General features: G+C 35.6%; 1 protein-coding gene and 2 pseudogenes across 4 annotated transcripts; 1 reads left to right on the top strand and 2 right to left on the bottom strand.

Moving 5' to 3' along the window:
- Positions 1-15,104: 15,104 nt before the first annotated feature.
- Lrrc7 (leucine rich repeat containing 7) lies at positions 15,105-480,556 on the bottom strand. 4 transcript variants are annotated; one of them, XM_090334627.1, is made up of 27 exons: positions 480,039-480,065; positions 383,037-383,134; positions 301,892-302,094; positions 278,084-278,201; positions 262,138-262,216; positions 255,688-255,777; positions 252,853-252,909; positions 181,585-181,648; positions 133,699-133,773; positions 130,810-130,954; positions 125,023-125,095; positions 110,334-110,463; positions 109,011-109,126; positions 107,049-107,118; positions 104,902-105,001; positions 101,928-102,052; positions 99,453-99,701; positions 94,267-94,467; positions 90,510-90,621; positions 90,114-90,294; positions 86,714-88,463; positions 82,779-82,919; positions 72,024-72,143; positions 51,815-52,036; positions 44,347-44,439; positions 28,109-28,183; positions 15,105-17,689 (listed from the first exon to the last, which is right to left on the bottom strand). In XM_090334627.1, the coding sequence occupies exons 2-27, from the start codon at positions 383,131-383,133 to the stop codon at positions 17,582-17,584; spliced, it is 4,794 nt and encodes a 1,597-aa protein (XP_090190753.1). In that variant the 5' UTR covers position 383,134; positions 480,039-480,065; the 3' UTR covers positions 15,105-17,581. The 4 variants fall into 4 exon arrangements, with proteins under 4 accessions (XP_090190753.1, XP_090190754.1, XP_090190756.1 ...); XM_090334628.1 differs by lacking the exons at positions 82,779-82,919; positions 480,039-480,065 and adding an exon at positions 480,279-480,556; XM_090334630.1 differs by lacking the exons at positions 72,024-72,143; positions 82,779-82,919; positions 480,039-480,065 and adding an exon at positions 480,279-480,556 and having other exon boundaries at positions 90,114-90,234.
- A 40,229-nt stretch (positions 480,557-520,785) lies between these two features.
- Positions 520,786-521,783, bottom strand: LOC150061662 (small ribosomal subunit protein RACK1 pseudogene; annotated as a pseudogene).
- A 21,795-nt stretch (positions 521,784-543,578) lies between these two features.
- Positions 543,579-545,406, top strand: LOC150061663 (pre-mRNA-processing factor 17-like; annotated as a pseudogene).
- Positions 545,407-576,716: the final 31,310 nt, after the last annotated feature.

A 576,716-nucleotide genomic window follows, 5' to 3' on the forward strand; every position in this document is an offset into this window, starting at 1 on the left:
ATTAACAGTGACACTCTTCACCTGATGTTTTATCTTTTCTCAAACATTAAAAAAGAAAATCCTAGAAACGTTACATTCACAGGGGCAATAGTGAAGTATGGAGATAAGCGATTATTGGGTAATTATCTTTAGGGTACATCTAAGGACAAGGGGTCTGTAAAATAAAACACTTGCTTTGTGCAGGAAATACACTTTAATCTTTTCCTGATCTATTTGCTAAGAGTTCCATAGTGAAGCCTTAAACAATCTCAAGTGAATTCTTGAAATGTCAAAAGCCTGTTAGTTTCTCTACTTCCAAGAGTACTGAAGAGAATTCTGAAATTCAATGAAACACTTGGATTTTTACCACTTCCAGTTTTCAGGTGAATTTGAGGAAGCATTCAGGAGCCTAAATGAAAGCTCGAGTTCAATGATTGACCTGATGCTAACCAGGTCACTGTTCCAGTGAATTTCAGGATTGGAGACTCCCATGCTTGGTGAGGACAGGCAGGAAGTTCCTCATCCAGGATGAATCGTCAGGACTATAGGAACTGAAGGGATGAAGGGAATGATGAAAGGATCAAGATGCATTGTACTCATAACTGACAGGTTGAGTTGTAACTCCTTTGTGAAACTTAAAAATACTAAAAATTTCACAATGCCCTGATTTTTTAAGAAAGACAAGTAAGCAATCTTTTTCTCAGATTCAAAACAATGAGGTCTTCACAGGTGTTTTACCTTTGAATTTTTTTTAAAAAGATCATTGCTTTTCATTTTTATATGATGTCTTAAAATCAAATAGCTGATTCCTGGAGGAAAACTGGCTAATTAAGATCAGAATTATTCATGATACTCTTATTTCCAATAAATAAGAGCCTAGAGCTTAAAGAGGCTCAAGGACTGTCCCCAGGCTTTGGGTTCAAGCTCCAGGACTAGCAAAAAATTAAAAAACACTACATGGTTCCAAGAGTGTAAATTTTACTCCTTCAGTTTTGAAAACAATTTGACTTATATGAGGCTGTAAATGATTCTCAGGTATATTGTATACATCAGAAAAGTAGACAGCTAGAGGCATTGCTCAAATGTGAGCCCCTGCCCTAGCAAATGTGAGGCTCAGAATTCTAACTCTAATACTATCCCCACCTCAAAATTGTAAAAATAGGTTATAGTTTTCTTTATCAGCTCAGTATTGAGTTCACAATAATCTCCTTAATTTAAGACTTGTATTGCTTTCCACTGCCAAAAAATACTTGGGAAAAACGAAACAAAACAACACAACCCAAAAACTTGTGACTGGATTAACCATGACTGCAGTAAACGCTATGTTCCCGGCAGAACCAGTAAGTTCAAATGCAAATGTCTTTCCTAGCTTAAGACGCAGAGTTACAGGTTTTTGTTTTTGTTTTTAATGCCTTCCAATTGGGATCTCCAACAATATCCCCAAATATTCAAATATTTTGTTGGAAATAAAAGCGACATCTGCTCTTCATCTTGCCAATGTAATCACAGAAGAGATTGTGCCCCTGGGATGCTAGTGGGAAGGTGGATATTTGCACACCTTGGCACTTAGAGATATTCTTATGGCAGTGGAAATGGTCAGTTTTAGAGTTCTCTTATGACAGATGAGATGGAGCAGGCCTGGTGACTATTTCTGCCACAAATGAGACTTGATTTGTATTTGCCTAATTCCAGGCATGCTGCCATGCTGTAGAGTTTTGATTCTTAGAAAATTTGGTCTTTTTTTTTGTTTTTTAGAACAAGTCTCCATCAATGCAGGCTGGTCTTGAAACTGCCCAGATCTTTCCTCAAGCCTATTTACTGCTGGGCTTATAAGCATATACCACCACACCTATCTCTCGAGTTGCATTCCTTACTAAAGTCTATGGGTCCTATTTTGTACTGAAATGTCTATCTCTGGAATATTTGCTATTAGTATTTTGGTACTGTTTTCTTTATATTTGGGTCCATAAATATTTAGAATACAAAGTTCACTAAAAGTATTTACACTTTTATTAGATGTTTGAAAACAAATGATTTCTTCTAATGCAAAGCCTTCAAGAGTCACTTCCTGAGGGAAGGCTAGATGGTTCCACATCCACATTTTAAAAACAATGAAGCTGAAAGGAAGCATTTGCTGTTATTTTACTCTGAGCAATGATATTCACCATTCCTCTCCTATTTTGTACCTACAGAGCCACATTTATTAAACTTTTTATTTGTCTGCCTCTGAAGCAGACTGTGTTTCTTAAGGAGAGGGACCATGATTTATTTATATATGTATTTTTACTGTTCTTATAATAGAATTTCAAACAAAATCCTTGGCTTGCAACATCTAGTGATAAAATCAAATGGCAATTAAGAAGCATATATGTTTTTTTGTTTTTTCTTCTATGTATATGGAATCAAACCCAGGTCTTCATGCATGCTAGGTGAGCACTCTACCACTAGGCCAAACTCCTGGCCCGAAGTGTATGTGTTGTCTAATCATGGATATATATTTAAAGATTGAACACTAGAGGGCTGATGTTGGGATGGTCCAGAAGCAGACTTAGGGGAGAACAAAACACTTCTTAGGATGTCTTCACTCAGCATGAGTGAATCTCTGGCTTCTATCACCAGAAATAACAGCAAAGACTTTCCTAAGCTAAAGCAATTCAAATCTGGAGATCTGGATGAATTCTCAAAATACAAGTTCATATCCAGAAGCAGGTGAACATGCTAGGGATATTTTTAAAGGGTTGAACAAAGTCAGCGTTGCTGGGCGCTGTGGCTCATACACCATAATCCTAGCTATTCAGGAGGCTGAGATCTGAGGATCATGCTTTGAGGCCTGGGTAGGAAAGTCCATGAGACTCTTATCTCCAATTAACCACCACAAGATTGGAAATAGCCGAGTAAGTAAAAGTGTTAGAGCACTAGCTAGCCTTGAGCAAAGTAGCTCAGGGACAGCATGCCCAGGGCCTGAGTTAAACCCCATGACTGATTAAAAAAAAATCATAGTCTTTACCTTTGAGTAGTTTATAGTGTTCTGTTTCAGCTACTCGGGAGGCTGAGATCTGAGGATTGTGACTAGAAGCCAGCATGGGCAGGAAAGTCTATGAGACGATCTCCAATGAACTACTCCGAAAAAGGCAAACGTGGCACCATGGCTCAAATGGTAGAGTGCTAGCCTGGAGTAAAGAGAAGTTCAGGGACACTGCCAGGCTGAATTCAAGTTCAAGCTCCAGGACCAGAATAAAAAATCGTCTGGTTTTAAAATAAATTTTGATTTTATAGGGACTCACAGCTAGGAGACTGCCTGAGTCTTAGACTTCTGAAAAGTATTGAGGCTATTAATTTTTCATTTTTCAAAGACTCTTGGGATGGCCTACATGCATTTTGCATTATGGGATGGCCGGGGTGCCAGATGCAGAATGTTAGGATTTAAATGTGAAATGTCCTGCACAGGCTCCTGTGTTAAATGCTTGTTCCCCACACGGTGGTGCTATTTTGCAGGGTCTGAAAAGACAGGACCTTAGAGAAAGTGTGTCTGTAGGAAGGCTTTGTGGGTAATATCGTTTTCCTTGCCTCCACCCTCACATACTCTCCCCCTCTACTCCCCACCCCCCTCAGCTTCCTGACTGCAGAGAGATGAATGACCCTCTGCCACCATGATCTTCTCCTGCTTCACAGACCCAGGCGGTCACAGACTAAATCCTCTGAAAGTGTGAACCCTAATGAATGTGTGGACCATAATAAATCTTTCTTCTGTGATGAAATAAAATAACCAAAAGACAGCCAATGAAATTGTTCTAGGCAAGGAGTAGTTTAGACAAGCTGGGAAGAGTTAGATAATAACAGTGAAAATATTTGAAGAATGAGACTTGCCCCTTAATCTAATTATCTATTTTTTTTCTTTAAACAGAATTCTGCCTTAACACCGATGCAGGGAGATCTTGCTTATAATGCACATTCACTAGTTTTCCAGGGTAACAGAATGGACCCTGATCACCGTGGGGCAGGAGGTGGGTAGGGACATTTAAATGACAGCGTTGGCTTTCTCCTCTCAGTGCTGAGGGCCACAGAGGGCTTAGATGAGGTTTCTATTTGCTCTGCCTGAAAGCAGCAGTGCTTCCCAACGTCTTCACATGGTGGGACAGATAGAATGACAGTGCTTGGTTAGCATTATGGGGTTCACATGGTTAAAAGAAAAAAAAAAAGTGAAAGCAGGAAGCCACAAGTCCCCAGGCTCTGAAGTCCTCATCACAGCTAGAAGGAATTATTATGCTGGGCTCTGGAGAAGAAGTTTTGACTTAGAGATTGCTCACAGGAATAAAAAATTAAGATTGCTCATCGATGACAAAGAAAAAGACACTTTGATAGTTGGTAACAAAGATCTAGAGGTAATACAGTACTAGCATTAAGGAAGTAACAGACATGTGTTGGTCCCCATTGTCTATGTCGTATGTGGCAATGTTGTGTGCAAGTTAAAATTTCTTTTGTTGTGGAAGGGATATTTAACTTTCCTTGAAAAAAGAGGAAACTTGGAATTTTGTGCTGCCCTAAAATCATTAGGCTCAAGATCATAAAGCCCCCCCCCCCACCCGCCATCCAAACCAGGCTGAGCTGGATGTGCTAAGAGCCTGCTATACTAATAGCTGGTAGCTGTGTGGCTAGAAAGAAACTTTGCTTTGGAAGAAAGGACCACGCTATTTCAAATTATTTACATTAACTTCAAAGAACGAGTATATTGTTTTCCTTCTGATTTTTGCTTTGCTTTCAGTTGAGAAAGGAAAAAGATTTAATGATTGGCAAAGAATACTATAGACTCACAGACAAGTAGGGCTAAGCTGTGAAGGTGAGAATATAATTAGCTTAGAAGAAGTAAACACACAAAAAAGTGGCTTTGTTAACAAGGATTCCACCATCAGAGGTCCTGAAACTCAAATATCAAATAACCAAGATACCCAGTCACCTCAGTAAAAGCCGTATGTAGTGTTGTGGCTCAAGTGTCGGGGCACTAGCCTTGAGCAAAGTGTCTAAGGACAGTGCCCAGGCCCTGAGTTCAAGTCCTAGGACCGGCAAAAAAAAAGAAAACAATTAGGAGTTTATAGCAGAACACTTGTTACTGCCAGATGCCAACAAGAAATGAAGCTATACACAGATGCATACACACAGATTAGGACAATTTTAAAGTTATATCCAAGAAGGTTATGCCAGGAGGTCTTAGTTCTTAATGTTGAAATTTTTCAGAGTTCATTGAAACAATAAATTTTGAGGATTTTTGGAGTAAATATATTTCCACATGGATTGAGTGTACTGATAACACATAATAGGAGATCAAACTATTTGGGAAGGACAAGCAAGTGAGAACTAGCTAATTGGTGGGTATGCTCATTAACTGAATAATTAGGCAGCCAGAATCTCAAAGTACACTCTAATCCAAGGTTTAACAGAGTCAGGTGTTCAGGTAGATAACAAAACTTTTGAGAGTCACTTATATATCACGTAAGGCGCTTAAATCTAGAGCACCAATTCAAATCAATACTGTCAACAGAGAATGACAAAGGGTGGTCCTAACAATTAACCAGCATATGAGGCATAAAAAGTTCTGTGCTGGGCCGGGAGTTTGGCCTAGTGGTAGAGTGCTTGCCTAACATGCACGAAGACCTGGGTTCGATTCTGGCAAAAAGCCAGAAGTGGTGCTGAGGCTCAAGTGGTAGAGTGCTAGCGTTGAGAAAGTCCAAGGACAGTGCTCAAGCCCTGAGCTCAAGCCCAGGACTGGAAAAAAAAAAAAAAAAAAAAAAAAAAAAAGTACTGTGCTGTTTTGCCTTAGCCAGAGAATTGCCAAGACTAAGGAATAAAATTTATACCTGCATGCTCCACCTGGTGGTAGCTTTTAAAACTGCAGACACATGTTCTTCAAAATTGATGTGGGTGCATTAGACCTTGAACCTAGTAATTAAAACTGATGGTTTTATTGGGAAGAAACTCAAAATTCATTTCTTCGCTTTTTTTGTCAGAGAGGTAAGAGGTCGACCTTTTTGTAGAAATTAAACATAGCTTTAATTTTTCCCTGAAGGTAGATATGAATCAGATCCACTTCAAGGTCCTTTGATGTTTTATGATAAAACAATAACTTTCCTCATTTCACTGAAGATTTTTTCTTTTTCTTTTTCTTTTTTTTGCCAGTCCTCTGGCTTGATCTCAGGGTATGCACACTGTCCTTTGGCTTTCTGAAGTCTAGTACTCCACTACTTGAGCCACAGTGCCACCTCTGGCCTTTTCTGTGCATGTGGTACCAAGGAATTGAACCCAGGGCTTCATGCATGTTAGGCAAACACTCTAGGCCACACTCCTGGCCCCAGCTGCAGAGTTTTTAATTGTAGTATTTGATATTGATGTTTATTTTAGAAAAGTGATGTGGTAATTTTATTTGGTGTGTGTGTGTGTGTGTGTGTGTGTGTGTGTGTGTGTGTGTGTGTGTACATCCTATGACTTGAACTCAAGGCCTGGGCACTATCTTTGAGAATTTTTGCAAGAATATTCTTCTATCACTTGAGCCACAGCTCCACTTTCAGCTTTTTGGTAGGTAATTGGAAATAAGAGTCTCATGGACTTTCCTGACCAGGTTGGCTTTGAACCACAATCCTCAGATCTCAACCTCCTGAGTAACTAGGATTACAGGTGCCCAACTGTGATAGTTCTTTTCAGTGATTTACTGAGCAGTGATTTTCCTTGTTCTGAGAAGTTGCATTACTAAAAACTTACTTGTATATTACAAAAGTTGCCTCTAAAAATACAGATTAATTAAACTTGACATATATGTCTTATTTCTTTATTTTTGAATTCTTCTTTTTCACATCTAGAAGAGCAAGAAGGCCAGAAATTAAGAGATAACAGCCTGGTGAGAGAAGAAGTAGAGGAAGGGAATTCCAGGACAGTGTGTGAGGGTACGATCACCTGAGATGAGGCTGGAGATAGGCTCCTATCCCTAAGTATCAGTCCTCTACTCCCCTTCTTTTCCTTTCCTCACTCTTAATCCCTTAATGATTTAATGTCCTTCCTTTACTCAGCCCTATTCTGTCCTTACCATTCAAGACTTACTAAAGCATTCTTACTATTTAAAAATACATTGATCCAAAAAGATGGGGTACTTACACAATGGAATTCAATACTGACATCAGAAAGAATGACATCGCCCCATTCGTAAGGAAATGGAAATGGAAAAAAATCATATTAAGTGAAAAAAGCCAGACCCAAAGAAACATAGGCTCTATGGTTTCCCTCATTTGTAATAATTAGTACACATCTAGGACTCTCCTAGTAGAGGATCACAATACCTCAAAAGCTATGTAGATATTGGTCATATAGGATGAGACTAAATGAAATGAACTCCAGGATATGGAAACAAGAGCTTTATCTTGTGTGATTATTGTTCTCAATGTATTATGTGATGTTCTTTCTTTTCTTTTTTTCCCCTTATGATTAATCTCATGTGGTTACTATATCTGACTTTGTTACCTGGTATATTGTATACATTTTCTTGTTTATTTGGAATACAGAAGGGAGGGGGGAAAACAAGATGACTGGGGTAGTAGGGGAATGGGGATAAAAACATGAGAAGGGTATCAATGTGTGAGAAGTAATGCACCTACTACCTGACGATTGTAACTGTAACCCCTCTATACATTACCTCGACAATAAAATAAAAAAATGGAAAAATTCAAGATTTCACTTTTTTTTTTTTTTTTTTTTGCCAGTCTTGGGCTTGAGCTCAGGGCCTGAGCACTGTCCTTGGGCTTTCTCAAGGCTAGAATTCTACCACTGGAGCCATAGCACCACTTTCAGCCTTTTCTTTGTATGTGGTACTGAGGAATAGAACCCAGGTCTTTGCACATGCTAGGCAAGCACTGTACTACTAGGCCAAACTCTTGGTCTAAATTTAAAAAAATAAATAAAAATTTCTAGTGGATAAAAAGACATAATTAGCTAAAAGAGAGTACTAGCAAATTTCACTATAATCATTTAAAGGCCAGATGGGAACAATCCATAATATAAGCAAAATGGTAGATAGCATAAAGGAATCAGCAAGTCACTCACTAAGCCAAACTACTCTCACTTGATGAATTTGTCTTTTAAAATACTGTATGCCTTTGTTTCCTCATTCCACAGGAAGAATCAGATAAAGCCAAGCTGATGGCTGTGCAAACAGCAGCAACTGTTCTGCCTTTGAGGTTTATAGGCTATATTCAGAGCTCTACAAAAGCTTGGGCGGGAAGAATACAAAGCAGCCTTAGTTTTTCTTGGGGGCTATACATCTATCTGAATAGTTAATCATATAAATTTTTTTCTTTTTTAAAACAAGGGATTCATCCTAAGTACGTGCCCTTCTCCTGGGGTGGTTCTGTGAACTCAATACCCTAAATCTCTAATCATACCAATTCTGTAGCTTTCAGTGGCCTGAGAAAATTGGCTGGAGTACACTCCATGTCATTTGGGGAAGGCAGTGGATGAGATGAATCCATGAGACACAGCCAGACAGCAAGTCAGACGCCAGCCATCACATAGGACGGTAGCCGAAGGCCTGGGGATGGACTCTGCTTCTCTTTACAACAGGCAGCATAGGAAAGAAATGAAAATCTAGAGCTAAATGTGGATGGGAACTTCCTCCTGTGAAAAACCTTCCTCCTGCTTCTTCTGTCACAGCCTTGCCACTTCCTCCCAGCTCTACCTCGTGAAAGTAACTCCAGCAAAGTACCAGCTGACAATGCGCAGCTAAAGAGAATCGTTCAAAACCAGGTGAAGCCAGACTGAGCCTTGGGCTGTCATCGCTTAAGTCCAGGCTGTTTTGGGGCTTTGGGGGTGTTTTGTATGAGCAAACTGGGCTTATTTATGTTTAAGATTCATTCCCAAACACAAGGCTTTGTGAGTTCAACTTTATGCATCTGTCTCTCTGAGATATTTCTGACAACGAAATGCATGACTTCTTCCCAGAAGAGAAATAAAACCCAAACAAATCAAAAGGACAGATATGGTATATTCCAATTAAATAAATAGCAGCCAGTTCTTTTAGTGTTTTGGCCTGTGTGTCTTTAAAACACATAAAAGGGAAATGAAACATAACTGCTGAGCCAGCACAAAAAGCTGTTAGAAGACATGTCAAGGAAAGAAGGATGAGATTAAAATAACTTTCCTTCTTTCCTTCCTTCCTCACTTTTCCCTCCCTCCCTCTCTCCTTTCTCTCCTTCCTTCCTTCCTTCCTTCCTTCCTTCCTTCCTTCCTTCCTTCCTTTCCTTCCCCATCCCTCCCTCCCTCCCTCCTTCCCTCCCTCCCTCTTCTGTCCCTCTCTCTCTTTGTAACAAACCTAGGAATGGAGATTTAACAAGAAAGCAAAAGGTTCCTGATTTCAGGTTACAGAATTTGAGCTTGAACTCCCTGTTTAATTCAATGTTTATTAACTACATTTACTTGTCAGCCCTGTTATTCATTTAATCATTACACTAATATTTATTGAGCACCTACTACACTGCTGACACTAAAACAGGCATGAAGGATTTATAGAAGTGCCTTCTTGAAACTCTCCTATCCAGAAATATTATCTTTTTCAATAACTTTACAGTTCATAGGAGAGGAATACATAAAAACATCAAATAGCAGAAATTGAAGACACTATGCTTTATACAAATATTATAGTATTAAAAAGAAATATCTTCCCATTAAGATTAGGGAAGAGCCAGATATCGGTGGCTCATACATGTAATTCTAGCTATTTAGGAAACTGAGATCTGAGGTTCTCAGTTCAAAGCCAGCCTGAGCAGAAAAGTCCTAGAGACTCTACCTATAATGAACCAGCAAAATGCTGGACTGGAGGCATGGCTCCAGTGGTAGAGCACCAACTGTGAGCAAAAAGCTGAGTGAGAGCATGATGCCCTGAGTTCAAGCTGCGGTATACACACAAAAAAACCCCCGAAAACCCAAAACAAAAACAAGCAAAAAAGATTAGGAAAGGTCAGATCTCATGGATGTAATGCTGTTAAAGCTAGACTCTGCAGATTTTGATTTTGATAACTTAGAAAAGGAAGAAGGAGGGTAGGCTTGCCAAGAGAGACAGCGATGTGGGCAAAGGTGTAAAAGGTGAGTACTTAGGAAAAGAAAGGGAGAATCCTTATCTAAAACGTCGAGATAAAACAATTCCTCAAATCAAAAGACCAACTTCTTGTAAGAATAAATAGCTGTTTGTGATAGGTGGATAGGTGTAATTCAACTTTATATAAGCAGGAATCCCCACCCCCCACCCTACCCCACTGCTATGGGAAGAGTTGAATGCATGCAGTGAGGTATTCTTCAATTCACAAGTGAAAGAAGGAAATAAAAAAGGCAACCAGCGGGATTGCTATCCAACTCCTGGCATTTCTGAGTTCTTCCTTCTCATAGTGGACAGCATGGCCTTCTGAGCCTGGGTACCTCGGAGGCTGTGTTCACAGGAGTAGCCTTTTGGGGGAGCCCAACACAGAAGATTTTTTTTTTTTTTTTTTTTTTTGCCAGTCCTGTGGCATGAGCTCAGGGCCTGAGCATTGTTCTTGGGCTTTCTAAAGGCTAGCACTCTACCACTTGACCACATCACCACTTCTGGCTTTTTCTATGTATGTGGAGTACTGAGGAATCGAACCCTGGTCTTCATGCATGCTAGGCAAGCACTCTTACCACTAGGCCAAACTCCCAGCCCCAAGATTATTTTTATTTTTATTTTTTTAAATACCCTATGTTTGCCAGAGCGTTGGATTCCAGTTCAGTCTCCCATTGTGTCACGGGCACAGAAGCGGAGTGGTGGCTACCACGATTCAGCGCATTCCTTTTCCTTTTTAGAACTAGCTGGCAAAATTATAATCCCTTTTCTAGAGACCCAAGGGCTGTGGTTTCCATTCATCTTGTCCAGAAAAGTTATTCACCCTTACCCTGTCCAGCTTGTCAAATGTTTCCCCAAGGCCACACAACATTCACAATGGCCACCCAGGGGACAGAGAAACCTGTAAGTAGCAAGAGAGCTCTCTCTCTCTCTCTCTCTCTCTCTCTCTCTCTCTCTCTCTCTCTCTCTCTCTCTCTCTCTCTCTCTCCCCCTCTCTCCCTCTCTCCCTCTCTCCCTCTCTCCCCTTCCCTCCCTCCCTCTCTCCCTCCCTCTTTGGAGAGAGATATCAGCAGCTTCAAATGAAGCAGCCACGTTCAGATCCGTACAGACTGACAAGATAAAAATGCTATTTCTGTTTTTACCAGAGGGTGAATTAAGGGCGGGATCCAAGGCACTCACCGCATTGTCTTGCAATCTCCGGAATTTCTTCCCACTTGAGTATGAGCTTCTGTGCAGAAAAGATTACTTCACAGCCCCTGAAGTGCCTCATGTTTAGTTGATGCTCAACAAATAGAAGATTTGTAATCATTTGCATTTATTTTTCTGTTACAGCTTTTGAAGTGCTTTGAATTTATGCGTGTGCACGTGTTTACACACGTGTAGTGGGGGGTGGGTTCCTGGAACTTGAGCCCAGGGTCTAGGCACTGTCCCTGAGCTTCTTTCTTTCCTCAAGACTGGCATTCTACCACTTGAGCTACAGCTCCACTTGTAGCTTTTTGGTGATTAATTAGAGATAAGAGCCTAGGGACTTTTGTCTGGGCTGGTTTCAAATTGTGATTCTCAGATCTCAGCCTCCTAAGTAGCTAGGATCACAGATATGAGCTACCAGAGACAGGCTCTGTTCTGAATTTATGAATTTAGGTGTATAAGATTCAGTGATATTTTCCTGTGAAGGAAACAGAAGTTAGCTGATCAATTTGAAAGTCCTTCAAAATATATTTTTTGATAGGTATATAGAGATAGCATAGAATTAGGCATTTCATCCTAACAGCCATAGAAAAGAATGCTTTGAAGCCTAAGGAAATATAAGATGATCCATTTCACTTTTTTTCCCCTCTCAGTACCACCAATTCCTACCCCTATTGAAAATTATGCTAAGAATGGAAATGACTCAAAAAAATAAGATAAATTTGAAAATCTCATGTGTGACTATTTGACCCATAACTGTCTCTCTTGGTCAGGGCTTCATGGTTCTCATACCAGCCTAAAAAGAGTCACAATATTTTAATGCTTTCTGCAGAAATGTGGCTTGAATTTCTTAACCTTTGAGCTTGGAGGTGTTCCCAAGAACAAACTCAGGCCAAAACAGGGCACGTGGCACAGAGTAGGGAGAAATCACGCTGCTGGTGCCTTTGTCATTTGTACACAGGCATGTCTAGGCCAGTTTCTTACCTTGCTCAGAACTCTGTGTGTTGCTACCAAGATCATACTCAGCTGAAAACAACGCCTTTGTATGTTTGAGTCAGTAAGTTATTTCCCTCCGCTCAGGTCTTATTTCCCGGAGAATTGGTGTGAGGACAAATTAAGACAATCACAGTTAACAGACTTGGTCTGTCCACTCTTTTCACTGTATGTGTTTAAATAAAGTAGGAATTGACTTTCCCTCCTTTATTCTTTCATAAAGGAGTTGGCATCCTCACAGGAGAATGTTTGGAAGTCAATTTCTTCTAGATAGTGTGAAAGGTGAAAAAGAACAGACTCTGTCCTATAAACAAGTAGCAGAGTGGCCTGGAGAAAGTCCTGCCTTATGGCAATATAACACAGCCCAACAGTCAAACAACAGAGATTAAAAATGAAGTGCTAACTAATGCCACCAAACTTGGCATAGGCCCATGGATGCTATGGCTAGTGACAGTAAGGGCTCTGCCTTAGAGCCTTGGTGAGTGCTACTACTCACAGGTGCTTGATCCTTTAAGAAAAGCTCCTCCCAAATGGGAAGCTGGAAGCATCAGTTGATCCTCCAGAGTTTCTGATGGCTGGAGCTCTGAAATGGACCTCCCATGCTTGATTCAGCAGGATAGAAGCAGGTATCTAGTGCCCTCAGACACCATGGCAGCTGGAGCAGTAACAGCAGCAGTGACAAGAGGTCAGTTTTGTGTGCAAAGAATAGAAATGTCCAGAAGTTTCAGGACATAACTGAAAATCGTGACTGCCTCTCTCTTAGTTATTGTATGGCATAGTGTCTTGACAAAGAAGCTATCCTTTGAATAGTGTAGATACCAATGGAGATGAAAGGATGAAAGGATGTGTAGGACAGGAGATACTGAGATCTCCTAGAATATAAACTCATATATATGCATGTGTTTTCAAAGTACACATCCCTTTTTTCTACAGCTTCTATTTTCTTGCTGCAATTTATTTATTTTGTGCCTGTCCTGGGGCATGAACTTCAGGCATGGGCATGATTCCTGAGCATTTGCACTCAAGGCTGGTGCTCTACCACTTGGAGCCACAAGTCCACGAGTGTGTGTGTGTGTGTGTGTGTGTGTGTGTGTGTGTGTGTGTGTGTGTATGTGTGGCTGACTGGATATAAGAGTCTCATGGACCTTCCTGTCTGGGTTGGCTTTAAACCTTGATCCTCATATCTCAGCTTCCTGAGTAACTAGGATTATAGGTGAGAGTCGTCTGGAACCTGACTTGTAGTGAGTCTTTAAGGCATGGTCTTTCTTAGTGATGGTGGAATATTCTTATACTTTATAGGGAGTATTTGTATTGCTAAGAAAAAAACTTAATGCAGGTGGTCTTGGGTTTGGGAATTTCACCCTCACTCCAGTTTATGTGATAACTACAGCCACAGGACACTATATCTTGGGGATTTGAATATTTTAAGCCTCAGAAAGATTTAGTATTTCTGTGAGAGGACTTTTACTAGATCCTCAATCCCGCTTTTATTTACACTAGAAGAGCTATTTTTTTAACCTGTTGGATTTCGTTATTTGCATATGTGCTTACTTTGTTGTTGTTTTTGTTCTGAGAGTTGAACCCAGGACTTTGGGCCTCCCCGAAAGGCATTCTACCATGAAGCGAGATTTTCAGCTTAATTTTTTTACTTTTTGTTGATCTAGTGTTCCAACAAATCTGCTATTTTCTCTGTATCAGGTATTAAATATGTTGTCTGAATTGACCAAAGACTAAGAATGGTAATATCACATCAGGATGAATTTTTGTCTGGTTGGTAGGGATATACGATTGTCCCCTAATAAGGGTATTCATCAGAACAGATACTCCAGGAGAGCCAGAAAATGTTCAAAGACAGTATGGAAAGCAAGTAAAAAGACAAGTTTTAGAGATTACAATTAAGTAGATATTACGATTTAATTTTTTTCTGGCTTTTTCATCTAATCATTCTGGCAAATTCAGATACTTTTCATTTAATATTTGGACTCATTTTCTTGCCTCTGAATCTTCTCTAACTATCTCACATCGCAAAAGAGATTTCGACTGTACTTTAAGCAAGTAAGTATGTTAGTGATATGTGTGTAACCATCTGTAAGAGAAAAGCAAAACTATATTAGTTTGTTACCCTTCTACAAAGCTGTTTTCCACCCTGAAGTTTATAATTCAAGGTTAGACTCAGGAACAACTAAGATGTGTATATAATTACAATTCTAAGTAACTGGGACATATATTTTCTTATGTTTCAGTGAGCAACCAATTATCATGATGTAAATGCATATAATATTGGCTGAATATTGTTAAAATACACTTATATTTTGAAAATATTGTTTAGGTAACTTGTGTTGCCTAGAGTGTTGAAAATAGAAGATAGCTTTTACAAGATATTATAGGTCTGATAGTTTTTTTTTACATTATCCACTCTTGGCTATAGATGTATAGCAATTCTGCTAATAATTTTTAGTCTTTGCTCCTTCTACCTACAATCTTTTTTTTTCATATATTTTTATTGTAATTAATAGAGGGTTACATTATATTTACAAGATAGAAGGTGCATTACTTCACAAACATTGATAGCCTTTCTCATGTCTTTCTACCTACAATCATTTTCAGTATCTTCCATTATACAATACTGATGCAACATAACTGAACTGAATAAGCTTTCTCAGCAGGAAATCAAGAGGTAGAGTCTATTTATGCCATCATGAATTCCATTCTTTCTGCCTCCCTCCCTCCCTCCCCTCCCTCTCCCTCTCTCCTTCCCTGTCGCATTTTCTTTCTCTTTTTCTCTTTCAAGAGAAATATCTTTCGTAGTTGTTACCATGAAATAGATACTCAAAAATCAATACTCAAAAATCAACGAATTACTTCTTTTGTCACCTATATAATCTATTTGATGTTTTGCTTCTTAAGCCATCAGTAATTCTAGAGAACAAGCTTAAAAAATGAGAAAATCTTCCTCTCTCTCTCTCTCTCTCTCTCTCTCTCTCTCTCTCTCTCTCTCTCTCTCTCTCTCTCTCTCTCTCTCTCTCTCTTTCTGTTATTACCTGCCTGTTCTCAACGTGCATGTGGCAAGTACATTTGGGAATGAGGTGCTTTGGCATAACAGATTTCCTTTCCAGTGGGTCAGGGATCCTTTTGCTCCTTTCCTCACTTCTGAATTGCAGAATAGGAAGTGTTAACATACCGGCCAACCCAATGTTGTCTCATCAGGAATGTCAGAGGTGTGCATCAGGATTAGGGTCCTCTCAACTGATGAGCTCAGAACCATCTCCTGATGCTCCGACTGATGGGGAAAGCTGACTTAAGGGAAAGACTTGGAGAAGTCCTGAACTGGACTCTTGTACCTCTCCCACAAAAGACTCACTCAATGACACCAATGCGATGACCTGGAGGTTCAATTAAGATCAAATTTTGCCTTTCCTTGAAGTTCTCTTGTGAGGCTGGTGAGGGCCTCTGCCTTGAGTAATAATGAGCATCCTATAAAATCTGGATATCCTGATCTGTCACAGGTTTTTGTCCAAAGCACTAGGCTTTGAAATACATTTCATATCACATACCCCCAATGTATTTAAGTACACTTAAAAGTTGCTTCTGGGAAATATATGAAATAGGCCAATTCTTCAATCATTAATTGTCAAAGCCTATAAAATAGTGTTAGCATATCACCATGACATAAAGCAACACCAAAATTAGTGCATTATCTATAAAAGGAAGATTTGCCTTCAAGTGACAAATCCTATGTCAAAAAATACCACTGTACTTCTAATAAGTGACACTCATTTTAATAGATCCTACAAAAATACAATATTTTCATTGTCCCCATAAAACGTTAACTTACAAATATTATTCTCAGAGCTCCGGTACAATAAGATGTGACTTGGTTGTAAAATCTTTGTGGAATATTTGAAATACTAGTATGTAAAGTCAATTCATTGTATAAAAACATTTATGTAGAAATAAGAGAGAATGCATACTACTAATTCTGGGAAATTATTCTCGAAATTCAAAGCAATGTTTTCACCAAATTAATGAGTAATATAAAAAGAAATCTTTTAAAAGACTCTTAAATGAATTTTAAAAATCAGAGAGTTAAACAGGATTAATGAAAAGGAAATAATTCTGTATTACTTATATTTGTCTTAGTGAGACATCATTCAGAATTTTATGTGTTGAAAAGTTTTTGGATGGAACAAAGTATTTCATCAATTTCCATCCACAAAACAGGCACTGAAATTAATAATACAAGTAGACCACAGCTCTGAGAAATTATATTTGAAGTTTCATAAATACCAAAGTTTTTAAATCACCCACCATAACTTTCTAACAGTTCTTTCTTAATAATAAACTTCATCGACTTCCTTAAACTGATTTAAAAATAGCAAAATAAATAAAGCAGCACACAAAAAAATCCTACATTTACAAGTAAAGAAATCACAGGGGCTACACTTTATAGTCAACATAAACTTGAAAAAAAGAAAGTAATAATTTTCCTGCCACCCCATCAATCACTGCATAAATTTGTGGTAAAAAGACATCTACAATGACTTTTAGTTTGTTTCTTAACTCTGCATGTATTGTAATTAGCTAAAGCAATGAACACATTAGTTTGTCCTATTTTTATTCAGGTCCCAGAGATAAATGGTTAATTTATGAAATATTTCACTCTGCATCATGGGAATTTAGGAAATGAATATGGAACCAATATAAACACTTTATACCATATGTACAGTTACTTTCATAAGGCAATATCATGTAATTTTTATTGAAAAAGATTCAATATAGTAAAGTCTTATTTTAAGATAGATCTCTTTCTCAATCCGAGATGTTTAGTTTATGAAAATATTGGTTTTTCTCTTATCTTTTTAGATATGCCAACATATACCTTGTGCTAGAAATATTTTGTGGGAATTACAATTCTTTATATTCATATTTTCTATATAAAGGCATATACAACTTTGAGGCAGTGTTTCTGATGGAGAGCAGAATTTGTAAAGAGCTTGTGTGTGCTTCCGTGCTCTGAAATTATATGAAATCCACTTTGAGGAGAAACTGACTGGGTTAAAAAACAAAAACAGAACCAAAACGGCACCAATGCACAGCCAGAGGCTGACAATGAAAACTAATACATAACCACATGAACATCGTATTTATAGAGTTAACATCTGCAAGGGTGATCGGTGCTAACATGGAGTATTATACATTTGGCACTAATGTTTGCCATTGGTCCAGCAATTGGCAAAAATTTGCTTCTATGTATAAATTTATTTTTGAACATTAGCTCTGGCTAGACGTATCTTCACTATTTGTAAAAAATATTTAGACAGTAAGCTCACGTTGAATAACTAGGTCTACTGTGTTCTGGAAACTCTTCAGTAGTAAAACAGCTTTTTCATGTTCCATATGTACAAAACTGTGTCCATTTGCCTGTAAACACACAAGCCAAAAACACGTTAGTCAATGCAAGTGGCCATTAACTTTGTCACTGTTTTGTGCTTAAGGTTCACAGCAGCACTAAGCAACAGGTTACAAGTTTTGGAAATTCACAATGAAATTGCAGGCATGATGGTAATTAGTTTTATTCCAGTTTATCAATTCAAGAAGTACTTATCAAATGCCACGTATTGCTCCTGTGATAATTATGATGATACAATGGCACATCTCACACTCATGTTCTTGTAACACAGAAGTTGGGTTTGTTTTATTGTTATTCTGCCTCTGTGTGTGTGTGTGTGTGTGTGTGTGTGTGTGTGTGTGTGTGTTTCTGGGGATCAAATTCAGTACCTTGTATCAATTAGTTACATCCCCAACCATACTGGTATGATTTGTTGTTAAAGAAATCTTACTTGAGATGGCTATTTGCATTATGCAATTGCTGATAAAATCCTATCAGTATATCAAACACTGTAATCTTGTCAAACAGGACTGGAATCTTTAAGTACTGTTATATCTTAACATACATTTTTATATTAAATGTAGTTTTTATTTCCTCCATTGGTAAATACAAGCATTTTTATTATCAGCATCAGTGGATCTTAACCCAAATCAACATATATAAGGGATTTATCCCTGGAGATAAATAAAGCACACTGACATTAATAACAGGGTATACCTGTTGTCTGCATTCTAGAATCATCAGTGTAACAAATAAAAATTCATGTTAAACATAATTAGCCTAAGGTTATCATTTCAGGATCCATGGCTTTCATTTGATTTATATTAAGAAACACACATTTTCCCCCTGTAACAGCCATGGTTCTTTAGTTTTCTTCAAATTGCAACTTGTCTGATTAGAATCACTTTTCTATAATTTGAGGTGGGTCCCATGGGCCTTCTATGTCATGAAAGCAAAATTAAAACACAAGCTTATTAAAACTTAGTAGGAATAAATCTGGACCAACAATTATCTAAAGCATGGAAAAGTATGTGAATTATTTTGGACATACATTGTCTTTGTTATTTTACTTTCACTTTTGTGTTTCCAAAAAATATGATTAATATTTCAAGTAACCACTCACTAAAAACTTAAAATGTTGAACTATTCAAATCTCAAATAACATTACATCTCTAGCAATACTATACAACCTTTATAATTTAAACAGAAGTCAACTGACACTTGGTGTTTTATCTCTAGAGCTCATTAAAATTGATTAGGTAATAATGTGATAAGGAATATTTTAAAATATCACATTTTAAAAACAAGGTTTATCTACCATTAAAAATCCCAAGAGCCAGGAGTTTGGCCTAGTGGGTAGAGTGCTTGCCTAGCATGCACAAAGATGCCCCTCAGTAGATGAATGGATCAACAGGATGTGGTATTTATAACACAATGGAATTCTATGCTGCTGTAGAAAGAATGACATCGCCCCATTTGTAAGGAAATAGAGACTTAGAAAAAAAATCATATTAAGTGAAGTAGCCAAACCCAAAGGAACATGGGCTCAATGGTCTCCCTTATTTGTAACAATTAGTACAAATCTTGGACTCTCCTAGCAGAGGATTACAATACAAAACTTAGATACATAAGGCTGTATAGGATGAAGCTAAATGAAAGGATCTCCAGGGTATGGAAACAAGAGCTATATAATGTGTGATTGCTGTTCTTAATATACTATGCTATTTCTCATCTCTTTTGTTGTCCAATTCTTATTCTTATATTGTCACAGTATCTTACCTTGTTATCTGGTATATTGTGTGTTCATTTGTTTGTTTATTTGAAATAGGAAAGGGAAGGGGGTAAAACAAGATGAGGGGAGGGGGGAGGGAGATGGGAACAGAAACATGAGAAGGGGTATCAATGTGAAGTAATGCACCTTCTATCTGGCGAATATAACTGTAACCCTTCTATTAATTACAATAAAATTATATGAGAAAAATAAAATAAAACAAAAAAATTATATCAAGTGAAGTAAGCTAGTATGCTTAATGTTTTCCCTCATTTGTAATAGTATGCATCTAGGACTCTTCTAGCAGAGGATTATAATAGCTCAAAACCTATATTGGTTATATAAGGTGAGACTAAATGAAAGTAACTCTAGAGTATGGAAACAAGAGATTTATCTTGTGTGATTGTTGTTCTTAATGTACTTACTATGTTATTTCTCTTCTCTTTTGTTGCCCTTTGATTAGTCTCATAGTGTTACTGTATCTGACTTTGTTACCTGGTATATTGTATATACATTTATTTGTTTATTTGAAGTAGGAAAGGGAAGGGGAAAAACAAGATGATTGAGGGGGGAAGGAAATGGGGACAAAAACATGAGAAGGTGTAGCAATGTGTGACAAGTAATGCGCCTATTACCTGGTGAATGTAACTGTATCCCCTCTATTCATTGCCCTGACAATAAAAAAAAACAAAAAGAAATAAAAGAAATAAAATAAAATGAAGACGAGCAAAACCTCAACATATCAGTGAATGTTTTTATGGTTACTCTGTGTGTGTGTGTGTGTGTGTGTGTGTGTGTGTGTGTATGTAGAAGATGCTGAACAAATAAATTCATCCTCGACAGTACCAATTTCAGATACAAATTCAATGATGCTTTGAAATAGAAGTGCATACAATTCATTTACACATGCAACATTTTGAATAATGCACACTGTACATGCAAAGGATCACATAAAGAATAAATACTAAATTAAATATAAATGTAAAATGTTAATAGATTCAGTTACATATATGTGTTAAGTAAACATACTATCAGATTCAAATAAATTTTGTGCAATTGGGAGGAAATTGCGAATTAATAAAAAATGAGAAACAAATGGGTGGTTTATTAAGTTCTAATGGAGTTAATACAAAAACAATCAGAAAAGACATTCTGAAAATGTTATGCTAGGAATATGTAATTAATCTGTTTCTAGTGTTAGCTGATTTGAAAATATAAAGAAACGGTTTATTGTAAGCTTTATGTTATTTTCAGAAGACATATCTATTTATTTAAATTCCATTTGACATTTTTTTATGGCAAAATACTTTTAATTTTCTTTTCTAATGATTCAGAAATGAAAAAACTGAGGGTTAATGAAAATAATATTCAATTCCCACTATAAATGGAGCTTTGTGATTTTAGTTATCAGTTTATTGTAAAAAGAAAAACAAAAAAACAACTCATGCTTTCTGTATTGTTTTCTTTTGTTATTTCCTGGATTTACATTTGACTTCCTTCTGGTAAATGTTTTGTTAAATACATCAATTATGGATGTTTACACTGCAGAAACTTTTTATAATTCTCAGAGTTCAGCTGTATTCATAGCCCAAACTGAACTCATAAACTAGTCTTGGAAAGTGTTATGTGGTGTTCTGTGACCAAAAGTAAGGAATGGAAGTAGAGGTATGGCTCAAATGGCAGGATGCCAGCTTCAAGTGGAAAAAGCTAAGCAAGAGCACATGAAGCCCTGGATTCAAGCCCCACAAGCAGTACAAATATACCACTTATATTTGCAATGCATTTTGTATATTAGATATGCAATAACCCATTACTATCTTGTACTTCAAATGCCTACAATTGTATGGATAAAAGAAAACTAAAAAAATGTAGCAACTAAGTTGGAACCATAAAGGCAAATCTTCATGAGATCCAATTCTGGCAGCTAGTTACCTATATAATTATAAGTAATGATTATTGTACATCACATTAGCTATCTAAAGTTAATTCCTATTTCAGAATTTTCATCTGGTAGACTACTCTGATTGGGCTATATTTAGAATGGAGTATACTGTATGATCAATACTGAATTAACGCTTAGCAGCAATAAAATTTATCTGGTCCTCCAAAATTAAAAAAAATGGAGGGGATAAGTAGAATTGGGAGGATAAGGGAGAATGAGAAAAGGTGCAACACTGATCAAGGTGTATTGTAATCATAAATTGCTTTGATGAATAGCAACTCCTTTGTATAACTGAACATACTAAAAATATAATTTAAAAATGTTTCTCTCAAAAATCTGACCCACAGACCTTCATTTCTTAAATAGTTCAGGTGACAATTTATGCTGTTCTTTGTAAATGCAAAAAAATGAAGTCTTAATGCTATTTCACGGTAGTCCTAAAATCACCTTTGCAGAATAAAATAAAAATAAAAATTGCTCTTCTTTTTGAAGTATATATATATAGAAGACCTTTAATAACCTCTGATTTTAGCATGATCCCACTTTCTTATGAAACCTGTCAAATGAAACCTCCAGAATGGTAATTTCCTATTTCGATTTAAATGTATTTTTTCCAGGAAGCCATTTTCAATTCCTTTTACTATTGCGAAGGGAAAAAATAACTTGAAAATACTATCTTTTCAGGAGACTCTCCAGCCTGTCAGGTTAGTTTCTGTTTTGCTGGAGACCTTTCTCTTAAATGACAGATGTGGAGCCCAGAGAACATCTCAGCAGTACCCAACTGAGCACTCACAAGGCCCTGCGTTTTATCACAAAGGAGAAAATGAATGAACGAATAAATGAACAAAACCAAAAGACAGATGGGATTGACTGTATTAAATGTCTGCTATTCAACATTTTTTGTTCTTTCTTGTTTTTCTCTCTTCCTATTCCTTTCTTCCTTCCTTCATTCCTTCCTTGCTTCTTTCTCTCCCTCCCTCCGTCCCTCCTTCCCTCTCTCCCTCCCTTCTCCTCCTTCCTTTCATACTCTCTTCTTCTTTCTCCTTTTCTGTCTCTCCCTCCCCCCTCCCTCCCCTCCCCCCCCTCCCTCCCTCCTTCCCTTCCTTCCTTCCTTCCTTCCTTCCTTCCTTCCTTCCTTCCTTCCTTCCTTCCTTCATTCCTTCCTTCCTTCCCTCCTTCCCCTCATGCTTGAAGTTATGGGCTAAGTGCTGCATCCGAGCATTTTTGGCTCAAGGCTTGTGCTCTACCACTTGAAGCACAATTCCATTTGTAGCTTTTTGTTATTGTTAATTGGCGATAAGATTCTTTTGGAATCTTTTGCTGCCTGGGTTGTCTTTGAACTGTGACCATTGTACCTCAGCCTCCCGAGTAGCTAGGATTATAGACTTTAGCCACCAGCCCCTGACTTCAACTGTTTTCTTCCTTAATTTTCTGCTCAGTAATTCTAGGCATGCCTACATTCTTTATTAGCTATATAATTTAAGGAAAGACCTCAATTACAGACTGCGATACCATTCTTTCACATTGCTGGGCACAAGTATTTAAAAAAAATATCTTGGACATTGTGATACTTATTTTCCAAAGAAACAAGTAAATAGTACAGTTTGTTCCAGAGAATCAGTATTCGCTAATGGACACAGCTCAAATAATTATCTGTCAATCATAGATATTTTGCAATGCTGTGTGTCTTTAATAAAACAATAGGAATTGTAAATGTTACTTTCACATTAGTCATCCTAACAAACCTTCCAGCCTAAAGAACTTGACTTGTCCCAAGGCTTTCTTTCATGAAACACCAAGTTGAAGTTCCCCTCAGTGCTCTCTTTTGTTCTCTGTTCTCTCTCCTTTTGGCCAAAGCCTCTCCCTGCCATGATCTCCAGTCCTCTTTGCCATGCAATCTCACTTCTTCCTGGTTCAAGAGCAGTAGCAAGTGTCATGGATTTTCAGTGGGTGCGTGTGTGTGTGTGTGTGTGTGTGTGTGTGTGTATCCTTTCTGTGGTCCAAGAAATCATTTTGTTGTTGTTGTTTGCTAGAACATCTAGTTACATCTCAAAATCAAGAACATTATCATTCTAATCTAAATACATTAATCTTTTTTTTCTGCCTTTTGAGCTTTTTTTTTTTTTTTTTTTTTTTTTTTTGCCAGCCCTGGGGCTTGAACTCAGGGTTTGAGCACTGTCCTTGGACACTTTCTGCTCAAGGCTAGCTCTCTGCCACTTGAGTCACACCACCACTTCCGACTTCTGTGTATGTGGTTTCGGGGAATTGAACCCAAGGCTTCCTGCATGCTAGGCAAGCATACTACCACTAGGCTATGCTTGTCCCCTATGAGCTCCTTTTTAGGATCATAACTTCTTCCTTATTAGGGCTATCTTGTTTTAGATATGAAGTGTGCCTCCTAAAATGGTCACGGTGTTGGTGATGAAGTTTAGGAAAGGCTCTAATTTAATCAACAGATTACTCTACGGATGGATTCATAATATAAGGGCACTTCTGGGGATTGGGAGCAGGAGGTGGGTCCTGGTTAGAGTAGATGGGTCCCTGGGGAAATTCTTTGGAAAGGTATTTGCATGTTCCTGGCCCATTCCCAAGCTCTCTCCCCCACTGCCCTCTCTCTCACTCACTCTTTCTCTCCTCTATCTTCTCTCCTAGCTCTCTTTTCCTCTTTCTGTCTCCTCTCCTCTCTTCTCTCCTCTCTCTTCTTGCTTTTCCTCTCTTTCCTTTTTTTTTTTTTTGTCAGTGGTAGGGCTTGAACTCTAAGGCCTGGGTGCTATCCCTGAGCTCTTTAACACAAGGCAACTGCCCTACCCCTTGAGCCACAGTGCCACTTCTTCCTCTTTCCTTTTTTTTTTTTTTGAGCAGGTATGGCTATGTTTTAATAAATTTGAAACCAGCAATATAATCACAGATCTGAATTCATCAGCAAGATGCATGTTTCCAATTTCTAGCCAACAACATCTTCCTATGGATTTTCTTGTTTTAATTATTTCTCATCATACCACTAACCCAACTTAACTTATGGATGACCATCCATCAATACTTGATAACTTTATTATTACTTTATTTTGCATGCAAGTATGTCTTGGAAATTGCTGTATTGCACGAAACAAGTAAAAACTGTTAATAATGTTAGCCAGCTATTTTTTTTCTTCCTTCCCCCCCAATACTTGTCTCAGCTATAAAATTTCATGCATTAATGCCTTTGAGTTTTTAAAATAAGAATATTATCTGTTCTTTTGAATACGATTAAATGAGAGACAAATTTGAAACTTGACTGAGGGAATCTTGAAGTCAACCTCTAGCTAAACCTCTTTCCTTCTTGTCTGCAATGATGTGAACCATTTCCTGTGCCATATGCTCCTTGTTCAATGCTCTCCCACATGACACTTAGGCCTAGAAGCAATGGAGCTGATGATAGAATGACTGTCTGAAACTGTATGGCAAAGTGAACCCTTCCTCCTTATAGCTTTATTTATGTTTTTGGTCAGGTATTTTGCCATGGTGCTGAAACATCTAACCAAATGCAGTTTCTAATGACATATTTTTATAAGACTACTCAGGATAGTGTTCTCAGTAGTTTGAGGAAGAAAAGTGGTAAAATAAGCCTCATGGGCACAAAATTTTATAAATGCCTAGATATAGTACTAGGAAGCAGGAAGACAAAAACTAAACTAAATTACAACAAAATAACCACTAAGAACAATGAACAGTTCTAAAAAAACCACCAAAAACTATAAGAACTATAACTTTACTAGTATTACAAATATCCTTTGACAAACTTACTGGTTGATGTGGTTGTTAAAGCTGCTTTATTGAATTTTTCTTTTCAGACAAGGAGAAGAGAGGCATCTGGTTTATCTGAATTATTATAATGTTGAACTACTTTATTTTGATTTCTTATTTTCGATTGCTGAGATCTAAGCCAGGGTTTTGAATGGTTTATCCTCAAGCTAATCTTCATATTTTAGGAATACAATTGGAGGCTGGTTATGGTGACTTATATTTTTAATCCCAGTGATTTGGGAGGCAGAGATTTTTATTTTGAGACAAAAAGTTGGAGAGACCCAATTTCAATCAATGGTGTACATCTGTACACCAGTGTACAGTGGTGTCCATTTGTAATCTCATCTACACAGGAGGGATTAAATAGGAGAATTGAGACTCAGGTGAGACAGGGAAAAATTTGACACCCACTTCCTCTGAAAAATAGATTAGGTAAAAAATGGCTAGAGGCCTGGCTCAAGTGGAGGAACACCAGCGGAGTATGCTTGATGCCCTTGAGGATCTGAATTCAAGCTGAAATACAACTAAAAAAAGGTAGAAAAGAAGAAAAAAAAGATGCAAGAGGATAGGGAGATGTGAGGAAGGAAGGAATAGAACTGGAGAACAGGAATGCATGTGGATCACTGATTCCAAACCCTTACAATAATATCCAGGTAACGAGATGATAAAATTCCCATTTTTGGGTACCAAAATGGAATAATTTGTTCTGGTACTATATCATTCTCTACAAATTTTTAAATTTGTCTTCTCTAGTCAAAGTTGGGCTTGAATTTGGTGTAGGGGGATAGTAAACAAGAAGAAAGGGGTGGGATGTGCTAACATCATAGAACACCATATATACGAGTGAGTCCCATTGTTAACTATTCAGTATAACTCTTTATCCTAATTTACTCATCTTTCTAAGAGAGTAGTTACAATGAATGGATTTTCTGTATTCAGATATATTTTGAGTTGTGAAGTATGCAATGAATTATTTTTAAACAATGGAAAGAACATTAGAAAGAAGAAACTACAATGTTACAATAACCAAATTAACATTTCAATTATGGCTTCCTACTGGCAAATCTACATGGCTCATCTAATAGCTTTTTGTTTACAGTCCCTGTTTTCTTCTTTTCACTGTTACATAATTTAACTTTACAGATGGCAAGGCTGGGAAGGGTCAGTTTTCCTATCAGAGTGCTCTTCCCACATGCTGCATTGTCCTAAAGCAAAATATCACCATAAGTCACTGGAGAGGCTCATTAATTATAGGTTGCCAGTGTTGGAAAATGAATGCGAAATGACAGAAAAATCATGCGAATGTGTTTTAATTGGCCCCCTCCCCAGTTGCACACATCTTTATGTAATTCAAATACATGCTAATAATACCATATCAGAATAAGAGGGCAGTAAGTCAAAACAAGTTACAAGAAAAATAAAGGCATTACTACCAAACTGGGTTGGAGATATTTAGGAAAGGTATCTCTTATTATCTTCTGTCTCTTGGGCATTGGGCTAGATCAAAACCAGTATCTAAGCTGGTGACTAATGGCTCTAATCCTATTGTGAGAAGATGAGAAAGGCTACAGTTTGAGGTCAGTTCAAGCAAAAAAAGACATTTGTGAGACCCCTATCTCAACCAATAAGAAGCTAAGGATGGTGTTGTCCAACTTATCAACCCACCTCTGTAGGAGCCATAAATAATAATTGCTGTCCAGGCTGTCCTGGACCTAAATCTGAGGCCTTACTTGAAATTAACAAAAGCAAAATTAGGTTAGGAAGCATAGCTCATGTGGTAGAGCACTTGTTTAGCAAGCACAAGGCCCCACGTTTAAAACCCAGTACCACAAATAACAATAGCAAATCAATAACTTTCCTCAATTAGGGTAGTTATTTGTGGGTGTATTTCTTCTTCATTTGAGTTTGCCAACTACATTGGCATTACTCTTTCTAAAAAAAAATTTGCTCAAGTAACACCCAATACTCACATGGTTTGGGTTATTCAAACCCCAGAATGTTTTCAGCATTATTTAAACTAGCCTTAAAGTAGCTTTACAGAGTTGAAAATATAGGTTGCTCTCTGAGCTTGATATTGACAATTGGTCTTCTTTTAGAGAGTACAACTGACTGAATTTAGGTTTTTTTTATTATTATGAATTAAATAGAATACAATAAGTTATTTGATTAAGGTCTATGTGGTTTTTCTCTCACTGAGAATGGACTTGTAATTTATTATGTTACATGCTAATGAGATTTATACAAAAAAAACCTTCAAAGGTCACCTGCTCAGTTACTATGTGTGGAGAGAAGAGACTTCTGGGTAGTTTTAATTCATTCAGTTTATAATCCTTCCTATTCCTTGCATTAGGAATCTACTCTCTGTGCATCTTGTTATACAAACTTTGGAATGAAAAATAATTAATCTTTGTAGAATTTCACAGAAAAGAGCGTTATCAGACATTAAATTCTAAGTCACATTATCTACAGCAGATTTTATCTTCATCTGGATAAGGGAATGACAGTGCTATAACCATGTATTTCACATTATTCAAACAGAAATAAGCTTATTCTTGAAAAGTGAATACATGCCTGTGCTTTTTCCCCTTTTAATGTCACATAGATAACCAACGTGGGCTCTTCATTATGCTTGCTTTTGTTTAATAGTTATTCATAGGTTTGTGTGTATGTGTGTGTATGTGCATGGGTGGTTGTGTATATTTTTCTTACATAACCAAGTAATTCCATTCAATACAACAAAAATACTTAGGATGCTACAATGTGCAAGGTACTTCCTGGGTGCTGAGGGCAAGAGATTCAGTCAGACTGAATTGTTTCAACTTGTCTCTCACCTCCAATTAATAAGAGGCAAACAAACAATGTGGCAAGGATGTATTTTCACTCCTTTAATCCAAGACACTTAAGGACGTGTTTGTTCCTTGTTGACTTTTGCATGCATCACTTTGTTTATCTTACCTGAAGAATCTTATCACCAGGCTGTAGTAGGTTGGATGCTGGCCCATCAGGCTGAACCCTAGTAACAAAGATACCCTATAGGTCAGAAGTAACAGAGGTTAGGATTCTATTACCAACAGCTAGGCCCATGTAATATATACAACAGTGAATACATTAGTGTCAGTTTGCACATGTAAACTTATAGAGTTTATTATAGTACTTTAACTGAAGCATTACTTCCCAAGTCAAATTTAAGAAAAGCAGTAAATTGCCTTGCAACATCTTGTTTTCCAAGTGCAATTACAATTAATAAATTGATCTCATAGCATATTCATAAACAAATATCTCATAGCGTATTCATAAACAATTCTCTCAAATCATTTGAAATAGTATAGCAAATCATCTTTTGTGGAACTTCTGATTTTGTCCTATTCTAATTAAAATGTTATATATTGCAATTAAATACATGTTCCAAATGGAATCTTACAGATGATACATGCAATGTCCACTTTAAAACTTTACTAGATCTGTGTATAAACACATGCATTTTAATTCAGAAATTAAAAAGTTTGTTCCTTACATGTATATAAAAAATTAGATGTAAGAAAAATGTAGTGTGAACGTTAAATGATATGTTTGAGTCAAAAAAACCTTTTATTTTGCTTTGAGCATATATAACTTTTTTTCTGAAGGTAATGAAATACATTGCTAGTAGACAGTGTTGTTGGTATCACAGTTCTTTGAATGCACAAAACTACCTAGTTGGATACTTTAGATGAGTATGAATTATATCTTAATTTAGCTCTCATTAATATTTTAAATTATTAATAAAAATAGAAGCAACATTTTAAATTTCCAGTCATTTATTTAGAAAACTATGTCATTTACTCCTCTATAAACTAATAACTCATTGGAACTTATAACTATGTGTGTGTGTGTGTGTGTGTGTGTGTGTGTGTGTGTGTGTGTGTGTGTGTATGCTCATCATGTGTTAAACAAAAGAAAATTCTTTCTGCTCATGTTTTCATTTAGCATTTCAGGTTGTTTTGAAACTAACTTAAAGATTTTGAATGACTTTTTTTTTTGTCATGGGGCATGAACTCTGGGCCTGGGCATTGTCCCTGAGCTCTTCAGCTCAAGGCTAGCACTCTACCACTTGAGCCACAGTGCCACTTCTTTGAATGATTTTTATCTTTCTGATTTTAATATTTTTATACTTATTTCCAGATAAGTTTCCAGATAAGTATTAGAACCTGTAGAACACATCATATTTTTTTAGCCCAATAATTAGACTTAGGGAATAACTAGAAAAATACATAATATAAAAGTACTAATATGTTTATGATATGAAGGTGCTAATATGTTTATGTTTATGATATGCTAGCATGTTTACATACTACATGTTAATGGCAAACAACATGGTATTGATTGATTAAGGAAATGATCCATTCTACAGAATGGTCATTTTGGTTGTGAAAGTAAAGTTGTAACACGTATAGAAATACATAGATCAGTACAAACCTTGGACTCTCATAGCAGAGAATTACAATAGGGTAAAACCTAGATACATAAGGCCATATAGTATGACACTAAATGAAAGGACCTCCAGGATATAGAATCAAAAGCCATATAATAGTGATTGTTGCCCTTAATGTACTATGTTATCTCTCATCTCTTTTGTTGTCCCTTGGTTATCTCATATTGTTACAGTATTTACCTTGTTATCTGATATATTGTATATATGTTTATTTGGTTATTTGAAATAGGATAGAGAAGGGGGGAAACAAGATGAGGGGCGGGAGTGGGGACAGGGAAATGGGGATCAAAACATGAGAAAGGTTATCAATGTATATGATGTACTGTACCTTCTGTCTGGTGAATATAATGTAACTCTTCTATTAATTACAATAAAAATATATGAAGAAAAAAAGAAATACATAGATCTTAGTGAACATGAAGGTCATAAAGCATTGTGTGGCGTGATGTTCTATTTTACTGAAATATCTTCATATGTATAGCTACATGGGAAAGATGGAAAGATGTCTCCTGATAGCTCCTGAATTGTATTAGGGAACACCAGATTTCTTTTTTTTTTTTTTTTTTTGCCAGTCCTGGGCTTGAGCTCAGGGCCTGAGCACTGTCCTTGGACTTTCTCAAGGCCAGAGCTCTACCACTTGAGCCTCAGCACCACTTCCGACTTTTTGCTATGTATATGGTACCAAGGAATCAAACCCGGGTCTTCATGCATGCTAGGCAAGCACTTTAACCACTAGCCCAAACTCCCGGCCCCAGATTTCTTGTTTTGCCTGTATTTCTTACTTTCCTACAAGGATCAGATAGTACATAATCAAGAAAACCATCATAACTTTAAAATGTTAGATTAATAATGACACTAATATGAATGAGTAATAGACTTGTAACATGAAAGAATATAAAAAGTAAAAGGAAAATTCTTTGGTTGAAAAAGGACAGTTTTCCTTCACTAGACCACCAAATGGCACTGGCTTTGATAACCACTATAAGCCCCACAGCCTTTCCATTCCTGCCACGGGGGTTCTTATACTCCATCAGTCCAGGAGACTGTAGGTAGTTTCTCCCTGGCAGTGCCCTTCCCACAAGGTCTTCTCTGTACAATAGGCTGAATGACACTTGTGCCCCCAATAAGCCTCAACATCTCTGATGGCTGGAGGTGTGGAGTTGTTTTGACTCTTCAATCCCACCAGGCAACATCTCTGCTATTCAGTTTATTCTGATTGTCTCTCTCCAGCTCATTGTACAAGAAGGGTTCCTTTCTTCTCGTATAGCCTACTGATCAGCATGCTGCTACAGCAGTGGAATTAGGGAGCAGAAGCAATATGTTTGATGATGATTTATGGCATCTACTTATCTGCTTTTTTCATTTTTAAATTGTTATTATGAAGGTGATATACACAGAGTTTACTATTACATAAGCCAGGTAATAAGTCCATTTCTTTTGGGACAATGTCATCCCTTCCTTTGTTCTCTCCCAGCTTTTCCCTCCCATCCATGCCCTCAAGTTGTATAATTCTGTCCTTCAGCTATCATGGGCTTAACTTTGTTCCTCTCACTCTGATTAAGCTTTTTACCCTTATAATAGATTTTCTGTCACTTGAACCGTGCTTTCACTTCCATCATTTGGCTAGTTGGATGATGTCTATTGGGGATGACTTCTAATCTCAGTTCATAGGTCCCAGTCATTTGAGTAGCTAAGATCATAAATGTGAGGCACCAAGCAATTTCATTGTATTTATATGTATATGAACACTACCATATGAAAGAGCCCACCTGAATCTCTGCCCATTTTAGTTTTCTATTCTGATGCATATTTATGAGAAATATGAAAACATTGCATTCCTTGTTGTAATGGGTCTCTCTTTAGGCAACTCACTTTATCACGAGACTTCAAAGCATGATTAGGCACTGGTGGCCAAATTAGGTGGGGAATCATCAGATTCACTGTATTGTAAAAAAACTAGGAAAATAATAATGTCCTATTTTTTTGTCATAAGCTACGTCCTATTTTTTTCAGGTCTCAGTAAGTCATCTTGTGTGTACCAGAGATCTAAAGAAAGCATCTTAAGTATGGCACTGCTGGTTTCTGCCTGTAATCCTAGCTATTCCGGAGGCTGAGATCTAAGATTGAGGTTAAAAGCCAGCTTGGGCAGGAAAGTCCATGAGACTCTTATCTCCAAAAAGCTGGAAGTGAAACTCTGGCTCAAAGTAGTAGTCTTGAGCAAAGAAGGTCTGAGATAGCATGCAGGTCCTTAGTTTCTGACCTACAATCAACAACAACAACAACAACAACAACAAAAGAAAGCACCTATGGACCTTCTAGCTCTGCTATTGAGATCTAAAATATGCTCAGCTTCTCATTTTCAGAATTTTAAGTGTGGAGCCATCTGTCATATGATTCATTAAAAGCTCCAGAAACAACCTTTTAGCTAAAGTTACCACAAAATCATCTTGCCCAAGTAAGGGGAAATCTTAGTAATTTCTTCTTTAAATGGCATACTGTGTATTAGTTTTCTACTGTTGCAGTAACAAAGTAATGGTTTAAGACCTCGGCCCTTTATTATCCTGATGTGCTAGAATCCCTGTGTGCCAGCACAGGTAACATTTGGGGCAAAACAAAGATGTTGGCAGGGTTGCATTCTTTGAGTGGATTTTCTTGGGGAAGCATCCATTTCTCTGTCTTCCCTAGCTTTTAGGGATGCTCACATTTCTTAGTTTGTGGTCATTTTCTTCTATCTTCAAAGCTAGCACTGGTGTGTCTCTATGAGCAGTTTCCTCAGTCATGTCTCCTCTTATTTTAAGAACCTATGTGGTTACTTTGGGTCTATCTGGCCAATGCAGAATATTCTCTTACTTTCCAAGTTTGGAACTTCATTATGACTGTAACATTTTTGTTAGGATGTGAGATATTCCCAAGATCTTGGAGTGAAGGATGTGGCCATAGGTTCGAGGCCTCTTTTTTTCTGTATGTTGTATAGACAGTACCGAGTTTAGGCAGGATAGCTTGTACGTGAAATGAGTTTTCTTCATTAGTAAAACAGATACTAAACTGGCACATAATTGTCTTAAGTAAATGAGTCTTAGAGCAGTAGAAGTAAGTGACATTTGATCATGATCAATAAGTACTATTAGAACTGAGAGTTGTAGAGTTAAGCTCTAATTCAGTGTCGTTGATTACAGAGATCACTCTCAGAATTTCAGTCCTCCAGTGGTACCAGATTTATTTCAGGAGATTGTCATTTTCTGTCAGTGGCATACATTAAAAGGGCAACATTGGTCATCTTTCCTCTTAATTCCAAGAAGAGAGAAAATTTAGTATCTCTTGTTTTGAAGAAGAAGAAAGAGGGCTGAAAAGTCCTTCCTGCCTTGTCTGTGGTTTTTTTGTAGTGGCTCTGATGATGAAGGGTACATCGTAGAAGGAGTACCCATCTTGAAGTACTTCTAATAGTTCTTAATAATGTTGAGAATCTATTTCCTTAGGTTGTTCAAAAGAAGACTGAGTTCTTCATAGTAACAGCCTCTAGAGTCATCTCTGGTTCATGGTCTATGGCATGGTGGCTGGTGTTTTATAATGTCTCTCACTTCACAAACAGCTCTCAGCTCTGGTAGTGGTTTATGTTCATCATCTCCCTCAATATCATCTCTAGGAGAATTTCAGAGCCACATCATGGTGGGAATTATTAAGTCCTTTTGAAAGACTGGAAATCACTGCTTTCCCCAGACCCCCAATATCTGGCTATGCTTGAGGCCAACATAGCATCTATGGAGTCCAAGCTTCAGGGCACACCCATAACTGCACTAAAGCTAACCTAGAAAGGGCAGGCTATATGCTCTAGGTAGGCCCTACTTGTTCCTTTCTCAAATTAAAAGCTGGTTTGTACAGAAGTATACATAAAGCACTTTTGCTTTCCACAAGTAAGTTTGAGAGGAGGAGATTTCTCACAGTATTAAGATCTGCCCTTGTTTTTCTGACTACCTACGCCTCTATACCTCTGGACATAAACCAAGGACTAAAAGTCAGTCTACAAGGCCAGCACTTAACATTCTAAGTTTAGAGGAGCAAGGAACCTTATATGATTTTTTTAATGATGAAGGTGAATGACTGTGACAGTGTTAGCTATTGTAAATGTAGACACTGAAATAGAATTTGTCTTAGGGGACCTGCAACTTGAATTTATGAACTATGCTTTTCCTTAAAATTCCAAAAAAGTTTTAGCAGTAACTGATGCTAAGAAATTAGTTTCTAGGAAGGCTATAACTTGAGGCTATAACTCAAATTATATGCTTCTACAATTCAGAACATATTAGTTAAATACTTCAGAACACAGATTACATGCTTCCAAATAATTATGAAAGTTGTATACTGTTTCTAGAGAAAAAAAAGATTCATGAAGGCAGCAGACAGTTATATATATTCAATAACTTTTAAAGGACACCAGTGCCTATTGGCTTATAATGAGAGGATTGCAGTTTGAGGCCAGTCTGGGCAGAAAAGTTCCCATGAGACTCATCCCCAATTAACCACTCAAAAACCAGAAGTAGCACTGTGGATCAAGTGGTAGAGCCCTAGCCTTGAGCAAAGAGGCTTGGCGTGAGCGTCAAAGCCCTGAGATCAAGCCTCACAACTGACCAAAAAAAAACCCAAACAAACAAACAAAAAAAACCCCAACAAACCTACAAACTTTTTTTCATATATTTTTTATTATAATTAATAGAAGGGTTACATGATATTTTCCAGATAGATGGTGCATTAATTCCCATACATGGATACCCTTTCACATGTCTTGGTCCCCATTTCCCTCTCCCCCACCCCCACCCCTCATCTTGTTTTCTCCCCTTCCCTATCCAATTTCAAATAACCAAATACAAATATATCCGATATATCAGGTAACAATGTGAGATACTGTAACAATATGAGATAACCAAGGGACAGCAAAAGAGATGAGAGATAACATAGTACCTTAAGAACAACAATCACTCATTATATGGCTTATGTTTCTATATCCTAGAGATCCTTTCATTCACCGTCCTACTATATGGCCTTTTGTATCAAGGTTTTTCTCTATTGCAAATCTCTGCTAGTAGAGCCCAAGGTTTCTACTGATTATGACAAATGAGGGAAACCATTGAGCCTAAGTTCCTTTGAGTCTGGCTTACTTCACTTAATATGATCTTTTCTAAGTCTTTCCATTTCCTAAGAAATGGGGAAATGTCATTCTTTCTGACAGCAGCATAGAATTCCATTGTGTACAAATACCACATCTTGTTGATTCACTCATCAACTGAGGGACATCTGGGTTGGTTCCATATCTTTGCTATGGTAAATAGTGCTGCAATGAACATTGTTGTGCTGGTGGATTTAGTATGTCCTTGTTTCTGGAAGATTGGGTAAATGCCAAGTAGTGGAATTGCTGGGTCATAGGGGAGCTCTATGTTTAGTCTTTTGAGGAACTGCCATACTGCTTTCCATAATGGTTGAATGAGTTTGCACTCCCACCAACAGTCAAACCTAAAAACTTTTAAAGGGCTATTGTCATTTAAAAAATGTAGCAAGTATTAATATTATTTATAAAGTAGATGATAGTAATATTTAGCTACATTACTGTACAAAATTAAATATATAAAACAAATGATACTTATTTAGCATCTGTAATCATCTTAGGAAATTTTAGGCGCATTGAGGCTAGAGGCATTACCATTGTTTTCCTCCTTGAATAGAGGGTATGATAATGATATATTTTATGGTTTATTGCTGTTTGATAAATTTTAAGATTTGAATAGTTTTCTACTTTTGCAAATGAGGAATTTATATGCATCAAGAGAAGAGATTAAGAAGCTAAATGAGAGCAGAATTAGAAACTTAGTGAGAAAGAAAGCAAAGGAAGGAGGGGGGAAGAAAATAAAGAGAAAGAAAGAGATTGGCAGGTAAATATAATGCTTCCATACAGAGATGAATTTTAGCTTACAGAGTAATGAGGTATAAACCCTAAAAGATAAATGTAATTGCTTTACTGACCTAGGGAATTTGAGATTGAGATACAAATATAAACTTCTACAACTGGTCAAAATCCTCAAAAGTATTACAAAACTATTATGCACTGGTACTTAAAGAATTTCAAATTCAATCCCTCAATTGTTAACAAAGTAAATATTCACATTTGTTAAAAATTACTAGCCAGGTGCAGTGGCTCACATCTGTAATCCTAGCTACTCAGGAAGTTGAAATCTGAGGATCAAGGTTCAAACCAAGCCTGGGCACTAAAAAGCCCATGAGACTCTTATCTCCACTTAATCACCAGAAAACTGGAAGTAGTGCTGTGGTTCAAGGGGTAGAGTGGTAGCCTTGAGCTGAAGAGCTCAAGGACAACGCCCAGGCCCAGAGCTCAAGTCCCATGACTGACAAAAAAAAATTATAGATAATGTACTGAAATAAGAACAATATTAGCAAAAACATATAGAAATGACTATCAGTTCACAAAAAATTTAGTGGTGATATAATAGAATATTATATTTTACAGAAGAAATACTTATTGTTTGACCTTAGAAATTCCATCATTCTTTTAAATCATTCTAGAAATTCCTTTTATAACAGCCAAACAAAACAAAAGTTTTCAAAATACAAGTCTTCTGATTTATAAACAACATGAACCCACAAAGCAATATATTTGCTTTTGTTCTGATATTGCTTTTAGAAATAGACAATATACAAAATAGAATTTTTAGAAAAATAGGTATGATGTTGTTTTATTGTGGTCTATTTCATTTAAAGATTTAGAATATCAGAGCTAAAATTGTACTTGGTTATAATGATACTGAATAATTATTCCTTCCTTCCTTCCTTCCTTCCTTCCTTCCTTCCTTCCTTCCTTCCTTCCTTCCTTTCTTTTGCTCCCTCCCTCCCTCCCTCCCCCCTTCCCTCACTCCCTTTCCTTTCCTTTCTTTCTCAGTCCTTGGGCTTGAGCTCAGGTCTTAGTCACGGTCCCCAAGCCTCTCTACCATTTGAGCTATGATGCTACTTCTGCCTTTTTCTGTTTATGTGGTACTGAGGAATTGAACCCAGGCAAGTATTCTACCATAAAGCTACATACCCAGTCCCCAGTCCCCCCCCCGCCCTCCCCCCCCTCTCTCTCTCCCCTCCCTCCCTCTCTCCTTCCCTCCCTCCCTCCCTCCCTCCCTCCCTTCCTTCCTCCCTTTCTTTTTCTTTTTGTAATTCCTGGGCCTTGAACTTAGGGCCTGAGCACCATCCCTGGACATTCTCAAGGCTACAGCTTTACCACTTGAGCCACAGCACCATATCTGGCTTTTTCTATGTATGTGGTACTGAGGAATTGAACCCAGGTGCATGCTAGGCAAGTACTCTATCACTAGGTCAAGCTCCAGGCCCTTCTCTTTATTTCTTGATGATATAACATAATTTTTTTTTGCTATATCCTGGAGTTCATTTTGCTTAGCATCATCCTGTATGTTCATGTGCACATAGATATTGAGTTACTGTGATAAGCTGGTAGGACTATCCTAGAAATGTACTAATTATTACAAATGGAGGGAAATCATGGAGCCTATGTTCCTTTGGGTTTTTTCACTTAATATGTTTTTTTCCAGGTCTTTCCATTTCCTTACAAATGGGGCGATGTCGTTCTTTCTGATGGTAGCATAGAATTCCATGGTGTAAATATACCACATCCTCCTGATCCATTCATCTAGTGAGGGGAATCTGGGTTGGTTCCATATCTTAGCTATGGTAAATAATGTGTCAATGAACTTGATTGTGAAAGAAGTTTATCTCTGTGGTTGTTGTTTTTATTGTACTATGTGAAGTTATTTCTTTTTTCCTTTTTGTTTTCCCCTAATGGTTCAATCCCTTGTTACTATATCTGAATTTGGCATCTGGTGTATTCTATATACATTTATTTGTTTATTTGAATGAGGAGAGGGAAAGGGAGCAACAAGATGATGAGACAAAGGACAAAGGGTGAACCAATATAACAGTGATAATCACAAAGCACAATGTTGGAAATGAGCTTCATAACTTGGGAAGGGGGTATGGGAGAAAAACATGGAAAGGGGTAACAAGGGTCATGAAGAAGTGTATTCACTACTTTACATAGGTAGTTGTAACTCCTCTGTACATCATCCTGACAATAAAATTAGAATAATAATTTTATATTACTAAATATCTATATCTTGTTGTAAAAACAACATGCAGAGGGAAAGGAAAGATACTTTCCACCTAATTGTATCTTACAAGTCTTTGATGCCTGTATTTAATATGAAACTCAACTCAGAGTTACTAAGTTTTGTACAGCTTACTGATATTATCAGAGCCCCTAATTGACTTTTCTGTGTTGCTTCAAAAATACATACAATAGTAGAAACAATTTAAAGAAGATAGTTAACTAGGTTCCCTTTCCTAGCTATTTCTTAAATAGTAGTGGTATTCAGGTTTTGGATTATTACCCCTGCAGGGTCTTCAGAGTCCCTCCCTTCATTTCAAAATCATACATGGACAATGATAAGTTCATTCAAAGGATGTTTGCATTCACACTTAAAATGTTTTTTTTTTTATTTTTGGTGTGGGGGGAGAGGAGTTAGAGTTTTGTTATATAAGAGCTATTTAAACAATTATCCCTAACGATATAATATGGCTTTATTCAATGGCAAATTATTGTTGTATACTTAGATCATGCTGGTGGTAATAGAGAGATCAGGAAGTGCATCCAGGGACAATTGAAGATATTGATTTAGGGTTTATTGGTAATTTCATTGTAAGTTTTGTATGCCTTCAGTGTTCTTCCTATGGCTTAAAATGTCACTGGAACCATTGGGAAATTAAAGGAGGTGGATTTATTTTTCCTTCCATTTCTGGGGCTACATTCAGAATGCCCAACCTAGTGCAAATACAATTGAGCTCTTGTACTTTTTTTTTTTTTTTTTTTTTTTTTTTTGCTAGTCATGGGTCTTGAATTCATGAGTGCCCGAGCACTCTCCTTGGGCACCTTTTCTATTTTTTTTTCTATTTATGTGGTATCCAGTAATTGAACCTGGGTTTTCGGGGTTTTTGTGCATGCTAGGCAAGCACTTTACTAGTAGACCAAACTCCCATCCATCTTGTACCTTTTGAACACAGGTGTTTATGATAAGCCATGAAGAAAAAGTAATTCTTTGGCTCCATTGTCCCAGTACGTGTGCTTTCTATTGTCAAGTCTTTTTTTTTTTTTCCAGTCAGGGGGCTTGAATTCAGGGCCTGAGCACTGTCTTGGGTTTTTCTCAAGACTAGAGCTCTACCACTTGAGTCACAGCACCATTTTCAGCTTTTTCTATATATGTGGTACCTATGAATTGACCCTGGGTCTTCATGCATGCTAGGCAAGCACTCTTACCAGCAGGCCAAACTCCTGGCCTATTGTCAAGTCTTTTAAAGGTAGGCTGGAGCTATACTACAGATTCCATTGTGATCCCACAACTGGGTAATTATTTATGCACTGTTCAGGTCAATGTTTTTATGGCACATTAGGGGAAGGAGCTGCAATTCTTTAAAATCCAGGCACTTAGTCTCCCTTTCTTCAAATGGAGGAAGGAAGGATATTAGTCCCTGAACGAAGACTTTTAAATGCATCATTAAAAGCGCTTTCACTTTCAGAGTCTTGGATTGATAACATGGCAACAACATGTTATCAATCATCTATTAATCTAGTTTCCTATCTGACCACATTCCATGGAAATTATCCTGGTAAACACCTTGAAGTTTTGCAGCCATCAGTGACTATTTTATGATTGTTTTAACACAGAGAATGTTGCAGCTTGCTCCACTGGCAGAACCATGAATGCAATGATACCTTAGACGACATGTTATGTAATTACTTAGCAACCCATTCTGTACAGTAGGCACCTAATTATCTAGGTTTAATAGAGAATACATGCTGACTCCAAGTACTTGTTGAAGCAAATATGTGGACTATGACTAATTAGAGGGCTTCGCAATACTTTCAATATTAGAATATCATATTAGTCTCTACTCTACAGGGTACAAATTTATCATGTGGCTCTTCTGTTAAGTAGCATTTACAGACAGAGGCATGTATTATCAAGTTTATTAAGAGAAAAGGATTTGGAGTCAGATCAATTTGTTTTCTAATCTTGTCTGCCATAGATAAGGTAAATGACCTTGAGCAAGTTAATTAACCCTGCTGGGACTTAATAGAGTGGTGAATATAATAATATGATCGACTAACAAAAGTTGTTAAGAAGATTATGGAAGTTCATAGGAATAAAGAGTTTAACACAGTGCCCAGCACATTGTAAATAATAAAAGTTGACTGTTTTGTGTTGCATTATGAATAGATTCCTTAGGTCAATATCTTTCATATAGCAACAGAATTTTGCCAGTCATGTTTCTGCATTGGAATAAGACAGTTGATGGCTTCTATCCGCTTCCCTGAGAGAGCAGTGGTGAGCATTAACACACTGGTTTTCTGTGCAGTGCTCTACTATTTTTGTTTCCAAGTATGTAAAATAATTTTCCATTGGTGGTATTCTAAAAGAGTGAATTCTATGGTGAGTAAAGCATTTTTTACAACTGCCATCTTTTAATTACTTGTCAAGCCTGGAAGTAATTAATGTCTATAACTTCCCTCTAAATCCTTTGAATAATAATCAGGTACATCATCCCCACTCCATGTAATAAGAGGACTAGGAATGTTGGCTCAGTGAATGTCCAAGGGTAAAGAAAGGTTTCCCAATTCATCTAGTTTACCTGTGCTGTGAAGTAGTTCTCCATATTATTATTATTATTATTATTATTATTATTATTATTATTATTATTTTGCCAGTCCTGGGCTTGAGCTCAGGGCCTGAGCACTGTCCTTGGACTTTCTCAAGGCTAGAGCTCTACCACTTGAGCCTCAGCACCACTTCCGGCTTTTTTCTATGTATGTGGTACCGAGGAATCGAACCCGGATCTTCTTGCATGCTAGGCAAGCACTTTAACCACTAGGCCAAACTCCTGGCCTCTCCATATTATTTATTGAGATTTCTGATAGAGATTTTCATAAATTGGGATTCTCTCCTGTGTAGGTGGTAAATCATTTTCCCCAACTACTGAACATTGTTCAAACAATATTAACAGTAGTATTAATTGCTCAATTCTTGTATCCAAGAAGAAGCCCTATTTGATTAAGACTACTTTGACTATTGGAGGTGACTTAAGTATTCTGTTCTAGATTCCCAAGGTCTGGTCTAAATAGTCAGGTTTACCTACAGCCACGGCAAATTTTTGTGTCACTCTATTTTACAATGCTTATCTTACATTGTCCTAGAACTTAGATCACAGCTTCTGTCAGGCTAAATAACAGCTTAGTCTTGCCCAATTCCTACTCTCAGCCTTTAGGCTTTTCCTGTTTGGCTGTCATCAGTTTGGATGCTCTTCCATGTGGTCCTTTCTAGTAGTTGAAGCAGCAGTTCCAACAATAATGGAGAGAGTAGAATATATTTATTTAATGTTTTAGTGTTGAAAGTTTATGATGCTTCCAAGACATTCTGATGCTCCAGAGATAAGTAAAAGTGTAGGCACTGAGTTCTATCATAATTGTATCCAATCATTAAGAGAATGAGGCACTATAGAGAAATAGTAGTGGATTTCTTTTTTTATCATTCTTAAATTTATGTATTGTTTATTATTAATAGTAGTGGATTTCTAATAGTAGTGGATTTAGCGAATAAGCTAAATTCTTGTGAAAACTGTTAGAGCCGATGTCTGGAGATGCTCTAAGCACTGTTAACTATGTATCTACCGAATGTGTCATACATTGAATAATATTGAGATTGTCTGTAGATTCAGTTTTGCCTGACTTCTTCAGGGATACCCTACCCCTTGACCCACAGCACCACTTCCGGTTTTCTGGTGATTAATGAGTCTCACAGACTTTAGTGCCTGGGCTGGCTTTGAACTGCAATCCTCAGATCTCAGCCTCCTGAGTAGCTAGAATTACAGGTTTGAGCCATCCTGCCCAGCCCTATTTAGCAATCTCTTAATCTTTAATTTAAAAATATCATCCTTTCCCTTCTCCAAACAGAGTGAAACATTATATGCTGGTGAAAAAGGAAATGTTTCTTGAATTTCAACAATCTTAAAATGATCAGGTTATTAATTTTTCTTTGAACAAATTTATAGGAGGAATGTACAACCAGAGTCCTAAAACAGAAGTCAAGATGAATGAGATATGTTTACTAGGAGGTTTAAAAAAATCATACATATTTCTGATAATTTTTTTATTTGGCAGTACTAGAGTTTGGACTCAGGGCCTACACTTGCTAGGCAGATACTCTAACATTTGAGCCATGATCCCCCAGCCCATTTCTGATAATTAAGCACTTTTATATTTTTTTGTCTTAAGATCTATGAATAATTTATTAACATTAAGTAAATAAACTGGGCACCCATGACATAAATTTGTAATCCTAGCTACTCAGGAGGCTGAGATCCAAGGATTGCTGTTCAAAGACAGCCAGGCAAAAAAGTCAATGGGAACCTTATCTTCAGTTAACTTCAAAAAGCTGGAAGTGGAGTTGTGGCTCACATGATAGAATACTGACCTTGAACACAAAAGCTCAGGGACAGTTTAGGTACTGAGTTCAAGCTCTAGAACCAGCCCCCCCAAATGTTGGTACAGTTAACAATCTATTATTTTAATTCTGATAACCTCATTCTTTTCCACAGTATCAGTTCGAATTGGAATGAAATAGGTGTATAGATGTTTATTACTGGTATTCCCCTAATTACAAAGAGCTACATCATGTACAGTTCTTACATAGGAACAGCTGCTCCAATCTACTGACTAAAGGAGTCCAAATCTATGAATGATGGAGAATTTCATCTTGGTCTTTTTTAACTCAATGTACACTATCAGGTAATATTATCCATTTTGCTTATTTTCCCCTAAAAAGGGAGGAGGATATAAGAAACGAGTAGAAAGAAAACCAAGAAAATGTTTTACTAAAATCTCTCTCAAATTTCACAAACCTTTACAATAGGAGCCACCGAGAGATTTCAGAAGCATGTTTCATTCCTAGAAATGGATTTATGAGCAACTTTTGTGTGGACTGAAGGTTGAACGGGTTTGGACCAGCTTGTCCCTTAAGTGTAAGACAAGAGCTTATTCAAACGTGATTTTTCTCTTCCTTCATCTTCTTAGAAGTTTAAGATGCCATTTGAAGCAATTAAGTTTGGTAAAGTCAAAAGTAGAGCACTTCAATTATCATCAAGTTATAATTACTAATTGATTCTAAGCAGAGAATATTAAACATTTTGGTACCAGGGTAGGTTATGCAGCTCAGGGTAAATTTTTTTTTCAGTGTACAGTTTAAATGGTTGACATCAGACTGATGCAGCCCACATGTGATTGTGGTAGCAAGTTGAATGTCTAGACAATGTTTAGGATTGAGTGGAGGGAGGAAGCATCCAACTTTCCCACAGGTTGACAAGCAGAGAACATGAATAGCTTGTTCTGCTAAGACAAACTCTCTTTTTTTTAATCATACACATTTTCTTTCTGTGGCTTTTCAGTACTGTATTTCTATTAACAAAATTCTTTAGAATCCTGGTAGTTTGAAGAGATGTTAGTCAGCTTGCCCCAGCATTTAATTATAACATAATCATTCTGTCACTGTGAGAAAAGTTTCCTTTAGTAATAAGTAATTTACAAACAATCCCTTGAGAAATGGAAAGACTTGGAAAAAAATCATATTAACTGAAGTAAGCCAGACCCAAAGAAGCATAGGCTCAATGGATTCCCTCATTTGTAATAATTAGTACACACCTAGGACTCCCCTAGTGGAGGATTACGATAGCGCAAAACCTAGATACATAAGGTCATATAGGATGAGGCTAAATGAAAGGATCTTCAGGATATGGAAACAAGAGCTTTATCTTGTGTGATTGTTGTTCTTAATGTACTATGTTATTTCTCTTCTCTTTGGTTGCCCTTTGGTGGTTAATCTCATATTGTTACAGTATCTGACTTGGTTACCTGGCATATTGTATATATATTTATTTGTTTCTTTATTCATTTATTTGAAATAGGAAAGGGAAGGGGGGAAAGCAGGATGATTGGGAGGGGGTGGGGAGGTGGGAAATGGGGACAAAAACATGAGAAGTAATGAGAGAAGTAATGCACCTACTACCTGGTGAATATAACTGTAACCCCTCTATACATTATAATAAAAAAAAGAACTCTGGCCTTAAAAGCCGCACAAAAAAAAACAATTCCTTGAAAACAATTCATCACAAATGGCCTATGTAGATTCCTGTACAACATAGACATGTGTAAAGTCAAAAAGTAAAACCAAACTTAAGAAGTACTTCTTCACTAAAAATAGTCATAAAAACACCACCAAAGACCTTTTGCCTTTCAAAAATTTCAAAGAAATGTAACCCTTCTATTAATTACAATAAAAATATATAGGAAAAATTTTTCAAAGATTTCAAGAAAGCTTGTGTGTGTGTGTGCGTGTGTGTGTGTGTGTGTGTGTGTGTGTGTGTGTGTTTTCCTACTCAGAATTTTTCAAGCACTGCAGTGAATTATTTTCTTCCCTGGGTTTAAAGTTGTAATTGGTATTACATAGGTCATGAAATCAAAGTCAAATAATATTCAAAATTTGTTCTCTATTACAGAACAGTAGAAATCAGTATTTTATAAAACTAAAAATGGCAATAGGAATACTTTCCTTACCTTGTCAGAAGGTTTGAATGGATTTCCTTGTCCACTAATTCCACCACTGATACTAAATCCAAGGCCAGGATTCTTTTCTATTCTCACACAAAACTATGTAAAAAAAAAATAGAAAAAGGCAATCAAATGGGTATCGAAGCTGAATCCTTTCAAGTAAGTCCATCTCAGTGAAATGTTTCCATTCAGGTTTTTAGGGGAAGCCAATGCTCACCTGGGACATAAAAGATACAATAAACTCCAACCCAGCAGTTAGTGTTTGCACATGCACCACTCATGAAGGAAATTAAGTTTACATTTCTCAGGTAGGCAGGTATTAGTGAAGGACTTATTAGTCTAGATTATGATTATTAGATTTGTAAAAGAGTAAAAATATTATACATTGTCAATCTGTTTACTATAAATGCACTGTATTCAGACTTATTATTATTAACTTTGTGCTGGTACTTGGGTTAGACCTCCTCATTCAAAGCTGACATTCTACCACTTGTACTGTTTATACTCCACTCAGACTAGTTACACAAGATTATATGATTAAATAGGAAAAATGAAAGGAGGTGCTTAAGCAAGGTGCTTAAATAACACAACCTGCGTTGTAGCAGGATGGTATATTTCACCTCCACATTCAGTAGTGACAGTGTTTACAAACATTATGGCTTTTAGTTTGTGATCTAGGGGTCGGAGTGAGGATGAAACAGGGTGAATGAAGTTGCCTGTGAACAGAGTTTTGAGTCCCCAGTGGAAGGGAGGGGTCTGAACAGAAGGACAGTATGAAGAGATGGAAGAAAGAAGTCAAGAACATGGTGCTGCTGTGGCAAGGAATAAACAGTGACGGCTGGTATCCAATGTCTATGTTCTATTTTTCCCCATTACTTTAGATCAAGAAATGATCATTACACACCAGAGCCTTGGCTTTTGAAGGACTACAGAGAGTGACAGCATGAGGAGTAGAGTCCATCTTAGGATGAGGCTGTAATAAAAGTGTCAGCTGTTAAATATAATACAGAGCAGAGATCAAGTATCTAGAAGGAAAAGTAGTACCAAGAATGACCTAGAGAAATGATAACAAACTTAAGAATTCTTGGTGATCCTGAGCTGGTGGAGGGGGAGGAAGGGATGGGGGCAATTTGTGTGGGCTGAGGGAACACTACTGGCTTTGTATATAATATATCTCATATATTTATATATTATATATTTATACATATAATTAGTATATATAATACTGGAATGTATAAATATTTATGCTTTTGAAGATAACTGGAAACAGAAAATATTTTTCTTAAAGTTAATGTCATCTCCCAAATATTATTCCTTAGCTTATTAATTTGTTTAGTGTGATTACTCAAATTATTTTTTTCAATACAATTTCTTTTTTTGTCAGTTGGTCATGGGACTTGAACTCTGGGTCTGTCTATTTTCCCTGAGCTCTTCAGCTCAAGGCAACTTACCTCCCTACCCCTTGAGCCACAGCACCACTTTCTTCAAACTATTTTTTGTGCTGGTATTGGTGCTTGAACTCAGGGCATGGTTGTGTGTGTGTGTGTGTGTGTGTGTGTGTGTGTGTGTGTGTGTGTGTGTATGTCTTGGGGCCTGAACTTGGCCTGGGCGCTGTCCTTGAGCTCTTTAGTTCAAGGTTACCGCCCTACCCTTGAACCAAGCCCCACTTCCCATTTTCTAGGGGTTAATTGGATGTAAAAGTCTCAGGTCCTTTTGTGCCTGGGCTGGCTTTCAACCTCGATCCTCAGATCTCAGCCTCCTGAGTAGCTAGGATTACAGGCGTGAGCCACTACACCCATCTCAGGGCATGGGTTTTATCCCTTAGTTGTTCTTGTTCTTGTTCTTGTTGTTCTTCTTCTTCTTCTTCTTCTTCTTCTTCTTCTTCTTCTTCTTCTTCTTCTTCTTCTTCTTCTTCTTCTTCTTTTTCTCCTCCTCCTCCTCCCCCTCCTCCTCCTCCCCCATCTCCTCCTCCTCTTCCTTCTTCTCCTCCTCTTCCTCCTCCTCTTCCTCCTCCTCCTTTAGCTTCTTTACTCAAGGCTATCACTCTACCACTTAAGTCTTTGGGTGTTTAATTTGAGATAAAAGCCTCATGGTCTTTAGATCTCAGCTTTCCAAGTAGCTAGGATTAACAGTGTGATACATTCATTTGATTATTTGAAATAGGAAAGAGAAGGGGGGGAAACAAGATGATTGGGAGGGGTTGGGAGGAGGGAAATAGGGACAAAACCATGAGAAGGGTATCAATGTGTGAAAAGCAATGTACCTACTATTTGGCAAATGTAACTGTAACCCCTGTATATATTACCCTGACAATAAAAATTTTTATTATATATTTTTATTGTAATTAATGGAAGGTTACATTATATTCACCAGACAGAAGGTACACTACTTCACAAACATTGCTACCCTTTCTTATGTTTTTGTCCCCATTTCCCTTCCCCCGCCCCTCCCTTATCTTGTTTTCCAAAAGCCTCATGGACTTTTTTTCCTGGCCTGAAATTTTCAGATTTCAGCCTCGTAAGTGGCTAGGATCATAGGAATGAGCCCCAGAATCTGGCTGATTTTATTAAGTTATCCTCATCTCTTTGATAGTAGAAGGCTCCTGAAGCTTATCTGAGACTTAGTTAACATTCATGTGTGTAATTAAATTTAGATTACTTAGTTTGTTTAATGGAATTACCTTTACTACATTGTCATATTTCATAATAGCGATTAACCGTAACATATTTCAGTTATAACAAGGCCAAAATTTGTTCACTAATGTGATTTGTATTAATTAAAAATAGGAATAGCCATTTAAATGAGTAGTTTTTAAACTATGGGTAAATGTAATTATCAGAAATACTTTTCTATATTTTTATGCTAAGGATATAGTTCTTTCAACTGAGGTATTTTCTTGCTACAATTAGTATTCATAGTGTAGTAGAAATTACAGCTTATAATAGGTTATACTTATATGGCTCACAATCTATATGGAAGAGCTTAAAGTAGTTCAATTTTGCTGGAGGAAGTATTTTAGGCTTATTCAATGTATTTTATCTTTTTGTTACTTTTTGTTAGTTAAAAATAAATAAAGCAGGGCTGGGAGTTTGGCCTAGTGGTAGAGTGCTTGCCTAGCATGCACGAAGACCCGGGTTCGATTCCTCAGTACCACATACGTAGCAAAAAGCCAGAAGTGGTGCTGTGGCTCAAGTGGTAGAGCCCTAGCCTTGAGAAAATCCAGGGACAGTGCTCAAGCCCTGAGCCCAAGCACAGGACTGGAAAAAAAAATAAATAAAGCAACTATTATAATTTTTTTTTGTGATTCCTCACATATGCATTAGGAAATAAATTCTTTCAAGCTTTGGTTGTGTCTTCCCAATGAGAAAATGTCCTCTTATACAATGTAGAAAGTGTCTATATTTCTGGGTTTCTCCAGACCCCTCTATAACCTGAAAGGAACCAAATGCAGAAGATTTCACTTACACAGAAAATCGCTGAGAGTTATTTTCAGTCATTCTTCTTTTTTTTTTTAAGGCAGGGACTACATCTATTTTATACTATTGTAAATCTGGAAGGCACTAAAAATCCAAGGAAAACAAATTTCACATGTGCCAAGTATTTGACAAACTGTCTCAATATATTTTTAATAATAGAAATGATAGAGATGACACCATGGTTTTATAAATGTGACAAACACACATAAATTCAAATCTGAAGCTAGACTGCTCTTGGGCATGCTAAGGTGTGTTTACTAGGATACATTGGGTCTATTGGGCTTCGTAAAGCATGTCAGACAGAGTATTCATCTCACACATAAGAACTTCCATCTGCCTGAGGAGACCTAAAGAGACCATAAAATGGAAGAAAATATAGCATGAAACCAAAGGTTAGCAAAGAGGAAATGCAGAATCCAAGTAAAAGGTTAAGTTTAGGAGTCTAACAAATACCTCATTCCATTGTAAATCATTATTTGTTTTGTTAAGAGATGATTGCAATGAAAACATTTCTGGCTGAAAACATAAAAGCATAGGGATGAACACCAGCAGTGCATTAGCTGCTCTCAGAATCAACTTCCATTATTTCACTCTACTTGAGATTTCTGGTCTGTGCTTATCTTCCTTTAATTAAAATAATTGGACTTGTTTTAAGAGAACTTCATGACAGAAGAGACTGTAATATCCTAGTGAGTCCCTGTGAGGTTATAATCTATGATCCTTAGAAGGTAGTGTTCTGACATTGTTTACAAAGCTTTAAGACTCAGCAGTAGGAACAAAGAAAGCGTGTGTGTGTGTGTGTGTGTGTGTGTGTGTGTGTTTGTTGGAAAGTGTAATTTATGGTAGCATGATAGAAACATACTGTGATGCTGTAATGAATTAGGTTCCTGTTGTTCATTCTGTTTCTTAGCATTATATATTGCAAAGCTTTTATTGCTTCAGATCCATTTATTGTTTTAGTTACCTGACCTTAATTTTTATTTGAAGTACCACCCACTCCCCTATCCTGAGTCAGTATGCTTTTGGTAAACCATGTTATCTAGATATGAAACAAAGTATTATATTTCCTAAAAATGTGATTTTTTAAAAAATGGAATTGGTAGGTAATCGAATCAAAACAGCATAATGACCTCTAGGGATTTCAGGAAATGTAGTCTTGCTTTTATTTACCTTTTTTTTTGAAATCTGATAAATTCTGGAGCTCTTGTAGCTGCCTTTCTACCAAGAAAGAAAGACCTTTCTGAGATAAGAAACAACCCAAAGAGATTCCTGTGTTCATCTATATAACAACACTATTTACAATACAGAAGACACAGAATCCTGTATAGGTGCCTATCAGTGGATGTATGGATAATGTAGTATATATCAACAATGGTCTTAAAGGATAAAATTCAGTTATACAGCAAAATGTATGGAATGGAAGCATATAAAGTTAAGTAAAATAAACTAGACATCAGGACTTTCATACACAGAAGCTGAAAGAAAACAAGTCAATCTAATAGAGAAGTCTTTCCCGCCGGTTAAGAATTAGGATGAGTGGACAAAGGTAGGCTCTATCAGAGCATTGTGTGTGTTCTGACACCTCACATTGATATACAGAATCAATGCATATTGTTAAAATATAGATTAAAAAATAAATGGTGATGATTCATAACACTTTGAAAGTAGGTATTAAATGGAGTGAATGTCTGTTATTTATTGATTTCATGAATACCACACATTGTATCCTATACCTCTTAAAGTATGTCTATTTATATTTTCCCCATGCAAGTACTAATCAAAATAATCAAAATAATGCTGCAGTTCTGAATTTATGATTCATGACTGGACACAAAGAATGTATAACTCAACACAGTTAATTCTGTATATTACTTTATAAGTTGTGCAATAGTCACATGTTAAAATGCATGAACTGGAGAATGTAGTTTCCTATTGCTTTGTGACAAAGTGAACTTAACTCTTGACCTATGTAAGGCTGCAATATAGCCAGCCTATAATATGTAATGTGGTAAACCCACAACACTAATTCTTGCTCAGCTTTTGAATTATATGACCACAGCGAATACACTTAACTTCTCTAAGCCATAGTTTCAGTCAGTAACACACAAACTGATTTATAGGGATCACAGCATTATCAATTAAAATCAGTTAATTCATAAAAGACTTCTGGGAAATATAAAAGAAGCATTGAGATGATATGTCTCCCTTTCGTTTTTTAGGTTTGACAGCTACAAATTCTATATATCACTATCCTCTGCCTTAACATAGACCTCCATGCCAACCTTTTCATATCCCAGTTTGAGATTCAGAGCTATGAATAAAAACACTGGAAAGGGACTGGGAGTTTGGCCTAGTGGTTAAAGTGCTTGCCTAGCATGCATGAAGACCCGGGTTCGATTCCCCGGTACCACATACATAGAAAAAAGCCAGAAGTGGTGCTGAGGCTCAAGTGGTAGAGCTCTAGCCTTGAGAAAGTCCAAGGACAGTGCTCAGGCCCTGAGCTCAAGCCCAGGACTGGCAAAAAAAACCCAAAACACTGGAAAGCTATTGTAAATACATTCTCTGAAAGAATAAATCTAAATGGACATGGAAATGTTAAATTTAGTAATCCTATTTTATAAGATGTTTTTTGTATTCAAATTAGCTCCATGGTAGCAATAAAATTATAATTCAAAGTAGGTTAGAAAGGGTTTGAACTCAGTAGATTTTTTTAAGTGTATTGATTCCAGGGGAGAAAAAGCTCCCTGTAGTTACCCAGAGGAATAACCAAACCATAGAACTGGGTTAAGGTTCTGGATGTATAAGGGGGCAGTGGATACAAACATTTCACTCTCCTTTTGTAAAGCATAACTTAAATGCTTTATTAATGTTTAGAAGCTCTGGGGAATGTTAAACTTCACACATCATTATTTGATTAAAGGAATCTGCCTGGCTTTTTTTGCATTAAATCAAACACTTGGCCTAGAATCAAGGGAGGGGAGGAAGAGAATTATCTTGAAAGAAGTACCTATGATTCTGAGAATGGTAATACATCATTTCAATTTCCAGATGGGTGGTAAGAAATAGAAACAATGTTTAAAGCAGCTGGAATCCACTGATAAATATAAAGAAAAAAAATCGGGACAAGGAAGTTAATCTTGACTGATACATTTAGAAAATAAGGCGGTTAGCACGTAAAGCTTTGAGTAAGCAGCAATGAAGTGAAGATTTTATAAACCACATGAAGGAATTAGTAGTCACTGAGTGCTTTGTGCAATTATATGAAGAATAAAGTAAGAGAAATTAAATTTTATGTCAAGTATTAAGATCCTTAAGTCTTATTTCTGAATCTTAATGTAACTCAATAGTTGTTCCTAAGGAAGCAAAACACATTCTACAATGGAAAAACATATTCTACTTTTAAGGAAGTTGCTGGAGAAGCAATTTTACTTTATTTTGTACTGCTTCTGAAGCCAGCCAGGGCTACCTTTGACTGTGTGATCTTTAGATGGCAGCCTCCCGAGGAGCTAAGATTACATGTATGAATCAGCGGTGTCTGCTTCACCACACAAATGTTTATTTGTGATAGTCTATCCACTGCACATATACACATTTGTGGTTGAGCTTGTTCCATGTTTGTCCAGCAGGCTGACAACATGATGTGTCCTGCGCCACATTCATACATGAAGGCAACAGAGTGTTGGTGGCTCATGCCTGAAATCACAGCTATTCAGGAGGCTGAGAGCTGAGGATCATAGTTGGAAGACAGTCTGGGCAGGAAAGTCCATGAGCCTCTCATTTCCAATTTGTGACTGAAAGGCCAGAGGTGGAGCTGTGGATAGAAATCCAGCCTTGAGCCTTGACAGTGCTCAGGCCTTGAGTTCAAGCCCAAGTACCAGCACCCACCTCCCCCTCCCGCAATAAAAGAAGGAAGGAAGGAAAGAACAAAAAGAAAAGAAAAAGTAAAGACAAACCAAGTCTTCTCCTGAAAATAAGACAATTATGAATTCTTTTCTCACCTGCTCTGGATAGCCATCCATACTCCTTTGCCCTTTAGTTTGAATTAAGCACCGTCCAGGCTGAGGGCCCCGGGTGGCCTGTGAAGAGGGGATCTGAATAGGCAACGGTGACTGAAACTGCTGGATGGTCACTTTGTTTATGTTTCCCTCAAATGGCTGCTGTTCCCGGCTGCGATGCTGAAGGCTTTGGGACCCCATCAAAGTCTGGATGTGGCTGCCTGCCTGTGGAGAAAATAATCTGTCAGGCAAACAGTTAAGGTGTGGGAAAAATATGTTTCAAGTGGAACATGTATGCAGAATACCCCTCTGCAGAGGGGAATTGTTGGGCTTTCAGCCACAGCTTAGAAAAGATAATGAAGAAACAGTAAGAGCATGCCTATTTGCATTTGGGAAAATGGAAATACTTGGGCAAGTTTATACTAAATATATTCATGACCAATGAGTGGCTTGCAAAAATTGTTTGAAATTTTACTTTAAGGGAACACAATTTAGTCTGAAAGATACCAAGAAGAAAAAGAAGAAGCCATACTTAAAAATAGAGTGGCAATTTTATTTTAATTTTTTTAGAAATTGAAATATGTAATATATTTTAACATGAAAGAAAATTTGTTTTCTAATTCTGAAAAAAAATGAATTCCTTAAATTTTATGATTCAGGTATATGGGAAGCTTGTTCTGGTGAAGTGTAGCCAACACTTATTAATTTGTGACAGTATTAAATCAAGATTATATCTTTAGTAATGTCTAAGTTACTTTAAAAGTTAATCATGTGGTAAGTTCATAGGACTGTCTGTAGCTTGTGGAGGCATTAGATATGGAAAGGTCTTCAAAATGAGTTCCACATTTGCACTTGCTTTATTTTACAATTCTTAATGAGCAACACATGCTCACACTCAAGGAAGAAACTACTACAATGATTTAGGGATAAGCCACCATGATAATTATAGTGAAAACCATTTTAAATGGGAAAGTATATTGTTGGATAATTTTAAAAGAAAATATTCTAATTTGCTATGTGGCAATACGTAGGGTAATTATTTGATTGGAGTGTAGATGTCCAATTTTTGCATTCACAGTATTACAACATTGTGAGAAACTGAAGGACAAGTTGCACAAATTTCCAATCTATACCAGTGCCATGAAAGACCAAGTACACACAATTAAGATAATCTCATAAAGGGAAATGGTCGAGCTATCTACTCGACTCTAGAAATCTGCATGATTGCTGCCTCACTCGCAGGAAAGCAGTTGATTTTTGAGGGTTAATTTTATACCCTGCTACCTTGCCAAAGTTTCGAATCAGCTCAAGCAACTTGCGAGTGGAGTCTATAGGGTTCTTTAAATAGAGAATCATGTCATCTGCAAAGGGGAAAAGTTTCACTTCCTCTTTCCCTATTTGGATCCCCTTTATGCCTGCTTCTTGCCTTATTGCTCTGGCTAGGAATTCTAATACCATATTAAAGAGGAGTGGAGAGAGTGGGCATCCTTGTCTCATTCCTGAGTTTAGAGGAAATGGCTTTAGCTTTTTGTCATTAAGTATAATGCTAGCTACAGGCTTGTCATACACAGCTTTTATTATACTGAGGAAATGTGGTACTTATACACAATGGAATTCTATGCTGCCATCAGAAAGAATGACATCCCCCCATTTGTAAGGAAATGGAAAGACTTGGGAAAAAGTGAAGTAAGCCAGATCCAAAGGAACATAAGCTCAATGGTTTCCCTCATTTGTAATAATTAGTACACATCTAGGACTCTCCTAGAAGACGATTACAATAGCTCAGAACCTAGGTACATAAAGTCATATAGGATGCGACTAAATGAAAGGAACTCTAGGATATGGAAACAAGAGATTTATCTTGTATGATTGTTGTTCTTAATGTACTATGTTATTTCTCTTCTCTTTTGTTGCCCTTTGGTTAACCTCATATTGTTACTGTATCTGACTTTGTTACCTGGTATATTGTATATATGTTTATTTGTTTATTTGAAATAGGAAAGGTAAGGGGGGGGAGAAGATGATTGGAAGTGGGCAGGGAGAGAGAATGGAGACAAAAAGATGAGAAGGTGTATCGACGTGTGAGAAGTAATGTACTTATTATCTGTCAAATGTAACTGTAATCCCTCTATACATTATCCTAACAATAAAAGATTTTTAAAATTGCCAAAAAAGAGAAATCTGCATGAAAGGACACATTTCTAGAAGATTGAGCATCATTGTGATAAAATGTTTGCTTACTACAAATTCATTCTTTTGGGCTACCATTGACTTTAAAGTTTTTATGGCTGGTAAATCAGGTATTGATATTTAATATAAAACAGTCTAAAGTTATTATCATATTTTGAAATGTTGTATTTTTAATTAACTCATTCTCTGTGTGGTTACATCTTTTGCAATCATAATGTAATCAAGAAATCTTGTTCCAAATAAACTCAGCAGGAAGTCAAATAAGTTTGGATCAAGAAGGATGAGTTGACAGTGATCAAGATGCATTGTACTCATAGTAAAACTACTTAACAATTTAAAAAATACCCATAGTTGGGTTCTTGATTTATTATCTACATGAGGAAGATGGTAATAACTGATTAAGAATTACTTTTTTAGACCCAGAAATGTAACAAATCAAAGAAAGTTTGGATAAATGGGACTGCATTAAACTGCAGAGCAAAGGACATAGCTAGGAAGCTAAATAGAAAGCTCACAGAGTGGGGGGCCAGGAGTTTGGCCTAGTGGTAGAGTGCTTGCCTAGCATGCACAAAGACCCAGGTTCAATTCCTTGGTATCACATACATAGAAAAAAGCCAGAAATGGTGCTGTGGCCAAAGTGGTAGAGCTCTAACCTCCAGAAGTCGAATGACAGTGCGCAGGCCCTCAGCTCAAGCCCAGGACTGGAAAAAAAAAAAGAAAGCCCACAGATTGGGAGAAGATCTTCACTAACTATACAACAAAGGCCTCATATCTAAAATTTATCAACAGCTCAAAAAATTGAATCACTCCAAAACTAATCTCCAAAGTAACAACCATCCTATTAAAAGATGGGCCAAAGACTTAAAGAGAGACTTCTATGTAGAAGAAATAAGAATGGCCTGTAGACACATGAAGAAATGCTAGACATCTCTGGCCATAAAAGAAATGCAAATCAAAACAACTCTAGGATTCCACCTCACTACATTTAGAATGGCAATGATCAAGAAATCTAATAACAACAGATGCTAGAGGGGATGTGGCCAGAAGGGATCACTACTACCATTCAACCACTATGGAAAACAGTATGGCAGTTCCTCAAAAGACTAAACATAGAGCTCCCCTATGACACAGCAATTCCACCACTTGGCATTTACCCAATCATCCAGAAACAAGGACATACTAAATCCACTAGCGCAATGATGTTTATTTCAGCACTATTTACCATAGCAAAGATATGGAACCAACCCAGATGCCCCTCAGTTGATGAGTGGATCAACAAGATGTGGTATTTATACACAATGGAATTCCATGCTGCCATCAGAAAGAACGACATTGTCCCATTTGTAAGGAATTGGAAAGATTTGGAAAAAATCATATTAAGTGAAGTAAGCCAGATTCAAAAGAACATAGATTCCATCATTTCCCTCATTTGTAATAATTAGTACAAACCTTGGACTCTCCTAGCAGTGGTTTGCAATAGGACAAAACCTTAATGCATAAAGCCATATAGGATGAGGCTAAATGAAAGGACCTCCAGGATATGGAAACAAGGGCCATATAATGTGTGATTATTGTTCTTAATGTACTGTCATTTCTTATCTAGATCTTTTATTGTCCCTTGGTTATTCTCATACTGTTACAGTATCTTACCTTGTTATCTGATATATTGTATATATGTTTATTAATTTATTTGAAATAGGATAGGGAAGGGGAAAGCAAGATGAGGGGAGAGGGTGGGAGGAGGGAATTAGGGACAAAAATATGAGAAGGGGTATCAATGTTTGTGAAGTATGCACCTTCTATCTGGCAAATATAACTGCAACCCTTCTGTTAATTACAATTAAAAAACAGAAAAAAGAATTACTTTTTTGAATAATATGTAAGCAGTCTATCCAAGGGTAGAAACTTAATTCTTTTGATTAAAGAACTGTAATAGACTTCAGACCAATTTTTCTCTTTATGAGAAAATCTGAGATCAAGATTATGCAGACCTTAGATTCTTTCAGGGAAAGCACCAGGTGCTATATACTGTTTTTCTGACTGGCATGGTACCTATGTCTACTAAATAACTCTTGCAACAAAAGCACTTGGATCCAAAAAATTAAGGTGCTTTATACATGCCTTCTCCACTAATTTTCTCAAGACACCGTGAGTATAAGAGTTACCATGACTGTATTGTCCAGTTTTTCTAAGAAAGAAATGAAGGCTCAGAAAGGCAAAATCAAGTTCTCTACTAATTTGTACAACTGGTAAACCAGCATGACCAATGTTTGATCATGGCTCTCAAAGGTCATGCCTTTAAACATGGCATTATACGGCTTCCCTCTTCCTCCATACTGGCATCCTATTCAAAATAGTACTATTGTGAGTGAAAAAGAAAAACATGGACTGGGTGTCGTTAGATCATGCCTGTTACTGTAGCCTCTCAGGAGAGTGAAATTTAGGCAACAAAGTCTGTGAGACATTCAACTCTAATTATCCACTATGAAACAGAGAGTGGTGCAGTGGCACAGAGTGATTGAACATTAACAAGCCTTCTGTGCAAAAGGACCTAGTGACTGATAAAAAAGCCATGCAGTGGAACAAAAGGATGCGATTGTTGAGAGAGGATGTATTCAGTTGTTTTAGCAGCTCTTGAATTTGTCAGGTGACCATTTCCCATTTGGTGAATTAGGTCTATTAGCTAATTTAGATGCTTACAGGTGGCTCCAAGTTTAAGAGCTAAACAAAAAAGATGAGGCTATTGTGCTCTCAGGTGGATTGGTAATACAAAAAGCAGGCAGGGTAGGAACCTACTGTAAGGTGATTTTGTTTGCAACAGTGGTGTTTTTATACTATTGGGCAATAGGTGCTGATAGTGAATGACAGCTGTAACAAAGAAAAAAATTAACACACTCAATATTGTGCAAAGTTAAACATGCATAAATAAGAAAACATCTGGAGGGGCAATTATGGCACAGAGTGTCTGTAGAGAACACTTCTTGTTTTAGTGGTTCAAAGACTTAGGAAAGGAAATAGAGATGCATCTGGTAAAGCACAAAGTGCTGATAAAAATGTCAAGGACTGGATTTACTCAAGCAGAGGTTAGCTAGATGAACACTGATTCACACGGAGGGGAATTTGGACACAAAGGTTTCCCTTAAGACTGTGCTACACATTTTGAATGATAAAAAGAAATAGAGAAGCTTTGACATTTGTTTGAAACCTTCAAGGGGATGTTGTGCCAAGCAACATGTAATAGAATTGCTGATGTCAAATTGACCCCCCTCCCTGAAATAAACTGAGAAATTTCCAGTGAAAAGCTTCAATACTTATAGGATCTGTTAGTGTTTATGTTATAGCTAGCAAAAAGAAATGTTGATTTGATACTGAATGGTATTTTTCAAGCAAAATCCATCCCATAGCTAATCAGTCTTATTTTGGGAACTTGTTAAGTGTATGGGAGATTTTGTATAATATGAAAGAATGACTCTATCACTTCCATAATGCTTTTGGCTCACACTGTTGTTTTCACCAGGAGTGTTAGACTAAGCAGGCTATTGCATTTCCCAACTAGGTCATTTTTTTTTAAAAAAAATTCCTATCATGGTTCTTGAAGCTTTAGGGCTTGCTCTAAAAATCAAAGGTTTTACACCATTAAGAATGTTCAAAGGGACATGATTCACTATGTAAAAATGATGATCTAAAAGTCCAAAACAAGTTTCAAAATGCTCAGAACCAAGGTCAAACACAACGAATCATCTCTAAAGAATAATAAAGTAACTCATTAAAAATATCAGGTGTTGTAATTTTGTTTAACAACCATTATGGAAACCCAGTCATATTATTTTTTTTCATGCCATATATTCCATGCTTCTCCTTTTAATTTTGAAAAGGGAGAAAGGAAGACTTGCTTTCATATAGATAGAACAGGTGTACAGTCATCCATTTCTCTCATTAAATTTACTAACAATCCTTGGTATTGGTATATAAAATAGTATAACCAGTTCTGACAAATATAACCAAAGTCATCTAGTTACTAAGTCACAATCTGCAGATACAGAGCCAGATACAGGAACGGGAGGCAGAGGTAGGAAATCTGAATGTCAACAGGTATCAAGCAATGTGAAGCAGAAACATGCTCTTATTCTGGCCAAAAGAAAAGCCTGCTGGATAGAATACATATAGATAGTCACTTCCCTACTTAATGAATACTATAGAAATAACTATAGCTCAAATGCAATAATGTTAGCAAAGGCCTAATGAGGAGCCTAGATTTCTATTGACATGAGGAGATAACAAAGACAACCAACTTTCATGCCAAACTGTTATTAAGAAAGACCAAGTGAAACTGGAGTAATAAAGGATAGCCTGGCAGCTGTAAAGAGGAGACTAGAGGGGCCAGAAATTTGGCCTAGTGGTAGAGTGCTTGCCTAGCATCTAGCACGAAGACCCGGGTTCGATTCCTCGGTACCACATACAGAGAAAAAAAGCCAGAAGTGGTGCTGAGGCTCAAGTGGTAGAGCTCTGGCCTTGAGAAAGTCCAAGGATAGTGCTCAGACCCTGAGCTCAAGCCCAGGACTGGCAAAAAAGAAAAAAAAATAAAAGAGGAAACTAGATGAGCAAGAAAGGGAAGGACTGGGGTCCTAAAGATGGTATGAGAGGTTGTACAACTCTCCCTGGGCAACTTCCCCAATCCTCAGCCATGATTGGCCCACTGGTGATTATTTTAATGTTACCGTGGATTGGCCCATGTGTAATTAATGTAATGATGTGCTTAGTAAAAAAAGAGGATCAGAGTTATAAAACCGATGATCCTACACACCCAGTATAACCCCATTTGTACTGAGGTAAATGAGTCAAGGATTTGACTAGGCTAAAAGAAAAGGGGAGAGTGTTAAGGGGATCAGGGACTGGCGCCATCCTGAATGCCTAAGAGTTCCTGTCCCATTGTGTAAGGTCAACAATGGTAAAGCAGCCCAGCCACCTTTGCCCTTCTAGGGAGGGGCAAACTTATCTCCACCCCCCATGAGGCAGGATGGGATATCTCCTTGGGTGAGTGGGGAGGGCCTGCTTTGTGTGGAGACCTGCCCAATTTGCATGCCAACTCCAACTAAGGAGACAGGTAAATTCAAACACTGGGCTGTAACCCTATTGGTTAAGTGTGTGTGGCTGGAGCTGGCTGTGGTCCCTCTGAGTATGTAACTATCCCATCGGCAGCCAGGTTTGACTGCATGGGTTTTGCCCTTAAAAACCCAATGTGAGAGCCACTTGGGGTCACAGTGTCAGCTCCCGAGTTTGCACTGTGTCCTTGGCCAGTCCATTCACCATCTACTTCCCCAATAAATTTACCTTTTTATATGAAAAAAAAAAAGACCAAGTGAAGGGATGCAAAGCCTCATTCCCAATGAGTAGGCATAAGCCCGAGTAGTGAGCTCCTCCTGTCAGTAGGGACAGCCTGAGGCACTTGGACTTCCTGTACCTCCCACAGCAGTGAGACAGCTCCTACCTTCCTGTCAGAGAAACGTTGAAAAGAAGCCTTAATAGCGATCAGGACTTTCACTATGACCAATGGAAACAGGTGCAGAGCTGTATCTTCCATCCCCACTGAGCAAAACTTAGGAACTTTTGTTCGGATGTCAATGAAGTTGAAAAGGGGAAACCAGGCATCTATCTCCACTGAATAAAGTATCAGAGAAAGCTATCTAAAAGAAGAAGGTGTGAATAAAATTTAGAGATTTGTAATATAATGAAAATTATATGTCCAGATTTTAATAGAAAGATCACCCATCATGTTCAGAATCAGGAAGATATCAGACTAAATGAAAAATGACAGTCAATTACACATTGTTACAAGGATATTAAAATATCAATACAAAGAAGCTAGAATTATCTGACTTTAAGTACCTACCAAAAAAATTAATGACCAAATTACACACACTCAAGAAAAAAGCCATTAGCAAAAAAATAAAAATTCTCAGTAAAGAAAATGAAGATTGAAAACAAAAAGGAGTTGAAAGTGTGGCTTAGTGGTAGATTGCTCGCTTAGCATGCACAAAGTGTTGGGTTTGATTCCTCAGTACCACATACACAGAAAAAGCCAGAAGTGGTGCTGTGGCTGAAGTGGTAGAACACTAGCCTTGAGAAAGCCCAAAGACAGTGCCCAGGCCTAAGATTTAAGCCCCAGGGCTGACAAAAAGAAAAAAGAAGTTAGAAATGTCAGAGACAACATGAAAGCTTTTATTAATGTTCATACCGGAGAGAAAAAAAGGATAAAGCTAAATAATTTCACAAGAAATAATGACTCAAGCATACTGAAATTTGGTAAGAAGCAAAACAGATGAAAAAGAAACAAACAAACCTCCCAAATATAACAAAAATGAAACCCTTTACAACAAAGTCGACAGAATCATGAAAAGACAGAAACCCACATAGAAAGACCCCAAAGAAACCTACAAATAGATGCATTATCATTATTGCTAAAACTTAAATATAAACAACAAATCTTCAAAGCCACTAGAGAATGACACTCTATAAAAAAACCAACTTGAATGACTACAGGTGTTTTTATTAAAGTTATGGATGACAGAGAAAGTGGTATAACTTCTAAATTCTGGTTAAATTCTGTCAACTCCAAATCCTGAAACAGTACAATGATTCTCTAGCATTAAAAGAAAATCTCAGAGGAAGGAAAATGTAAACTTATTGTTATCTGCACTAGAAAGGAAATGGTAAAATGAAAAAGAGAGCATATAAGTAAATATATGAGTAAATACATTAATATTTTCTCATCTTGAATGTGCCAAAATTATGCTATATGTTTGAAGAAAAAATTAGGATGCTGGTGTAGTTCTAAATGTATGTACAGGAAATGTTTAAGACAATTTTATTATACACATATTAGGATAAAAGAATAAAAGAACTTTAGGTTTTTAAAGGTCCCTTGAAATGGTCATACAGATAGACTCCACATATCTATAACTCACATGACATATATGTGTGTGTGTGTGTGTGTGTGTGTGTGTGTGAATGTATCGCTAGAAACAACCACTATAAAAGCTGTATGAAGAGATATAACAAAACCATTCTATGTAGATCAAGATGGAATTCTAAAGAATGTTAAAATAATCCAGAAGAAGCAGAAAGAAGAAAAAAGAGAAGCAAAAGAGTGAAAGAGGGACATACACATATATGTATACATCTATTTTACTCACATGTATATTAATGTATGTATGTATACACAGACACAACCATAGTCACACACACACACACACACACACACACACACAAATGCACACATCTATTTATCTATCCGTATATCTCTATAAAGAGAGAAGCAAACTTTAAGGTACCTATTTTAATATTAAATTTAATGACCTAAATATACAAATTAAGAGATGGAGTTTGGCCGATGGCTTAATTAAAATGTACAGAGAGATATAAAGTAAAAGACATTATATCCTGAAAATAAGGAAAAGAGAATGGCTATATGGTGCCAGATAAAGTCAATTTCAGAAGCAAAGAAGTACTCAAGGAACTGAGGAGTTCATGATATGAAAAAAAGATCAGACTATGAAGATAGCATAAATGTCACATACCAAACAATATATATATATATATCCATATATATGAAATAAAATTTATTGAATTGAAACTAGAAATAGAAAAGACCAAATTACAATTGAAGACCCAGTACCCTTCTTTGAATAAGTGAGAGAAAACTAGCTGAAAATGATCAAGAATAAAAAAGATAATAAGTTAATATAATCAACAATTCTTAAAGATTCACATATGACAACTCAGAAGAAATAGGTCACTTTCTTGAAAAAACACAAACTAGTACAACTCATCCTCTATAAAACGGAACTCTTAATGCTTCTACAACTATGAAGAAACAGGACCTGCAAATCTCATCTCTTTTGCTGTCCCTTGGTTATCTCATATTGTTATAGTATCTCACTTTGTTATCTAATATATTGGATATATCTGTATTTGGTTATTTGAAATTAGATAAGGAAGGGGGGAAAACCAAGATGGGGGGGGTGGGGAGAAGAGCAATGGGGACCAAGACATGTGAAAGGGTATCAATGTATGTGAATTAATGCACCTTCTATCTGGCAAATATCATGTAACCCTTTTATTAATTACAATAGAAATATTAAAAAAATTTCAAGAAAAAAATATACCTAGGGCAAGGAGTTTCACTGGAGAATACTATTGGACTTGTAAATAAGAATTACTGACCAATTTTACACAATCTCTTTTGAAAAACAGAGAAAGTAACTTACTGTAGTTTGTTTTTAAAACTAGTGATTTTCCTGACTGACTCTCAGACAAAAAGAAATAAACAAAACCAGAAGTAGAAGAAAGAAAGAAAACTATTATAGATCAGTGTTCTTTATAATATAGGCTCCAAACATTCTCAATAAAGTATTGACAACTTAATTTGATAACATATAAAATGAATTATTTATATGCTATGATCATGTGTGACCTATTTCAATGATATATATTCATATTCATTCAATGATACATGTTCACATTTAAAAATCAATAAAATATACCATGTTAATGAACAACAGAAGGAAAGTTAAGAGCAAAATAAGTTGGAAAAATTAAAAATCTAATTATGATAAAAATGCTTATAGTCAGAAGTACAGTCATGTCCTCTACTTCATAAAATTAATCTATTAAAAAAACAAACCTTAATGTAATGGTGAAAAGTTAATGCCTGATCACAAAATATCAGGAACAAAATTTAATTGTAGTACTCTAAATGTTATTCAATGTAATACTCCAAATTGCAGTTAATGAAAGAAAAGACAAAGAGGTCTGAAAATTGCAACACAAGTAAGTTGTCCTTATTCGTAGATGACTATTCCCATAGGGAGTTCAAAAGAATCAAGAAGAGAATTTGAGACTGTCCTAGGGCACTAAGGCAGCCATGCTGGTGTTTTATCCAGTACCCTGTTCAATCACTCAAGAATGAAAGAATTCAAGCACAAATCAGGTAGAGATCTTACTATAGATATACATATATATACATACCTACATACATATATGCTGACAAAGTCATCCAAGAATATCTGAGGTGATGGGACATACCATATTTTCAATTCATTAAAAAAGTAACGTTTCTATCCAAGTGAATATAATGGATTAACAAATTTCCAATCGATCCAATGTTCTCTCTAACGTGTATGTACAGTGTACATCTGTTCTACATTTCTTCCATATTATGTACAATCATATAACATATTTTGTATATTTTAAATTTTGAAATGCATAAAACTAGCATGCTGAAATGAATTTGATAAAAACATAAAGGAGGCAGAATCAGTGCATCTGATTTGAAGCTTAGTATAGTCATAGTTGTCAACACTAAGTAGTAGGTACAGGCGGAAGTCACACAGATAAATGGAATAGGACAAAGATTACATACGTAGGCCCTAAAATCTATCCAAATAATTTTAGATCAAGGTGAAAGTAGGAAAACATCTTTACAAGAAATGATGCTGGTTCTGTTGAAAACGCATAGACAAAATAAATGAACCTAATCTACATCTCACATCATTTATAGAAATCAACTGCACTTAAACTCCAACTTAAACACTGAAAAACTAAAAAGATTCCACCGAGTTACTACAAATATTTGCAAACTATGTGTACGACAAAGATAATGCTTAAAGTATACAAAGAAATCTCAAACATAAAAGTAAAAAGTTAAGGCTAAAAAATCCACTTAGAGTATGAGCAAAAAAATATAGACATTTCACCAAAGAGGACATACAGATAGTAACAAATTAATGCATTGAAAGACGTTGAACATCATTTGTCATTATTGAAATTAAAAAGAATGCAATGAGATATCACTTTACATCCATCAGAATGAGACAGAACATTGAGATCACACTAAGAGCTGAAGCCACACAGCCAGAAATGGAACCACTCATTTATTGCTACTGGAAATGTAAAATACTAGAGATGTTCTGGAAAAGTGTTCAGTGCTTTTTTGTTTTAAAATAAACAAATATAAGCACATGAGTAGCACATTCCTGGGAAACTATCACAGGGACTTGTGAAGACTTTTATCTTTCACAGAAAATATGTCCATGAATGTCTAGCAGCTTTGTTTAAAAAGCCAAATCTAAAAACATTCAGTTCCCTTCAAAGGAGGTATGACTAAACTGTAGATCATCCATACCATGGAATATTATTCAATAATAAAAAGAAGAGATTATTAATCTCCATAGAAAGCTGAGTTTAAAAATCAAGATTAAAAGCTTATATATTGCATGGTTTAATTTCTATAACATTCTTGGTATAACAAAATTAGCAACAGAAATTCCAGACATCAATTGAAAACATTAACACAGGAATGTAGGTAAATTAGTACTGGAAATAGATGGCCTGGTATTCATTTTTCTTTTAGCTATGAATCTTAACAAAGGTATAAAGCTCTCTGCTTATGATGTAAAATCTGTAGATAATAAAGGCATTATAGAATCCTGTGAGGCTTACAGAAACTATTATAAGAAGTTGGTGTAGTGTTCAATACAAAGCAAATACTCTGTGATGTAATGAGAATAAAAAGTTATAATTGCCTGAATAAAAGTGATTATTCTTTGATCATAATAATAAAAATTACCAGAAAGAATAGGTTTTACATGTGTTGCAATCAATAATTGACAAGTCATTTTGCAAACTGTTTCCAAAAATAAGCCAATCAAGTTTCATTCATGTAGCTATGTTTTCCACTCATGGCTTTGTGAATGAATCCTCAATACAAACTTCTGAAAATTGTCCAATCCCTGAGTCTCAGACTTCTTCATAACTATTTTGCTCAGACAGAGTGTGACCTATAAATTATTTTTAGTAATCAGTAAATTAAGTTGAAGACTGGCCTCTATGCTATACATCATATTTAATACATATCCATTCCAGCTGTTTTGAGGATTAGTTGGAGATGAGAGTCTCACAGACTTTCAGCCTAGGCTACTTCCAACCTTGATGCTCAGATCTCAGCCTCTTGATTACAGACATGAGTCAACAGCCACAGGCATAATCTTATGATTTTGTCATTCCTTATGTGGTCACAATCCTGATTCCTCTGTGTGTTATGTTATCTAAGTTTCCAAATGATGGTCAACTATGCATGTTTTTATTGCATTAGATTAATCTTGAACTTTCACTTTTAGGTTTTCCTCAAAGATAATATTTATGCTAGAGCAAATTCAATTGTCTGAATAGTCATTTGCTTCAATGATTATCTCTGGCATTTATTGATAGACTAAGTATTTTTCATCTGCCAGTCTTTCTATTGCTTTAATTGGTGACAAATTTATTTCCTTCCTCTGACTTGATACCTAGTTGATTGGCAGTTTTGGATTTGCATTCTTAACAAAGGTATAGAGTTGGTTTAGATGAGAACAATTTGGTCCTCATCAAGAATCTTATCTTTATATAATTTTGGCTCCTTCTAGGCTATGTACTTTTGCTTGGCAAATAATTCTTGTTTAACATCAAGTTTCACTCCATTTGTCTCTGTCTCTTTTTCTGTCTCTGTCTCTCCCCTTGTGCCTCTTTCCATCTCCATTTCATGTTAATTTGTAGTGATGGAAAACCATGAGTCTAATAGGTATATTCATTCCTATTTCCACAGTGCAGCAAAATACTTGGCTATATTGGTGTTTCTGGAAAAGAGCACCATGACAATGTTAAGTTTTGCTTAAATAATTACGTTCAATTTATATTAATAAGAATTTTATAATGATACTCTCCTATGGTAACATAAAACTGTGTCACTTGATTTGAGATTATAGATATTTTTGTAATATTTTGGTTGTTCTACACATAATGGCATGTACAACCTCAGCCACAGTGTGCTTAATCCTGTTCCAGAACATCAATATCATTGCCATAAAGACCATGCTCCTCTAAGTTTAGTAGAGATAGATACATAGATTTAATACACAGAATGAGTTTAGTCAGTGTCTTAATATGACACTGATATACAAGTGTGCTTGTTTGAAATCTCAATGAGATTCCTATTAGTGATTGGTGGTGCCAAATATTATCAGTAATTGACCATAACTACAAACATCTCCTGTGATTCATGCAGTATGTATTTATTAACTTCTGTCCTTATCTCCTTTTAAAGTGGAATGATATTTTGTATAAGAGTAGGTATGAATGCTTCCCAGGCAACTGATGCAACTAGAAATATTAAAAGTTTCTTATCAACCAGTAGGATGTTATTAAGTAGCAATTACTTATTAGGTACACAAACAATTGGTTCCAGGTTATTTCTAGATATCAAAATGCAAATTCAAGTAGGATTGCATTACTATAGACCTAGAATCTCTTCTGAAGTCTCATTAGGGGTAGATATTCATTTTTATATGGGTATATTTAATCCCATCTCACTGTTGTACTTTCTCTGAATACAAATTGTATATATTTTTATAAGAAGTGTCTCATTAGGGACAACTTATTGGGCTTTTTTTCCCTATAAACTCTGCAATTGTACGACTTCATTAATCTGTCCTATTTAGGTTCATTTCTTGTTTTGGGGCAGACTCATCATCAGCAAAAACGTTTCGCTGCTATTCTTAAAGCTGATTTGCCATCAATTGTCTCACAGTACAATATGCTATTACCATAAGTAGCTCTGCAGTCTTTAATATGGCTCCATAAGAAGTCCTCAGAGACATGGCCATAAGTGGGGAGAGAGAAAGAGGATGAAGAATGGAATTAACACAAAAGATCTCAGAATGTAAGGAATTTCGATTGTTTTTGCATTTTTAGAAATTAAAATCTTTTCAGAAAAAAATTTCTTTGGATCATAAAAACATTGCTACTATCAGAAAAGGAAAAAAACGTTGAGAAAGACAATGAAGAAATTCTGCAGCCAGATTGAGCTGGGAAATACTCACAGATGATTCTCTCATTTGCTTAGGGATTAATGAGGTAAAGGCATTAATGTTGGGGCTTTTCATGACTAATAATGAATCTTTACTAATTGTAAAGCCTAAGCAAGAAAATCTATTTACCTGACTCATTTTCTTCTGCATAAAAGGAAAGGTTAACTGTAGCAGGGCAATCAGTCAGGTTTCAGAATCATTTTTCAAATTCAAATTTACTGTAACTAACATCGGTATTTTTGACTTGATGCTGATGGAAATACTAAACACTTCTACTTCTCTTGAGTCTAATACATAATGTTTTCTGCCTGATTTTCATATCTACTTCTTCCATATCTTGACTCTGAGAGCTGTAACATACACTTTTAATTTAGGTAGCCTCTACTTTTCCCAATATTTAATTTCATGTCTGTCTGTTTCTTATATACACTGTACATTCCTCTATTTCTATGTAAATGAGCTTTCTTTCCTCAACCTACAAGATATCTCAATAGTCTTATGCTGAATCACAGAATTAAAGTTAAAGGTACATTTTCTTTGGTTTGCTTTTTTCTTCTCAAGTCTACACATATAGCCAACTCTCTAAGAGAGAAACTTTTTGTGTGTGTCACCATTTGAAAAAAAAATTTCTGATGGGACAAAGTTTTACAAAAGTTATCTCCAATGACAATTTTAAGATTATATATTTTAGATATTTATATTTTTATTATTTTATCCTAATAAGTGAGCAGTGATGCAAGAAAAAATTCTTCCTTACTCGAGCTGATGCTATGACTTAAAATATTGTTATGGGCTTTTCAAGTAAACTTCAAATAAAAATGGATGCATGAATAGATAATGTAAAAATCTGCTAGTTCCATTTAGAGTAATAAATAATTAAGGTTTATTTTCTTGGAATGGATACTTGAAAGGGATGGGGTGGGAGTCAAGGGAAGAGAGTAGAGAAATAAAGAGAAGAAGGAGAGAAGAATGCAGTAAAAATTCAATGCATCTCTTACAAAATTAAGAGAAGGATGCGGTGCTCCTGGAGAGAGATGGGTAAGAATATTGAAAAGGGTGACCTTTACCAAGATGCATTGTATTCACAAACTGCTTTATTGAATGGCAACTCCTTAATGTACAACTACTTAATGGTTAAAAAGAAATTTTCACTGGAAGATAAAAATGACAATCTTTTACAGTTTCATAGCTGAATATGATATATTCCTTCAGTAGCCTACAAAATGTACAGATTCTCCTTCCTTTCTCATATGAAGCAGATTCTGTCCTCTCCTGTCCAGCATCTCCAATTTCCCCTTCACTAACGGCTTCTTCTCCAGCCTTTACATATGTTCACACATATGTAATCTCATTTTGTCCTCTTTCCTCTGATATTATCTAATATATCATATGCACCCCACTCCCCTGTTTTTCAAATAAAAAACTCCTTGGATTTCTTTAGGTTCCTGAAAGGAGCCTTTTCCTAAACACACTGAACTTGTTGATTATTGGAAGGCAGCATATGATGCTATTGACCGTTATCTCTTTGGAATATATTCTTTATTCTTTAGTTGTTATTAGATTGATAGTCCTATCCATTCTATTAGTCGCATTTAGTTCAACTAATTAATTAAAGCCAAACTCAGAACTACATCATCCCCTTTGCTGGGATGGAAAGTGCTTAGCTAGTTGGGATCCACAAGATACATAAAGAGGCCTGTTGATTTGGGGGACACAGCCCCTGGAAGCTTGCTGCCTGACTGGCTTTGATAAAGGGATTTTGTGTCACCAACTGTCATCATTGGAAATCATCTTATTAGGAGAGAAATCAGCTCTAGGATAAGGCTTTGGGTAACTGTGGAAACTTAAAAATCATCAAGGTCCATGTGAATACAGAACAGAAGAATAAACCTGAGTCTTTTCCTGCATCTTTATTATTTTGTTCGCTAAATCATCTTATTAATTTTTTTTCAGGCAAGACCGTTTGCCTTGAAATTTTTACAACTTATGGTAAAAATCTCCATCTGACAAATTTTTGGCTTTTTCCTCTCTTACCAAAGTACATCTTTTAAATGTTAGTGTTTCCATAGGACTTAGCACCATCCTTGATGGCCTCACTCAAGCTGAATTATAACATACACTCTGATGATTGGTAAATGCTAATCTTCAGCTAAGCCTTCACTGCTGAACTTCAGATACAAAACCAAATATCCACTTGGTTCTAAAGAAACTTTGAACCAATACATTAAAATCAAAGCTCTCCTGTCTCCTTTACATCAGTTACTCTTTCTATAGTTTGTATTTAGTGAATGGAATGACTAACTTGACCATTTTAGCAACCTGGTTATCAATCTTAGTTATTTTACCTATATCTTTACTCTGTGTCCAGTCTAATGCAAGATGTTTTTTGCTCTATCTATTAAGACTTCTTATGGATAAATAGAGAAACTTCCCGTTGCTCATGTCTACATCCTTTCTCCTTTAGTTAAGACTCCTTTAGTCAGAGTGGTCTTTCATTGAAATTTTGACATTTCATTTTCTCCTTTAAAGCACTTCCCATTTCCCCTTCCCATTTTCTAGATGATAAAGCCCAGATGAATCTGGCTTTTCCTTATATTTTCAACCTTATTTAACAACAAGTTGGACTGTCCTAAACTTCCTTTAGTTTCTTCATGAAATGTGTTCCCTTTTCAGGTACTCTCATAGTCACTATTGCTGAGTTTCTGGATATAGCACAGGAATGACTTGATTATGCTTAGTGCTAGATATTATCCCATAGGAAAATTAATAAGCATAGTGTCTGCATATCAACTATTACCAATTATTTTAGAAATGGAATATATCTTTAAAAATAATTGACATAAAAAACAGAAGAAAACAAAAATCATTGACATCAGCTGATGTCCATGGCTCAGCAGGCTGAGATATGAGGATTGTAAATTTGATGACAGCCCAGGCAGAAGAGTCTGAGAGACTCTTATTTTCAATTAATTACCCAAATAAGCTGGAAGTGGAGCTGTGCTGCAAGTTGTAGAATACAAAAACAAAACAAAACAAAGCTAAACAAAACAAAAACCTTAGGGACAATGCCAAGGCCTGGAGTCCAGGCCCCAAGACTGGCATATATGCATGTATTTGCACGCATATGCATGTGTACACACACATACACACACACACACACACACACACACGGCATTGAAGTCACTAGGGAAAAATCACTGAGGTTACAAAGAGTGAATGCAATATGCAATGATGCAATATATCTATAAGCTATGAAATTCATTCTAATTTTAAAAAACTGAGTTTAAAAAATAGAACCTAAAAATCACAATTGGATTTTAGAATTATAAGGACACTAACATTTGTCACTGTGTTAACATTAATGGTATTAGCTACTTCTCTGATCTTACTTCATGTCTTCCCATTAGAGCATAAATCTAAATCTCTTGGTCCTTATAAAAATACTTTTCTTATGTATGCTTCTGAGATTTAAAAAATTGTATTATTCATGTTCCTGAAATATTTTCCCATTTGAACTATATTTTCCAAGACAGTGTTGTAGCCATAATTTACTATCTTATTTACTTATGTATTTGGCCATATCAGGCTTTGAGCTTGATAAGCAGGAACACTCATTTAATTTCTATGAGTATTTCTTTACAGCAATAGCAGAAATTAAACAATTTTCTGTTGATAGAAAATCATTTGTCTGGTTTTTCTGATACTATAAACACTGAACATATCCTTCAATGGTGTGTGCAACTTTTTCAAGTTTAAAGAAAAATTTTCTAGTTTAGAGGAGATTTGCTGACATGTAGAGTATTCCATTTCACAATGTAATTTCTTATCAGAGTAGTTTGTGTTTTGCATTTCATTTGGAAGTATAAAAATATTTCCTATCCTTGCAAACAACTTTTATTTCTTAGTTGTGTTCATTTTTACCAGTCTGGTAAATGCAAAATGGCATCTCTTTTGCCTTTCTTTGAGTGACAGAAGGCTTCTATTTGTTTTAATATTTATTTACTTTTTTATCTTCTTTGAGCCCTGGCATTTTTAAAATGTAAGAATTGTATGTACAGTTACTATGGTAATTTGTATGTGCTTTAAAAATACTTGGGCAATAATAAAAGATATTGCCTCCCATATATATTGCAAAAATCTTTTCCACACTTTCTGATTCACTTTTTTAATAAAGTACAGTAATGCAATAAAAAGGAACCTCATATGCTTCCTTACATTAAAAAAAACTCTTTAAGGTAAAGAAAGACTTTTTAAATGTTTTATTCTCTAGCACACAGTAACGTACATATTGTTGCTCACTAAATATTTTTGTTCAGTGAATTGTCACAACTTCAGAAGTGGTGAACCAAATCTTTATGTGACCAAATATCATTTTATGCCATGGATTCAAGAAAATCATTGAAAGCAAGAGAGACAGAAGGATGTGTCACATAGCTTTCTGTACTTGCGCTTCAAAGAATATTTTAAGGCCCTTATGAGACTGGTAGTGTCTGCAGAGAGGTGATAAGATGTTTAAAAATATACATTGCTAACTCTGAGCACCTAGCAGGATTCACTTTCTATTCTTTAACAGTTGATTTTTTTTTTGTCAGTCATGGGGCTTGGACTCTGGGCCTGCACTTCAGCTCAAGGCTACCGCCCTACCACTTGAGGCACAATGCCATTTCTGGTTTTCTAGTGGTCTTTAGTGCCCAGACTGGCTTTGAACTGTGATCCTCAGATCTCAGCCTCCTGAGCAGTTAGGATTACAGGTGTGAGGCACTGTACCCGGCTGAACATTTTTTTTTCCCAATCATTGGGTTTGAACTCTGGGCCTGGGCACTGTCCCTGAGTTTCTTTTGCTTAAGGCTAGCACTCTATCCCTTGAGCCACCGTGCCACTTTCAGCCTTTTCTGTGTATGTGGTACTAAGGAATGGAAACCAGGGCTTCATGCATGCTAGGCAAACACTCTACCACTCGACCACATTCCCAATTACTGAATAATTTTTATATCATAGGATGAGGTTTAGCCTAAATTGTTCACAAAGGTAGAAATGATGTGAAGACACAAGGCATGGATCACATATCACAACGAAGGTGCCAGGTTGACGGGTTGTGCTATCGATGTGAAACTGATTACCTTTTTAGTAATGGTGTCCGGAGGTACATCCCGCCTCCCAAGTGGATAAGGATTCCATTGGCCACTAGGAGACAGATCTTCTTGTCCATTGTCTAAAATGTTGCTTTGCTGGGACGGGGTCTATTGCAAAAATGGTATGGCATTCTTTAGTGATGTAATAGACGCTTACCATAGTTTTCTGAAAAGAGTCCCTAATAATTATGGTAAAATTACTTCCTTTTAATTGTAGAAAAACATATATTCTAATCCTGGTAGTATTATTGTATACTATTTACTAAATAATGATCCTAAGTTGACAGCTCTTAGGAAGTAGTGATAAATGCAATTAGAAGACACATCCTAGATTTATATACTGCATTTTAAATACAAGTTTAGATTATTTACAGTACCTGAATACAAATAATCAGAATAAAACTCATCAATAGATAAAATAATAATATTTTAAGTTTGCTTAATTTATCTCTTCCATATTATCTTACCATTTAGAATGTAAATTGAAGCTATACAATCCATAGTTTATAATTTATAATATTCCAAGCCATAACCTAAAAATAAATCCTATAATGATTTGGGGAGATATAGATTTTTCCTAATCCAAGATAGAATTAATACTAGCATAGTGCAAGATTTATGGTACTGTGCTATTATTAACAAGCAGAGTTCAGGGAAAGGTTTGATAACACAGCCTAAAAGAAATTATTCTATTTGAAGTGCAATGTAAATAAATCATGACTGCTTTGGTTATCATTTTATTTATACAGATCAAATATACACTAAAGTTTAAACTCTTACTAAAGTAAAATGTTTAACCTGATTCATGCTCATTATTTTTTTAAACAAATAGCAACAGAAATATCATCATTAGGTTCTAATATTAGTAGCAATTATCTTCTAATAGTAGCTTTTAACATTAGATTGTACTATTAGAGATTCTAACAGTTATGAATTGATTCCCACACCAACAGAACCTTAGCATATAGGGGAGAGAGAGACACAATAGTATGGTATATATACAGAGGGAATGTGTATGAAGCTATTTTTAATGTAAATATTACTTGGTTTCCTGGGGACTTTTTATGTGACAGAGCTATTATAATACATCACTTTCTGCACTTTTTCTGAAGGAACCCTACTGATAAGACATGGTTAGAATGTGTATGTACCATTGCACTTCGTGTAAAGCCTTTTTTTTTTCAACACCAGAAAGGAAGAAGGTGGCCATTCTCGTTATGATATACATAGATGAGCTGCTTGCCAGGCTTCATCTCATTAGAGAAATGGGCCTGGTTTGTTTTCCTTTAAGAAAGCAATTATATAATCACCCAATACATATTCTGGCCATTTTTAAAAAAGAAGTATTACTCGGAAGTATTTTAAAACAGGATTTATGCTAACATTTTATCAGTTCCTCTGTGGATCTAATGGGGATATAAAAAACAATAGACAACTCTATTTTCCTTTGGCCCAGTTAACTCATTTCACCAACCCCCCACAAACCCAAGAAGTGTGAAAAAGGAGAAAAAGCTCCTGAATTTAAGCTGTAAAATTAGTTAGGACTGATTTTATTTGTGTATGGATGGTAAAATATAGCTAGCACATTTTAAGAACAGGAAAACAATCAACGTTTGTCTGCCTACAAGCATGAAGTTTCTAGTCTTTACTTTTTCCCTGTGAATATTTCACATAGACTCATGCTTCTCTTGAAATATTAAAACATGGTAAGTCAAAATACTAAACTTAAGCAACTAAAACTTAGTTACATGACTTAAGCTGGATAGTACTTTTAAGTTTTACTTCCCATCTATTTTTCTAGCTTCTTCTTTTTGCCTGTGAAATATGATAATAATTGTGTTTACCTGGCCAGGTATTTGCAATTCAAAGTTTTGAAAATTGGCTAGAATCCAACACAGATTTCCTTACTTCCTCTATACTATTTCTCCGATTCTTCTACTATGCTTGCTTACCTACTCAATTCCTAGTTATTGTTAAAAAGCACCTGAGGCCTGCAAATTTCTTTTTGGTATAAGGAAGAAGTTAAATTTCTATCAAAATTTTAATATCATAATAGCCTCGCCTCTTCCTGAATTTAAAAATCAATCTGTCCCTTTAAAGTTAGAATTAAAATGGATAGCAATTCTTCTCTATAATGATGGATAAAGGGAATATATCCATGCAGACACATTAAAGAGATGGTCTGATTACATAGTAGAATTAAGGGAATATCCTGATAGTTGTTTCATTAATTTCAAGAGTTTCCTGATTTTTTTTTCTTAAATGACTTACCCTGGAAACAACTCCAGTCTGCAGCAATATAAAGACCATGAAGGCAACTTATTGATACTGGATGGTGGCTGGGTTTTGAAGACCAAAAAAGAAATTATGGCTGGGAGCCAATGGCTCACGCCTGGAATCCTAGCCACTTGAGGAGGCTTCTGAGGATCAAGATTTGAAGCCAGCTGGGGCAGTAAAGTCTTTAAGACTCAGACCTCCAATTAAACACTGCATTTCCTCCCCCCCCCCCCAAAAAAAAACTGGAAGTGGAGCTGTGGCTCAAGTGGTAGAGTGCTAGACTTGAGCAGAAAGCTCAGGGACAGCACCAGGGCCCTGCGTTCAAGCCTCAAGACATATATTAAAAACAAAACCAAAAGAAATAAGAATAAAACAAAAAATTGAACCTCAAATCAAAATACATTCACATTCTTTCTCCAAGGAGTCTATTGTTTTTAACTTCAGTTGTTTAGCTACTAAATAGCATACTAAAATATTAATAACATTAAAAGTAGCAACTGGAAAACATAAGAAAGATGAAGCCATCACTGTTGAAATATGTTACTGCAGAAAAAAGCTGAAATTCAGAAATTAATTCAATTATTTCTTATGCCCCATACTTGATAGAATTAGTAGAAATTTTATAGAGTAAGATGAATCTTATTTTTTTGCATCATCTATAACCAATGAAGCAGATAATACCATATGAATCATCACAATACACCAGCAACTTAGTTGCTAAATTCTGCTGGCCTTTAATATTTCTAAATAAAGCAGAGAAATGGTCAGGATGATGTTTTGAAAAAGTAGATAAGAAGTTCTTATTTCTGATATGAGAAGGGGTATCAATGTGTGAAAGGTAATGCACCTACTATCTGGTGAATGTAACTGTAACCCCTCTATATACTACCCTGACAATAAAAAAAAAAATAAAGGGGCCAGGAGTTTGGCCTAGTGGTTAAAGTGCTTGCCTAGCATGCATGAAGACCCGGGTTCGATTCCTCAGTACCACATACATAGAAAAAAGCCAGAAGTGGTGCTGAGGCTCAAGTGGTAGAGCTCTTGCCTTGAGAAAGTCCAAGGACAGTGCTCAGGCCCTGAGCTCAAGCCCAGGACTGGCAAATAAATAAATAAATAAATAAATAAATAAATAAATAAAAAAGTTCTTTGTTTCTGAGTAGAAAGATTGCTGACCAGGTACTAATCCCAAAAGCTAGTGTGAGCATATATAGATTTATGATTTTGATTTTATTATTTTTGATTTTTATGATCATGATTACCATGAATAATCATATGTATCTATTGGAAGAAATACATTCTAATTTTGCTGAGATATAAACATATGTATGGTCTAAAAATGTTTGTATGTTTGTATAGGTACATATATGCACAAATGTGAGCAGCATTGTTCTTATGTGACAGCATGCACAGTGCCTGTGAAATGATTATTGCCACTATGTTGAAGAGATTACATGGCAGTGGTAATAGCAATTGGCATTTTGGTGAGGTCTTGGAACAGTTCCCTTATGAACACAAAGATCTAATTTGGTTAAGTGACACCCAATTAGTAAAGAACATTACCACAAATCAAAAAAATCTGATCAAAATAATGTAATCAAAATAATTTTCTCTGTCAGACTGTGGTGGTACATGCCTGTAATCTCAGCATTTGTGAAGCCAGCACATGTTCTACGACAAGGTCCTGTGTTAAGCAAATCAATGAATGAAACAACCTGTCACTACCATCAACATAAACCATTAAATCATTTGCCCTAGCGCACTTTCATTGAAATTATTGTTATAATATTTTCAGCACATCTTTTGAACAAAAAAACAGGTATAACAAAAATAGGTCCCTAGCAAATATAACTGTAACCCCTCTATTAATTACAATAAAAATTTTAAAAAATAGGTCCCTTTGGTTAATCTCATATTGTTAACAGTATCTGACTTTGTTATCTGGCATATTGTATGTACATTTATTTGTTTATTTGAAATAGGAAAGGGGAGGGGGGAAAAGATGATTGGGAGGGGGTGGGGGGACGGAAATGGGGACAAAAACATGAGAGGGGGGTGTCAATGTGTGAGAAGTAATGTACACTCTGTGTGGTGAATGTAACTGTGACCCCTCTATACATTACAATAAAAAATAGGTATGTGCTGAGCTAAAGTATAAATGCTTGTGGTTTCATGGGCTAGAATGCCCAAGTAATTTTTAAATACGCATTTGATTGTGGTGGTGAAGCATTCATAAGAGCATGGAAATTATTTTGGCAATTTTGCCACTGTTTATGAGGATTTGTGTGTATTTATAGGCTGAAGGCTTTTTTTTCAGAATTAGAAAGATAAGAGAATCATTCTTGACAGATAGCTAGCCAATAATAAATACAACAAAGTCAATAGGAATTATAGACATGAGTTGCCCTGAAGTGCAACATAGATCTTGCTTTGCTTTCAGAAGGGAAAAAATGGCTTTAAGTAACCCTTGGCTCCAAGCTTAATAAATGCACGCGAAACTGATTCAGTAAGAAATAATTTGAATTTAACGAATATTTAATAATATGAATTTAAAAGTTTAGGTATAAACATTGCTATATAAGTTTCTCATAGCAGGTGAGATGAGTATCAAGTGTATTTTCTTTTAAGCAACAGAACTGGCAGTAAGACTATGTCCTTCCAGGCAAAATTCTATGAAACAATTATATAATACATAAATTTCTATGACTTCAGCCTCCCTTTCCTTGATACTATGTAGTATATATTAGCATCTGATTTTATAAGCCAGCAAGTGATAGATTTTATGGCATAATCATATAGCAATATTTTTTAACAAAAAGATTACCAATTTCTCCACTGTAGAAGAGAAAACACTACATTAGTTACCAGCCACATTTAGATGAGGAGTTTAAAGAAAAGTTATAGATTTCTACCCCAGTCCTACTTGGGGATGATGATGATTGAGTTATTTTTTGAGGGGGATCCATAATCTGAGAAAATGCAAGTGGATCTGTCAAAGCACAAGTTAATGATTAGTATTTACTTAGCTCAGCTAAGACAAACACTATACCCATGGTATACAGGGAATAACTAGGATTCTATGTTATCAGATTAAGATATTCTACTTGTCATTGTTTTTTCCATCTCATAGCAGTTACTTCTCTAGATTTTTTTTAACAAAAAGATGATGTAAGATAATAATGACTATTGAGGAACTGCTATCAACCATTATGGTAATGTTCTATGATAACTTCAAGTTTTAGATACATACGAGAAAGCACCATTATATAAAAGAGAACATAGATTTGGGCACCAGGCATGGTAGGGCTTAAATTCTATTTACCACTATGCCAGGTCCAGGGGCTATAACAGCAAAATAGTAAAAATAAAGGAGAGATCTTCTATGTAACACTTTCTCGGTTTCCTCATTTATTTCTACAGCATGTCTTATGGGTTTTGTTTTTGAGTTACAAAACAACAACAAAAAACATGTCTAATATATCTCCTGACACTGACAATGCAATAGATTCTTAATAATCCCTAGATTATTTTACCTCTCATTGGAAATGTTTATTTATTTTGATAATCATCTGGTAACAAAGATTAAAGGTTGAAATGACTTTTTTCCTCTAGTGTACTTTTCTCTGATAACATAAAGTTTCAAGACAATAGCTCTGCTCAGTTACAATAGAACACATCCAGAGAAGCACATAGAACCATTAATCACATCATAGAAAATTGCCTTGAGTGCTTTTTGGAAAGGCAGTAAACACATGATGAATAGACAATGAGTGGATGAATAAATAAAAACAAATAGAAAATATTAATAATTTTATAGCTTAGTAGCTGACTTACATGTCAGTGCTCTAGATCATACATACTATTAGACTTTCTGGAAAATTAATATAAGCATCAATCAAAGAAAATATTAAGGGAAGTTAAATCCTTGAACTAAGATTGCTATTTGTTGGCATTAAAGAAAAGCTTAAAATTATAGCTTACATTTTTTTGTTTTGCAGAAAGCTTATATAAAAGAAATTCTTGCTGAGTGCAGTGGCTCATGCCTGTAATCCTAGCTACTCAGGAGGCTGAGATCTGAGGACCGCAGTTCAAAGCCAGCCTAGGCACTACAAAGCCTTTGTGACTCTTATCTCCAATTGAGCTATATGGCTCAATGGGTAGGGCGGTAGCCTTGAGCTGAAGAGCTAAGGGACAAGTTCAGATTTCAAGTCCCAAGACCGATAAAAAAGTAAGCCTCTATAGGTGACGAATATAACACTCTAGTTCATACATAACTATGTAAAAATGAGAAATATTCAAAATAAAAATATCTGTGTGAGTCTTCTCTTTTCATTCACTTAAGTATTCACAATGTAAGTACTTTATCAAGTGCTCAGACTTTCCTTTATTCATAAATACTTTATCTTTATTCATAAACAGTTATATTCTTTAATTAGTTAACAGAAATCAGTTTCAGGGCAGTGGTAGTGGAAAAAGAAAAGAGCTCTCACCTTCTAGTTGCAGGAAGCAAGAATTGACAAGCAGAGAGCTTTTGCTAGGATCCGACTTTAACCCCTTAAAATGCTCCGTGGAAAGGGTCACCTGCTCATATTATATGCTTAATTTCTCAAAGGTGACCACATTAATTTAGATTCCTTAGAAAGCTTCACTTGCTTCACTAGGAAACCTCTGAGTAATTTGTCACAACATTTAGCTCTATATGGATAGTATTATCCTTCGGGGTATTTATGTATACTAGAGACAACTACAGGATTTCTTCAAGAAAATGGTCTATTTTGCTTACTGAAATAGTTAAAAATTGATGTTACCTTAGAGTGTAGTACAATTCTTATGGATAATAAGCATTTAGATACTGGACAAATATCTCAAATGCCTGTGATAGTCATTTTATTATTTTAAGTAGTAAAAGCATCATAATAAGATTTTTATTCATTTCTGAATTGAAGGAAACTAATGTTTAGCCTATCTCTTCTGAGGTTTCAGAGCACCTGTGTTCTCCATTATGTGGGATGTTTGCAAAGGCCAGGAAAGCCAATGAACAGTCATTTTAAGGGAATGCATTGTGTGTGTGTGTGTGTGTGTGTGTGTGTGTGTGTGTGTGTGTGTGTGTGTGTGTGTGTGTACAGGGCTTTAACTCAGGGCCCGGGTGCAGTCCCTGAGCTTCTATTTGCCCAAGGTTAGCACTGTACTACTTGAGCCTCAGTTCCACTTCCGGTCATTTTTGGTATTTAATTGGAGATAAGAGTCTCACAGATTTTCAATCTTCAGGTTTCAATTTCCTGAGTAGCTAGGATTACAGATGTGACTCACACTATCCAGCAAGCATATGCACTAAGAGAGATCGACTGTGTAGCATGTAAGGAAAACTAAGCAAATTTTCAAATCAAAACTCTGCAGGAGAGGCAGGTGCCAGTGACTCTGAGAGAGTACCCAGGCCCTCAGTTCAAACACAAGTCCAGCAAAGAAAAATAACAAAAAACATCCCTAGAAATATATTTAGGCTCAAAGGACAGAGGCTTAGATTGGAATCTGAGGGAGAAAACAGAGGCCAACACTTTCAAGAAATACATTTTGCTAGGTATGTTGAATATTTCTAAATTTTTCTTCTTTCTTCCATGCCAGACTGGGTATTGCATGTTTTCCAAAGCCTTAAGTGGATGCTTTTTGAATCATTATGTCTTCTGACAAAGGGAGTTCTTGTCTTCTCTCATTACCTTCTTCCTTTCTCTACTTTTTCTACTCCTCTATCTCTTCCTCTTCCTCCTCTACATGCAGGACATAAGATATTGCTGGTAATTTATTAAATTTTTGTGAACGGGCATATTGTGGCAGATACTTTCAATCATACTTGATTGACATTTTAATAGCTTCCAGCAAGAATGCCTGTAAGTCATCTGTGTGTGCTCCAAAGAGGAGGAGGATTGAAAAGTCCCTCAATACAACTCTGTATTCTTTCCCTTGTAGAACACTTTACAGCTAGATCTATAGCTAATGAACTCATTCTCTAGGGTATCCAAAATCACCTCAGAAAATTAATACAGCAATGTACATGTGCCTAATTTTTTGCTGAAGAATAATTTAGACATTATGAAGCATCATTTTAGATATATTGCCATTTTCAGGTACTGACTCCATCTGTGTTAGTATACAGATTGAAGAACAAATAGGGCCAACGACTAGGCAAAATAACCAAATTTTCATTTAATATAATTTCAGATGATTCAGGCAATAGCTTCTTTTATAGCCAAATCTCTTTAATCTGTTTACTGAGTTTTGAGTTTGTTATTTAGAAACTAGTTTGAAAATCAAACTGGTTTTATTTCTATTGAATTCCAAGTCTTCTAGGAAAGGTGTCAACCCTTATAATATGCTGTTTTATCTATACCTTAGCACTGATACATTTTAAGAAAATTTGTTTTGTTAGAATAGAGGATGAGATATAGGATGGTGCTAAATGAAAGGACCTCCAGGATATAGAAACAAAAGCCATATAATGAGTGATTGTTGTCCTTAATGTTCTATGTTATCTCTCATCTCTTTTGCTGTCCCTTGGTTATCTCATATTGTTACAGCATTTTACCTTGTTATCTGATATACTGTACATATGTTTTTTGTAATAGGATAGGGAAGGGGAGAAAAAGATGAGGGGTGGGGGTGGGGGGAAAAGTAAAAAAAAAAAAGAAAGAAAAAGAAAAGAGGATGAGAGCCTTGGGCAGCTGATACCTGAGAGGCTATGAAAAACAAGTTGTATTAAAGTAAGGACTCAAGTAAAATGGTCATGGGGTGGCATTCTGGAGCTAACTTGTATTGGCTCAAAGGAGCCCTTTATACCTATGTTGTCCCAATTCTGATTTCCATGATGTGCATTTCATACTGTGAAATTGACCACAATAAGAATCATCATATTGCTGACATTAGAAATACCAGAAACCCAAAATAATTTTTCTCCTGGAGAAAAAGTTTTCATCCCTCCACTGTCAAGTCAAAGGAGGCTGAGGAAAGGTAAAATGATAAAGTTTCTAGTTTAGTTAGGTTTCTTGATTTGCTTTATTTCCTTCTTTAAAAGTGATATTGAATGGTAAAGGAGATGCAATTATAAACATCTCTTTGATTTTGTGTCTCTATTCAGGGTCAAAATCAGTATCAAAATCTTCTGAGTTAAGGGAGACTAACAGTAATTACAGACTATACTAAAACATGATTTTTAAATCTTATAACATTTTTTGGGATGAGAATTTGTTCTGTAGGTTCATTTCTTTTACTATGGGAAAATGTGTTTGGAGGTCATTTTGTCAACTTGATTTTTTTACATAAATTTTATAGGCTAATCACTATAGTAATATATATTCATAATGATGTATTATATGAAAATATAACTAAGAGAATATTAATATATATTCATAATGATGTATGAAAATATAACTAAGAGAAAGCATGTAAACTAAGCATTCTAATATTTTCCTGATAAAAGTAAATATATATTTCATTTGGTTGGTTGGTTGTGAGGCTTGAACTCAGTGCCTTGGCACTATCCCTGAGCTTTTCCAGGCTTTGTGCTGTCCTGAGCTTTTTCCGTTCAAGGCTAGTACTTTGTCACTTTGAGCCACAGCTCCACTTCTGGTGTTTCGGTGTTTAATTGAAGCTAAGAGTCTCATGGGCATTTTCCTGCTTGGGCTTGCTTTGAACTGTGATTTTCAGATCTCAGCCTCCTGAGTAGCTAGGATTATAGCCATGAGCCAGTGGTTTCTGGCGGAAACATCTTCTTATCTATTTCCTGTAATTGTGCCTACATTTAAAAAATTGGACTGGGAATTTGATATTAGCTGGGGAGTGACTTTTCCTCATCATCAGGATAGTGGAAAGCTGCTATGCCTACATTTTTATTAAAAATATGTGAACTTACTACTTTTCCATGAACCTAAGAAAAGTAGGTATTGGTGATTAAGCCACAAGTTTATTTTCATCTTGTATTTCTTGTACTATATTTGCTATAACTGCTGAAAAGGCAATTAAAAGTACCAACCATTTAATTTCCATTCTAGTTTAGACTTTCTCTAGAGAAATCAGCTGAAATCTATTACTATTTCAGCTCTATTCTAATAATTCACATCACCAACAGAAGACAAGGATACCTCTAAAAGGGTAAAACATAAACATGTTAACTCAAAAGAAAGAAAACCAAAGAGTAAAGAAATATGACTCATAAAGCAACAGGAAAAAAAAGCCATGTATCTGCTCAATCCAAAAAGCAATGCTCAGTTCAAAAAGCAGGAACCTGATAGTTGGTCTGGCTACAAATATACATTTAGCAGCTAAGAATTCAGGCTCTACATTATTTACCCTGGTACATTTTGGACTCATAAGAGTCTATAATAATTAGGGTTGAATGTATAGCCTAAATACATTAAGTGAACAAACAACATTAATTGGCTTTGGTATGCTGACACATGTAGGGCAGTCCATACTTACTTTCTGAAGAGGTAGTTCTTGATGATCAAATTTAGACTTAGTCTGCAAGTTTAAAGTCATGCTTCTGCCTGCATGCATTGCTGAAATACCTCCATAGGGCAGCATGCCAAGGTTAACTGTGTTGTGTTTGTAAGCAGCATTCTGAGTAGAGGAAATAATCATGTGACAGGATGTGAACACATGCTAAACAAACTGATCATTACATGAACATGTTTAAATCTATAACATTTAACTTTAAGCGGGCAAACAGTAACTCTCTTTTAAGAACATGCAATTGATCGGACAAAAGCATACAGTAAACAGTGTTAGTTATGCACATAATGAATACCATCCAAAACTACAGAAAACACAGAAAGCAAAGAAGATACATTCTGCTTTACACTTAGTGCTAACTCTGATGCATGAAATCTCTTCCTGACATTTCAGGATAGTAGTGATTTTGGTCAAGGATTGTTCAGCTGTAGTAGTCTATTAAGTTTTAAAGTTTAGACAATGAGGTTTTAATCAGAATGTGTCAGCTACAAATCTCACTGTTTCTTTCACATTGTGAGACCATCATATACGAAAGACAAATGTTACCAGCTAATTTTGCCTGAAGCGGATGCACTGCAATGTGAAAGGCAAAATCACTCATTTTCTTGGTGAGTCTGTAAATAAATTACAGAAACTCAGAAAAAGAGTTGGTTAAAAAAACTCATTTAAGTTGATCCAAATTGGCTTGACTGAACTTACTTATCTATTGTTACATCAATCAAAAAATTGTGTGTAGATCAGACTTTAAGAATTTTCTATTTAAAAAAAGTATATTTGAAGCCATAAAGGCATTAAATCAGTTCCATTTTGTGGATTGCTAATGTTGTGTATCATCTAAGCATCTACACAAGAGAATATTTACATTGTGGCTATTCTTAAGCATTTACATCTAAAATTGTTACCTGTGAATGGAGGTAATTTTTTCTGTACAACTTTATTGAAAATTTAAGCCCTGTCATCAAACCTTTAACTTCTAATCGATGTAATCAATGATAAAATTAGCTTCTTTAAGTATTTCTCTTGTAAAAAAATGTCTTGACTGAATATTGCTGAGTATTAACAGCAGGCAACTACTCTATTTTGAGAGCATTCAATTGCAAAGTGATGACTTTTACCATTGAAGTCTCACTGAGCTATGCGGAAAGATTAATATGTTCTTGATGATGTGCTTGTCTACTAATCATACTTGTTATGGATTCATGATTACTTCCCACAGAGATGTGTCATTGTCACCACACCCACAGTGAAAAGGACACTAACCATCTTAATCATGATCTTGGATGGTTTCTTAGGGAAACCCTATACTTTTAGCCCCTACATTGGAGTAGCTGTCTCAGATATGTGGGTTCACGTTTAAAATTCTGTCACAGCAAGTTTGTGGTCAAAATAAAGGAGAAAGCAACACGTTTTATCCAGTGAGTATTTGGAGCTGCTTCTCCATGGATCTCCAAGTTTATCTCATGTCCAAACCTCAGGTAGCTGTCTTTTACATGGATCCCAAACATCTTGTAGTTGCTAGTATAAGTATTTGATCTGCAAGTGGTGTAATGACTCAGTTTCAGTGGGAAAGGAACACACCTGGTCTCTCTCAAGCTCTTGTACTTCGGACAGGATTTCAAATGGCACAGTTACATCAGAACCAATTCTATACAACAAGTCTGTGCTTTGGAACAAATTCATCTTGTTGAATAGCTGGGAAATTTTAAATAAGACATAGCCTAAATTGCCCAGTGACTCAATTGAAAGAGAAGGGAAATCTTTTACTTGGTGAAGACAAAAAGGAAGAGCTTGTAGGATCTGATTGCTTGAGTAATATGCTAGAGCAACTTATTTGCTTGGGATTAAAAAGAAATTATTGTATAGCAATCAAATTAAAAAATTAAAATTGGCATCAGCACCCTCGGTGGATATTTAGAGAACAACAAAAAGGGAGGTGTCATCACAGCAACAAAAGCCACACATGAATTCACTTTTGATTGTCTGGGCAGACAGGGCCTCCAGACTTTTGTTGGTTTGAATCCCTGCTCCATCCTCTGTCCCTTTTCCACAGGTCATGTATGCTCCATCTAGCGGAGTCTTTGACTTTTCAGTAAGGTGACTCTGAGGTGGTAAATGAACCATTTTATCTGGGATAGCAGATAAACAAATGATGATGCCAGATGCTTAGACCTATATCTGTTCATTTTTCATGCTTTGCTTCCACTTACTCTTCTGTTGCCTCAATTACTAGGCATCACACATATGCTTCAGAAAGCTTCTTATAATCCTTCTCAACTAGTTCATCTTACCTACTGTTAACATAGGGTTGTGTCTGCATGAGGCCAGACTTCCCAAACTGGACTGTATTATTTGGCCTCAAACACGTTCGCCCTCCAATGTATCTGTCTACATGGAGGGTGTCAGGAGGTAAGTTATGGTGTATCTGGCTGTGTATCTCTCTGACAGCCAGTCATGAGGCTTTGATGAAGCTCCCTCTCAATGGAATTGAGCACACCTATTTGAAACAGACATTCTGATGAAATAGTTGGCAAGGCAGAACCAATTTCCACATTGAGAAACTAACACCCACAACCACATTTATTAGTTCACTTTTCCCCTCAATATTTTTTTCTTGTCATGTAGACACAACCTACAAATAGTGTAATTATTTAAAGAGAGTAAACCTGAAAACACAAAGTTGAATACTAAAAAAAGTATTCATGTTGCATGCAGTGGCCTGTACTTTTAGCAGGACACCAAAGAAAATAAGAAAATTCATCGAGTAAAATTTTCGGAAACACATGATCAGCCAGATCCTCAGTTTACATATCACATGTAAATCCTGAGAACAAAAGTTTCCATTTTCACATATGCCCACAGAAAAGATCTTAAAAATTCCAACGTGAAAGCAGAGCACATAAAAGCCCTCTATGCCAAAGCCACAAAGCACCCTGAATGTTCGTGGGAAATTAATAGTTGTTCTAAAAATTGAAACACTAGATTTCTCTTAGAGAGATTTGAACTGGCAACAAAAATGTATTTCTACCCTTTACACTTGCTCTTTTTAAACTCTCCAGTCATTGTTCATTCTACACTTTATAATGAATCAATTTTTAACTAGGTTAGGATTAATTTTAGATTATGTTCCTTTTTTTAGTTACCATATACACTCTAATCTTTATATCTGTAGTCTTTGTAAAAACATTAGCTGTTTTTGAGGTCTGTGGCAGGATTTGAAAAGAAACATTTCCTTCTTTGTTAAAACCAATATTCTAAATGGCAGGAATTTTTATTAAATGAAACAGTGTGTAGGAGGGCATTTAATCTCTGCTTATTTTATTTTCTATTTCTTGCTGGGAAGATTATTGCTCATTAGAAGTAATAACTTTAGTAGTCCCCTAGAAATGACTATGTGCACATTTTCATAAACAAATTAGGCCTGGATTTAATATAAGTGAATTGGGCAAAATACTTTTTAAAAAAATGTATAGATTCAATAAAACCATACTCTAGGTCACTAGAGAACCGTTTCATGTTTTAGGGGAAGCATTTTGCCTTGCCTTAATGGACTAGACTGCCATTGAAGCACCAGCTCATATACTAGAGTGAATTCTTTCTTACTAACAATATTTAGGTTCGATTTGATAAATAATTCACTCGCACTGTTACAGGCTCTCAGATAAAGTGTTAAGTGACATTCTTGGGGAAAAACAAACCATCTATGAGGATCAAATCCACACCACCCCCACCACCCCCACCTCCACCCCATCCTTCTCCCCCACAATAGAAAGATCAAAACATGTTGACTCTATCCATTCCCGTCGTTCATGCTTGGGTGACACGTGCTTAGAGATGCCAATAAAGGAAAACGCAAGGGCATGAGTGGGGAAGGGGATATTCTTACAGAGAAAGGCCAAACATACCCTGTCTAACCTTCTAGCTTCTATATGTCTAAGCAGCTGTTGTCTCCAGTCTGCAGGCATTTTACCACAGCTCTCCTCTCCCTTCCCAGGGGTAGGCCTCGTCTTTAAATCACTGTTATCTGCTGGCTTGTCACCATAGTTACCCAAGTTATAGTCAGACGGTATTTTTTCCAAAAGAGCTGCCATGGTGGGCCTAGCTGAAACTGGCCTGGTCTGGGAGGCCCCGTAACTCTCTGTACTGTAGCTTCTGGCCGACAATGGCCTCCTTTGGGTCAGGTTTTTTACTGGAAAGCTTCCCGCCTGCGCTTTCACATCTTGGTAGGCTGGGTGCTCGTCTTCGTACCTGCCATTCCTCTTGAGGAACTGGGGCTCGGTCACGGCCACCACGCTGCCCTGGCGGTCCAGCCCTCCCCTATAGGCGGCCCGGCCATACCTGTCCCCGGCAGCAGCAGCAGCAGCAGCAGGTAGCTCGGGGGGAGTCTGCTCGCTGACCCTTCGAAACATGGCCATTTCCGTGGAGCTGGCCAGGGAATCGGCTCTTCTCAAGAAGCCTGCCCGGCCTCCTTGGTTGACAAACTGGGCATTGACCACCAGGGCGTCCTCGTTCACCGAGGGCTGGGAGAAGGAGAACATGGGCTCCACAGCGGCGCCCGCGTAGCCTCGGTAGGCTCGGGGACTCACCAAGTCCTTGGCGAGGTTCTTGGCGGGCGGCAGGGGTGCGTAGTCCGGGTTGTGCGGGAAGGGGGCAGCCATCCTCTTGTCGGCCTTCACCTCCAAGGCTCCTTGAGGGTTGAAGCTTTGGTCGAACTGATAGACCTTTTTGGTCATGGAGGCCTTGGGCGGGGGCGGCCCTTTGCTGCTTCCGTACGTGAGCATCTCATCGTCCAGCATGGGCACCGACTGGCTGCGCGACATGCTGGCCAGGCCGTGTTCGGGGCCCAGCAGTCTGTCCGGCCGCTCGTGGCTGCCCAGGTGATCGCCGGCCCCCGGGATGGCGGCGTAGTTCTCCAAGGGGATGTTATACACCTTGTAAGTCCCGATGTCGATCTCGTCGATGCTCTGGGACTTCTTGAACTTGGCGGACTTGAGGTCCTTCAGGAGCGGGGACAGCCGCTCCGTGCTCTTGCTGATGGCCACCACGCCTTTCGAGGCGTCGGGGCGGCAGTGGATCTGAGAGAAGACATTCCCGAGACTCCTGCTGGGGTTGGAGTCGTGGTAGTCCCAGGGCGCGGCAGGGGAGAAAGGCCCCGGCAGGTCGGCGGGCTCGGGCTGCAGGTGGTCTTTCCTTTCGGGCAAGGGACTGGTGGTGGGGGTGCTCTCCAGTTTGGAAGGGAAAGCGGTCCTGTCTTCAAACGGGCTAGGGGTTCGGGTCCAATTCTGCCAGGGATTGGAAGGAGGCACTTCTGTTTCGGGCGTGTGTCTGTGCGTGGACTGCTCCAGTTCCAGGGGGACACCCACGATCCTGTCCTGCCTGATCAGGGGCCGCCGTCCGTGAGAGGGCGCGTTGTTCCTCGCCTTGGATCCCAACAGAGGGTTGTTGGCATTCTCTGCCGCCGCCGCCGCTGAGGCTTCCTCGGCCACAAAGCCCGTGTTGTCGTAGTGGGAGCCATCCGTTGTCCAGTTGTCAGCGAAAGCATCGCTCAGGGGCAGGCGGTCGGGACGCGGGGGTAGGCTCCCCGGGGGAGGAACGGCCTCCCGCTGGCTGAGTAATGGCTTGGCATCCAGAGGCTGGGGGAAGGACTGTGCCAGCCTGTCAACACAAGGGGAAGAGGACAGGTGAACGGGAGGAGGGGCGGGGGAGGGGGGTCGGCGGCAGACACAGCCCAGGACCCTGCTGCCCCACGTCTAGCCCAGGGCTGCGCCTTCCCACACTTACCATGGGGATTTATACCACGTCCGCCACGCCCACACTCGTTTCTTCCTAGCACTAACAATCCTCTTCTAAGCACACTATGAAATGAACGGAGCCAGTGCAGCTACCGTCCATTATCTCACCGCTTTGCCAGATTAATGGGAGCAGAAATCCTCTCCTCCTCAGGCTCGGAAGAGTGCCTGGCACATAGGTGATATTCAATACATATTTGCTGAGTGGATGAACGAGTGAATAAGACACCAGAGCCCTTCAGTATTTACTTTGGAGCCTGACTGAACAGTCATTAGAATCACCGGGTTCCGAGTACTCATCCCTGGGGATTCTGATTCAAGTACCTTTCCCAAACTATTGTGAGCACCTAACAAAAAAATGCTTAGTATTTGTGAAAAATCTGAATTGGCTTCCAATATGGTCATGCTTTGAAGGAACTGCGTCCCACTATAAGGAACAGACTCAAATATTTTGTTTCCCTAGAATGTAAATTATATTATGGCTTTAGGTCATTGACAGGTTTATCATAAACACTGGCCAGTTTGTGACCCTCTCCACCATATTTCTGACGTTTGCTGCGTTAAAATCTTATTCCAAATCATTTGCACACTAAAACCATGGTATATCCCTGTCTATCAATATCTGGGTCTGTATTTGTATCTTTGGTTAGTGAGGGAAAGGCTTTCTAGGCTTCTGTGAATTGGAAAAAAAAGAACATTTCAAAGACTATCTTTCAAAATTACCTCAATTAACCTCAGTTCACATAATGAATTTATACATTTAAGAGTTAAGATTTTTATAATCATGATCATCGATGATGATTCTTCATGAATTATTAAAGAAAACATTGTCAAGAGGGATGACATGTTCAGTAAAATACGAGTAAATTGATTCAGTATTTACATCACCTGATACTTTTTATTTGCTCCTTGGGGAATAAGATAGTTGTATTTTACAACTGCCAAAGGGAGGAATTAGAATACAAATGTCACCTTGTTCATATTTTGGGTGGGGTCATGCTCTGCACATCTAGATTTTTACATCTAGGTATAAAATTGACATATGGAATTGACATACAGTTGGTATTTTGAAAAGATGAACAAATACTTCTCCAGACATTCTAGCTCCTGGTGATGATAAAATGATGTTGATATGTTGATGATGTTAATAAATAGGACCACAACATTAACATGGCATTTACTTTGTGCCAGGCATATAAAAAGTGCATGCATGTTAGCTGGTGAAATCTCCACATCCCTCCTAAACACGTGTTGGTGAAACAGAAATTTTCACCTTTACAGTCTAATTCCTAGTATGGCATCCTGGTCATTGCTCCCTCCACCAATGGCATCATCGTGTATGGTGAATGCATTTGCTCTTGGAAATCCCCAGGGGACCTGCATTTGCTTACCTGCCCTTCTGTCTTCTATGCCACTCTTGCTGAATACAATTCCAAATTAAGTAGATTCCATTTTTTAAAAAAAGTTGCAGAAAAACAGTATTTGGGGAAGAGAAAAGTGGGAATGCCAAACACACCTGTTACCCCACAAAGAATTATGAACGGCATCTTTAGCTGTTGTCTGCAAGGACCCCACTTTAACCCGGGTGTTAGAGGATCCCGAGGAAGCCTGGGAAGGCGAGTAGTCTGAGTAAGTGCCTGAGGAAACACTGTTATTCAGACAGTGAGTTTTGTCAACTTCAGACTCATCAGTTGATTCTGAAATTTAAAGGGGAGACACGTCATGATACCATGAACACTGACAATTACAAGCAGAAAAGTATGAAAAACCGATTCCATACTGGCTAGTGTTACAAATTATATACATCTTTAAGCATTCTGATACACTAGGGCACATTATAAAATCACAACCGGTGGTTCATCATGCACATGCATTTGCAGCGTATGTTTTCACATCAGCTTCACAATGTTACCTTTTTTGTCCTTCCCTAGCAGAACAAGTTTGGGTGGGTACAGAGGGGTCTCAGCTAATGAAGGGTGAAGTTCCCCAATCCTCATTTCATTAGCTGGATGAACAAAAGAATCCTGAGAGATACAATAATACAGGACAAGGAAAGTAAACATTTAAACAGAAGTTAACCAAGATGGCAATATCTTTATTTGGTTCAGACTCAAAGATGTGGCTGGAAGATGTAATTTTACCCTTGGGCATCAGGGAAAATGAACCATATATATTTCTAAGTAACCATTAGTTATTTTATTCCCCCAATGTGAGTCTATTTATTTATCAGACTTAAAAATGCTGTTTATATGCCTGGCACTGTGCAAAGAACTGTGGAGGTTCCAAAGAAAGATAAAATGTCTAAATGACATCTAAAATGCCATTCAGAGATGCAATAGAACTCATCTTAATAGAGCACTGAATTATGATAAGCTTCTGTGAACAGTATGATTCATCATGGTCTTCTTTAAGTACTATACCATTGATTTATATATATATATATATATATATATATATATATATATATATATATATATACAATATGTGTATGTGTGTGTGTGTATGTGTGTGTGTATTCCCTCGCCACATGAATGGGCTATGGGGTTGTACACAACCTGTACTTTCTGACATTCTTCCTATTAGTTTCTACAGCTTCCTAATGATTGTTCTTACGGTTTTCTGGTGATTTTCTCCTCAATTATTTGGTTCTATCATGACTTTTTCTAAGGTTTCTAGTTTTCTTTTGATCAATGTAGCTTGCTAGGTCTTTATTCTATAGAGATTCATTGAGTGACCATGGTACAGACCATAACTTCAGAGTGCCAAGTGAACAAACCTATAAATAAAAATCCCAAACTTGTTTTTCTTTTTCTTTTTTCTTTTTTGCTGATCCTGGGGCTTGAACTCTGGCCCTGCACATTGTCCCTTAGCTCCTTTAGCTCAAGGCAAGCACTCTACCACTTGCACTACACAACCATTTCCAGCTTCTTCCAGTGATTAATTGAAGATAAGAGTCTCACTGACTTTCCTGCCCAGATTGGCTTCGAATCATGATCCATAGATCTCAGCCTTCTGAGTAGTTAGGATTCAAGGCATGAGCCACCAATACCCAACTTACTGTTATTTTTTACACTAGCAGTGTTTGAATTTAGGGCCTTGCACTTAGTAGGCATTTACTTGGCAGGTGCTCTACATAATTTGAGTCATGCTCCCTGCAGGGAGGTGGGAGGGGGAAAGAAAGCCATGAATTTTGAACTTGTATAATTAATCAGACAGAAGAACATTAGGAAAGACAAAATATTAAATTTTCATTTTTCTTTTAACAAAAAATGTCATGTTAGCTCATAAGTAATTTACTTGAGATAGCTACTTGAATGTCTCTCAGTTTTATGCTAATTCAAGTTCTAAGAAAAATTGTGAATATCTTATTCATTTGGAACACTAACCTATCATGCACAGAAATATTTTGTAGGTCAAAAGAATCAGAAATTCAAAAGGACTTGCGTAATAAGTAATTGGTTGTTACAATGAGCAGAAGAAACATTTACTGAAAAGTTTACATATCTCCAGGATTACAGGCTCAGGCTGAGGGGAAATGTAGAAAGGAAAAATAATTCTTTAATTCGTGGTTGACTTTCATCTTTTGGACTTTTTAAAGAAAGGGCAAAGCTTGTATGAAGATATTTGAGGGGTGAATGGGAATGGAGGGTGAGAATATTAAAAGGATGACATTGATTAAGACACGCTGTATTAAGAAACTGCTCTGTTGAATGGGAACTTTTGTACAATTACTTAAAAATAAAACATACATTAAAATTTCAACCTGAAAATTATTTTTTAAATGTTAATTAAAAACTTTCAGTAGAAGGATGAAAGATCTTTTATCCCAATTGCTTTATTGTCTAGAGGCAGATTCTGGGAACTATTGCAGGCTGATATTCTCTGTTAATTAGACAACAATCCTGCACAGAAGTAGCATATCTCGGTCTAGCCCAGTCGTCTTATATTATGCTCTGTCTTGGTGAGGGAACATGAGGAGCCTAAAGTGCAGAATCTGTCTTGAAGAGAAATTGGAGAGAGATTGGGTTGATGAACATTCCAGGGCTGAGGAGATTAAACAAGGATTTTTTTTTATACACTTTGAGAATAATGCTGAAGTTTAATATGAGGCTCTGAGTATAAAATTTCAAGGGGACATAATAGAGAATAAAAGCCTTTAGAGACCTAAGCCATCTTTCTCCTGCCTCAACTAACCTAATCCTAAAATCAAGTTCTGTATCTTATTATCATTATTGTTAATTTAGTTATCAGATAGGATTTCATGACTACACAGTTATTTTGAGATTAAACTGTGCTTGACTGACATTTAAATATGAAGTGTATATGGGGGTACTTGGTAAATATTTTGGGTTCCCTTTTTTCATTGTACTAATGATATCTTAGCAAAATGCAAACCTATTTATAGCATGTGTACACTGTTTTAGAAAAGAAAAAGAACACTACATTTGTTTTACAGGTAAAAAATGAATACTTAAATTTACTTCCATAGATACACAGTCATAACTCATTTTTCCAGGCAGGCACCTATGCTTCCTCTGCTGAGTTTACTTTACTTGAGTTTTCTCTTTTATCACAACACCCTTCCCTCATTAGCACTTTGAATACAGGTCCTTATATTTGCTAAGCAAGTACTCTATACCACTTGAGCGCCCATGAATTCCCATGATTCTACCTTGTAGAATCCAAATCATTCTTTCTAGTTAATCTCAATCTTTTTTATGCATTTCACTGACAAGGCATGAAATTCTTCACCATATATTTTTCTCCATACACATTGGTCACTTGTGTGTTGTGTTTGTCTGACTTGGCTTACATTTGGTTTGAGGACAAAGGTCATATTTTTAATTTCTTCTTCATTTTTCTCTCACAGTGTTTAGCACAGTGCTACACATAGTTGGTGATTAATGAACGCAATCAATTGATGCTTTAATGCAGATTTGTAAAAGAGTTTTATCAATCTAGTTTAGAGAAGTAATATGAATCTACAGGCAAATTCATACCATTTATATTTTAGTGACTATAAAAAGATGGTAACTAAGTTAGTTGAAGAGTTGATGGGAGAGTCGAGGTGGTATAAATGTAGTTGAATTCTTTTCAGACCACTCAAATAAGTAAAGATGGACTTCTAACTTATTTGAAAATACAGGAGTTAAACATTTCATACCTAGATTCTATAAGCCTCTATGTTTTCGTTGTCTTCCTATTTGACATTAATAGTTATGTTTTCTACTAACCTAACACACCTGTACAAATGTAAAAAATTTGCTCTATACCTAAGTAAGAAATTTACTGAAAATTGCTGAACTAAATATCCTGAGAATTTTTCCTAACAACTGATACAATAACAATTTGGAGCAGCCAAAATATCACTGATGGAATGCATTTACTGTCTTGGCCAAGGTAGGAAATAAACTATTCCTTCTGTGGGAATTGGAACTTTTGGAGGTGTATGAATGATTTTTAGACCAGGAGGGTATCATGTATCTGATTTATCAAACAGGATTTATCAATCCTCATAATTTGAAGGCATAGAAAAATCATTTATATTTTAGGAAGAAATGCATGTTTTGCACTTATCAAGGAAGATATATTGTGTTTTTCAAAACATATCATTTAGAATTCCAAAAATATCCAAACCACACTAGCAATTACCAATAACCTTCAAATACCTCCACTGTAATCTCCTTTGGGGCTACCGGCCACTTGTGTTCAAATTTTTCTTTCACAGTTTGCTCCGTGTTAGCAGTTGGGTTTGAATTCTCAACACGCACTCCATGGCTTGGCTTACCCACCAGATTTTGAACAGATTTTACCATATTCTTTAAATCCTCCGGGTAAGGAGTTGGATATCGTTTTAGGTTTATTTCAACCTAGAAGTTTGTAAAAAAGAAATTTAACATAAAAGATCACTTCAGCAAGCACGTCTAGAAAGCTACTCCATCTTATGTGCAGAAGTATAACCAAATGCAATACAGTGAGTGTTGAGTTGGCTGAAAAATTGCTACTGAGTAGAACACAATGTGTTCTGGTCCTCAGCCTCATGGGACTTCACCCCACCACTTTCTAGACTTCTAGATTAAGAATCAGTTTTGGATTATATCATATTCCAAATGGCTATCTACTCTAGTGATAGCATAAATTGCTTTAGGTCAAGTTATTAATCTCTGAATTTTTAGTTAATTTATTATCCATCACTTTTCTCCTTCCCTATTTTGATTATTTATAAATCATAATTTTGGTATTAAGAATATATTTGAATCAATTACCTGAATCAATTCAGGTAATGGGAGTAAGATTTACAAGTAGAGTTGTACAATGAAAACATGTAGAATTGGCCCAATTGCTACCTAAATATGCAGTAGCATAAATATTTAATTGCATATCTCATCAAAAATAGAATGAACTCATTGCTATTAATATGTAAGAAAAAGTGACCTGGAAGGCTTTTATATTTGGTTTTAACCTTAGTAAAATAATGTGCTTCTTGGGTAGTATCTTATAGCCAAAAGAAAAAAATTGAGGCTATTTTCTAAGGTATTGTAGGAAGATGTACAAATTTTAGCTTACGTTTATTCAGCTATTCCCATTTATAATTCACTCTGGGGTACCAATCTGACTTTCTGGAATGCATAATACTGTCTACTTTTAGTACAGAATTGAGTCATCTAGAATACCCTACCACTGGACTATTTATTATATTTAATGTGAAATAAGTTGTCCATGCTGATTGAGTGGAAGAAAATAAGAGGCAGATTTATCTGGCCTAGCTTGTTTCAACAATCATGCCTTTTTGAATCTGAGTAGAATCAACTTTTCAAAATGGAATGATTTATGTGGCTGTGAAAAATTGTGTTTGAGGGTGAGGGGGTATGAGCAGAAAAAGTAGAAGAGAAGTTGAAGGTGGACAGCAGAGTGGCAAAGAGAAGAAAAGAGAAATTACACCCATGTAATACATGGCGTGTGAGAATCTATGATGGTGGAAGAGACCTGAAGAGTATGAATGAGATTTCAAACACTTTTGCTCATTTGCAGATTTAGCAAATCCACCAACTGTGCTTTTTCTTCCAGGTATTTTTGTCTTCTTTTGGCTCATTTTCTAATGAAACACCAAGATTAGACTTTTCTACATGACTTCTAACATGTCTTTCATATTAAGAATATAAAATTACCTTTCCAATATATACTTGGAAGACATATCAAAATCTTTTTTGGGGAAGGCTATAGTGTCATCTAAATGTAATCCAATCTCTTTTATACTCCCAAATAAATTAGAATAAAATTACTAATTTATCTGTAGATTTAAAAACTATATCAATCCAACATAAAATTAGACTTTACAAACAGATATAAATTGTAAATTATATATTTATAATATAAACATGTCCTTGGGGAGTTAATTTATAATGAAATCTTAAATAATAAAAACAAAACCAATAATATGCTAGACAAAGAGCATTGAATGTATGCATCCATAGACTTGCTATTTTAACTGATACTAGAAACATTCATCATGTATTAAGTCTAATTCTCAACTTATATTGTGGTTCTTGGTTTAAAAATGTGACATCAAAGAGATTAAATGCACAAAGTATGTTGCAAAATTGTAAATGACAGAATGGTATGACTACTCTAGCACAAAGAACATTATTTAAAAAAATAATTATGGTATGTAAGTGAAGAAAAAAATTCTAAAGGAGGGCATTAAGCTAAATTCGATGGAACTTAAAAGTACTCAACAGTAAAATTAGACTTATAAATTGACTTAAAATGTGAGGGTTTTCTTTCATTGAATGGAATACTCCATTGAATAATGTAATTTACTTTTAATAGATGCTACTTCCTATTTGACACAATTAGATAACTATTTACTGATGAGTGTGGTAGTAATGGCTCTTAATTATTTTATAAAATAAGCAATTTAATATGATATTTTGGCCATATCACTAGAATGCACGTAAGCCTTTAGTTTTGATGAAAACATCTAACACAGAAACCATGGAGCTATGGAAGCTTAAATTTTAGGGCCTGTCACTTTATGCATTTCTTCCTCAGTGTTGTGAGGTTCCCTGTCATTTGTTTGTTTGCTTGTTTTATGTGGTCATCTTTTATGATTTTCCTGCAAGTGGCCTTTTCCCAGATTTTGGACTTGCAGGTCTCTTAAAATTTGATTTATTTCATTTAGAAAATCAGCTCTTCACTTCCTAAGAACAGGTTTTTATTCCTGAAGTTATTGGGCCTAGAATCAAAAGGTGTGAATTCCAGCTTTAACCCCAGCTATTAATCTGTCCTTTCCACTTATGAAAAATAGAAAATGATGTTGTCCTTTTAAGCATTTGGGTTAATTTATAGCTAAAATGAGATAAATGTAAAGTCTTTTGAAGTTTGAAAGCTCTAGGCAGGGATTAGCTATCTGACATCATATTTGGTTTATGTGTTTTTAAGGTCTGGATTTCACTTGTTATGTAGCGAATCTGTAATATTTGTAATTTTTTTAAACTTTTTTTTACAAATTTATGCATCAGCAGTTATAATTTATCATCTATCATTAAGGAATCATTATAAATGTTTCACAGTAGTGACGTTTATTATTAATTGTATAATAGAAAATACTATTTATAATCCATCCTTTAGGTTTAAATACAAATTACTATTTATGTGTAAAATAATTAATGATTATTTGTTAACTGTGATAGAATGAATCCTTAATTGGGCTGCTATTTTAGACAAAGAAAATTAAGGCTCAGGTAGTATAAGTAATTTACTACAGTAATATCAAACTCAGATTTATTTGACTTCAAGGATTATGGCATACCAGGGTTACTTAGCTCTAAGATTTATTTCCTGGTGTAAGGGCAGTACATACATGTATCAGTTCTTGAAAGAAATACTCTAAGTCTAAAATGTCAAATTTTACTGAGTTAAATAATAACTCCATTTTTTTGTTTCTTTGTTTTGGTAGGACTGGGGATTGAAGTCAGGACTCTACACTTGCCAAGGCAGGCACTTTAAGCCATGTCTCAGATGTTGTTTTCCTGGTTATTTCTCACTAAGGATCTCACTTTATTCTCAAGCTGGCTTGGCCTGATATCCTTCTACACGTGCTTTCTGGTGTTCATAGAAATAAAATGTGCATACAGCCACTCCTTAAGTTCATTGAAAAAATAAACTAAATAAAAACAGGTCAATGATTTGTTTGCAATGAAATTATACCATTTTTATAGCATAATTTTTAAAGGTCTATACAAGCATACTGATGCCATTTTTACAGATTGCTTCCCTGCTTTCCAATGCATGGTATTTTGTAAATGGATAAGCATGATCACAAAATTATACTAATAGTTCTGTGGTACTCAAAAAAAAAAAACCAGAAGCAGTTTCTTTATGCTTCTACATCAATCGGGAGGAAATAGTCCCACATAATATAGTATCATAACATAACATAAATTGATTTCTTTTTTTTTTGCTAGTCCTGGGCTTGGGCACTGTCTTTGGGTTTTCTCAAGGCTAGTGCTCTACCACTTGAGCCATATCACCACTTCTGGATTTTTTTTTGGTATGTAGTACTGAGGAATCGAACCAGGGTCTTTGTGTATGCTAGGCAAGCACTCTACCACTATGCCAAACTCCTGGCCCCATGATTTCTTATATATAGAAGTGAGAATATCTACCGTTACATATATGTATATGTAAACTTTTTAATCACTCACTATAAAGTATTTGCTCATGCCACATATACATATCATTAGAATGCAAGTGTTTTACTAAAATATTACTTTATTTTAATTTTGGAGAACATTCTACATATCTCAAATCTAAATAAGGTTTAGTCAATACAAATAGCAGCTGCAAGATGCTGGAATTTTTATCCCCAATTCAGTAACACAAAAATAATCACTTAATAGTAAACTCTTGGGCATTTAGAAATGATATTTTGAATTCATATTGAACTGTTTCTCATATATTATATTATACTCATATAATATAATATATTTCACAGAATGATTAAATTCTAGTTAGATTGTAAATTCCAGTAAGAGAAATAATGGTGTTTTGACACTGATTATTAAACATTACATTCCAGGAATTAACCAGACTGTCTTACAGAGAAAGGAAACAGCATTTTTAATGAAGAAATTGCATGATCAGCTTGTCTTATATGGAATATAAGACATAGAATAAGAATCTAGTCCATTACATGTGGATGGTAAAGTTTACCAAAAATAATGCAGCGTTCTAACATGTCATGAAGCCATATTTTTCTGCCCATTAACTTCTTAAACATCCACCCACTGGGCTAAGCAGTTTCTATTTGCTATAACTGCGAAACCGATCTTCTCTTACAGGAATTCATACCATCTGTGTCTTCATATTAAAGGAAACTGAGGCTCAAAGTCCACTCTTAGAAAACCTCAACTTAAATTCATGCTATATTTTAAGAAGTAAGCTTCAGCTGTTGAATCTCCCTGGAACTGACTGTTTCTAGTACACTAACACTGCCATCAACCTTCTGCCCAACTATTGGTATTCCCACATTTTCAACTAAAAGGGAAAACCTTTAAAAATACAAAAGGCAAATAAGAATTGATCATCCAATTAAAAAAACCACAACTATGCCAGTAGGCCCACCAGTAGAAGCCTTGCATTCATAATCCCTCCCCTCTGAATCAATCCACCCACCCTCTTACCAATGTCAGCAAGCAAGAAATGAAATTGGCATCCAACTCTGGCCATTTGAGGGGCTTTAGATGATCAATATTTTTCTTTTACCCCCAAATCATGCATAACATACCCCATAAACCACTGTTCCAAGGTTGTTTCTAATGGGAATTCTTCTACCCCAAACACCTAGGCCTACCTGTCTGCCACTTAGAGAGGGAAGAGTGGTAGATTGTGCTGCCACTGGTAATGGAGTACACATGCTCCTCTCCTGCTGGAGGCCACTTATACAACCCCATGCCAGCTGTGGGTCATTCTGGGGGACGGGCAAATCTTGAATCTGCTGATCACACCTGGCCCAGGGTGTGCAGCAATCGCCAGACAGTCTGGCAGGTTGGAGAGTAATCCCACGCTGGCCCCTTTCCCAGGGGGCTTGGCAGGACAGATCCTGTGGGAGAAGGAATCTCCATTTTCTGGGAGAAAGAGGAGCACTGTAGCAATACTTTCACTTCATCATTTTTCTACTTTTTTTTTTTTGCTTTCACTCTGGGCAATACATTTAGAAGGATCATCATTCAAAAGAGTGTTAAATCCATGTGATAAGACAGCAGCAATCTCACATGAAGCTGTCCATGTCACAATTGCTTCACATACATCAGCACTCATACTACACTATCACACTGCACGTAATAAGTAGGGCATTATACTCTAGTTCACGTAAAAGGTCCTTTTTAAATTTCATGTAAATTGACGGTAAAATGGTACTCAGTTGAGTGTACATGTAATGAACCAGAGAAGCACAAATAATTTAGTATACAATTTCAATATATTTCATTCATCATATTCCCATGATGATTTATTTAGAAGTTTGTTTGTGCTCTAATTTGTCCAATAGCCTTTGGTATTGGAAATACACAAATTAGTCCAAGCCGAGTAGTTTGAGAAATTTTTGGAAAAACATATTGTTTTACCAAAATATAAATAAACCAAATAGAACACACATGGAGAGAAAAGACTCTAAAGTATAATGAACTTACTCTGATTATAAGCAAACCTAGCCACATAACACACAAACAGGGCTTCTAAATAACTGTTTCCATTTCTATATTTTATGTTTTCACCGACACATACACCAGAGTTTATTAAATGCAGTCTATTTTTTTGGTTGCATTGAATGTAGACTTTTAAGAAAAAGCACATGGCTTTTGACCATTCAGTGAAATACAAAAATGAATCAGCAATCCAATATAGAATGCATTTCCCATTGATTCTAGGTATAATATGTGAAATTCTTGAAACAGGAACTAAAAATGTTCCAACATTTTTGTTTATTTCTAGGAATTGTCTTTTTGGTTAAGTGACAGTAACCAACCATCCCAAAACATTTTGGTTAAACCAAAATGCTTACCCCAAATTGTCAATTTGAATTTGGTAATCTAGTTTGGGTTTTGCATAATGACATAGATCGGCCTTATTGGTAAATGCTCTGTTACCTTACAAATTCTAGTAAGGTTATAAATACAACTTTAAGAAACAATGTTCAGAAAATGCAGACAAGAGGGTACAAAGAACATATTATTCAACCTGGATTTATGATCAAGTTGCACATATCATTTCTTAGGTAATTAGTTACTATCACAAAATCTAGATTTATGAGGAGGATACATATACAATGAGCTATTAAGAGCAAGAACTGTTAGTACTTATAATGGAAAAGGAATATAAATGCTACAAAAAAAAGTTAATGAGAGATTCAAGGTGCTGCCATGACAATAGCACTGAAATCGGGTGTTAGTAAAATCCATGTCAATTCTGATGATATTTCACAATTTAAACGATGGAAAAATATAGACTTTAAGGTTTACATTTGTTTACTAATAATAGTCCCAATAAGTACTTAAGAAAATATGTCCCAGGATAGAGCAAAAAGGATGTTTTCTCTTAGAAACACTCCCTTGCTATTAGTCACCCACGTTTCAAAGTTGTCTTCAAATTTCAGAAAATTCATAAATTCTTCTCAAATATCCCAAGTGACTTAGAAACTTAGAGTTTTAGGCCAGGAATGTGCCCTAATGGTAGGGTGCTTGTCTAGCATGCACTAAGCCCTGGGTTCGTTTTCCTGGCTCCACGTACACAGAAAAAGTTGGAAGTGGTGGTGTGACTCAAGTGGTAGAGCACTAGCCTTGAGAAAGCTCAAGGACAGTGCCCAGGACCTGAGTTCAAGCCCCAGAACTGGCAAAAATAAAAAAAAAGGAAAGGAAACTTCCAGAGTTAAAGTCATTGAACATGTTTCTGAGTTTCCATCAGTGATTAAAAAATCCTGTTTCAGTGTGTCCAAGATGAAACAATGTGGGCTGGCAAAAATTGTCACCAAGGTTTGTTTCTTTTAATTTTCTGTCAGCTTGAATCTCTCTCAGACTGTTCTCTGGAGGGCCAAGGCCAGGATGAGGCTAATCAAACTTGCTCAGTCAGCATTGGGACTTTACTTTCATTCTTGATCTCACTAATGCTTCACACACTACCAGCCTGCTATAATGCAAGATAACACTGTCAGACTTCAAGGTGCTATTTGACCTTCCAGCAGAGGTCATTCAATTTGCCCACAAATCTAGTTGAAGAGATGGATATGTAAAGGAGAATCAAGAGAAGAACAGAGAAAGGCTAAAGAGTTCACCTTAACTTTCCCAGCACTTTCGTCCTCTTCTTTTTTTTCCTCAAATTCAAAGGCCACAGTCATGCGTTGTTGTCTCTGTTCTTCCCACAGAGTAGGATTAAAGCTGTCACTGTCTGACTGGAAATCTACAGTTAGATTCCAAAGTATTGTTGTTTTTATTTCATTTTTTTTAACATAGAGTGTTTCTTACAGAGATTAATATATTATACAAAAATAAACCTCTGGGATAAAGACCACAAGTGGAAAGGAAAAATAATAAGACAAAGAAAGAGGAAAAGAAATGAAAAAGAAAGAAGAAAAGAAAAAGAGACAAAGGAAAAAGGAGAAAAAGAATCCTTGATTGTTTATTATGTGGTGTTTTACATTTCTACTCAGATTCAGCTTTGCTAGGATTGAATGCTTACTTTTCCTAAGGACATTGGCAGATTTCTGTTGTGGGGCCTGAGCACTGTCCTTGAACTTACTCAAGGTTAGAGCTCTACCACTTGAGCCTCAGCAACACTTCCGGCTTTTTTGTATGTATGTGGTACCAAGGAATCGCACCTGGGTCTTCGTGCATGCTAGGCAAGCACTGTAACCACTAGGCCAAACTCCAGGCCCGTGACTGAACTTCTTATAAGGTAACATTGATGTTTTAGAAAGCGAGACAAAACATTTTTTTTTTTTTTGGCCAGTACTGGGGCTTGAGCGCAAGTCTTGAGCACTGTCCTTGGGCTTTCTCAAGGTTAGACTATCACTTGAGCCACAGCACCACTTCCAACTTTTTCTGCGTATGTGGTACCGAGGAATTGAACCTGGGTCTTTATGTATGCTAGGCAAGCACTCTACTACTAGGCCAAACTCCCAGCCTCAACTGACAAAACACTTTAAAATCAATTCTTATTCTCACAACAACATCCCAGTAGCCTAAAGGTTACAATTACTTTGATGAGGAAGAAACTATCATTGAGCTTAAAGATAGCTGTGTAAAGTCACACAGATCCTCTATACATTATACAGATTCTATTTATGTCCATATAAATGAAACTGATATTTTTATCTACTAAATTCTTAGCAGATTTTTATTTCAAAATAAAAGATACTAGATAACATCTTTTTTTCAATAAAGTGTTCATGGTTACAACTTTGTTTCGTTTATTGTTTGTGTCTGTGTTTGAGTGTGTTTGTGTGTATGTATGCATACACATAATATGATGGGAAGCTTGTTTTCATGTGAAAAATCTAGTCTTTAACATTAATGTTTCAATTAGCTCGAATGTGTGGCAAAGTATCTAAGAAAAAGGTTTATAAATCTTCAATATGTATCAAAATCTCAGCTAATAACAATATCTTCTTTGCAATAAAATCATGAAGATCACCAAAATACAATAAAAGCACTTATTTAAGGCTAAATTTGTCCCAAAATAATAGCCTTTGTTATATTCATTGTTATAAGGGATTCTGAAAGTGCACTTATTACACTCCTGCCTGGAAATCCACAAGTTGACTTGTTTGACTTTCATGAAAAAATTTCAGTGAACAGTTTTCCTGTATTCAAAGGAGGAAAAAACCCAACCAGGCAGCAAATGCCAATTCTTTAAATTCACAGTCTACAGGACCTATTCTTTCCTTCTCTAGTACAAATTAGGGATTTGATTTGTGAGACTGGACATCCAAAATGACCTGTGAATCAAGGACACTTTTAATTTCTACTCTATATTTTTTAAAGAAAATATTTTCAAGATCTAGAAATATTAAAATGAAATATAACATTGACATAGAACACAATGCTTAAGATTTTTTCCTATATGATATATATATATATAAATGTGGTCTTCTATTTCATTAATTCAAAAGATCAATTTTGTTGAGATCTGAAAAATATGTATCATGGCATCATTACTTTCTTCCTGTTGTAAATAAAAATTTTAATAATATATTCTAAAAGATTTTCCAAACTATCAACTTAATTTGGAAATCACAGATCAAAGTTGTTTATGGTAATTATTCAGGAAAATAAGCAGTACATATGCAAGTGGTTTATTTTCCACTGATTCAAGTAGGTGGGAGAGTTTAATCCACGGGTTTCAAGAGGTTGTACTTCATATAATTGTAAAAATATGGAAATGTCAACCTATGCTGAGTTGGGCTAACTTTCAAATAGTAAATGACAGTTATTCTCTTTAATTTTTCAAATAAATAATGTGAACATAGGATTGAAGATTCAATTTGTGAGAAAGGTTTGGTTTTTAGAAACAACATTTCTAGCACAGTTTCAGACATTGTTTAGGAAAAACTCATCTTGGAAAAGAAAAGTGGTCTTTATTTGAAAGTCATACCCTTATGGTTAATTCATAATTTGAAATAATTTGGGACTGAAGATCACATAGGAACTAATCCAATCCTATTTTCCAATACAAATGTTATGATTCTCTCTCTCTCTCTCTTCTCTCTCTGTCTCTCTCTCTCTCTTTCTCTCTCTATCTCTCTGTCTGTCTGTCTCTCTCTGACTTGAACTCAGGGCCTAGGCACTGTCTCTGAGCTTCTGGCTTTCATTCTGTCTCTGCTCTTGCCTCTTTGTTGGTTAATTGGAGATCAGGGTCTCAGGACTTTCCTGTCCAGGCTGGCTTTGAACCATAATGCTAAAATGTCAGCTTCCTGAGTAGCTAGGATTACAGGAAAGAGCCACTGGTGTGCAGACTGACTGCTCTCTTCTTGTTGAAGTCATCTGGGTACAGCAGTTGGCTAACTCATCCTATGTGTGGCAATTGATCAAAAGAAGTTGCTTCTAAATGTCAACATTATTTTCATGTAGGGCATAAAGAGGAAGAGTTTTATTTTTAGTATCGTACTTAACAAAGAGGATATATACATGCTTCCATGAACTGCTGAAGTGATATATCTATTATCATTTTCTCTACAGAGATTATATTAAAAATAGTTGTCTTATCCACAGTCATGAGGAATACAAAAGAAACCTCTATTGACAACTTACCTTCATCACCACGAGGTTGCTGGGGAAACATGTAGTTGGTCAACACTCTTTGCTTTGTTTCTGGATGGGCTTCCGTTTGTAAAGGGATAAGAGCTTTGGACTAAAAGGAAGAAGGTACAGTTTATATGACAAAAAGAACAATATGAAGACATCCATTTTACATTAGATATTGATCAATAGTTAACGTCACAGAGATGAATGGATGATCAAAAATAAGGGAATGTAAAAGAGGAATCAGAGTATAACACTACTGCTGAAGAATATTTTCAAATTCTACTATTTGTCATAGTGAGGATTTGTTCTTCTTTAGCATGCTATTTTACAAAACTTACCAAACCTATTCAACTGTGCAATGTCAGTTTTAATCCTGCAGAGACCAAAATATGTTAAATTGCTCAGCTAAGTAAGCTTTTAATAGGATTCTATATGGTTATTCATTTTCATGGGCAGCTGAGCTAGAAGACAAATGTAACTTGCTATCAAATTCACACTACACAGGTCATCTAAGGTTTTAATTAGGTTGAAGCATAGCATTCATTTTTGTTTTCAGAGATACTTTCATAACCAAAGACAAAGTCTACATACAGATGAACAAATTGTATCTATCTGATATACTTATTATCACATTTGATTCCATTATTAGTTTGATTTCAACTTTTTCTTAGAAGGTTATGTAAAAAATGAATATTCATATATATATGTACTGGAAATGGCCATATTAATATGTATATTGGAAATGGCCATATTACTAATGTATTTCAATGTGTTTATTTCAAGACACTAATAGAAAACCACCATGTCTTATGAAACTGTCTGAATAGTACACAGTAACTGCTGTGTTCATAATACCATAAGGATAATAAATCATGTTATTAAGGGGTGGTTACTGTTCCATTAGTGTAGTTCACAATGATTCCTGAAATGAGTTCATCTAGAATGACCTATAGATGCTGTGGGAATCTATAGCTTACTGGTAAGTTGATAAGACTTGGATGTGTATAACAATTAATTTTTTACCAAGTAAATGAAGAAAAGTGGTATAAATTAATTACAGGAAAACAAACATTATCTTGCATGCATATGTTTGTGATTTGTAACAGTAGTTTTTTTTGTTGCTCATGGGACTTGAACTCTAGGCCTGAGCATTGTCCCTGAGCTCTTTAGCTCAAGGCTACCACCCTATCCCTTGGGACATAGGGCCTCTTCTGGTTTTCTGGTGGTTAATTGGAGATAACAGACTTATGGACCTTAATGCCTGTGCTGTCTTTGAACTGTGATCCTCAGATCTCAGCCTCCTGAGTAGTTAGGATTACAGGTGTTAGCCACCACACCCGGTTAAAATTTTTACTTGTTCACAAAGTATCCAAATATCTAGATGTTTGAACAATTCATTTACCAGTAATGGTATTTTTATGCTTAGGAAATAATGATAAATTCTAATCAAAATGAATTGTTTTAATTTGGCCATTAGTATTTTGAGATTGGAGTTTGAAAAGTCTAAGAACAAAGAAAAAAACAATGACTAATAAACTATGTCACAATTCTGCCACTATTTCTGGTGGCAAATTAGATGGCTCCAATTGTTTCTTGTTACTGAATAAGAGTATTCATTAACACTCAATTCAATCAAAATATATTTAATGGAGATAAAAATAATTTTCAAATAATTTCACAAAGTGCTGATAACAATTACCAAAAGGTATCAGCGAATTTCTTAAAGCTTTAGACAGAGGTTGATCATAATTAAAAGCAGGAGAAGACAGAAAGTAAGAGGATAAAATAATTCCCTCTTGCAGATATTTTTTTTATCTTCTGAGATATAATTAAAGTATACTCTCTAAGGACAAGTTGTGTGCTACCAGGAGCTAAAATGCTAGAAAAAGGATAACTTTTGTGTATTGTATCTCTGACAATGAAGCACATATTAGACATAGGGACTTGGAAAGGATATAGTTTTAAATATGGTTTTACTTACAGCAATAGTTGAATTGATAATTTTAATAATAGTCTTTCTCAAAAAAGATAAAAATCTATATTTTGTAGTAACTGTCTAAAGTATCTATTGGGAACAGTTTGGCAATCTGAAGTTTCAATTATAGTTTATCCTAATGAACAAAATAAATTTGGGCAATAGAAAGTGTTTGTACCTGATTGTCAGAAAGCCACAATGCTGCAAGTTCTTTAAGTTTGGTAAAGGAGAATGGTAAATTCTTCAATCTGCAAACAAGAAAATACTAATAACATAGGTGATGATGATAAAGCTCATTTCTAAGAAGAAGCAGACAAAAACCTCTAATGTGTCTTCCTGGAAGTCCAATACAACATTCAATGCATTCCCATTGTCACTGGGAGAACACTGGTATGACATGATTCATTCCTTGTTTTCTGGTTTTGGTTTTTTTAACTTTCAGTTTTGGCAGTACTAGAATTTGAACTCTGAACTTCACACTTGCTATGCAAGGTACTGAATCACTTGAGTCAAGACTCCAGCCTTTTTGGTTTTATTAATTTTTATTTATTTGGAAAGGTCTGTTGCTCTTTTTGCTTTTTGTTTTGTTTTTTATTTTTGGCCCAGGCCAGGCTAGACTTTGATCCTGTTGATGCTGTATGACTAGGAACACGGCATGTATTGGCACATGAGATGTGGGCTTTGCTAACCATTTTCCCAAGCTAGCTTCAAACTGTGATGTTCCCAAACGCCTTACCTTGAATAGCTGAGATAACAGACAGGAGCTATAATGCCTGGCTCAGCGTGACTTACTCATGATGTACAAGGTCTTGATTGATCTGTAAGGCTCTAAACCTGTTAATAAAATGTTAATTTTCTCTGAGGAAATATTATTTAGGTTCTAACTGGTTGTGTTTTAAAATCCCTATCACTTGTCCCTTAAATAAATAAAGAAGCAAGAACTGCCATGCTTATCCTGAGGCTTCTATGAGTATTTGCTAGGATCTCAGTAAGGGTCACGTGGATAGTTGCATTGTCAGGTATCTGAGTTCCTTATACTATCACTTGTCTGACAAAAACTTGGAGAAAGAGAGTTCAGGAATTTTGCAATTGCTTTACCAAACTACTACTTAAGTTTAGTCAATATTTACTTTTATCATTTCCTATTTGAGGATCAATTATTTTATAGAGAAATGAAAACACAAATGAATTTTAGAGCTTCAGGATTTTATGCATGCCTATCTACAAATAAAACACTTTTAAAATAAGAAAAGGGACCTGTTCTCATCTGTTGATCCTCTCCTGAACAGGAAAATAGCTATTTGATTGTCCTTACTCATTGGCAGTACTTTTATTAGTCCTCTGGTGACATTGAAATCTATAAATTTCCAGGTGAGTTGTAGTATGAATAAATGTATATAAGGTTGAGCTGGGAGGGATGCGGGCTTAGTGAAAGAGGTGACATTGATCAAAATGTATTGTACCTATAAACCAATTTGTTGAACAGTAATTGCTTTGTACTACTACTGACAGATTATACAAATATGATTAAAATATGTTTGGAGCATTTTTAGGGTTTAAATTCAGGTCTTCTTGGTTGTTAGATAGATGCTGTACATGCCTTCATCCCTTTTGCTTTCATGACTCTTTATCTAGGATCCTGCTTTGTGTGTAGGCCAACCAAGACCACAATTCCCTATTTGTGCTTCCTGCACAGCTGTGATGAGATGGGAGTATTATTAGCATTTTTGCCTGGGCTGGCCTGGAACTGTGATCTTCCTGCTCCTAGCTTTTCCCATTGCTGAATGCCAGAATGTACCATTATGCCTCTGTTTGCACATGTTTTTATTAATATATTTTATAGCTGTTTTACTTCAATTATGTTTTTATTATATTTTACTGTGCAATCAGTATATGAAAGGCTTTTCATATATGTGTGGGCACCAGGACTTTATAAAACTGCAATGAACAACATGATTTTAATATAATAAAATAAAAAAGATTTAGAAATGCCTGGTTTAAAGATAATTCAACCTCTGCCATTGTCTACTTAAAGCAGTGTACTTGTACTCCACATAACTCAGAAACGTATTTAGAATTACAGCCAGCTACAATTTGATTTTATTAAATAATATGAAATTGCCAAATGTTGTTAGAATACCTATTGTCACTCAGATTTAACACTCTCAGTTTCTGCATCTGTCCAATTTCTTCAGGAAGAAATTCCAGCTTATTGGAGCGCAGTGACATAACAGTTACATTCTTACAGCTTCCAATCTATGGGCAACAAACGAAAATAAAGAATCACAATGCACAGCTATTTTCATATTTAGTTTGGGAAAGCCAATTCTATTCACATTGAAATGGTATTTGTCATTTTAACTAAACTTATTGTTCTAAAATAATGATTATTGTGCTGCCTGTATGGAAACATTTAATAGATAATATTAAGTCACAAATTTACTCCATAGTTTTATTGCCACTAAAAAAACAAAATCCAAGGTGGAGATAAAACAATCTCTTGGTAGATCTTGAAGTTAAAGTAATGTAACAGAAGCAGCAGCTTTGCAAATAATTTTAGTGAAATAATCATTTAAAATATAATTATGCAAAAGTGTTATTTATAACTGTTCTTATAAGCAAACACATAAGTTAAAATTTTGCTGCATGCACAATGGATTCTATGCTGCTGTCAGAAAGAACAACATTGCCCCATTTGTAAGGAAATGGAAAGACTTAGAAAAAATCATATTAAATGAAGTAAGCCAGATTCAAAGGAACATAGGCTCAATGGTTTCCCTCATTTGTCATAATCAGTAGAAACCTTGGGCTCTCCTAGCAGAGATTTACAATTGAACAAAACCTAGATATATAAGGCCATATAATATGATGCTAAATGAAAGGACCTCCAGGATATAGAAACAAAAGCCATATAATGAGTGATTGTTGTCCTTAATGTATTGTATTATCTCTCATCTCTTTTGCTGTCCCTTGGCTAGCTCATATTGTCACAGTATTTCTCCTTGCTATGTGATATATTGTATATATGCATGCATATTTGGTTATTTGAAGGGAAGGGGAGAAAACAAGATGAAGTGTGGGGTTAGGGGGAGGGAAATGGGGACCAGGACATGAGAAAGGGTATCAATGTATGTGAAGTAATGCACCTTCTATCTGGTGAATATAATGTAACCCTTCTATTAATTACAATAAAACTATATAATTTTTTTTGCTGCATGCAAAGTTGAAGTCAAAATCAGGTACATTTTCTAAGCTGACAGAAATGTGTGTATATATACACACGTATATCTGTAATATAATATCTGTACATATATTGATATATGTATGAATATACATACTCACAATTAATTCTTATATTTTTCAAGCTGAATTCATGAATCACAGTGCTATTATACCTGCTAAGACTGTATTTCAGAGAAGATACATTAAAAGTTTATTGATAGAAAACAAATTTGTTCCTCACCTCTCTAGGTAATTCTGGAAGGAAATTCTCATCAACCGCTAATGTTCGGAGACTATGAAGGTAACCAATAGTTGAAGGTATTGACTCGAGTTCATTACAGCTACAGTCAAATTCTTCTAGTAAAGATAAACTGAAATACAAAACACAGTAGTTAGGCATTCTAAAAGGTAAAATGGCAAACAAAAAGTCCCTATTATTATTACATAAATTATATAATCAGTTCAGTCAAACAGCTCAATGTCATCAAAGACATCATTTCATTTGGTTATTTTAATATGCTTAATTTTTTCTTTTAAAATTTAACTGATTCTTAAAAATGACAGAATGCTGTCTTGTCCCTTATTTATAACACAGGTGTTATTTACAGCTAGATTTTAAGAAATTATATTCTTGGAATGAAGTCCTATAACTGGGATTGTGTAACTGGGATTAGATAGGTGGAAGAATGTGGATGGCAGGCCCAAGGAAGAGAGGATAAGAAGGAAAATAGTAAACTTAAATGCCAAGGAAATGTTGCATATTTTACTAAACACTCCATTAACTTTCCTTTTTTTTGGGGGGGGGTCCGGGAGGTCTGCAGCCCAGGTAAAGACTGCAGCCCAGTTTATTTCAAGTTCCGACCTTAAATACTCTTCTTTTTTATTATTTTTTTATTGTAATTAGTAAAAGGGTTACATGATATTTGCCAGATAGAAGGTGCATTAATTCACATACATTGATACCCTTTCACATGTCTTGGTACCCATTTCCCTCCCCATTAACTTTCCTTTTAACAACTGTATAAGCTATCTGATTTTTAAAAGCCTATTTTACAGATAAGAAAATGAATACTTCACAGGCAAAAAGTAACCTACACTAAGCCTCACAAAAAGAAAGTTGGGTCCAGTGACAATGGATCCACCACGTTTTCTTGCCACTTTAGCTTGTACATCTTCAGGAGATACTACAGACCTTTCAGCTCTGAGATGCATTTTGTATGATTAGACAGGTTTATATGCTGTAGTGAAATTTATATGATGACCCATACTTTGGTGCCTCTTTCCACCATGGCAATTCTGGGCCTCTATTCTCCAAAAAGTACTGGAAACAGAGTGACAACTGTTGTCTTCAAATAGGTATAGGTTTTTAGATGGTCTCTAGTTTGTAACCATCCTTACCTCTCCATGCTTACCTACGTTAGCCCAGTCTACAGAAACTAATGGTGGATATGTACCCTGTATTGTCACAAGAAACAAAACATTTCAACACCCCTGTGAAGTAGCTGACAAGCAAAGGGTGCCTGGGGTAGAGTATATTTAAATTGCTATCTAGCAATTAGCTAGCTTGAATGTTATTTGTTCTCATCATTTAGTTAAAAAGTGAATACAGAAATCAAACACATGAGTTGAAATGAATCATTAAGAAAGGATTTCTGCACCAAGTCTATCATTTACTTGATGTATGATTTTGGGTATCAAATAAAATGACAACTACTGAAATGAAACACAGAGCTGCCAGACAAAGGGGTATTTGAGGGAAGAAATTCAGTAAGTTAGTTTGGTAGGGAGATGACTGCAGTAGGTCATGATGATTAGATTCTTGAAGGACCCAAGCTTAACAATATAGGAAAAGTGGAAGGACTTTGTAAGTTTGAGGTCAGTTAGATAAATCTCATTGTTCCTGGGCCAGGAAAATATCTACTTGCACTCAGGTGTAGTCTGATTCAGGTCAAGGTCACACAAGGTTCATAAATCTTAACAGGCTCAGTTGATTAGAATCAGTTATAGTGAGACATATAATTTAGGGAATAATACTTCCTAGGTAAAAGCTGATCAAGGGAAATATTTCCTTTGATATAGATAAGTCATAAAACATCTCTAAGCCTCAATTTGTTTTTAAATATTTGTAATGAAAAAAAATATATATAATTTCTACTGTGTGGTAGTTGCTTTGAATATTTTAAGAGATACTTTAAATATAAAACAGAGGAACACGTCATAAAACACATGCTCAGCATTTTTTCCTCTTGTTAAAATGTAGGTATAATTAAAATTGCTTTTAAATCCTTAGAGACCCTCCCCTCATACACAGGAGTGGTTATGTTTTTGAGGGCTAGGTAGACATAGCTGTTGTATTCAGTGTATATGTGGGCCATGAATCAGTACAGGTGGAAATCTCACTTAATTTTTAACCTCATAAAAGCCTACCACTGTGTCTTATATGTGTAATATTCTCTATAAAACTTCAGAGAAAGGCATAAAAGAGAGCTCTACCAATAAACTGTGATCATGTTCTCAGCAAGTATTCATTAAAGTACCAAGTTTTTTTAATGTAAAGAAAAAATTAGGTGTTTATTTAGAAGTTGAGATCGGGGAAGGTATTTAAATAATTGTAAAAATCAAGTAAATGTTCTATTTTTTCCTTTCTTTTATACAAACATGTTTTGAAGTTGGACTTGACACAGTAAGTGAGCCCTCATTTTGTGAAGTCCTATTTTCCACAGATTTCAGTGATCATATCATTAAGTCACACTAGTCCCTCAAAAGCATGGTTTACATTTCAGGCACTGGGTTTTTTAGTAGTGAGGACCAGCATAAAGAATCACAGTTTCTCTGATGCACAAATCACAATGTGAATAAGAGATTTCACACCACAATCAATGACTAGCTCCACCACTCTGACAGTGACAGATCATGCACATCTGTTATTAAGTTCACCAGACATAGCAAATCATGTCATTGTATTCCTTCCTTGCCTGCCAGCAGTAGACAGATACCACAGGCAAAAATAACTTAACTGTTAAAACACCACTGCTCCTGGATAATGTTCTTGCTCACCCTATTTCTCTTGGTGGTTTAAATAAAACATGAAGATCTGCTCTTTATCACTGAAGACAACTTCATTAACCCAGCCAATGGACTCTAGAGTTATTTCAGTTGTTAAAGCCTATTACCTTACACATAGATTGAAGAAGCTCTTCCTGCCACAACTGATGCACATGCAATTTTATTGCCTTGCTTCTGGATGAAATGTGATAGGAAACATTAAAGAAAAAAGCCTCTGAAAATATTCAACCCTAATGTTGGGAAGCATCATCAAGTAATATGTGTGAAGTATAGCAGAAACCTCTAGCATACTGTGAAATAACTCTCCAAGATCTGAATTGGACATAAATAGAATTATAGAAGGAAGAGAGAACATTACTACTGGAGAATCCCAGAGAAAGCTGCCAAAGTACTTAGTGGAGGCCAATTTATGCCCATAAATGAGGATATGATACTGACACAAATTCCATGCTAAAAGAGATCTCAGAAAGTTCATGACACTGAAAGTACGAAGGATAACATTTTAGAAGGGGGTCCAAAGTTAAGAGGAGTATAATAATTCATCAATGCATGGAATCGGTATTCACTATATTATGTAGCTTATATAAACTTCCAAGGCAAGCACCGTTCAAACTAATTTTGATAAGTTTTTACTGAAACAAACCAAACCAAAGCAACTTGAATTCTTAATGTTTCTTATGTGCTAAATCAATGTTTGTTTGTTTTTTATACTATTTTTCCATTTCCATATGCATTTATAACTTGCAGTAAATGTCCTCAACATTAAAATAAATGATTTCTAAAGATTTTTAAAGTTCACATTTCCTTCAACTGTTAAGGACTTTTGTTTATACAATTTCAAAATGCAGAGTTCTTTTCATGGTACCTGTGATGCTGTTATTTATAATAAGAAATTTATAATTAATATGCAACCAGTTCCTGACACAGAACTCCTAAAACTCTTGGCTTTTCCAGAGTAGTAAGTGCCTTTTTGTCCATGAGTGAGAAGATCTATGGCTGAGGGCTCTTGCATAGCTTTAGGCTAGCAGCACCTTGATAGGAAAACAACTCTGACTTCTGGGAAAGGGAGAGGATTGAAGGTTAAGTTCATCATGGAAGGTCATTGATAAGGTTGTTCCTTGCACTCTTTGCAATGTCCTTTATAATATATTGGTTGGCTTGTTTCCCTGATTTGTCTTGAGTCATTGAGTCATTCTACTAAATATCAGATCCAAAGAGGGAGCTATCAGATGACCATCCAGAAATGTCTGAGATGATTGGCTTCAAAGTGGAGAATAGTCTTATAGGACTGAGTGCTTTAACCTGTGGATTCTGATTCTACTTCCAGATAGATGTGTTAGGGTTAAGTTATAGAAAACTCAGTAACAATAGAAAATTAAGGAACTGTCTGGTGCAGGAAAACTCTACACTGTTCAATATCTAGAAGTGTCCTTTCTATATGCTGAATGTACACTAGAAAATTTTTAAATTAGTTTTTCTCTATATAAGCATATACTAGTTTCAAATGAGAACTCCTTGTGTTACAAAGGCAACATTGTTCCTGTCTGAGGCTCTAACCTGATTTAATAATATAGAATCTAAATGTATTTTATATCTTTCAGTTACAAAGGAGAGCTATTCAATATATAGCACTTTGCTAAATGATCTCTGAAATTTCAAAAATTCAAACTCTTCAAGTTCTAGTTGGCTTTATTTAAGACTTTCATGTTATATGTCGCTACAGCTGCTTTAATATAGAATCTGTCATGAAAACAGTTATTACAGGCATTGATGATAATGAAATAAAAAGTAGAGAAAGATTACCTTCAGATATTTTTAATCTGTAATTGTAAACAATAAAAGTGAAAACGAGTTAAAAGAAAGTATAAAGTACTTTAAAGTGATACTTCTTAAACTGCAGTTCCTGCACTACCTGCAGGAGAACCTGCTAACATGCAGATTCTGATTTGATAGTTTGGGTTGTGATCACATGCTAAGTTCATAATCAGCTCCCAAGTATTGTAGAAACTTCTGATCCAGAAAGTATATGCTAAATTGGAAGGTTTTAAATAAGGATATTAAAGAGGGACATTTAAACTCACTCCAGAGATATATCAATAGCTGTTAAAATAATGTATTTATATAAAATTGTGCTTGCTTCACTTAAGTATTAGTTCCAGTGGCAAGGCTATTTTTCTCCATTTCACTTTGGTCTTCATAAGGCCCTCAGTTAGGAAAATATTATTGCATCATTAACCTTCAATTATCTAGCTAATGGGGAAGAAGGATGGCAAACATATAGTCTCTAAGTTCATTTTAACATCATTTATGGCCATTTGATACTTATTAAATCTAGTATTAATGGAGATACTAATAAACAAAAATAAATGGCTTTGACCTTTCATTGTTAAATCTTAATGGAAAAAAGTCATGTAATTTAGAGGATAATGTTCTGATAGGTTTTGACTCCAATTCTGATGTGGCTCTTAATATCTGAATGGCCTTAATCTACTATCAACTAAGTCTTCTTACCAATTTGATAACATCTAGTATACAGAATTTCCATGCAGAATGCATGTATGCTAAACCTTTGATATAGAGATAGTACTTCCTTAAAATGACCCAGGAGAAAATAACAATCTTGGTGACATTGTTCAAAAAAAAATGTACTATTTCTTTGACTTATATAACTGTAACATCTTCTGTGTGTCACTTTTACAAAATAATAAAAATGCATAAAAGTGTCAAATTGAATAATGTGTCTGAAACACATAGAAGTCATTCTGGGATATTTTCTTATTTTGATTATTTGTATGTGAACAGTAGACAAATACGTTGTCTCTGAAGGATTGTGATTGGCTTAACTGAAATTTAGTAGAGAAGAATGTAATGCAAAGAGAAAGACAGGAGAGAGAGAGAGAGAGAGAGAGAGAGAGAGAGAGAGAGAGAGAGAGAGAGAGAGAGAGACTTGAGTTAAAACATTATAGGTGTGCTCATGGTGGAGTATTGGCCTGGCGTTTGTAAGGGCTCCATCCCCAGTCTGTATAATTGTTTTCTGGAAAAATGCTTATATTGAAGTGTAACCCCAAGGTGACTGTATTAAAATGTAGCCTTTGGCAAGGAATTGGGATTGGACAAAGTCCTGGTAATAAGTGTCTCCTGATGCTCCTGTGCTTGTATAAAATGGCACACCTGAACTTGTTATTGTTCTTTCTTCTCAAGTGCAAAGAAGAGGTCAGGAGAACACATGGAGCATGGCAGTTACATGCCAAAAGAAAAAAAATCCTCAGAATGAATTCTACCTTGCAGGTACCTTCCTCCTGGTTGCTGCAGCCTCTAGACTTAAGAGAAAAAAATAAATTTCTGTTGTTTAAATAAATTTCTGTTGTTACTACAGAAGCCCAACTGGATTGAGACTGTACCATTACCACATTTGAAAATAAGTACTAGATTTCTTTTCTTTTAAAGAAAAATGTTATATCAACTGTAGCCATAAAGATGGGTATAACCTAGGATAAAAAATAAGTGAGTTGTTTGTTCTAAGTAATTCACATTGATATTAGCACCAGGTCTCACAAGAGCCTCTGGGAAGTCATCTCCATTTCACAGATGAGGGATTAATGGCTCTGAGATGAGAATTGATGTGCTCTAGGTGGATTGGTTGGTAGGAGGAGTTAAGACAGTAACCTAGGCTTACAAACATTTGCCTGCACCATATTTGTCTGTACTATATTTGTCTGCATTTTCTTGCCTGGGGGCAATAAGGATTGGAAGTGCTCATGCTCAAGACAAGATTTCAGACTTGTACTCCAAGCAGGACAATATGGCAAAAGAATCAGCTAAATAATGCTATGAAATATAAACATGGGATAATAATGTAATAACTGGCAGATAGCTATAAGTTAGTATTGTGAGTCTAACTTGTATGCAGAGTCCACAAGTGTTTTGTCCATGAAATTTGTTTCAGTAACATGGATGTAATTGCCCTGTCACTTCACATCTCAGAGCCTACAGGAAATAAGTGATAACAAATTATCCCTGGGGAAGTCTTTAGATTTTTCTATACTCCAGAAAAGAATGACCTCTTACATATACACATTACATGGGCTGAGTTTTCACTAGTTTTATCCAAGGACTCTAAAAGTAAGAAAAAGCAGAATCAGTACGCAGTTTCTCATGAAAGGAAAGCTGTCATGTGAACAGTAATCGGAGAATTCTATGTCCAAATACAAGGAATAATTCATAAAATATGTGATTTGCCTATCATATATTGATAAGCATTAAATATAGTTGAATTACCACCTTGGCACATATATCTGGTGACTTCCATCTGTTTGTGTCTATATGTATTGATGGGGAGGTAAGACATATCAAATTGGGCTAATAGGGCCTTCAGTTAGATATTGCCAGTGAATCACTAAACAGTGAGTCTGGAATAGAAGCAACACAAGAAGTTGTTAATCATTTTCTAATTTGACATTAAATCCTTGGTGCTGTTGAAAATTCTCAACACATACTGAGCTTCAACAGAAAAAAACCCTCTAATTTTAAAGTTGGCACAAAAATTAGGAGATCCATTTCAATTATGAAAACCATAGAAGAATGAATTATTTAAGCAGTTTTTAATATAAAAATTGCCAAATGTAAATCTCAAATATTGAAATATACCTTGTGTATAAAAATAATATTTATGGTTCCTGTAGCTGATCTTAACAATTCTAACTCAATATTTCAAACACTTTGAGGTTTCAGTGCCCAAGAGTTATAGATATAATGTTTCATATAGATACATATATAGATAGATTATTTGATCATGTTTGAAACACTTTTTACATATGATCTGGGATTCTGCTTAAACAATTATAATTCAATTTCATCTCTAGTTCTGTTTTTGATCTCGTAATTCTATATTTTCCAAGGTAAAAAAAGTGATTAACTTATTGCTTGCTTTAGAAACAGATGGCTTATTATTGCTTATAGCATTTATTAAGATGCAGTATCTTTTTTTATCATGCATGCAAATCTAAATCTATTTGCATGAAGCAGAACTGTACTGAAGGTAGAACATGACTTACCCAATAGTTTTTATAATTTCAGTATCCAAACTAAGACGTATATAGAGCAAAAAGCCTCAGGCTTGTTGATCTTAAATTCTTTCCATATTCTTAAAATTGCTAATAGGCCCAAAGAATTCTTGTTTATATGGGCTATGTCTTTTAGCATCTTCCATCCTATATTCTTGGGCAAGAACTTTCAAATACTCATGCGCTTGTGGCTCATATCTGAAGTCCTAGCTGCTCAGAAGGCTGAGATCTGAGGATTGCGGTTTGAATTCAGCCTGGGAAGGAAAGTCTGTGATACTCTTATCTCCAATTAATCTCCAGAAAAACCAGTGCTCTGGCTCAAAGTGGTAGAGTGCTACCACTAAGCAAATAAGCTCAGGGACAGGGCTCAGGCCCTGGGTTCAAGCCTTATGACACCCGCCCAAAATTGTTTAAAAATGATAATAAACATGTGAATAGAATAAACATTTTTATGCAAAGTAACTATGCTTTCCCAAATGAAAACATTTAAACAAAGGAGTGAACACAGTTCTCTTTAGCATTTACCTCTAACTGATTTTTTAAATTCTCTGACATTTATTAGTCCACTTACATGAAATTTCCTTTATGTTTTCCTTGAAATAATAAAGGATGATAATGATATGAAAAATCTATGAGAAATAAACTTTTACAGCAGGATTCTTTACTTTCATTCTTTTCTTTTAAACCAGTAACTACCATCTGAATTAAGAGAATTGTTCATTTCTGTGAAGTATGTGAATCACCTAGCATCCACATTCACTTGCATAATTTCCTCACTTTTCATTATGTATTTTCTCTCTGTAATAAGACATTCAACAAGAGCTTTATCTTGTGTGATTGTGGTTCTTAATGTACTATGTTATTTCTCTTCTCTTTTTTTTTTTTTTGCCCTTTGGTTAATCTCATGTTGTTACTGTATCTGACTTTGTTGTCTTGTGTATTGTACATACACTTATTTGTTTGATTAAAATAGGAAAGGGAAGGGGGGAAAACAAGATGATTGGGAGGGGGTCAGGGGAGGGGAATGGAGACAAAAACATGAAGCGGGGTATCAATGTGCGAGAAGTAAAGCACCCACTACCTGGTGAATGTAACTGTAACTCCTCTATACATTACCCCAATAATAAAAAATAATAAAAATTGAAACAAAGCTAAATTTTTAAATGAGAATATTACAATAACTAATTGAAAGGGCCTCACTCACCTGACTGGGCATAATAAAACTAGTTAAAATACTGGATTAAAAAATTCACTAGAAATTAGAAGTGTAGACCTGATGCAGTGGCTCATGCCTATAATCCTAGCTACTCACTAAATCTGACTAGTAAGGTTCAAAGCCAGCTTGGGCACTGAAGACCCCGAGACTCTTATCTCTAATTAACCACTAGAAAACTTGAAATAGCACTGTGGTTCAAGGGGTAGAGCAGTAGCCTTGACCTGAAGAGCTCAGGGACAATACCCAGGCCCCATGATTAAAAAAAAAAGAAAGGAAGAAAAGAGAAGAGAAGAAAAAAATTAGAAGTGTAAATAAGACATATCCAGTATAAACATCCTTACTGCTTCGTATTCTCATCTTCTTCCTGAAGAACTCTGATTAACAAAGACCAACACAAGAATGTAGCTTACCAAAATGAACCAGACTCATCAGTTTCACAAGTCTTATACAATTGTGGAGCCAGGATTAAAAACTATCTTAATTAGCATGTGTTCCATGTGTTTACAAAATAGAATAAAAGAATAAGATGGGAATCAAAGAATAAGATGGCTTGTGAAATAAGCAGTTTAAAATTGCGAAAAGTAACACGAAGGGAACAAAGTGGTTGCAGGTGGAGATATTCATAGAATGGCATTAAGGGAAGGTCTCAATACAGAGGTGATACTTAGGTCTCGAAGTAGACCACTGCTAACTATTGGTGAACCTGAAGCATCCATATAATTGTGATATCTGTGACAGATGTAGAATTACACCCCTGCCCTCCCAGGTCTCAGACCCATTAGATCCTGACTTTTAAACAAGATTTCCAAACAATCTGAATGCATATTGCAGTTCAACACAAGGGGTTGAGGAGTGACTACCATGAAGTATTAAACCTATGAAGAGGTGGGAAGGAATACTTTATATAGATGTAACTGTAAGTAAGAAAGCCCTGAGGAAAGAAGCTTTGAAGTTACTGAATGATAAATTTCATCAGGCCAGCATAAATTCTGTTCTATAATTTTATGATACAGTTTTAAAATTTTGTACCATTATTAATTTTGGTTATATGCTACAAAATCCCTGCAGCAACAAAGCTTACATCTTTGTGCTCTAGGAATGGAATGTAGTGGTTTGTATATAAAAGGTATTCTCCAAAGCTTTTTTATTGATGTCCTGGTTCCCAAAGCAGTAGTGTTCAGGAAATGGGACTTCTGGAGAATTCCTGTGTCTTGAGAGATCGAACTTTGTTACTAGGTGAATCTATTGACAGTTGTATATCTTAATAAGCTATTGAGAGGTGGTGGAAACTTTAGTAGGTGAGGTGTAGATAAAAGAAGTGTGTCACTTGGAGTGTACAGAGTATATTTCTCTCCTTCTCCACTTTCCTTCCCCACTCTCTCAATTTGTCTCTCTTTCTCTTTTTCTGTCTCTCTTCCCAGCTACCAGGAAGTCATTTGATCTACCACAGGATTCCCAACATTGTATTTTGCTTCACTCATCACAGGGCCATTCACATGAAGCCAAGTGAACATGGATGGCCCAACTCCAAAACAGTAAGTGCAAACAAGGCTTTCTTTCCTTTTAGTTATATCTCCTACACATATTTGTTACAGTGTTAGACACCTGATGAATACAGGCAAGGACTCACAATCCAGCTGTACTCTGAAACCATTATTAGGGTGCAAAGATAGTCCAGAGCTGGTGTGAGTGGTGGTGCCGTGGGGACAGCTCTCTGAGATTCTTGGATTTCCCGAAGAGAGCATAATGTGCCAGTAAGGTCTAGAAAACGGCACTGGGACAGCATCACGGGAATCTGGGGCCTGTGATTGTGGACCTTCAGATTTTTTTTTTTTTGGTTAGTCGTGTGGCTTGAACTTCCGGCCTGGGCTCTGTCCCTGAACTCCTCAGCTCAAGGCTCCCACCCTACTCCTTGAGTCACAGCTCCACTCCCGCTTTTCTAGTGGTTAATTGGACATAAGAGTCTCAAGGACTTTAGTGCCTGGGCTGGCTTTGAACCATGATTCTTAGATCTCAGCCTCTTGAGTAGCTGGGATTACAGGCATGAGCCACCGAGCCCAGCAGATGTTTTGTTTTAAATTAGTTCCATCCTTATAGCGCGTGATTTTCCAAGACATTTCTCAGGCTTTTTCTACCTTTCTTCCAGTAACTCAGACTTCCATATTTTCATGCTGGTCATCTTCTGGTCAATCCTAAGTAACCTGTGTGTTTGAAGTGGATTCTGATGTGTAGATAACAGGTGCTTTAATGACATTCTGGAAATTCCATTTTGACACAGCCCAATATTGGTTACAATTAGCCAAAGCACAGATTTCCTCCCACTACCCATAAGTCCCCACTAAGTTTCACTGAACCATTTACTGAAGCACCTGTCCTGCTTAGTTCCTTTAGATTTCCACCCAATGTAGTTATTTCTTCTGGTTTTGTAAATCTAAGGAAATCTAATGGAAAAAATCTAATGGAAAAAAATGAGTAGCTTTCAACATGCAGACTTATTTATAAATGTTTATAAATGTTCCATTTCTGATATAAATCCTTCGTCCAAGCAACTAAAAGCTGTTGATGGACAAAGGAGGAACCTGCATCTGTTCTTTTTGAACACTGCAGTAGTGAAGTTTGTGGAGAGCCATTATTTTACTTTCCTCACATTTGTAATTTAATTAGCAGGCAGGCTCCAGGATCATGACCAAATAGTAGTAGTGATACAAGAACTAAGGCTAATGCTGTGTAAATCTGGGCTGTAACACACACCCCTTGTTTTCGTTGGGAATAACATATTGCAGAAAACTTCCTATTTCTAACACAGAGTCTGCCACACAGCGCAGCTGGTGAAGGGCAGAGGCAGGAACGCATACAGATAAATGCCAGGAGCTCAGACCACAGTGTCAGTCATAGGCTAGAATAAGAATCTTGAAAGGGTTGAATTTTGTTCAACCACTCTGGAAAGCATATGGCAATTCCTCAAAGGAGCTCCCTTATTACCCAGCAATCCCACTCCTTGGCATTTACCCACTCATCCAGAAACAAGGACATACTAAAGCCACTAACAACAATGTTCATTGCAGCATTATTTACCATAGCAAAGATGGAACCAACCCAGATGCCCCTCAGTAGATGATCAACAAGATGTGGTACTTATCCACAATGGAATTCTATGCTGCCAACAGAAAGAATGACATCGCCCCATTCGTAAAGAAATGGAAAGACTTGGAAAAAATCATTAAGTGAAGTAAGCCAGACCCAAAAGGAGCATAGGCTCATTTGTAAAAATTGGTACACACCTAGGACTCTCCTACCAGACGATAACAATAGCTCAGAACCTAGGTATATAAGGTCATATAGGATGAAACTAAATGAAAGGATCTCTATGATATGTAAACAAGAGCTTTATCTTGTGTGATTGTTTTTCTTAATGTATTATGTTATCTCTTCTCTTTTTTTGCCCTTATGCTCAATCCAATATTGTTACTGTATTTGACTTTGTTACCTGGTGTGTATATACACTTATTTGTTTAATTGAAATAGGAAAGGGAAGGGGGGAAAGCAAGATGATTGGAAGGGGATGGGGGGAGGAGAACAGGGACAAAAACATGAGAAGGGGTATCAATGTACTACCTGATGAATGTAACTAACCCCTCTATACATTTTCTGGACTACAATTAAAAGAAAAGAAAGCAAGGCTGACTTTGCCACCTTGAAGTCATCAAGAGCTCAAATTCTAGATGAAAGTTATCGATCTAATCCGAAAAAGCTTGTTCTCAGAATGACCAAAGTCAGGGGTCTACTTCTCATTATAGAACAACAACAACCAAACAAGTGTCCTTTGCTTAAGTTTAGGGTTTTAAATCTCTTCATTTTGTCTTCAGAGAACTAGGTAATAAGTTATTTAAGAAATATGAACATAAATAGAAAAAAGCCAGTTATGGTCTTAATAGGGGTAAGTGAAGTTGGATTTGGTTTCCCTTAAGTAGAAAAATTATGGTTTAAGACTATAGTTGGAGACAGACACTGGCGGCTCCCACTTGTAATCCTACCTACTCAGAAGGCTGAGAACTGATTAATTTTGAAGACAACTTGGGTAGAAATGTCCATGAGACTCTTATCTCTAGTCACCAAAAAGCTGGAAATGGAGCTGCAGCTCAAATGGTAAAGTGCTAGTCCCTGAACACCAAAGCTCAGAGGTTTTGGTTCAAAACCTAGGTTTTGGGTTCAAGCCCGAAAACTACTGCCAAAGAAAGAAAGAAAGAAAAAAGAATATAGTCATGAAGAATTGTTCAAAGGTATCAGCTTGATATACACATTTATTTTTGTACATTCTCAAAGAAAGCACAGTTCTCTCCATATTGTGAAAATGGAAGCAACTGAAGGCAGAACCATATTTCAAGGTGTGGATATTGAACTGTAAGAAGTGATTGAGACTTTAATGCTCTCCGAAGAATTCAGGACATTTGAATTGCAATTTTACTGGGATGTCTCATTGGTTCAAAGTGAAGCTTTCTGGAATGGTTGCTTGTCGCTTGGCAGGTGACAGAGGTGGCAAGGACAGGTGAGAATACTTCAGCATCTTGATAGTGGTGGGTGGTTCCGGGCTTTCTACCAATGTCAGACTTGTCTGAGCAAAGAAGTGAAGAACTGTACTCTATCGGCTGCTAAAAAGTGAAGCTTTTTGTTCTGAGGACACCTAAACCTATGAAAGGAGTTATATCATTCTTCACGCTGAGATGGGGTAAAGGTAGATTATATTGACTTCTCATTTCATACTAAAAGTAAATGAAAGCATTTCAGCAAGACACCGAGAAGAACACATATTTCTTAAAGAATTGTGAGCCAATTATTCATAGCAATATAAAATTAGAAATAAATTATTGTCAAATAAATGAGAATATTTCATCCTTACAAGGTAAACTTTTTTTGTCAAAAAGTTTTGAATTGTACTAGCTGAGCAGATACTTTTTGTCTTTGTCTTCAAAAAATACATTAAATTTCTACACATATAAAGATGATTAGCAGTATAATGAAAATATACACATACTATAGATCTTTAAAAAACCTACTAGATATTAAAAGAAGCATTCAAACTTGGAGCTGCCACTTAGTCAAAAATATCACATCAACACTATCATAAAATAATATCTACTAGCTGGGGAGGTGGCTCATGCCGGTAATCCTAGCTACTAAAGAGGCTGAGATCTTCAGTGCCAGCTTGGACACTAAAGAACTTGTGACTCATCTCCAGTTAATCACTAAAAAATGAGAAGTGGGGCTGTGACTCAGAAGAGCTGAGAGACAGCTCCCAGGCCCAGAGTTCAAGCCCCATGACCCACAAAAACAAAAATACTATCTACATTAAACTGAAGGTTTGATAATTGCTTTGCTTATGAAAGGTTTAATGTTATTTCTCATTATATATAGGTCAGTGCTGATATGATATTCAGAGAGAATTAAGTCATATTGATACAATTACAGATAATTAAATATTGCCTAAATAAGCTGTCATATGAACAACTAGTAAAAATATTTTGAAGATACTTTTTTTTTCCTTTATGGCTGTAGACTGGGTGACTGTAAGAAACATTGGCACTTACTTTCCAATTGTATTGGGTAGCATTGTAAGTTGATTGTCATCGACTTTTAGAGTAGTGAGTTTTTTCAACAGTCCTAAAACACAAGAAAACGTTTTGTGAATATGTCATAGAAGAATATGACAAGAAATGCCATAGAAAAAGCATCATTTGTGATGAACGGTTGGCATAATAATTGGCCACATTGTGCTTATATAAACATGTATATTGATCTTGTAATCTTGTGTATTCTAGTTTCAAAAATTAACTTATATTTATGATAGTTCAAGAACACCAAATGCAGGCAAAAAAAATAAAACCAAGGAGTTCACATATACTCGTGTCAACATATATACTGTTACTTTTCCATTTTCTGTTCTTTTAATAAAATGGATCAGTTGAGATGCTCAAACTAATTATGATTTAATATTGAATTAAGTCCTACACACCAATAACTAAACTTTTTGTTATCATATATCTTATAAACAAACCTAAACTAAGGCCAAGAGCAAAGAAAATGAACACTAGGGTAATATAATGAGGTGCTTGTAAATATGGATGGAGAGAGCTAAAACATATGACTTCACATTCTTTTTGATACCATAAATTATTGGCTTGGAAAAGCATTAAGCATAAAAACTTTCATTTCTTAAACATATTGAGTAGAACCAGCCATGAGTTAATGCTACGACTATTTATCATTCACTTTCTAATTTATGCCCCATATCTTCATGGCTTGCTCTGTTTAGGGTCTTAGGGTCTTAATGAGTAATAGTCACAAGGTAATGGAAGAACAGTTTGTTTGGAATAATCAGCTTCCTTACCCAGCTGAACACAGCTTGTAAAATCACAATGGCTGAAAAATCCAAAGGCAAACCATTAAGATTAGTTTGGTTTTGAATTTTATTAGAGCTACAAATATATGCTCTAGAGTACTGTGTACTTCAGAAAACGGATCCTGAGAATATAAGTTCCATAGTTATATATCTTTTGAGAAGAGTCAAGTAAAATGATGTAACATTCATTCTGAAGTTTTTTTTATGAACTTTTGATATGCTGATGTAATGATCTTATTCTCTAAAATTATATTGAAATTTTCTGCTCTGTATTACTCAAAGGCATTTTGTCTTATTCCTTTCTCTTTGTTACCTTTTCTCAATGCACAATTATAGGTGTGAGCCAACTGTGCTTGGCTACTATTATTATTTTAAAAGTAGTTAATAATTACAAAGCATTTCCACTCATGTAATACAACACTGAAGCAAGTAGCTGTTCAATATCTACATATTAAAAATCATGTAATGATAGCTAATACTGACCATGTCACAGACTTTTCTTTCTTTTTTTTGCCAGTCATGGGCTTGAGCTCAGGGCCTGAGCACTGTCCTTGGACTTTCTCAAGGTTAGAACTCTACCACTTGAGCCTCAACACCACTTCTGGCTTTTTTTCTATGTATGTGGTACCGAGGAATTGAACCCGGGTCTTTGTGCATGCTAGGCAAGCACTCTACCACTAGGCCAAACTCCCGGCCCCTGTCACAGACTTTTCTAAGTACTCATATTAATTAACTAGTTCCTCCAGCAAACCATGTAGCAGTATTACTATAAATTTCATTTAAGAGCTGGGGATATGAGACACAGAGAAATTATGTAATATGTTTGAGCTCACACAACTAGTAAGGTTGAAAGAAAACACAGTCTGAACTAAGATAGCCTCACTACAATGCTTGTGCTGTTAATCACAAATGACTGTGATAAATTATTTTGAGAAGTGGTGAAATATACTCTCCATGATTCATTAGATAACTCTCTAGTAGAGGAAAGAGGGCCTTTCATTTTCTAAGAGCCAGCATAACGGAAGGCAGAAGTAATAGAGGCTTGTTGAGTCTGTCAGTCCATTCAACTATTCCACAGCTGCAGTGGTACCCAAATAGGCAGAATGGAAGTAAATATTTTAGTTTCTTGTTATTTCATTGTGTTAAAACTATGAAATTCATCTCTCTTATTCTTTCAAATAGTGATGGCTCAAAAGAAAATCCTTGCTCAAATATGAAAGACAAGATGCAATTTCCTATCCAATTAGAATCAATACATTATTCTGGAGCCAGAACTAAGCTCTTATCTAAGTGTCTTCTCGAGATATGTTTCTAGGTTAAGAAAGGAATTCTCTGAGAAAAATCAGCTTATCTCTATAATCAGGTACTGTCATAGTGCTATAGTTATACCAATGCAATTTAACCTGAAATTTCAATAAGGTCTCAGGTACTTGAGTAACAAGCTAGAACATCAGAGTTACTTTCTCTAGAAAAGAACCACCCAGATCTGCTATTTGCCTGTCCTCACCTGTGTTATGCCAGCCAATTTTCTGTATTACTGATGCATCCTGCCTTCCTACTATCTAATTTCCCAATCTGCTTTCTTTCAGGAGGATACTTTAGACAAACAATTGCATCATGTTAACATTCTACATTTTCTATCACCTTTAAAAAGTAAAACCTGTCTGATTTCAAATAACCAAAGACGCATATATACTATATAGCAGATAACCAGGTGAAATACTGTAACAATATGAGATAACCAAGGGATAGCAAAGGAGATGAGAGATAACATAGTACATTAAGGACAACAATCACTTATTATATGGCTTTTGTTTCAATATCCTGGAGGTCCTTTCATTTACCTTCATACTATATGGCCTTATGTATCTAGGTTTTGTTCTATTTGAAATCAAATAAGGAAGGGGTGAAAATAAGATGGGGCGGGGTGCGGGGTGGGAAATGGGGACCAAGACATGAGAAAGGGTCTCAATGTATGTGAAGTAATGTACCCTCTATCTGGTGAATATAATGTAACCCTTATATTAATTACAATACAAATATATGGAAAAAAGTAAAACATGTTTTTTAATTTTAGATATGTCTACTTAAAAATAGTCATTTTTAAAAATAAAGCAAGTTAAAATAATTTTTTAAATTTATTACAATTTATGACAAAAATTGAAATTACTTTTTTATTAATTTTTTATTGTGATTAATAGAAGGGTAACATTATATTCACCAGATAGAAGGTGCATAACTTCACAAACATTGATACCCTTTCTCATGACCTGGTCCCCATTTCCCTCCCGCCCTTCCAACCTCTTATCTTGATTTCCCCCTTCCCTATCCAATTTCAAATAACCAATTAAGCACATATAAAATATATCAGATAACAAGGTGAAAAATTGCAACAATATGAGATAACCAAGGGATGGCAAAAGAGATGAGCGATAACATAGTACATTAAGGGCAATAGTCACTCATTATATGGCTTTTGTTTCCTTATCCTGGAGATCCTTACATTTAGTGTCGTACTATTTGGCCTAATGTCTCTAGATTTTGTTCTATTGTAAATCTCTGCTAGGAGAGCCCAAGATTTCTACTGATTATAGGTTCATTTTGGTGTGTTTAAAATTTTAGCTTTCTTCTCTATTATCACTTGGTTTAGAAATTATAAATTAGATTTCCATCTAAGTCAATATATTTTAAAATGTAGCATACCTATTTAATTTTACATTTCGTACAGATATTCTGGTGTCCTATATATTCTGCAGATCATCACTATATTTCCAGTCTATATGATATAGTTCAGGTGGTTGTTCATCTTAAGTATAGATAAATTATTCTCCTGACTCAACATTCAATGAGGATGTACCATATGCCAGGCACAGATCTTAATACTGAGAAAATAAGATAAAAAATTGAGTATATGTAGTTAAGTCTATGTATTTGAAGTGGTATGGAGGGCAGCTGAGTTGGATATGTTTGTATTCTATCATATTTACTAATGCTCATTTTAAATTAATATATTTTCCTATCTATTCCAGTACACGTAGGATTTCCTATACTTTTCTGTTCACCACCCTCATCTAGAACAATTAATAAATGCATCAAAGAGTTTACCACAGATTTAACTGAATTAAAAATTTCAGAGACAATGTCAGGCACCAGTGGCTTATGCTTGTATTCATAGCTACTCTTGGGAAGTTGAGATCTGAGGATCACAATTGGAAATGAGTCCTGCAGATAAGTCCCTATAAGACTCTTATCTCCAAATAATCACTTAAAACAACAACAACAACAACAACAAAAACTGAAGTGGCACCGTTGCTCAATTGGTAGAGTGCTAGCCTTGAGAACAAAGAGGCTCAGAAATAGATCCCAGACAATGTGTTCAAGCTTCACAACTGACAAGAAATATGTCATTAAGTACATTAAAAAAGTCAGCATGTCTAGGAATAAAAAAGAAAACACATATTGGCAGATTATTATGATGCTAAAACTAATTCTCTATCAGTGGGAAAGAATGGTTAAATGGAAATACTGAATAAGTACTGAATAACATCATTTTTAGAAACACTTAAGCTTCAGAACATAACTTGTATATTCTAGAGGTTAAAGTCTATATTTAAAAATTAAATATTTTGATAGAATTCTTCTAGCTAAGTACTCTCATAAACAATAATAGTAATGCAAAAATTTTATCCAATTTCACTTTTTTCACATAAAAATTTATAAATAAAAATGCTTAGAAACTAGCCTTTAGTGGCACACACCTGTAATACTAGCTACTCAGGAGGATGAGATCTGAGGACTGCAGTTTGAAGCTGGCCTGGGAAGAAAAGTCTCTGTGAGACTCTTATCTCCAGTTAACAAGTCAAAAACCAGAAGTGGTTCTGTGGCTCAAATAGTAGAGCACAAAGAGGCTCAGTGACAGTGCTCAGGCCCTGAGTTCAAGCCCCACAATTGGCCCAAAACAAAATAGAGTGTTCACAGTATATCTTTACAAACTGTCTGACTTTAAACTTTTTATCAGCATAATAAAAAACAGTATGTTGCATTTTTATTTGCCAGAGGAAGGGTTTGAATTTAGGGCCTGACACTCTTTTGTTCACTCAAGGATGGCACTTTATTTACCTCTTGTGATACAACTCTACTTTCAATATGTCCCTTTTAAAATTTCCAAACTATGAAGACATTTTATATTTCATTATTTTTTTTTTTTGGTCAGTCCTGGGCTTTGGCTCAGGGCCTGAGCACTGTCCTCGGACTTTCTCAAGGCTAGAGCTCTACCACCTGAGCCTCAGTACCACTTCCGGCTTTTTTTTTTTTGTATGTATGTGGTACCAAAGAATCGAACCCGGGTCTTTGTGCATGCTAGGCAAGCACTTTAACCACTAGGCCAAACTCCCAGCCCCTTATATTTCATTATTTAATGTTATTTCTGTTCTTTTTTTTTTTTTTGCCCGTCCTGGGCTTCAGCTCAGGGCCTGAGCACTGTCCTTGGACTTTATCAAGGCTAGAGCTCTGCCATTTGAGCCTCAGCACCACTTCCTGATTTTTTCTATGTATGTGGTACCGACGAACCCGGGTCTTTGGGCATGAAGGCAAGCACTCTACCACTAGGCCAAACTCCCAGCTATTTAATGTTATTTCTACCTCATAGCAATATTACAATGACATTAAATATAGATAGAAGCTACTGTCAGCTTATGGTGGTACTCATCAAATTACTCAAAATCTAGCAAATATACTCTATACAATAAGTCTATACAACCTATATTTTTACAAATTTAAATTAATTTTGTGGGAGCATTTTAACAGGAATGACATAAAATATAACAAATTAAGCTCTTTTAAATAGTTGTGTATAGCAAATTTAATTCATTAATCCCAGGCTAGTGGTTTATGCATGCATCTATAAGGAAGATATGCTACCAAAGAGATTCTTAGATCTGACATAATCATCCAAGGCAAAATATTTTATCCTCACCTATGGAGTCAGGCAATTGCTGTAACATATTGGATGACAGTAAGAGGTCCTCCAGGGCTTCACATCCCGAAATGTCCATGTCAACTGTCTCTATTCTGTTTTTGGACATATCCAGATATACCAGCATCTTTAACTTCCCTATAGACTTGATGACATTGCATAAAATCAGGATTAGTTGAGAAACTTTCACAAGATGTTTTAAAGCTTATAACTCCCACAATATTGTAAAAGCAATTTTAAAAAGCCATTAACACTATCACAAGTTTTGACACAAATGTAGAAATATTGTAACTCAGATATTGTTAGTAGAAAAACACCTTGACAGTTTCTCAAAAGATAAAGCATAGTTTTTATGTGACTGAAATATCCATGTCTCTCTCTCTCTCTCTCTCTCTCTCTCTCTCTCTCTCTCTCTCTCTCTCTGTATATATATATATATATATACATACATATACCTGGAAATAAAGACATATGCATATAAAAAGTAGCTATGATTCAAGTGAATACCAACCTATGAAAAGGTAATCAAAGTGTGATGTATGTGTGCATTGGAACATTATTGAGAAATAAAAATGAATGAGCTTCTCGTACATGATTTAAAAGGAATGAATCTTGATTCGGTATGAATGAACCTTAAAAGTGTCAGTCACAAGCGACTAAGAAATCATATAATCATATGATTCTATGTACATGAAATGCCCAGAAGAGACAAATGGATCCAACACAGATCAATATTTTCTGTGCAGCTTCTGAATATACTCTTAGGGAACAAAATAATGCTTCATGGTGTCTATGAGGTTTATTTATTTACTTAATTGTCTTTCTTCTGTTTCAAACCCATTACACAGGCATTAATAGTCTAAGATCAAGGTCTTTTGGATTTAAGGCCTCACAATTTTTGAGGATGTTGACAGTTGCTTCAATATCTCTCTGGACATATCAGTGTCTGGAGGTAAGCGCTAGGATGGCAAATGGAGAGAACGGAAATCACAAGTTAAAGGTTAAGCTTTCAATGCATATGAATGTGTTACATTATCATATAGGAAATAAGGAAAAGGAAAACTTGCTTTGTTGTTTTCTTGACACTAAATATTTTAGAATTAATCATCTGTGAAAATTGAGAGACGTGGACTGCCAACTTGCTGATTTACATGAGCCAATCAAAGTCAAGCCTGGCTGGATGACTGACAAACAACTATTTGTCAGTGCCAGCATTCAGAAAAGCCATGGGTATTTATGGGATATTCTCATATCACTGAAGCAAGATCACTAATTAAAATATACTAAATAAATTATGGGATCTACTGAAGTTTGGGAGATAGATGACAAACTTTGAAAAAAAAAAGACAAATTAGGCAGCATTCTATGCAGAGTTCACCACCACCACCACCACCCTCACCACCAGACTTTTAAGAAATTGTGAGTTAATTTGTACAGTTGGAATTTTGAAAGACATGACAACATCTAACTATTGTAAAAAGCACAATGAATCAAATTCTCATTTGTTCTTCTGTTGGGCCTGTAGAGGGCATACAGGACCGGTGTCATGTACAGCAGTCTCTGGAGATTGGCCAAACCCCAATGTCTACTTACCTGCTCTCTCAGTTTCCTTATCTACAAAAGGAGGGCAGTGGCAGAACCTACTTCCTAGGATTCTGATGAGGACTCAATGAGTCAATATATGTAAAATGGCATAGAGTGCCTAGCTCACAGCAAATATGATGGAAGTAGCTTTTAAAAATATGTATTGATATTGGTGATATAGAACAGGGGCTATGGTTACTTAAGTCAGATAAGAGTATATTTCTTTTTGAATAATGTCACCCCTTCCCTCGCTCTTTCCTAGTTTTCCCCTCCCATCCCCATCATCAAAAAATTAATCACCCCACAAATAAACTCTCAATGAAACAATAACCCAATTAATAAATGATCTAAAGACTCAGAGACTTGTCCGAAGAAGAAGAAGTAAAAATGGCCAGTAGATACATGAAGAAATGTTCAACATCTCTTTCCATAAAATAAATGCAATTTGAGACATTAAGATTCTACCTCACCCCTTTTAGAAAAAAAATAATAATCAATGTTGGTAGGGATGTGATCAAACGGAAACTCTACTACACTTTTGGTGGAAATGTAAAATTGTTCAATGGCTAGATAAGTGGTTTTGAATAAATAAATTTATCCAACAAGCAGATATAAAATTGCAGCTAGACATACTTTCTGGTTCCATAATCCCTGTATTGGAATTAGTAATGGCATGCTTGTTTATGTTCATATGCCGAGTAGTACAAGATAGTGTTGTGTTCTAGCACTGTTACATTTGATGGGTGGTCACATTCCATGAGTTGAAGCTAAACTGCTCAGGGATGTTACTGGCTTGCCTCTTTGTTGAGGAAAAAAATCTGACTGTAATTGAACTACTGTTTTTAATATGGTATAGTCCTTGCCATCTTAAAGTCTGACTGGCTCTATTGAGCCTCATCTGAACTTACACTTACTTACATGCTGTGAAAGATCTTTGATAATATGAGCTGAAATCATTATGTGGTTACCTATAGGAAATGATGTTGATTTTGTAAAATAAACTGGTGTTAGAGCTAGTATTTCTCTTTAAAAATGAACTATGAATCCACCAACTTCTAAAAACAGTAAATATGGGAAGAAATGACAATTATGCTCTTGAGAGAGCAAGATAAATTATTCATTGCATACACAGCACTTATACAAGATACACTAAACACAAAACTCAGTGAAAATCTATTGACAACTAGTTTCTACACACTATTTTACTGAGAAATTGGAACACCAAGATTCAAAATCTAGGATTATTGTAATATTCAACCAACATAGAATATAAATTTTACTTATGGCATAATAAAACTTACATACCCCAGGTAGAATTTGCAATGCGTTGTTATCCATCCACAACTCCCTTAAATTCTGTATTTGATCCAGAACTTCAGGCTGGGAGAGAGGCAGAAAGAGAGAATAGAGGGAAAAACCATAATATTAGACTTTTCTTATCATGTATATTAGACATTATTTCTTGGGCCTCATGTTTGCAATTGACTCTGATGTTAATTCTGTAAGAGATTCCAAGGTCCGCAGGGTTTCCATAAACTTGGTAGTCCTGGAGATAGCCAACCTAGAATAACAATAACAAGATCCAGTGTTTAGATATCGTACTCTGTTGCTTTAATAGCTTTCAGTGGTTCTTTGTAACATTAATTTTACTCTAATTACTTAACCATTTTCTTTTTTACAAGAGTGCAAACTTGCAAAGGCCAGAGTATACTGTTTCATAATCACTATCTTCATATCCTTATTTTTTTCTTTTTGTATGTATACTTGGTGCTGTGCATTCCAACACCCACTTGCATAAAGCATTGAAGTATTGTGATAGGCCTACTTAAGATCCTTTGCTTCTTATCCACTCAATTAATTAATAATTATCTGTTGATTAGAAGATATGATTACCATATGTATTGCAAGTAACAGCAGATTCCTTCTCTATTAAAGTATCTGATTGGGCAAGTTTTGCAGCTTGATCTATTGTTGGAGACAAAGGATTATAGATAACTAAAATTCAAAAAATCTGTGAGAGAAAAGAATAATGTAGAGAACAGGGGAGAGATGGAGAAAGAAAGAGACTAAGCAAGAGAGAGACACAGAGGAGGGAGAAAAGCAAAGTGCATGATTACCTATGCAGAAGCTCTCTAAGCTCACCTCCTGGCAGGCAGTCTATATTGGAAGGGTAGAAATTGCCATTATATTAGCACGATCTCTCTCCTTGTGGTGGCCTTTTCCCATTTTCCTCCAGAAATGAACCCATTTTCTATGTCTCAGGCTCTGTTCTTCCTTTGAAGTGAAGTCCTAGTCATCATTTTATAGGTGTGACCAACACCAAAACTAGTCAATACATTGTATTTACCTAGCCACAGGACTGATTCAGAGAAGGAAATGTGACCCATTCAAAACCTACATAATGGCCTAGGGGGGCTGGTGCCTGTGTCTGTAATCCTAGATGACTGAGAAGAAGGATCATAGCTCAAGACCATTTCAGGCTGGATCCCAATTAAACAGAAAAAGGTGGGAATGATTGTATGTGCCTGTCATCTCAGCTATAGTGGGCCATTTAAATAGAAGACTTACTCTCCAGGCTGGCCTGGGAAAAATAGATTCTCAAAAAAATAGGCTAAACATAGAGCTCCCCTATGACCCAGCAATTCCACTACTTGGCATTTACTCACTCGTCCAGAAACAAGGACATACTAAATCCATTAGCACAATGATGTTCATTGCAGCACTATTTACCATAGCAAAGATATGGAGCCAACCCAGGTGCCCCTTAATTGATGAGTGGATCAACAAGATGTGGTATTTATACACAATGGAATTCTATGCTGCTGTCAGAAAGAACAACCTTGCCCCATTTGTAAGGAAATGGAGAGACTTAGAAAAAAATCATATTAAGTGAAGTAAGCCAGAATCAAAGGAACATAGGCTCAATGGTTTTCCACATTTGTCATAATACAGTAGAAACCTTGGGCTCTCCTAGCAGAGATTTACAATAGAGCAAAACCTAGATACATAAGACCATATAGTATGATGCTAAATGTAAGGACCTCCAGGATATAGAAACAAAAGCCATATAATGAGTGATTGTTGTCCTTAATGTACTTCGTTATCACTCATCTCTTTTGCTGTCCTTGGTTATCTTATATTGTTACAGTATTTCTCCTTGTTATCTGATATATTATGTATATGCTTATTTGGTTATTTGAAATAGGATAGGGAAGAGGGGAAAACAAGATGAGAGGCAAGGGTGGGGGGAGGGAAATTGGGATCAAGACATGAGAAAGGGTATCAATGTATGTGAAGCAATACACCTTCTATCTGGTGACTATAATGCAACCCTTATATTAAATACAATAAAAATACATGGAAAAATATAATAAAAGAAAAAGGGTTGGGTACATAATTTTTTGCCTCTGCCAATGAATCATGAAGCCCTCAATTCAAACCTGAGTGTGACTCAACAATAATCAATCAAACATAGAAACACAGAAAGCAACAATTACTTAAAACTACTTCTTTAAGAATCTTGATAGTTCCTTTTGGATGAGAAACTAGAAGGAAGCAGTCCAAGGAATTTCAGTCAAGAAAAAATGGAGGAATATATCTGAAAATATAGTCTTTCAAATGAAAGGAGAGTGAAGCTGAAGCTGAAAAATAAATCTAAGAGATAAACATAACTGATAGCACAAGAGAAGAGATTGACTTCAGGCAGAAATGACATGCTTCATTTCGTCGTACTTGAGGAAAGATGGTTCAGGATGTGTCAAGTATAAGAGATATGGAGAAAGCATGAGTAGAAATGGAGAAAAATACATAGGTTGAATTCTCAAGTATTTTAGATCAGGTGGGGACAGGGGAGAAGGATCTTATGTATCAGTGAAGCTGGGAGAGAACTGAATACACACTTGAGAGGACACAAGGTCAAATGAAAGAGTTCTATCAATAATTAGTATGGCATTTTCTGAGCCAGGAAGAGGGATTGCTAGTGTAACATAAAGCAGAAGAAACATAATCCTTCATTCAGGTCTACATTAGGTCAGTCAGTAAGGACTAAAGAAGGAGTGAGGGACAGAAAATATTATAAAGATGGAAAATTAGAATGAGAAGTCAGAATTTAGGTATCTAGTGTTTCTGAAGTAATTTGAGATAATGACAGCATTCAGGAAGTGCTACCTCTTGGAGACATTTGGCCCAGGTAGGAAGTATGATGTCATGGTTTGTGGGAAAGGGAGGATGCTTTAAGAACTCAGGCCTTGCGTGGCTTCTAAGGATTCGAGCGCTCTATATTCGTACTTTAACACGTATCTGCTGTCTTGGCTATGTGTCACACACTGTGGCAAAGATGACTAATAACTCTCAGAAATTTCTCTAACATGACTTCTACTAGGGAGCCTAGATATCTCTGGCTTGTTAGAACGGTATAATTTGCTAATCTGCATTTCAAAAAATACTTTATTCAAAAAACCTCATTTCATATATTTAATAAGAGCAACAGAGTAACAGTCCTACTTGATGGATAAAGAATTGGACAATCATTTGCTGAGGAAAATGAGAACAACTGGATGAGGTTTGTATCACTGTTGCTGGAAATGTCAGGTTTTCTGACTCCAAAGATGAGATCACATTGGAGCTTAAAATTAAAATTCCAAAATAATAAAGAGAACTAGTAATCAAAAATGACCCATAAAGAGAAAAAAAGCATATGCTAGGTTTGTAAATAAAACACATTAATCCATAGATACCATGATAAAGTGTACCACAGAGAAAATTTCAGGAATTTCCAAATAATATCACAGACAAAAATGTAGTTAGCAGATCAATACAACCTTGTTGAAAACAAAACAAAACAGAAACTATAATATGATGAGCATCTCATGATCAATAGATAATTTACCAGTAAGTCTTAGAACTAAACTAAATGCCTTATATTCAATTGAACACATAAATTGCTTTTGCAATGCAAATTAATTTCATCACAAAGTCAATCAGTTTTATTAAAAGCAAATAAATTAATTCATGGATAACTTGGCATGTTCTATACTGAGAAAAGACCTACATGGTAAACATACTGAGAAGCAACTTTTGGAAGTACATCTCAAAAATCTTTTCAAATAAGTATATCATGCTATGAAAACTTTCAAATCTGCTTCCAGGCACACACACACACACACACACACACACACACACACACACATATATATACACACACACACACTGTATGTGTGTGAGGGTGTTGTAGTGTTGTATGCTGGTACTATAGTTTAAACTTGGGGATTATGTGCTGCCCCTGAGCATTTTTGCTCAGGCTAGTGCTCTGCTAACATATGGTTTTTCAAAAAAAATATTGCATGTAAAATCAAATACAGTGAATATGAAGCAGAAAAGTAAACAAATATATTCCCAATTCCAAATGCACTTGTTTCAGAATGGAACAATGAAAGAAAGTGGGATGAGAAAGGATAGCTGGGAGAGGGAAGAATGATGGAAGGAGTGTCTCATCAAAATGCATTGTACAGCTAGCTGGGTGCTTGTGGTTCACACAGGAGATTCAGGAGGCTAATATCTGGAGATCATGGTTCCAGGATAGCCTAGGCAGGTAAGCCCATGAGACTCATCTTCAGTTAACCATTAGAAGTCAGAAATGGAGCTGTGTGGATCAACTGGTAGAATGCTAGCCAGTACAAATTTCATAGTTGATAGCAATAATCAATTTCTACAAATTAGAAAGTATTATATACCTATGAACACATAAAAGCAGTAAAAGTAAGAATCTAGAATGATGGAAACTATACTGGATGGACTAGAACAGAGAAAAGAGAAGACTTCTAATTGACCTAAAGTGTTTAGTTTCTTTGTTACAAAGACAAACTTTAGTTAATATTTGTTCATTTGGGTTGGAGGTATGTGTTAAGTTACTTTATAATTTTCACATTTTTTCAGTTTTAAAAATTTAGAAGAACCTACATTATATCCAAATATTTATTTCAGTAATCTCAGTAATGGTATTAGAATCATTTAACAATTTTCTTCTCTTGTACTTTCAGTGTTTTTTTTTAACTCTCCTATGGTATGTGGGTATCAAATGGTATTAAAAATTAGAGAACATTTTTGTGTGTTTTCTTTAAATTGATACTTAAACTTTCTTAAGCATTGTTTCCAAGGTAATTTTCCATAACTATTCAAAATGAGCTAAATAAATTATCAAATCAATGAATACATAAAGAAAATATTTTGAATGACAGCAATGATTTCCAACAACTCCTCTCAGGTACATGTAATTTTAGACTGTTGTACTATTTTGAATAGTTTTTATCTTTTATACCACTAATTCATATAATACAGGTAAATTATGTGTGGTTGTACCCTACTATATTTCCATTTTAGAGTAATGTGGAAAAACGTGTTTTTAATTATATAACTTTTTTTTCTTTTTTGCCAGTTCTGGGCTTGGGCTCAGGGCCTGAGCACTGTCCTTGGACTTTCTCAAGGCTAGAGCTCTACCACTTGAGCCTCAGCACCACTTCCGGCTTTTTTCTATGTATGTGGTACCGAGGAATCGAACCCGGGTGTTTGTGCATGCTAGGCAAGCACTCTACCACTAGGTCAAACTCCTGGCCCCTATATAACTTTTCAAAGTAGAATAAGTTAAGAGGAAAAAAAGATCTTCAGACTTTAAATGTCTTAAATTTTACCACTTTGGACAATAGTCTAGAAGTTCCTCAAAAAACGAAACAGAGATGTTCCCTATAATCCAGCCATACCACTCTTCAGCATCTATCCAGAATATCACAGGCCAGGATATTATAAAAACACTTGTGCATACATATTTACTGCTGTACTATTCACAAGTAACCAAGTTATGGAAACAGCCCAGATGCTCAGTGGATGAGTGAATCCAAAAAATGTGGTACCTAGACACAATGAAATTTTATTCAACCACTAGAAAGAATAATATGTCATTTGCAGGAATATCAATGAATCTAGGACAAATCATGTTACGTGAGATAAGTCAAGCTCAGAGAGACCAATGGTGCATGTTCTCTTGCATATGAGCAAGCCAGATTTAAAGTATACTGGGATATGATTAACTATACAGGACTCTAGGTATTCACCCACAGTAAAAACAAAGGAGGAAATATTTATGGGGAGATGAACACAAGGGGATAAAGACCCTTTGCCCTTTGCCTCAGCTCATATAAAATAATTATACGTAACAATGAATTCCAGGAAATGGAAATGAGAGGATTCTCTCCTCTCTCTCTCTCTCTCTCTCTCTCTCTCTCTCTCTCTCTCTCTCTCTCTCTCTCTCTCTCTCTCTCTCTCTCTCTATTTTCTCTCTCTCTCTTTCTCTCTTTATATTTTCTTTTTGTCTTATGTTTGTTTGTCCTTGGGAAGGCAAAGGGAGGTCAGAGATATAGAGGGACAAAGGGTAAACAGACCCTACATCGAAAATGAACCATACGACTTGTGGGCAAAAACTGTGAGGGAGAGAAGGAAGAGGTGACGTTGTCCAAAAAGAAACATACACATTACCTGACCTATGAAATGGTAGTCCTTCTGTATATCACCCTTATAATAAAAATTTTAAGTTAAAATTCGATGTGATTATCTGATAGGTATTATAATAAGAGACTTGTAGATCTAGAAGATATCAGAATGAAACCTATGATTGAAATAAGCAAATGTGAAGGCTCATTCTCCATATAATAAATATAAAATATCAAATGCCAATTTAAAAAATACATTTTCTAACCAAAGTGACATAATTTTGGTATTTTATAGAGCTATTGTCATTGAATTTTTCTTTTTACTATCTTTATTATGTAACAGTATTATTTTCTTCTGTTTACTCTTCAGACTTTTGTTGAGCAACATTTAGTGTTTGCACCCTATAAAAGAAGTGTAATTTCTGTGTTAGAAACTTTCTTCCTTTTTTAAATTTAAATTCTTTATTTAGAATTTATTGCTAGCCCTTAAGCTCTCACAACTGGGAAATCTTTTATTCATGAATTTCACAGCCATGGTTGAAACTCTTCCTGCTATACAAAATTGGATGACTAAAATTGTTCACCTTTGAAAAGCCTACTTATCATTCTCTCAATTGTAATGTACTACATGACTTGAGATTGTTTAACTTCCCCAGTTAATTTCTTTAGAGAGGAAAAGGTTAGATCCATAGGGTCTGATCTATTTCTAGGTACATTAATTTCATGTTGCTCAGTTTTATTTAGGAAATCAATTCCACTAAAAGGGGCATAAGAATGTAAAATTTTGCTTTTATTTCATTCCTTTTAGGAAAAAGATGCATTTTAGTAATTGTTGGAGCAGCTTAATAGGTGTGCTTAGTGACAATAATAAAACGCAAATCGATTAATTAATTCATAAGGTTTTATGAATATTCTAACAGGACTTGAGCATAATGAATTCAGTCATTAAACACTCAGTTGAAGATAGTAAAGGAATAGTGGAACATCTATGTGTGACATATATTGAAGGAGCCACAATATGCAAAGGATCCATTTGGCATATCAAATGATCTCAGAATGTGGGAAGACTGCTCTTCACAAAACGAAGTTGAATGGAGATGCTATAAACCAATCACGGAAATATGGAGAGAAAATCGGGGATTTCACTTGAGCAAGGTCAAGATTTATTTATTTATAATCTATTCATTCATTCTAGAAATATTCCCCAAGGAATTCCGTGAAAACACTACTAAAGGAGAACAGTGTAGCAGTCCATGTCAGCACGAACTCTTCAACCCCAACTTGGGACCAACACCTTGGGGAAGGTCTTGGGATGTATCCCATAATCACCGGACGAATATATGAGGAAAGTGGGCATGATTGTCGGCTTTTCTAAGGTGTGATTACTATTGTTTAGAAATAGAATAGTCTGAGAAACAACATTCTAAGTGGTTCATATTGAGGCTGCTATTTCCATAGAAAGAACCTTAGGAGGGGCTCCTATATAAGACATTTTAAACCTTTCAACAGTGTTATTCAGTTTACATTTATAAAAAGGTTCAGTATGTCCCAGTCTGGAGAAAAAATAGTAAATAGCAGACAAATCTTCATAGGAATTCACGCCTCCTAGTCTGGCCCTACAAAATAGTAGATGGAAAAGAAAAAGCAATTCTGGTTTCATGATTATTGTTTTAACTACTATATTCAGATTAGATCTCAACCTTTTTGACCTTATTGAGATGGAAGAGTAAAAATGGTATTAAAATCTAATCTCATAATTCAAATAGGTCTTTGTTTTCCTCAAGAAAAGGAAGAAAAGAAAAATTATATCACATAAATCTGCAGCTATTTCCTTCCTCCATCATCAACCCATGCTTCAGCTTGAGGGCTATTTTAATCCGATAACTTCTGCTTGAAAATAGCCTTTCAGAATCACAAAAAAGACACACCCTAGAAATGACATTGAAAAGATTCCAATATCATATAAAGTGACTCTAATTTGATCCCCCACTTACTTTTTGGCTTTTTCTTTCACTGTATGCTTGAGCCTTGAGAAAAATTCAAGTCTTGGTAGTTCTTCAGGGCAACTTCAATTATCTTTCAACTTTATCTTGGTAAGCATCATTCTTTAAACCTGAAAATCTGACCTCTGCTTGGGTTAGACACTCTTCTAGTATTGGTATCTGTATAGCAACTGTATATAATCTGAGGTATGTGTCTCCAACTCTTTCCTCTTTGTAGTCTATTGTCTCAAAAGTTTCACCTGGATTGAATAAAATGAACAATCCGGGCTCCCAAACAATCTTTTCCTGTAATGCATCTCAGTAGCTCAGTTTCACATCACAGCTAGACGTTGCCACCGAATAGGAATACACCATTGACTACAGTTCCTTCTCTAAGTTCAGCTGGCTTTTCACAACAGTTAGTAATGACTTGTCACTGATATGCCTGATTTAATTTGCCTTCATTTACCCATTTTTCTAAGCTGAGATTCACTGATAACAGTCTACTATTAGAAATATTTTCTTGTACATAACATTTAACAAACACTTTTGTCATGTTCAACCTAGATGAAGAGGAATCTGATTTTCTGCCTTTTCTGTAACAGAACCAACCTATACTGCAGAAAATTACAATATGGCTGAATGTCTTCCCTTTACATTTATGGCAAATGCTTAAAATGGAGACTAAATTCTTGTGACCTGTTACTTTTCCTGGAGAAGTTATCTTTATGTCTCTAAAAGGACTATTTATAGTTTTTAACCTTGTCAAACTTATTTTCTTACTCTACCTCTACCTCATGCCCTATGCTTTTGTTCACTGAATAAAATGGAGAATATCCAAGTGCACTTTCTCAAAAGGTAACAAAGATGAGCATCAGGCATCTCAAGCACAGTTAAAAACATCTGCAAAGAGCTCTGTGCTGATGACATTTACTGAAGATTGCTGTCTTTTGTTACATTGAATATCCCATTACTGTATCATACATCCTGGTGTACAATGTACCACTTCTAGAATTTGAGTTGAAGAGAAATGTAATTTGGATTAGCCAATATCTACATGTTTTGTAGTCACTGTAGTGGTTCTCTTTCACTAGCTATGTTTGGGATCTCAAATTTGTGTCTCCTTCCTGTTTATCTGAGCTCTTAGATTTCATCTTGTTGTTACACAGATTCTAGTCTTTATCTCCTTCTCACATACACTTTTAATTTCTCCACCAGGTTATCTAGCAGAAATATAAATCTACATTTGTTTCTCTCACCATTGAAAAAAGTACTTACATCTATATTCTACGCTACTCAGGATGCTGAGATCACTGTTGAAAGCCAATCATGTCAGGAAAAACCCTTGAGACTCTTACTTCTAATTAACTACCCAAAAAGCCAGGAGTGGAATTGTGGTTTAAGTAGTACAGTGTTAGTCTTAATCACAAAAGCTCAAAGATAGCACCCATTCCCTGAGTTCAAGCTCCAGGATCAGCACAGACAAAAAAACCCAAAAAGTACTGTCATTGCTTCCTTAACAATTTCCACCTACTTTTCTATCTGCTGTTCTTTACAAAGAACCTAATCACGATGCCTCTGCTTTTCCTCTCCAACTCACTCTCTAGCCCTCTCAGGTACATACTAAATACTGCTAAATACTGCTCTTGTAGAAGCTATACAGACTTCAGTTGGGGCTGGGACCCCTGAATGATGCTACAGAAATCTATCTTAGGAACTCTGTGAACAAGCCAACCAATAAAGAATAAAAAACAAATAAGGAATAAAAAGCAATATATAATTATTACTATGTATTTTACACAATAATTATTATTGTCTAAATTTAAATCTGAGACAAAATTCACATTGATTAAAGGGATTTTTACTATTTTATTTTCAATGCAGAAAATGTATACTTTTAAAACTGTCCTTTATTCTATTACCTTTATGTGATGCATGGTTAATGTCATATTGTAATAAATTATATGTTTTATATATATCCATTTTCCCCAACTATTATTGTTTGAAATGTTGACAATGCATACATATACTTTTTGTTATGTACGACAAACTAATATTGAAAATATCTAGAAGTGTTTTATTTTTTCTGAATTCGATAACTATCTTTTCCCCACTTAGATATTTAATTCAGAGAAAAACAAATAACTTAATATTTCTTATCAGCAAACATAAATCTTATTTCTCTCTTGACTGCTTTATATTATTGTGAGCTTTTGAAGAAGGCAGGTACTTTTCAGCGGGCTGGTAACTAATAATGACCTTGAAAGGTACTGCAGAGCTGAAACACCTTCTGAATTAACAAAAAACAAAACAAAATGAAACAACAGCAACACAAACTACTGCTCTTCAGTGAGTTCAAGGTAATTCAAAACTTGGGTTGCATGAAACTTACTAATCACTATGCAGTACGTAATGTCATTTATTTTACATTGTGCTGTGTATTGTATTGCTCAATTGTCTGACACAAATAATACTACCAATCTGCTAAATTAATAAGTCATTCATAAAATAGGCAACTAACTAACCTGTTAATATGAACATGTTGTCTTTTCTATGTTAAAATCAGCAAATGAGAAAGCAGGAAGTCTACTTACTAAGCTTATGACAGTGCATTGCATCTGTTCATTGAAAATAAGAACCTGTACTAAAATTGTATTTTTTCTAGATGAAGACTATTTGCTTTGTGTTTGGTAAGAATAGCACATTAGCACAAGATAAGAATTGACTCATGACATATTCATATTTGACTTCCAACAAAATCTGTCTTATGTTTATGTAGCTAAGGAGTACAGCACTGAGTCATAACCAGTTTCTTAATAAATATTTGTTAGGTGAATACCCCAAAAAGATTAGGGTTATCAGTAGGAACCTTAAATCTTATTGTGTTTTAATTTCTACATTAATGGAAAAGAACTCCTTCGGGTTATTCTACTTGATCTTGCTGCATAGCAACACATGTAGATCTTCAGTATTATACACTATGGACTTTTAAAATACATTTTGAGACATGCAAATATTTTTACACAGAGTTCTATGGGTAAAGTTCGTTTTGAGTAATCAACTTCTCATGTTTGTTCTACTTCATTATTTTAGGTTTATTATTCTTGAATATGTAATCTTTATTGCTTTTGAATACACCATCTTCCATTTCTACCATCTATTCTAAGTTTTACTTTTCTGTTACTCATTTATTTTCTTTAAAATATATTTTATTGTAAAGATGATGTACAAACAGGTTACAGTTTCATAAGTCAGGAAATGAGTTTTTCAAGAGTGTCACCTACTCCCTCCTTCTCTCCCAGTTTTTCCCCTCCTGTCTCCTCACCCCCTGTATTTTGTATAGTTCATTTCTAACATAGCATCTAGTTACCATCACTGCTAAACTGGTTTACCCCTTGTCCCACAGTTTCTGTGCTTCCCCTATTTAGCTACAAGTAATACTGAATATGACTATTGGTGGGGTTTTATTTGCTTATTTTCCATATCTCACATAAACACTATAAGTGGTTAAGAGAAAATTTGTTGCAGTGTGTACCAATTATCCCTATACTGGATTGTTCAAATAATAACAACAAACAGCACTGAGAACTTATAATTTTCTCAATAGTAGTGTTAGAAATAATAGTGTTTACTATTAATGTTACAAAGTATAGTGTTTATTATTATCAGCATTCTAATTGGCTACTTCTGAAAATTAAACAATTATGTATCAATCACCACCTTCAAGCCCCAGCAATGTTTTATGAGTTGTATGTGGGAGAAATTCAGATTTTTTATATGATCTTGACTAAAACATATAAATAAACTAATAATGAGAGATATGGACTCTAGGGCTAAATATTTTGGTAAAAATGATCATTTTATATATGACACAGGAAAAACAGCACAAATTGAGTAAACTAATCTACATGACCAAATAGATAGAAACTAATGAGAGAGAAGTCAATTATTTTAGTCATCTTTCAAACATATTTTTGTTTCTATATTATACAATATCTCTTTCAAAGTTTCAGTTTCATTTTCTTCTGCCTGAATTGTATCAACTAAATGAAGCCAAATTAATTATATATATATATATTCATTAGTTTTATACCAAAATTGAACAAACTTTTTCCAGGTTAAATTAATTTGTCAATACATTTCTACATCACTACTCTCAAATTATTCTGTAGTACTATGTTGATTTATTTATTAATCTTCATTTGAGAACTAATTGATACTGTGCAATTTAGTAAAATTATAATTTTTATTGGCACAATCTACAAGGATCATGGCTATTTGATTTGAAATTACATGCTCAACTGTTTTGTTTGTCAATGAAATATTATTTTATTTAATCAAATTTTCTCATATATAACAAATTATAAATGAGTTCCAAGTTGTAACTTTAATCAAAATGTCAATTGCAAACATATCAGTTTTGTTAGACCAATGTGTATTTTATCCACTTCAAAGAAGATACATTCATACATATATCTGTATATATGTATGTATAAATACAAACTCACTAAGTGCTGCCTCATATAATTTCATCTTATCTGCTCTGCTTTCCATTTGTTTTTTAGTCATTTTGGAATCTTCAGTCTCATTTCTATTTGATCTTTTTTCAGTCATGAGGTTTGAACTCAGGACTTGGGCGCTGCCCTTGAGTTCTTTTAATCAGGTTATCGCTCTAACACTGGGAGCCACAGTGTCACTCTCAATCTCATTTCTGTTCTTTTTGGTTTTTTTGGTCTGAATGATCTTGGTCTTTTTCTGTAATTATTTCCATTCATCCTTTAGACTTCTGTTCAAGGTCATTTCTCAGAACACTCTGCACTCACTATAGGCCAACACTCCTTTGAAATTCGTTAATACGTGCTATGGATAAAATTCTTCATTTCTTAATGTACTTCTTAATACTTGTCTCCTTTGTAGACTGAGTTTCAATGAAGGGGCTATTTATTTCTATTTTTGGTAACCTAATAGCTTAAAAGAATGATTAGTAAGTATAGTTATCCAACAAATAATTTTCCTAATACTTATTATGTATTATGTATTAAGCACTATTCCATGCTCAGAATAGGAGATACAACAGAATTAAATAGATGAATGAGTAATAACTTACTGTTAATAAGTAGTTCAAATAATGTATAAATGCATGTTTAATTTCTATTATGTCATTAGTGCTTTGCTACATTTTGTGTGTAGTGCTTTAAAAATAGTACATTGCTCATAGCCTTTACCAGATTGGTGAATGGATGCTCTATGGAACAAATGTAGACTGATACTGAGTAGATCCTAATACCAAAGGGACATACTTGATAACAGTTTTAATAATTTCTCATCCTTTTGTAACAAGTCACAAAGGTAAAAGATATCTCCATGTGTCAATATATAACTTTTTAGAAAATAACAATGTTGTTTTATTATTTTTGTGGTCATTTAATATTCAGATTCATATGAAGACACAAGAGTTTGGGCTAAAAATGTGAATTCTTACAAATATTCTGTGGGAAAAAAAGTTGCCTAGAATTCAACTTGTAGCATATGCTTTGGTCTATTTTTTTCTTTTCTTTTTCCCATATGGAGTTGTGAACAGATGCTTGAGCAGGTTGATTCTGTACTAAATCTTGCATTTCTACATGTGAGGTGGAAGTAGATGGCTCCAAGTTAGCTCTATTGATCCCATGTCAGTCATTAATCACATCAAAACCACTTATCTTTTACTCTTATTAAATCAAAATTTAAATGAGAGCTCTATGAGCAAATACTTATTTTACACAGTAGGGAAGCTTCCTTCTTTTTCATTTTTCTGCCATAAGAATCTTTCTTTCTTGTTAAACTTATTTAGTCAGACTTCAGCGCATTGTGTTTCCTCAACTCTATTTCTTTGAGTATGCCAATATCCTGGCCAAAATGCTCTTTCCTCTTTCTGTTTAGCCAAATCCAACTCACTTTTCAAGGTCCAGAAAAGTCTCTGCCTAGGGAGAGCTTTCCATAATTAGCCCATTAGCATGTAGTAATTACACAGAGCTCAAGAATCTACTGATTAGGCCATATATTAGGAGAAACACAAAGATTAGATTGTCACATATCATTTTGATAAGATGTTTATAAGTTTAAGAGATAGAAAAAAAATTCTTTTGGCTGGGTATTAATGGTTTAGGCCTGTAATCCTAGTTACTCAGGAGGCTGAGATCTGAGGATCATAGTTCAAAGCCAGGCCAGGCAGAAAAAAAAAGACTCAAAGTGAAACTGAGGCTCTAAGTGGTAGAATGCTATTCGTCTCCCAAAACAGAAAACCAGAAGTGGTTCTGTGTCTCAAAGTGATAGAGTGTTATCCTTTAGCTGAAGAGCTCAGGGATAGTGGATAGGCCCAGAGTTCAAGCCACACAGGAAAAAACAAAACAAAACAATAGCAACAACAACAACAAAAAAAAAACATGCTTGCAAGATGGTTTCAGTGATCAAAGGAACTGAGAAGAATCAACATTACTAGAAGTAAGATCTCTTCATAGGTGATAGTCACATTGTAGCAGAAGAAGGAAAAGAGAAAGGTGTACGACATTCCCTTATACTTGGAAGGTAAGAACATACTTCACATTTCTGTATAAGTCCATCAGAAATCTTTTATTGATTAAGGTTCTGTTTTCATCTTCATACACAGAAATGGGCTCCCTTAGCACACAGGAGTACTTTACACAACTAGTGGACTTTGCATCATTGGTCTTCTCTGCTCTTTGACATTATTGAAGCAGCTGGGAGAATGATCACTGCTGAAAAATCATAGAAGTCACCCTGAAAATGCTTATAGTGTCGGAAAGTGAGAAATGCAACTTGGCCCTCTCCAGGACTCCATGACAAACCTGCGATTCTGTTTTGTTTTCCCATTTTTTAACTGTAAATGTTTTCTTTAATTTTTGTTCCTATCTTATTAACATAATAGAAAAAAATATGCACCTGGAAGGGAAAATATAGCAACTACTCTACCAAACCAACAGTCTGAGCATCTAGGATATAATTATGGATGTCGTTTTATGTATACTATAAATTTGGAGAGGAAACATTTCTGGATGGATAAACTCGGCAATGTGGCTACTGAGGAGAGTATTAGAGTTTTCACTGGGGAAAGTTATGATTCTTTAATACACTCCTATAAAATGTCTTATTGCACAAAGTATAAAATGTACTCTCTACAAAGGCAGTAAGTATGCTCAGAGTAGGAAAGAAGGATTCCTTGAAACCTATCATATGACTGGAAAAGGTCTAAATTCAAGGGGAACAGGGGAAAAGAATTGCCTGATTTTGTGAAACTTACATAATAAGATCTAGAGGCTTGATGCCATTGCTCAGCAAGAGCAAGTTATTAGTATATTTCATGGCATCTAAGAATTGGTACAATGTCTATATATTGGTGATTCTCTACAATGGTATTTCCTTCTGATTTTGAATAAAGTTTTCCTTTTTGGATAAAGATATAGGACCAGATAGACAAATGATTCTCCAATATTTGCATACTCTATATATTTTAGACATCTCTACCTATGTGTTTTGCAGGTTTCCAAAGGTAGTGTGATCAGAATTGTTTTATATTCTACTCATTTTCCCCTTTCTGCTATACACTGCTTCAATTATAAAAATACCAAATCAGGGGGGAAGGAAGATGGCGCCAAGACAATAGGGACGCTGCCTAGCTCTCTCTCACAAAAAGAGAGAACCAGGGAGTCCCACGAGCCAATTATCTTAAGAAATCCACAATAACAAACTCAAAAAGCAACGGAGAAGGACTCAAACCGGAAAAGAAATCCAGATAAAGCTCACATCCAACGTTCTCAAAGAATTTGGAACGCGAGGACCCCTCCCCCACCTTTCTCCCCTGGCTCCAAGCTGCGAAAAGTGGCAGCTGGCAGAGGGCACCAGGCCGGGAGCCCAACTGCTGCAGAAACCAGCATACAACCGGGCCAGCGAACGCCGGAAGCAGCAGAATCCAGACCTGGAACCAGAACAGCAAGCAGTGGAACCCAGATGGGGAACACAGGAGGTGGCGGAGACCCAAGGGGAGTGAAAGACTCCCCACCACAGTGGAACACCCACAGACGGAACGCAGAGGTGTGAGTAATACAGCACGTCCCCAGACACATAGGGAAAGCAGAGCAGGTGCCAAGCAATAGAACTTAACTCAGCCCCCTCCACCCCGCCCTAGAAAGACTGGCAGGAGCAGGGGGGCAAGGAATTTAGAATCCTGTCCCTTCCCTCAACAGCCCTCTCCCTTAGGCCATTGACTGGAGATTGACAGGCGGGCTACCTAAGACCCAGCACCCCACCAAGGGAGGCGGAGCTGTCCCAACTCCCAGCCGCCCACCAGGCTCCTCTCCCAGGCCACTGGATCTGGAGAATGGAGGGCTCTGGGATCCTGCCTTACAACAGCAGGTAGGTTGTGCGGGAAAATAGGAGCCAGCATCTGCCCCCCTCAATTCTTGAGCGGGGCATCCTCCAGCTGGGAATCCTGAGCAAGACAGCACCGAGGGGCCCCCCACAGACACAGACTCTGACAAAGCAGTGGAAACAGCAGGGATCTGAAAGGCTGACCAGCAGCCAAGCTCCCCTTCTGAGAATCAAACAGGGGCGGCTCTGCCCTTGGAGCCCTTGTCCTCAGCTGGGCCCCACCCCTGGGAACAGAGGGGTCTCCTGCTGGTCCTGCTGAGAGCCCCTGGAAACTCTCAATCCCCAGACCCTTGGCTGGGGGCCGCCCCTGGAAGCAGCACAGGAAAACGTCTGCCAACTGCGCTCAGACAGAAGCTCGCAGATCCATCCCATGGTCCACTGTGAGGCCACTGGTTGGGCTAAGAGCTAGTCGTGCAGCAACACATAAGTTTTATTCTAATACTTTCCAAATTCTGTACTCAAATATGCTACCTACTTACCAACTTAGGTCAGTTATCCTTACGCTATACCTTTTCTTCATTACTACAATATTCTTACACTCGTATGTTAATCCTCTTCTACCTCCCCTGACCTCTCTCATTCTATTTTTCTATCTCTGGACCTCTGTTCGTCTTTCAACCCTATACTGCATGGATCTACACTTGATGGCTGTTGAGCAATACTGTATATCTAGGTGTTTAATTATTCTCTAGGCTCAGAGGGACTTAAAGACAATAGAGATTGGATTGAGAAGCTTATTGTTTTGGGTATAAATCGCTTGTCAGTGGTTGTATTAGACTGGTCTGTAAGTGCACAAAAAGAAAGAGTGATAACACCAATCAAAACTTGTGAACATCTAGTGTCTGACAGCTACAGAGGTCTAGGTTGGTTATATCTGAAAAACTATAATCGTGTTTAGTATTAATCTTGCTCCCATTTTCAAATGGGCAGAACAAGAAACTCAAGAAAAATGTCAAATCAAGAATCAACATCCCCCACCCAATGTAAACAGACAATGGAACAGTCACTGGCAAACCTAGAGGAGAGTCTTCCAAGTGCTATACAAATGCAATTAATAAACATCTTTAATGAAAAATGTGAAAATATAAAGAAAGAGATAAGGGAGGAAGCCATAACTAAACAAGGGGAAACCATAAACAAGGTGATAAGTGAAAAAGAAGAAGCCATAAAGGAGGCCATAATAAAGGTTTTTCAAAGAAAGATGGATGAATTCATAAAATCCACAAACAAAAAAGTGACCGAACTCCAGCAAATGTCCGAAGAAAATAAAGCTACTGAGCTAACCAGTCAAAGGGAAATCAAGGAGCTAAAGAAATCCATACATGATCTAAAAGAAGAGATGCAAGGCATCAAAAATGAGCAATTAGAAGCAAGGGAGATGAAAAAAAAGTAGATAGCTTTGATAGCAGGTTAGACAATGCAGAGGAGAGAATTTCTGGGGCTGAAGATAATTTAGTTATTATAGAGAAAGAACAGAAAATGAGTCAATCCAAATCTAGGAAAAATGAGAGAGAGCTTCAGGAGGTCCAAGATACAATTAGGAAGCCTAATTTAAGGCTAATTGGTATTGAGGAGGGTCTGGAGAAAGAGGTCAATGGTATTGGAAATATACTTCAGGGAATCATCTCAGAGAATTTCCCAAATATCCAGAAGGGCAGGCCCATCCAGATACAAGAAGCTTTTAGAACCCCAAACAGACCTGACCAGAAAAGAACATCCCACCGCCACATCGTATTCTGAACTGGATCAATAGAAACCAAAGAAAGGATCCTAAAGGCATCCAGGGAAAAGGGATCAGTAACCTATAAAGGCAAACCAATTAGAATAACCCCAGATTTCTCAGCAGAGACCATGCAAGCAAGAAGTGACTGGAAGCATATATGTCATGCCCTTAAGTCAAATAACTACCAACCAAGAATACTGTACCCAGCTAAGCTCTCATTCATAACTGAGGGAACAATAAAAACATTCCATTCCAGGGAAAAGCTGCAACAATATGTCGCAACAAAACCAACACTACAGAGAATTCTCAAAGATGTTCTAAACATAGAAAACCAAAATAAATGCAATATAGGGAAAGAAATGGCACCTAAACAGCATATCATCTGAGGACCTCAAGAACTGTCAAGACACAGGCCCTAGTAAAAACTTTAAAAAATGGTAGGAACAAATAAATATCTCTCAATCCTAACTCTCAATATCAATGGACTTAACTCTCCAATTAAACGGCATAGGCTGTCTAGTTGGATCAAAAAGCAAGAGCCACCGTTCTGCTGTCTTCAAGAGACACATCTTACCCCAAAAAACAATCATCTTTTGAAAGTGAGAGATTGGAATAAACTCTATCAAGCTAATGGCCCCCATAAACAGGCTGGAGTTGCCATCCTCATGTCAGATAAAATAGACTTCAAACTAAAATTAGTAAGAAAAGACAAAGAAGGTTACTACATACTACTAAAGGGATCTTTCCTCCAGGAAGACATAATGATCCTAAATATTTACACACCCAATCCCAGAGCTCCGAACTTCATCAAGCAAACTTTACTTACACTGAAACCATACATAGATCGAAACACAGTGATTGTTGGTGCCTTTAACACACCACTCTCACCTATGGACAGATCAACAAGGCAAAAACTCAACAGAGAAACCTTAGAACTGAACAACTATATAGACCAACTAGATCTAACAGACACCTGCAGAATATTCCACCCAGCAACAACACAATATAGGGTTTTCTCAGCAGCACATGGAACATTTTCCAAAATAGACCACATCTTAGGCCATAAAACAAACCTGGACAGATTCAGAAACACTGAAATTATTCCATGCACACTCTCAGACCACAAAGGCCTCAAATTGGAACTGAACACACATCTCCACCAACGAAAACCCTGTAACTCATGGAGACTGAACAACACATTGTTGAATCACCAATGGGTCATCGAAAAGATCAGAACAGAAATCCAACAGTTTATGAAATTTAACAATAAGGAGCACACAAAATACCAACTCCTTTGGGACACAGCAAAGGCAGTACTCAGAGGAAAATTTATAGAGCTAGTGCCTACAACAAGTTGGAAAAATCACAAACAAACAAGTTTATGTCTCACCTTAAGCTCCTGGAAAAAGAGCAACAAACCAACCCTAATCCCGCTAGAAGGAAGCAAATTATTAAAATCAAAGCAGAATTAAATGATTTGGAATCCAAAAAAACTATAGAAAGAATCATCAAAACAAGGAGTTGGTTCTTTGAAAGAATTAACAAAATTGACAAACCCTTAGCAAATCTTACCAAAAAAAGAAGAGAGCATATCGAAATAAACAAAATCGCAGACAAAAATGGTAATATCACGACAGAAATTACCAAGATCCAGAACATCATGAGGGAATACTTTTCAAACATTTACGCCAACAAATTTGAGAATCTAGAAGAAATGGATGAATTCCTAGCCAATATTAACATACCCACACTGAACCACGAAGAACTAAGCCAACTCAACAGGCCTATTTCAAGCTCTGAAATAGAAATGGCAATAAGAGAACTTCCACCTAAGAAAAGCCCAGGGCCAGATGGATTCACAGCTGAATTCCATAAGGTTTTCAAAGCAGAGCTCACACCAATACTCCTCAAGCTCTTCAACGAAATTGAAAATGAAGGTTCTTTACCTAACTCATTCTATGAAGCCAGTATAACCCTCATCCCCAAACCAGACAGCGATTCATCAAAGAAAGAGAATTATAGACCTATTTCTTTGATGAACATCGATGCAAAACTTTTCAACGACATCACCCAATTTGTTAGGAAATGGAAAAACTTAGAAAAAATCATATTAAGTGAAGTAAGCCAGACTCAAATGAACTTAGGCTCAATGGTTTCCCTCATTTGTCATAATCAGTAGAAACCTTGGGCTCTACTAGCAGAGATCTGCAATAGAGCAAAATCTTGATACATAAGGCCATATAGTATGAAGCTAATTGAAAGGACCTCCAGGATACTGAAACAAAAGCCATATAACGAATGATTGTTGTCCTTAATGTACTATGTTATCTCTCATCTCCTTTGCTGTCCCTTGGTTATCTCATATTGTTATAGTATCTCACTTTGTTATCTGATATATTGAATTTATTTGTATTTGGTTATGTGAAATTTGATAGGGAAGGGGGGAAAACCAAGACGGTTGGGGGGGTTGGGGGGGTAATGGGTACCAAGCCAAGTGAAAGGGTATCAATATATGTGAATTAATGCACCTTCTATCTGGCAAATATCATGTAACCCTTTTATTAATTACAATAAAAAATATTAAAAAAAGAACTCTGATACATGTTCCTTGAAAACACTTTTAAGAATTTATAAATAAGTCAAACTTCAAAGATCTGCTTTAGAAAACTAAAGTTGGATCCTTCTTTGTCACCCTGCACCAGGATCAACTGCAAATGGATGAAAGACCTCGAGGTAAAAGCAGATACACTGAAAACTTTATAAGAAGTAATAGGAGATATACTAGGTTTCCTTGGCAAAGGTCAAAACTTTCTTAATAAGGACCCCCCAGAAACACAAAAAATCAGAGAAAGACTGGATAAATGGGACTGCATTAAACTGCAGAGCTTCTATATGGCAAAGGACATAGCTAGCAAACTAACTAGAAAGCCTACAGAGTGGGAGAAGATCTTCACTAACCATGCAACAGACAATTGCCTCATATCTAAAATATATCAACAGCTGAAAAAATTCAATCACTCCCAAACTAATCTCCAAAGAAACAATCATCCCATTAAAATATGGGCCAAAGATTTAAAGAGAGTCTTCTCTAAAGAAGAAATAAGAATGGCCTATAGACACATGAAGAAATGCTCAACATCTCTGGCCATAAAAGAAATGCAAATCAAAACAACTCTAAAATTTCACCTCACTCCAGTTAGAATGGTCAGGATCAAGAAATCTAATAACAATAGATGCTGGAGGGAATGTGGCAAGGAGGGATCATTACTACGCTGATGGTGGGAGTGCAAACTCATTCAACTATGGAAAGCAGTATGGTAGTTCATCAAAAGACTAAACATAGAGCTCCCCTATGATCCAGCAATTCCACTAGTTGGCATTTACCCACTCTGCCAGAAACAAGGACATTCTAAATACACTAGCACAACAATTTTCATTGCAACACTATTTACCATAGCAAAGATTTGGAACCAACCCAGATGCCCCTCAGTTGATGAGTGGATCAACAAGATGTGGTATTTATACACAATGGAATTCTATACTAAAGTCATAAAGAACATCACCCCATATGTAAGGAAATGGAAAGACTTAGAAAAACTCATATTAAGTGAAGTAAGCCAGACTCAAGGAACATAGGCTCAATGATTTCCCTCATTTTTCATAATCAGTAGAAACCTTGGGCTCTCCTAGCAGAGATTTACAATAGAACAACACCTAGATACATAAGGCCATATAGTATGACACTAAAGGAAAGGACCTTCAGGATATAGAAACAAAAGCCATATAATGAGTGATTGTTGTCCTTAATGTAGTATGCTATCTCTCATCTCTTTTGCTGTCCCTTGGTTATCTCATATTGTTACAGTATTTCACCTTGTTATCTGATATATGGTATATATGCTTATTTGGTTATTTGAAATAGGATCGGGAAGGGGGTAGAACAAGATGAGGGGTTGGGTTGGGGGGAGGGAAATGGGGCCCAAGGCATGAGAAAGGGTATTAATATTTGCGAAGTAATGTGCCTTCTATTTGGTGAATATAATGTAACCCTTTTATTAATTACAATAAAAATATATGGAAAAAAAACCAAATCTTTGAAATTATTGGTAAATTACAACCATTTTAATTGACTTTCCAGAGTATACATATATGTTTTGTGTTTATACACACATATAATTCTATAAATGGAAGAAATTAAAAGGCTTTATGTGATATAAGAATACACTGGTATATAACAGCTTGATCATATTTACCTGGTCTTTTACTATTTTTCTTGTGTGTACTGTCCCCTGGGGACTGAATTCAGGGCCTAAGCTTTTTGCTCAAGACCAGCAGTATACTCCTTGAACTACAGCCCCATTTTTGTCTTTTTGGTAGTTAACTGGAGATAACAGTCTCATGGACATTCCTGCCTGAACTGGCTTTGAACCATGATCCTTAGATCACAGCCTCCTGATTAGCCAGGATTACAGATTTGATCCACTAGTGCCTGGTGCTGTTACTCTTTTTTATTCCCTTACTACTCCTCCTTCCCATTCTCATATTTATAATCCTAATAGTTTGTTTTTCCTTCTTTTTCTTGCCCACTTTCTACATATGAGAGAGAACACGTGATATTTATCCTGGCAAGGCTGAACATGTTCTACTAAACATGATCACCAGGACCATCCACTTTTCTGCCAAAATGTGTTTCATTCTTTATTATGACTGAATAAAATGCTAACGTGTAAATGTATATATAATAAATAGGTGAATATGTGGAAAATAGTTCCTAGCTAGCAATTATCTGTTTATTAACCATTACATTGTCTTTTGCATGTTGTTCATTGATTGAACTCTAAGCTGATTCTGTAATTTGGCTACTGTAAATAGCATAACAATAAACATGGTAGCAATCTGATGTTTTTTTAGTTTATATCCAGGATTTATCTAGTTGTACCAGATAGAAGTTCTATTTTTTAAGTTTTGAGAAAACCTCCATATTTATTTCTAAATGTTCAAAGCTTTATTTCATGAATTCACCTTTTTCTTCTTTTTCATTCCCGGTTTTCACTGTAGTTTTGGCTGCTTAAAACTCCCTGAACTAGTATAAATATTTTCACTTATCATTCTTTTTAGTCTATTCCTATTAAAGTTCGAGCTTCTTTCACAATTTCAGTGGCAATTCAATCTTCATATCACAATAACTTTTAATGTGCAGTCTTGACTGTATTATTCTTAACATAGAGGCTACTCATCATCTATGAATATTAAGTTCTTAGCTGGGTATTTAAAGACTTTGGTACCTTTGCTGAAGTTTCTCTTTTTTCCCTCCTTCTTTATTCTATAGATTCATTTGCAACCTATTTTTAAGCAGCTCAGCTCCCCAAGTCAACTATTGTATTTAACCTCTAATAACGTCTACAAGGTATTTTCACTTTTGAAAGCAAAGGGGCCAAGAATGTCCCTGATGAAAGAAGGGTGGAGCAAATTCTCAACTCAATTTCCCAATTTCCATACAAATCTCAGGAATTTGAAATACTGAAAGAAAATATTTATTGTTATTCTAGAGTTGATATATCAGAAAATGAGTGTTGAGTACAATTCTTTTTGAACCATGTCTCCCCTTCTGTCTGCCTGCCTGTCTGTCTATCTGTCTGTCTCTCTCTCTCTCCTAGTCTTTCTCTTCCATCCTCACTCACAAGAGATCCAGTTCATTTTCAACATTATATCTAGTGAGTATCACTGTTGTATTTGTACATCCTTGTTCCACTTTCTATGTGCCCTCCTTACCCTCATAAATACAAACAAACAAACAAGACAAAAGAAAAAGAAAACAAAAACAGCAACAATGGCAAGTAAACAATACCTTGTTTCCTTTTTTGAAGTTTATTTCATAGAACATTATTTTACATGATCCTCTGCATAGAGCTATTGAGCTTTTGTCATAACTCCTTGGCCTTGGTGTGTTAATGACTAGGTATAATTTATCATGTCCCAGTATGTGTGAATATATCTATATTTAATCCTTCAGTATGTTTACTTGAAGATTTATAGGCATATTCTAGTTGCTACAAATGAAGAGAACCATGTTTCTTTGGCTCTGGCTTGCTTTGCTTAGTATAACTTTTTCCAACTCTTTCCATATCCTTATGGATGGTACAATACCATTCTTTCTGGTGGAGAAGTACTGTGCATATATGCCACATTTTCTTGATCTATTCATCCACTGGGAGACATTTAGGTTGATTCTATATCTTGGCTTGGTAAACAATGCTGCAATAAACATAATTGTGCTGGCAACCTTACTGTGGCCTGGTGTGTGGTCCATTGGATAAATACCCAGAAATGGAATTTCTGGGTCACAGGGAAGCTTTAATGGATCAAAGACTTCAATAGAAGGTCAGATCCTGTGAAAATTTTACAGGAAGGAGTAGGAACAACCCTAAGCTTTCTAGGCATGGAGAAAACCTTCTAGACAAAGATCCAGAATCAAAGATAGGCTGGATAAATTGCAGAGCTTCTGCATAGCAAATGACATAGCTAGCAAGATAATATGTTATCTCTCATCTCTTTTGCTGTCCCTTGGTTATCTCATATGGTTACAGTATCTCACTTTGTTATCTGATATATTGGATTTATTTGTATTTGGTTATTTGAAATTGGATAGGGAAGGGGGGAAAACCAAGACAGGGGGGTAGTGGAGGGGAGGGTAATGGGGACCAAGACATGTGAAAGGGTATCAATATATGTGAATTAATGCACCATCTATCTGGCAAATATCATGTAATCCTTTTATTAATTACAATAAAAAAAATGAGACTATGAGCAGAAAAAAAATAGAAACACCACAGATCGGGAAACGGTCTTTACTAGATATATATCAGACAAGGGCCTCATATCTAAAATATCCTTAGAGCTCATAAAATAAATCCTCAAAAGCTTAAGAACCCAATCAATAAATGGGCTAAAAATTTAAAGGGAGACTTCTCAGAGGAAGAAAAAAGAAGTGTTCAACATCTCTGACCATAAAAGAAACAAAATTGAGATTCTACCTCACCACAGTTAGAATGAAAACTAACAATAACAAATATTGGTGGGAATGTAGCCAAAAGGGAATCCTATCACACTGTTAGTGGGAAAGAAAATATGTTTAAGGGTTTCTTAACAAAGGACTCTCACAAAGTAGGTTAGCAAGAATTTAATTAGCAGGGCCGGGAGTTTAGCGTAGAGGTAGAGTGCTTGCCTAGCATGCACAAAGACCCAGGTTCGATTCCTGAGTACCACAGACATAGAAAAAGCTGGAAGTGGTGAAGTGGCTCAAGTGGCAGAGTGCTAACCTTGAGAAAAGCCCCAGGACAGTGCTCAGGCCCTGAGTTCAAGCCCCATTACTAGCAAAAGAAAAAAAAGAAAAAAGAAGTTAATTAGCAAAACAGAACACAGTAGGGAGAAATAGAAGGAAGAAAGTGAAACACCCTCTTTCTGACACACAGGAATAGGAGTATAGAAACTGAAAGGTGGGCATATATGTTTCTGGTATGTGCATAGCTCTTAGCTGAGGGATTCCAACATGGAACGCATCTAGACATATGGTGATCCAGAAACTGCAAAACATAAAAAGAAGGTCATGTTCCTGCTATTTCTAAACTATGAAGAAAATAGGTCAGGCATTGAGTCTTATTATTACTCTAAACATATAGACAAGGCACTTAAGAGTTTTCCTGCTATTACTCCCAAACATGTCAATAATATGTGTGATTTTTTGGGGGGCCACTTCTGGGGCTTGAACTCCGGGACTGGGTACTGTCCGTGAGCTTTCTCAAAGCTAATGCTCAACCACTTGTGCCACAGTACCACTTCTGGCTTTATCTGTGCATGTGGTACCAAGGAATCAAACCTGGGGCTTTGTGCATGTTAGGCAGGCATTTTACCACACTCCTGACCCTAGGTGTAACATTTAAGGCATTTTTACTGGGGGAAAATCCATACACTAGGCAATACATACCTTCTATTCTTGGTCTTCTTCTTTATTTAATGATATTGACTTGGTATCTAAATGAAGGGAGAATACTGAGAATACTTTTGGGGTTTACCTTCTAAATATATTAATTTCATAAATGTCTTTTCTTTTTCATGATTAAAAGAATTCTATTTTTTCTGCCTCTTTTGCCTCTCTATTTCTACCTCCTTTTCTCTTCCCTATTCACTTATCATGACTTAATTTAAAAATATATATACCTCGACCTTGTTCTTGCAGAGTACCTGCATGAGCATCAGCAAATATATAATACACGAAGAAGCAGCCAGTTAACTCAGAAGTCAAACTTTCTTATCTTTTACTGTTTGATAAATTTTATTTGACATGACAATTCAAAAAACAGAACGTAAAGAAAAAAATGTACTTTTAGTGAACAGGGCAGAATTAATAACTAGAACCCAGATATGTGGAGGATTTTGTGGCAGAAACAACAAATTCAATTCATTTATATAAAATTCAGTGTTAGTCACCAATGACTTAAACAAACCACAAAAGAATCTCTGGGAACTCACAATTATTTCATTTCTCTAATGAGCTCCAAAAATTTGTATAGATTTCTACTTTTGAGAGGGAAAATTTCAGTGAATGTTGATGTAAAATATTTATATCTTAATCCAATGGCCCATCAAGCTCTTTCTACAAATACATTCTTTTCAGAGAGGTAATATTCACTCTTCTATATATGAAAATGGAATTGGATATTTTAGTGGATATGCAGGATTGGAAGAAATGAGGCAGGATGATAAAAGTCTGACACTGATCCAAATGCATTGTACTTATAAAGTGAGATGTTGAATTAGAACTTGACTACACTACTTATAGATAATAAAAAATGACAAAACTCCCCAATGGTGATAAGAGATGTTATATTAGTCACATTAGTGACATCAAGAATCAAGTGGTGGTTTTATCCCTACAGCAATGAACCTCACCAGCTGTCACAAACTACCTTCCCTGTCTTAGATTAGATGATATATAAATACTCAGTATAGTGTAATAACTTCCATGCCAATGAAAATTGAGATAGTAAAACAACAATTAATGTATGAACATTAATGTATGGTCACAATGTCATTAACATACCAAAATATCCCAAAACAATAACTGATATTTTAAAATTTAAAGGGGATATATACCATAGAAAACTGTATGTGAAATATATAAAAACAGAAATGTATCTTATTTATGCTAGATAATTGAAAAATATTATATACATACATTTGTTTCTTTGCAGATACATAGAAAAGGAAGTGACATTACTGTCATTACTGGCCTTACTGCTAGGGATGGGTCTCAGGAGGCTGGTATGGAGATTTATTCTGTATTTCCTTTCTACTTCTGTGCTTCAACTACTTTTGTAACTAAAGAGCAATCTAATCAGTTTAGCAATTTAAACAAAGAAAATCTTTGGATTTGAAACAGCAGGGGCTAGAAGGAAAACCAGTCATAGTCTTTAGAGAACAATTGGAAGATTTTTTAAACATTAAGGGCTATCTCCCTAGTGGGAACTGCTCATTAAAGACAAGTATTAGCTTCTGATATGACTGGTAGGGTCAGCTGCAGAAAAGGCAATGATTCAGGTAACTTCAGGTCAGCACAGAAGTGTCAGTCTGTAAGAGGTTTGTCATTATGGATAATTCCTTTGCATCTTGTTGGCAAGTACAGTGTTAGACCTTTGCCCCTTTCTTGACTGGAGAAGATAGTTTGATTAGCTGCTCTCTTCATACATTTGAACTCAACCTCAGGGCCTCGTAACAGGTAACTGACATATTAATCATAACATTGATTGCATGGACAATAGCCTGGGAATTAGGGATATGTTATTTAGAGAAGGGCCTTTCTACTAGGGTCTGTTTTTTCTCAAAAGCAATAGTTCAATGATATGTGCTTCTTCAGATACTTTGTTGTTCATTCAGTAGTCCAAATGGATGCCCAGGAAGAATGGGGTAAGGGAAACTTCACGAGGAAATAGTACTCTGCAAAAAAGATTTTACTGTTGGGATTCAGTGGAGCAGGTTCATCTTACTAGATTTTGCAAGGGATGCTTCAGGGAGTGCTTCACATTGAAACCAAAGACACCCAATAATAACTACAAAGCACTTACATCTAAATTAGTGGTCTAGAAAGTCTAATTGAGAGCAGAGATGATGCTCAACTGGCGAAGATATGGTTAGGTGCAAGAAGCTCAAGCCCTAAATGAAGCCCTAAATTTAAGCTAAGCCCCAATACTTGTACAATAAGAAATAAAATGAAAGAAAGAAAAGGAAGAAGGAAGGAAGGAAGGAAGGAAGGAGGAAAAAAGAGGGAAGGAAAGAAGGGAGGAAGAAAGGAGGGAAAAGGCAGGAAGGAAATAAAGGGAAGAAGGAAGAAAGGAAGGAGGAAAGAAATAGGGAAAGGAGCAAAGAAATAGGGAAAAAGGAAGAAAGATGGAAGAAACTTAGGAAGATATGAAGGAAAGATAAAAGAAGATAAAGAAAGGAAAAAAGAAGATGAAAGAAAGGAGGAAAGAAAGGAAGACACTAATCAGGGATTTTAAAAGTCCAATTCACAGAAGAAGAGAAAAGAATGATAGTCAGTGCCATTATCTGTTATTAAAATAAAATATTTAGCTATTCAGCTATCATGATTCTCTCCTAATAATATTCTCCTTTGTTCTCACTCTGTGAATGCTTAGAGTGCTGTTGAATTAATCAAGTCCAAGTATAATTATTTGTGTTTTACTATCTAGTAGATTAACTTATAGATTTACAGACATATTCTAGTTATTTAAATGAGAACCATGAAACCAGGCAGCCTATGGTTCTTTGGGTCTGGCTTGCTTCACTTAATACAAATTTTTCTAAACATTTCTAATAGCTATGTGCATTTGACCATAAAAAGTGATGCTTATTGAAATGAGCTCCAAGAAATGGAAATTAAGTTTTTTAAAATTCTTCTAGTTACAGGTTTTTTCTTTCCTTTTTTCTCCTTTGTTTCATTCCTTGTTGTCACTGTCACAGAAATGATAGACATAGGGTGAATCAATTCAGCAGTGATACTCACCAGACACTATGTTGGAAATGAAACTCTACAACTTGGGTGATGGGGTGGAAGATATGTCAGGAGGGGAAAAAGGTTGAAGAAAATGAGGGAGGGGTAACTCTGTTTTAAAAAATGTACTCATTACCTGAATTATGTAACTGTAACCTTTGTACATCATCTTTACAATAAAATTTAAACAATAAAGTATTTAAAGAATCCCTGCTATGTAAGGAGTCATAATAAATCTTGACATTTTATCTTATGTTTCATCAGGCAATCAGTTTAGAGACATTTTTACCCAATTAAAAAAAGATAAGAGTTGAGTAAAACACCCTCACTTCTGATAGTCTATTACAATAGAAAATTTCCTGTTTTAGTTATTAGGTTGCAATGTTGAACTCACCCTAGCTACATTTTTTTTTTGTCTTTGTTTTTGTGCTGGTCCTGGGACTTGAAGGTGCTGTCCTTGAGCTCTTTTTCTCAAGGCCAGTGCTTTACCACTTGAATCATAGCTCCATTTTCAGCTTTTTTAGTAGTTAAATGGAAACAAGAGTATCAGATATCAGCCTCACGAGTAGTTAGTATTATAGGCATAAGCCACTGGCACCAAATTATCCTTAACTACTCGAACTGTTATTCCTGACAAGAAACTTTACAACAAATCCTGTTCCTTTTACCGGGAAGTAAGTTTATTTAAAGTTACTTAGAAAACTTTTAGAATTAAAGTCCCTTATTACTACACTTTTCTCTCTAGAATCTTGGCAGTAAGACTGGCAAAAGTGTTGTAATAGCTACAGATTTGTAAAATTTTGACTACTGAATACATTACTTAACAATAGGAATATGGTTTGAGAAATATGTCACTAGATGGTTTAATTATTGTGTGATCCTCATAGCATATGCCTATATGAATCTAAACAAGGGCCCACTTCATACCTAGGCTACATGAATATGTATGTATAACATATATTATGTTGCATATGCTCCTCGGTTATGAATCTGTGCAGTGTGTTGTTGCATTGAATAGTGAAGTTAATTGTAATAGTGATAAATATTTATGTTTATAAAGATACATAAACATAATAAAATTCAGTAAAAAAAATCCAGCAAAGTATTTTTAGCTCCATTACAATCATATGGAATCACCAATGAATGATATATGTCTTTTGTTTTGTTGTTTGAATTTTTAAATTAAAATATGACTCATTTACCATAAAGTTTATCCTTTGTGGTTGTAAAATAGTAATCCAATTAATGGATCCTTAAAGACGTCCAAGTCCTAATCCTTATAACACACGAAGGAAGTTGAGATAGAGAAAATATTCTGGATCTTCTGAAGGTACTCTATGGATTCCAAGAGTCCTTATTGATGACAGCAGACAGGTGAGAGAAGGGAGAGCTAAGGTGATATCAGAGGCAGAGAATGAACTGATGCAAGGGAGTAGACAGAAGCTAAGGAATAGGTGGCCTCCCATATTAGGCTGCATTTGGTTTTCCTGCATGGAAAAATCATCCACCTATATATTTATCTGACCAACTTCTGTATCTCCTCTAGGTTTTTATTAACATGTCACCATTGCAGCAAGGCTTACCTGGTTCTCCTAACTATATGTTTTCCATTACCTTGTCTTATATTTTTATTTAGCAGTTCAACTGTCTTCTAGTTATTATTTGGTGGAAAATCTGAAACCAAGTCATGTTTTTCTATTAATTTCATTTTAGAGAGTATATCTAGATATTAATATCTCATCACAGAAATGACAAATATTTCACTATTAAAAACTTAAGATTAAACCCATCTTGTTAGTTTTTTGGGTGATTCACAACCCTTATTTACAACTGAAGAATGTTCTCTTGGATAATAAACTCTGTGATTGCATAACATTCCCATTTTCTTTGTGGAATCTTGATTGCAAATTTGAACTCTAATGTACTTTACTCCGATTCCATAAATGGACATTTTATCCTCTAATTTCTTATGTTGAAAGAATTTGCACAATCCTCATAGAATTTGACTATATTGACATAAAGTCATCCTCAGAAAAATCCATTTATGGAAGGAAAGGCTAATTAATCTCATCCATTGTGGCCAGTCATAATATTGCAGTAATAAGAAAAGATAATAAGAGAAAAACCACTTCCTTGCCAAACAGACCTAAAGATGACTTCTTTGATTGCCAGGAAAGGGAAAGTTTGAAAAGAAGAAAAATAAGTTTCTGTATTTATATGTATGGCAGTGGAGATTGCTTATTAAACCCTGGGTTAACAGATGTTTCTCTGGTAAAAGTGTTGATCTCAATTTGATCGTTCTCTGAAAGAAATGTCTCTGTAAATATTTTCAGTCTAAAAATGCATTTTAATTGAATTATTCATCAAGGCTTCCCTTCAAATTCCAGCTAGTGGGGATCCACATATATGACTTGGTTTACAACACCAATTTTCTTCTTTAAAGCTTCAAGAAAATTTTCATTCATTTAGAAGACTGTTTCAATGTAAACTGAAATTGATACCCCAGAAGATGACTTTTGATTAGATGGTTGTTTTTCAGATAAATGAAAATATTACCTCTGCCTTTGTTAGTTTCTGTTTAGTTGGAAGTGCAATGTTCTTACTTCTGTAGGTGTCATTCTGAGTAGAACTGAATTGCTTGTTTTTAATTTAAATGACTCATTCATTCGCTCAAAAACATATGAGTGCCAGTGGGGACAGAAAAAGCTTTCTATGATTATCAAAACATTTCTTCTATCCGCTTTTAAGATACAACATTACACTGGATAAATACCCAGGAGTAGAATTGTTAGTTAGTTATAAGGTAATATTTAGTCTTTTGAGGACACTCCATACTGCTTTTCAGAGTGATTGAACAAGGTCACACTCCCACCAACAATGTAAGAGTGCTCCCTTGGGCCACATACATGTTAGCATCTGTTATTATTAGTTTTCTTGATAATTGCCATTCTAACTGGGGTAGGTGGAATCTGAATGTTTTCCATTGCATTTCTTTTATGGCTGGAATGGTGGAAAATTCTTTATGTGGGCCTTTATCCAATAGAACACAAAGAAGGCCACCTTAAAGCTACCAGAACAGTCATACTTATCGCAGTATTATTTACCATAGCTAAGCTATGAAATCAGCCCTGATAATTTTCAATTGACAGATGGATCAACAAAATTTGGTATATATAAACAATGAAATTCTATGTAGCCACTAGAAAGAATGATATTGTATCATTTGTAAGGAAATGGAAAGGCTTGAAAAAAGTTATATTAAATGAAGTAAGCCAGATCCAGAGAAACATAGGTCACATTGTTTCCATCATTTGTGATAGCTAGAATTTGCTTATTACAAGTCAACAAAGAATCACACTGTATAGCTAAATATTACACTGGGAGATGATAAATTAGACAGGCCTCTAGATATTCACACACAGTGAGACTAAAGAAAGATATTTGTAGGAGAGGAACACAAATGCATAATACCTATGCATATCAGATCATATGAAATTATATTTATTGAAATGAATTGCAGCAAATGGAAACAAGAGCTTTTTATTTATTTTTTTTTGTTTTCATCTTTTTTCTTTTTGTCTTGTTTCCTTGCGTGTATGTCTTTGGGGGTGGTAAGCAGAAATGGAGGTGAACAATGCAGACATGGTATTCAGTATACACTACATGGAAAATGAATTATACAACTTGTGGGTGAGACAGAAGAGAGAAAACTTGGAGTGCATTCAAAACAGAATGTTTTTTTTATCTGAATTATGGAATTGGAATCCCTCTGTACACCACCTTTATAATAACAATAAAAATGCATGAAAAAAGACAGTGCTGGTTTGCCGGTTATTGAACTATTATCTTTGAACTGTGAACTCTCTTCTACACCCTGTAATTGTGAAGTTAAACACATTTCTTTTCAACCAGTGGCTCTATGTTAGGCTGTATTAAGTGGGTATCCTAGAGAGCTGGAAGAAGAGACTTGTTTTGTTTTTGTTTTTTGTTTTTTCTATTCACTTTCTGGTCTTCCTGCCCTCTCATTGGTACCACCTTTTTACTCTGCAATGATAGGAAACATGAATGGTTGCAGCTGTGTTCTAGGCTTGTCATTGTTAGTCTCCCATATGCTTAGGACAGCCTTGTCAATTCTTGTCAAGCCATAATAGCAGCTGGTGGGTGCTCCATCTCACGGCTCCAGCCACAACTTCTCATTCTTCATCTATCTCACCCACCTCATCCCACACTAGAGGTTCTGGCTATTTCCCAGAGTCATTATATTTGCAATATTTCCACGTTGCTTTCTGGCCCCTTTTAAACTTCCTTTGCAAGGCTGGCATAGTTTCTATGCTCTGACAGGCTTCTGATTGACCTAACAAAAAAAATTTCAACTCTTGGGACTGCATTAAACTGCAGAGCTTCTGTATGGCAAAATAGAGCTAGCAAATTAACTAGAAAGCCTACAGAGTAGGAGAAGTTCTTCACTAAACATACAACGAGCAAAGGCCTCATATCTAGAATATATCAGCAGCTCAAAAAATTGAATCACTCCAAAACTAATCTACAAAGAATAAACTATCTCATTAAAAGATGGGCCAAAGACTTAAAAGAGAGTCTTCTCTGAAGAAGAAATAAGAATGGCCTATAGACACATGAAGAAATGTTTGACATCTCTGGCCATAAAAGAAATTTAAATCAAAACAACTTTAAGATTCTACCTCACTCCAGTTAGAATTTCCAGGATCAAGAAATCTAATAACAACAGATGCTGGAGGGGATGTCGCCAGGGGGGATCACTACTACACTGTTGGTGGGAGTGCAAACTCATTCAACCACTATGGAAAGCAGTATGGCAGTTCCTCAAAAGACTAAACATAGAGCTCCCCTATGATCCAGCAATTCCACTACTTGGCATTTACTCAATCGTCCAGAAACAAGGACATACTAAAGCCACTAGCACAATGGTGTTCATTGCAGCAGTATTTATCATAGTGAAGATATGGAACCAACCCAGATGTCTCTCAGTGATGAGTGGATCAACAAGATGTGGTATTTATACACAATGGAATTCTATGCTGCTGACAGAAAGAACGACATCACCCCATTTGTAAGGAAATGGAAAGACTTAGAAAAAAATCATATTAAGTGAAGCCAGACTCAAAGGAACATAGTCTCAGTGGTTTCTTTCATTGTTACAATCAGTAGAAACCTTGGGCTCTCCTAGCAGAGATTTACAATAGAACAAAACCTCGATACACAAGGCCATATAGAATGATGATAAATGTAAGGCCCCCAAGGGTATAGAAACAAAAGCCATATAATGAGTGATTGTTGTCCTTAATGTACTATGTTATCTCTTATCTCTTTTGCTCTCCCTTGGCTATCTCATATTGTTATAGTATTTCACCTGGTTATCTGATATATTGTATATATGTGTATTTGGTTATTTGAAATAGGATAGGGAAGGGAGGAAAACAAGATGAGGGGTGGGGGTGTGGGAGGGAAATGGGACCAAAGCATGTGAAAGGGTATCAATGTATGTGAAGTAATGCACCTTCTATCTGGTTTATATAATGTAAGACTTCTATTACTTACAATAAAAATATATGAAAAAAAGAAAGAAAGAAAACAAATTCAACTCAAGTATTTGTATATTACTATTCTCTCTCTCTCTATAGATTTTCCTCTGGTTTTAGTAGTTGGGATTTTCCCCCATGCTGAGTATTGAACTCAGGGCCTCATGCTCTTGCTTAGCTCTCTTGCTTGTGCCTGGTACTTTACTACTAGAACTATACCTCCAGTCTGGCATTTTCCTGGCTATCTGGGTGGAATCTCGAGGACTTTCCTGCTCTTGCTGATGTGGATCTAAATTTCTCCAGGTCTTAGCCTCTTGTGTGCTTGTGAGAGACAAGAAGTACCTATTTTGTCTCAATAGTTTTAGAAATAAATGCAGGACACCTTGAGGAAACTAGGAGAGTAAAATTTCCCTACAATGCTTTTAATAAAATTCTAACCAACTCCCATTACCACTTAAAGCATTAGCAATCTCAACAATTTCAAATTCAAAGCTTAACAAGTCTATGAAACACATTTATATTGCTTATATATTTCATATCATTGGTGCATGTTTTAATTTGTATCCATTAGAATATCTCTGCCTAAAAGTTTTTTATTTGTCTCTGAAATTTTTAACTAAGTCCATAAAATAAAGTAAAAATAAAATAAACCAGAAATAAAATTCATTTGCATATTGAGATGAAAATTTCTTCCTTATTGTAATCTTTAGAGTACAGAGTATTTTATTGTTTCTCTATGAAGAATTTTCCTAGACTATAAATACTTCAATATTCACAAAGTATTCATGAAATGGTTTTGGTGAACATTGAGAGACAGTAATATAAAGAAACTATTCACTTCTCCCTTTTTTTGTGCCTGTGTATTCGTTCTGGGGTTCGAGGACTTTAGCACTGCCCTCAAGCTTTTGTGCTCATGGTGAGCATTCTACCACTTGAGCCACAAATCTACTTCTTGCTTTTAGGTGGTTAATTGGAGATAAGATCTCACCAACATTCCTGCCCAGGCTGGCATTAAACTGTGAACCTCAGGTCTTAAGCCCTGAGTAGTTATGATTACAGGTATGAGCCATCAGAGCCTGGATGATTTTTTTTTGTTTAGCTATTTTTAAAACTATTTTCCTTTAACTTTAGATATCTTTTAATGTATTTGTTTTATATTGAGCAGAAGAACTGATGAAAGATGAAATATGTGCTAATTCTAGAACTTTGCTTAATATTTTCTGGTGTTTCTTACTGTTAGAAATGTTTCTTTCATTAGGAGTTTTGTTTAACCAATTTGATTAATTTTTCAGTATTAAAATGGTATCTCTAAGTAGGCATTTACAAAAGCCTCATTTCAGATATTTACAATCCTTCCAAGCTATTCTATTTTTATGAGGCTTTCACATTCCACAGTTTTGTTTTTGCTTTTGTTTTTGATCTTTGTCTTTTAAGTTACAGTCAGCTCCTTGCCAATTATCTCTTTCATGTGTCACACTAAGAAAAATTATCTGAAGATAACCTGGTAAATACTGGATGAAAAGTCTAGATACTAGATGAAATTTGAACCCATCTTTCCCTGTATTATTTCTAAAGTTCCCTTGTCAGACAATTTTCTCTTATTCTCTCATTAAAAGTTGTTACTGTCAGGAAAACAACTATGTATGACTAATACAGCCATTAAATTAAAGAGTGAATAGCATTAGGAACAAGAAGTTCCATGATTATACTCTTCAAAGAGCAGAGCATCATCAAATAAAGCTCCTATGCAAATGAGAAATAAAGGAAAAGAGATTCAGTTTTGTGCCTAGCCTGAAATGTTATCACATCAAAAACATAAAAACCGTTTCTGATCCTGTGATGATTTCTAAGGTACCATAAAACACGCAGCTCGCGAAAGGATTTCCCAGAGGCAGCTTAGCAGGAAGTCCGCCCCTGGTGCTAGCTGAAGTTCGTTCTACTGCACCTTGCCAAAGTCATGGTAAACAAAGCCTCTGGTGACTCTTCCAGTTTCTTTTTTTTTTCCTGCCCATTCAAGCCAATTGATCGGAAAAACCACAAAGACAAATCACAAGAGAAAAAGACTTTTCGAAGTGTTTGGATTCTGAATTTAGTGCAGACATAACTTTCCTATTCTGCCCCCCCCCAAAAAAAAACCCTGAAGAATACCCGCCTTTTTTTTCTTTTTTCCTCTTTTTCTACCCCTTTTCATTTGCATTTTTATGTGTTCTTATTTTTTTTTGTCATTTTGCCCTACACCTTTTTTTTTTTTAATGTTACAATTCTTTCCATTTTTTTTTCTTTTCCCGCATTCCTTCTGTCATTGTGGTCACTCCTAGAAACATAGTGACAGCACTGGGTACAGACTAGATAGAAATGATATTTTTTTATTGATAGAGTCACCTGCTTTTTAATCTCTGGGTTCTTAGCCTTAGTATTTCTTGTCTAACAACTCACAATAGTGTCGGATGTCCCCCGACATTTTTTCTTTTGTTTTGTTTATTTTTACTTTAAAAAAATTTTATCATTGAACTCTCCTATATATACCTTCCTCTTTTCTCTATATATTCTTTTTATTACTCTTCTTATTTTCATAAGTTTTATCTTATTTTTTCTAAACTTTTTTGAATATTTTTTATTGTGATTAATAATATTCACCAGATAGAAGGAGCATAACCTCACAAACTTTAATACCCTTTCTCATGACATGGTCCCCATGTCCCTCCCACTCTCCCCTCGCTTTCCTATCCGATTTCAAATAACCAATTAAACACATATAAAATATATCAGATAACAAGGTGAAAAATTGTAAAATTATGAGATAACCAAGGGATGACTAAAGAGATGAGTGATAACATAGTATATTAAGGACAACAGTCACTCATTATATGGCTTTTGTTTCCTTATCAACGAGGTTCTTACATTTAGCATCATTCTATATGGCCTTATATATCTAGATTTTTGTTCTAATGTAATTCTCTGCTAGGAGAGCCCAAGGTTTCTACTGAGTATGACAAATGAGAGAGACTATTGGGCCTATGTTCCTTTGAGTCTGGCTTACTTCATTTAATATGATTTTTTCTAAGTCTTTCCATTTCCTTACAAATGGGGTGATGTCATTTTTTCTGACAGCAGCATAGAATTCCATTATGTATAAATACCACATCTTGTTGATCCACTCATCAACTGAGGGACATCTGGGTTGGTTCCATATCTTCACTATGATAAATACTGCTGCAATGAACCTTGTTGTGCTAGTAGATTTAGTATGTCCTTGTTTCTGGACGACTGAGTAAATGCCAAGTAGTGGAATTGCTGGGTCATAGGGGAGCTCTACGTTTAGTCTTTTGAGGAACTGCCATACTGCTTTCCACAGTGGTTGAATGAGTTTGCACTCCCACCAACAGTCTAGTAGTGATCCCTCCTGGCCATATCCCCTCCAGCATCTGTTGTTATTAGTTTTCTTGATCCTGTCCATTCTATCTGGAGTGAGGTGAAATCTTAAAGCTGTTTTGATTTTGCATTTCTTTTAAGACCAGAGAGGTCGAGCATTTCTTCATGTGTCTATAGGCCATTTTTGTTTCTTCTTCAGAGAGTTTGGCCTAGTGGTAGAGTGCTGCTAGCATGCACGAAGACTCAGGTTCGATTTGTCGGTACAACATACATAGAAAGAAAATTTTCTAAACTTTGTACTCAACTATTTTACCTTTCTCTCACCTTAGGTCAGTTATCCCTATGAGTACTATATTAATCTTACACTCCTATATTATGCTTTTCTTACCTCCCATCTTGTCTTTCATACTATTTTTCTATCTCTGGTCCTCCGTTCATCTTTCAACCCTTATAATGCATGGATCTACAGTTGATGGTTGTTGGCAATACTATATATCTAGGTGTTCAATTATAATCTAGGTCCAGAAGGACTTAAATACAGTAGAGATTGGATTGAGGGGTTTATTGTTTTGGTCATAAAATGTTGATCATTGATGGTATTAGATTTGTCTGTAGGTGCACAAAAAGAGAGAGAGAGTGATAGTGCCAATGTAAAATTGTGACCATGTATTGTCTGGCCAACTAAAGAAGTGTAGGTTGGTTATATCTTAAAAATTGTAATCTTGTTTAGTATTAAACTTGCTCCCATTTTCAAATGGGCAGAATAAGAAACTCAAGAAAAATGTTAAATCAAGGAATAACATCTCCCACCCAATATAAATAGGCAATGGAGCAGTCAATGGTAAAACTAGAGGACAATCCTCTAGGTGCTATACAAATGCAACTGATAAACATGATTAATGAAAAGTTTGAGAAAATTCAGAAAGAGTTATGGGAGGAAGCCATATCTAAACAAGATGAAACCATAAATAAGGAGATATGTGAATGAGAGGAAGCCATAAAGGAGGCCATAATAAAGGTTTCTCAAGGAAAAATGGATGAATTCACAGAATCTACAAACAAAAAGCTGATCAAACTCCAACAAATGTCCAAAGAGAACAAAGCTGCTGAGCTAACCACTCAAATGGAAATCAAAGACTTAAAGAAATCCATACATGATCTAAAACAAGAGATGCAAGGCATCAAAAATGAGCAATTAGAAGGGAGGGAGTTGAAGAATAAATTATAAAGTTTTGATAGCAGGGTAGACAATGTATAAGAGAATTTCCAGGGTCGAAGATAATTTAGTTGTTATAGAGAAAGAACAGAAAATGAGTCAAACCAAATCTAGGAAATATGAGAGAATGCTTCAGGAGGTCCAACATGCAATTAAGAAGCCTAATTTAAGGCTAATTGGGAGGTCAATGGTATTGGAAATATACTTCAGGGAATCATCTCAGAGAACTTCCCAAATATCCAGAAGGGCAGGCCCATCCAGATACAGGAAGCTTTTTGAACCCCAAACGGACCTGACCAGAAAAGGATACCCCACCACCACACTATAATCTATTCTGGATCAATAGAGACCAAAGAAAGGATCCCAAAAGCAGCCAGGGAGAAGAGAGCAATCACGTATAAAGGAAAACCAATCAGAATAACTACAGATTTCTCAGCAGAGACCATGCAAGCAAGAAGATATTGGAAGCATATATGTCATGCCCTTAAGACAAATAACTACCAACCAAGAATACTGTACCCAGCTAAGCTCTCATTCATAATTGAGGGAACAATAAAAACCTCTATTCCAAGGAAAAGTTGCAACATTACATAGCAACCAAACCAGCATTACAGAAAATTCTCAAATATGTTCTACACACTGAAAACCAACACAAACGTAATACTGACAAAGAAATGGCACCTAAAAATCATACCATCTAAGTACCACAAGAACTGTCAAGACACAGGCCCTAATGAAAGCTTTTAAAAAAGTCAGGAACTAGTAAATATTTTTCAATCCTAACTCTAAATATCAATGGACTTACCTCTCCAATTAAATGGCATAAACTATCTAGTTGAATGAAAAAGCAAGATCCATTATTCTGCTGTCTTCAAGGACACATATTGTCCCCCCCAAAATATTTTTTTGAAAGTGACAGGTTGGAATAAAGTTTATCAAGCTAACAGCCCCCATAAACAGGCTGGAGTTGCCATCCTCATAGCAGATAAAATAGACTGCAAACTAAAATTAGTGAGAAAAGACAAAGAAGGTTATTACACATTAGTAAAGGGATCTCTCCTCCAGGAGTACATAAGCATCCTAAATATCTACACACCTAATCCGGAGCACCAAACTTCATCACGCAAACTTTACTTTCACTGAAATCATATACAGATCAAAATACAGTGTTTGTTGGTGACCTTAACACACCACTCTCACCTATGGACAGATCAACCAGACAAAAACTCAAAAGAGAAAGCTCAGAATTGAACAACTGTATAGACCAATTAGTTCTAACAGACATCTTCAGATTATTTCACCCAGCAACAACACAATGTATGTTTTTTTCAGCAGCACATGGAACATTTTTCAAAAGAGACCACATTTTAGGGCATAAAACAAACCTGTGCAGATTCAGAAACACTGAAATTATTCCCTGCATTCTCTCAGACCACAGGGTATAAAATTGGAACTGAACATAAATCTCCACCAACGAAAACCCTGTAATTCATGGAGATTGAACAACACATTGTTGAATCACCAATGGGTCATAGGAGAGATCAGAACAGATATCCAACAGTTTATGAAATTTAACAATAAGGAGCACACAAAATACCAGCTCCTTTGGGACATGGCAAAGGCAGTACTCAGAGGAAAATTTATAGCTTTGAGTGCCTACAATAACAAATTTGAAAAACCACAAACCAACAATTTAATGTTTCACCTTAAGCTCCTGGAAGAAGAGCAACAAACCAATGCTAATCCCAGTAGAAGGAAGAAAATTATTACAATCAAAGCAGAATTAAATGAAATGGAGTCTAAAAAACTATAGAAAGAATCAATAAAACAAGGAGTTAGTTCTTTGAAAAAATTAACAAAATTGACAGACCCTTAGCAAATCTTACCAAAAAAGGGAACACACCCAAATAAACAAAATCACAGAGGAGAATGGTAATATCACGACAGAAATTACCAAGATCCAGAGCATCATGGGGGAATAATTTACAAACCTTTATGCCAACAAATTTGAGAATCTAGAAGAAATAGATGAGTTTCTAGCCAACATTAACTTACCCACACTGAACCAAGAAGACCTAATCCAACTAAGCAGACCTATTTCAAGCACTGAAATAGAAATAGCAATAAGAGAGCTTCCATCTAAGTAAAGCCCAGGGCCAGATGGATTCACAGCTGAATTCTATAAGGTCTTCAAAGCAGAGCTCACACCAATACTCCTCAAGTTCTTCCATGAAATTGAAAATGAAGGCTCTTTGCCAAACTCATTCTATGAAGCCAGTGTAATCCTTATCCCCAAACCAGAGATTCATCAAAGAAACAGAACGATAGACCCATTTCTTTGATGAATATTGATGCAAAACTTCTCAACAAAATACTGGCCAACTGTCTTCAACAACTCATCAAAAAATTCATCACAGGGATGCAAAACCTGTTCAACATGCACAAATCAATTAATATAATTCAACACATCAACAGCAGCAAGGACAAAAATCACATGATTGTCTCAACAGAAGCAGAAAAGGCATTTGACAAGATCCAAGACCCCTTTATGCTAAAAGCTCTGGAGAAAGTAAGAATCCATGGAACATTTCTCAGTATAATAAAGGCTGTGTATGACAAACCCACAGCAAGCATTACACTTAATGGCGAAAATCAAAGGCCACTCCCTCAAAAATCAGGAATGAGACAAGGATGCCCACTCTCTCCACTCCTCTTTAACAAGGTATTAGAATGCCTAGCCAGAAAAATAAGGCAAAAAACAAGCATAAAGAGGATCCAAATAGGGAAAGAGGAAGTGAAACTTTCCCTCTTTGCAGATGACATGATTCTGTACTTAAAGAAACCTATAGACCCACTCCCAACTTCCCTGAGCAGATTCCAAACTTTGGCAAGGTAGCAGGCTATAAAATTAACTGGTTTCCTACATGACAACAGTGAGAGGAGCAAGGAAAGCAAATCCTTTCAATATCCTCTACGAAAATAAAGTGCCTAGGAATTAACTTAGCTAAGAATGTAAAAGATCTTTTTGATGAAAACTTTAAAACCCTAAAAAAGTAAATTAAAGCAAAACTGAGGAAATGGAAAAACCTCCCATGCTTCTGGATTGGAAGAATCAACATCATGAAAATGGCAATCTTGCCAAGGGCTATCTACAAGTTCAACTCAATACCCATCAATATCCCAATGTCATTCTTTGAAGAAATAGAAGAGGCAATATAAAATTTCATATGGAATAATAAAAGACCTCATATAGCAAAAACACTTCTTAGCAGAAAAAACAGCACAGGAGGAATTTCAATACCAAACTTTAGGCTAATAGTGACCAAATAGCTTGACACTGGCACAGGAATAGGCCTGAAGACCAATGGAATAGAACTGAGGACCCAGATATTAAACCACAGACCTATGGCCACCTAATCTTTGACAAGGGAGCCAAAAAAATAGAATGGAAGAAAGACAGCCTCTTCAAAAAATGATTCTGGCAGAACAGGTTATGAAGCTGCAGAAATCTAAAGTTGGATCCTTCTTTGTCATCCTGCACTAGAATTAACTCCAAATGGAACAAAGACCTTGAGGTAAAAGCTGACACACTGAAAACTTTACAAGAAGGAATAGGAGATAACACTAGGCTTCCTTGGCACAGGTTGAAACTTTCTTAATAAGGACCAAGAAACACAACAAATCAGAGAAAGGCTGGATAAGTGGGACTGCATTAAACTGCAGAGCTTCTGTATGGCAAAGGACATAGCTAGTAAATTAATTAGGAAGCCTACAGAATTGGAGCAGATCTTCACCCACCATACAATGGACAAAGGCCTCATATTTAAAATATATCAACAGCTCAAAAAATGGAATCACTCCAAAACTAGTCTCCAAAGAATCAACCATCCCATTAAATGATGGGTCAAAGACTTAAAGAGAGTCTTCTCTGAAGAAAAAATAAAAATGGCCTATAGGCTCATGAAGAAATGCTCAATATTTCTGGCCATAAAAGAAAGGCAAATCAAAACAACTTTAAGATTCCACCTCACTCCAGTTAGAATTTCCAGGATGAAGAAATCTAATGACAACAGATGCTGGAGGGGATGTGGCTAGGAGGGATCACTACTACACTGTTGGTGGGAGTGCAAACTCGTTCAACCACTATAGAAAGCAGTATAGCAGTTCCTCAAAAGACTAAACATAGAGCTCCCCTGTGACCCAGCAATTCCACTACTTGGCATTTACCCAATTGTCCAGAAACAAGGGCATACTAAATCCACTAGCACAACAATGTTCATTGCAGCAGTACTTATCATAGTGAAGATATGGAACCAACCCAGATGTTCCTCAGTTGATGAGTGGATCAACAAGATGTGGTATTTATACATAATGGAATTCTATGCTGCTGTCAGAAAGGACACCAACCCATTTGTAAGGAAATGGAAAGACTTAGAAAAAATCATATTAAGTGAAGTAAGCCAGACTCAAAGAAACATAGGCTCAATGGTTTCCTTCATTTGTCATAATCAGTAGAAACCTTGGGCTCTCCTAGCAGAGAATTACAACAGAACAAAATCTAGATATATAAGGCTATATACAATGATGCTAAATGTAAGGACCTCCAGGATATAGAAACAAAAGCCATATAATGAGTGATTGTTGTCCTTCATAAACTATGTTATCTCTCATCTCTTTTGCTGTCCCTTGGTTATCTCATATTTTTACAATATTTCACCTTGTTATTTGATATGTTTTATGTATGCTTAATTGATTATTTGAAATTGGATAGGGAAGGGGGGAAATCAAGATGAGCCGGAGTGCTGGGGGATGGATATGGGAACCATGACATGAGAAAGGGTATCAATGTTTGTGACGTAATGCACCTTCTATTTGGTGAATATAATGTAACCCTTCTGTTAATTACAATAAAATATATGGAAAATTTTTTTAAAAAATACACAGCCCACAATTTTAAATTTATTCCAATATTTATTTTTCATAAAATAAAGAAATTCTATACATCCTTGTTAACCTAAATCTTTACAATAAAACACTGATTTGCATATATCCATATGAGAAACTTGTAACATACTTGACCATTAAGTGGAAATGTAGATTGTTTCTTTTGCATGAACCTCTCCACATTCCTATGAAATAGATAATATTAATATCCTTATTTTTATTGATCATGAAGCTGAATGGGTGGTTGTTTCTTTGAGGATTTGTTATTGGGGGGTTAATTTTTTGAGCTGTAAATATATCTTAGCCCTGAGGCCCTTGTCTGTGGCACATACAACAGTGTGGCTAGCGAAGATCCTTTCCCAATATGTGGTCTTTCTATTTATCTTTTAGCTATGTTCTTTGCTATGCAGAAGCTCTGCAGTTTAAGCACTCCTATTTATCCATCCTTTCTTTGATATGTGCTGTTATTGAATCTTTATTGTGCCAAGGAGCCCTTAGTGTAACCCCTCTTGTTTCCTGTTACTTCAAGGTCTTTAATCTAATGGGAATTGATTGTGGGACGGGTAATATATAAGGATCTAACATCAATTTTCTGCACATGTATAGCCAGTTCTGGCAGCACCATGTCTTAAAGAGGGTTTCTTCCACCTGGTGATTTTTGGCTTTTTTACCAAATATTAGGTGGCCATATGTCTGTGGGATCATTTCTGGGTCTTCAATACTATTCCATTGGTCCTCAGGTCTATTCATGTATCAGTACCAGGCTGCTTGTATAATGAATTCATAACAGAGTTAGAAGTTTGGTTTTGATATTTCTTCAGCACTCTCTTGCTAAGCATTGTTTTTTGCTAAATGGAGTCTCCTATTCTTCCATATGAATTTTTTGGATTGATTCCTCTATTTCATTAAAGAATATTGTTGGGTTATTAATGAATATTGCATTAAATTTGTAGATAGGTTTTGACTGTATTGGCCATCTTCAGGTTTTTTTAATATGTTGTGTGAAATTATTTCTTTCTTTTATATTTTTCCTTTGGTTTATCCCCTTTTGTCACTGTTTTTGGTTCTGGCACCTTGTGTCTTGGATATACATTTATCTGGTTTGGTGAAGGGAAGGGAAATAACGAAGTGGTGAGAAAAAGGACCAAGATTTAACCGATGCAACAGCAATACTCACAAGACCCTATGTTGGAAATTAATTTTACAGCTTGGGGAAGGGGGAGTTAGGGGAGAGGGAAAGTGGTAGGAAATGAGGAAAGGGAAACACTATTTGACAAGGAATGTACTCATTACCTTACTTATCTAAATATAATCCTTCTGTATACCACATTTACAGTAAAATAAAATATTATTGGAAAATGTTAGTGATACATGACAGAATCTAGTAGTTTCTTGCCCTCATATTTGGGAAGCAGCCACGCTGAAACACTGTAGGAAACACTGATGCATTCAAGGCAGGGTAAATGTAATGTGGCAGAAGAAAAGCTCAATTTGCATATCATATGGTCTTGCCAACTGATTATGGGGCTACCACTGACATTGTGGCTGGTGAAGTACCATCACAACAGAAACTGAGGTGGACTCCCCAGCTTTGTGCTGGAGTAAGGACAGGACAGTGAGAACTTAGTATGGCTGTGCAGGCATGAGGGAGGTGGCTACTGCTCTTGGGAAGCATGACTTGAGCCCCAAAGCTAACCTCAGGTTAAGACTAATGATAAGATCTAGGAGACATTCTCAACTGCAGACTATAGCTTAGATGTCAGCATGTGTTCCCAGCACCCCTGTACTGTAAACCTTCCTGAGACAGGAAACCAGGTTACCCAAACCTGTCATTTCCTTAGCAAAGACTAAAATTCCACCAGAAAGAATGTAGCAGGGAAAGGTGCAGAGAGAAGATGCATGAGAGACTGACAATATTTACCTAAGGGAGCATAACACAATCTAAATGGACCTTATTGTTTTTACTTTTAAAAAATTTATATAATTTGTATTGTGTTGTACAGTAGAGGAGTTACTACTTATAATTCAGGTAGTGAATACGTATCTTCTTTTGGACAATGTCACCCCTTCTTTTGCTTTCCTTGAGTTTCTCCCTTCCATCCCTACCCACAATTTATGTAGGTTATTTCCCACATATTGTACGCTGAATAGCATGTCTGCATTTGCTAACCCTTTGTTCCTCCCTTTTTGTACCTCACTTTGCCTCCCCCCCAAAAAAAGTCAAAGCACATACCACAAAAAACAATAAACCAAAAGATCTATTGTTTTCATTTCCTGGAATTCAGTTTCATAAACATTATTGCAAATGTTCAGAGAAGTTACCCATTTGGGTTCCTAAGCTAGGAGAATTCTCTAACGAAACCTCTAAAGTGTCAAAGGGATTAAGCTTTTAATCACAGAAAAGTAAAAGTTCTTTTCTTCCTTTAGTAAACAGCTAATAGAATTGGAACAAGGGCTTGATTGGCTATGGTCAAAGTGAATGTTCTTCGGACACTCAAGATACAGTTGAATTATACCCTGTATGCAGCCCATTCATTACATTTCACTTTTTGCTAGGATTTGTAATGCATTATTTAATTCTCACATAAGCCCTATAATCTAGGAACCACTATTTCTTCCATTTTATAGATAAGGAAGATGAGGTTTTAGAATAATCAAACAAGTTGCCCCAATTTTCATAGCAACTAAGCTGAGACAGAAAGGGTGACAGCTTCAATGTTTTCATGTGCAATTTTAGGTGGACTGGATATTTGAATTTGAAGATAAACAATGGAAACTTCTGAATAAAGAAATCTGGGCTTTCTAATTTGCATTTAAGATTTTGGTGGTCAGATAGATTTTAAAGAAAACTAGAGCATAAAAGAAGCAGGAAGAAATCTGTCAATATTGCCAGCAGTGAGGTAGTGGTACCTGTTCATTAGAAAGACACTGTTAGTACAATTAGGTACATAATACCAGTAAGACTCACAGCTCTCATACTATGATACTGATCAGCCTCTGATAGGGATGTTGTCAAGGTACAGTCATTGATGCTCCTTGGAATGAATCAAATGTGTGTATTCCCTACTTGGACACATGATAACTACACATGTCAGCTGCCATTTCAAGCTAACTTCCATGGAATTAAAATAGTACTATAGTAAATCAGGACTAATTGAGATAACATATTTAGCACTTTCATGGTTTCTGTCTTGTTAGTGCTCAAACAGATAACGTACACCTGTTTCAATCTCAATTTTTTTCTCTAGTGAAATCTATGTTATGAAGTCCATTGAATTTATTATATAGTGGTTGATATAGTTCACTGTATTAATTATATGAGAGTTAACTCTCATGTTATGTTTGGATATTTCATAAATGTAAAGATGCACCCAATACTTTAAAAAACCTGGGGTTCCCAAGACCTCCTGGGAAGATATTTTAGAAGATACATTTGCTTACCAGCTCACTGAATTCATTATTTCCTAGGTCAAGTCTTTCCAACTGGGCCAGTTTGTGCATTGACCTGCAACAGAGGGACAATAAACAGAATGATGAGGAAATATATGACATGTTATTCCAAACAATATACTACTCAAGATTTTTGTTATATTCATCTGACAGAAAGTATATAGTAGACAAAATTGGTGTGGTACACAAAAGCAGGCGATCATTCTTCAGTAAGAGAAAAATCACAAATAAACACAAATGTACATAATCTGTAACCTGATGACCTTGGTTTAGTAGCTTATCATGATCTTTTACACCGTTGGTTCCTGTATGCCAGTATATTGTTGGAGAAGAGGGCTGGTTGTTAAACAAAGACCTGGCTAAATAGTTACCCTAGGGAAAGGTATGTCATGAAATCTCGTAACTTATACCTTTAAGAATCATTACTGTTTGAGAACAGTATTATTGTTATTGTTTGAGAATCAATTTAATTTCTAGGAATGAATTCTAAAATTTTACAATGAGGAACAGGTTTTAAAATCATCAGTCTTATTCCTGAATCAGCTTACATTACAGAAAACTTTAGGTAGTCTTTGTCTCCTATCAGTATTGGTTCAATGCTGCAGCACTTCTAAATGTTAGAAAGACCTTGATTGTGTGAAAGGCACACGGGCATACTCCAAATGCTGTCATTATTTCTCAAGCCTTTCTTTTTTTCCTCCTCCTTCTGCTAATTTTAACTTTTCTTTTTAAAAACTTTGTATTGTCAGGGTAATGGATAGAGGGGTTATAGTTACATTCACCAGATAGTGGGTGCATTACTTCTCACACATTGATACCCCTTCTCATGTTTTGTCCCTATTCCCCTTCCCCATCCCTCCCAATGATCAAGCCATTCTTTTTTTATCTTTAAAAGGCTTGGCTTTTTGTTTTTTGTTTTTTTTAATATATATTTTATTGTAATTAATGGAAGGGTTACATGATATTTGCCAGATAGGTGGTGCATTAATTTCCATACATTGATACCCTTTCACATGTCTTGGTCCCCATTTCCCTCCCCCCTCCTCCCACCCCTCATCTTGTTTTCCCCCGTTCCCTATCCAATTTCAAATAACCAAATACAAATATATCCGATATATCAGGTAACAAAGTGAGATACTGTAACAATATGAGATAACCAAGGGACAGCAAAAGAGATGAGAGATAACATAGTACCTTAAGAACAACAGCCATTCTTAAATAACACAAAACATAAAAAGATGGTACCTTCTGCAAAATTTTATCTGTCACCTAGATTATTCTCATTAAGTCCTATCTAGGAAGAAAGTCTTAAGTCTTGAAGCATTCTGGTCTTAAATCTTAGAACTTTGAATTTAAATTTCTTCTTTAAAATAGCCATTCCTGGGGCTTGAAGTCAGGGCCTGAGCACTGTCTCTGAACTTCTCTTGCTCAAGGCTAGCACTCTACCTCTCGAGCCACAGCACCACTTCTGAAACTGAGGACTCAAACGCAGGGCTTCATGCATGCAAGGCAAGCACTCTACCAGTAAGCCACATTCCCAGTCTCCATATGGCTTTTATGAACATCAAATATAATACTCTTGCAATCCAGACACTATCAGGCATTCAAGAAGGAGAAAACAAAACAAACAAAACAGTAGCCAACCGATGTCAGCCAAGACTGGTGTAGAGGGAAAAAGTCAAAGCAAGAAAGATATGGTGACATCAGGAGCATAAATGGCATATGAAGTTGCAAGGCCATGAGAACCTGAACATAATGAGTGCACGTGGGAAGAAAATAGGTCAAAGAGGTTGTGAGGTTGTGTCTAAAAAGAAGAATGTGCAAGTAACTATGATCCTAGAAGCAAAAGCACAGGAGTATGAAGTGCATGAAGCAAGCATTTCAAAGGAAATGACAAAGTACAAGGAAATCTAAGCTGCTTGATAGAGCAGAGAACAGACCCTTTGATTTAACATGAGAAAGTTGATATGCATTTTCTTAGTGTAAAACCTTTGCTAAAAATCTGCCTTCCATTCCATATCCTTGTTCTCATTCATTTCTCAATAAATAATGCTTGATGGGAACCCAGCATGGCTACTGGTTGCCAGATTGACTATAATGCTTTTGCATGTAAATCACAGAGACACCTGGGACAAAGCCCATAAAACCACCAAGCTCAACAGCCACTGACAGCCACTGGCTTTCAATATTGAGCATGCCTACTTAACTCTAGAGCAACGAAGATAATGGATAAAGAAACAGTAAGCATCAATTCCTTGTGTGTGCAAAATAGGTAGCCTCTATGTCACCTGTAAGCCTTTTCCTTTGATTAGTTTTAGACTCCTCCTTTTGAAATATTTGGCTCATAACTTCATACATATATGCAATATTTTATGGTATAGCTTCCTATCATTCCTTTTGAGATTCTTTTGAGTTTTGTTGGCTGGGGAAGTGGGTGATTTCCCTTGGTACTCTCTAAATTATTTCCTGGATCCTAAGTTATTTTACTTAATATGAGCTTGCTTCTGTTTAACTTTAGTCTCATTTTATTTGAATAATCCTAGTTTCCATGAATTTTTACTTGCTATTTACTTTTGTCTGTGATTACATGTTTCCATTTCTGAAGCTATCTTACAATAGAATGTCTCTCATTTTAGATATTCAGTATTAAAACCCTGTTTTTGTTTTAAGCGATGGCATTCAACATTACTTCTGTTTATCTCACTCGTTTATAAAGGGCTTGCTCCACTTGCACACAAATGGTTAGATTATAGACAGTCCATAACATGGCCTATTGCTTTTTGTTCGTATGCTGATTGCTAAACTATAATCATTCTGTCAAATTCTTCCCCATTTTTCTTTTAGATGACCATATACATGAAGTTTTAGTTTTTAGGAGAATGCAATCAAATAAACCTGTCAGAAAAAAGAAATAGAATAGAACTCATGGCATTTGTGTATTAGGGTTCTTTGTGAGCATTCATTCATTTGCTTAGGAATCTGTGCTCCTTTAGAAAAGGCAAATGTGGGCACTGGAGTTATAAAGATTTATGAAATGCACAGTTCTCGATCTTACCATTGTTGACATTTTGAGTTGCCTAATTCTTTGATATTGGAGGTTCCTGTGTGCGCTGTGGGGGTATTCAACACATCCTACACAGCCTCTATTCTGAAAGGCTTATTTTCTAAATGGAAATGACCTTTAAGTGAATAATGATTTCATAGGGTGATAAGTACGAGGATAAGAGTTTGTATAGATTGCTACAGGAACTCAGAAGAAAGAACAACTAACAATTCAGTAATTAGGAAAAAATTCAGGAAGAGGTGACATTTGCATTGGGTTTTAGAAAAGTTTATTAAATGAATCACATATATTTGCACATTTGAAAAGAAATAATGAAAATACACAAAGAATACATGGGGAGTTGCATTGTAATCAGCATACTTGGAATCACAGCTTAAGATAATACTTTGGATACAGATGTGTATACTCAAAAGAAGTGAAAGTTTTGGTCCAAATTGCACACATTCAAAAACACCCATTAGAGAATGTAGAAAACCCAAGGTCCTGCCTTCGGAGGTGGAAACGAGAACATTGGGGATGTAGCAATTTTCAAACTTGGCACTACTTTCCAATTTGTCTGGGGTATTGTTTAGTTTAGGGGACTACCTACAGTGATTCTTGGAAGCCCCTATGATTCTATTTACTAAGTTTCAGCTAACACACGGAAGTGTTAAAATTTAAATGCCTCTGGATATTATCAAATGTTTTCTCCTTTTACTGATTAGTTGGAGCATTAACATATTATGTGCATTGTCCACTTCTTTAGTAGGGAGATTCCCCTGTGTTCTGTCCTCAGGCTAATCAAGCTGGCCTGCTTAAAGTGTGCTGATTGGCTCTGCCTTTTAAAATAAGCACATGTATCTTTCTGTGTTTGCATGAAAGTCCAATTGGTATGATTTCTCAACTACAAGGCTTGACTTAGAAGCCAGATTCAACATTGTAGTTCAGGGAGGAAACTTGGCAAGAAGTTTGGGGGTACATTCCTCACCACCAATGCTGACATTTTCTTATTTCATGTTTCATATTTCACCTTTGTCAGAACCAGTTGTCATGCTGCTAGTATGGATTCATTCATATGTTAATTTAGTTAGCTTAAGGAGAAAATTCCAGTAAAACTGACTGCATTGACTAGTATTTTCTATGTTCCAGGAGCACTATAGGTGTACACATCTCAGAATCTGTGTTACTGTTACTTCTCCCATCAGTTGTTCTTCCTTTCAGTCTTCATAGCAGTTCATATTCTTTATTTCAGTTCATGTGTTTCTTCTGTAGATAGCCTACTTTAATTACTCTAGACATAATTTCCTTCCTTGCCTCCACTCTATGCATGCATATTTTCTTTGAATTCTTGCAGTTGAAAAATCTCTGCAGTTTTTATTCCTCTTTCTTCTAAGGGTTTAAACACCAGATCAGCAAGTAACCTACCATTTTTTCCCCACATCGTAAACAAGCTTCTCAATCAGGTCTGCTAAATGCATGTGTGCTTTCACAAACAAATGACTGGTATTTTTGACCCACTGAGAAATCTGAGTTACAAAATATTTACAAAGATAAAATAGTTTGAACAGCCCTCTAGAAGTATTTGACAGTTGTTAAGGACATATTTGGATAGGTCAGTTGTAAGAAGTTCTGCAATATGCATAGCTCACTTCATTTGTTCTGGAATACACCTGGTCAATAAAGGCAACTAGCACAGTAGTTCACTAGTCCCAGATGCTTATATTTTGTGTTAATTTTGTAACATTTCCAGTGTCAAATAAAAATTCAAAGAAGTAAGAGAAATGTTGGGTGGAATGTTTTGATAAGTTTATGTCTCTGGATAGCCGAAATACAGCAGTAAACTTGCATATATCTAGTGTTTGAAACCAGAAACTCTGCGCTCAGATATCATGGTTTAAGTTCTGATTTTACTAATTAGTAGTGACTTTCCTTATAATAAAGTTTACTCAGCTGCAATATGGTGGGTGGTGATAAGGTGGTATTAAGAATGAGATACAGTGGAACAAAGAGTGAACCAATTCCGCAGTGAAGCCTACTAGGACATAAGTTGGAAATGAGCTGTACAACTTAGGGGAAAGGGAAGCCAGAGGGGAAAAAGTGGGAGAGAATGAGAGAGGGAATAACTCTACTCAAAAGGAAATGTACTCATTATCTGACTTACATTACTGTAACCTCTCTGTACATAATCTTTGCCATAAATTTTTTAAAGTATTCCTAGGGAATAGGGTTATCACAATGATTAAAACAGTTGATGTTGTAAACATACGGTAAGTGCTCTGTAGCTTCAATTAATGATAATAAAAAAGAATTGACATGTTGAATTGAAACCCCTCTGTTAAACTAGTTAAGGAAAATAAAAAATAAAAATATAATAAAGCTATTAGATTTCAGATTAAGAGGTTGTCCAAATCAGTCTCTCATAAAAAGTATTCCCAAGGGTGTCTGGGCAATGCATACAATTGTAAAGACTTAGAATAGAATATTCTGGAAAAAAGTTGTTGGAAGAAATGATGATTGAATGGTAAGACTTCTCAGATAAAATATACAAAATATTCATTGTGATTGTCTAACACATGGAAGTAATAGAATATTTCCTATCTTGTGACGAAGTTGCTCCACCTCATTTATAGTACATTTGTTAGATTAAGAACACATTTTGTTGCAAGCTTTTTTACTTAATTATTTCATTATTTTCAGAAACAATTCTTGTTGATTTCAGTTTATAAAATCACAGTTCCATATACTCAGTGAAAACACAAGCTTTGCTGTCCTCAAGTGTGCTACTCTGGATATGAGTTGATTGGATCACCCTCACTTGTCCACTTGACACTGACTGGTTTAGCTTTGCACTTCAACTCCCAGTATTCACTTTTGGTGCATGACTTTATGATCATTTTGGACACAGTCCCTTGATCCAACTTACATTGCCCTGAAAATCCACAGTTTTGCTAATTGGCTTCATATCCAGTGACCTCAGTAAAGAGTAAACAATTCTTATAAAAGGAGAATGACACCCTTGGTTCACATCACATAGGAAATTGGTGACATGATTGACCTCAGATTTTCATCCCTTTTCTCACAGTTGGCCAGACATCTGAGTATACCTTGCTTTGTTTACCTTGCCCCTTGTTTAAATATAAATATGGTGATGAAAAAATATGCCTTCTCTAGTCTACTGTGGTCTATGCTAGACCTCCTCCTGTGAGGAGCTAGGTTGCAAATGATTCAGTCTTTGCTGTCCATTCTGTTCCCTGTTTCTACTTTTCAGTACCACCATGGTTATGACAAGTTAGCATGGACACACACACACACACACACACACACACACACACACACACACACACAAAAGGACAAATGTTAAAAATCAGGGTTATAAACCATAGGTTCCAAGACCCCAGTACACCATGTCCTAAAACCCTACCCAGACGACTTTCTGAATTTAGGTCCTGACCCTAGTCTCTAAGAACACTGGAGTTTTTAAATTCTTTTTAAAAATTTTAATTTAAAATAATTTTTAATTCACTTTTATTGTCAAAGTGATGTACAGAGGGGTCATAGTTACATAGGTCAGATAATGAATACATTTCTTTGTGAACAGTGTCACATCTTCCCACATTTTCTCCCAGTTTTTATATATATATTTATTGTAATTAATAAAAGGGTTACATGATATTTGCCAGATGGAAGGTGCATTAATTCACATACATTGATACCCTTTCACATGTCTTGGTACCCATTACCCTCCCCCCACCCATCACCCACTCCCCGTATTGGTTTTCCCCCCTTCCCTATCAAGTTTCAGATAACCAAATACAAATAAATTCAATATATCAGATAACAAAGTGAGATACTGTAACAATATGAGATACCCAAGGGACAGCAAAGGAGATGAGGGATAACATAGTACATTAAGAACAACAATCATTCGTTATATGGCTTTTGTTTCAATATCCTGATCTGCCTCCCCAACAAGTTTTTAGAGTTCAACATAGTGTCTAATGAGTATCACTGCTGTACTTGTTCACCTTTGTCCTCTCATATCTGTTGTACTCTTTATCCTCCCTTAAACAGATAATACAGTTTCTCTCATTTGTGGTAATTAGAATGTGCCTATAAATCTACAAGTAAGCACAATGTATGTTAAAAGACAAAATTTTATGACATAATAAGACATGATAAACAGGACTCTAAACATTCACACAATCAGCCAAAAGGAGAATATCTTTAGGAGATGTTCACAAGAGCTCAATAGCTATATGCATATGATCATAGAAAATGACATATATAAAAATGAACTCCAAGAAAGCGAAACAAGTGATTTTTTAAAATTTTTCTTTCTTTCTTTTTTTGCTTCTTCTTGGTCACTGTTTTTGATTTCTGTACCTTTGGTCTTGTATGTAAGTTTTTAAATTCTTGAGCAGAGCTACAGTAGATAAATCAAGGACTCAATATTTATTATCAGGAAGTTACATGTACTTAAACATGTTTGTATCCTTAATTTCTTTGGGTACATGTTTCACTGATATTCAGGGATATTTGCTTTTAATGCTACCATTTAGTTGTATTTATTAAAATTAAGTGCTTGCTATCATGCTATTAGTCTGTAGCAATTACCCAGTTACAAAGATTCCAGTTGGAGCCTTGATGGAAAATAATGAAACATCTTGGCACTTCTGTTATTTTGATAAAATAGTAGACTCTATGATTTTCCTTTCATGTGATTCACAGGCTTTAGCTCTTCAAATGTATGATTACCTCTGAAGCCACAGAATGTTGGCAAGTCTGCTATTTCTCTATAGACTTCCAGGCAGTAACTTGGGTTTGCTGACTTGCAGGATTCTGCAGGTTTTTGGCATTAGCTTATGCATTCCAGCTTTAACTTGTCTTTTAAATGTGCTCAGACACTGTCTCCAATTAGTGGCTATTCATGGCACAAGGATAGGAAAACTCTCTGAGTTGTTTTTCTCTGATGATTCTTATTGAAACAAGGCATTTTTTCTTATTCTATGTATCTCTTAATACATGCTGGTAATTTATAATTAAGACCTGACAACTATCCATTACCTTGGTCTTCCTTTGTTAAGATTTTTTGTCTTCAAATAGAATTACATAATTTTTTCTTTAAAATATAAATAATAAAAATTAGAAAACCTGAAAACTGTCTTTGTTTGCAACCACAGTTGTTGGCACAACTCATTACAGAGACATGTAATGTACCTATACAAAACATAAAATCAATATAAATTAAGCTTCCAATGGTAAATAAAATATAATTTTTATGAATACTTATTATGTAATTTTTTCCTTTATTATAGCATCTTGAACAAATATCACAAGTACAGGTATTATGAATCCTTCAACATTTTAATTTACTTTTTCCCCCCTAAGAAGATTGGATTCTGGTATCTTCTAGATGAATCTTTAACAATTTGAGATAGACATATATATATCCTACATATATATATCATTGTGTATCATATATATAAATCATTGTGTAATTTTAGCTTGAGATAATACCACAAAGATATAATCATACTTATAAGCCCCATTGAACTTTCTGTAGGGAGAAAGATGCTATATAATATATATATATATATATATATATATACTTTGTTAAAGATTGTTGGGAAGACCTGTTTTTTAGACAAGAAATTCCTCTTTATAGTATTTAAATTACTTGAATAAACATTTAAAACATCTAAGTTGCATCAAGGTCAATTTTCACACATTTTGGACATTTATATTTTTATTTTGATTACTTAATGTTTCAAAATTTAGTCAGTGGTATGATGACTTCTTGGGAAAGTTTTCTTTCTTATGCATACTGTTGTCTAGGTTAATGAAAGATTTAGTAAAATGGACATACTCAAAGGCAACCTTTTAAGGTAATTTTAGTTTCCATGCTAAAGTAGACTAGAATGAAATAAAACTGGGCAATATATACATATATATATCATTGTGTATCATATATATAAATCATTGTGTAATTTTAGCTTGTGATAATACCACAAAGATATAATCATACTTACAAGCCCCATTGAGCTTTCTGTAGGGAGAAAGATGCTACATAATCAGGAACTTTGGCAATTATATTTGTGGAGGACAACTCTGCAGGACTCCAGTCTCCTCATATGTGCTACAGCAGTTTAATCAAAAGGTGATGGGAAACATAATTGGCTATGCCTCTGTCCATTTCCAGTAGAAGATACTGTAACTGACATCACTGAAGACATTTTGGAGGATCTTGAAGGTACTTAAATGGCACTGTTTTAGACCTCTGGAGGATAATGGGGCAGGAAATAGGGTCCTTTTATAAGAGACTCCCTTACTACACACACACACACACACACACACACACACACACACACACACACACACACACACACGTGTACACATGCATGCTTATAAACACACAACTACAACAACACAGAGGACTGTAACATTGTATTCTGCCAGTATTTCCTAGAAATTATAACTGTTCTATTGGGTTTTCTTGATATTATTTAATATTCATGTGCTTTGCAGAGATTTGACCTTAGATTGTTGATTTTCTGACTAATGAATAACATAAACACAATGCTATGACTCAAACATCAGGGATTTTGAACTTTAGAAGATGAAGGCCTTTGAAAATAATCTGTCAAAATAGTCATGGTGGTTTGCCATTTTTTCCCTTGCCTGTAAAACTGGACTTGCTGCAGGGATGGGAAATAACAAATTATCATTATCAAGACCTCTTCTGTAGCTATGAGAATGACATATGATTCAGTTCTGAGCAGCCAAATAGCAAGAGAAAATCTCTGTGAGAACTTGTAAGACAGATTTACACTTCCTGATTTAAGAGAAAGTTAGGCATGAAAACATTTCTACATGGTTCTCCATTCTTTTTCTTTTCTTCATGGTTGGATGAGAATGTGATGTTTGAAGTTATAGCAGACATTGGACAACAATGAGGCAATAAATCCAAGAATGAAAACCAACTTGAAGAGGATTGATACAGAGAGATAAAACAGAAAAGAAACAAAGATGCAAAACTAACTTTGGAATTACATATCTTGAAACTCTGTAACAGAAAACATTACCTATTTTTGGAATTCTGTAACAGAAAACAATATACTATGAAAAAGTCACTTTTTCTCAGAGAATTGGAAAATACACTTTTTCACTATCTCTTCAACAGTGAAACCCACTTGACAGGAAATTGGAAATGAATTGTACAGCTTGTGGAGGGAGGAGTCAGGGTGGAGGGAAAGTGGGAGAAAATGAGGGAGGGGGGTGGCACTGTTCAAAACAAAATGTACTCATTATCTGCCTTATGGAACTATAACCCTTTGGTACATCACCTTTACAGTAAACTAAAATTTTAAAAACCACAGAAAAACAGCAATACTCACAAGACAATATTTTGAAAATGAACTTTACAACTTGGGGGTGTGGGTTGAGGGGAGGAAAAGTGGGAGAAAAATGTGGGAGGGGTAATAATGTTCGACAAAAAATGTACTCATTGCCTTATACATATGTAACTGTAACCCCCCTGTGCATCACTTTGACAATAAAATTAAATTAAAAAAAGTAGAAAATATAAAATGTTTGTACAACTTTTATGCTAATAAAAATTTCTGTGAATCATTCAGGATTCAGAGACTGTTTTCACATCACATTTGACTTTTCCATATACCCATATGCATCTGGTACATGTATTAATAGTATACATTGGTACATAGGAGAACTTCTGTTATTTATTTAATAGTGAATTTATTTAAGAATAGGTTTCACTTGGGATCAATTTCAAATTCTCCTTTATCAAGGATGACATTTTCCCAATGTACATAAAGTAACGTAGGGATTAACTTGTTAAATAAAAACCAGAGCTAAGAAGTTGTGAAATAAGATAAAATAGTTATCAGAAATAATGAGCTGTATAATAAAAATAACAATGGGTAAGAAATCTTTTTTGGCTAGGCATAATGGCTCATGCCTGTAATCCTAGCTACTTCAGAGGCCGAGATCTGAGGATCCCTTTTCAAAGCCAGCCTGGGCACAAAAAGTCCCTGAGACTCATCTCCAATTAACCTCCAGAAAACCAGAAGTGGCACTGTGGGTAGGGCAGTAGCCTTAAGCTGAAGAACTCAGGGACAATGCCCAGACCCAGAGTTCAAGTCCTACCACCTACCAATAAAAAAAAGAAAGAAAAAAGAAATAGCTACACAGACTAAATAGTGTTTTAAACCATTCATAAAATCAAACATCAACTAGTCATAAAATTTTCTTTCTCAGTAGAAATCATATTTCAGAATCTGAACTTAACTGGAAAGATTATTTTTTCTATGTGACAAAATGCTTGACTAATTGCCCCAAATGAATGAAAGGTCTAAATTCTTTAGTCATTGTGATCACAACAAGCTGATTACCTAAAATCTCTACTTGTGTACCATGTTGATAGCTCACATTATGTCTCTATCAAGTAAACCTATAAAGTTTACCAACCAAATAATTATGTTTTCATTAATTCAATAAACATCATTTGAGCACGTATTAGATATTATGCCCTAGGCACAGGTTTGAAAATTTAGGAAGCCTTTGCCCCCAATTGTCTCCACAGGCCATAGGACATTATACTATGTTGGTTTCTAAACATTTTTATCATTCATTAACAAGTATCTGTAAACATTACTATATTCCATGTCTTATTCTAAGACGAATAGAGTCAAACATAGAACACTTAAACATTTGCTGCCATTCTACTGGGGAGAGATGTAAAAGGAGAAACTAAGCATAAATATACAAGCGGTGGTGAGTGCCATGAAAGACATATAGGAGGTGTATTTTATTAGTATTCTAAAGGAAATGAGGGAATTAAATAATTAATATAGAACAAATAAACATGGAAGACTATACTGGATAAAATCATGAGTTCTGGCTTTAGACAGCCTGAGATCAAATTGGAGCTCAAGCGTTTTCTTAGATATGGAATCAAGTAAGATATTCAGTATCAGTGCTCCTTAGTTTTCCTTTTCAAAAACTGGGAATAGTATTGAATCTGAAGTAAGTTAGATGATATAAGCCAGGTGCTGGTGGATTATGCCTGCTATCCTAGCTACTCAGGAAGCTGAGATGTGAGGATTGCAGATCAAAACTCAGCACCATCAGGAATGACTCTTAACTATCAAAATAGCTAGAAGTGAAACTGTGGCTCAAGTGGTTGGTAGAGTACTAGTCTTGAACATAAAAAAAGCTCAAGGAGGGGTCTAGAGCATGGCCTAATAGTAAGAGTACTTGGCTATCATGCATAAGCCCTGGGTTCAATTCCCTGGTATCTCATACACAGAAAAGCTAAAAGTGTTGCTGTGGCTCAAGTGGTAGAGTGCTAGCCTTGAGAAAGTTCAAGGACATTGCCCAAGCCCTGAGTTCAAGCCCTAGGACTGACAAAAAAAAGTAAAAGAAAAAGCTCAGAGATTGTATTTTACTGAAAATTTGAAAGATAAAGTTACTATTATCTTCTTTAGAATAAATTATAAGGTCCTAAAATATAGCACACAGATATATTAATATTATTATTATTTTCTTGAGAATCATACTAGCACAAAGAAAAATAGGTTAGAAAAAAAACTTTTTTCATATATTTTTATTGTAATTAATAGAAGGATTTTACATATGAGGCCTTTGTTGAATGGTTAGTGAAGATCTTCTTCCACACTGTAGGCTTTATAATTAGTTTGCTAGCTGTGTTCTTTGCCATACAGAAGCTCTGCAGTTTAATGCAGTCCTCTTATCCAGACTTTCTTTGATTTGTTGTGATTCTAGGCCCCTATTAAGAAAGTTTTGACCTGTGCCAAGGAGACCTAGTGTATGTCCTATTCCTTCTTGTAAAGTTTTTAAAAAAACTTCTAATGTCATATGAACTAATCAACCTTTTTTTTGTAGACAGTAAAGGAAGGAAAATCTTTAAAAGGAATCACATAACAAATACTCAAGGCTAAATTTTGAACAGAGGAATAAGAACTTGCCAGGGATGTTGAGAATTTGATGAACATTTTTTATGTATCAAGCACCACGATAATGTCATGGCAGAGTTGAGAGAGTTCAACCTCGTCTTTATTTCAGAAAACCTCTATGGTAACAAGAATAAAACACAGTAAAACAAGAAATTCCACGAAATGGGAAAAAGGTAACAGTGCAGAATGAACAAGAAGGGCACTGTGAGAATCCACAGAAGAGTAATGGCCCATGAAATGGAGAGGAAGAAAAGATTCCAGCTGTTAACCCTAGGCACTACATGGTCATTGTATGGCAGGTCTCTGTAACTTCCCCATCTTGCCTAACGAGAACTTCCTTACACACTTCCAATGAAAACACCTCCCATTTCCTGGCAATCAGAATTCTATGTAGTACTTCTATTGTTAAGGTACCTTGTGTAAGAAAAGTAGTACAGTATTTGTTCAGTGGCTCGGTTTATTCCAGTTAATCATGACTTGCACAAACATTCACACTGCTGCAAATGGTAGGATGTTCTCTCTTTTTTTGCCAGTTGAGAGACTTGAACTCAGGGCCTGAGCACTGTTCTTAGACTTTCTCAAGGCTAGAGATCTATCACTTGAGCCACAGAACCACTTCTGGCTTTTTTCTATGCATGTAGTACCGAGGAATCGAACCCAGGTCTTCATGCATGCTAGGCAAGCACTCTACCACTAGGCCAAACTCCTGGCCCAGATGTTCTCTTTTATTAAAGGCAAAATAATAGAATCATGCCATGTATTTTCCACATTTAAAACATGTCTACTCTTAGAGTGCTTGCCTAGAATGCACAAAGACCCGGGTTCGATTCCTCAGTACCACATACATAGAAAAAGCCAGAAGTGGTGCTGAGGCTCAAGTAGTAGAGCTCTAGCCTTGAGAAAGTCCAAGGACAGTGCTCAGGCCCTGAGCTCAAGTCTAGGACTGGCAAACAAAAATCTACTCTGCTTGGATTGTTGTTACCTTGGCTATTTTGAGTTTGTATAATTCAAGTATGTGCAATTATTTATTTTCAAATAAAAAAGTTTAAATAAAAATATTTATTTTCAAATCAGAAAGGAAGATTGGCAATTTCACTAATACTTAGGCCTTCCTGAGTTCACCTGAGATTCAAAGACCTTAAAATATCACATGTCCTCCTAACTTCACTTTAATGTGGGTGGGCATGGCTTAATTATGAACAAGGCTTAAGTATCAAGATGCTGGGATTAAATTCTCCTCCTTTGTACTAGATTTGCTATTTCTTTATTTCAGATTCTTCATGTTTTAAATAGAGACAGCTGTAATACCTATGTTAAAGATGTACTGTTGTATCACCCCATTTGTAAGGAAATGGAAAGACTTAGAAAAAAATCATATTAAATGAAGGAAGCCAGACTCAAAGGAACATAGGCTCAATGGTTTCCCTCATTTGTCATAATCAGTAGAAACCTTGGGCTCTCCTAGCAGAGATTTACAATTGAGCAAAACCTAGATACATAAGACCATATAGGATGAGGCTAAATGAAAGGACCTCCAGGATATGGAAACAAGAGCCATAACATAATGTGCTATGTTATTTCTCATCTCTTTTGTTGTCCCTTGACTATCTCATATTGTTACAGTATCTGACCTTGTTATCTGATTTATTTTATATATGCTTATTTGTTTATTTGAAATAGGATAGGGAAGGGGGGAAAACAAGATGAGGGGTAGGGGTGGGAGGAGAGAAATGGGGACAAAAACATGAGAAGGGGTATCAATGTTTGTGAAGTAATGCACTTTCTGTCTGGTGAATATAATGCAACCCTTCTATTAATTACAATAAAAAAATACAATGTGAAAAGGAAGATGTATTGTTGTTACTGTGAGGACAAGCTAAAACCTGTAAAGGACATGATCATTAGCAGCTCTATTAAATAATAGAGTTAGTATTCTCATTCCTAAATTAGCTAACGTCAAACAAGTACTGCCTCTTATAAAATCAACCTAATGAGGTTTTTCCCATCTTTGCCAACATAGCTATTATACTGGCATACAAAATCAAATTTGAATAGGCTCTTTCTGCTTCTCACATCTCATCGCTTGACATTCACTAGTCAATGCATTTCACATAAACGAGTCTCCTGGTAGCTTGCATAATTCATCAGTTTCTATTCATCTCTTTCCTTTTGCTCATGACTTTTCTTGGCCTAGAATATCTCTTCCATGAAGTCAAGAGAATATTGAAAGCAAAGCTTATTTTTTTCCAAGAAGTTTTTGTATCTAAAAGTAAACTTGAAGATCTCTTAGAATGTAAATGCCTTGATATTAAAGGCTGTCTTATTTCTCAAGGAATGTTGAAAATACCTGGCTTACCAATGATGGCATATAATCCTTTAAGTTCCAGTAGGGGAATGTCAAAATGAGACTTTTCTTTTGTACCATCATTCTATACTAATAAAATTGTTACTATGTACAAGTATCTTTAAATGTTTAACAACATTTTGGGGATTTACTTTGGGAAACAACGTATATTTTAACTTTTACCAGTATATGTGAAATCCTTGTGCAAAGTATCTCCTTACATGAACAATTCATGGTCACAAATTCATGTGTCTTTAAGGACACATTTTGTCTGGGAAGGCAAAAAAAAAAAAACCCCACAAGAAACACACACACACACACACACACACACACACACACACACACACAAGCAAAAACAAAAACTAAAAATTAAGAAAGCAAAAGGAGGATATAGTGCATGACTAAGACAATACAGCATTTTCCCAACAAGGAAGTTTAATCCTAAGTAACAAAAAAGAAAAATGAAACTAAACACTCCCCATCCTCTACAGGAATGCTTGGAAGTCCTTTTCATTTTTGTTTTTCTCTTTGTTCTTTCCTTCCCACCCTCCCTTCCTTCCTTCTACCTTCCTTTCCCACCTTGCCCCATGCCTGCTTTTCTTCCTTTCCTCTCTCCTTCCCTCTCTTCTCCCTCTTTCTTTCCTTCTCTTTCCCCTTCCTTCCTTCCTTCCTTCCTTCCTTCCTTCCTTCCTTCCTTCCTTCCTTCCTTCCTTCCTTCTTTCCTTTCTTATTTTTCACAAGTGCCTTCAGCTTCCTAGATGCATGCTCTGCCCATTGGAGCCACGTCTTCAAGCCACTAAAACCTTGAAAATATTCTTTGGCAGATTTTTAAGAGCTCTGTGCATGAAAAATTTTTGTTACATTTTCAATTTTAATTCTAAAGGAATACAAATACTTTGCTGTTAAAACTTTGTAAAATAGGCAGGCACTGGTGGCTCACACCTCTAATCCTAGCTACTCAGGAGACTGAGATCTGAGGATCAAGTTTCAAAGCCAATTGGAGAAGAAAAGTTCTGTGATATTTAATCACCTTAAATTTAGAAGTAGAGCTATGGCTCACAATGGTAGAGCAGTAGCCTTGGGCAAAAAAGCTCAGGGATAATGCCCACGGCCTGAATTCAAGCTATATGACCAACCAAAAGTTGGTAAAGCAAAAACGGTAAGAGTTCTTGCTTCACAAATTAAAAAGCAGTATGGTATTATTAAAACAAATTGTATGAACATATAACGCACTGTCATTGATCATTTTAATCTTTCAGTATAAGAAATAATGGGTTAATCTGTGATTCCAGATTATCTGTGTACTCAGATACATTTTACTGTCTTTTTTGCTGGCCCTGGGGCTTGAACTGTGGGCCTGGGCACTGTCTCTGAGCCACTTGAGCCACTGTACCACTTCAGGATTTTTTCTGAGTATTTCAAAGGTGAAAAGAGTCTCACAGACTTTCCTGCTGGCTTCAAATCAGGATCCTCAGGTCTCAGCCTCTTGAGTAGCTTAGATGACCTAATGAGCCACCAGTGCTTGGCTCCAGATACATTTTTAAAACTGAAGAACACCTCAAGACAATGAGCTATTCTTATCTTCAGGAAGCATTGTTACAATGTGATTCCCTCAGAAGTTCCCTGGAGCCAAATCCAATAAGCAATGCAAGCATAAATAAATTGATGTTTCTTAAATGCAATTTAAGCAGAACAGTAACTTATAGGTAGCACAATTAGACATAAATTTTGTAGTACTAAGGAGGAAAGTGTGTTTAAAGCCATTTTTGTCACTTCATATCACAGCCTTCTTGGAAAAACGGATATTTTACTGTCTGTGACTCAGTTTTCCCAGCTGTAAGTTGTGGGAATGCTTCCTTATACTATTTCAAGATTGAGTAAAATAATGTACATCATCCTGGAGTCCACCAAATAAATATTAGTTCTCCTCAGTGTTAAGTAATAAGACCAACTGAATTGGATAAAGGTTGTGGGTTATTTTGTGTGTGGGGGGGTCATGGAGCTTGAATTTGGCCTGGGTGCTGCCCCTGAACTCTTCAGCACAAGGCTACCACTCTATCCCTGGGCCTGGGCATTGTCCCTGAGCTCTTCAGCTCAAGGCTACCTTTCTACACAGCTGGATAAGGTTTTTGTGTAGATTATTGTGATGTTAAAAGCCAAAGCAAAATTTGACTTGTTATATATTTGGTGTCATTCATTTTTACTTCTATCACAATGCCAAGAGAGATTTTACAAATATGCATTGCACTGAATTTAAGCACATCATTTACTTTATTTCTGTTATATTGGACCCATATTTATTTCCCCTTATTTGTTTTAAACTCCTGCCTAGAATACCAACAGCAACTTGGATGCTCAGCCCTCTCTTCTTAGCTTAACTTTACTGAGGTATTATTGACAAGTAAAAGTTGTATATACTCAGAATGTACAGACAGATGTTTGATATAGTCAAATAAAATGAAATGACTACTCCAACCAGCATATTACTCACCATGCAGTTATTTGTTGTTTTGTTCTTTTAGGTGATGAAAATATGTACTACTGCTTTTCTTAGCGTATTTGAAGAATACCATAGGTTATTATTCACCATAGTGGTTGTTAGGTTGGTATGACTTGTTTATCTTAAAAAAAATATATACCCTTAGACTTACATTCCCCATTTACAGTTTCCCTGATAACAATTGCTTTACTCTCTATTTCTATGTACATGATTATCTTGACCTTCCATATGAATTTAATTATGTAGTATTTTCTTTCTGTGTGTGGTGTAAAATATCAATGCTGCTACAAGTGGCAGATTTTTATTTTTTCTTCCATATATTCTTATTGTAATTAATAGAAGGGTTACATTACATTCACCAGATAAAGGATGCATTACTTCACATACATTGACACCCTTTCTCATGTCTTGGTCCACATTTCTCTCCCCCCACCCCTGCCCCTCATCTTGTTTTCCCCCTTCCCTATGCAATTTCAAATAACAAAAGACGCATATATACAATATATCAGATAACAAGGTGAAATACTGTAACAATATGAGATAACCATGGGGCAGCAAAAGAGATGAGAGATAACATAGTACATTAAGGACAACAATCACTCATTATATGGATTTTGTTTCTATATCCTGGAGGTCCATACATTCAGCGTCATACTGTATGTCCTTATGTATCCAGGTTTTGCTCTATTGTAAATCTCTGCTAGAAGAGCCCAAGGTTTCTACTGATTATGACAAATGAGGGAAACCATGGAGCCTATGTTCCTTTGAGTCTGGCTTACTTCACTTAATATAATTTTTTTCTAAGTCCATTTCCTTACAAATGGGGAGATGTTGTTCTTTCTGACAGCAGCATAGAATTCCATTGTGTATAAATACCACATCTTGTTGATCCACTCATCACCGGAGGGACATCTGGGTTGGTTCCATATCTTTGCTATGGTAAATAGTGCTTTTATTTTTTTAAGACTGAATAATCCAATATATATCCATCTGTCACATTTCTGCATATATCCCCAAGAAAATAACTGTTTAAGAAGATACCACAGAAATAACTGCACATCACTGTTTATTGTGATACTACCCATAGCACATATATTACATAACCAGTCTACATGGTCATCACTGAATAGAAAAAGATTATGTTGTATGTTCACAATGGAGTTTTATTGAGCCATAAATAAGAATGAAATTGTTATTTGCTAGAAGATGTAAAGAATGAGATCATCATGTTAAATAAAATAAGCTAATTTTGCAAAGATGAGTATCATGGAATTTGGGTAGCAATATAAAATCATAAAGGAGGATTACTGCAACAGAAGAAAAAAGGAGAGAAGAAAAAATTAAGAAAGGTCAGTGGGTAGATATGATCAATCAGAACACAATGTATACACATATGGAAATATTATAATAAAACCTATTAGTTGCACAATTAATAATTGCTAACAACAAACTGAGTCTTATTGCATTTGGGTGATTTATTTTGTCCTTGTGATTTGTCTTTGGTTGCTTTTGAATATGGGAAATCATGTTCATCCAATCATTAAGCCACAGAGTGAGGCACAGGTTGAAGCAGTAGTCTGGAAAGAAGCTGATATTCCTTTTCCTCCATATGCTAATAATAAACTACCTTCTACTGAAAATCTTTTAAATTTCATTTCTGAAAATGTTTCCCAATTCTATTAATTTTTCTTCATTGCTATAATCATAGAACTTACTCTCTATTGGTCAGGTTATATATAGCAACTGTTTACTCTGCCCTTTATTTCTTCCATACTACTGTGAAAGATTTTAAAGAAATACAGGTACTAGTGGTTTCCAGTTGTAAACCTTTTTTTAGGAGGCTAAGATCTGAGTATTGTGGTTCGAAGCCAGCCTAAGCAGAAATACCTGCCATACTGTGCCCTTAAGATAATCAGCTATAAATCAGAGTGAAGCTATGGCCCTGGTGGTAAAGTGCCTGCAGAATGGGCCAGCTGAACAAGTGCGAGGCTTGTTCAAGCTTCAGTATGGCAAAAGAATAAAAAAAAGAAGAAATAATGACTCTGAAGACTGTTTCTGATATTTCAGGGCATCTAATAATTTGGGTCACAGTCCTCACTTTTTATTTTACTCTGAAGCATACTAATAGATATTAGGAAAACAATAGAGTATTAGGAAAACAATAATACACCCCTACCCTGAGAGTCACTATATCTTCATGTCTACCCCATATTCTAACCTCTTTCAGCACTAGACGACACCAGACAAATTTCTGCAGTGTATAAAATCCTGAGGTTCATAGACCCTCAATGCCAGCTTTCTCAGCAAGCACCTAGGGGCATATACTTGTATATACTTGTATATAGCTCCTCTTGAGGGCAGTCTCTTTGCTGCCCTATGCTCTTTCTGTCTCAGTGGAACTTACCTGAACTCTCCATTGAGGGCAGACTGAAGACAGCCTTGTGATACATGTTTTTCTCACTGCTCATAGTCTCTCTAGAGAGAACCATTTCAATGCTGCTTGTCTAATAACCGTCTGGCAGAAATCTTGAAAACAGTATGTTAAGTGATAGAAGCCAGACACAGAAGTCTACATGTAATTACATTTGTATGAAATGTGTGCAAGAAGCAAATTCATAAAGTCAGAAATTAGATTAGTGATTGCCTGGGGCTGGAGTAGAAAAGAAGCTAAGCCTGGATATTGGTTGGGAAATAAGCAGGAGCGATTTGGTTGGAGAAGGTAGATTAAACACATCCCAGATTGGATTTTGGCAATAATTGTGTAGGGCTATGAATTTAGTACAAGATATTGAATTGTACATGTAAAATAGATAGGTTTTATGTTGTGTGCTCCACACCTCATTAATACTTTTTAAGCAAAAGGAATGAGTGGCTATTGCTTTTTGCTGTCTTGGCAGGAGATAGCTTGTGAATTCTTGCTTAAAAAATATATCCCATCACTCACTAACCCGATTTGTCATTTTGCATAAAAACTTTTCATTACACAATTGCATGAAATCTAACCAAATAGCAGTCCATCACAATCTCTCCTGTCTATGCTACAGTTACTCCTTTCTCTTCCACATCATTCTCACGCATCCAATTCCTTATGGAGTGTTTCTCCCATGAACAAAACTTCTACTTTCTGCCCACTTTCAAATTTCAAATTATTGGTTGAAAGTCTCCTTAGGCAACAACTCTTTTGTAAGTTCTTTCCTGGACTTCTCTGAGGACTAAGTACTTCTATGTATTATTTCTCAGAATCTATTCATCTCTAATCTCCTTTGCCACACCATCCTGCAAGTAATGCTTTCCTTTTCTGTAAACTGCCAAACAGGAAGGTCTCTCTGTAATTGCTATCCCCAGTATTAATGACAGTGTTCAGCACAGTTAGATCTCTACAAATGCTTACAGACCTAAATTACAAATATTTGTATTTTCATCAAAATTTTCCCAGAAACAAAAAGTGATTAAGAGCTTGAATTTCAGATGCTGTGTCTACATATGAAATTTAGTGAAATCAGAACAGATATACATATGTGTGGCATGGAGGAATTGGTGGTTTGATAAGATTTTGACTTCTAAGTGAATTTATGTGACTCTGTAGTCTTCACATTCTCAAGTAGTTCTCACCCTTTCTGTTCTCTGTGTGTGTGTGTGTGTGTGTGTGTGTGTGTGACAGAGAGAGAGAGAGAGAGACAGAGAGAGAGAGAGAGACAGAGAGAGAGAGAGAGAGAGAGAGAGAGAGAGAGAGAGAGAGAGAGAGAGAGAGAGAGAGAGAGAGAGAGAGAGAGTGTGTAGTGGCTAGAATTTAGGGTCTGGATGCTGTCCCTGAGCTTCATTTGCTAAAGGCTAGCACTCTACCATTTGAGCCACAGCTCTACTTCTGGCTTTGTGGTAGTTTATTGATAGTTTACCCAGGCTGGCTTCAACCTAAGAAATCCTTGAGCTCAGCCTCCCGAGAAGCTAGGATTACAGATGTGAATCACCAATGCCTAGCTACCCTTCTAGTTTTTTATTTTAAAGTTATCTCCAAATAGATGTTCAGGTGGGGTTTCTATTTAGCATTCCCATTTATGTGTACAACACATCCTGATCTGAGTCATCCCTCTCATCAGTATCTCCACCATTTATACCCTTTCTGTTGTCAACCTGGTATTTTTTACTGTTCTGAACACCAAGATGCACTTGCTATCTCTTTGCCTGGACTATTATATCCTTTTTTTATGCCAGTAAATAAACCAGCCATTTCAGGCAACATATGACATTTTCTATTGGTTGAAACAAGTGACCCATAATAAAAGAGTACACTTAAAATGTCTTCTTTAAATTTTCTTTTTAACTGAAGATTTTGTGAATAATTTTTTTTTTAGTGATAAAATTTAGGCCCAACAAGTTTTCTCCAGGAAGAGGTGACTTGATGGAAAAGAAACACAAGAAGAAACCTTAGTTGATAAAACTTGATCTGAATAAAGAAATATTCAGATGTGAATAAAGAGGAGACGTAGGAGGAAATTCTTAACCATCTTCTAAGAGCCTATAATTGCTTTCTCCAAGGCACTACCAAGTCATGAAAACGTAGTTCTCTTCACAAAGTGTCGAGAGGATGCTGAAATATATCTCAGTATGTGATTCATTATGGTAGATTCCCTGGAGTAGGTCTAATGTCAGGCAAGAAGAGAGGGTTTTTTTTTTTTGACCCTGGTGTATAAGAGAATAGGTAACCCCACATGGTATTTCCTTCTTCACTTCTTCCTTCTACTCTCTTCCTCTTTCTCCTTGTCCTCCTTACTGAGATAAGGTTATGCCAAAAAATAATGATCCAATATTCTGCATATGGTTGCAGACTTTAGTTGAAGATTTCTACAACTTTTGAGTATTAACAATGGAAAGTTCAGGGTTTTTTGAACATCGTAGATGCAGTGCAGAATAGGAACATTTAAAAATCAAAGTTGTTTTCATGACAACTTTTAAAAACTATTGCTAAAATAAATATTTTGATGGCATTTCAAGAACATTGAAAATTCACAAGAATACATTACATATATTCCCTGCATTTTACAGATGCATAAGCATTTATCACTCACTCACAGCATTTCTCTTTGTTGTTATTCTTGGACATGGGGCTTGAACTCTGGGCCTGGGTGCTGTCCATGAGCTCTTCCATTCAAGGCTAGCATTCTACCACTTGAGCCACAATGCTACTTCCTCATACCTCTTTTTGAGTGATAGATGAATTATACCGGAAAAGACACAAAGTCAGCTTACAGAACACACAGCTAAAAATAGTGATATACAAACACATTTTATAAGTTTATTTATACATTTTTACACCTATTGGATCCCAAGTATTTATGGAATAAATCAGAATTTCGCAATTTTAACAAAATCGACATCCACTTTCATATGTTCATGCTTTATGCAAAGGGCTACAAAATCTAAGACATTATTTTGCATTTCACAATATTAAAACACACAACACAACAGAAATATTTAGAAAAGATAAATTTTGGCTCCATAGCACAGACTTTTCCAGGAAGCATCAGTTTGTTATTTTCTAGATAGCAATGTTAAATTGATCCCATTTTTTTTAAAAAAAGAACTTAAACTCAATGTATCCTCCTCATATCTGTTTTTTCAAAATATCCTTCAAGTGATGTCTAATCCAGCAATATCTCCAATACAAATATTATAAATCCTACATATTTTGCATTGTTTGAAAAGGAGTTAAGATGACATGAAAGATAATGACTGTACTGTATTGAACTAGATATCTGAATGTTGAACACCAAGATGTTCAAAATTCCTGGAACTGTCGCCTGTTTTTTGATCATCTATATAAGATGTTAGGAAATGCACCTACCATGTCAATTGTTATGTAGTTTGCAAAAGCTTCTTTATGCAGACTCATTTGGCATGCAAATTAAAAAGCTGTAAGCTACTGAACTGTACAAATAAAGCCAATGTGGCAAATTAATGAGTGTATTTTACAGCTATGAAAGAACTACTTCACATTAAATTGCATTATATTAGAAAACACATAAAATTAATAAATCTGCAGCATTTCATGTTTTGACATGGACCCATCTGGGAATCAGCTTTCATGGTGCAAAATCAGTTCAGAATGGAATGTGATCGAGGAGAAAAAAATAACTAGCAACTATATTTAACCTTCTAGAAAAATCCTCTTATTTATTGTAGTAGGATGACTTTTGAGTGATGGCTTGTATTTATCTACTTTTAAAATACTTCTTACAGCAATAGCAGATGTACATAACAAATAATTTAATGGATTTGATCAAATATGGCTGTTTGGGGCTTTCTGAGACTGATAGAATTGTATATTAACTGAAAGATATGATAAGTAAGTATAACCTGGAAAAAAATCAGATCTCTTTCTCTCTAGAAGTCAGGAATGTCATTGTTAAATTTTAACAAAGACCAAACATTTTGTATACAGTAGGCAGTAAGAAGGCAGGCCCATCAGCAGGCAGCACAACAACAAAAAATGTTTGGTTTCATGATACCGTTTGGGAGAACTACCTCTACCAAGTCTACTCGTGCTGATGCTCCTGATGCTGCCATTTCTGGAGCCCGAAAAGCGCTGCCTCCACTTCCTCTGCTGTAGGAGTCACTGTATAGTCTCAGGCGATTGGGCAAGGGGCACACTCTGGATCTTCAGATGCTAAGATGAAAAAAATCAATTTCAATGCCCAAAAGATGGAATGCCTAATGCAAAAGGTCACTAAAATAATTACCAATTGGTCTACAGCATAGGGAGGCAAAAAGTTTATTTGGCTTATTGTAAACCCATAGAAGCAGAAACAATTGGAAGATTATTTTATTTTATTTTGCAAGAGCTACAGCTCTAGGGTTACAAGCAGACAATTAAAATTGGAGTATAATTGGACTAGCTGACAAAAGCATTACGCACACTTCTAAAGGGGAGTAGGCAAAACTTTCATTGATAAATGCCTGATAAGTTATTCTCATGAAAGTTGCTTGAACTTTCAAGATGATTTTTGCTGATTTAAATGAGATCTATTACACAATAGTAAGCTATGGATACAGACTGTTTAATGCAGAATACAAGCAGTTCGGACCCACTATTTTCCTGAGAGTTTTGATGGTAAACCTTTGTATGGAAAAGGATGAAATGTGGAAATTTTCTCTCTTCTATATATTACTTTTCCAGATATTTCTCCTATATAGCAGTTCAATCTCCTGTTTAAAATGGGGCCTTACTTAAGATAATACCACTGATATATATATAAATGTAAGTAGACAATTTTGAAGAATACATTGTATTTATTACATAAAAGGTATTTGGATTGTCAAGTGTGGTGGTTCATGCTTATAATCCCAGAATTTGGAGGATGAGGTAGGAGGGTAGAAAGTTTGACAATGATCTGAGTGAGCAAGCTATCTGTCTGTCTGTCTGTCTGTCTATCTATCTATCTATCTATCTATCTATCTATCTATCTATCTATCTCAGAAAGAAGGAGAGAAAAGAAAGGAGGAAGGGAGAGAGGAAGAGAGGGAGGTAAAAAGGAAGGAAAAAGGGAAGAAAAAGAAAGAAAAAGGGATTTTGAGCCATAAACAATTATTTTCTACATTTATTTTCTTTGGAATATTTAATAGTAAATATTGCTGAATTCTAATCCATTTTATTAAAACAAGTGCAAAAAAATCTCCTTAATACTTTAAATCATCATAAAATGTCTATATTCTAAAATATTTTATAAAACATTTATTATCCTTTGAAACACAGATGTAGTTCAGGATAACATGTTATGAAGATTTCAAATTAAATCAATAAAGAGCAAATCTAAAAAATATCAACCTGTGATTTTATACATTTACTTTTATAGATAGGCTTCATAAATATTATATTTGATATACTTCAGTGACACTCTGGGCCTGGAGGATGTTCATGAGCTCTTTAACTCAAGGCTACCACCCTACTCCTGGAGCTACAGCACCACTTCAGTTTTCTAGTGATTAGAGATAAGAGTCTTATGGTCTTTTGTCCCCTGGCTGACTCTGAATTGTGATCCTCAGATTTCAGCCTCCTGAGTAGCTCAAATTACAGGCATGAGCCATCACACCTGGTATGGCAGATTGTTACTAAACAAAATTTGCAATAGGAGCCATTCTGAATTAATTATGCAATTCCTCTAATTTTCTCTCCATTTTTCCCCAGAAAACCCACCACACATATATTTCAATTAAAGACATACATTTTTGTTCATGATTTTGATGTACTATATTTTATTCAAATTAAGTGCTATAATTTTGCTAATGCATAATAATTTAAAAATGGGATAGGCTGAAATAGCAAAACACAAAGCAAATTACAATCACCCAGATAAATGCAATTATAATTATACATAATAATAAATTATGATTGAATACCTTAGCTGCATTAGAAATTTGTTTTTGCTCTATTAAAGCAGACCTTTATGTTTCAATTAAAAATGAAAAGATAATATTTCCTTGCATTCATTTTGTATACAACTAAAACTAGTGCACATTAATCTTAAGGTGTTTTTACATTGGAATGTAAGAAGAACTGTCTTCAACTTCATGATATACTAGAAGAACTTGACAAATTCTCTAAAAGTTAAATAACTCCTTGTAATGACAGGAGCAGCATTAAAATGAAATAATTCATTTGCATACTTAATTGACAATTCATAAATACAATTTTATGGCAATAATTTATCTTGCAGATTCTACTAGAAATCTTTGTCTTATTTTTTGAAATAATAAATAATTATTTAAAAGATGAGTTTATTTGCAGATTGTTAAAACAAATTCACATTTTAACTCTTCCAATGTATGTTCATTAAATTCACATTCTTCTTTTGGTAATAAAAGAAAAATGACAACATGTGTAATATATTATGAAAAATATTACCATTTAGTAGTTTAAACATCTGACTATACTTTTCATAACTCATATGCCAATAATGTCACATAGCTTTAAACCAAGGTCAAATTAAGCCTAATTATCAACTTTGTGCAATCTCCTTGTATGATTTTGAAATGTATAGCTTGGTAAACCAATCCCATCTCAGTATTTTGCCTCAGATTTCTCTTCCTTATCATTTGCCCTCCTCAGAGGTCATATTGATTAAGAGTGAAATTCTCTAACAGAACAATCATATAGCAGCCAATATTTTTGTTCTATAATGGGATCTACCAAAAATCAAATCTCTAGCCGAAATCTTTGCAGTATGTATTTTGACTAGTAAGGCTCAAGTACAAATTATTTTCTTTAAATATCAAGGAAATCAATATATAAATTCTCAGTGGAAAACATTGTACTCTTGAAATATGTTTACTATCTTTCCTCAATCCATGAACTTTCTGAGGTATATGATTATTAAAATTTAGTGAAAGAAGAACATACTTTCATTACAAAATGTAGTTATCTGCCAGTCTGACTATTATTGAACTTGTAAGAAAAAAACCACACGATACTTTTTAAATATAAAGAGGTGAGGTAAGTAAATGCAATTATATTCAAGCCAAGTTTACTTGTAAAATGCTTTTACTATAAAATAAACAAAACATTTTGAAATATTTTGGGTTAATATCTTAAGTCATTTCTATGGAGTTCAATAACTAAATGGGAAGTTGGTTCTGAATAGCTACTAAATATCCCTAGAACAAGCAGCCTGTGTGGTAAAAAGTATAAAATGGATGGAATGATACAATTTATTTAGAAAATTCCTTAAATAATTCTAAGAGAGTCCTTTCATTTTACTCATTTTCCTCCAGAGTTCATTATACAATGAAAAGCGGGATTTCAAGACATAGGGAATTACATGTGTAAATTTATTAAATCTTTAAAGGGAATTGCTGGGGAAAATCTTTCATGAAAACCTTTAATATGGAGGTGTATTTGCTCAGAGATGAAATCACTGATCATGTGCCTAACACAAGTATTTCCATACCTCATTTCTTGTGTTCAACCTCAGAGAAAGTGACTTATTTTACAGACAAAATAAAAATCTACATTTATAGTTTGGATAATTCAGATACATTCTTCTAGGAAGGAACAAGCTTCTCAAGGGCTTCTTTTCAGTATTGTCTTTTCTACCGGCTCCTTACTCTTTGACTATGTGCAATACACATTTCTATTACCTCCTCTTTTATCCCTTACATTTAAATCTGATAGGTAGCAGAAGTTAACATTTGTTTCTCGGTAACTAAACTGGCTCTTATTAAGTATTCATGTGCACAGGTAATGTAGAAAACAATGGAGGGATCCATAGGAATGAGTTTAGTTGGGCTCCATCCTTTCATTCTTCTGAAAAGTGCCATCTATATTCCTTCTTCACCAGTTAACAACCCACGGCTCCACAAATTCCAGTCTCTTCCATATATCACAGCTACTTTGATGAATTCTAGGACTATCATATCTACTATTGCCGGGGCCAACCGGCAGCAAACCAGGGTTCGCAGATTGGAGTTCCTGAAATCGGGGGCAAGGACTAGCAAGAAATAGAAGAGAGACAGACACACCGGGTCCAGGATGTCCGCAGTCCAGGTAAAGACTGCCGAGACTGCCACGTTTATTTTCCACTCCTGCTTCTTCCCTCCTCCAGACCCAGGGAACCTCCAGGTGTTACATTCATATGGTAATTCTCAGGTCATTTACATAGAATAGGGCCAGAAAACAATAAGACAATAAAGCCATCCTCTGATGCAAGTCAAGGTACAGTTTGATTCCACTCTAGCTCCCAACATACTATAATCTGGCTGACCTGAGACTAGGCATTTGACTTTCTTGAGCTACAATCTTTTTAATCTATAAAAAGGACTCAATGACATGTTTTGGAATATTGAACTGCCAGTGGCTCATGTCTATTACTCTAGCTCCTCAGGAGGCTGAGATTCAGAGGATCAGAGTTCAAACCTAGCAGTAGTAGAAAGGCCAATGAGATTCTGTCTCCAAAAAACAACTAAAAATCTGGACTGGAGTCAAGGCTCAAGTGGTGGAGCAGCATTTATGAGTAGGTAAGGCAAATAACATGAGACCAGGCCTTGAGTTCAAACCTAGATATAAAGGAAAACAATCTGTGATATGTTTCACCTGTTACCTAGCACAGACAGCTTAAGCAAGTATTACTAGGTGACCTTTAACACTCAAATTCCAAATCCAGCCTCTATCTGTGTTATCTTCTTATCCCTTTGCTTGACTGATTTTTTTCTTTCCATAATCTCCTCTCTTCCCCTTGATGCTGTGACTGTCCTGCTTCACTTCTTTGAGGACTCATTCTCTGTTAGTCCCTTAAGCAGTGGTGGTGGCAGATTTCTTAAATATTGCAGTAATTGATTATTTTCTCTCCACTTTTGTTTAAACTCTTCTACACAGTAATTTTGTGTTTTTCAATGACCTGTTAATCTATTTCTTCTTCCTCAGGTTAATACTCTACATAAATATCAAAAGGAAACAGAAGGATTGCATTCCTTGTTAGGGACTGAACTGTGTCCCTTTAAAATCAATATATTGAATCTCTAGTATCTCTGAATGTGACTGTATTGGAAGATATCTATGTCTTGTATTTCAGACTTTTCATTGAATTGTGGGCCTGTAGATCTCTAGAAACTCAACCAGGTTATTTCAGTAAAATTGAACTAGTTTACAACTAACTCCATTTGTCCAGGTGTCCTCTAGTGTTTTCCACTGTTCCCAATCCTTTTTCTAAACCTTCTTTTAGTGTGATAATTTCTCCAAGTACCAAATCACCCAAGCTAACATTCTGAGAGTCATGCTGATTTGACATTTCCTTCAATCTTTCTCTATTTTAAATCCAATCCTGTACTACAGTGTTTTAAGTGTATCACTTGAGTATTTTTTTGTATTCTCTACTACTCTGTTATTAATTTGAATGGCTCATCAGATCCTAAGCAATTGAAATGGTCTATGGACCCATGATGTGGGCTGATTTCATCGCCAGTCTGGAAATAAAAAACGTAGAAAAAAAAAGCTATCAGACCACAGTGGATTCAGACTAATTCTGAACAATGCAGTCAAAGTCGAAAAACATTCAATCACTTGGAAGCAGAACAACACACTTCTGAATAACAGATCAGATCAGAAATGAAATTAAAAACTTCCTTGAATGTAATGACAATCAAGAAACATCACAAAGGAACTTATGGGACACAGCAAAGGCAGTTCTAAAAGGCAAATTTATCGCACTAGGAGCGCATATTAAAAAGACAGAAGAAGAGCATGTAAATAACCTTAAAAAAACTGAAACACCTAGAGGAGCAAGAAAAAGTTAATTCTAAAACAACTAGAAGGACAGAAATAACAAAAATAAAATCAGAAATTTCAGAGATTGAAATAAGATCTACTATACACAAAATTGATAAATCAAAAAGTTGGTTCTTTGAAAAAGTCAACAAAATAGATACTTGGCAAGATTAATCAAAAAAAGGAAAGGGGAGACTCAAATAAACAAGATTAGAGACCCCACGGGAACAATCACAACTGATTCCAAAGAAATTCAGTCCATAATGAATAGGTACTACTAGGGCCTATATTCAAAGAAACAAGAAAATCTAGTAGAAATGGATGATTTCTTAAATAAATATAGGCTACCCACACTGAACAACGATGAGGTAAACAAACTGAACAAAGCAATTTCTTACAACGAAATTGTGGAAGCAATCAGGGAAATGCCAACCAAAAAGAGCCCAGGTCCAGATGGATTCATTGTGGAACTCTACAAGATGTTTAAAGATGAAATAATACATATACTCTTGAAACTCTTCTGAGAAATAGAAACAGAAGGAGCAATACCAAACTCATTTTATGAAGATAATATTACTCTCATCCCCAAACCAGGGAAAGACCCAACAAAAAAAGAAAACTACAGACCTATCTCTCTAATGAACACAGATGCAAAACTCCTCAATAAAATATTAGCCAACAGAATCCAGAAACAAATTTAAAAAAATCATACACTATGATCAAGTGGGCTTCATCTCACAAATACAAGGCTGGTTTAACATTCGCAAATCAATCAATGTAATACATCATATCAATAGAGTTAAGGATAAGAATCATATGATAACTTCTCTGGATGCAGAGAAGGCATTTGACAAAATACAACATCCATTCATGTTGAAAGCACTAGAAAAAATAGGAATAAGAGGTACATTCCTCAAAATAGTGAGAGCCATATATGAAAAACCTACAGCCACTATTAGACTAAATGGCGAAAGACTGGAACCATTCACCTTAAAATCAGAAACTAGACAGGGATGCCCACTCTCTCCACTTCTCTTCAATATAGTGCTGGAACCCTTAGCCAGAGCAATAAGGCAAGAAAAGGACATCAAAGGGATCCACATAGGGAAAGAAGAAATTAAACTATCCCTATTTGCAGATGACATGATCCTCTATTTGAGTGACCCAACAAACTCTACTCCCCAAATTCTAGAATTAATAAACCACTTTAGCAAAGTGGCAGGATACAAAATCAACCTTCAGAAGTCGGTAGCCTTCTTGTACACCAACAATACACAAACAGAAGGCCAAATCAAGAAAATGATCCCATTTGCAATAGCCCCCAAAAGAATAAAATACTTAGGAATATACTTAACCAAAGAAGTAAAGGAATTATTCAATGAAAACTATAAAAGCCTAATGAAAGAAATTAAAGAGGACAGTAGGAAATGGAAAGACATCCCATGCTCATGGCTAGGGAGAATCAACATAGTGAAAATGGCTATACTGCCAAAATTGATATACAAATTCAATGCAATCCCCATCAAAATCCCAAAGACATTCTTTATGGAAATTGAAGATATAATTCAAAGATTCATATGGAACAAGAAAACACCAGGGTCACAATAGATTGTAGAGAGACTCAATAAATGGGACTTCCTAAAAATAAAAATTTTCTGTACAGATAAAAACATAGTTGCAAAGTAGAGAGACAGCCAACCAACTGGGAAAAGATATTCACCAACAATACATCTGACAAATGCTTAATATCTAGTATCTACAGGGAACTCAAGAAACTAATCCCCCCCAAACCCAATAAACCATTCACTAAATGGGCAAGGGAACTAAAGAGAGACTTATCAGAAAAAGAGATTAAAATGGCAGAAAAGCATATGAGAAAATGTTCATCATCTATGGTCATAAAGGAAATGCAAATAAAAGCAACCCTAAGATACCACCTTACCCCAACAAGAATGGCCAAGATTTTGAACTCAGACAATGACAGTTGCTGGCGGGGTTGTGGAGAAGAACAAACCCTACTACACTGCTAGCGGGAATGTAGACTAGTTCAGCCATTCTGGAAAGCAGTGTGGAGGTTCCTTAAAGAACTGAAAATAGACCTTCCCTATCATCCCGCCATACCACTTCTGGACTTCTATCCCGAACAGCATGACCCAGGATATTACAAAGACACCTGCTCAGCTATGTTCATCTCTGCACTATTCACAATAGCCAGGCGATGGAAACAGTCCAGATGCCCTACTGCAGATGAATGGATACAGAAAATGTTGTATATATACACAATGGAATTCTACAGAGCCAACAGACAAGATAAAATAATGGTATTCGCAGGGAAGTGGATGAATCTAGAGCGAATCATGTTGAATGAGACACGTCAAGACCTAAGGAACAAAAGGCGCATGATATCCTTAATATGCAGCTATTAAATCCAAAGACTACAAGAGCGAGGACTCAATAACTGCATACCCAAAGCTATGGACATGGTAATGGAAATACAAACATAACTACATAGACATAAAAACCTATGACTCTATAGACATAATTTCATAAATTGATATGTTTCTATGACATACAAACCCTTAGCCTAATTTTGATTAAGTTCTAAATACTAAGTCCCAGAGACTGTAATTAGAGATTCCCTCATTGAACACTTGTTTGTTAAACTTGTCATTTAAAATACGATGTAAAGATAAGCCATATAATGAATGATTGTTGTTCTTAAGTTACTATGTTATCTCTCATCACTTTTGCTGTCCCTTGGTTATCTCATATTGTTACACTATCTCACTTTGTTGCCTAATATATCGGATATATTTGTATTTGATTATCTGAAATTGGATAGGGAATGGGGGAAAACAAGATGAGGGGTGGGGGTGGAGAGGAAGGGAAATGGGGACCAAGACATGTGAAAGGGTATCAATGTATGGGAATTAATGCACCATCTATCTGGCAAATATCATGTAACCCTTCTATTAATTACAATAAAAATGTATGGAAGAAAAAAAACCTAATAAAGTACTCAAACACACATGTTGATAAAATTTCACAATATGTTCAAGATAGGATTAATATTAGAAGGAAAGGGACTAGAAAGTAGGGGATTTGCAATAAGTTCTAAACAGAACTGAAATGAAAACATTACTGTGAAATTCCCTTTGCTAAACTCATTTATTTTTACCTGTGTTCCAAAGAGTCTGAAAAATTAGGTCATTTTATGAACTTAATTTAAATATAACATAATATTTAAACCTTAAAAATTATATACAATTATATAGTCAATTAACAAATATTGAAAAACAATAAACCTATTACTAAAATCAATATCATGCTACGACTAACTCATAAAATCACTAGCAGCAATCAGGAGAGGTATGCATTCATCATTTCATACATGGGAACTTAATGGAGCCTTGACAGTAAGCAATAATTACCACAGGAATACTAATGTAGAATTGATTGTCTGTGCTCACAAATTAACCTGATGCTAACGTTGGAGAGGAATTTGCTTCGAGTAAGACAAGGATGAGACCTGTTTATTATGATGACTTTTATTATGATTTTTTAAAAAGTACTCCATGTTTTGATCTTCTGGGAAAAGTGATTATATATAATATATTACACACACACATATAGTCTTGAGAGGCTGGATAACAGTAATAAGTTTCATAAATAGAAAATAAAATAATTACTGTTAGAATCAGTCGGTCAAAATTTCTTTAAGTTCTCTTTGGGAGAGTAAAGGGTATTTCTTTCCATCTTTAAGCTTCTTGCTTTCTACGTGTTGTCCACTGTGAGTGCTCTTATTTTCTCTCCAAGAGCACAGCCCTCAGCCCTCCAGTCTTTAGTGTAGATTCCCCTTTGGGGTACCAAAGTTGTCATAAAGAACCTAAAGTCTAGATGCCCCTATCTGTTTTCTCTCACTTGCTTCTTTTTTAGACTGTGACTCTAGAAAAAGTACACTAGCCCTTGTGCTATGCCTCCAGCTATTTTGGCTGTAGGTTATTTTAGACTTTTTGCCCAGGGCTGAGATAGAACCATTATTTTATTACTGGTACCTCCTACATAATTGGGATCACAGACATACACCATCAATGAGAGCTTTTTGGTTAAGATGAAATCCCAGTAATTTTTTTTCCTGTTGGCCTTGGTGCCTGTTCCTCCAAATCTCTACCCCAAGTAGCTAGGAATACAAGCATGAGCCATCATTAATTGAATTTAGTCAGGCAAATTGATCCATCTATCATTTAATTTTTATCCTAGATACTACCTTAGAAAACAGAGATACTGTGACAATACATTCTTCCAAATGGGAACAATGAATTTTTTTAAACTAAGAATGTATGGAAGAGGGATGGCTGATTCAATCTGAGTCAGTCAGAAAGCTTTCTGGAGCACTGGCAGAGCTTATCTCCTTTGAGTCATAAGGGAGATGTAAATAAGTTTAATCAAAGAGTAGGAAAAGATGGAACTGACAGAAGGGACCATACACCCAAAATTCAAAAGATAAAAATGTAATTTGTTTCTCCAGAGCTTTTAGCATAAAGGGGTGTTGAATCTTGTCAAGTGCCTTTTCTGCATTTATTGAGACAATCATGTGCTCCTGTTGATGGGTTGTATTATATTAATTGATTTGCATATGTTGAACCAGCTTTGCATCCCTGTGATGAATCCTGTTTGATCATAGTGTGTATTTTTTTGATGAGTTGCTGAAGATGGTTGGCTAGCATTTTTCGAGAAGATTTGCATCCATATTCATCAAAGAAACTTTCCTCTTTTCAGATGACATGATTCTGTATTTAAAGAACCCTATAGACTCCACTACCAAGATGCTTGAGCTGATTCAAAATTTTGGCAAGATAGCAGGGTTTAAAATTAACACTCAAAAATCAACTGCTTTCCTATATGCCAACAGTGAGAGGAACGAGGCAACAATCAGGAAAACAACTCCTTTTGCAATAGCCTCAAAGAAAATAAAGTACCTAGGAATTATCTTAACTAAGAATGTAAAGACCTTTTTGATGAAAGCTTTAAAACCCTGAAAAAGGAAATTAAAGCAGAACTGAGGAAAAACCTCCCATGCTCCTGGATTGGAAGAATTAACATCGTGAAAATAGCAATCTTGCCAAGGACTATCTACAAATTCAGTGCAATACCCATCAATATCCCAATGTTATTCTTTAAAGAAATAGAAGAGGCAATCCAAAATTTCATATGGAATAATAAAAGACCCCATAGAGCAAAAACAATTCTTAGCAGAAAGAACAGTGCAGGAGGAATTTTAATACCAAACTTTAGACTATTACAGAGGTACAGGGACCGAAACAGCTTAGTACTGGCACAAGAACAGGCCTGAAGACCAATGGAATAGAACTGAAGACCCAGATATTAAACCACAGACCTATGGCCACCTAATCTTTGATAAGGGAGCAAAAAAAAAATAGAATGGAAGAAAGACAGCCTCTTCAACAAGTGGTGCTGGCAGATCTGGTTAAGCACCTACAGAAAACTAAAGTTGGATCCTTCTTTGTCACACCGCACCAGGATTAACTCCAAGTGAATCAAAGACATGGAGGTAAAAGCAGATACACTGAAAACATTACAGGAAGGAATAGGAGAGACACTAGGTCTCCTTGGCACAGGTCGAAACTTAATAAGTATCAAGAAATGTTGGGAGCCAGAGTGGAATCAAACTGTACCTTGATTTGCATCAGACAATGGCTTTATTGTCTTATTGTTTTCTGGCCTCATTCTGTTTAAGTGACCTGAGATTTACCATATGAATGTAACACCTGGAAGTTCCCGGGGTCTCAAGGAGGGAAGATGCTGGAGTGGAAAATAAACGGGGCAGTCTCGGCAGTCTTTTCCTGGACTGCAGACATCCTGGACCCGGTGTGTCTGTCTCTCTTCTATTTCTTCCTAGTCCTTGCCCCCTATTTCAGGAACCCCAATCTGCGAACCCTGGTTTGCTGCCGGCTGGCCCCGGCAAAGAAACAGAACAAATCAGAGAAAGGCTGGATAAGTGGGACTGCATGAAACTGCAGAGGTCTGTATGGCAAAGGACATAGCTAGCAAATTAACTAGGGAGACAACCTAGTGGGAGAAGATATTCACTAACCATACAAGAGACAAAGGCCTCATATCTAAAATATATCAACAGCTCATAAAATTGAATCACTCCAAAACTAATCTCCAAAGTAAGAACCATCCCATTAAAAGACGGGCCAAAGACTTAAAGAATGTCTTCTCTGAAGAAGAAATAAAAATGACCTATAGACACATGAAGAAATGCTTGACATCTTTGGCCATCCAAGAAATGTAAATCAAAGCAACTCGAAGATTCCACCTCACTCCAGTTACAATGGCCATGATCAAGAAATCTAATAACAAGGCATGCTGGAGGGGATGTGGCCAGGAGGGATCACTACTACAAACTCATTCAACCACTATAGAAAACAGTATGGCAGTTCCTCAAAAGGTTAAACATAGACCTCTCCTATGACCCTTAGAAATTCTACTACTTGGCATTTACCCGATCATTCAGAAACAAGGACATACTGAACCCACTAGCAAAAAGATGTTCATTGCAGCACTATTTATCATAGTGAAGATATGGAACCAACCCAAATGTCCCTCAGCTGATTAGTGGATCAACAAGATGTGGTATTTATACACAATGAAATTCTATGCTGCTGTCAGAAAGAACGACATCTCCAATTTGTAAGGAAATGGAAAGACTTAGAAAAAATCATATTAAGTGAAGTAAGCTAGACTCAAAGGAACATAGGCTCAATGGTTTCCCTCATTTGTCACAATCAGTAGAAACTTTGAGCTCCCCTAGAAGTGATTTACAATAGAACAAAACCTAGATATATAAGGCCATATAGTATGATGCTAAATGAAAAGACCATCAGGATATAGAACAAAAGCCATATATTGTGTGATTGTTGTCCTTAATGTACTATGTTATCTCTCATCTCTTTTGCTGTCCCTTGGTTATCTCATATTGTTACAGTATTTCACCTTGTTATCTGATATATTGTATATATGGGTATTTGGTTATTTGAAATAGGATAGGGAAGGGTGGAAAACAAGATGAGGGGCAGAGGTGGGGGGAGGGAAATGGGAACCAAGACATGAGAAAGGGTACCAATGTATGTGAATTAATGCACCTTCTATCTGGTGAACATATTGTACCCCTTCTCTTAATTACAATGAAATAAACGAGAAAAAAGAAAAAAATGTTAAAAATGTGACTTCATGAAAAAAAAATGTGATTTCATGTGCAGACGAGAACAGTATTGAGGAAAAGAAGGTTATATGGGTGAGAACAGGTCATAGAAAGCCATTATCTGAAGGGGTATGGACCTTGTTTTGTTAAAAATATGAAACATTTTAGGGTCAAAAGTGACACTGGATTTCTATGTTAACAGTGCAATATAGTTGTGATAGAGAGGAGGCAGAGAAATGGGTCCATTTAATACCTGAGGTGGAGATAATGGCAAGTTGAACTAAAGCAATGAGAATGGTAATTAAACCAAGAGGAAACAGATCTGAGAGTGACTTAAATCAGACATTCATTTAGGAAATTATTAGGTGTCTGTCTGTCTCTGATTAAATATCAGTTTCACAAAGACAAAGAAAAGATTCATATCTGTCCATCTTTGTATTTTCTATAGCCAGTATAAGGTCAGGCACAGAAGTCATCTAATAAGTATTTTCTGAATGAATGCCATATTGAATGAACTTAATGAATTTAATGAATGAATTACTGAATTTAGATTTCCTCCTATCAATGCACCCTGGACACTGAGCAATGAGAGCACAATGATGAAAAAGTTAGGCAAAATTTCTTTTTCAGAATTTAAAAAGGAAAGGAAAAGGCAAAGAATAAGCAAGAGTTTCTTGTGAACAGTGACCAGTATTACATAGGACTGACTACAGGATTGGGGGAAAGTGCCTGGAATGGGAGTGGCTACTTTAGATCAGAGTGTCATCAAAGCCCTTTTTTGGTAAGTGACATTTGAATTGAGATTTGGATGATAAAATAGGAGCCAGTCTCTGGGGGAAGAGAGTTCCAGACAGAAGGAAATGAATAAGCGAATTAGACAGATTTGACAGAACTTGTTGACTGATTGGATGTGGGAGTAAGAAATAGGGCTAGCATGATTCACAGGATCTAGAAAATGTTATTTTTATTAGCTGCGCTTGGGAATACTGAGCAAAGTACAGACAGTGAAGGGAAAGATGAGTTCAGCCCAGGATCTGTTGACTTTAAAATTCCAGTGATGCATGGAAGTAAGTAGATAATTCACTTCTGCAGTGTACTTTAAAAAACAAAAATTATGTATTTTCCAGGGAAAGCCATTAAACTAGCAAAGTAATATTTGACCACGGACTAAAGTCTTCCAGACATATGTTACTATTCATGAGTATCAGGCTCTATTATGATTCAGAGATTTCTGTTAATATGGCCATCTAAAATAACATTATTATTGGTGTTAATATAGCCATCTAAAATAACATGATTATTTTTTGCCAGTCCTGGGCTTGAACTCAGGGCCTGAACTGGGCTTGAACTTTCTCAAGGCTAGAGCTCTACCACTTGAGCCTCAGCACCACTTCCGGCTTTTTCCTATGTATTGGTACCAAGGAACCAAACCTGGGTCTTCATGCATGTTAGGCAAGCACTCTACTACTAGGCCAAATTCCCGGCCCCTAAAATAACATGATTATTATTGGTAGGCTATAGCAAGTCCATTTCCTGGTGTACATCTGGAAATATGGACTTTTCTACAGTATCAATATTGTTTCTATTTGTGTGTGTGTGTGTGTGTGTGTGTGTGTGTGTGTGTGTGTGTGTGTGTTATTAAATATCATTGGAAAAAAGCTCAATTCTTTTGGGGTCCCAAGAGCTACTTTTGCCAGGCTAAATATACTTTCAATGTTCAGACTTGGTCTCATTCTGAGATAAAGAGTTTACCTAAAATATTTTTCTTTCCGTGTGTGTGTGTGTGTGTGTGTGTGTGTGTGTGTGTGTGTGTGTGTGTGTGTGTGTATGCTGGTAATAGGGTTTGAGCTCAGAGATTTCTTGCACCTTTCCTGCTGACTGAAGCACTAACCTCTTGAGCAATGCCTCTACTTTGGCCTTCTTGCTAGTTACCTGGAGATAGAGTCACAGACTTTTCTGTTCAATAGAGGTTTGAACTGTAATCCTCCAGGTCTCAGCTTCCCGAGTAGCTAGGATTACATGAATGAGACACCATGCCGGATGAAATATTTTTCAATAGCATCTTGGGTCATAGGCTCTTTTTCTTTATGTCATAGATAAGAAAGAAAGTCATCATTAGATTTTAGTCAGAGATGCTTGACTGGACTCTTTAACAAGGGATATTTATGGTATATAATTCTGTCAGGTGTTGTGTTAAATAACATCTATTCAAAGTTACAAAGTTCTTTGTCAGAACCTATCTTGCTACTTAAAAATACAGCTACTCTGACTTTACAATGCAGTATCATTTCAGAGGAGAAGGGACATAATGCACTGCAAAATATTTGACCTGACAAAAAGTTTCAGAAGGCTAAACTTTGTCAAACTAATTTTTATCATGTATGTACTTGTCTCTGAACTTTGAGAACAACTTTCTTTCATTCCTACTACCTAGGCACTTCAGGATACAAGAGTCAAGTGCCTCTGGTCTGGATTAAAGTGTTACCATTGTCTTTTCCATCACTGCTATTCTAACTAGATCCTACTTGCTCTGTAAGTACTGCTGTACTAGCTTAATTATTGCTCTTTAGAAGATACCCTGGAACTAGATTTTCCATCTGCATGAGGGCATTATACTCAACTCCAATGATATACTTGTTACACTTTTCTTCTTTGCTCTAATTATCATTCCTAGTTCTGCAAGCTAGGCCTATTAAATTAAATCTCTTACAATTTTTATGAGTCAATGTCCCTTAAAAAGTGTTTATAATTTTCAAGTTACCACAGCTGAAGTTTCACTGATACCGCTGTTTCCCTAAACCAATAGCTTGACCCAAGGTCATGTTATATCCATTGAATATCATTTAGTAAAGTGATCTGCTGACTGGTGATTTACCTAATGAACATTAACTATGAATGCTTAGAGAAAAAACAACACTGTTGAAGATACAGATCTAAAAATTCATAAATAGCTATATGAAATTGTTTTGGCATGCATAAAATTAAATTACAAATTTATAAAACATGATTATCTGATAATACATATTTATTCAATATAGTTATAACTTAAAATTTCATAATTTCTTGTCTTTTCCTCCTCTTCTCTCTATCCTTTTAGTTACTCTTATTCCGATGTTTACCATTAGTAACCCAAATACATAAGCCAGTACATTTCCAACCTTATTTTATCTTTCTATTGCATAATTACAAAACCAGAAATTTCAAAATGCTTCCACCATCAAAACAAACTATATTATAGTTTTTTGAGCCTTTCTTCTTTTATTAAAACATACAAGAATAATTATTACAATGGTTTCGTGTGATTTTGTACCATAATTTATTCAGTCATTATTTAATAATTTTTTTTCTTAGTGTTTTTATTTGATATTTGAAACAATGTTACGATAAACTGTATGTTAAGAAACACACCCAAGGGAGTATCAGTGGCTCAAGCCTGAAATCTTAGTTACTCAGGCAGCTGAGATCTGAGTATCTTGTTTTAAAGCTAGTCCAAGCAGGAATGTGAGTGAGACTTTGCCTCCAACTAACTACCAAAATGCTGTAAGTGAAGTTGTGTATCAAGTGGCAGAGAAGTAGCCTTGAGTGCAAGCCTTATTACAAGCACAAGCAAAAAAGAAATAGAGAGAAAGGAAGGAAGGAAGGAAGAAATGAAAGATAAAAGAATGAAAGAAAGGGAGAAAAACAGAGACATCTGGTTGTCATTTATGTACATGGTATATGCCAATTTAATTCCAAGTTATCTCAAGAAATCACCTATTATACCACATTTATTTAATGCCTATGTCTTTGTCATTGAGTTAAAATACCAATATTTCCATATTTTAAATTCTTATGTATGCTGATACCTATTTCTGTCTCATTTTCTTTACTAGAGTATTTTATAACAATATTTATTTGGTAAGAACAGAGAAGAGTGTACTTAGATATGAAAAGAAAAAAATCTTCTACCACTAATGCTTTCTGTTATAAGTTCATGACTGGTGCATATCATTAATTTTATCTGATTTAACAATATTTTATCCAATTAAATAACGTTGGAATCCTAAGGAAAGTTGAGTTAATGAATATTAAACTTTATAGTGAGTAGTAAAAAACGAATTTATTATATTGATTCTTATATGAGAATAATGTGTTTTATTAGTTTCCAAATTTTTTGCTCTTCAAATAAATTTAGTTTTCTTCCATGAGCATTATGCTTTCATGTTAAGTTTATTTGTCATTATTACTTAATTTTTGTTGTGATAAATATGGAGTGTTTTTCAGTTCCTTTCATCAGCATTTGTAGAACAAAAATATTGTTAACATTCAGCTATTTGTCTCTCTCCATCTTACAATGAAGTCATTTTCCTTTTCATATTATTAGTTGTAATATTTAGGAACTCAGAGCCACTGAAAATAGTAAGATTATATGGTTATCAAATAATTTAAACATTACTTTCATTTATTTTTCCTCAGATTCATTATTCAAGCAGGTCTGTCTTTCAATCTCCAATCTAGCTTTAAGAATTGTGCAATAGGGATGGGAGGTTGGCTTAGTGGTAGAGTGCTTGCCTAGTATGCACAAAAACCTGAGTCTGATTCTTCAGTACCATATTCATAAAGCTGGAAATGGTGCTTTGGCTCAAGTGGTTGAGCGCAAGACTTGAGGAAGCACAAGGACAGTGCCCAGGCCCTTAGTTCAAGCCCCAGGACTGGCAAAAAAAAAAAAAAAAAAAAAACAAGAAGAAGAAAAGAAAGCAAAACAAAAGAATTGTGCAATGTTGCCCAAAAGAAGGGCATTTTCCTGGCATATATGAAGATCTAGGCTTAATTTCCAACCCTGGAAGAATAAAAGAGAAGGGAGGAGGAAAGCAGATCATCCTCGTTTAGTCTTGTATTTCATTATACATGCAAACTGATGATGGTAACTGCCATAGAGTAATACATGTAATATAAATATATGTACGTATAAAGCATTTTAGTTCCGTGTCTGACAGGTATAAAACTGAGAAATGATGAAACGAAGAAATTCTACAGTAAGTACAGAGTAAAAATGATATTCATAAAACTATAAAACAGCTGACTAGTAAAATGAAAGTCAATGGTAAATGTGCATTCATCTAGTTGGTTTTAAAACCAACAATTAAAATTTCTAAGGAAATGGAAAGACTTGGAAAAAAATTGTATTAAGTAAAGTTACTCAGACCCAGAGAAACAAAGGTTGCATGCTTGCCCTCGTTTTTGTTAATTAGGATGTGTAAGTGGTTACAAATTAAGTAATGGAAGCATGGAAGACTCTATGGATGCTCAGATAGTATGATTCCTTAGAAAGATAAAATCAAAGCCTAACAAAATAATCAGGAAACTCTTGCCTTCAAGAGGGTAAACGGTGAAGCCAAAGTGAGAAAGGTGGAAAGGGAGAGGGGTAGACAAATGAAGAAGGGTCAGGGGAGGATGCAGTCAAGAATTCATTATACATACTACAAAATAAAAAAAGTAAGAGCGGGAGGTAATAATTTTGAAAGGAGTAACACTGATCAAGATACACTGCATTCATGAACGGCTTTCTTAAATGGTAACTCCTTAGCACAACCATTGAACATAATTAAGGAAACAAAAACTTTGCATAAAATGATCATTAAAAAAATTGTGTAAGCCGAGTGCGGTGGCTAAGTAATCCTAGTTTATGTTGAGATCTAAGATTGAGGTTTAAAGCAGCAGGGGCACTTAACTTTGAGTCTCTTTATTTCCAATTAACCACTAGAAAACCGGAAGTAGGACTGTGGCTCAAGGAGTAGGGCGGTAGCCTTGAGCTGAAGAGCTCAGGGACAGCACCCAGGCCCAGAGTCCAAGCCCCACAACTAACCAAAAAAAAAAAAAATGTGGATTGTGAACACCAGAGAAGGAAGAGAATTGGGCTCATCAGTGTCATCAGTGGGGTGTAGTAGAAATAGATACTTTCAATAGAAATGTAGTTCAATTTAGCATACTAATAGAGGAAGACCATAATAATTTCTTAAAATATTCATACACTTATTAAAATATAAATTAAATTGGATAGATGTTCTTACTTTAAAGAAAATCCTTCAGTAGTTGTACAATGGGGCTTCAACTAAACATGTCAATGACGGAGAACAATGCATTTAAATCATTGTTACTCCTTGGGTAGCTTTACTAGGGGTTATTTTATTTATTTGTTTTTTTGCCAGTGATGGGGCTTGACCTCAGGGCCTGAGCATTGTCCTTGGACTTTCTCGAGTCTACTGCTCTGCCCCTTGAGCCACAGCACCACTTCCAGCTTTTTAAAAAATTTTTTTCTATGTATGTGGTACTAAGGAATTGAACCGGGTCTTCGTGCATGCTAGGCAAGCACTCTACCACTAGGCTAAACTCCCAGCTCGGCTTTTTATTTTTATATTTTTATTTTGTCAGTAGTGGGGATTGAACTTTAGGCGTGGGCCAGCTCTTCAGCTCAAGACTAGTGCTCTACCACTTGAAGCCACAGCGCTACTTTCATTTTTCTGATGTTTAATTGGAGATAAGAGTCTCATGGTCTTTGGTGCCTCTGCTAGCTTTGAACCAGAATCCTCAGATCTCAGACTCCTGAGTAGCTAGGATTACAGGTGTGAGTCACAAACACTCAGCACGTTTTTGGTTTTTGGTTTTTTTTTTAAAGATTTTTATTGTTATTGTAAGGATGACATACAGAGGGGTTTCAGTTCTATAAGTTAGGTAATGAATACATTTCTTTGGATAATATCACCCCTTCCCTCACTCACAGTTTTTCTCTCAGGCCCCTACTCATAAGTTGTATAATTGTATATATATGGTTGTAGTTATAAGTTTTATAGCTCATTTTCAACATGGTATTTACTGAATTCCACTGCTTTATTGTTCACTCTTTTAAAATGGTTTTAAGAGAACATATATTTGCCCGCTTAAAATCCTTCTTGCTGCTACTTTATATACTTTATTTCTGAACTTTGTTAGCTTTTAAGAAAAACATTTTATGTAGAGAAAAATTGGCATTTAACTTTTGATAATTTAGCTAAGAAAAGCATCTCCCAGAGAAATCAATCTACATTTATCAAAAGAAAGATACATATCGGAATCCAGTGACCCCCAACTGACACCAACACAAGATAAAAAGCAACAAAAATGCTTGGTTAAATTTACAATCAAAGCCTTCAGTAATTGTCAAAGAAAAACAAATACCCCAATTAGCTATCTCTGAAAAGCATGTTGGATTAGAGGATCATGTTCCAATGTAATTTGTTGTTGGTATTATTTAGTAATTCTGCTCTATAGCTATCTGATGCTAAGCTAATGTTATAAATGTTCTGAATAAACTTCAGAAGCCATAGTGTATATAATTTATTATGTGAAACTAAAAAATAATTTCTAAATTTACCTTCATTTTAATTGCTGGGAAAATACTAAACTTTCAATACTGATAAATTAATTAGTAATCTTTGTATAAGCCTATGCTACAGTCCAAGCCCTTCTCATTAGAAACATGCTATAGTATGGGTTGTGAATGGAACCTTAGCTTGGTACACTTTTTTTGAGGGGTAGGATGAACAGGGGAGATTATATGAATAGTGATGTTCGTTTTCTAATGTTACGTGAAATTTAGAGTGCAGTGTATTATATTTCTGTCCATTTCTTCTTTCAGATTTGTCAGCATTTGCTTTATATAGTTAGGAGTTCTGCTGAATGGACTTTTTACAAAAATCATTTTATAATGAATTTTTTGGTGTCTTGAGTCCAGTTGCCAGGAGTAGAGGAAGTTACTAAGATAGGTAACATACAATGACTCAAAAGGGAGTTCCTTGAGACACAGGGGTCAGGAATCTCAGGAGATGTAAACTGGTATTTATGTCACATGCAATTTAGTACAAATGTCTAGGATACTAGTTCAAGGGGCAAAGGAGAGTGATTCTGATATGAGCCCTTTGACTTCAAGGGAAGTTCCAGTTCCACTGGGCAACTGCCATAGTGAAGTAAAGCAAAGGTAAAATGGACCAACTTGGAATTCAAGAGATATGTCCAATTTCCAAATCAGGAATGAAAGAGAAACAAAGAAAACCAGAAGAGACATTCTGGCATAGTAATATTGAGTAGCCTGGGTTCATTTATTGTCATCTCTTTTTATTTTCTTTATTGTTGGCGTAATGTATAGAAGGGTTACAGTTACATTCATCAGGTAATAGGTGAATTACTTCTCACACAGTGGTACCCTTCTCGCGTTTTTTGTCCCCATTTCCCTCCCCCACCTCTTCCCAATCATCTTGTTCTCCCCCTTCTCTTTCCTATTTTTATTGTTATCTTGAACAAAGATAACTGTCTTGACTACCACAAGGACTTGCAAAACTACCATACTATGTCATTTTCTTTTTTTTTTTTTTGCCAGTCCTGGGCTTGAGCTCAGGGCCTGAGCACTGTCCTTGGACTTTCTCAAGGCTAGAGCTCTACCACTTGAGCCTCAGCACAACTTCCGGCTTTTTTCTATGTATGTGGTACCGAGGAATCGAACCCGGGTCTTCATGCATGCTAGGCAAGCACTTTAACCACTAGGTCAAACTCCCGGCCCCACTATGTCATTTTCTTAGAGGATATTCTGAGGTAAAGTCATCACAAGATACACAAAATACTTCCAGGATACATAATATGAATGTGATGTCTAAGCACATAATAGAAGGGGAAGTCAAAATCAGAATGACTAAATGATTTGCTCATAAAGCTACTTGGGCATAATTGAGATTTGAAATCAAGTTTACAGTACCCTGAATACCAAGGCCATGCCATTTTCATATTATGTTCCTGTTAAAGGAGGGGAGCCACGGAATTCATTAAGGAAAAATAATATAAATTTTATATTATCAACTTGTTAGTAGAATTTTTTTTATTGTGCTAGTCTTGGAGAGTTTGAACTCAGGGCACGGGTGCTGTCTTTAGCTATTTCATTCAAGGCTAGTGCTCTGCCACTTGAGCCACAGCTCCAAGAGGTAAGCGTCTTATAGACTTTCTTGCTCTGGCAGGCTATGAAGTGTAATCCTCAGAGCTCAGCATCGTGAGAAGCTAGGATTACAGGCATGACTCTGGTGCTGGCATAACTTTTGATTTCTAAGATGGTCATAGTTTGGATATTTGTACTAGAAATTTAGAGTTATATTTTTCCTTTAAACTGTTGAAATAGTGCATAATTTCATATTTGTTACATAGTTTCCAAATGATAACTTCATTCTGAATAAAATTATAAACATATCTGGATTCCCACTCTATCAAGTCAGTTCAAACTCATTGGATTAAAAATAGATTGTATTATATCAAAAATTCATATTCATTTTTATCTTTGTGCATTTATCCCAGAAGAGAAATAATTGTGTGCATTTATGCTTGAAGATGCACATGGAAGATGCTAGAAAATACTAAGAGAAATCTAAAGAAAGTTAATCATCTTCACTTCAGTGATACTCAAGAGTGTCAGCTTAAAGATGGGACATAGTTAAAATAAAACTAAGCTGACTTACTTAGTATTTCTTTAGTATAATGGAATAGAAACAATTTAAATCCAAGGGAATTTTGAAATGTCTACAAAAATTCCTTACAATGGAATGTCTACCAAATTTTCCAAGAAAATACATTTTATTTTGAAGTAAGTTTGAATGTTAATGATTACATCTGATTAAATATTCTGTATATTATTGAGTTTCAAGTGAAGAAGAATTTTATTTCCTACTGCTACCATAAAAGGAATCATCCACTGTCTTAAATCAACTAAGTTCATATTTCTTATCCAATGTCTTCCATAGTTTGCTGAGTTTCATATCTGCCTTCATCTGGGATTAGACTCTTTCAGCATGATTTTTTTGATGACAGTCTGAAAACTTACTTCAAATGCAAATTTTTGTCTCAGGAATTATATGTAAAAGGGAAAAAGAAAGCCAAATCTTAAGGAGAACTCAAGTAGAATGCAATTTCATTAAATTGTGGATTACTTTACAGTATTAGATAGATTATAAATCAAGTACGGTTCCCTAACTATAACACTGGAGCATACTGTTTGCCATTTAATATTCCCTTCCCTAAAGGCCTCAGTCTTACAAGGAGATGGGTAGTTGTTGTGCTACATACCAGGGCTGACTTAAAGGTTTCGTAAACATTTACACGTGAAACATATTTGGGAACCTATTACAACTCTGGTACAAGGTAAAAATCACATTTTAAATTCCATAGCAGAAATTCTGATAGAAAGTATCCTAAGTGGTTCACTTCCAAGATAATAAGTGACTATCTAGAAGAGGCCTGCGTCCTATATGATACACTATACATTGCTATAAAATGCACTTCACTAGAACACATTTTCATTTTATATAATGTTACAGACATGAGTTTCTTCTAAAATATACTGCAGTAGTTTTTCTTATAAGGAAAGCTAATCGAACAATATATCCAGGGTGTATATTTTTTCAGTTATAATTGATATTATGTTAAATTTACTCATTTGGGAAAGCAAATAATGTCAACATAAAGTACCAGTTAGGCCAAGAAATTGGACAATATATTTGAATTATTAATCTGTCAAGAATTAAGAGCCAACTATCATGGTTAGATCATTTAATGAGAAAAATTCAGAGACTGACTTATTAATGCCTTGTCCTTAAAATCTGTGAAGTATTTACCAGATACTGTTATTATCCTTACTGAAATAGACTATTTTATTGAATGTTAACAAACATCCTATATTTTATCTTTTATTCCTTCTTTACAAATTTTCCATGTTTCAGTTTCTGGGTATTTAAGGATTCTTAGAAAAGAGCATGTCAGAATCAAACTTCATCCAGCTGTCAAGGACTTACTTTACAATGATGTAAAAGGGACTTTATTTTAAAGGCAAACTCTAATGATAAACAGACTAATATATTTCTCATAATGATATAAATATAAAACACAGGAGAGCACCTGGAAATCAGGTGGCTCCATATGAAATGTAGTGCTTTTGTTGAAACTAGAGGGAAGAAAAGAATTTCTAGAATCACAGCAGTGGTGCGGACAGTAACAGTTAGGGGTCCCCCTAAAGCAAAGCATGACATGCCAAAAAATCATTCACAGTACAGTGCCAACCAGACAATATTTTCTTACCTGTCGTCAATAAGAATGATTTCAGTGGACCTCTCTAGAGCTTTTCTTTTTTCTTAAAAAAATTGTTATTGCAAAGGTGATGTACAGAGGGTAGGCAGTTACGTATTGCAGCATTGCACACCACAGCTAAGAAATGGAATCAACCCAGATGCCTCTTAGCAGAGAAATAGATTAAGAAAATGTGGTATACATACACAATGCAATGAGATTCTACACTTCCATCAGAAAAAATGATATTGACCATTCACAACGAAATGGAAAGACTTGTAAAAAAATATATTAAGGAACGTAAGCCAGACCCAAAGGAACATAGGTTGCATCGTTTCCACATTTGTGGAAATTAGAATGTACCTATTAATATACAAGTAAGCATAATGGATGGTAAAAGACAAAAAAACATACTTGGACATTCACACAGTGAGACCAAAGGAGGATATTCTTAGGGGAGGATGAAAAGGGTTCAATAGCTATGCACTAATAATAAATCTTATAAAATGATGCTTATGGAAATGAACTCCAAGACACAACAACAAGAGGGCTTTTGTCATTTCTCTTCTTTTTCTCTCCTTTATTGCTGTTTTTTTTTTATTTCTAGAGCTCTTTGCCTTGTATGTAAGTTTATCAGTTTGGGAGATAGTAAGGAGGAAGCACAGAAATAGGACAAAAGTTGAACAAATGCAGCAGTGATGACACTAGAGACCATGTTGAAAATGAACTGCACAACTTGTGTAACAAGGGTTCAGGAGGGAAAAGTGGGAGAAAATGAGAGAAGAGGTGACACTTTTGAAAAGAAATACACTCAATACTTTCTTATTCTCAGTACAAAGTCCTCTTTTCTTGTCATACTACCTGCCTTCATTTACCAAGTGTTCTTTGAGGACCTTCTTACTGTCCTACATTGTCTCATATAAAAATATAATAAATAAGAAATAGTTCTGCCCTTTAAATTTTACAGTCTTCTGGGATATATAGGCATGGAACATGAGTTAAATGTAACAAATGCTATCATAGAGAAATGCATAAAAATGTTATGTAACAAGGAGTAAGAGAATTAATTTTGCCTGAAGTGTTAAGAGCTATTTTATAGAGAAATTGGCATTCATATTGCATTTTAGAAATCACAGTAGATCAGTAAGGACACACATTTCTTCTAGACCTTTTCCTAACTTCACCTTACTTCCACCTTATCTTTTATTGTCCCGGGCCCAATCACTGTCCCATAAACAACTTGATTTCCCTTGTCTTCCCTCCTCCATCTCGCTCAACTCACCAAAAAGCACATCAGTTTTTTTCTAGGTCTGCAAAACTGCGGACTAATTTAAGAAAACCTTTAAGCTTTTACTGACTGCATTTCCTTCAAATATAGAACCTTTTTTATCCGATGGTCAGTCAATACTGCCTGAAGGTACTAGGACATAGCCTATTGCATTCATACAACCCATTCTATAAGACAATTGATGTGCCTTCTTGTTTTCAAGGCATGAAATCATGCTTTATTCTATTACCTGAAATTTCTAATATTTAAGCACACTGAGGTGATAATTCTTGTGTACAGTCCATAAAGAAAATCTGACTTAGCAGTGGATTGCTACATCCTTATCTTTCCTCTCCCAGCATCTCAAATATTCCTTTGTTTGTAGGATTCTTGCATTTGTTGTGACTTTTGCTCAGCATCCCATTCCCTTTCCACATCAGGCATTGGTTCTTAGAATTATTTCCCTTCTCTCCTGTGTCATTAATTATCTTCTCTCCTGCATCAGTAATCAGTAATCTCCGAGATTACTTCCACCAGTTTTCAAACATTCTGTACAATACCCCATCTTAAAAAATCCTTTCCTTCACATCATCTCCCTTTCTGGTGACTGTCATCTTCTCACTGCTCCATTTTGTAGGTAAACTTGGAAAAATTGTCTGTATTTGTCTTCTCTAGCTAATTTGTGTTCTCTACCCAGTCACTTTAATGAGGCTGCACAGAATACACCCTTGTAATAGCTTTTATTTAGCTCCTACGCATGACCCGTGAATTGCTAATGCCAATGCTATTTGCTTTTCCTGTCCGACCTGACACCTCAGACACATTTGGTACAATTCATTCCTCCCTCTTACATTTTTCACTAGATATCTTTTCTGTCACTGTCTGTATTTTTCCTTAAGTCTCTAGCTTCTCACTCTTAGCATCTTTTATAGGCTCTTCTTTCATGCTAAAACTATGAATATTTAGTGTTTCTACCTAGTGCCGTCTTTTTCGCTATATGATTCCCCTTGACAACAGCATGAACATTACAACTTGAAATATTATCCGTACCCTTAGGACTCTTAGACTTACATTTCTTTCTCCCTGACAGATGATTTATGTATATAAGTATGTGTACATGATGGTCAGATAGGTAGCTCAAATTTTTCATGATCAATCTGAAGTTAATTCTGTTTACTTCTCTTCAAATTTTCTCAATGTAATTAAATTATATGCCCATTTTCCAGTTATTTAAACACACTTCAGGGATGCTCCTTGAGCCCAGGCTTCTCTTCTAACAATTCCTTTAGATCATCCCACTTCCCATCTCTGTAGCTACAACCTAGACAAATTGACCATGCTCTCTAATCCTCACTATGTACCCATCTCCTAATTAGGAGCTAGCTTCCAGTTTTGCTCTTCTAAGACTTTTTCTCTGGAAAACAGCTTGCTCAATCTTGGTGAAGCTTACAATATATCACAATTCTGTCTTGCTAAAAGCCTCAGGGGTTCTCCACGATAATTACAATATAATCCTAATTTCAAACATGGCTCAAACAATATTGTTCATATTACCTAAAACAGGGTCTGACACAGATGTTTCATAATCTTTTCCTTTGTTCCCTGTCCTATCTCATTCTCTTTTACCCCAGGTTCCAAATACTCTGGCCATCAGACTGTGTCGTGTAAGGCACCTTGAAGTATTGCAGACTTACTGCTTATTTGTAGGATTTTGTTATTCCTCTAGAACCGAACTTTCTCATTATTCAAGTCTAAATGAAAACGCTTCTCTTTAAAAAAATGTTTTGCCAGTCCTGGGGTTTGAACTCAGGGTCTGAGCACTGTCCTTAGACTTTCTCAAGGCTAGAGCTCTACCACTTGAACCACAGGAGCACCACTTCTGTCTTTTTTAATGATGTTTTTCTTTTTATTTATTTTTATTTTCATTTTTTATTGTAATGTATAGATGGGTTCTGGGTTTATCTATGTAAGTGGTACTGAGGAATTGAACCCAGGTCTTTGTGCATGCTTGGTGAGCACTCTACCAGTGGGCCAAACTCATGGTCCAACCTCCTCTTTGTTTAAGAGACTTCCTAGACCAATTTGACCAATACAAAACCCAAAATATAAACCACTCCTTCCCAACCCTTCAAAAACCCCACATTTCTACATTTTCATCATTGTGTTGTGTGTGTATGTGTGTGTGTGTGTGTGTGTGTGTGTGTGTGTAATGCAATTAGGAGCTTATTCTTTGTTTTCTGCCTTTCTCGATCACATTTGAATGCCACTAAAGATTAAAGAATTTGACCCTATTGTCTACTATTAGAGGCTCTATGCTCCAGAATGACCCCTAACACATATATAGTACAAGGCCAATTACAATTATTTAAATTATCATTTTTATTATCTGAGGTAATCATTGATGATGTTTACAAAGCCAAAGATGTACAAGTCACACATAGAAAATTAGGTGGGAAGTGGTGACAGGGAAGTACGGGGCCAGATTATAAAATGTCTGCAACATCTTATTCACAGGCTTAGATTTTACTGTATGAAAACAAAGGTTATTCATTTTCATCTCTGCCTCTGACTCTATTTCTCTCACGAGACACATCCTCAATACTTTTTGCTTTTAGTTTGTTTTTCATATAGTCTCAAGCTTTTTTATTTCCCTCAACCACTCAGCTGGGTTCACAGGTATTTTTTCCTACATTTGGTAACGCTCTCCATTTAATACAGAGACTTTATATAATAGATGTTCTTTTCCTAAAACTGGAGCTTGTAAAAACTCTAAAACACATATCCATTTAGAGATGCACTTTATGATTACATTTAGAATACAAAATGATATTTCATTTTCAAAAATTATATGAAACATTAAGCAAAATGAAATTTTTGCGTTTAGAAATAAGTTTAATTAAGGAGTGTTTCATTATCACCAGAAGTCAATAAATTCATTCAGTAAGATTTTAACTTAATGAAAACACAATAATTCATTGAGCACAAATATCCTGAGCATTTCCTAAATAGAAAATGTAATTATTGCATTTTAACCAATCCTTACTGTATATATAATATATTCTTTCCCATCTTTTTACAGTGAAATTAAATCTAAACATGTAATGCTTCATAGGTTATAGGCTTATATTGTTCTTCTCGGTTGTGTTGGTCATGGGGCTTGAATTCAGAGCTTGGGTACTGTTCCTGAGCTTTATCACTCAAGGTTAGTGCTCTACCATTTGTGCCACAGAGCCACTTCCAGTTTTCTGGTGGTTCATGGAGATATGAGTCTCAAGGACTTTCCTGCCTGGGCTGGCTTTGAACTTTGATGCTCAGGTCTCAGCCTCCTGAGTAGCTAGGATTACAGGCTTTCACCACCAGCATCCAGCAAGTTATATCTTTTTAATCTGACTAATTTCTAGTTTTTGACCATATTATACCATTTATCTTATAGCTAGAAAAGATTACTAGTGTGTAGTAGATGTGAACAGAGATCTTATTACAGCTGTGAATCATGTTTAAATTTAAAGAAAAAGGGAGAGAATTGTGATGTGTCTAGGTAAAAGTTTGCTGTCCATTTGTATAAATAAGGAAAAACTGAATATAATTGAATAAGTGATTTGTCAAAGAAGAAATCTTAATGCTTAAAATGCCATGAAAGCACAATCTAAAATTTCATGCAACCAAAGGAAATATAAAATATGTATTCAAAAATTAAAGTAATGAAATTAACATCCTATGTATTTTTTATTTTAAATATCACTCAGACACTGGCTTAAGTGCCATGCGAATGGTAGAAAAGTGTAGCAATTTAGAAATACTCCCTTTGCATCTGTTCAGCAGAAAGCTGAGCTTTTAAAAGATGTGTTTTGCATAGTGAAGGACCTAAAAAAACCTTACTTCAGAGAGGAAGATGGAGATGTAGTGAGAGTAGAGAGTTTAGTGAATTGCCTTCCATCTTGTAGTGTGCCTAGTCTTGCTGAGCCATGTCTCAATAACAGACAGTTTTTGTTGCTCATTCATGAAGAGTTCTTGTGAAGAAAAGTGGAACACAAGTGGCAGGGAAATCTTGGAAAATGCTGAAATAAAATATATCTATCAAAATTCAGGTATCCCTATGCATGTAGCCAAAAAGGGTGCTGTAAAAATGAAGTCATCACACTAAATGAAAGGATCTCCAGGATATAGAAACAAAGCCATATAATGTGTGATTGTTGTCCTTAATGTACTATGTTATCTCTCATCTCTTTTGCTGTGCCTTGGTTATCTCATATTGTTACAGTATTTTACCTTGTTATCTGATATATTGTACATATGCTTACTTGTTTATTTGAAATAGGATAGGGAAGGGGGAAAACAAGATAAGGGGTGCGGGTGGAGGAAGGGAAATGGGAACCAAGATATGAGAAAGGGTATCAAGGTTTGTGAAGTAATGTACCTCCTATCTGGTGAATATAATTATAATAAAAATATTTGAGCTGGGAGTTTGGCCTAGTGGTAGCGTGCTTACCTAGCATGCACGAAGACATGGGTTCGATTCCTCCATACCACATACATAGGAAAAAGCCGGAAATAGTGCTGAGGCTCAAGTGGTAGAGCTCTAGCCTTGAGAAAGCCCAAGGACAGTACTCAGGCCCTGAGCTCAAGCCCAGGACTGGAAAATATATATATATATATATATATATATAAATATACGAAAAAATTGAAAAAATGAAGTTATCAAATACCCATTGAATGCCCATAATGGCTGAGACTGTGATCATGTAGACATTGTCACCTAGAGAAGACAGTGCACCCTTCCACATCTGCTAACTTGGCAACTGGACTCAAGCTAGAACATTCGATAATATAAAAAAAGATGGCAAAAAATCTTCACATTAAGCTTATTCATTAAACATATTAAATTTTTTTTGAATGCAACTATAGTCAGATCAAAATTCCTGTGGACACTCAAAAAGTAACAACATATTCCCCACCCTAACCACCCTGAAGGCACCTTCTGTGGCTACTTTCATGACAAAAGCTAGAGGAACGTTGAAAGATAATTTGGAAATTTTCAGCCAGCCCCAAAGGTGCAAGTTCTAGGAAAGATGTTCAAAGATATGGAGACACACTGTAGACCGGGTATAAATGGACTCTCTGTGGCATGGTGAAAAATGTCGGGTGGTAATGAAATCAGAGGTTAGAAGCATCTTGACATGTTTGTCTTCTGAAAGCTGTGAATAGTAGTTATTGTGAGCTTTTAGGATGACAAATGTTATGCTGTTTTAGTGAGAAGGCTCTGACAAGAAGGATGTTAGAATCATGTGGCAGAGAAAGGCAGGGGACTTGCCGGAGGCAAAGGCCAAGTAGTATGAATAACTAAAGTGAAGTGATCTCCTGGGAAAGGAAGTGGCTTCAGGAGTGCTGTTCAGTGCTGGCATCCAATATGTGGAAGGGAGAAGGAAGAAAGCAAAAGGAACAACTGAGGTTTGTAATGTCTCATTGGGTGTATGACTATGTCATTGAGCAGGAATTTTGTTTGGCTCTGAGGTAGGATGGTAGATGGAGACATAAAGTTTTGGGGTTAGTTTTCACTATATTTTATTAAGATCTAGCCATTGAAATGTGCAATTGGAACTCTGGTGTAAAGCTTGGATAGGATACCAATGTGGAAATTCATTAGTATGAGGGTAATACCTTGAGTTCACAGAAGGTGATAAGGTCTTTAGGGTTTCCTGGCTAGACATGCTGAGTGTAACAGTTCAGGTATTGCATTTATCAATGGAGGCCATGCTTGAGAGAGCAATCATTCTCATTAAGTGGATTGAATTTGCAAATGCCTAGTGAGTGAATTTGTAAAAGTAACTGAAAAAGAACAAACGGTGAGTGATTACAAAGCTTACCCAATGCTTGCTGAATATATCTGTTAAAATTTTATCTTGACTTTTACTATCTGGGTTCAATATTTATTCAAAGAAACCAGCAACATTCAAATAAAAGTACAGGATTTCAGATTTATTAACTAAGCACTTGGTTTCTTAAATATTTCACTAAGGATTAAAAACAACTATAGAAAAACTTTTGTTAAAGACTGTTAGAAAAAAATAACAGAGGAGCTAAGCAGTTTTCCCATTTACTCTTTTTTTTTTCTAGGGCGTGAACTCAGGACCCGGGCACTGTCCTTTTCTATACATCTTGTTTAGGGCTAGCGCTCTGCCACTTGAGCCATAGCACCACTTCCATTTTTTCCTGTGTATGTGATACCAAGAAATCGAACCCAGGGCTTCCTGCATGTTAGGCAAGCACTCTACCATTAGGCTACACTCCTGCCCTTTCCCCATCTACTGTTTATGCAGGTAGACATTGTAAGGATTTCTGACCAATAACAGCCTACGCAAAAGTTAGAGAGGCCTAATCTCAGAAAAGAAACTGGGTATGTGATCTCATGTCTGTAATTCTAACTGCATAGATGGCACATGTAGCAGTACTGTGGCCTGAATCCCTGTGCAAAAAGTACAGACTTTACTTGAAAAAGAACATGTAAAAAGAAATGGGTGATTCAAGTAATGGAGTGCTGGCCTCTGAACTTGGCCTTCCGGTCAAACTCTAGTATTGATAAAAAAAAAAAAAAGAAAAGAAAAAGAGAAAACATTTATTTTCATTTTACTCTTTGAAATGCTTTTTTTCCCAATTAGTTTATTTAATGGAAGTGGGGATGGGCCTATGCAAATCATTAGAATTTTAACAAACATTTTATAATATTAAAAATGATTTGCTTCAAGATTTCCATAATATTAAAACTTAAATAAAAACTTCCCCAGAGAACTTATTCCTTGCTGATGGATAGACTTCTTTTTTTTTTGTCTTCCTCCTCTCATCCAACTCATCTTGTTTTCCCCCTTCCCTATCCTATTTCAAATAATCAATTAAGCATATATAAAATATATCAGATAACAAGGTGAATTATTGTAACATTATGAGATAACCAAGGGACACCAAATAGATGAGAGATAACATAGTACATTAAGGACAACAATCACTCATTATATGGCTTTTGTTTCTATATCCTGGAAGTCCTTACATTTAGCATCATATTATATGGCCTTATGTATCTACGCTTTGTTCTATTGTAAATCTCTGCTAGGAGACCCCAAGGTTTCTACTGATTATGACAAATGAGGGAAACCATTGAGCCTATGTTCCTTTGAGTCTGGCTTACTTCACTTAATATGATTCTTTCTAACTCTTTCCATTTCCTTACAAATAGGGAGATGTCGTTCTTTCTGACAGCAGCATAGAATTCCACTGTGTATAAGTACCACATCTTGTTGATCCACTCATCAACTGAGGGACATCTGGGTTGGTTCCATATCTTCACTATGATAAATAGTGCTGCAATGAACATCTTTTTGCTAGTGGCTTTAGTATGTCCTTGTTTCTGGATGATTGGGTAAATGCCAAGTAGTGGAATTGCTGGGTCATAGGGGAGCTCTATGTTTAGTTTTCTGAGGGACTGCCATACTGCTTTCCATAGTGGTTGAATGAGTTTGCACTCCCACCAACAGTGTAGTAGTGATCCCTCCTGGCCACATCCCCTCCAACATCTGTTGTTATTAGATTTCTTGATCATGGTTATTTTAACTGGAGTGAGGTGGAATCTTAGAGTTGTTTTGATTTGCATTTCTTTTATGGCCAGAGATATCGAGCATTTCTTTATGTGTCTACAGGCCATTTTTATTTCTTCTTCAGAGAAGACTCTCTTTAAGTCTTTGGCCCATCTTTTAATGGGATGGTTGTTTCTTTACAGATTAGTTTTGGAGTAATTCTGAAGTGCTTTTTTTTTCTTCCTTTTTTGTTTTTTATTGTAATTAGTAAAAGGGTTACATGATATTTGCCAGATAGAAGGTGCATTAATTCACGTACATTGATACCCTTTCACATGTCTTGGTACCCATTTCCCTCCCCCCCCCACACCCCCCTCCCGTCTTGGTTTCCCCCCCTTCCCTATCAAATTTCAAATATCCAAATACAAATAAATTCAATATATCAGATAACAAAGTGAGATACTATACCAATATGAGATAACCAAGGGACAGCAAAGGAGATGAGAGACAACATAGTACATTAAGGACAACAATTATTCATTATATGGCTTTTGTTTCAATATCCTGGAGGTCCTTTCAATTAGCTTCACATTATATGGCCTTATGTATCAAGATTTTGCTCTATTGCAGATCTCTGCTAGTAGAGCCCAAGGTTTCTACTGATTATGACGAATGAGGGAAACCATTGAGCCTAAGTTCCTTTGAGTCTGGCTTACTTCACTTAATATGATTTTTTCTAAGTCTTTCCATTTCCTAACAAATGGGGCGATGTCATTCTTTCTGACAGCAGCATAGAATTCCATTGTGTACAAATACCACAACTTGTTGATCCACTCATCAACTGAGGGACATCTGGGTTGGTTTCATATCTTTGCTATGGTGAATAGTGCTGCAATGAACATTGTTGTGCTAGTGGGTTTAGTATGTCCTTGTTTCTGGATGGTTGGGTAAATGCCAAGTAGTGTAATTGCTGGGTCAAAGGGGAGTTCTATGTTTGGCCTTTTGAGGCACTGCCACACTGCTTTCCATAGTGGTTGAAGGAGTTTGCACTCCCACCAACAGTGTAGTAGTGATCCCTCCTGGCCACATCCCCTCCAGCATCTGTTGTTATTCGTTTTCCTGATCCTGGCCATATAGCAAAAACGCTTCTTAGCAGAAAGAAAAGCGTTGGAGGAATTTCAATTCCAAACTTTAGACTCTATTATAGAACTATAATTCTCAAAACAGCTTGGTACTGGCACAGGAACAGGCCTGAAGACCAATGGAATAGAACTGAGGACCCAGATATTAAACCACAGACCAATGGCCACCTAATCTTTGACAAGGGAGCCAAAAAAATAGAATGGAAGAAAGACAGCCTCTTCAACAAGTTGTGCTGGCAGAACTGGTTAAGCACCTGCAGAAAACTAAAGCTGGATCCTTCGTTGTCACCTTGCACTAGAATTAACTCCAAATGGATCAAAGACCTGGAGGTAAAAGCTGACACACTGAAAACTCTACAGGAAGGAATAGGAGATACACTAGGCCTCCTTGGCACAGGTCGAAACTTTCTTAATAAGGACCAAGAATCACAACAAATCAGAGAAAGGCTGGATAAGTGGGACTGCATTAAACTGCAGAGCTTTTGTAAGGCAAAGGACATAGCTAGTAAACTAATCAGGAAGCCTACAGAGTGGGAGAAGATCTTCACCAACCAAACAACGGACAAAGGCCTCATATCTAAAATATATCAACAACTCAAAAAATTGAATCACTCCAAAACTAATCTCCAAAATAACAACCATCCCATTAAAAAATGGGCCAAAGACTTAAAGAGAGTCTTCTCTGAAGAAGAAACAAAAATGGCCTATAGACACATGAAGAAATGCTCAACATCTCTGGTCATAAAAGAAATGCAAATCAAAACAACTCTGAAGTGCTTTTTTAAAAATCTTTTTCTTTCGTTCATTTTTGTCACTATTTGATTTCTGTACCCTTTTTCTCATATATAAAGCAATCTGATTTGGGGAGAGGAAGGGAAGCAGAGAAATCGTGGGGCAGAGGACAAAGGGTGAAGCAATTCAGTAGGGATACTCACTAGACACTGCTGAAAATGAACTTTACAACCTCGGGGTGGGGGAGGGAAGACAGGAGGGGCAAAACTGGGAGTGAACTGGGGAGTGACACTCTTCAAAAGGAAATGTACTCTTTACCTGAATCATGTAACTGTAACCCCACTATAAACCATCTTTACAATAAAATTTAAAAAAGAAAAAGCTAAAAAAACTATAATTTCCTTCTTCGTAAAGATTTTTAAGAGATAAAATGAAGAAAAAATATAACTTGTGCTAGTTTTTTTTTCTTCTCTTTGTGTGTGTGTGTGTGTGTGTGTGTGTGTGTGTGTGTGTGTGTACCTCAGTCCACAGAGAAGCACTTTAGGACTAGCACTTGCAAACCAGCTGTGTGCCAGGACCTTTCCTTCTCCAGAAACCTTTCTGCCAGCTTACCTTCAGGCTGTTAATGGTGTTCTTTATCTGCAATCAGCGATGGGTTGAACATCCAAAAAGTGTTGGAGCAACATGTCTATTATTTTTTGTGTTCTTTTAATGACAGGATTGGGCTTTGAACTTAAGGCATCACTCAGCCTTTTCATTCAAATCTATTACTTTACCACTTGATCCTTTTCCAGTGTTTTGGTGGTTAACTGAAGATTAGAGTTCTCAAGTTGTTCTGCATAGACTGGCTTTTGAATAGCTAGGATTACAGGTGTAAGCCACCTGAACTCAGCTTTAACACATCAGATTTTGTAAGTAACTCTCCTATACTTTTATGATTCCCTCCAGAACTAGTGCTATTTTAATTATTATCCAAAACATAGTTACTAGCTTCAAAGAACTCATTGCAGACAGTACCCTTTAATATCATTGAGTTCAGAGAAGGCAAACAATTCATAAAGAAGGGACCTGATTACAAATCCGGGTCTGACTGATGCTAATGCATGTATGCATTCCAATCCATCACCACTCTTCTCAGATGGAAAAGGACTTGGAGAACTGGGTAATTGCTCTCTGAGAGTCTCAGCCTTGTGATCTCATGAAATAAAGCACAGCACTTTCAACCTTCTTGTTTTTACCAGATCACAGTTTTTAATCATTGGGCAAATGAAATAGACAATGATCAAAATTTTCTGAAAAGATTGTGTTCTTTCTTTCTGGTTTCACTCTGGACTGACACCATAATATTGTTTACCTTCATTTTATAATATAAGATTAAATAGAAATATGATTGGTTCACATAACAGCTCATAATCTTTGCTTTTGTGGATCTATGCTAATATTTGTTTGGAATATGTGAACAGATGTTGCTAATTACATTGTTACAGCACATTATTATCTATATAATGCTTCTAAGTACAGAATGTCATTTATTATGTCTTTCACTTGAAGTGAAAATAAGTTACCTCAGGAAAAGATGTGGAGAAAACAGCTGCTTCTAAGCAAAATTCTCTAATATCTGATGTGGTTAGCTAACTTGTCACATTCTCAGTTTTGATAAGGGAAACCCAATATGGAATTGGTACATGGCTATAGTAAAAAAAATAATCACCATGCCTTTTAAACTGATCTAAACTGGCAAAAGCATAAGGTAGTATGATTATGAAAATACAAAAAATTCAATTATGTGTGGTGGTTACAAAATGGAATTCCAAACTCAAAGTTAATGGAAATATCAAAAGCTATTCAGTAAGCAGTGTCAGACAATGAAATCTTTGCTACAATAACACGAGGAACCTATTGATATATTTCGTACATATAACACCATTATGCCAAATGAGGTAATAAATTCATTACTAAATGACTAGAATGAGAAGAGAAAATGACTTAGTTGCAGCTATCCAGTTGAGAATACACTTTTAAGTTAGGAACCTTCCTTTATTTTGTTGATGGTGATGGCTAGTCATGAAATAGATAAGAAAGGCAAGGAAAGCTTAACAGAAAACAAGACAAGTGCATAAGTTTTTTGTTGAGTCTGCTTGTAGAGTAATCTTATAAGGAAGAACACATAAACTTCCATAAAAGTTAAACAGGCTGAGTGCTGGTGACTCATGCCTGTAATACTAGCTACTTAGGAGGCTGAGATCTGAGAATCACGGTTTTGAGCCAGCCTTAGGCAGAAAAGTACCCATGAGACTCATCTTCAATTAAACACTTTAAAATCAGAAGTGGAGCTGTGGCTTAAGTGGTAGAATGGAGCCCTGAGCAAAAAGGGACAGCACCTGGACCCTGAGTTCAGGCTTCACAACCAACAAAAAACATTAAACAGGTTCTTTAGATCTGAGAACTTAAGAAATCTGAATGATATTTATGAATATATATGCATATATACAGATGCATATATACACATATATGCATATATATGCCATGAAAATACTTTCTTTTTTTATATTTTTTTATTGTAATTAGTAAAAGGGTTACATGATATTTGCCAGACAGAAGGTGCATTAATTCACATACATTGGTACCCTTTCACATGTCTTAGTACCCGTTTCCCTCCCCCCCTACCCCCCCACCCGTCTTGGTTTTCCCCCCTTCCCTATCAAATTTCAAATATCCAAATACAAATAAATTCAATATATCAGATAACAAAGTGAGATACTATACCAATATGAGATAATCAAGGGACAGCAAAGGAGATGAGAGACAACATAGTACATTAAGGACAACAATCATTCATTATATGGCTTTTGTTTCACTATCCTGCAGGTCCTTTCAATTAGCTTCACATTATATGTCCTTATGTATCAAGATTTTGCTCTATTGCAAATCTCTGCTAGTAGAGCCCAAGGTTTCTACTGATTATGACGAATGAGGGAAACCATTGAGCCTAAGTTCCTTTGAGTCTGGCTTACTTCACTTAATATGATTTTTTCTAAGTCTTTCCATTTCCTAACAAATGGGGCGATGTCATTCTTTCTGACAGCAGCATAGAATTCCATTGTGTACAAATACCACAACTTGTTGATCCACTCATCAACTGAGGGACATCTAGGTTGGTTCCATATCTTTGCTATGGTGAATAGTGCTGCAATGAACATTGTTGTGCTAGTGGGTTTATTATGTCCTTGTTTCTGGGTGGTTGGGTAAATGCCAAGTAGTGGAATTGCTGGGTCATAGGGGAGTTCTATGTTTAGCCTTTTGAGGCACTGCCACACTGCTTTCCATAGTGGTTGAACGAGTTTGCACTCCCACCAACAGTGTAGTAGTGATCCCTCCTGGCCACATCCCCTCCAGCATCTGTTGTCATTCATTTTCCTGATCCTGGCCATTCTAGCTGGAGTGAGGTGGAATCTTAGAGTTGTTTTGATTTGCATTTCTTTTATGACCAGAGATGTTGAGCATTTCTTCATGTGTCTATAGGCCATTTTTGTTTCTTCTTCAGAGAAGACTCTCTTTAAGTCTTTGGCCCATTTTTTTAATGGGATGGTTGTTACTTTGGAGATTAGTTTTGGAGTGATTCAATTTTTTGAGTTGTTGATATATTTTAGATATGAGGCCTTTGTCCGTTGTTTGGTTGGTGAAGATCTTCTCCCACTCTGTAGGCTTCCTGATTAGTTCACTAGCTATGTCCTTTGCCATACAAAAGCTCTGCAGTTTAATGCAGTCCCACTTATCCAGCCTTTCTCTGATTTGTTGTGATTCTTGGTCCTTATTAAGAAAGTTTCGACCTGTGCCAAGGAGGCCTAGTGTATCTCCTATTCCTTCCTGTAGAGTTTTCAGTGTGTCAGCTTTTACCTCCAGGTCTTTGATCCATTTGGAGTTAATTCTAGTGCAAGGTGACAAAGAAGGATCCAGCTTTAGTTTTCTGCAGATGCTTAACCAGTTCTGCCAGTACAACTTGTTGAAGAGGCTGTCTTTCTTCCATTCTATTTTTTTGGCTCCCTTGTCAAAGATTAGGTGGCCATAGGTCTGTGGTTTAATATCTGGGTCCTCAGTTCTATTCCATTGGTCTTCAGGCCTGTTCCTGTGCCAGTACCAAGCTGTTTTGAGAATTATAGCTCTGTGATAGAGTCTAAAGTTTGGAATTGAAATTCCTCCAGCGCTGTTCTTTCTGCTAAGAAGTGTTTTTGCTATACGGGGTCTTTTATTATTCCATATGAAATTTTGGAACAGGCCTGAAGACCAATGGAATAGAACTGAGGACCCAGATATTAAACCACAGACCTATGGCCACCTAATCTTTGACAAGGGAGCCAAAAAAATAGAATGGAAAATACTTTCTTTTATAAATGTTTAAGCATTTTAGCTCATAAACTGAACCTGTCCATTTGCCATATTTGCCAATATTTGAGATCTAAAGCTCAGAATTTTCAGTGTTGATGGAATTTTTATTCTTATATTTAAATATTTATCTTTGGAGAAGGTCTTTGTGCTCTCTTTGGTAAAAATGTTTGGGATCAGTCGTGGTACCTTGTATGCCTGTATGAAACTGTCACTTCCCACCTGTTCACCTGATGTATGCTAATAAAAAATTTAAAAATATACATCGACTATGTTAGTCAATATGGGAAAGCTTTGTTTTCTAAAATACAAAAAGAACAATCATGTGGTACAGCAAATTCCACTTCAGAGAATTTCTGGGAATAAATGGAAATCAGGATATTCAAGTGGTAACTGCACTCTACTAATAATTGCTTCATTATTTACTAATTCAGCATAAATACTGAATAATAATAATGAAGAAAATATGGGATGCATACACAATGGGATACAATTTAGCTTTTAAAAAGAAGAAAGCTCTTCTATGCATGAGAACATGGATGAACCTGCTAAGCAGCAGCATTCTTATTAGAACTGACACTCAGTGCTTCAATGTAACTGATGTGTTCAATGATGGACAGACTCATAGGAAAACACATTCGCCAGTGTCTAGGAAGAGGAGCAAAGGGAGTGACTGGACATGATGAATAAATTCTACAGATCTCTGTACAAGTTGAGAAGGACTATGCTGCATGGTACACTTAAAATTTAAGACATTGTTTTAGTAATAAGTGTTCTTACCACAACATAAAATAAACCCAAAGAACAACGATCAAAATAAATTTTTATGCTGAAGAAAATAATAAAATCATGTAGAAGCTGAAAGCATTACAAATATTACTTTTTTCTGCAGTGACTGGAGAGTAATTTCCATCCTGGTGCCCTATTATTCTCAAATACTACAGTGTGTATTTCCTACAGAGATATTTCCCTATATGTCCCAAATATAACCAACTAAACAGAAAACTAACAGATCACTACGACTGAATCCTCACATATTACTGAACTTTTACCAGTTGTTCCAGAAATGACCCTGATAGCAAAGGAACCAGTTGAGAATCACATTGATTTTAGTTACATAGTTTCCTTTAGTCTTCTTCAGAATGGAACAGAATCTAGGTCTTTTCTAAATTTCATGACATAATGTTTCAATGTAGCTGTTTTTAATTTATATCACCTAGAATTCAAAGGGAAGCTTTCCTTTATATTCTATTAGACTTGAACTACGAGGTATGTGTATCCTCTGGTAGCACTGGTGTGTTCTATAAAGCATGCTAGCAATTCACTAAGAGGAAAATCTATGGTCTCTCAATCTTGTCTTCAGTGGGAAATCACTTAATAAAAGTAATGATACTGAAGGAATTAAATCATATAAGTAATAGACACACCATTTGCTGGCATATTTAGCATAAACAGATTAGCATTTTCAAATTCTCTTCCATACTTACACATGAGGGGATTTTCCTTTAAATTATTCCTTACTATTTTTTTTTACTTTTCTAAGGGAAGTTAAAATATTTTTATAAATGGGGCTGGGAGTTTGGCCTAGTGATAGAGTGCTTGCCTAGCATGCAGGAAGACCCAGGTTCAATTTCTCCATACTACATACATAGAAAGAAAAAGCTGGAAGTGGTGCTGAGGGTCAAGCGGTAGAGCTCTGGCCTTGAGAAAGTCCAAGGACAGTGCTCAGGCCCTGAGGTAAATTAATAGAAGGGTTACATTATATTCATCAGATAGGTGCATTACTTCACAAACATTGATACCCTTTCTCATGTCTTGGTCCCCATTTCCCTCCCCTTACTCCTGTCCCTCATCTTGTTTTCCCCCATTCCCTATCCTTTTTCAAATAACCAGATAAACATATATACAATATATCATATCAGATAACAAAGTAAAATGCTGTAACAATAAGAGATAACCAAGGGACAGCAAAAGAGATGAGAGATAACATAGTACATTAAGGACAACAATCATTCACTATATGGCTTTTGTTTCTATAAAAATGTTTTTATGAATAATAAAATAATTTTGTTGACAGCCCTAAAGAATACTTACTTAATAAAATGTTTTTTTGAGTGATTATACTAGAAATAGTTTTCATTGAGCTATTTTGTTTTCTCAAAATGGGAGAACTCTTTTTTTTGTATGCTTTTTTCATAGTATACTGGGTATTTTTTTTTTTTTTGCCAGTCCTGGGCTTGAGCTCAGGGCCTGAGCACTGTCCTTGGACTTTCTCAAGGCTAGAGCTCTACCACTTGAGCCTCAGCACCACTTCTGGCTTTTTTCTATATGTGGTACCGAGGACTCGAACCCGGGTCTTCATGCATGCTAGGCAAGCACTTTAACCACTAGGCCAAACTCCCGGCCCTATACTGGGTATTTTATTGTGATTTATTTTACATAGAAGTCAAATAGTCTCCTTTTAGGTAAACACAGAAACATGAAAACTAACAAGGGACCATGGTGGCAGTGGAAATAGATTCTAAAACTGGAGTTTTTAAATTAATACTACTCTTTCATGATGAAAAAAGTGTATGACGGGACTTAGTGTTCAACTCTGAACCTTTGATTCCAACAACCCTTAACGTATCTCATTCACACAATTCATTGGTTTCATCCCTGCTTCATTTTAGTTTGGATTTTCAGGATTTACTGTTTGTGGTTACTGTCTAGGCAGTCATGTTGGAGTAGGTTAGAAACATTCTTTTCCTTATTGTCTTCCAGAGGTAGACCAATTGTTTATATACCATGTCTTTTATAGACAAGGAGGCTGGGCAGGAATACACATTACTGTCAACTTCACTGATGTGTCCTTCTCTTTGTATTACTTCATGTATTTCATGGTTATCACATGTAAGTTTATATAGTAAATGTTAGCCTGTGTGGAAGTAAGGTATAATCTGAATAAATTATTAACAGATAAGACCTTAAGAGATTAGAAAAAATTTCAGAAATATTTAAAGATAATGTCAACCATTATAATTAGCCATTTATACTGTTAGGTGATTTTTGTGGAACTTGTTCCTAAATTTTATTTTATTGTATTTATTTTTTTGCGAGTCCTGAGACTTGAAATCAGGGCTTGAGCACTGTCCTTGGGCTTTCTTAAGACTAGTGCTCTACTACTTGAGCCACAGCACCATTTCTGGCTTTTTTTTCTATGTATGTGGTGCTGAGGAATCAAACTGGGGGTCCTTGTGTACACTAGACAAGCACTCTACCACTAGGCCAAGCCCCTAGCCCCCTAAACTTTATTTTTAAAAATGTTTTTGTTCTTTCATTTATTGCTTTACTTATAGTGGCTACTGATTTAATGTGTCACATCTTAACAAAAGCAAATAAATACTACGTATTACTTGCATGTTCCAAATACTAATTTCCTTGATTTGAAGTTATTTTCTTTCCTTGTCATACTTTAAGTAGTAAAATCCAAATCTTTAAAGCCAAGAACTCAGCCTATCAGTCATAGTGTCCAGGCTCTGAGCCTATAAGCTGCTGAGAGACTGCATCCCCTGACTTCATCACACTTAACAAATGATCACTTCGTGCATGGAGGATTCCAATGGGGAAAAATACCTGGTGATACAACATGTTCATGTCCTATGATAGACATTTCTCCTTATAGTTCAGGAGATGAGCACTTTGCTTTGCTTTTGTTAGGATTCTTTTTGATACGGGAGAATCAATAGTGACAAAATAGCCTTCTCCTGTGGGAGAAAATGATGACATTGACCAGATGCATTTTTAGTCATGGACTGACAGATTCAAGTGAAACTTCATTGTACTTAAAGATAGTATTATAAATAAATGAATGACTAAATAAAAATAAAATTCCTCATTCTTTTAAGATGATTATTTCCAAGTACATAGAGTTGAACAAATCAGAGTCAAAAATGTTACAAAGAAAATCAAGTTGAACAGTAAAGTGGTTTCAACTTGATTTTCTTTGTAACATCATCATTTTCACCTCCAGGTGATGTGATTGAGGAAGGCAACCTCAGGACCAAAAGAAGTGAATCATAAGGAGGAACAAGGGCTCAGAGATTTGTAGTAAAAGAACTGAAAACAGGGGCCGGGAGTTTGGCCTAGTGGTAGTGCTTGCCTAGCATGCACGAAGACCCAGGTTCGATTCCTCGGTACCACATACATAGAAAAAAGCTGGAAGTGGTGCTGAGGCTCAAGTGGTAGAACTCTAGCCTTGAGAAAGTCCAAGGGCACAGTGCTCTAAGATGGGAACAGATTCATTTGCTCAGAAGACACACAAGTAATTCTTGCAGAGTTTCTGGATAAAAGAATACGTATGGAGGCAAAAATCCCAGCTGATTTGGTTTGGGAATCTCTTTCTACATTCGATGCTTCGGTATTCTGTACAAGTCACATTTCCAGAGCAGCTATGCTAAGAACCAGACCATATAGTAGGTGCTCCCCAATGACCAGTCCTGCTAATCACACTCATGCCATTCACCACACTGCCAAATTTGATCTTGAGAACCAACAACACACCTCTCAGATCACATGATAAAAACCAAGGCTTTGCCTTGGGTTCTGTATCTCTGTGCTGTTCTGTCTTTTTTGCACACTTGCATGAGATTCAAAACAAAATCGCTAGTCCAAGGTTTCACATAACTTCAGCTCAGTCAACAAGTTTACAATTAAAAAAAAAATTGTGCCAGGCCTGCTGATTTGACTCAGGGCCTAGGTGCTGTCCTTGAACTTCTTTGGTCAAGGCTGGCACTCTACCATTGAGCCACAGCTCCACTTCAGCCCATTTGGTGGTTAATTGGAAAGGAGTTACTGGCTTGAACTCTGGATCTCTGCCTCCTGAGTTGCCAGGATTACAGGTAGGAGCCACTCACTTGGCTAACATTCTGCCTTTAACCTTGTGTGACACCTTGAAACAGAACCACCCAGATTCTTACACTTCAGGCATTCTTTACAAAGGAAAATCGAGCAAGGAACAAGGAAACAAATGAATGTAACAAACCAAGTTAACAAAGCCTTGTTTTTTCCTTGTTGGATAATACTGATTTGAACATTCTCTTCCATCATAACTTTTCTGACTTCTCAAAAACATAATGAAGAAATCAGTTTTTGGTATGATAAAAATAGTATAATGGAATCTAAAACTTTTTCTTTTGGATTGTCATTCTCTTTTCAGATGCTATTTTTTCAATTACCAAACCTGGTCAAAACCTGACTGTTTCAATAAGATTTAGCAAATATCTATGCGAGTAATCTAATTTTATGATTCCTTTGTATGCTTAGAAGAATAATCATAGAGAAATATTGTGAAACAATTTTAACACTCACTTGGTATTTAACTTTAAAAACCTGAGGTGAGAATATATACAACATAACCAGTTTCCTAACATATACATTAAAATGTATGTTATATCACAATTCTTATATGCTTTTGCAATTTGTAGAGTGTTACACATATAGGCTTTAAGACAAAAAAAGAAGGGGAATTGCAAAAGACTCATTGAAGACTTGGCATACTTTTGACATCCTAAAGAAATTCCAAATTATGTCTTCTTGGAGTAATGATTACAAAACTAAAATTATTTTTCCTAAAACTAGATTTTTGCTTTTGTTTTGATTGTAATTACAAAATGAAATAAAATGCTTCACACATATCTTAGATACAAATCTATATTTTTATGAAAAGGTTTCATGTATGGTGAAAATACAATTTGTTCAAAACAGAATCTTTCTGTAATTCCCATTCCATAGACATAAGAAATAAAATAAATCTCAACAGATATAATATGTCTGTTTGGTTCTTTAGGTTTTTTTGTGATAGGGTATAAAATGGTTCTTAAAATGTAAAAGCTATGGCAATTACCCAAGTTATAAGTGCATAACATAATTTAAGATGGTTAGAGTGTATTTCTAGCAGATTTTAGAATATTTTCTTATTCAAAGCAATTACGCATACTTATGCAATGTATTTTAATTCCAAAATTTCTTAAAGTCTATAGAATATCTGTGTATCAATTTTGAGCATTGTTACTCATTGCCCAGTGTTAACCACACAGTAATTTATATATAGTTCATATTATCAATCTGAATCTAATGTTAATTTAGATAAGTAATTATATTTAAAAAAAACTATGTTAAAAGTCCTATGTCAGATTTACTTCACATTTCAGATCTAAAGCATTACTTAAAATCTGGGGATTTATCTCTATGTTTATTGAATGTTTTCTCCTTGCCCTAAATGGATGTATTTGGATAAAAGTGTCTTCCTCTGGGCCTAGCTTTCTCTTAGCCAAGTTGCCACTTGAAGCATTTGGGTTGCACACAGAAGTACTTGCTGCATTTGCAGATTGTCACTGGCACACAGAAGCATACTCAGATCACAAGGCACTGAGATTTGGGGCCACTCCTTCTCTCTATGCTACTTAACCGTCACCTATAGAGGAAGGCATAGATGGATTCTGTATAGACAGTGTTAAATGGATTCCATGTAATTACTGAGCATTTCTCTCAGAGTCATGTCACTTTATTGTAGTGAATACCTTTTTATAATCCAATCTGGACTTGAAGGTAATTTGATTTATTGATTAGACTTAAGAAAAACAATGAAAGTCAGTCTGGTTTGCTTAGGGAATGAAAATCACACAAACATTAAGATCAAGTTTGATTCAATAAAAAAATGTGTCTAAGTCAGGTTGAAATATGTACAAAATTAATCATTATACTCAATATTTGGGGGGATATTGAAGACATGTAAGAGTAGCAAGGTATTATAATTTTAATCAGAATGTACTTAATATGTAACATTTAAGTTATATTAATTTTTGATTATAAAAATATTCTGTGCCACACAATGTTCTATGATTGAACATAAATAAAGCAGATGGAAGCAGCATATTACTAATCACACATTGCATAGCACTTAGAGAAATTAATCTTACTTTAAAATACTCTTCATGTTTATAGAAACTACATCTTAAATAAACTAGTAAATTCAAACGATTTATAAGGCAATATAAAAATAGCTGCTTTTTCACATAATCACTTTAAGATCTTTTGAAAAGCCATAGCTTTTAAAAAAATTGACATTTTATTCAAAAACTGAAAAATATCACACATTGGTATGGAGAATTAAACATTCTTTTATGTTGCACCATGTGAAATAATAATTTTAATTATTAAAAATGAAAAGCTCAAGCTGGGCACTAGTGGCTCACGCCTACAATCCTAGCTATTCTGAAGGCTGGAAGCTAACCCAGGCAGATGAGTCCATGAGACTCTTATCCCCAGAAAACCAGAAGTGCATCTAGGGCTCAAAGTAGTATCTGAACAAAAGAGCTCAGGGAATTACTCAAGCCGTGAGTTCAAGCCTCATAACCAACCGAAAAAAAAAGAAGAAAAGAAAAATTCACAAACTTAAGTGCAATAATTTCCTGGCAAGTACCTACAGCATGAGAAAAAGCTTGAAAGACTTTTCCCAATTCTGTTTCTTCAAACAAGAGACATACTTATCCCATATGAGTATCATATAGAATCCTGTATTCTGTAGAATTTGTAGAACAATGCAGGGAAAATAGCAAAATAGCCAAAACAAAAGCTGAACAGCTATTTTCTACTTTACTTACTGTTGAAAAATAAATCACAATCCAAAACTTAGAAAATCCATAAATAACTTACTTTGGTAGAGTTTTCAAGTGATTCTCTCTTAATTCCAAGATCCTCAATTTGACAAGTCTATAGAAAAGAAATTTTAAAAATTATTCCTTACGATTTCTGTATAAACATTCATGCACATGCTAAGTTGAATTATCATCACTACCAAAATATCTCTGCTGAAATGTTTCTTATGCTTACAAATTTTAAATAAATGTGCAAGTTGATAAGAAGAGTTGCTTTGACACCGAGTAATGACAAACTACTTTTCTCATAATAAATATTTCAAAAATAGCTGGAAACCTTTTGAGATCTTTCCTTTTAAATATCTAATAATTTATAAAGTATTCACTATTGCAATTATTTTTATGTATTTGGTAGTTTATTGAGTACACATTAAATTTTAGGACCTATCTTCACTTAAGCTCAGCAATACTTTTCTTTAAGGAGATTATGAATGGATTTAGAAGGCAATGCTTGTGCTCTGGAACATTCTGTTGTTACTTAGGTCTATACCAAGCTCATGTTATACTCAAACAGAACTGCCAAAATAAATATTAATTTAATACTTTAAATTTATATGATGATTAGGAATGTTTCACTCAGTTATTTCAGATCTAATCTTCAATATTTACTGAACTTTTAGATAGTCATCTAGTTCTCCTTTCTTGTCCCTTAGTTTTTGCCAGTTATCAAGTTACTAATTTATCTCCAACCGTATGACTACATCTATATATAATAGAGGGATTTTGTTCTTTAGAATATGAATATCAGTAATAATGAATTGGTTTAGTTATGTAGCTCATGGCTAATTTTGTGCTTCAAATCTCAAGAATTGTACTAATATAATGACTCCCTAAAACATGCTTTTAGGAGTGAAGAATCTCGGGGAGGAATTTTAAGCACTCCTCTTGTTATACAACACCAGCCTAGCTGAATGTTAAATACTTTTTGGTTATAACAAAAGAAATCATATCTTAGAGGATAATTCTTACAAGACTTAAATTATAACTCCAAGTAGGTTTTGTATTAGCATTTTGTTTTCTGTAGGCCCACATTTCATCCTCATTTTAGGACTATTTAAAGAGAATGACAAAAATTGAAGACAAAATTTTCTTAGAGTGATGACTTAATAATTTATGATTTGTTGGGTGTTGTTGGTTCATGCCTAGCTACCCAGGAGATTGAGGTCTGAGGTCTGAGGATCATGGCTCAAAGCCAGCCTGAGCTGGAAAGCTTCTATGTGACTTTGATCTCCAATTAACTACACAGAAATCAGAAGTGATGCTATGGCTCAAGTGATAGAGTGCTAGCCTTGAAAACAAAAAGACTCAGGGACAGTTCCCAGACCCTGAGTTTCAAGGCCCACAACTGACAAAAAATTACCATTTGCTGATTCAAAAGCAAATTGTAATGCTATAGTCAGTACAAGAGGAACCATTTTGGTTTGTGTGGGTAGACAGTATGGTCTGAATTCATTTATAAATCAGGCAAAGTCTCTTTCAAAAACCTGTGACATTTAGTTTAGACTGTCCATGAGTGTTTCAACATTTTTTGATTCACAAAAGTACAGAAATTTAGAAAACACGCATGAGCTTCCAGTATATAAACAGTAATGGATACATGTTAAGTGAATTTATTATTCCACTGTGTTTATAAAATGCCATCTACCAGCTTCTGTCAACAGACAGGTGTGAAATTATGCCCAGAGTATCAGTAAAACAATTTCACAACCAATCATTTGGGAAATCAGTTGAAAATAAAATTCAAATGTCTCTACTTTTAAGATATATCTTTTATCTAAAAACATAATCCTATCAGAAGATATTGAAACAAACCAACCAGAGGGTATCTTCCAAATAGAAGATATTGAAAGAAAATATGAATGAAAATGAAAGTTCCTAGTAATTTCATTTCAAAGTAACTAGTCCTTTTTATCCTGCATGTTTATATTGGAAACTATTTACTTTGTTAAAATACACTCTTAAGACTTAATCATAGGATAAGATTACTAAATTGCTCCATAATACTATTATATGGATGGATGCATTTAATATTTAAACAGTCTCCTAGAGGTATGTATAATTCCAGTTTTTCCATGCTGTCAATAATGGCAAAAACATTTATTCACAAAAGCAATTGATATCTAACCATGATGAGAAGAAATATTATTAGAAATGAATAACAAAAAATAGCTATATTTTCAGAGAATATGAAGTTATCACTAATATTACATGCTACAAATAGTTTTTAAGGATGCAATAATACAGTAAAGTATACCCATGGTGTTCATTTGTATTATATTTGCTTTTTTTTGGAATAAGTTCTTATAATGTATGGATCATTGCATGTTTCATTAACAATTTCATATGCACTTAGTTCACCCATTTTGCTCAAGATTTTCATCAACATATTAATATTGCAAGAATTATTTATAGTCTAAGGAAATACTACTTGATTTTCATATATAATGAAAACATTTTCTAGTTTATTATCCTATTTTAAATTTTATATTTTTATTCATTTTATTTTAATGCATTGAGATTTCACATCTGTCTATCCATTTTTACTTTCCTGATTCTATGTCTATAAAAGTATTTTGCAGCCTTAATCCATAAATACTTATATGCACTTTTAAGATAATTTTTCACTTTTTTCTATTTAATTCATCAGGTGTTTAAAAATGTATTAATGCTATGAAGATCTAAAGTTAAGTCTTTTAACAGAAAGTTTCATAAATGAACAGTCTTATTTGGTGTATAATAATGCAATGTAACTTTACTTACAACTGTGCTCGTTGAAAACTTTGCTTACACAAGGTGAACTAAGATTGCATAATTTAGTATTTCTTATTCTTACCTTCCAAAATTGGCTGGAAGAAATTCAAGAAAGGCGTCATTCAGGTAGAGCTGGGTCAGGTTTAGAAGCTGTGTGAAGCCATCAGGGAGTCTAAAAAGGAGGTGAGGTTTTTAGTGTTTCATCAGAGTTGCTATAGGAACAGAATAAAGTTATATATCTCTCAGAAGAAAAAAAAATATTCCAATTCTCCTTTGGTTTCACAAAGGGAGAATTCATGGAGGGTATTGTTATAACTTGGAAACTTTGTCTTTTATTAAAACTAATAATGTTTCCCAACCTCCACAATTCTCTCCTGTAATGAAATTGAGATTCATGTCATTGCCAAAGTCAGCAAAAGCATCTAACACTACTCCATACACCTTATGCACACCAGCCAAGGCATATGGCAATGTCAAGTGTGAAAGGTTCACAGTTTAAAACAGATATTCTTTTCTTAATACAGTATTTAGATACATAGGCAAGAATAGCTATATATTATACAATGAGACTTTAGAATTTGTTTCTATCTTACCATGATAACTAATGTTGCCAAATATAGAAAAGGGAGGCTAATGACACATTTCCTGATGCTTTTTTTACACTTTTTCTTTCCCTCCCTCCCTCCTCCCTCCCTCCCTCCCTTCCTTCTTCCTCCTTCCCTCCCTCCCTTCTTTCTCTCTCCCTCCCTCCCTCTCTTCCTTCCTTCCTTCCTTCCTTCCTTCCTTCCTTCCTTCCTTCCTTCCTTCCTTCCTTCCTTCCCTCCCTCTCTCCCTCCCTCCTTTCCTCCCTCCCTCTCTCCTTCCTTCCTTCCTTCTTTCCTTCCTTCCTTCTCTCCTTCCCTCCTTCCCTCCTTCCCTCCTTCCCTCCTTCCCTCCTTCCTTCCTTCCTTCCTTCCTTTCTTCCTTCCGTCCTTCCTTCCCTCTCTCTTTCTTTCTTCTTTTCTTTTTTTGCCTTTCCAGTATTGGGAAAGACAGGGCCCTGTATTCTTGTTTGGTTTGCTTGCTCAAGATTAGCACTGTACTATGTAAGCCACTTTGTCCTGGGTTGGTTGTCTTTATTGTAGAAATTGAGGCTCATAAACTTTTCTGCTACAGTTAGATTTGAAGCTTTATAACCTAGACTCCAAACTTCTGAGTGGCTAAGACTATAAATGTAGCCATGCTACATTTAATTTAAGGTCATATATTATGATTCAAATTGATTTAACTCAGGTTTATTACAAATAATCAAGAACATAGGAAAGGCAACTGAATGGAACTATATACCATGAGAGGCATTAAAATTTAAGAAATATACCTTGAGGGAATTTTAGAAATCAGGTGAAATAATTACTTTAAAAATTAAATACTTTTTTTACTAAAATGAACTAATACAAGGACTCTTCCAGAGAGTGTTTTCTGAGAGAAATATTAATTGATTTTTATAAGTAATTTTATTTAAGCATTTTAATGACTTCATTTCTAATTTAATCTAGGCTGTAACTTATTTATGTCATACTAGTTTCAAATTTTTTCTCCTCAAATTCTATTCTCTTCCCTTGAATTTACAACCAAAATTATTTAAAGAGGTTCCTAATCTCACTGCTTTTTTTACTACCCTCTAGCCATTATTTTGAGGCATCTACCCCAATTCTATTACTAACACCTCATCAAAGCCTCCCATGACTTCTTAGCTCCCAATATCATTAGCTTTATATCTTTTCTATCCCATATTACCTAGCAACAGTTGCTAACATTGACTTTTATTCTCTGCTTCTAGTATAGCAGTTTTCCTGTTTATTTTTCCTACTCCTGGGTTATTATATATGAGTTTCATTTCAGTTTCTCTTCTTCACATTCTTTGCTATGAAATGTTTTCTATTTATAAAAGGAGTTGAATGTTCATACCCAATAGAATGAAGAAATAGGACCAGTACTTCTGGGTGCCTTGCTGTCACTACGTCTTCCTTTGACTCACATATATCTAAACATCATTAATTATTTTGATTTTTTAAAGTCATTTGCTGCCTAAATTCCATTTTTAAAACAAAGGAACATGTTGCATAGTTTTCCATACTTCTGAATATTATATATATATATATATATACATATCATATCATGGGTCCATTTTAAATATTTTAAGTACTATTTTCCCCCAAAGCTATCCACTTTATTAAAAACAGCCCTTGTAGCTTTTTATGCTAGTGTAGGACTATATTACACTTTGTTCACCATTCTCCTTGTAGTGAATCTTACACTTGCATCTGGATTTTTGTTTTGTTATGAAAACATTGCTTCCATGAAGACTTGTAAGCATATATCCCAGTATACCTTTACCAGTCATAGGAAATACAAATGTAAATTTATTGGATTATGTATTTATTCAAAGTAGTTCTATCCATCCATTTATCATGAAACTATCAGTGTCAAAGAACTTTTCTTTCCGTGTTTCTCAACTTTTGTCTTTGTTACTTTTTGTCTCTTTTATGAACGTAAAATAATAATACATTTTATGTTTTACTAATGTAATCATAGTCATTTTCTTGATTCATTATGAACATGTGTCTCAGAAGTATATTAGCAACTAGTTATACTTCTTCTGGTAAAAAAAAAAGTGTTTTGATCCTAGCCAATTTCCTACTGTGTCTACCCATGTCTCTTAGCCTTTTTCACCAATCACACGTGGAAAACCTATTGATGCTAACCTTATTTCCTTCACCCCTGGATGTTTTCTTCAGTTGCTCAAGAAATGCTGTCCTTTGCTTTTTTTTCATTAAATAGTTCTTTTTAAATCTGCTATGAAAACATTTACCAATGACTTGGTTAAGATATTCAGGCTATACAAAATGTTTTCACATGTATATGAAAATTTCCAAATAACTACCTAACTTTTATTTTTTTTTCAAGGTTTTCTGGTTGTAATATTTCATAAATTCCTTAAGGCGAAGAAAGTACCAAAAAGCAATAGAAAAAAATCAATAGGACCAAATCTAATTTCATGAAAAGATGAATAAAATTGATAAATCTCCAGTCAGAGTAATCAAGCAAAAATTAAAGAGAAACCATCACTAGATATGTAGAAATGTAGATATAAAGAAACTACTAAAGAAATTTTACAAGAAGCAATAGGCCAATGAATTTTAATTTTTTAATGAGTATACAAATTCCTGAAAATACAACAACAAAAAAGCCGAAACGCTACCTTAGATGACGTAAGAAATAACAGGTAGATAGTTTAGTAATCCCATAGCAATCAAAATTTAGGTCATAATAAAACATTACAAAAATTAAAATTCCAAGTCCCAAGTTACTAAAATGACTAATTCTTCCAAAAATTTTAAAAAGAAATAACATGACATTTTCTATAAATTCTTACAGAAAACAAAACATTTCCCAACTCATTTTGACACAAACTTTATCCTAATAGCCTAACTAGATTTAAAAAATTACAAGGAAAGAACTTCAGACCAATATGCCTCTTGATCACAAATGAGAAATTATCAACAAATATGAGGAAATAGAGAAATCCATATGCAAGAAAACAATATTTCCTGAGTAAACATAAGTTGTCCATCAGTTGTTATATTGAATTGACATAAAACATCAACCAGTGTAAGTCGACATAGGATGAGAACACTCATTCAAGTAAGTGATTAAAACAGCTTTGACAAAATTCAGTCCTTACTGACAGCAAGTACAGTAAAGCTCATCATAGCTTGATGATGGACCTCTGGTCCTAATCTCTTAAAGTTCCAAATCTAAAGTAGTTACTAACAATTAGAACATGGCTACCATAATGGGATCCCACTTTTAGAACTATTACTAGAAGATTCAGTCTCACTCAGCTACCATGCTTGAAGAGGCAAACTGCTATGGTTTGAATTGCCTGTGGAAAGGATTACAGGGCAGGAAGCTGTGAATAGACTTTAGGTCCCAAGAGTGCCATTCAGTTGACAGTAGACATCTAGGAATCTCAGCTTTGTAATAAGGAAGCAAACTCTGCCAACAACCAGGGTTGAAATGGATACTTTTGTACTTGGGTTAGCTGATGGATCAAAGCTCAATTCAAACCATGGTTACAGCCCCTTGAAACTCAAAAACCACTTCTGTTCTGCCCAGATTCCAGATCCACACAATTGGAGCAAATTTTTCCTATTAGATATCTGCTGAAAGACTTGCATCTAAAATAAGTCCTATACTTTAATGATAAAAAGGCAAATCAATCAAAATGAACAAAAACTGGAATCATTCCAAAAGGAACAACACATTTTATGAATAACTACATAGAAAGATGCTAATAGGATTTTAAAATATAACTTAAAACCACAGTGAAATATAATATCTGATAGATTGGCTAAAATTTAAGAAACAAATCTGATATTACCAAATGAGGACTAAGATGGAAAACAACTGAAACAGGTTTATTATTGCTGAAATAGCATAATTGAATTGCTGTCTTGGAAAACAATTTGGGAATTTATTACAAGTTTAAACACTCAGGTGCCAGAAAACTACTCCTAGGCATTTAAGCAATAAAAATGAAGCACATGGTCAGAGAGATATCATAATTTATACTAGTATTTATTATAGTCCCAAAGGGGAAACAAGCTAGGTATGTATTAATTAATTAGATATACAAATCATACTATAATTGCTCACTGGAATAGTATCTAGCAATAAGGGGAAAAAGTACTGATTATTGGAAAATCATGGATAAATGTTAAAAATGTGACATTACATAAAAAGAATAGGCAAACAGTATGCAAAACTATGAGATTAATAATGAAAGAAATGGATAATTCGACTGAGGGAAATTTGGAGATGTTGAAACAATCTGTACCTTTATTATTGTGCTAGTTAAATTATAGATTTGTTAAAATTCATTGAGTCATATATGCAAAATGTGTACATATTTTACACAGTCTATATTTAAAAGCCAACTTTAAAAATTTATCTATTAATGAGATTAACTTTTCTGTTGTGTGACATTTAAAAATTTGGAAACTGGTTAATGCTTAGAATACAAAGCACTTTTTGGTGAAATAACGAATAGTTTTCAAAAGTTAAACATTTTTTGAAAGAAATTCAGAGAAATAGCTAATAATACTGTAGACTTTAAAGACTTGAAGGTATAATTTATCTTATGGATTCCACACTAAAAAGCTACCATAATTTATAAATAAAATGACTTATTAGAGCTAAAGAATTAAAAGGAACACAATTTCATCATCTAAATACTCTAAATACTAAGATTCATGTCAAGGGCATGTTTGGTTTTTGTAAGGGGTCAGTAACATCTATTTCAATGTGATCGTGAGAAAATCACATTTCATCTAGTAGTTTTGAGAAGAGACTTTGTTTTGTTTCTCTCTTGTACTTTACTTTGAAGTGAAAAAAATCGGGACTTTTAAATTTAATTTGTTTTATTGGTTGATGTTTCACTTCCTACCAAAGACTTCAAGTTGATTCACAAACCATTCACTGAGATCTCCTACTAAACTTTTATTTCTCTCTTGTGCACAATGATACACAATTTTCTCTCAGTTTCTCTTTGGAAGATCTGTATGTCTTCTGAAAATACTCTTCTATTGTCTTACCAATGGGTTTTACTCAGGCTCCTCAACCTCACACAGGCACAGGTTAGAAGGATTTTCTCAAACCCTATTTTCAGCATTACCCCAAAATGTTTCCCAGTACCACAGATTTGTTTTTAGTGTGTTTTAGAAAATATTGTCACTAGACCTTCTAGATTTCATTTCTGCTTTCACTTGACATTATCATGAAAGTTCATGACTCGTCCAATCCATGCACTTCATGATTTCTTGACTCACTGGAACCCACACGTCGCGTTCCTCTGCTATATTTTCAGTTACCCAACAGGGTCATCGTACACTCTCAGATTTCTGAATGAACAGATCATAAAACACAAAGACTCCTTTCTTCATCCTAGTACCTTTTGTTTATATCTTCCATTCTGCTAGAATCACAGGATTATCTCTTGGCCCTTCTGCAAATTCTGGTATAACAGCACTTGTTTCTCTAGTAAAATCGAATTTCATTGAACTAAATGATCAGTTACTATAATGAATTTATCACTGCCTTAACATTTTGTATTCCCTTGAACTTCCATCAAGTCCTGATGTTGCTTTGTCAACATGACCACAACTAATGACTGTTTTCTCCATTATAGTTCTCATCTGTGGAAAGTTTCTGGAGAGCTACAATAAAAACAAACAAACAACAAAAAAACCCCAAAACCAACCAAACAAAAACAAAAAAACCCCTAATGACATGGTTTGCTTCAAAGTAACATATTGTATCAATTGTGCCTTTTTACTATTCAGTAATGCTTTTGATCATCTGATTTGGTTATTTTTCCCATCATTTTATTAAATATTACAATAGTACTACATTAAAATTCAATTATTATAGTTCCATATAAATACATTATTACCCAGTACAAAGAAATATAGAGATAAATCTTTATACTCACTTGGAAATGGGATTCACACTGGCTTCAATGATTGTTAAACACTTACAGCACTTTATATTTTCTGGAAATTCTTGTACACCTAAAAGACAGAAAAATAACAACAAAAGCACATGAACATATTTTCCCAAAATGTTTTTTGAAATGATTGTTGTGATAATAACAATAATCAATATAGAATGTGAATTGTTGACACTATTAGAATAAATAAGTAGAGTGAAAGTTTCATATACTATTTTTATTATAGCATAAATATAGATACATATAGGGTTCTTTTTGGGCAAAAGCTGACTATTAAATAAGATGACAGCAAGAGTGGAAATTGATATAAAATTATGGATGATTGTATTGTCTATGACATATATCTTGGCTCTTTGCTAACTTTAAGGAGAAAATGCAACTTGTTATTTAGTCACTGTAATGCACTACTAGGGAAAAGGAGAATCAGATGTAAAGCAAATTGAAGATAAAAATCAGTGCTTTCAGGACTCATATTTATACAATTAGGTAAAACAGACACATTTATTTGATGAGTACTTCAAGATGCATCACTGAACTGATAGATATTTCCAAACTCATAGCAGATTGTATGCAATTCTTTCTGGTTTAATGCACGTTATCACTCCAATCCTGGTTGAGAATTTGAAGAATGTGAGCTGCCCTCACCCATCCTTGGGCTCTCCGTGGAATCTTTATTCATGGCAGCCACCTGTGTAACAGTCCCTGGAGAAACTCAACAACAGAGGCTTCTCCGTGAAACTGAAAATCAGCAAGTTATCAGCCTCATCCATAAGAAAGAGGAGCAGAGGAACAAATTACACAGATAAGCTTTCAATCAGTTGGTAGAAAATGAATAAAATGTGATAGATACTGCCAAAACTTAGAAGGGAAGCTAACAATTTGCCCAAGCTCCATTTTTCATTTTTTTGGGACTAACCTCCTTTCTATCTGTATCGTTGTCTGTTAAGTTTGTAGTGTGGGTTCGGCTCCTGGTGGTAATGACTCACACCATGTTAACACAGGTGCCTGACTCAGGTGTTATTTTTTCAACTTATGTGCAGACCAAGATAGAGAAGCAGAAATAAACTAAAAGATGATTTTAAGGAAAACAGGAAAAGACTACAGTTGTATTTCTACCAAAAATTGGTTTGCCTACTACTGTGTAAGAAGTATGCTCTGAGGATCGGCGGAAGATGGCAGCCATTAAGTGTGAGTCATTCTGAGCTCTTGCCAAGATTCAAGTTCTGGCAGCATAGGGGACAGTTCTTTACCAAAAGTTGATCCTAAGTAAGCTTTAGCGCCACAGAGATCTCAGTCAGAGAGGAAAAAGGCAGAACACTGGCGCGAGAAGACAGCTGGGAGCGGTGCCACCAGCTCAGAGCAGCCACAGAGACAAAGCTGCTCTTCTGAATCTGAGCAGACAGGGCTTCTCGGTGGCACAGACCTGCTGGCTGTAGACAGAGACACACAGAGCCTGTGTGAGCCCAGAGCCAACACTCAGCCATGCACGGACCTGCCAGCTTCATGGAACTGGAGAATCCAGCAATTTGTGAGTAGCTCTGAGAAGTTTCCACTTCTGCTCGTGAGAAGTTTCCACTTCTGCTCGTGGAACGGCATTGGGAGGGAGACCCTCCCCCACAAGCTGAGAGCAGCACCATCTTGACTGCTGACAAAGACCCGGCAAAAGCAATTGGAACCTGAGAGGTGGTGCTGGCAGTGCCATCATTCTAACGAGCAAAGGATTTCCCAGAGATCCCTTAGCTGGAAATTCGGCCCAGCGCTGCTGAAGTCTGTCCCCTGCGCCGGTCACAGACCTGGTAAACAAAGCCGCCCGCGAATCTTTCAACTTTGTTTTCTCAATCAAGCAATCTGATCCAAAAAACTGCAAAGCCAAATCACAAGAGAAAAAGACTTTCTGAAGTGTTTGGATCCTGAATTTAGTGGAGACACAAGTTTCCTATTCTGCCCCCCCCAAAAAAACCCTGAAGAATACCCTTTTTTCCCCCCTTGTTCTTCTACCCCTTTTCATTTGCATTTTTAAGTGTTCTTATTTTCTCTTTGCCATTTTAACTACACTTTTTTTTTTTAATGTTATGGTTCATTCCTTGTTATATTCTTTTTTTTTCTCCTCTCTTTTCCCACATTCCTTCTGTCACTGTGTTCATTCCTAGAAACACAGTGACAGCTCTGGGTACAGTCTGAATAAAAATATCTATCTTGATACAGTCACGTGCTTTTTAATCTCCTGGTTCTCAACCCTAGTATCTCTTGGGTAAGAACTCACAATAGTGAAGAATCTCCCCCCACCTTTTTTTTAATGTGTTTTATTTTGTTGTTGTTTTGTTTCTTTTTAAAATTTTTATCATTGGAATCTCCTATATCTACTTCCCTCTTTTCTCTATATATTCTTCTTATTACTCTTCCTATTTTCATGAGTTTTATCTAAGTTATTCTAAACTCTCTACTCAAATATTCTATCTGACTATCACCTTAGGGCAGTTATCCTTACACTGTACCCTTTCTTCATTACTATAATATTCTTAGACTCCTGTATTATACTTTTCCTACCTCCCTTGTTGTCTTTCCTATTATTTTTCTATCTCTGGTCCTCTGTTCATTCTTCAACTCTTATAATTCATGGATCTACATTTGATGGTTGTTGTGCAATGCTGTCTATCTAGGTGTTCAATTATACTCTAGGTCCAGAGGGACTTAAATACAATAGAGATTGGACTGAGGGTCTTATTGTTTTGGTCATAAATCGATAATCTGTGGTTGTATTAGATTTGTATGTAAATGCACAAAAAGAAAGAGAGAGTGATATTATCAATCTAAAAGCATGAACATCTATTGTCAGCCAACCAAAAAGGTCTAGGTTGGGTATATCTGAAAAATTATAATCTTGTTTAGTATTACACTTGTTCCCATATTCAAATGGGCAGAACAAGAAACTCAAGAAAAATGTCAAATCAAGGAATAGCATCTCCCACCCAATATAAACAGGCAATGGAGCAGTCAGTGGCAAATCTAGAGGAGAGTCTTCCAAGTGCTATACAAATACAATTGATAAATATCATTAATGAAAAATGTGAAAACATAAAGAAAGAGATAAGGGAGGAAGCCATAACTAAACAAGAGGAAACCATAAACAAGGTGATATGTGAAAAAGGGGAAGCAATAAAGGAGGCCATAATAAAGGTTTTTCAAAGAAAAATGGACAAATTCATAGAATCCACAAACAAAAAGATGACTGAACTCCAACAAATGTCCAAAGAGAATAAAGCTGCTGAGCTAACCACTCAAATGGAAATCAAGGAGCTAAAGAAATCCATACATGATCTAAAACAAGAGATGCAAGGCATCAAAAATGAGCAATTACAAGCAAGGAGGTTGAAGAACAAAGTAGAAAGCTTTGATAGCAGGTTAGACAATGCAGAAGAGAGAATTTCCGGGGTTGAAGATAATTTAGTTGTTATAGAGAAAGGACAGAAAATGAGTGAAACAAAATCTAAGAAATATGAGAGAATGCTTCAGGGGATCCAAGATACAATTAGGAAGCCTAATTTAAGGCTAATTGGTATTAAGGTGCGTCTGGAGAAAGAGGTCAATGGTATTGGGAATATACTTCAGGGAATCATCTCAGAGAACTTCCCAAATATCCAGAAGGGCAGGCCCATCCAGATACAAGAAGCTTTTTGAACCCCAAACAGACCTGACCAGAAAAGGACATACCACCACCATATCATAATCCAACAGGATCAATAAAGACTAAAGAAAGGATTCTAAAGGCAGCCAGGGAGAAGAGAACAATCACCTACAAAAGGCAAACCAATCAGGATAACCCCAGATTTCTCAGCAGAGACCATGCAAGCAAGAAATGACTGGAAGCATATATGTCATGCCCTGAAGTCAAATAACTACCAACCAAGAATACTGTACCCAGCTAAGTTCTCATTCATAACTGAGGGAACAATATAAACCTCTATTCCAAGGAAAAGTTGCAACATTACATAGCAACCAAACCAACATTACAGAAAATTCTCAAAGATGTTCTACACATAGAAAAACCAAAACAAATGTAATACAGAGAAAGAAATGGCACCTAAAAATCATACCATCTAAGTACCACAAGAACTGTCAAGACACAGGCCCTAATGAAAGCTTTGAAAAATGGCAGGAACTAAAAAATATTTCTCAATCCTAACTCTCATTATCAATGGACATAACTCTCCAATTAAATAGCATAAACTATCTAGTTGGATCAAAAAGCAAGAACCATCATTCTGCTGCCTTCAAGAGACACACCTTGCCCCCCAAAACAAATATGTTTTGAAAATGAGAGGGTGGAATAAAGTTTATCAAGCTAACGTCCCCCATAAACAGGCTGGAGTTGCCATCCTCATATCAGATAAAATAGACTTCAAACTAAAATTAGTGAGAAAAGATAAAGAAGGTTACTACATACTACTAAAGGGATCTTTCCTCCAGGAGGACATAACCATCCTAAATATCTACACACTTAATCTCGGAGCTCCGAACTTCATCAAGCAAACTTTACTTTCGCTGAAACCATACATAAATCAAAACACAGTGATTGTTGGTGACTTTAACACACCACTCTCACCTATGGACTGATCAACAAGGCAAAAACTCAACAGAGAAACCTTAGAACTGAACAACTATATATACCAACTAGATCTAACAGACATCTGCAGATTATTCCACCCAGCAACAACACAATATACGTTTCTTTCAGCAGCTCATGGAACATTCTCCAAAATAGACCACATTTTAGGGCATAAAAAAACCTGGGCAGATTGAGAAACACTGAAATTATTCCCTGCACTCTCTCAGATCAAAAGGGCATCAAATTAGAACTGAACACCCATCTCCACCAATGAAAACTCTGTAACTCATGGAGATTGAACAACACATTGTTGAATCACCAATGGGTCATTGAGGAGATCAGAACAGAAATACAACAGTCTATGAAATTTAACAAAAAGGAACACACAAAAGTACCATCTCCTTTGGGACATGGCAAAGGCAGTATTCAGAGGAAAATTTATAGCTCTGAATGCCTACAATAACAAATTGGAAAAATCGCAAACCAACAATCTAATGTGTCATCTTAAGCTCCTGGAAAAAGAGAAACAAACCAACCATAATCCCAGTAGAAGGAAGCAAATTATCAAAATCAAAGCAGAATTAAATAAATTGGAGTCCAAAAAAACTATAGAAAGAATCAACAAAACAAGGAGTTGGCTCTTGGAAAAAATTAATATTGGCAGACCCTTAGCAAATCTTACCAAAAACGAAGGGAGCATACTGAAATAAACAAAATCACAGACGAAAATGATACTATCACGACAGAAATTACCAAGATCAAGAGCATCATGAGGGAATACTTCTCAAACCTTTATGCCAACAAATTTGAGAATCTAGAAGAAATGGATGAATTTCTAGCCAATATTAACATACCCACACTGAACCAAGAAGACCTAAACCAACTAAAAAGGCCTATTTCAAGCACTGAAATAGAAATGGCAATAAGAGACCTTCCACCTAAGAAAAGCCCAGGACCAGATGGATTCACAGCTGAATTCTATAAGGTCTTCAAAGCAGAGCTCACACCAATACTCCTCAAGCTCTTCAACGAAATTGAAAATGAAGGTTCTTTATCAAACTCATTCTATGAAGCCAGTATAACCCTCATCCCCAAACCAGACAGAGATTCATCAAAGAAAGAGAACTATACACCCAGTTCTTTGATTCCCAGTTCAAGCCTTATGACCCACAAAAAAAATAATGTCAGAATGAGTGAGTAGGGGTAAAGAAATAACAGAATTTATCTACCTTAATGACACAAGAAAGAACAGACAACTAGTCTGCTGGAAGTCTATAGCAGTACATAATACATGTGATAACTGAGATTAATGGTCTTGAAAATAAGTATATTTAATGTATAACTATGTGAAATTATGGTTTATTGGTATATTTACATATACTTGATGTAATTATGTGCCATTATATTATTTGCAGCTTTATATTTATTACAGTAATTATTCTTAATTGTCATGATGATGAAATAACTAAAATGTCCATTGGATGAATAAAACTGAGGGAGAGAGTAGCAATGTTTCAAAAGAAATTTACTCAATACCTTACTTATGTAACTGTAACTCCCTGTTCATCATGTTTACAATTAAAAATAAAATAAATAATAAAATAAGTAAAGGTGATGGAAGAAAGAAAAGAAAACCTATAAAAAAAGAAACTATTTGGCTTCAAATTCTAGCTGAAATCTTTCCATTTGAGATAACTGGATCCAGGGAATATTATTCTAAGTGAAAAACCAGACACAAAAAAACTATTATTTTATCTTATATAGGTAAGACACCTGAAAAAGTTAGGTCTTATCATCAAAAACAAAACCCTGTGATTACCAGGGTTTCAGGAATAGGTTAAAGGATAAATCTAAATGTTTGCCAAAGGATAGACCTTCCAATTATAAGATGCATAATTCTTTATATCTAATATGCATCCTGGTTACTTTAGCTACCCAAATTGGATTGTTTATTTTATATATCTGTATAAAGTGATTTCTTTGTGATGTCTAAACATGCATATAATGTGATGTGATCAAATTTCCATCTTCTTTTACTTTTTCTTGTTACTTTTGTAAAATCTAAATGAGCTTCATTATTCTACCAAATCGAGTTTAAGGTTTTAAAAGGCATACTACCTAATAGTGAACTTAAAGTTATTGTCAAATGAAACCTACTGCTCCTTTGTCCCTTGTGCTCGCGCTCTCCCTCCCTCCCTCCCTCCCTCCCTCCCTCCCTCCCTCCCTCCCTCCCTCCCTCCCTCCCTCCCTCCCTCCCTCTCTCTCTCTCTCTCTCTCTCTCTCTCTCTCTCTCTCTCTCTCTCTCTCTCTCTCTCTCTCTCTCTCTCTTCTTCTCCTTTCTCAATCTTTTTTTTTGCCAGTCTTTGGGCTTGGGCTTGATATCAGGACCCTGGTTCTGCCTCTATCCTCTCTGTAGTAAAATCTAGCATCTACTACTAAAGTCACAGCACCACTTCAAGCCTTTTCTGTGGGTGTAGTTCTGAGGAACTACATGCATGCCAGACAAGCACTCTATCACTAAACCACATTCTCAGGTCATCGTCTGTAGTTTTAAAAATCCTTTCACTAGAACATCTTAGGTCTTTCACTAAAACATAAAGATAAGGATTTTTAAAATCATGTTATTGGATTAAGCAAATTGGATGATTAATTATTAACTATAAAGTGGTTGGCATGTGTCCTGAAACAGTTTTAATAATTGTGCTTCTCTCAAATTCAAGTATTTAAATCCTGACCTCTGTGGAAATGGCATTAGGATGCTGAAACTTCTAGAGATTACTGATAATAGGGTTGGGACCCGTTTCTTTTCCTCATCTCCCAAGTAAAGATAGAGACAAGGTAAAGGGTAGCTAGCCATGACTTTTCTAAGGGACTTTTACCTGTCTACACCTTCACCACACCTAGGATCTGCCAGCACCTGGGTGTTATTTATGTGCTTGACAATTTGTAGTATTTTGTTATAGAGCCTCTGGATTATCGTGAAAGTGTTAAAGACAAAAATAACCCTCTCCTCATATTCAAATCAGAATAAGACTTCAGAGAAATGAATGGTTGCACATTGAACAAGCTTCCTGATGCATTCCTGGTTCAAGGATTTCAATGGAGGGTCAAGCTGTGTCGCAAGTTATGAAGCACTGTTAAATGACTGGCTGACAATTCCTGTGAACATAGTAGAGTTCATTATTATTTATGATCCTTACGTAGTTTAACAAAAAAGTTTTTAAATACAATACGTCTCAATCAATGTTGACTTTTAGAAATTGTTTTGTTCTCCCTAGGCTGTTGGATTAAAGGCTATATACAAAGGAAAAGGGAAAGATATGGTGGGTGATTCGATACCTGTAATTCCAGCTTCCTGGGAGTCAAAGAGATTGGCTCAGATTAAAAAAAATCAGGAGAATATATATATATATATATATATATATATATATATATATGTAACAAAACAAAAGGGCTGGAAGAATGGTATAATTATATAGTGCTTGTCTGGAAAGTCCTGATTTCAAACTGAAGTACTTCCAAGAAAGAAAGACAGAGAACAAAGAGAAGAAAGAAAGAGAACATTAGAAAGAAAATTCAACAAAACTTTAATTGAGCAGAAAATATGTAGTATAGTTGGAAGCAATAAATACTTAGACTTAAAAAAGTATTTCAGATATTCTAGAACTCAATAGTTTTATTCGGCATGCATCATTTTTTCAAGAGATTTCAGGGGGATATTTGCTACTAAAATGACATAATAAAGCAGAGAGCTAACTATCTAGGTTGGATCAAGTTAAAATCCTTGCCAAGATCTAAGTGACAAAACAACTAGTGTGTTTAAATATCTTAGCAGGAACTATACAAAACATAGGGAGAATCTTGGCTTGCATGGCTAACAAATAAAACAGGTTAATGAGACAACTACAAAAAATAAGAAAAAACAAAATATAACAGAAGAGTTTGCTATATGCCCCAATTGTGTATTAGATGGCTATATTTTCAGCAGTATTTTTGCTGTGGTTTTCCAAGAGATTTTAATTGGCTTATGAATAGTACTTTCATTGGCTTATGTAGAAAAATAGAGAATTCTACCACTTTACTACATGCATTAATATATGGGTTCTGGAGTACATGGTTTTTGGGTTTTTTTTGGGGGGGGGGTTTCGGTCCTGGGGCTGGAACATAGGTCCTGGGCACTGTCCCTGACCCTCTTTGTGCTCAAGATAAGAGATGAACCACTTGAACCACAGCACTATTTATGCCCTTTTCTGCTTAGATTACTAGTTCATGGACTTTCCTGTCTGGGCTGGCTTTGAACCACGATCCTCAGATCTCAGCCTCCTAAGTAGCTAAGATTACAGGTAAGAGTCACTGGTGCCCGGCTCAGGAAATGTTTATAGTTTATCTTCAATTTGGAGTTCCACCCAAACATAAAAAAACTGGACAGCTTACTATCTGAAATATGTATTAGAAAGTGTGATAGGGTCCCAACTGTGTCACAGACAATATGATATTTTGGTGTTCCCCATTTGTTGCTCCTTGCCTAATACAAAGAGTTGTTTTGAGAGTTTTATTGTGAAGCCTTTGATATCAAACTTAGCACGTAATAAATGCCCACCAAATAATAAATAAAAATGATACATTATTACAATTTAATAATTTTAACAATTTTCAAGGAGTTATATTAGGCAATATTCTATTTATTTAATGAGTGTTGAACCACACACATAAAGCTTAGGTCTTTTAAGGTATCATTTAAAATTCATAATTATATATATCATATGGGGCTCATATATGAAAATGACATTTATGGAAATGAATGTATTTTTGCACTGTCTTCTTCATTCATTTGCACACTATTTTTTTTGCCAGTCCTGGGCATTGAATTCAGGGCCTGAGTACTGTCCTTGAGTTTTCTCAAGGCTAGAGCTCTACCACTTGAGCCACAGTACCACTTCCAGCTTTTTTCTATGTACATGACACTGGATATATATATATATATATATACATACATATATATATATTGTGTGTGTATATATAGTATATATATGTATGTATACTCATATATGCTTATACTTATATACAAATATATTTGTTTCTATACATATATGTATATATCATGAATATAAATACATATTTTAAACATTTTTCTAAATGTTTTCAAACATGGAAACACTGCATTTTATCAGCGAGACCTTAGATTTTTATTGTTTGGAAGAAAAAAGTGGGATTGTCTCTATACAAACAATATAGGTGACTTCTTAACAAAGACCAAATTACGAATGATTTAATTTCAATCAGATGCTGAAGGATGTTATGTGAAATAGAGTATTTAACATCATTTCATGTATGATTAATAAAACTTTCCTTCATTACCAGTCAGCTACTTTCTTGAACATTCACTGTTTATACTTTGATAGAGATATGGTGGATGTATAGACAATGTAAGGTTCAGTTCTTATTTTCATGATGTTTAAGCTAGTAGGAATCATGGTGTATTAGTAGGATTTTTACTAGAATACAGAGAACAGGCTAATCAATTCAGAAATGGCACTGCTGTAATTCTAAGATTGATCAGTCTAGTTGACAGTGCTCAACCTAGACTTTAGATGGATGAGGAGATGGACAACGAGATAGGCAGATGTTTCTTTCTTTCTTGTACTTAGATGGGAGGCTTTTTCTACATGGAATAAGTGCTTGTAACACACTTAATATATTCTATTTTGTGATGAAATTAGGGAGAGTTACAGATTCTTGCAGCAGGCTGAGAAGGTAGCTAAAGAAGGACATTTGGTTTTGGTTCATAAAGTTCTTTAATGCATACAGATAGAGCCTATCTTCAGTTTGTTTGTTTGTGTGCCAGTTCTGGGGCTTTAACTCAGGTCTCACTGTTCTTGAGCTTTCTCAAGGCTAGTTCTTTACCACTTGAACCATAGCACCACTTCCGGCATTTTCTGTGTACATGGTACCAAGGAATCCAATATAGAGCTTTGTGCATGCTAGGCAAGAACTCTACCACTAGGCCACATTCCTGGACAAAGAAACATAAATGGCTTAGGCATAGTACATCAGAGGAGCTGTATTTTAACAAGACTTTTCTTCTTTCCTTCTTCCTTCCTTCCTTCTTTCTTTTCTTTTTTAAAATTTTTGGTTGGTCATGGGGCTTGAACTCTGGTGCTGTGCACTGTCCCTGTGCTCTTCAGCTCAAGCCAGTGCTTTACCACTTGATCCACAGCACTACTTCTCCGTCAGTTTATTTTTACATATAATCATGGGCCAAAGTAGATTCCAGAGAATGGGAAAGCTGTCTTAAAATGAAGGAAGTATTAGTGATTTTCACACTAACAATGCATTAACTATTAAAAGTGAGGCATTGAATAGGCAAAATAATTAGCTCTACAATAAGCTGTCTGTTATTTTTTGCCAAACATCAGAGGGCACATGTAGTTGTATAATGAGAACAACTGAATAATATTATCTAACTAATCTGTAGAAAGTTTATCAAAATAATTTGCCCCAAGAATTTAAAAACTATACACTATGAGTCTCTATTCTTCTTTAATATGCTCAAATATTTATAAAACCATTTAACTAGTTACTCATAACTGTTCTCTCAGCTTTGTTAGAAAGGGAAAATTTCCTGTCCTTCCCTTCAAATAGAAGATGTGATTTATCTTCTGTGTTTTGTGATGGAGATGGGGGTGGCATAACTGAGAAATCAATAAAAACACATATTAATAGCTTCAATTCTGATTCCCTTTCATTATAGCTAACCATAGTGATTTTGCCCACTATGGCGCTGTTCAAATCCATCCATGCATAGTAGTAAGTTTTAGAGGATGAGAGAAAAATCACTTAATTGCTAGACAATTAACAAGAGCTTTCAAATTAATTTATTTTCATTTAAGTCCTTAAATTGTAGTGTCAGAGTCTCTATGCTGCTATGACAAATCAACAATCAAATTTGAAATGAAATCATTGCCTAATTAAACCTATCACTCGTTATCTTTCTTTATCTTGTAAAACAATCTACTATATTTTGGCCATGTATCAGCTTTACAAATAGGCATAGACTATTTATTCAGAGATCACAATATCATGAAATATATTCATCTCGAATACACATAGGATTTTAATTTTACTACTGAATTAAGATGTGTGTAATAATAGATAAAATCCATTGGAATGGAAAGTAGTTTATTTACTTTTGCATCTCTGAATGTAATTAGGAAACAAACAATTATGAGAGTCTGGAAGAATAGATATTTCTTTCTTTCTAGCTAAATGATAGACAGATGACCATTTTGATAAAATTGACTGAATTCTTTATAAAAGTCAAGGTTAATTTACTTATTTTTAGGGAAGGAAGAATGCAATCTTTATTGAACACAAGAAGTTAAAATCTCATTTTTCACTTCACTGCTTTCTAGTTAATTTGGTATTTTGTATGCTACAAGTAGGCGAATATTCTAAGTATTGGGTTAGTTTTTAAATTTAAATTTATTTGGAATGATGAATAAGAACAAAGTAACTACATATTTATGGTGTGCCATGTGGCATTTCCATACATATGCCCATTGGCTAATATTAAAATATTAAATTCTTCCTCAAACATTTATCATTTGCTTGGTGGAAACATTCATGCCTCTTTCTTAACTTTTGAAATATTTAGTACTTCAGAATTTTTTTTTTGCTGGTCCTGGGCTTGAACTCAGGGCCTGAGCACTGTCCTTAGGCTTTCTCATGGCTAGAGCTCTACCACTTGAGCCTAAGCCCCACTCCTGGCTTTTTTCTATGTATGTAGTACCGAGGAATCGAACCTGGGTCTTCATGCATGCTAAGCAAGAACTCTACCACTAGGCCAAACTCCCGGCCTCCAATATTGTCATATTTTTAAGGGAAATTATTTTATAAAATGCTATTTAACTGCAAAATAGTTATCAGGAATTTGGTCTCCATGTATTCCAGGTATCATACTTTTAGCTCTGAATGAATAAGACAGTCCTTGATTTCAAGATTCTGGAAGTACAGAAGTTAAATTAAAAAGCAATATCTGCCTAGTATGAACAAGATCTCGGGTTATATTTTCTAGCACTGCAAAAAATGAGAAGTTCAAAGAAAGCCATATAGAAGGTAAAAAATCACAGCAAGGAACAATTTTCTGTGTGTAGCTGTCAGAAAAATTTCGTAGAATCTCTAACTCCTAGAATGTCTTTTTAAAGGTGAAGAAGCTTCCATGTGGCGAGAATTGTGTAGAGCATGGGGAAAAGGAGTCCTCTGAGCAGAGCAAATCACGAGGAATCAGCCTGATGCCTGAGAAATGTCTCTTTGGTCGCCCTTGAGGATGAAATGGAAAAGATCACCAGCTGAGGATGTGGTTAAGACGTTGCATGAAAGCTATTCTCTCAGATTGTGCCACAATTTCTTTATACATGATAGAGCATCTACAATGAGGTTTTAATATGAAATGGTATTCGTGAATTACGGAGAGAAAAAATAGTGAATTTAGAGGACAGGGAGATGAACTGAATAGAGAAAGCAGAGACCGGCGTCTATGTTGAAAACTTCAGCCTTGAGAGAATCCATGTCATTAGGGGCCACTAATCTACATCCAAGCATATTTTAGCCAGGTTCTTGCTAGGTCCCTATGTCACAAAGGAAGCCTTTGCTGCATGCTGTTAAATGCCAATGCTGCGGACAAGTGTGCCCTACTAAACTTGACCTTTTCCACTAGGGTTACTCCGGCTTGGTGAACTGCAATGCTGAAGCTGCACTTAGTTTTCTTCTCTTGATGTATTCCCAAAGGATGTATTACACTCTTTAATCAACTGTTCAGGTGTCTGTCACAGAAACCAGTGACAGGTTTGTTTTTTCCAGCCCTGAGGCTTGAACTCAGAGCCTGAGCACTGTCCTTGGACACATTTTTATTTCAAAGCTAGCATACTGCCATTTGAGCCACAGTGCTGCTTCTTGATTATTCTAAACCCAGGGCTTCATGCGTGCTAAGTGCACTCTACCACAAGACTACACTCCCAGCCAGTGACGGTGTTTTTTTTTTTTTTAAGCTATGATTTCTGAAAAAGCTAATCAAATGAAGTATACATTTTAATATTTGAAATATTAAGCAGTGGCTGATATAACCTCATACCACAATTTAACATTGTACTAATATTGCAATTTTAGCATCCTTTGTGTAGCTTTTTGAATCAATACTTCCTGAAAATAGGGAATTATAAGCAAAGCTAATAGATACTAAATTATAATGTCAAGCATCTCTAAAGTTGCTCAGAGCCTTACTTCTGAAGGGAAGAAGTACAATTTGTGATTCACTTACTGGAACCAAAAATTTCTTGATATAAGATGCCATGAGGAGTTGTTATATGCTCTCACAATCTGTATGTTTCTTAGAAGCCTCACGTTTATATTTGACCATACATTGCTGTTTGCTCCTCTTTAAAAATGAGATGAAATTTTATTTACTAAGACTAACAAGCTAAAACAAATGGAAGGCAATGGGATTTGTTACTGCACCATGCGTCATTTCTCAGAACCTATGATTTGAAAGTAGAATTTGGTTTATGAAATTATATAACTATATAAGTAGGTAGTAATTGTAGAAGTACAAAATTATTAATTCATACAAGTAAATTACCTGTCAATTTCTTATTACAGATTAAAGGCAGGCCAGAGATTATTTTTAAGAGAGCGTAAGCCAAATTGCTCTTCTCCTTGTGTACCTCCTTGATTGGCTTTCCAAAAATTGTCTAAGTGGTAAATCAAGTTGCTGTAGAAAGAGATTGGTGTTCTTCATTTATATTTCTATTTTCTCCTTGAAACATAATGCTCTACTTTATTTAGATGCCACTGTTTTTCAAGAAACTCTGTAGTTTAGATCCTATACTTGAACTATTTTCTAATAATACAGTCATCTTAATTAGTCTTCCCATACTCTACAAACTTATACTTGTAATTTATGCCATATAATTAAGCACTTCATTGAGTAGCGTTTTGTGATATTGGTAATTATTTATGGATGTCAGTCTTCATCAGTGACACTGTGAACTTCATGATGACTCTGAACTATTCATTCATTAATTCACAGAGCAAATACTTATGATTCTACAGTGTGCCAAATGTTCTTTGTAGCAATAGAAATAGATCATGATGAACAACAGCAATAATAACAAAAAATTGAGGATAAGCTGGGTGCGGCGGCTCATGCTTGTAATCCTAGCTACTCAGGAGGCTGAGATCTGAGGATCAAGGTTGAAAGCCAGCCCAGACACAAAAGGATCTGGGAGTCTTTTTTTTTCTCATCATTTTCTAAATCAATACAATTTCTCAAATGCACTTTTTTTCTTAAAGAAGTACTTCTAATCTCTGTCAAAAGGGAAGCAAGGAAAGTGACCCCTCCCCCCACCTTGTAGACACTGAAATACAGGTCTGGGAAACCAGGATCGACCCAAACTAAAAGGGCATTTTAAAAAATATCAACTAATATAGAGTTTACATAGTTTATGCTTCCACTGAAATTCTACCAGCTGCATTTTCAGGTTCGAAAAAATGTTTCCACATCTAAGAGTTTCAAAAACATTTAAGCTCTGGGTAGCAGGCCCTGCTTAGGACCTGAGACTTTTATCTCCAATTAACCTCTAGAAAATGGGAAGTGGGGGTTGGCTCAAGGGTAGGGCAGTAACCTTGAGCTGAAGAGCTCAGGGACAATGCTCAGGCTCAGGGATAAGGCAGTAGCCTTGAGCTGAAGAGCTCAGGGACAGAACCCAGGCCTAGTTCAAGCCCCATCACACACACACACACACACACACACACACACACACACACACACACACACACACACCAAAAAATGAGAATAGCATGGAATTTTAATACTATTGAGTCTTTGCAAAACAAAAACAATTTAAACATGTTATATGCTTCAATATTTAAATCACTGGCTAAAACAAGCCTGATTGGAGACCGCCCTGTTTTATCCATGCTTCACCTTGCACCAAGTACATCAACTGAAATAATCAGAGAACTCCTTCTCTGTGTCCATGTCAAGCACAGAGTTCAACTAGGTAACATTTTACATTCTCATAGTAAATGGTAGGTTTACATATCTGAATGTGGAGAGAAGTAGACCTCATGAATTAAGCATATTGCAAGGGTAGGAGAAAGAAGTTTTCCATCTTTGGATTATGATTTGGGATTTAACTCTGTCAAAAATTAAGTTTTAGTTACAAAAAAGCCAAATAAACTATTTTATATTATTCTGTAAAAAAAAAACTTTAAAACACATTTTCAGTAAAGATAAGTCTCAAGATAAAGAGAGAAGACTCTTACCATTTTTACTGATGTCCAGTTCTTTAAGATTAACTAAACTAGCAATAGAGGTTGGCAGGTTCGAAAGGTCATTATCAGGAATACTTAGTTTTCGTAGGGCTTGACAGTTGAACAATTGCTGTAATAGAAAATAATCATCAGTCAAATCACAGTTTGGTTAAATCCATTCATACATAAACTCAGGAACAAAATTCAAGACACAGATTTAAAAAAGATTTGCTATAAAAGCCTTCCTCACTTTTCTTACACACCCACCTTCTTAATGTTTTCAGAACAGTTTCATCTTCCATCGCCATGTCAGTGCCTCACTATTTTTGCCTACCCAGATGCCAAGCTTGAAGTTTGCTATTTTCCATTCAACTTGAATCTTATTGATTTTGTTTTCTTTGAAATAGCTTCTGGAGTTGTCACCTTCCATTCCTACAGCTACCTGGGTTACTTCACTTCTCTTTTCTGCAATCATGTTAGATTTCAGAAAGCTTTTCCTAAAGTGGAAGTATCTATTCTGTCACATTGAATAGTTATTTGTATGTCACACAGAATGACAATACATCAGAATACAAGAGCTTACATTTCTTTTATGTCTTCCTGCCCTGTTTCATAAATAACTATGAAATGAAACATTTAACTTCTGATGTTTGGTGAAAAACATTGTTCCTTTCTTCACATTTTTCCATTATGACTAAGTATAGAATGGGGAAAAGCCTGGAGTTGAAACAATGGTTCTTGAATCCAGCATATTCATAGTTATTGGAAGGCAGAGTACTAATTTAAAATGTAGATTCAGAAGCTCCAATCAAACATGAATCTGCATTTTTAGCAAGCACACTAGTAGTCCAGATATATTGATGTATGTGTTTCCAGTATCATTTTCAGCAAAACAATAAGTTCAGTTTTAATGCTGCCCAACTCATCTTGACTACTATTAGATATTAACAGCTTGGATAGGATTTTTGATTCATCTCTGGAAGAATTATCTGAAGATCTTTTCAGGTTTGATAATTTTTATTTTGTTTTTGCAGTTTCCAAAGACAAAGTCTGGCTGCAGTATGTAACTGGCTCTTGGTATATTTAACCATAACTTTTCTTAATGTGACCCATTTTTTAGAGGAAAAAGTAGTAGCTAATGGTTGTTTTTTTCTTAAATCACTAACTTTTTAGAAAAGCTGTGCTCCTAGATTTACGATAGAACAAAACCTAGATACATATAGTATGATACTAAATGTAAGGACCTCCAGGATATAGAAACAAAAGCCATATAAGGAGTGATTGTTGTCCTTAATGTATTATGTTATCTTTCATTTCTTTTGCTGTCCCTTGGTTATCTCATGTTGTTACAGTATTTCACCTTGTTATCTGATATATTGTATATATGCGTATTTGGTTATTTGAAATAGGATAGGGAAGGGGGAGAAAACAAGATGAGGGGCAGGGGAAGGTTGATGGAAATGGGGACTAAGACATGAGAAAAGGTATCAATGTTTGTGACGTAATACACCTTCTATCTGGTGAATATAATGTAATCCTTCTATTAATTACAATAAAATATATGAAAAAAACAAGAAAGAAAAACTGTGTTGCAAGTTTGTGCAACTTGCTATGTAAGATATAAAATGAAGTTTCATATATCTTTGGCTTTTTACAAAGATAATTTGCAGTAACTTTTACACTGTTAAAAATTTTTAGCATTTATATACACAATTGCATTTCTTTTTATTAAAACTAAAAAGAAGAACACTAATAGACACTGTTAGAGAGGCTCCAGTAATTTCTAATTTTCTTCCCAAAACTATAAAAACCAATGTGCATACTCAGTAAATGTCAAATTTATTTTTAGTACATAATTCTGTTAAAACTCTTCCATTTATATCCAGATGAAATATAATTAGTTATGGAGTGAGAGCTTCTAAAATCAATTACTGGGCCACTGATTTTACTAAGATTTACTAATCAGTCTTTAGTCTGACTACAGTACATATTTTAGGCTAAAGATTTTCTTTGAAACTTCTCTCAAATCCCAACTAAATTATCTATCTATTGCTCTCAATAATTTATACAAGTCCAGTATTCTTCATTAATTTTAAATGAAGTCACATCAGGGGAAAAAAGCCATGGAATCTCCTGAGTATGCCACACTAAATAAAATCTCAGGCCTCTCTCATGTAGAGTGAAGCATCTGGAAGCAAACTGACTTGTGCTCTATTTTGTTTGGCTCTTTTACAAACTAGCTATGAAGTTTTGTGCAAATAATCTAAAAGCGTGGAAACTCAGATTTTCTGCCTGTAAAATAAGTTTCCTAACTTGAAATGTATTGAGAGATGAAAAGAGTTACTATATTTTATCACTCGTAAGTCCTGTATTTTTCCCTCTTCAGCATCTTTGGTATGTGTAAATGCATCTGGCAATCAAGAATAAGTTATTTATAAGGCATACTCTATTTTAATAAATTAAAACTACTATGTTTATGGTGCATCCAATAGTCAGATAACCCACCAACGTTTGATAAATGAAATATTTGAAAAAATGTAAGACCACTTGTCATACAGTGTAGTTTAAGATTTGTATTCATAGACACAGGGGCATACCTACCTATGTAGTGTTCAATTTCTTCAATTTTCTTAGATGAGGAGGCCTTTGAAGGCTTTCGGTCATGCATGTAAATTTGTTTTTGGTGTTTATATGTTTCTTCTTCTTACATGTTATAGTGACCTCCACACAGATTCTTATACATAGTTTATGCTCAATCAATGTTTAAGAAAGTATGCTTAAAGGAAAAGTGAGGGCTAAATTCTAATTAACACAGTTCATTTGAATGAGTTTCACATATGTAGATGTTCTCACTAGAGATAAGTTTTATAGACAAATTTTGATTTTGCCATTAACATTAATTTTTATTTATTCTGCTGCTTATAAACCATATTTTGCCCAATAATTCTTCCATGATATTACATAATTTAATATGAGTATACTTTTTAATGACTCATGATGAGTACAAATTGGCAATGAAATAAATATAGCACTTTAGTGGCTTTTCCAAGATTACAGCTTTGAATGAAAAATGATTATTGAGTGGGTATAATTGTTCAATATAGCAGGAAAGAATAAATATAATTAACACCTGACTAGAATAACACTGTCAATAATCTTATTTATCTAGCTTTTAATTTACAAATGTTATTTTCACATTGCAAAACAATAACTCTTATGTCTTAGAAGGCTTTTGTGCTAAAGTGCTCTTTGTCTGCAGCCAAAAAAAATTTAACAATAAAGAAATTGGATTGAGAAAAGTATGCAATTTAAATCACTGGTTCCAAACTTGACACTTAGAACTGAAGGAGAAACAGTCATGTTTTTTTGTTTGCTTGTTTGTATGTTTTTTGTCAATCATGGAACTTGAACGCTGGGCCTAAGCGCTGTCCTTGCGCTCTTCAGCTCAAGGTTACTGCCCTACCCCTGAGCCACAATCCCTCTTTCTGTTTTCTAGTGAGTAACTGGAGATGAGTCTCACATTTTTTAGTGTCTGGGCTAGATTTGAACCATGATCCTTAGATATCAGCCTTCTGAGTAACTAGGCTTATAGATGTGAGCCACTGTGCCCGGCTGGATTTTGTTTTGCTATTTTAAAATTGCATTTAATTATCTTTACTTAGCTGTAAAAAGGTATTTACAATTCAGCAGATCCATTTGCAAGTACAATGTGTTTTGGTCAATGCCGCCCCTTGTACCATTCTCCCCCATCCCCTCCCACCTTTATTTTCATGATTTCTTTGGATATACATTGAATGTTATAAATCCATTCTACCCTCTTCCTTCCTTTCTTCATTCATCTAATTCCCTCGGTTTGACTTTCATTTGTACCATTCAAATGTTGGTTTCCTGGTATTCATTTTATTGAACTGTGTGGTAGTTTTTTTTAAGGAATTACACCACTTGATTTCTCCCCTGCAAATACCATATTTCGGTTAATATGTTTGTGTACATTTGCATTTTGCTTTGATTCTTTGTTTTTGTGAGAAATAATATGAAAAGAAAAGATCCAAAAGTTGAAAATAAAAATATTTGGAGCTGAAAACTCTATGCTTTAAAAAGTATTTCATTTATTCATTCATATTCATTTATTCTCTCATGTATGGAGACCTGCTAGATGACAGAATTTAAGCTACATGCACAGAGTACAAAGTAAATCAGTGACCACATTTGGACAAACATTTAAGTACACTGTGAAAATCTACATTCCCTCTTTTTCTCCATAATTTCCCACAGACATAGGGGTCTAAAAACACATATTGTTTAGATTTACTTGGGTTAATCTCTATCATCTATGTCACTTTCCTTTTTTATTAAATATTGTATTGTCCTTATTCCATGATCATGTAACTACCAATCATTTAATTAATAATTTTATGCTTCATATGATAGAACTTTCTTAAATACTCAACTATTCACAGATTTTGGGGTTATTTAGTCTTGAAATGTTCTCATATGAATAGTGCTGTTAAGTATATATTTTATATACATGCTAATATACATACAGAAATAAGTACATAAATAGAAATACATAAGCACACATACAGAAATAAAGGAACAAAAATGGGTATTTTTTAGTACACAGATTAATATGCATACCAAAAAGTTTCTTTGCATAAGGAGACCCAGATTTAAATTCTTTACATAATATTACAAATTGTTTTCCAGATGGCTTTAGTAATTAAACACTGAAATTAAGTGTTTAAATTAATATTTTTATTTCTTTATACTGTAATTAAAATTTGGAAATGTGAATTAGTTCATCAAATTGTTTCACTATTAATTTGACTATTCTATCTCTTGATATTACTGCTTTTCTATCAATATTTGTGAATAAGTTTAGATTTTAAAAAGGCTTCTAGGCAACAAATTTACTTCTCAGATTTTTTTCCCAGTCCTGGGGCTTGAACTCAAGTCCTGAGCACTGTCCTTGGGCTTTTTCCTCAAAGCTAGAGCTTTACCACTTGAGCAACAGCACCACTTCAGGCTTTTCTAAGTATGTAGTACTGAGGAATCAAACCTGGGTCTTCGTGCATGCTAGGCAAGCACTCTACCACTAGGCAAATCTCCTGGCCTACTTCTTAGTTTTTAACTTGCTCAAATATCTGATTTTTCTCTTCTGATGCATTCTTCTGGATGCTATAGTTTGTGTGTGTGTTCTTAGTTAATTAGAGGTAAGAGTCTCATGGACTTTCCTTCTTGGGCTGGATATAAACCACGATTCTCACATATCCTGAGTAAGATTACAGATGTAAGCCGCCTGTACGCATGTGAATTTTTTTTGGAAGAAGTAAAGTAAGGACCCATATATGACTAATTGTTACAGCATCATTAAAAAATGCCCATTATTCCTTTACTTATTTCCAAAACAGGTTTGTTTTATATGTGATTTCTATGTAAGTATTGGTCAGTTTTTAAAAGTACTATTTCTGGACTATTGAACTGTCTATTTATCTTTCATTCTAGTTGGCTCACCGGAATTCCACAGCTGTGCTTAGTGCTAGAGCAAAATGCAAAGGAACATGAGAGGAAGCTGCATGAGGAAGACACAGTTCAACCAGCTTGAGATGAAGGGGTAGCTTCCTGAGCAGAAGTCAGTACAGGGTGGTGTTCTAGATTACTTCCATCAAGGAAGTAGTATCAGCAGGAATAGTTCCACCCTCTGTCCATTAGAAGCGGAAGAACATCACCAATCACCATATTCTGAACTGTGTAGAGGGGAACGCAAAGACTTTATTCAGAATGGGAACTCTTGAAAGACTCTCCTGGTGAAAATGTTTAGATAATCATTTCTTTTAGAGCTATTATTTCAGAGATAGCTCCATAAAAATATTTGAGAATACTCATGGGTATCTTCATGTACACACAAAACTGTACACATTCACATATAATTTCAGGCACTTTCAAATCAAAATGAAGTCTTGATTTGCATCTGTGGGCTAGGTTAATAGTTCTTATCCTAACAGGTTATATTTGAAATGGCCAAAATATTATGTTCATATGATGCTCATACTTTTTTAGCAGCTCTTTGCTTTCTTCAAGAAAATGTCCAGATTCTCACATGTATCTGTGAAGTCTTTCACTTCTCTGGTTTCTCATTTTGCCATTCTTCTTGACCCATATCTTTTTCTCCTAGTTTTCTTTCTAGTCTCATGCAAACAATAATCACCCTGCATGGCCACAGAGGGAAAGTTATTTCACTGGACTTTGATTCCCTTTCCTCTGCAAAGGATGGCTCATTGGCCGCTACTTTTTTCTTCCTGCTCCATTCCACATCTTCTCTACCATGTGTCTAAGTTCATGCTTTTCAGGTGACAGGATGAGGCTAAGTTATTTGTCCTTTGCATTTTTGTAGCATTCATTTATCTTTTCCCTTCTGTTTTGTATTGCATTACTGGTGATTGAACTAGGACTGTATGCTTGCTACATCAGCTATGTAACCACTCTTCCATTTGTGCCCTGCCTGCCCCCAGTCTTTTTCATGTACTTTGTTTTTACATAGGATCTCAGTAACTGCCCACACTGGCCATCGAATATTAATCCTCCTGCCTCTGCCTCCCAAGTAGTTGTATTTATTGGCCCTCATCACCACAATTTGCCTTCAGAACATTGTCTACTTCTCCTTATTGAAATATGGAGTGCTTATGCTTTGATTACTTGATTACATGTGTCTCTAATTCCAGGCACACTGAGAGTATGCCACCCAATGCCAGGAACATCATACTCACTTAATATAAAAATGTTCTTTCATAATTATTATTCTTCAGCAGAGTGACATTATATCAAAATAGCTACTATTCCTTGAGTATAATGAAATTACGTTACAGAGAAAGTGGGAGAAAAACATGGGAAGAGGTATCAATATTCAGGAAGTAGTATGCCCATTACCTGATGAATGTAACAATAACCCCTGTATACATCACCCCAACAATTATTAAAAAGTTATGTAACTCATCATTCTTAAAGTAAAACTGAAAAGAAGGTATTTTTATAGCAAAATTGAAAAGGATGCATTTTTTTTTCTCTCTCTCTTTTTAAAGGTGAGAAAACTCAGCTTTTGTGAGATTATGCAGCATAATCTGTATAATCTACATTATCACATCCCCATTTTGGAAAGGCAACAGAGAGCAGATAATGGATGGTGGCTTTCTGTGTGGGGACTGAATGAGAAAAGAACAGCAGGCCATGATAACAGTGGTATGTATGTGTGTATGTGTGTATGTGTGCGTGCGTGTGTGTGTGTGTGTGTGTGTGTGTGTGTGTGAAGGGAGGAGATTCACAGTCAATGACTGCTAACAGCAAGGATTTAAAATTAGAACAAATATGATAGCACTGTATTGAAGTCCAATTCAAATGCTGCCTTGCACCACGTTAAAGCATTGGATTAGATATTACCATTAGATTATTATCATCACGTGTATATATCTAGGCTTGTAAAATTATTGATCCTATATGAATATCGTAAAAGTGAATGACTTCCTTCCAAACTACAGCTCCTTGGGCCGGGGCAGGAGGGGGATACAAACAAGAATATAAATGGTTTAGTTTTTCACCGGAAGAAAAAAAAAGTAGTCAGTGTGAACTTTGAAAACATAAGAGCGTTTCCTGAAGAGTTTCTTATAAAATAATGAATGCCCAACATGAGGGCTGTGGGGCTGTTATGTTGGCACATGTGGATATTACCAGGGAGAAGGCCCAATTATTCAATTGGCTGGCAACACTGAATGGTGTTTTTTTGTGTGTGTGCTTTTGTCTGTTCGTTTTAAGAAGTATTTCTCTTGAATCTCTTTTGCCCATGTTCAGTCTATAGCATTTCCATATTTACTGGGAATGTATTTCAAAGAAATTATCTTCACTTAGGAAAGAGCCAATTCAGAAACAATAAAGCATAGTTTCACAGATGCAGCTCATGAAATGGTAGCTTTCTAATGGCAATATTTTCTAACTGCTTTCTCTTTCTCCTCCTATCTTTCCCTCTCTCTAACCCTGTGTCCATACCCTTCTTCCTTTTATCCACTATTAATTCCTTCATATTTCCCATTTTTCTAGACTGCTTGTGTACAGTGAGCATCACTTGACCATCTCTTCTGGGACAGGAACATTGACACGATTCATAAAAAACAAACAAAAATGTTAATAAACTCTTTAATAAAAAAACAACAAAAACCTCAAAGAATCTCTTCTTCAAAGTTATTTGAGTCTGACAGCACAAATCACCTAGTCAAATAGCTATTATAAATGCAGAAAAAAATAGTCTATCAATAAACACCATAGCAGAGACAGGGATGGCAAAGTGCATTTTATATTAAAAGAAATATCTCTGACTTTGCCATAGAAAAATGGAGTGTGGTGAACAATGTGCTTTTTAATTGCTTTGCCTTCCTTTCTTTTTTTTGGTGTTCCTTTCTTACAGTGACATTTACCCCTTAAATGTTCATAAGCAAGGAAGTAACTTATGAAGATTTTTGCTTTTGACAAACAATGGATACCTGTTATCAGATGTGGGCCAGTAAATGGTTTAAAAAAGCATCAAGGTTGAAAATATTGCAAAGTGTAGGTCAGGCACTGTTAGTAAGAGTTAAGTAGGCAATATCAGTAGGGGGCTGAGTAGGGAGGATATTTAAAAGGAAATATCATTAGGAATGGGTACCAGTACTATGTAAGGGCTTAAAGGGAAGATTGTGATGTATTAGGTAAGTCTCAAGTAGTTGTGGTCATGTTGGCTTGGTGTGGAAGGAATTGCACTGGATACAATACTGATAGCATTAAGTAAGATTCCAACAATACAAAAGGAAAACACAATTCTTTCTATTGTATTTTTAGCACTTCTAGTTTGCTAAAGAAACTCCTTTGTTTCTTGCAGAAAGTTGACAACTAAAATAAATACATTATAAAATTATAATTTTTTGCAGCTAATGAAGACAATTACTGTTGTCTTACAAATGCAAATCTTCTCTGTAACATGTTTTTGAGTAATTTTTCCATTTTTGAACAACAAGGCTACTTTAGCATTTGTTGCTGTCCCAGAAGAAGAGAATATAACTGAATAAATATTAGTCATAATATACAAGATAAAACATTGCAATACCTATCCAATTAAATAACATAAATTTAAAAGACATTAAAATGAAGATATCTTAACTTACATGTCTGTTATTATTTGATAACAGTTAGGTAATAACATTTAGAAATAAGCAAAGCAAAAGGAAAAGCTGATCAGAAAAGCATATCCTTAATTTTTAAATTGGATCCATCTTCATTGGGTATGAGCATTTGGGGTAGATTTCAGATAGTCCTACTAACATCTCTACTAAGCTGAAGGGAGAGCATGTATATGAACACAGGAAGGTGTCTCTTGACACTTGAGATTTTTCTCTTTTTTTCCTTTTTTGTTTTTAGTAACTACAAATTGTAAAGTGTTTGGTTAATTGATATTTAAGGAAGTATTCACTTTGTCAAATGGGATCAAGAATTGAGCCAGTTAGAGCAGAATGAAGGCTGGGAAGATGTGAGGGTTAAGACCAGCTCATAGAGGTTTACTTGACAGAACAACTGAATGAACCTCTACAGAAGGAAGAGTTTTGTGTTTCTTTTTCTGTGTATGTGATTTTCCATGGAAGGTGGGCTAGTAGGAGGAATAAAGGATGAGGTCTAACAGGACAGAGAAAATAGGAGGGAGGGTTTAAGAGGGGGAATTTGACTTGCTCAGTATGAATATGAGTAAGTTTCAAGGTAGAGAGATATGGTCCAAATACTTTGTGTACAAGTGTGAAAACTGAACAGTGAAACATGTTAAAGTTAGTTTAGGAAGTGGAGCAAGGGGATGAAGGAGAGTCTGATATAATACATTGTAGGCATCTACAGATAAGGCAAATGGAATCTGTTTGTACATCTAACTGATGCTAATAAAAATGTGAATAAAAAGTAAAAAGACGAGATGGTATAATAGATATGTGAGTCATCAGTGTGCAGCTGAGACTATAAGAACAGATGAATGTGTTAACTCAGATGGAACCAGACAATCAGGAGCCTTCCCTTTTATTCCCTTGAAACTGCATTTTAAAGTAACAAAGGAAAGTTTTGCCTGGTCTTGTGAATCATGGGTCCTTGCCTTACTAGGCCTTCCTAATTGCTTTGACAATGCCACCACTTTTTGCTTGGAACTCCCAGTACCCTTGGTTTCTGTGACTTTGTTCTCTAAATAGAATGCTGGCTTCTGGTGTTAGGGTGCTGTACACACTGGATCTATAGGTATTGGCCGTCCTCTACATCTTGGAGAATCAGATTTCTCTTCAGGCCATTAAAAGTGCTTCACTGACAATGACAGAGGCAGCCATTACTAACGTTAATGAGTAAATTCATGTAGTTCCTTTTTCTTTTACAAGTGTTTATGTAGCCAACACTTAATTATTTAGAACAAACAGCAAGAACCTTTATTTTTATTAAAGACCACTGACACAGAATCTACTGAGCTTATGGTGATAAAATGCAACATAATTAACCTTTATTGCTTTCTCAACAAAAGGAAATAGACCTTTAATTCATCCATTTACAATTTGAAAAACAAGAACGCCAACAACAGAAATCCTAGTTCCTTGTGTAATAAACTTTTCTTTGTATGTGTTTGTTACATACACACACACACACACACACACACACACACACACACATACACACACACACACCCTAAAATGAAAATCAACAGCAATTGTTACCAAAAAGCAAAACATAGTCAAAATGCCTCTAAATAGAGAGATGAAATATTGGTGTTTCCTCTAAAATTCTTACTGGTCAAGCAAACTCAGGAAGGGTTTTGTTTTAATAGTTGCAACCACAAATTATTTCCTTATTGAGAAAAAACAAATAGAAGAGGAATTTAGTACAACCTACTTCTTTCTACATAAATTTTGGAAGAATAAGTATATGTGAATAATTTCCTCATCTTATTTCACTGTTAATATAGTAAAGAAGAAAATATCCTTTACGGAATGTGGAACTATTATTTCTCATTTCTTTTAGAAAAAAATCAATCCCTTTAGTTAAACTTTTCTTGTTAAATTGAGAATCAGTGCCGAATTAAAATATCAAAAATGACTAAAACTAGTATGTACATATTTGCCCAATGTGTGTGTGTGTGTGTGTGTGTGTGTGTGTGTGTGAGTGTGTGTGTGTGTGTATGTGTGTGTGTGTGCCACTCTTGGAGTTTGAACTCAGGGTCTGGGTGCTGTCTCTGGGTGCTGTGTGTTTTTGCACTAGTATTCTATTACAAATGAGATACAGTCTCATTTGTATTTGTGTATGTGTGTGTGTGTGTGTGTGTGTGTGTGTGTGTGTGTGTGTATAATGATTAATTGGACATGTGAATCTCTTGGATTTTCTTCCCTCGGCTGACTCTGAACCATGGTCCTCTGACCTCAGCCTCCTGAGTAGCAAGGATTATAAGCATGAGCCACCAGCAGCCAGTTTTGTTTTTGTTTTTTCATCATAGATTTTTATTTTGAAGTTGATTCATTATGTGTAAGCTTACTTTCACATAATGAATTGATCCTTAATTTTGCTTCAGGGATCAGTCTATTAAATACCCAGCAATTATGCTTCCATTAGATAAAATTCAACATCCATAATTTATTCTTGATCAATCTATTTTTGTGCTATAAGGGATGCTCTTGTGTGGAGTATGACAGATTTGGCTTCCAAATATAAAGAGCTTTATCTTTTGTGATTGTTGTACTTTATGTACTATGTTATTTCTCTTCTCCTTTTTGCCCTTTGGTTAATCTCATATTGTTACTCTATCTGACTTTGTTACCTGGTATATTGTACATACGTTTATTTGTTTATTTGAAATAGGGAAGAGAAGGGGGAAAACAAGATGTTTGGGAGAGGGTAGGGTAGAGAAATGGGGACAAAAACATGAGAAGGGGTTTCAATGTGTGAGAAGTAATGCACCTACTACCTGGCAAATGTAACTGTAACTCCTCTATACATTACCCAGCCATAAAAAATAAAATAAAAAATTATATATCTGAAAAAAAACCAAATATTTTCCTTTGAACTGGGCTCCTTTCCCTAACATTAAAACATCAAATAGATGATCAAGCCCAGTAAATTTTGCTGCTTAGAAGTTTTTCTACTCAGTTTATTTTCTTCTATCCTTAAGGTCTTTACCTTGGGGCCAAGTCAACATTAGCTCTTACAGATTCCATAAGCTCTGTGAAACTGGCCTCCCAGGCTTTGAGTTTACCCTTTATAATTTCTTAGCATAGCCAGAACTATCTTTCTAAAATACATACTCACTCTTGGTACTACCCAAACAAACCTTTCAGAATAAAATTCAAATTCCTTTTCTGCCTGTAAAAGCTCTTTAATATTTTCTCCAGCCTCATTTATTCTTTTCACCCTTGCTTATTTAAATAATATTCCATTTTTTTCAGTAACATAAACTCAAAATCTGGAAATACTGTTAATTCCTCTTCTGGTGAACACTTACTAACTCATTCTTAGGTCCTGCTTGGAAAGAAGAATGCTCAGCAGTATTTCCAAAATACCTGCTATTTCCCATCCATATTAAACAATGTATTTGATTACAGTATGTCTTCCTTCCATGCTAAATAGCATATAACTCTATTCAATTACTATTATCCCAGTGCCTGGCAAATCACCTGGCACTCAGAAGATGCTCATTTTTTTCAATAAAAACACAAATCCATGTCTATATTGAGTCCTAAATGCAATTTTCTACAGAATTAAGGTTTCTTCAAGGTAGGAGCCAAGCTAGACGGGAGCTTTGGCATTTAGATATTCTTCTTTTTAAAGGGTTAGTCCTGCCATAAAACAAGGGAAAACTGGTAACAAATGGGAAGATAGTTGTCATTAGATTTTAAGTGTTTCAAAAAAAGAAGGCAGAAATATTGTTCATTTGCATGGCATGATTCATTTTAAATTTGGCCACTGACTCATCTTTGTATTTGTATTGTAGTCTTGACAGGTAAGGCTGAGAACTAGATTTCTCACTATCTTTTAGGATGTTTATGAAGATGTTGGGCTGATGTCCTATTGTTTGCATCAAACACAGGATTCATCTTTTTTTTTCCTCTCTCTACAATAACCTCTTCCAATGTTTAATAGTATCACTTCTTTGTTTTCTAAGGATGATACTATTTTCTTTGGTCAAAAGGCCCCCAGATTGGCAAAGCAAAAACATATAATTTAAAATAATATAAGGTAAATTTGTATTGTAATGGCTGTGCCATTTTCTAATTGAGTAACTTGGTAATCTTGGTCTTCACTGAGGTTCAGTGTACTTGATTTCAAATGAAGAAAATTAAATACTCTAAATAAGCCTACATTTCAGATACCTGATCCTTTGAACTCTTCCAACCCATGGTAAGATGTTATCTCTCATGTCACTGAAATTTTTATCTCACTGAATCTCAGCATTTCTTTCATTCATGAAAGACCTTTATCACTGGTATAAAATTTTCCCATCATGTCGTTCGTTTTCTTATTTATTCTCATGAGTGTCCAGATATGCTTTCATGTAATCAAACCACAAAACAACGGAACAAAACAACGGAACAAAACAACAGCCAAGAGTATTTTGATCTTAAGCTCTTCTCTCTAGCTTCTCTCATTTCCTCTCACAGGAAGACCTCCTCAGAGAGACATCTACATTATCATTGCCTTCTGAATCTCCTTCAGTCTCATTTCAACTTACTGCTGTGAAGATCACAAGCGACTTTCCACACAAGTGAACATAATGCCCCCTCCCCATTGCACTATCTTTGTCATCTCACTATCTTCATCAACCTCTCAATTTCTCTTTGTCAACCACTTTCTATTTTTTTTGGCTTCCATGACAACACACGCTTCCCTCCTTCATTAGCAACAATGCTTTCAACTTGTTTTCTTCCTTAAGAGAAATTCTTTTTTTATATGTTTTTTATTGTAATTAATAAAAGGGTTACATGATATTTGCCAGATAGAAGGTGCATTAATTCATATACATTGATACCCTTTCACATGTCTTGGTCCCCATTACCCTGCCCTCCCCCCCCTCCCCGTCTTGGTTTTACCCCTTCCCTATCCAATTTCAAATAACCAAATACAAATAAATCTAATATATCAGATAACAAAATGAGATACTATAACAATATGAGATAACCAAGGGACAGCAAAAGAGATGAGAGATAACATAGTACATTAAGGACAACAATCATTCATTATATGGCTTTTGTTTCAATATCCTGGAGGTCTTTTCAATTAGCTTCATACTATATGGCCTTATGTATCAAGGTTTTGCTCTATTGCAGATCTCTACTAGTACAGCCCAAGGTTTCTACTGATTATGACAAATGAAGGAAACCATTGAGCCTAAGTTCCTTTGAATCTGGCTTACTTCACTTAATATGATCAGGAAAATGAATAACAACAGATGCTGGAGGGGATGTGGCCAGGCGGGATCACTACTACACTGTTGGTGGGAGTGCAAACTCGTTCAACCACTATGGAAAGCAGTGTGGCAGTGCCTCAAAAACCTAACATAGAGATCCCTTATGACCCAGCAATTCCACTACTTGGCATTTACCCAACCATCCAGAAACTAGGGCATACTAAATCCACTACCACAACAATGTTCATTGCAGCATTATTCACCATAGCAAAAATATGGAACCAACCTAGATGTCCCTCAGTTGATGAATGGATCAACAGGTTGTGGTATTTGTACACAATGGAATTCTATGCTGCTGTCAGAAAAAACGACATCGACCCATTTGTTAGGAAATGGAAAGTCTTAGAAAAACAGAAATTCTTTTACAATTTCATTTTCCTAATTCATCCTATTAACAACTCTTCTCCTTTTCGCTGCAAAACACAGTAGGAAACACTTTTCTTTCTCTTCATGTTTAGTTGTGGTATTGAAGCCATTCATCTCTCACCTGAGTAATTGCAACATCTTCGAATCTCTTTGCTCTTTTTGCTTCTCCCCTTGAGATAGCAAAAGGTATCCTTACTCTAGCCCGAGTGGCATTTTTAAAACAATGGGTCATTTCATAATATTGATTTTCTTTTAAGTCTATTAGAAATAAAAGCTTAGGGACATTCTGCTGTTCCTGAATTCATGAGATTTTTTTTGCAAATAATAGAAATATTTAGTGAATTTACTCAAATAGAAGCAGTTTAAAGGATACATAAATGAAAAATATTAGACATGTATGTACAAAAAAGTGAATATAAATTAGTCAGCTCTGGACATTCCAGTTAAACATTCATAGATATACACATTCACCTTTTTCTTTATATAGATAAATACATACATGATAGGAAAATTCTGGGAAAAATATTAGAAATACTAAAATACACTCTCAAGTTTAAAAATTGCTAGAAAAAAGAGCTCCAGTTTCACTAATAATAACATGAAGGAGGTTAAGAAATCTCCAAAACATTATTTGAAATTTGATAGGGAAGGGGGGAAAAGCAAGACGGGTAGGGGGCGTGGGGGGGGAGGGAAATGGGTACCAAGACATGTGAAAGGGTATCAATGTATGTGAATTAATGCACCTTCTATCTGGCAAATATCATGTAACCCTTTTACTAATTACAATAAAAAAATGCAAAAAAAAAGAAATCTCCAAAACAGTTGGCTGCTTACATAAATAGAACAGTGGGACAAGCTGTGAAAAGCTCAGATAAACTTCGTAAGGTGATCTATCACAGAAAGAAAGTTTATCATCCCTTCTACAGAATTCATGAGATTTTACCCCACCATCTCCCTGTGGTTTCCTCTATTCTTTTTCATTCTCCCTCACCACACATTTCAGCTCTTTGACTCAGCCACACTCATTCCTAGCTGGCATGACCCTCACCTCCCAGAATATGTCTTCTTCCATCCTGCTCCTTAAAGGTGTAGTTATTATCCTTTCACTTTAAAGAAACCGGCAAGATAACCCCTGCTTTATTTTTATTTTAATGTTTGTTATTCCCTAATATTTTCTTTTAAAGTTGCTTATTCATATTTTTCTTTTTGCAGCAAAGTGGACTTTAAGAATAGGAACGTGTTGGTTTCATTCAGTGATGATTCACTTGTATCTAGGATCTTGCCTGTACATAGTTGATACTGAAGAAAGTTTTGTCGAATGAACAAATTAAAAAATTCTTATATTTTACCTAAAATTGATGGCATTCCCTTCCCCCAAATTGGCAGAGATGGTTATTTAATTGAATTTCAGTGCTATTTGGATACCATTTAGAAATAAGTGGAAATATGAGTAAGTATTCAGTTGAGTGACTTTAAGACATTTCTAAAAATGCCTAGAGTAATGCAGAGGTCAAGGCCATTCATTATCACATGTGATAAATAGTTGCTGATGTTATAAACAGTACATACATGATTAAGAGTTGCTGATTCTTAAACATTAAAACATTTTTAAATGCTTATTTAGACCAGAAGATTTTGCTTAAAGGAAATGACTTTTCTAATCTGTTCTTTGTCTCAGTCTTACAAGGCCACTGGAGAATCCATTGACAACGTTCATTTGTTGAGGAAAAAAAAAAAAAGAAAACATGCTCACAAAAATGCCAGAGTAATTATAATAAAAGAACAGATTTAAAGAATGCGTCCACAAAAAAAAGATTTAAAAAGTCAAATTGTTTTTATTTTTTGTAACACATGCATATATATGAGACAGTTTTATTCTGGAAGCCGTTATTTCTATATAGAAAAGTGCTATACTTTTGGCACAAGAGGACAGAATAGCATACTCTAGATTTTTATTGGAAAGGGGGATGTTAATCTTTCACCTTTATTTAATCTTGGATCTAAGAAAGCCCTTCATAAGTATATATTGGATTGCTTACATGAAGCTATAAACAATGGTGTTTATGAGAAACACAAATCTTGAAGAATTATTGTTGAGGTAACTATAAATGAGACACCTTTATCAAAAAAGTAGCAGCTTTTATTCTGTATTTGCAATTGTGAGTGTGTCATGTTTAATTTACAATAAGCCATTCAATATTTCTTCATTATCACAATTGTTTAATCTTCAACTGTAGTTTCTGCCACTTCATAAAGAAGCAGGAAAAGTTTTAAAAATCAATTACAACTCATTCTGATAAACTATATAAAAATTTGGAATTATCACCTCCCCCTGCAAGTTTTCACATTAAAAATTTTTTACGCTTTCTAAAATCTTATACTATTACACCACTACTGTAGGCTTTCCATAGAGTCTATTATACAAAGTTAAAGCCCCAAAAATAAGTGCCAAGAAATGGATACTTGCAAGAGAAGTGGTGAGGCAAAAGGAAGATGGGTACACAAATGAAATGGGGACAGGGGCTACAATGTAGTTAAAGAGTCCTTGCATATATCCCCAAATTAAGAAAAATCAGGGAAGAAATGAGTCAGAGGAGGAGGTGGACACAGGTCCCTGTGAAGGGAGTAACACAGATCAAGTTACATTGTATTCATAAACTGCTTTGCTAAATGGCTAAAAATCAACATATATCCTAGGAAATGAAGAAAACTGAGGAAGGAATGATGTGGGAGTGGGGATGAGAAGCTGAAAGAAGTGATATTGCTCAAGACACATTGTATTTACAGACTGTTTTGCTGAGTGGCGACTCCTTTGTGCACCTACTTGAATGTAATATTTTAAAAATAAAAACAAATAAGAAAAATATTTCTGCTACTTTTTCATTGATATTAGGCCTCTTACAGAATGAGCAAATGTCTTTAATGCTAAACCATTTTATTTAAAGGTATACAAAAACATGGCCTTGAGCCAATCTGTCTTTTTTCTCTTCTTTTATTATCATAAGCTGATTGTACAAAGGAGCTTTATTGAAAAATTTATGCCTGTGCATGTAATGTGCTTTAATTATACCACTCCCTCTGTACTACTTTTCTTAATCTTCTTTTATTTACCTTCATTATGATATTTTGTGTGTATATAATATCCTTTTATAACATTTATCCCTACCTCCAGACTAATAAGTCTTAAGCAGCTATTATCAGAGAACCAAAAGAAGAAATCAACAAAATCAACTGTATGATCTATAGAAAATGGAAGTTTGTCCAGTGTTGGTGTCTCAGGCCTGTAATCCTAACTACTCAGGAGGTTGAGATCTGAAGAGGATCATGGTTCAAAGCCAGCTCAGCTCAGAAATGTATGAAACTCTTATCCCCAATTAATCATAGAAAAAGCTAGAAGTGGCACTGTGGGTCAACTAGTAGACTGCTAGCCTTGAGCAAAAGGTGCTCAGGTAAATTGTCCAGCCACAGAGATCAAGCCTCAGGACTGGAAAGAAAAAAAAAAGGAATGTCATTTTTTCATTCTTATGTGGAAATTATTTCCCTTATTCTGTTAGATGTCTGACTTTTCTTTTAAAGATTTCCCTCATTTATTACTCCTTGGAGATGAAGAGGGATCTTAAACAAAAGTCAGGCTTACATGAAGGTCTTTGGAGGTTGCTGTTCTCACAAGAGCACCAGTGTGTGAACTAGACCATTCTAAACGGAATATAGGATTTTCTTAATTCTAACTTTTTTCATTTAAATGATTATTTCCATTTAAAGATATTGAACACTGTGGTTCAAGTGGTAGAGTGTTAGCCATGAGTACAAAGAGGCTCAGAGACAGCACCCAGGCTCTGAGTTCAAGCCCCACGACTGGGGGACAAAATTGAGCTTGTCTTAATCTTATGAGCCTATATATTTTCATCTTTTCCTAAAATTGCCAGTTGGATTTTGTGGCTTGAAGTAAACAAACTCTATAGTAAAAATAAATAGCAAATCTGTAACTCTTTGTTAACCAATTAATTTTCCTCATCATGCAGTATTTGCTATTATTTTAAAGAAAAACTTTAAAAATGTTCTTTCATGTTGAAACAAACCATCTGTCTTTTCTCAAGAATTATAGATTCCTTAGCTATTTTTGAAATGCTTTCATATATTTTAGATTTTTTTGTCCTTATTGAAACCTTAGGAAAAATTTTCCTTCTTAACTGAAGTTAAGGTGAGTGAAAGTGGTGGACCTTGCATTCAATTAGTATTCTCCCTTACCAGCTTTCTTTACAACTTATTATATAATATTTCTATGATAAAAATGGAGAAACATAGATGCTACTCTACACATTGGAACACTTGTACTGTTTATTATTTGTGACTGTTTAAGACGTATCAAGGAGACAAGAATGTAGCTTTGAAAGTATGATGATTCAGATGTTGTTCTATTAACTTATTTTTCCAGTCCTGGGGCTTGAACTCGGGGCCTGAGCATTGTCCTTGAGCTTGAGCTTTCTCAATCTTAGAGCTCTAGAACTTGAGCCACAGCATTACTTCCAGTTTTTTCTATGTATGTGGTAACAAGGAATTGAAGCTGGGTCTTTGTGCATGCTAGGCAAGCACTCTACCAGTAGGCCAAACTCCTAGCCCTATTCCTCTTTGAATATTGCTAGATTAACAACCTATTTAAGCACATTCATCAGGTATAATTTTCAACATGAATTTCCAATTTTAAGATAATTTATCTTCTCTTTTCCAGAGTACTTCAGTATTAAGATGTTCTGCAGTTTTTCATTTGATTGTTTTATTCATGGTACTCATTCCCTATCATTATATATAATATTAACCTATTACAGTATGCTACTCTATCTACAATTTTAAGTTCTTATTTCAAAAATAACAAGGGAACATTAAATAATAAATTGTGTGGATCTTTGTGTGAAAAACATATGTCTTTTTGCACTTTTAACTTTTAGTAAGCAACATAGAACTATTCCTGAGGAAAATAGTTTTACTTGTTTCAAGTCTATTTTTGCCTATTTTTGACACACTCTTGACATATCTTCTCTAATGTTGTTAAGTTTGACTTTTTGTTCCCCAGCTGTTGTATAACACATTAGGGATGTAAAACTCAGAATCCTCATTGCATAAATTAGTAAAACATAAATAAAAAAACTGTTAAAATAATCTTTATCAAAATACAATATCAAGAATACAAATGTGTATTTAATACTCAACAGATCTGAAACCATAGTGCTAACAATACTAGCAAAACACAAAGAAAGTGATAAGATAGAATGGTAGACATAAAAATCTTTAATCCACCTATGAGGATTTAAGTACCCAAAGAATTAAATAACTTGCCTATAAAGCATGAAAGACCTTTTTTTGCCAGTCCTGGGCTTGAGCTCAGGGCCTGAGCACTGTCCTTGGATTTTCTCAGGGCTAGATCTCTATCACTTGAGCCTCAGCACCACTTCTGGCTTTTTTTTTTCTATGTATGTGGTACTGAGGAATCGAACCTGGGCCTTTGTGCATGCTAGCCAAGCACTCTACCACTAGGCCAAACTCCCAGCCCATGAAAGACTTTCTTTCTTTCTTTCTTTCTTTTTAATACTATTTATTATTTATTTATTTAGCCAGTCCTGGGCTTGAGCTCAGGGCCTGAGCACTGTCCTTGGGCTTTCCTCAAGGCTAGTGTTCTACCCTGAGCCAGGGCACCACTTCTGGCTTTTTCTATGTATGTGGCGCCGAGGAATGGAACCTGGGTCTTCATGCATGCTAGGCAGGCACTCTATCACTAGGCCAAACTCCCGGCCCCCCATGAAAGACTTTCTATATAGGCATTAGGTAAGAACAACTTTTCAAGCCAGGCACAGTGGCTCCTGCCTATAATCCCAGCTACTCAGGATGTTGAGATCTGAGGATCATGGTTCAAAGCCATCTTGGGCACTAAAATCCAGTGAGACTCTGATCTACAATTAACCTCTACAAAACCGGAAGTGGTGCTGTGGCTCCAGTGATAAGGTGGTATCGTTGAACTGAAAAACTCAGGGACAGTGCCCGGGCTCAAGAACAACTTTCCCTTCCTTCTTTCCTGTGTAGCATTTGGTAGTATACATTGATCACTGTAATACACTAGATTCTAATATATGACAACCACCAATTACTACTATGCATCATATTGCCAATGAGGTGGCCCAGCATTCCATCACAGTATGAGTAAGATCAGTTTTTTTCTTGTCCCAGTAGTTTATTCTTTAATCTGTTGTTGATTCAATAATAAACACTGTGATTCAATGGCTAATGATATATGAGGACAAATTAGCTAAGAGTATGAAAGGAGACCCTTTTGTATCCACAAAAACATCTTTACTTGTCAGATATTTCTTTCTTTGGAAACTGGGTGAGTTTAGAAATGTCAGAGACATTCTATCACCTTGAGCAAAACTAGAAACTAAAGTTTCTCCTAAAGAAACTAAAATAAATCAGTCTGGATCTTGTGCTGATATGACTCTCCCACTTAAGTGAAAGGATAGTTCTTCTAAAAGTTGGTTTGACTTCAGTTTTGTATTACTTCAAATACATAATCAAGCTTGAGTTGTTTTGGGCTATGTTTTTTAAAATCTCATTTTTAGCAATATGCAAATATGATCATATATTGTTATGATCATATCTCAGATGTTTTATAACTTTGATCATATGTTGATATAGTAAATCCTCAGTATAAAACTAGCTTTAAAAACTATTCAATGAATGGAGAAAATTCATTTGAGAATTCAGAGAATTCTTAAAGGAAATTACATAAGAAGTCTTCTAAATATGTAGATTATGCCAATAAAAATGATACTAAACATCTTTAATTTGACTACATTGGGAAACATACTTTTTGATGCACTTATATTGTTGTTTCTCCTAATTTACTGCTTTATCCATGTAAACAGAGAAAATATCTTAATATTTCTCTTCTAAGAAATATCTAAGATTTTTAATGATTTATGGGGCTCAAGATTTTCAATGATATTGTCTGACTAATATGTTAAATCAAACAGTGCTATGTGACTTTTAAACCATCCCATTCTCCTCAAATATTGTCAGCACTGAATCCCACATCCTCACAATCTCAAACTTCACAACTCAGCTAACCTCCCCAGTGTCTACCGTTGGTACCACATTATTATTATTATTTCTCTGCCAGTCCTGGGGCTTGAACTCAGGGCCTGGGCTCTGTACTTGGCCTTTCTCAAGGTTAGAGCTCTACCACTTGCGCCTCAGCACCACTTCCAGCTTTTTTTTTCTATATATGTGGTACTGAGGAATCGAACCTGGGTCTTCGTGCATGCTAGGCAAGCACTCTACCTACCACTAGGCCAAACTCCCGGCCCCACATTAAATTTTTGTATCTCTTCTTTTGACCAAGCCCTATCAAATCTCACTTAGAATGGAATTCTTTTCAAAATATAAGCTGTATCACAATATTTAGCTCTTTGGCTCTGATTATATACATTATTGAGCACTGACCTCTAAGGCTTCTTTTTCCCTGTAATTAGGTTGTCAAATACTCAAGAATAGGGATTGATATTTATTCCTCTCATAAACTCCTAAAACTAAAAGTATTATTATAGGGAAAAGATATTTAACAAATGCTTGGTGGAAAATAAACTATATTTTAGTTATTTGCCTTACAAATATGATTTATGGATCTAGGTAAAGATTTTAAAGTAAGGTAGGCTAATTAAGAATAACATGACTTTCCTAGGCTTAGCAAATACAGGTTTTCAATAAGTATAAATTTTAAAAAGCTACTTAGTCACATGCATGTATATGGACAGGCAAGGAAACATAAGTTCCATTCTATATTCCTATAGTTTCTGTTCTGATGGGAGGATAGCTCTTTCAGTCTAGCTTTTTATTTGATATTCTAGAATGATAATTATCCATATAATCAACAACTTTTAAGGCCTTGCTCAACTCTCCTCAACAATGATCCAAGAAGAAGTATACCAAAGATACCATTCCAGTGCCAAAATAATAGATTTGCAAAGTGCATCTTAGATATTTCTTAACTTTCAAGTGTTATATAAACATCATCATTTATAACCCTAAGTAAAAATAATTATTCATAATTATTTTTATTAACATAACAAAATTTTGCATATGAAGTTCAAACTTCTATTGTAGAAGATGTTTGTCTCTCGTTAGTAAGGTATTTAATAGATTTCTGTTAGCATAAGCCATGGAAATGGAATATATTTTGTTGCATATGTCCTTCACAGGAACATTCATATTCACTACTTGTTCTAAGTGATTTACATCAGTGGTTGTTAAGAGCAACTTAGACTTGAACCTCTTTGTGTGGCCTGGCTCTACTTTAACTATTCTTTTACCATCCCATCTAGTCTTCAACAGAGAAGGTAGTCCCCAGAGGCCTTGATTTTCTTGTATAGACCAGTCTTAATAGTGTAAATGCAAAAGTATGTAAACTTCATTACTTAAAAATTTTAGTGAATTATTTTTACTAGTTACAGTCTATGTGAATTCAGTGTTGCACTGAATATTCAAATACTTAAAAACCTGAGAATGTTGCATGCTTCTCACAATAGTAATATCTGTACATCTGTGTGAATAAAAGCATTTCTCAGATGTAAAACAGATGTATAATGCTTTAAAACAATGTCACCAGTTCTGGAATGAGTATTATATTTTCATTCCTTTTGTAAGGTATTAACCCCTCAAATACTCTTGTGGAGACCACTTTACCATAACAAGGCATAATTCATAAAAGGGTTTTTATGGGTTTGTTATTAATATATCATATTAAATTATAAATGGAGTGTTATTAAAATATAATCAGAATGTCAGGGAGATCATATCAATCCCAATAATTTGTCAGCTACCCAGATGGAAGATCATTATAAACATTACAAGTATATACGATTTTTGGAGATGATGGAACACTCATTTTTAGCATGCTTCAGGTTGTCAACAATTACCTTGGGTAGCTCCTCAATTTGGTTGGCATCCAGGTAAAGCTCCTCCAATGTCCGCTCAAAGTTAAAGACCTCCTTTGGCACCTGTTGAAGGCTGCAGTGGGAGTAATCTAACACGGAGATGATTTCCTCTTCACCTCGGAAACATCGGCACGGCACCAGACGGCCGATGATTTTCCGTTTGGTGGTCATCTCCAGGCACTGCACTAGGGAGACACAAAAGCCAAGTGTTCAATCAACTGCGTTCCATGAAGCATGCTTGTACAATGTGTAGCACTTCAAAATTTAACTCGTATACTTCCTGATTCTATAATATTTTACAGTTTTCATAGGACACATGTATTATACTATTGAATCCATAAGTAGTCCTATAGGATAAGTGACACATATAGCAAATTAAAAAAAAATGGGCTCAGAGGAGTTGAGACATCCTCCCAGCTTTAGATTGCAGTGAGAGGACAAACTGGCAGACTTCTGAGGATGCTATTATTTTGCTTACAGTCTCATGTAAAACATGAATCCATAAGATAATTCTTTTTTTGGGGGGGTCATGGAGCTTGAACTCTGCCTAGGCAGTATTGTCCCTGAGCTCTTCAGCTAAAGGCTACCACTCTACCTTTGAGCCAAGCCCCACTTCCCATTTTCTATAGGTTAATGGGATAAGAATCTCAAATCCTTTTGTGCTCGGGCTGACTTTGAACCTTGGTCCTCAGATCTCAGCCTCCTGAGTAGGTGTGATGACAGGTGTGAGCCACCACGCCCGGCTGGATCCATAAGATCATTCTTTTACACAAATTACAGTGCAGAAAACAACTTCTAGAATGTGTTGGAAAAAGCAATTCTTTTGTCCTTTCAAAAATATTCAAAAGTCCCTCTTAAAGTTACTTATGATCCATATATTAATTCTATAAGTAAACATATTTGCTAGATAACTGGATACTAACAGATTCTTATTTAGACGTGAATATAGATATGGATCATGTCTTGTTTTATGGAGTTTATACTGTGTTTAAGTTCTAGATTGGGTTTGAATTGGTTACTCACTTCAAATCTCATAAAACCTTACAGATGTATATCATAGCATCTTTAACCTTGTATTTAATTTACTGCTTTTTTATGTTATATTCTCCTATACTATAAGCTCTTGAGGGATAGTGATATATTTTGTTCATCTTTGTGTTTGCTTTGGTATCTGACATACTGTTATTCACTAACAGCAGCAGAATGAGCAGATCAACATACAAATGGATAGATATGTTGAGAGTTTTTATCAGTATCAGCAGCTGACAATTTCATTGAGAAGATGTCATTCTAATGAGAAGGTCACTTATGTTTATGAGTACTATGTCTCCAGGAAGAATACATTTTGCTTTCTGATTATATGCATTCTTTCATCAGGTATGAAGCAAATTTTTAGGAATGTTTTGTCTTACATATTATTTTTGCCAGTACTAAGGCTTGAACTCAGGGCCTGAGCACTATCCTTGGGCTTTCTCAAGGTTATCTATCTGCCACTTGAGCCACCATACCACTTCCAGCCTTTTCTATGTATGTGTTACCAAGGAATTGAACTCAGGTCTTCGTGCATGCTAGGTAAGAACTCTACCAGTAGGTTAAAGTCCTGACCCCATGTCTTACATATTTTTAAATTATAACACTGATCAAAACATTGTGCCCAACACTGAATTACTACTGAATGAACGTTAATTTGAAAGGTGTATTTAACTTGTTAATTTATTCTTATTTAGAATATAAACTCCTAGTTGAAATACAAGTTTGCAATATTTTAAAAATTATATAAAATCACTTTTCAAGTTGCTTAGATTATATCAAATTTGAAGACAACCTGTTGATTTTCAGACTAAACTTATTGTTATACGTCCTTTCTTAGGCTTTTAAAAATTTTATTGTAAAGGCGATGTACAGAGGAGTTAGTTACATAAGTCAATTAATGAGCACATTTCCTTTTGAACAATATCACCTCTATCCTCATATTCTTCCAGTGTTTCCCCTTCGGACTTCCATCCCCCAAGGTTCTATCATTTATTTCTAACATAGTGTCTAGTGGATTTCACTGATGAATTTGTTCACCCTTTGTCCTGTGGCTTCTGTGCTTCCCCTTCCTCACCCTATCCAGAACCCCGCCCCCCCACAAACAGTATAATAAAAAAAAACAATTTTCAATTTCTTGGGGTTCATTTTGATAAGCATCATTTTATATGGTCATATACAGCATTGTTTACTGTACAAAGATATGGAATCAACCCAGATGGTCCTCAGTGGATGAATGGACCAAGAGAATGTAGTATGCATACACAATAGTCATTGCCCCATCCATAAGGAAATGGAAAGACTTGGAAAAAATTATGCTAAGCAAAGTAAGCCAGACCCAAAGACACATATGTTTCAGTTTCTCTCATTTGTAATAATTACAATGTGCCTATAAATCTAAAAGTAAACCCAATTGAAAATAAAAGACAAAAATTTGTATCAGGACATGATTAATTAGATAGCAGTCTAAATATTTACACAGGGAGAACAAATGAAGGATCAGAAGGGCTCAATAGCTAATAGCTTGTAACTTAATGAAAAGACAGGGCCAGGAGCATGGGCTAGTGGGTAGTGTGCTCACCTAGCATGTATGAAGTCCTGGGTTCAAGTCCCTGGGACCACATAGAAAAAAGGAAAGCTGGAAGTGGAAATCAAAAGCTGGGCATGATGGCCCATGCCTATTATCCAAGCTACTCAGGAGGCTGAGATCTGAGGATCAAGTTTCAAAGCCAGCCCTGGCACAAAAGGACCTGAGACTCTTATCTCCAGTTAACCTCTGGAAAAAGGAACTGGGGCTGGCTCAAGGGTTGGATGGTAGCCGTGAGCTGAAGAGCTCAGGGACAGTGCCCAGGCTGAGTTCAACCCCCATGATCATTAAAAAAAAAAAGAAAAGGAAAAAAGAAAAGACAAATGTACATATTCATAATCATAATGAATCCTATGAATAATCAGGAAAATAAATTTGTGTCTTACAGTTCAAAAAGAAATGTGCTTATTACTTGACTTATGTGATGTAACTGTAACCTCTCTGGACATCACCTTTACAATGATAAAAAAAAATGTGTCTAAGCTTATAATCAAAATACAAAGACAAAATATCTTGTCAGAGGTAAAAAATTTCTATACAGAGGAAAATTAATTTGTCTGGAACATGTCACCAGACTTCTCTACCAAAATCCACAAACTGGAGACTAAGAATGTTGAGTGAAAGATATTATCTGCTTAATCAAACTATCTTGCAAGGAAAGAGACATGAAGACATTTTTAAGACCTTCAAAAATAGAGTGTTTGCCTTTGTCAGACTTCACCAAAATGGACTCCTCTTCTTTTTTTATTAAAATGGAATCTTTGTGAAAACAGAAAAATAAATTAAAAATTCTACTTTTCTTATTGCTTCCAGTGCTCTTTGCATTCTTGTCTACTTTTATACTCATAGTACTATGCACTTCTCATATGACTATATATTATACAGCTACATACAAAAAGTCATTTTGATCACATTTTCATGACTCATTCCAAGGCAACCTGGTCACTAGACTTAAAGATCTGTGAGGGTTAATGGGTACCAAGACATGTGAAAGGGTATCAATGTATGTGAATTAATGCACCTTCTATCTGGCAAATACCATGTAACCCTTTTATTAATTACAATAAAAAATAATAAAAAAAATATCTGTGAGGGTAGTGTAAGTGGCCATCTTCCTCAACATGTATATGCTTGGTAACTTGTCTAGTATCCAGTTCAAAGTATTTCCTTTTTATCATATCTTCTTGTTGAAGTAATATATGCTGGGGTTACAGTTGCTTAAAATAAACAACATTAACTGCAAAGATAAATAACGGATTAGACAAGCTTTGAAAAACTTCAAGTAAATTTACAGCCTATCATCTTAAGAGATCTCCTTTGATGAGAAATAAGCAGTTTCATACCATATTTTAATGAAAAGCTAATTAAGCATTGGTGTGTCTTGATGTGTAGAAGAACACACAGAATAATTAGTAGAGCCAGACTTTTGGCTCACAACCCTTTATCTGAAACCACTGCGCTTTAAAAAAATTTTATTATAATTAATAGAAGGGTTACATTATATTCGCCATATAGCTCATGTTTTGGCCACTGTGCTTTTCTGATAAAATATCCTGACCTTGATGTATACAGATTAGCAACTGATCATTTACAAACTTGTAAATTCACCAGAAATTTTTTTCTTCCCTCCTTCCCTCCTTCCCTCTTTCCCTCCCTCCCTTCCTTCTCTCTTTGTCTACCTCTCTCTCTTTCTCTCTCATACACACACACACATGTATGCACATGCACACATGCACACACACACACACACACACACATATACTTGACTGTGATTTACACACAGAGTAGTTTTTAGGATTAGAGCAAAAGGAGAAGGCAGAAAGCAGAAAGATAACATTGCTCTTTTCCCAAATGAGTTCTGAAATATTTTTTTAATTAGGAAGAATATGTAGTACTGTAGAGTGAATCAAATGGAGTAAAGCACAATAAAAGAAAAATAATGAAAACATTATATACATGATATACAAAATCACATATTTGCTGCTTTTTTCCTGACTCAAAGTCATAGCCTACTACATAACTAAACCAGAAATCTGACTTCTAATATTATCACACATCCCACACATCAAAATGGAAGTTCTGCTGAGTAATGTGTGTGGCTTATTTCTACAATCACAGTACTCTGAAAGCTGAGGCAGGTGGACTGCAAATTGTTGGTGTTTGACTACCTAGTAATATCCTTTTTCAAAAGAAAATAAAAATGAAACTTTTGGATTTTTTTGTAAGAGAATGAAGCAGAAAATAGATACATCTTGTTTCTGTTGACTTTTTTCAAAAAACAGAGAAGAGAATCTTTTCTTGATTCTTAGACTGCTGCCCACCCTTTCCTTCCCTCTTAAATTATATATACACTTTAGAACACCGTACAGTCAGAAACTTTCTAAGTAAGCTTTAGGGGTTCAGCAAATCAAAGAAAGAATTGACAAATGGGATCTTCTCACACTAACAAGTTTCTGCATTGCAAAAGACCTAGTTACCAAGCTAAAATGACAGCCTACAGAATGGGAGAGTCTTTGCCAGATATACACCAAACAATGGACTAATATCCAGAATATACAAAGAGTTCAGGAAACTAAACCCTCCAAGAATGTAAAAGAATCCAATTAAAAAAGTAGCAAATGAGCTGAATAGAGACTTCTCAGATGAAGAGGTAATACATGGCGAATAAACACATGAAGAAATGTTCATTTCTCTGGCCTTGTAGAACTACAGATATTCCATCTCACTCTAGGTAGAATGGCCATAATCAAGAACATACACAAGAGTACATGGGTAAAAAAATCCAATACACAATTGATGAGAATTTAAACTTGTTTACTTGCTCTGGATATCAATTTGGCTATTCTTCAAAAACTCATCATAGAAATTCCCTGTGATCCAGCAATGCCACTACTGGGCATTTATCCAAAAGATTATAAATTGGGATACAGTAAAGCTACCTACACAACCATGATCACTGCTGAACTATTCATCATAGTCAAGGGAGGGATACAGCCCAGATGCCTCTCAATGGGTGGTCTGGTATATAAACACAATGGAATTCTACTCATCCATCAGGAAGAATTAAATTAATTTTTAGAGAAATATATGGACATGGAAAAATTATGGTGTGTGATGTAAGTCATGCCCAGAGAGTAAAAGGATATAGTTTTTTCTCCTATGTGGGAGCTAGAACTAATTTATAAATGTATATGTAAACATATATGGGATTGTAGTACATGTGTGCAAATGTATTAATGCAAATATAATATTTGCAAGGAGAGAATTCAAATGGTGCAATTTCTTAGGAGTATGTAATAATTCAGGAGGCTGAGATATGAGGATCAAGGTTCAAAATGAGCCCAGTCAGAAAAGTCCGTGAGACTCTTATCTCCAATAAACTAGTCAGCCTAAGCCAAAGGTGGTATTGCATGTGGCTCAAGTAGTCTGTTATTCTTGAGCATAGAGGCTCAGGGACAGCAACCAGGCCCAGAATTCATGTTCCAGGACCAGCAAAAAATATGTATCACGGAGGCCAAAGGTAGGGGAAGTAGAGAATAAGAGAGGGAGGATGCAGGTACAATGTTCAATGCATAGCCTATGAAACTTAGAAACCAGAAAGGAAGGTGGGGTTTGGAGGGATAGGAATGATGAAAGGGGTGGCTTCAGCTAAGATGCATTATACTTATAAACTGATTTGTCAAATGGTAACTCATTTGTACAACTGCTTAAAGACAATAAAATATAATTTATTATGAAAGGAATGTGACCTCAAGAGCTAGAGCTGGCTGCACCTGAAGATGAGGGTGAACCAGGGAGGAATCTGAAGAGCACCTAGAAATGTACTAGGGCAAAATTTCAATTTGCAAAGGGACTGATACCCACACATTTTGAATGAGAACAGGCACCATTTATCATGGTGTTGAAGAATTATTAATACAATAATTGAGGCTCATGTTTCCCTCACAATGAGTTTATTGAATTGTAATGGTGACAAGGAGGCCTGTGACACTTTTGTTAATCTTATTAATTAAAACACAACAGAAAAAATTAACTTGTAGCAATAAAAGTGATTAAGGAATGACATATTTTACCTCATTTGTCAAAATAGAATATTTTGTACAGTTTGGAACGATTATATGTAGTTTTTACAATATAATTTCAATACCTATGAGTTATTTTTCATTGTCTATAAATGCTATGTATGAAGAATAATCTTTCTCTTAATATTCTTTCATGGAGTGAAACACATTGTACGGCAGGACCTAACTTAGGTGCAGCATCAGGAAAATTTATCTTACTCCATTTCCTTATTGAAAATTGAAACCAATGAGATTTCAATCACTCAGGTGGTTTTACTTTAAATCATGAACTCAAATCATAAGAAGGCACGTACAAAATCACCAGGTGTTAATAATGTTTTTTCCAGAATTTTAGTTCTAAGACCATCCACATTATTTCCATGTAATATTCCATACTTGGAAAGATAATGAGACATAGGAAATTTAGTCTTTCCAAGATTTTCTATGACAAACACTCTGGCTCACTTCATTAATTGGCATAGTCTTGCATTTTTGAAATGACAAATGTTTCTAATTTATTCACCGAGAAACCTTTTGTCTTGCTAACTGTGCCACAGGGATTGTGGAAATCTTCCAAGCTCTCTCCATGTCCTATTTCCAAGAAACATCCTCAAAATCATTACGTAAGCTAAAACATAATTCTCATACCTTCTCATTAGGCAATAACCATGATGATTCCAGAGTCTAAGTGGAGCAGGAGAGGCCTGTTGGTTTTGTTTTGCTTCTTGACTGTTGAAATGATCACATTTCAAAACTGATCAGATTTCATGGCTTTGTTTTCCTATTGTCATCATAATATCTGAAAGCCTGCAATTACTGTATGTGATTTGATTTGCTATCACTACAAGAAACCAGTTTGTCTTCACCAAGATCTATCTCCTGTTAGTATGTCTTTAATGCTGATGCGATCACAGCAAAAAATGGAAAGAGAAATTAGAGGAGAGCCTGGCATTAATGGCTTCTTGTCAAATGTTTCCAAGTACTGCGTTAGACGAATTTCTTCAATAAAGAAATGGATGACTCCGTGTTCTCTGTGCACAGTTCTCTCTGGAATTTTCATCTACTGACAAGTCTAGCTGATCACCGTTGGTTCATGTCTGTAATCCTAGCTCTTCAAGAGGCTGAGATCTGAATATTGTGCTTAGAAACCAGTCTGGACAAGAAAGTCTATGTTACTCTTATCTCTAATTAAATATTAAGAACAAAGGAAAACAGAAGAAAAACATCCTCTGGAAATGTAGCTGGGTGCCAAGTTGTAGAATGCTAGTCTTGGGCAAAACAACTCAGGGACAGCACTTGGGACCTGACTTCAAGCACTAGGACTCACACATACACACAGTCATTCCCGATTTCATTTTTACCTGATAAATGAGCTTCCAAAATTAAAGGACTTTTAAAGAAGCTCCTACTCTGAACTATCTACTGCACTTTCCTTCTTGATTGTTTTGATTCTCTTAATTCTCTAACTTAAAGACATTTTTACTGCCCCTTTTTCCTTACATATAAGCATCTTGTTCCTTCCTTTCTTTTCCATTTAGTCAATCTAGGTGAAACTCATACCATCTCCAAGTACAAATAACAAAAGCAATCATGAAAATAAGTACACTATTTCTAGGTATCTTTCCTAGAAATCCATTTGCTTGGGAAATACTTACTGTGTGCTGTGTATAAGATATTATGTGCTAGGTGCTTATATGTTGCCGAATACCAGTGAATCAAAGAATTCCCTTCTGTAATGAATGTATAGTTCAATATGAATGAAATATATATTAAACAAAAAGTTAAGTAAGCAAATCCATGATTGTGCATTACAAATAATTGCTATTAAAAATGTTTATTATATGCTGACCCACACATTTACTTTATGTAAGTGAGATATTAATTCACTTTAATATAGAACATTTATATTAATACAAAGTTTTGCACATTAATATATAAACTGGACAGTTTTCTAAATACAAGCATATCCTTCATCCTAAAAGATATCATGAACTTTATATATTCCTTTAAATAATATACTTCTACCTTTGTGGTGCTGAGACTGAAATCTAGGGTTTCATATATTCTATTGGTGAGTCATATCTCTATTTTCAATAGTAGTATTTCTTGGACCATATTCCTAGTTGTATCTTCCTATTAGAAATAATATAATATCATAGTAAAGTACCAGGGAAGTTACAGTTTGAATGCTGTGTTCTTCCAAAATTGATGCTGTAACTTAATCTCTATCAGAGGTTTTAAGAGAAAAGAACTTTGAGTGGTTAATAGAGATGTCCAGACAACATAAAGCAAATTTCAACACTATGTTAACCACAGCCAAATTTAATGGAAAAGTTCTTATGCAGTAATAAATTGTTTCAGTGGTCTTTGTTGAAGAATTTGCTTTCCAGACAATTTATTAACCTCAGACAAATGCTTGATAAGGAAACACATTTCTAAGCATGGATATACTTTCAAAGATTTAACTTTTCTAAGCTAAGAATATAAAGCACTCTTTCTGTAGTAAAATCAGAAGACTTACTTATATAGAAGCACAGAATAAAAGCTAGTTAATTGATAGAATCGTAATATTCAGGAGGGATCTCCATCTGATCATGGATGTGATTCTTCAATGAACAACATCATATTATATTTGGAGAGAGCATAGGATGATGATGTACATTGTTAGTAATGAGTAAATTAACAAGAAAAAGTTCAGTGATTTGTGAAGAGGTTAGTGGTACATTTAAATGTGGTTTAAATTCTTTTTGAGGGGCATATGAAAGGTCAATTATTTTTGTAAAGATTTCTCTACATGAAATGTATCATACCTTCCTCCAAAGATTTGAGTGGAGCTTCAGGGGCACTAGTAGCAAAGTATTTTTGCATGCAGTTGGTTTGCTTCTCACAGGGATTCCTTGCCTTAGTGATCTGACACAATTTCAAATGGAGGCTTTCACAAGGTGAAAGACTTATCTTTTCATCAGACACCCACAATGTAAAGAAGGCATTTCAATAACATTTCATGCTGCCTGTGCTCCTTCTTAAATCACAGATATAGAAACTTCTGATATTATCAGATTATTAATATTTTAATTAATGCTGGTGATGTTTGTACCTTCAGGGCAGTTATAGCAAATGCTACAATTGCGATACTCCAGAAAATAAACAGGGTTTGTAATGATAATCTTTAAATCAATCAATTCAGTTGCTTTGGGTATAAATCTACACGGTTTACTTCATAATTGGAAAAATTTGAAGTCATTCCTGTTTAATATCACCCTCAGGCTGAAAGAAGAGTTAAAATAAGAATTAATTGAAGAGACAACTACATATTTTCTCTCATATGTAGGAGCTAGATATAAAGTATAACTAGATATGATAACCTATACAGAACTCTAGACACACAATCAGACTAAAGGAAGATACCCTTAAAGGAGGAAACCAAAGTTTTATAATTTCTCTGAATACTTAAAGTACTATTATTGAAACAAACTCCAGGAAATGGAAACAGGTGTTATGTTGTTGTTGGTATTGTTGTTGGTCAGGGTGGTAATTATTTTTGCCTTATTTTTTTTCTTTCAGGGGATAAGGGGGGGGTCACAAAAAGGGTGAATCAATGCAATCAAGCTGTTCAGTGTACACGGTGGACCATGACCTTCATAACTTGTGGGTAGGGGTGGGAGAGGGAAAGCAGAACGAGAGTGACATTGTTCAAATAATGAAATATCCTCATTACCTGACTTACAAAATGCTAATCCCACTGTACAACATCTTAATAGTAATAAATTTATATTAAAATATGAAAGAAGAAGAATTGCAGAAAATGTTAGGAAAGGCTACAAGAATGAATAGCACACACTTGAGTGATGTAATCCCTACTAGTGAACAAGGTGTACCTCCTGGTGCATGAACACAATCATTTCTAAAGCTCAGATCAAGCATCCTTAGAGCTCTTCACTGGCTCCCCGCTGCTTTCACCATTAACCTGACATTTCTGAGCTGACAATAGGCTCTGGAAAGCTTTCAGTTCCCCTGTAGACACACTCACAAAACATGGTAACTATGGTGCCCTGCCTCATGATGTGTCTATTGAGTTTTCCCTTCTGCACTAGTTTTTGTTATCATTTTCAATAAATCTCAATGAATCTCAGAAATGATGGTACATGCTGACATCCTAAATACAGGGAAGGCACAGGAGGTCAGCCTGGGTACACAGTGATATTTTGCCAAGTCTGCAAAACAAAGTAAAATAGCAGAAAATGTGCTTAGAAAATCCCTGATATGAGCCACACAGAGACCGTCTAACCAGTTCATATATTTAAGTCTTAACCTCAAGAACTTTAGAACATAATCTTATTTGGAAAAAGAATTTTTATAGACCAATTAGTTAAGATGAAGCCATACTGTAAGAGGGTAGGACCTTGCTCCTTTAGAGTAAGTATGTTTCTGAAAAGACAGATGGACATAAGGAGACAATGATATGGAAAGTTAGAGAGACAAGGCAACTGTCCACAAGAAAAGGTGAGTCCTACAGTGGTCCTTCTCTGTCCAAATGGAAGCAAAGGTGGTAGTAATTTGATGTAAACTTGTTAGGCTATGAGAAAACTATGAGAGAAGGATTATTTGTGCTGGCTAAATCATCCATTTGTGGTGCTTTGCTATGGCAGTCCTTAAAAATCCATACAAACTCTTCTTCAGCTTCTCAGCAAGGACTAGATAACCCACTCTGAAATCTACTGAACCCAGTTCCAAACTCTAGGATTGACTTATTGTAGTCTTGAGTCTATTAGATGATGGATATTGTTTTTATTTGTGTTCTGAACATAAAATATACATTACATGGCAGCTATACAAAATGTTATCAGTTACATTGTCTTTGATATTGGTTAATGAATTATTAAAGATGGAAATTCTGTTGGGTTTTAGATTCTCCTACTTGTAGAACATACAATTTCAGTTGCTTAAGTTAAAAATAATTCCCAGGGAGAATATAAAACTAGATACTCTAAAGAACATGTGTGGCAACATACAAAGAATAAAAATGAACCAGCACCCACTCACTTTCAGAAATACACATCTAGGGAAAGAAATAACTTCTAGTGTACTTAGCAACCACATAAGGACTATAATAAACTTCTTGTACCTAAGAAACTGAATCCACCGAATTAAATGGATCTCAGAAATGACTTCAAAATTGACATAATAGAGACCAGAAGAGATGAAGAGAGTCAATGGGAAGTGGGAAACAGGGGACAAGATGGCTTCTATCTCGAATGGACAGGGGTTGGACATCGGGAATCGATCTTTAAGGACATTTACTTTGGTAACAGATTTATTCTTGGGAATAACCAAGTGTGTCATTTAGTCTTTCAAAATTCTGCCACAGCAGGGTACAAAGAAAAGGGGCTGTGAGTATTCATCTGATTCCAGACAGGATGATTAGGAATCCCTCCTCCCCAAAGAATGGGTAGAATCAATTATCTTTGTGGCCCCAGTCTCCCTCCAATGGCCCACAGATAATGAAAATAGTACCTTCTCTAAGAAGCAGACAAAGCACCATAGAAATGCATAGAAAGACCCCAGGATGAGGCTGTGAGTTTGGCCTAGTGGTAGAGTGCTTTCCTTATAAACTATACTATATTTTAATAAAACAAAGAAAAAGAAATGGGTAAGTATATATCATGTAGAAGAAGCTTTTCCCATGGAAGAAAGAGGTCAATTTGTGTTAAGATGAGCATCCTAAGTTGAGAAGGAAATAAAGTGAAGAACTTTATGATCTATTTACTAACAAACATGATCACACTGTCATGGAGACAAGAATTAGAAGGAAAGTATTTAACATCCGTAAACAGCATTTGGTTTTCCCATTTTCAATTTTATTTGTCATCTTATTCAGAGTGTAATGTATGTTTGTTGTTAAAAATCTAAAGAAAAGCTCCCCAAAGAATGCACAACCAACAAAATAAAATCCACACTTCTATCATCCACAGCAAGAGTATTTCCTATTATTCCTTTAAGGATAATGCACACATACACACATATATGTACACATCTATAATTCATACAATACATATATATTATTAAAACTAAATATTCTCTTTGACTTAGTATTACACTATGAAAAGTTTTTCATTTCATTAAACATTTAATAAAACATTCTTGAAAATTCTGAATATGTCTGCTAATTTTCTATCCTTCAGGCTTATATAATTTAGCACTTTTCCAAGTTCTAATTAATGCTTTGATTAAATAATCTCTAGAGCAAATTTTTATGCATTTAAGAGGTAAGTGATTTGAATATTTTAATCTTGATAAATATTAAAAATTACTCAAATTCAGGGAATATTTTTGGGTGTTTACTATGTGCCATGGTTATAAAATAGATTATAAGAGACTTATGTAATGATTAAAGAATTTTTGTATATTTCTACATGAAGAATTAATAGTTGTTGCATCTTACTACATGATTTCCCATTTGGTTCTGTTGTCAGGGAAGTATATTTGCCAAGGCATAAATAAATAAGAAAAATTATTCTAAGATTTAGTTACCAATGTTATTAGTTGCTTCTTCAAAGGCAAACATCTCTTGATAAACCTTCTGTTGACTGATCCTAAACTTTTATGCTAAGGTTGATGTAAAGAATATTTAAAAGTGATGCTGGCATAGGATGTCATAGACCAAACAATTCTTTAGTAATATATGACTCTGTAGTAATATAACATTTTCATGAAACCAGTCAAAAGTCAAAATACCTCTACCAATTACTGTGAGATCAACATTTGAATACTGTCAGAACAAGCATATTATTGCTCATTTTGAAATTATATAGAGGACATAATAGGATATAAAAATGAATGTCAGTGGAAACAAAAATGGTCCTGTTTTTTCATTAAAGAGCCACGATTGTTTTCTAGATTGACTCTGAGCCAGCAGTCAAATCTAATCTGGAAGAAAGAGACAATTTCATCATTCAGTTTAGTGTATAGGATAAATATCATTAACTGAGCTTGCATGCACTGTGCCTGTGTGTTTGCATATGTAGTATGTATATATTAAAGTTCAATGCATGCAACATTCAAATATTTATTTGAAGTAAATGTAATTCTGAACTTGAACAATATTTTCACTTCTTTAGCTTCAATTTATAGTTTAAAAAGCACGAGTATTTCATTTCTCCTTTGCAATATATATTCACCAATCATAGTAAAGGGATTATATTCACTTTATTATTTTAAAAATATTTGTTACTGTTTGTTATGATGAATACTACTATATGGATTTGTAAGCATTATAATGGATATAGCTGTGTAGGATATAGGAAAGAAAAGTTATTTCTTATAATCATTTTTAGATGTGACGCTATTTATTTTTTTCATAAACATAAATGCACACAGTCATACAATCTTAATATTTAGTTTTTTCTGGAATACTAGAACTAGTTTCTGGGAGAGAGCTCAGTTAGACCCCACTTTCATCTCCATTGTCTTCTTTGCAGTCTCTCAATATTTAGTTTTAAATTTCTGGTTTCAAAAGGTCATTTTCATCCAGTAAATCCATAGGAATTCTCATCCATGGCTATTCTCTCTGACCTATAAACTGATAACAATATTTATCACAAGCGGACATAATTTTCTTCCCCAAACTTCATCTTTAAAAGATATTAGCATCTTTAAGTTAGTCAATCAAGACTCCTCCATCTCCTACTTCAAACCTTTGTATACATCCTACACTCCTTATTTTTCTATTATTCTCCATTTCTATTCTCATATATGAGTCAGGTTTTTACATGTGGTTCATACTTTTTATAACAGTTTGAAATGTTGCCTTTCTCTTTAGCATTGACTTCATTAAAATAGCTTTCAAATCAGAGCCTACCTGGTAAGGCTGACAGCTTCTTCCCACCTGATATATTTCCACATCCTTCCATACTTTTGCAAATGCTTTTCTCTTCAAGAAATAAGCTCCATTGTTTTGATTGTTTTGTAGCTTGGTGAAATATTAATAAGCTATCTTCAGGACAGCTTACATGTTACTCCCATACAAATATTTTCTTCCTCCAAGTTTTTTGTTGTTGCTTCTTTTTATTGCTGCTGTTGCAATTTTGGGGATTTAAACTCATGGGGAGCTGTCACTGAGCAGTTTTGTTCAAGGCAAGCACCCTCCCAGTTGAACCACAGTGCTACTTCTGACTCTTTGGTATTTAATCAGAGATAAAAGTCTCAAGGAGTTCCCTGCATGGGCTGCTTTCGAGCATGATTCTTACAACTCAGCCCCCTAGATGTCAGGCTTTCACCTTTTTCTACCATTGCGCTGAAATGCAAAACCTTTATTTGAGGAGCTATTATGACTACAATCTGTTACTCCCTAAACAAGACAAAAAAATCCAGAAGCCTATTCTTTGCAGGTATCCATCTCTGTATCTTTCCATTTCCTCACAATTGGGGAATGACTTGGAAAAAAATCATATTAAGTGAAGGAGGGAAAAGAGGAAAAAAAAACATGAGAAGAGGTATCATGGGTCTAGAAGTAATGTACCCATTACCTGACAAAAGTAACTGAAACCCCTGTATATATTATCCTGACAATAAAATACAACAAAAAAGTATCCATCGCAAGTAAATCAATGATTCAATTGTTGAAGTTTCAATTTACAATCTTTTTCATATATTTTATATTGTAATTAATAGAAGGGTTATATTATATTCAACAGATAGAAGGTGCATTACTTCACAAACATTGATAACCTTTCACATGTCTAGGTACCTACTCATTTCCCTCCAAGAACCCCCATCCCTCATCTTATTTTCCCCCCTTCCCTATCCTATTTCAAGTAATCAAATAGCATATACTCAATATATCAGATAACAAGATCAAATACTGTAAGAATATGAGAAAACCAAGGGACAGCAAAGAGATGAGAAATAACATAGTACATTAAGGACAACAATCACTCATTATATGGCTTTTGTTTCTATATCCTGAAGGTCCTTTCTTTTTAACCTCATCCTATATGGCCTTATGTATCTAGGTTTTGTTCTATTGTAAATGTCTGCTAGGAGAGCCCAAGGTTTCTACTGATTATGACAAATGAGGGAAACCATTGAGCCTATGTTCCTTTGAGTCTGGCTTACTTCCCTTAATATGATTTTTTCTAAGTCATTCCATTTCCTTACAAATGGGGAGATGTCATTCTTTCTGACAGCAGCATAGAATTACATTGTGTATAAATACCACATCTTGTTGATCCATTCATCAAATGAGGGGTATCTGGGATGGTTCCATATCTTTGCTATAGTAAATAGTGCTGCAATGAACATCGTTGTGTTAGTGGATTTAATACGCCCTTGTTTCTGAACGGTTGGGTAAATGCCAAGTAGTGGAATTGGTGCGTCATAGGGAACTCAATGTTTAGTCTTTTGAGGAACTGCCATACTGCTTTCCATAGTGGTTGAACGAGTTTGCACTCCCACCAACAGTGTAGTAGTGATCCCTCCTGGCCACATCTCCTCCAGCATCTGTCATTATTAGATTTCTTGATCATGGTCATTCTAACTGGAGTGAGGTGGAATCTTAGAGTTGTTTTGATTTGCATTTCTTTTATGACCAGACATGTCGAGCATTTCTTCATGTGTCTATAGGCCATTTTTATTTCTTCTTCAGAGAAGATGACCCATCTTTTAATGGGGTGGTTGTTTCTTTGGAGATTAGTTTAGGAGTGATTCTATTTTTTGAGCTATTGATATATTTTAGATATGAGGCCTTTGTTTGGTTAGTGAAGAACTTCTCCCACTCTATAGGCTTTCTAGTTAGTTTGCTAGCTATGTCCTTTGCCATACAGAATCTCTGCAGTCCAATACACTCCCACTTATCCAGTCTTTCTCTGATTTGTTGTGTTTCTGGGTCCTTATTAAGAAAGTTTCAACCTGTGCCAAGGAGACCTAGTGTATCTCCTATTCCTTCTTGTAAGGTTTTCAGTGTATCTGCCTTTACCACCATTTTTGATCCATTTGGAATTAATCCTGGTCCAGTGTGACAAAGAAGGATCCAACTTTAGTTTTCTGTAGGTGCTTAACCAGTTCTGCCAGCACCACTTGTTGAAGAGGCTGTCTTTCTTCCAACATGAATTTACTATGTTATATATTTTGTTAGACATCTAGTATTAGATATTAGAAATTCTTCGTTCTAATCTAAATTCTGCTATACACCAATAAGAGTCTTAATTTATTTGATACTTGGTTTTCATAGGCAAAATATTTGTTGAGATTTTTAATATAAACAGTAACTATAATTCTAATGACTTCACATCTCTTATTCAATTTAAAATTCATGATGATGTTAAGCAATTTTTCTGAGTTCATGTCACATTACTTGAATAAACCCATATATAAATACATAACACTTTATATTTCTGTTTGTATGTCAAAACTCAATCTAATGTAGTATAATTTTTTAAATGACTCCTTTCTTCACTGACATATAGAATGCCATTCAATAACTTTGCTTCAACACTGTTTTTCCCCCAGTACCTTCTGTTGTGTCTGGCGAGTTTCTTCAATATGACAGTGTTTGTAGATAGGGACTTTATAGAACTAATTAAGATTAAATGAGGCCTGAAGTTTGAGACCTCAATCTCAGTGGACTGGCATCCTTGTAAAAAGGAAAACAGAAAAAAAGGAGATTGCCACAATTTAGCCCTTTGAGAATCATATTTGGAGTTGTTCTATACCACACTTTGTATTATAGTTACAAGAACTCAGCTTACACACTGCTTTTCCCAGTTTGGAACTAAACATGTGACATAGGATAAACGTGCAAAACTAACAACCATGTAATTACAGTTCTTCCTTTAAAGTCATTGTTAGTTTTTATATCCCATAATCCTTTTGGTACAAAAGGATTGTGTAAAAAAGTTTATTGTAATCAATCTTAGTCCTCTTCTCCCACACCATTTTTGTATGTTCAGACAGTATAGACAACTGTCTACTTTTCCACCACCCTTCCAGCAATTTTGGGCCTTTGTGATAGTAGATCTTTTCATTAAAATCTTAACAAAAGACTTCTTCATTTCCTAGAAAAAGAAATAGAGCCTGTATCTTCCATGTGCACACCGAGGAGAGAAGAGAATTGAGCTGCCTACAACTAAAGAAAGAAGCTTAGTCACACCAATATCTTGACTTTGGACTTCATCCCTCAGAACCATGAGAAAATAAAGATGTCTGATGCTTAAACCACTAAGTTGGTGGTCTTTTATTTGTCATCTGTTTTAGTCAGTTGCTGTAACAGAGTACCTGATACTGGGTAATTTAAAATGAAAAAGATTTGATATGCAAATATGGAAGTCCAGGAGTCTGGTCTGTTATTGTGTTTGTTTACATGGGTGGAAGAGAAATAACAAAAGAGAAATGACTTTATAATAGAAGTAGAAGTGGAATGGAAATAGAAATCACTTTATAATAACCCACTGTTGGTAAATAACTCACTTCCAAGACAGAAGCATTACGCTCTCTTTTATTTATTGATTTTTTTTGTGGGTCATGGGGTTTGAACTTGGCCTGGGCACTGTCCCTGAGCACTTCAGCTCAAGGCTACCGCCCTGCCCCTTGGCCTGGGCATTGTTACTGAGCTTTTTAGCTCAAGGATACCATTCTACACTTGAGCCAAGTTCCAATTTCTGTTTCCTAGAGGTTAATTGGAGATAAGAGTCTCAGGTCCTTTTGTTCCCAGGCTGGCTTTGAACTTGATCCTCAGATCTCAGCCTCCTGTGTAGCTGGGATTACAAGTGTGAGCCACCATGCCCAGCTGAGTTAAAGCCTCTTAATGGATGAAATGTATTTTGCAGTAGCCTCATCACCTCTCAGTACTATTACATTTTAGGCAAAATTTTAACATGAATTTTGAAGAGGACAAATCACACTCAAACCACAGTATTAGCTTTAGCAGATAAACAGCAATCCTTAGCCTTAGAACCATAATAAATCATTGCTAACACAGCAGATCTTCTGAGTTCTCAGCTTGCTTATTGTCTTCATTTGTTTACTGTCTGGATTAGAAATCCCTTTTTCTGATTTGGTCCTATGATTGAACACATAAATATATTGAGGATATTTGTACTGTATATTAGTCAAGTAAATTCAAAGCAAGATGTATGGTTCAAGAGTTTGGCCTAATGTTAGAGTGCTTGCCTAGCATTCATGAAGACCGAAGTTCAGTTCCTCAGTACCATATATATAGAAAAGCTGGAGGTGATGCTGTGGCTCAAGTGGTATAGCTCTAGCAGACAATGCTCAGGCCCTGAATTCGTCAAGACTGGCAAAAACAAAACAAAACAAACAACAACAACAACAACAAAAAATCCTAGGTGTAAATTATCTATCTGGATTAACCCTTAAATTATACAGTTGGCTAATATATAGTTCAATCTTTTTTTGATATTATAAAGATAAAGATGGATACTAGTAAATATTATTTTAAGAAATGAACAAGTAGTCTAGTTAACTCTACTAGCTAACTACTACTATTTGTGGGTAACTACCCTAATTACACTACTACTAGCTAACTACAAGTTAGTTCTCAATTTTATTATAATCCTATGCTCTGATGGATCAATTCTAAATCTTTCTATAGCTGCTAAGATATACTGGGGGTAAAATTGTCTTCATCCATCCTGATCTTTAGAGATGGAAGTGCTCTTGGCTTTACAGAAGACATGTGGAGGATGTCCTCTTCAATGACCAATAAACATAATTACTATGCTTCCTCTTATGTTGGCCTAGCTTCTGCTAGCTTCCAAGACTAAAGAAAACTATATGATGCATACTATGATATTCCCTAGGTCACGGGCCTCTCTTTCCTTTTTCTAACTCAGAAGAAAATATACAGAAAATGCAACTTGAGTTTCTTTTCTATGGCCCCAGCATATAAGCTTACCTAGTCTTAACAATGTTAGTCCCATGAGCACAGTTTTTTCTCTAGTTATTAGAATCACAAGCTATTGCTATCACATTTTTCATCAAGTTATTCCATCTTTATACTGTTAGAAATGAATTCTGTATTATACCCAATAACCTAAAACCTATGATTTTGAGCATAATTATTGTCTTTTTTGAACATAATTATAGTCTTTTTCCCTTGCTCAAGGATTTCTTCTTGGCAATATTTTATTAAGCCCTGCTTATTTGTAAGTTACTAAGATTTTGTAGGTTATCAAGAGTCATTCAAAAACTTCTTGCCTGTTTACAAAACTGGGCAGCCACATTCAGAAAACTAAAAATTGACCCTAGCCTTTCACCATGCAAAAGCATCAACTCAAAATGAATCAAAGACCTCAATGTCAGACCAGAAACCTTGAAACTGCTACATGACAGAGTAGGAGAGACACTGGAGCTCATAGGCACAGGCAAAAGATTCCTGAATAGAATCCCAGGGTCACAACAGATTGGAGAGAAACTCAATAAATGGGACTACGTAAAAATAAAGTTTCTGCACAGATAAAAGCATAGCCACAAAAGTAGAGAGACAGCCAACTAACTGGGAAAAGAGAGTTACCAATAATATATCATACAAATGCTTAATATCCAGTATCTATAGGGAACTCAAGAAACTAATCCTCCCCAAACCTAACAAACCATTCACTAAATGGGCAAGGGAACTAAAGAGAGACTTATCAGAAGAAGAGATTAAAATGGCAGAAAAGCATATGAGAAAATGTTCATCATCTATGGTCATAAAGGAAATGCAAATAAAAACAACCCTAAGATACCACATTACCCCAACAAGAATGGCCAAGATTTTGAACTCAGACAATGACAGATGCTGGCTGGGTTGTAGAGAAAAAGGAACCCTACTGCACTGCTGGTGGGAATGTAAACTAGTTCAGCCACTCTGGAAAGCATTGTGGAGGTTTCTTAAAGAACTGAAAATTGACCTTCCCTACATTCCCGCCGTACCACTCCTGGGCATCTATCCTGAACACTATAACCCAAGATATGAGATATGATAAGGACACCTGCTCAGCTATGTTTATCTCTACACTATTCACAATGGCCAGGCGATGGAAACAATCCAGATGGAGATGAAATGGATACAGAAAATGTGATATATATACATATATATATATATATAATGGAATTCTACATCGCCAACAGACAAGATAAAATAATGGCATTTGCAGGGAAGTGGATGAATCTAGAGTGAATCATGTTGAGTGAGACAAGTCAAGATCAAAGGAACAAAAGGCACAGGGTATCCTTAATATGTGGCTATTAGATCCAAACAGTACAAGAGCGAGGACTCAATATTTGCTTAACCAATGCTATGGACATGGGAATGGAAATATAAACACAACTACATATGCATAAAAACTTATGACTGTATAGACCTAATGTTTTATTACATGGATTAATATGTATCTATGACATACAAACGCTCAGCCTAATTTTGATTATGTTCTAAAATCTAAGTGCCAGTGATTTTATATAGAGATTCCCTTCTTGAATATTTGTTTGTTAAACACATCATTTGAAGTATGATGTAAAAATCAATGTTAATAAATTCTTTAATAAAAAAACTCATCTTGAAACAACAAAAAAAACCCTTCTTGCCTATTTATTTTTTTGGGGTCTTCAGGACTCACTATCATTTTTCTTCTCAATCTGCCAAGACTCAGACTTATAGTCATTGATTATTAAATAAAGCCCTTTGGTGCTTACTATGTCATATTTATCTCACACATATTACCAATTGGTAGATTGGGAGCATTCACTTTACAATTCATAGATACAAATAGAAATATCCCCCTCCCAATAATGTTTCTTTCTAAGTTCCCCTTAGCAACTGGGTCAAAAAGCAGCCTACTGATAAACTGTTTTTTTTTTAAATAAAAACACACATAAACATTTTTTAAAAAGAGCTTCAAATTTGAATTATAATGCATTTGAGGAATTGGAAAAAAATTTAAAGTGAAACTGCTACTGAAGTTGTACGATTAGTGGTATAAATACCCAGACACAGATTAATGCCAGTTTTGGAGCAGGTAAAACAGAATGATGAAGGGACAAGAGCATGGCTTAGTTACAAAATCAGTCCTCACATATCAGCTCTGTCAATTACATCCTCATTACCTTCCCAGTAAAATAATCCCTGCTAAAAAGAAAGAACTGAGTAATGAATTCAGTACTCTTTACTAGAACCCGTACAACGTTGAAACAAAACTCCTTCAGCAGTTTAGCCTTCAGTTGGCACCTGAAAGAGTTTCCTGTGCACTTGAACAAGTTATAATGCCTCTGGAATAAAGCAAGGCAGTGTTTTGCAAATCAATTCCTTATTGGAACAATTGAGTTTATAACCAAATTCCCTAAAATGAAGTGAAGAAATAAATGTAAACCAAAACTCCCTTTTCCCTTGTAATCTTTCTTAAGAAAATGAGGGAGTTCTAGGCTTACTGTTTATGTCGAATCTTAATTCTTAAATTTTTCATCCAAAACTTCAAAACAAAACTGCAGTGAGTTCAAGATATTTCCATGTAATTTGAAGAAAAGGCACGAGCACAAGGTGGCAGTATCGCATAATAGGCTTCGTTGGGTAGCACTTGGACAGGTTTGCAAGAATTCTGGGAAGTGTCTGTCTCACCTGGGCCCACCATGTAATCATGTGTAGGTAAAGAAGGAGAGTGGGACATAGGAATTCTGAGGTAACGTTATTGTCAAGGAGCCTTATCTGTTTGGGTGATGATACTGAGAAACCAAGTGTGAACTCTATGAGACACAAAGGTGCCATGCAGCCACTGAACTTATCTATGGCTAACAGATATTGGGTACAATTTTATAGTGTATGAAGGACAGATAGGTTCCAATTGGCTTAAAATGTGCTTTTATGGGCTACATTTAAAGCATATGAATGGGTAACAATTTGAATTTGGTAGCCACAGACTTTGAATGGGTAGTTGGGGCTAGCAAACAATATAAATAACAATATACAGAAAAAACTGTATTAATCCCTTTATCTAGCAAAAAGCAAAAAAGAAAAAGGAAAAAAACCCATTATATCAGAACCTTTATTTACAATTTCATTGCTTCAAATTTAAAAATATGTAACAATACCAGAGGCAATGAAAGGTGATAGTGGAGGAATGAATGTGGCTGAAGTAGAGTATCTGCCTAGATCTACCTAGGAAGAAAGGGTAAGAAGTCCCAAATCCGAATCAGAGAGAAAGAGAATGGAGAGAGAGAAAATGAGAGAGAGTGAGCGAGTTACTGAGAGAGCAAGAGAGAGAGAAAGAGAGGGGGGAAGAGAGAGAGACAGATACAGACAGACAAGGTGATAATAATCACAATTGCTTCATGAAATGCAGGCATGCTTGAAGTCACAATAATAAGCAAAAGTTGATAACTTTGCCCTCTTATATGTATGAGAAGACTAAGTCTGACTGAAATGCGATATTTTAACAATAAAATCTGTAATTTTACACTGCTCGTTTTGTTTTTTTCCTTTTATTTTTCTTTTTACTTAAATTATTTTTTTGGCTGATTCTCAGGGTCTGTGGCAGTGGAGTGCTATCCTTTGCACAAAAGTCTAGGGACAGTGCTCATTCCCAGAGGTCAAGACCCATGACTGACAAAGCAGTTCAAAGACTGACAGGGAAGTTTAAGTATAGATTAATGAAATTATGGAGACATACTTAAAAATTTTAGAAGTGATATTGTGGGATGGATACAGAAAATAATTGTTATTTAAATACCTAGATTCATAATATTTGTAACTAAGAGAGACCACATTAAGTTGGCTAGCAGTTGAAAATGATGCCCATTCCTTTTTACTTTTTAAATTTTTTGAGTGTGAAGTGTGTGTGCACGTGTGTGTGTGTGTGTGCATGTGTCTGTGTTGCTGGGAATGAAACCATTCTAAAATGTAGTCTACTGCTAAGCTATATCTCCACTCTGCAGTCTATTTTTGATACTTGTCATAACTGGAAATTTTTGAAAATTTAGAACAAAATAGTGTTTTCATATTTCTTTGAACATTGCTATTATTACATAAGCATGGTATTTATCCACAGAATTTTAAAACATTACTTATCACTTTGTCCCTGTTGCCCTAGAAATGGAATTTTTTAAATCTCATGCCTAAGAATAAATTACTCGCCTGAAAAGGAAGTGAGGAGTTCTAAACTCATTTAAAACTTTTACTTGACTAACAATTCTAACCTTGAAATTTTGTCCGGTACTAAATGTGTATAGTCATGCATGAATGCTTATAAAGGCAAAAAAAAGTAGACTTTAAATTGGAATCACAGAAAGTTGTTTAAATGAATATATAATGAATTTTTAATGGACTATTATGCAGCCATTAAATGACGTAGATGATAATGTTATGCTCTTCAAGCTGTCAGCCTGCTAGACTAACACTCTGTCTCTCAAATGAAAAAGATGAACACACCAAGTAAAAAAAAACTAGATTTCAACAAGAGTCTCCACAAATGAAACATTTGCTTCAGGAGAATCATGTAATCCTCACAAGCCTTGAGTCCAAGTTTGGAAGCACCATTTACATGGCTATGTTATTCCATAAAAGAGTCCATATCTTGTTTCTCCCACATGACTCCAGCTCTTGCTGCACTGTGCTACCATGGAATTAGGACTACGAGTGGGGTGTGTCTTTCCTCCAAAAGCCACTAGCTTGCTGCATGTCTTAGTTCCAAAGACATCTGGAACCATCAGAGCCATCTGATGGCTCTGTCATCATGGCACCATACACACACACACACATAACATCCCCTCCCTTCCTGAGCCACTGCAGCTTACTGCTGCATGGGAACAAACTGCCTCACAACCACCCCATTTTCCCCATCCCAAAGGATCTTCTGTCTTGTTCTAGTGATTTGTTGGAGTCTAGGACCAGGAGGAAACCTTTGCTTCTGGTACCCAAGAAAAAGGGATTCAGTGACCCTCAAGGATTAGGCAGGTGTGTTAAAGTTGCTGAATGTGGGTACATAGAAAAGTCCTTTTAAGCATGTGAACCACTGCCATACTAAAACTCCAGGAAATCTGCTGTGAACCTGGTACTCAGGGCTACATCATATCTTCCCTTCCCACTTTTCACAGCTTCAGCATTTCTGGCTGTGCTTTAGCTTTCCAACTTAAGAAAGGCTGAGGTGCTTTAATTCTCTGAGGAGTGAAGTCAATATTGTTCTAAAATAGAAGAAAGGGTTTATGAACTTTAAGCAAACTGATCTTTAGAAGTATTCAAGTCAGAATGGGAAAAAAGGAAAAAGAATAAAAATAGTAAAGACAGTCAACACAATGTAGAGTGAACATTTCCATATTATGTTCTCTCAAAGGGAGAAGAGGGAGAGAAAAGCAGAAAAATATCTAACGAAATATTTGCTGAAAATTTCAAATTCTTGAGACAGATATGCACATCCAAATTCAGAAACATCAAAGTTGTTAAAAAAGAGTCTACATGAAATGGTTCCCTCTGAGTTACACAGTAATTAATTAAAATATCAAAAGTCAAATATGAAAGGAGAATCTTCATAAGTACCAAAAGAAACATGCTACTTCACATATAATGGAATTCTAATTATGCTTTCAGCAGATTTTTCCAGCCCACAGGTGGAACAAATGATGGAACAAATTTAAAAACTTTCCAGCAAAGACTGCTATGACTACTGAAGCTATCCTTTCGAAATTAAGAGGAAAAAACCTTTACCAAGGCAAGGGAAAGCTGAGGAAATTCATGTCCAGTAGATGAAATACATGAAAGAATTATTAGTGTCATGAAAACAGTTGATAAAAGTCAAGAGTAGAGGTAAATTCATAATCAAATTTGAAATAATCATTATTGTAATTGTGATATGCAAGGAAAGCTTTGCACTATAGAAAGTCACAAAATCCAAAGGGCAACCCATAAAAGAGGAGAAGAAATGACGAGCAAAACTTTAAAAAAGTTAAGAGAAAGACAGGAATATTTGAATATTTTGGGGCTGGGAGCATGGTCTAATGGTAGAATGCTCAACTAGCATACACCAAGCCCTTGGTTTGATTCCTCAGTACTACGTACACAGAAAAAACCATAGGTGGTGCTGTGGCTCAGGTGGTAGAGTACTAGCTTTGAGAAAGCCCAAAGATGGTGCCCAGGCCCTGAGTTCAAGCCTCACAGCTGACAAAAAAGAAAAGAAAAACAGGAATAAATTCACCACTCATCAAGATTACTAACTAACAGAAAAACATGAGAAAGAGTAGCAATGTTTGTGAAGTAATGTACCTTCTATCTGGCAAATATAATGTAACCCTTCTATTAATTACAATAAATATATATTAAATAAAAACCTAAAAACATATAAAAAGATTACAAACTATCTTAAACATAAATAGACTATTCTGTCCAATAAGAGATTGGTTTAACAGACAAGAACAAACTCAAAGGGAAACATTGTTGATAATAATGACAACTTAAAGTTAGATTTTTAGTCAGAAACTTAGACAAAGATGGTCATAATATTATGATAATGGACTCACTTTATCAAGTAGGAATAGCAATTATAAACAAAGTACATATTCATCATTTGAAAATTTAAATATAGAATACAATATTAGTAGATATAAAGGAAGAAATAGATTAGAAACAAAAGCAATATGAGTTAATTACTCCCCTTTGGGGTTTGAACATATCTATAGAACAGAAAATCAGTAAGAGAGTACTGGACTTGAACCATACTTTAGAGCAATGGATGATGTATCCCTAACAGTAAAATATGCATTACTCTCCAGGGTACATGGGACATTCTACAGATTAGACAAGAAAGTAGGCTACAAAATACGTCTCTGTAATTTTTTTAAAAAATGAGATTTTACCTAGCACTATTTCTGGCAATCACAAAACTAGTAACCAAAGGAAGAATTTTAGAAAAATTACAAATACATAGAAGCTAAGCAGTGTTCCCCAGTAACCAATGGATTAGAGAAGAAATCAAAATAGAAATTAAAAGAATGCTGACATAAACAACAACAGAAATACAACAAATGAAAACTCAGGAACTATTGAAAAAAATTTCTATGATTATAGAAACAAATGCCTGCAATAAAAAAAATATCCCAAATAGTCTATCATTACACTTAAAAATTTATTTTTAAATTTAATTTTATTGTCCAGGGGATATACAGAGGGCTGTATAGTTATATATGTGAGGTAGTGAGTATATAGCTTGTCAAACATTGTTACCTCTTCCCTCATTTTTCTCCCTCTTTCTCCCCTCCCCCACTCCCAAGTTGTAAAGTTCATTTCCAACATAGTGTCTTGAGAGTATCACTGTTACATTGCCCTCTGTCCTTTGTCTCACAGTTTTGTTGTTCCCCTATACTTCCCTAACTCAGATAAATGTATACACTATACACAGGGTATTAAAATCAAATACAGTGACAACAGCGGATAAATAAAATAGGGAAAAAAAAGAAAAAAAGAAATAACTTTGCAAGATACATCAAATACAACCACAAATAAAAATCTCACCTTGAAGAGCAAGAGCAAGAACTGATTAAATCCAAAGTGAACAAAGACTACAACAGACAGAAATCAAATAAAAACAGAAAAAAAAGCATACAAACACCTCCTTCGACAAAACAAACATTGGTCTTTAAAAGATTCCTTCTGAAAAATCAGTGAAGATTCAAAATCAGAGAAGAAAATGGAAATAATGCAAAAGATCTCAGAAACATAAAGGATCAGAAGAGATTATTGAGTAATTATATTCCAACAAACCAAATAGTTGATAAAAGAAGTTAAAGGTCATGTGAGATATTCTATATTCATAAATAGGAAGAATTAATATTTTAAAGATATTCACACCATCCAAAACAATATACAGAGTTGCTGAAATCCCCATCAAAATGACAGTAGCATTTTACACAGAATTGAAAAGAAATGATGCTGAAAAAGTAAAATAAATTTTGGGGTTACATTTCCTTATTTAAAATGTTACAAAATTGTATTAATTTAAATAACATAGTACTGACTTTAAAAGAGAAATGGAAACCGAGGACCTGAGGACCTGAGAAATATATTCAACCACAGATAATCAACTAATCTTCAATAAGGCATCACAAGGACATAGTGAGGGACTTCCAGAGCTTAGAAAACTAGATTTTCACACACGAACAAAATTGTGCCATTAAATTTTTCCATAATCAAAATCATCACAAAATAGATAAAAGCCATGGCCATGGGATCAAAAGGCAAAAAGTCCTAATGGAGAATATAGGGGAAAGCGAACTTGACATTTATCCTGATATTATCTTGAAAGCTCAGGTTAAAAGACATTTAAAAATCATATTAAGATAAATAAGCCAGACCCAAAGGAGCAGAGACTCAGTGGATTCCATCATTGGTAATAATTATTACACATCTAGGACTCTCCTAGCAAAGGATTACAGTAGCATAAAACCTAGATACATAAGGTCATACAGGATGAGACTAAATGAAAGGATCTCCAAGATATGGAAACAAGAGCTTTATCTTGTATGATTGTTGTTCTTAATGTATTATGTTATTTCTTTTCTCCTTTGTTGCCTTTTGGTTAATCTTACATTGTTACTGTATCTGACTTTGTTACCTGGAATACTGTATATATGTTTATTTGTTTATTTGAAATAGGAAAGGGAAGGGGGGAACAAGGTGATTGGAAATGGCACAAAAACTTCTTTTCAATGTATGAGAAAAATTTGTACTTACTATCTGGCAAATGTAACTGTAACCTCTCTATACATTACAATAAAAATAATTATGAAAAGAAGGATTTTGAACCTATAATATAATGTTAAGCTTCAATAAAATGTGAAGGTAAGAGAAAAATTTAAAGTTGGACTACATCAAATTAACATGCTTCCGATTAACAACGCATTATTACAGATCATGTGCCCATAAGGATCTAGTCTCAAAAAGCAAAAGATACCTATGGGTCTAAAAAGAAAGGAGAGGATGTGAACTGATACAACCATTATGGAAAATGCTATGGAAGTTTGTAAGAAAATTAAACCTGGAAAAGTAATTTGACCTTAGAAAGCCCTCCATCACACATCTGGATATGTACTCAAAGAAAATGAAATAAATAGGCCGAAGAGGTATACGTACTTACATGTCATTTTCAGTATTCCATAATAATTAATCAAAACATGGGAACAACTTATCAAGTGACAAATAGATAAGGAAATGTGATTATATATGTCTGTTTATTCATATCTATACTGAAAATTATTGGACTCAGAAAAAGCAATTCTGCCTTTTACCCCAACACATGTGGACTTGTAGGACTAAACTGTGTGAAACCATATGACACAGAAAGAAACAGATTGCATGATCTCACTTACAGGTTAATTTTAAAAAGCTCACCCACAGGTAGAGAATATAGTTTGTAATATTATTTTGGGGGAAGATGAAGAGATGTAGATCAAATGATACAAAGAAGCAGATAAGATGAACATCTTTAGAAATGTGGTAAGGGAAAGGAATTATAATTAATAATAAGGCATTACATTATGGAATTTTCTTAAATTATAGCTGTTCTTGCCACAGGGAAAAATGGATATTTATGTAAGTTGACAGATTTGTTTAATTGCCTCGACTCAGTAACACTTTCACATACCTTATTACGTGATGTCTCAAATGTGCAGAATTAAACTTCTTAAAATGCATTTTACCAAAAAAGGTGTATTGTTTGTATTAATCCTAGTTTAGTTCATCTGGCTCCCATTTATTCAGAAATAACTTTCAAGTAGAACCACATACTACTTTTTAATATTCAAAACTCTCCGTGTTGATGAGAAAATCATTGTCACACATTTCTACGAGCAAATGTTTAGTAAGTGGCACGGTTAGAATTACTTCTTCTGTTTTATGTATGTGTGCATGCACACATGCATAAGCATATTCATATAGAGATAGCTGAAATGTCATAGGAGTTTCTTTGATGGATTATGGATATTTCAGTCTCTTTATTTTAACTGTAGACACGCAGTACATAGCAGCATTACAGTCATCAGAAGCCTCAACTGTAACAAATATTCTATGATACTTTAGGACTTAAACAAAAACCAAATTAAGAGTCACTTGTATTTAATAGAGATAAATCAGGTAACTAATTAATGAAAATGGGAAAACATTAGCTGAAAATAATAAATAATCAAATCATCTTATTACCCTTATTTGCTGGGCAGCTTAAATAAAATACTTCACTGACTTAATTTTATACTCTCTTCTCTGTCCCTGGGTGAATAATGTGCCATTTCATAGAATCTGAAGAAAGCTATGTTCACAGAGAAGTGGAACAAGGACCAATTATAAGCTTAATTGCATGTCTAACAGGGAACATCAAGTATCATCAAGAATCTTGCCAGAATTCTGTTAAAGGGCTTTGGATTAAGAGCCAGGGGACCGGAATTCTAGTCTCGGTTCTCTGTTAAATATTCAAATAACTCTTTCTTACAATGTTCTCAACCACAAACAAAACACACTAGTGACTATTTTAATGAATATTGAACACTAGTATGTCTTAAATCGGTGAGAAATTCATTTCCACATATCATTTTTGAAACATTTTATTAACATGCATTGGGTGTATGGGGGGGGCCACTGTAACATTTCTATAGATGCTTACAGTGCATCCTGGTTAGACTGACCCCCTGCATCACGCTTTCTCTTGCTGACCTCTTCCCACTTCTTGAACCAATTCAGTAGGTTTCATTATTCTATTTTCATTCATGCATCATTTTTAAAAGTTATCTTTTCTACAAAATATACATAGATCTTACATGAGAACCTCTCCTAGATACATAGAACTATGTCCTATATACACCAATATATCCCTTTCAGATTAGGCTGGTGCAAAACTCTTAAATCAATTCAAGGGGTTAAACAATGAATTCCTCATCTTCTCAAGAAATATATGGAATCCATACTGATGATAGAAATATCTTACATCTAAGCTACAAAAGGGGTTTAACTCTATGTAAGTTCATTTTGAAAAGCATTTAAGTCAAAGGAGTGTATAATCCAATTTTCATTCATTTTTAGTTAGGGACATTATAGCATTTGTGTATTAAAAAGGAATACAGTTAATGTACTTAATTAAAAGTTTATATTAAATGGCTAAAGATATATATATATATTCATCCCAATTGAGCATTACAAAATCTTTATATTTTATTCCAAGTGCATCCATTAATATTTTCACTCAAATCTAATTTCTCTTTAGGTACTAACCCATATGTCAAAATCTTTATTTCATTTCCTAAGAATAGGCCTTAAAATAATTGCTATGCTACCATTCCCAAATTCTAGGAGTTGATAATTTCTAATGTCCAAATGATTTAGTCCTAAGATTTCTGGGATTCATTCTTTTTGTAATGTATAGAGGGGTGACAGTTATATTCGCCAGATAGTAGGTGCATTACTTCTCACACATTGATATCCCTTCTCATGTTTTTGTCCCAATTTCCCTCCCTTATCCCCCAATCATCTTGTTTTCCCCTTTCCCTTTCCTATTTCAAATAAACAAACATATATACAATATACCAGATAACAAAGTCAGATACAGTATCAATATGAGATTAACCAAAGGGCAACAAAGGAGGAGAGAAATAACACAGTACATTAAGAACAACAATCACACAAGATAAAGCTCTTGTTTCCAAATCCTGGAGATCCTTTCATTTAGTCTCATCCTATATGACCTTATGTATCTAGGTTTTGATCTATTGTAATCCTCTGCTAGAAGGCTGTGATACATTCTGTACTTGACTAAAATTTTTGTCCTATATCAGTCATAATTTAATGTATTCTCATTTGGAAAATTAGCTGCATATTCACACATATAGCTAATATGTAATAATACTATTTATAGATTTGTATATACATTGCATCTTTCCTATTTTTCATTACATTTCTTAATGCTCTCTAACTTTAAAAACCTGCAAACAATCTTTTAAAAAAAATATCAGATTGGAAAAAAAAAATATCAGCTTGGGCCGGGAGTTTGGCCTAGTGGTAGAGTGCCTGCCTAGCATGCATGAAGACCCAGGTTTGATTCCTTGGGACCACATACATAGATTAAAAAACCAGGAGTGGTACTGTGGCTCAAGTGGTAGAACTCTAGCCTTGAGAAAGTCCAAGGACAATGCTCAGGCCCTGAGCCCAAGCTCTAGGACTGGCACACACAAAAAAATCAGCTTCTTTTCTATCACTTTATTTTGTTTATATAAACGTACTTAGCTCATATCCTTGTAGCAGCATTACAGAATATTTTAAACAAAGTCAGAGATTATTAAATAATCTGATCATTACCACAAAACTGGAATGCCATTTATTACCTAAAAGCATGTTATTCAAGAGTTTGTTTTTCTACTTTAGTATATTTTCTATTAAATAAATGGCTTAAAATTGCCTAATTGAGAAAGGAATAAAATATTTTGTGTATTATTTCTTATAAATTACCAAAAATAATTTCCCTTATAAAATCAGAAAAGTTAACATTAGCAATGAAGACATTTTCATGTTTTACCTAGAGTACCAACTCAGTTCTTATTATTCATAAACAAAATATTTCACCAGTGTAGTTTCTATTTAATAAGTGCTTATAAACTACTCAAATATCTGATGTGATTCTCTGGTCTTTAAAATGTAACATTAGAGAATTCTTGGATAGATTTGCTAACATTCACAGATGGAGACCATTTTCAGTAAGTTTGACAGTGAACATTTTGTCCAAGATAATGTTTTTCCAATTTGTTTTTTGATGGCAAAGTGAACATGTTTCAGAAGTACAATCTAAGCAGAAAGCTACATTTCAAAAGGTTGTCTAAATATGTTTAGTATCTCTCTTTTCCAGTGGGCAAATAACACCTTATTTTCTGTTAGGATTTTCTAAAAAAGCCTTATTTTCCTTTTATTTCATATTCTGCTGAAACAAGAGTAACATCATGTAATAGACATGTTAGGTCTTATAAGCACAACTTTTAAGCAATTGGCTCCCTTTCCTTCGGGATGGCTACAAAATTTAAGTATAGGTTCCATTCTTTCTTTCCAAATTGACAATAGGAATGAAGTTTTGAGGTCCTTGACTGCAAATAAGTTCTTTTTGCTTCTAGGGAAAATAGATTACTTAAAATTTTAAAAAGAAAGAAAAATGTGATTATTTTTCGTATTTACTTGGCTAATGATCATGGAAGAAACTGGAATCTGGAGTTTGGTATTTTGTTGTCAGTTTTGAGTTCTCGTTCTTTCCTTGATGGCACTTTGATGTAGCAGGAGCTTCCCAATTTGTCTTGTTTACAAGGAGTCCACTGCACAATAGATGAAGCCAAGGAACTGCAGGATGGCTTCCCTCTTCCCTCCCTTGACGCATAGCTATGGTCTTTAATGTAGCTTCAGTCCTTGTTAAATGCATTCTCTAGGCAATTTGACAGATGGGGCGATGTGTGTGTGTGTGTGTGTGTGTGTGTGTGTGTGTGTGTGTGTGTTCAATACAAGGACAAACTGTCTTTTTCAAACATTATCTGGTGAGGTATCAATAAAGCTATTCCATACTTCTGGGTATTTGTCTTCAGAGAGAGGTGTACAAAAAACTGCTTTTCCTTGTTTGATGAATATATAGTGTATGACTGAACTTCAGAGTTTCAAAAAAGAACCCTGACATCAGCACATCTTAAGCCATTCTAATGGTAATTTTAAAACAAAAATGTATTTTTAGATATTCTAAAAAAACAAGTAAAATGCTGTTAGTACACATGGCAGACAATTGCCAGGGATAGTTAAAGTTGTATTGAAAAACTTATGTTGATCCTAAAATTGCAGGAAGACAAAACCAGTTGACATGATGAGGTATATGTTGGCTCAAGTCTCTCCTGGGATCTATTTTTACATCATCCTCACATCAGCGCTGCTATAAATTAATAATTGTGAAAATGATTAATAGCCTTTATTAACCTTTTCTATATTCATGAGCATAAGACTATAGAATGAGTGCCTAGCTAAAATCATGGTGTGTTCACTTAGTATGTTTTAAGAAAATGTAAAGATCCATGTGAAATATGCAAAAGTATGCTCTACCATAGAGGTAGAGCTTTGGAACAGGGTTAGAGCTTCTGTGGAAAGTCTCTGTTCTAGTGGCTATTGCTCTAGGAAACACACACTGTATTTCACATCACACTGTGTTAGCAAGAGTGATCCCAGAAACCCAACTAGAATTACATTATAAACTGTGATGTGGGCTAAGAAGCAACCCATTAGGAATAGAGGAAGAAAAAGAAAGCTAGTTAGGGGACAATCATGTAAGCAGAACACGTAACTAATATATTCATAAAGGGGCTGATTTGACAAGACTATCCTGAGAGAGGATTAGAGGCTAGAGTAATATTTTCCCCTATAGAAAAGTATCTAAAATATCTACCTGGCTGTAATATTCACTTTTCCCACTCTTTCAGATGCTGGGTGGCACTGACCATCCCAGACCCCTTTGCAGAAAGAAATGATGATAGAGAAGTATTTACTCCTTTTCCCACAGTTGCTAGAAACTGCCTACTAGTGGCTCAGGTGGGTATCCCTCTGTGGGACCTGCTCTTCCATGAAGGAAACTGCCTCATTCAGAACACAACAGCCATGGTTCAGAGACGCTCAACTATCTTGCTTCATATTGGCATAGTTCTGAAGGTTAACTTAGTTCCAAGGTGAATCCTTGGCTCTGGTGTATCCTTTGTTGAAGCCTCAGTAGCTCATTTCTCTCTACCCAGAGCTACTCAGGAATCCTCCTACACACAAGCTTGCTCTCAGTCTGTTTCCAAGGAACCAACCCAAGTCCAACTTAATGCCTTACTTATCTAGTTATGAAATTTTCCAAAGGCCTGTCCCTAATATATCTTTAGGTTCTAGATTTCACAAATGATTCAATTTTTCAGAAGCTTCTAATTGAGTTTTATTGGTCATATTCACTTAACACTTCCCTATTTTTTGATTCTGTAAACTTGGTTTACCTTGGTCCTCTTAATACTTGTCTAAATTTCTTGATTTTTAAAATTTCCCCAATTTTCCCTCTCAATTCTTGTATCTTACTTTTGTTATTTTTCTTGGGCAATTTCACTTATGCTTTTAATGTTTAGTTTCCAATTACATGATAGAATCTCCTGAATCTTCATCTGTAACCAGGATCTTTGTCTTAAATTTCAGAAGCCCACTGAATTTCTTTCTCAATATCCTGTGACTGCTCCTGTAAGCTTTTTTCTACCTACACCCCTAATCCTCACCAATCTAATTCTTACACTATGGCCAGAGGTTCCACATTCAATGGCAACAATTCTACTATTGTCACTTTTTTCTATTGTGGTTGTGGTAAAAATAATTTTTCATTTTCTATTTCACAGATTCTACTACTCTGTAGTAGTTTTATGATAGCAATAAAAGTTTCCCTTAAACTAACCTTTTCCCATGGGAATACAATAGAAATAGAATACCCTTTCCTGTTCTACAGACATGGATCAAAGCACTGATTTTCCCTTTAGTAAGTGTGGTAAGCAGGGAAAGATTACAACAAAGCTCTCTGCACCCCAGTTTCTTGTCTTGTTTATATCTTGAGGAGTTGAAAAAATTGCATGTATATATATTTGGACTAAATAGAGGACACTCAATAAATGTGAATTTTCCTCTCTTTGGCTCTTTCTTCTCTCTCTAGGTTTATAGTTCCTGGATAAAATCAGTTAGTTCTTCAGTTCTGGTAAGAAATATTCTCTAATGGACAAGATGGAGTGTGGCTGTTTGTCTAGTACAGAAAACCTAGGAAAAAAATCAGACATAATTGTTAGGACTCATTTGTCTGGCGTTGTAATACCTCAGGTCCCCCCCACCTGGATTGTTGGCTCATGGAGAGATCCCAAGAGAGGCATAGGTCTGTCTAAGAGTCTGGAGTTTGCAGATGGAAGGAGCCATGAGAGGGAAACACACTTCCTGTTTATCTCTCTGCTTACCTCTATATTCTGTCTCCTGCTTTGGCTGCTCTGTTGTTTTGCCTTGACCACCACTGAATCCCACAGATTCCTCTATTGTAATATTCACCACATATAGACATGTAAGCTACACATTGGAAATGCACTGCTTATAGTAAGCTCTAAGGGATTATTTAGTAAAAGTTACCAAGATACAAAATATAATGCAGCCATCAAAAGGGAACCTATTCTGAGTGAATAATAACACAATGATAAAACTTTTAGTGCTAAAAGAAGAAATGTGTTATTCATCCATGAAAAGAAGTGGAGGAAATTTAATTGGAAACTACAAAATGAAAAACTTCAATTTGAAAAGACAGGAATTGTTAACCATGTGACATCCTGGAAAAGAGAAAACCATGAAAAAAGGAAAACCAGAATGGATCACCAGCGATCCATTAGATGAGCACAGAGGATGTTCTGGAACAGTAGAACCAGTGAATGTGTGTTGGGCCGGGAGTTTGGCCTAGTGGTAGAGTGCCTGCCTAGCATGCATGAAGACCCAGGTTCGATTCCTCGGTACCACATACATAGCAAAAAGCCGGAAGTGGTGCTGAGGCTCAGGTGGTAGAGCTCTAGCCTTGAGAAAGTCCAAGGACAGTGCTCAAGCCCTGAGCTCAAGCCCAGGACTGGCAAAAAAAAAAAAAAAGAACCAGTGAATGTGATGTGACATGGGTGGGAAAGTCATGAGGCCCCTTTCACAACCCAGAGGACATAAAACACCCGGGTGAATTCTAGTATGAACTATGGACTTGGGGTGATTAGTCATAGTTCAAGGGTGGTTCATCACGTGTAGTGAATGTAATACTTCAGTTTGGGTTGTTGATGGAGAGAAGACAGTGAGAACAGATGGTAGGGACTATCCGCATATTCTTCCCAAAGAGCAAAAATGCTTAAAAAATGAAAGTGATGAGTGCATCTCTCTATACTAATCAAGAAGTAAATATTTCCAACTTTGACTAATGATTGCTTTTTGTCCCAGTATTTTTCTTATGATACTATATATTTTTTTGGTTGAGGCATATTAGAATACAGAGTCTGATACTTGGTGTGTGTGTGTGTGTGTGTGTGTGTGTGTGTGTGTGTGTGTGTGTGTGTGTGTGGTGGTGATCTTTGTGCTTGAACACAGGGCCTGGGTGCTGTCCCTGAGCTGCTTCTGATGATTAAGCATCTCATGGATTTTTCCCGTGGGCTAACTTTGATCATGATCCTCAGATCTCACCTGCCTGAGTAGGAAGTCATTAGCAACCAGCACATGGCAGTTTCATCATTTTTTGATAACCATATCTAATTGTTTATAGACTGCCTTCATCAAATTGTAGAATATTTCAATTATACTACAAAATGACTGCCCCATAGATTTTGTGAACATCTTCAGCTTTGGTCAAGTATAGATCAGATCTCATTACCTATGGCTTTGTCTTTTATAGAAAGTCATATAAATAAAAGAACATTTTGCATTTGGATTCCTATACTTAGCACAAAGATTTTGAGATGTTCCCATTTTATTGTTTATGACAGTGATCATATTCCTTCTCATTGCTGAGTAATATTACAAGTACAGGTATACCATAATTTTGTAATCATTAATTAATATACATTGGCTTTGTTTATGGATTTTTGGTGACTGTACATAAGCCTACTAGAAAAACTTCTGTTCAGATCTTTGGGTGGACTTTTGTTCTCCGATTTTTGTATTATTAAAAGTGTGGGGTTAATATGCCTTAAACTTTACAATCTATTGCCAAAATGCTTTTCAAAGTTAATTTTGATGATTTATAAACAGAAAAATAAGTAAACAATAATTCAAATGAATCTTATATGCAAAAACTTAGAATAGCAATTAGCATGAAAGGAGTAGGAAATGTTATGAAAGAAAGTCAAAAAAGCTATCACATTATGAATAGCATTTGTAACATGACATGATCTTGCACATGAATACAAGAAATTTTCCATAATAAAACAAACACTGCATGAAAAAGTATGGTTGCTGCAACACCAATATTGTAGAGAGAGGAAGAGAAAAGCCATATTCATGGAAACATCCTTCTATTCCCTTTGTCAGACAACCAAGGAAGCAGCAAGGCTACTTGGGCTGTGTCCAGAGTGGGGAGAAAAAGAGTTGACTGGCAACAGAAGCATCCTTTTCCTAGTGATTACTTGCCAGTTCTGTGCCAGAAAGAAAGACTCTGAGAGTCTGAGTGGATTGAACACCATTGCAGAGCTACAACAGAAAAAAAGATAAATAGGCAGAGCTTTAAATGCCTTGTAAGCCTGGAGTAAAAATGGAGAAATGAGGAAATCTCAATGTATAGTTTTTCCCTCCTTGAGCCATTTGCTATGTTCTTATGCTTCATGACACAGAAAACAAGGTGTTTTGCTAAAACGTCTGAAACACAGCAAAGAATATATTGTCTTGTCAGCCAAAATTTATCAGCAGGGATGACCATACACAGATTTTGCACTTAAAGTCCCAGAGGGCTTTGCTTTGTGTACAGGTGACACCCAACCTCTGACTTACACACTCACCTTGGTACACAAAGTTTGGATCGAATATCGTTTTACCATATTTACCTAAATAGTCTCAAGTGGGAGATACTGGACCTTTGAACTTCTAGCCTTGTGTTTGCCAGGTAGCTTTGTGCCACTAGAGCCACTTCTGAAGCCTGCTTTGCTTTCATCATTTCATTAGGGTTCGGACTTTTGTCCAGGCCAGCCTGGATCAGGAGTTTCTTTTGTACATTTCTCTTATTTGTATCCTATCCAAGCTGGGATCTTAGATATGCTCAGCTTTTTCTTATTAGTTAAGATGAAGTATGAGGGCGGCTTTAAACCACCATCTTCCCAATCTTGACCTCCCAAGAAGCTAGGATTATAGGAGTGGGGCAATGCCAGACTCAGATTATAAAATTTTATACTCTTAATATACATCATGTGGCATAGATTCATTTACGTATATGGACCATAAGATCTCACCACAAAAGGTGATAAGTATGTGAGGTAATGCACATTACGCATGTAAATTAGCTCAATTTAGTTATTTCCCAAGTGTGGGAACTATAGCAATCTGAAGTATTAACACCAACCATATTTTACAAACAACATTGAGATAATGTTTCTATATGTTTTTTCAATTAAATTAAAAATAATTCAAATTGAAGGAACAAGACCATGACACAAATCCACAAGAACAGACACTACAAAAAATTCACAGTGCCAAAGTTATTAGAGCTCTGTGATTTTTTTTTCTTTTTTTAATTGTGTTTTATTATTGGGTTGTTGTATAAAGGGGTTACAGTTACATTCATTGGGTAGTAGGTACATTAATTTTTTAAAATTGATACAACTTCCCATATTTTCTCCACTTTTCCTCCCAAAAATTTTTTTTAAATGAATATGATGGATGTGTCCAAGAATATAATGGAAATGGTCTACAACAGAGATTGGATTAAAAAATTAAAGTCTTAGAACATATAATCAAGGCTCAAGTACACTAGTATTAAAAAGACATAATATCTAGAATTCAGTATTAAAGAAACACATTTAAAATCAGATTAAAATTTGAATTACAGAATGGGAAGTAGACCCAGTGAATATCCAAACTGAAATAAGAGAAAAAGGTTAAAATATAGAGAGAATAAGAGAAATGTGATATCTTATAAAAAGTATCCAAGATATATGAGGTTATAGTTTTAGACATAGCAAAGGAAGAATGAGATACCAAAAATGGAATTTTTAAGTGTTCCCAAACTGAAAAAAAAAAAACGGATCCTGGGCATTATAATGCAAACTGCTAGGCATATCATAATGATCATAATGTAAACAGAGACGATAATACCTAAGGAAGAAATTCTAAAAAATATCTACATTTATTACAACTAAGAAAATTACCTTGATCAAAAATTGCAGAGAATTTAAATAGGCATTTACTAAAGAAATGATGTAACTTTGTTATCTAAGAAAATACATGTGCTTTTTGTTGCTCTGAGCTAGACTTAATCTAACATAATTTTTCCTAGTCTGTCCATTTTCCTGAAAATGACATGATTCTTTATGATAGATGAATAAAAATCCTACTGTACTTACTACATTTTCTTGATCAATTGATCTGTTACAGGGAGTGACCTGTAAATCTCACATATGCAGAGCCATATTTGCATGTGCATAAACATAGAAAGTATGATATTCACTGGGAAGAATTGAAATGTGGTATCTCCTTCAAATGATGAACTTTCAATTTAACAAAACAAGTACCAGGAATCGGAAATATGTCTGGTTTGGAGTGCAGAATTCAAAGGATATGAGTCCAATGAACAGAGAGAGGAAGGGAGGGTGATTATAGTAATAATACTCAACACACACATACACACACATGTTAAAATGGAAGCAGGAAAGTTAGGGGATAGGTGGGTCTGAGAGAGATGGAGTAGAAAAACAGAAGGGGCGGATGACACTGATCAAGCTGCATTGTATTTATAACGTGTTGAACTGAAACCTCTTTACACAGACAATATTTAAAGATAATACTTAAAAAACAGTTGAAGGTAATCATGTTTGAAAAGAAATATACTTACTACCTCATGTATGTAACAGTAATCCCTTTGTACATCATGACAGTAAAATTAAATTTAGAAGAAAAAACAGTTAAAATATAGAATTATATAGATGCTTACATATGAAAATATATGCTTAACATAACCACTTGATAAAGGCAAAACCACAGTGATACCACATTACACATCCCATACTTTATAATGGGGGTATAAATCAACACCAATCTCCCTCCCTCTTCCTCTCTCCCTCCCTCCCTCCCTTCCTCCCCCCCCCCTCTCTCTCTCTCACACACACACACAGATGCATGCACACACCAGAAAATAACAAGTGTGGTGAGGATGTGAAAAAATGTGAACTATGCCCTTCTGATGAGAACACAAAATGGCCCAGTGACTATATATATAGATGATAGATAGATAGATAGATAGATAGATAGATAGATAGATAGATATAGATATAGATATAGATATATATAGTACCAAGGTTCCTCACAACACTAAATATGACTTATCAGGACAGACACCTATGAATGCTGTTAAATGTCTATCAGCCTGCAGTGATTATTTTGTAGGGCCTGTAATGATGCTATCAATGTCTGGTGTCCCTGCTCAGTAAAAAAAATTCCCCATCTGTGAGATTTTTAGAACACCAAAAGTTCTGGACATTCACTGTCGAAGATTAGATGATTGGATACTTGTCTAGATGTACTGAATGTCTAAATGACTCTAATAACATGACTTCAGCCAAGACACAATATATTCACATTTCTGACCAAAATAATGTCTCCCTCTAATGCTGATAGAAAGCAAGTTTCTTAAATCTTATATTTTCCTTCAAAATTTTTGTGATATAATGCAGGTTAATATTAATATGTCTAATATTAATACTTTTAAATAAAATGCTACTGAGCTATACACTTAAAAATGGTTAAGAGAGTGAATCTTAGAGCAATTTAGCAAACTTTTAAAAATAAAAAATAATTTAAAATTTAAAAGTATTAAGAAAATTATTTAAACAATAAAATAAATAGTAATCATAGTTCTAATAATGAATGCTGGATTTCTCCCTACAGAAAGCTAAGAAGTGAGAACACAATGGAATGACATTAAAATCTGTGAACTGAAAGAATATATTTTGTAATGTTTTCAGAAATATAAAAACTGAGAAAATTTATTCTGGCACAATGGCATTAAAGAAATACTAAAATGATCCTATCAGATATAAAGAAAATACCTTAGACTATTTTAGATGGAAATATACAAGATTATATACATATATGTACACATATATATTATATAAGAGCTACTATATACATATAGGAAGAAATAAAGTACAATGGAAATATGTAGAAAAATAATAATGATATTAACAAAACAAATAATAATAGTAATGTGTACAGTGAGGATCAAGATATTTGAAGAAAATGTGTCACAATAACAATAGCAAAAAATGAAGTTAAAGTTTTAAATATCAGGGAATTACGGAAATGAACTGTGTGTGTTAAATGACAAGTATGAATGTTAAAATTCTATAGGAACCAGAATAACAAATCTGAGATTACCTTCATTCTGTTATGCTTATAGGACCATGTTTTGCAGTTTCCTAAATAAAGTTATCATTCCTAACATTGAAAATTGATGGCCTTCTTTTAATGTTTCTGGTATATCAAGTACCAGAATCACGTTTAATCCATTTATATTAAGTTCCTGTACAATCTGGTAAAGGTATTTTTTTCAAATATAAGTTGGATATCTTTTTAATCTCTACTACCACCACTTTATTTTAGAGACCTAGAATTTATCACCTGGATTATCTCAGATGTCTGTTTCCAGTTTTTCCTTCCACAACTCCCTCCCAACAGCCTTTTGGTCTTTTTACTAATTGCTTTCAATGTGTTTAAAATTACGGGTTTCTTGACTTCCTTCAGGTAGTATTAGCATGAAGGAATGGAAGGAATTTCTAAGAAATTCTAAGGAATTTCGAAGTAAATCTTTTATAGTTTTCCTTTTTTAATATAAAAGAATCCCAACTTATTAGGATAGCCTTTGAAATTTGAGAGCATATAAAGTAAAATTGGAAAGGTATGAGGCAAATATATTAAGGCCTGGCAATTTATGTTATAAAATACTTTTAATCTTCATGAAGTGAATTATTGTATTGTTTATATCAAAAAGTGTAGTTTCCACTCCACATCTGATCTCATTTATGTCTTTATTATCTGTGATGTCACTCATAAAAGTCTTAAAGAACATCAGAAGCATAGAAATGTCTGTTGGATTGTATAATTATTTAGAAACATATATTGTTAATGAAATGAAAAACAACTTTACATTTTGAAGTTTGAGTTTATTAATATATATAATACCATAGTATTTTAATATAAAATATTTATATTCAATGGAAAATAATTTCATTATGAACATTACTATCAATTCTTACTCATTTATCTACAAATAAGTTTTAGTTATGATGATCTTTGAAAAAAGTCATTGAATTAGGAATTAATTCAGTTTTATCTTAAATTATGAATATGGGGGCTGGGAGTTTGGCCTAGTGATAGAATGCTTTCTAACATGCATGAAGACTTGGGTTCAACTCCTCAGTACCACACAGAAAAAGCTGGAAGTTGTGCTATGGTTCAAGTGGTAAGCTCTAGCCCTAAGAAAGGACAGGGCTCAGTCCCTGAGTTCAAGCCCCAAGACTGGCAAATATAGATAGATAGATAAATAGATAGATAGATGATAGATAGATAGATAGATAGACAGACAGATAGATATGTTTTTATATATGTGTATATGGGTGTAAATATGTGCAATTTTAACATGTAAATTCAGTTTTGAATTGCAAACAGAATTTCTTTATCCACTGAGTTATTTGAAATGTTTCATATTAATTCTTTTTGAAATCCTTTTAGTTTAAACTTTTTTTCTTTATTTCACTTTAACATGGAGCAATGAAATTTTTCACAAGTTTGCCTTGCTATTCAACTAATCTTTAACTCTTCTCTCATTTTTAAGTCATTTGTTAATCCATCCATGGCAAGACTTCATAGTTTTATTATTAAACCTCCAATACTATTTCTTAAAAATGTCATAGTACTGATAAATGGAAAGCTCCTACTTTATGCATGAATTTCATTTTGTATCACCTAGGAAGACTGAAATGTAACCTTTAAAAAAGAATGGAATTTCATTTTATTTCTTACAAGCATGATTACAAAAATACTTTCTACTAATGCTTTATGAAAGTAATTAATATATTTACATAGAGTTAAATCTATTACAAGACATAGGGACATTCATTTAGTCCTATTGTGAAAGAAAAGGTGTCAAACTCATATTCCTACAAAAATTCAATTATTGTTGATAAAATGAATTTCCTAAAACCCATAGTTGCCATTTGTTTTCCTAATTATTTTTATGATATAATATAGGTTAGCATAAATACTGCTATGTATAATTTTAAAATTACAAGACTATTTGGTCATTATAGAATAAAATTTACAGAATGCTACTTAATTCTATATATTTAAGCATAGTAAAATAATAGTATCTACTTGCTAGTTATTCCTGTCTCTGCAGACTTCTAGGTTGTGACCACTTTGACTTGCATTTTTTTCATGTAGCGGGCTCCTTTAAAAAAAAAGAAAATTTAAAAGATTTTAATTAACTGTGCTTACAAATTAACAAGTGTATCTAAATGAACACAACAAACCAAAATGGAATGTGAAGAAGGTAACGAGATACTTTTCCAATTGTCAAATAATATGTCCTGTGAGAGTAAATCCACAAATACTACCACTATAAGCTTAATTATTGTGTGTAACAAATAGATATTGTTGTATAATTTTTTGTTAAAATAACACTTTAATATCTATAAGAAAAATGTTTGGCATAGTGATGTTCTTTCTTGTTTGATTACCAAGAACCAAGCAATAAATATCACCTTATTTTGGAAAGTACAGAACCATAATATCTTTAATTTGTTATACATTGGGATTACCATCTTCCCTAGTTATTCCATTTGAATAATCTTTATATTCTCATAACTATATCTAGAACATTGCTGTAGTAATGCCAGTGATCCTTAATACAAAGAAAGTAACTGGACTTTGAAAGTCATTACATGTGTGTGTAGTCAAGGCCTTAGGTATTAACTGTATTATACATAATTAATATAGATGAGTCTCAAATACCCATTTGTCCTGGCAATAATCAAATTTATTTGAGAAAATTGACTTCCATTAGATTAATGTGGACTTTCTCATTAATTTTATGTAAAAAATTTATACTCTATACATGTCCTAACTACATGGGACATAAAGAGAAGAGCACATAAAATTACTAATATAGGTAGGCAACTTAAATGCAATAATATCTATACAATAATTTTATAGATGTGGCCACGTACCAATGGACAAGAAAACTCCGTATCTATACTATACACACAGAAGGTGAGGCCAAGCATGGCTTCTTCGAGTCATAAGAGAAGATTTGACATTATTAATACTGAAAATAATGTTCCAGCTACAATGTTTAGACACCGAATGAATGGATGAAGAAAATATTCTAGATACACATACAAAAGCCAAAACTTACATAGTAAAAAGTTCTCCTTGAAAGCATAGTTTAGGATATAAAAATCATTGTGACAATATAAAGAGTAGGTAAAATTACAAAGATGACATTTATTTAATTGATACACTTATTCATTTATTTAAAATGTGCAATCTTGAAACTAAGTAAGCTTAGGTTCAAGTAATTTTCTGAATGTACATGCATTAGTAAAATGAGATAGTATATGCCTATTAAACAATAAATTAACTAAAACTGAAAGCAACAAAAAATGAGGTATACTTTAGGATTTTAACCTGCTTCAGCAACCTTTTTGTCTAGTCATTGTTTATAGAGAAAAGTAATTCTTGATTCTACCTGATGTGTGGCTCAACTCTGTCAACTGAGCTTTGCCGAAAGCATAAATAGGAGTATCACCGTTCAGGGCAGCCTTGGAAAAAGAAGAAACCCTATTCAAAAAAAAAAAAAACAAAAACAAAAACAAAAGTACCAATTCATTCCAGCTAGAATGGCCATGATCATGATCAAGAAATGTAATAACAACAGATGCTGGCGAGATGTGGCAAGGAAGGATCACTATTACACTGTTGGTGGGAGTGTAAACTCTTTCAAGCACTATGGAAAGCAGAATGGTGATTCCTCAAAAGATGAAACATAGAGCTCCCCTATGACCCAGCAATTCCACGCCTTGGCATTTACCCAAATGTCCAGAAACAAGGACATTCTCAAGCCACTAGCACAATGATGTTCTGCAGCACTATTTATCATAGCAAAGATATGGAACCAACCCAGATGCCTCTCAGTTGATGACTGGATCAACAAGATGTGGTACTTATATACAATAGAATTCTATGCTGCCATCTGAAAGAAGGATATCACCCCATTTGTAAGGTACTGGAAAGACTTGGAAAAAATCATATTAAATGAAGTATGCTAGACCCAAAGGAACATAGGTTCAAAGATTTCCCTTATTTGTAATAATTAGTACACACCTAGGACTCTCCTAGCAGAGGATTACAATAGCTCAAAGCCTAGATACATAAGGCCATATAGTATGAGACTAAATGAAAGGATCTCCAGGATATGGAAACAAGAGCTTTATCTTGTGTGACTGTTGTTCTTAATGTACTATGTTATTTATCTTCCCTTTTTCTGCCCTTTGGTTAATTTCTTATTGTTACTGTATCTGACTTTGTTTCCTGGCATATTGTACATACATTTATTTGTTTATTTAAAATAGGAAAGGGAAGGGGGAAAACAAAATGATTGGGAAGGGGTTGGGGGAGGGAAATGGGAACAAAAAACATGAGAAGGGGTATCAGTGTGTGAGAAGTAATGCACCTACTCTCTGGCGAATGTAACTGTAATCCCTCTATACATTACAATAAAAATATAACAAAACTAAAAAATGTGCTGGTGTGTGTGTGTGTGTGTACATGTGTGTGTGTGTGTGTGTGTGCATGTGTCAAGTGGTAGAATGCCTCTTTAGCTAGTGTGAGACTCAGAGTTCAGAACAGTACTGCTAAACAAAATCAAAACCACATTCCTTATCATGATGCTCAAAATGTTTTATTTTATTATATTTTTCCCATATAATTTTTATTGTAATTAATAGAAGGGTTACATTACATTCGCCAGATGGAAGGTGCATTACTTCTATACATTGATACCCTTTCTCATGTCTTGGTCTCCATTTCCCTCCGTCCCACCCCCACCCTCATTTTGTTTTCCCCCCTTTCCTATCCAATTTCAAATAACCAAATACTCATATATCCAATATATCAGATAACAAAGTGAAATACTGTAACAATATGAGATAACCAAGGGACAGCAAAAGAGATGAGAGATAACACAGTACATTAAGGACAACAATCACTCATTATATGGCTTATGTTTCTATATCCTAGAGGTCCTTTCATTTAGTGTCATATTGTATGGCCTTATGTATCTAGGTTTTGCTCTATTGCAAATCTCTGCTAGGAGAGCCCAAGGTTTCTACTGATTATGGAAAATGAGGGAAACCATTGAGCCTATTTTCCTTTGAGTCTGGCCTACTTCTCTTAATATGATTTTTTCTAAGTCTTTCCATTTCCTTGCAAATGGGGAGATGTCATTCTGTCTGACAGGAGCATAAAATTCTGTTGTGTATAAAGACCACATCTTGTTGATCCAGTCATCAACTAAGGGACATCTGGGTTGGTTCCATATCTTTGCTATGGTAAATAGTGCTGCAATGAACATCATTGTGCTAGTAGATTTAGTATGCACTTGTTTCTGGACGGTTGGGTTAAGCACCTGCAGAAAACTAAAGTTGGATCCTTCTTTGTCACCCTGCACTAGAATTGACTCCAAATGGATCAAAGACCTCAAGGTAAAAGCTGACACACTGAAAACTTTACAAGAAGGAATAGGAGATACACTAGGCTTCCTTGGCACAGGTCGAAACTTTCTTAATGAAGACCAAGAAACATAACAAATCAGAGAAAGACTGGATAAGTGGGACTGCATTAAACTGCAGAGCTTCTGTATGGCAAAGGACATAGCTAGTAAATTAATTAGGAAGCCTACAGAATGGGAAAAGATCTTTACCCACCATACAACGGACAAAGGCCTCATACCTAAAATATATCAACAGCTCAAAAAATTGAATCACTCCAAAACTAATCTCCAAAGAAACAACCATCCCATCAAAAGATGGGCCAAAGACTTAAAGAGCGTCTTCTCTGAAGAAGAAATAAGAATGGCCTATAAACACATGAAGAAATGCTCCACATCTCTGGTCATAAAAGAAATGCAAATCAAAACAACTCTAAGATTCCACCTCACTCCAGTTAGAATGGCCAGGATCAAGAAAACTAATAACAACAGTGCTGGAGGGGATGTGGCCAGGAGGGATCACTACTACACTGTTGGTGGGAGTGCAAACTCCTTCAACCACTATGGAAAGCAGTATGGCAGTTCCTCAAAAGACTAAACATAGAGCTCCCTTATGACCCAGCAATTTCACTACTTGGCATTTACTCAAAATGTTGTTTTTTTTTTCTGGCACCCCAGCAGATTTTCTTCTGTAGGTTGTGGAGCATGAACTCTTTGAACTCTGAGCCTGGGCACAGTCTCTGCACTCTTCAGCTCATGGCAACTGCTCTACCCCTTGAGCCACAGCACCACTTCTGGTTTAGTAGTTAATTGGAGATAAAGAGTCTCATGGACTTTAATGCCTGTGCTGCCTCTGAACCATGATCCTCAGATGTCAGCCTCCTGAGTATACAGGATTCTAGGTGTGAGCCACCATGCCAGGCCCCAGTAGGCTTTTGTGTAAACTTTATGGCCGTGAAACTGTAACATTTGTACTTCTCCATGGCCTTGTTTCCTTCTGTCTTTAGCTATACTGTTACTTCTACACAGATTGTGCTTCTGAATTCTGTGGGTCTATCACCACACCCTTTAAAGTACAGTTAATAAGTCAGGTGCTAGTGGCTTAAGTCTGTAATCCTAGCTATTTAGGAGCTGCACTGTGAGGACCATGGCTTGAAGTCAGATAAAATCTGAACCATCCTATTAAAAGATGGGCCAAAGACTTAATGAGAGTTTTCTCTGAAGAAGAAACAAAAATGGCCTATAGACACATGAAGAAATGCTCAACATCTCTGGTCATAAAAGAAATGCAAATCAAAACAACTCTAAGATTCCACTAGTTGGCATTTACCCAATCATCCAGAAACAAAGACATACTAAATCCACCAGCACAACAATGTTCATTACAGCACTATTTACCATAGCAAAGATATGGAACCAACCTAGATGTGTCTCAGTTGATGAGTGGATCAGCAAGATGTGGTATTTGTACACAATGGAATTCTATGCTGCTGTCAGAAAGAATGACATTGCCCCATTTGTTAGGAAATGGAAAGACTTAGAAAAGATCATATTAAGTGAAGTAAGCCAGACTCAAAAGAACTTAGGTTCAATGTTTTCCCTCATTTGTCATAATCAGTAGAAACCTTGGGCACTCCTAGCAGAGATTTGCAATAGAGCAAAACCTTGATACAAAAGGCCATATAGTAGGACACTAAATGAAAGGATCTCTAGGATATAGTAACAAAAGCCATATAATGAATGATTGTTGTTCTTAAGGTACTATGTTATCTCTCTTCTCTTTTGCTGTCCCTTGGTTATATCATATTGTTACAGTATCTCACTTTGTTACCTGATATATTGGATATATTTGTATTTGGTTATTCGAAATTGGATAGGGAATGGGGGAAAACAAATGAGGGGTGGGGGTGGGGGGGAGGGAAATGGGGACCAAGACATGTGAAAGGGTATCAATGTATGGGAATTAATGCACTATCTATCTGGCAAATATCATGTAACCCTTCTATTAATTACAATAAAAAAAGAAAATCTGTGAAACTCCTATCTCCAATTAGTCATCAAAAAGACAGATGTATAATAAAACAAAAAGCATAATAATAAAAAAATCGCCTCTTACTTCCATTTCTTAAGAGTTCATTTTGATAAGCTGTATTTTCATTTCCTCTACTACTTTTTTTTTGCCAGTCCTGGGCTTAAGCTCAGGGCCTGAGCATTTTCCTTGGACTTTCTCAAATCTAGAGCTCTACCACTTGAGCCTCAGCACCATTTTCGGCTTTTTTTCTATGTATGTGGTACCGAGGAATCGAACCTGGGTTTTCGTGCATGCTACGCAAGCATGCTACCACTGGGCCAAACTCCCGGCCCCTATTTTATCTTTTATTATGCATATAGCTATTGAACCTTTGAGATCCTCTTCTAAGAATATCCTCACTGTTCTCTCTGGGAATGTTTAGATTGTGGTTTAATCAGGTCCGGGTATAATTATTTATCTTTTACTACTGTCCTTTGGCTTTTCTTGCAGATTTATAGGCACATTCTAGATATTCCAAATGAGGGAAACCATGCAGCTAATGTATCTTTGGGTTTGGCTTACTTCACTTAGTATAATTTTTTCCAAGTCTTTTCATTTCCTCTGAATGGGGCAATTTTTCTTACAGAGGAATAGATTCCTTTCTTTCATTGCTTTTGGTTTCTATACCGACTGTCTTGTATGTAAGTTTATCCAATTTGGGGAGGGGAAGGAGAAGCATCTAAACAGAGGGACAAACTGTGATCCAATTCAGCAGGGAAACCCACTAGACACTATTTCAGAAATGAACTAGACAACTTTGAGGGGAAGGAAGTTGGGAGGTGAAAAACTTCCAGAGCATGAGGGAGGGCCTGACACTGTCCAAAAGGAAATGTACTCATTCATTACCTGACTTACATAAACCTTCTGTACATCACCTTTACAATAGAAATTAAACAAACAGAAAACAAAAGTAGAGCTATGACTCAAGTGGGAGAGTGCCTTGACAAATGTTTAAAGACAGATCCTAACCCCAGAACTGGAACATGCATGAATGCACACATACTCTCACTCATACTGATAGTGAGCTTCTGAGAATTCTTTCTTCATTCTTCCAAATTCGTATGTAAGCTCTGTTCTGTGAATTTTCATTATTCTTTATTTCTCAAAGCACTTTATATAGTGAATTTAAATTTTGTCACATTGGAGAAACTGAACTGCAGCTTTCTTATAGGTTTCTTTTCCTCCCTATTTATTCTTTTATTTCTACAAAGTTCAGTATCATAATGAAATTGGCTCTTTTTTCCCCTTTTTTCTAGCTGGAGCAAATTCTGTTAAGAGCCATGTACAGAACTGATTAGATTTTTTTAGAGAAAATTTTTTAGTTTTTGCCCTCTTGGTGTAGAAGCCGCAAGATTGTCTGATAGAGGCAGGAAGAGAATCTACTCTCCCAAAGACTGGAAACGCTAGTGACGTACTTGGATCTGGAATGATCCCACAGGCCTTGGCAAAATGCTTGATCAACAACCTAGATGTTATTGGAATGTGATGGAAAAAAAGTAGACCACTGGGAGTTCAATGAGATTTCCTATTTCAAGCACTGAAATAGAAATGGCAATTAGAGAACGTCCACCTAAGAAAAGCCCAGGGCCGGATGGATTCAAAGCTGAATTCTATAAGGTCTTCAAAGCAGAGCTCACACCAATACTCCTCAAGCTCTTCAATGAAATTGAAAATGAAGGTTCTTTACCGAACTCATTCTATGAAGCCAGTATAACCCTCATCCCCAAACCAGACAGAGATTCATCAAAGAAAGAGAACTATAGACCTATTTCTTTGATGAACATCGATGCAAAACTTCTCAACAAAATACTGGCCAACCGTCTATAACAACTCATCAAAAAATTATACACTATGATCAAACAGGATTCATCACAGGGAGGCAAAGCTGGTTCAACATATGCAAATCAATTAATGTAATTCAACACATCAACAGGAGCAGGGACAAAAATCACATGATTGTCCCAATAGATGCAGATAAGGCATTTGACAAGATCCAACACCCCTTTATGTTAAAAGCTCTGGAGAAACTAGGAATCCATGGAACATTCCTCAATATAATAAAGGCTGTGTATGACAAACACACAGCTAGTATTATACTTAATGGTGAAAAGCTAAAGCCATTCCCTCTAAAATCAGGAACAAGACAAGGATGTCCACTCTCTCCACTCCTCCTTTACATAGTATTAGAATTCAGCCCCATTCTTTCTCTTTCCCTTTTCTGATCAGTCTTTCCAGTGAGCTCCACTATTCAATTGCTGACATGATGTTCTTTCTCTTCACAAGCCTCTGACCAATAGAGCCAAATGTCTACTGGCTAAAATTTTAGATTAAAACTTTGAATGGAACCATCTGGAAATTTTATTTTGGAACTTCAAATAAATCTTTCCTGCAAATAAAATGATGATCTCAGATTCTATGTTCCAGCCACAGAAAGGTTACTAACATAACCAGGGAGCAGGGGAAACTGATGGAAGATGAATGCATATCTCTCTGCTACAACTTTGTATACTTTTCAGTAATTTATACAAAATATTTAGTTTATGGGTGTATTGTGTGAGCCAAGCATTGACAAAGCAACAGAATAATAGGAGCCGGTGACACTTCCAAGAATAAGGAAGATTACTGAGAAGGTCATCCAAGCAAAGCTTTTAGGAGAATATCTGACACCCAGCAGCAATCAGACATTATTATGAAGATTCAGCACTAAAATGAGAATTCTTGCTTGGGGTAAGTAGCTGTATTAACATTTAATATTTCTGTCTATTCTCAAAATGCAAAATCATTTGATGAGTTTCATACCAGGTTCCATGCAGATTCCAGCTGTGTGTGATTTAAATAATGAAGTTTTGGCTGTGGTGATCTGAAGCATGGCTGAAATTAATGGTCTGGCCATTCTGCAGCCTGATTAAATCTTTTTGTGTAGTTTAGCAATCCTGACTAGGAATTAAGAATTAGCTATTGTAATTTCATTTTCTGTAGAGGCAACTATAAATGAACTTAAGTGTTTCAGTTTTTTTAAATTAAACAAATCAATTTGTTAAAGAATAAGCACTCACCTCTAAAAATATTTATTTTGTTACTGTTGTTTTATTGTAATATTATAAGCCCAAATACATAATTACAGTACTTAAGAAGGTCATAAACATAAATAAATTCTCTTTTTCTGCCAGTTCTTGGCTTTGATCACTTGATCTCAGGGCCTGTGCACTGTATCTGAGCTTTATTTTTCTCATGTCTAGCACTCTACCACTTGAACCACAGCAATATTTCTGGCTTTTCCTGTTCACCTGGCAGTGAGGAATCAGTCTCTGGAGTTCATTCATTCTAGGCAAGCACTCTACCACTCAGCCATATTACTATTCCTACTTAAATAAATTCTAACATTCATATTTTTAATATTCATTTGTCCTTTAAAATAAATTTTGCCTCTCTACCTTCAAGTCATTTGTCATTTAATATACATCACATGTCTGCATTTCAAACAATAGATGTTTGTATTATATATTACATTAAAGGTGAGTAGACTTGCTTTTTCTCTTCAAAAATTCATGAGATTGGGCCTTACCATGGATAATGTAATTAATCAGAGTGATTAATACTGAAGTTTTTTTTTTTTTTAAAGGTAGCCAAACATACCTTCTGGGATGTGTTAGAGTCTAGGAAGACAGCTTTAATGGTTCATTTCCTCTACTACTTATTTTTTTGCCAGTCCTGGGCTTGAGCTCAGGGCCTGAGCACTGTCCTTGGACTTTCTCAAGGCTAGAGCTCTACCACTTGAGCCTCAGCACCACTTCTGGCTTTTTTTTTTTTCTATGTACGTGGTACCGGGGAATCGAACCCGGGTCTTTGTGCATGCAAGGCAAGCACTCAACCACTAGGCCAAACTCCAGGCCCCAAGGTTCATTTCCTCTACATTAAGCAAGACAGAGTAAAATATTCTATATTAGATTGTTTTTTCATGGTCATGAACTATCTCTGTCCAAGTAGGTCAAAGGTACATTTGGCTAAGTGCCCAAGCCTGCAGGTTGAAGTCTATTTTAAAAGACTTACACAGAGATGCTTATATATGGATGTATTGTTTGAAAACCTTTTACACTATTCCTTGCTTTGGGCGTTAGCCTATAACTCCTCTTCTGTGACATTTCTGAGATTTTTAGTCAGTCTTCCAGAAATAAAATCTCCTCAGTTAATCATGGGTAAATGTAACATCACATGGTAATTCTCCTGAACATGTGCCCCCCATTGTGGCACAGCCATTTTGTGCTTTGCATATTGTTTCCTGGTCCAAATTGCATTTGCCCTCACTTTGATCTGCTTCTTTGACAAAGTACTCAAAAGTAGAAAGTACATGTTATGTCCTTTGGGTATGTTTCTGCTTAAAACATGATTTCCCAGGGGCATGAACCTTGTTCCGTTATGCTTCTAATCAGTGTGAATGACTCTGTAGATGCTGAAAATATTTAACGCATGTTGCCTCAGCACTTGAGCTGTGACTGTGCAGTAAATAGGCCAGCTCTGGATGTCAAGAACTACAACTCCTGGCTACACGTTTCAATTAGATTTTAATATGATCGCTTCATGCAGACGTTTAAATATTCATTAAAATTAACCTTGCCAATTCAGAAGGTACAGTGGGCATACTTCACAATCCCAAAGTTTTAGAAACAGCTTTCCAAACGATGCACAAATGGAAGATTTGGGGCCATACAAATGTCAGTGCTGCTTCGAAACAGATATAGGATTGACAAAAAGAACTTTGATTTAATCCACAGTTCAGGATCAATTTGTGCATTATGACATGTTGACTAATAACCATGGACTATTTAATAACAATAGTGTTCTAGGAGCTAATGAAGTACAACCAATGCATACCAAAGAAATTTTAGAAACACGGTCACAGATAAGAATTATGGTAGAAGGAAGAATTGCGTAGAACTAATACAGGCTTGAAAGAAATTTGAAATAGTCATAATCAATTTAATTTTATAGAAAATTTATACTATATTTACCCTGGGAAAATAAGAAATTACTTCATTTGAAGGCTAGGAAATTTAGTAGTATTTGTCCCCGTGTCTGATAGATGCACCACTTATAAAAATCAGTGTTTAGGGCTGGTAGCGTAGCCTATTGGTAGAGTGCTTGCCTAGTATGCATGAAGCCCTGGGTTTGATTCCTCAGTACCATATATTTAGAAAAATCCAGAAGTGGAGCTGAGGCTTAAGTGGCAGAGTACTAGCCTTGAGCAAAATGTGTCCAAGGACAGTGCCCAGGCCTTGAGTTCAAGCCCCAGGACTGGGGGAAAAAAAAAACAAGAGTTAGTAGAAATTTCCAGAAAATATGGGATCCTTTACTGGACTTGTGAAACCTTGAGCAGAGCAGAGGGTATCTTTATAGCAAGCCCTATTAGTCACTTAAATTTAAAGGCAGCTCCTGTCCAGATATAAGATATAAATAGTTTTCAGACTCTGGAGGGGAAAACAAAACTCCTTACATAAGTCTAAGTTTAAATATTCTAGATCCTAGTATAAGTGGGCTATGGGGAACAGTCTAAATATGGGGGATTAACATAGTAAAAACAATTTCTAGGCCTGGCTCTAGAAGAATTTGTCCCACATAACCAGTTTGTCTATCCTGCAGGCTGAAAAAACCAGTTGACACACTTGAAAGTTGAGGAAGGACTCTGAAGTAAGCTATGACATAAAGGAGAAACTCAAACTTTCATTTTGTGCTAATTTGGCGTTTAATTTATTACTTTGGCATGGTCTACTCTTTTTGGTTACCAAAAAGTTTTTATGAGCAAGACAATTTATAAAGACAAGATTACAAACAAGTGATACCAGAAAATGAATTTTTTGACCAGAACTAAACAAAAATAATAGTAGAAATTTTTTTCATCAACATTTACTCTCTGACTCCATATTTCTACTGGAAAAGTATACTTAAGTATGCTACTTTGGCTCTATTACTTGCTTTGGTCAATATTGGGTTTGTATGTTTCTATTATGAGCCTACTCTAAGGAAGGTGATTGAACATGTCTAGGTTAAACTGCCATAAAAGAGCTACAGGGCAAAATTCTACCAGTGGAGACACCTCAGATCAGCTGACTTCTATGCAAACAAACTCAGGCATGCACAAACTTAAGTGAGTTCAACAGAGTCAGCAAGTAAAGCTAGGCTGCTAGTTTTGAGTGTGCTGTCACAGGCTAGCTTTTGTTGTACAACATTATTGAAGTAATAGACAATAGTAACTTTTTTCCATATAAATTCATCAGAAAAGACACTGTAAAAACAACACAAATACACACTGAAGAAAAATGAGCATCTATTTATGTATATATACAATCACTTCTTTTTTTTTTTTTTTTTTGCCAGTCCTGGGCTTGAGCTCAGGGCCTGAGCACTGTCCTTGGACTTTCTCAAGGCTAGAGCTCTACCACTTGAGCCTCAGCACCACTTCCGGCTTTTTTTTTTCTATGTATGTGGTACCGAGGAATTGAACCCGGGTCTTCATGCATGCTAGGCAAGCACTTTAACCACTAGGCCAAACTCCCGGCCCTGCATCTATTTATGAAAATAGCAGATAAGGACTACTGTGAGGTCATGCAGAAAACTAAAATAGACCCTAAAATACCACCTTGCACCAGAATCAATTCAGACATCAATGTATGGAGAGAAACCATGAAAATATTATAAGAAGGGATGTGAGAGAACATGGCTTCTACACACTGATTGAAACTTTTTAAGTAAAGATTCAGAATCACCATCGGATCGATGAGACTGTACCAAACTTAAAAGTTGCTACATGGCAAAGACATGGTTAAAAAGCTAAATAGAAAGCCCACAGAATGAAGGGAGAAGATGTTTTTACATCAGACAACAGCGCAATATCCAAAATATACTTAGAGATCAAACAATAATAAACATTCAAAGAATCAACAACCCAATTAATAAATTGGCTGATGATTTAAAGAGAGGCTTCTCAGAAAAATAAGAATACACACATAAAGAAATGTTCAACACCTCTGGCCATAAAGGAAATGCAAATCAAAATAACGCAGATTCCATCTTATCTCAGTTGGAATGAACAGCATAAAAATAGCAATAAGAAGTCTGGTGTGGAGGCCAGGAGTTTGGCCTAGTGGTAGAGTGCTTGCCTTGCATGCACTAAGACCCAGGTTCAATTCCTTGGTACCGTATACAAAGGAAAGAGGCGGAAGTGGTGCTGAGGCTCAAGTGGTAGAGCTCTAGCTTTGAGAAAATCCAAGGACAGTGTTTAGGGCCTGAGCTCAAGCCCAGGACTGGCAAAAAAATATTCTGGTGTGGATGTGGACAAAAGACAACTCTATTACACTCTTGATGGGAATCTAAGCTTGTTAAATCAGTTTGGAAAATACTATGGAGGTTCCTACAAAAGAACTAACCATAGAGACCCAATGACCCAGCAATTTCACTCCTGAGCATTTTCCAACAGAGCACAAAAACACATACTAAAGCTCCCAGCACAACCATGTTTGTTACACAATTATTTACCCTGGCCAAGATATGGAATCAGTCAGTCAAGATGCAGACAAATGGATTAAGAATAAGTGATATATGTTTAGGTATAGACATAGATATGTTATGTGTGTATTTGTGTGTATGTGTGTGTGTATATGTGTGTGTGTGTGTGTGTGTGTGTGTGTGTGTGTGGAGGGGGGAGAGGGAGAGAGAGAGAGAGAAAGAGAGAGAGAGGAGGGGGGAGAATGGAATTCTACACATCCATCATATGGAAATAGAAGTAGAACCACTGGAAAAGATTAGGTTAAATGACTCAAAGAAACACAGGTTGCATGATTTCTCTCATTTGTAGTAGCTATAGTAGATAGAAAGTGCTTGTAAATATGTAAGTAAACACACTTAGTTGTAAGAAAGTGGTTACAAATTAACTAACTGAAGTATAATAGACTCTATAGAGGGCTCAAATTGCATAATTCTTTAAAATGATTAAGAAAAGGCTCAACAAAATGAATACCAAAAAATGGATATTTTCATGAGAGGAGGGTAGGTTTAAGGGGATAGAAGTAGTAGGATGAAGGGAAAAGAGGTGAGAATGTAAGCGAGAAATCATTGTTCCTACCACAAAATTAAGAAATACAAGGGAAGGGGATGGAGTGAAGAGGTGAAGATATTGAAGTGATAACACAAATCAAGATGCTCTGCATATGCATATATATATTATGTATTGGATTTTTTGCAAAGCAGTGTGTGTGTATGTGTGTGTGTGTGTGTGTGTGTGTGTGTGTGTGTGTGTGCACATAATTAAGGAAAATGAAGGAAGAGGTTGGTTGGGAGGGGCGGATGAGAATGCTGAACAGGGCAACGTTGATCAAAATGCACCATATTCATAAACTGCTTTGGTGAATGGCAACTCCTTTGTACAACTACTTAAAGATAACACAAATATTAAAAACTGCTGTAAGGGAAAATCTTTTATAACGTATGGGGTAAATTTTAAGAAATTCAAATGACAGTCACCATATCAACATCTAATGTTTATGATGGAGGGTCTCCTAAGAACAGGTAATGCAGATTCTCACAGTACTTGGCTTTTAAATTTCCAAGAGATACTAGAAGAAACTTCAGATTATCCCTGCCAAAGGCTAGCTCAGATTTGAAAAATGAGCTGTAAGAGAGGGTAGAACTACTTAGTTTGAAAATACACTCATAGCCAGAATAATTTTTATTTAATTTTCTGCATTATATGCGTAGAGAGGGGCTTAGTGCATGCTGGTGGAGATCATGATCCTTGTATACTTCTTTCTGGTTTAGTTGCTGCTACAACTCCTGCCACGTATGACAGATGAGAAAAGAGCCTGGAGAAATGGACTAACTTCCCAGAACACTTCCTGGTCTCTGAACCCGATTTTATTGGCCTAATAATGAGAAAAATTTCTCTTCCTTGAGGATATTTTTACAGCATCGGTACCCTCTGATTCTACCTCATATAATCAAGTGGTCTAACAGAGGATGAAATGGGCAGTTAGGGACACAGCAGAGTCACAAACTGACCATTTAACTAAATTTCACCAGCTTCTCACCTTGGTCTGTCTGGGTTTTATTGCATGTGGTCAGTGCTAAAGCAATAGTCTGGTTTTTTTCTAAGTCTCTATGACCACCTCCAAGATTAATATAATCTAGAAATTGCTTTCTAAAACATTTTTCCCATAGGCCTTTGGCTAGAAGTGAAGAAAGAGCAAGAGTAAGGAAAAGAAGAATTAACTAATGTAGAATTTTACTTTATTCTATATTTTATCCTAAATGATTTTAAGTATCTCAGGTTGTTTCTTTGAGAAGCAAACCTGCCTGAGACAAAGAACAGAGGATTAATAATCTGTTTGAAAGGAACTCCTAGAAAGTATCAATCAATCAATCAATCAATAAAACAGGAAAAGAAAGGGAAGACAGAATGGTATGTAAAGCAGCACTACTACTCTGGAAAACTGAGCTCTATCTTGCTGAGAGATGATGATATGACACAAGGTGATGGACTAGAGAGGTGAGGAAGATGGGCTACAAAAATTTTTCTTGGAAGGCTTTAACATTCAGCGCCATGGATAGAATTGGGATACTATGGCCAAGATACCTAGGGAATACTCAACAGCTAAGAAACATTTTTCCTCAGTCTTCTTCAATAATTGTCACTGTTTTAGACGCTCAATTCCTTAACTACCCACCTTAAAGACACACACTACAATTCCTTAACACTTGTTCCCTCTCTTCTGGGCTGTTATCAAAACTATTCATAATTAAATTACCTTTTACAATATTCTGAATTTATAAACTGTGAGTGTAATGAGGTTCAGATCTGAGTTTGTTTTGTTTTCTAACATCTGCTATGAAGCACAAAGCTGGTATTTAATGACTGGATGAGTGCAAGCCCAATGAAGGAGGCAGTGTAATTATTATCATCACAAGTGGGAAAATAAGACCACCCTGGAAGTAACACGATTCCCACTGACAATGGTTTGATATAAAACCCCATACCTTAATAAACTGAAATAATGGCATCATGTGATTTTCCCATCTCCTGCCTCAGAATGCTCGATTATTTCCTATTTCCTACATCATTAAACCTAAAGTCTTCTGTTTGACTTTCAATCACTTCTATAATCTGATTAGTTAGATTAGTGTTACATCTTTTAAAAAATTAGTGGAAAAAAATTAGTTAAAGGTTCAAAGAATTGCTGCTTCAAACTGTAAGTAAAAATGACTTGTGGGTTGCTAATTGTTAACAATTAGTTAACATTAGGAAATGGCATGTTCTAGTTTTTTAAAAGTAAAAAAAAAATGTAGCTCATGGATATAATACTAGCCACTGAAAAGCCTAAAATATGGGGGATTGTGATTGGAGGCCAGTCTGAATAGAAAAATCCATGAAACCTCCCCAGAATATTCAGCAAGATAAAGCTATGAACATATAGCCATAAAGGATGAGGCTAAGCGAATTGAACTCCAGGATAGGCAAGAAAGAGATTTATCCTTGTGTTTATTGTTTTTAATGTACTATGGGAACTTACTTCTTTATTCTGTTATCCTTTGTTGCTATATCTGACTTTGGTCCCTGTTGTATTGTATAGATATTTATTTATTTGAATCAGGGAAGGGAAGGGGGAAAACAGGATGATGAGAAAAAGGACAAAGGATGAACCAGTGTAGCAGCAATATTCACAAGACAATATGTTAGAAATGAACTTTATATCTTGGAGGGTGTGGGGGAAGGGAAAGGGGGAAAAAAGATGGGAAGGGGTAACAGTATTAAAGAAGTAATGTACTCGCTACTTTACGAATATAACTGTAACCTCTCTATACAACACCCTGATAAACAAAACAAAACAAAAAAAGAAAACCAAAATAACCAGCAAAAAGAAGAGCTTAAACATGGTTCAAGTGAGAGAGAATTCAAGTTAAAGAAACAGAAGGTCTGAGTTCAAACTCAAGTACTGCTCCATCATGAAAATGAAAAGTTCAATTATATATATAATTTATATATATATTTAAATATAGTTTAGAGCAATCAGAAGGTTTTGGAGCAAAGCAAGTGATAAAGAACATTACACTTTATTTCTGAGGTTAAAATTACTGAAATATTGTGAGGACAAGACCCATGTAAGTGACTTTACTTTCCATGTTTTCTCCTAAAGCCAACTCATACAACTCTAAAAACAAAATGGAATTCAGAAGGATGAAGCCAGAGATAAGAGAAAAAGAAACAGTGTAATCCTACTTAGATATGCTCAGAATGTATAGACACTATCATTTAGATTTCGTCATTTTAAACTGCATATTGTAGCTTGATTGCAGAACTAATTCAAAAAGAACTTAGCATCCACTCATATAGCAAAACATGACTGATACGAGAGCTTCAGACTGAACATTAGACTGGAAATTCAAGGCAGAAATTAAACACTGCTGTCTATGGCTATGTTTGTTTTAGGTGGTCCTGCCATCTAAACTTAGGTCCTTGTGCTTGGTAGGCAAGCACTTCAGCCAAGCCTCCAATCCCTTTTACTTTAGTGATTTGGGGGATAGTATGTCATATTTCTCCCCAAAGTCTGCCGCAGACTGAAATCTTTATATATGTTTCTTGAGTAGCTGGGACTACAGATATTGGCCACAATGTCCCTGTTGATTTGTTGACATCTTATTTCACTAATATTTACAAATACTGAGGTGATCCTCAACAATCTTTTGCTCCAAAGTACCTGAGATTGTAGGCATATGCCACTGTCCTCTGTGTTGTTTCCCTTTCCTTTTTGACTTTGGGGATAGAAAGAACAAAGTGAAGTACTGAATAAAAATATTTGAAGCATTTCTTTATAATACCCTCTCTCCTCCCTCTGGGTGGGTGGTTCTTTCTGTCCAAGTAGAATTTGCTAGGCCAAGTGACTCATCTAGCTAATGAAGCACAAGCCAAAGAGAGAAGCCTGGGCTGCTGTGCTCTGCTCCCTCTGTGGACTCCAGCCAAGGGGTTCCATTCTTTTATAGATGACGAAACAAAGAGCCACAGTGCAACAAATTGCAGACAATCTGTAATGTTCATGAAAAATGGACCTTTCGTATTGCAATCACTAAGAATTGGGAGCTGTTTGCGATTACAATGGTTAAGGTCGTCAAAGCAGTAGGTAAGAGTATCTGTTTGATTCTGAAAAGTTGACAAATTAAAAACTGATATTGTGAAAAAAGTTACCTTGTTTCCACACATAATTTAAAATTTGACACAGATAAACAGTATTTTATGTGCTTATAACAGTCAGAAAAAATGACATATTAGGACTGGTGTGTGTGTGTGTGTGTGTGTGTGTGTGTGTGTGTGTGTGTGTGTGTGTGTGTGATGCCAAATGAAGTGACCAATGAATCCATAAGTTGTGAGGTTTCTTTTTTAGCTGAAGCATGGAGGAAAATTTCATTTGGTTCTTTAACAATAGTTTTGTAATGCTCAAGAGAGTTTGAAATGTACTACATTTTGTGTATTTATCTAATTGATCAGACATTCAAGCATGTTTGGGTGTTAGGAAGCTTTTTGAATACATTGTTGTAGTATTTAAAAATCAGAAAAGATATTATATTTAATAAAGAAAATGAAAATGCTAACTATAACAAAGCCTGCAGATGTAATTGTCTCAAATGTAATTGTTCAAAGGCATCAGATTTGTGAATATAACAATTGACTTTACATTCTAAATTTAAAAACACATTAAAAACTAACTTTGTTCAAATTTACCTTTCATAAGACAAAAATCACTTAAACATTTCCAAGACCCATTTACTTCTATCATGTACCACTATCTAATATCAGTAAAGATCAGTTTGTATAGATGAGAAAATGGATGCACAAGGAAATTAGAAAGCTGTGCAGAACCAGTATGGTACTGATTTAATCAACTTAGTAATTCTATAATTTGTAAGGTAGCATTCATATGACTTGTAAAGTACGTTAGTTGCTCTGTTTTGTCTTTACTGCATATTGCTTTTAGAAATTTCTTGACTGGCAGGGTGTATTTATGCACACCTCTGATTCTAACATTCAGTACCACTGTAAGTTCCAGGTCAGTGTAAGGTAAATAAAGAGACCTCATTCCAAAAAAAAGTTATCTCGATGTTCAATTGTAAATAAAATATTCTTTTTTGGGGGGTGGATTTCATATTTTTATTGTAATGTACAGAGGGGTTATAGTTATATTCACCAGATAGTAGGTGCCTTACTTATCACACATTGATACTTTTTCTCATGTTTTTGTCCCAATTTAAATCATCTTGTTTTTCCCCCTTCCCTTTCTCTTTTATACTGGAAAAAATATTCACTGATTTTTTAAAAAATGTTTAGCCTCTCACATGGGTAGATTTTTTTCTTAAAAAGCAGGAAAAAAATCAGTCTAGAGAAAGCTTATAAGAACAGAATATATTAGGTGTTCAATAACCTCTTTGACATAAAAATAAAGTTAACTGAAATAAATATTTTATTTTATTTTGACACCATTGTAATTTGTCTTCTTAGCTTTTTTTAAAAAAAAACCTGCAGAAACAAAAATGTATTAGGTTTAAAAAATAAAAATAAGCTAAACAAATAAACATATATACAATATACCAGGTAACAAAGTCAGATACAGTAACAATATGAGATAAACCATAAAGGGGAAAAATGAGAAAAGAAATAACTTCACATAGTACATTAAGAACAACAACTACAAAGATGAACCTCTTGTTTCCATATCCTAGAATTCATTTCACTATATGGCCATATGTACATAGCTTTTGAGCTATTATGATCCTCTGCTGGGGGAATCCTAAACATGTACTAATTATTACAAATGAGGGAAAGCATGGAGCCTATGTTCCTTTGGGTCTGGCATTCTTTTGAAGGGGAAAAACAGATGATTGGGAGTGAGTAGAGGAGGAAAAGTGGCACCAAAACATGAGAAGGGGTATCAGTGTTCAAGAAGTAATGTACCTACTACCCGATGAATGTAACTGTAACCTTTCTATATGTTACTCCAACAATAAAATACAATAAAATATTACTATTAATAAAAAATTAAAAATAAATAGAAATAAGATAGCAAAATATGAACATAAAAGACAATACAATATTTTATAAGATTAGTGTGCTTATTGTATCTTAATATTGAATGCATCTACTTAATTCCTAGAAGAGCAGCAATGAGTGAAAAGTACAGATTATAAATTTTCCTATTATTATAAAGGAGGCCATGTGGTACAGTATTCTTTTTTTAGTAAAATATTTTATTGCCAGGAGTTTAGCCTAGTGATAGCGTGCTTGCCTTGCATGGACAAAGACCTGGGTTTGATTCCTCAATACCACATATATAGAAAAAAGCCAGAAATGGTGCTGTGGCTCAAGTGGTAGAGTTCTAGCCTTGAGAAAATGCAAGAACAGTGCCCAGGCCCAGGACTGGAAAAAATATCTTATAAACACTGATACTTTTATATCATATTTCAAATGCCATGTTTAACAAGTATTCAAAGGGGAATCTCTATATACAATCCCGGGCACATAAATTTTAGAACATAATTAAAATTAAGCTGAGACTTTGTATGTCACAGACACATATCGATCCATATAACATTATGTCAATAGATTATATATATCCCATCATAAATTTTTATGTCTATGTACTTAAAGTTATATCTCCAAGACTGTGTCAGTAACCTTAGTACCCGAATATTGAGTCATTGCTCTTCTACTGTTTGTATCTAATATTCACATATCAAGGAGACCATGCACCTTTTGTTCCTTTGGTCTTGAGTTATCTCCCTCAACATGATTTGCTCTGTTTCATCCAATTCCCAGTGAATGCGATTATTTTATCTTGTCTGTTGGCTATATAGAATCTACTATATATATGTACCACAGGTACAGTATTCTTAAAGCTGTTAATTTATGTATTTTGTTTCTTAGAAGATTTTCTGTTTTTGAAAGTCCTGAGCCTTGAACTCAGGGCCTGAGCACTGTTCTTGGGCTTTCTCAAGGCTAGAGCCCTACCACTTGAGCCATAGCACTGGCTTTTTTTTCTATGTATGTGGTACTGAGGAATCAAACCCGGGTCTTCATGCATGCTAGGCAAGCAATCTACCACTAGGCCAAACTCCTGTCCCCGTTACTTAAGATTATTCTATAGAGAGCATTTACAAAATCTTTTTTCAAGTCTCAAAAAGAAATAATTTATATAAAAATAAAGTGATTAAGTTCAATGTATGATTATCCATATTTATCATTTGTCATCTATCTCCTTTCATCATCATCATCATTATCATCATCAATTACATATATGATTATATGTATATATTGGCATGCATGAGGCTTGAACTTAGGGCCTGGGCACTGTCCCAGAGCTTTTTTGCTCCAGGCCAGTGCTCTACCAGTTTGAGCCCCAGTGCCAATAACAATGCTGACATTCTTATTATGCAGTATTTCTATGCTAAAGCAGAAATCTCAAAATAAAATTTAGGCAGTTCTCAGACAAATTAACCAATGTATGTAGCTTTAAGACAAAGTAACCTTCACTGTCATTTCCAAGCTCCCAACATTTGGAATAAAAATACCAGAGGAAATAAAATTTTGATAAGTAGTAAAATAAATAAATTTCATAAAGTGTAAAAATTGATCCAAGATACAAGGATTTGTCACTAAAATATAGAAGTACAGAATAACAACGTAAAACTAGACATGTTTTTGAAACAGGAAACCATTCATGAATGCAACTGAGTTTTAATTTCATATAGTTAAAAGATTTTTCAGGAAAGAGTTATGTTTGAAAGCCTTTTTATAATTATTTACTTTACTGTTATTATGGAAGTGATATACAGGGAGCTTACAATTACATGAGTAAGGTAATGGGTGTTTTTCCTTTTTTGTACAGTATGTTCTGTTTCCTCACTTTTTCCCAGTCCCTCCCTCCTGTCTCTACCCATAGTTTACTTTCACCAGTGTCCAGTGAGCTCCTCTGCTGGACTTTTTCACTCTTTTTCCCTTGAGTTCCCTTCCCATCACCCTCATGAAGATATACACCATACATAAAGAAAATAGAATCACCAAAAAATAAAAATAAAGTTATAAAAAATAAGATACACATAATGTGGCCAAAATAGGATATTTTGGGGGGAGAAACACAAAGACTGAATGCTCACATGCCTTTTTATTCTTATCTAAAATTATATATCTAAATAAACTCCTTCATATTTTATTGAAAGACATTTTTAAGATGTAATAAGGTGAAATAAGCTAAATATGAAATATGTTTAGAGATTATATTAAAATTCTTTAAAATTTATTTTAAGGCACTTGAAAGGATTGAATGTCTGAATTTAGCAACTGAAGGCTAAACTCTAGAAAGATACATCAGTGAGCTGGGGAACAAGTATCTTAATGAACTTTGCTTCATGATGAGGTAGACGATTTGTAATACTGAAATATGCTATATCTATGTAATAAACACTACCATTGATCCTTGGGGAGGAAAACGCATCCAGATAATGGGTGGTCATAAAACTGTTCACCCCATCCTGACTGTATTGATTATTATAAAAAATACAGACGTCGTTATGGCTATTAAGTACAATTATAAGCAGATTAAATGGTACCTGCCACATAGCACTATCTACACTTCACATCTCATCAGTTATCTCTACATTAAGTACCTAAGCTACCATAATTGTATATCTATCCCCCTTACCTTTCAATCCCTTCTACTTATTCGTTTAAGCTTCCATGTCTATCTTTCTCCTTCATTACACACTGTGTTACTTAAAAGCCACTAAAGAGCCTGTGTTGAGAATTAAAAAGCTAGACTTCTATGTATTTCTTTCCTTCCCCTCCCCCTATGCTGATTTTATAATAAGTTTACTTGAGAGTCTGGCCAAAGGCAGAAGAAAAATACATTAAAATAAAAAATAAAAGCCTTACAAAAAGCTTAACAATAATTTTGTGGCCAATGAGGCAGGAAAGATTGTTCTGTTATGGATTATTCCTGGAAATAATGTCTAGCCAAAGTATTATTAATAATACCATGCCATCAACAATGTGGCTGATCACAAAACTTGTCATGTTTACTGTCATCTGTAATGTTTGACTTTCAAAGAGAGCAATAAGCACGGGCACACTTTATAATGTGTTCTCTCTTGCTTGACAGGAAACTGATGGGCATGTGACATGTCAAGTGCTATAAGGAAAGCAATGTTCTTGATTAAACATGGTGTGTGGTGATCCATGAGCAGAGATGTGACATTATCCAATCTTTGGGCATGTAGCCAAATGTTTGAAAAGTCACAGTATATTTTTAAAAAGTATTTGACAATGTTCTTGAGTATGGAATGCTCAAACCTGCACAGAATAAAACACAATAAAACAAAATAATGCTTAGGTTTTGGATATCAGTTATAAAAAATATGAAGAAACTTACAAACATAAATTAAAAAAACAGAAATGCAGAGGCTTTCTTGGGCATATGCTGTGTGGACACAGCATCTGTGCAAATGAAAGAGCCCAGCAGAATCTCTCCTTTGTCCTCTATAAACATTGGAGTTACCATTTTTGCAATCGCCAAGTACAAACATACTCTGTGTACTAATTTGAAAACAAATGACTTGTTTGTAAAATAGCATGCTCTGTTAAGTGCCTCGATTTAATTCAACAGAGCTAGAGACTTACCCAGATGAGAAGAAAATGCATGTCTCAATTTTAAGACCTTTAATTTGAAATAACACTTACACATTCTAGTAATCTTACATAATCAGAGTTTTGCTGTTAATAGGTCTATCAGTAATCACCAAAGAACATGAATTCATAAATATGTAGCTGGCTTGAAAATATTACAAACTTCATGACTTTTTTTATTTATTATGGTAGATAAGAACATGCTGGGGCATATATATATGCATATGTGTATATGTGTATATACATACTTATATATGCTTAATGAAGATATCTCTGATAGTATTTAATTCATTTAGTGAATTCATATCAGTTAACTACATATGTATCTAAAAATGCCAAACACACGGAGCAGAGGTGTGGCTGACTTTACTTCTACAGCTAGAAGTTTTGTAAAGCAAAAATGGTTACTACAATATTCTACTGATAATGCTTCCACATTGGGTGAGCTTTTTGTAAATATTTACTCCAGGGGTCCTGGAATGTTTGAAATGCATTGGTTTTCTAACTGACAGATTGTTCTTCTAAACATTTTTAGGTATTTATTTGCAGCATCTGATTTGAAAAATTAGAACGGAGGTTTCTCAAAACTTGGTGTTTACTTGAATCTATTAATATAAACCAAGTCACATTTTATGTAGCACTGTTTTTAAAAAAAATTCTTGATTTCTAACAGAAATCACTTATGGTTTTGTAGATCAAAAGTCAAGGATGTCAAAGAACAGCAGAGAGGAAGCTACAAGAAGACACAGGGATAGTCCTGGGCTTCAAGATACATCTACCTCTGGGTTATTATCTCACATACAAAATTTTCTCTCGGGGAATGACTTTAAAACACAAAACAGCATGACTCCAGTCTTGGACGGGTCAAATCTCTACTCAGAAAGCAAACATGACATAGAAGTGTAAGTGATTTCCGATCACTAGGGCTGAGTCACCTTCATACTGACACTTGAGAGGGAATGATTATGAGTTCCTAGCACAGAAATTATTAGAATTTGTCAGAACCCCGTACTGCTCCTCCTCTTTGGTTTTTCTCTGCCTTTGTCTGCAGTGAAGGAGCTGGGTGTATTACTAAGCTCTAAGCCATCCCCAGGTTTGCATCTTTATTCTAGGAAACAAGGAAGCCATCTGGACAGTATGTGGATGTTTTCTCACAGCTTTTTCAGTTACTCTAGTTTCTGCCCCATTCCACTTGAGAAGAACATATAGAGCTCAACTTGATGTAACTTTCTGCTAGATAGTAGAGGAACGGGAATTACTTATTTCAATAACAGGCTGTCTCAATGCAAATTTCAAATAAGGCAAAAGAAGTGATGGATGAGGTTTTCCAAAAACAGCTAAATGTGTTTAGAGTTTACAAAGAAATGACGATACCAAAGACTACATGTAATGTGTGCTAAGGGCTTCACATGAGTTAACCATTTAATTGATACCATGTTTTCAGTGAGAAAACTAAAGCACAGAGGTAATAAATAACTTGGCAGAGTCACACAGATAATAATTAGAAAAGATATGGTTCAAATGCAGATATCTATGTCCATTAGGATATCTATATTCAAAACCATTCCCCACTCTCTGACACTAGTCCAGATTTGGCACATTTTGGACCTCTCCAGACAGGTCCAGCAGTAATTTAGATAGGACTAGATAGTTCAGAGAAGGAGAACTTGTGAAGAGATTTCTTAGATGAAGTTATTATAATGTGAGTATCTTTCCCATCCAGGTGTGGAATCTAGGAACCTACTCTATCTCACTTGAAGTCTGAAGAGGAATACTCCTTAGAGAGCTTGAAATCTATCCCAACCATTGAAATCACATAACACAAGAGCGTGGCCCATGCTAAACAGCTCACAGTAATAACCTAGAAACATCTCTCATGAAGAATAAAGTCCTTGATCCAATAAGAGCTTCTTTTATACCTTAATGATTCTCCAGCTACTTTTTCAATATGAGGCATCAGATTGAAGGGGCACAATGTGAAGACCTACTACATTTTCCTGCCAAGTCAGACAAGCAGACAGTTACAGATGGGATGGGGACTGAAGAAAGGAAATCTTGCATTTGAATTTTGGGACAGTAGTTTGAACTAAGGTGGTCTCATTACAAAATCAAGGCTGTGTTTTGAGAAATAATAGGCCTGTCTGTTATTTCAGGATAGGACAATAACATCAGAGCAGGAAAGATTATTCTCCTTTAAAGCTGAAGAGAAAGGAAAATAAATTTGCTTCTCTATTATGTCGTGGAATATGACTGGATGGAGGTAAATGAATCTGTTTGAAGAGAAAAGGGGGATAGAAATTTTGTTCTGTTTTCTTCATATTCTTGGGAGGCAGAAACAGTAAAAGGAGATTCAGATGGAATTCTCCAACTAGGGCAGATTTCAAATTTATTTGGTTAATTGCAGCCATGGACAGAATCTCAGTTTGTTGGGACTGGATTCAGATGGCATTCTGAATCATGCATTTTGGCAAGGTTCTAGAGAGTCTGACTTAAGCATAAGTAACTAGTGAGGGTTCAAAACCCACTTAATCTAAACAGACAAGCTCATGAAGTTATGGAGCCTCTAGTCACAAGTTAGACTTATTGGTTGACTTTTCATACTGGAACAGGATCCCTCATATTGGTGTGCAGTCCCCTGATGGCAGACTGAGTCTAGAGGAACATTTTGGCCAGAGCTGTGGATTGCTCCAAGTGCCGTAGGAATGTCATTGAAAGAGAAAGGCTTATTCACTTCTAGGTTTCAAAAGGAGCCTTTCTCCTATTTCTCCTATTCTTCCCTTTTTACCTTATTCTCTTTTTCATACAAATGTGGAAGTTTTTAGCTAATTGTCAGATGCTATGAAAGCTCATGACTCTTGTTTCTTTCAGGAAACTACCAAAGACCTCTCATTTGGCTCTCCAAAGTTTCAGTTGCACAGTTGTTTTAGCCCTATAGGACAAGACTCAATGTGTCAATTTTAAGAAAGATCACTGTGGGCCTGGGAGTATGGCTTAGTGGTAGAATTCTTATCTAACATGCGCAAAACCTTGGAATCGATTCCTTGGTACCACATACACAAAAAATCTGGAAGTGGTGTAGTAGCTCTAGCCCTAAGAAATACCACGCACAGTGTCCAGGCCTTGAGTTCAAGTCTCAAGACTGGCAAAAAAGAAAGAAACAAAGAAATGAACAGAAAAGAAAGAGAAAGAGAAAGATCATTGTTATGCACATAAGCCACACCTTTCAATGCTAATTTTCTCACTAATAACCATAAATGGACAAAAGTAAATTTTAATGACTCAATATCTGGGGGAGTTTCAAATAGAGTCAGAGCATGTAATTATGGGTTTTTAGTTTCAACCAGTAGGCTATGCAGGTGTTTGACTGTGGAGTTTACTGCCACGCAGGGTGATTTTATCTCTAATCTACAGGCATTTTGGTGGCAGGCATGACTGCTTCATCCTTAGTCTGTGGCTCTTGCTCATCTTAGCACATACTGACCAGTGTTTGAGCTCCTCCTAAGTTTTGGACCACATTGTTGTGCAAGGTCTCCAAGGCTTACAGAGGCAGTCCACAATGTAGATGAATGGTAACTCTGATGAATCAACAGATGAATAGTAATAGCAGGTTCTTAGGATGAACAGACTCAGCCCTTAGCTGGCATTTCAAAAGACAAACACATTCTTAGAAGTGTCATGTACTAAATAAAAACTAACAAAATAAACACCAAACCTGTGTTTGGAGTTTTTGTCCTTTAAGAATTGAGTTGGAGTCAGATATCCAGAAGGACTCACAAGTGGTGTGAAATGAGGCATACTTCAGTTTTCTTCTTGATATAGAAGTAGTGAAAACAAAACATATATAAAATAAATTAACTGTTTACTTGGCAGTAAGTGAAATATTTCCCTAAGAAAACCATTGATTTCATGGGATAGATTAGTCAGCTATAAAGTAGAGAGTAGGGATCTTGAAGCTCTGGAAAAACAGATATTAAAAAGAAATGAATAGATGAAGATCTAAGTTATTTTAAAAGAAGAAGAGAAAAGCAGAAGATTCAGAGCCAAAGGAAATCTAACTGAAGCTGAGAGACAGAATTTCAAAGCATGGCCAGGAGTAAATTCCCCAAAGGATCAGGATCAGGGGAAGTACTGAAAATGTGGTCTTTTAAAGCTATAGATAACACATTTTGAATGACAGCTACTGAGCAAGAGCCCAGAAAGTTGGTATTATATTTAGAGGGGAAAGGCAGGAAAAAAAACCAACAAATAATATTCAAAGCATTGTTAGAAAAGTTTTAGTGTGACAAAAATCATTCTTGTAGGTAGAGAGGTATTATGTTGTCTTAAAGGGAACAGCAGAAATTTATGGAATTTGGAAAGATAAGGCATCACACATAAAGCATATTGTAGCAAAACATAAGTAGAACAGTGAGAGATCAAGTATAAGCTGGAAGCGAATGCTTATTTTATGAGAAATTTTCTCCTGGAAGACATCATGTAATCTAGGGAGATAGGAATGATCAGAATGTGGAAAAGCTTGGAAGATACAGAATTTAATAATTTAAAATCTCTTCTTTGAGAGATAACTCAAGAGATAGCATTCAGGTTAATATACTATAAAAATATACGTGGGTCCCAAAGTAATGAACAATGAAAAAGAAAATAATATTAAATAGACTTGTTTCACACTGCAAAAGAAAGAGATGAACTATCATAGCAATTTAAACCACATTCAGTTTACAACAGTATGGCCAGATTTTGGAAACAAAAAAATAGGAAATAAAAATATATGATAAATTTTATAGACAATCTTTATTCAGAGTGCTCCTATGGAGATACTTTTGAAGGAGAAGTGAGTTTTACATCAGTGAATCAAACAGCTTGTGCTCCATAATGTGGATAGGTATCGTCACTGAAGGTACTGAGCTCTCTTGGAAGAAGGAATTCTGCTAGCAAGACAACCTTTAAACTTGAATTGCAAACAATGGCTTCTTCCTGGATCTTCCCAAGAAGTCTGCCAGTCTATCCTGCTTGCCAGTCTTCAAAATCATGTGTGCCAATTCCTTAAACATACACACAAATCCCATTATAAGTGAATCCTAAATCCTAAATATTGTACAGGACATACAGTTGTTGTTCATTTGAAATTTGATTTTAACCAAAGGTTTTGTATTTTATGTAGGATCTCCCCCCAGCCCTAAAAATGATGGACCAACTGATACATATAAAACGTTGTTAACTTGTTTCATTTCTGTGACACAGATGTGCAGAAAGTAATTCCACTAGAAAGGAAAGTAAGTTGCCTGAAAAAGCAGACACTTAGCTTCCTCATGTCCCTAGTGTCTCACATTTCTGAACTGAGGAAAGCTACTTTAGGTTAGGGACACATCGAGGTTAATTCTCCAGATGAAAGAGACAAGAATGACAAGCAGGGTCCTTAACAGTTCTACAGCAGTTCCTGGTGGCAATAGCCACCAGGGCTCTACGAACAAAGGCTACTGAGTCTTCAGACTTTGTAGAGAAACTCACATTCAGTACCTCTTTGTTGATTAGAGAGGCAGTGGAAAACTTAAAAGATTTGAAAAGTACTGTATGGAAAACAAAGTCCCTGCAATCAAGGTCTGATAACTTGGGGGTTATGCATTGCAAGCTGCTAACTGACAAAAAGGCTGAAGTGTTTTAAGTCTCTTTGAAAGCAGAAATCATGCCCACAGACGGTGTAAATACTTCATGCCAAAATTAACTTCAGGATGGAAGGGAGAGTTCATGTATTTAAAAACATGTATTTAAGAACATGACTCCTAGATTCTAGACAACTAGTAGATTTGATGCAAAATTCATGTTTTACATTAAATGACATATAGATGAATAAAATGTGTCTCCTTCCCATTAAGCAGTTTATATCTGGCAGGGAGGAAATATACATGCCAGTCACAGAGGTAACTGCAGAAAGAATGATCTTCATAACCTGTCTGTGCAGTGTTTCGGGAATAGATAACTGGGAGGGTATGCCCTCTGTTAAGAAAAGCAGAAGATCGATCAGAGGCTATTTCTTAAAGGAGGAATAAAGAGAACAAGGTAGGACTAAAATGTTGAAGGGGTGAAAGTTTATAAACTCCTCTATCAGATAACAAGATCAACCCTTGGCAAAAGGTAGGACAAATGAAATCTTCTCTTCAAATCCCTCAGGTCAATTTTCCAGCTTTTCTCTACCCTGAAGCATCCAGAAATCTTCTGATCCTTCTGGTTACTAAGAGCAGTGATCTGAAAACACCTTCATATGAAAGAGTTTTATGATTTCAATAAAGTCATTTCTCAAATATATTTGCACTTTAGGGGAAGTCTGATGGAAATTCAAACTCTATCACAGATGATTGAATAGGTAGGCCAGTGGTGATGGGAAAATAAATGCTAGTGGATTGCTAAACTCCTATTCCATGTGGCAATTTACAGGTAGTTTGGAATAAAATATAGCTAAGGAAGTTGGATCATATCTAAGAAGCCATAACATGCTTTACTAAGTTCTTTGCCTAAGTTTTGTTATTACCATGAATGGTAAAACCAACTGGGTTATTAGCTTTTCATGTTCTTAGTTTCAATTTTCTCAAGAAAATTCAGATTTAATTCTCCTTTAATCTTATTTTTACATTATGACAAAGAAATAATTGAAATGTTTTTTTAATTTTGAGTGTGCAGATAAAATTAAACTGAGAATATTTTTGTTTTCAATTGTTCTGCCATTGTATAACTATAACCTAAAGTATTAATTGAAAACAAGATTTTCTAGTTTAAATAAATGAGAAATAATTGACCGCTTGTTTCCCAAGCAAGGAAGAATGGTGAAGACCAGTCTCCTAGAATGTATGTATCTAATTAAAGATATAAACTGAATTGAGCAGGAATGATCAATTGTCTCTACTATTGTAACACAATGTTAGTATTCATTAATTTATATTTTAAGGTTATATATATATGGCACATATGTATAAATGTATTTATGTATGTACATACATTTAAGAGGTAAGCAGAAAATAATCCAATGAGATAAAATGAACTAGTACAGGCAGACAGCATGGAATGGGAATAGATAGCTTTGGGAGTCAAACCTAAGTTATATTTTCATAGGCACTTACAAGATATGTCACATTATATAAATGACTCCACCTGTCTGAATGTTTGTACCCTGACCTGTAAAAGATAACTAAGAATTATCGAAGGAAGAAGAGTTGACCTGGGTAGTGAAGGCAGATGTAGGTAAAGTGAGTCAGATTACAAAATGCAAAGAACCTGGATTTAAAAAGTTAAATGAAAACCCAAGATAATGAAAGTATAAAATTCTCCCAAGAGAAAAGGTCAGAGAGGAAAATAGGGCTCTACATGATACCTAGATAAATGGGTGCGAGATTTGACTTTAATGCTAGTGTCCATACTCTTGATCTCCAAGTATTATCTCTTTTTTTAATTCCATTCACTATCCTAAAATATTTTACATAGCTGAGTATGCATAGACAAATTTGTACTATAGCACTACTGTAGGTTATAGTGTCGTTAGTAAACTTAGCTCTCTATTACTTAGGATAGGGCAAATGGCAAATAGGCCATCTTTCATTTACTTTTAGCTTAGAAACACTCCTTGAAAGTGGCTGATTCAGTATAATAGATTTAAACTAAATATAGAGGAATACAAAGAAACATGATTTAAGCTAATAAAATAACACAGAAAGGATCATTTAAGAGGTTTCTGGGAGTCTGTCCTCTTAATTTTTCACACACACACACACACACACACACACACACACACACACACACATATATATATATATATATGAGAGAATTTATTGTAACTACTGTTGTGGTCAGGTTTGAGAACAAATGGCTATCATCCTGAAGCTAACATAGAAAGAATGGTGATGTCCTAATCTTGTTTAATTTTTGTTTTAATTTCTTTAATAGACATACACTCTTCCAGATGTATATATATATATTTGTGTGTATGTGCGTGTGCATATATATATATATATATATATATATATCCCCTGGCATAGGAGCAAAGATTCATTAATATCTGAGTTGAATCATTGGGACATAGTCTAGAAATAAGGACATGATGAAAAATATTTAAAAGTCTGTATAAAATACAGACTTGGTTGGACGAGTTTGTACTCCACAATCAGTGTAGTAGAGATCCCTTCTGGTTACATGCCCGCCAACATCTGTTGTTATTAGATTTCTTGATCCTGGCCATTCTAACAGGAGTGAAGTGGAATCATAGGCCTTTTTTATTTCTTCTTCAGAGAAGACGCTCTTTAAGTCTTTGGCCCATCTTTTAATGGGATGGTTGTTTCTTTGGAGATTAGTTTTGGATTGATTCAATTTTTTGAGCTGTTGATATATTTTAGATATAAGGCCTTTGTCGTATGGTTAGTGAAGAATTTCTCCCACTATGACAGTTCCTCAAAAGACTAAATATAGAACTCCCCTATGACCCAGCAATTCCACTACTTGGCATTTACCCAATCGTCCAGAAACAAGGACATACTAAAGCCACCAGCACAACAATGTTCACTGCAGCATTATTTACCATAGCAAAGACATGGAACCAACCCAAATGTCCCTCAGTTGATGAGTGGATCAACAAGATATGGTATTTATACACAATGGAATTCTATGCTGCTGTCAGAAAGAACGACATCTCCCCATTTGTAAGGAAATGGAAAGACTTCAAAAAAAATTATATTAAGTGATGTGAGCCAGACTCAAATGAACACAGCCCCAAGAGTCTCCCTCATTTGTCACAATCAGTAGAAACCTTAGGCTCTCCTAGCAAAGATTCTCAAAAGAACAAAATCTAGATACATAAGGCCATATAGTATGATGCTAAATGTAAGGACCTCCAGGGTCCATATAATGAGTCATTGTTGTCCTTAATGTACTATGTTATTTCTCATCTCTCTTGCTGTCCCTGGGTTATCTCATATTGTTACAATATTTTACCTTGTTATCTGATACATTTTATATATGCTTAATTGGTTATTTGAAATGGGAGAGGGAAGGGGGGAAATCAAGTTGTGGGGGGGGAGAGAGGGGAGAAGGGAAATGGGGACCATGACATGAGAAACGGTATCAATATTTGAAAAGTAATGTACCTTCTACCTGATGAATATAATGTAACCCTTCTATTAATTATAATAAAAAATATATGAAAAAATACAGACTTGGATTAGTCAACCAAATTTGTATTTCCAGGATTTTTTTTTTTTACTCATCTGCTTATATTACATTCTCTACTGATTATCCTTTGTTTTCCACAAAGCATCCTAGGCTGGAATGATTTTCAAACTCTGCCTCATTGTCACATATTTTATATACATTGTTGAATAAGGATGTTTTATCAGATTTCTCAGCTCTCTGCAGGAGAAAACTAAAATGGGAATCAGTGGAAAGGTCAAGGCTGATTGGGTATTTTGATGAGGACTTTTTTTTTCACATATTTTGTATGGATGTTTAGCAGTTTATAACTCATAGATGATGCCTGTGCATGGGTCTTCAGTTGGTGGAAGTAGGAAACAGTCTTCTAGGCTTCTATTCTAAGGACATGAATTCTATTCCTGAAGGCTCTGTTCTATTGGTCTTATTTCCCAATCTTGTTTCCTATTGCCATCACATTGAATTAGATTTACATGCAAGAATTTTAAAAGGATACAGATATTCAGATTACTGAAGTATTCAAGAGGTAAGAAGAGCACTGAAAAGCAGCGTCTGATGAATTTAGTAATGGGAAACAGAATTCTAAGATCGCTGTCACACTTGCCATTGCACCATGAAATATGTGAACCATACAGTACCCACTGTCTGTGGTTTTAGACTTTCCCCTAGCCAATGAAATATGAATAAAGTAATGGAGAGGTCATTTCATTCCAACTTTGAGTTGGTAAAAAAAAAAAAACATCAGATTATCTTGGTTGCTTCTTGCTTAGTCAGCTGAAAGCACTTCAAAGAGTGACATGGCTCACTTCCTGAGAAGAGAATAAGCAGCCATATTTAGAATATTAATATGACAAGGAAATGCATAAAGGTCTCTAGAAGCTAATGGTGACTGCCAGATGACAACCAGCCAAAGAAAGGGAAGGGTTTTGTTATGCAAACAGAAGATGCCAATAGCTGAGTGTATTTACAACTGGATTTCCCCACTCCCTCACCAGTTCAGCTCCTGATGAAGAGTGGAAAGTGGGAAATAACAGTGATGATATTTTCAGCCTTTGAGTTCATGGTTTGTTCCATTATGGCAGAAATTATGATAGCAGCATAAAAAGGTTATTGATGATCCCTGTGAACACTGTTTCAGTAGAGTGATTGGGCAGGAGCCATAGCAAACCTATGTGAATGAGTGGGAAGAGAGTAACTGGAGCAAGTAGAGATGGCTCTTTAGGGAAACTTGTTTGGAATTGGAACAAAAATGTAGGTCCTTAGCTGAATGGAATTGTGGTTTTTAAGAAAACTATTTTTTTATTTTTAAATGAGGAATGATTTGACTATATTTAAGAATTGGATTTTACATGAATTAATTGTTACTAGAAGTTTCCTTGGCTTAGCTAGATACAACAAAACTAGATGAAATTCATATTTAACAGTTTAGCTGAGAGCTATGTCTGGAAACTTAATATTGATCTTATATTAAAAGTATTATAAATACATATAAAATGTGACAATTGAAAGCAGTATAAACTACTCTGTTTAGCAAAACTTTCCTCCAAGAAACATCCCCAAATGAGAGAGGGCTTTCCTTTTACAGTCTTTTATTTCTCTTTTGCAATAATTTATTAAATTTGGTTCTAATTTCACTATTCTTTCCATATTTTTTATTGCAATTAATAGAAGGGTTACATTATATTCACCAGATAGAAGGTGCGCTACTTCAGAAACATTGATACCCTTTCTCATGTCATGGTCCCCATTTCCCTCTCCCCGCCCCTCCCGCTAATATTGATTTCCCCCCTTCCCTGTCCAATTTCAAAGAACCAATTAAGCATGTATAAAATATATCAGATAACAAAGTTAAATATTATAACAATATGAGATAACCAAGGGACAGCAAAAGAGATGAGAGATAACATAGTACATTAAGGACAACAATGACCCATTATATGGCTTTTGTTTCTATATCCTGGAGGTCCTTACTCCTTCTACAGTCTTGATGAATTTATATTTCTTTCTAATCTTGGTTGATGGTAGCCACTACTAATCAACTTTGTATGATAGACTTTTCCATAGTTGTAGCTATCCATGGGAATTGAATAAGAGGAATTGATTAAGAGATTTTAATATGAATTAAATGGAAATGTATGTGCTGAATGTATAGTTAGAGGAAAATAAGTATTTCATATGCTAATTAAAATACCATCTAATATGAATTACTATGTAACATCACTAAAAGATGGTTATCTTTATGCCATTTCTTTGCAACATGTAGTTTGTCATACATTGCTTTATATTTTGGGGCAATGCAGAAATTTTCTCCAATTCTGCTACAAAGAATGCTTTGCTGTCTTCAATTAAATGATTATATTGTTATGAAATAGTAATACTAATAAAGATTTTCCTTAATTCTCAAAATAATCCTACATGCTTCATTACTTTCTTCTGTGTTACATATATTAATTGAGACACATTTTTTTCCTAAAAAATCCAGTGTTCTGCAGTTAGTCATACTGTCATATTAGAGAATAAACCCATATAAATGGCTCTAGAGTTAATCTCAACTATCATGATATATTGCTTCTATTGCAAATAAATTGGTGTCATTTTCATATAGCTCTGTAAGAGGGTGTTCTAATTATTATACTAATAAGCAACATTGAGGATCAAATTTAAAGGAAATAACGTTGAATAGATTTTTTCATCACATAAACAACAGTTATACTACATACCTTTATAGTTACATATTACATATCTTAATGTATAAACTTTACATTAGAAAATATATGAGCTATGGATATCACACATTCTGTCCAAAAGATAGTTTTGTAGCATCTCTTGCTAAACACTCCAAAGTATAGTGACTTTCAGTCTTGAGTTTGCATCATAATTTAAAATATAGGATCCTACTCTTTGATTCTGTACATATGGATTTAATCCCTTGAATTTGCATTTTTGATGAGTTTTCAGATCATATGACCATTTCTGGATACCAAAATTTGAAAACCACTGCTTTATACCAGGGATTAAAAATCTTTTCCCAGCCAGGCTTGATGGCCCATGTCTGTAATCTTGGCATGGAGGTTAAGACCAGAAGATTGCAAGCTCAACACCAGATTCATTTATATACTGAATTTAGGATCAGTCTATTTGCAATAGCAAGCTGCTCTCTCAATAAAAATAAGTCAAAAACAACAGTAAAAAATCCTTTCATATAAAGAAGTGGGTAGTTGTAGTTTTGGTGTAGTTTTTCTGTGAGTGTTAGTTTGTATTACAAGTATTTAATTTTTTTTGCTCAGTGTGAAAGTATTTCTATACAACACCTGAATAAACAGGTGATATCTGCACTTAAATAAAATTCTATTCATGGAAACAAGTGTCAGATTGAATTTCATCAATAAACCACAGTGGGCCAATTTATGGTATACATAACTCAGTAGAAGGTCCATGAAAAATCAGTGTACGTTAAATAGAAACTCCATGAAAATCACCTACAGATTCATCCACAAAATTTACTTCTAAGTTTTACCAGAGACTAAACTGATTACATTAAACAACCAAAGAGAAACTCCAAAGATTTCTATAAACTTAATAACAAAATAATGATTATTTTATGTGAAACCTTCAGGTAATACATAATTTTTATTTTAATACCCATGAGGGTATCTTCATTTTCAAATTTGAGTTTTAGTTGGAAATTGTTTATAGTATTAGGAAGCAAAAGTCTATCAAAGAAATGAACACTATACTGAATGACACAGATGATAGCTCAATAAGGTTATCTGTTGACTTTATAATAAAACAAAACAAAACTACTTTACTTGCCAAGAGTATGTCCAGGGTTAATGTCTTTACCTAGAACAGTGTATTTTAAACTAATTTAAAATGCTAATATAATTTTAAAAGTCTACTAAACTGTCATTTCATTAGACCTTCTGTACTAGCTTTCTCCTAAAAATATGCATGTTCCTTCAAAAAGGAAAAATTCACATAAATGTGTTCAATAATGGAATATAATTTAGGTCCCTGAAAGTAATTGCATGCACATCTCATCATAAGTCATCTTATGTATTCAAAAAATGAAAATTATGTAAAAAGTCTCCCCCAATGTATTCTATGCTATAGAAAATAAGTATTTAAGTAGGTTCTATAAAATTACAGAATCTAGGCTGGAAGACCTAGTGGTAAAGGGCTTGACTAGCATGCATCTCATGGCTCGAGTGGTAGAGTGCTAGCCTTGAGGAAAGCCCAAGGACAGTGCTCAAGTCCGGAGTCTAAGCCCCAGGACTAACAAGACAAATTATACAATCTAATATTTAATACTTCAAGGTCAAAGTGATTTTCTAGTGTCATTTATACATGGCACTCATTTTCAAAAGATGTTTCCAACATTGATTGCAAAGCATTATACTCATAAACTGACATATTGAATTCAAATACTTTGTACAACTATGTAAAGATAATATTAATAAAGTTTTTCTAATATTCAATGTAACTAAATGGTTTAGTTTAACAATTTGGGTTTATATTTACACTTAGATATTCCATCTTTAATAATGCTGTAGTTTTCAGAGACTTTCATTTAAAAATATTATCTTAAAAGAGAATTGTAGTCAAGTGGAAATGGGGAAAAATTGAATTTAGGTTATTATATAAGCTTCCTTAATTCAGGACTCAGTATTGTTAATGTACAAAAGGCCTATCTTCCTAAAATAAATTTTGATGTTTCACAGTCCACTGTGTTCTCATTTGAACAAGGAATCCAAATATTAGTGCATTTTCTTGGAGTACTAGAGGAATACCCTTAGGAAAACAATGGTCTAAGCACTTGCTTTCAGGTAAGGTATGATAATTTGTAAAGAACAGTTTAGTTTCCCAAATATTGAGTACCTCAAATCTGTCTAAATATGTAAAGATAACTTTTCATTTTTCTGTACTACTCACCCAAAGCTCACCTACAATGAAGTTTATCCCATTAAACATACTTACACTCTTCTTCAGGCCTCTTCCGAAGTGCTGCACGAACTTCTTTGCAAGGACTTCTCTGGTATTGGGGGGGATTTCTTCCCCTTATTAGATTCGCCATCCTGTAAGACAGAATCCCAGGAGTATTTTTAATACCAAAATATTGATAAATGCTTACATCTTCAATAATCTAAAGTTCAAATATCTATAGAAGCTTGGTACAGACAATCCCATGAAGACAATCTAGCAAACAAGTAAGGTGGGACAGAAGGAGGAAATGCAGTAAAGTGGAGAGTATACAAATGTTTCAAGGTATTTGGTTTTAAAAAATGAGGAATATCATGCAAGGAAAGTTTATACACCATCTCCAATTTGCCACTGTTTAAGACTTAAAATCAACTTGCTGAAGATCCAGCTTCCAATGTAACAGTGTATGGCGATGGACTATTTGGGAAGAGGTTTGTTTTTATTGTTCTGTTAGATATTTTTCTTTTCTTTCTGTTTCTACCCCCTTTGGTCTCTTCCTTGTTGTCACTGATTCATTTATTTCAGTACCCTTTCTCTTGTACAAATATTTATCTGACTTGGAAGGGAGGGGAAATCACAAATACATTGGGAAAAAGTATACATCAATGCAACAGTGATATTCATGAGACACTGTGTTGGGAATGAACTTTACAACTAATGGGGGAGGGGAGTTGTGGAGGAAGTAGGAGGAAATGAGGAAATGGGCCACACTGTTCAAAAAGATTCACTCATGACCTGACTTATATGCTTATGTAACTGTAACTCCTCTTTACATCACCTTTACAATAAAATGAAAACAATAAAGATGGAGGAATCTCAGGATAGGATTAATATTGTCCTAAGGCAAGAGAAAATGACCAATCCTTCCTCTACTATATGAGCAGAAAAGGGGAAGAAGCCATCTGCAAGCTAAGTGCAAAGCTTTCAGGAGGATGAGAATGTGCTAACATCTTGACTTTGGATGCTTCAGCTTCAAAACTGTGGGTAATGTTAAGTCTTTGTTTAAGCCACTTAGTCTATGGAAGTTTCTCATGGCAGACCAACCAGATGGAAGAGAAACTATTAACAAAAGAGTAGTTACTTGCACAGTAAATACATAAAAACTAGGTGACAATGCAAGAAGAATGATCCTTTTACCAACATTTCAAATATTAGTATTCAAAAGTATAATTGCTGCTTTCTTTTCTTAACACTGAATCTGAAGGGGTATGTAACTGGACTGATTATGACTTCTTTAAGAAGTAGCTAGCTGTACAGATACAAAATTGAAGTTTATGTTAATTTTACTTTTCAGTTATGAGTATGTGCTGGTACTGACAGCTAGTGCCTAATAAAACATTCAGTATGACTTCATTGAACATTGTCATCATCATATTATTTGTGGTTTTTTCTGTTTCCAATAAAGTTTGTTGGCTATTAATTTGTTCTACTAATTTTGACTACTTTCTAAAAATAGCTAAAATATCCCAGAAAATGTACAGGATTTGAAAATTTATAAAAATATCCAAGGTATTTACCATGTATATAATGTGAACACCTCTCTGGTTTTCATTGGTATCCACAATCCCCAAGTCAACCACCCCAGAAATCAGCATGCAGGTGTGTTCTGGGAGAAGATATGCAGATTTGCGAGGTAAGCAATGGAACATTGCAAAAATGTGATGAGTCTGGTTCTAGAATAAGACTTCTTGTGCTCTCTTCTGTTAGTGTCAGTCCTGGGGCATGGGTTCTGTCCCTGAGATTGATTCTAGCAAATACCCTATTGTTTGATTACAGATCTACTTCTAGATTTCTTTCTTTCTTTTCCTTTTTTGGTCATTAATTTGAGATATGAGTCTCATGGACTTCTTTACCCTAGCTTGCTTCCAGCTGAGATCCTGAGATCTCAACCTCCTCAGTAGCTAGGATTATGTGTGAGTCGCTGGCACCCAGTTCTATTTTGTCTCTTAAAGGATGGCCTTAGGACAATTGCTTGGATTCTTTGCACCTCCATTTTCTCAACAATAAGATGATGATAATACTCATTATCTTGTCATTTTGAGTATTAGATGTGTTAACACATGTAATATGTTTCACATTGTATCTCTCCCATGAAAGAGCTAAATGTAGGTAGCTATATTAGTCACATTTATCACAAATGGAAATGTGATAATATGTTAATATTTTATATGACTAGCATACTAAGATGTCAAAACTGGCCTCTCAAAAAAATGAACAGTTGGCACTACTAAGGAAAAAAATAAAACTAAACAAATGTCCCAATTGTTACTGAAATATAGAACATCCACATATATGCACTGCCAATATTCAGAGGTGATGAGAGTAATTAAATTCATATTTGAAAGTTCAAAATATTTATTTAAATTTCAGGCTATTCCTTAATTCCAATGCACTTCCTTATGTCACATTCATATACAAAAAGCATGAGAAAGAAATAACCACTGATCCTAAAAACATAGTGGATACACCTTTGGAGTGGAACACCAACATAGCATGGATAGTACAGAAAAATGAAGGGTCTCAGTTGGTGGTCTCAGTTGGAAAGACTCTAAGGCAAGACATAATATCATGACACATCGAAATTGAAAGAGAGAGAGAGAGAGAAAGAGAGAGAGGAAGAGATGTTGGACTTGTGTGTGTGTGTGTGTGTGTGTGTGTGTGTGTGAGACAAAGGGAGGGGGGGAGATCGAGAGATCTAACTAGAATGTTAGATATACAGGAAATCTTTTTCAGGCAGGCAGTGATGGAAGGGAATATACTAAGCCTCAACCAAATAAGTTAGAGTGAAAGAAAATCCTTGAAAGAAAATCTTGGGCAAGGAAAACAAACTCTTGGGCTAGCCTTATAAATCAAGTTGAACTGATAGCCTTTGGAAGTAAGGGTAAGGACGTTATCACATGTCATATTTCCAACTTGTCCTTATCATTGTGGACAGTGTCCATGAGGTTGGGTTATATCCTTTTTTTTCTAGAAATTTCTTAGTGAACCAGAGGCGAATGTCATAGGCCTTGAGGATTAGAATTGACAAATCTGAAGAAGGTGGAGAGGGGTAGCAGATTTCAGTTTTGGCTCCTTCCTGGGTAACTTTCATACTTAAATTTCAATCCATCAGGTTTGAGACAATTTCCTAAAAGCTGTCTGCAATATATGACTTGAGGTTGGATAGCCCCCAAACAGCCATCTGCATACTGAAAGCCCATCTTTTCAACCAAAGAAGAAGGATCCTTAGAATAAGAAGAATCAAGAATGAAGTTGCAATCTGAGGCTGAAGGCCTGGAAGTCCCTAGAGAGACGCTGATAGGAGCTCATGTTGAAAGGCTAGAAACTCTGGACTCCAATGTCCATAGTCCAAGGTACCAATAATAGATAAACCAGCTCGGGAAACATTCAACTTTAAGATACTTCATTTTCAAGAATAGGATTTCAAGGATTAGTAATGAAAATTTCCCAATATATATAGATGACGCTGGGCTGTTATCCTGATGAACAAAAATGCTGAATTTCCTATTTCAAAGAGGCTTCAGAAAGTATTGTAAAATGTATAGTGATCTCTGATCCAGGTGCCTCTGTCTCTGGCCTATAATCCTAGCTACTTAGGAGGCTGAGATCTGAGGATCATGGTTTGAAACCATCCCAGGCAGGAAAGTCTCTGAAATTCTCATTTCCAATAAACTATTCAGAAAAGGCTTGAAGCAGCGCTGTGGCTCAAGTGGTAGAGTGTTAGCCTTGAGCAGAAGAAGCTCAGGGACATTCCCAGGTTCTGAGTTCAAGCCTCAGCATAGGACCTGAAGAAGAAGAATGGAAATATCTACAACTCACTACTACCTATTCAATTTATTTATTATAACACTTTCAAAATGAGGGAAATAATTGTCAGAAGTGCTTGTGGATTTGTTCATGGTCATAATCCTTTAAGAAATCTTAACTAATACTTAAGAAATCTTTACTGACCTTTGTTTATTTCTAACTGATAAAATATTAAATCTATGATTTTCTATGACCTTACACTTCTGCCCACTTGAACCCTTCCACCAAATGTTATTTATGATCTACAGTTTGTATTAAATGGCCAAACAAAATGACCAAGAATAAAAGCTTGAAACATAGCCAACAAGTTACAAAGGAGCTGATGTAGCTACTCTCAAGCTTGGCAAGCCACCCGTGAGAATGTGTTAACAGTTCCAGCAAGGAGAGATTAGGTGTGATGACCACAGGCAAGACAGATGCTCTGGCAATTCATTGAGGAGCTCTAAAAATTACAGCCTACATATTTAACTGCTGAGAAGAAATCAGGGCATCCAGATTAATAGCAAATAGCATGAAATAGCAGTCAGTGATTATGAGCAAAGGATGTCTATAACCCTTTAGGTGATGCCTCACTATTTCTGCAATCATCTGAGTAGCTTTAAACAAATTCCGATCCCTCATTCCCAGTACTGAAGATTTTAATTCCATAGGCTGATTGAAAAAAAAATGTCATCTCTTCCTAAACTACTCAGCCTAGATATTGGTCCAGATATTGGTGCTTGATAAGGCCTGGCAAATAGATACTACATACTGGGGATGAAGGGGAGGAAAGTTCAAGGACTTTTTCAGGTCCTAAACTCATAAACTGATGCAACAGTGGAGTAAGCAACTGAGGGAGAAATTGCAGTAATGGGCTTTCTAATAAATGAATGATAGCCATAGACATCATACTGAAGCTTTAACAAGTTGTTCATGGTCAACTGTGCCTGCCATGTAAAAGGCTAATCATCTCAGCAGTAAAATGTCTTCCTCTAGCAGTTTGTCAGTCTCAGCCAGATCCCAGTACATAGTTGGGCTGATACAGACTTGTGGCCAGAGATGTGAGTGTGGAACAGAAGAAGAGCAAAAATAACTAACTCAGGCAGGACAACAGTTTGGGATTCAAATTAAAAGGCTGTCATCTCTCAGTACTTTAAAATGTCTACCATGTGTCCTATGTTAAGTTCTCCTTCAATTAAGATCCCAGTACAATGAACCAAATTCCACAATAAGGCTATTCTACAAGCATGTATATGAATTATACAATAGTCATTAAAACTAGTGTCAAGTGTTTCTAAAAGTTGAATTTGAACTGCAAATGAAAGTAACAAAAAATAATCAATACTCAATTATCTCAGCCAAATACACTGAGTTGATCCTTAATTAGGCCAGACTGAAGTTAAATGCAAGATGATTTTGAAAAGAAACCTTAGCCAAACAAACTACTCAGAAAGGCATTTTTTCACATTCTTAGTGCTATGGAAAGATAGGGGATGTGCCATTGAGTTGGAAATGAACCAGAAGGTCTGATTTGTAATCAGCAATTATTTATTAAAAGAGCAAGGATTAGCAATTGTTTCAGAGAGGAAAAACGTGCTTTTTTGCATTGTCATGTCACAGATTTTGATAAACAGGGCAAATGACAGTACATTTTCCCACATTGTTTCAAAGGAACAGAATTAAACATTGATGGGTAACATTATAAACTTCTTGAAAATATGGATTGCACCCTTTGTAAGCAACAAATCAAAACTAACATATGAGTGGGATATAATTTCCTCTGCAGACATAATAAACAAATATTTCACAGAAAAGTAATCTATAAAATGAATGATGGGTACGTGAGCAGCAATGGGGGTGGAAACTCAAGCATCCTACCCACTCAAGAAGCATGCTAGTAAAAAGTGTAATCTAATGCTATTTTCTTTCATTGTGTGTGTGTGTGTGTGTGTGTGTGTGTGTGTGTGTGTGTGTGCGCGCGCGTGTATGCATGTAAGTCTTACTGCTTTAACTCAGGGCCTGGGCACTCAACTTTTTGGTCAAAGCTGAAACTCTCACTGGAGCCACAGCTCCATTTCTGGCTTTTTGGTGTTTGTATAGATAGAGATAACAAGCTCATTGTCTTTCCTTCTCTTTCTCTTAAATAGAACAGGTGTGAGCCACTGGTGCCTAGCTTCCACTCGATGTTTTTCAAAGAATAATTTTATTTTTTTACTCATATATGTGGTAGAATTATAGAATAAAACTCTGCTATATTTATGAAAGCATCTTGTTAGCAAATGAGTCACCACAAGTAACACCAAGCTTTTCTCAGTGAATGTCCTTCAGGAGTAACTGGTTTACTAGTAAGATTTAGGAAGATGTTCATTGCTCACATTACAAAATGACAACCAAATAATTTCATGAAATTCAGTTATTCATAAAATATATCCTTCAGAACTATATAAACAAATAGAAAATGTCTACTTACAAAAATGAATGACTTTTCACAGAGATGGCAAAATGTAAGAAAAGCAAAATGAAAAACCAATTCATCAAACAATTTTTGTTTTACTCCCATAGTCAAGAACAAAGAAACACAACTTATCAAACGATGGCACTTGTTTATGGCAATGTCCTATACAGTGCTAATATATCTGTGGTTATAAGGTTGTTTTACATATATTCATGTTCATAAGGATCCTGCAGACTTAGACTACTCTTTTTAAGATTGAGATAAAACCTTCACAGGTGTTGGAACAGTGTTCTTGTGAATGCTTCAGAATTTGTACTTTGGTGCTGAGCCAAAGTCATTTCTTTCTCTGTCCTTCCTCGCCCCCCAGAGCCAGGATAATTTGCTTCTCCTCTTTTGGTTGCTTTCCGGAGCTTTCACTGGAGAAATGTAGATATACCTACTGAAAGATGGCTACAGAATATGCAGATAGCCCCTTTTCTACAACCCTTGCTCTCTTAGGATCCATTCTCAGTTCAGGGGCCAGAGAAGGAACCTTTTAAGTCACATATCAGAGTGTGTCACTCCATTGCTCCCAGACCTCCAAGCACTTCAGTTTCAATCATAGCAAAAGCCAAAGTCCTGAGATGGCTTATGGGACCCTATGTGTTTAGCTACCTGTTATCTCTCTTTGCCTTTTACTTCCTCTCTCATATCTATTGTTCTATTGTGTATTCCATTAAGAAAAGTAATATGACCTTGCCTCAGGCCTTTTTTCTACCAATGTCTTCTCTCTGGAATCCCTTCCGTTGACTGTTATGTTACTCAAATGTTTCGTCCAATATGTTTCCTAACAATCAGAGTCCATCCTATGCTCAAAGCAGTTTCTCCAAAATACAATTCCTGTGCCAATACACTTTTTTTTTCCTAACCAGGATCTATTTTGTTTTCCTTCACCCAGGTGTTTATCACCTTCCTCCTGCTCTTCCTCCTCCTCCCCCTCCTCCAATTCATGTCTTCTTCCTGCTGTTTCTCCTCATCCTCCTCTTTCACCTGTTCCTATTCTTCCTCTTCCACTTCTTCTTCCTCCTCCTCCTTTACTTCCTTCTTTTCTTGTGTGGAAACCATTGTTTATTGATTGAAAAGATCCATATGTGCTTTGAAAATATTGCACAATAATAGTTGTATTATTATTAATTTTACATCCATTGTTTAGTGAGACAAACGTGAACATTTTTTATTTTGCTTTATGTAATTTGAGACTATGCAATTGATGATATAAAAGTTACAACATTCTCATGCATTATATCTTTTATTAGTCCGGAGTCATTGTAACACGTAACAATAGTGTTTACTTCAAAAGTTGATAATACAGTTGCTGTATCTCTCAAGTGGTAATTTCCTGAAATATCATTTCCATACTCAAGAAAATATGCGATTCTCAAATTTGAGAAATGCTTTATGGAAAGACAATATTGCTGTGTGAGATTTCATATTCCTTTATGATAAAAGCTCCACAGAAGCCAAGAATCCATGGAACATTCTCCAATATAATAAAGGCTATATATGACAAACCTACAAAAAGCATGATTCTTAATGGTGAAAAGTTAACATCACTCCCTCTAAAATCAGGAACCAAACAAAGATGTCCCCTCAATTTACTCCTCATCAACATAGTGCTGGAATTACTAGCAAGAGTAATAATGTCAGAGAAAACATAATGGGGACCAAGTAGAGAAAGAAGAAGTAAAGGTAACATTTTTTTTTTTACAGATGACATGATCCTTTATTTAAGAACCCAACAAATACCTCACTCAAACTACTTGAGTTGATCTGAAACATTGGCAACGTAGCAGAGTATAAAGTCAATCCACAAAAATCAGTAGCTTTTCTGTATGCAATGAGGAGCAAGACTGAAATTAGGAAAGCAATTCTATTTGTAATAGTCTTTTAAAAATGCCTAGGAATTAGCTTAACCAAATATGTGAAAACATAAAAAAATCTGAAAAGGGAAATGGAAGCAGACATAAGGAAATGGAAAAATCTTCCATGTTCCTGGATGGGAAGAACTGGCATCATAAAAACGGCAAACATGACATTTGAAATATGATGTAAAAATCAGTGTTAATAAAATCTGCAAAAAATTGGCAATACTGCTCAGAGCAATGTACAATCACAACAACTTTATTCGAAGAAACAGGAAAAGCAATCCTAAAATTCATGTGGAACAATAAAAGACCCCAAACATCAAAAACAATCCTTACCACAAAGAACACTACTCGAGCAATATCAATATCAAACTTCAAACTCTATTAGAAAGCTATAGTAAGAAAATCATCTTGGTTACTGGCACAAGACAGATCTGTTGACCAATGGAACAGAAATCCCAGAAACACACCCACAAATATACAGCCACCTAATATTTGATAAGGGAGTCAATAAAACAGGTTAGAAGACAGATTCTTCAAAAATGGTGCTAGTAAAACTGCCTATCCATGTGAAGCTAATCAATTCTACATGGATCAAAGACCTTAATGCAAGGCCACATTCCATAAAAATATTACAGGAAGGGGTAGGGAAACACTTGACCTTCTAGGCATAAATCCAAACATTAGTAGGATCTCAATTTTGTTTTCAATTTGAATTTCTTTTATGGCCAGAGATGTTGAACACGTCCTCATGTGTCTATTGGCCATTCTTATTCTTCAATGAAGTTTCTCTTTAAAGCTTTAGCTCACTTATTAATGAGGTTTTACTAGAAATAAAGAATTGATTATTTATTTTGGAGAGTTTGATTTTTTGAGCTCTATGTATATTTTCGATATGAGGCATTTGTCTTTTGTAGAGCTAGTAAAGATCTTATCCAAATCTGTGGGCTTTCTGTTCATCTTGATAGCTATGTTCTTTGCCATGCAGAAACTTTTCGGCGTAATGCAATCCCATTTATCTGGCCTTTGATTTGTTGTGGTTCTGGATCTTTTTTTAGGCATTAACAAGAGAACTAATAATAACAGATGCTGGCAGGAATGTGGCCAAAAGGAAATGCTATTACACTGTTGGTGAGAAATAAACTTATTCAACCACTCTGGAAAGCAGTATGGAAGGTCCTTAAAAGACTAAACACAGAGATTCTCTGTGATGCAGCAACCTCACTCCTAGGTATTTGCCCAAAAGACCACAAACAAGGCCTACACTAAAGCTACCAACACAACCATGTTCACTGCAGTATTATTTACCATATAGCTAACATACAGAATTAACCCAGTTGATGAATGGATCAAGAAAATGTGGTGCATATATACACATAATGGGATTCTATGCTTTCATAAGAAAAAATAACATTGCCCCATTTGTAAGGAAATGGGAAGACATGGAAAAAATTATGCTAAGCCAAATAACACAGAACCAAAGAAACAGGCTGCATGGTTTACTTCATTTGTTATACCTACAATATATCTACTTATATTTTTATCAGAGGATCACAATAGCTTAATAACTTTACACATATGGCTTTACAACTTTGTGGGGAAGAGGTTGGGGAAGAGATGAGAAAATTGAAGAGGGGATAACAAAGTTCAAAAAGAAATGTACTCATTACCTTACTTTTGTAACTGTAAACCCTCTGTATATCACATTTACAATAAAACAATAATAACAACAAAAACAACACTTCTTAAGCAAAAGATCCAGTATCATAACAAATCAAAGAAAGATGGGATACATGGGATTGCATCAAATTTAAGAGGTTTCTCATGGCAAAGAACATAGCCAACAAGAATGGGAGACATTTTTTACCAGCTAAATATCAGATGAAGGCTTCATATTTTTATCCATAATATACTAAGAATTCAGAAATTTAAACTCCCCCAAAATAAACCCTCAACACACTCAACCAACCAATTAATAAATGGCTGAAGACTTAAAGAGACTTCTCAGAAGAAGAAGAGGAATGGTCACTAGACACATGAAGAAATGTTAAACATCTTTGGCCATAAAAAATATAAAACAAAGCAAGATTGAGAGTCCATCTCACCCCAGTTAGAAGAAAACTGACAGTAACAAATGTGGGTAGGGATGCAGCCAAAACAGATCTCTATTATACTGTTAATGGGAATCATTTTTTTCAACAACTCTGGAAAGCAGTATAGAGTTTCCTTTATAGACTAAACTTCCCTATGACCCAGAAATCCCATTCCTGGGCATTTATCCATCAAAATATAAACAATACCACACTAAACCAACCAGCATGACCATGTTCACTGCAGCATTGGTTACCATAGGCAAGATATGGAATCAACCCTGCTGTTCATTAGTGGGTGAATGGATCAAGAAAAACTAGTATTACATACACAATGGAATTCTACTCATTCATCAGAAAGAATAATATTGCCCCATTTGTAAGGAAATGGAAACATTTTGAAAAAAATTATATTAAGCTAAGTAATCCAGGCCCAAGGAAACATGGGTTGCATGGCTTCTCTCATTTATAGTAATTAGAATGTGCCTATAAATCCATAAACAAACACAAAGAGAGAGTTGAAACATATATAAGGACATGAAAAATTTTACAGATCTCCAGACATTCATATAGTGAGGCCAAAGGAAGATATGGATAGAGTGGATCACAAAGGCTCAATAGCAATGTGCATATGATCAGATCAAATAATTTCATGAAAGAAACTCCAAAAGAAGGACACAAGAGGTTATTTTCATTCTTGTTACTACTTTAGTTTTCTTTTGCTTGTGCTTTCTCAAGGCTAGGACCTAGCATTTAAAACACAGCACCACTTCTGGCTTTTTCTATGTATGTGGTACTGAGGAATCAAACCTGGGTCTTAGAGCATGCTAGGCAAGCACTCAACCATCAGGCTAAACTCCTGGCCCCTTTCTTTTGCTTTTGTCTTGTTAATTTGTCATATTTGGGGAACGTGAGGGAGTACTGAAAAGGTATAACGGAGGATGAACAATAACAACAGTGGCATTCACTAATCACTATGTAGAAAATGACCTGTACATCTTGGGAATGGGTTGGCGGGGTTGGGGGGGAACTGGGAGAGAGAAAGGGAATGGGATTCATGATTCAAGAAGAACTGTACTTACTACCTGACTCAGGGAAATGTAATCCTTACCTACATCACCTCCACAATAACAAACAAGTATTTTTAAAAAGAAAATCTTACTGTGAATTCTAAATTTTACAATAAAATTAGCCTCAATCACATTGTATTTGAATTTATCTGATATTTTAAATATAAACTTGGACTTAAGTCCTCAATCTTTTTCTTTTCTATTGCCAGTCCTGGGGCTTAAACTTAGGTCCTGGACACTGTCCTTGGGCATTCTCAAGGCTAGCGCTCTAGCATTTGAGCCATAGCACCACTTCCAGCTTTCTCTGTGTATGTGGTACCAAGGAATCGAACCCAAGTCTTCATGCATGCTGGGCAAGTACTCTACCACTGGGCCAAAATCCTGGCTCTCAATCTTATTTTTGTACTTCCTATTATATAGATTTTCTATTTATAGATTTTTCTTCATTTTTAAATTTTTGAAATGAGATTATTTTTTCTTTCTTTTTTAATATTTTATTGTACTTAATAAAAAGGTTACATGATATTTGCCAGATACAAGGTGCATTAATTCACATACATTGATACCCTTTCACATATCTTGGTCCCCATTACCCTCCCCCCACTCCCCATCTTGGTTTTCCCCCTTCCCTATCCAATTTCAAATAACCAAATAGAAATATACTCAATATATCAGATAACAAAGTGAGATACTGTAACAATATGATATAACCAAGGGACAGCAAAAGAGATGAGAGATAACATAGTACATTAAGGACAACAATCATTCATTATATGGCTTTTGTTTCAATGTCCTGAAGGTCCTTTCAATTAGCTTCATACTATATGACCTTATGTATCAAGGTTTTGCTCTATTGCAAATCTCTGCTAGAAGAGCCCAAGGTTTCTGAGGGAAACCATTGAGCCTAAGTTCCTTTGAGTCTGGCTTACTTCACTTAATATGATTTTTTTCTAAGTCTTTCCATTTCCTAACAAATGGGGCGATGTCATTTTTTCTGACAGCAGCATAGAATTCCATTGCGTACAAATACCATATCTTGTTGATCCACTCATCAACTGAGGGACATCTAGGTTTGTTCCATATCTTTGCTATGGTGAATAATGTTGCAATGAACATTGTTGTGCTAGTGGATTTAGTATGCCCTAGTTTCTGGATGGTTGGGTAAATTCATTATCTTTTTTTTATTGTTTTGTTTTTGGCTCAAATTCTGGGCCTTGGTGCTTCTATTGATCAAGGCAATTGCTGTACCACTTGACACCCTGATACACTTCTCACTTTTTTTGAGTAAGTTTCTTTTTTTTTTGGAGATAGGAATCTCATGGAGTTTCTTATTTCGAACCTTGATAATCAGAGCTCAGCATCCTGAGTAGCTAGGATTACAGGCAGAGCCATGAGCATGGGGCTAATTATACTTTTAAGAAAGTCTATGTAATTCATCAGTATGTTTAGTATATGCTTCTTATACTTTATAGAACTTCCTATTTCTTAATCAACACTTCCCTTGGGTTGGAAGATCATTGCTTTAAATTTTCTTTAAAGTGAATTGGAAGTGTTTAAAGCCATCTTAATATTCTTCACCCCCAAATCTCTACATTGTATACCTATGAAAATACTTGTGGGGGTGTTGGGAGCGTAGTCTAGTGGTAGAGTGCTAGCCTAACATGCATGAAGCTCTGGGTTCCATTCCTCAGTACCACATACTCAGAAAAAGCCAGAGGTAGCACTGTGGCTCAAGTGGCGTAGCACTAGCTTTGAGTAAAAAGTGTCCAAGAATAGTGCCCAGACCCTGAGTTCAAGCCCCAGGACTGGCAAAAAAATAATACTACTTGTGGGCCCAGGAGTTTGGTCTAGTGGCCTAGTAGTAGATTGTGTGCCTAGCATATGTGAAGCCCTGGGTTTAATTCCTTGGTTACCACATATAAAGGAAATCCTGTAAGTGGTGCTGTGGCTCAAGTGGTAGAGCGCTAGCCTTGAGAAAGGTCATGGACAGTGCTCAATTCAAGCCCTAGGACCGGCAAAAAAAAAATACATATGGTAAATGAAGAATTATAACTGTGGACAGTTATAACCTGTAGCTCGCTGACTCCTGTGCTACAGCTGCAGTGGCAGCTTTCCCCCTTTCTAGTAACTTGGTTTGCACACTCCTTCAGACATAGCTGGAAATAGCTTCCTTCTCTTGTGAACCTCAGGACATGTCATCTTACAGTGCTGGCTTTTTAAATTTTGTCTATCCTATTTTTACAAACCCAACTTGCTAGACTTACAGATTCTTGTCCTTTCTGACCATATTTCTTGGAGCACATTTCTTTCAGAATGTTCCAGTATTTAAAATGTTTTTTTTTTGTCAGTTATGAGACAACCTCAGGACCCAGACTCTGTCCTTGGGCATTTCAAGGCTAGAGCTCTACTACTTAGAGCCATAGCTCCACTTCCTAAAAACTTTTTGATGTGATTCTTCTGATTTTTGTTTCTATAGACTGACTTATGCTTTTGATATTTTCTAGCTTCTTGCATATTCATGATTTTATACAATGAACTCTATTTTGTTAAAGTAAATTTTTGGTAGTACTGAGGCTTGAACCTGAGCCAGGCATTTGCTTGTTAGGTGCACCAACACTTGGGTTTTGAACCACAACTCAACTAGATATTTACTGCTAGTTATTTTTCAAATAGATTATCCAGAGTTTTGCTTGAGTGGGCTGGCTCGGGACTGCTATTCTCTTTTCTATGTCTCCCACATACCTGGGATTAAAGGTATGTACCACTATAGCTTCTTCTTTTTTTAACAGAATCTTAACTAACTTTTGACAAGATTGACCTCGATCTGTACTTCCATCTTTGCCTCCAAAGTTAGTACCTGTGATTACAGGCATGAACAATCAGTTCTCACCCTATAAGTTCATTTTTCATGGAGGATTAATTGAAGCTCTCATTGTGGTATGTCTTACTTCAAAAATATACAATCTTTACTTCCATACCACTGGACCACTGCCACCAAAGCTATTAAAACAGATGTTCATTTGCCCTATGACTTAGCAGGTACTCTTACAGTAAAATCTATTATCACATTTTATCCATCTTCAAGATCTTTCCCTTTGTTTTATCTGGTGGTTACTTCCTGATTTTCTAGCAGTGCAACTGCTTCAAAGAAATTTATTTTATATTTTATTGAGATGTTCTCATTATTTTCCTGGAAGGCTATTGATGGGTACTTCATGCTGATTGTTTACGATCATGAAAGGCAAATTAAAAAAACAAATTTCTATTATCATGATTATATTTTAGAAGGAATGAAAATAAACTAGTTGAAATTATTTAAAGTATTACCATTGGGAAAAAAATAAAGAATTACTATTGTATTCACAATCTAAGAAAATCGAATCTTAGTAATGCTATTTATGGAAGATGCCTAAGCAAATATGGATGGGAAGAAGAAAAGATGGGATTCACATTTCACTAATTAAAAAAGTGATGAGTTGAAATATAGCTGTGTTGAGGTGCACTGGAAAAATCAATACAAGCTTAGATAAGATTTAACCTATAGATTCCTATCATTTTGAATATTAACACATTGAAAAAATATATTTTTACTTGACAGAAATATTCTGTGAACAAATAATAGGTAAGTTTGTGACACTGTTGAAGAGCTGAAATAAATTGTCAAAAAGAGACTGTGACAAAAATGGTTATTTCATGACTATTCCTTCAGAATATTTTAAGTTAAGGGAGAAAAATCTGTTCCCTAGTCTCCTTCTATTAATTTTGTTCATTTCCTATAGTTTATCTGTCTTTCTTTGAGAACTCTCTGCAGATTGAGATAAATTGATAATCCTTTATGGTTAGTTAAGTTCAATATTGTTCTTTTTAATAATTTATATATGTGAGATATATCAGCAAAAATACATGTATGCAATTTCTTAGTAGCTCAGATACATGACATCTAGGTCCTAACTGGACAACACAAATAATCTCCTAATCTGCCACATGATTATTCATGCTTTGCTTGACTAATTTTCTGTACAGGAAATATTTTGAAACATTGGTATTTTATATGAAAACATGTATTCACAAAAAAATCACACTATTAAATTTGAAATAAATTATTGTCTTAAACAAATAGAAGTTTCTGGAGCCATTATGGTTTCAAATTATTATGCTTTTCCTCTTTCAGATTAATCCAAGAGTAATCTCAGAAATACTTATAATCATTAGTAACATAGGAGTACTGGGAGAAAAATAGGTCAGTATGAATTTAGGTCAGCCATTAGTGCCTATGTGTACAAACTGATAAAGTGCAAGGATTCAGTTTGGTGCTTATAACTGACTAGATTTTCACAACGTAACAAATCTTTATAATTATTTTTCTACCATCTTCTCCTCTATTTCTATTGTTTTTTTCTTTCTTCCTTCCTGTTCTATCACTATAATATTGTGAATGATTTCAATAGCCATTTTTCCTGGCTTTTTTTTCTATTATCACTATAATTATGTATCTGATTATGAGAAGCATTTATCAGCATTTAGTCCACATCAAGTTGTACCATAAAATAGAATATTCCTGTTGATAGATGTCATTTTACATGAGAATTTTTGAACTAAAATTTTCACTAAATAATCTGGAAAACTTTCCATTAAACATCTGTATATTGTTCATTTATCTATTATTATGTTTTAAGTAAGTAAATGCCATTGTTTCAATTATGCTCAAATAGTTTCAAATATGTTTTAATTACAGAATCATTGACATGGTTAGAAGAGAAGCATTATTCCATACATGGGCCCTTCCTTCCTTCCTTCCTTCCTTCCTTCCTTCCTTCCTTCCTTCCTTCCTTCCTTCTTCCCCTTCCTCCCTCCCTCCTTCCTTTCCCCACCCTCTCTTTTCTCTGAACTCAGGGCCTTGAGCTTCCTTGGTTTTCTTGGCTCACAGATGATACTCTACCACTTGGACTATGCCTCCAACTCACGTTTTTACTATTTTGTAGTTAGAGCTTATCAGACATTTCTAATATTTTTTTTTTACCTAGGCTGGCTTCAAATCAATATCCTTTAGGTCTCCTGCTAGAAGTACAAGCACAAGTCTACACTACCTAGCTTCACTGTAATGTTTTCTAGATCATTCACTACTAATGTCTGTACTGTGAATTTAAAATTTTTCATTTAGGGCCTTGACATGTGGCCTAGTGGTAGAGTTCTTGCTTAGAAGGTACAAAGGCCTGGGTACAATTCCTTGGTACCACACGCACAGAAAAAGTGTTTCAAGTGGTAGAATGTTACATCTTGAGAAAGCTCAAGAACAGTGTGTAGGCCCTGAGTTCAAGCCCAGAATTGGAAATAAATAAATAAATAAATAAAATTTTCATCTGGGAAAGGAGAATAATTAGTCTTTTAGTATATTAAGTATCTTCTCATATAATGGTGATGTTAGTGCTTAATTATGACAAGTCTCTCTGAAGCCCAGCTGTTGAATGTTTGATCCTCATTTCAGCATTGCTCAGAGGTGAAGCTTTTGGAACTGAAAGGTCAGGAGGGCTCTACTGCAGTTTAGGAGATAAGGACAGGGTGGTTACCAGAGGCACATCCTAGAAGGGTGTTCTCTTTTGTGCTTGCTCGTGCTGGCGCTCTCTCTCTCTCTCTCTCTCTCTCTCTCTCTCTCTCTCTCTCTCTCTCTCTCTCTCTCTCTCTCTCTCTCTGTCTCTCTCTCTGTCTCTCTCTTTCTCTGTCTCTCTCTCTCTCTCCCTCCCTCCCTCCCTCCCTCTCTCTCTAAGTTGAGAAATATCTAACACATGCTCTCCATCATGATATTCTGCCTTACCACATGCCTAAAAGCAAAAGAAGTGATGATAGACTGATACTTTTAAACCCACAAGCCAAAGGAATCTTCCTTCAGATTATCTTAGGTATATTGTTACAGCAAGGAAAAGCTGATTAATAAGTGATACATTCTTAGTTGTTTTAATGAAACATTTTGTCAATTTTCAAAAGCATATAATTTCTCTATGAAATGCCATTGTCTAGGGAACACTAAATTTCACTTTTACCAGAAGATACTGTTTAAAAAACGAACAAAAAACCCAAACTTGCTAATTCAGAAATAGGGTATATAGGTAATACCCTAATTAGGTGCATTTAACTGTATACTTTCTTGAGTGTGTGTGTGTGTGTGTTCTTTTTTATTTTAATTAGTAGAGAGATTACAGTTACATTCACCAGTTTAAGTATATACTTTCTTATAGAAAATTATAAATAAAAATAACTAAAGGTGCTTGGCACTGTTTCTGTCACATAAGAAGCAGTCATAAATTCAAAAGTATCAGTAAAGGATGCTGAAAATATATTTAACTTTTACTGTGGTCAAATGACTAGGATCTGATTTCTTAATTTCTATATTTGAAATCTTTTGAATTAGGCCTGTTTTTTGATATAAAATTAAAATCTAACAGTAAAAAATAAATGTAATTCCACAATACTATTCAAGACAGGTTTTGTTTTCCAGACAAGTTTATTATATCAAAAGTAAATATTACTTCATAATGGTAAATTCTCTAAAACAAACATTGAAACTACTTTGAATAATTCCTACTTCTTCCAAGACATACTAACATTATTATCTTTTGTTTGTAATTTTTTATTGTCAGGATAATGTATCAAGGGGTTACAGTTACATTTGTCAGGGAGTAGGTGAGTTACTTCTCAAATATTATATCACTTCTTGTAACATTGTAATCATGTATTAACTAATATTCTATGAAAATTATGCCTTAGTAAATATTGTGCCTTATTTTATTGTGTTGTTTTGTTGAAATCAATCTCTACATATTGTAGAAGAACAGTATTTTATTCTTTTTTCATATAATTTTTATTGTAATTAATAGAAGGGTTACATTACATTTGCCAGATGGAAGGTGCTTTACTTCACATGGACAATTTACTTTCTGAAAAAATCTAAAATTCTTATAATGTTTGTATTTGCCTATTATATATATCATTACTTCTCTGTTTATTGAATTTATTAAATACATGGATCCATAAGTTAAAAAATAGGCATTTGAAAAATAGTAGCTGAGTAAATTTTCAAAGAATGAATGTCCAGTTGTAAATATAGATGGATGTATTTGAACACATCCTGCCCAGTGAGACATTTTTCCCAGACTTGAATCTGAGGGCTGTCTTTCTAACATTGCTGTAATGATAGGCACAAAAGATTATTGACAATTGAACTGACAAATATATATCATAAATACTCAAACTAAATCTACCTGAAAATGTAGGAAACATAAAACAGTTCATTTTGTATAAATAACTCAATTTCAGTATAAAAATCAGAAGATAGAAATGATTACCCATAATACAATTCTTTTTTCTTGAGAAATCTTTCCTTTGGACAAAATTCTGTCTTCTCATTATTTTATTTTACTTAGGAGTTTCTGAAAACATCACTCCATAGTTCTTGCTAATGTTCCATATGAATTCTATAATTTCTAAACTTTTGACCTAGAATGGCATTTAATTCTATACTGTCTTCATTAAAAATATATACATTAGCAAATTATAAAGTTAGATACAAGATACTCTGTGGAGCATGTCACATCAGGGAAATGGAAACCTATGCTGTAAAAGGAGGCCTAACTCTTGGCCCAGTGCTCATTCCCTGGTCTTGGGACCGCACTTGGCTGAGATGGTGCCTGTGGCCCTGTTGGACCAGGTTCTCCCCCTCCTGGAATAAGGTCACCTCTGGGATAGACCCTCTCAGACAGCACATGCATTCTATTTCCTCAATGACCTCCCTGCCCTGCCCACCTTTGTGTTGATAGGCTCCTGCATCCTATGTTAGCTGAATGGACTTCCTTAATAAATGAGTTCCTGCCTTGACAGGTCTCCCTGACCTGTCTATTGTCCTCTAGGGAGGGAGGGCTGGGTGCGGGCTGTCAGTCAGCCTCTCTCCTTTCTTGGCTCATCCTGGTTGGGCATGTTTTCTCTATCCCTCCTGTAGGTCGGGAGGGATGGATGACTAAAAACCCTGACAATACTCTATAGCAATTCTGTGATCAAATCTAATATATACTTCACTGAACTCAATTTTTTAAAATTTTATTGTCAGGGTGATGTATTGAGTGGTTACAACTGCATTCATATGGTAGTGAGTACATTATTTCTTAAACACTTTTCCCCTTTTCCATGTTTTTCTCCCACTTTCCCTCCTCCCTCTTCCCCAGTTGTAAAGTTCATTTCCAAAATGTTGTCTGGAGAATATCGCTGTTACAGTGGTTCACCCTTTGTCTCATCATTTTGTTGTTCCCATCCTCTCTCAAACTCAAATAAACAAACAAACATATATACAATATACCAGGTACCAAAGTCAGATACATTAACAGAGGATAAACCATATGTGGAAAAGAAAAAAAAAGAGAAAAATAATTTCACATAGTGCATTAGAAACAACAACCACAAAGATCAATGAACTCAAAATGAATTTGATCTTTGTTTAAATAATTTGATATGTCCGTTTATTAAAAATAATCAGGTTCTTGGCTAGAAAATCATTGCATGTGACTGAAACAAGAAGAAACATTGCATTTGATATCAGTACCATATTTCATTTCAGTTAAACTCAAAAATCCAATATAGAAGAAAATGGATTTCTAAATAATTGTTATGAACTGAATATTGTGCCATACCTAAATGTGAATGTTGGAACCTTAACACCTTGGAATTAAGAAAGTTAGAGTGTTTTGAAAGTAAAATTTTAAAAGAATGACTAAATTCATATTTTTGGGTTGTCTGCAGCCCAATCCAATTGATACATGAAGAGAAAATTCAGACAAGAAGAAATAGTAGGACACATATACAGAGAAAAAGTGAATGAGGCCACTCAGAGATATGGTTTATATTTAATCCAAGAAGCAGAGGATATGAGAAACTGGACTTCTAGATTTAGACTTGTGAGAAAATGATATCTATTCTTTTGGAATATTCTGGAAGTGGTTCTGTGACTTAAGTGGTAGAGCTCTAGCCTTGAGAAAGCCCAAGGGCAGTGCTCAGGCCCTGAGCTAAAAGCCCAGGACTGGCAAAAAAAGAAAAAAAAACAACTAAAATTCACTGGGTTTGCATTATGCCTACATAGTACTTTATGTAATCCTAAAGGGAAAATTATGATGTAATTTTTTCTTGAGAAAAAACTAATTTTCCAATTATATTTGAAATTGAAATGTAATTGTAATATACATATGAGGCTTCTCATAATGAAAGAAAGGAGGAGCTTTTCATTTAGAATACAATATGAATGACAGCCTCTTGCCTTCCATGAGGTATCTCTGGTATGCACTACATCACACTGTAAACTTCTTGAGATCACAAATTGGGCACTATTGCAACATTAGTATTTATATCCATCATGATAATTTGTTTAAAAATGGACAATAGGTCCGTGTAGACAATTCTCAAAAAAATGCATACGAATTGCCAATAGACACATGAAAAAGATCCTCAATATCATTAAGCATTGGAGAAAGGCATATCAAAGCCACAATATTACCTCACAATATTACCAGCACTGATAAGAATGTAGAGAAAAGGCAAACTTTGTACCTGTCAGTGGAAATGTCAATTAATACAGCAAGTATTAATACCACTGTAGCTTTCCCCACCCCAAACTAGAGAAAAAAGAATGACTATATGACCAACCAATCCTTTTTCGTGGTATATAACCTAAGAAACACATGTTGAAGGAAAATCTACTGTTCAATGTTCATTTCACCACTATTCATAGTAGATAAGAAATGGAAACAACCTAAATAACCTATATTATCTAAGTGGCCATTAATTCATATATGGATAAAGAAAATGTGGGTCACACACTGAGGGCCCAATTGTTTCACTACAGGAAACATTAACATAGTAAATGAACTACAATTACTCTGCGTCTCTACAAAATGATAAAAGGAAATGTCCTACATTTACCTATTGATATCAAAGCAAATGTCAAATATTTCTGCCCAAGATAATCTACTAACTTTGAAGACACCCCCTTGCTTGCCTTCTATCATTTTTCTGTTCCCTTACTAAGAGTCCCCTTTTTTTCTATATAATAACATGCCTAAATGTAAATATATTCTGTCTTCTAACTTTGTATGAAACTTGTCCAGATTAAAATGCTGAGCTTTCTGGAAAGATCTCTAAAAGGCACAGTTTTTTTTTTTATCATTCCCTTTTCTTTTCCTCTACTTGTACCATGGATGTGATGACAGTGGTTGGAAATGTACCACAAGGAGAAGAACAGGAAGAGAACCGTCACATGGCTGGGCAGAAAGTGACAAGAAGTTGGAGTCTCAGGTGTAATCTCTGAGCTTCTCATCCGATACTAGCTATATGCAGAGATAAGTACAGAGCAATAAAACACATTCTGGTCTGAGATAGTTTGGGGTGATTTGTATTCCTAGCACTTGAATGTAATTCATAACTTATACAAGGATATTGGTTGTAAATGTATTCAAGCATACATATAAGGTCTGTGAACTTTTTATTATATTCAACGGCATTAAAAATTTATAAAGTTGTAACATCACAGACGTCTGAACACATTAATAGCCTTTGGAAAGTGCCTTGATATAGCGATTAATTTGCTTACTACCTAGATGAAACCAACTAGGTATGAGATTATGGAATACTGCACCATTTTAAGAATGCCATTGGTAATGAATAACAAGGTACTTAAGTTTAAGCCAGTCTCTTTGAAATGTTGACTAATATATCTGGTCTAGATAATATTGATGATTCATCCTCTAAGTTGATTTTTTTCATGTGGGCTTGAACTCTGGGCTGTCCCTGAGCTCTTCAGCTCAAGGCTACCACCCTACCCCTGGAGCTACAGAGCCACTTCTGGTTTTCTAGTGGTTAATTGGAGATAAGAGTTGTCCTTAATGTACTATGTTATCTCTCATCCTTTTGCTGTCCCTTGGTTATCACATATTGTTTCAGTATTTCACCTGATTATCTGATATATTGTATATATGCATATTTGGTTATTTGAAATAGGATATGAAAGGGAGGAAAACAAGATGAGGGGTGGGGGTGGGGGAGGGAAATGGGGACCAAGACATGAGAAAGGTTATCAATGTATGTGAAGTAATGCACCTTCTATCTGGTGAATATAATGTAATCCTTCTATTAATTACAATAAAATATATGGAAAAAAAGAGTTTCAAGTTCTTTAGTGCCCAGGCTGGCTTTGAACTACGATCCTCAGATCTCAGCGTCTGAGTAGCTGGGATTATAGGTGAAAGCCACTGTGCCTGTCTTCAAGTTATCTTTTACTGGTATTTGGGATAGTATGTATTTGATTTCTCTAGCAGGAGTTACTATTTTTATTTTAAGAACTACGGAAACAAATGAACAAAAGAAATAACTAAGCAAATATCTAGGGATGATTTTTCTTAATTGAAAAAACTGATTTTTCTGTACTCAAGATGGTACCTTTGCTCCTTCAGCTAGCATCTCAGTGTTAATACATGGATATAGACTATCTAATGGTTTATATTGGGCTTGTTACCACAACCATAGTGTCAGGCAGTACCTCTCAGGCATTTAAGGAAGAAGTGTTATGATATATCTTTGCTTACCTTTACAAATTTAAATAAGAGATAAAAACATCTGTAGCTTACATTCTCATATTTCATGTTAGCATTTCTTTTGTGTTCATATGTATAATTTATTTTCATAAATGAGGAAGAATTCACATTGTAAAAGCAAGTGAATTAAAGCAGTGATACAAATTTTAAATTTTTGTTATTTCCTGCTTATTATATTTTCTTTCTAACATATATATATATGTTGAAAATGTCTATCTGTTTTCCCCACAGTGATGTTTTCTTTTATGATGGCAAAAAATACAATCGAGAGACTGAATCTCAATTATTATTTTAAAAATTTTTTATTGTGATTATAAAGGTAATGTACAGAGTGGTTACAGTTATGTAAGTCCGGTGAGGAGTACATTTTTTTTTTTTGGACAGCCTCAACTCTCCCTTATCTCTCTCCCCATTTTTTCCTCCCAGCTACCCACAAATTGTGTAGTTTATTTTCAGCATTGTGTCTGGTATAACTGCTCCATTTGCTCACCCTTTGTCCCTTCATTTCTGTGCCCCCTTTACCCTCCCAAAAACAGATAAATGAACAAACGAGACAACAAGAAAAGAATAAGTTTTCAGGAAAGAAAATAAAACCAATAGGAACATCCTCTTGTTTCCATTTCTAAGAGCTCATTTTGATAAGTAATATGTCTCATGATTAGAGACACAGAGGCATTGTGCCTTTGCGTCCCACCCTTCTCAATTGATTTTTAAAGTGTGCAGAAGTGGATTTCTAGCTGCATACATATTGTTGTAAAATGGCACTCCAGAACTTTTCATCTTGTCAGAATAAAGTGCTGTACTTACTGAACAGCATCTTTTCTTCTCTTCCTATCTCTGCTTTCTGGGAACCATCATTCTATGTTCTGTGTGACAACCTTTGATACCTCATTATGAATGGACCAGTTAGGGCTAGTCTTTTGTGACTAATTTATGTTGCTTAGCACAATGTCCCCAAAATTCATCCATGTCATCTCATACGATAACCTTTCCATCTTCTTTTTTGATAGCTGAGTAACATTCTTTCATATGTTTATCCACATTTCTTTATCTATTCAACTCTGTGGCCATTTTATCATGCTTTTACATCCTGACTATGCTGTGTAATATTTCAATAAATATGGTAGTGTGAATATCTCTTCAGGATCCTGATTTTACTACTGAACAGCATCTCTAGTTCCCATTTTCATTTTTCAAGAATCTTCATATTGTATAGTCCTATCATCTGTGGTTCCAATTTCTCCACATTGTGAACAACACTTGATATTTTCTGTCATTTCTGCTAAGTATCAATGATCCACCTAATCTGCATGAGGTAATAAACATTTGTGTGTTTGATTTGCATTTTCCTAATAACTAGTAACACAAGCTTCTTTCATATCCCTGCTAATAATTTGTATATTTCTTGTGAATAAACAGGCTATTCAAATACTTAACCAATTTTTAAATTAGATTTTTTCTTTGCTCTTCAGATATAAATGTCTTCATAACAGGAGTATCTCTCATCAGATATTTGTTATTCAGTATTTTCTCTAATTCTTGAATTACCTTTGTACCCTGTTGATTCCCTTGCTTTTAGTTTAGAAACTTTACTTTGGAGTGCCCCATTAAGCTATTTTTCTTTGAGTGTTAAAGTCAAGGCTTCTTTAGTGGTGAGTCCAAAATTAGGCATCTCTTTTGAACACAATGGAACTTTGAAAATTCAATTTTGCGTATCAATTGAAATATTTTCTTGTATGTTCCCTGTTGCAGTTACAGAATTATTTGAACTCAGAGCCAAATCTCCTGCTCCACAGAACATGTTAATCTTTATACATTTCCATTTCTTTAGGTCAGAAAAGGGAGATTTATTTTATTAATTTCTGAAAGACATATTTCTCTATTCCTTCCTGGGGCTCATAGTTTTGGTTTGTGATTGGATTTGAAAAAAATAGCCACCTCTTTCATTCTTTAGACTATTTCATACATAGGAAAACTTTTGCTAATACTAAACATGTGTGTGTGTGTGTGTGTGTGTATGCATATGTGCATGCACGTGGGCATGATCATTCAGGCATGTGTGTTGGAGAAGGATTGAATTTCTCTGAGCCTAATTATGAAATTTTTCAATGAATGAAGCTTGCCAGGTAATTTTTCAAGAAATTGTAATCCATCTCTTCCTTTCTCTGGTGACTTTGCAGTGCAAGTCCTCTTGTGTTACACAGTAAACCTCCCTTTCTTCCCTATTCTCAGCAGCTACTAAACATTTGAAGTTGTTGGTCACTTATCAGTGCTAAGTAAGGCCATATAAATACCAGTTGCTTGGGCAGCACTCACACAAGGTAGGACACAGGACGTACTCTCCTTCTTTCTGTTGGAAGAATCTTGATGTTATGTGCCTTCCCTTGTTCATGCCAAGACATGTGGTATGCATAAAGCTACTTCCCCCTCTTTGTTCTCAGTTGTCCCCCAAAACACAGACTATGCCAGTTCTTTCAGTGTTCTGAATGAGGCAAGGCAGAAAATATTTCCATAGGCAGCCTTTCAAAGGGCTGAAGGTTTAGATGCATGTTACATTCTTCTTTTCCCCTGGAGTGTGCCAGGTGCTCTCCAGCTCTGGCTTATGGATTGGTTCATGCAAGTAAATTGAAATTGTTATTAGCTATTTTAAGTGTTCTCAGATTTTTGCTTGCCTAGGATACTGAACTTTTAAATTGATTTTCAAATTTCCTGTACATAGTATTTTAACCATAAAGACTGGGACTTCCTATCCTGCCATTTTGCTGACATTATTCCCTCAATACAATGTTATGGACATTTAAACAAAAATATTTCAGCGAATTTTATCTGTGAGCACCATTAAAATACTTCTGTAACTGCAATAGGGAACATACAAGAAAATATTTCAATTGATACACAAAATTGAATTTTCAAAGTTCCATTATGTTCAAAAGAGATGCCTAATTTTGGACCCACCGCTAAAGAAAATGTCATAGTTTTTATTTAAAAGTAATGAATTTAGAAAAATAATACAGAGTATTGGTTATAACTTAAACTGGCTTTAAATCTACAATTCTTTAGCATCAGCTTCCCAAGATGTAGGGTAAAGATGCATGCCACCATACCCAGCTCTACAAAGTTTTCCCTCCTAAACAGTTATCATAGGTTGATTTGTAAATTACGAATCAATTTTCCTAAATATTTTATATTTTCAAATAGATACAACATTTACAATTGTATATGAACAACACAAATTAAGTATTTAAAAGATGCTATTTTTTATAGCTCTAAGTTCATGCCAAAAGTTTGTGAAATTCAGTGCCACTGCTTCGCATCTAATTACAAAGAGTTGACATTCATCACTTATTTTCACGAGTGTAAGAACTGCCAAACTCTCTCAGGGGATGATTTAGCTGTAGGCCTCAGTCCATAATTCTGCAATTGACATCTATACTTGTCATCACTGCTCTAAGTGTTCTTTTTTTAAATGAGGATAGCATTACTATCAGTGGCAGCTGTAATTGAGTGAAAAATGGGCTAAGATATACCCACTGAATTAGGTAAGCTATCATCAGTGCCAAACAAATGATGCTTGCTATATGCTTCCAAATTCTCACAGAATATCTGCAAATGTGAAGCATTCAGAGTACTTGTAAGAAAGACTTAAGTTTTTCTCAGTATAATAAACTGTACAGCATACTGTGCATGAAGGCATGGATCCAGGTGTGCATACCTGTGAATTTTGCACACAGGAATCTGAGGCAAAATGTTTGAGAGTTTGAGGCCAGCCTGGGCTACACAGTGTGAGTATCTCAAAACAAAACAAAACCACCAAAAAAAAAAAAAAAGGAAATGTTAATAGCAAGGTTGCATGAAGGAATATTATTACTTGAAAAAATGAATTGACATTATTGTTGTGCTATCTTTTCATTAGTAGAGTAGGGAGAGGAGACACATCAAATTACTATCTATTTAGGAAACTATCGAAGGCTTCTCTAGCAGCATCTTACTGCCTGTTATAGCATACTTGTCCATCATAATTCATAAATTATTCATTGCTCTTAAACCAAACTGTAGGATGAGCTTGATTAGCATGTGATGGTTATAAGGACAGATTGTATTGTGAGAGAATTTGGTCTGAAATCTTCTCCTTTAGACTCTCTTCACTAGCCATAGACAGGGCATTAGGAAAGTGTAATACTGTTTGCAGTATAAACTAGAGGAATTCTGTTAATTGCTTATATATGTATCCATTAAAAATATGCTTGAGGATGAGCTGTGTCTGAGTGGAGGAGGTGATGTCCTTTTCAATTAGCATAGGGGTAGCATATGAGTTAGCAGTGTCCTTGTTCACATCTGACCTGGAAGAGCACTACAAGATTTTTAATTTCTCCTAATTGCCACTATCAATCACCCCCCTTCTAATTATATTTTCTAATGACAGAATTGTTCCTTAACAAATAAGTAGGAAAGATTTATCTATCTGTACCCTTGTATATATGTTTATTTGTTTATTTGAAATAGGAAAGGGAAGGGGGAAACAAGATGATTGGGAGGGGGTGGGAGGAGGGAAATAGGGACAAAAAACATAATAAGGGGCATCGATGTGTAAGAAGTAATGCACCTGTAATGGTAACTCCTCTGTACATTACCTTGATAATAAAAATAAAATGAAAAAAATTCTGATAGTTCTTCATAATCTAGAGATTTAATTACAAGTTACATGTCTTGAAGACCATCAAATTACGGTCATCAGATCCTGAAACCTGAAATCAGCATTTCCAGAACTCACATTGGTTTTTCCACACACCTATTGGTCTGCAATCGTTGTAGTTAAAGAATACACATCTTGAGAGATCAGCAGAAAATGGCGCCAGTTCAGGGTGAGACATACTGAGCTCCTGCCAAGATTCATGTACTGGCAGTGCAGGAGACAGTTCTCTACCAGAAATTGATCCTAAGTAAGCTTTAGAACCACAGAGAACTCAGTCAGAGAGGAAAAAAAGGAAGAATAGCAGCACAAAAAGAGAGCGTGGAGCTCCGCTGAGGAGTGGCCGGGGAGACAAAGGCTCTTCTGAATCAGAGCAGAGAAAGTGGTCCACAACAGCGCAGACCTGCTGGCTGCAGATAGAGGCACACAGAGCCTGTGCGAGCCCAGAGCCAACACCCGGCCTTGCACGGAGTTGCCAGCTTCACAGAACCGGAGAATCCAGCAATTTGTGAGTAGCTCCTAGAAGTTTCCACTTCTGCTCCTGGAACAGCATTGGGAGGGAGACCCTCCCCCACCAGCTGAGAGCAGTGCCATCTTGACTGCTGGCAACCACCCAGGCCAAAGCAATTGGAGCCTGAGAGGTGTTGCTAACAGCGCCACCTTTCTAACTGGCAAAAAATTTCCCAGAGATCCCTTAGCCAGAAATTCGGTCCCAGCACTGCTGAAGTCCCTCCCCTGCACTGCCCACAGACCTGGTAAACAAAGCCGCAAGCAGATCTTTCAGCTTTGTTTTACCAAACAAGCAATCTCATCCGCAAAGCCAAATCACAAGAGAAGAAGACTTTGTGAAGTGTTTAGATCCCAAATTTAGTGGAGACACAAGTTTCCTAACCTCTCCCCCCACCAAAAAAAAAAAAAACTGAATACCCTTTTTTTAATTTTATTTACCCCATTTCATTTGCATTTTTAAATGTTCTTGTTTTTCTCTTTGCCATTTAACCTACACTTTTTTTTCTAATGTTATGATTCATTCTTTTTTTCTTCTTCTTTTTTTCTTTTTTTTCTCCTCTCTTTTCTGGCAATTCTGCTGTCACTGTGGTTGTTCCTAGAAACACAGTGACAGCTCTGGGTACAGTTTGAATAAAAACGATATCCATATTGACACAGTCACCTGCTTTTTAAACTCTGGGTTCTCAACCCTAGTATCTCTTGGGTAAGAACTCAGAACAGTGAGGAATCTCCCCGCACCTTTTTTCTTTTTTCTTTTTTTGTTTTTGTTTTTGTTTTGTGTGAGTGTGTGTGTGGTCTGTTTTCTTTTATTTTGTTGCTGTTTTCTTTTTTTCTTTATTAAATTGGTATCATTGAAATCTCCTACATCAACCTCTCTCTTTTCTCTATATATTCTTCTTATTACTCTTCTTATTTTGATAAGTTTTATCTAAGTTCATCTAAACTCTCTACTCAAATTCTCTACCTGACTATCACCTTAGGTCAGTTCTCCTTACACTATACCCTTTCTTCATTACTATAATATTCTTAGACTCCTGTATTATACTTTTCCTACCTCCCTTGTTGTCTTTCCTATTATTTTTCTATCTCTGGTCCTCTATTCATCCTTCAACTCTTATAATGCATGGATCTACATTTGATGGTTATTGAGCAATGCTGTTTATCTAGGTGTTCAATTATACTCTAGGTCCAGAAGGACTTAAATACAATAGAGATTGGATTGAGGGGCTTACTGTTTTGGTCATAAATTGGTCATCTGTGATTGTATTAGATTTGTATGTAAGTGTACAAAAAGAAAGAGAGAGTGTTATAACCAATCTAAAAGAGCTAATATCTATTATCAGCCAACTAAAAAGGTCTAGGTTGGTTATATCTGAAAAATTATAATCTTGTTTAGTATTAATCTTGCTCCCATCCTCAAATGGGCAGAACAAGAAACTCAAGAAAAATGTCAAATCAAGGAATAGAATCTCCCACCCAACATAAACAGTCGATGGAGCAGTCAGTGGCAAATCTAGAGGAGAGCCTTCCAAGTACGATACAAATGCAATTGATAAACATCATTAATGAAAAATGTGAAAACATAAACAAAGAGATATGGGGGAAGCCACAGCTAAACAAGAGGAAAGCAAAAACAAGGAGATATGTGAAAAAGGGGAAGCCATAAAGGAGGATATAATAAAGGTTTTTCAAAGAAAAATGGACGAATTCATAGAATCCACAAAAAAAAGGTGACTGAACTCCAACAAATGTCCAAAGAGAATAAAGCTGCTGAACTAACCACTCAAATCGAAATCAAGGAGCTAAAGAAATCCATACATGATCTAAGACAAGACATGCAAGGCATCAAAAATGAGCAATTAGAAGGAAAGGAGATGAAGAATAAAGTAGAAAGCTTTGATAGCAGGTTAGACAATGCAGAAGAGAGAATTTCTGGGGTTGAAGATAATTTAGTTGTTATAGAGAAAGAACAGAAAATGAGTAAATTCAAATATAGGAAATATGAGAAAACACTACAGGAGGTCCAAGATACAATTAGGAAGCCTAATTTAAGGCTAATTGTTATTGAGGAGGGTCTAGAGAAATAGGTCAATGGTATTGGAAATATACTTCAGGGAATCATCTCAGAGAATTTCCCAAATATCCAGAAGGGCAGGCCCATCCAGATAAAAGAAGCTTTTAGAACCCCAAACTGACCTGACTAGAAAAGGGCATCCCACCGCCACATTATAATCCCAGCTGGATCAAAAGAGGCCAAAGATAGGATCCTAAAAGCAGTCAGGGAGAAGAGAACAATCACCATAAAGGCAAACCAACCAGAATAACCCCAGATTTCTGGGCAGAGACCATACAAGAAGAGATTGGAACAATATATACCAACCAAGAATACTCATAAAATCAACTGCCTTCCTCTAAGCCAACAATGAGAGGAATGAGGCAATAATCAGGAAAGCAACTCCTTTTGCAATAGCTTCAAAGAAAATAAAATACTTAGGAATTACCTTAACTAAGAATGTAAAGGACCTTTTTGATAACAACTTTAAAACCCTGAAAAGGGAAATTAAAGCAGAACTGAGGAAATGGAAAAACCTGCCATGCTCCTGGATTGGAAGAACCAACATCGTGAAAATGACAATCTTGCCAAGGGCTATCTACAAATTCAACTCAATACCCATCAATATTCCAATGTCATTCTTTAAAGAAATAGAAGACCCAATCCAAAATTTCATATGGAATAATAAAAGACCCCGTATAGCAAAAACACTTCTTAGCAGAAAGAACAGCGCAGGAGGAATTCAATACCAAACTTTACACTCTATTACAGAGCTATAATAATCAAAACAGCTTGGTACTGGCACAAGAACAGGCCTGAAGACCAATGGAATGGAACTGAAGACCCAGATATTAAACCACAGACCAATGGCCACCTAATCTTTGACAAAGGAGCCAAAAAAGTAGAATGGAAGAAAGATAGCCTCTTCAACAAGTGGTGCTGGCAGAACTGGTTAAGCACCTGCAGAAAACTAAATTTGGAAAATTCTTTATCACCCTGTATTAGAATTAACTCCAAATGGATCAAAGACCTCGAGGTAAAAGCTGACACACTGAAAACTTTACAGGAAGGAATAGGAGACACACTAGGCTTCCTTAGCACAGGTAGAAACTTTCTTAATAAGGACTAAGAAACACAACAAATCAGAGAAAGCCTGGACAACTGGGGCTTCATTAGACTGCAGAGTTTCAGTATGGCAAAGGACATAGCTAGTAAACTAATTAGGAAGCCTACAGAGTGGGAGAAAATCTTCACCAATCATACAACAGACAAAGGCCTCATATCTAAAATCTATCAACAGCTAAAAAATTGAATCACTCCAAAACTAATCTCCAAATAAACAACGATCCCATCAAAGGATGGGCCAAAGACTTAAAGAGAGTCCTCTCTGAAGAAGAAATAAGAATGGCCTATAGACACATGAAGAAATGCTCAACATCTCCGGTCATAAAAGAAATGCAAATCAAAACAACTCTAAGATTCCACCTCACTCCAGTTAGAATGGCCAGGATCAAGAAAACTAATAACAACAGATGCTGGAGGGGATGTGGCCAGGAGGGATCACTACTACACTGTTGGTGGGAGTGCAAACTCGTTCAACCACTATGGAAAGCAGTATGGCAGTTCCTCAAAAGACTAAACATAGAGCTCCCCTATGACCCAGCAATTCCACTACTTGGCATTTGTCCAATTATCCAGAAACAAGGCCATACTAAATCCACCAGCACAACAACGTTCATTGCAGCACTATTTACCATAGCAAAGATATGGAACCAACCCAGATGGCCCTCAGTTGATGAGTGAATCAACAAGATGTGGTATTTGTACACAATGGAATTCTATGTTGGTGTCAGAAAGAATGACATTGCCCCATTTGTTAGGAAATGGAAAGACTTAGCAAAGAGTGAAGTAGGCCAGACTCGAACTTAAGCTCAACTGTTTCCCTCATTTGTGATAATCAGTAGAAACCTTGGGCTCTCCTAGCAGAGATTTGCAATAGAGCAAAATCTTGATACAAAAGGCCATATAGTAGGATGCTAAATGAAAGGACCTCAAGGATATAGAAACATAAGCCACATAATGAATGATTGTTGTTCTTAAGGTACCATGTTATCTCTCATCTCTTTTGCTGTCCCTTGGCTATCTCATATTGTTACAGTATCTCACTTTGTTACCTGATATATTGGATATATTTGTATTTGGTTATTTGAAATTGGATAGGGAACGGAGGAAAACAAGATGAGGGGTAGGGGTGTGTGGGGGGGAAATAGAGGCCAAGACATGTGAAAGGGTATTAATGTATGGGAATTAATGCACTATCTATCTGGCAAATATCATGTAACCCTTCTATTAATTACAATAAAAAATATATGAAAAAAAGAATACACATCTTTTTCCTAACTTTTCAAAGTAAAAATAACTTTTCCACTTCCAAAAATTGAGGAAATAACAATCAGAAGAGCTGTTTTGTAGAACCAGTTGTAAATGGGGACATTTTAGTCATTTTTTATGATAAAGGAGCTATTATTATTATTATTTCATAGGTGAGTACATTGAGGTAGAAAGTGGCAAAGCCACTTACACATTTTGTAACTAGTGAGTCACAAAGACAAAACTAGTCAAATGAGAAGACACAAATTAATAAAATTATAGATTAAACGGACCCAGTACAAAAGATACCAGTGAAATTCAGAGGATTTTTAAGGCGTATTTTGGAAAACTTACACTCTAAAAAATTTGTAAATGTAGAAGTAATGCACACATTTCTAGGCCTACTACAATTCAACCTGCGGAGCATAAATATCCAAGGGAAAAGAAAGAAACAGGAAGAGTCTCCCAATGAAGACAAGCCAAGAACCAGATGGGTCCACTGCTGAATTCTCCCAGAACGTTAAAGGAGGGCCAAGACCAATATTTCTCAAACTAGTCCAGGAACTATAAACAGAATTACAATTGCCAACCCATTCTATAGAACTAGTATTTTCCTGATACAAACACCTGAGATGGACAAAACCAAAAGAGAAAATTACAAGACCAGAAAAGGTCTTTAACAAAATTCAATAATATTTTTCAGTCGGACCGGGAGTTTGGCCTAGTGGTTAAAGTGCTTGCCTAGCATGCATGAAGACCCGGGTTCGATTCCTCGGTACCACATACATAGACAAAAGCCGGAAGTGGTGCTGAGGCTCAAGTGGTAGAGCTCTAGCCTTGAGAAAGTCCAAGGACAGTGCTCAGGCCCTGAGCTCAAGCCCAGGACTGGCAAATAATAATAATAATAATAATATTTTTCAGTAAAAATCATGAAGAAAACAAGAGGATAAGTATAATATCTCAATAATAACAATGCTGATGATGAAAGTTATATATGACAAAGGTAAAGTTAACATTACACGAAATGGGAAAAAACTGAAGAATTTCAAAGTGAGAAATATCAATGTCCACTCTCATTATTTCTGAATTCTTAGCCAAAAGGCAAGAAAGTAAAGAAATTGTAATATAAATTACAACAAAAGAACTCAAAATGTCCCTCTTGCATGTACCATGAACTTACACTTAGAAGATCCCCAAATCAATAAGAAAACCTTTTAGATCTGATAAATTGTTGGAGCAAGGCAACAAGATACAAAATCAACATAGAAACCTCAATAATTATTTATGTACTAATGTCAAAATCTGCATAAGAAATCAGAAAAAGAGACAGAGAGTGTGGCCTAGTGGTAGAATGCTTGCCTAGCAAGCATGAAGCCGTGGGTTCTATTCCTCAATACCATATACATAGAAAAAACCCATAAGTGGTGCTGTGGCTCAAGTGGTAGAGCTCTAGCTTTGAGAAAGCCAAAGGACAGGGCTGGGAATCTGGCCTAGATGTAGAATGCTTGCCTAGCTTGCAAAAAGTCGAGGTTTAATTCCCAGGTACCACACACATAGAAAAAGCCAGAAGTGGTGCTGTAGCTCAAGTGGTACAGCTCTAGCCTTGAGAAAGCCCAAGGACAGTGCCCTCAAGTTCAAGCCCCAGGACTGAGGAGTGTGTGTGTGGGCGGAGCCTAGGCCCTGAGTTGAAGCCCCAGGATTGGCAAAAAAAAAATAAATAAATAAGTCAGAAAGAGAATGCTCCTTACAATCAACTGAAAGTTACAAACTGAAATACCCAGCAATACACCTAATCAAGGAATTGAAAGACCTCTATAATAAAAATTATTAAACATTAAGGAAACAAATTGAAGAACACAGTAAAATATAAAAAGTACTCCCATGTGCATAAATCAGTAGCATTAATATTGTGAAACAGTCTATATTGTAAAATGCAGTACCCAAGAAAACTCCAATGATATTTCTTCCAAAAAAACAATGAAAAATGCTAAAATTCATATGAAAACACCGGACATTGAATAGGTAAGGCAATTCATTTGAGAAAAAATAAAGAACAATGTTAAAGACACCTGATTTCATATACCCACACACAAACACATTTCGATGGAGTTTCAGTTCTACAGGACTACATTATTTCTTTTCCAGGAAAATGAACAGAATATCAACCTATTGAGGCAGAAATATCTGTATCACATACCTTCCCTCATAGGTGGAATCAGCATTTTAAAAGAGAGATATGAAACTAGAAGAGGGGCTATTTGGGAAGAAGACCACGGGCAGGAGAGGTAGGATGTAAGGGGACAATAGAATGAACATAATCCAAGAACATTATATACTTGTGTAAATATGACATCATAGGATCTCTTATTTTATACAATGTATTGTGAATAAAGAGACTTGTATGAAAATATACAAACAAGATAATAACTGAAGTCCATTGAAGTCACTAGCTACATCATATCAATTGGGGGGAAAAAGCAAAAAGAAATAAAATAGGTCAGTGAAATCTATTGAACTTAATAAAAAGTGAGATAGTAGAATTTTCTAAGTGTCTTCTTGGCCTCCTGTAGACAGGCTGCCAGATAAGATGCATGGATGACTCCTGCTCTGTTCGGTGCTCACTAAGAAAAACATTATAGAAAGAATGCAATTCTCCAGAACTAAAATCTTCAACATCTATTTACAAAATGTCATGTGATATTGGTATAGTATCTCACTTTGTTATCTGATATATTGAATTTATTTGTATTTGGATATTTGAAATTTGATAGGGAAGGGGGGAAAACCAAGACGGGTGGGGGGTGTGGGGGGGAGGGAAATGGGTACCAAGACATGTGAAAGGGTATCAATGTATGTGAATTAATGCACCTTCTATCTGGCAAATATCATGTAACCCTTTTATTAATTACAATAAAAAATATTATATAAAAAAACAACAAAAAAAAACAAAATGTCATGTGAAATTGTTTGTTTTTATGGATACTGGGGCTGGAATTGGGGAATGAGGCAGGGACGGACCTCTAGCTGTTATGCTTAAGGTTAATATTCTGTTACTTGAGTCACAGATCCTCATCCAGATTTTTGGTAGAGACATAACAGACGCTTTTTTTCCATATTTTTTTGTAATTAATAGAAGGGTTACATTAGATTCGCCAGATGGAAGGTGCATTACTTCACATGCATTGATACCCTTTCTCATGTCTTGGTCCACATTTCCCTCCCCCCCACCTCCACTCTCATCGTGTTTTTCCCCCTTTCCTATCCAATTTCAAATAACCAAATACAAATATATCCAATATATCAGATAACAAGGTGAAATACTGTAATAATATGAGATAGCCAAGGGAAAGCAAAAGAGATGAGAGATAACATAGTACATTAAGGACAACAATCACTCATTATATAGCTTATGTTTCTATATCCTTGAGTTCCTTTCATTTAGCATCATACTGAATGGTCTTATGTATCTAGGTTTTACTCTATTGCAACTCTCTGCTAGAAGAGTCCAAGGTTCTACTGATTATAGCAAATGAGGGAAACAGTTGAGCCTATGATACTTCGACTCTGGCTTACTTACATAATAGGAGTTTTTCTAAGTCTTTCCATTTCCTAGCAAATGGGGCAATGTCATTCTTTCTGACACCAACATAGAATTCCATTGTGTACAAATACCACATCTTGTTGATTCACTCATCAACCGAGGGCCATCTGGGTTGGTTCCATATCTTTGCTATGGTAAATAGTGCTGCAATGAACATTGTTGTGCTAGTGGATTTAGTATGGCCTTGTTTCTGGATAATTGGACAAATGCCAAGTAGTGGAATTGCTGGGTCATAGGGGAGCTCTATGTTTAGTCTTTTGAGGAACTGCCATACTGCTTTCCATAGTGGTTGAACGAGTTTGCACTCCCACCAACAGTGTAGTAGTGATCCCTCCTGGCCACATCCCCTCCAGCATCTGTTGTTATTAGTTTTCTTGATCCTGGCCATTCTAACTGGAGTGAGGTGGAATCTTAGAGTTGTTTTGATTTGCATTTCTTTTATGACCGGAGATGTTGAGCATTTCTTCATGTGTCTATAGGCCATTCTTATTTCTTCTTCAGAGAGGACTCTCTTTAAGTCTTTGGCCCATCCTTTGATGGGATCGTTGTTTATTTGGAGATTAGTTTTGGAGTGATTCAATTTTTTAGCTGTTGATAGATTTTAGATATGAGGCCTTTGTCTGTTGTATGATTGGTGAAGATTTTCTCCCACTCTGTAGGCTTCCTAATTAGTTTACTAGCTATGTCCTTTGCCATACTGAAACTCTGCAGTCTAATGAAGCCCCAGTTGTCCAGGCTTTCTCTGATTTGTTGTGTTTCTTAGTCCTTATTAAGAAAGTTTCTACCTGTGCTAAGGAAGCCTAGTGTGTCTCCTATTCCTTCCTGTAAAGTTTTCAGTGTGTCAGCTTTTACCTCGAGGTCTTTGATCCATTTGGAGTTAATTCTAATACAGGGTGATAAAGAATTTTCCAAATTTAGTTTTCTGCAGGTGCTTAACCAGTTCTGCCAGCACCACTTGTTGAAGAGGCTATCTTTCTTCCATTCTACTTTTTTGGCTCCTTTGTCAAAGATTAGGTGGCCATTGGTCTGTGGTTTAATATCTGGGTCTTCAGTTCCATTCCATTGGTCTTCAGGCCTGTTCTTGTGCCAGTACCAAGCTGTTTTGATTATTATAGCTCTGTAATAGAGTGTAAAGTTTGGTATTGAATTCCTCCTGCGCTGTTCTTTCTGCTAAGAAGTGTTTTTGCTATACGGGGTCTTTTATTATTCCATATGAAATTTTGGATTGGGTCTTCTATTTCTTTAAAGAATGACATTGGAATATTGATGGGTATTGAGTTGAATTTGTAGATAGCCCTTGGCAAGATTGTCATTTTCACGATGTTGGTTCTTCCAATCCAGGAGCATGGCAGGTTTTTCCATTTCCTCAGTTCTGCTTTAATTTCCCTTTTCAGGGTTTTAAAGTTGTTATCAAAAAGGTCCTTTACATTCTTAGTTAAGGTAATTCTTAGGTACTTCATTTTCTTTGAGGCTATTGCAAAAGGAGTTGCTTTCCTGATTGTTGCCTAGTTCCTCCCACTGTTGGCATAGAGGAAGGCAGTTGATTTTTGAGGGTTGATTTTATACCCTGCTACCTTGTCAATGTTTTGAATCAGCTCAAGGAGCTTGGGAGTGGAGTTTATAGGGTTCTTTAAATACAGAATTATGTCATCTGCATGGAGGGAGAGTTTCACTTCCTCTTTCCCTATTTGGATCCCTTTATGCTTGCTTCTTGCCTTATTGTTCTGGCTAGGAATTCTAATACTATGTTAAAGAGGAGTGGAGAGTGTGGGCATCCTTGTCTCATTCCTGATTTTAGAGGGAATGGCTTTAGCTTTTCACCATTAAATATAATACTAGCTGTGGGTTTGTCATAGACTGCCTTTATTATACTGAGGAATGTTCCATGGATTTCTAGTTTCTCCAGAGCTTTTAGCATAAAGGGGTGTTGGATCTTGTCAAATGCCTTTTCTGCATCCTTGAGACAATCATGTGATTTTTGTCCCTGCTCCTGTTGATGTGTTCTATTATACTAATTGATTTGCATATGTTGAACCAGCTTTGCCTCCCTGTGATGAATCCTGTTTGATCATATTGTATAATTTTTTGATGAGTTGTTGGAGACGGTTGGCCAGTATTTTGTTGAGAAGTTTTGCATCGATGTTCATCAAAGAAATGGGTCTATAGTTCTCTTTCTTTGATGAATCTCTATCTGGTTTGGGGATGAGGGTTGTACGGGCTTCATAGAATGAGTTTGGTAAAGAACCTTCATTTTCAATTTCGTTGAAGAGCTTGAGTAGTATTGGTTTGAGCTCTGCTTTGAAGACCTTATAGAATTCAGCTGTGCATCCATCTGGCCCTGGGCTTTTCTTAGGTGGAAGTTCTCTTATTGCCATTTCTACTTCAGTGCTTGAAATAGGCCTGTTTAGTTGGGTTAGTTCTTCTGGGTTCAGTGTGGGTATGTTAATGTTGGCTAGAAATTCATCCATTTCTTTTAGATTCTCAAATTTGTTGGTATAAAGGTTTGAAAAGTATTCCCTCGTGATCCTCCAGATTTTGATAATTTCTGTCGTGATATTACCTTTCTCATCTGTGATTTTGTTTATTTCGGTATGCTCCCTTCTTTTTTTGGTAAGATTTGCTAAGGGCCTGTCAATTTTGTTAATTCTTTCAAAGAACCACATAACAGACTCTTAAACTTTATTTTCTGGGATGGCTTTGAACTGTGAGATTCAGATCTGAGCCTTATGAGTAGCTAGGATTACAACCATGAGCCACCAGTACTTGGCTCATGTAAATTTTGCTTTGATAGTAAATACTTAAAAAAAAAAAACTTTCACTTTGGCAATGTTTGTTGCCACCACATAAAAACAATTTATTTTTGCTATTGAATTCATGGGAATTCTGGAAGAAGATACTTTTGATTCCTTTGTTTCTTAAGGGAATGCTTTCAATTAATTATTAAGCACAATATTACCTATGCAATTACTCTTGATCTTTTCCTATTCCAAATTTGGTAGCAATCTTTATTATTATTATTATTATTATTATTATTATTATTATTGCCAGTCATGGGCTTGAGCTCAGTACATGAGCACTGTCTTTGGGCTTTCTCAAGGTTAGAGCTCTACCACTTGAGCCTTAGCACCAGTTCTGGCTTTTTTCTATGTATGTGTTACCGAGGAATCAAACCTGGGTCTTCATGCATGCTAGGCAATCACTCTACCACTAGGCCAAACTCCTGGCCCCAGCAATCTTTATTATTAAGGTTTTCAAATTTGACAAATGATTTTTCTTCATTTATTGCAAAGGTCATGGGATTTTTCTCTTTTATTCCATTAATGTGGTAAATTAAATTGGTTTACATTTGAATGTTCATAATCAGATAAACTTATCTCACTGTTCACAATGTATTTTTCTTTTTACTTATTTCTAAATTTGCTAACATTTTATTAAAGTTTATTGTGTTTATGACCAACAAACAACTAGCCTCTAATTTTCTTTTCCTATAATAGTAGGTTTTGAGTTACTTGAAAAGTTTTTGTCATCTGGTATTTTTTGTTTTGATATTCTTCAGTACTGCTATTATTTCAGCGTTTAATTTTTGGTTAGCTTTTCCTAGTGGGAAGGTTCTTTGCAGGTGTCTTGAGTGTAAAAAGACAGAAAATAATTTATTATATATACTGTAATTTGAAGAACACTGACAAGAGTAGAGTAATATCAGAAAATGTAAAATAAAACTCTGAGATTGTAATCAGAAATAAAGACTTCTGATAATGATGAAGAGGATAATCAGCTGGCCGAAAGACATAACAACCATAAATGAGCATTTTTCAAATAAGGGAGATCCAACATGCATGAAGCAACATGAAGCAATATGAAGCAACAATGGACAGAATGAAAGAAGAGATGCAAAAGTCTACAATCACAAAAAAAACTCTCTCTTAGTAACTAAGTTTGAGAGGAAGTCGGTAATAATATAAAAGGTTCAAACATCACTCTCAGTCACCTTATTCTTATTAACAATCAACAACTGCAGAATTCCCCATCAGGTGTATATGGAACTCATTCAAAGGTATACTACATGTAAGACAGCTAAAGTTTTTGCTCTGCTCATTGTTTTGATCCATTCCACACATGTCATTTCTGCTTAGTGCATGATTTCTACTTGGACTTAAAACACATGTGATTTCTTGTCATCTTTTCTTAAATTTGTAAATTAATCCTACTGGAATCAGGGGAGACATTCAATTAGACCAGCAGAGTAGTTATTCTTCTTCCCAAACCAAATAATGGAGGGCAGAAGTGCTTTAAATAAGATATATATTTTTGGGATTTGTGTGTATTGTATAAACTAATCTGACATCAGTCCCTCATCTGTTCAGTAGAGGGCAAAGATTTGGAGAATAATGGTAAACTCAAGAGAGAGGGTAGTTTAGATAGTTTAGGTGTAGCCAACAGGTGATGGGAAGGGAAGACTTTCCCAGGACTAAGAACCATAGGACACAATGTTCATCATTGGAACAAAAGAGGCCCTGAAATGAAGAAGAACATGAGTTATACCATTAGGAAACAAGGAAAATAATACAGAGAGAGGAATTCATTATTAGAGGAATAAAGAATAAGAGACCCCATTTCACGGATTCCTTTCAAATAATCTACATCTATCCCAGCAAATGGACACCTTTCACTAGGAGAATATTGTTGAGAAATCAGCTGTGGTATGAGTTAGCTTTGTTAAACTCAAACTCAGGTTCTTGACCAGGGGTTGCATCAGCAAGAGGTATTTTTCTCCTTTTTCAAAATGTAAATGTGCAGGATGATGAAGTATTTTAGCAGAAGAAGAGAAAGAAAAAGTCAGATTATTCTCTTAGTGACTAAGTCAAGGCTGAACTGGCCAATTCTGGAACACTGAGAAGGTATTGCTTTGAAATTAAAGTTTGAAGTTGGACAAGTTTTTAAATATGAGAAAATTACCAGGAAGTTTTGGGACTGTCCCTAATGTTCCTAAGAACAATAAAAGCACATGGTGAAATATATTGGTTCAGAGAAAAATTTGGTGAGATTTGGTGAGATTCACTGACTTGCTGATATTCTTAGCACATGGGATGAATTCTCATACAGAATTCTTATCTTCACTTCCATAAGTCTTTCACCTAATATGTAACCTTCTGACTCTGAGAAGATTATTCTTAAAACTTGCACTCCAGAAAAATTACTTTAGTATTTCTATGTGCTTACTCTGGAGGAAATGGCACAGAGTTTGCCCTGAAATGGTAAAGCATGAAATGGAAAGCATGCCCAATACTGTTAGACAAATTATTGTCAAATAATCTGATAAGTTCAAATATTACAATCAACAAACAGAAATTTAATATTATCTACAACAATTGGTATTGTAATAATTATCATCAAATATACCATAAACCGAGATTTGCTACTTTAAATCTGCACTCTAAGTAATTACTGAATATTTAATATATTATCATCATACTAACTTAAAATTGTGAATTCATTTATTTTTTAATAGTTCATAATGTATAATTCTTGTCAATGGAAGAAATGGCACAGGTCATTCAAAACCAAATAGATACATATTAAGACTACAATAATTTGAATCTATTAGATTTTAAATTCTTAAAATTGTTTTGGTTTTACATTCTTAGGTGTCGATTTAAGTTAAACACTAGATAACAGTTCTATTGCTTGTAATTTAAACAAAATATATAATTAATTGAAATATTAAATTTATATTACTTTTCTATTTTTGGTCAGTCCTGAGGCTTGAACTCAGGGCCTAGGCACCATCCTTGGACTTTCTCAAGGCTAGTGCTCCACCACTTGAACCCCAGCATCACTTCTAGTTTTTTTCTGCGTGTGCAGTACTGAGGAATTGAACCCAGGGCTTCATGAATGCTAGGCAAGCACTCTACCACTAGACCATACTCTGGCCCTTACATTCCATTTTTTTTAATGGTATCATTTTGTAGACCAGGCAAGCCTGGAACTTGCTATAGGGCCCAAATTGGTTTTTAGTTTACAGTTCTCTTAGTTCAGCTTTCCAAATGCCAAAATTATTTTTTGGTGACGGATCTGTGGCTTGAACTCAGGGCCTAGGCACTGCCTGTGAGCTTTACTGCTTAAGACTAATACTCTGCCATTTGAGCCACTCTCCAATTCCAACCTTTTGTTGGTTAAATTAAAATTAAGAGTTTGAGAAATGTTTCTGCCTGGGATTGCTTTGAACTGGGAGTCTCATATGTCAGTCAGCCTCCTGAGTAACTAGTATTACTGGTATAAGCCACTAACCTAGGCTTATAGTTATTTTTATTTTTGTTCTCCCCAGCTTTCTTTTGTATTAGTTTATAATAATGAATTGGTTCTTTATATATTTGTTTAAAACTAATAAGGCATATATCGGGAGCCAGAAATTTAAATTTAAATTTAAAGAAATATACCTATATATTATCCTGGCATTTAGAGCCAACACTCAAGATTCAATAGAGACTTTTCATAACAACTGTTTAGGGACTGAAATTTTATAAAATTTCAGCCTAGATAAAAGCTACAGGTGGTTTGATACTATATATTCTGAGGCAGCTTTAATTTTGTAGTAAATATTGAGAAAATCTTATTACTTAGTTATCTTGATCTGGGTGAACATGATGATACCTGGGCTTAAAGTTTCATTATCTAGCTCAAGATAATTCTTTTTTAATGTTAGAGGAACATTGTTGAACAACATTATTTGGTCTTTGTGACTGAACCATTATGTAAATAATATATTTTAAAATAAAGTTGGATGGATATAGACAATCTAATATTAAATAAGGTGTAGTTAGTCCACAACTACAATTTTTGCAATACAGATAATAAAGTATTAATGTAAAATTCACATAGATTTTAGAAATGCAAGAAAATTAAGGATAATAGTAATGAGAAATTGGACTCATTTTAAAAGCATTTTGTAAATCATGTAAGCAAAAACTAGATAATCTAATCTAAATGTTACTTTATTCTTGGCTTTACAATTCCACATCAAATATTGTGCACTGTAGAAAGCAGAAATATTCATGGAAGATTTCAACATATTGGTTAGATATTGTATGATAAGGAAAACTTTTCATTTTGTAAAGCACAAATATAAATGCCCCATTTTGCAATTTAATGGCATCACAATTGAAAATAATGTATAAGAAAAAATACTTAACAATTTGGAAATTATTCTCTTAAAATTATGAATTTAATCATTAAGTCATATGTAAACTCACTAGTCTAGTCACTGATGAGACAGATAAATATAGTCTTTGCTTAGACTGAATCTCTATTTTAACTGGAAAAAGAGAGAGACATTCATTAACTCAATTACTCAGGCAATAATCCAGCAAATATCAAATAACTAAGAGAAGTGGCATGAAAAAATCTTAAGAACAAAATACAACAAATAAAGCAGTGATTTAAAATAGGAAAACATTTAATAGGGAAAACCAATGTAAAAGCTTATTACAACTGAAATGAGGGGCCAGGAGTTTGGCCTAGTGGTAAGAGTGCTTGCCTAGCATTCACAAAGACCTGGGCTCAGTTCCTTGGTACCACATGCATAGAAAAAGCCAGAAGTGGTGCTGTGGCTCAGGGGGCAGAGGTTTAGTTTTGAGAAAGCCCAAGAATAGTACTCAGGCCTTAAATTCAAGCCCCAGGACTGGCAAAAAAACAAAACAAAGCAAACACTCAAATCAGTAATATAGCATTCATATACACCATCAAATAAAAATATTAATACAAGTATCTAAAATTGATACTGAAATAAAAAATTAAGCTGGTAAAGAATACTGTACTTAATATTCAACAATTATTCTTAGACCAGGTAATACATTGACCATATCTGTGATCATGTAAGCAAAACCATGTCCCAGCCTCAAATAGTTCTGATCCTGATAAAAAGCTAAAAAGTAGAAGAGAAGCAGAGATATAATGAGCATAATATAGCTAGAGGAAAGTAGGGAAACAAAATTGTCATGACACATCAGTAAATGTCCAAAGCCATGGGAAGAAATGCCTGAGAGCTTAGTGAGAGCAAAAAAGTAAAATCAAAGAGAATACGTTTTACTGGATAATCTGAAAGCACTCACTGATCTGTACATGAGAAGAAAAACTATTAAGAAATAAATGAAGCACTATTAGAAACAGAGGCAAATCAGAAAGTCTTGTAAGACATGATAAATGGTTTGGGTTTTAACCTTAGGTCAATAGGGGACACCCTGTATGATTTGACAAGAAAACATACATAATCAGTTTTAAGATTAAGATGAACACCCTGCATAAAAAGAAAGAAATAAGAGGAGCCTATGTGTCTCTTTCAAGATAAAAGCTAGACACAGATTGAGATTTCAAGGGAAGGTGGTGACAAAGGCAATTCAGCAATGAAGACACTTTTTTGTTTTTTTTTTTTAATGGTACTGTCTCTTCCTTTTTTGGCTACTTTCTTATTAAAAGCTCTCTTTTGCCTTATAGAATGGGAAAGAAAAGACACTAGTAGGCCTGGGATTGAAAAGTGAGGACCTGATCAAAATCATAACCAAAAGAAGTAAAACACTGTCTTCATTCCTATAGTTTCAAAGCAGCTTCCAAAACAGTGTTTACTTAAAAATGGGGACTAAAACAGTTGTAAAGATCATCAAAGAGATCAACGATAAAGAGGTCAGAGATAAAGGAGAAGAGTAATATGAAATTATGCAAAATAGCCAAAAAAAGCATTTCATGCAAGATATGATTTCTGTGGCTATTATTACCCATGGCAATAAGCAATATTAGCATAGCAATTAAGACAGATATTCATAATAGAGTGAATTGAAATAAGGTATAATGAACTTTCAAGAATTAGAAGCAGTTGGCCAGGCACAGTGGCTCACGCCTGTAATCCTAGCTACTGAGGAGGTTGGATCTGAGGATCACAGTTCAAAGCCAGCCCAGGCACTAAAGATTGAGAGATGCTTTTTTGTTGTTATTTTGTTTCTTGTTGTTCTTGTTTATTTTTAAAATCGCATGTTGTATACATACATAAGACCTAGAGATTCTTTATTTTTTTTTTGCCAGACCTGAGATTGAACTGAAGGCCTAAGCACTGTCCTTGGATTTTCTCAAGGCCAGAGTTCTACCACTTGAGCCACAGTACCAATTCTGTTTTTTTTTTGTATGTATTTGGTACATACAAGCACTCTATCACTAGGCCAAACTCCAAGCTGAGATTCTTTTTTTTTCCATATATTTTTTATTGTAATTAATAGAAGGGTTACATTATATTGATCAGATAGAAGGTACATTACTTCACAAATATTGATACCCTTTCTCATGTCCTGTTTCCCATTTCCCTCCCCTTCTCCCCCCTCACAACTTGATTTCCCCCCTGCCCTCTCCTATTTCAAATAACCAATTAAGCATATATAAAATATATCAGATAGCAAGGTGAAATATTATAACAATACGAGATAACCAAGGGACAGTAAAAGAAATGAGAGATAACATAGTACATCAAGGACAACAAACACTCGTTATATGGCTTTTGTTTCTATATCCTGGAGGTCCTTACATTTAGCGTCATACTATATGGCCTTATGTATCTAGATTTTGTTCTATTGTGAATCTCTGCTAGGAGAGCCCAAGGTTCCTACTGATTATGACAAATGAGGGAGATTATTGGGCCTATGTTCCTTTGAGTCTGGCTTACTTCACTTAATATGATTTTTTTGAAGTCTTTTCATTTCCTTACAAATGGGGCAATGTCATTCTTTCTGACAGCAGCATAGAATTTCATTGTGTATAAATACCACATCTTGTTGATCCACTCATCAACTGAGGGCCATCTGGGTTGGTTCTATATCTTTGCTTTGGTAAATAGTACTGCAATGAATATCGTTGTGCTAGTGGATTTAGTATGTCCTTGTTTCCGGACGATTAGGTAAATGCCAAGTAGTGGAATTGCCGAGATTCTTATCTCCAGTTAACCACTAGAAGAGCTAGGGTGGTAGCCATGAGCTGAAGAGTTCAGGTATAGTGCCCAGGCCTAGAGTTCAAGTCCCATGACCCACAAAAAAAAAAAAAAGGAATTAGGGTCAGTCACTGTATTCCCATAGACACAGACCTTCTTAAAACATGTAATTCAAAAACAGAAGCAAATATGACAGTTATCATCATAACTGCCAAGAAATTTGGAAGACAGGTAAGTAAAAGAACATTTATAATATATATCTTAAGTCCTATATACACATATAACAAAACAAACAACTTGGAAGAATGGGTAAGGAAAATACTGGAAGGTGTTTACTATCACTAATCACAAAATGCATACTAAAATCATGGATTAACATATTTAGGTTTTAGATGGATAGACTTAATGTGTAATTGCTCATAAAATAAAAATAGCAAGGATAGTCATGTTCCAAATAATAAGAAATGTGAAGATATAATCACTATAATAAATTAAATGTGATATACTGAAATTCACCAGTAGCAATCCTGACTAGAATGACACACTGGACCCAAGTAATGAGTTTACACTTACACATCACTATAACTGAAATCTAAACACTATTAAATTTTGTTTTAAAATCTGTAGGTTTTCACTGTGGAGTGAGTTGGTACAAACTTGTATGATTGCACTCAGGAGAAATATCTTGTAGAATGAGACCATATCTTAAAGACAATCAACAAATAATGTCTGTAGATTTTGACTTATGTATTATGGCATTATGTGGCCTTATATGCCATTATGGCAGTATTGTGCAGAGCAGTTTCTCTGCCCTATACATCTCCTAGATTCTACCTAGATCAACTTTCCTTAATCTTTGGGACCTACTTATTTTTGTATTGTTTCCAAAGTTTTGATTTTTTGAAAATGCTATGTATTTGGAATCATACAGTAAGCAATCTTTTCAGACTCTTCCACTTAAAAAAATGTGTTTCAGTTTTCTCCCTGCATTTTCATGGCTTATTATCTCACCTATTTTCATTGCTGAATAATATTCCTTCTTTAGTAACATTAATTTATCTACTCATCTACTCATCTACTGAGAGAGTGAACTTCTATGACTAAAGTTGCTATAAACACTTAAAGTTTTCATTGACATAAGTTATTGACACATGTTAAGTATATGTTTTATTCTGTAAAATCTACCAAACTGTCTTAACAGTGTGGATGCCAAAGCTGCATTCACAGTAGCAAGAATGTTGCTAGATAACCTTCCAGCAGTAATTCTAGTGTTTTTAGATTTCTGTATCTCATTGTTGCTTTTATTAGCAATTCTCTAATATGGGAAACATATTTTCATATACTTATTTACCACATGTGTTTCTTATTTGATAAAGTATTTGTCCAGATTTTTGTGTATTTTAACTTGATGATTTATTTTTTTCAGGTGACTGCTTTATTTGGATTGTGTTAAACATTAAAATATTGTGTGCTTGAAATTTAACTTTTTCTCAAAGGCTCATAAATCAAATTTGTCTCCTTGATCACTACAAGGTTTCAAAATTAATTTAAAAAATGGAGGATTATAATGGGCCTCCTTACAAAGAAGTATTATACTATTAACCAACCCAAATTATGTGAAATTATTATGAAGCAAATGACTTTGAGTGAATTATACCACTCAACTAAGACTGATCTCTTCTGATCAGCAAATATAAGAAAATAGAAGATTGAGTAGTTTTGTTGTGGACTTAAACATCTCCAAAATTCAGCATGTTAAGGATGAAGTCTTAAAATTAATCATAAAAAATCAAAAACCCCAAGGATGTAAGTAGCAAGAAATGAAGGAGTTCACACAATAACAAGTTTCATATCTCAAAGTAGAATTGAAAATATTTGGTCATGTTCATTTTATTTTTTGCCAATCCTGGGCTTGAGCTCAGGGCCTGATCGTTCTCCTTGGACTTTCTCAAGGCTAGAGTTCTATCACTTGAGCCTCAGCACCACTTCTGGTTGTTGTTTTTTTTTTTTTTTAATGTATGTGGTACCAAGGAACCGAAACCAGGTCTTCATGCATGCTAGGCAAGCACTCTTCAACTAGGCCAAACTCCAGCTCTCATTTTTAATTTTTTTAACTTTTTTTTTTTTTGGCCAGTCTTGGGGCATGAACTCAGGGCCTCAACACTGTTCTTGGGCTTTCCTCAAAGCAAGCACTCTACCACTTGAGCCACAGCACCACTTCTGAATCATTTATTTTTTATTGTTGAAGTTTTAAAGAATTATTGTGTACTTTTGATACTAGTCTCTCAAAAGCTACATCTTTGGAAAATGATTTTCTCCAAATACATAGCAAGCATTCTCATCCTCTTACAAGTGTCTCTCACAGAACAGAAGTCTTTTAATTTTAATGAAGTTCAGATGATTAATTATTTCTTTTATGGATAATGCCTGTGGTGTTGTGTTTAAAACCAACTGTCAAACCTAAGGTCTTTTAAACAAACCTGAAGCATATCCCTATTTCATAAGTCACCAGTGGAGTAGTTGAAACCGGAGCTTCTCTTGGTCATTTCTGTACTATCTCTTTTGTACATATCAAATAATGTATTCTGGAGTATCTGCCTATCTCTGATTTTATCATCTGGGTGAATTTTCTCTCTGAATTTCATCAGGTTTCCAACTAATCCACTTGTAAGTCACAGTGGAAAACAAGACCTAAATAAACCAAAGTTGGGAACCATTGAAATGGCTAGTGAATTTAATTCAGCCTTATTTTCACAAAATAATAAAGAGTTGATTTCATTTAAAAAGATGGAGCTTTTCTTTTTAATACATAATAAGCTTTTCAAATGAACAAAAATCACAAAACTCCAGTAGAATAGACAAAAATCAAAGCAGCTATTTTTAAAAAGACACAATGAAATACATAAAAAGTTTTTTACCCTTATCAGAGTAAACAGCCTACTGTCTACACTATTGGACTTTTAAACTTCTGATGATTTTGGAAAGCAGGCTACATCTAAATATTAATAACAGCAAAATATTGAATGCAACTTAAAAGTCAACCCTAATTTTAAAAAAAACTTGTCATTTCTGTATAACAGAAAAACAAACAAGTTATCCATATATGAACACAGATAAATCTAAAAATGTCCACAAAATTGCACAAGGAAAGCATGTGACTGAAGACTATGTACAGCATACATCATTTGTATCATAGTCAAACATAAAATAACAGATACAACAGATATAACAAACTAAATTTGTGGAAGGGTATCACTAAGAAAAAAAGAAAAAAGAAGGAAAAAGAGGGATATGTGACTGGAGAGAATGATAATTGGCTTCCCATAGACTGGCTTTTGTTCTAAACAGCTATTTACTTACTATATTATTGAAAATAGTTTGCACTCTGAAATGTTTTAAATAATGAAATTGTTTCTATACTTATTTTATTAAAGCTTCTGATTACTAAGGGATAGGAAAGCTAAATTTACACATAATTTTCCAGCAACAATGGCAGACCCTCGTGGATCATATCTGTGATCCTAGTTATTCAGGAAGCTGAAACTGAGGCAGGCCCATGGTTCAATGATAGCCTGGGAAAGAAAAAAAAAAAATTGGTGGGTCATGGGGCTTGAACTCAGCCTGAACCCTGTCCCTGAGCTCTTCAGCTCAAGTCTACTGCCCCTACCCTTAAGCCAAACCCCACTTCCCATTTTCTAGAGTTAATTGGAGATAAGAGTCTCAGGTCCTTTTGTGCACTGGCTGGATTTGAACCTTGATCCTCAGATCTCAGTCTCCTGAGTAGCTAGGATTACAGGTGTGAGCCACCACACCCAGCTCATGTGACTCTTATCTCTAGTTAATTACCAAAAAAAGCCAGAAGCAGAACTATGGCTCAAGTGGTAAAGTGTTAGCTTGGAGCAAAGAAGTACAGGGATAGTGCCCATGTCCTGAGTTCAAGTTCCAAGAGCATCACCAAAAACAAAAAAAAAAGGAAAAAGAAAAGACATGAATGACATAAAAAAATAAAAACCATTTCCATGGGATTTTAGTTACACAAACACAAAGTTTAGAAATTGGGATGCATTTCATTTTGGCACAGTGTTTGGTTTAGACTGAAAATTAAATGTTCTGTCACACAAAACTGAATCTATTAGCAAAGCTACATTGGAATTTAGATAGAAATATTAGTTTTCTCTTAGCAGATTGAGATAATTCTATGACAATATCTAATAATTCCATCTCCAAATTATTGAGGACTGTAAAAGTAGTCTTCTTTATGTATAGTGTATTCATATGTATACCTTTGGGAAAGTGCGGGTAGGGTACAGAATTCAAGAGTAAAGGGATGAAAAGTACAGCAGTGGAGCTCAGTGGACATTGAAGAAGTGAACGCTACAGTTGTAGGTAAAGATGAGAGGAAGGGATTGGGACAGAGTGAGGCAACAGAATACACTGTATGAAAGGACATGTACCTATTACCTGATTCATGTAATTGTAATCCCTCTGTACATCACCTCTATAACAATAGGTAAATTAATAATAAAGAAAATTCTTGTGTAAATCAAAGCTCAAATTTCAATTGGAACACGAATCTTGTAGAAATCAACTCTTGTAATGTTGAAACAATTAAAGACATGCTAAAAAACGAAGCGAAACAGCTTTTGTCTGTGAAATTATGTAAAATTTTAAAACTCTCATAGGATAAATTTAAGTATATTGATTTTTATTTAAATGAATTGTCCTTCAAAAAGTTCATAAGATCATGTGGTTGGGTGTGCACTGTCTCTAAGGGAATGTCCATTTCCAGATCCACAGTCATGTGTACAGGAAAACAAGTAGTAGATAGCATCAAAAGTTTGAGTCAAATTTTGCAATCCATTTCTACTCCTGTGGTTGATAAATTGGTTCCTTCCTAGAAATGGAAGAACAAAGAACCAGGAGCTAATATAGTACCAAGAAAGACCAGTGTTCAATTATCAGCCTATCATTGCTTTGAATTTCTGATTTGGTAATAATCTCACATTCAGTATAGTGAGTCTTCAACTAGTAAATTCAATAATAGTATGATTTCTGAACATTTTTCTGTATTCCAAAACCTATGACAAGCGCAAAGGTATTCTGAGCTTTTGATTTCTTAAAAATGCATTATAATTATTATTATCATTTATTATTATTTATGCTTACAGTTATTACAATCTCTACCTCAAGGAGATTTTCAATTCAATCTTCTCAACACTCCCCGAGTTATTTGGTTTCAACAAGATAAAGTGCTCCTAAGAGCTCTGTCTCTGTATATTGATATTAAAACCACCATCTCTCTCTTTTTTTAAATTACAGAATAAGTCGTAGTTATCCTGAAATTCTAGCCGAGTTCTACACAGTTATGTTCAGATTCTTCAGAAGGGTAGTTTTTCTCTTCATGGTCTTTCTGGATAGACTAACAAGTAGAACATAGTCCTGAAGTAGTTAATGAGCCATATGTAGACAAAATCATTTGGAAGATAATTATAGGCAAGTGTGAGTCACATGTGGACAAGAAAAATTCTGTTTCCAAACTAGTTATCCAGAAGCACAACAAATAAAAAACTGGACACATGTGATTATATCAAATTGAAGAGTTTCTGCAAGGCCAAGGACATAGGTAGCAGGATAAACAGAAAGCCCACAGAATGGAGAAGACCTTTACTAGTGATACATCAGAAAATGACCATATATCTAAAATATACTTAGAGCTCAAAAAATTAAATCCCTCCAGAAAAAATCCTCAAAGAAACAACAACCCAATTAATAAATGGGCTGAAGACTTAAAAGAAGAATCTCAAAAGTAGTAGTAAGAATAGATAATAGACAAATGAAGAGATGTTCAACATCTCTTGAAATGCATATCAAAACAACATTGCCTCAGCCTAGTTAGAATGGCCATTATCAAGTAAACAGTAATAGATGGTGGTGGGGATATGTCCAAAGAGAATGCTACTACACTGTTAGTGGGAATGTAAACTTGTTCACCCACCATGGAAAGCAGTATGGAGGGTCTTTAAAAGACTAAACACAGAGCTTCCCAATGGTCACACTTTGGGGGATTTATCTGATAGATCACAAACCAAACCACACAAAAGCCACCAGTACAACCATGCTCACTGCAGCATTGTTTACCATATTCATGAGATGGAATTAACCCAGATGCCCCTTAGTGAACAAATGGATCAAGAAAATCTAGTATATATTCATAATGAAATTCTATGCTTCCATAAGAAAGAATGGCCTTGTTCCATTTGTAAGGAAATGGACAGATTTGGAAAAATAGTATTAAGCCAAGGAACCCAGATCCAAAGAAACATAGGTGGCCTGATTTTCCTTATTTGTAATAATTAAAATGTCCCTATAAATCAACAAGTAAATCCAATGGATAGTAAAAGACAAAACATTACACTTGGTCATGATAAATTAAACAAGGCTCTAAACATTCACTCAGTGAGGCCAGAGGATGATATTCTTATGAGAAGATCACAAAGGCTCAATACCTAGTGCATATGACCATGTAAAATGATGTTTATTGAAAGAAACTCCAAGTAATCGAAACAAGAGGCTTTTTATTTTACTTTTAGCCTTGTCTGATTTGGGAAGGGGAAGGGTAAGCACAGACATGATGGGACAAAGGTGAAATAATTCAGCAGTGATATTCACTAGACACTGTTGGAAATGAACTATACAACTTGTTGGGAAGGGAGGCTAGGAGGAAAAAAAAACTGGGGAAAAACTGTTCAAAAAGAAAGGTACTCACCTGGGTGTTGTGGCTCAGGCCTGTAATCCTAGCTACTCAGGAGGCTGAGATCTGAGGATCACAGTTCAAAGCCAGCCAGAGCACTACATGAAACTCTTACCTCCAATTAACTACCAGAAAACCGCAAGTGGTACTGTGACTCAAGGGGTAGGAGAGCTCAGGGACAATGGTCAGGCCCTGAGTCCAAGCCCCAGACAGACCAAAAAAAAAAGAAAGAAGGAAAGGAAGGAAGGAAGGAAGGAAGGAAGGAAGGAAGGAAGGAAGGAAGGAAGAAAGGAAGAAAGAAAGAAAGAAAGAAAGAAAGAAAGAAAGAAAGAAAGAAAGAAAGAAAGGGTACTCAATATCTGACTTATGTAACTGCAACTATTCTGTGCATCACACAGAATGTTTATAATGTATATAAAAAACATTTAATTTCAAAATACTAGTATCAAGAGAATCATGATTTGGTAAATATATTATCTTTATGGTACTCTTGTTTAATTTCCACCTAAAAACTAATATAGAGAAGAAGCAACTCTTATGCAGGCATTATTGAGGTAAAAAAGAGTTTAGACAATATTTCTTGGAATTTCCTCATCTTCTTTATTTTCTTTTTACCCATATATGGAGAGTAAAATAATTTAAAATAGTGGTTTTATTACAAATCTGCCATTAAAACTGGGAGTTCAGAAAAGGAAAAGATTATGAATAATAATCTAGAAAGGTTATAAGAAATGTCATAATTTGTGGGGAACTGGAAAAGAATACACATAGTATGAATAGGATGAAGATGCATCATTGATTAAAGAAAAGTAATAGGTAAAGAGCTGAGAAGCACAAGTTTAAAGAACTGATTGATTTATTCAATAGTGACTCATGTCTGTAATCCTACCTATAACTATTCCAGAGGGTGAGATTGGAAGATCATGGTTCAAAATAGCCTGGGCAAGAAAAGTATGTGCAACAGCAAAAAGACAGATATGGATATCTATCTAAAGAGGTGGAACACACTTTCAGTAAAAAAGTCAAATGAGAGCACAAGACCTGAGTTCAAGCCCTAGTTCTGACATAAAAGAATGAGACAGAGACAGAGAAAGTGAGAGAGAAATACAAAGCCATAGAAAAAGAGAAATAGGATAGACAAAAGGAGGCAAAGAGAGAGGAGGAATGCAGAGTGAAGGAGAAAAGAAGAAGAAAAGAAAAAGAAAATCATTGGTTCAAGTTGGTGAGGGTCTAGGGACAGTACAAGTGACATCAAGTAAAGAAATGGGTAGAATTAGCTTCCACGAGGCTTTGAAGCCACATCTAAGTTAGAAAAGTTACTTAAATAGTTAAATACTAAGTAAGACACTATTTGACCAATGAGTGTGGCTTCACCAGTATACAAACATGCAGAAAGAGTTGGATTGTATATAGGAAAGGAAAGATTGAAAAAAATGAAGAAATTATGTGGCATGTATATTGCAGCAGATCTAGAAGAGTATAAAATCTTCAACATTTTGAACAACAGAAATTACATGGAACTGGAAAATTTTCCTCTTCCAATGTCTGGACTTTCTTTAGCTATTGCTGCTAGACTAGACAGAAACCCTGATTCAGACCTATCTACCCATAAGTGGGAGAACCTGACAAGACAATTTACAAGTTAACACCACCAGAAGTAGAAAAAGAAACATCTATTTTAGAAAAAAATTTTGTTCACTTTATTATTCTTTTTAAGCAGTTGTGTTGGGGGGACAATTTAACATGCTAGTTTGAGAATACAGGGCATCTTTTAAATTTTTTTTATTGTGAAGGTGATACAAGGGTTACAGTTACATACCTAAAGTAATGAGTACATTTCTTATCAAATATTGTTGCCTCCTCCCTCCTTTATCTCCCACTCCTCTCCCACCAACCCACCCCAACTCCCTCTCATTCAAGATGAGGCTAAGTGCAATGAATTGCAGGCTATGGAAAGAAGGAGTTTTGCATTGTTTTTTAAAATGTGTGAAGTTCCTTCTTTTTTCTTTTCTACTTAGATTTATCCCCTGCTGTCCCTATATTTTATTTTGGTACCTTGTGTCTTGTACATACATTTATCTGAATTGGGGAAGCAAAAAGGAACAATAAAATGGTGAGACAAAGCGTGAACCAACACTACAGTGATTCTCACATACCAATATATTGGAAATGATCTTTAGGAAATTTTTGAATAGAATAAATGAAGCAACTATATTTCAACCAGGAAATTTTCTAGTGAAAGAAAATCTAAATGCTTGAGTCAAAGATATGATATAAAAATGAATTCCAGATATCTGGTAAGTTCCAAAAGATTCCACAGAGGCTTAGTTAAATTAGGAAATTTCTAAGTACAAATGTCAGTTCATAGAAAGTCAAATGGCCAGATTGTTATTTGGGGCAATCATTTTCCTATAAAAAAGTAAAAGAGCTAGGTGCAGTGGCTCATGCCTGTAATCCTAGCTACTCAGGTGGCTGAGATCTGAGGATTGCGGTTCTAGAGAATGTGACATTCTTATCTTCAATTAATCAGTAGAAAATGGGAAGTGTGGCCCCAGGGATAAGGTGGTAGCTTTGAGCTGAAGAGCTTAGGGACGGGGCCCAGGCCCACAGTTCAAGCCCCAGGACTCACAAAAAAAAAAAAAAAGAAGTAAAAGAAATTAAAAACAAAAGAGACAGTTGATTTAAATAAATTTAAATGTGAAGTCTGGTCTCGACTTTCTCCTGAATCTCTTGTAAAATTTGAATAACAATATGACATCATGACATATTTGTCATTATTCCTAGAATACAGGTAAAACACCCTGCCAAGTCTTACTCCTAAACAGAGCTTCACGATATGATAATTGTTGAAAAGGAAGGCATATATTTACACAGTAGGTAAATACTAATACAATGAATAGAAAAGGTTGAGGCCAATCTTCTTTAATGGGAAAAATACTGACAAGAAATGCATTCCAGTCACATGAAAAGTATAGTAATTATGATTCAGGGTTGTGTCAGAGACTGTCTGTGCTCACTATTTGTCTTCTTTATGAGCACAAGGTAGACTCTATCCACTTCCCTAGGATCAAGGGGCATGGATGAAGTGTAGTTAACATGGTATGGAATGGGAGTGATGTGCTTTCTCAGCAGGCCAAATGGTTGTAACCCGTCTTGTTAGTGTTCTTCTTGCATTGAAAGACAGGCTTTAGGAATGGGGGACTCTAGAACAGCAGTTAAAATTTTTGTTCTCAGAACTCCTTTATACTTTCAAAAAGTATTGACCACCTAAGGAGCATAGAGAACTTTTTAAAAATGGGGATTTGATCTCATTATAATATTTGCTGAACTGTGAGGATAAAGGATAGGATGACTGGCCTTGTAACAGATGCTGTTTATGCTTATAAGAACCACCAGAGTGGTTAACTGCTGAGTCTTCCAAGGTCATTTCCCCCACCTTTTCAGTCACACACAAAGGCCTCCGAGTAGTTCATCATTTTTACACTACTTGTACAATCGCCATCAGCTTTTTTTACCCTGCTTCATCTTTGTCAACTAATACATTTGTCTTATAAAAATCACTCCCACGAGAATTTGGAACCATTGTTTTAATTGAAGATTCAACAATTATTACTTTGGAAACTGCGATGTAGCAGGTTTTGTAGCAGGTGATGGTAAACAAATCAGACTTGTTACCTCCATTTCTACAGACAATAAGGGTGGATTTGATGCCTTAGTTGCACGTGGTTTAATTTGTACCATCCCAATTTTGAAAGCGCTGCTGAGCTCCAAGCCTTCTCTGCTCTCACTCTGGTTTCAACGTAATGGGTATATTGATTCAGTTATCCCCACTGGGAGTAAAATATAGTTTTAGAAATGGGATATACTAGCAATGAAACAACACTGTTGTTCATGTTACTGAACAACTTCTGTTCATGTTACTGATGATAAACTAATTTTTTTGTCATGTAACTAAATATAAATAGAGAATTTACTGCACATGCAAAATGGAAATTAAACAGCTCTTAAAAGACAATAAATAATTCCTAACACTAAAACATCTAAAATTACCTTAAAATTATCTAAATTTTTTACAAAATTTTAACAGAATTTCTTCAGAAATGCATTTTTCCTCTTGATTCCAAGGACAATCTTCTGAACATAGGCGTTTGGAAGAGTGTGAAATAATTTGTCACAGGATACTTCCTAGGTTGTTTCATTTACTCTTATTCTGGCCTTTCTTTTATCATTTAGATGGGTCCATTTTCCTTTCCAATATAGTAAATATATTTTCTGAAGATGACAAAATAATCATTTCTGACATTGAGTTTAAGACAGAAGTGGACACTCCTAACAAACAAAAAATATTTTTAGTGAAATTTGTTTTCAACTAGACCTTCTGATGTTTTGGTTATCTTTTTTTTTCATCAAATCATTAAGCTTCTTCAGAAAGTTTTTTTTTTTTTTCTAGTAGGGCACTGGTGGTTCATTCCTGTATTCCTAGCTACTCAGGAGGCTGAGATCTAAGAATCACATTCCAAGCCAGCCTTGGATTCCATAAGATTCTTTACCTTCCATAAACTACTCAGAATTCAGCACAACAAAACACGGGGACACTGAAAAGGCCCTAAGTTCAAGCCCCGGGGACCTCAAATACATATATTTGACTAAATATTCTGCAGCAATGACAAGTTTAAATTAATGATTCCTGAAATGATTCAGGAAGTAAATTCATATAGGAATCACATGACACTTTATACAGCATTTTAAACTTTATTAGATATTTGAGTATGAGTGTGGTATTTTATTTTATTTTCAGTATAGTACAACTAATGACTTTAATAAAGAATAGTTTACTCTTTGAAAGGAGTACAAAACTTAAGCATATTAGCTTGCAATAATCAAAATGACTGAGATTTTTTGTAATAAAATATTATTTCCTAGTTACATCAAATTTAGTTATACTAAATTTTATTTATTGCATTATGATTGCAACCAGGAAGTTTATTTGTTCTTTTTCTTTTTGCAGTGCTAAAGACTGAACCCATTTCATTATCTATTCTGGTAAAGTACAAGATCACTGGGCAATATCCAAGCCCAGGTTATTTTAAACAAAGCAAAATTTATTTTAAGTTTAAATGGCAAACATTGAGTTGCATGCTTACAAAGCAATGCCATCATTGATACTCAAAATATGTTTATTGAATTAGTTTTTGAGCACATCTATATTTTTCCTTATGTGTTTCACAACAGTGAATTAATAGTTTCAGTACCAGAATCTGGTTATGCATAATTGGTGATTAAGTCTCATCTTCTGGCTAGCCCACAGGTAGCTAAAATTCTCACCTCTAGTGTTCTAGGACTGAAAATTGTTGTAAAGATATTAGGAAGGGATTGTCCCTTGATAATTTGGGGACATAGCATGTGGTTAGTTATGAAAAATATAAGAATCTTAAAAATCTTTACAGTTATGCTACTAATGTTAAAGTTGTGACATTCATTAACTTCACAGTAATACAAGCATGAATTTTATACCATTGAATTTTTGGACCCCCCAACTCCCTCTTCTCAAATATCTTGCTTCATTAACAAACACATGCCCACATGTTGTATATAAAACTGCTTATATATGTGCACTCTAATCTTATTTCTAGAATATGCTTAGCTTAAAATAAACTCATTTATAGGGGTTTAAACTTTAAAAGATTTATGTTTGTGAAAAAGATAGTAAAAATAGGAAGCTCTTGACATTGAGATTGTGGTTCAACAGTGTCAGCTCTGTTCTCTGCTATTATGCTGGCCTTTTTCAAGATGGCTACTTTAGCCATTACTTAATTTGAAAGGAGAAGAAACAGTAACAACAGTTTCTATACCTTCTCCTAGTCAAACAAAACCACTGAAGAACTTCCAAACCATCTTCTGTTAGTTTCAGTGATCAGTCCTATTATCAGAAAGCCAAGCAGAGCTGCAAGGGAGGCAAGGAAATTCAGAAACTAGTCTTTATCTCTTAATGATACAGAGGTATGGAATGTTTACAACAACAGACATTATAAAATATTTCACCAAGTGGAAAATTAGTGATAAATTATAACAATTAATATAAAAGGAGTAATTATATGAATTTTAGTTTAGCATATTTATATTTATTCTGATTATTCTTATGTCATATATTTGGCTCAACATTGGGGAAAGGTAAAGGAAATTATCCTAAGATTTTGTAATATACTTCTGCCATTTTTACCATACCCAGTGGGATAGATAGTAGAAATATCTTTATGTTAAACAGAAAAGTTTTATGCAACCCTAATATAAACTCATTTCTAATCCCCAGATCTGTGGTGAATTGTTTCTAGCCAGTCAAATAATTAGAGTTGCTTGGTGTTATTAGCAACCCCACACATTGCTGCAGCAAGTAGATTAGTTGAATTTTACAAACAAGACAGATCACACACACATTGTTAAATTTCTGTACCCCTCAAGTCACAGGGAAGTTAATAGGAGAACTCAGATAAGTAATCAGTGCCAAGAAAGGGAACATGAATGATGACAATAAAAGCTGCCTAGGGGTGATTTTAAATTGCGCTTGTTCTTTCAGCACAAGTGAATGCAGCCCAAATTGGTGTTTGGTCACTGATATCAACATGCCACAAAGGCCAGACAAATGATAGTTTTATCTGCCTACAGTGCTAACAGGTAAAAAATGAACACTCTCCCCAACCAATTTGCATTCCATTTTAGTACCATTATAAAAAAAAAAGTGATACACAGGCTGAGAGTTTGGCCTAGTGGTAGAGTGCTTGCGTAGTATGCACGAAGACCTGGGTTCAATTCCTCGGTACCACATACATAGAAAAAAGCCAGAAATGGTGCTGAGGCTCAAGTGGTAGAGCTCTAGCCTTGAGAAAGTCCAAGGATAGTGCTCAGGCCTTGAGCTCAAGCCCAGGACTGGCAAAAAAAAAAGTGATACACAATTATCAAGTAATTCAGAATTGTATTCCATTGTCTTTAATATTGTTCAAAATAAGTTGACAATGGCATACAATGGAAACAATCATAATGAATAGCTTACCAAGTTCCCTAGGGTTTGTATTTAACATAAAATCTGAGAAGAGGATTTACACGATTTCATTATAATCACTTGTGCCACATCAAACATTAAATGAGTTTAGTAACTACTCATGATATCACATTCAATAAAGACTCTCTGTATATCATATCCTCCTATATATTTCATTGAATATAAATTCAAAACTAAACAAATTTGTAATGAATAGTTAATACATATATGATTAGATAAATCTTTTCAAATTCTAGAAACTATGAGTGACAGTTATATTCTGAACATTAAATGTTAGATAAATATTCTCGTACATTTCTTGTCTTTACTATTTTCTGTCTATCACTACTCTTTCCTCTAAGAAATACATATTTTCTGATACTATCACATGTGTAATAAAAAGACATTTCCAGAATAAGCTGGTAACAATGATTTCTTGGTTATTAAATGCTTTCTTTTGGTAAATCTGGAAACATGTTACTTTGCATAACATGTAGAAATATACACTCACGTAAGCAGCAAATATTTCAAATCAGATGTTTCTACTTTGTGCCAGTCACTGCGCTACAGGCTAAGAATAGATAGTGAACAAGTTACATTCTCTGTAGGTCTTACCAACAGAAAAATACAAGCAGCTAAAGCAAATTATAAAACACCATTTTGGATATTGCCGAACAAGAAACATACTCATTACCTGACTATATAACTGTAACCACTTTGTACATCACCTTTATAATAATTATAAAGAAAAATATTGGCAAATGACAACAGATACATATTGAATATTTAGTGACAGTGTCTGAAAAACACTTCATGCAGACAAGGGAATGATGTTTGAGGTAAGAACTGAAGGTTGAACACTGAAAATGAACACTGTGAATGCTTGTGTCTTCACCTATTGCTATCTAAATCTCAAACATAAAGGGATTCAGAGACAGAGTCTTGGGAATAATTGGATCCCAAGGGTGGAGCCTTTGTGCTTCCAACAGGGCCTCTATGAAGAGCTTTGAGAGAGGAGTATTTGCTTCCTGTCTTTCTTAACTGTGCCATATGAGGACACAATGGAAACTGCCTACAAATGAGGAAACAGACCCTCAATGCATCCTGGGTGGATGGTCCCTTGATCTTGGACCTTTCAACCTTTCACATTTATGAGACATTTGTGGCTTACTTAATCTAGTCCACGATATATTTGTGTTTGTGCTAGCTAAGAGAAGGCGCAGTTTCCTTAAGTGAAGATGAGTATTTAGGTAAGACTGTTTAGAGAAGATGAATTAACATATAGCAAATCCAGAGAGTGAGAAAAAATGCTCCATAGTACAGAACTTTAAATTATCTAATATAACTGGATTCTGTTGTGTAAAGAGTGGAAAAAGTAGTCTTTATCACTTATTCTGTCATGTAACCTTGGGCAAGTTACTTCATTAGAGAAGCTGTTTAAAAGCCTAAGCCCACATCTCCTCATTTGCATAGCAGATACAATATGACCTTCAATAGAGAGATGTGAGAGAACATATGTGTTTGAATGTTTAATTCACAAAATTAACTTACAAACATTAGAAATATTTTAGGAAAATCACATTAAATAGCATAAAATATACAAACTAATTTAAGAAAAGAGTTTCTCCTACTTAAATAGTTCTAACATTTTCCTTCATGGTTAATGGATATTGCTTTAACAGGAAGAAGCTTCTCTGTTAGTAAGGTTTCAGAATAAATTTGCTCTTCCCATTCAGCATATTTCATGAACCTTAATGATTTCTGGTTGATGGTAGCTCACACCCATAATCCAAGCTATTCAAGAAGCCAAGATCTGAAGATTGTGGTTGGAAGCCAACCTCAGCAGGAAAGTCTTTGAGAATCTTACCTGTAATTACTACCCCAAAACTGGAAGTGGAGCTGTTGCTCAACTGATACAGTGCTAGCCTTGGAGCGTGTGTGGGGATGGGTAGAGGGGGAATACTCAGGGATAGGACTCAGGCCTCAGAGCAAACAACAACAAACTAATACTCAAACCAGTGTTTGGACAATTTCTAGTAACCTAATATATTAAAGCATATAGGAAAATGTCTATTAGATTAATTCTTAAATGTCTTACAAACTTCATTTTCAACTACTCAGGTATTTCCTTGGTATTTGTCTATCAAAGCCAATAAAAATAGAATAGAAAGTAACATAAGATACAACTTATTTCCTTGACTGAGAGAAAAGAAGAGCGATTTTTTTAGTTAAATGAGGTCAAGGTTTGTGTACTAGCTTGAACTTTTAAAGTCATAAAAAATCAGTATAATCCTATAGTAGAAAGTACAGGTATTGTGATTTATTTTTATTTCCACATTGCTTCAAGTATTTGTTTGCTTACCATAAAATATGTTAATGGAATCAGAATAGGATATGAATTTTTCTAAAGATTTCATTAAGTATTGATTATAGAGAAAAAATTAAAGGATAATTATAAAAGAGCCTACCTGCATTATTCATGCACAGATTTATAGTTTTCTATTTATAAAAAGCAGTTGTAATCAACAAATGAATGCTCAGAGCCCATTTACTATCATCTGTTGATCACTGTATGCCAGAGGACCCAGAATCTGAAGTCTTGCTCTGTGCCCAGGCCCACCATGGCTGACTGAGGGGATGCTCTGGTTTTTTCTTTCATCCCTCACAGTTACCTGATTGGAGTCCTCAGTGCCACACTGCCACTTCTGATGCTTTGGCCTGTGCTTTCATTGCTTACAATGGTCCCCAGGCACACACTTAGTTGCTTTCTAGTGTTTCAAAGCACAAGAAGGCTGATGAAAATATGCCTGTCAGGAATCTTCCTGTAGGCATTAGCTGTAGTGCTGTCGACCATGAACCAACAAAATACATTGACTAAAATGTTTTTAAACAGAAAGCTTCATAAATCAAGGTTATGCATTATCGGTTAATGAAAATGTTGTTACCCAAAAGTTTCCAGAAGCCTAAACTTGCATTTCCCTTAAATGAATGATTCAATATTCACTAATTCAGTTTGTGGTTAGAACTCTATAGAATGTACCTACTGTGAAATACAAAAATCAACTGTACTGAGTTATTTTGTGTCATATAATTAGATATTACTATAAGTATATTAGATAAAGCAGAAGACAAATAAAGTCCTATGAATAATATTAACAGTACTTAGAATGGCAGAGATGTACATTACTTAGAATAGTAAAGGTTTTATTATTTCTTATAAAATAGATGAGAAAAATTATCAAAATAAGGCATACTGAAAACAAAATAACTTTGAATACAAAATAATTTTGAAGGCAAAATAATTTTAAGCTAGCTTTTAAGTTACAGTTAAAATTATAATTCAAAAACTGTAAAAGTTCTAGTGAGAAACCAGGTAAAAAACTGTTGACAAGAGTTTCTGTATTATTTTATCATATATGTAATTTCTTACTCACCTCTAATATATTTAACAAAAAATAACCACAATGATGCCTGATTATAAAGTATTTCTTACAACAGTTCATATCCAACAGTGTATTATTCAATGCAATTGCTGGTAGTTAACATTTGTACTTCTAGTCACTCAGGAAGCTGATATATAGAATATTGCAGTTTGAGGCCAGCAGATAACCTTCTTGCCACATTCTGCTGGGCAGAAAAATTTCACTAGACTTCATTTCCAAAATAACTAAAAATAAAGCAAGGCTGATCAAATAGCTCAAGTGGTAGATGACAGGTTAGCATGCATTAGGCTTTGAGTTCAACACTTCCTCTCAAAAAAGTGTAGATAGTTTTTGAAATTATTAATTTTTTTGCTTAGAGGTTGAATCTACTCACTAGTCTTCTAACAGTCACTGACTATGGGTTATCATTAATTCATAACACAAGAAAGATTTCTTCTCAAATCAGGAATATTTTTAAATGTTCCCCCTTAAAAATGGTCTATGTTGTTCTCCAAAGAAGTAATGTATTTACTACCTTACAAATGTAACTGTAAACCCTTTATGAATCACCCTGACAATAAAATAAACTTAAAAAATAGAAATGGTTTATGCAAAACTTAAATATGTTATTAATCTATATTAAAAAGGAGCACTATGCATTCTTCTACAATGAAAAATACTAAGAAACTGCAGACAAAGAAGTAGCTTTTAAAGCATTTCAAAGGCCAATAAGTATGTTTAACAGAAACAATATTACTTGGAATCATAGAAAAATAATACAACCAGTTAGTAATTACAGAATATGGTATAAGAGCAGAAGGGAAGCACAAAGACCAAAGGATATGTGCCTTAATTTGATGACATAATTTGCTCATTGAAAGCAAAAGAAATGTACTCAATCTTATGTAATCTTTGTGAAAATATTGAAACATTTTATTAATGTTGATGGAAATCATAGAAAAATTAACATTTTGAATCATTTTCTCTTATTATGTCTAATTAACCACCTTTATCAATATAAATGTTAGTCTGATTTGAATAACTAGAAGAGAGAATATACTATGTGCCTGAATTTACAGACTGGAAGAATACCTAAGGCCAGGAGTTGGGCCTAGTGGTAGAGTGCTTGCCTAGCATGCACAAAGATCAGGGATCGATTCCTCAGTACCACATACATAGAAAAAAGCCGGAAGTGGTGCTGAGGCTCAAGTGGTAGAGCTCTAGCCTTGAGAAAGTCCATAGACAGTGCCCAGGAATGGCAATAAAATAAAATAAAATAAAGAATACCTAAAAACAGTTATAAACATAGTCAAGGTTGTCTCAAGGTCAAACGGTGACATTTTTAATAAGTCTCTTCTAGTTTCCCCTTTATTGGCTTTGCAGACTAGTTCTTGCCTATCCAAATACAAAGCCTACTATGTTCAAACTGTCTCTACTCCACTATCAAATATCCCATTATCTGAATTTTTCCCAAAGAAAATTACTACTTTTTGTTGAATTTAGCATTAACTCAGCACTTTATTCTTCCTTAAACAGGTGCTTGGCCACTTGAGTCATGCTAACAGCTGTTTTGGAATCAAGTTTTATTTTATGCACGAATTTTCCTGGATTGCAATTACTCAGTTTGTGCTTTGCTATGTTGCTGAGGATGAAAGGTAGATACCATTGCGACCAGCCATTGTGTTTCTCTTTAGCTAGGATGAAAGAAATATACTCACTGTGCCTAGCTATAGGTTAAGATAAAACATTGCAAATATTATTTGCTGAGACTGTGATTCCTCTTCTCAAGAAGTTAATATGATAGGCTTTAGCCACTGTGCCCATTAGATTAAATTCGATGAACTTTTAGATCATATTCTGTGTCAATTCATGACTATTTGTTATGCAAAAGTATGCTATATATTATGTAATATATCATGTGCATTAAATATACCTAATATGTAGAGTAAATATACATATATAGTTTTTATAACTTTATAAAAATCTCTAGTTGAGCTAGGGTTGCAATTCAGCCTGTTTTCCCTCCCTCCCCAAGTACAAAGTGGTATCTCCCACCTTTGTTACTTGAGTTATTTGCTATGAACACAGAACATATTTCAGAACAAGGAGACAAACCTGCTCAAACTAGAAAGCATAACTTCAGAATGACACCACTGGTGATGAGAACTCCAAGGATTTGCTTGTGAAGGGTTAATAAACATTACTTTCCAGGAAGTTGACATTCTAGAATAAAGGAAATCATTCCAAGTAGAAAAGCCAATAGGCATATTCCTCAAGGCAGACTTCAAATTGATTTTGAATATTCAGGTCCATCAAATGGCAATTCCTTTGATAGAAATATAGCTTTCCATCACATTATAAAGAAGAAAGTTTTCACCATTTTAGTAAATTGAATACACTGCATGGCTTTGAAAGGAGATACTCCACAGGGAAGTCCTTTGAACAGGGATAAATTGGATGTATCTACCTTCTAGTAAGCACTTTTATGCCTGCAGTTTTAGAACAAAAAGGTTATAATGGAACAAAGACAAAATTAACTTGTTATTAAGTTTCCTACACAAGGAAATTTTAATTAAAAAAATCCATTTTGGAACCTAGGCTGAATGAGCTAACACTCAGCTGAGAGACTGGCAAAGGGAGGAAAGAGGAAAGAAAAGTAGATGAAGAAATTAGTAATGTTTATTAGGGCATTAAGAGGGACAAATGAAAACTATAAGAACAACTGTTTGTTAAAATACTAGTATGTCTCCATTCATTAAAGTTTTTAGTTTTAATTTGGTGTTACAAGACTTTTCTGACACCCTAGAGTAAGAAACAATTATAAAAGAGAAGAAAGTATCAATGATGTTGCCTGAAGTTTAGTGAAATAAATCCATTAGATGACCATGATAATTTTTATCTTCCTAAAGTACTAGGCAAGCAAATTCAAATTTTTACTAATGAATCAAATGTAAGGCCAATCTCATTGCTTCACATAAAAGAAAACCATGATGTAGCAACGAAAAATAGAGCCAGGATTCCTAACCAACACCTCTTTGTATCACTGTTCACTCAGAATGCTGCAATCACTTTATCTTATCTCCAAGGACAACACTTGTCCCCTGTAGCCACAAATCAGAAAATCAAATCTCTCCTGAAAAATAATGAAGCCCAACACTAATAATGTAAATGCACGTGGACTGATCTATGAGAAACCCAAATGTTCTTTGAAACTGAAACGAGAGGACTTTTAAAACTCATGTTTCTTTCATTTAAGTTTTCATTATTAAGCAGTTATACAAACAGGGTCACTTTAACGTATCAGTTTGTGATTATAATACTTCAAACTGTATGCTGCGTGAAATCTATTTTTAATAAAAATGAAACTTAAAATATCAAACCACTGTCATAACAGTTTCAATAGGTATGTTTGGAATTCATCATATAGATATTCCTTTCTTTTGTATTTTTCAATGAGAGGATCTCTAATGTTGTATAGATGTCAAAAGCACATGAACTTTATGGATCATGAGTATTTCAAAAATTGTGCATAAAATATTATGTATAGGCCTTTTGCCACTGTAAGATATAAAAATAAGTATAAGTATCTGAGATGGAACATGATATTAATACATTTGTATGGCACTTAAAAGTTTTTGTTGCAGGGGCTGGGAGTTTTGCCTAGTGGCTAAAGTGCTTGCCTAGCATGCATGAAGACCCGGGTTCGATTCCATGGTACACATACATAGAAAAAGAAGCCAGAAGTGGTGCTGAGGCTCAAGTGGTAGAGCTCTAGCCTCCTTGAGAAAGTCCAAGGACAGTACTCAGGCCCTGAAATCAAGCCCAAGACTGGCAAAAAAAAAAAGTTTTTGTTGCAGTAAAAATATCTATCACATGAATTTACTGAAAATATGTGGATGGATTAATGACTTAATGAATTGGTTTGGGGCATCATTGTTTTTTCTTAACTGGAAGATAGAAGAATGAATGATTTTGAAGTTAGATTAACTTGAAACTCTATTAAGATCATTAAAGTGAATGTGTAACATTAGAGTATGATACATTCTAAGTTGCTTGTGAATAATTTAGATCACTGTTGAATTTCTCAGATAAAATACATGCAATGAATGAAGGACACCTTGCATCCCTGTTTATTGCTGCACTAGTCACAATAACCAAGATAAGAAAACAGTCCAGATGCCCCACAATAAATACCTGAATCAAAAAATTGTGGTACCTATATAAAAATGGAATTTTACACAACCATTAGATAGAACAAAATATGTCATTTGCAGGGAAATAGAAGGAACTAGAACAAATCATGCTAAACAAGGTAAGCCAAGATCAAAGAGACAAATAGTACTTCTCTCTAAAATGCACTGGGATATGACAAATTATACAGAAATCTAAACCCTCACATTCAGTGAAACCAAGTGGGAATAGTCGTAGTGGGTGATCACAATGGTGTGCTACCCAAATGACACTTGGTATGCATCTAAAATAACATTCATGTGGAAAAGAACACCAAAGATATAGAAACAAGGGACTTTGTTTCTTTTGCTGATCCTACTGTATTATCTATCTTATGTGTGGTCTTACTCACAGGTACATCTATGGGAGGGTGGGAGAAGAGCACAGAATCTGAGACAAAAGGGTAAATAAGTTCAGTTGTAGAGAGTGCACTGGACCCTGACTGATAAGTGAACTATACAACTTATGTTGTAGGGTGGGAGGGCAGGAATGGAAGAGAATGAGGGAAGAATAGGAATGTACTTATTTTCTAACAAATGTAAGAGTCCTTCTGTAGAGCATCTCTATAATAACAATAAAGTAAATAAAATATGTAAAGTATGATGAGGACTAATGGTTTTTACTTCCTGGGGCTAAGGAAGTGTCTCTGAAAGAGAATTAAATATTGAAAAACAATGTCTCAGCAAAACCACACACATTTCAACACCAGGGACATTCTGAAAAGTTCATCATTCAGTAAAAATATATGTTACATGTGTAAGTACTAAGGGCAATTTGTACTGGCTTTATATAAAGATTTTCATCAACTGATGAAAGCAAATTTGTTCTGAGCAGGAGGCTTGAAACCCCTATGTGGATGTATGTGTGTATGTGACATTACAGATTTAAAACAGCAAGGTTTTATATATTTTAAAGAGCAAAAACACCTTTCATAAGGTAAAATGGTAATGACATTTGATTCAAATATTTGACATAAAAGTTTATAAAACATTATATATCTCTTTGCTCTACTCTCAGAATCATTCTGTTTTTGAAACACTTATTTTTTGTACCCTATTCTCATTCAGCATCTAGAACCATATATTATATATATACAATAAACATATATATTCTAGCCAAGTACATTTTCATGATAAATAAATTTTAAAAACACAGGTTCTACCACATGTATGTCTATTTCATAGAATACCTTTATTTCATTCTGATTTACTGCCTTTTTTAATATTTTGAGATCCTAATTAAATGCACCCTTTCCTAGGAACTATCTTCCAATAACTGAATTAGTAACTACTTCATTCTAATCAAAATTACAATTATATTCTTACAATGAACAATGCTGTGTACATCAGTATACAACATTGTATTTTCTGCAACCAATATAACTACTTTTAAATAAAAGATATCAATTTTGATATCTTCTATGTTGACTAGTCCAATGCTTTGCCCAAGATCTCAGTAGCTTTGTTGAAAGCATTCTATACCATTAATAGAGTCATTCATGTGAATTAGGATAATCGTCTTCAATAAGCTAGAAGAAACACCCTTACACACACATACACACACACACACACACACACACACACACACACACACACACACACACACGGTGACCAGGTAACTCATTCACGCTGACAACATTCAATTGGTATGTTGTATGTCAAAAGTTTATTTCAACACATTTGATGAACTGATCCTTTACTATACTATCCTAAAGAGGCATGAAGTTTTTTATTCTCTTCCCAAGAATGGCAACAGGTTATAACATCATGCAGGCAAACTTAGATGATTGTGAAAAAAATATGTATGTTTAAATTAACTTATAAATAATTACAGCAAAACCAATAAAACATCAGAAGTGATGCCAAAACATTGTAGTACTGCATCAAAACAAAATCTTTTCTGCAAGTTATCCTCTTGGGATTCTGTTCTCTGCTACAGCTAACTCAATAAACCAAATCACTAAATCAAGTTAGGGTATTAATGACTTAATGTTTTTCTAGTCTTACATTTGAGTCTTGACAGAAGATGTCTATAAATCATCTGTTCTTACCAATGGAGAAAATTATTCAGGGATTTTACAAGACATAAATTCTTTTAAAAAGCCCAATGCAGAGCACCACATTATTTTTATTGACATTTATTTAAATTGAAAAACGATTTTGTCTTGAACTCCAAAAGTAAATGGTTGTATTTACTTCTGTTGGCTTTATTCAAATTTATATTGATGATACCAAATAAAATAAAATTAGAAGGGTGAATAATTTTTCAGAAGGTTTTGCTATAAATTTTGAATTAAAAATAACATGTCCACCTACAAAAAATCCCAGAAACAATAAACAGAACTTATGACTTCTTTTCAAAAAGTTCCATGTACACAAAACAAAACAAAATGAAAACCAAACATAAAAACTCCCACCATTAGCAAACCACTTAAAATACTCAAGAGCTTGGGAACTCAAAAAAAAAAAAAAGTACTTATAAAACTGACATTAAAGGCCAGGAGTTTGGCTTAATGGTAGAGTGTTTGCCTATCATGCACGAAGACCTGGGTTCAATTCCTTGCTACCACATATGTAGAAAAAGCCGGAAGTGGTGCTGTGGTTCAAGTGGCAGAGGTATAGCCTTGAGAAAGCTGAAGGACAGTGCTCAGACCCTAATTCAAGCCCCAGGACTGGCAGAAAACAAAAACAAAAACAATAACAACAACCTGACATTGAGATTTTATACTATTCATATGGGTTGAAAAATATTTACTTATTTTATAATCAAAATGTTAGAATATTCTATTAATGCACAAATGTATCAAACTACTGACTGCCAAATAACTGTGAAAGGAATGCTTCCTAGCCTGTCACTTCCATTCAGGTATTTTCAAAAAATATACAGGAAACTAAATTAAAATAAGACATTCCAAGTTTCAAAGAGCTAGAACAAAAATTATTTTGAGCCATTACATACAAAATATCTGACTTTTAGGATCTATACAGCAAGTAAAGAGGGCATTTCTATTTGTTTTTCTTAAAAAGGAAAGAAAGGATTTCCATCAGAGTTCAGAATTACCATATTAGTATAACTGGCAGCCAGTGACACATGCCTGTTAATTCCTATTACTCAGGTGGCTGAGATTTGAGAATCAAAGTTTGAAGCCAGCCAGGGTAGGACTGTCCCTGCTCCCATTATCCACCAAAAAGCCAGAAGTAGAGCTAAAGTGAGAGTTCAAGACCCAGGACAAATGTGTGTGTGTGTGTATACACACACACACACACACACACACACACACACACACACACACAGATATTAGTGGAACAGAAGTTATGACAAACAGGAAAATATCTACTATATTTCTATTTCAGTAATCCAACTGAAACAGTACAAATTATGGAAAGTGCAGGAAACCAGTCATGGGATTTTCACTCCAGGCCTCACACTTGATTGACACACACTTAACACTGAGCAACCTCTGGCCTCTTGTTACACTGGCTACTTTGGAATAGGATCTCATTATGCCTGAGCTGAATGGGCTGTGATGCCTCTACTTGTGCTTCCTCATGTCATCCAGTCATTGTGATTCCCCTGTAGCTGGTTTAATAAGCACATGTAACTCTGCCCAGGCAGTCAGTGACATAGGCTGTGTTGTGCCTGGGTTGGCTTCAAGTCAATTTTTTCACCCAGTTTGTAGGAACTTGTTATGACAACTCTATGAAATTAATACAATACTAAAGAGGAAGGATAATAAATGTCAATAACTTACAAATCAAAGTTAGGTAACAAGTATATGTAAATAAACTAAAATAAAAAAGCTTTCATAAGAAATGAGAAATGTCAGTGTAGATTAATATTTAAGATAAAGTCTAGCGATAGGGTTGTTTTTAGTCTCATCAAGATGTTACAGATCTTCATGCTCCAATTCTAAAACCCAGTAAATGACTTATAACATGGTTTAAACAGTAGTTTCAATTTCATCCTATATTCTATCAAAGTGCAAAGTTATAAATTATGTCACAAAATAGATGGTCTCAAGCAATTTAGTATAGCTTCTAGTGAAAATATAGCTTATAAATATATTCACAGACTAAAGCAGAAGAGCAACAAAATAAATGGCTAAGAAAGCTGCCAGTCTAGTTCTTTAGTAGTGTGCAAGAGTCTTTGGCACACATAATAAAATATAAACTAAAACTGAAGAAAAATTAGGGGGACACTCAAGTAAACTCCATTCTATTTGTGTGATCTATTTCTTGCTTTCTTTGCCTATTTCTCCATGTACACCATCCCTGTATGTAACATAATAAATTTATGAAAAGAACATCCATGCTGTTTCTTAGTCTTTGTTGTTGATATACTTTCATGGGAATCCAGATACATTAGAGCTAATAATACTTCATTTGCCATGCTAGGTTAGATTAGAAACACATAAAAAAGTTATAAGGATGTCATGGTGGCCTGAAATCATCTGAAGTCATCGATATAAAGGAGAGTAAGAATTTCAAATGGAATCAGAGTCAAGTGTCCAACAGACATACTTGCAGCATTACTTGCAATATGAAATCAACAGAATGTTGCCCCACTGATGATGCTAACATTGTCTCTCATTAAAATAATTCCATTGAATAATCCTTTGCACATTTTTGGAGAAACTTTTTGAGAATTTGTAATTTTTTTAAATAACAATGTTAAGGATTGAGTTCAGATCCTGGATCTTTTTGTTTTCTTGCTCAAGGCTGGCACTCTACCAATAAGCTTACATCTCTATTTATGGGTTTTTAGGTGATTAATTGGAATAAAAGTATGCTAGCCATTTCTGTCCCAGCTAGCTTTGAACCATGATCTTTAGATCTCAGTCTCCTTAGTAGCTGGGATTTACAGGCATGGGCCATTGGTGACCAGCTTTTAATGGCTGAATTTATATGCTAACTGGCTGGACTATAGTGCTGAAATATCCATTCAAACATTATTTTCAAAAGGTATTTTCAAGGGATTAAAAACTAAATCAATGAACTCTGAATAAAGCAGATTATCCTCCATCATATGGATGGGTGTCACCGAATCTACTGAAAGTCTTACTAGCAAAAGCTTGATGTTTCTTTTGCCAGAAAGAAATTGGTCAGAAAATGGGCCTTTAGAATCAACTTACAATTACCTGAATTCCTAGCTTGCCATCCGACCCCATCAGATTGTGGACTAACACAAAGTCCTCAACCATATGAAGTGAATCCATAAAGTCAATATCTATCTTGCTCTATGTTTTTCCTCTCTGTACACACACACACACACACACACACACACACGGTCAGTTCCGTCCGTTTCTGTGAAACAGCTTAAGAAATATGCTATGTAACTGGTATTGTTAAACATAGGTCATGATGTAGAAGGGTAAATATAATGAGGGCCAAGACTTGATTTCAGTTCTAGGTTGGCTGTTTCTGAATTCTTGGTGAGTGTTCCTGGGCTACTTTTTATTCTAATACTCTACTCCCTGGATTTTATACTCTACTTAGTGGAAAGGATGCATTAAATCTTATCTCCTTCCCAGTATAGCTATGCCTATCAGTGTGTGTGGATGACATTTCCTAATTTCCTAACTACAAAGTGTACTGTGTTACACTTATTCACAGAAGAAATTCATTGTTTGATGGAGACAAGACTAATTTCTGAAGAAATTTGCCTCAAAAACTAAAACTTGTCTTTTAGAAAGCTGTTACAAACAAAAGGATTAATAAAAGAATATATGCATATACATATTCTTGCATTCTTTATATAGATACAACACATCATCACCCTACATATAAATTTAATCTTGACAACCTGGGACCATATTGTAATATATCATCAATAAGTCCTTTGCTCAGATCATCAGCCCACAGTGCAGACTATGTTTGCAAAAAATCTTCTTGTCCCCACATATTTTAATTTTTAAGATAAGATCAACACATATTGTTTTGTATTTTAGCACAGACTATATTCCTAAAACTGTAGTTTCAGGGTTACAGGGAAATGAATTTTAGTAGCCTGTTACTGTAGGACCACAGAATCAGAGAAGCTTGCCTTTCATCAGAAAGTTCTAATGACAATGGGGAAGTAGGCACACTAATGCAAGCAACCACAGCCATTATATTCAATGTACATTATGTAAAAATTGAATTATGTGACTTGCGGGTAAAGATGGGAGAGAGAAGGGTGGGGAGAATCATGGGAGGGATGACACTGGTCAACAAGCTTCGTACTTATAACCTATGTTTTTAAATGAGCTCACCAAGTCATAAAATATTAGAATCATAACAAAATGCTTCTACTGTGTGGTATTGCATGAGGTTAATTCTCTAAACTAATATCCTCATAGTCTACTATGATGATAGGGCAAATGAACATTATGTGAAGAAGTCGCTCTAGACAGTGGCTGTTTCTCAGAGAGATCTTTACCTTCCATTTGCTCTGCACTCATTCTGAAACCTGAGGTTTCAAGTCAATAAATGTTTTCCATCAACAACAATTTATTGAACATTTATTACGGATCACATATTATCTCAGGTGCTAGATACACTGTTTGGTGCCTGCACTTAAATTCAATCTAGAAGATATATTACTTAAACTATAGCTAGGAAGATTATTCTCCTTGAGAAGATTTTCTTAAAGTATAACATCTGGCAGGGAACAGAGCAAGAATTGGTAAAGCTAATAAATAGCAATATTTTGTATTATTTACATATATCATCTCTAATACATGCAATGATTCTTCTGGGTAATAACCCTGTTGTACAGAGAAAGAACCTCACACTCAGAAGAATTCAATAATCACTCAAGACCAGCTAACAAGTCGTGGAATCAATAAATTCTAAACATGCTAAGCACTGGTTGCTTGCATCTTTAATCCCACCTATTTGAGAGGCTGAAATCTGAGGACCGTGATTTGAAGCCAGGCCAGAATGGAAAGTGTCTGTGGGAATCTTATCTCCAATTAACTATGAAATTTAAAAAAAATAGCTGAAAGTGAAGCTATGATTCAAGTTGAAGAGCATTAGTCTTGAGGGGAAAACTTAAAAGGACAGCACCATCCATGGCCCAGTACACACACACACACACACACACACACACACACACACACACACACACACACCTAGGCTCACCTAGTTTCTATTGCTGGCCTTTTCTTTGTATCATTTCTCAAATAAAAAGGGTCCAGAAGCTACTTTAAGAGTTGGGAAATAAGTTCAAATGGAAAGCCTTACAATAACAATCTATTATTTTTATGTTATCATTTACCTAAATACTACTCCAAAGTGGGGGGGACAGAAAATAGTAATTCCAAAAATAAGTATTTACTGGTTTGTATTTTTCAGTTTTGTAGATCTTGACTAAAACTCTGAATGAATTCCTGAACTTAACCATTCTGTACCTGCTTCACTGACTGTCATCAGGATGCTCTCAGTCCTATGTATGGCCAGCACCTCGTCAAGTGTGTACAGCCTCACACAGAGACCGCTGCTCTCACACTGCCATCACACTCACAATGACTCTAAAACACACTGTGGGTAAACCTGTGGAAATGAACTTGATGACATCTGCCATACATTTTTGTTCTCAAAGGAGACGTAAGGAAGTTTCAAAATAAGTTTTGTTTCAAAAAATAACATAAGTGACTTAATTTGGGGGTATACCTTGGAACAAATTTTATAGAGCAAAATGATTGGCTTCAGACACACTTGAGTTGAAAGGAGACTGGGTATACCCATGAAAGCTCGAAATGTATTTGCAACCACTCTTAGTGTAACACAGATTCTCTTTTGGAAACACCGGTGGATAACCACATTTTGCAGTGATTTGATTATTCTCCCATGTAAACTTCAAGTTTCTTGTCATAAAACAATTGACCTGTGCCTTCATTGATCGCCAAGAGGAGACAAGCATTTTTATATTTATATGCAGGAACCCAGGCTGAGAGATATAGTATCATGGAAAGCTGTTCTAACATGGCTAGCAGTAAGGGCTCTCACAGCAAATATCCAGGGTTTTGTTCTGATTATTTTTCCATTTATTGTATCTTTTTTGCCAGTCCTGGGGCTTGAACTCAGGACCTAAACACTGTCGTTGGACTTTTCTCAAGGCTAGAGCTCTACCACTTGAGCCATAGCACCACTTCCAGCTTTTTTCTATGTATGTGATATGAAGGAATCAAATCTGGGTCTTCATGCATGCTAGGCAAGCACTCTACCACTAGGCCAACCTCCTGGCCCTTATTATATCGTTTAATAAACTACCTAACCTTTCTGGTGTTTAAACTTTTTATCTATTAATTGTACCTACCGGCAACAGGATTGCCATGAAGAGCAAAGGCAATCATCTTAATAAAGTAGTTAGAATAATGCTTGGTACAAATTAAGTGCTCTCATCAGAAAGGACTAGCCTGAAAACAAAAAGTCATATATTTTTTAAATACCCAGATAGTTCTTCTTGTATAGACGTAGACTCACAAGTATCAATGTCCATTTAAATGTGATTAAGAATAATTATACTGGAGATTCACATGAAGGCAATTACATAGTCCCATTAAAACCACAACCAACTCTATATGAGACAATTTAGCAGATAAGGAATTGACAATTACTCTGTACATATTTTACTCATATAGGTTTCTAAATACATACTTTATTGTAAAAGCAAGAAAAGTTCAAGTCAAAGTACTAGAGGGTTAAATGGATCATTGTAGCAAAATATTTTCAAAAGAAGCAAACAATAGGCTATGTGTGCAGACTGTAAGTAATGCTGTGATATGATGCTGAACTGCCATGTGGCTGAGTTGACCATAGACAGAGGGAGCAGTGTGATAACACGAGGACCTGCTGTGAAGTCAACGCATGCTGGCTCTGCTTTGTGTGCTGGTGGTCCCTGCACAGCTGAAACAGGAAGCCAAGGCAGGAAAGATAATGCTGAGCACTCAGTGGTTGGGCGTAATGATTATTCCTAAAAAGGTGTCAGAGTTTCTAAGAAGCCTTTATCCTGAATTTCAAACCTAGACATCTTGGAAAGTGATGATACTGTCTGATAGAATTTCTGTAAATTCTGTATGTGGTTACAAGATAAATACGCAAAAAAATATAGAGAGTGACTTTTTTGCCTCAAAACTCATTGCTGCATGTCACCATCTTCTGTGATGTTGGAGTTGGTAACAGTACAAATTAATGAAAGGCTATTCTTTAGTATAGTTTAGGTAATATTTCTATGTTGACTAAGATTCAACCTAGAAAATGGATAGTTCACTCAGGGAAGTGAAAGGGCATAGAAAAAGTCTTAAATACAAGATCTGAGAAGACTTGGATAATAAAGATGCCTGTTGTCACCTTTATTACACAGGTGGCAGAAAGGCCAGTTAAGATGCCACTGGAATACTTCAGCCTAGCTATGATGAGGATCCAGCCTGGAGCATGAATGAAACAATATTACAAAACAGGGATGAACTCAAGTCTGTGTCTAGACAGAGGACAAGACATTGCATTGGGCAGAATATGGAAGAAAAATGAGAATTGACAACAAACCCCAAAATCAGATCATCCAAAGAAATTTTAAATAGTTATCCGTTATAACAGAATAATTGGCAACAGAGCTAAGCCTCTTAGGGACCACACTGAAGAAGAAAGCAAGAGATCACTCAGGTAGTTTTTGAACTCCAGATTGTATGTGCCAAGTAAACCTGATCATAGTTCATTCCAACAATTAGTATCATCCTTTTTGAACATATGTTGATGAACATATGCATCATTCATAATTTATCACACCATAGTTGTATGTAAAACCATTCTAATTAAGTTAGTCAATAAGGGGACAAAGAACCTGGTATAAAAAGATATAATCTGGACATTTATTGATACTAAGGAAAATATCTGTACAATGAGGATATCTGTACAGTCTACATGGTAATATATTTGCTTCATAACTGGATCTATGCACAATGAAAAGGACATATATTCATACCTAGTGGTACTTTGACCTTACTATACCTTTATAGATTGAGTAGATACACTCTTATAGATATTTCATTTACAAGGGAAAAAAACTAAGCTGTAGATTAAGAAAATGTCTCCAAGGTCACATAGTTAGTGAGTGGCAAAGAAGATGTACTAAGAGATTCAGGGCCCATTCTGTCTGTTTGTGGTAGTGCAAGGCTCCCGACTTCTGTTTCCACAGTTTGAAAACAATATAGATTTGAACTCGGATCATGATGGGTTTCACTGTGATCTTAACATTGGGCTTAGACAGAAATGTTTTTTTTTTTTTAAAAAAAAGAGAAAAAGAAAGAAATAAAATATGAAACTGGGTGAGAGAAAGAGTGACATTGCCTGAAAAGAAATGTACTCTTTATCTGGTTTATGTAACTGTAATGACTCTGTACATCACATTTAATAATAGAAGTTAAAAAAAGAGAAGAAAACATGAGCACGGGCGGCTCACACCTATAACCCTAGCTACTAAGGCTGCTGAGATATAAGGATAACTGTGAAGACAATGTAGGCAGAAAAGTCCCCATAAAGAAAAGAAAAACATGAAAATCATGATCAGGCACTTTAATCATAAATGTATACCCCTAAAAGGGATATAAAAGAAGTAAAACTGTTATGGGTTATAACTTTTTAAAAAATCTTTAAATACTATTTTTATTTAGTTTTTTGAAGAAATAACATTTTTACAAGGTAATATCAAGGTCAGAAAATGTTTTTTTAGCCAGTCACAGTGGCTCATGGCTGTAATCCTAGCCAATCAGGAAGATGAGATTTGAGGATCGCGGTTCAAAGCCAGGCTGGGCACTGAAGTCCTTGAGACTCCTATATCCAATTAATTACCAGAAAACTGGAAGTGGCACTGTGGCTCAAAGGATAGGGTGGTAGCCTTCAGCCAAATTGCTCAGGGACAATGCCCAGTGTTAAAGTCCCACAACAGACAAATAGTCTGTTTTTTTTTTTTTTTCTTTTTTGGCTGGCCCCGAAGTTTGAACTCTGGGCCTGATGGCTGTTTGTGGGCTTCTTTTTGCTTAAATCTAGCATTCTACTACTTGAGCCACAGTACCATTTCGTGCTATTTTGTGTAATTAATTAGAAATAAGAGTCTTATGGACTTTGCTACCAGGGCTGGCTTCCAACTGCCATTCTTTGATCTCAGCCACCCAAGTAACTAGGAATATAGGTGTGAGCCACTGGTGCCAAGCGAAAGTGTCTTTTATATTACAGTCCATACTCAAGACTCTTTCTGTATACTGTGAACTGTCATTATACTTTAAAATCAATGACTATTTATCAAATATCTATTATGTGCCTTGATATAAACTATAGAAACATTTCTTAATCCCTCATGAGTTGATTGTAAAAGCCAAATAATATAAAACTATATAACCTACATAATAGGTGACCAACTATAGCTTTCTTATTAGTAATAAAATTACCTATACGGCCGGGAGTTTGGCCTAGTGGTAGAGTGCTTGCCTAGCATGCACGAAGACCAGGGTTCAATTCCTTGGTACAACATACATAGAAAAAAGGCTGGAAGTGGTGGTGTGGCTCAAGTAGTAAAGCTCTAGCCTTTAGAAAGTCCAAGGACAGTGCTCAGGCCCTGAGCTCAACCCAGAAGTGGCAAACAATAAACACCTGTATTTTAATGAATTTTTCATGGAGTTACTTCATTTTCAACTATGAATATATAATAGAATATGATTACCTATCATTTAAATACAAGGAATAATAAAATGCCTAAGCACTATCAATTACCAATCTTTTTTTGCCAGTCCTGGGGCTTGAACTCAGGGCCTGGGCACTGCCTTTGAGCTTTCTCATAGCTAGCACTCTACCACTTGTGTCAATACCACTTCTGGCTTTTTCTGTATATGTGGTTCTGAGAAATTGAACCCAGGGCTTCTTGCGTACAAGGCAAACACTCTACCACTAAGCCATGCTCCCGGCCCCCAAATTTTTATTTTTACTACATCATTACTCAGTCTCTCTTATGATAAACTACAAAACTAGCATATTTATTTTTTTGAAATAATGGATTTTTGAAAAACTATTATATACAATGAAACAACACATTAATAAGAAATATTTTTGACTTTCCTCATTAGGATCTGTGATGTTAGAACTTTCATAATTAATGAAAAATAAATCTGCATTGTGTTTATAAAACTATTTGTCTAAAAAGAGATAGCTAATATCTTAGTGACACAGAAAAAATTAGATGTCTGAATTTCCAGTTTCAGATCCCTGCTTTGTCTCTTCATACTGTAGAAGATCAACCACATTTCCAATTGATACTTTCCTCATCAGTAAATTTGGGAATGTGTAATTTACTTTCTTTTAGTGCCATTGTGAACCTTAAATACTGTCTGTCATTGGCCAAAGCACCCTTGATAAATTGGACTATCACCTGCTACTATTCAGTTTAACAGAAGCTTGGCAATTCTATTCTTAAGACAATTTTTAAATTTATGCAATGCCCCATCAATGCCAAGTTGTGCTTTAGCCAAAATCTTAGTAGACAGAAAACTGCCATAAATTCAATCTTGGACTCTCAACAGTCTTCACCCTAGATTTAGATAGAAAATTTACAGTGGGGTTTGGTTGGCTAGCATTTAGCTAACTAAAAATGTAATGACATACAACTCAGAACTCAAAGATGATGAAAATGTTTTAATACTTCCAAAATATCAGTTCACCAGAATAAAAAAATTAAAATTAAGTTCTCTTTTGTTCTTTTCTTTATAGTTATGATCTCTTCAAAATGTTCATTTCTGAACTCTTCCAGGTGTTCTTTGAATAGGCAGATTTTATGAAATGACTTAGTTCATTTAAAAGTGAAGCAATTTTTTTTTACAGAATACAGAGCTATAATATGTGTGTGTGGTCACTGTGGAGTGAGCAGAGGGTAAAGGGAAAGATGAAAAATTATGAGACAGCTACAATAAATTGAACTAGCATACGGCATGTGCACAAGATAATGCAAAAATTTTTTTCTTTTCCTGTAGACTATAAAGCGGTCCATAAGTTTTATGAAGAGAAAGTTATGTTATTCTCTAGTACCTGAAACAGTAACTATCACACAGGGAAAATGAATATGTGTATATGTAAATAAATTCACATATGGTATATAGCGAGAGATAGATACATACATGTGTATGCGTGATAATGTTGAAGGTTGAACTCAGGGAACAAGCACTATCCCTTAGCATTTTTACTCAAGTAGAATCTTACCATTTGAGCTACAGCTGCACTTCCAGTGTTTTTGGTGATTAATCAGAAATATGTGTTTTATGCACTTTCCTGCCTTTGAATTTTGATTCTCAGATTTGAGCTACTTGTGTAGCTAAGATTACAGGCATGAGCCATTGGCCCCCAGTTCTATCACTATATTTTTCAATAAGTATTTTAAAAGGCAAGAAGGGGAACAAAATAAAAGAGGAAATAAAAGAAGAATGAGAATGGGAACATTTGGGTTCCTGAAGTAAGGCAGTAGAGAGTCTTACAGATATATTGCATTGACATGTGATAAACTTGTTAATATCTTCTCAGTAAGAGTGAAAAATGTCTACTTTATCAATGTGCAATTTATATTCTATATGGATGTAGAAATTCTGAGTTAAGAACTTACCTGATCATCAATCCTGGATCACCAATTTGATTGCAGGTGAATTTCTAGATAATATGGAAAAATAGAACTATTTATCTTGGTGACACAAGTTAAATAAGACTGTGGAATCATAAAATGATGTCTAAAAACCAAAGGTTTTATATATATTTATGTGTGTGCATATATATATATATATATATATATGCCCTTAGAGTAAATCCATCATGGAAGCTATTGTTTTATTATGCCTTTCCATTGGGAGAATACTTAAGGGTCACATGGTCTTGCTTGGATGAATGTATGATTTATGTTTGCAAGGCAGAGAGATTTTTCCTTTTGACATCTACAAAGAAACTACTGTTCTGCCAAATAGCTTCTTACCCCTTGTGCCCATTTTATGAGGTGCCAACATGAGAGTTTTTCAGAAGACTTAGTTATCAATATGACCTAATGGAACTAAAAGGTCACATAATAATATGGAAACTTCAGTAGTAATCAAGCATCTCATTTTTGCTTGGCATTGATTATCACTCTTTTGGTCTCTATTTTGAAGAAATATTGGAATAATATTAAAGGATAAGACAAATGAATTCCTATCTTTGACTAGGCATATTGTCTACCTCTGGAGGTGAGTACTGTACCACTAGGACAAATTCTTGGCCCCCACATTTGACTATTTTGACCAAATATTGTGGTAATTATTTTATGTATCCAGATGAGCAAAATGTCTAGGCTTACAATAGTTATATTTGCAATTTCATCACTATCATTTGCCACAGTAAGAACTAAAATCCAAGCTTCACAATGGCAAAGCTCACACTTTCACCACTAGTCTGTTACTTATTTTCATTGTTGTTTTTACATATCCATATCAAAAACCTTAATTCCTTCATCTACATTTAACAAGAAAAAATAGATCCATAACTAAAATAAATTAATATTAAAAATAAATTTATAATTCACAAAAATCAAGGTAGAATGTGTCTGAACACATTATACCCAATAGAGTGATATGCATACACAAATTGTAAATTCATATCAGGCTTATTATTTCTCTTGATATTCAGTTATTATCAAATATTTATTGACATGTACTATGGGCCAAGAACTGGATATATAAAAGAGAAGCAGATAAAATTCTGATCACATAATATTCATCTCAATGGAAAAGATGTATATATAAATATTTAAAATATAATATGATCAGTCACTGTAGGAATATATAACAACTGTTTCAAAACATGGGAATAAACCCAGTAACTTTCTGGGCTAGAAGAAAGAAGTATCCAGAGGCTTCATGGAAAAAAAGTAACATTTGGTGCTAAAGAACATATGTAGGAGTTATCCAGTATTTCTGGCAGATATCAAGGTGTCAGCATGACAAAGCTTCCAACAATTCAGAATGTCCTAAATACTGAATTCATATGAGGCTTATAGCAGAAGTCTTTGAATCTGTGATGGTTCAGTCAGAGGAGTCCTGGATATTCCAGAATGCCTCAAAGCTGGAAACACCCATTGAAGTATGACTGGAAGTCATGAAGGGTCAGTGAAGGCCAGTGTGCATCCTACCGGTAGGCAGAGAAGGCAATAACGAGTCTTAAACTTGGGTGATCAGGTATGGATCAGATGGTAGAGTGCCTGTACTGGACCTATCCCAGTATGATGGGTTCAGGATGGGAGAGGTGTCACGTAGAAGGGAATGAAGAAGGAAGTTGTGAAGTTGTCAATTGGGAGAGGGATCATGGAATCATGGGAACAATGACGGTATGGGATTTTGAAAAGTGTTTAAACATTAAAACTCATAAAAATTTTAAGTTAGCAAGGGAAGAATTAAGGGGTGTTCTCAGATGAATAAATAATATAGAAAGAAATAAAATTGAAATGATCAGCAGGACATTTTCTATCAGTAATGCACTCTACTGTTGTACTCTCTTCCTCCACTTCCAAACTTTATCCTAAAGGAAAAATGGACATCTCGATATGTAAACATGCACATGTAGTTCTTTAGATAAGTATACTAAAGACCAAAAAGCACAAAAGTCACTATTAAAAGACTGAGGATACATTAGATCTTAGTAGAGTCACCAGGACCCTGTTTTGCTCCTCAGCATAGAGAAAATAGGAAACTAAAGATTTAGCAATAAATGCAACTTCTTAGGATCTCTCTGGGTTTGGCATTTAGTAATTGACAAGATAGTACTTTAGAGAAATAACAAGTATTACAGCCTTAAACAACACATATATACAAAAATATTATCTATCTATCATTTATGCTGAAAGTCAAGCAGTGGTGGCTCAAGTGGTAGAGAAACAACAACCCTGAGTGAAAAACCTAAATAGTGTCTGAAAAGAATTCTGAAGAGTACCACTTACTTACTGTTTTGCATTTATTTTCTATGTCCTCTTAAAAGTCCTATGTGGAAGGCAATATTTATGATGGCAATTGTTTCTCTTGTAACATAGGGGGAAACAAAATTAGAGGAAGCTTTGATTTTCCACACTTCCAGCATTTAAGTAGTAGTATTGGGATTTGATTTCAGAGCTTTGTACTGGCTAAGCAGGCAATCTACCACTGAACAAACCATTCCAACAGCCTAGCCCTTAAGCAATTAGTAGAAAAGAAATCCCTGGAACAGCAGAAGCCTCTGATCACTGCACTGCAATGTAATTTTAGAAGAAATGAAAGTCTGTCTAGGAAACCCAGCTCAGTTTAAGTAGGGTATTTATTTGAAGAAGAGACATAGAGTTGTTGGAAAAAGTTAGAATTTGAAGTCTGTGTATCAAATTAAAGTAGTAAAACTTTTCTGGTATGTTTGTACAATTGTTCTTCAGAAGAAAAATAGCATTTGCAAAGATTAATTTGACATATCAGGGAAGTACACTAAAATCAGGAAGACCAGGTACAGTAATAGTGAACATGTTACATATAGCAAATGAGGAAGACAGAAAAACCTTTTAAGTAGGTAAGTATTTTGAACTAACAACAGTTTCATTTTATTCTAGGATCAAGTTTATCCTTTAACATAAGTAGAAATAAGAATGCTGGAGCCAGGTGCCAGTGTCTCAAGCCTATAATTCTAGCTACGCAGTAGGCTGAGATCTGAGGATCACAATTAGAAGTCATCCCAGCAGGAAAGCCCATGAGACTCTTAACCACCAGAAAACTGGAAGTGGCACTGTGGACCAAATGTTAGAGTATAAGCCTTAAACAAAAACAGGCTCAGGGATAGTGGCCAGGCCCTAAGTTCAAACCCCAGAACCAGCCAAAAAGAAAAAAAAAGGGGGAGCGAGCTAGACACATGTCAGACCAACTCTTAGTACCATCACTACATACTAATAATAAATCTAAGTCCACAATAAACCTCCATTATGTACAGATTTCTATGAGGATCTGCATTTCCCCCACTTTGAGTCACCTTTTAAGCAAAGAAATTTGGTAGTTGATATTTTATCTGTGATATTAAGGAACCAAAAGCATCATCTTGCAAAAAATGTTTAAGATAAAAACAATTGAATAGCTTGCTAATTAAAATCTTAGAAGGATCTATTGTCTGGTAATAGTTTATGTAATTCTTTCTGAACTCTCCAGTGGCTGGCTATGTGATTGAGACAAGGGCAGTGACCCTCATTTAACTGATTGAAAGTGTTTTATCACATTTTGTATTTCCAAGAAGTGTTTACTGTGCTGGCCCACAAATCTATTCTTGACATCCACAGGCTTTGTCAAAGCTTTACTTTTTATATTTATGGGACAAATGATATCAATATCATAAATGAAATCCACCTGCAATGAGAACTATTTTCATAATAGAGCACAATTTATAAACTCAGTACACGAGGGGCTAACTATATACTACTTGTTGTGTTGACTCAAATTTCACCCAACCTGATCTGTTCAAACAGCAAAGATATACACTGACCAAAAGCTTAGAATAGACAATAATATAATTTTCATGATAAAATAAAACTTTCTCATCATTCTTTTGGTTTTCCATAGACTATGAAATAACTTCTATAGATTATAAATTTCATATTTCTCTTTTTTTGTAAGTCACTAAAATGTAGAGATAACATTTTTACATTTCATTAAAATATATCATTGTAATGGTACTTTTGATCCTAGAAACCATATTATTTTTCACTTGGTGAGGGTTATACCAGGAAATAATGTATATTGTTCTTAAATGAGTTAATGATAAAGAAGTAAGACTACAAGAAATAGTAATTTCTTTCTCCTCTTATTCCATTCATATCACTAGTTTTATGAATATTTGAGGAAAAGCATTTAAAAAATTAGAGAAGTTCCACTGCATATTAGTGCCGGACACATTCAAAAAACATGGGTGGAGCCCTTTGATTAGAAGTCTACTCTATATACAGTATCAAGGAGAATATGAAATCAGAAGCTTTTCCCAGAACTGATCACGTAGTTCCAACAGCAAACTAAACTAGGAGCTTATCAAATAAAGAAAACAATTAACCAGCCCAGCATTGTAAAGGTCCTGGGGTAATAGGAGCAAGGACTTTCAAAAAGGTTTTAGATAAAAGACAAATATTACATACAGGTGGTAATAGCCTTACTAGAATCCTTATAGGAAAAATTATTATTGTCTTCATCTTCAAAGAAATAAACAAAAACTAATAAGCCATTTCAGTTGGGGAAATTGTGAGATGAGTTAAATTATATGCCCAAACAATAATTAAGAGTATGCCAGATTTTTTAAATTATTTAATCATCACAGCATTTATATGAGATGGCTGTTATTGTGATTGGTTCAAGCATGCATAGATTTTAATACAGAAAGTTAATTAACATTTCTAAGGTAACTTAACTACCATTTAAACCCATGCCTTTTATATGATTAATCTAAATATTACTAAATGTAACTACATGGAACATAAAATGTGATAAATATTTGGAAATTTCAAAGGTGAGGGTAACAGGAAGATATCAATATAAATGAGATTAATGGGAGTGATGAGAATCCCAGGTCTTCTTCCAAACTATCATCACATATTTCCATCTCATGGGCTAACAAATAGAATTCTGAGGAAACGACCTTTCTCTACTTCTCTGCTCTGAAGTAAGGTTTTTTTTTTATCATTTTAAAACACATAGACAGGCTCTGGTGGCTTAGCTACTCAGGAGACAGATCTGAGGATCAAGGTGCCATAAGAGTCTTAGCTCTAATAAACTACTCAGAGAAAGCTAGAAGAGGTGCTGTGATTCAAGTGGTAGATTCTTACCCTTGAGCAAAAAGTGGCTCAGGAAAAGAGCCCAGTCCTTAAGTTCAAGCCCCAGGACTGGCAAAAAGAAAATTAAAATAAACAAACACTGTAGTCATTCTCAACAGGATATTTCAGGAAATAAATGACTCTAAACCCTGACTGGTCCAAAATCCAAAGCCACATGATTCCAATACATCAATATGAAGTTGTCATTTCAATTCCTCACATTATTATGGGATTGTATTTTCTCTGCTCTTCATTTACTTAGACACAGAAGAATTTAGTTAGGGCAGATCTAGAAGTCCCAAATGCCTTCCTGTCTTAGAGAGGCCTTAGATACACACAGGTATATGATGCAAGCCTTTCTGAGATGCCTTAATATCCACTGTTAAAACCTAAAATATACCAAAAAAGACCCTCCAGATTTTTATAAGATAATAAAACATTATTTAACAACCAAGATTTAATGCTTCAGAAGATATGAATTCATGTCTCAAGAACTAAATTGCTGTTAATCTGCATTTCAAGAGGAATTCCTTGGTCAAGCATTTGAACAATGTCAGGCAACCTAGTGAAATAGTAGGGCACAGAAAAGACAATTTACCAGAGATACTTGTAAAATGCATTTCAACTCAATCCAGGAAGTAAAAAACAAAATTCATTCATAAACAGAGCTGCTTGTTGGCCAAGATTCAAAGACCAGGGAAGAAATGTTAAGGAACTTAACAGCTGTCATTCACTTTAGTGCTAGTCCTCTTGGAGGCAGTGAAGTTAACATTTTAAAAATTACCACCCAAATTATCAGTACTAAAATGACTAGCTAAGAAACCAGCAATGATTTGGGAAGACTCAGAGACACTAATGACATCTTTATGTGAAGATAGGTTTGACTCTATGACTTGGTTTAGCCAACACATTTTGCATATGTTTAAATGTGAGGTCTTTCTCCCACACCAGGAAGCCAAGTATGGAAACAGACCAGGAAAAATCTGTTATTTTTGAATTGTAAAGCATGGTAGCTAGAAGAAATTAGTATTCAGAAGGAATGGGTATGAGCATTCATGATTCCTTTTCATGCCAAAAAATAATCAAAAGAAAACCAAGATAGCAATATAATGAGTCACTATTACAAATCTAATTTTTGTTTATTTGAAAACTTCCTTTTTCCTAAAAAGAAGCTTTATTTTCATCACAAACATATTCAGTATATTTCTAGTAATTTTATATAGGTATAGATGCTTATTTTTAAGAGAATCTTTTTATTTTTTGTTCCTATTAAGTTGGCCAAATCAAGTTTCATGCAATGTCTAACTTAAGGTAGGATTTGGAAACTATAGTACTGTGATGTTCATAGAAAGGGAAAGAAACTTTACAGAAGGATGATATTCAGAAGCAAGAGGGAAACCATCGATTCAGTCAGGGTATGTGTATTTTTCTGTCCTAGTCTATGAGCTTTTTTTTGAGTGATTTAAAAAACTGGAATCTCTTAACTACAATTAACCTCTAGAAAATGGGAAGTGGGGCTGAAGCTCAAGGGGTGGGGTGATAGCTTTGAGCTGAAGAACTCAGGTACAGTGCCCAGGCCCAAAGGTCAAGCCTCACGACTCACAGAAAGAAAAAAAAAACAAAAAGATGACATCTATGTACATGTGCTGGCTTAGGGAACTGGTACTAAGAATAAATGGACCATCTATGGAAGTATGGAAAACAATTTAAAGTGAGCATTGGGAAATCACACAAATCATCCATACGTGTTGACATTTCATCCTTATTATCAGATAGTGAGAGATGAAAACAGACAGAGCCTCCAATTGCTGATCAGAAGGGATAACCTGGTAGTAGTATACTCATCTAGAATGTGAAAGGTCCTGGGTTTGATTCCCGATGATTAGATCACAAGAACACAGATGATTCATGGATGAATGAATTCACAAATTATCTTGAAGTCGATCTGTTATTAACCCTGTTTGCCTCTGGCCTTTGGATTCACCCATCATCTCCTGAGACTCTGCAGAGTGCCCACCAGGAGATAGTCAACAAGATGTTACATCTCCCATTCGACAGAGTCTTGAGCTGAATAAATCCCTAACTTTTTAAGTCATCCAATTCCTGGAAATTAGTTTTAGTATTAGGCTAAGATGTCACAGTTACCAATATATCACAGTTACCAATATACCAGGACTTTATCACTTTAAACAACAAAGAAGATATACACACACTTTGCCAATTGCCATAGATGGCGAGTTCCTCTGGTCTGACACAGGATGGATATTTATGGTGAGTTGCAGAATTTCTGGTACTAAGAAGTGACACACATACAGAGTGATCCTTAAACATAGTGTGTATAAATCTCTACTCTTTGTACTCATTGCCACATTTTACCACATTTTGACAATTTAGCATATACTATATCATATTCATATAGAAATGTAGACTGTGATTCATATGCTAACTTGTAATAAAATTTACCTATGCTATAATTTTTATGTGGAAAATAAATGTATCAATTGTGGTAGTTTTCACTAATAACACCAAAGTAGAACTTGGTACATGGCCTCTTTGCTTATCTCCTACATTGTGTCAGTTATACCTGGGTTTCAGTTACATATATTTTGTCTGCAGAAGTAAACATTACATAAGTTGGGGTAGAGAAAGACAACAAGCAGCAAAGTATGTTGTTTTTCTCTACATTTCATATCTAAATAACCTTCCCCTAAGTAAAGTATTATGGGGTGATGCAAGGCATAGATTGGTGCAGGTTGCCATCTTGTCTTCCTATTGACAATAGTAGTAGAACATGCACATATTGTTATGTGAGATTAGATACACAGAGGCATAAATATCTTCTGTACCCGTACACCTATGAATTAGTATGGTACACAGAAATCTGGCATATGTAAGAATCATTTTACAAATGAAAGCCATAGGTACTATGCTGACATGTAATGCTCTAATTTATTCATCATTATACTTCAAGTTGAAACATTATTTGTATTAAGAAGTTTAAATTTACTTTCTGAAAGGATTCTTACATAAGGCCATGCATATACTTTTATTTCATATTCTCAAATATATATTATATTTATATTTTAAAAGCAATATAAAATTTGTTTATAATTATCATTAGCAGGTTTTGTCAATAGGTTAAAACTTGTTTCACTATTTCCTAATAATCAAGCACCATATTATATATAATGATAATTTTGGCCTTACAGGAAATATTTCATAATAATTCATGAGAGACTTATTTCAAATATTTCTTACAGCAGAGGCATAAGTTATAACAGATCTTAAGCATATATTTATGATAGTATTTAAAATAATCCTTTGAACTGTAACATTTGAGTTTTAATGGCATACTGTTTATCTGTCTACAGATAGACAGTTATCTAGATAGGAATATCTATCCTTTAGCTATATATCGATAGATATAGACATTTATATCACTGTGGATATTATATAAAGTATAGATATTATATTTCTAGTAGAGATATTTATCTATCTATATATTGCTCAAGGCTGGTTGCTCTATCACTTGAGCCACAGTTCTACTTCCAACTTTTTGGTAGTTAAATGGACATAAATGTGTTACAGCCTTTCAGGCCCAGCCTGGCTTCATAGTGCAATCTTCAGCTATCAGCTTTCTCAGTGTCATACATTTCTTTTTACTTCAGGAATCCAACTGTAGATGTTTTAGGACAGAAAATAACTAGTATGTAAATCAATATAAAACATCTTTCACAGGAGGGTAAGAAAAAAATCATAGAGATTGGTTTATTTTATAAACTTAACTGTGTCATATTTTGTGTTCTTGATGAGAATCAGTATTTAAGGCAATCTGTTTTAGGAATATCACTTTATATAATTCTTGATTTTTGGTAAGGAAATTCACTGAATGACTAATAAAATTAGTAAATTTAGAAAAAGAATTAATTTACATTAATTGAGTTAAACATTTCTTCATCATTTAATATTCATTTAGTTAGAATTTTATTTAAAAATCAATAATTTAAAGAGAACATGTGAATTATCATTTTAAAAGCATATAGTATCTAAATTTAGGATATATCAATGTTAGTGAAAATGAATTCCACTTTTCTTAAATAATGGCATCTTTAAAAATAGAGCACCTAATGGATGTTAAATAGGGCAATTGCCCAAAAATCTTTAGCCAAATAGAAACCTGGGATTTTTTTCAGGCCAAAATTAAAATGAAAAAGAAAAAAAGAAAAAGGAAATATGTTTTGGAAAACATTTACATATTGGCTGGCTACCTTATCTGAACTCTTACATTAGAGCTCCTTTCCCTCCTTTGCTTTGCTCATGTATGAAGGAATCCAATATTACCAGGTGTGGTTTCACTTGCAGAGGTTGGAAATTGAACTTTGGTTCATTGTGTTTTCTTCCACTTACAGTGCTACAACCTTGAATTAAAGGAAAAGCAAACTTTGCTGACTGTTTCTTTTTTTCTTTTTACAAAATGAGGTCCTTTCCAGTGCATTTCTACTCTTCAATGTGAGGGGCTCTTGAGGCAATACAATGGCAGCTCTGTGTACATGTGTAGTGAATCAGAACATTTACAGCTGTGTAGATACAGGATACTCAATGTTCAAAAATAGAGCATTACCCTGAGGATATTACTATTTTTTTAAGCACAAACCAAACCTAACTAGGTATTTGATGTAATTACAATAACTTTCATAATTGTCTTAAGAAATTAATCACACTTGAACTGAATTATAGTGACACAAAATAACACTGGATAGGAAATTTTTCTTATGAAAAGAGAGTTCAAATACATGATCTGCGGTACATTTCCATCTCCATGACTGGAAGGTACCGCTGTGGACCCCACAGAGCACCTAGGCAAGGAATCTAATCATCTGCACTTCGCCTTAATTATAGTTACACTATCTATTATATTATGTTATATTCACTGTGCAAAATTCACAACAATTCATTTCTATGTATATTACTTATCATTTTAGTATTAAAAAAGTCATCATAACACTTAGGCATTATCTATGCAAGGTTTATTTCTTGCTTTTCTTTCCCCTGTGACATAATTTGATAATGGAACTAACCTTGTGAAAAATATTTTGCAATGACAAAATATTGGCCATCAATGTAACTGCAAATAAAATCCTATATATTTTCATTAATGAATTAAGTCACACAGACCTTTTACAAGTGTTCTTCCTACAGTTTTCTCTGCTACTTCCATATTACTGTTTTATACACAGTGCCATCGTCTTTCTCTATATTGAAAATCTCAAAAATAGGTAGCCTTATATTGTTAGAAATTCTATTATAATCCTAGGATTACAGGCATGAGTAACTGGTGTCCACCTTAAATGAATTCTTTAAACAATAAAAACATCAATCCTTTCTTTAAAATATTCAAACAGATAATGCCAATGCAAATGTCTTAATATTTTATCCCTGGTAACTGTTGTTCATTTTAGCTGTATCACAATAAAACAACACTTCATTTGGAGATTTAAAGTAGTTTTCCAAAGCAGTTCAAATGAATGATTGCAGTTAAAATGGATGCACAAGGGAAATTCCTTGGGTCATTATTTGCTATTTTCCCCTGTGTCTTTGAATGACAAATTATAATTTTTCTACTATGATTAATAACTTAAGTAACATCTCTGACACTTCTCTGGAGACTTATTTATCAACTATACCTTCAGTTTTCACATAGATGACAGCTACTGACTAAAAATTTGCTTTACTGTACATTTCCTAGTGTACTTTCAGATGACAGATTCTAATAGCTTCTGAACTGTTTCTGTCATGAAGTAATTATGTCAGGAAATAAGCAATAGTAGTACCTCTCCCTCTGATATTGAATGATGGTCACAAGATTAATATGGTATATTATTGCCAAACACATGAATTTTTTTTCACAACTGGATCAAAATCTTAATTTTTCTTTATACATCAGGATGATGCTTGGGCTTACCCATTCCAGTTACTTCAAAAACTTCAGATTAAGCCTATGAAAAGGCACCACTTTCAAATCTAGGCTTAAATTTTGGCCAAGTACTTTATATGATAGATAAGGTCCTTGGTGTGCTTGAGGCTCAATTTTCTAATCTTTGAAGTAGGCAGAAAGTAACTTCCAACATTACTCTTAAGTAATGCACCTGATTCATGGTAAGTATTTAGGAAATGTTAGTTACCATACAAGTGCAGTTCAGGGACTGTTTATTTTAAAGAAAGCAAGACAATAAATGTTGTTCATGGCTTTTTGACAGAGCTTACCGAACAGAAAAAAGATGCATTTGATTACCTTAATCATATTATTTTAAAATGCATATGTTGTATTTTTACAAACACACACATGCATACATACATACGCGCACTTGCGTGCGCGTGTACACACACACACACACACACATACACACACACAAACTACAGAGTAATTCATTTATACCAAAAGGTGAAAAATGTACTTTTCTAAAATACCCAACCACATTTTATGTACCACTTCATTGCATTGTTCAACTTTTGCTACAGTTATAAATCAGCAATTATTTCAACTTCTATTTTACAGCTGTAAAAAGGATTGATTGATAGCCACTGGTCATTTATACTTGGGATCCTAGCCTTTCAAGAGGCTGAAATGTGTGTTAGATTTCCATCTCCAAAATAATTAGCAAGAAGAGAAGCTGGAAGTGTGGCTCAAGTACTAAAGTGCCAGCCTCACAAGTATGAGGCCCTGAGTCCAAACTTCAAGACAACAAAACCATGTTTTTTAAAGAGTGGTTGATATAACTAGAAATTATGACTTCCTTCTTACAAATGTCCAATATTCCCTTGCTCCTTTTTCACTATATTAGGGTAAGATCCTATAACCATCTGTTCAAAATGATAAAACTTAAATGATTTAAACCTGATTCAAAAATATGCTTAAACACATCAGGGGAAAAAAAGATTCCTGATCAGTGACCACTGTCTTTCAAACACTTGATTTATACTACTACTTCAAATTTTGAGTTTGTAAGACAATTCACAATTCAATATTTAACACATACTCACATACTGCTAAATCAAGGAAGACCATTATGAATTGTGACATACTGTGTTATTCTAATTAAATAACATTCTTGGAAAAGACAAAACAATGGGCACAGTAAATAACATATTTAACCAAGGGTTTTGTGGTGCAAAGGATGAATAGGTATATCATAGGAGAATTAGGAGATTAAAAGTATTCTGTAGGATATAAAAATCAGCCAGTTGTGATAGATGGAAATAGACACAGTGGATCATATCCATAATCCTACCTACTGGAAGGAAAGCATTTTGAAACCAGCACAGGTGAAAAAAGTTAATAAGACAACATCTCATTAAAAAAAGTCTAGTATAGCAGTGCATGCCTATAATTTCATTTACTGCAGATGTATGTAGTGACAATGATCCATACTGTCTGCATGTGGCTCAAGTGGCAGACCACCTGCCTGGCAAACACAAGGCTTTAAGTTCAAACCCCAATACTGACCAGAACCAATAATGTATGATTTATATATACACATATTTTCTTACTAATTCATATTTTTCAGAATTCATATCCCGTGAAGAATAAACTTAGAAGTAGCCTAATGTAGATTCCCTGATTACAATAAACAGCACCATGGCCATTTTTCAAATCTCTTTAAGAAACTCATCTGTAAAGCTTTCGTTTTTTGTGCTTCCTCATCAAAGAATATCAATGTTATGCTAATAGCTGAAACTGTTGTTTCAATCTTAAAATTCTATCATTTAATATTGACACATGGCAGTCATTCATTAAAAGCTGACATGGTCCGACGACAAGAGGCTTAAAGTGAAAAATCTCAAAGTTCTCCATAGATTTCAAACTCGTCCTCGGTTTAACTTCCCATGGAAGTCAGAAAGCTTATCACAAACTAAATATCAACACTAAAAATTTGTAGTACTAATTAATATTTTCAGAAGGATAAAGACAAGAGAAAATGCAGAGACAAAAACTGACTTTCAAGTTCATGGTCTGCATTTTAGAAAAAAAATTAAAGCAATGGAATTAGATTTTAATTAAGAAAATTTTTGCACCAGACTAAAGCCATGCTAAAATTCTGAATAAAACATGGCTACTGCAATTGGACCAGGCTTATATCTTTATGAAGTTGTTCTTATCCTGTAGCTGCTTGTGCACGGACACCAGTGATGAAAAATGTAAGGGTTGCCATGGTATGTACCCATCTTTTCTGGGAGAGTCAAATTTAAGAACATGTATGAAGAACTCAGTTCATGATACATTCTAAAGATTGAGTATGCTTTCTCTACCATGATGTATTAACATGATACCATTCAGCATAGGACAAAGAGACCTTACCAATTAAAAAACAAATTTTATCCAATTAAAATTGCTTGGAAAACATGGTATAAAGATAAACCCAGAGTGCAGAACAAGTTCTAACTCTGTAAGATTAATAAATCATCAAAATTCAAGATATTTCACAGGCCTGAGGACATCACAGGAATGCATAGGTATTGCTAATTGAACCTGCAATGTATATGCAATGCAAGTCCTATGATCTTAAGGGGAAAAGTATATTCTTACATCCTTCTCGTTCCTCCCTGGTGTGATCAGCGATTTTCCAGAAACATGACATGTGCTACCATCTTTTGGGGAAAAGAGAGAGGGGGTGGGGGGAGGAGAAGAAAAGATGTTGTGTTGGTCTCCTGAGAGTCTGGGGAAGTCAGCTTAAAGATGCCTGCCTGAATGGGGGCTGAGGCATGGCACTTGGACTGGGGAGGTGGCAGAATTCTTTGCTTCTGGTAGCAGGTTCTGAGGCGCCCAGAGCACCCACGTGTGCAGGGGCTGCAGAACTTTCCCATCACATCTTTCAGAGGGAATGCATCTTTTTAAAATAGAGGAATGCCTGAGTGGGGGCAGGTATGGAAGTGTCCTGGGTGCCTTTACCAAGGCAATGTGAGACAGGCGGTTTCAATGCAACTGTCTTCCAGGGCTCCTTTCCCTCTTCTATAGCTCTGGCAACTTTGTTCCCCACCCCACCCCGCCCCCCCCAACACCCATTATTCCTTTATAGGAGGACTTTAGCAACTGAGATGCTGAAAATCTCATGCACTCAGCCTGGAACAAAGAAAATCGAGTTTCTAATACTGTATCTCTCCGGTTGGGGGAATCACGTGTCTGGCTTTCGCTGGAATGCACTCTGCTCGCCCACGCTCCAAAAATCTCTATTGTGCTTCGAAATTTGGCTCTGGTTTAACTATGCTACCATGCAAATCGCCTTTCATCTAGGAGGAGAGCCACCCTTCCACTCGTTTACCTGCTGACCCAATTACCGCTGCAGGAATGCAGGTGCATTTGGTGGAGGGGCTGGGGAGTGGATGGGAAAAGTAAAGGGAAGGTGGAGGAGCCCTGGGTTTCACTGGATGCCACCCCCCATCCCTCCTGGGTCTTGCGATTCCTTTTGAAGGAGAACTTCCAAAGGATCGTGGGAGTCGCAGAGGGCTCCTTTCTGAAGCCCATTCCCAGGAGTTGTGAAAGTAACCCTTTCCTTCCTCCACCTCCCGCTGTGCCCCTCCCCCCCCCGCCCACCCCGCCTGCTGGGTGACTGGGTAGGGGAGGAGACCAGGAGGGCGGAGGCGGGTCTTTTATTCCACCCTGATGGCCGAGAAGTACTGTCAAACCGATTTTGCAGACATCTCTGCGATGATGAAGTCACACTGTTTTTAAAAGGAATCTTATACAGCCCCCTCACCCCCCCACCCCACCATGGCCCCTCTCCCCCGCCTCCCCGCCCCGAGTTCTTGACTCTAAAAGCAGACTTAGAGAGCTCTGGTAGCCAATCTAATTGTCAGGGAGCTGGGGGGGCCTGGGGCTGCCCTCCTGCTAATGGGCTTTCCTCTTGCTGTCACACACCACCATCCCAAACTCGGTCCTGGCACGCTGAATGACGGGGAGAAGAGGACGCCCCGGGTGGAGAATGCTGCAGGCTCACCAGCTTCTCCACACCACACAAAGGAGATGTGTTGAGTAGGAGTTGCCTGGCTTAGGAGGGGGGAAAAAAAGAGAAGGGAGAAATCTTTCTGCCAGGGAAACTGATTCCTAGGGAAAGCGTTCGGCCCAGGGCTACTGTCCTCTCTCACTTCTTTCTGTCCTTCAGTCTTTCCTGCTCCTTCTTCCCTTGTATCTCTACCACCCCCCCACCACCCCACACCGCCAACCCCACCCTTCTCCCCTCTCATCCTCAATGACATCAAGATCGAACTGGCATCTTTCAAACCGGTCTCTAAACAGTAACACCCTCCAAGATAAAGGGACAAGTGAGACCTGCCACAAGTGTGTGTGTGTGTGTGTGTGTGTATGTGTGTGGTCGCGATCAAACACACTCCTTCCATCCCTTACACACCTGGAAGGGGGGTGGGTGGTTGACTAAAGATAAGGAAGAGCTAGGAAGCCTGATTTCAGCTGGACTCACAGTCCAAGCACCATCGCCCGAACTCATGTGCCCTGCCTTCCCTTTTCGCAGTATGTAACCCTTTAGGGGCTCCTCGCCAACCCCAGGCACTCAATACTCCCCGCTTGCACCCCATTTCCAAACGCCCAACAACCTACCGGGGCACCGCCGCCTCCTCGGGCCACCTCAAGATCTGCTCCCAGCGAGCTCCCCAGCTTCTCCGTGCCCTCCCACCCCGTCCCCACCCCCGGCCGGGCGCGCTGGCCGCGGCTGCAGGGGCGAGATCGCTCTCCACCCCCTCCTCCCCGCTCCCCCGGACGCTTCCCCACTCCCCACCCTTTCCTCAGCCAGCCTTTCCCCTTCCCCACGGGGCCACGGGGCGCGAGCGATCCACTCACATCGTCGATGGGAGAAACTGCCCATGAGGTTCCTGAGAGCCAGAGCCGGGCCGCCCAGCAGGGTAATTCCTTAAAGTGTCCGGTGGTCCGCAGTGGAGGGGGGCGCGAGCGAGCGTTCCCGGAGGAAGAGGAGGAAGAGGAGGGGGAGGCGGCAAGGAGAAAGAGGAGGGGATTCCGAGACCGGAGCTGCGTTTAGACCATGGTGCCGGTGCCCTTCAGGTGGACGGCTGAAGAGGTTCCCGCGGGAAGCCGGCGGAGGGAAAGCCCGGAGCGCCGGCAGGGGAGGCGGGCGCGCGTCCTCTCCCCAGCCACCGCCGGCCCCGCGCGCCGCGCTCGGCGACCGCAGCTGCAGCGGCGGCCGCGGCGGCGGCGGCGGCGGCGGAGGCGCAGCTCCCTCCCCGCCCCCCAGAAGGCTCCACAGACAATAAATCCTGGGCGGAGAAGACACGCGCGGCCAAAGCGAATCGTGCGCCCAACTCCGTGACAGCTCTGGCCCTCTGCGGGGCCGATGCTAGGCGAGGATCCCGGGTGGGGTGGGGGGGGTGAGGGGGTACGGAGAGGGGTTCAGTAGGCAGCTCCGAGGGTCCGTGCGCTCCCGGGGGCTGCGGGCGGGGATCGTGGCACGAGTGGGAGACTGCGGGTCTCGCCCGCGAGTACCCCGCAGCGCCCCCTCCCACACACACCCCCGGGGCTGGAGGTCCGTGATCTCAAACCCGGGGTTCGCCGAGAGTGGTGTCTCCGGTGCAGAAGCTCCGCACACAGGTGCCGGGATTGGCAGGAGAGGAGGCGCCGCTTGGGGCTCTCGGCAGCCGTCTCCCTGCTCTCCCCGCCCCCTCTCGCTTTTTTCCCCACCCCCTTTTCCGACGACACCAGCTGCAGCTGCTTCAAAGTGTTAAAAAAAAATGTCAAGGAGGTTTTTTTTTTTTTTTTTTCCACCGATAGAAAGAGGAGTGGGGGGGAGACCGAGTTCAGTACCCTCGGCCTCTTCGTGAGGTCCTAGTTTGTCGTTCTGACCTCGACTTGGGATCTCCCCGAAATTGAGATGAGAAAAAATAAATAATAAATAAAGGAGAGGGGAGAAAAAGAAAATCCCAGTCTCCCACCCCCCCGAGAATGAAAACGCTCGCCCTTCCCGGGCTCCACCCCCCCCCCTCCAGAAGCTGCTTTTGGAGAACGGGAGGGGAGGCCGAGCTTTCCGGGATTCTCCCGTGGCCCGCGCGCGGGGCGCGAGGCCGGTGGCACGAGGTCGGGCGCGCGGGGTGGCCAGCGGCCCCTGGCGCTCCGGCGGCTGCGTGGCGCGGCGCTCTGCGGCGCCTGGGTGGCTCTAGCGGCTCCCCGCCCGCGTGCCCGCCCGCGCGCCCCAGCTCCCGCTCCAGCTCCGTGACGCCGTGCAGGAGGCTCCGCAGCCCGCCGCTCCTGCTATCTCAGCAAAGACGCGGCTCCGAGCGCCTCCGCGGGGTTCCCTCCTCCGCTCTCCCGCCCGCCTTGCCACCCGCCGCCGCCGCTGTGGGGTGTAGGTTACCTAGGAGAAAAAGTCTACCCCCCAAGGACCAGTGGCTTCAGATCAGGCAGAGCAGCGACCTTTGTGCCATCTTAGGTCCACTTCTTCTCATTTAAGGCTGGGAAGCTGCTCTGGGAGTGTAAAAAACAAAATAAAAAAATACCTGGGTGGGGAGGGAGCAGGGGTTCCCAACTTCCCTTCAAGTATGCTGAACTTCAAGATCACACACACACACTCACACTCACATGCATACACGTGCACACTTTGTTCTCCCACTTTCTCTTTAAACTCTCATGAGGCAGCAACCTGTTTAAAACATATAAAGTGAGGCTAGTACTGTATTTAGATTTATATTTGTATTTAGATTTAGATTTGTATTCTCTAGACACAGCTAATGAATTCCTTCTCTATCCGAGAATCATTGGTGGATTATAGGATTGAGATTGTGTGATTGTGTGTGTGTGTGTGTGTGTGTGTGTGTGTGTGTGTGCTTAATTACAGAGAGGAAAAATCTTGGCTTTCTGCTCCGCCCTCTTATTGCTAACACAATCAGATTGCTTGTGAAGTTCAAATGCCACACAGGGGTATATATAATAAAGTCACACTTTAGACAAAAAAAAAACAACAGTTTGCTTGTCTTCTTTGGAGTATTGAAAGTCTTTAAGGTTAAAGGAGAGACTTTTGGCCTGGTTGGCAGGAACGGTCTATAAAGAGGCTTTGAAAACTGAATCCTCATCTTCAGACAACTAAACAGGCCTAGTGGCCCTCTGGGCAGAAAAGTGGGCTGAATTTGAAGACAACCACCCACGGTACTCTACAATTTGTATGTAGAGGGAACAGAAGTGAGAGTATGTTTGGGAAACAGCGAAAACATGATTTTTTTTTTTTTTTTGCCAGTCCTGGGCTTGAGCTCAGGGCCTGAGTTTCTCAAGGCTAGAACTCTACCACTTGAGCCTCAGCACCACTTCCGGTTTTTCTATATATCTGGTACTAAGGAATTGAACCCGGGTCTTCGTGTATGCTAGGTAAGCACTTTAACCACTAGGCCAAACTCCCGGCACGGAAAACATGATTTTTAAAAAAGTGTTACAAAACATTTTTGAAAACAGCAAAGAAATAAAAAATGTGAAAAGGACATTTAAATTGTTTTAAATGATCTTTGTCATACAGTGGCTTTTTCACCCACAGTTTGGTTCTTGTGAACATCTTAATATCTAAGCTGCATGGGGTGATATGGTAAGTTATAAATATTGATTAAAAAGTTATTTAAAAATAAGTGACACAACAGCTGCCCAATTATAGCTGTCTTTCATGGGCCTAAAGTGTTTTTTCTTTTCCCTTGAACAAGATTTGCACAGTATTTTCACTTACATTCATGTAACCCCTTCTTAAGTCTGTGTTTGGTTCTACACTTACCAGACAGGTATAATAGCTTGTCTGAGCAAAGTACCCAGTTCTCTGCACTTGGAAATTTTTATTTTAACTCCAGGATTCACTCTTGTGTACCACTATATGTCACAAAAGTTCTATTTAAAAATCACAGTTAGCTAGGTGCCAGTGGCTCATACTTGTAACCCTAGCTACTCAGGGAAGCTGAGATGTGAGGATCATGGTTCAAAGCCAGCATGAAAGTCCATGATGCTCTTATCTCCAAATGATCACCAGAAATGGCGTCCTGGTTCAATGTGGTAGAGCACTAACCTTGAGCTGAATGAAGAGCTCAGGGACAGAGTTCAAGCCTCATTAAAGTAATAAAATCACATTAATTATGCATAACTGTACATCTTTGCAAATTGGTAACATTTCAGATTGTGAGGAAACCTCCTGTGTGTTAAGTAGAATTGTTTTGCTAAGAGAAAGATATTTTAGGGATCTGCAAATTAAAAATTGATAGTATTATTATAATACTTGAAACCACATGTCCTTCTTTCCCCTTTTAACTTATTTCATGATCTTAATTTGGAGCCATATGGATCTAAATGGATAAAGATTTTTCAATATCAAATGCAAATTTAGTATTAAAAATGTAAGACAAGACATTATCCTTAGAATAGGCTTTGTAACACAATGGTCCAGATTTTTTTTCCTGGCTGAAATTTATAAACTTTGAAGAATATCTGGTCACCTTCACTACTTACACAATGCAACATATTGAGAAGATTTCAATGGTTTTATAGAATTATGGAACTATTGAAATGCAAATATAGATGCTGTCTTTAAACTCCAAGTTGCCCTGTCTGAGAATTGGAGAAAGATGAATGCTAAATATCTTCTAGCTCTTGCACAGTCTGAGGTCCAGTACCAGAAGAAGTCACAACAGAAAAGAATGGATCAAGGTAGTTTTCACAGACCAGCGACCAGCTGTTAGGACTGCAGTCATTCTGCAGGTGAAAGCTTAGAGATTAAACTCATAAAATCTTGTGTTTCTAATAAAATTGTTTAACTCACACTGCTGAAACCATTGAAATAAGTGTCCGCTCCTAGAATAAGCAGAACTAACTTAATTTGAAAATAAAAACACATCAGTAGTATTAAATAATTGGGTACTAAATGTTTTCTACTATTTGTCTTTATATGCTTGACATTTCTTAACAAATATCCTCTTTAGCAATTCTTTAATTAAATAAAAATACTTATAGAGGGGCTAGCAGTTATGCTTTAGGAATTGTTAATGTCATCAAAGTATTGGTTTAATTAAGTATTGGTAATTGATAACAAAACCATTTTAAAATAGATGTATGGCAATACACACGCGAGGAACTCACAGCTTTTCGAATTTGGCAGGACAGTATCAATATCAGTGGGTTCCGTAAGGGGACCCATAAAACAGCTTGCTTTTGGGGGGTTAGTGCATGAAAAGCAAGGATGGAATTTAGAATAGAAATGATAGAAGATCATGAATTAGGCTTCCAATAAATTTGTTAGCTCTCAGATTAATAATTGATCTAACAAAACAGAATGCTTATTTATTGTGGATTTTAATTTCTTTGATTTTTAAGTTTAACAACAGCAATGACCAATTAAGTATACAATGAACACTGTTGTAAACTGACGTGCCTGCCACAGCTCCTTCCTAAAAGTAGGAACATTTTGTAGTGACTGAAGCTTCTTGTTCAATCATTTATCCCTCCTCTTCTTCACTCCTAATTTTTAAATTTATTTGTACAGTCATAATTTTGGGGTATTTTCATACTAACAATATTTGTCTCACCTACTTAATCCATACATAAATAATGCAATACAGTATTTTATTCTTGTGTAAGCTGCTTTTGACTTCTTAAAATCAGCCTTGTTTGTAAAGGTGATTCAGTAGAAAAATGAAATGTTGTTGTGAAGTTTGAACTCAGGCCTCACATTTGGTAAGTGGGTAATGCACTACCTGAGGCCTGACTGCAAATCATTTTTGTGTTAGCTCTTTTTGTATAGAGGCCAGAGTTTTTGCTATTTCCTCAGAAAATAGTGCCTAGGGAAAAACCCTTTTATGGGAGGGGGAAGTGGGAGAAAAACCATGGAATTACACTTGCCCACTTGCAGTTGTACTACTCAAGTCTCAGAGCCTTGCATACAATGGCAGGAAGTTGCTTTGATGTAGATTGAGAATTCCTAGGAAAGAAAAGTAGCATATTTAATGATGAAAATAAAAACATAGATATAGCCAGAAGATTAATCTCATCTTTTTAATTGTAAGACCATATCTATGGGGTGTGATGTGATTAAATGAAAATAAAACGCAAATTTCATTATAGTAAAATATACTAGTGTTATAGTTTTGCAATTCTACAACATTTTTTTGTTGTTTTTACACTGTGCAGCCTTTTTGGTCCATTTTTCTGGAGAGCCACGGGATAAGCAAATGACAAGAAATATAGTATATTTAATCTTATGAAGTTTTAAAATTACATAGTCTTCTTAAATTTTTATTTTATTTTTTATTGTCAGGGTAATATATAGAGGGGCTAGAGTTACATTCACCAGGTAGTAGATGCATTACTTCTCACACATTGATACCCTTTCTCAAGTTTTTGTCCCCATTTCCCTCCTGTTACCCCCTCTCAATCATCTTTTCCCCTCATTCCCTTTCCTATTTCAAATAAACAAATACACGTATATACAATATACCAGGTAACAAAGTCAGATACAGTAACAATATGAAATTAACCAAAGGGCAACAAAAGAGGAGAGAAATAACAGAGTACATTAAGAACAACAATCACACAAGATAAAGCTCTTGTTTCCATATCCTAGAGATCCTTTCATTAAGTTTCATCCTATATGACCTTGTGTACCTAGGTTTTGAGCTATTGTAATCCTCTGTTAGGAGAGCCCTAGATGCATACTATAAAATTACACAGTCTTAATAAGAGGGATATGCGTGTAGTTTGGATATCATATCCAGTCAGGCGCTAACATTTTTTGTTAGGTGGCACTATCCCTATTTTGTTTAATTAAAGGCTGACTAGTACTTTTCAGTGTATAAATCAAATGGGATATTTCAATAAGTTTAAAGTGCTGATGTTTACCTTGGAATCTAATTAAAGTTCATGACTGAGACTTGATACTAATGGTTTAGAATAAAGCTATAATGCTTATTATTCACTGTTAACTTTTGTTATCAAAGAAATCAGCATTTCATTCATATGAAATAAATAGGTATGAACTTGAATTTAGGCTAACATTTTACTTTTGTTATATTTTCCCTCCAGAAGTATGAACTTGATGTTAACCTACAACAGTAAAAATCAAATTCCCAAACCTTGGTTAAATGACAATGCCTTTTCTTAAACTTATTCTTGAGTAGTAAATATCTGCTTGACGGTGAACCTCTGACAGTAATTTAAAGGAATTATTTTTCAGGTTTTCATCTTTCTTATTGAGATTGCAATTTCTGTCTGAACTTGGTCTAACTATTTCATTGTAGCCAATTATCCCACTGTTTTGTTGATTGCTAAGAAATTACCTTTCCTTTTCTTTGAGTACTCTGTGATTACCTTTCATTTTATTTCCTATTATATTCTTTTTATTTTTTGTCACTTTTCATGCCACCAGGGATTCAAATTAATTTTGGAAAGATATTCAACATGTATAAACATGTGTATGCACATATATGTATACATATATAAACATATACATATATATGCATACATGTATATGCTCTTATATACATTGTGTGTATGTAGCCCCCTTTTTTTATCTTGTATAACTAAATTTTCTTTTATTTTTTTTGTCTTTGTGTCTATGTGCTACATTTTTTGTAAGTATGTGGTTCATTTTTTTCTGGAAATTAACAAATTAATTCTCTCTCAACTATTTAAAATGATGAATAAGCCATCACTGAGTTTTTATGCCCCTAATTAGAGTATTAATTTCAAAAGTTCTATTAATTATGTGTTGAAAATTTCTCATATTTTCTGAATGGCTGTATTTTTGAGTCCCTCATTATGTTAGGTCTTATAATTAATTTAATACCTAAAGTTAAAGTCTGTTTTGAGGTACTGATTTGTATTTTCTTGAGTTTTCTTCATGGTAATATGTTTTCTGGTATTATGACCTCTTTTTCAGTTGACCTTTCTTGTGGAACTGCTGTGAATCCTTAATTCTCTCCAATAGAAATTTGAATTTGTGTCTTCTTGTTGCTCCTAGAAGTAAGTATTTTATTTTTAGCTGTTTATTTGCCAGTTCACACAAATAAGTCCACAATGCTGAAAAGGACATAGTTGTGATTATATGTTAGACAAACATTTCTTTCCACCCAAAGTCAAGGCTGTTGCAGACAATATGGAGATTATAAATCCCTGCCTTGCAAGAAAATAGGATTTTCTATCTCAATCATTTGGTGATATGTACCTTCTCAAATATTTGAACGTTTAAGTAGAGATCTTACTAAACTCCTGTCTTTCTTAGTTAGGCTAGAGAACTATTATCCTACTGGACTGGGCAATACTTGAGCAGTGTCTTATTAGAGTGTCTGATTCCACTATCTAATTAGTTGACAAGTTCTAAATTACTGGGTTTGGTCACTTTCTTTAAGACATCCATATGTTTGATGTTTATTACTATTTATATTTCTCAGTTTTTTTCCTTATTTTTTTACCTCTAGATAGCTACATATTTTTTAGGATTGTCATTGCCCATGAAACCATTAAAAAAGAAGCATTTCTTCTTTAATTGAATATGGCATTTCTAGGCATAGTGTTCTGACAACATTTTCATAATTTTAGTGTATTATACTAATTTGTGTTTACACTAAAATTTTTGAGTTCATGTTTTGATACCAAAATGTTCACATTAGTTTAAGTAGCATATTGTATATATTTTCTTTCTGGAACCCTGAAATTACAGGATGTAGGAGAAATGAGCAATGGTAACTTAACTGCTAGAGTTTAACTTGATACATTTTCAAGGTCAATGTAACCAAACATTCCTTCAAATACCAATTATTTCCATCAAACAGGTAATAAACACAAAATCTGCATTTAGTTGTTTAAAACAAATGCATGATGATTACTTGAAAAATTTTCTGTGTAGATTGTGGTAGCAGAATGCATAAAGAATTTGAATTATGAAAAGTATTCCTAACATTCACATAGTAGAAAGATTAAAATTTGAGAAATAAAAGGTAAAAAAAAGCCCAGCATTTTAAAAGAATATATTGAAAATCATCTACTTCTCTCTCTCTCTCTCTCTCTCTCTCTCTCTCTCTCTCTCTCTCTCTCTCTCTCTCTCTCTCTCTCTCTCCTCCCTCCCTCCCTCCCTCCTCCCCTCTCTCTTTCCAATCCAAGGGTATGAACTCTTGGGATTTCTCAAGGATAGAGCTTTTCCGCTTGAGCTACAGCATAACTTCTGATTTTTCTTGTGTATGAGGTACCAAAGAATCAAACCCAGATCTTCATGCATGCTCTGCAAGCACTCTTACCACTAGACCAAACTTCAGGCCAGAAAATTGCCTATTTATTTCTTTATAGTTTTTTCTTTTTTCTTTTTCATATATTTTTGATTGTAATTAATAGAAGGGTTACATGATATTTCCCATACATTGATACCCTTTCAAATGTCTTGGTCCCCATTTCTCTCCCCCCACCCCCACCCCTCATCTTGTTTTCCCCGTTCCCTATCCAATTTCAAATAACCAAATACAAATATATCCGATATATCAGGTAACAAAGTGAGATACTGTAACAATATGAGATAACCAAGGGACAGCAAAAGAGATGAGAGATAACATAGTACCTCAAGAACAACAATCATTCATTATATGGCTTAGGTTTCTATATCCTAGAGAGCCTTTCGTTTAGCGTCCTACTATATGGCCTTTTGTATCAAGGTTTTGCTCTATTGCAAATCTCTGCTAGGAGAGCCCAAGGTTTCTGCTGATTATGACAAATGAGGGAAACCATTGAGCCTATGTTCCTTTGAGTCTGGCTTATTTCACTTAATATGATCTTTTATAAGTCTTTCCATTTCCTAACGAATGGGGCAATGTCATTCTTTCTGACAGCAGCATAGAATTCCATTGTGTACAAATACCACATCTTGTTGATCCACACATCACCTGAGGGACATCTAGGTTGGTTCCATATCTTTGCTATAGTAAATAGTGCTGCAATGAACATTGTTGTGCTGGTGGATTTAGTACGTCTTTGTTTCTGGATAGTTGGGTAAATGCCAAGTAGTGGAATTGCTGGGTCATAGGGGAGCTCTATGTTTAGTTTTTGAGGCACTGCCATACTGCTTTCCATAGTGGTTGAACGAGTTTGCACTCCCACCAACAGTGTAGTAGTGATCCCTCCTGGCCACATCCCCTCCAGCATCTGTTGTCATTCGTTTTCCTGATCCTGGCCATTCTAACTGGAGTGAGGTGGAATCTTAGAGTTGTTTTGATTTGCATTTCTTTTATGACCAGAGATGTTGAGCATTTCTTCATGTGTCTATAGGCCATTTTTGTTTCTTCTTCAGAGAAGACTCTCTTTAAGTCTTTGGCCCATCTTTTAATGGGATGGTTGTTACTTTAGAGATTAGTTTTGGATTGAATCAATTTTTTGAGCTGTTGATATATTTTAGATATGAGGCCTTTGTCTGTTGTATGGTTGGTGAAGATCTTCTCCCACTCTGTAAGCTTCCTAATTAGTTTACTAGCTATGTCCTTTGCTATACAAAAGCTCTGCAGTTTAATGCAGTCCCACTTATCCAGCCTTTCTTTGATTTGTTGTGATTCTTGGTCCTTATTAAGAAAGTTTCGACCTGTGCCAAGGAGGTCTAGTGTATCTCCTATTCCTTCTTGTAAAGTTTTCAGAGTGTCGGCTTTTACCTCCAGGTCTTTGATCCATTTGGAGTTAATTCTAGTACAGGGTGACAAAGAAGGATCCAACTTTAGTTTTCTGCATGTGCTTAACCAGTTCTGCCAGCACCACCTGTTGAAGAGGCTATCTTTCTTCCATTCTATTTTTTTGCATGCCTTGTCAAAGATTAGGTAGCCATAGGTCTGTGGTTTAATATCTGGGTCTTCAGTTCTATTCCATTGGTCTTCAGGCCTGTTCCTGTGTAAGTACGAAGCTGTTTTTTGTCACCATATCTCTGTAATAGAGTCTAAAGTTTGGTATTGAAATTTCTCCTCCCCTGTTCTTTCTGCTAAGAAGTGTTTTTGCTATACGATGTCTTTTATTATTCCATATGAAATTTTGGATTGCCTCTTCTATTTCTTTAAAGGATGACATTGGAATATTGATGGGTATTGCGTTGAATTTGTAGATAGCCCTTGGCAAGATTGCCATTTTCACGATGTTGATTCTTCCAGTCCAGGAGCATGGGAGGTTTTTCCATTTCCTCAGTTCTGCTTTAATTTCCTTTTTCCAGGGTTTAAAGTTTTCATCAAAAAGGTCTTTTACGTTTTTAGTTAATTCCTAGTTGCTTTATTTTCTTTGAGGCTATTGCAAAAGGAAGTGATTTCCTGATTGTTGCCTCATTCCTCTCACTGTTGGCCTATAGGAAGGTAGTTGATTTTTAAGGGTTCATTTTATACCCTGCTATCTTGCCAAAGTTTTGAATCAGCTCAAGGAGCTTGGGAGTGGAGTCTATAGAGTTCTTTAAATACTGAATCATGTCATCTGCACAAAGGGAAAGTTTTGCTTCCTCTTTCTATGGGGCTTAACTTTGCCAGGGCGCTGTCCCCTGACCTCTTCAGCTGAAGGCTACCACCCTACTCTTGGGCCTGGGTGCCATCCCTGAGTTCTTGAGCTCAAGGCTGGAGCCAAGCCCCACTTCCTGTTTTCTGGAGGTTAATGGAGATAGGAGTCTCAGGTTGTTTTGTGCCAGGGCTGGCTTTGACCTTGGATCCTGAGATCTCTGCTTTCTTTGTAACTAGGATTACAGGCATGAGCCACTGTACCCCATAGGAAGAGTACTTTTCTATAGGAGTTTCTTGATTTGTAGCAGAAACATTTCAAAAAAGGGAAAGAATTTGGTATTTTCAGTAATTAACAGGTAAAATGAAAGTAATTATTAAAGTCATTTATTAGTATGATTAGACTAGTGGAAACGTTTTTTATTTCCATTATATCAAATTGATACTGAATCAGGATGCAGATGCTAACCTTCTAAAGCATAACTATGTATTTTGCATGGTTAAATACACATCTAAAATTCCAGGAAGATTTTTATCATTGATGTTTAACCTTTATGTATTATAGATCTCTAAATATATTCCTGATTCTCTAAAGTACACTCCTGGTTAATTTAAGATTTCCAAGCTTAGGCTATCATAAAATTTAAAGAGGTTATTTCACTTGCTTGGCAATAAATCAAAACTATAAAGGTAGCAAAGCTGTAACATTAAAAATACCTTAATTTTTAGACTGAATTTCCTGCTTGTTTTACCTTTGCTGTATATTCAAATATGTTTGTAACTATTGCTTGTACCAAAATGGTTTAAGTAAAATTTCTTCATCTACTTTTTTAGGTTTTCCCATTGCTGTCTTCAATCTTTATAGTATGTCTATTTCTTTGAAATTACAGGCAATTAGCTGACTTCCATAGAAAGAATACAAATACTAAGCTTTTTTGAGTTTAATTTTCAAATTCCATTTCTAGTGAATGTGTGATTAACTGTATAGAATTGTGCCCAATGTGTTTAATGAGTATTTGTTATGTACAAAATACTTTAAGTACAATGAAGAATATAAATTGCAGGGTCAACATGCCCTAGTTGACAGTGACTGACTTAGTATTTGAGTCTTTGAGAGAATAGGATAAAGGGAAAATCTTCCTGCTAAATGAAGAGATTTACTCAATTTGTATAGGTGTCAAACATATACTTTACCAGGCCCAAGGGTGATATAAAGAATTTCTGAGCATCACCTTTACATTATCTAGGATATGATGGTGTGTAGCTATTGGAATTGCTTATTTGTTTTCCTGAAGAATCGAACAGGAATAACATTGAGAATCAAGACTAGAAGATACTGGCTACATTGCTTTTCAAAAGAAAGTAGGCAATGGTAGGGCTGACATTTGATTTGGAAAGAAAAACAATAAAAGCAGTACAGAGTAAAGGAACAGAATACTGTTGGCTACAGAATTCTGGGAGTGACTTCAGACAATGAGATTAATTGGGGAAGAAAATGACATAGATAATTACAGTCACATTTTAAATCATGACTCTGCCCTGTGATTCTATCCAGTATTTGCAGAAGAAATAAACTGGGGGCAATGCTGATTGTGTTTTTATTGCAAGACTGCACACTAACTCTTGGAGGGCTCAGGAAAACAAAACAAAAACAAAAAAGAACCAATGAGGATAATCAAGGTACATGTGGGTTTTTTATATATACAAAGTAGCAATAATTGATGGCAAAATATGACTAGTCCTGAGCAAATAAATTATCAGAGAGTATTTTATGAATTCAATAATGGGTTGGTTAGGAAATGATTCCTAAGGAACAGGAGATTTCTAAATCCTTACCACTTTATGTTGAAAATTCCCCAGTCCAATAATCTAAGCAGTAGTTTCCTATATATCTCACAAAGCTCAAGAGATATTAAATCTATAAGAGGAACATTCATGTGTGTGCCTGTAGAGAATACTCATATCAGAATATGATTATATGTTCCAGAAATCATGAGAATATATGCCAGCTTTGTTCCTAGCCTGAACATTGTAGATCAGTTATGAATGTTGTACATGAACCTCTCAGAGAAACCATTGACTCTCTCAGGAAAGTATGACACAGTTGCTCCCTTTTCTCTCTTTACTTCAAGGCACAGAGGTGCAAACTGAGTTTTGTTAGCATTCTCAGGGAAGATTGCTTATCATTTTATGACATGATGTCTTTAATTAAAAGCTTAACATTGATTCAAGCATTTATGATATAATATATAGACAGCTAAAAATAATAGCTATTTAGAATAATCAGATAATATTTTCGTGAAAATTTAGTATCCTTTAGGCTTTCTTTAAGATATTAGCCTATGTAATCTCATGCCTTTCTTATATTCTTTTTATTATCTTTAACTATAGTCATTTACATATACTTTTAAAAATACTAGGGTCATTATCCTCATATGACACTTGATTACCTTGGACATTAGAAGGATAGTCACAGTCTTCAGACTCAGGTCTAAAATTAGTCCATGATTGCACCTGCCATATTTTACCATAGAAAATTAACTGATTACAAAATTTCACATATCCTGTGAGGTTAAGAATATGGCCAAGAAGCAAACAGCATCACTTTGGCTCATATCTGGAATCCTACTTGAAGTTGGGATTTCGAGGATCACAATTTAAAAACAGCCCAAATCAAACCATGAAAAATGATTGTGAGAATGCTTTCTCAATAAATAGCCAGGTGCAATGGCATGTTCTCTCATCCTAGTTGTAGGAAGCCAAACCAGAGATGCCTACAACAAGCAAGACTTAGAAGTCTTAAAATCCCATTAAATCTTAAAATTTCATCAAAGTATACTGTATCATATATGTGACTTTGATTTTTTGTTTCAGATGTGTTTTTATGCATACATGATATCAGTTCTCACATTCTATTTTAAAAGCACTGGACCTTGATTCCTCTATGCATGATTCGTTATCATTTAAACTTTTTATTTCTGCTTTATGCCCAGCTTTACCTCTTCACAAGAAAGTTTTATATAGATTTGTTTTAATTGCTTTAAATATATTTTGAGTTTGTTTAAAATACCAAAAAAGTATCTGGGAAATGATATGAATGACTCATTAGCTACATTAGGCACCATCATTAATGGTTTTATAAATCAGAAATAAAATTGCCAGTGTGGTAACATAGGTTTCACTATCCTGAGAGGTCCTGAGATTATAAGCCTCCTCTCTCCATTGGCTGACATAGAGCCTGTGGTTGTTCAATCTTTGCATAGTAGTATTTGTTGCATTAATATAATTCACCCAATGATTAATGGAGAATGAATTTAAAGTAAAATTGTGTTATGAATCCATTCATATATGTGTTTACTAAAAAGTGTCAGGGGATCCAGCAGTGTTTAAGAGACTGTTCTTAAGGAGATGATGATGAACTAGAAGATGCTGGCTTTGTTTAATAAAGATTCCAGACTAGTAGGAAAAAGAAATAAAGCCACAACTTCCCTATTCTTGTGCTATGTAAGACTGTTCTCTGAAGGAGATGGCGTTATGACAGCAGCAAATAAGAAAAGAATGTGCCTGAATATAGAACTCTTATTGTAAGTATAATTAGCAAAACAATTATCAATTTATGAAAATAAATGAATTTAGGAAAGTAAGATAAGTTTCAGAGTGAAAGATGAGACTACCAAAGTTTGATAATTTTAATTGGAGACCAGGGGTGAAAATTGGAAATGGTGAGAGAATGACAGGTACAAATGGATTTGCATTTATGTGCTGCTTTTGTGTGTGTGTGTGTGTGTGTGTGTGTGTGTGTGCGTGCGCATTCATGTGCTGCTTTTAATGCATATTCAGCTGGTATGAAAACCAGTGCTGGATTAATCCAGTGGGAAATCATAAGGAAAGCATTTTTGTCTGCATGTGTCCATTCTTGTGCAATTTTATCATATCTCATTAAAACTGGCTTTTGTTTTGAGCATGTCACTTTTGTTTTCACGATAAATGCTAGACATTTAAGATATTTGTACAATTTCTTAAATCATCAAGGTTTGGATATACTGAACTAGATCACCACTTCTATGGCATACAAGGTGTGTGTTAAGTATGTACTGTTCCCTTCACTTTTGATATTGTCCATATGCAAAATGAAAACTATTTTGAATATTTATAGTAGTACCTGGCAGATTATACTTGAGAAGGAGTAGGGCAGTTTAGGAGAAGCATGATTAATTTACATCTTATCTCGGAGGTGACAAGGAGAAGATACTATTGTTTTTTTATGTTCAGATTGTACCTAATTCTCAGTTATTAACAAAACTCCAGGGTTGGTCATTGTAGCTCAAGCCTATAAGTCCAACTACTTAGGAAATAGAGATCTAGAGGATGCTATTACCAATCCAGCCCTCAAAAGTTAGTGAGATACTGTATTAAACAATCAGGTAGGCATGACGCCATGTACCTGTAATACCAGCCATGTGGAAAGCCAGCCTTAATGAAAACAAAACAAAACAAACAAAAAGCAAAACAAAAACAAGAAACTATTTGAAAAGTAAACCAGAAATAGCTTAGGGTATGGCTTATCAAGAAGAGAACCTTCTTAGTAAGCAGGAAGTTCTTGCTATGTTTAAATTATATATTACACCCCCCCCCCACATTTCAAATAGTAAATGTCATATGTAATATGGCAAATAAAAGAGGCTAGTCTGTCAGAGTGATCATACAACAATGCTTTGCCTACTTTGGGTTTGATGAAAAATGGATGTGATTTTGCTGGAGGAATGAATTTCTACCTGAAGAAGGAAGTGAAAGATATATGACCAAAAGTGAAATATATAGGTTTGTCACCTTGTTGTTTCTATGTTGAGGTTGAGGAAGTAATTTACCAGAAAATGAAGAAAAGAATTGCTGATAACTCGCTGAAAATTCCTGAAATTCTGCATGTGTTGATCCAATCTAGGGGCTGCATACCTCCATTCATTTTCCTATCATAGGAATTAAACTGTTTTAATTACATATTAAGTTATATATCTCTTACATGAAGTAAAAAACATTTCACTGACTTATGAGAACTTTGGGGGGGTCTGATTTAAAAATAGGAATTAATGGATTTTTAAATGTTCTTATTTATTAATATCTTGTTCTTATTACCAAAGAGACCTGACATAAAATATCAAGATTATGCATTTTGCTGAAAGATGCAATATCTTGGATAGTCATTGTGTACTATTTGGTTTGACATAATACTGTTCCCAAATATACGCCTTCAAGAAAGTGCTAGGAAGATAAGTTTTGTGTTTTTAAGGTATTAGCAATTGTAGTTAAAGAGCCTGTTTGTTAGTGCTGCATCATAAACTCTTATTGGGATGAAAAATACAAGCCAAAACTTTAAAAGTCCTTACCTGGGGCCTGAATCAATCAGCTAAATATGTGGGGGATGGTTTTCTAGACAAATGGAATAATAATAACTTCAGTTTCTGTGCAAATTATTACCTAAGGCAAGAAAGCAACAAGTGAGGAGTTTGGCCAAAAACCTATACAATTCTACTTGGGAAATTTGATAACAAGGTAGCTGTCTTGTAGTAGAATCATACTTTTGCCTATAGAGATCAGAAAATTTGAATGGAATTAGTGTAACAATAATCAAAGCAATGCTGCTACTGCTATTATAAACTTTAGATGGAGAGGAAGTTTCAGCACTGGTTGGCCTACTATCTCCTTAGTGTTTTATCTTTCAACTCCCAGGCACTAAGACGACAGAATGGCTGGTAGTAGATATTAAAGCCTATTTCTTCTTATTTATTTATAGACACCTACACTATGGAAGAAAGAATGCTTTCTTATAATCCTTTCAAATGAGCAGTTTTCTGAAAGTTCCCATCAACAGGTTTTTCCTTTCCTAGTTGATAGTATGTTTGTGCTGCCTTCCAGTTCATATAATAAAAGTTTTCATTCTCAAAGTTATGTTATTGACATTTGATGCTCTGGGAAGATAATTGAACCACAAGAGTAAATTTCTCACAAATAGGGTTAATTACCTCAAGTCAGGGCCCCAGAGTGCTCCCTCATTCCCAAGTATTCACTTGGTGATACAGTGAGAGGACTGTCATGAAGCCTGGAGAAGGACCCTCAACAGTGCCTGACCATACTGGCACTTGCATCTCAGACTGCCAGACTCCTAATCTGTGAGAAACAAATGAGTCATCCAATCTATTATCCTTTTCAATAGCAGCTATAACTGACTAAAACATTCTTTGGACAAATTCTAGATGAGTGGAGGAAAGAGAAGCTTTCAACAAGCAGGGCTGTCATATAAATAAGTGACAAGGAGAGTTTTCTGAAGCTACAACTAAATAAAAGTGTGGTTCTGACAGATAGAAAGAAGAAGAAAAGCAAGAGAAAAAGGAAGATAGGGATGAGAAGTATTTCTTATTCACCAAGATACTAGTATGACTTTTTTTTATTTATTAAAGTACTGTCATGTCTTGTATATCAACAATAGATATTGTGGCACACACCTAATATATCTTTGAGTTTGTTCAGTTATGCATTTTATACAAAAACAATGCTTCATATGTTGCTCATGTTAAATTGGCTATCCATTTGGCCACCATGTCTTCATTCTAAAATTGTGATGAAAGCATTAATCTACACAGACCTGTGGAACTGCTCCTTTGTGTGAGTGGAAAAGTGATTTCAGAGCATCATCCTGTCAACTGAAATTTCTGTTGCAAAGTGATATATTATATATCACGTATACTCACATTTCATTGAATAGGACAATCTTTGCAGTCAGTTATGATGTCATAAAGGCAAAGAAGGAAAATCTTATTGGAAACCGGCAGTTGGGACCAATAGTTTACCTATAGCCCCACATCGGCCTCCCTTTCCTTCTTCCTCCTTTCTACTCCCCTAGTAAGAAATCGAAGAGTAATCTCTGGCTCTAAGCAGCTGGCTAATCAGTAGTCCAATCGACTATGAAGGAATATAGATTAAGTTAATTTAAATACTTCTAATAATCTTTAAACCTAAACTAGTTTTTCTTTTTTCTTTTTTTTTGTCAGTCCAGGGCTTGAGCTCAGGGCCTGAGCACTGTCCTTGGACTCTCTCAAGGCTAGAGCTCTACCACTTGAGCCTCAGCACCATTTCCAGCTTTTTTCTATGTATGTGGTACCAAGGAATCGAACCCCGTTCTTCATGCATGCTAGGCAAGCACTCTACCACAAGGCCAAACTTTCGGTCCCTAAATTAAACATATTCTTAAAAAATATTTTTTGGGGGCCGGGAGTTTGGCCTAGTGGTAGAGTACTTGCCTAGCATGCACAAAGACCTGGGTTGGATTCCTTGTTACCACATACTTAGAAAAAGCCAGAAGTGGTGCTGAGGCTCAAGCGGTAGAGTTCTAGCCTTGAGAAAAATCCAAGGACAGTCCTCAGACCCTGAGCTTAAGCCCAGAACTGGCAAAAAAAAATATATTTTCAGTCACTTGCAGCTTAGGATAAACAGTACTTTATTAGTGGTTAGCGAATTGTTCGATTTCAGGTGTGTTTCACTTAAAAACTACTAAGAACCATAAGAAGCTTTTATATACATATCTATATTATAATATTATGAATTAACACAAACTTTCTTTTAAACAATTAAGTTTTTGAATGCTAATAGCATATTTTATTGAAAATATATTCTGAATGTAAAGATTCAAAACAGAAGTACTGTTTTTCCATATATTTTTATTATAATTAATAGAAGAGTTACATTATATTCACCAGACATTACTTCACAAATATTAACACCTTTCTCATGTCATTGTCCCCATTTCCCTTCCCCTCTTCCCCCCTGCTCATCTTGATTCCCCCCTTCCCTATCCAATTAAGCAAATAGAAAATATATCAGATAACAAGGTAAAATACTGTAACAATATCAGATAACCAAGGGAGAGCAAAAGAGATGAGAGATAACATAGTACATTAAGGACAATAATCACTCATTATATGGCTTTTGTTTCTATGTCCTGGAGGTCCTTACATTTAGCATCATGCTATATGGCCTTATGTATCTGGATTTTGTTCTATTGTAAATCTTTGCTAGGAGAGCCCAAGGTTTCTACTGATTATGACAAATGAGGGAACTCATTGAGCCTATGTTCCTTTGAATCTAGCTTGCTTCACTTAATATGACTTTTTCTAAGTCTTTCCATTTCCTTACAAATGGGGCAATGTCATTCTTTCTGACAGCAGCATAGAATTCCATTGTGTATAAATACTACATCTTGACGATCCTCTTATGAACTGAGGGGCATCTGGGTTGGTTCCATATTTTTCCTATGATAAATAGTGCTGCAATGAACATCATTGTGCTAGTGGATTTAGTATGTCCTTGTTTCTGGATGATTGGGTAAATGCCAAGTAGTGGAATTGCTGGGTCATAGGGGAGCGCTATGTTTAGTCTTTTGAGACACTGCCATACTGCTTTCCATAATGGTTGAACAAGTTTACACTCCCACCAACAGTGTAGTAGTGATCCCTCTTGGCCACATCCCCTCCAGCATCTGTTGTTATTAGATTAGTTGATCCTGGCCATTCTAACTGGAGTGAGATGGAATCCTAGGGTTGTTTTGATTTGCTTTTCTTTTATGACCAGAGATGTTGAGCATTTCTTCATGTGTCTATAGGCCATTTTTGTTTCTTCTTCAGAGAAGACTCTCTTTAAGTCTTTGGCCCATCTTTTAATGGGATGGTTGTTACTTTGGAGATTAGTTTTGGATTGATTCAATATTTTGAGCTGTTGATATATTTTAGATATGAGGCCTTTGTTGTATGGTTAGTGAAGACCTCTCACTCTGTAGGCTTTCTAACTCATTTGCTATGTCCTTTGCCATACAGAACTCTGCAGTTTCATGCAGTCCCACTTATCCAGCCTTTCTCTGATTGTTTCTTGGTCCTTATTAAGAAAATTTCGACCTGTGCCAAGGAGACCTATCTCCTGTTCCTTCATGTAAAGTTTGCAGTGTGTCAACTTTTATCTTGAGGTCTTTGATCCATTTGGAGTTAATTCTAGTACAGGGTGACAAAGAAGGATCCAACTTTAGTTTTCTGCAAGTGCTTAACCAGTTCTGCCAGCACCACTTGTTGAAGAGGCTGTCTTTCTTCCATTCTATTTTTTTGGCTCCCTTATCAAATATTAGGTGGCCCTAGGTCTGTGGGTTAATATCTGGGTCCTCAGTTCTATTCCATTGGTCTTCAGGCCTGTTCCTGTGCCAGTACCAAGCTGTTTTGGTCACTATAGCTCTGTAATAGTGTCTAAAGTTTGGTATTGAAATTCTTTCTGCACTGTTCTGCTAAGAATTGTTTTTGCTACACGGTGTCTTTTATTATTCCATATGAAATTTTGGTTTGCAAAGGCACTGTTTTTTAGTGCTTTGATTTCTTTGTTTAAGTGATAGCTAGGTTGTTGTATCTCCTATATTGGTGCTATAAGATTTTCTTGTTGAAGTATGCAGAGTCCTTATCCATATATGCTGTAGGAAATAGAGTTGCATCATTAATAATGGAACATGCTTGCTAATGTGATAATATTTAAAGTAGTCAATTTATAAAGAACAACTTCAGTTTAAAATCACAATAACAAAGAATTTTCAATGTTTTCTTGCGGCAAAATCCATTGGTGTCTCTTGCATAATGAATAAATCTGTGTCATAATTCTATACTACCTAGTATTGTTATTTGAAAATATTGGTTCACTAATTCATGCAGGTTTTTAAATGTTGACATATTTCATTGTGATATAGCATCTTATTTGTCTGATAGCATCTGAAAAGTAAGTAGTTCTGGAAAGTTGTCAAGCTTACCATAGCCAAAATAACTGTTCTATAATTCTGATTTTTACTTGAAAGCTCAAACAATACAGTCAGTTAATGTTTCTGAAACATCAGGCTCACTTTTTCTTTTTAAAGAAATGTGTACAAAATATCCAACTATGAATAACTGGAATTTACTTACCTATCATTCTTTCAAATTGAAATGGTGTTCTGTGAAGAACAGCAGTTGTTTCAGCTTGCAACTTAAACAAACACAGAGGCAATTTCTTTGGTAAAAATGGAATTTTTTTATGTTACACAGAAAAAATGCTTCATGCTGTTTTCCATTATGCAAAACACACTCAAATGAAATGTCTTCAAAAGTTACGATTTCATGAAATTAAGTCAAAAAATAATTAAGAATATTGTTATTTGAAGTTAATGTTCTATCTCTTTTTTGAGGTATTTTGGATGGCGGGTCATTGGTCTTGAACTCTGGGCCTGGGCTTTGTCCCTGAGCTCTTCAATTCAAGGCTACTGCCCTACCCCTTGGGCTACATCCCTACTTCCTGTTTTCTGGTAATTAGTTGGAGATAAGGGTATCAAGGACTTCAGTGCCCGTTTTTTCAGTTTTAGTCATAAAGTCTTACTATGTAGCCTAAGCTGACCTTATATTTGTGATCCCCCTTCCTCTGCCTCTGCCTGCTGCATTCTGGAAAAATAGACACCTTATCACCAGGCCTGGGAGTGTCTGCTGCATCATAAATCACAGTATAGATACTACTGTTGCTTCCTTGCTCTTGCTAAAATATCATGTGGACCACAAAACTGTCCTTATCTTTTGTCAAAGCTTTGCCAGGATCTTTTGTACTCCCTGACAGCTTAGCTCCACCTTCATCCTTCCTTTGGAATCTGCATGTCACTGAAGTCACTGAACTGAGCCCTATTCACTCTTACTTCCCTTGACAAAGCTAGTTGTGTGACAAGCACATCCGTCTACTTTATGATTGTTATTATTATTAAATAATGATATAAAGGGGCTCTAACTCTCAACAAGTTAATTTATGAGGACCATGCATCTCCATCCAGAGACTATTCATAACTTATGAATACATGTGAAACCATAGGGCAAGCTAGAGTTGACACACTGAGCACAACTATAGTTAGCCTTTGTCTAAAAAAAGTATGACCTTTAACCTTTTGTTTCATGTGGTTATTTCTGATTAGACACAATCATTCTGCAGGATGTCTTATCACTAAACCTAGTGAGGGAATTGTCTCTCTCATCTACCTAGAAAACAATACTATTTTTGACTTGAGATGCATTAAATATAGTTTACTGTATATGGGATAGAATTTTCTTTAATCTGTACACTTATACATTAATGTAACTAGGAACCTAAGGATTTGCAAGAAAGAGCACTAATTTCTTTCTTAATTGTTGGGGCAATGTATAGAGAGGTTACAGTTACATTGGTAAAATAGTGAGTACGTTACTTCTACAACACTGTGACCCTATTCTAATGTTTTGCTCCCCACCTCCTCCCAAGTTACAAAGTTCATTTTCAACATCTTGTCTTGTGAATATCACTGTTACATTGGCCAAGCACATTTTTTCCCTTCTTAAATAGTACAGGAAACTCTTAACAAAAAGAATATTTTGAGAGACATTTAAAAAATATTTGGAAACTAAAGACTTTGAAAAGGAATATGTAAATCACAAAGTAACTCAGGAGAAAAATTCAGCAATACTTGAGATGCAGCTCTAAGTAGTCAATGGAGAATTTCCTGGTAATAAGAATGTTTCTCCCATGTTAGCAGATTCTGTAGAGCCCAGAAGTAAATGGACAGTGTGAACATGGGACTTGTGAATGACATCACTTCTCCCAAGGAGTTCAGGTAAGAAATGAATGAAATAGTGGGACAAACAGGCTAACACATAATGGGCAGGCACGGAACTCCTCCTTTTATTAGAAACCTTTTATAGATGATAGTATAAACCATTCATGAAGGTAGAATCTATTCCTGACCTAATCACCTCCTGGAGGCACCATTTCTCAATATTGTTAAATTTTTCATTAGGTTTCTACTCTATAAACTCTGGAGAACACTTTCAAACTGTGGTAGAAGGTGAGATTTGATCGTTATTATAATAAGGGAAATGAGTTACTAAGAAAGAACTACAGGGAGTGGGGAGAAAGAAGAATGGAGCCAGGTCCCAAAGACCAGGAGGATAAATCAGATCCAGATTACAAGAAAGGGGTTGCCCCAGAATAGAATGAAGACAACTTACACACCAGAGGCAGGCAGGAAGTGCAGATGTGCATAATTGTCGACATTATCTCTTACGTAGACAGAAGAGAAGATGTGGAAGTTCTGCCCAACGTCCTTCCATTTGTTTAAGTAGAAAATAAGGACATTCTCTAAGAGTAACTAGGATAGGGGCTTTGGAGGAAACCAGTGAAGCTCTGAAAAATTCTCTAGAGAAAATGATCAAAGTACTCGGTAAATATCAAAGGAATCAAGGGTTAAAATCAAACCACAAGTTTGAACCCATATAAATTTCCATCTAAATAGTTTTACAATTAACTCCAAAGTATATTTGAGTAGAAACCAAGCATAAATAAGGATCCAGAATTGTAGGTAATGGGAGAGATACTTGTATTTGATTTTATAATGTTATTATTTGAAAATTTGTGCTAAAAGTTATGTACATATTGTAAATATGAACAACTATTTTTTCTTTTACTTTCTTCTTTATTTTTTTTCTTTTGTGGGTCATAGGGCTACTACCCTTGAGACAAGCCCTACTTCCCTGTTTTCTAGAGTTTGATTGGAGGTAAGAGTCTCAGGTCCTTTTGTGCCTGGGCTGGCTTTGAACATTGATCCTCAGATCTCAGCCTCCTGAGTAGCTTGGATTATAGGCATGAATCATTGCGCCTGGCTTTTACTTTACTCTTTCTTTCTAATCCCTGCTTTGTATCATGATATCTTTTCATTTCATTTCTATCTATTTACTCTTTAATGGCATTTATTTCTCTCGATAACAAATCTTGGTAGAATTTTACTGCCTTTCTGCTGAATTTTCAACTTTCTGCAATTCTCAGTGTGATTTCTTCTGACAAACTTTTCAGTCAGGTATTGTTTTTTATTTGTTTGTTTCAAAATTTTGAGAATTGGGTTCTAAAAAGAATTTATGTCCAGAGATCAATGGATTTTTAATTTTTATTATCTTCTATCAATATTTTTCCTGTAGCTTAATAAGTAGTCCAATTTGTAGAATACACTTTGGTGAAGTCTATATTTTATTTAGCAATTATGTAATCTAAATCTTCAAATACCTCACTAAAATTTTTCTTATTCCATGACCAGTGATTGAAATACATGTTATTACATTTTTCTTTACTAGATTGATCATATATTTTCATGGTTTTGTCAACTTGAGAATTTGCCTTATGTGTTTAAGGCTTCACTGAATGCCTATACTTTTAACATTTTAGCATCTTCGTGGTTATTGTTGTCATTATATAATGATGTTCTGTGTCCAAAAGAGTATTTTTGCTATTATGTACGTGACTTTCCTGTCATGTTCTTTGCCATGTCTTTATTTCCAAATTCCATCGAAAGCAGTGGATGGCCCTGCTAAATAGCATGGAGTTTCATTGTGATAATACATTTGATTCAGTCAGAAAATGTCTTTTCAAAGCTAATTTAGTTGCGATGATATTTGCTATTACTGACATGTCGGGACTTGGACTTTCTATTTAGCAACCTTGTAGCTGTTTTTGACTCCTCTGTTTCAATTGGATTATTCAGCGTCTGTTCATAATATGCTGTTTTCCTCTCCTGTATGGTTTGGATACTTATGCAATTCATGTTTGGTTTTTGATGAATACTCTAATGAAGTTTATTCTCCGTGCATATTTCTGGCCTAGCCCAAAATACTACAGAGCTCCACCACATTTATATTCCTCTCCCAATGTTAACAGGACAAAGTTCAATATTTTAGTTTCAACTTGATTTTTGCACCCTCAAATTAGTCATCATCATTATTATCATTTTATACAATAAATTCTTATTTAGATTTTCCAATACCAATTATGAGGCATATAATTATTTTTATGTAACATTCTTTCCTTTGGAATCCATTTGTTCATTTATTCATGTAACTGAAACAAAAGATTGTTTGAAGCAGGGTCTTTTGTGGCAAACTTTTATGCATTGTCTGAAATGTGTTTGTTGTTTCATTGTTATTCTTGGCTTATTTGGATGTAGAATTTAAATTGGTACATTTCCTGTAGCATTTTCAAAAGGTATTCCAATATTTTTCATTGTAACTATTAAGTTTTTGCTAAGGACAGTTACAATTCACTCTAAAACATTCTCAGGCTGGATGCAGTGGTGTACTCTTGTAATCACACTACTCAGGGAGCTGAGGCATGAGTTTAAGGCTGATTTTATCTGCACAACAAGACCTAGTCTCCAAAACAAAAGTGAATGTAGAAACAAATGAATGTCATTATTTGGCTTAGGCTTTCTGAATGTCAAGTTGATTTTCTGTTGTCCTTGCAATTGGAAAAAAAAATGAAACTTACCGTATACAAATAAGGGAAGGTCAGTGTAAGACAAAGGAATCACAAAATAAATGTTAGTCACAGTAATAGTGCTGCTTAAAGAGGAAAGTTTTGTCTCTTGCAGAGTTCTTTGGCTCAATTACTTTAGCTCTATTTTTCTTTCTAGTCATTATAGTTGAAACTATTTCTCTTTTGATGAGCTGTTTCCTTGTTTAGTAGTGATTTGTCTGTTTTCTTTTATCTCTATGAATGTTTTAATTTTTGTTTTGTTTTGTTTATATTTTCCTCCCTATAAGTACTCGTGAATCCTAGCTTGTTATTAGGAATTCTCATAATGTAAAATCTGTAGGATTTTGCTGGTCATAGACCAATGATTATATTTCAAAAGTTGGATTACTATTACATGTGTCAGTGTGGCTCTCCAAATCATGTAAGACCTGAATAAGATGGGAGCTTAGCTTTTCATTTGCTCCTTCTAGTGCAAGGATAAATAAACCCTCCCCGAGAATTGCCTTTCCACAAGAAAGCAGTTGGATTAGACATTTATGCTGTTACTCTGGTCCAAGGCCTTATGTCCTGCTTCCTGTTCTTTGTAGAAATAAAAAAAATCTAACCCAGATGATTATATGTGACTCAGGGTCTCCCTAAATTTTCACAGCATCAACCAATAACCTAATTGCTGTGCATTTAGATAAGTCTCTTTCATCTGTGTACTTTATCACTTCAATTTAATGTGATATCTATTTTTAGTTGCTGTATTTTATCAAATATGTCTACATATTTAGGTAGAAACATATCTATTGACAATTCAGTCTGCCATATTCTAGAAAATATACATTTTTGCTGTCATGGTGTTCAGTTAACACTACTTTCTCTTTCATTGCTCTGTAGACAATAGATGCATTCATCTTGAATTTGAAAGAGATTGATTCATTTGTAATATTCATTTACTTAGAAGATAATATATATAAATTAGAAACTGTTAATCTAAACAATAATTTGTATAACAAATTCCCTGAAAGACTAAGTCTAAATTTAAGTGAGACTTTTTAGACAATCTGATTGTTATTCATTGTTCTGAAGGTTCAACTCATTACCCTCAATGAGGGTAAGTTAGAATTTCTGTTATTATCTTGTAGGATGTATTTGTTTTACATATTCTGAAATCTAACATATAGTCTGAGTTCTTGGACCAAGGTGGATATGGGTTAAGCAACTATTTCACAAAAACCATATAAAAGAAAAAGAAAAAAAAATTATCTTTGTGCCTTATGTCATGATCCAAAGCCTGCATTCTGTTTTAAGCCATCCTGACACAAAGACAGAAACTGTCATTGAAATTGAAAACCACGTATCTGTTTTATATTTAATTATAGAAGCTATGTTTTTAGTATACTTGAATGAACAATTCCTGTAAAAATTACAGTGCTGTCATTTGATCATGTAACAAAGAGTATTTAGTGAAGTAATATCACAACACATTACCTATAATTATGTGTCTGTGATACACATATACATTTAAATATATGTATGTACATTTATACATTATGTTCATATATATTTAGTCTGTTATTTGTATGGATGGTGGTTATGTATAAATGTATTTTCCATCTATAATTCATGTGTTTCTATGCATTTATACATGAAGTATATATGTACTAAATGTTTGAGTGTTAAAATACAGGTGCTTCCAGGTTTTTGGAATACAATCATACTTTAACTACATGAAGACTTAAATCATAGGAAGTAACTTTTCCATATACCTTATGTTTTTCAGTTTATAAGTTTTAAGAGATAGAAGTAAAATTAGAGACAATATACTTCTTGCTTGTTAAAAAATGGAATTAATTCAAAGCCAAGAAGACAGTAGTAGGCTTAGCCCCTTTTGTCCAACACACACACACACTGTTTTCTTCAACAGTGAAACCGAAATGATAGCATCATGAAATTAAAAAAATTATTAATTAATAAATCAGTTTAAAATATCAATTACAACTTCTACTGTGTATTTGACTCAATCAAGTTTTATCTATGTAGGCAAGAAAATTGATTTGTTTGAAGATAATTTTTCTGTAATGTGGCTGTATCCCACGGTGAAATCAATTAAGTCAATGCAACAAATTTCAAATTAAAATATCTAAATAAGTAAATCTGACATTCTTGCTTACTGTTTTCACACTTACTTTTAGGATTAGAGGAACCACAAATATTGATTTCTTCCAATAATAGCTCTCTTAAAATATATAAAAAATTAAAATAGATGGTGTCTGTGGGCATAACAGTTATTCTGGAATGAGAATTTAAAGCTTCAACTTGGGTCGTATCCCACCTTTTGGTGCCTTAGTTCCATCTGTAGGATGAAGTCCAGGTCACTGTGAGAATGGCCTAAGGTGTCTATATAAAGTTTCTGTAATGGTACCTGGGGCTCTAAGAGTAAATGACTGTGCTTGTACTGACAAGAGTCTTTCAGAGGACTTATGCCATATGATAGATTTTTAGTAGAGACATTTATATTAAATTATTTAGTTAATCAATATTTATAGAGTGATTAAACTAAGGCAGAATTTACTAACTTAAAATGATTTTGTTTAAAGATAGAAATTCTGTTCTTGGTCTTATTGCAGCTCAGAAAATGAAACCCCCAAATATAGTGCTTTGGCATGCCAAAAAAATTTTACCTAAAGAACATTAGCAGGCCTCAGAATCAGCCAAGTAACCATCCCATTCCCTGTTTCCTGAAACGAAGCATAGAAACCAGCACCGTGCTTCAAAGCAAACTATACTATTTATAGAAGGGGACCTTTCTCCCCCTTGGAAAACCTTCCTTGTATAGAGTCCCATTCCATACCCTAGAAAGTGGGATGTTATACAGAGCACAGAGGCTTTGCTGCCTGCCCCAGACTGCAGTGTATTATGTTGGAGCATAACCCTTATTCAATCACATTTCTACACAGCTATTCATTCTTAATTCAACTTATGCATAAAAGTGGACACATCTCCCTGTATCTTTTGATCATCATTTCTGAAAATAGTTTGTATAGAGTAGAACTTGAATTAGATAATTTTATTACACATTTAGCTTGTTAGTCTTCTTTGAGCCTTAAAATGGCTTAGAAAAGCTATCACAACTTTCCTGCCTACTGTCAAAACCTGAGTTGTGATATTGTGATTGTATAATTAATGCTCTCATTTTTTGACTTTATAATAAGCATAATTGTCAATATCTTAAGGAAGGCTAATATAGTCAGATATATCAATACTTCAAGTCACTCAAACTGGAGTGTTCAATACGAGAAAAGATTAGTTGTATTAAAAAAACAAAGCCACAAAGGATTTATGGCTTAACTCATCATTCCTAAAAGTATCTCTACTTGGTGTATTAAATGTAAATAGGGCTGTACAACTTGCGGTGGTGAAGGGAAGGAGGGTCTGAGAGAGAGGGAGAGAAGGGGAGACATTATATGAAAGGAATTATCTGAATCATGTAATTGCAATCCCTCTGTAATCCTATAACATTAATAAAGTAAATTTAAAAATAAAATATAAATAGTAGAATCTTTCAAGTTATCAGATAAGATCTGAGTTTTCTTTTCTCATTCTTCCATGTCACTCTTCCCAGAAAAGGAGAAAGGTGGACAGTATTGGTTGTTTGGTAATTTACCAAGAAAGACTCAAGATACCTTTGATCAACCTACTTCAATGTGATATTTACCAGTATATTTTTCATAAGTTGCCTAAACTATGTCATAGCGCTTCCTTATTCTTGATTATATTACCAGCTCCTTAAATTCTCAATAACATTAAAACTCAGCTTGACTCCTTTCCAGTTTTCTTCATCACATTTAGCATTATTTAATTGATATTTATTTTACATATTTTTATCTACCAATTTGTCTTTTCTTTCATATTCAAAGAATATTTCTATTGTCTGTTAATATATCTTGAAAATAGACCTCATTCTTGGCATATAATCAGCACGCAATAAAAATTTTTGAATGGGTCACAAATTCTTGACTGAAATTATGCTTGAAGTATGATCCCTTTTTGAGATTTTTTTGCATAAATGAATACATATTTTTATTACTACAGTCATCTTAATTTGAAATATCTTTTTCTCAAAGCTGTGTGCACTGTAACTGTAACCATAATTAAATATTTAATGGACACATGGACTTGCAAAATCAGATATTCAGACAAAAATCTATATAAAAAACACTTTAAGAAAATACATTGTGATCGATTAAATTGTATCTCTTCAAAAAATGTTGAAATACCAACTCTTAGTCCCTTATTTAGAAATGAGGGACTGCAATTGTAACCAGTGAAAATGAAGTCATTTTGAATTTAGATTCAAGGAGAAAACTTGTATACAGACAGGAGCACATGAGAATACTAGGTGAATTTGAGCTGTTTGGATTGGAGGAGTAGGTCAGGTGATAGAGCACCAGCCAATGAGTACAGCATCAGATACAGAGGTCAAGTCCTCCGGGGACAGCAAAACAAACAAATAAACAATAACAGGATAAGAAAGCAATGCGCTACCAAATCCCCAGAAACTAGAGGAAAGTCAGGATAGTTCTCTCAGAGTTATCAAGATGAAATAACCCTGAGGACACCTTGAACTTTCAAACTTGAAGAATTGCAAGGTACTAAATTCCAACTGTTTAAGATACCCAGTCTTGGGATGGTACTTTGCTACCCATTGCCTTAAGAAATGACTGTGAGCTGGGGCTTTAATTAGTGGTACGAATAAGGGACTAAGTAAGGATGCAGTATTCTGTGGACAGGAATTTTGGTTTAGTCTTATAGGAGAGCTCTGCCTGTTTTCTTAAGTGCCCACATTAAAATGTCAGCATGAGGCGAGGGAACTGGAACTTCTGAATTATTCTTCAATCCAACCATTGACCTAGATTACTTGTTGCTACTGGAGTGTCTCAGGTAAAGACATTTTTTTTCTTTTTTCTTGATTTTTTTAATTAAAGAATTTATTAACGTTGATTTTTACATCATATTTTAAATGACAAGTTTAACAAACAAGTGTTCAAGGAGGGAATCTCTATTTACAATCACAGGGACTTAGTATTTAGAACTTAATCAAAATTAGGCTAAGGGTTTGTTTGTCATAGAAACATATTAATTTATGAAATAGAACATTATGTCTATAGAGTCATAGGTTTTTATGTCTATATAGTTATGTTTGTATTTCCATTACCATGTCCATAGTTTTGGGTATGCAGTTATTGAGTCCTTGCTCTTGTATTCTTTGGATTTAATAGCCACATATTAAAGATACCATGTGCCTTTTGTTCCTTAGGTCTTGACTTGTCTCACTCAACCTGATTCGCTCTATATTCATCCACTTCCCTGCAAATGCCATTATTTTATCTTGTCTGTTGGCTATGTAGAATTCCATTGTGTATATATACCACATTTTCTGTATCCATTCATCTGCAGTAGGGCATCTGGATTGTTTCCATCGCCTGGCTATTGTGAATAGTGCAGAGATGAACATAGCTGAGCAGGTGTCCTTATAATGTCTTGGGTCATGATGTTCAGGATAGAGGCCCAGAAGTGGTATGGCGGGATCATAGGGAAGGTCTATTTTCAGTTCTCTAAGAAACCTCCGCACTGCTTTCCAGAGTGGCTGAACTAGTTTACAATCCCACCAGCAGTGCAGTAGGGTTCCTTTTTCCCCACAACCCTGCCAGCAACTATCATTGTCCGAGTTCAAAATCTTGGCCATTCTTGTTGGGGTAAGGTGGTATCTTAGGGTTGTTTTTATTTGTGTTTCCTTTATGACCATAGATGATGAACATTTTCTCATATGCTTTTCTGCCATTTTAATCTGTTCTTCTGATAAGTCTCTTTTTACATCCCTTGTCCACTTAGTGAATGGTTTATTGGGTTTGGGGGGATTAGTTTCTTGAGTTCCCTGTAGATACTAAGCATTTGTCAGATGTATTGTTGGTGAATATCTTTTTTCCCAGTTGGTTGGTTGTCTCTCTACTTTTGCTACTATGTTTTTATCTGTACAGAAACTTTTTATTTTTAGGTAGTCCCATTTATCGAGTCTCTCTCCAATCTGTTGTAACCCTGGGATTCTATTCAGGAATCTTGCCTGTGCCTATGAGTTCCAGTGTCTCTCCTACTTTATCATGTAGCAGTTTCACAGTTTACAGTCTGACATTGAGGTCTTCGATGCACTTTGATTTAATGCTTGTGCATGGTGAAAGGCTAGGGTAAATGTTTAGTTTTCTGCATGTGGCTGCCCAGTTTTGCCAGCACCAATAATTGAATAGTCTGTGTTTGTTCCACTGTATATCTTTGGCTCCTTTGTCAAATACAAGTTGCCTATAGGTATGTGGTTCTATTTCTGGGTCTTCTATTCTGTTCCACTGATCTTCTGGTCTGTTTTTGTGCCAATACCAAGTGTTTTTTGTTATTATGGCTCTATAGTAGAGTTTGGAGTCTGGTATTGTAATACCACCAGCATTGCTCTTTTTGCCTAGAATTGTTTTGGCTATTCTAGGTCTTTTCTTGTTCCATATGAATCTTTGGATTATATCTTCAATTTCTGTAAAGAATGTCTTTGGGATTTTGATGGGGATTGCATTGAATTTGTATATCAATTTTGGCAGTATAGCCATTTTCACTATGTTGGCTCTCCCTATCCATGAGCATGGGATGTCTTTCCATTTCCTACTGTCCTCTTTAATTTCTTTCATTAGGCTTTTATAGTTTTCATTGAATAATTCCTTTAGATCTTTGGTTAAGTATATTCCTAAGTATTTTATTCTTTTGGCTATTGCGAATGGGATCATTTGCTTGATTTGGCCTTCTGTTTGTGTATTGTTGGTGTACAAGAAGGCTACTGACTTCTGAAGGTTAATTTTGAATCCTGCCACTTTGCTAAAGTAGTTTATTAATTCTAGAAGTTTGGGAGTGGAGTTTGTTGGGTCACTCAAGTAGAGGATCATGTTATCTGCGAATAGGGATAGTTTAATTTCTTCTTTCCCTATGTGGATCCCTTTGATGTCCTTTTCTTGTCTTATTGCTCTGGCTAAGGGTTCCAGCACTATATTGAAGAGAATTGGAGAGAGTGGGCATCCCTGTCTAGTTCCTGATTTTAAGGTGAATGGTTTCAGTCTAGGTAAAAACATTTTTAATCTTCTCTGTGCCCAGAATCTGGTACCAGCAGTCAGAAACCAACCCATAATCAAAGCTGTACAAATAGTCTAGTATTTATTACATGAGAAATAAGCAAAGGGATCTAAGTGAATGTGGTCAAGGCACTGAAAGTATCTGCCACCATGACATGGGAAGTAGAGAAGGGAAAAGCTTGAGAAGAGTGCATCAGTCAGGTATGTGGTCACTTACTTTTCTCTCTAGAGTGATCCTACTAGTATATTGATTTATATTATTTAATAATCTTGGAAAAGACTGGCATAAATTGAAAATTTGTGTTATGTATCTATAAGTAATATGTAATGGTTATGCTAGTCATATTATACTTGACCTTCCCAGAACAAATAAAGAGGAAAATATTAAAAGATATTGGAAAATTTTATAAAGGACACAACTGTCTTTTAAATGATGTGTGTGTGTGTGTGTGTGTGTGTGTGTGTGTGTGTGTGTGCATGTGTGTGTGTGTGTGTTTATTGAATGGATTCATTTTCAACTTGTCTCCAGTTTTAGAAATCCAGGAAAAGAAAAGGACTAGAAATTGGAACTCCGATTTGGTTTGAATGTCTGTTACTGCCTACTGTGATTTCACAAGGCCTCTGTTCTTCAGTGCTCATTGCCTGAGCAATATTATGGCTGTGTCTGCATTGAACACACTATTTTCTTTGTCATTATTCCCTTAACAGTGTGGTATACAGTTAGTCTAATCATTACGTTAACATTTATATTACATATCGCCTACATTTTATTAGTTATTATAAGAAATCTAGGCATGATTTAAACCATGTAAGAAGATGTCTCTCAATTATATACAAGTGCTACATGATTTAATAGGGGATACATGGTATTTGATGTTAGGTGGGAGTTTGTGTTACCACCAGTTCTCCAAGGACCCTGGGAAAAGGCTGTATACCACAGTAGCTGCTGCTTTCAGTATATCTGTCCCTCAGGGTTTTCTAGACCTTTCAGTTTGGACTTTTCCCTGTCCTTTTTGTCACCTAGATAGTCCCTTCCCTTCCCTCCTTTCCACTCCATTTTTCTTTTCTCTTGCCTTTGCTTCCTTTCTTGTTCTTATCCACCAATTATGGGAGTGTATATTCTTGTACTTCCTTTTTTCACCCTTTTTATCTCGTGATAACATCAGAATTTGAACACAAGGACTATACTTGATAACTAAGCTATCTTACTGTTTACAGGATAAAATTTTGATATGATTAAGAGTTTGGTTGTAGATAATATCTGGATTTGGAATTTCTCCTTCCTGAGTAGACAGAAGGCACTGCTATCCTAGCTGGCCCCTGGTATTGCTCTTGAAAAGTCCACTTGGCTTTTCTTTTTATTATCCCTTTGGATCTGGATGTGACCTGGTTTACCTTTCTGAGGTTTTAGTAACTTACTATCCACAATGATATGAAATTTTGACATGATGCATGTATAAATCATTTTGATTATGTGTGATAAAACTTTGGTGAGTTTTATCAATGCTAGAATATCTGTCTTTAAATATGGAAAAAATCTTCCTTATTAATTTCTTGATAATATAGGCATTCTCTTTTTTTCAAGATTGTAGAACTTCTAATCTTCAGATATTTTACCCCTTACTTTGTTTAACTTTCTGCCTTTTCTTTCCTACTTGCGATATCTACTTATCTTTTATTTTTCTCCTGGATATTTATCTTTTCCTGTGTTCATCTGCTTTTTTTCTTGTTTGTTTGTTTATGTTGGTTGTGGGGCTTGAACTCAGGTCCTGGGCGCTGACCTTGAGCTCTTTTTCTCAAGGCTAGGCTCTACCACTTTGAGCCACATCTCCCCTGGTTTTTGAGTGATTAATTGGAGATAAGCATTTCACAAAAACTTTTCTGCCTGGTCTGTCTTTGAACCATAATCCTCAGATATCAGCCTCCTGAGTACCTGAGGTTACAGGCATGAGCCACCTGCATCCAGTCCCACCTAATGTTTTTAAATACGTTTTTAGTTGACATTTTTTAAATTATTTTTTAAAGATTTATTAACATTGATTTTTACATCATATTTCAAATGACATGTTTAACAAATGAGTATTCAAGGGGGAATCTCTATATGCAATCACTGGCACTCAGTTTTTAGAACATAATCAGTTAGACTAAGGGTTTGTATATCATAGATATATAATTTGTGTAATGAAACATTATGTCTATATTTTAAATTTTCAAGTACTATTTTTATTGCATTATTTTTTAAGCTTTGATTTTTTTTTGTAGGTCATGGGTCTTGAACTTGGCCTGGGCACTGTCCCTGAGCTCTTAGGCTCAAGGCTACTGCCTACCCTTGAGCCAAACCTCACTTCCCATTTTCTAGAGGTTAATTGGAGATAAGAGTTTCTGGTCCTTTTGTGCCTGGGCTGGATTTGAATCTTGATCCTAAGATCTCAGTCTCTTGACTAGCTAGGATTATAGATGTGAGCCAGTGTACCTGGTGAGCTTTGACTTTTTTCAGTATTTTAATTATAGATTTTTTTTTATGGCCTTTCAAATTAACTTGGCCAGAGGATTCTAAATAGTGATTTCTACTGTGACAGTTTCTTGACTACTTTAATTTCAAAGTTCTTGTTTCCAAAATAAGTAAATGTACTAATTTATTAAATGTCTGCTTCTTTATTTTATTAAGCTATGTGGTAATTATTAACAAAAATGCTAATTATATATATCACTTAGAAGCTGGAAAGTATTTCTTATGTATGCATTTATAGTATGTGCAGATGAGCTCTTCTGATACAAAATTCCTATTTTAATAAATTGAGATTGACAGTTTAAATAATTTAGGTTACAATTTGACATCTTTGGTAATATAAAATAATAACTTTTATTACAGATGAGCATGTATAGACAATGGCTAAAATGAGCCTTTTGTTTATAGAAAATCACAAGTATTGAAGAAATATACATATATATCTACATCAATATATATACATTTAGAGTAGGTACAAATCAGAGGACTGCACTTCCCCCAAAACATGCAATTTCCTCTCAGAGCAAAGAGTAATATGGATTTGCCATTTGCTGCAGTGTTCTGCAAGTCTTCTGCAGTGTGTGCCAAATGCCTTGTAGAGGCTGGCGACAGTAATAACGTATTCATGGTGTGCACAACTGCATTCTGACAGAAGCAGTTTCCAGAGGTGTTTAGTCAACTTCAGTACTTTGCAAGGGACATAAATATATATTGTTTCATATACTAGGTGTATCCATCAAATCTGAAATAGAGGATACCCTTGTAAATACAAATATAAAAATCCATGAAAGTGATGGAGAACAAAGTAATAAAATTTTCATTCAATATAATTTGGAATCTGACAGTTAACAATGATGTATTTGTTGTTTGTATATACAGCATCCCCTTAATTCAACAAGTGTATGTTACAACCTATTAGTCCAGTAATTCAACAACTCAGCATTCCCCACAGTGTCTAAAGCTCAATATAATGAAAGATTAGTACCATCCAGGTGAATACATTTCTTCCACCAGTTCATGAAACTCAAGTTTATGTATTGGTATAGCTGTAAGTAGTGCCACATTCACATAATTTAGTTATTGGTATTATGCTGATTTTCTTAGAAGTGTGATATTTACTTATTTTCCAATATGTTCTACATCTACTCTTCTCATATAGGTATTATCTTGGTAGAAATAACTTAATACACATTCATTAGATACTTGCACATCTCCATTTCCAGAAAAGTTGTGTATTTGAAAATTTTGACCAATGTAATCTGAGTTGTAATGAGTAAATGCTGTCCATATGTCATTTTTAGTAGGAGTGGGGATCTATCCACCACTTCCTTTGGTGGCAGCATCTATGCTGCTTCACACCATCTGAACAGAAATGGTCTGCCTTAAGGTTATGCTTCAAGGTCATGCTTCAAGGCCAATGAACTCACACTTTTACATAAAAGTTTATCTTTTTTCTGATGAATTTTGAATAGGCATAGAAAAATTCTACTTAAGTCCATTTATCACAAAATACTGTAGTGAGACTCTCTGTGACACTCCTTAAGTTCATCTCAGCAGTCATATAATTATTAATTTCAACTCAGTGCAGGGCAGTAATTTGGGATATGAAGCTATAAAAGCAAAAAGACAGAGACATATCAGCCCTTGAGGTTAGTGTATTCTAGCATGAGCACTAAGATAGAAAAATACAGAGCTTTAATCTAATAGAGAAGATGACAGGTAGTAAAGTAGAGCGTAGCTGTAAGACTCATAACATGTTCAGTTAGAATGACGTAAGGCTTTCTTGAGAATGCTAGAAACTAATGTCATAAGTTAGATATTTAGTTGCCTGTTGGTGATCTGAGGAGCTAACCCCTTGACAATGAAGTCAAGATTCTTTCTCTCTTTTTACTAAAATAGTTGCTATATGTGATCATCAGATTTGTCTCAATGACTGAGACATCTGTTTGGTTTGCAGTTTTGAGGCACTCCATGGACTGCAACACATGTCTCTTTAGAGTAAACCAGTTTCCTCCTAAAAATTTGAGAAATGTCACTGATTTTGCAAAGCTTTTCAATTCAACTCAAAAATAACTTATCTCAATTAAAGAAATTATCTGTTTATCTCTAACCCAACCTTAACTATCACTTTTATTTTCTTGAATTTGTTCTAATGAGAAACCCAGGTCAGAATGAATGTGACTTCTCTGCAGCCTGTACTAGTGACTGGAGAAAACACTGTCCTTTGCATTTAATCTACAGACCACTTGTATTTTTAGCCTGAATCTGTAAGAACTATGCTCTTGAAAAATGGCTGCACCTTAACAAGCAGTATCCTTCTGGAAGTTGTCCTGAATTGTTTTGCAGATAAGTTTTGACTAGCATTCCAGTAGGAAATGCCATTCATTCCCTATTTTTAGTAGATATTTTTATTTCTTTAAAAAATTATGGTGATCTATTTAGAAACTTAAGGGTATGTCATGATTCTAAATTATACACATGTATACAAAATGCAAAAAAGTTGCAGCTTTAACCATCATGTATTTTGTGAGAAAATATAAGGAATGAAGTGTAAGGGAGGTTAAAGAGGAAATTTTAAAAGTATATTTTGATTTTCTGAAATCTTAGCTCTACAGAACTCATCACACATATTTTAAACATAATGAGAAAACTCAAGATTTTTAACATTTCTCATGCCTCCAAAAGGCAGTTACTTTTTCACTATTAATAATGTAGAAAATATTCTCTGGAGACTAGTAATGTGCTCTGACTAATGCGGTGTGAATGTCATTTACATTGCTTAGTCCTTTTTACAATTTCAGGGCAAGAGAGACTCAATGTGATACTAAAACCAAAAGAATTTACAAAATATGTCAAATGGATTCCTTTATGTTTGCCATCATCAGAAGGAGGTGATGGCTTTTCAAGACAAGGTAAAGGTATAAAATGTAAAGGAATAAAATGTTAAAACTCTTAAATTTGTTTTTTATGTAGTATAAACTTTTTATTAGTTCATATATACTTTACATCAATTATTAAACATATATCCAATATATACATGAATCTACAAATGTTGGAACTTGAATATTTATATGCATTATAATAAAGGAAAAATACAGGTCAGGTCACTCTTGTAGCCTCTATTAAATTGCTTAACACCTTTGTCAAAGGTAAGCCAAGTTCTGGAGGCTCATGCTTATAATCGTAGTCGCTGAGAAGGCTGAGATCTGAGGATTGCCATTTGAAGCCAGCCCAGGCAGTCCTGGAGACTCTTCACTCCACTAAACTACCAAAACATGACAAACATTTCTCAAAAAGTAAGTTCTCTAGGTGTTCAGCTTTCTTCTTTCCACTTTTTCAAGAATTTTTTCTTTTTCCTTTTTTTTTTTTAGTTGTAAGGAAGGGAGCCTTAGAAAAGTGAGGTTACTTAATATTGATAGAACCATGTCTCAGTATTCTACTTTAAGTCTCCTTTCTTTCAGATATCTTATCCGTAAGATAAGATTGCTTTGCTCTCTGTGTTACCACAAAGGAACAACTCCAACTCATATTTCAAGGGTTCTTAAAAAGTAAATCTCCTAGAAGATGTAGATATGTACTTTTTGCATACTCTCAAAGCTCTGTGCACACCTCATTATTTCCTGTCATATGGGTATTTGCATATGATATTATATCTCCACCTAAGGTGACAGATTTTTACCAGAGATTTACCTATTTATCTTCATATTTGTAATGGATGGTAGCTTGCTTGTGTCCAATGTCTGTTGAATGCCCAAATTACTTCTTTCAGTTAATAGGGCTTTGTAGTTTTTGAAAAAAAATGTTATGCTACTATCTTAGTGATATTTCAATTATTACATAACTATTTCAGATACTCTGATAATTAGATCATTTTATTTTGATTTTATAGATGAGAATGACAGAACGAATGTGAATGCCATATTGTCAGAAATTTTCAATGATGTCCCAGTTTCCTAATTAGAGACTATGAAATCTTGTGTAGACAAGTATATAATCATTTTTAAGGATTTAATGAAAGAAATAAAAAGTTACATCAGTCATAAAATCCTTATTATTAGAATGCTTCACTGACATAGTAGCTGCAGACTTCTGCAGGGGAAATAGAATAATAAGAAAACTCTAGTTACCATTATAATTTTTTTCCTATTTCCAATTCAGTAGGACTCAGTCAAAAATCCATTATATACACTACAATTTTTTTTGCCAGTCCTGGGGCTTGAACTCAGGGCCTGAGTACTGTCCTTTGGCTTTCTCAATGCTAGAGCTCTACCACTTGAGCCACAGCATTATTTCTAGCTTTTTCTATGTATGTGGTACTGAGGAATCAAGTGTGGATTTTTATTCATGCTAGGCAAGAACTCTACCACTAGGCTAAACACACGGCCCCCTAAAATGTTTAAAAATAATGGAAGAGGTGGGTTAAGTGGGTTGAGAATGTTGAAAGAGATGACACTAGTCAAGGTAGATTATATTCATAAAATGGTTTGTTAAATGGCAATGCCTTTGTGTAACTATTTAAAGATAATTAAAAAAAAACTATAGTGGTAAAAAATGGAAATACCCAAAAATAAGGGAGAAAGTATTAATAAGTGTTGTGTTTCTTTGACTAAGATTCTGAAGGTACAATTCCCACCAAATAAAAGTAAAGCATATATTTTGTCTTTATTCATAGTTGAAACTGCCCATTGGAGTTTTTGTCAACAGTTGAATGGACTAAAATAACTGAAAATGAAACAACAACATAATGGAGCAAAGGACAAGGGGTTAGCCAATATAACAGCAATACTCGCAAGACAATATGTTGGAAATGAACTTGACAATCATAGGATTTTTTAAATGGCTTTCACATTAACTTGGCCAGAAGACTCTAAATAGGGATTTCTACTATGATAGTTTATTGACTAATTTGATTTCAATACTCATTTCTAAAAGTATCTAATATCTTTTAGTTAGCCCTGAAATATGACAAATGAGGAACAAACTATATTGCCTTGGTGAAATATATGCTAAAATGGAATTGTTGGTTTGAGGTGGTGGTATCTGTTATGCTCCTGGCTTTTCCAGATTAGTTCCTTGCATGCTCTCAATATGGTTGTATGACATAGACAAAATGGAATGAATGCTGCTTGATTGAGATAATACCCAAACTTGTCAATGATCTAAGCTTCTCTCTCTTTTTTTTTCTTTTTGAGAGAGTATTTTATCCAAAATAAATATAACCCATCCTATAATATGTGAAACTTTGGGTCTGCAAATGTTCTATCAATAACCAACTTGAAGTCTACTTATATTGGGTTAGAAAGTCTTACATTAAAGCAAACAGCTCTTTTAATAAAAACAAAAATTTGTTAGATTCAAAATATTATTTTGAAAGTTTTAAATTTATTTCTTTAAAATACTATATAGTATTTTTGTTAAATTGCAGCATAGCAATGATAACTTGAAATGATTCTTACTGTTGGTGATTCTAAAGATTTTCATATTCCTTTTGTTATTGTTGATGCTGTACTAAGATCCAGATTATCTTTGCAAAACTCAGCTTGCTCACAATTATTTTTACTATTCTTTTTTTCCATATATTTTTATTGTAATTAATAGAAGGGTTACATTATATTCACCTGATAGAGGGTGCATTATTTTACATACATTGATACCCTTTCTTATGTCTTGATCCCCATTTCCCTCCTCCCACCCCGCATCTCATCTTGTTTTCCTCCTTCCCAATCCAACTTCAAATAACCAAATACGCATATATCCAATATATCAGATAACAAGGTGAAATACTGTAACAATATGAGATAACCAAAGGACAGCAAAAGTGAGCACTAAATCTTGAATATACTTTAGATGAGATGAATTGATCTTTTTATTGTATTTTTTTTTCTTTTTAGAAAGCCAGTTTATTTTTAAAGCTCTGTAACAAATTTCTAGCGGGTGGCAATGGTTATCTGCCATACCCATAACCAAGTTGTCAGTGTAGCCAGCCAACAAGAGTGTGGCCATCAGCCGTCCAGGCCAAGGAGATGTACTGGGGTGGCTCTGCCTTGCTACTGGTGCTGATAACTTCTTGTTTGAATTCATCGACAATGATCTTGCCTTCGAAGTCCCTGATCTTGATGCTGGGGCCAGTGGCAGCTCAGAGTCAGGAGCAGTTGGGGCTAAAGAACAGAGCGTGGATGATGTGTCCGCCATCTAGGGTGTAGAGGTGCTTGGCTTCATTGAGGTTCCACAGCAGGGCCAGGCTGTCCTTGCCTCTGGAAGCACAGAGAGAACCATCCGGAGAGACAGTCTCAGTGTTCAGATCGCCTGTGTGGCCAATGTGATTGGCCTTCAGCTTACAGTTAGCCAATCTCCACATCTTGACCTGCTTGTCCCAGCCACATGAGACGATGATAGGATTGCTGCTGTTGGGTGAAAACCGGACACCAAGAGTATTCCCTAACTTGATGGTTTTTGTCTAGGGATCCAGAAACAATCTGCCGGTGGTCAGAGAAGGCCACACTCAGCAGGTCCTTGGTATGGCCTGCAAATCGTCTTGTGGTGGTGCCGGTTGTAACATCCCACAGGCGCAGGGCTCAGTCCCAGGAGCCGGAGAGGGCAAACTGGCTATCTGAGAAGATGACCAGGTCACTGATCAAGTGAGAGTGACCTCGGAGAGCACGCTGCGTGATGCCATCCTGAATTTCACCCCGGCTCAGCTTCCACATGATGGTCTTCTTCGAGAGGCCGACAATATCATGTCCGGGAACCGCGGGTAGTGGCTATCTGAATTATCCAGCCACTGTGGCCCTTGAGGGAGCCACCGAGGCTCATCTGCTCAGTCATGAGGAGGCTGGCACTGGATAGCTCAGAGAGGAGAAGACCACCTGTTTTACTGGAAGGGAAATGTATAGAGAGGTTACGGTTAGATTCGTCAGGTACTGGGTACATTAGTTCTCAAACACTGAGATCCCTTTTCATGCTGTTGTGTTTTTTTGTATTCTTAAAAAAAAATAAAAACTTCTTCACCTATGATTAATGCCCAGCTTTGAGGCTTAGCCAAGTTTTTCCTTTTTTATTTCCTCTTAACTTCCTAGTCTGCATCGAGCTTGGTGCTTGCAGGCATTTCCTCTACCACTATAGTTTTTTACTTAATTCTATTTCTTATAAAGTCTTCTCCAGAGCATTGCAATTGTCTCTTTATGTTCCTGACACCTACCTAGTCAATGAAACTTCTATAACTTGTCTTCTGGTGAGTCCAAGCACCAGTAACACTGGAATCATATAGAATGCATCTACTTGGCTACATGTCTTGAAGCAGAATGTGTATGTCAAAAAATCTGTGCCTCAAGGCAAATGCATTTCCTGTGAATTAAAAAGTAAAATATAAAAACCTAGTAATCCATCATGTAACCTGTGTGCGTGTGTGTGTGTATGTGTGTGTGTGTGTGTGTGTGTGTGTGTGTGTATAGACACTACTCATAATAATGACTATGTAGGAGTAATACAGCTATGTAGTTCATAAGTTTCTCCAAAAGGACATGAGGCACAAAACAGTGGAACTCAGGGACTCAGATGCTTCTTGAATGTTTTTTCTGATATATGAATCAGAACTTTTTCTTTCAAATGGTTGTTTTCAGTGCTTCTTGTTAGGTCTGACTGGAAGAAATGACTTCTTCCCTTGGCTCTTTCCCCCTGGAAATCCCAGCCCAGCAACTGTAACCCTAGCAACTGGCATGCCTGGGGGCAATGAGAGGTCCCCACTGAGGTATTTCCCCATCCTCTGAGATCACATCCACTTCCACTGTGGCTATACCCCTCCCCCTATATAATCTCTCACTTCACGCCATAAGCTCTCTTGCTCACCTGACTCCATCTTGGGTGGCAGGAGTCTGCACTTTCCTCACGCAATAAACTCTCTTCTCCTGAACTGCATGGCGTTTCCTTTTGGCAGACCTTACACTTCTAAGAAGTTATTTTTATCGAAGAGAAGAATCATCAAATACTGATGTAAAAATGTTAGTTAAACTAGCAGTCTTGCAGAGAGCAATTCAGACCTTTCAGTTTCAGTACAGAGCTTGTTCCTGGTCTATTGTGCAGTCATCGAGCTTTTGGTCTGACTCATCTTGATAATTTTTTTTCCCCTAGACTCTTCCCTTAAAGAGAGGCACAGACATGGCGAGCTATCTAACAGTATCATAGGAAAAACAACAGGATCCAAAATGTATGAGAGAGCAATTATTATCTTTCTTTTTCAAAACCACCTAGGAAACAATAACCAACCAGACCCCTGCCTAGATAGGAGCTTTAGTTATTAATAATTCTTCAGAAAAAAATGTGTTTTGTTTAAGCTTTGATGTAGAAAAATATAAAACAAAGGTCATAATAAAAAAGTGATAGAAATATAAAACACACTGCCAGGTTTTGAATTCTAAATCCTCCATTTAACATGTCTTTAGTTTATGCACAAAATTTTGGCATTGCCAACAATTCAGTTAGGCTTTTTATAACATTGTATCCTAGAAATGTGTGGTAATGACAATAACAGTGGCTAATATTCATTTGCAATTTAGTTTATATCAAGATATCTAAGTGCTTCATTTTATCATCCGGCTAATTAGATTCTAATGATTATGAAGGTGGAAGAATCCAGTCTCACCTAGATGAAGATTACTGAAGCAAAAGTTGTCAAGCAGACAATTCATATGTAGAACTAGTTGATTAGAACATGAATTTTAGTCACTCTACCATGTTGCACTAGATTAAAGAATAATATGTATATGAAGGAAGTTAATGCATATCCTAGGCTAGGTATATGTCTATTCCTTTCTCTTCTTCTCTACTTCATACTGATAGTAGTTAAATGATGAAACCATAATGAAATTGCTACTTTTTGCAGATTCATATGTCAATTAAGACTATTAAATTTTTTTATTTTAAATGTTATTGTACAGGTGAGGAACAGGGGATTACAGTTATATAAGTAAGGTAATTAGTACATTTATTTTTAAACACTGTTACCCCCTTCCTCATTTTTCTCCCACTTACTCCTCCTCATTCCACTCTCCCCCAGAATGTAATGTTAATTTCCAATATAATGTCTAGAGAGTATCATTGTTGCATTAGTTCATTATTTTTCCAACTGTTTCTGTGATTCTCTTTTTCATCCATGGATCAAAGAAACTTATATACAAGACAAAGGGTACAGAATAGTAACACAGAAAGAAAAAAATAGAAATAATTGCCTACAGGACATAATAAGAATCTTATTTCCAATTCTTGGAGTTCATTTTGATACAGTACATTATATATGTTTCTATGCACTTAAAGATTGGGCTATTGTTATACCAAGTTAAGAACATCACAGAAATGTTCTAGTTATTACAAATGAGGGAAAATATGAAACTATTTTGTGGGCCTGACTTTGTTTGCTAAATAACATTTTTTCCAGGTCATTACATTTATTTACAAATGGAGTAATGTCTTTCTTTACAATGAAAGCATAGAACACCATTGTGTGCATATACCACATATTCTTGATCCATTCATTTATGGAAGGATGTCGGGGTTGGTTCCATATGTCAGCTATGGGTAATAATGCTGCAATGAACATAGTTGTGCTGGTAGCTGTAGTACAGTTTTGTTTGTGGTCATTTGGCAAAATGATCAGGAGTGGGATTGCTATGTCATAGGTTTAGTCTTCGGAGGAACCTCCATACTGTAAACAAGTATACACTCCCATGTATTAAAATTTTACCATCCTAATGGATTCATAGCTGAATTCCATAAGGCTTACAAAGCAGAACTCTCTCTAATACTTCTCAAACTCTTCAATGAAATTAAAAGTAAAAGTTCTCCACCAAACTCATTCTATGAAGCCAGCATACCCTCATCCCAAGCCAGACAAGGACTCATCATAAAAAGAGAACTATAGACCCATTTCATTGATGAACATTAATGCAAAACTTCTCAGCAAAATAATCGACTTCAACAGTTCATCAAAAAATATTATACACTGTGATTAAATAGACTTCCCAGGAATGCAAAGCTGATTCAATATACAAAAGTCAGTTAGCATAATTCATCACATCAACAGAAGCAAGGACAAGAACCAAGTGATCATCTCAATAGATGCAGAAAAGGCATTTGACAAGATCCAACACCCCTTCACGCTAAAAGCTCTAGAGAAACTAGGAATCCATGAAACATTCCTCAGTATAATAAAGGCTGTGTATGACAAACCTACAGGTAGAATCATACTTACTGGCAAAAGGTTAAAGCCATTTCCACTAAAATCAGGACTGAGACAAGGATGTCTGCTGTGTCCACACCTCTTCAATACAATATTAGAATTCCTAGCCAGAGCAATAAGGCAAGAAGCAAGCAGAAAGGGGATCCAAATAGGGAAAGATGAAATGAAACTTGCCATCTTTGCAGATAAAATAATTCTGTATTTAAATACTCTATAGACTGTACTCCCAACTTATTCAAAACTGGAAAAGTAACAGAGTATAAAATTTACCCTCAAATATCAATGGCTTTCCTGTATTCCAACAATAAGAAGAGTGATGCAGAAATAAGGAAAGCAACTCTGTTTGCAATAGCCTCAAAAAAACCCAAAACAAAATAAAAAAATTAGAAATTAACCAAAGAAGTGAAGGAATTCTATGGTTTTAAATGTTAAAAGATGGAATGAGGAAGTTAAAGCAGAACTAAGAACATGGAAAATTTTCCCATGCTCCTAGATTGGAAGTATTAACATCATGAAAATTACAATTCTGCCAAAGGCTATCTACAAAGTTTATGCAACACCAATCAATATTCCAATGTCATTCTTTAACAAAAAAGTAAGCAATCCAAAAATTCATATGGAATAATAAAAGATCCCATATGGCAAATACAATCCTTAGCAGAGAGAACATCATTGGAGGAATATCAATACCAAACTTCAGACTCTCTTACAGGGCTATTGTAATCAAAACAACTTGGTACTGGCACAATAGTAAAGGCCTAAGGAACAGTGAAATAGAACTGAAGACCCAGAAAAGAGCCCACAGACCTATGGCCACCTAATCATTGATAAGGTGGCCAAAAATAGAATGGGAGAAAGACAGCCTCTTCAACAAATGTTGCTGGCAGAATTGGTTAAGCACCTACAGAAAACTAAAGTTGGGTCCGTACATGTCACCATGCACACGAATTAATTCCAAATCTATCAAAGACCTTGAGGTAAAAGCAGATTCCATGAAAACTTTATAGGAAGGAATAAGAGATATTCTAGGGTTCCTTGGCACATGTCAAAACTTTCTTAATAAAGGTCCAGAAACACAAGTTAAAGAAAGTTTGCACAAATGGGATTGCATTAAACTTCATGGCTTCTGTATGGCAAAAGACATAGCTAGGAAGTTAAGGTGAAAGCCCATGTAGCCTCATATCTGAAATATACCTACAGCTTAAAAAAGTGAATCTCTCCAAAACAAATAGTCAAAGGAACAACCATCCCATTAAAAGGTGGGCTAAAGCCTTAATGGGAGGCTTCTCTGAAAAGGAAATAAGAATGGCCTATAGATACATGAAGAAATGGTCTATAATTCTGGCCATAAAAGAAATGCAAATCAAAAGAACTTTGAAATTCCATCTCACTTCAATTAAAATAGTTATTATCAAAATATCTAATAATATCAGATGCTGACAGGGATGTGGCCAGAAGGGAATGTTACTGCAGTGTTGGTGGGAGTGTAAACTTGTTCAATCACTCTGGAAAGCAATATTGAAGCTCTTCAAAAGGCCAAACATAGAGCTACCCTATGACCCCACAATTCCATTCCTGTGCATCTACCCAAATGTCCAGAAACAAGGGAATACTAAAGCTACAAGCATAATGATGTTCATTGCAGCATTATTTACCATAGCTAAGATATGGAACCAACCTAGATACCCCTCAGTAGAAAATGGATCAAGAAGATGTTGTACTTAAACACAATGGAGTTCTAAGCTGCCATCAGAAAGAATGACATTGCTCCATTTGTAAGGAAATGGAAAGACCTGGAAAAAAGCATATTAACAGAAGTAAGCCAGAACCAAAGGAACATGGCTCCATGGATTCCATCACTTGTAATTATTAGTACATGACTAGGATTCTCCTAGCAGAGGATCACAACAGCTCAAAAGCTATGCACATATGGCCATATAGGTTGCGACCAAATGAAATGTACTCTAGGATAGAGAGACAAGAGGTTTATCTTCATGGTTTTTTTCCCTAAGGTACTATGTAAAGTTATTTCTTTTCTCTTTTTTCCTCCTTACGTTTTATCTCCTGTTGTTACTATATCTGTCTTTGTTACCTTGTATATTTCATATGCATTTATTTTTTTATTTGAAATAGGGAAGGGAAAGTGAAACACAAAATGATTGGGACAGGCTGGGAGGAGGAAAAATGGGAGAAAAACATGGGAAGGGTTATCAATGTTCAAGAAGTGTGTCTACTACCTGATGAATGTAACTCTAACCTCTCTACACATGACCCTGACAATAAAACATAATTTAAAAAAATTATCATATTTTTAAAGTATTACAATGGAGTATATGAGTACAGGAAAAATAAAATAAACCTTTTGTAGAAAGTGAAATGTAAAATGGCCTTAAGGGATATAGTGCATATTAATCAACAGGATGAAAAGTATTGTTGTTCAATGTTTAGAACTATGATATTTTATCCTACATATAGGCCTATGGATTAGAAAACTATTGTCTTGAAATACTTCATGTATATTTTTGTATTTATTTTCATGGAGTTCTTTTTACATAGTTCTTCATTTTCCAATAGAAATGAAGTACGTTATTTCCTCAATAAAATTGACTTTAAGTTGTAATGACACATTTTTATCTCTTTGAGCCACATTCCTGAGAACCCTCTAAAATTTCAAGCATTTGGTTCTTTATTAATCCCGATTTATGTCCCCAGTGTTGCTACAACAGTCTTTTTTTTTAAATCTTTTTTTTTTTTTTTTGCCAGTCCTGGGCTTGAGCTCAGGACCTGAGCACTGTCCTTGGACTTTCTCAAGGCTAGAGCTTTACCACTTGAGCCTCAGCACCACTTCCAGCTTTTTTCTGTGTATGTGGTACTGAGGAATCTAACCCGGGTCTTCATGCATGCTAGGCAAGCACTTTAACCACTAGGCCAAACTCCCGGCCCTACAACAGTCTTTTTTTTTAGCATCAGCCCATTACTGGAAATGCTTTGATATAGTCAGAGGTAAATGTTCTCTAGCTTCACTGGACATATGCTGAACAATCAGAAATATTCATAAGCAAAAACTGTGCTTAGTAAAATAGAGGTAATGGAATTATATTCTCCATGTACTTTGGGGAGAAAGAGATAATATATTGTTCTGATTCATTTACAAGATTAAGTAAGTAGAACGTGATTATGAAGGCTTTATTAATCTGATTCTTATGAGAAATTTTAGCTGGATTTGACTTGTTTACATAGGTCAATCAACACAGTCAGCTGACAAACTGATCTCCACTGGTCCCTAGACAAAACAAGTGGCTGATTCGAGATTCTAAATTAAAATTCTCCAAGGACCTAAAGTCTGTGTAGTACTTTGATTTTTGTCACAGGGATAGGCTTAGTAAATCACCATCTTAAATACATATATCTACTTGTACAAATGCTCTTGTTAAACCTATCATAAATTGAAATTATTATAAATCAAAAAGCACTTAATACACATAACCTCCTGCTCATTATCATTTAACAGCACTATAAAACATCTGTTCCCATCCTAATTTTGCCGCTGGCTGGATGGGAGACATGGTTTGATGTCATAGCCTGTTATTGACAGAGTATCTTACCAGTTATGGCTAGTCTGATATATTAATCTCTTTTCTATTTCTGAAACAGGATACTTGTGACTGATGTTATAAAACAGATGTTTGTTTTGTCTCACAATTGTGGAGGCTGGGAATATCTGCCCATTTCTGATGAAAATCTTGTGCAGATTCCATTTAAAATAAAAATCAGTCAAAATGGGAAAATTGCAGGAAAAATACAAGAAGCAGGTTTGCTACATAATAATATGCTCCAGCTAGGATGAACCTTAATCATATTAGAAAAACAATATTCCTTTTTAAAGATTATTAAGCTTTTCTCCCTCGCTTCTTCCCTCCCTTCCTTCCTTCCTCCATTCCTTCCTTCCTTTCTTCCTTCCTTCCTTTCTTCTTTCCTTTCTTCCTTTCTCCTTCCCTTCCTTTCCTTATTGCTTATTTCCATGCTTACTTCCCTGCCTTCTTATTTGCTTTCTTGTTTATTGGCAGTACTCAGTGCTTAACCTAATAGTTGTGCCCTTTTTGCTTTAGTTTATTTTTCATACATGCATTTGCCCAGAAGAGTCTCCAGCATTGATCCTCCTATTTCCACTTCTTTATCACCAAGGGCCTGGTAATATAGTCATGCACAATTATGTCTTGCTCATAGAAAGCATCTTATTCGGAACTATATTTCAGGATGTATTTTAGATGGGATGAAACATATTAAAACCCATACACTCAGAAAAAGACACAATCCTAAATTTTTTTCATATATTTTTATTGTAATTAATAGAAGGGTTACATGATATTTGCCAGATAGAAGGTACATTAATTCACATACATTGATACCCTTTCACATGTCTTGGTCCCCATTTCCCTCCCCCTACCCCCACCCCTCATCCCTAACCAATTTCAAATAACCAAATACAAATGTATCCGGTATAACATGTAACAAAGTGAGATACTGTAACAATATGAGATAACCAAGGGACAGCAAAGAGATGAGAGATAACATAGTACCTTAAGGACAACAATCATTCATTATATGGTTTTTGTTACTAAATTGAATCAGTCCAAAACTAATCTCCAAAGTAACAACCATCCCATTAAAAGATGGGCCAAAGATTTAAAGAGAGTTTTTAAAAGATTCCACCTCACTCCAGTTAGAATGGCCAGGATCAAGAAAACTAATAACAACAGATGCTGGAGGGGATGTGGCCAGGAGGGATCACTACTACACTGTTGGTGGGAGTGCAAACTCGTTCAACCACTATGGAAAGTAGTATGGCAGTTCCTCATAATCCAAAATTTAAATAATGAATTCTCTGACAGCTTCTTCACTATTGCATTATCCTAAACTTAAAATATTCTTAAGGTGAAGTACTTTAAGTTGGAGACTACCCGTATAATATTCTGGAAACGTCAACAGATGGTATCAGCAATCATTACAGAATCTAATGTACACACCAATGACAATCCAACGTGTTTTCATTGTACTGTCTGTAAGTCTGTAAAGGACAAATGAATGAATTCTGAAATTAATGGGGCTAATATGAATCAGTTATCATGAATAGTGCTGTTTTAGAGATTGATACTTGGACCTATAATTTATTTTCCTCTTAGTCTCTTGCTAATAGGCCCTAAAACTTCAAAAATAAAGTAAAAATAGGACTGGCCTGTCACACACATTATATGACTAACTTAGGGCCTTTTTGCTGCAAGCTAAAATAATGTACATCATTTTTCTCCAAGCTGTCTTCCTGAAATTCCATTTATTCCCCCCCCCCACGAAAAACAGAGATGTATATTTGAAGGGAACCATCTGAATTGAGTCATACGCTAGGTGGGAAGAAAACTGAGCCTTCAAAGGCCCTGAAAAGCAGAATGGCCTATCTTGGTATATTAGCTGGCAAAGACATAAACTCCTTTAAGCAACAGTAATCTTTGATTACTTTATTACACCAGCTTAGTCTGTAGTCTAAAAATGAATTCTATATATTCATTGCTATTTAATCTCTAAAACAAATAAAGTCCAAGCAAATGACAAAATCTACTATGCTAATTCCATTCAAGGCAGTCTTTAGCTCCTATACAGTTGGTTCTATACAGTAGGAGAAAGATTTGAAAATATGTAACATGCATTTTTAATAGATATTGTCTCATAAGTATCTTCCTCTTTTTGTCTCCTACATATCTTGATACTCAGAGACATTCATGGTTTTTTTCCTTGCTGAATCTTAGCACACTTCAATCATTTCTGGATTCTGCATTTCCCAGAACTACAGTGATAAGGAGTTCTGGTTTGTAACACATAAATCCTCAGAATGTTTTAATGCACTACTCCTGCATTTAAAAAGCTCTATTTTTCATGAGTTCATGAGAACTGAAGAGAAAAAAATCTGATTGCATTAAAGAGACAATTCAATTAAATAAATGTTCTCTGTTCCTAGTAGGTATAGTAAGTGGAATATACTTTACTAAACACAATGAAAATTTCTCTTGGATCCATCTTTATCTTTGCTGTGATACATTTCATAGAAATGTAGATATTTGTGTTCTCTGTGAACATGTGAATCCAAGTTCTTTCTCTCTTCACCGCCAGTGTCTATTTCTTTCACCCCTACTCAGCCAACTGCTCTTCTGAATGCACACTACACGTTATAATCCCTGAAAATTGAATAAGTCTTAGATATAGACTTTAAACTCCCAATGTTGGATTATATCTTTCTAAACTTCTACAATATCCATCTAAAACACATATTCATTACATTTTCAACTTCGCTATTACCTAAAACAGAGACTCCATTACCTCTTCTTGTATTTGTTAACTTTTTATACTGTAACAGAAAATCTGAGGTAATCAGCTTATAAGGAAGAAATGTGCATTATGACTCTCAGTTATGAATATTTTGTTCTAACATAAATTGATCTGGTCACTTTAAATTAGTATGGAGTCTATTCACCTTAATGAAAGAAAAAGAACATGAGACTCATGTCTCACAATTCATCATGCCCCAACTGTCAGTCACTGGAGAAGTTAAGTTCCATTTCTTTGTTCCTTTAAAAAATGTTATTGTAGGGGCCAGGAGTTTGGCCTAGTGATAGAGTGGTGGCTAGCATGCACAAAGACCTGGGTTTGATTCCTCGGTACCACATACATAGAAAAAAGCCTGAAGTGATGCTCAGGCTCAAGTGGTAGAGCTCTAGCCTTGAGAAAGCCCAAGGACAGTGCTCAGGCCCTGAGCTCAAGACCAGGACTGGCAAAAAAAATGTTATTGTAAATGTGATGTACTTTTTGATTTAAGAGAATGAAGACCTTTGTGTGCTTAATCTGAGCTTAGTAGGACCTCTTGCAAATGTGCCCTACAGAAAATCCATCAGTCCATTTTAGTTTATGATGTTTGTTTCCCTTCCTTGACCAGACCTTTGGACACATGACCAGCTTAGCAAGAGGGTCTCCCAGCCCTTTTGGAGGGTGGCTGGTCTTTATATCCCGGTGTCCATTAGCCCTAGACATTGTCGCTGCAAGTTGATCCAGTGGGTACTTAGGCTAATGAATATCAATTGTTTTCCTTGTTTAAAGGAGTTCTTCTTGCTGAAAGTAGATGTTTACTATCACTGTAGTGTTATGGAAGTCTTAAGTTTGTGCTGAAAATCCATTGCCATTTGGTACAAATGACACTCATTCTTTCTGTGAAAGAGAGATGCCCTCAAGTGTGTTTGCACACAAATCTTTAGACTAGAGAGTCGAGCATCACCCTCACACTGTCTCCAGTGGCAGGTGGTGCTGCAGGGACAATGCAGGCAGGTGGGCTCTTCTATGTCATGCTGTCAGTTGCTTTGTAGGCCCTTTCCCTCTTCGTTCTATCTAACTTTGGTGTCTCCTTTGCGGTCATGTGTTGACACACGTTCTTTGGAAGCTCACATCGCTCTCAGGCTGTGCGATGTGCACGTGTGGACTTGAAGCATACTGTCAGCCCTAACATAGGTGCCACTCTTCACTGTCCAACACATCTGCAGTGTTCAACTGGCAAAGGAAATAAAACCTACTCATGTGATGTCCTAAAACAAAAGCTGCTAAAAATTGTAAGAATAACCCAAGAAGAGCTAAGTGATTGGCAAGGGCGTCCACCTTGACCAGCCCACTTTCTGGTGGGCAGCACATCTTTCTGTGGTTGCCCTCACTGGCGTAGCCAGGCCTTTGCAAGAAAAAAAATAGGAAGAAGAACATAAGCGCTTTCTTTTTTGTAAGTGGGTAAGAACAGTTTCTTCCAGGGAGTTCAGCTTTTCTAGTATCCTCACCCTTACTCTGGGAGCCATGTTCCTCCATGTTTTAGAGCATGTTGGATTCACTTGAAAACTGGTTAAACCAACCTTTTTTTTCCAGGTGAAAATTATCTTTCTGGTTTGGCTTGAAGGTAAAAAGGGGAAGGGGAAACTTTGTTCTTTTAATAATTACGTTCAACTGATGAAGTATTTGATTATTAGACGCAATGTGACTAATAAGTTTTAAGTTGTCAGAAATTGTGATCAGTACACTATCTTAGTCATGGTAAAGATGTCTTAAAATAAATGGCTCATATTTTGGTGCAGTGTTTGATGTTCAAAACAAATTAATAAACATAAACTGTGTGTAAATGTGATGTACACAAGGGGTTAGAGTTACATAACTCAGACAATGACTATATTTAATTTTGAACAGGGTCACCCTCCTCTCTCATTTTCTCCCATATTTCTTCTTCTGACTTTCCTAAGTTGTCTAGTTCATTTCCAACATAGTGTCTATTAGGTTTCACTGCTGAATTGGTTCACACTTTGTTCCACTGCTTGTTTCCTTTTCCTCTTCCCCAAGTCAGATACATTTATATGTAAACAAAGTGTACAGAAATCATAAACCATGGCAGAAGGTAATACACCAAAGAAAAAAAGAAAAGAAGAAAAGAGAAGAAACACAAACACTACAATAAAAAAATCTCTTGTTTCCATTCCTTAAAAATTCCTACTACTTTCCAAAGCATTAAGTTGATGATCAAGATTTTATTGCTGGATCTTTAGGAATTATGCCCAGATTTAGGCCACAGTTTCCTGCTCCGCTCCCCCGCCCCACACCATGAAAAGAAATAATCTATTCTTGGAATTCCAAGACTAAAATTTTCAACATTCAAAGCATACTTGGATATGAGTCCCTGCAAACAAAATCAAAACTAAAACAAACCACCACCCCCCATGAAGGCTACATAGTTCTAAAATAGTAATAGCAGAAGAAGCACAATTTTTGCAGGGTAAAAAATTCTCATTCCAAGAGGAAAAAACAGTACAAAATGGAAAAGATTGGACCAAAACACAGTGGAACTTAAGCAGAGCCAAACATTAAATCTCAAGTCTGTCTGGCATGTAGGCCATATGGTGGAGTGTTTCAAAGGCAAAAGCATTATCACCTATCCAGTAGTTCACACGGCCTCTCTCCTACCCTGATTTTTCTTGTGTCGGCAGCTTCTTTCTTTTACTACTCACTCTTCTGGAGGTCTCTGATGCAGCCTCAGTTTCACTCCCACAGCTGCATCGGTAGCCATACCAAGGGCAGCGTACAGGAACTCTGATCTGTCAGTGTGCTGCTTGCCCTCCCAGGCTTTCCTTTGAAACCTTGATAGAAGCTCCATAACTGTAGATTCTTTTCACTTTGCATGTTTGCAAAACAAGTAGCAAGTGGGTAACAACAAAGTCTAATGCCAGCAAAACTGTCTTATGGGCTTCCTTTGACAATAGCTATAATAGCCACTAAGTACCATTTAGGATTGAGCAGTTTTGGACTAGAAGTTCTGTCAAAAATCTGCCCTCAAAAGTCTTTGAGACAAACTTGTACTTCTATATTTTTGTGACTCTGATGGATGGGGTCTCCTTGATTTCTGAGATTGTCTCCAAATATCTTTCCTATTGGTTGTATACAAAGTCCTTCATTTCATTTTCTTTTAAATTTTGGCTCTGTGGGTATTTGAATGCAGAGCCTTCTTTTTGCTACTACTGCTTCATAATTCCATCCTATTTTGTACTGTATTTTTGAGATATGGTCTTGCTTCCTACCTGGGCATGTGCCTGCAACCTGATCTGTCTGATTTAAGTTTTTTTAAATCACAGCATAAAATTACAAAGAGTAGGGCCAGAAGTTTGGCCTAGTGGTAAGAGTACTTGCCTAGCATGCACAAAGACCCAGGTTTGATTCCTCGGTACCATATACATAGAAAACAGCCAGAAGTGGTGCTGTGGCTCAAGTGGTAGAGCTTTAGCTTTGAGCCCAAGGACATTACTGTGGCCCTGAGTTCAAGGTCCGGGACTGGCAAAAAAAATTTACATAGCCTGGAACTAGAATCCTCAAAATCACAGAATTTCAGGTCACAACTACACCAGTGCCCACACCCAGAACATGCATGCACATGCACACACACACGCACACACGCACACACACACACACACACACACACACACACACACACACACACACACACACACTACTGTGCAAAGCTATTTGTTGGGAAGTGGTTTGGCAAAGTTGTCTACCTGTACTGGACTTGAACCCCAATCCTCAAATTCTGAGCCTCTGCAGTAGCTCCAATTAAAGGTATATACTATCTGTGTCTGGCCTTTCACGACTTTCTAATATCAGCAATGTGGCATTTTACTTGTTTGTACCTTTAAATATACTTCCTTTCTTGAAAATATGGCAATTGTTCAGAGCTTTCCATTTGGCCTTCCACTCCTAATTCCCACACTAGATTTCCAAACAAGCAACTCGTACCACTCATAAAATTTCCTGTGTCAGCTAAACTAGTCTTTCATATTGACATCAGTGTTCAGAAAGCCTTGGAAATAATACAATCAAAAAATTTTTCATGGTGAGAAAAGAGTGGCCTTCATTTTAGCTTCCAATACAGTGCTTCCATCAAAAACCTCATGATATAACCATTATTCTGCATTTCTAACAGCATTCTGTTTTTTTTAAGCCCTTACCAGAATTACCTTTTGTATCCTGCTTATAGTACTCTAGGCTTTCTCTTGCCCTCTAACCAGTTCTAAATTCCTCCTGTGAAACAATTTCAAGGGCTTTTCTATATCATATTATGTACAGTTATAGCAATGACCTCACTTGTCCTTATCCATTTTCTGGGTTAATTTTCTGTTATTTTAACAAAGACTGCAGAAAAATCAATTTAGTAGAAGAAAAATATTTTGATCATAGTTATAAAAGTTGTCTTCATGGTCAACAGGCTTGGCCTTTGTGTCTGTGTGATGATAGCATAATGTGGAGGTATCATGTGGTAGTTTAAGTAAATACAGTGGGTTCACATCTGGGTGCTTACAGAGCCAAAAAGCAAGCATGACCAATGAGTCACAGTGGAGAAATATTTGCTACTTGTGGCATGTAAGCATTTGAAGAATGAAAAATGGGATTTACTTGGGTTGCCTATATGAATCCATATAAAAAAGTACTTTAAAGTTTGACACGTCTCTCAGCGTATAGTTTGAAGTCACAATTCAAGAAGGCCAGATGAAAAAACCATTTGTGGTCATATTTAGCTCAATGTCATAGAACATATGTCTAAAGGACTAAAATAGTAGAGCATAAATTGTGTAACCAAGAGACTGGCATGCATCTTGGTGTGCTCAGATGTTGCCATAAAGTTTTTTGCTGACAAAAAGATAGCTTGAAAGTATGTTTATATAGTAGTTTGCTAGCAGAACAGTGGCGGAGCAGAGATTTCATCTTATGGTGTCCGGTGGATAAAAAAGAGGAAGCAGAAGAGGCCTCACCATTTCCTTTGAAGGTATATCGTCTTGAACAAAGACTGACCTCCTCATAGACCTAAGAGTGTCAAACTGGGGACAAAGCATGTAACAGAAGAGCTAAGAGGGCCGGTACTATTGCTTGGATTTGAATGTTCTCTTTAAATTATAATTAAATTATAATGACTACTAATAGCCCTATGTTAATTACTCCTCCCTCCCTGTCTTACAGCCTAATGTGTCCCTAACTACAGATAAAACAAATTATGTTTTCCCCCGTGCTTGCACCCTGAGAAGCGAATACTGCTAGAAAAACATCTCATAGCTCTTTGTTTCACTTTCAGTGCATCATTACAAACCTCAAACAGGGCTCTGATTTTTGTACATTGATTCTGCTGGGTTTCCCTATGAAATTCATTTCTCACCCTCTGCTCTTGTTTATCTTATAATGGGTCAGCAAGAATGAGAGAAATCAGGATTTCAGATTAGCCTAATTGGTATTATACATGTAAAATAAAATTATATATATGTATTCTTTGGAATAAACTAAATAACTGGACAGTACTTGCCTAGGACCAAGCAAAAAGCAAGTTCATTTGCTATCACTTTTAAACTTAAGGAGGGTAATTCAGGCTTGACTCTAACCCAAGCTTTTTCTGATACTGATGATTATTTTTAGTGATTTTTCTCTCAAATGTCAACAAAACTTACACTGAAGAGATTTTGAAATAAAAATGGTTTTTGATGCTACCTAGCTGTCGGGGCCAGTCGGCAGCAAACCAGGGTTCGCAGATTGGAGTTCCTGAAATAGGGGGCAAGGACTAGGAAAAAATAGAAGAGAGACAGACACACCGGGTCCGGGATGTCTGCAGTCCAGGTAAAGACTGCCCCGTTCATTTTCCACTCCAGCTTCTTCCCTTCTTGAGACCCAGGGAACTTCCAGGTGTTACATTCATATGGTAAATCTCAGGTCATTTAAACAGAATAAGGCCAGAAAACAATAAGACAATAAAGCCATTGTCTGATGCAAATCAAGGTGCAGTTTGATTCCACTCTGGCTCCCAACACCTAGCAAAAACAGTAGTTACTTAGATAACTTCCTTAAACTACCTGGAGTTAAGCTGGGGTCTATTCCACCTACAGATAAATGTATTTTAATAATGTAACTTCATGGAAGCAAAGTCACTTACATTGATTTAACATTGGCAGCAGGTAAGAACAGGATACTATGAAGCACAGAAAGAGCTGGGATTGGAGAATGGTTCGGAAGAAGTAGTTATTGATTCTTAATTAGAGTCGGGCAGATTCAGTGGTGCCAATTTGGGGAAGAATCATAAAGAGATTTTAATTGAAGTTTTCAATGTACGTTCAAGAATATGAAGCAGTCTTGTTTTACACACTGCACTGTTAGCTGATTTTTAATGCTACCCACTTTTTCTGGTCTTCTAGGCCTGTCATTAAATTTCAGACATCTCAGACTTTTCCTTTTACCAGTGATCACAGTAATTGGCCTCCACATCAGTAGGCATTGAGTAGGAGAATTAAATGAATGCACAGAATATTCTAAGATTCTAAACTAGTAAATAGAGTAACAGATATCTGACTCCTGCTTTCTGGATTAAACAGAAACTGCCCAATGGCCATTCTGACAGCATTCTGGAAGAAAACTGACATACTTAGCTACAGCTGTCCTTGAAGGTCTTCCAACAATGTTTAAATCTATCATGAATAACTATAGTAGGAATATACATTTCCTATCCATATCCATTTTCTAGTAGTTATTTGATGCTCATTTATATGATTATCTCAATTTTGCTACATGGCACAACACTGGCACTAGTTTCGGGCACATTTTATCAGGGTATGTAGATGATTAATAACTCAGCTTAGGCCAGTAAGAGATTTTCTCCATTTGTTGCCACCTGAGCACAGTTTATTGGATCTGAATGAAAGCATGATCCAGAATACGCATGACACAAATAGGGCCATGTGAAGATCAAAAGATCTTTTTTTTTTTTTAAACTTCTCACTGGAATAATAAAATGGACAAAGGACAAAGGATAAACCAATGGAACAGCGATACTCACAGGACACCATGTTGGAAAAGAACTTTATAACTTGGGGAAGGGGGTAGTCATGGAGGGGGCTGGAAAGGGAAAGTGGGAGAAAACAAAGGAGAAGTAACACTATTGGACAAGAAATGTACTCATTACCTTATTTATGTATCTGTAACCCTGCTGTTCATCACCTTTACAATAAAATAAAATAAAAATGAACCTGATAATATTTCTAATTCTTCTAACATTTTATATTCATAAAATATACAGAACAGAGAGAATTTCACATTAATATGGTAAAAATTAAGTTACTGCCACAAGAACAAAGGATAAAATATGATATTGATCAAGAGATATTGGAATTATAAACTACTTTGTGGCAACTCTTTTCTTTGTGCAACTAATTAAAATTAATAAAATGAGAGGTTTAAATAAGAGAATGAGTTCAAGAATTTGACATTTTAAATTAGGTCTGATAATTTTGAATGTTGCAGAAGCATCTCTCTCATAATTTTATATATGTACAACTGCTTCCAAAACAATGAAATACTGTAAGCAAGTACACAGATAAGCAGGTAACAAAGTACTGGCTTCCATTTCTTAACATAAACAAATGCAATATGCTTACATGTTCTTTCCTGAATACTATGTAGCAAAACTATGGTTAATAAATCATAGCATCTTCAAAAGGATACAATTTAAGGAGAAATAATAAGAAAGATCATTTGACTTCCAGATTTTATATGCCATTAAAGCAACCACATAAGTAATTATATGGAGGCTGTAGTTTGTTACATTACCAAGAAGCCTTATCGAATGCACCAAGCATTTGATAGACAAATGCAACAAAGAATGGACTAGATCCTAGAGTGTGTAAAATTTCTATGAGGCTTCAGGACTGGCAAAAAATTAATTTACTTTATTGTTATTATAAAGGTAATATACAGATGGATTACCATTATTTGAAACAGGTAATGGATATATTTCCTTTTATACAGTGTTTTCTGTTTCCCCATACTCTGCAAGTCCTTTCCTCCCATCTCCACTCAGGAGCTGGAACAGTGAGTTCCCCTGTTGTGCTTTTTTACCCTTTTCCCCTTGAGTTTTCTACCTTTCTTCCCACCCTCCTGAAAATATAGACATAAGGAAGCATTCCTATGTTTATTTTGCTTTCTTCCAGGCACGATTATCTGCATTGACAGATGGTGTACAGCAGAACCATAGATCCTGAATCATGAAACCAAATGTATGTAGATCATGTGTCATGAATCTTGCTGGATGATGACATTCTGATGAGAAACGTTTTGGGAAATTCATAGACCAGTACAGACTAGCTGGGTTGCCATTTCTTATTCTTTGTGATATATTATCAGAGAATAGTTTAGAAAGTTTATGGCTCCTATAGTACTGAAAAATAAAGATGATCTTTTATTTCAAATACAAATAAAATAACTTTTGTTAATGAATGTTATATTCCAAACCCTTTATGTAATTTACATACTATATTCATATAGAAGTCTTTCTTTGTCAGCTTCGGCCCTGGTCTCAAAACTAAGATTGAGCTGGGGGAAAACAACAGTTGCTACTTACTGCTGGGTAGAAAACTAAGGCAAAACATTGTTACTTAAGACAAATACGCAGGCATGCATGCTGGCTCACACCCAAAATCCCAGCCCTCAGCAAGTGGAAGCAAGAGAATTTCAAATTTGAGTCCATCCTGGGCTTCAGAGGGAGATTTTGTCTCAAACAAACAAGATTACGTTAAACAATAAGTGTTTATTTTCTTGGTAGATCCTGCGGATAAAGAATCTGGGTATGATACCTGCAGCTTCAGTTGACTCTCAGATTCAGGGTGGCTCAAAAACTGGTGATTAAAATTATCTGAAGGCTCATTTACATGTTTGGCCCCTGGGAGAAAAGAATTCTCACAGATTTTTCGAGAATTGACCTCTTCAGTTTCCACTTGTCCCCTCTGTTAATTGACCTGCCTTCTTGCCAGTATGGTCACTTCTAGGCATCTGGTCTCCTTAGCCTTAGGGATTATAGTCAAGGGTTTCAGAACGTAAGACAGAGGTTACTCCACTTCTTATGACCCAGACCAAAAATTACATAAAGTTATTTTTACCATATTCCATTGAGTGAGGCCTGCCCACATGCAAGGGTTTGTAGGAACTCCCATCAATAGATATGAAAATGTTGCTGCCATGCTTCCAAGAGCATATTATTAGAACTCATAGGCAAAATGTTTCCAGTTCAGCCTGAAGCATGGTATCCTAGTCCAGAGGTGGCTTAAAAAATAGATATTCACTTCTTATAAACTTGAAGCCTTGGGAATCTAAGATCAGAGTGCTTTCTGATTCAGTATCTATTAAGAATGGTCTTTCTGTGTATATACTGCCAAAATCTTCCACCCTTACCTCACAAACAACATGCCTAGTGGAATGCTGGCATTTTTTTTAAAGAAGGGTACCAAACACAGCCATGGAACCTTACCATCAATTATATAGAGTAGGCCCCACCTGAGGAGACACCACCTGACAGGATTTCAACTGACAAATTTTAAGCGGTCACAATTAGTCATAGCACATTGCATGTTTTAAAAGATAATTAAAATTCTTATCTCAATACCAGCCTCAAGGATAACAAAAGAAAAGATATGAATAAAGAATTAGAGAAAATAGTCAAAGATTGCATTAGAGACATTGCCTGTCCACTGAACCCTAACAGCCTCCTTGAATAATAAAAGATGGGAGGAGGCTTTTTTGTTCTCACCTGAGAGGCAGAGAGGCTAGAAAAGCTTGCAGAGCCTGATTTGATTAGGCCTTTCCTGAATGTGAAGGATGAAGCCACCCAGCTATACAAGGGAATGCAGGTAATGAACAAGATAAACCCTAAAGGAAAAACCAAGAAATTAATGGAAACTGACATAGAAAATGTGACAGACAAAAGCAGATAAATGGAGAGGCTGATATTTGAGTATGGTCTCAAGGAATATCAGGTCATGTGGCTTCTAAGGAAACACAGTGCAGGTAGAAGGACAAACAAGTCCCAGAGGCATTAATAAATAAGAGATCATGTTTTCAAGTGATCTCTATAACATTTTTACATCTTTTCTTTAAAGATTACTATGAGCACTGCCATGATAAATGAAGTCCAGTGAAGAAGTACAGTAAAGGTGACTTAGGTTAAGATGGTACTATAACAGGTGTTGGTACAAGGCATAGAAGTAGAAGCCAAGGGAAAAAAGAAGTAGAAGCCACTGGAATTTATTGGTATACTGAATATGGTGTGAGAGAGAGAGAGCAAATAACGATCTCTTTTTTTACCTAAGTTACTAGAAAACAGAATAACCCATAGTGAAGACTGTGGTAGATCAAGTTGAGCCTTCTAATGATACAGTGGTGAAAAACTGGATGAATGAATGGACAGAAAGAGCTATGGAATAGCTCTTGGATACAATCCTGGATCCAAAACTAGCTATGAAGATATTTTTAAAGTAACTACTATATATTGAGTTTCTATAATGAGCTAGGTACTATACTGTGTTTTACTACAGACTTAGAATTTTACTAGACAAACAGAAACTATGATAGACTTTAAAAGTAGCATTTTTGAGGGAATCTGGTAGTGCTCTAATCATAATAAGTAGGGTAAATAAGGAACTAAATGTTATGAACCTGTAAATGTCCCTAGATCTGGAAGAATAATGAATTATAGGAATATAAAATTAGGTGTTTTATGAGTCATGTTCCAGAAGCCAGGCTGGAACTTGTGAAATATAATGTCCTTCTTGCAATTAAAAAAAGTCATAAAGTACCAGGCAGATAAAAAATCAAGAAATTTCAGGTTTTGTGGTATAGCAGTATGGAGATGCACCAGTTTGGAGTGAGATTATTTTATAAACCAAGTGAAAGCTTCCATGAAGAGGAAGAAATTCAGGTAGCTTCAGTTCATTTTCCAGAGTTTTAGGTTGTCCTTGATAACCCTCCCTATGCATTTTGGACTTACTAATTCAGTTCTACAACCAAAACAACTTTGCAAAGAATCTTCTATGTTCTTTATTTCTTCTTTTCTCATTAACTCCTAACTGCTACAAGCCCTCACCAAGGAAACAGAGAGAAAGTATCTATAGCAAATGGTAAGAAAAAGAAATATACTCTTTACCTGATGTATTTCTGTACATCACCTTTGCAATAATAATAACAAAATTTTAAAAGGAGGAAGTGGACTAGACAATGATGAAGTGGGGTCTTGAGAACTGAATGTCTTTTGGATACAGCCATGGAACACCTCTTTTTTTATGTGGCTAGAAATCTGTCTTTAAGAAAGATTTGCTCCAGTATCTCTAGGATCTTTCTCTAGGGTAAAACACTAGTGTTAAACACAGTCATAGACATTCATAAAGGAAAGGACTTTGATTTGGGTAAATTGTTACACTAAAATCACCAATAAATTACATGAGATATTCACATCCTCTTCTACTCCCCTCTCATGTTAACACTAAGCTTGACAATATGATTTTCTTTAACCAAATGCAACACAATAGAGTATACACTTGTGGCATTCCTTACATATATTGTAACAATAATTGCAGGCTTAAGTATGATGCTGTTGTAATGCCTTGCCTCCTTCTTCTTGAAGGTGAATGGCTGCATGGGGAAAGGGAGAGTGAGGCTCATATCAATGGATTCCCTTGCTGAACCCAGTCCTTCAGATACTCCACTCCAGAGTGGAGTGAACCCCTGTAAAGAAAACCACTCAGGTAATGGACAAATAAAGTATTGTTTTCCCAATGTACTAAATTTTGAGATGATTAGCCATAGTTAACTTATACATTGGGTATCTTGCTGAAAAATAGAATCAATAGGAAATAGCAGCATCATGACACACAATACTTCATTTATTTAAACACAAATTTTATTCTCATTTTGAGACTTTTCATGGTTATTACATAAAGTTACTTTACCTTAATGTCTCAAATAAATTGCAAATATATGAGATAAAAATATGGTGAACAAATGTCAGTCGCTGTCATGTCTGCTGCCATCGCAGCTTTAGCCGCTTCCTACGGTTCGGGCTCAGAATCTGAATCGGACTCGGACAGTGCGGGCAGTCGGTGTCCGCTGCCAGCTGCCGATTCTCTCATGCACTTGACTAAGTCTCCTTCGGCCAAGCCATGGCTGGCAGTGGCGGTGGACTCAGCTCCAGAGAAGGCAGTTAAGGACTTGCCACATTACTGGGATTTGTTAACTTTTTACTTTCACCTGGACTGACTCTGGGCCCCAGAGATTGTTGTGTCTATTCCTTTGCATCTCCAAATCCTGGAATACAAGATTAAGGGAAATATACTTGGAAAGAGGATAGAAAAAGATTTGGAGACTGGAGTTCACCTTGACCCTGCTGTGAAAGAAGTTCAATACAATCCTACCTATGAGACCATGTTTGCTCCTGAGTTTGGACCAGAAAATCCCTTTAGAACACAACAAATGGCTTCCCCTAGAAATATGTTATCTGGATATGCTGAACCGGCTCATCTCAATGATTTCATGTTTGAAGAGCAAAGAACTTTTGTTACATATGGTTATGCATTAGACCCTTCATTAGATAATCACCAAGTGTCTACTAAATATATTGGTTCTGTAGAAGAGGCTGAAAAAAATCAAGGTTTAACTGGCCAGAAGAAAACAGAAAAGAGGAAAAAGTTCAAAGAAAATGATGCATCTAATATTGATGGTTTCTTGGGACCATGGGCAAAATAGGTGGATGAAAAAGATGTAGCTAAACCTTCAGAAGAAGAACAAAAAATCGGATGAAATCACAGCAAAGAGACAGAAAAAAGGCAAACAGGAAGATGAGAAACCTGGGGAAGAGAAAATAATCCTTCATGTTAAAGAAATGTATGACTATCATGGCAGGTCCTACCTTCACATACCTCAAGATGTTGGTGTTAATCTGCAATCATCTGTAGCACCTGAGAAGTGTTACCTTCCCAAAAAACAAATTCCTGTGTGGTCTGGACACACAAAGGGAGTAAGTGCAGTCAGATTGTTTCCTCTCTCTGGCCATTTATTGCTGTCTTGTTCCATGGACTGTAAAATTAAGCTATGGGAAGTTTATGGAGACCGGTGCTGTCTTCAAACATTTATTTGTCACAGCAAAGCTGTTAGAGACATCTGCTTCAACACTGCAGGAACACAGTTCCTTAGCACAGCTTATGACAGATATCTTAAACTCTGGGACACAGAAACAGGACAATGTATATCAAGGTTTACAAACTGAAAAGTACCCTATTGTGTCAAATTCAATCCTGATGAAGATAAGCAAAATCTCTTTGTAGCTGGGATGTCTGACAAAAAGATTGTACAATGGGACATCCGAAGTGGAGAAATTGTCCAGGAATATGATTGGCATTTGGGAGCTGTCAACACCATTGTTTTTGTAGACAAGAACAAAAGATTTGTGAGCACATCTGATGATAAGAGCCTTAGAGTTTGGGAGTGGGATATCCCTGTAGATTTCAAGTACATAGCAGAACCCTGCAGTGACTTTGTCTCCAAATAGAAAATGGTTAGCATGCCAATCAATGGACAACCAAATATTAATTTTTGGAGCACAGAACAGATTCAGGTTAAACAAGAAAAAAAATTTAAGGGCCATATGGTTGCAGGCTATGCTTGTCAGGTAGATTTTTCACCAGTCATGACCTATGTGATTTCAGGAGATGGAAATGGAAAATTAAATATTTGGGATTGGAAGACTACAAAGCTGTACAGTCGGTTTAAAGCTCATGATAAGGTGTGCATAGATGCAGTGTGGCATCCACATGAAACTTCAAAGGTCATTACATGTGGTTGGGATTAATGGGAATCGTTCAATACCTAAGATCATTTTGGATCCAATGTCCTATTTAACTAATTATTAAATGTTAGAAGACAACTTGATTTATAGATAATGTTTCCTTGTATGGCCTTTTGAAATTGAACCTTTGCTCAGGAAAAAAAATTTGTAAATTTGTCGCATATAATTTCATTGGTAACTTCATTTTGTTCTTTATAGGTGTTATTTAAAAAAAGAATGACCATTGACTTTCTATTTGACAAGCCATTCTTGTTGCTAGGCAGTTTGTATTTCTCCCCTATGACATTACTGAAAGGATCTCTTTGGTGTCAAAAATCCTTTACTGGATTTGACTTCCAGAGAAAATAACGTAATGAATGACTAAGAAAGATAGCCTATACTTACCAGTTTAACTAAAAGAGTGGTAAAGAACAGGGATAGTGTAATTTAATATGTACTGAGCAAATAAAATCACTCCTAATTACTATTTCCAGTACTTTCAGTGGATTGAGTTCATGGATCACAATTTTTTTTACATATGTTCTGTATTTTTAGTTGTAAATTAGTAAAGTTTTTTGATTGCAATATCCCTGTAATTACTAAACAACATAAAATTAAAAATTAGTCCAAAAGTCTTATTCTCGACATGTTTCCTCATCATTGTAGACAGGAAGCAAAGAATTATACTATTTCCAAAGCTGGAGCTCAAGAGAATGAGCCAAGGTTCTGGACTGCTGTTCACTGGCAATGAGGAACTGCCACACCCTAAGAAATCACTGCTGATGTTTCATACACATATGTTACTACTGAAATCTCCTCATAGGAGGCAGAGGAGAAAGGCATCTTTAAAAGTATTCTGATTTTGCTTGTGGATACAAAAAATAGAACTTTTAAAGAATATTAAAAATGAAACCTCTTTCCAAATATTTGGGAGGGGAGGAATTAACACTGTAGGAAGATACCTAGAGTTCTCCAGACTAATAAGCAGTGATATGCTTTAAAAAATACAATAATAATGGCAATAATAGTTGAAAAGTTTGATTATTAAATCTCGACAGCCTTTTGATTATAGTCGCTAATAGCACTTGAGTCTGGCAAGCTAGTTCTCCTGCTTTACAAATCTATGTTAGATGTTTACATGGCTTGAAATATTTCAGAAGTACCACATGATGATAATTGGCTGATAGCCATTCTGAGTACTATCTTAGAAAGAAAAATCATGTTGATAACCTCAGAACATCACCTCTGAGGCTCGTGTGCTCTCCTTGTAGCACAAGCTCCTTGCCCCTAGAGAGCTTTCATTTTTAAATTTAAGAAGGCCTGGCCAATAGGACCACAATTATACTGTCTAGCTGCTGCCATTTTGTATCTTCTGGAAAGGGTGGAACTTAAGAGGAAGGAACTCAGATAAGACATTAGTCCCAAGCACTGGTTTTAATACATGTGAATTATTGAAATGTGACGGGATTAAAAGAATTCTACATTTAAACTATTATTCAGCAATAGTATTGTATATGTTACACATCATAATTTCTAAATCTGGATTTATTTTTTTGTGTTTTTGACTGTTTCTAAGCTAAGTTGCTGTATATAAAAAGTTTTCTCTGTTTTGAAAAGATCCCATTTTTAAATAAAGCATTTTTATATTAAAAATGTACTGTAATGACTGCAACTCCTTGTACAATAACACCTTTACAATAATAATTATTTAAAAGACTGATGTAAAAATGTGGAGCAATAGGCATAAGGCCTGAGCATAAAGACAATGGTTCCAGCATTTAGAATTTTGAAACAACTCTTTCTTTCAAAGCATGTTCTAATCTAAACATATTGGCTGAAGGGCTAAGTGTATCTGCTTTTACCTCAAGGTCTTTGATCCATTTGGAGTTCATCCTGGTGCAGGATGACAAAGAAGGATTCAACTCTAGTTTCTGCAGGTACTTAACCAGTTCTGCCAACCCCACTTGTTAACAAGGCTGTCTTTCTTCCATTCTCTTTTTTGGGCTCCCTTATCAAAGATTAAGTGGCCATAGGTCTGTGGGTTAATATCTGGGTCCTCAGTTCTATTCCATTGGTCTTCGGGCCTGTTGTTCTGCCAGTACCAAGCTGTTTTGGTCACTATAGCTCTGTAACAGAGTCTAAAGTTTGGTATTGAAATTCCTCTTGTGCTATTCTTTCTGCTAACCCACGGTGGTGGTGGCAGAACTGGTTATGCACCTGCAGAAAACTAAAGTTGGACCCTCCTTTGTCAGCCTGCACCCAGAGTAACTGCAAATGGATCAAAGTCCTGAAAGTAAAAGTAGATGCACTGACAACTTTACAAGAAGAACTAGGAGATACACCAAGTCTCCTTGGCACAGGTCTAAACTTTCTTAATAAGGACCAAGAAACACAACAAATCAGAGAAAGTCTTGATAAGTGGGACTGCATTAAACTGCAGAGTTTCTGTATGGCAAAGGACATAGCTAGCAAATTAACTAGGAAGCCTACAGAGTGGGAGAAGATCTTCACCAATCATACAACAGACAAAGGCCTCATATCTAAAATATATCAACAGCTCAAAAAAGTGAATCACTCCAAAACTAATCTCCAAAGAAACAACCACCCCATTAAAAGATGGGCCAAAGATTTAAAGAGAGTCTTCTCTGAAGAAGAAATAAGAATGGCCAATCGACCCATGAAGAAATGCTCGACATCTCTGGCCATCAAAGAAATGCAAATCAAAACAACTCTAAGATTCCACCTCACTCCAGTTAGAATGGCTAGGATCAAGAAAACTAATAACAACAGACGCTGGAGGGGATGTGACCAGGAGGGATCACTATTACACTGTTGGTGGGAGTGCAAAGTCGTTCAACCACTATGGAAAGCAGTATGGCAATTCCTCAAAAGACTAAAAATAGAACTCCCCTATGACCCAGCAATTCCACTACTAGGCATTTACCCAATTGTCCTGAAACAAGCGCATACTAAATCCACTTGCACAACAATGTTCATTGCAGCATTATTTACCAAAGCAAAGATATGGAACCAGATGGCCCTCAGTTGATGAGTAGATCAACAAGATGTCGTATTTATACACAATGGAATTCTATGCTGCTGTCAGAGGAATGACATTGCCCCATTTTTAAGGAAATGGAAAGACTTAGAAAAAATCATCGGAAGTGAAGCAAGCCAGATTCAAAGGAACATTGGCTCAATGGTTTCCCTCATTTGTCATAATCAGTAGAAACCTTGGGCTCTCCTAGCAGAGATTTACAGTAGAACAAACCTAGATACATAAGACCATATAGTATGACACTAAATGAAAGGACCTCCCGGATATAGAAACAAAAGCCATATAATGAGTGATTGTTGTCCTTAATGTACTGTTATCTCTCATCTCCTTTGCTGTCCCTTGGTTATCTCATATTGTTACAATATTTCACCTGGTTATCTGATATATTGTATATATGTGTATTTGGTTATTTGAAGTTGGATAGGGAAGGGAGGAAGATGGGGGGTAAGAGTGGGGGGAAGGAAATATGGACCGAGACCTGGGAAAGGGTATCAGTGTATGTGAAGTAGTGTACCTTCTGTCTGGTGAATATAATGTAACCCTTCTATTAATTACAATTAAAAATATATGAGAAAAATTATATCTAAAAAAAAAACTTAAAAGAAGCTAATAAAACCCTATGTAAAGGCTATGAGTCTAGGATACTCCGGTAGAAATGTAGGAAAATTATATAATGAATTTCTAGAAACCACTAAAGTATTTCAGGCAATCCAATAGAAAAAATGTTTAAAAAACTTGAGCAGTCAGTATGTCTAAATAAAAATGCTTGTTTTTCTTCTACTGTCACATCCAATCAACACCGAGGATTTCTTTCTTTTCCTTTCTTTTTTGTTTTTGTTTTTTGTTTTTTTTTTGCCAGTCCTTTTGCTTCAACTCAGGGCCTGGGCACTGTCCTTGGGTTTCTCAAGGCTAGAACTCTACCACAGCAACACTTCTGGCTTTTTCTGTGTAGGTGGTACTGAGGAATCAAATCCAGGGCTTCGCGCATGGTAGCCAAGCACTCTACCACTAGGCCATGCTCCAGGCTCAACACAGATTATTTCTGTGCTTAATAATTTGTGAGGATTTCTTTCTATCACCCAGCAAGAAATTCTGAAACTGCAAAGATCAGTTGTGAGGGTCCTCAAATCAAATTCAGTTCTGACACTCTCTGGAGATAGTACCCAAATGCCCAGATTGGGATCCCAATAATTCTCCTTATTTTAGATTCCAGTCCCAAATTCCACAGTTTTATATTGTATTTATGAATACTAAGCTATAATTCAGAATTTCTACAACTTCTCCATGGAGTTGCCTAATTTGTTTGAATGACTCTCAGAATTTGAAATCTGTTTGTGTTCAACAATTTCTTGCAAAGTCTGTTACAAAGCATAGAGATGAAGGTTTGCTTGGAGTGTAAAGTAGGGTAAGCACAGAGTTTTTTATGCTGTCTCTGGGCATGGTGGCTCTCAGGAACATCCCATGCTCAGCTGTGCAGAGGTTCTGTAGACCCTGTCCTTTTCAATATTTATGGAGACCTCATTGTATAGGTGTGTTGTTAATAGTTTAAATAAGGAAAGCGTGCCTATTCTGATCCTCTTGGACTTGCTGTGTAACATTTCTATTTTCAAGGAATGGGAAGGGTACCTCAGGAATGGAGAGGCTTTTATTGATTTGCTCAAGAAATTCTTATGACTAACTACAAGATTGACAAATGGGGAAAGATTAAACTTTTCATGACTCAACCAAGAAACTTCAAGTTTCTATGGGCCATACTGGAGAAGATGCTATATGACAATATATAAATATATATACTTAAGATTATATAGTCACAGTATGGATATTTTCATGTGTAAAGGTATCTAAGTTACATCATCTGGGAAATGAAATGAAAACAAAACTCCCAGACTCCATACTTATTTTGCCATTATAATAGCTCACAATTTTAAAGATCTACAACAGTGTTAGAAAACATAAAGAAATGAGAACTATCTCACCTTGCTCTTGAAATATAATTAAAAAATACATACAAGTGACAAAGTGCATATATATAAGCTTTATGATACTTTTATGATCGCAAACTCATTACTACAAATGTGAACCTATATAAAACAACAGAGAGTAGGAAGGGATGAAAGCACATTTGCAGCAGCATTATAGATGATACCTTGAGAGATTCACAAATGCCCATCAATAGATAAACTACATTGTGCTTCAACAACTGAGATAATGTATAACACTATAGAAACAAACCTCTTCTCCTCATACAACATGAGGATTAATCTCACAAGTGAATATTGAAACTAAAAATATTTAGATTTTTTTTGGAAAATGATATTATTTCTATATTGGTTATTCCTTAACACTTCAGCTTTAAGGAACTCACTTCTTTTGTTTGAAATTTAGAAGAGCTGAAACTAATCTTTGGTTTTAAATTTTGAGCATAAATATTACTTATTACTTATTATTTAATAAATTGTAAAGGATAAAAGGGAGGCTCTTGTATTCTTTGTTATTATTCTGTTTCTTGGATTGAGAGGGTGTTACATTGGTGTGTTCCTTCCTGATCTTTTACTGACCTATATACTTATGCCCTTCTATTTTTCTCTAAACTAAATGTGATTCTTAATATAGATTGCCAAAAGTTAACATTAAAAGTTAACATTAATTTCTTAGTGTAGACAGTTTATAATTGAACAAACTGTTATTTTTACTTTACATATTTTGATACTTATTTTAAATAGCTATCTGTGAACCCTGGCTAATGTTATTTGTGGTGTTAATTCAACTGCAGTTGACTGAAATCAAACATAGGAAGTTTCCTCTATGGAGGGAATCATGATATATATTTATTTTATTTTTAATAGTCCTAAGAGATTTGGGTGGCCATCATTGAGATTTACATCTCTAGACTTTCCAAGTTTTACATATACATATAAATCTTTTCTTCCACATTTGGTATTCATCAGTTATATTCATTAGTATGTAAGCATATGCAAGGTAAAACGTGCATAATTTTTGGTGTTTCCATAAAGGCTTTCTATAAGCTGAAGTTTTGTAATAAAAGATTATTGAATTTTGAGTAAAATGAAACTCCTTGTCTTAAAAGACTTTCTCTTCATAAATCATCACATATTCAGTTTAAATTTCTGGGATATTATATTTAGTACATGGAGCCTTGTTACTTCAACCAAGATTTCACTGATCTGCTTAAAATAATTTTAAAAAAACAAAATATAACAATGCTAGAAAGTTTGTAAGTATTCTTGTCACCTTGATATATCTAGATGGAAATAAAAGATCAAACACTGTTTATGCCAGCTTGTGAAATTGGCATTGCACTGTATAGTATCATTCAGGATTGTTTAACACAAAATATTATTTTAATAGTGAGAAATATTCTAAATATTACTACAACTTTTCTCCCTTGTGGTATGAATGTTCTGTCTAATCCTAGGGATGATAAATATAAATGAAGTTGACATTAGAGAGGAGATCATTCAGAAGACTTTGGTATATTTACATTGAACTAGAAGCTATGAAAATTCTGGCTAAACAAGGAAACAAACATTTTGTAAATTGCCAATGCAATGAAGAGACCTTCAGAGTGTCCCTCAACAGATAATTACCCAAGAAAGAAGGCTCTACACTCGATACAATTCATTGAACAACCAATGAGCATGGACATGAGTTCATGAGAGAATTACATTCCTCACAAATATTCTTTTGATACCCTGGTAGAAGGCCTTATCATTTCATGTTCAGGCTTGTGGCCTATAAAATCAACTTAGTAAATGACATAAGCCACTAAATAATTACTATAGGTTATATTGCAATATAAAACTACAACAGAAATGGATTATATTGTCACTAGTAGCTAATAATATGGCCTGGCCTGGGAACAAATCAGTGAGGCATTGGAGTTTTCTGTAGAATGGTAAGAGGCATGATAGAGAAAGCATAAATTGCCTTGAAGGGAATTTTAGTTTTAGTATGGATGTTGAAAATGCTGTGAATGAGGATTTGGAGGTAATAAAAAGAATATTATCACCAATTAGACAGTAGAGGCTAGATCTCTGCTGTGTAGTGGTAGAATTTTTGTGCTACAGTTACATGATAAAAAAAAAGAACTAACATAAATGGTTGATCTGTATATAGAGCTAAAGAAATGTCTAAGCAAAGGTAATCTGTCCAATTTCTTCTTAAGGATTAAAAAAGATGGCAGAGAGAGAGAGAGAGAGAGAGAGAGAGAGAGAGAGAGAGAGAGAGAGAGAGAGAGAGAGAGAGAGAGAGAGAGAGAGAGAGAGAGAGACAGACAGAGAGAGACAGAGAGACAGAGAGAGAGAAAGACAGAGAGACAGAGAGAGAGACAGACAGACAGAGATAGAGAGACAGAGAAACAGAGAGAGACAGAGAGAGAAGGAAGGAGAGAAAAGGGAAGGAGGGAGATGAAAGAAAACAGAAAAGGAGAATCTGAGATAACAAACCACTTAAACAAGAGATTCACAGACCAGACTACCCAGATGACAGACAGATGATGATGGTTTATGCTTATAATCTTAAATACCAGGGAGTATGAGATGCAGAGGATTATGATTTTTGAGGCAGAAATGCCTATTACACTCCAACTCCAAAAATAACCAGTAAAAAGCAGGACTAAGACGTGGCTCAAGTGGTAGAGTACCAGCCTAACAAGAGCAAGGAACTAAATTCAAACTCTAGCACCACCAAAAAAACCCCTCAATTTCCAGTGAAAAACCTGAACATATGACATTGCAGTTTATTCTGAAAACTGGAAAGATCAAAACATCAGAATATTCATTCACAAGGATTGAGGGTGTACCTCTCAATTAACTCAGAGCTTTCTACAAAGGCTCTGGAAGCTTCCTTCTAGAATGTTTGAGCAGATGGTCACAAATATCTGTAAGCCACCCCAACAAGAAGCCAGGAATGAAAGTTATTATGTCAAAACTTGTGGATATGACTTGTGTCTAATGGAATGAATCTCTTATGAAATTCACATCGGTCCCTTAACATCCTTGAGAAAAGTACGATGGCACTAATACTTCCCGCCTAAACAATCGGGAACAGCATGAAATTCAAAAAAACTCTTGAAGCATCCAAATTCTACCGGCAGGCTATAAGAAATCCCAGCTGAATTGAAAGGACCTCCAGGATATTGAAACAAAAGCCATATAATGAATGATTGTTGTCCTTAATGTACTATGTTGTCTCTCATCTCCTTTGCTGTTCCTTGGTTATCTCATATTGGTATAGTATCTCACTTTGTTATCTGATATATTGAATTTATTTGTATTTGGATATTTGAAATTTGATAGGGAAGGGGGGAAAACCAAGACGGGTGAGGTGTGTGTGGGGGGAGGGAAATGGGTACCAAGACATGTGAAAGGGTATCAATGTATGTGAATTAATGCACCTTCTATCTGGCAAATATCATGTAACCCTTTTACTAATTACAATAAAAAAAATTAAAAAAAAAGAATAAAGGTGACATTAAAAGAAAAAAAAAGAAGTCCCAGCTGTACATACCTGATATTTTTCATGAAGCAAGAGCACAGCATTAATATTGTGAGGTCATCAGAAAGCAGAATGCAGAGCCAAGGAAGATTGCTCTCCAACCCAGAGACTAAATCAAAGAGTAATGGGTCGAGTTTGTCCATATGGATTTCAAGGTTGGATCATACACTCTTTTCCATTAATTTCCTGCAGTTTTAAAACCAGAAGTTATTGTAATTGCTACCCTCAACTGTGTCCCATGATTGTATTTTAGGACTGATCATTTGTTTCTTGAGTTTCAAAAGTTAAATGATGAAAAGAATCATTTGCAGACTCTATTTAATAAAAAAACTCACTAATACATTAAGATAATGAAATTTGGGGCTTTGATCTGAAGCTGTAATGAGATGACACCTTTAATCACCTTGGAAAGAATAGAATGGAAAGGGAGCATGTAGCACCTTAAGATGAGGGTGAGAATTGGGGTACAGAGGAACAAAAAGACAACATAATTTGATTAATGACAAAGTTCAAGAAATACCTTTTAAAATAGTTTCTGTCTCCTTAATGAGCATCTTTTGAAGCAAAAACATTGTGTGTGAAACCAGATAAAGTACAGAAAAATGAAAATAAATCTATATAAAGCAAGTTTGAAGATCATAAATTGATTTAATTTTTCTGGGATGGTCTTACAGATTTAAAGGTTTTATGAAGGAGAGTATAGATCCTTCTTCATTAATAATTTTGGAATTTACATTTTGGTTGGAAACATTCATTAGAAGCTCTTATGTAGAAATTATAAGCTTCTTTTTATGCTAAGAATGGATGCATAAATGTTGTCCTGTTTGTCTTTATTTATGCCTTGAATATTTAAAGCAAGTGTCTCATCAGTATTGCATATGTGACATCATTTTTAAAGTGCAAATTAGGAAAACATTTTCTTCCTAATTATCTTTTATTTTAATTGCAGTGGATGCCATTTCTCCCGGAGGTTTATTGAACCATATATTTGAAAAAATGAGGCCATTTTTCTTTCCCTTTGTTTAACAAATCCCAGGGTTGTTACACTTTAAAATCCCCTAAACCTTGTGGCAATTTTTCATTGGCAGATGACCTCCTGTGCTGTAACTAATGACAGTTATCCTGGATTTACAGTAAGAACCAATATCCTAGCTTCTCCTTGGCTGTGGAATTTCCTGAATTTTAATACAATCATTCAACCAAAGGCCCTCCAGTTAATTAGAAATCAGTTTCAAGAACAGAAAAATATGCAGAATTTCAGAGATAGGTTTGAGGGATCTAAAAACTATGTTTTATGAGGAATGACTGCAGAAGTGAGTGATATTTAAGCAGGCAGAGATTGCACATATTTACCACTTATAAAGGAGCTTATAGCCAGAGAAGAATATTAAATACAAAGGTCAGTTGGAAGAGATATGCAAAAGTCTGATTTTATTTTTTGATGCCAGTAGTGGGGTTTGAACTCAGGGCCTGGATATTCCCCCATTGTTCTTTTTATCCCAAGGCTAGTGCATTAGCACTTGTAGCTTCACTGGCTGGTTAGGGATAAGAATCCTACGGACTTTTCCTGCCCTATGGGCTTTGAACATGATCCTCAGATCTCAGCCTCCTAAATCATTTCTGAGCCTTTTCTGGGAGAGCTACATAGTAGCATAGCACAAGTCTCATAGTAGCATAGCACAAGTTTCTTGGACATCATACTATGCTATTTGGGATTGTGGCACTGGATACAATGAACTACCTAACATATACTCTTTATGAACTCAGAGTCTAGGATTCTTTCTTGCCTGGTTTCTGATATAAAGAAATCCAGCTCAGCTGGTACCAAAAAAAACAATCATAAAAATAAGGAAAGAAGAATATCACAAAAGGTAACCTATATTATTTTTGGAAGTAGAAACTTTGCTTGACAGAATTGGAAACAAGCATTAAAGAATCTTATATGAAACAAAATGATTGGGAGGGGGTGTGGGGAAGAAAAGGGGGACAAAAACATGAGAAGAGATTTCAGTGTTCGAGAAGTAATGAACCCATTACCTGACAAATGTAACTGTAACCCCTCTATACATTACCCCAACAATAAAAAAAGAATCCTGTGTGAGAAAGATCTGATAGACCTCTGAAATTCATCTAGTTGAGAATTCTGATTACTGATAAGGAAACTGAAGCCCAGAGAGTTAATGACCTTTCTAAGACTACACTCATGTCACAACCCTTAAGAATGAGCCAGACAACCAAGTTTTTGCCACAGCTATGGTATAATGGCATTTCTGTTGTTTCATTTCTTTGTGCATCACCTTAAAGATCAGAGTACCTTCATTTTACCTCTATAAGTCTACACAATTAGCTCACTATATCAATCTTTTCTTTCTCTCTATCTCATCATATTACCTCTACCGTCATAATGAACTTCAAAGGCCTACCTATTTCTTCAATGAAATTACAATGGCAATGCCAGTCTGTAATAGAAGAGATCCTAAGTTTTATGTTATGGTAGCTTGTAAAGAGCAAAAAAATACATTCCCTCTACCACCCCAGGAGTGGGGGAGGATGGAAATGGGGACAAATCATAAGAAGGGATATGAATGTGTGAAAATTAATGCACATTCTATCTGGCAAATAACCCCTCTACACATTAAAATAAAAATATAAAAAAATACAATTCTTAGAATTATCACAGTATATTCAAAAGTCTGAACAGAAGCCAAAATAACTCTTGTTAATGCAAAGTAAAGGAGCTCTATTAGAAGAAATCAAAGAAGCAATTTTTGTAGGAAATCTAGGGGCCTGAGATTTCTAGACATGGACAAGTCTGAAGAGATGTTGATAAGTGCTGTCTAGGTTCCTTGACCTGGAGTAGCTTTGGTTCAGCTTGTTATGTAAGTGGCCGATTTGTTTGCTCTTGAAGTTAGAACTGTTAGCAAATTCTGACATCAAATTTTGTAAACAAAAAATCTTTCTACTGGCTTTAGCCTTTTTTGACATGATATCCTGATACTAAAGAAATAACAACAATTGTGAAGATTTAAAGTTGTTACTTTCCTTTCTTAAATTGGTCTCAAACTTTTAATGATTTTCAAAGATAACTTCTTAAACCCTAAATATGTAAGTAGGTCAAAATTCTTTATCTCTATCTTAAAATTGGGTCTAAGGATTCAGAATAAAAAATAAATATGTTTTATCTGATAAAACATAATTCAGGGGCTGGGAGTTTGGCCCAGTGGCAGAGTACTTGCCTAGCATGCACGAAGACCTGTGTTCAATTCCTTGGTACCACATATATAGAAAAAGCCAGAAGTGGTGCTGAGGCTCAAGTGGTAGAGCTCTAGCCTTGAGAAAGCCCAAGGACAGAGCGAAGCCCTGAGCTCAAGCCAAGAACTGGCAAATTAAAAAAAAAACCAACAAAAAACATAATTCAGCTCCTCATTCTAACACCCTTAGTTCTACATCAATACATTTTTGTTTAAATACATATGTCATGTACTATGTAAAATATTTCTTCTGAACTCATTTTATTGGAGCCATGTGAACATGTAGAATAGATTATACTTCTAATTCTTCTTTCATTTAAAATTTTATTTTCTTCCACTAATATGAATTTCATGTTCTGAGTGGAAGTGCAGGAGGTGAACATTGATTTTTGTCTTCTTATCTCTGCTGCACAATGTATACTTTTGGATCCAAAGTCTGGGCTTCTACATAGGGGAATGAGTGGAAAATATCAAAAAAAGGGCTTCCTGTCAGATTTTACTAGATGGATTTTATTTAGTGAGAGTAATAGTTGATAGGAAAATTGATTAGTAATGATGTTTTTCATTGGTTTACGAACTCTTAAAATGTGTACTTGATGAAGATTTAAGGGACATTATAGACATTCAAATACTACTTGAAAGTAAGGCAGGATATTGCCACATTAGAGTCTGTAATGATTATGAAGAATTCAACAAACTCAGAAAGAAATGTTTTAGTAATATATAGTTAGTAAGGGGCACTGCTAACTTCTTGTGTCCCCCAGGCACTCCTTATTAAAGATGACAAAAGGGAGTCCTGTGAACAAATACATGTCTATCACAGTACAAGAACTCAGGTCATAGGAAGACAAAATGTGTTGATGGGATTAACTACATGTATGATCTGAAAATAGCTAGCAATTTATTTTACTTTATTTAATTACAACTTGCTTATTGTAAATATTTAGTTGTAAAATGAAAATGTTACTTTAATCTTTTTAAAGAAAGTGATTAAAAATAAGTTTCTACATCTTTTTTTCATATATTTTTTACTGTAATTAATAGAAGGGTTACATGATATTTGCCAGATAGATGGTGCATTAATTCCCATACATGGATACCCTTTCACATGTCTTGGTCCCCATTTCCCTCCTCCCCACCCCCACCCCTCATCTTGTTTTCCCCCGTTCCCTATCCAATTTCAAATAACCAAATGCAAATATATCCGATATATCAGGTAACAAAGTGAGATACTATAACAATATAAGATAACCAAGGGACAGCAAAAGAGATGAGAGATAACATAGTACCTTAAGAACAACAATCATTCATTCTATGGCTTATGTTTCTATATCCTAGAGATCCTTTCATTTAGCATCCTACTATATGGCCTTTTGTATCAACGTTTTGCTCTATTGCAAATCTCTGCTAGGAGAGTCCAAAGTTTCTACTGATTATGACAAATGAGGGAAACCATTGAGCATAAATTCTTTGAGTCTGGCTTACTTCACTTAATACGATTTTTTCTAAGTCTTTCCACTTCCTAACAAATGGGGCAATGTCATTCTTTCTGACAGCAGCATAGAATTCCAGATATTAAACCACAGACCTATGGCCACCTAATCTTTGACAAGGGAGCCAAAAAAATAGAATGGAAGAAAGATAGCCTCTTCAACAAGTGGTGCTTGCAGAACTGGTTAAGCACATGCAGAAAACTAAAGTTGGATCCTTCTTTGTCACCCTGCACTAGAATTAACTCCAGATGGATCAAAGACCTGGAGGTAAAAGCCAACACTCTGAAAACTTTACAAGATGGAATAGGAGATACACTAGACCTCCTTGGCACAGGTTGAAACTTTCTTAATAAGGACCAAGAATCACAACAAATCAGAGAAAAGCTGGATAAGTGGGACTGCATTGAACTGCAGAGCTTTTGTATGGCAAAGGACATAGCTAGTAAACTAATTAGGAAGCCTACGGAGTGGGAAAAGATCTTCACTAACCATACAACAGACAAAGGCCTCATATCTAAAAATTGATTCAAGCCAAAACTAATCTCCAAAGTAACAACCATCCCATTAAAAGATGGGCCAAAGACTTAAAGAGAGTCTTCTCTGAAGAAGAAACAAAAATGGCCTATAGACACATGAAGAAATGCTCAACATCTCTGGTCATAAAAGAAATGCAAATCAAAATAACTCTAAGATTCCACCTCACTCCAGTTAGAATGGCCAGGATCAGGAAAACTAATAACAACAGATGCTGGAGGGGATGTGGCCAGGGAGGATCACTACTACACTGTTGGTGGGAGTGCAAACTCATTGAACCACTATGGAAAGCAAATGGCAGTGCCTCAAAAGGCTAAACATAGAGCTCCCCTATCACCCAGCAATTCCACTACTTGGCATTTACCCAATCATCCAGAAACAAAGACATACTAAATCCACAATGAACAATGTTCATTGCAGCACTATTTACCATAGCAAATATATGGAACCAACCTAGATGTTCCTCAGTTGATGAGTGGATCAACAAGATGTGGTATTTGTACACAATGGAATTCTATGCTGCTGTCAGAAAGTTTCTACATCTTTTAGTCTAAGTTTCAATTCTAATGCTTTTCTATAGTCCATTCTTCTTTCTCTCATAGTTTATAATCCTAGTAAGAGTGTCTTGATTTTACTCACTTGCACTAAAATATTGATATCTTGTATATGTATCACAACTTGAAATAAAAAATACATTCTCTGAACAGCAATGCCTTATGAATGATACCTAAGCGAGCAAGCTACAAATTAATATGCAGAAGTGGTGTATTATGTTTTATTTCATTGGCTTTAATTTATTTTGAGTACACATTCCACCAAAATTAAAAAAAGTTTTAGAAGTAGAAAGTATTAAATCTCACCCTGGTTTTGCCATGTAAGAAGTAGGATAAGACCAAAAAGAGTCTGTATTCATCTAGTGTAACAGCCATTGACATGGATTTATTCCAATTAGAACTGTGGTCATAGATTCACTCATTTTGTTCTTCCTCTTCATTAGGAATTCAAGACACAATCCTTATGCTAAGGGCATATTTCTGCATACACAGATAAATTCTGTGCGCTCAAAACCTATCAGGCAATGGATGGTACCTTTTTCATTTCCACATTGGATTCTACTTAGTTCTTGATTTTGCTTTCACTCTCTGACCATGTTTGATTCATGGTTAATCTAGATTTCAATCTTGATTCAGAATTACAAATCCTCTTATGCTTTTGGATCTCCAAATATACCGAGAACAGTTTTTCATCTCCTTTCTCAAGAACTCTGTATATAATGGATCAGAGGCAGGGCACAAATCTTCATTGCTTTCTTTTGCTTCCTGTAGTTGCTATCTAGAGGAAACTCGAATGCACCCTAGGGATAGAGATAAGGAAAGAAGCCTGTTTCTCATTCTTTTTTTAGAGTTATCATCTATGACATATGATATCTGAGTCCCTGAGAATTTAGGAATTTGGAAATCTAAAGACAAGATTTTTATTTTTCCCAATATTTTCCTTTTATTATAATTTGTTTAGTACCTGGTGCCTCTAAAGAGAAGAGGAAAAGGGTACAGGAAAATCTGAGGCAAACTCCTAAAATGCTTCCTATAGTAGTCCTTCTATTTACTTTCCTTTGAAATACTTCCTGTGCATCCTGCTGTGCCTTCCAGTACTGTTTTGTGTATGTACATTTCTCCTCTGGTTGCCTCTGCCTTCCACACAAATTACAACAACAGTAGGGAACTTTACTTTCCCAACAAAAGAGCTGATTTTTAATTTTCTGTTTATGACATTAGTGGCTCCCCCATTGGGAAGAAATATGGATGCCATGACACATACTGAGCCATGTCATTAAACGTTTTCCACTCTGCCACACCTCCATGCTGCTGGCTTTGGGAGCACAACAAAATTATCATGTAATAAAAATATACTTAATATTGTATGAGCTTCAGAATCATACTACAGTCTCTAAAGTGCTATTGATATACTTAATACCAAGCAATCAGTGCAGATCAAAGGACATGCTAGTTTGAGAGGAAAAGATCCTATCTAAGTTGCTGTTTTCGAGTAAGGTCATGTATCATGGTTCAATATGGAAAGTGTTACAGCAATCAATTCTTCTATTGAGCGCAATGCAGAAGTCAAGGCTACACTGCAACAGAATAGCATATATTTGACAGTTGATTTTTACAGTCTTTATCTAGGTCTGAAGGACAGAGCAGAATTTTCTGTAGGACCAGCATGTAGACAGAGAGACTATGGACTTTATACTCATGTTATACAAATCTTATATGAATTGGCTTCTCATAATAAATTAGACTGAAGGAGTTTGATCTTCTGAAACAGATGCTTCTCAGATCTTAATAAATACCTTTGTTTAAATAGGAAAAAAATCCAAACTATTCCTGATGTAGGTACATGGCTTTAGTGCTAGACCAAATCACTAGCAAATACAAACCCTGAGCTCAAACCTCAGTAGTGCCAAAAGAATAAAAAAAATGAGGTAAAATATTTTTGGAAATCAGCAAGTGTAGAATTAAAAACATACTTCAGATATCCTAGTGTCATATAGAGAATCTTTAAGAAACTATTATAGCATCTAAATTTTCTGAATTCTGTATTCAACTGAAATCAAAATTCTTCATGGAGACACTATTATCTAAAACAAGTCTTAAATGATGACCCAGACTTATTTTTACATCCCTGGAGACTTAATTTGGATTTAATTTGCATTTGCTAGACATACCTTTATCCTTTTCCTTTTTAGTTTTTTGTTTTGTTTTGTTTTGTTTTGCCCATCCTAGAGCTTGAACTCAGGGCCATACATAGAAATAGCCAGAAGTGGTATAGTAGCTCAAGTGGAAGAGTGCTAGCCTTGAAGAAGCCCAAGGACAGTGATCAGGCCCTGAGTTCAAGCCCCAGGGTGGGAAAAAAATGATATTGATGTCAGTAATATAGGGATTAGGAATTAGGAAAATATGGGGTTTCTTCAAGGGTAGTTTGACTTGAGAAAAGTGTTATTAAGCCCAGACAATTATGTTAAAATGCATCTGAAATGAGTTACTAAACGATCTTAGTATCAGGTTGAGAAGATCTTTTAGGCAAGGAATAGTTACTGATGGGATGAAACTGCAGCGTCTACCACCGAGTCCTTTACTGGATTTTAAATATGTATGCACGTGTGTGCGCGCACACACACACACACACACATAAAGTTACATATTTTTACTTTTCTTTTTTGATCCTATTTTCTGTGTCTGTCTTTTCTCTTAGTTTCAGATGTTGGTGCTTCTGTTTCTTTCACATCTGCTTCTGCACACAAATTAACACATGTACATACACCTTGATAGTTCCTCCCCAGGCTGATTTACTATTGCTTTGTTATTACTTGTGTGTGTGTTTGCATCATGAATAACAAGTTTATGATGGTTCAGCTAGTGAATTTTCAACTTTTTAATGAAATGGAGGTAATATACATTTAATAGCAGCTCAACTCGGAATTTCTATCTGTCCCTGGCTCCATTAATACGATAATTTAGAAAGACAATGCCAGAGGCAGCCAGAGGCAGCCAGAGGCAGCAGCTAGCCACAGCTTCTGATCACACTATGGAATCACAAAGGTAAGCCACTAATTCAGTTTGCCATTATGTTGTGTTGCCAGAATTCTTTTTTTTTTTTGCCAGAATTCTTTAGCTGTAGGTACTCAATAAACTAGATGAGTCTGCTTTTCCTAGATAACTTTAAGTGCTCTGAAAATATTTAAAGGAAGCTAGGCTAGGAGACTGTTCAGAAGTTTTGGTATGGAAACACATTCAGCTTGTCTTATTTTAAAATCATTATGTACATATTTCATTGTACTAAAGTATGCAAAAATCAGTAAACAAATTATTGTCTTTAGATTTCCAAGTGCCTAAACTTTCAGGAACCCAAATATCACAGAATGGACAGTAGTTTTAGATAAATATTGTGATGATTTCTGGATACATTATATGGAAAATCTATATAATCATACTTTGCACTCTGTTTCCTGGCTCTATCACAAAGGCTGAAACAAGAAGGGCTTACTTCCTTTGTAAGTGCAAAGCAATCATGTGATCCACTTATTTAAAAAAAAAAACAAAAAACAAAAAACAAAAAACTTTGTGGTTTTCCCGAGAAAGTTGTTACTTTCTTAGGTTAAAAGGGTCAGTGCAATTATTTCCTCTTACATCTTTGTAAGATACCAACAGAATACATGAAGTTAAGATAAAAGACTGAAAGGGTGTCAGAAATAATGATTTCAATACCTGTAAGCTATTGAACCAAAATCAGAGGACTATCTATAGTTATCTGATTCTATAAGAAAAATAATCAGCAATTTCTTAATCCATTCCAGGTTTACTTGGTACGTAACTTTTCTGCTGTTCACCATTCTTAATTTTTTATATTTTAGAGCACATTTGATTAAAGTTCAATAATTTCTGATTTTTGCATACTTAATACATTTTACTTTCTTTTGTAAAAGAAAACCTGCTGTGAAGCATTGTGAAGATTAAGGACAATAAACACCTAACACAACTTTGGCAAATGGTCTGCAGCCTTGCTGAATCTATGGAAGTCACTGTGCAGTTTTTCCACACAGTAAATTGGATTTGTGCTTTACACTTTAGAGTAGAAGCATAAAAATTTAGGATGATGTAGAATCCATTCTGAGACATGAATAGTATTCTAGAATGTCACTGGGCAACTAACATAGAATACACTACTGAGAGTGGCGTTCATCAACAGAGACACTTGTTTGGCATTAAACGCATGTTGGCATGATTAGGGCTGTGGCTTTGGCTACAAACCTTCCCTTCTACTGTTTATTTTATTAACCCGTTTCTTCAGGCTTCCTAATGGTTTACTGAGTTATCTGAAAACTTTCCAATAGATCAATTTTATGCTTTAATTAAGTAGAGTTGGCTTCTGTTGTTTGCAATAAAGATCCCTGACTGCTACACTTAGTAAAAACAAAAATTATTTTCTAGGATTCTAACCTACTCAATGATAGATCTTTTGACTTCTATTCCTAAAAACAATAGAAACAAGATTACAATAATTAAAGCTGGATGTAAACAGCAGGACAGATGTAAAGTATTTCTTTTCTCTCTAGAAAAGACACTAATTCCTTGAGAAGGTAAAGTGTTCCATTACATTTTCCTACAGCATATCCTCTTTTAATAGCTATTATGCTTATCCAAACCTCTCATTGCTTTTGCTGTCCCTTGGTTATCTCATATTGTTACAGTATTTCACCTTGTTATCTGATATATTGGATATATGGGTATTTGGTTATTTGAAATCGGATAGGGAAGGAGGAAAACAAGATGAGGGATAGGGGTGGAGGGAGAGAAATGGGGACCAAGATATGAGGAAGGGTATCAATGTATGTGAAGTAGTGCACCCTCTATCTGGTGAATATAATGTAACCCTTTTATTACAATAAAATATATGGAAAAAAGCTTCTGAACCTCTCTTTTAATAAATGTCTGGTACATAAAGTTTCACAAATACTTGTTAAAATAATGGATGAGTAAGTTACTCTGTTATGGTTTTCTCTACAGTTTTGGTCCTACTTACTAATTACTCATGGCTAACTTTGAGTAGCATCCCACATGAAAAGTTAACTGTTTCCAACATCATTTTGCTTTTGAATCCTGTAAGCCCTAGATTCAAAAATCATTCACATAAAAATTTCCTGGTTTTCTCAGTTCAATATCAGAAAACAAAGGTATCTTTGGGTTCACCTGAGATTCTTCAGATAACGTACTACCAATATATAACCTAGGTGCATCATATCCTTTCAAAGCCCACTGCATTTCTATCAAAGTCAACTAGTCTGTAAAGTTTTATTTAGACCATTCATTTTCCTCTGGTAATTACTTTCTCCTTATACAAGTTTTGCAATGCTTTATATTCTTCAATATCCAACAAAAATATGGTGTCTTCTGTCATGGTTTCTCTGTCCAGCCCCAAATAATGCCCTTACTTCAAACTATTTATAATTTCTCCAATATGCACATAACTTTTATTTATTTTTACTACAATGCAAGTTCTTTCAGTTTATGATGCATGGCTGATTAATCTTAATATTCTCTCAGAACTTTATACATGTACAGTAAGAGAGAGACAGAGAGAGAAAGAGAGAGAGAGAAAGAGAGAGAGAGAGAAAGAAAGAGAGAGAGAATACATGATACATGAATGATCTTACAATGACTAAAACATAGGAGGAAGCCACTCTCAGAAACAGTTCCATTGAGGATTACCTGTGTGTACTGAACATCTTTTAAGTAATAGGTGTCAATTACTCTAACTTCCTTCATGGTTATTATAGTATAAATACCACATATAAGTTTATACTGAAAGGATTGTATGACCTAAGGACCATCTTTTAAACCTCGTCGAAAATAATTTAACATTGAAAACTTTTCCGAACTGATAACCTCTCTGTGGGGGTTCAATGTGGAATATACTTCTTATATTCTTCCACTTATCTTTCGGGCAAATTTTGGAAACTGGTGATATCACATGACCATGCATGCTCAATAATGTTTAAATACAAGTAATGTGAATCAAATACCAATCCTGAGCCATGTTATTTAATCATGCATGCGAGATATCCACTCTGGCATGGTATATTACTACCTGAGATGACACTGTTGTGTCCTGTGAGTACCTCAGATGCTATGAGAAAGAGAGCTCTTGTTTGCCTGAATGAATGAGAAATAAAATCACAGAGTTATAAGTCATTGAGAATTTGAGCTATTTCTTTAACCAGACTAAACCAACTTATTTTAACAAATGGTATTTTAACTGCCTTTTCCATCTATGAAACCAGGATATGTTTAATAGCATAATATTGCTAGGGTTTCTCATTTTTATTATCATTTATGCCACATTTCTTATCGCTTGCTGTGCAGAATATCTGCCTTAATTTATACACATGCAAAGTAAGATAGTATACCTAATATGAATTAGACATAGGCACAAAGATTTTATTTTTAGTAGAGACATACGATGGACGTATGAGATATATGATAGAATACATTTATTTTCAAAAAATGAAGGGTTTATTTTAAAGGCAGAATGCTTTAAATATGAGTCTCAAATTCCTTTATGGTTTATTGTAAAAATTATTAATAAATGAAGCAAGTTGATGGTATGCAACTCAAAAGAAACTTTGGGCTTCACTAAATATAAAGGCAAAACTGTCTGTTATAATAAAATTAAGCCAGGCATTGGTGGCTCATGCTTATAATCCCTAGCTACTCAAGAGAGTGAGATATGAGGACTGAGGTGCCAAGTAAGCGTAGACAATAAATTCTGTGAGACTCTTATTGTCAATAAACTACACAGAAAAAGCTGGAAGTGGTGCTGTGACTCAAGTGGTAGAATGTTAGCCTTGAGCACAAAGAAGCTTAGAGATTGTGCCCAGGCCCCGAGGTTAAGCCCCAGAACAGAATAAATGAATAAATAAATCTTAATTCTATTATATTTTGTTCAGAGAGAAAAATTATATTAGTCTATATCACATATATATGAGAAAATTTACCCTAATATACAATTCTTATCATACATTTCCAATAAAGAATACTAAATTTTTTACATATTTCTAAAATTAGGCTGAGAGTTTGAACTAGTGGTAGAGTGCCTGCCTAGCATGCATGAAGACCAAGGTTCTATTCCTTAGTACCACATATGTAAAAAAAAAAAAAAAAAAAAAAAGCTGGAAATGGTGCTGTGGCTCAAGTGATAGAGCTCCAACCTTGAGAAAGCCCATGGACAGTGCTCAGACCCTGAGCTCAAGTCCCAGGACTGGCAAAAAATAAATTAATAAAAAATATATTTATATTGTAAATTTTTTCTTTTCTAGGAGATCGAAACTTAAAAGTTAAATAATTTACTCCTGGACAAAAGTTCAAGCAATATGTTTAAAATTTAATATGAGCTTTCTACTTAGACTGGAAATGATTTTTTGTACTGCCAATTTATTTTCTGATGGACAAGTAATGATCTTAGAAGAATAGTATTTTCTTTCTTTTTTTCTTGTCAGTAGTGGGGCTTGAACTCTGGACATGAGTACTGTCCCTAAGGTCTTCAGCTGAAGACTAGCGCTCTACCATTTGAGCCCCAATCCACTTTTGACTTTCTGGTAGTTAATTGTGCTTGGGATGGCTTTGAACCACAATCCTCAGATCTCAGCCTCCTGTGTAGCTAGGATTATAGGCCAGAGCCACTGGCACCCAGCAAGAATAGCATTTTCAATCAAGATTAGAGTAGGAAATCCATTCTGAAGTAATTTCTTTGTTGTTTGGATCCTAATAGTACCCAAAGGTCACATAATAATCCTTGGTAACTTACCTGTATTGTCATTTCGTGTGTGGGGGGGTCATGGGGCTTGAACTCTGGCCTGGGCACTATATCTGAGCTCTTCAGCTCAAGGCTACTGCCCTACCTTTGAGCCATAGTCCCACTTCCAGTTTTCTAGTGATTAATTGGAGGTAAGAGTCTCATGGCTTTGAGCTTTGTATTGCCTGTGCTGGCTTTGAACCTTGATCCTCAGATCTCAGCCTCCTGTGTAGCTAGGATTGCAGGCGTGAGCCATAGAGCCTGGCTTCTGTAGTGCCATTATAAGGCCATTAAAACTTGGGAATCAAAATCTAGAGAACAGAAATAAGATCACTGAAGACATGCCTTTGAAAGTGATATTGAGACTTCAACTTCCTTTCTTTTTCTTTGCAGCTGCTGTGGTCTCAATAGTTTCTTCTACTATGTGTTTTCACCATAATATTTTGCTTTTCCCTAGGCTGACAGGCAACAGAACCAAACAACTATGTATTGCAACCTCAGCAATTCATTCCTCCCTTCAAGATAATTTTCCCAGATACTTATCATAATGAAAGAAATATAAGTAAATGCTCTTAACCATGATTTCATTTAAACCTACTGTGACATTTGGAGTTTTCTATACTCTGTATGAATAAGGAAGTTGACATAGTAGTAGTGAAGTCCCAGTGGTAGGTAAGTAAGGCAGTCATTTACAGCCTGAAGGAACTCACAAGAAAATATGGAGAAATGTCCTAAGATATGTAAGGGCAGGATTATTTGAGAACAAACATAAAACTTTTCAAACTCTCACAATTTCATAGCCTACAAGGCTCAAGTACATTTAGTGGCATCACTCCCAAGCAAAGTTTTAATCAGAATATGACTGAGGATTTCACAGAGGGAATTCACTGCTTACCAAATCATTGGAAAGAATGAAGATATAAATATCTGGGGAAACTTTCACTAACTTTTGGGTTCACCACTACAGGTAAGTATATGGTGGTGGTGATGGGATGAAGAACCAGGTTCTGCCAAACAGGAAAAGAAACTGCAGGAAGCAATTCATGATGAACACAGCAAAAACACTCTGAAAAATCTCACATCTGCTAAAGCCCATATACTTGCCTGCAATTACCAAGGCTAAAATAATATGATATCTTTCCCTTCCATCTTTCAAATAATGCTCAAATGGACCTCACTTTTGGAGCATAAAGCTTCATGTAAGGTCTAACACTAAGAACCTCTGGAGAATACAGTTCTTGGTCCCTGAAAACCAACCTAGAATTGATTCCTGAGGTCACAATTGACCACGTGCTTCTTGAAAAGTTTCTCAAACTTTTGAAACAATTTACTTAATTATACCCAATTCATTTCCCTGTATCACCTTCTCAAAATTCTCATACATTGTTCATCTCCTTTATATTTCAAATATATATTATATATATACATATATATGGATATATATGTTATATATAGATAGATAGATATGCATATAGTCCTGGGCCTTGAACCAGAACTTGAGCACTATCCTTGGGATTTCTCAATGCTAGCATTCTATCACTTGAGCCACAGTATCACTTCCGGCTTTTTCTCTGTATGTAGTACCAAGGAACAGAACCTAGGGCTTCATGTATGCTAGGCAGGAACTCTACCACTAGGCCATGCTCCTGGTGTCAAATATTTTTATTGCTACCAAATACTTTTCATTGTCTCCCATTTCTCTGCTTTGGTCTATATTTCCTCCTTCATGCCTTTTATTGTGCTGTTCAACTTATAAAAAGTAAGCAAATTTTGCATACAAGATTCAAGATTTTAGACTTTATGTAAATTTCCCAAGCTATTCAACCTACTTTCTTCCATTTTAAGTTCTTAGGAGATGATATGATTATAATTAGCTCTTAGAGAACAATATTGCCTTTTACAGAATAATATCATGAGTCTTTCATTTTTGTCCCATGAAAGGGTTCACAACAGAACACTTGACAGACATCTGTAAAAACTCTGACAGAGTAAGGACTCCAAACATCATAGGACAAAGGAAACAACTGATATTTAGTGCTTTTCTTTGTCTTTAGAAATTTATACCACTGAGAGTATTTTTTTTACCTTTCTGTGCATGTTATCTTTTCTACATTTTCTTTTTCTTCCAATTCCTTTATACTTCCATGCAGAACATAAATTTGCTTATGTCCTTCTACTACAGTATGTAGTGAGAGACAAGAAACAACTCATTTTCCTATGCAAAGTATAATATTTGTAATAATGCTTTGTCTGTACCATACAGAGATTAAGGTAGGACAATCATACTTAGATATTCTTCCATAATGATTCCCTTTACTTACATACGAGAAAAGCAGGAACAGGTCCTCTAAATTCCCACCTCTGTATTACAAGTTATTAGCTTATTGCCACTTGTCAACTGGATTGCCTTCATTTGACCACTCTATGTACAGTCACTTCTGCATCCAGTGGGCCCTTAAATTTGGCTTGTCCTTGAGGTTTTCAAGTGTGTTAGTCAGCGTTTTGTCAAGGTGACAAGCTACCTGGAAAAACTGATTTAAATGAAGAAAGATTTAATTTGGTGCCCTGTTTCAGAGATTTCAATCCATGGTGACTTAGCTTCTTTGATAAGAGCTTCTGTTAAGGTAGAACATTTTAGCACGGGGAGCACTCACAGGCATTAGGATATGAAATAAGCCCTAATTAAGAGGTCCTTCAAAATGGGTGACATTGATAAAGATATATTAAATTCATAAACTTCTCAGTTACACAAATAGCAACTCCTTTGAACAATTACTAAAATATAATTTAAAATATTATTAAATATCCTTCCAAGATTCACTTAATTAATATTAATATAAGTATATGCTCTACTCAACGATTCCATTAGGCTCACTTGCCCGACTGCTCCTTACACTCATATACAAAAGCATAGTAGTAAATGAAATTATAGGTAAGTCATGGATTTTTGTCTTCACTAAATGAACTAGTTCACTAGAGTGATATATTTTTTTAGGACCATGACAGTGTTAGTCCTCAAAGATATTTATTAAGTATAGAGATAAGAGACATAATGAGCTACTAAACATTCATTGAGCAAGATTCTACAATAAACCAAGAAAATTATTATTTCTTAAAACAGTGAGAGAATTAGAGCTAAAAACTTCTATTTAATGGACATCCTTGCTTAGTTTAACTTATCAGATTTTTCTTAATTTGTATAGATTGACGTATCAGTCCATAGGTTCTTTCATTTCTAAGACTAGTTTCCTAAGAATTGAAGGTATAAAAATGTGGAAAACAATAAAGAATTTTCCAGTACAAATATTCTGATGGACTTATAAAAATCCCACTGTTTATCTTTAATTTGGCCCTGCTATACTGATAGAGACAAAATAAATTTTGTTAGTAGATAATCTTAAGCAGTTACACTTAAAATGATTGAATTTTCCCTCAATTCCATTATTCTTGACTGATAAGTTCTTGACAAATAAGCTCTAGTGTAAATTTTAATTGATATGTCACTCATGTCAGCATGATATACTCTCATTTCAAAAGTATGGCATTGTTCTTTGTTTTGAAATTCTATTACTTAATATCAGAATGTTTGGGCTCTGCAAGATAACCAATTGAATGCTTTATTATGTTCTCATTCTAAACATATTATGGAAATTATTATTTTGGCCAGCATCATCTAATTACATTCCTAAAATATGTAGGTGTGATTATAAACACTTTGATATTCAATATAATATAATGATTTTTAAAAAGTGATATCAATGACTGGTAATATGAGTGCTTCAACTTTATCTGAACAGCCATCATCTTTTCTTCCATATATTTTTTATTGTAATTAATAGAAGGGTTACATTACATTTGCCAGATGGAAGGTGCATTACTTCACATACATTGATATCCTTTCTCATGTCTTGGTCCCCATTTCCCTCCCCCTGCCACACCCTCATCTTGTTTTCCCCCCTTTCCTATCTAATTTCAAATAACCAAGTACTCATATATCCAATATATCAGATAACAAAGTGAAATACTGTAACAATATGAGATAACCAAGGGACAGCAAAAGAGATGAGAGATAACATAGTACATTAAGGACAATTATATACAGCCATCATCTAAAATAATGGAAATCATTATATTTGTCACAATAGGATAGAGCATAACAAAAATAAATCCAGGAAATTGAAGTTTCCAAATTCTAGTTTTACAAATAAATAAGGAAATAGAAAAATATCAATAATTAAAATTTATGAAAAGAGCAATGGCAACAGGGATGAGAAGGAACACCGAAAAGCCACCACATCTGATGGTTTCTCACGTTGTATTTGCCAAGCATTCAATAATTTGACCAAAAGAGAAAGCAATATTGCAAAAGCCTATATGCATAGTAAAGAATGATTCATACTTATGTGGGTAGACTGATAAGCGTATTTTGTATTACATTAATTTCCCCTTAAGAGATTTCTTTAAATTATCCTAGGTATCCATCTGTGAAAAATAATATAGTGAAAATAGTTTTATTTTAAAGGTCATAATCCTTGTGAAAATTTTTAGAAGCTAATGTGGTGAAATGAAATTTGCTCATTTCTGTTCTTCGCACAGTGTGAATTATTTTACTCCTTTCCTCGACTCTCATTTTGAAGCTCATTTATATAAAGTATGACATGTTTTAAAACATACTACAGGTTTTTTATAGCAATAATATTACAGAGGTTTGCTATTCATATGATGTCTAAACCAATGATTAGAAGCAATAGTTCCCATACCTGTAAAGACCTTCTATGACAGGAAAACTGAGAAACACTAAATCTTGTGGCTATAAACTATTGTCATGTTTCTGTTGCTGGCAATCACTCGTTTTGTTGTAAGCAGTGGTTTATGGTGTTTTAGGTGGCCCCCAAAGGAAGTGCAGCTAGTAATGAAGGCACATTCAGAAATAAGCATCATGTCACCATGAGAAAACCACTATCTGCCCTTAGAGAAAATGGACCAATGGAACCACTCTCACATTGGGTGCCTTGTTTCATCTCTTCAAGAAATGGTACCCAGTATATTTCCAAATAAAATCTCATGAGAACACAGCTACATTTACTTATTTTTTTTTGGGGGGGTGGGGTTTGAACTCTGGCCTGTGTGCTATTCCTGAGCTCTTCAGCTCAAGGCTACTGCCCTACACTTAAGCCACAGCCCCACTTCCTATACTCTAGTGATTAATTGGAGATCTTTCAGCTTTGTATTGCCTGGGCTGGACTTGAACAAGGATCCTCAGATCTCAGCCTCCTGAGTAGCTAGGATTATAGGTGTGAGCCACAGTGCCAGGCTAGCTACATTTATTTTTACATATTATTTACAACTGCTTTTATATTAGAATGCAAAGTACAGTATTTATGATCAAGATCATTAACTGTCATAGGGACAATATTTAGTATCCAGCCCTTTATAGAAAAAAAATAACACAAGCCTCTGTTCTCCAGTGTCATGGAAATAGGATGAAAAGGATCCAACAGTAGAGTTACATAACATTCCAAGGTCATGTAGATTAAATGTGCCTTCACAATTTATCCAAGCTCAAACTTGCACATCTACTTATTATGTTCATATACCACTGGGTTATGATGTACTTAGTTGCTGAATTAGAAACACCCAATTTTGTCACTTAGAGTCTCATCTGAAATCCAGATCTTGTTTGTAAATAGAAAGCTGGGTTCTATTGATCTAAAAGAGAACAGTAATTTTTTCCCAAATCCTATGACTATTATGTGAGCATAATCCCTGTCACAGATCATAGTCAGATGCATCATGAAGTTGGAGTACAAGAAAGTTTGCAACTGAATCTTTTCCAAATTTTTCTCTTACTCTATCACAGCTCACAATAAAAGCAAGGTTTATGGGCCTCTTATTAGGTGAATTATAGAAATAGAGTGCCTAATGTTTGTAAAGTACAAATTGTCCTAGCAAGCACTATAGTGTTCTCAGTAGTAGGTTATAGGGTAAAAATTTTTCCAATTTACATGCTCCACATGACTACGGAAACAAATTTTACGAAATACTCCTAATCTTTCTCATAATTGCATCTTCTACAGTGTGATTCTTAATTCTTTTACCAAGTTATTTAGGATACTTTTTTAGCATGTCCAATAAGCATTATGCCAATTTCAGCATTTCAGTGTATCTCATTCAGATCATGATGGAGAACAAAAGAACTGAGACAACAAAGTAAAGGTTTATGCTAATAACTGCCCAAAGACAATAAATGTCTACTACGATACTTTCTAAACAGTATTCAAAAAGCATCCTCAGACTAATAAACCTTTCCAAAAATCAAAGGAATGTGTGTATTTATTGCAATTAAGAAAAAATCAGGAACAGAGGCTACCATGGAATAACTACCTAGTTAAGTTCATGATAATGTACAGCCATTACCAGGACACAAGGGTCATTGTAAGAAGCAAGAAGTAAACTAAATGAAGGTTCTAGGAATCACTACATTACATTTTGTAAAAAACTTTGGTAGTAGCACTTCTTTCTGAAATACCAAGAGACAAGGTATTTTCTTTTTTTCCCCTTTTTTTCTTTTTAGCTTTGGCCTTCATTTTCTGTTTTTAAGTTTTCTTTTAGTTTTTTAAATATTTTTTATTGAAATTAATAAAAGGGTTACATGATATTTGCCAGATAGAAGGTGCATTAATTCACATTCATTGATACCCTTTCACAGAATGTATAGAGGGGTTACAGTTACATTTGCCAGATAGTAGGTACATTACTTCATACACATTGATACCCCTTCTCATGTTTTTTCCCCATTTCCCTCCCCTCAACTCTCCCAATCATCTTGTTTCCCCTCTTCCCTTTCCTATTTCAAGTAAACAAATAAACATGTATACAATATACCAGATAACAAAGTCAGATGCAGTAACAATATGAGATTAACCAAACAGCAAAAAATGAGAAGAGAAATAACATAATGCACTAAGAACAACAATCATACAAGATAAAGCTCTTGTTTCCATTATTAGTAGATAATTACATTTCAGTGTCATCTACTTTATCATTTAAAATAACAGACCTTATTACACAGGCTTAAAATCCAATCTGGGGTTTATATTGACTATTAGTTTTCAAAAATGTTTACTTTGACTCAGGAACTGTTTATGACTGTTTTATCACTGGGCTCAAGTTAAGAAGGTATTAGACCTTTTAACAACTTTTTAGCACCTAACCTTTATATAATGTTACCTGACTGTAAACTACAATGCTATTGCAGATTGAGGGGGGGGGGTAAATGCGAACTATGACTCGTTATTTTAAGTTTAGGAAATCCCCTCGATTTCCTCAACTACCGTAGCAAAAGCTGTAAAGATTTGCCTATGCCTTGTGTCACTATGACAGGGAACTTGATTTTCTTTCAATAAAGTGCCTCAATTAATTATGAGTAGTCATCTGAACCTTAGCCACCATACCTACAGTTTTATTTTTATGTTGTCTTTATGAAGTAATATTTTGGTACATTGACTCTGTCTGTTATTTTGTGTTTCACTACCTACTACCAAAACTTTGTGTGTTAATTGGTGTTTTATTCTCTAGTTTAGTTGTCATATTGTTAACTACTGTAAATTGTATAGGATATTTCAACATCACTAACAGGGATCTACTACTCTGGGATTCCTTTGTTCTTCCTGAAATTAAAGAAGCTATTCAACTGTGGTTACTTCCAACCATCATTCCTGGTCTGCTGAGAAAATTTGCTGTAGAACTTCTAATGAGTGTTGATACCTCTTTTACAAAGGAACTGAGGAGTTTTCTAAAAGGAATTCCTAAGGATCAACAAGAAAACTCTCAGCTGGTAGTCTATGAGCATGACCAGTAGCCACAACATCACTTAGGGAGTGATTTAAAATAAAAATTCTCTGCCTTGCACCTATGCCTACTAAGTCAGAAGAACAGGAGATGAAGACCAATCACCTATGTTTTAACATGGCTTTCAACTCATTCCAATCTTATCCCCCACACAATAAATGTCATTCTGTATTGTATCCAGAAAGTTCTGGTATTAAATTGTAGTAATTACTTGAGGTTACAAAAGCAGTCAAAGGTTTTGAGTCATTACATTTAATTATTTGAACCACTCTTGGCTTCTCAAATCACCAGTAAGAATGAATGGTTTCCCAGAGCCATCAGAACAAAATTCCATAGACCCAAGTATCAGGACTATTGCTTGGAGAGTAGAATTTAAACCACAAAAGTCCCAGCTAGGCAAAATCTATAGGTATTAGTCCCAGTCAGAGTATCAAATTAGTCACAAATCAGAGTATCAAATTAGAAAATTAGAAACTAGGAGGGAATTTCTTTCAGGGTATTAGAGAAGAAAAATGTTGGCAATACTGGCTTTGTGCTATTATCCTTAGATTGAATAATTCTAGGAAGTCATCATCACTCAATAGGAGTCCAGCAACACATGTACAGCTGATAGGAATATCTACTATCTGAGAGGAACTCAGTGGCTCTCTTTCACCATTGACACTTGTGGAGCTATTGTTTACAACTAGGCATTGCCAGAGCTAACTCCAGCAATGGTATTTCTGAAAGCAGAATACCTTCTACCATTCTCTCAGGTTCTAACCTTCAGTGAGTGCCTTTCACAGGCTCTAGCAAAACTGTCATGCAGCATTTGCTTGTGTACATTTGCTTTCCCAATGGGGATTTTATAATCTATAAGAAACTAAAAAGTGTGGTGGAGATTTCTCTTACATTCAAACACAGACATCTGTTGTCTGTGACTATATTAATTTTCCTCTTATTGGGGTTCTGTTAACTTTAACCACCATTGAAAGCCAATTCCCTGCATCCTTAGACTTAGTGGGCCTCCTGGCTACCTCTCTATTGAGAGATAGGTCAATACTACTGATTAAACTAAAGGTAAATCATCGATCCTACTCTCCAAGAAGACTTCCTATACTCAAAGTTGAATCTCCTAATTCTTTACCTAATAAAAATTTTCTCCAACTGCTCTTAACATATTAAAGCATTGCTTTTCATATGCACAGTATAGAGGAGGTGCGATTATCACCTCCCTCTTAACAAGCCATAACATGTAACATAGGGAAACAGGTAAAATAACTTGCTCATGGGCATTGAATC

The sequence above is a fragment of the Megascapheus bottae genome, chromosome 6, assembly GCF_031878675.1.
Source record: "Megascapheus bottae isolate mThoBot1 chromosome 6, mThoBot2.hap1, whole genome shotgun sequence".
In the NCBI taxonomy this organism is placed as follows: Eukaryota; Metazoa; Chordata; class Mammalia; order Rodentia; family Geomyidae; genus Megascapheus; species Megascapheus bottae.

What these genes read in the sequence shown, in the direction of transcription:
- Lrrc7 (XM_090334627.1), bottom strand. Translation starts at nt 383,133, where the DNA reads ATGGCGAATCTAATAAGGGGAAGAAATCCCCCCCAATACCAGAGAAGT. An exon ending in AGTGTGAATCCCATTTCCAA is followed by an intron (nt 255,778 to 262,137) that starts GTGAGTATAAAG and finishes CCTCCTTTTTAG; the next exon opens with ACTCCCTGATGGCTTCACAC. An exon ending in TTCCAGAATTACCTAGAGAG is followed by an intron (nt 109,127 to 110,333) that starts GTGAGGAACAAA and finishes TGTTGCCCATAG; the next exon opens with ATTGGAAGCTGTAAGAATGT.